Source organism: Coturnix japonica, chromosome 3, assembly GCF_054131305.1.
Source record: "Coturnix japonica strain WE chromosome 3, WE-NBRP24, whole genome shotgun sequence".
Lineage (NCBI taxonomy): Eukaryota > Metazoa > Chordata > Aves > Galliformes > Phasianidae > Coturnix > Coturnix japonica.
Window position 1 is genome coordinate 82,074,684 of NC_140665.1, and position 487,009 is coordinate 82,561,692.

General features: G+C 39.2%; 7 protein-coding genes and 1 long non-coding RNA gene across 82 annotated transcripts; 3 read left to right on the plus strand and 5 right to left on the minus strand.

Annotated features, from left to right (window-relative positions):
* Positions 1-6,103: 6,103 nt before the first annotated feature.
* PRIM2 (DNA primase subunit 2) lies at positions 6,104-84,031 on the minus strand. 3 transcript variants are annotated; one of them, XM_015859225.2, is made up of 13 exons: positions 83,761-84,031; positions 82,797-82,900; positions 82,454-82,533; positions 79,320-79,440; positions 72,767-72,862; positions 71,841-71,978; positions 49,240-49,307; positions 42,506-42,578; positions 41,387-41,572; positions 25,370-25,496; positions 23,621-23,703; positions 11,283-11,351; positions 6,104-6,675 (listed from the first exon to the last, which is right to left on the minus strand). In XM_015859225.2, the coding sequence occupies exons 1-13, from the start codon at positions 83,912-83,914 to the stop codon at positions 6,448-6,450; spliced, it is 1,527 nt and encodes a 508-aa protein (XP_015714711.2). In that variant the 5' UTR covers positions 83,915-84,031; the 3' UTR covers positions 6,104-6,447. The 3 variants fall into 3 exon arrangements, with proteins under 3 accessions (XP_015714711.2, XP_085398189.1, XP_085398190.1); XM_085542063.1 differs by lacking the exon at positions 83,761-84,031 and adding an exon at positions 83,394-83,472; XM_085542064.1 differs by lacking the exon at positions 83,761-84,031 and adding an exon at positions 83,057-83,196.
* A 12,184-nt stretch (positions 84,032-96,215) lies between these two features.
* RAB23 (RAB23, member RAS oncogene family) lies at positions 96,216-110,744 on the plus strand. Of its 6 annotated transcripts, none has more exons than XM_085542073.1 (7): positions 96,216-96,330; positions 97,701-97,902; positions 98,334-98,419; positions 102,687-102,843; positions 104,966-105,048; positions 105,699-105,791; positions 106,669-110,744. In XM_085542073.1, exons 2-7 carry the CDS (start codon positions 97,748-97,750, stop codon positions 106,806-106,808), a joined length of 714 nt encoding a protein of 237 aa, XP_085398199.1. In that variant the 5' UTR covers positions 96,216-96,330; positions 97,701-97,747; the 3' UTR covers positions 106,809-110,744. The 6 variants fall into 6 exon arrangements, with proteins under 6 accessions (XP_085398199.1, XP_015714697.1, XP_015714694.1 ...); XM_015859211.3 differs by lacking the exon at positions 96,216-96,330 and adding an exon at positions 96,476-97,040; XM_015859208.3 differs by lacking the exon at positions 96,216-96,330 and adding an exon at positions 96,476-96,633.
* A 1,895-nt stretch (positions 110,745-112,639) lies between these two features.
* Positions 112,640-119,320, minus strand: BAG2 (BAG cochaperone 2). The gene is made up of 3 exons (XM_015859213.3): positions 119,036-119,320; positions 114,133-114,242; positions 112,640-113,529 (listed from the first exon to the last, which is right to left on the minus strand). The coding sequence occupies exons 1-3, from the start codon at positions 119,209-119,211 to the stop codon at positions 113,129-113,131; spliced, it is 687 nt and encodes a 228-aa protein (XP_015714699.1). The 5' UTR covers positions 119,212-119,320; the 3' UTR covers positions 112,640-113,128.
* A 4,306-nt stretch (positions 119,321-123,626) lies between these two features.
* On the minus strand, positions 123,627-160,768 carry ZNF451 (zinc finger protein 451). 17 transcript variants are annotated; one of them, XM_085542052.1, is made up of 15 exons: positions 160,200-160,242; positions 159,769-159,852; positions 152,747-152,830; positions 151,459-151,584; positions 145,355-145,466; positions 144,440-144,590; positions 142,519-142,645; positions 141,032-141,185; positions 139,982-140,126; positions 137,347-138,995; positions 135,500-135,634; positions 134,669-134,799; positions 133,592-133,778; positions 127,649-127,723; positions 123,627-125,471 (listed from the first exon to the last, which is right to left on the minus strand). In XM_085542052.1, exons 2-15 carry the CDS (start codon positions 159,847-159,849, stop codon positions 125,419-125,421), a joined length of 3,210 nt encoding a protein of 1,069 aa, XP_085398178.1. In that variant the 5' UTR covers positions 159,850-159,852; positions 160,200-160,242; the 3' UTR covers positions 123,627-125,418. The 17 variants fall into 17 exon arrangements, with proteins under 17 accessions (XP_085398178.1, XP_015714702.2, XP_015714701.2 ...); XM_015859216.3 differs by having other exon boundaries at positions 137,341-138,995; XM_015859215.3 differs by having other exon boundaries at positions 160,191-160,242.
* Positions 160,769-162,444: 1,676 nt separating this feature from the next.
* Positions 162,445-186,481, minus strand: BEND6 (BEN domain containing 6). 7 transcript variants are annotated; one of them, XM_085542068.1, is made up of 11 exons: positions 186,427-186,481; positions 184,869-185,031; positions 177,120-177,232; positions 173,509-173,736; positions 173,244-173,389; positions 172,549-172,644; positions 172,001-172,178; positions 170,694-170,911; positions 168,599-168,791; positions 166,767-166,905; positions 162,445-164,339 (listed from the first exon to the last, which is right to left on the minus strand). In XM_085542068.1, the coding sequence occupies exons 4-11, from the start codon at positions 173,723-173,725 to the stop codon at positions 164,075-164,077; spliced, it is 1,452 nt and encodes a 483-aa protein (XP_085398194.1). In that variant the 5' UTR covers positions 173,726-173,736; positions 177,120-177,232; positions 184,869-185,031; positions 186,427-186,481; the 3' UTR covers positions 162,445-164,074. The 7 variants fall into 7 exon arrangements, with proteins under 7 accessions (XP_085398194.1, XP_085398193.1, XP_085398197.1 ...); XM_085542067.1 differs by lacking the exon at positions 177,120-177,232; XM_085542071.1 differs by lacking the exon at positions 177,120-177,232 and having other exon boundaries at positions 162,445-166,240.
* Positions 186,482-186,800: 319 nt separating this feature from the next.
* Positions 186,801-467,715, plus strand: DST (dystonin). 46 transcript variants are annotated; one of them, XM_015859182.2, is made up of 105 exons: positions 186,801-187,022; positions 187,272-187,333; positions 202,795-202,983; positions 218,590-218,797; positions 276,250-276,311; positions 292,413-292,502; positions 293,025-293,123; positions 295,293-295,370; positions 297,623-297,715; positions 314,426-314,592; positions 328,310-328,422; positions 328,539-328,645; positions 329,014-329,133; positions 329,813-329,908; positions 329,988-330,115; positions 332,980-333,073; positions 333,396-333,550; positions 334,358-334,820; positions 334,910-335,038; positions 335,231-335,308; positions 335,416-335,577; positions 335,696-335,800; positions 337,067-337,162; positions 337,633-337,758; positions 338,149-338,301; positions 338,547-338,701; positions 338,833-338,959; positions 340,019-340,202; positions 340,716-340,873; positions 340,984-341,162; positions 341,363-341,501; positions 342,258-342,451; positions 344,289-344,451; positions 345,055-345,138; positions 345,227-345,334; positions 345,904-346,002; positions 347,427-348,395; positions 356,273-356,407; positions 358,911-358,999; positions 359,706-359,841; positions 360,903-366,512; positions 366,717-366,863; positions 367,033-367,248; positions 367,435-367,581; positions 368,505-368,738; positions 370,551-370,703; positions 371,967-372,200; positions 372,465-372,749; positions 374,134-374,679; positions 376,040-376,216; positions 379,173-379,296; positions 380,599-380,807; positions 381,071-381,388; positions 381,570-381,736; positions 382,341-382,497; positions 383,181-383,307; positions 385,519-385,581; positions 386,561-386,796; positions 388,443-388,572; positions 389,676-389,875; positions 391,292-391,787; positions 392,788-394,262; positions 402,612-402,773; positions 403,872-404,042; positions 404,808-404,974; positions 406,836-406,995; positions 407,256-407,582; positions 407,750-407,834; positions 408,960-409,201; positions 410,271-410,477; positions 415,218-415,337; positions 415,509-415,616; positions 417,268-417,486; positions 420,423-420,626; positions 423,446-423,677; positions 424,016-424,242; positions 424,961-425,083; positions 426,534-426,635; positions 428,203-428,304; positions 429,426-429,599; positions 430,054-430,209; positions 432,974-433,171; positions 433,677-433,805; positions 436,890-437,060; positions 438,088-438,243; positions 438,465-438,671; positions 439,962-440,081; positions 444,361-444,530; positions 445,106-445,265; positions 446,640-446,834; positions 447,936-448,064; positions 450,973-451,116; positions 452,003-452,191; positions 452,974-453,103; positions 453,910-454,073; positions 454,374-454,536; positions 455,196-455,350; positions 455,497-455,571; positions 456,226-456,243; positions 459,278-459,395; positions 461,517-461,585; positions 462,354-462,556; positions 463,002-463,112; positions 465,664-465,787; positions 466,631-467,715. In XM_015859182.2, exons 1-105 carry the CDS (start codon positions 186,842-186,844, stop codon positions 466,894-466,896), a joined length of 24,576 nt encoding a protein of 8,191 aa, XP_015714668.2. In that variant the 5' UTR covers positions 186,801-186,841; the 3' UTR covers positions 466,897-467,715. The 46 variants fall into 46 exon arrangements, 45 of the variants coding, with proteins under 45 accessions (XP_015714668.2, XP_015714655.2, XP_085398146.1 ...); XM_015859169.3 differs by lacking the exon at positions 347,427-348,395 and adding an exon at positions 349,854-352,610; XM_085542020.1 differs by having other exon boundaries at positions 293,025-293,060.
* Positions 200,308-202,808, minus strand: LOC107312096 (uncharacterized). Its single transcript, XR_014944223.1, has 2 exons — positions 202,694-202,808; positions 200,308-200,810 (listed from the first exon to the last, which is right to left on the minus strand). It is a non-coding gene; the product is annotated as an uncharacterized LOC107312096 (long non-coding RNA).
* On the plus strand, positions 352,485-356,160 carry LOC146761530 (desmoplakin-like). The gene is made up of 2 exons (XM_085542062.1): positions 352,485-352,626; positions 353,150-356,160. Exon 2 carries the CDS (start codon positions 353,174-353,176, stop codon positions 355,067-355,069), a length of 1,896 nt encoding a protein of 631 aa, XP_085398188.1. The 5' UTR covers positions 352,485-352,626; positions 353,150-353,173; the 3' UTR covers positions 355,070-356,160.
* Positions 467,716-487,009: the final 19,294 nt, after the last annotated feature.

Consider the following 487,009-nt stretch of genomic DNA (forward strand, 5'->3'; position numbering starts at 1 on the left):
CTGGGTGTTCCTTACAGCATCCATTTCCTATAGAGAAGGTGCGTTGCAGTGGCAGCAGATTAAGCAAATCCAGGCTTTTTGTCCTTTAGGGAAAGATCCTTTGTTTTTGTCACACTCTGATCAGCCAGAGCTCCGAAGTCACAACACAGCAATCTCCAGACAAATGGAAATGATGTTCTTCGGGAACAAATGCTTTTTCAGGCAATTTCTGTTGACCAAAACATTGCAGCTCTGGTAAGCAGTCGTCTTCTGAGCAGCTTCTGACTTCTTCCCACAGACTGACGGTGGAAGCAGATGGGTCCATGCATTCTTGGTGCACATTTCCCCTTTTCCAGATTCCAAGAGCACAAAACACACAAAACAGCCTGAAGTTTTGAACATTTCCATTAAGCCAAACCTATTTTGAAGAGCAGAGCTGGCATCAAGACCATCTGGGGAGAGTTTTCCACCAATGCCCTGCCCAGAGAACACAGAAAATAAATATGTTGATGCTTCTATCCCTTCTTTCTCTTCACTATTCCAAAGCACATCCTATGACTCCAAAGAACAAGCTGGACACCTTTCATTGCTAACAAGTACTCTAATAAGCAAGAGCTGGGGGCGATTAGCAACTGAAACCAGACCGTCCTCCCCATATCCAGGAAGTGAAGGCTTTATCAGCCACAGAGGTCCAACAGAGATGACTTTTGTATATACACGTTCATTACGCATCAGTCTCCCACCTGGCAGAGCAAGCAGACACAGGGCAAGCCGTGGCTTTACTCATCTGTCATCTGCAGACACTGCCCTGCCACACAACTAATTTATGCTGTAAGTTCTGCTCAGTGAAGCACTGCAAATTATGCACACAAGCAAAAAGCATTTCCAGAAAGTAGATATCAAGTAAGCGACACTTGCATATTTGCATGCAAGACTAGCACCACAGCAAACAACGAAGATATTAACACCAAGACACATGGAGAAGATACACTGAAGGTATTTATTCAGAGGGCAAAGAAGAACCAGCTATTCATGAAGCAATCACTCAGCAACAGCCGAAAATTAAAACTACAAATCTAAGACTCTTCAAAAGTACCCAGGAATAGAACCATAGAATTATTTGAGTTGGAAGGGACCCTTAAGGGCCATATAGTCCAACTCCCCTGCAATGAACAAGGACACCTACAGCTAAGACAAGGTTGCTCAGAGCCCCCATCCACTACTGTCTCAGTGTCTTCCACCACTTCACTGGACGACCTGTTCCAGTACTCCACCACCCTTATCGTAAAAAGCTTTTCCTGTATGTCCCATCTGAATTTACCATTAGTCTGAAGACATTTCCTTTTGTCTTACCACAACAGACCCTGCTTCACAGTAACAAAAACAGAAGTCCCAATCAAACCTCCTTGTGTAACTACATATTAAGCTTTGAAATTCAAGATCTCTGAGTTTTCCAAGCAGCTGGTCAAGGTGCAGTGCAAGGCCCACAAGCCTCCACCCAGGAACGTGCACTTCAGGCTAATATGCAGGATCAGAGCTTTATGAGGACTTCAGCTAAAATCAGCTGCAGTATAAACCTTGCTCAGTAAAGCAGAAAGAGCCTGTTGACTTCTTTACAGCATCAGTTTGATAATGTTAAAGATGGTCTTTACAAAAAGTCGAAATGCGGTCATTTAGACTTCTATTCCAGGTGTATGGATGACCTCAGTTCTTAGCAATCATTCTCTACAGTTATGATGATCTGGAAGGTGACATCTGAACAAGTAGCACTATATATAGCAGTTCTGTTTTTAAGATACTGTTCTTCCAGGCTACAGAAATATCTTCAGACTAAATTCTATTATAGAAAAGGGTTCTTCAAGCCAGTATCAACAAAATAGCGACTCAATACAGGACTAACACAAGGGGAAAAAACTATATTCTTGAGATAAAGCCGGCAGACCAACCCCAAGCCTTTTGGAAACCTGGCACCAAACTAATAGTTTCTGCAAAGATTTGAGAAGCAATCCTTGAGAAGAGGCTCTAATGTCTTTTAAATTCTGCACAAGAAGCAGTATAATAAATATTGAACCTGGCATCAACTAAGTCAATGACACAGCAAGATCACCACCTGCAAAAATAACAAAGGCTTGTTACTACTACAGCTGTTTTTCAGTCAAAAAATATAAATATCAAGCAGGACCATTTACAGCTGGCATACATCTATATGGTGTATGGAGACAATTTTACCCCCTCAGATCTCTAGTAAAGCATCCTAAGCAAGTCACTGTTGCAGAACAATTTTCAGCTACCTCCAGGAAGCAACAGGCTCTTCTCTGCAGCAACCCAGTGCAACAAGTGCTAGGAGCTGAGAAAGGACACTCCCACATCACAATCCCATCAGATCATCTTGATAACGAAATTGGATATGCCCACTTGATGGCTGTGCTTCAGATTAGATGTGGCCTTCAGCCTGGATGCAGCCAGGCCAGCTGAGTATTGAACTGTGGGCATTTCTGCTGTGGATAGCAAGGTTGGTTTGCTTTTCTCTCCAAAGACTTATTTACATAAGCTGGAAAACAATTTAGAGATCAAAAGCAAAACTCTGCATCTAGAACAGGTACAAACATACTGCCATGAGGCTGCCTGGGTGAAACAGGGAAACGACTGCAGAAAGTTGACTGCATGTGTTTAGAATGAATTTTGCTTAGACATTTTTTCATCTATTTTTCATCTATTCATCTACTCATCATTTCAGCTGGGGGAGGATGGCAAAGAGAGGAGTTAAATTAATACAGCCTATGAACAGTTCTAGAGGTCTTTAAAATGCTTACTGTGTGAGGACTATATTCTAATTGGTGCTTGGAAAGAAAATAAATGAAACAACATTTCTTAATCCCATCACAAAACCTTAAGGTTTCAAGGGAAAGGGCCTCACAGAAGTCACTTCAAGTCAAAGCAAGGAGGTAATAGAATATCCACCCCCCAAAAAAAAAGTGAGTGATTTATTTAAAAAGGACATTTAAATGTATATTTATATCCTTTGCCCATAGGACATCAGAGTAGAATGTACATTATTCAGCAGTTTTTCTCATAGCTTTCCCCCAGAAACACTGACACTACAAAGACTCTCACAGAACAGCCATGCCATGCTTTGCTGATGCAGGTCTTCCTGCTTTGCTAGCTTCTTCCTACTGCCCAAACACATCAGAGCTGAACTGATAATGCTTTATAGCTTTCAATATTAGATTCTTATTAAACATTAAAATAAATCCCAACGTCACAGACTTTAAAGTCCAATAAGGCCAACTGCAGTGTCTACTTTGATGAGTACAACACAGATCATTACACTTCATCCAGCAGCTTGTGCACCAATTTGACCAGCTCAGGTGGAGTGAAGACATTCCTTCTGAACTGACCTGACTCAATTCTTATCGGTTCACTAAGTGCTGGTATTATACATGGCAAAGACCTTCTGCTCCTAGAAACCTCCCACAGCTCTGATCCTCAGTAGAACATAATGTTCTTCTAAAAGATAAATAAATAATACGGTTATGTCATATCTATGTTTCCTGTATTAATGCCTATCTCATTATCCCATTTTCCCTTTCTTAATTAAAGCTCACAACTACATGACAAAGCATCTTCAACTTGCCTGAGTCCTTTAGTTTCAGCTAGAACCAGTGTCCCATGACATTTTAACTGTGGCTGTCATTTTTGCTTCAAGGGATACAGGGAGTTCATACATCTGCCTGCTGCCTGATCGCCAAGTCCTGCTCTCCCTCAACAGATGACAGATCTATGCCGACACAACCTCCCTATCTCCAGCTATCGATCTACATTTTATCTACCCTAAAACCACTTCTGAAGTCTTCCAATACTTCCTCTCTGTTAACAAGTCAGTGCTTACCCATCTATGTGCTTATTTCCCAGCTGCAATTCACTCTTGAAGTTATTCCAAGCATTTTTATTCCCGTTTTCCAATTGATTTACCTTCATACATACAAGTTCATGTTCCTTGGGGGACTGAATTGCACCCACTGATCACAACCTCTGTCCAATTCAAATGCCCTAAATCCTCCAGCATTTAAGGGATTTAAACAAATCTTTGCAAACAAGCATGGTAAGGAACAACTTACATTCCCTTTGAAGCATTCTTCTCCACATTTAATTATGGTACATTTAAGACCATATGCTGTAAAGAGGAGCGCTTTCCACATGATCATGGCGGTACAGAGCAGCCTTTCACTGATGGACAGCTGCATGCATCCTCTCAGAAATGCAACCATGTATTCTCTTAATACCATCTTTGCTGACTCAGAATACACGAGTGTCTTGTTCAGAACAGTTTCACACTGTCAAAGTTTGAGCTTCTTGAAGTTGCAAAATATAACAGTAGTTTAAAGAGCCACTTGGAAGGAGAGCTGAGAGAGCTGATGTTTGCAAACAGATCTATCTGCAGCCTTTTACTTTATAAATACATCTTCTTGTCAAGCTGTAAAAGAGTAGAGTTTGTTTCTTTTGTTCTTCTCTCTTGACTACTGCATGATCATATCAGACTCACTTGGTTTTCAAAAAAATCTTTGTCTCTTAACTAGACGTAATTTTGAAATAGCATTACAACAATGCAGGAAAAGCTTCTTTCAAGTGACTGATTTACATGTTCTTACTCATTTTGCCTTTCCAATCTCAAAAAGCTCTACAATCAGGGAACAAGTGATTCTTATTCAAATTACATGGCAGTAAGTGTTCAAAAGCTCTGCAAGACAAATAACTCTTCGGTGTCCAGCTGCTGAGATGGAAGAATCTCACTGTGGGTTTTTACCAATAATCAAATTCAGCTTTCAGACTCAAGATGGTAAAAATGTAAGAAATTTGAAAATAAATTGCCTTAAATTGTCTTTGAACGGCACAAAAAAAGAAAAACATTACATTTTGCTTACATACTAATTATCTACATAATTTTGGAAGCTACTTGTAACTGTCTGCACTAATTTGTATGTATTGCTATTACATATTTTTATTACAATGCACCTGGCAGGTAATTAAAGGGACAGAAACACAGTTCAAAGTCATCTGAACTGAGATGTAAACCAGCGGTGGTGTAAACCAGTGAAGGACACGGGCTTTGTCAAATACAGGTTCGCTGCATTTCGGATTAAGATTTTTCCACTTAACACAGGAATTTTGAGGTTATATTCTTCCCTGTAACATAGGCCAATTTAAATTCTATGTTTGAATTCCTAAATATATAATTCCTAAATATAACTGTACTCTCCTTACATAACAATCAATGAAGATGTATAAACAGGGAGCCCCCATTCCCAACATAATAGATTTCAGAGTAAAGGTAAAGACCACAAATAAACTGCTAAGAGTTTTAATTGCCATATGATTGAAGTGACAGCGTCATCATTTAGGAGAGTTAAGGCAGAATAAATTCAAAATGTGAGCACTGTTACCACTTACAAAGGCTCTTCAAAAGAAAATCTTTCACCATCTAACACAACCAATGGAGTCCAATACTCCCACACATCAGTGGAGTGCTGCTTCAATCTTCAGTATCTGGAGTGCAGCCGTTTTCAGGATGGATTTCTACAACAACTTTGAATATACTGTATTCAAGGAGTAAGATGCTGGTAGTTTACACAGAGCAGTCGCTAATTAAATTAGGAATAATATAAGGAACAGTGAACCCTAGTAGCCAACCACCTCACAACAAAAGATATATTTCCTTTCTAATGCTCAGTGTTGCACCAGGTATGTGCAAGTTACATGCCCTTAAATGAGCACATAACATACAAGAAGCAGAGACTAAAGGTTTATCCAAAATCTTCATACTAATAAAGAAACATTAGTTTTTCAACTACACCATTTATAGTCTGAATCAGTCAGCTGTTGCAAAGAATAAAACCTCTAGCATAATACAACTATGCAGGTTACATGCACATCCTAACTAGGTTCTATTTCAAGCACCATTAACAGGCTCTCGCAATTCAGTGCTAAGGTACATGAATTATTAGGAAGCTGATTTCCTTCAGCTTGTGTAGAAAATGAGTTCACTCCTTCAGAAGGTGGTTTAGATCACAAGGAAGAAGTCCCACTTAATTACCTTATAAATACAGCTAAAAATAAAATACTGACATTTTTAATCTTGCAATTTATTTATTAATAATATACCAAAAAAGACTACAGAATAGGATAAAATAATTAAACATCTTAAACAAAATCAAAAAAGGCAAGTCAGGCAAAAGTCACCTAAGAAACAGGAAGGAATTTTCATTTTCCATCTTTCAAGATGCCCTATGCAATAGTATCCTACAGCAACAACAGTAACCACTGCACATGATTACAGCTTCAGCATCATTCTTCTTTTTCCATCAGCCTATTCAAATTGCTGAATGCTTGTGTCTTCTAGGTAGTGAGATGCATGTTCCTTAGTAAAAGGCTGAATTCAGAGTAGGAAAAGGAAAAAGCTACCACAAGTGCTTAGTCTTCAGTGAAGTATGCCTCCAGACCCTCCAGCTCTGCATCCGTAGTCATACTGGAAGACGTGGAAGCAGAGTTTGAATTCACACTTTCCTGACTGTTATTTTTTTGTTGAGAGTTCCCCAAATGACTCGGTTCCTTCTTCACTTCTTTACCACCACTTAATATCCTTTGACTTTCTGCAAAATACTGATTCGGGTGATTCAAAGAAAATCCAACGTCATCAACCTACAAACATGAAAGGAAAAGTTACTATCTTTATTTTTTAGAAGTCATTTCAATTCATATTCAAGAATAATTATCAATAATTTCAAATTTTGTTGAATGCAGTGGTTTGTCAATACAAGCCCAATAAATTTAACCCTGACTTTTTTTTTTTTAATCACACAATTTCTTCCCTCAAGTTAGGAATAAAATTATTGCTTTGGCATAATCATCAAGCAGTATTTTTAATTGTCTTTCCTGTATTAAAAAAAGAAACAAAAAAGCAATATAAGTAAAATAGCATACATTCAAAGACTTAGGACAACTGAATCAGTACCTAAAAGCAGCAGCATCTTACACAATAAATGAACCATACTAAGTCTGGAGCACAAATGGAAATAGAGAAAATAAGTAAAAAGTGTTTACAACAGCATGAAAAGAATCCAGAGCTTAAAGTATCAATGTGTAGTACTGAACAGAAACCAGTAACTTCATCTCTTTACCTTTTTTCCCCAATAGAAACAAATACACTGTTTACAAGACAACAGGCTAAGCAAGCCCAGTATGTTAAGCTCCAATGCTAAACATCAGCATCCTGAAACCCCACTATCTGCCTCACCAATGCCACAGAACTGCTAGGTGTCTTTTCAGTGAAAAATAACAGAATACTAACATAGAGAACACTGGCTTTATATTGCTCTTTTCTACTTAGCCAATTTTCTTTCAGATCCATAATTATTTGACTAATGCAAGTTAATACTCATGAAATACTTCAACATGGCTTTCAGTTTTAAAAGTGAGCTCCTCTGACATATTCACCACATTCTCCAAGGTAACCTTTGTATAAACAGTTCAAAACACTTCCACCTCACATTCAGGAGAGGTGCACTTTTCATCTGCCTATCAGTTCATGCAAATACTAAGAACACTGAGAAAATACTGCTCTTGTAGATGGAAGTGGTTCTTGTAGTCCACCATACAGTAGCAGATGAGGCCTGAATGCCTCAGCCCATGGATATCCCCCAGAAGTGGCTCAGGCCAGAGCTACAGCCCAAAGAGAGCAGACCAGGGTGGGAAAGGAGAGCTTCAGAGCTGTGTTGGGGCAGTGGTGGGAGAGCTGCAGCCTGGGGGAAGCCCATGGGGGACCAGCTGAGGAATGACAGCATCCCACAAGAGGGACCCCACATGGAATAGGGGCAAAGAGTGATGATGGAGGAGCAAGACCAACTGTTATGGACTGACAGCAGCCCCCATTCCCCTTCGCTGCTTGGGGAAGGAAGAAGGGGAAGGAGGATGAGTGGAACATGCTTCTCACCACTCTAGTCTGTTATCAATAAGCAGTGAATTACATTAGTCTCCCTACACTGAGTCCATTTTTCCTATGACAGTAATTGGTGAACGCTCTTGCTGCTGTTATCTCTGCCCACAAGCCTCTTTCCATTGCAGTTTCTCCCATCCCTCTAAGGAGGGGGAATGAGAGAGTGGTGTGGCAGTGCTAAGTGACCTATCAGTGACCACCACAAAAAAAGGCTCCAGAATACTGTAAAGATTCCCAAATGTGGGATATGGTAAACCAGCAGACACTAAGAGACAGACTGGTAATTTTCTACTTCCACAACCTTCCTCTTTACCCAGAAAGATGGAGTCAGTTCCAACTTAACAAGCAACTCTGCACACACTCACAACCCCCTCATGAGGACACACACAGTGGCTGATTCAATATGCAAAGCCATGAGCTTAAATTTCAGCCACTTGTGAAAAATCATCAAGCAGAGAATCAATGTGTGTCCAAAATGAGAACCTGATTAAATGCATTGCTGCAACCTACCTTAGCACCATCAGAAAACATCTATACATACAACAAAATCTAATTCAGGCATGAAAAAAAAAGATATTAGCGACTGTAGCAAGTGAACTTGATTGAAAAAATCTTAATAATAAGTGGCAGGCCTACCGTGCTAATTAGGAACTCAAAGTAAAAGGCACATAGCAAAAAATAAATCCAAAACCATCAGTAAATTTAATTTCAGTCTTATCTGGAATTTCATCCAGCCAGCTTTCATCCACGTTCCAATTTCCATTTTGTGGGAACTACTAAATTGCTTCTTCACATCAAAAGGCTTAAAAATAAGTAATACAGAAAAAAGCTCATATTTTTATTTATTTTTAGAAAACACTCTTAATTAGTTCCCTTAAAATCTCTCTTCAGGCCATTAAGATTCATTTTGTAATTCTACTTCTGTTTTAAACCGCTCTCTCCCCAACAAGTTGGAACGTGTGTGTTGTCTAAGTGAAATCTACAGCTACGTTTCTAGAGGTGACAGATGGCATTCGGCTAAAAGCTACTTAAAGACTGTTAGTTAAAACTGTAAGATGAGTCCACATACTCTCCTTTTCAGACTTGAATGCTACTAAAATAAAGCTGTAGTGGATTGAGTTTAGACATCATTTTTATTAGAATTCTACCCATTCAATCACCTCTTTTGAGAGAAGTTCTGTTAATAATTATCATCAGCATTTGTGATAGTGATAAATAAATCCCCATGCACTTTTCAGTAAATATCTATGAACAAAAATATTCTGCTCTGACTGGAAATGCACAACAAATGTTGAACACAAAAACAGAGGTGTAGCATTAAAAAAATAATCATGTGGATTTTTATACATTAGACAGCTCATGTAAGTCTTACAATGTTTCTAGTTAATGTTCACTAAAAAAATACTTAAAAAATATCACCAAGTTGAAAACCTTCCTCAGCTTACAGATAAATTACCAGAAGTTTACTGCCTGAAACAGGGAAACTAGATTTCTCTAACAGTTTTATCCATTCACGCCAGTAAATCCATCTAGAATCCACTATCCCCAAAGAAAAATGTATTTTCTGGGCAGTCAGAAATTTAAGCTCGTAGCACATATTGATTCAAGTGAAGAAATCTGTCACTTCAGACAGAACTCCTTATTCCACCTAGCAGCTGATACTATCAGAAGACTATTCTTGGATTCAACACACCGTGCACACACTGACCTTCAGACCAACTCTAATTTTATAGTTGCTGCTATTACAAATGTTCGAAAAGAAACTGAAACAACAATTTCACAGCAATCGTTCCTTTGGGTTTTAATCAAGAACTTTTAAAATTACAGCTGATATTAAAGAAGAAAAACCATGTGGAGCAATTATGCTGCTGGAGTAAATGACATCAATCAACCAAACCAAGTTAAATGTTCTTGAGTTCTGACCACAGATTAAGAAAAACATTCTGCATGTATATGTATTTTTAAAATAAACAATTCCAAGGTGATTCCTTGGCAGCCGAGAGCTTGCTAAGTGTGTTAGATTTCACTGACTTCTTAAAAAATACACAATGATTGTAAAACATTACTGGTCTGGAATAAAATTTTGAGAGATTAATATCAATATAAATAATCACGTGCTTATTTACAGCATATTACTAGTACAGCAACACTCATGCAAATGTCATTAGCATCATTAGTTCCTTTGGAATATAACTTAACACAGTCACTAGCCGGATAGGTTTTCTTATTCCTAACATCTAGCGGATTAAAACAGTAAATGGTGATTTATTTACAACCAAATTTCAAAGCACTAATTCTTTTTACAGACAAGCTGTCACAGGAATATTAATTTGACCTATTAGCAGCATGCAGCTGGTATCAATCTATTTTACTTGACTGAATATTATGTACCCATATACCTGAATTGTTTTGTCCGAAAAGACTTTTCCCTGTTTTGAATTGAGATTCATCTTTATGAAAACCAATGAGAACAAAAAAGTCAGTGGCAAAAGACATTTAATCCTCGCCCAGATCTTTAACAAGATCATTCCATATTCTGATGTTTGGAAAAGGGTGTTTCAATTTTTTCAGTTGTGGAGTAAAGAAAGTTCCAACAAGAGCTGTGCTCCTACTTCTTTCATGACTGTGAAGAATCTTGAACCAATGAGAAAACTGCTTTTCCTGAATCAAGAAATCACACAGGAGATGTGCCAGTGCCTTTCACTACCTTATGCCTTCTTTGTGGAAAATCTTAATATAATAGTTTATAGAAGCTTATGATTAAGCAAGGAAAAGGTCTGCTTGTCTTGATTTAAAAGTTAATCACACGTGATGAACAACATGAGAAAAATACCAAGAGAAAATTAATATCAACTCTGTAAGTGCTGGAAGATTAGAGTTTCAGTTCCATTTGTTAGATCTGCTCTGCTTAAGGTATATCTTGTAATACCAAACTTGCATTATGAGTTAAAAATGACAACTTGTTTATAAACAGGATATCGAAAAAGTTAAATGGTTTGAAATACATTTAAAATTTGTTTATAGATACCTAAATGCAAACATTTAAACAAATTAACATTATTGACTATTTTAGGAAGAAAGAATAAACTTTAACTGTAATTTATAATGTTCATAATGCACATATCGTCAATATACAAAAGAAGGGAATTATGAAAGAATATTTGAAATTTTGAAGTGAAAACTAATAACGTAAGATAGCTAGCATTGGACATAAATGCTGCAAATAGTCTTAGGATTTCATACAATTTCCATGGTCGTCTTCAAAACAAAGTCAATGATTATAGTTTAACAATAATTACTACTAGTTACTTACATCATGTGTCAGTTCGAAGTACTTCTGACAGGCCAGCTGGTAATGCATGCCTTTCACCAATTCCAGGATCTACACAGAGGAAGAAAAAATAATGTGAAGGAGCCAAAGGTAGCACACATGTGCAACAGAGAACTTTGCAATTTGTAGACATTTACCACAACAAGGCAAATAGCACCTTTCCCAGCAGATGTGTATAATATCTTAAGTAACTTTGTAGCACGTTTCATCTTTGACTTGTGTATTCTACTAATAACTGAAAGAATTTAGACATGCTATAACTCTTTAAAAATAACCATGTCATATTAAAAACAAGATAAATCCACAGAAAGATACACTCGGTGTCTAAAATATAATTTCAGCACCTTATTTTCAAGAAGTTGAATTTATATTTTGTTAGTAAAATTGTGACAGCTATTGCTAAATTATCACATTGCAACACCTCTTCCATAATTGCAGATGTAAATCTAGTAATTCAAGTGTTCGAAGCACAAAACAATCAAGTACACTATTTGTATCTTTATTTTCCATATTACCAGTTCATACAGATGCAGAATAAAATAGTACAGTGCTCCCATCAAGAAAATTTAATGCAAACTCTTCAGACAAGTATCTCTGAGAGGGAAATGCTTCTAACCTTCAATCATATTTGTCCTTTTAAAATGAAGCTATTTCTGGCCAAGCTCAGCAGAATACGTGAGTGAATAGCCTGCTCTGAACACCTATTAGGAAAATCATGCCATCTTTTGTAAATACAATTTGCGTTCCAGTTCTACTGCATGTAATCTCTTCTGTGCTGTACGATTCCCCATTCTTATCAGCACCACACAATGTCGGCTGACTTTTTTTTTTTTTCCTTTTTTTTTGTGTTAAAGTTCCATCATCTCCTCCCTCCTTCGTATAATCAAAATACACGCTCTCTCTGCTTATCAAAAAGAGAAGATTGCTGGAATTAAGAGATAACCTCAGTGGATGGAAAAGTAGTTTTCAAGAAATGTTAATTTCAAGTCCCTTTCCCAGGTTTGACCTTTGTGTCAAACATAGCAACAAACCCCAGCTTAAATCCCTGCTGTACTCATTACTGGATGCCGCCTCGTATTTATTGACAGATGTATAAATAAATTACATTTGCTGAATGGATTAAAAAAAAAATAATGGCAACACACAGCCAAGAAAGTACTTAACCACACACTTTCTGTGCTGTAGTCTAACTGATTACACTTCTATGCTTCTTGCCAATTCCTGTTAAATCTTCTGTAAGAGTTCAAGATCAAGGCCAACTGGGCAATGAAGCCCGAAATTCAGCTCTCTCACACACATGCACACATATACATGTGTATACACACAAACACACACACTTCAATTTAATTTTTTCATCTCTCTCTCTCCTTTGAAAACGACTAAAAAAATTAGCGTTACATTGAGCAAATGGTTGAAGAAAACTTATCTACTCTAAATGCTTCAACTGCACTTTGCCTTACATTTTTCTTGAGTTGTGCAAAAGGGCTATCTCAACTTCCAAATAAATGCTAGCCACATTGTACTAAAAACTAACAACACTGCATTGTTTACTTAAATATATAGTATAGATAGATGTAATGTATATATTTGAATAGGACAGAAACTTTATTCAAGTTATCCTTATTCCAAAAAGCCTTTATGCCCCAACATGTTTTTCCTCATAATTCGGAATACTGATCAGAGAACCTATGTGCCCACTGACCAGATGAAAGAAACATTTGCAATGTTTAATTTTATTGCATTCAGATTTTCATGAACCAATCATTCCAGCTGGAAGAGTCAACTAATTCAGTCTAGTTCATGAACACTTCAGGTTTTCTCAGATTTATTAATTTAATCAAGATTAAACTTCAATATAAACTATTCTAATCCTCAGGTGGAAATGTACTCTAAGACTCAGATTCAAGGGAGCAAACAAAACCTTTCCAAAGCCTCAACAACTTCTGAGTATAACATCTAAAAGTTTAAAAGCATCGAAGTTCTCTTGTAATATAGAGGACTTTTAGGAAGAGTTGATCAGTTAAAAGGTTAGTCATGTTGCAGTTTGTTCAACTTTTCTATTACACAGAATCACAGAATTGTAGGGGTTGGAAGGGACCTCTAGAGATCATCGAGTCCAACCCCCCTGCCAAAGCAGGTTCCCTACACCATGTCACACAGGTAGGCGTCCAGGCGGGTCTTAAATATCTCCAGAGAAGCAGACTCCACCACCTCCCTGGGCAGCCTGTTCCAGTGCTCCGTCACCCGCACTGTAAAGAAGTTCTTCCGCACATTTGTGCGGAACTTCCTATGCTGTACTTTCATCCCATTACCCCTAGTCCTATCCCCACGCACTACTGAAAAGAGACCAGCCTCACCACTATGGCTCCCACACCTCAGGTATTTATAAACCTGGATCAAGTCCCCTCTCAGCCTTCTTTTCTCAAGGCTAAACAGACCCAGTTCCCTAAGTCTCTCCTCATAGGGGAGATGCTCCAGGCCCTTCACCATCTTAGTGGCCCTCCGCTGGACTCTTTCCAAGAGATCCCTGTCTTTCTCGTACTGGGGAGCCCAGAACTGGACACAATATTCCAGATGAGGCCTCACCAGGGCAGAGTAGAAGGGGAGAATTACCTCCCTCAACCTGCTGGACACACTCTTTTTAATACACCCCATTATGCCATTGGCTTTTTTGGCTACAAGGGCACACTGCTGGCTCATGGTCAATCTGTCGTCCACAGTGCTACAGGTATGTTTTGTATTAATGATGCCACTACCCAACTATCCTTAAAAGCAGAAAGGACAAGAACTACCAAAGCCAGCGTTTGATTGACTAACACTGTGACTCACAGGATGCGAAATCACTGCTCTCTTCTCTGCTAACTTCAAGTGAGGGGTATTATTGACAAAGCACAGATAAGTGACAGAATAAAGGGGCACTTATAATTTTCCGTCTTGTAGGAGAGATTATCCAGAACAAACTATTCTGATATCATGCCCACTTAAGTCCCTGACCCATCTAAGAGAAAATCTCGACCCATCTTTACAACGAGTACTCCTTTCAATCAAGACTGCTCACCTATACATTATGTTATCAGAGCTCTCTCTGAAGAACTCAAATTTCTAAAGAAAAGCTTTATTATTTTGTAGCTGCTCAATCTTCCCATCTTCTCTGCAAATCCAACAAGGAATGCTCATTCCACTTCCTCAAGAATACTCAAACCTCCCCAAGGTGACTGCTGTGTCACCACGTAGCCAGTATAGACAAAGTACCTCCATCCAATCTCTCAAAATAACATATGGGATCACATTATTAACCATGCATTGTACTAACATACTTATCCATAACTCCTTTCTCTCCACCAAATAATCTCTCCAACTTTGGCTGCTGAGTAAATTTTAGCCAAATCTGTCAGATAGTGATGACACCACTATACAATTCCTACACAGTGATTAAAAGCTGTGATTGGACAAAAAAAGCCAGACAAACCTTCACAACTTGTTCAGGAAAAGCAGTTCTAATTCTACTACTGTCCATTCTGAGAGGCATCCAGAAGGCAGACAAGCCATAAGACTGATAATTAGCATATAAGTAACTTTAAATTGGACACCTCATATGGGAACAGATTCACTTTTCTGTATATGATTGAGTTGAGGAAAGAGGGTTACAATAAATGTATCCTAGGAAGAATGAGTTTAGCAGATTAACAGGCTTTAACTGGAGCAAGTTGCTGTGAGAAATAAACAAGAGTTAAAATGACAACAGTAGAGCCCAGCTAAAAAAGTCTTTTGCATGAGAGGAATGACCTTTAATTTCAACAAAACAATTATGATTCATAACAGAAATCACCATTCCTACTACATTTGTGCTCATAATGAAAGCAAACTTGCAGCTGCTTTTCACTAGCATTATCCAGAAACGGTTCTTCTCTCAGAACGACCTTAATTACCCACAACAATCTTTTGCCTCCTCGTATACTCAGACATCTATACTAAATTGCTTTACTTCGCAAGTAAGGGTACATACTCAAGGACTCTTTTTGTTACTTCTCATGCGCCTTTCCTTTGCTGCCATCTGCATCTTGGTTTTCTGATGTTGCTTTACTGACTACTAATGAGGTTAAGATGATGTTTGGCAGCTGCATGCAGCCACCTGCTTTATAGATCTTCAGCTTTTTCAACTAAGATGCTGCCTAGCTGAATAGTTTGAGCTCTGCAATTATCCATAGTAATTTTCACTTACTCCAAGTTGGTTTTATTTGACAGCTGCTAAACTACCTCAAAACCAAACTCTTTTGTAGATTCAGTTAAGTACGACTCCTTTCTATCCTTAATTATATTCCAAAGGTGGCTAAAGATATGACTGGGGTCACCTGCAGGAACACACATGAACACATTGCAATGTTCTGCTTCAGATCCATTTCTGACCACCTCAGCTTCAGTCCTGCCCCAGAAATTCATACTGCACTTCACTTCCTGATCAATAACAATGCATTCCCTTCCCCATTCCACCATATTTTTTGTTTGTTTTGCATTTTCTTTATATTTTAAATTGATTACTAGGAATTTCTGAAGGTTTTCCTTGTATAACAAATACCCATGCAGCACAATTTTTCACACATTTGTTTTCCCTCTGGGATTCACTACTAGCTAGAAAACCATTGCTACAGCTTCACCAGGGCTTGTGTTCCTTGTACACTGCCCTTCATTTGTCCTTCTGGAGCTGAAAGCACTTCATCTCATGGCACTCAGCATCACGCTTAGTAATATTCGGGGTAGCATAACGGATCAATTTGTCTCTTGCAACTTGTACCCCAACAACAAATAACAAAAATTAATTGTATTCTGAATTGTATTTACAAAGGTAAAAATATGAGGCAGTCATGCTCTGGGTGGAAGTACTTAATTAATGATTCTTAAAAACTACCCGTTTTTCCCCCTTTTTCCATTTTTAATGTTAAAAAAACGTTATGTTTTCCAGCTTTAATTTCTCATTTTTATCTATGGCAGTTAGGAACTCATTAAACACTTAAGAATAAATGATGGTTGAATGTAAAGCATTTCTCAATACGCAACTATATTTGCTGCAGCAACCTCTGGGCAGCTTATTTAACAAAGTCAGACATGAATTCAGGCTGTGTTAATCATCTTAAAAGGAAACAGCTCTAAAGCTACTTGTGTTATTTTGCTTTCTTCCAAGTTATTTTTCCAAGTTTCACACTCTGCTGCTGGAAGTTACCGGTGTGAACATCAGGTGCATTAATTCTACCTGTGCTTTAGAATTTCACTTCTCTTTAGTGGTATTTTAAAACTTGGTGAAATCAGTAATACAAATTTAACAATCCGAATTCGGGGGGGCTATATTTAAGTGACACATTTTCGTTACACTGACTGATGCTGTATCATCTTATGGCCGCTATGTTACCAAAACAGAACTACCTGGTTTTAGATATGGTAGATAACCCACGTTCCTGCATAGCAAGGAAATGCTCAAAGGCTACACTGCAATCAAGCATCTGAAATACTTAAAATTAAAACAAAATCCTTACAAAATTGAAGCAATAAGTATAACATTCTAAGTTTACAGAACAGTTTCAAAAAGTAAGAAGCTGAAACATTTTAGCTTCGCATTGGTCATTCTCCTGCTTTCTGATCTTTGTGTTTATACCTTTGACTTTCTCTGTGTTCATTCTTCTTTCCTTTGTTTTCTTCTAAATAAAAATTTTATGAGCAGTTTAAAATACCAAAAACCGAAACTACTGAAGCTGCAGAAATGTAAATACACAGATGGTAATTCTACCCACATCCCATTCCTGAAGCTCGGTTCTACTGACAGGCTGAAAGTGAACCATTCCTCCTCACTTTCCCCATGTTCACTTACAGCTGGATTTTTTATTTTTTTTTTCATCTGTTTTACAATGTAGTCTTAAGGTCAGCATAAGAAAAGAAATGAAAACTCAACATGCAATGATGAACAAAGGGTAGAACTGCATTCCACAGTAGCAGCTCACATTTAAGCTAAAACACCTCAGTGCAGTCTAACATTTGACTTTGGAATGCAAATACTTTACATTGAATTTGCTTAAACTAATGTGATTCTTCTCTAACAATCTTGGGCACCCTGCTCTGGGTTGTCCCTGCATGAGCAGGGGTTGGACCAGATGGACTCAGAGGTCTCTGTCCACCTCAGCCATACTATGATTAAAGAACAGGCACTCTCAGTAGCAACCAGTTTCTATTCCATCCTAACCATTCCAGTGGTTAGTATACCAAATTCAAATTTAAAAGATACACATATTAGAGAAAGTACAATCTCACATAAAATAGGGGAGATGTACTCCCAGCACACAACTATTACTTTCAAAATCATGGCTGAACGCTATCTCCAGTCAATAAGTGGTTCCCATCTACGGAAAATGCATGGAAACAGTCAGCAAGCACATTCACATCAGAGTGCCAAAAGAATTCATTTTCACTATGAAGACTCCTTGACATAAGCTTACTCTGAAGACATATCCTATCCACCTTGAAAGCTTTAATCACTTTAAAGCATTTGCAAGTTTTGATGTAGTAAAGACAATAACGATGCAAGCAATTTTAGAAAGAGAATAAGTGGTTTTAACCTACCGCTCGAGATCTGAACCACGTACAATTTCTAGATTGAAGATCTAGTGCTTTTTAAGATTTTCTTGACAGCCAACATGTAGTGCTACCCCACTTCAAGGCTTGGGTTTTAACCACGTAACTCACTGAGGAATAACCCTACCACAAAATACTCAGTGTCTTTGTTCTGGGGAAAATCTTAAAAATACTCATTTAACTGTATTCAAAAACTGGTAAATAGAAGTTCCATACCGTACTGCCAACAATTACATATTGAAGACAGCCATAAGTCACAGCAGACTAGCAATTGCTAGATTTAAGAAACGTTAATAATAATAACACTGAATAGCGTGACAGTAAAACTGTAATAATTAAATCAGTATCCCGTGACATTTGTCTGTATCAAGAATTTCAGCTGTTGTGGTGGTTTTCTCCTGTTTTATATATTTCCACAATAAATAGTAGTATAAAAACTATCAGTAACTCTTGTTTAAATGGTATCCTCAAAACTTAAAGCACTACCAACACTAACTGAGGTTAGGGCAAAATTCTTCAGCCGCAGAGAAAACATTTTTTACAGCCAGGAATGATCTAAAGCTTCTCTAATACTAAATCATCAGAAGAGGGAGTATGGTTTGCCCAGGCATGGCTTGGCTAATTAATTTCTGTATCTATAAAGACTCTCTGATCCACTAAAACACCCAGCTCATCAGCAAACACTACTCTCATTTCAATGACTTATTTAGAATTCTAAATTTAATCCAAAACTGGAAAATAAGGTTTTTTTTGGTTTTTTTTTTAATTTTTTAATTAAGAAAAAAAATCTATAAAGAAGTACAATTCTGAAGTTACCTGTCTTCTATTCATTTATATATGTTTTTTTGATCTTATTTGAAAGAACAGGAAGTAATTGGAACAAACAAAGGCAAAAATGAATGTGGATAATTCTATTTCTCCAGACTGTAGAACTATAAGTGTTTGTTCCTTTTGCTATTGTGAAAGCGGTGAATTGGGAAAAAGACTTGGGTAATTTCTTCAAGAATAGATTTTGTAAGGTAATTCTAATTCAAAGCCAATATCTATTCTTCTATTTGAGATATGTAAACAACACATTATAGCACATTCAGCACAGCACAACAGATACATTTATCTGATATATGCTTTCATCTTCCTATTCTTCAAACTGATTACCCATTCTCAGATGTTATTTTACCTGATGAGCACTATACCAAGGACAGAAATGAAATGTGATCTAAACTATAAATTCAAATACTATGCAATAACACATTAGATGCTCAGCTAACCGTATTACTTTTTCAAGAAGCAATTTTTAAGTAAACAAAAAAAAAATCTAATTCCACAAATAAAGAAAAAGCTTAACCTACAGAAAATATGAACTAAATACAAGTCAAATAATTCAGCTCTTGAAATAAACATCAGGATTAATTCTTTCTCCTTCAGGGTATATAACAACTAGGTATGACCTGGAAATCACTTTCTGTGTTACTTCAGGAAGACCGTTTCAGGAGAGACAATCTCAGACAAGGCACAGCCTCAGAAAATCCAGACTAAGACAGCAGGCTTTATCTTGATACATCACACTGAGGAGATTTACATATTCAAATGTTTTCATCACTTTTTTCAATACTGGTTGGACTGCAAAATGACTGCACCAGAAGCAATGCTCACACTACTGACTCATGGGAAGTCTGGCACTCTTTACTCTCTGTATCACAGTCCCAAAGCCTAGCTTTCCTGTTTAGCACCTCCTCCATGCACAGAAAAATACAGTGATTACAGCATTTGTTCCCACCACAGAACAGCCTAATGCTTTATTTCTATGGAAAAACTTTAGCAACTTCCTGGTCTCATGAATCTTAAAGGAAAAAAAAGGAGTACTTATGTTAAGGGTATGAAGAACAGCCCTAGAAACATAAGGCTGAGGACAGCACTGAGAAAGTAAGCTGCATGAGTAAGAACTCAGACACATAAAATAGACAGTAGCTCCTATTTTGGCCCATACAACAGCAGTGAAAAATAAACTTCGTAAACAAGACAGGGTAATAATTTACTTGCTCGAAGACAAGACGTACAAGTACTCTAACAGATTGAAATCCCAAAACTGAAATCAAGTTGGAGCACAGGTGATTTGGAATGAACCCAAAGAAACAGAAGGTACAAACTGAACAGGATGGAAAATGCATCCAAACCAACAGGTTGCTGCTTGGAATTATTCCTGAAACAGCAAAACCCACCTGCTGCCATCTCCAATCAACCTGGGATCAATTAAGACAGTAGCCCAGCTTTCATGATTCAAGGATCTCTTCAGATAAGTTATAAAAGTTGCAGGAGAACAAGGAAGAAGAATCACTGATGTGGTTGCTGATATACTAGAAATCTAAATCTGATGGCCTAAAGCACTTATTTGAAGATAAGCCACCAGTGTTCAGTAATCTATAGTATCTCGTTGAACACAGTATATTCAGGAGCAAAACATATCACAGATGTTTTTGAAGAGAAACACAAAAGACATCAAAATGTAATAACCCCTGGTACTCTAATCAGAAAAAGCCCTCAATGTTATCAGATTATCCTTTTATGGATACTAAAACCATTTTGATCAAATGGAAATGAAACACTCCAAAAAAGTAACAGTTCTAATCCAGATCACTCTGTATGAACTGGAGACAAGGGTCCAATAGACTGCTGTGAGTAAGGGTCCTCCCAACTACAAAATGCAAATCACGATGCTCTGCAGACAATGACAGTGTTAAGCCTCCATCAGACTCAAACAGCTGTATTCATACTTGTTTGTACAAATTGAGGTTAAGACATCAGTTCTACTTTATTTGGGGCACAAAGTAGTTGTGCCGATGTGAAATCCTCTATGTGTAGCCCTAGGTGCCACAGCTTCTCAGGTGAGGACAGTATCAACACTCTGATGAAGGATGTTGATACATATGGAAGGCCTGGTGAGTTTCCAATCAACCTCATTTTTTGAAATGAGAAATTAATTTCAGTAGCCAAACTCTTGAGCATTCAGCCCCTTGAAGTGAGCTTCTTAGTTGGAGAGAAACATCTACAACTGCTCATCTGAACAATGCACCATGATGCATGTTCTCGGTCATTCCTCTACCAAGGAGGGTGAGTGCCTTGGAGTATCTGGTACCACAAAAAACACAGGGCCACATGGAAGTTTCAATAAGAACAAAATCCTTGGCAAGCATGTGAACAGAACTGTGGGTGGTCAGTGCTGAAGATCTCAGTCCCTTGCACACAGAGATGCTCCTTGAGACCTATCGTGAAGATGCCTTTTAAAAAATCTCATCTGTCTCTGTAACAGCAGCTACATAACAAAAGCACACATTGTCATAAAAGCTTGAATTTTACAGCAGAAACCATCCATTCAAGAGGTCTCCTGGGTATAAATGTAGACACATTCTTGAAAAGAAGCACTTCTTATGCTTACAACATATGAAGGAATCTACAGTCCTCAGAAAAAAGCCTAGAAATTGTGCCTTCTCTTCCGCATAACGTAATGAGTTCTTAGCTGGAGATCATATTAACACTTACGATAATCCAATTAACTCTCTTCATACACAGCACAGTTGAGAATGATTCCTTGACCTCCACAGGAATACGTTCAGTCATTAGCAGCCACTTTTAGAAACAACAGAAAGGTTACTAATAAGTAGTTGAGACTAAAAACCTCTCAGTGTAAGAAGGAAGAACATCTTTTCGCACTGTTTTTTGGGATGGGGGAAAAATTCTAGCCCAGAAAGGGTTAAGATCCTGGAAAGCCGGGGATGACTCTTAAGACTAAAGGATGCATGGAGATGAATGCTGGGGAATGCTCTGGGACCACAGCTTGTAATGCCTGAGGCTGCAAGCAACTCTATAGGTGCTGACACGACTTTCTACATGATTCTCTCTGATCACCAGTGATTTCAACTACTTTGCAAGCTGTTTTTCACCAGGTAGATGTGGAATTTTCACATCTCATGGTCACTCATATAAAATTCAAGTTGGATGTCCTGATCATGAGGCCACTCAAGCATCCTCTCAGTTCAGAAAAATGCATTTTTCACTTTGACAAAGTAGGCAGAACTGAAAAAGCATTGCAATATATATGCTGATCTGGTTTTGACAACACAGAAGGGAATTTTTGGCTTTGTGACAACCAGCTAGAACATGGAGAAACAGAAACAAAACTTCACATTTGAAGACAGCAAAAGAATTTCAGAACAAAACAAGAAGCAACTGTGAGAAGCCATGACCCACAGGTCACACACTGTTTGTTAAAAAGGCTGAAAGGTCAAGCTCTGAATCATTCATTCAAACTAGGCATCTGTCAGGTTTTAAGGAGGCTCTCACTGATCTGGAGTTAGGAGAACATACAACAGATTCAGAAGGTACCTACACTTAAAATGAATGTCAGATCTGAGGCCAAGCAACTATATCAGAGATTCTGAAAGATGGATGAACCATTCACCCCTAAATAACCATTCACAGAGGACTGGAGAAGACTCTAAAAAGTCACAGCCTGGACCGAAGAACTATGAACTGTTACTGGCCATGAGTGACCAAGCAAATGAGTAATGAGTATGAGCAGTAATAAGATCAGTACTATATCATGGGAGATTTGAAATCTTCCTCTTCCTCCTGACAATCTCAGCTTATCTGATGTAGAAGATCAATGTCTGAAAACTTAAGATTTGTACTGAGTCCCAATCCTACTTAACCAGAAAATAGACAAATAAAAAAATTCATAACAAGTGAGCTAAGGAACTGTGTTATATATACAGATCCTGCAAATGCTCTGAAGAAATGCCCTCAGCTGAATCCTACCCACGTATAGTAAGGCAGCTAATACAGTAAATCCTTACCAATCTTTCCAATGATTAGCTGGATAAAAATCTCAGAGCAGTGAGAGAAAGGAAAGGAAAAGTGCCAAAGTATCTCTAGATACTGTCAGATATAATAAAAGACAGTTACATGTCTATTTAGGAAGGATTAAAAAAAATAAATTAAAAAAAGGAAGTAAGACATTCCTAGGAAAAAGTATTAGGATTTCTTGAATTTGTAAGGAGTTAATTGTCCTCACCAATAAAAAATATATATAAAATATTCTCTCCTGTAAGAAGAATCAACGAGATTCACTGTCCTTCACTATGTGCAAAAAAGTTCCCATTTCTGCACTGCTCTTGCTATCAATGGCAGGTTTTCAACTTATGGCCACCATTCAAAAATCTGATAAAATCTGTCAAATTTCAGTAGGAATCTCACATATTCTTGCTGTCTCAGGGAAGTCAGCATTACGCATGATTAAAAATGCTTAGAAGTTTATTACACAAAGCAGTGACATCAGCTCACTACACACCCTCCACAAGTATCACCTTCCACGAGTAGATGCAAAATTAAAATATAAATTCTCTAAAAATACTGCCAGATTCATTTGATATCTTTCTTAACCACAATGCAGTAAAATGAAGTAAAACAACATTCTGTATTGCTCTCACTATAGTAAGAAACCAATTCATAGTATTAAATAATAGAAGGTGACGACAACAGCCAGCACATCAGAGGGAGCACTGGAACAAAACAGGATTCTGGCTTAGATCTTTTCTAAGAGATATTTTACATACACATTGGCAATTTACGTGTAGCATTCCTACAGCAGTATGAAATAAAAATAAAAAACAGCACCTCATTAAAGAGAGTTCCAAATTATGTCTTACCTGTGTTACTCCACTGGGAGGAACCTTGTACGACTGCAGCTTCTGCTTCAATAGCTCAGGATCGCTGTGGCGGAATGGGCAACCTGACAGCAAAACAAGCAAGCTCACAAACAAGGCTGTTTACCCAGGAGGCAGCAAGTAACACACTCAAGAGACGAACTAAACTGCTCCTAATTGTCCAACAGCTTACCAATTTACAAGTTAATTGTTCATATGTGCAATTATTTTTTCTTTTTTTTTAATAATAATTGCTCCACTGCATTGTTAGCAGTGTGCCAGAGGCCCAAGAGTTACATGAAATACCCCAATATAAACAGGCCACAGTTGTCACTCACTGACAGGAAAGGAGATTTAGTTAGTACCTTACTTAGAGTGACAGCACTGGCACACTTAATAGCTGTGAAAAACCAGAAAGACACAAGTAGTAAGAGTCAGCTAGTCTTTAAAGCATAGTCCTTGGTAAAAATACTACTTCTGTAAGTTCCAGCACTTTGAATAAAGGTTGCTTTTCTTATGTCCCAGAATTAATCTTGGGAGAAAACTCAAGGAAACGACCTTCAGAACAGGCTGTGCAGGGACAAATGGAATCAGCATCCCAAGGATTTTCAAGAAAAGGGTAAATATGGCACCAAGGGACATATTTTAGTTTAGCAGGCATGGTGGTGAGGGGTTGATGGTTGGACTAGATGGCAGTAGTGGTCTTTCCAACCTTAACAATTCTATGACTGCATTAACTAGCACTAGAGTTACAGCAGTGAGTCTGGTGTGTGCTTTTCTTGCTTAGTCACACAGGGGTAGGAGGTTTTAAAGAAATACAGTAAATGTAGGAACTCATGTTTGATTTAAATCATATCTTGAAATTAAAAACATAACTTAAGAGACTACAGGGGTGAATAACATGACAGACACTGTAGAAATAAATCCTTCAGATAATTTCTCAATGGAAAGCTAATACTTACGGAAATATGACCTTACTCTGAATTAAGAATTTTAAGACCAAAACATATTTTTTGTTTGAGTAAGGAAACCAGTCTCATAAAACTGACTTTGCATATTAGCCCAGTGTAAAAGATAATGCTCAAATACTACGCATGCTACATAATCACCATTTTGACCTCTGTTCAGCGTTACACATCACTGCAAAACAAACTGCTGAAATATTAATTTCTTTATAATACTGAAAAGACATTGTAAACTCAAATCTTGTTGAGTTTCACTTTGCAGTATCTATGTTGTCTGGGCTACATATATGTAAGCCATGACTTCCACTGTGATAAGTTCAACACTGCAGTTCCCAATAGATACGTACATCAATACTTAGGCATTCGTCAATTTACATTTTACTACAATTAGAAATCAATATAGAATATGCGTATACTATCAATATATATATGCATATACTAAATTTCTGAAGACCAAATGAGTTAATATTAATAGAGTGAGTTTGCCATGCAGAAAGTACAGCTTGAAAGGAATGCAACTTCTTGGGTGGGGAAAGAAGGAAAAGAAGGGTGGGGAAGGAAAAAGAACCAAAGTCAAGTACAAAACTGAACTTTACCTGCTGAATGATATCAGTCAAGAAAGACTGATCACAAGAAGAATAACAGAGAATAGCAGTGACTACCCCAATTAGTAGCCAAACTAAATCACTTCCACTTAAGAAAAATAAATAAAAATGTAAGCTCTTCGGTTCTCTTCCTTAGCCAGGGGATTCCAATCTTTTTGAACCTTTTTGTTATAGGGACTCACCATGATAATCCCCTTGACTTGGTGGATTGGACATGATAATCTTCATGCAGCTGTATGGGGTATAGTCAGTTCTCTTTCCTTCTTTCCCATAGTTGTGGCGAATGCTGTATGCATATCCTTTGTCAAACTAAAACAAAAGAATTTATTTTCATATATTATTTCATATATATTTGTTTCATATACTGGGTCAAGTCATTATTTTCTCTACCCTGCAAAAGAAACATTGGATTATAAAGCAAATCTTCCAAACCTAATCAAATTTAGAGAAATGGAATTGCTTACTGTTAGCTTTGATTTTTACACTATAAGGAGCTGTACGTGACTGCATGCATGTTTTATACACACAAAAGAACTAAGAATTAAGATCTTCTAAGCAGATGAAGTAATCACTCACATTAAGTTGATCAAAACTGTGAACTGCGTGATGTTAGTAAAAGGAGAAGACGTGGCATTATTATACCTTTCATAAACGTCCAGAAGTTTTACCAGTGGAAAGCTAAAAATACAGACTTCTTTACTAAGGTTCACATTTTTGTTCTCCTAAAGCATAACACATCTCCTACACTTGGTTTCAGTCCTGAAATTCACTTTTTTTTGTCTAAAATTGAGTATTTTTGCTTGAAGATTGTAAGACTTTAGCAAGTCTCTTATCTAACAATGGAGTGTCAGCTCCCACCAACTGCTCCAATAAAATTAAGATAGAAATTAATATAGGCATAAACAAACATCTTGGCAACTACATACATTGCTGCAGATATATCATTTTAGCCAAGTCCTGTGAATAAGACTCAGTGACAAGATTTAAAGTTCATTTAGATGTGGTCATTCAAGCAGACAACTGGTTATGTCCACTAGTTCCAAATTGCCCCCATTTCTACACATAAAATTAATTGCTTGCTAAATAATTCAGAACATTCAGACAACTGTGAAATACCCTGACCTGCTAAAATTCATTCAAAATAAAACAGAAGTATGCTTTTTGTAATCTAACATTTGAATGGACTTCAAAAAATTAATTACACGTAACTCAAAACTTACAACATAATAAGCAAATACATAAAATGTTTGAATAAACCTCTGAAAATAATCATTGAAACATACACTGCACCTGTCTGTGGACGGATAAAAAAGGAACTTCCTTATCAAGATGCTGTCATAATCAAGTTAATTGTGTTTTTCAGCACAGCCAAGGCAGCATGCAGCCCACAGGGATAATGTATCTAGTAAATGCTATTAAGCAGGGGAAAAAAAAAAATAACAGACTTGTTTGCTTGCAACAGAGATTTGGGTTTACCAACAGCAGTTACTGAGGACAAAGAGGAAGACCATACAGGGACCTTCCTTCAGGAAAGGCAGGTAAAAGAGGTATCCTCCCTCAGTGACACAAACAGCAGCTGTTGGCTGACAGCTGCTGCTGCACGAGCTGCAAAATCTAAATACAGACTTTGCAGCTGTCAGCTGTAGAAAAGCTTAATACAGCAAAAGTCAATAGTTCTGTGCACTACAGCAACAGATAGCATTATAATGGTGAAAATGTGTTATTAGTAACATCTGTGTGAATCCATTAAGCCACATGCGAAGCCCGTGACCATACAGCCCACATAATGTTCCATCCAGAAACTCTGGAACCTTCCCTCCTCCTTCATAAAACAATGGATGAATGCATATTTCATTCACTTAATGAAGGATATGTGTAAGCAAGTCAAAGTAGATAGCTCTTTATAAGGGAAAACTAAATCTTGACTGCTTCAGGCTATATTGCTTAGTTTGCCAAAAAATTAATACAGCCCTCTAACAGTGCAGCATTCTAAAATCCTGAGCTATCCATTTCACATCACTTGTTTTAATGCCCACAGAAACTATTACTACTTAAAATGATTTTTATGCTGAGATGTAATTTTTGCAGTAAATAGAAACAGCTGCAGAGTAACACAACATGGCCTTGGGACAAGTCGGGTATCTTCACACTGCTTTCTTATAGACCCCTTTGGATCTTTTGAAGCCATTTCGAATAAGTTTCACTTTGTTTCACCTAGATGTTCCTTAGGACAAATTTACTGATTTTTATTTTTCCTTTTAGTAAAACTACAACTGAACAGTATTCTGAAAGCTAAAACAGATAAATACAAACAGCTTCTGTATATGAACCTAAAATTCTAAGACGTCAGAAGAGTTTGCATCATCTACATACTTGGGTGAGAATCTCTTAAGTTGCACTGAACAGAGAAGCCTTAAAAGCTTAAAAAGAAGGAATAAGTCTGATTTTACTCTAGCACTATAACTACTTTGTAACAGAAATACTAGCACTAAGGAATGAAGGAAGAAACTGCAAAGAGGCCTTTTTGCTTGCTTGTTTTCCAATAGTGGCCATTTTTCATATCTATATGATATCAATACTATAAGGGTAAGGGGCAACTGCTGGTCATGGCAATCTGTTGAAATTACCATCACCTGCCTAACACAAGTACCGTTCCAGAAATATTTTTTTTTTAATTCAGAAAACACATAAGCAGTATTTTTGTGGCTACCTGGCAGAATTAACACTGTCCAACACCCGCACTGTATTACCCAACCCACATTTTCTACATTGTATTTTGGGAACTGAGCATAAATGCCACAGTGCTCCTCAGCAGTCTCTTTCAAAATGCAGACTCCACACTGCAGAGTATATCACCTCCTACTGTGTGACAGTTTCTATCGAGACAAAAGAAAAAACAAAAAAACAAAAAAATCAGGCGAAAAGCAATTCTACTAATGTATATACATCCACCACAGCCTGCTTTGGCATCAATTGCAAGTTATTGCTAAAGTTGCAATATAACAGCAGTCCTAAAGGAACATCATTATTGAGCAACTACCTACACCAGACCACCTACTGCAGGTAATAGTTTAGAACAGCGATTTTCTGCAACTTTCAACAATATGGCCTCAATAATCTAAACTGTTTTTCCTCTGTTCAGCTCTCAGAGCTTTCCAATATCTTCCCAGAATTTATAACTTGCATCCAAGTATTGGGATGATGAGTAACGGTTTTAATGAGAGATAAATCGTTCAAGAAATAGGTCAGATTTAAGCAATGAGCCATCCAACCAAAAGCCAAGAAGCTGAGGAGAAAACTACTCTATCGATTTTGTCAGTTTAGCACTGACACGTGCAAATCTTAGAACCTATATGATTTTATTTTATTTTAATTTTAAAAGAGTGCAAAAGTTGCCTGATTTTAACTTGCTCCCCGATGACAAAAAAAAATTTAGGACTTATCCTTCCTCTGGTCATAGCTGTACGATGCACATGACATGTGGTCTGAGATACTCTGCATAAGTAGGCATTTCTTTAGATTACTATTGTTCTGGTCAAGAATGTACAGAAATGTTATTTTCAGTAGAGCTTGATCACATAAGCATGAGATCTTTGGGTAGGTTATGACAACGTGCATCATATGGACTACGTGGTCAGTATATTTCTTTGGAGAAGCTTTCTTTGAGCAAGGCAGAGAAAGTTGGGTCATGTGTGCCTCACGATTATCAGTTATATACAACTGAAGACAACTTCAAAGAACAGACAACAATTACAGACAACATTAACAAGGCATTCAAGCCATTGTAGAATAAGTATCATGTCATAACCTAGTTATTTTGCTTATATCACTTGTCATACTAGTATCTGGAAACAGCAGTAAGTCCTCCATAAATTCTGTCACTTGAGAAGTTAGCCAAGTTATCAATTCTGATATTTAGCACGCATACTAAAATAAATAGCTGGCAGATGTTAGATGTGCTGCACACTCACCTTCACACTTTCACAAAACTTTCATGTTTCATCTGAACTACTTTTATATACTCATGTAAGTTATCACACATTTATTTCTTAAAGTACCGAGAGATTTATTTTAAGACTAACAGCTAAGCAAAGTGACCACAGCAATTCATCCGTCTTGTTGGCTGACCACCAGATTAGTTCCAGCTCTGAAAAATTCGAAGTAGTAAGGTGTTAAACCAGTTTGTTAAACAATCACTGGGTAATTCCTTGTACAAAACCGTTGAGGCTGTATGGGTAACATCTTCACATTCATAAATGTGTTACACTAACTTGTGTATCTTCCAAAATAATTGGTTCACTTTTTACCCATTTCCTAGGCAGGAGCTCAAATCAGTACAGCAGCTGCTGCTTGCCCGGCACATCTTTTTCCAATGATTTGGGTTTTTTTTAAGCTCGCTCTTAAAATAAGCTCAAGTTGAGGTTATATTTTCCTAAGCATAGTTTTCATTTAGGAACATAAATAGGTATTTCCCTACCTGCCAACTACAGAAAGGCTCCATTTATGCTAAATTCTCAACTTGTAGCAGAATTTGTACACTTTAAGGCACAGATCAGAGACATCAGCTAAAACTGAGCTGAAAAAATGTAAGAAGTTGTGTGGTGGCAATTACAGACCAATTTACATTAAGTATAAAAACTGTCTTCCCCATCAATTTCAGGTTTTTCCAAATCTGATGAAGCAAGAACTGCTCTGCCCTGGAGGTGGCTCCACCTACCACAAAGAAATCAGAAAAGGTTTGATCAGTTAAATTCCCTGTATAGTATCCACGAGCTCGAGAGAACAGCTGGGAGGGGAGAGGGGAAAAAGAGAAGTTGAAAGGGTTGTCAAATGTGATCAGTGCTTTTCAGTGGTCTCTGTCAATCAGCCTTGTGCTTGTAGCTTTGTTTCCACTGCACTCCTTTAATCTGCCTCCATGGTCAGCAGGTTCCTGGTAAGATTTCCCAGCCATCAGTGAACTGGTAGCCTTCTTCCTAACATGAAAGGGAACGGAAGGAGGGCACCATCTAACAGCCTTGTCCTTCCCCTACCACCTTGAACAGCAATGTTCCTTTGAAAGGTCTGTGATCTCAGAATATCCAGCTCATTTTGATGTTGTTGGGATGCTACTGATGAAGTTCTCAATTTTTCTTTACCCTTCAGTAAAAAATAAGCATCTAGACCAAGAGATGCCATTCAGTTGTGGGAGGGAACCACACACTTCCAGTTTTACAAGCACATCACTGTAATTTCCTGACTCTTCTGTTGCTGTTTCTTTAAAGCATTTCTTGCATTTCAATATTCAGAGGTGTCAGCTGATGTAGTTTGAGTGTTTCTTTCAGCAGAAGGTAAAAAGTAAATTAACAGCATTATTAACTTTATCAGAAGTGGTAGTCAGAGAATAACATTATCCAACACACTTAATGCAGAGAACACAAAGCGTTATCAAAGAGATGTAAGAGTGTTAACAGATTGCAAAGCAGACAAGAATTTGGCATGCAGTACAATAACAAGGACTAAAGAAGTTAAACTGAAGTAGAATAGTAACTGACTTTGTGTGCATCTATAGAAATAAGATTCAGCTCCAGACATCTAAATTCAGACATCTCCTATTATTGTCAATGGAGGTCGATGCAATCAGAGGAGCCTGGGGAGCAATTCAATTTACCCTAACAGAGGCACCAGGAGGCTCATTAAATAAATCATTATCTAGACACTATTGACTGTATTGGCTAGAGCTCTATTGATCACAATGGCAGCCTGGGATCCTAGAATAAAGAATATGTATACGAAGGAGAAATTAGATTCAGTAAGCTTGTATCAGAATTAAGAGAAATCCATAATTGTATGTATACCACTGCAGCAGGTATTACATATTTTAGAAGAAGATGGAAAAATACTAGCCAGGGCCCTCTGAAAAGTTTGCAAAGTAAATTCCTACTGCTCTGTCTATACTCCAAACAACAGAGCCATCATATTTTTTTTTTGTTTTACTTAAGCACAGTCATCTAGTGCATTTAGTCTGGTATAGCTCAGGATCCTTTATACTATATACAGTAACCTGGATGAGTACGTACAATAAAAACTTAGAAAGAAATAGGGAAGAAAACAGGTTAATTTTTCATAGAAATATCAGCACAGAGTCACACTGTTATTTTGTGAAGAATCCTGAAACATAATAGATTCTCTTTCTGAACAGGTGATAAGATACTCAGTAAAATGCAGGACTGGGAACACGGTCTAGATTGCACTCTGACAGAATATTTGTACTAGCCTGTCATAACATTTTAAAGAAGACACGGGGATTCAGGGCAGGGATAGCAGAGGAGAAACTCATCAAGATAAGCTCTGAGGAAAGCCTGCCTCAGCTACTCCACTCAATGAAAATTAGACAGGTCCTCCTACAACAATGTTCAACCACAAGACCAGAAATACATATGGAGGCACAATGTACAGCCATTTGCTCTTGAAGAAGAGTGTTGTCGGTAGTATGGGCTGCACTCTACCTCTGCTATGTTGTTCCCAGTTTCCAAGATACCTACAGAAGACTGGAAAAGAAAGACTGGCTCACTACTGCTAAAGCAGACCTGCCACAGAGCTGAAATATCTGAGAGCACTTAGCAGAGAAGTTGAAGATCTCTGTCTGTGCATCATTTTCAGAGCGGAACATCTCATTTGAATCTTAGAATCATATTATTATTAACATTGGAAAGACCGCTAAGATCATCTAGCCCAACCATAAGCCCACACCTGTGATTGCTCTGGACCATGTTCCTCAGTGCAATCTCTACCTTCTCCCTGAAAACCTCTCCTAAAGAGATTCAGTGATTTGGGTTGGAGAACATGCCTTCACATCACCATCTGATACTATTTTTGTTTTGTGTGTGTGTGTGGAGTCATAACAAAAAAACAAGATGTTTGCAGTTACTGAGATACAGTTAAATCTCTTCTACAGTGATGATGGTGTCAGAACAGAAGGACATCAGGTGCCCAACTGTGTAATGTTCCCTTCCCTCCTCAAAAACAAAGCTGACTAATGAATTCCTTAGATAGATACATAAACTTTATGCCTACTCTGGAAACATGCAGGCTTATCTTTTTTTATGCTGTCATAAAAGAATGAGAAAAACAAGGGATTTCAAGATTCGCTATTTGCTCAAGAATACTACCATCCTCCCTGTAAAAACCTTGCCACAAAAACGCTTCTTCCTTTATTGGCAGTACAGCAAAAGACAAAAATACATTTTAAGATGATGATCAAAGGAAATCAAAGCGTTGAAAAATACAGACATCAGTCCTTACTGTCATAATAAGCATAACTGCTTACATACAATAAAAAGGGTACTTATATCTACAGTGTAGGCCAGTCAAGACTTATTTGAATGCTCTAGATTTCGTGTGACAGCTCCATCTGCATTCACTGACAGAAGGTTTATGTTTTTAGTGCTGAAGGACACGACTGTTTTTCCACCTTTTGTTTTGTTGCTGTTCATTATTCATTAAAGGATGAAGTGACTAAAGAAAAAATGCAAACTGAAAACTAAAGCAGCTATACTGCCAGATTGCTCTGAAGTAACGTACAACTCAATTCTTAGCGCTGGCTACAAGGGTATAAAAATTAATACAACTTCAGGGAAAAAACTCTGGTAACAAAACATAGGAAGGACAAGTCAACAACTGTAATTCATCTAAAACACAATGTTTTTAAATAAAGCTATTTCCTCGCTGGTACAGACCCAACTCTCATGCCTCAAATCCAACTTCAATAAGAAAATTTATCAGAAAGATAATGAAATTTCAACTTCAAATTCACAGCAAATCCAAAGGAATTTGGACTTGATAAAGATCACTAGATGCTGTTCTCCCACGGACAGCAAGGTACATCTGTGCCAGAAAACTTCAGGAAGAGCGATAGGAACACAACACAGAATATACGTTCTCAGCTAAACAGCACAGTGTATGTCAATATAAAATCAGCAAGCAAATGCCTTACTTTCTTCCAAGAGGCAGCAACCTCTCTGGTGTTGAAATATTTAAATCTGATCACAGTAATTTAACCTTTCCAGATCAATGACTTAAATTTCTGAAACCTGAAGTGTTCATGGTATGAGTTAGATTATAAAAAAGATGTCTTTATTCATGAGATTCAATACATTTTATGAGACATGAGGCACAATGCTAAATCAATTCTGAAAGAAAGAATACTTTCTTATTTACATTTAAACCTACATGGTATATCACCAGATTGCACATTTATTACAACATGCTGCTTTTCTGGATGACTGAATACGAAATATAGACACAATTTGCTGCTTGAATATAGACATACGGAATACAACAGTTAGATGCAACAGGAATTACGTGGACCTTTATCAAAAGAAAAGACAGTACATGATTCTGAATCTTAGTTTGGAAGTCAGTGTATAAGACTACAGCAAATCTGAACATTTAAGAATTTAAAAATATTATTTCAAACAATTTTATCAATATTAATTAGCTTCTCTACCAAAACCAGTGCTTTTCTGCTCAAAAAGCACAGGAGCACAACTGGAAGAGACCAGGCATGTCATTCATTGTAGATGTTAACAAAAAGATACAATTGAGCAGACCTGCATCTAAAAAAACATTGACTTCTATATCAGAAACTGGGGTAAACAACCAGAAATGTTATATAACAGGTATTTTTCAACAGATGGCTATAAAGAGAAAGCTGTATCGTTAGGAAGATATCAAGACAGGCTGCTAAAGCACATACTGCCAAAGAACATATTGATACTCAGATACTTCATCACTGAACATAAAGTTGGCAACCAGATAAACAAACCTATTACTTTTCCTAAAATATCACTGATGTACCTACCACCCTGCTGCTGCTGTAACAGCCAATGAAACAGAAACTTCTTCTAACAAGTACAGTCTTCCCATAGCGATATTAAAGTCAGACAAGTGGCTCAAGACTACAAAAGAATTATCAAAAATTAAATGACTTGTCTTCCATTCATTTTTATACACAAAATTCTATGAAGATACTAGAGTAATGAAAGTTATGTCCAAAAATGTGCGTTTACAAGGAACACATTATCATAAAAACTAATCTTTGATGTAGTTTTTGTACAGGAAAGATATTTATTGCTTTTATATTTGTCAGCATAAGGATCTTATCACTAACTTGTACATACACTGGATAGTAAAACAGATTTCAGTGCCTAATACGTAATTACGAAACCAACCCCACCTCCCTTTACGTTAGTTAGTACAATTTAAAAAACAAAAGCAAAACGAAACCAAGCACCGTAATTAACGTCCTGGGAAATCAATTATGATCTTCTCTGCCCCTAAGACATACCACAGACTGAAATCAATCCAAAGCTTCCCCTCCTAATACAAGCCAAATGTCGAAAATTGAAAATCAAAAGTAAGGTAGGTAAGTTTTTAACAGGTTTTTAAAAAATTAGGTTTTACATCTTAATTATATTAAAGTGAATGATCACAGGAAAAACGTCACTAACTTCAGCCTCAGAAACATCAATGAACTTAAGTTTTGAAAGAATGCAATTAAGAAACCTTGTAGCAATTCTAAGTAAGCTTTCATGCTTTCTAATGTATCATCATCAGTTGTGGTCTCATTGAATAGCATCTATGAATCAAAAACATGCTGAAAAATAATGTCTTTTTATACTAGCTCCCTTTCATTTAAGAAACTCTGCTCTAAGATTTGTTACTTATTAATGTTTTATTATTTTAAGTTCTAAGTTTTTGGTTGTTTTTCTTAAAGTATCCATACAAAGTATACTGCCTCATAAAAACTAGGTTAAAACATGGAATGACAAGTAATGAAATGGATTCCTGTCAATATTCAGTTGGCTTAGACAACCTTAGGGTACACCAATGTGCTGATTTGTAATTTAAGGCTTGAGCAAAGACGGTTTCAGAGGGAAATGCACAGAAGCCTGATTGAGTTTAATATGCATCTACATTTGCTACAAGGCATAATTAAAACTACATCTCTCTCTCAATCTACATAATTATATCCCAAAGACACTTTCTCTGTGGTATCTTCAACTTCCCTGTTGAACCGGGAAAGGCCTCAGGTTTAAGAGGTCATCCAGTATTGTTTAAAAATAAAATACATCCTCCAAGAGAAAGAGTTCGAAAATAAAACAAAAGGTTCCTGTTAGGTTTCATTTATTTTAGTGCACAGAATTCCAAATATGTGGTAGGTAAAATAAAATTTTAATGCACCCTCAAAATTGATACTAAAACAAGTCGTTTATTCACTGGAGGGAACACACCCTTTACCAGAGAAATATTCCATCTGCAAATGTAAATGACACCCAGGCTAACCAGTTCAATAAAAAAGCACAACATTATACACTGCTTACTATGTATTAATATTCTTATTTGAACTTTAAAAACCTCCAAACACAGTCAAATCATGTGCATTTTTAACATAAAGTTGTAGGTTAACTACTATTTCAGTGATGATTACATACAACGTGCATTGGCAGAAATGGTGAAAGATTTATTACTTTCATCTTGCCTTGCTGAAATAAGTGGTAACACTTTCTTACTATCATAAAGAAGCCATAGAGGGCTTAAACATCTTCTCCTTTATTCACATCTAATTTCTCATCAACTGACTTCTTATAATGTGAACTGGAGCTATGAAATACTTTTTTTAATTGCTTAATTAACACAGTCAGTATGGAATCTTATCCTTCCTAGGACTTCGAAGAATTTGCAGGAAGTTGTTCACATTTGAACACACTTCATAGTACAGAGCCAAATGCAAGCAAGGGGAGCATGCTTTCAAAGTCCTCTCCATTCCAAATTCCATTACAGAGCTCCCTCCTGCTGTTCTCAGCAAACTGAAGAAATCCAATCATGTAGACGGGCATGTCAGAAATACACAGACAGTTCTCATCTGACTCTTTCAAAATGCTGAAGTGCTCCACAAGAGAGAAATGAAAAAGAATGCTAGAAAGTATAAATGAATACAAGACAGAGAGAGCAAAAATCCCCAATACTAAAATAGCTTTAAACAAAAACATAACAGCACGATTCCTGAACATATTTAACATAATGACTGTGATATACTCAGAAGATACAAAGACTCTCTGGGACTAAATCCCATGACCAGACAGAAGTTTCGCAAGAATGCCCCAAATTCAGTCATCAGGATTTTCAATTATTTGAGTAAAATTTCTCATTGTTTCTTATTGGGAATTTATCAAAGAAAAAGGAAAACAATCTTTTCATGCTACCACAAACAGCAAAGCTGTGCTACTCCAGTTTGATTCAAATGCAACAAAGGTAATCCATCCACCTGAGGCTTCAAGTTTTAATTCTCATGTCTAGCTGTATAAGGTTTGACTATAAAACAAATTCATTCACAATATCTCTACTGCTTATTGTTTATCGTAAAAACAGCAGACCATCCTGATTTTTTCAGCTTAGACTCCTTCAGCTAATTGACTTCAGCAGCCATATCTCCTTATGTAGCCACCACCTTCAACAAGGAAGTACCATTATAACAACACATCTCTTAACATCAAGCCTTCAATTTAACACACATAAAAGATATTAAAGAAAGCTACCGGAAGGGAGATCTCTCTTGATGATGGATTGAATGCCACAAAGCTGATTTCTGGAAAGAAATACCAACTGGGAATTCAGATTGGGCATTTTTCTCTTGATAAACATCAGTGCTGTAATGGCTGTTCAACTACTAACAACAGGTCTCTTGGTTTATTCACTCTTGTTTTGTAAAAGTATACTGACTGCACAGACCTAGCTATTCAGAGGAATGACAGAAAGTTAATATATATTAACATATATATAATAAAGAAAAACAAACAAACTCAGGAACAGCAGAATCTGGAGATCCTTCTCTTTAGCCTTCAAGGTTGAAATTTAAATTAAATACTCTTAAAAAAACCTCTAGTATGCTTTGTTTTCTTTAAACTTGCTTTTAAAGATAAGATGTAATGCAAACTCAATAGTATGTTTGGGAAACCAAATGAGACATTGAAATCAAAATACATTTCCATGTATTTTTTTTATTATTAAATCATTTAGCCTGCTATTAAAGCAACTTGAAGAGCTATCTTTGTTTGTAGAACATAAAAAGCATTTGAAAACATAGCATAAAAATATTTTTACCTTCTTTATGCTCAACTATACAAAAAAAGGCAGTCATTGAACATATAATGTGTTAAGCAATGTCATTTTTGCCAATAAAGATAAAAATCATTCACCCGAAATCTTTATATTCACATGCTCTCTCACTACACCTAGAGAATGAAATGATTTCAAAACAGTAAGAGAGAAACAGAGACAGTAATGAAGCTAATTTCTGCAGCCAACAGCCAAGGTCTGTGGGAATTTAATGCAAAAATGCAATTTATTCAAGATCTTGACCATCCAGTCCTCCAATAACCAAAGAAAGCAAGGATGCTTAGCTATAATATCAACTATTTGTTACTATGATGCACTACTCTACCATTTTCCACAGATTCCAGGGTGACTATATTTTATAAGTAATATACGCAAACACACATGTTCTGGTTTTGCTTTCCCAGAAGACAGTAATCAATTCCTTAAAGTTTTACAGTAGCCTTCACACATCTCCAGAGAATCCAAGTCCAGTCATCTATCTGCATTGCAGTGCTACTGAGGTACAATGAAAAATAAAAGATCAAATTTAATCTGTATAGAGGAATTTCAATTAGATTTATATTTCTATTTCTAACGTGCCAAATACTGTGATTTGCTGTCCAACATATCACTAGGCTTTGACAGTTTCCTAAGATTTAAATAACTCAAGAACAAAAGCAGCAAATTATATCCAACTAGAGAATTATAATTAATTGCGACTGAGCAAAGATCTTCTTCAATCTTATGAATCAAAACACGTTCCCAAAATAGCAGGCACCATTATTATCCAAGTGGAAGAGGAACAAAAAAAAAAAAAAAAAAAAAGCCTTGCTGCAAATCACCTCCCAAATCTGAAACAAATGAGAAAGTGAAATACCAAAATTAAATGCAATCTACTGACTGACAAAGAATATATTTTCCAGGAGAATTAAGGAGGTAGAGGTTGTTTTATGGAACCACCACGCCATTTTGTGCATTAGAAAAATCCACTGTAGAACGTTCTGCATGCTTAAAAACACTGCTCAGCACATCAGCAGACACCTATTTCTATTTTCATTCTAAAATATGGTTTGTTTTCACGATATAAATGTACAGACCTGCAGAGCATTACAGTATACGCACTTTGAACTTAAATCTACACATTGTATTTGTTCATTCCTCATGATCTTGTCTCCCTCTAGTGGCTAGCTCTCACAATTTAATTCAACCTATAACCAGACGAGTGTGGAGAATCACAGAACTAGGAAGGGGAACTAGGAAGATCTCCAGTCCAGCCTCCTGCTTCAAGCAGCATCAGATTGCTCAGCACTTTGTCCAGTTGGGGCTTTGAAACTTTCAAGTACAGAGATCACTCAATATCTCTAATGAAACCGCTCCAGAGCTCCAATGCCTCCATGCTGAGCTTTTCACTAAGTCCAGTCTGAAACCTTTATTTTAACTTCAGCCTCAATTCCAAACTATTAGCTACAGTAACTGAAAGCAGCAGGTTTCATTCCTTTCTTTGCTCTAAACTCACGTTCCTTCAAGTCCCTGACTTCACATTCACAGAACGCTCATATAAACAGATCATATAAAGAATAACAGCCAAGTAACGATTTCCCCCATGAGAAAAGATTTTGTTTTCAGCCATCCTGCCTTTTTACCTCGTTGCAATTATTTATCTTATTATTTACCTTACCAGTTCCTTTTTTCAATTATTTAAAAAGTATATCGAGTAATTGAGGGTTTTGGTTTTTTTTCTGTTGGGGAAGGGGGAGGGGCAGGTAGGGAGTTACTCCAGAAAAGGATGTGAAAGAACAGATTGGGAATAATATTTGCTTAGAGTAATATCACACATTTCATAGATAAACAACAAAGGATACCTTAAAATAACACTGAGGTTTTGAAGCCAACAGCACAACCATTCAGTCAGAAGTAACACACCTATCTCAGATTGACAGTTGATCCTATCATCTGAACAGCAATTCAACATTTAGGTGTTTTAGCCTAACAATAAGCAAAATAATTTTAATTTCAGCGCCTAAAGCAAAAGCACATTTCGTTTTGCGCTCTGCTTCTGTCTGCTGTGAACGTGCCTCTACTTGATCACTTTCACCACAGGATCACCATCAGTTTCAGGGTGTTCTTCCTAGGTTCCACTTGACTTCTTGCATTAAATGAAGTGTGAAACTTGGTATTCGTGATGTACCCCATAGCTTCCCCTCAAGGGAAAAGCATGAGCTTTCTAAAGTGTTTTTCATCAGGGAAATCTGGGGTAAGCCCACCTCAGTGATTTAGAGCACAGGACGTATTTTCTGGCGGCAAATTTTCCTTCCATCTGTGCTTAGTCTGTGACATGCAGTTCAACGCAGTGCTCGTGTGGTGAAGGTGATTCCCTTCCTGCTGAAAACTGAAATTGTGTACCAATCTTAAGATTGAAAACCAGCCCAAGTGCCATCACCATTCAAGACCAACCTGAACACACAATTTTGAAACCTTAATCGTTTGCAAAAAACCAAGCACTCCTTTTTCACAATACACCACCCAGTAGCAAATAATTAACCCTAATCTTTAGCAAGGTACCATGCAGCGCTCTGGTGGGACAAAACAGTGTAATTACCTCAATTCTAAAGAAAGGAAACACGGCACGAGCATCAGAAATTAAAAAAGACAAAAGAAAGTACCAATTAGAACTGCATTTATCTTCATTTGTTTTGGGACGTTAAGCATTATAGAACATTTTACTGTAAAAGCCACTGACCACTGTGGCAACTACAACCCCTTGTTTCACTCACAACATACTTTCTAACTTACACAGTAAAACCCGGGCTCGTAAAACTTGGTTGAAAACATGATACAAAAAGCAAGTAGAATGGGACACGTTCATGCACTATTTTTTCATCAGAAATTATGAATGTGCATATATGTATTGGGCTTATGTGGCAAGATTTTCATAACAGGGTGACTGCAGGAGTGGCCTCTGGGCAGAGCCCAACACTGCCCCATGTCAGGTCAGAGCCAGCTCCAGCTGCTCCAAAAGGGACCCGTTGCTGCCAGCAATTAATTGGTATTCAACTGCAAAATTATAATTATCACCTAGATTGAAATCTTTTTTTGAATCTTCATAAAGGATTACATTTCAGATTTTTCTGCTTTTATGAAACACATATTTCATCTTAAATTAAGCACCCGGAACTAGATTTACATTGGTCTAAGTCTCTATTGAAATGTTGTTTTCATCCCTCTTTTCCCAAAAGATTTGCAGACCTATCTTCTGGAACTTGGAAGAGAAGATGCATACTGTAATTCATTACACCCAGCACTACATTTTTTTGTCTAAATAGCCTAGGCAGAGGAACTTGAGGTAACAAAAATTATCTGCCAATATTCATAGAACTCTGGAAAGCTAACTCATAACATTCATGTTAAACAAAACAGTCCAAACAAAACTGATGTAAGGTCTGAAACTCTTGCTCTAAGAGAACACTCCTAAACTCTGCTAGAATGCCCTAATGCCATACACTACAGGCCAAGCATATGGATAAGGCAGGGTACCTGCTTGATTCGACTTGTTAAAACACTGGACTGTGCAAAACAAGGGGCAAGTTTCTTTTTATTCTGTTTCTTTTTGAACTGTAAATTGCTACAGCAAGCTCACCTCTCACACAGCTGTCCAACTAATTCTATTTTTATTGATGAACAAAAAGGCTAACATCTCCTCACAGATCGTAAAGTCACTTACCTATGCTGTGAACTAATTTAGTCACACAGCACTTGTTTCATACACAACAGTGGTTTCCCACTGATTTGAGTGGTAAAATAAGATCTCTCAGACCTTACATAAAAAAGCCTTTGGTTTTGTGGCTAGTCTGCATTTTTCCCATGCTTCACAAAAAGTGTCAAAACAAAATGAGTAAAATCATAACAAAAAAAAAAAAAAGGGAAAAAAAAATACAAAGAAACAAAGCTTTAGAATACATAACTGTGTTCTTATACAATTATCTACTTTAACAAGCACCTATCCAAACATACAGTGCATATGCATCCTCACATTCATATTAGGTGTTTTTTGCTAGTTGAATTACCTTGTCTGCATCCACTTTTCCTCTGATAAATTCCTTCTTCCAGAATTCCAGTGCCTGTTCTAGAGTCAAACCAATGCCTTTTAAGAAAAGTCCATATTGCATACGGCCTCCGTGACGGAGGTGATGGTTCTCACGTAGGGCTTTGTGCAACTGGCGCATGCAAAGAGGGAACGACTTCACAGAAAGCTATCAAGAGAAAAAAGACACAGTGATGATTTATTTATAGGATACAAGCTTATTGGGATCGCTCATTAGCTCCACTTGAAAATGTGAATGGCTAGAGGAATGATACAGGGTGTCCTTCAGACATCTCAAGAAGAAAGTCCAAAGGACAATAACTGGTAGTAATATCAGAATGTCTTCTGTTCTGAGTAACAAAGGTTTAATTACTGTCAGGTTTCAATACTTCTTGCTCCTTCCTTTTTTTAAATTCTGTAATGGCAAGCTGACCTGTGTTGGAGGGCTTTTGTGGGGTGGGCCTGCTTTAGTGTTTATTTTTGCTTTGGCTTTATTTCATTATTTGGTTGGGGCTCTGTATGTATAAATATCTTCAAGCAACTACAAGTAAGACTAGCATTCACTGCAGCTGAACTGCAGATTCTTTACCTGAAGAAAATTATGTCTTATGAAGCAAGATCCCCGATAGAAGAAACATTGTAACACTTAAGTTTACCTAGGCTTTGCATCATTATTTTTGGACATGAGAGTCATGTCATGGAATTAAAAACTAAAAGAAATAATGTTGTGTTTAAGGTAGATACTAAAACCTAATCCTGCAAACCAGATAAAAAAGTTGTAAAACATTTAAGCTGAAAAATAATTAAATAAGGAAATTTTATTAAAATCTGTTTACAGCGGTTGTTTTAGAAACTTATGAAAGTACACAGAATTAAGCAACAAATTAAGCAATTCATTATAGCTTCAATCTAAATCCTGATTAGATACATTTTCAGTTAACTCTGTTCCATTTTAAAATGTATCATAATCAAGCAGTTCTCAATGGTAAAAAAAACAAATACTGAATAAAAAAAATGAGGAGATTGTCTGCATAGAAGGTACTGGGCTTTAAATCAGAATGCATCGACATATTATACAACTCAGTAAACAGAGAGGACTTACAGCATCAATGTGCTCTAGAGAAATTTTTCCAGTGTTTTTCTGTACGCTGTAATCCGGGCCAATGTAAGAATGGCTGAAAAATAAAGCAAATAACACAGCAACATTTAAAATTATCATCATTCAACTTTTTTATTTATTTTTTAATATTTACCAATTTGGGAAGAAATTATTTTACCAATTAAGGCCTTGAAATATTTTCCAGCAGACAAAACCAAGAAAACATAGTTAACAAGTTGTGTAATTTAGGTTTAAAGAGCCAGCATGAAGAAACTTTATCTTAAAAGAATGTTGCAGTGTCATCTAGAATTTAGATCACAGAATCACGTTGTTGTTGAGATTGAAAGAGACTTCTGAAAACGAGCTAGTCCAATCCCCCTGCTTAAATCAGTGTTAATTAAGCAGGCTGCTCAGCATCTTATCCTGTTGGGTTTTCTGCACCTCCAAGGAGCAACTCTACAACCTTCTGGGCAACCTGATCCAGTGCTCAAATTGCAATAAAACGTGTTTTCTTAAGTGTAAATAGAATTGTAAATATTTCAGTTTGTGCCCACTGCTTCCTGATTTATCACTGGATGTCACTGAGAAGCATCTGGCTTTATCTTCCTTACATCCCTTCTACAGTACTTATTTATCAGTAGGACATACACCATTTAACTTGCAAAAGGAGACACCAAACCATACAGGATCCAACACTGACCCCTGAGGCACTCCACTAACAGCAGGCCTCTAAACTGGTCTTCAACCCTCTGAGCAGAGCACTGTTCAGACCACCTCACTACCCATATACCTAGTCCACACTTCATCAGTTTACTAGTGAAACTGTTACTTGAGAGAGTCTCAGAAGTCCTGCTAAAATCAAGATAAACATCCACTGCTCTCCTCTACCAACTGAGCCACTCATTCCACCTCAGAAGGCAATCAGGTTGGTGAAGCATAATTTCACCTTCTGAAATCCATAGTCATCATCACCTTCTTCTCTTTCATATGTCTGAAACTGAGATGAGAATGACCAGCCTATACTTTCCTAAATCCTTAAGAAGAGTAAGGTTAAAGGTGGGGGACTCCTGTTTTCTTCTAGCAAGAACTTCTTGTACCTCGCTACTCTGCTACTCGTGCAGCATTTAAGAGAAAAACAGCTATTACTTATGTATCACCATGAACATCTGCTGGGATGGAAAAGGGAAAAATGAACACCTGCTTCTTCAGACTATCAACAAAAAGCTAAGGAGGATTTACTGCAGTACTGACATAAAAATTCCTGACAGTAGCTGTCTAGCCAAAATAGCACAGGATTCAACACATGCAGCCTCATCCCTCACCAACACTGTAGCAAAGCTACTTGTAACAACTGAGCTTAGCTCAGACAATGCTATACTATATCAGAGCAAACATGTAAACACCATCACTGAAGTCATTTCAAATCAAATTCAAGGATGAAGTGCTCAGGTTTTACTTCTAAATATACAGCTTTTTTGGTTGAGGATATGCAGTGCTGTAGAACAGGCCAAGAGAAACGCTTGCAGCACAACCCTATAGAAATCAGGAGCTGACAATGCAGCAGGCAATGCAAGCACAAAGTATCTTTCGATATATCTAGATTAAGGGATCAAAAATCATTTTTAACCTAGTAAGCTGCAAAGCCTGGGTAAGAACAAATTTCTTTGTGCCAAAGGGATTTTACAAGTAATGTACAGAGATCATTTCTCAAACCTTCTGGACAAATAGAGAGATAAACACCAGGGAAAAAAAAAGAACTTAGCTAAATGATGATACAGGGTGCCACTGATTTTGTGACATTTCAACACTATAGTGTCTGGAAAAACATACAGCTAAAAGTCGATTTTACCATGGTGCAAATCACTTGTTTTATTATACATGGTATTCATTGGTCATTTTAAGGCTTATTTCTGGGACCAACTGAAGCACAGCACTAGTTTGTTTGTTTTCATATATACAACAAAGCATAGCTAAGAGAGGGGTGGGTGGAACAAAAGATACATTCCAGACTCTGAAAAGCTTAAATATCCTCAGCACCGCATGCAAACAGGGAATGTTTCAAGCATGCTTCCCAGCTTTTACATTAAAAAGTAGTACCTGACCATGGCAAGGTCGTGTGATGTACTGTACTTGTACATACGATTGTTCCCACCCAGATGCAGTGCTTGGCATTTTCCACTGTTGAACTTCATGGAACTTCTGTCAGTGTATTTGTTCAGCCTGTCCAAGTTGCTTGATTCCTGACACCACACACCACAGAGCTGAACTTTACACACTGCATTCAAAGGTGAACAAAACTGAAAGAACACCTTCATCCATGCTTTGTATGTGGTACATTAGGCATAACAGAGGCAGGACTGGTTACGTGGTTGTAAGATTCCATGGGACAGGAACTTCTGGATTTGCAGCTTTATGCATCAGGTCTTTGATTTTCAACAGTAGAAATTATCTAGACCCCTTGATCACAATGAAACAACACTTCACAGTCTTCCTGATTGACATTATTTTCTCTGCTTTCCCACTGAAAATCTCAACAACCTTGAGGAAAAAAAAGACTATCCTTTGTTCTATAAATAACAGCACTTATTTCTTCACACTGTTACACATTGTCAAATAGCTTCCCACTACTGATTTGGAAATGCATTACAACACAAAAGAGTCAGGTTTCTGATCACCCTCGCTCTTTCCTTTTCAGCTTCTAGTTTTAGCTCTTCTTTTGGACTTGCCCCTTTTTGCCATTCCACGCAGCTTCTGTGGTTACTCCCCGATTCTGATAAGTTTCTTACTCAATTAAAATACATATAGCTCTTCACAGTTTCTTTTTGTCTGCTTGCATTCCAACAAGCCACAGTGTCTTCACTTTTCACTCTAAAACAGTTTTACTTTCCCTCAACACAGAAATTCCTGCACCTTTCCATTCAACATGACTCAATCACTCAAGAACCACCCACAATCCAAAAATCAGAGATACTAACATAATTCTGAGCCTATCTTGCAGCTACAGATTAACACCAAGCTCAAATAACAGTTGTAATATCTTATTAGCCTTACAATTCCTCAGTAAACATCACAGCACCATTTCAATATTGTATTTTTCAATCAGATGGAAAGCCTTTAGATAAGCTATTTTTAGAGTTTCCTTCAAAAGTATGCCCACATCATCCAGATGAAAGACCAGCATTCCTTTCTAAAAAACACATATAAAAACCAGTATTTAAGAATAAAAATGTACCTGTTTCAAAGCATGCTGCTAGGCAGACAAATAAAAATAAGGGAACAAAATGCAAAGTCCAGCACAGGAGCCAAGTACCGTCATTTGAACACAAAGGGGTCAAAAAGTGGCAACAATCAGCAGCTACAAGAACAAAAGCACTTCTGTTGGTGCTTATGCATTTTTTTTCCATGCAAGTTTATATCCTTGCACAGAACACAATTCTAAAGACACTCTACACATTCTCCACAGGAAAGCAATTAGAGATACGGATTTTCTGAAGCATTTCTAGCTGGCAAAAATCATTAAGTTTTGTAAGGACTTTGGAATTGGGTCACATTCAACAGAACTGTCAGACCTGTAGCAACGCTGGTTTGAACAAACAATGCTAGGAAACATTTAAGCATTAATGCAACAGAGTGTGCAAAATAATTTTAAGAATACAAAAGGAAGAAAAGCTTAGAATGTTTTATTTTACACAAGTTGCAGGAAATAGATCATATCTGTGCGATGTAATTTATTCTTTCCGTGCCTGCTTTTAGGAATTCAAGTAATGGGGAAAAACTGAAGTGATTCATAATTCAGGATTAATATCCAAAATGCTTAAATCAATAACAGACACAAAGCCAAAACATCCTAAAAGATAAAGTGGCTTATTTAACATAAGCGAGCTTTGAAGAACATAAACACACAACAAATAAAATTTTCCTGTAATACAAAGTGCTATTTCCCATATTACTGCATGCCTAACAATTTTAATAGGATTCCATTAAGCCAAAGAAAATACGTGGACTTAAAAACAAATAAATAAATAAATAATTGTGAGACTACCAAATGCCAATCTTGTAGCAATTGTATCTACTTGTAGTACCAAGAGCTCCTAAAATGAGTGCAGTTCATGCAAGAGAGACCCACTGAGGAGTACTGGCGACAGAAACCAGGTCGGAAGGTGCCTGAGACACTCAAAGAAGTAGGAAACCTGAGATGGAAACGTCTAAAGTTTAGGAAACAGCTGCAGATGGAGGAAGAGAGGTGCTACATTTGCCTGCATCCGTGGCAGAAACAGAACAGTGCAGTTGCCGTCTTTCATTTAGAGCCGGTTGTTCTAAAATAATCTACATATCTGATTACATGTGGAACAGGTTAAAATTTAAAAGCTAAACTGTGACTGAAAGTGAAGAGGTAGACAAAGATAAAAGTGGGCTACTTATCATAAGCATTCAATTTGTAGGAAGTTCTCAATGACTGCTCAAACATACGTATGCTTTGTTGCTGACCAAGAAGAAATCTCCACCATACCCACATTTCCAGGAGTAGGATATGTCTTTCAAGAAACATCTGTAGGACCATTCTGACAAATAAAGCCTTTAGTGCACCATGAGATTTAATAGGGATATGAAGGACATTTTGTAGTAGCTGAGGATAGTAAATGACAAGTTTATTGTGGTATTCCTTCTTCTTCTCAGGATGAGCACAAGGAGGGTAAACGTATTTGCACAAAAACTGTGCAGACTCATTTTTAAAGAATCTGGACTTGAAAAACAGTTGGTTTCAGCACCAACCTTGTGAACTATCATTTCATAACAGAACAAATAGAATTATATACAAGCTGGTTGTGAGAAATGCTAGAAAACCATTTAGTTCCACATCCAACTTTAAATGGCACTACAACCACTTCTAATGAGGTCAGACATGGATTTTTCCACATCTCTGCGTTACATGCTGCATGATAATCCCAGCAGAGACATTTTTGCTAATGTCTGATCTGAACTTCCAAAGCCGCTACATGTGACCACTGTCATCTGTAATATCCTCTAGCGCCATTAAGAATTCCAACACTGTGATGTTTGCCCTGCAAATACAGGCTGCCATTTGATAACCACTAAGCCTTCCCTTCACTAAGCAAAGCCAACTCAGCCTATCCTGTTAATTCACGTACTGGCACAATCCTATCATAGTTTGATGGGATTACATATGACAACTTTTATCTAGCATTGAAATTATTCCTGCTGAAGATTTTAAATATTAATGACATGACCCTGTAATTTTACCATAAAACTATACAAGTTCCCTTGAACACAGAAGCTGCAGAAGTGTTGTTCTCACAGAAACCACAGAATCACAGAATTATCAAGGTTGGAAAAGACCTAGAAGATCATCTAGTCCAACCATTACCAATACTTCCCAGCTAAATCATATTCATGATTTCTATTTCCATTAAATTGCTGCTTTTAGAAAATTAAACTAAGCTTAATGGGAACTCTCAAAATTAAGCATCAAATATTTGTAACATTTTAGCTAAACTGTTCTCTTCCCCTTCATCCCACCTCCAGTCTAGTACAACCAGTATTGAAACCACCAGTAAAACAAAATATGACAGAAAGAGCACCCAGGTCTCAGACAAAATATACATTTAGTCTAAACTAGTCCAACCACAAAATATGTTATGTCCACTTTAAATGAAAATGAGCAGGAATTTAAGTGTCTATGCTGACATAATCCATAGTAAAATCAACTTTTTTGAGGACTAGCTAATTTAAAAGTCCCACACAGTCATGAATAGCTGCAAACAAATGTGCAAAGCATTAACAACCAAACAGTGCTCCGCAACTATCAATCATGTTCTCTTTCCACACTTCTCTGTCTGAGCCTCAGGTAAAGCTCTATTGACATGTGCCAGAAATAAAGTGTTGCAGTAAGAGTTCATACAACTAATATTCTCCCTTTTTTATGAGTAAGACGAAGCAAAAAGGAATCATAGATTCATGGAAATAAGTATCAGAAAAGACCTATTTGGTCATTTGTCTGTTCAATGCCAGAGCCTGTTTTTCAAGTTGTGAGGTTTTACATATTCCATCTAATTTTAAATGAATTTCGCCAAAAGACGATGATTTTTGCATAATTTTTTCAACTGACAACAAGACTTAGTGGGAACAGTCCTTTCATTATCACAAATGTAAAATAAAAGCAACTCGCTGGTTGCTTAACACTAAAACCCAAATTAACATCAGAATGCAAAAAAAAAAAAGCCATTTTGCATAAACAGGTTATGGATGTGCAATATTTAAGTAAATGTATACTCTTAGAATAAAAATTCAACAATTCCAACTGATATGTACCTGAACCATCCAATCGAACTGTATCTGTTTTGAGCAGGGGCTAAGTAAGATCATTTCTAGAGGTTCATTCCAAGCTAAATACTTCATTAACTCTAAACCAGCGCACCTCCCTCTCATTGCATGGTTTAGTCTTACCATATACTATTAAGAGAATTCTCCATAAAATATAAAGTGGAGGGGAAAAAAAAGAAACAAAAAAAAAACCATATATGGATAAAAAAACCTATGCCTAACTTGAAGTATATGAGAAAAGGAGTCTTACTCTTCACCCTCAAACACATTCCAAGAAACTAAGAATACTTCTATGTTCTTCCAGTTTGTCTTTTTTTCCAGTCAAAGCCAATCACACAGCTAGGGTATCTGAAAAAAAAAGAATCTACCCCCCAAGTGCACTCCATTTATACTACCTGAGATGATTAAGCAGTGGTTGTAGTCTCTCATCAGACTGTACGGAAGGCAGCGATCGTGCTGTCAGCTAGAAGACAAGAGATGTGCAATGAATGAAATATAAGAAACACATACAGCACAAAGCCAGAACAATGCTATAATGTCTTCTTTTGTTGTTAATGCTAAACAGCATTAACTAAAGCCTTACACAATCTGAAGTTAGCAGAAACATTTATAATAAAGTTAAACAGTGAAAAATAGGTTTACAATGACAACATTATCTGGAAAAAAAAACAAAACCAAAAAACAATAAAACATCATTAAAGTTGCATACTTTTTTCTAAACATATTTGGACCGGAAGGCATATTCAATCTACACAAACTTCTGGCTCGATAGTATATAATGTAATACAGCACATGTAATATAAGTAATACATAATGTAATATAGTCAATTAAGCCTTAATATACACAATTTACACCTGTGTAATAAAATTTACATAACATTTAGTTCTATGTCATTTTTATATAGACGTGCCTCTGTGTACACTGCTGTTGCTGTTTATGGAAATAACATGTATTTTGTAATTGGACTATTTCAAATCAAATATTAACTGTTTTTCTTGTAAGAAATGACTAATTAAAGAATTAAAACATGACTCACTACTGAGAAATATTAAATACATATTAAACAATATATATTTGCTTAACACTATGTATGTATCTACCTTTCCTATAAAATTTACAAGCGTAACAGCTCTGACATTGCTGATACTAATCTAATATAAAATATTGAATGCAGTATCCACTTCATTACCCCATTGCTGTCAAGTTAGACTGCATTTTAAAAACTACCTTCATACAAACAGAAACCAAAAAGGCAACAAATTTTACATTATATACATCAAGTCCTTAATTTTTATTTTTTTAAACAGGTAACTTAAATAAGTCTAATGTTACACATACATTCTTTTAGATCTTTAAAACCAAAGCTTTTAGGACCAGCAATTCGGATTCTCTTTGCTGGTTCCAAGACATCAGACATGCAAAGTTCTGAAGCGGGGATCCAAAATGCAGCTCTTTGTGGCATACAATAACCCAAACATGACCCAAATACAGCAATAAGGGGAACTCTGAAGTGCCAGCAATCCATTGATATTTAAAACAGGGCAGAAACTTGGCAGTTCACAGAATCACAGAATCTTCAGTGTTGGAAGGGACCTTTAAAGGTAATCTAGTCAACTCCACTGCAATGCACAGGACTTGATGCCCATGGACAGGGCATCAACCACACCACTGGGTGCTTCATCACCCCCAATGGAAAAGACTTTTCATTAAATACAACCTAAATCTTTGAACTTTAAGCCATTTCCCCTTGGCTTATCACCACAGACCTTGCTAAAGAGTCAACAAAAGCCCATTTTGATTTCCCAGGTTCTGTTTAGAACAAGAAGGTGCCTCCACTGCTCTTCCAATACCACTATACATTTTTTTTTCCTTACAGAGGCATCCAAGTGCTACTTTAAAGTCAGGTATTACGTATTACAAAATCATAAAGAATATGAAAACAGGGAATATGGGCATGACCAAGTAGTGAAGATATGCTGGATAACAGTTATACCCTTAACTAGAATGCTACATTTGCCATCAGTACAAATCCTCAACAGAAAAAGGGAAGAAAAAATACTCAGGATACTCCAGATACCCGGTTTTAATTCTAGTAGATAAAAAAATATACATCAATCATGCATAAAAACAAAGGGAGGGAGGAAAACAGAAGAAATGAGAAACCCCTTGAAGACTTTTGTATGAGACATCCTACCAAGCAAAGCAGATTTGTTCAGCTGAAACTTAGAAGAGATGCTAAATACTGTAATTTCTCTTAACTTCCTTACAGAAGAGAAAGAAGTTTCCCTAAATGTCATTGAAAACTTGCTACAAACTTATAAATAAATAAAGAATGCCTGACACGAAGCCTGAAGTAAAGCAGCTCTCCACACTACCGGGAAGACATTTATGTACATGGCAATTAAGAACAAGATTACTGTGACTCAATTAACTTGTCTACATTTTTTAGGGGTGTGAATTTTTGACTTTGAGGTTACAGCATGAGAACTATTTGCTCTCTAAGTGATTTTCCATGCAAAAAAAAAAAAAAAAAGGAAAAAAAGATAAAAGAATTTTCATTGCCACAAAGAGTTTGCTTTCTGGACAAGATGCCCTAATTAGCTGCACTGCACAAGATGATTTTAATGCTGTCAACATCTGATGAATACTTTTTTTTTTTTTTTTTTTTTAAATCTTATTAAGTTGGACGTTATTTTGCAAAATTACATGGAAGGCTTATAAGGAAGTACAGAAAAAAGGACTTTGATGAAGGTTATTTTTAGCTGAGAGTACCTACTGAATTACTCTGGGCACCTCCTACACATATCCAGAAAAACCAAGGTCTGTTTGGAGGATGCATCAGAGGATCTACAATGTACATTATTAGCTGGAGTATCTCCTTATCAGCTGGTAAGTGCTTCCAGAACACACTGTCCACATGTACATCTACAGCCTGCATAGAATTCATCAAACTCTTTTTCCCTTAAGAACTACCTGTGCTGGAACCAGCTACCCAAGGAGGTGGTAGAGTCACTATCCCTGGAGATGTCCAAGAAATGTTTAGATGTGGTACTGAGGGACATGGATTTAGTGGGAAATATTGGTGGTAGGTGGATGGCTGAACTGGATGATCTGAGAGCTCTTTTCCTACCTTAGTGATTTTATGATTCTGTGCTGGCATACATGCTGTTTCTTTCATGCAAAGGCTTCCTCATCAACATTTCTCTTATTAAAATCATCATTAACGAATAGGAACTTATAAACTATCAAACACTTTCAACACTCCTACATTTGTGGTAGTATTTTCCTTAACAAGTAGCGTTGAAGTAAATGAACACTGCAATGTGACAGCCTATTTTTGTACCCTAAATGTATCAGGCAGCATAACAGTTGCTTTAATATAAATTTAAAAAAGAAAATAAATCCTAAAATAAATCTCAAAAAGTCCCAGACTTCTGGGAAAGTTTCACCTTGTTAAATTAAGAGATCCGTGAGTGACAATATCACGTCACCTAAAACTATACAATATCCTCACCGCTAAGAAGCTATGAGACCTCTCATATTGCCTAAACCCAGGAATTCAATTTAATCACACCTCCCTGACAAGTCTGCACCATCCAACAAAACTTGCAGGCTGCCTCATACCAACGGATTGATTTTGAAACATCAACTGTCTTGCTAACGGGGTAACAAAATGTCACCATGCAAATGCTATGCAGCTTGGGAACCTGAGTGAGGAGAGCAGTGTTTGCATGCCGGCATATTGCTGTACCTAGACAGATGACATTTAAGCACTGATCAATTTTCCTCTAAAAAAAAGAAAGTTGTTTAACCTTTCACAACGTTGCAAATCTCAAATGCTGTAAAAAAATTAATAAGCAATTTTGCCAGGGCTTTTTCAGCTATTAAAAGTTATTTCAACAGCACTGACGCTGCTCAAGGAAAAAAAACAAAGCAAATGATACTATATTCATTCCTTATTCCATGTGAATTAGTGTAGCCTATATGAAAGATGGTAACATTTTTCAAAACCAATTGAACTATCTAAGCAAAAATGTTTTTGACATTAGAAAACATTTCTGCAATGAGCCAAATGGATTTAGGACATAAAACATTATTTTTTTATATAGCACCAAATACATGAAAGAAAAGAAATAATATAGATTGGAGTCATCGAGTTTTTAGTACCAATGTAACAAGTCAGTGACATTTTCAAATGACAGGAGAAAGATTTCTCTCATGAATCTCTACTGATTGACATGGGTATCAATACCAAACCGTAGTTTGATTCTTTTAAATAAATAACACTCTCAAACCCCACTTCACACTTGCACAGAAAGTGTAAAGTGGGCTTTTATCTTTCAAGGAAAGCAAAGCCAACAGCAAACTCATGATTTAAAAATCAGGCTATAGTCTTAGCAATATATATATCACAGAATCATAGAATTACCCAGGTTGGAAAAGACCTTGAAGATCATCAAGTCCAACCGCAGCCTAACCAGTACCTTAACTCTAAAAACCCTACACTAAATCATATCCCTGAGCACCACATCCAAACAGCTCTTAAACACATCCAGGGATGGTGATTCCACCACCTCCCTGGGGAGCCTATTCCAGTACTTAACTACCCTTTCTGTAAAGAAGTTTTTCCTAATATCCAACCTAAACTTGCTCTGGTGCAACTTGAGGTCATATACATTGATATAGCTCAGGCAAAATGGAGCAGAAGGGAGTAACAGTTACGACAGGTGTTGCTGAAATGCTACATCCAAGAATGTAAATGCTATATACATATAAAATTATATTTTCTAATTTGTATTATAAGATTCATATTCTTATATACAAACAAAATTAATGTACATTTATATTTAGCTACTTAATTCAAGTTGCCAAAGGACAAATGTTCCACAGCAGAAGAAACAAATCAATAGGAGTAAAGAACTTCATTGCCTACACGTCCTACATGTTTACCTAATACCTTCAGAACTTCGAAGAAACTGAACTCCACTAATTTCAGCTTAGCATTTGTCAAACGCATCCAGAATAATAATTTATGTTTCCCTGAGGTATTTGCATCTGAAAGTAATTGATTTATTTTTTTCCTGTTTGGAAACCAACTAGCTTTCATATTGTGGGATAAGTAATATTTGATTGAAGATTAGTATTTAGACTTTGAAGCAGAATTTTTTAATAATTAAACCTTTTTTAATTGGTAAGTGAACTGTTGCAGTTTTTTTGCATCTTTATTACTCGTGGAAATACTCATTTCACTTGCATTCAGGGTGAAAGTATGTAAATTAACTCATCTCATGTATTTTTTTTTGCATTCTGGTATAAAGCTAAAGTTGACAGTTACCAAGATTCTCATTAGATATTTCTCCCCTGAAACAGATTACAATATTGCAAGAAAGATGGAATTAATATAGTCTGTTCCAGACTTTAATTATACATAGAATGAAGTAGCCACTTAGAAAGCTACCTTGTCAGCAAAATCCAAATCTTCTGTTAAGTAACACTGTTTTTCATAACAGAAAAGAGTTTTCTGTAATTTTATTTCACTAAACTGGCCCTTACCAACAGCTTTCCTCAACTTTTGATTTAGACCTCCTTCTTTTTGCTATCTAGTTCACAATATCCTTTTTAAAAAGAAGACAACAGTGCACTGGAACACAGGTCTTCACAGCCAGGCTGCCAAGTAAAGTCATTTGTTCTATTTCATTACCAACTTGATGCATGCAAGTATTCCATCCTGTCCTCAATACTGCTTGCTGTATTCTGGCTGAATGAACATTTTGTCTCTTCTTCTGGCAGTATTTGTGAACAGAATCTTCTTATTGTTTGCTGTCTTTCTCCCATTTTCACAGACTAAATATTAATTCAAGTAGTCCCCATACCAGGATCTGTTGTTCAGTCCATCTGAACACTGCTCCTGTAACGAACCTGCTTTAATAGTTTCACAAAGGGGGTGGGGGGGGAAGGTGATTTCACACAGCAAGCCATGATTTCTTTAAGATCTTAACATAATGACTCTGAATTTTTGCCTTCTTTCCATCATTCAAGAGAATATAATTAAGAAAACAAATATCCCTGTATAACCAATACCACATAGGAAACAGTTAGCTAGAAAGCATGAAAGACTCATTGCTTAATTAAGCACCCTCATAAAGACACCATCAGAAATCATGATAGGTTTTCCTACCAAAAACTTCATTAGTCTAACACTAATGCTACGCTCAGCAGAACTAGAAGAGTTTTAAGAACAGCCCTAAACAATGTCAGCAAAACCTCTCCAGCAGTGAAGACTGAGAGGAGAAACCAGCATATATGTACTCATCTAACTCATTTAATTACAATACCATTTTCCAAAGCTATTATCACTACTACGTGGCTTTATCTACTGTTCTACAGAGATTATCATAAAAATATTGAGTTACAAAAACTTTGAAGTATTTATGATTAATCTTTACAAATGTTGTTACTAAAGCCCTATGCCACTGCAAAGGCATGGCAGGAAATAAATAGGTCAGCCACTGTAAAAAAGTCACAGCTTTATTATCTTTGGAGATTTCATTTTCTTAATAGGATTTTATTACTAGGAACCAATTACTCAGTCCCAGTGTTTTATTACTGCACTCAAAGACAGTTTTCCTTAAGTGTCAAAATCTGATGCTGCTTATCCCATGCAAGAGCTGACCTGAATTTCTCAGCAATTTGCTTAACACCACTATATGAATTTATTGTAGCTGCAATCCATAAGGAGAAAACATGATCTGTGTACTACCATTTTGGAAACAGCCTCAGTACAGGAAGCTGTGTCCAGCATATTGCTTAGAAATAAGGAAATAAAAATGAAAACCAACACAGCTGTAGGAGAACAGACAAGTTCTGCCAGTCTGCAGTTACCCAAGCATTAGAGATGGTCAATGAGAATCCCAGTTGCTTAAACCAAGCAGAAAATACATAATACAAAATTAACATCACAAATATTTCCTAATAGCCAATTCCAATCCTCTTTTCCTTAGAAGGAATTTTGCTTTCACATGCATTCTCAAAAGTGCATTTTAATCTGCAACACAGCACAGTTTTCAAAGTTACCTGCATTCAGCAATTTCTAGCAAGATCATTAAATCCTTCCTCAGGAGCTACAAGCACTAAACAAAGCCATTTTTTAGAAACAAGAGAACAACAAAGAACCACAGAATGGCCCAGGTTGGAAGGGACCTCAAGTATCATGAAGTTCCAACCCCCCTGCCACAGACAGGGCCACCAATGTCCACATGTAATACTAGACCAGGCTGCCCAGGACCCCATCCAACCTGGCCTTGAATTCCTCCAGGGATGGGGCATCCACAACCTCTCTGGGCAGCCTGTTCCAGCACTTTTCCACTGCCATAGTAAAGAACTTCCCCTCGACATCCAACCTAAATCTTCCCTCTTTCAACTTAAAGTCATTTGCCCTCAGCCTGCTGTTATCTACCCTTTCAAAGAGTTGATTCCCTTCCTGTTTATAGGCTCACTTCAAAGGATGCAAATTAGGTCACCCCATAGCCTTCTTTTTTCCAGGCTGAACAAGCCCAGCTCCCTCAGCCCATCTTCATAGGGAAGGTACTCCAGCCCCCAGTCTTTGTGGCTGACATTCCCCTGGACCCTCTCCAACAACTCTCTGTCTTTCTTGCACTGGAGGCCCCAGACACAGTATTCCAGTTGGGGCCTCATAACGACATCTTCCTTTAAGGAAGATTTCAGAGGGAAAAAAAAATAATAAAAAAAATCTCAATAATACTTGCTGAGATTCACCAGCCTACGCTGCTTAAGGCTGTGTTCCTGTTCAGGCTTTAAGCTATGGTGAAGTCACCACCATCTAAGGAAAAAGACCCCAGTTCTGGAGCATTTTCTCTATTTGATGAGCTAGTCAAATCTTCATTAACTGACGTTCTTGTTCCTTGAGAAAGTTAATAAAAACTTCAGATGAATTTAAGTAGTCCTTAAGAAAAGATTAAATCACATCCCGCCTAATGCCAACTTCTTGCTCTCACACCTCTTAAGATTTGAATTTCAGTGTTTTACCTTCTCAACACGTGGTTCCTGCTTGGAAGTAACTGTTACAGTTGCTAAGACTTAGAAAACATCCATCTTTTAAAAATAAAACACTATTTGGAATACATTTACTCAATTATTCATATTTTACAACTTTTTTTCTTTTAAATAAGTAAAATCAAATCTTGGCAACACTTCAAAGAGTTTTAAGCCCTAGATTCCCATATGTTCAAGTATCAGTGATTACATTCTTATCTGTAGAGAATAGAGCTAAAAACATGACAGGCACTCACATTTCATCGTCCTTAAAAAACAGCATTAATCTGAGCCTACTTATCAGCATTTTCAAATATTTTGCTTAATCTTAACTCTCATTGCCTGCAATGACATTTCCCAAACATGAGTGGGAGCTGATGCTTAAACATTATCTCTTCGAATCCAAAAAAGGATATTCACACTAAAGAAAAATCACTAGCAATACCAAAAACATGAATGTATTTTCATTTCTTTTGCGTGTGGATTATCTAAGTTTACAAATCCTACAAATATCTTACTTCTGAATAAAAGCTGATGCCAGAAACACTTCCCCTAGGACTCAAGTGCATGAAGCAGAAAACCAAGACATAAAAAAAACCCTAATTAATGGATATTTTAAGAACATAATATCATTGCCTTAGAACTCAATAGTGGCAGCGGAACCTCTATTTAACCTCCCTGTAAGGCCCATAGCTTGGTGCTTCCACGTCAAAGCAGAAGTGCACCCAGCAAGGGAAACTGCAGCCTGAGGAGGGGTTCTGAGGCCCAGGAATGTTCCCTCTCCAGTGACTGCTCAGGAAAGAAAAGCAGTTAGAGATAAGAGTACACAGAATGATCTTCCATGACAGAACCTTACACACAGGCTAGCAGGTCCATTCCTAGCTAGGGTATAAATTCATTTTCTTTTCCTAAAGACAAATAAAAAGAAAATAATACAGCTAATATCACCAAGACACTGGATCTTTCAGTCTCCGTTCCCCCTCTGGACAATAACTAGCACAGTCACTCTGGAAAAGAACACAATTTTCAACCAATGCACATCAAGAAAAAAAAAATCATAAGTTAAGTAAATACCATGACAACTTTTTCGCACATTTTTCCCAGAGAAAATGAAGCTAGGGGCATCTTGCTATTTACACTCATAGATGGGTGCTAGAATTAATAACTTTCGACCATTGTAGCCAATCTCGCCATGTTTAATAGCGAAAAGAATCTGAAAGACACCAACTCCTGACAAGTTTAACGAGGAAAACATTAGGTGAGAGACACAATTATCACTCAGAGAAACACTAACAAAAAAAGAGCACAGACTGTGCAGAACAGCAGACTCTATAAGGAAAATGCATTATAGGTCAATTACAAGAAAAGTTTCATAGTTTACAGTTTGGGTTTTATAACTTAGAGTTTAACGACTTCAAGAAAACTGCCTCCTGCTCAGATAGCAATACCAACGCAAGATTATTAGATGAAAATAGAGCCATTAACTAGTACCTGAGATGTGACTGCCGCTTTTCAAGGACAGGATGCTATCAGAATATCAAGAGAGCATCATAAACAAATTGCAAGATACTAGCTCACATCAGCATGTATTTTTTTGTGACTAAGGTCTATCAGGATGAAAGCCTGAAAGTAGCTCTTCCTACCTAGTGTATCTGACTTACTGAGAGATGACTAACGAAATAACTATATCCTGAAAGAATAAATGTACTTAATTGCAGCAGAAGACTATCAAGCCCAGATACCAAGAGGGCCCAGGAAAGGTAATGGAGACTGTTTAAAGCCAAATGAACAAGCAAGAGAACACCCAGCCTAAGGAAGTGTCAAATCAGATACGAATGCTGCACTATGTAAAGTTATGTCACAGTATGAGGGCATTAAAAAAAGTTTTTATGATGAACTTACTCTCAAAAACATTCATTTTTGAATAACACTAGTATCCATATTTAAAAGTAAGGTCAACAAATTGTAAGCCAAAATCTACAAGTAACTCTTTTGTGTTATTTATATTGGTCTATTCCGTGTAGTAGATTAAGATCCATTGGGAGCTATGAAAAAATACCATGGGTACTGGCCGTTTGATTGAAACTCAGTGGAAGTTTGGTTCCTCCTGAACAGTTCACTACCCATGGAGCATAGGAACACAGAATGTGACTATTACCGGCGAAGGAATGGGAGCTATAATCATAATCATCATAGAATCCTTTGAGTTGGAAGGGACCCTTAAAGGTCCTCTAGTCCAACTCCCCTGCAATGAACAGGGATGCCTACAGCTAAGATATCTTTTATCTTAATGAAAAGATAAAGATGCATTCACCCTCTACACTGTTAATTTTACCTGCTCAAAAGAAACGAGCATCAAAAACCAGGAAACTAAGATGTTTGAGAATTTGTTTTCAATCTTTTTCATGAGGTAAATCTTGCTTCAGCAACGACGCATTCAGAACATCACCATTCAAACACTAAATAATCTGCCTCCTCCACAGTGACAGTCTGACTGCAGCAGCAACGGATATAATCAGCTTCAAATTATTAGTAAATTCAATGACTGTACTGAGAGGTCTGTTTCATTTTCCCAAGTTAGCATTTTAAAAACATGAATCAAAAGAAAAGTAAAACAAAAAGCCCTGAATGTACAAATTTGAAACATAGAATAGATCCTTTTCAGGTAGAGATTACAAGCATTTCAATGAACTATGTAAAAAAACCTATTAACTCTTTTGCAAATAGAAATAGATATTTGAATAGGCCTAGCTTGGAAAGTTTAGAATACCTTTACTTCAACTCATACAGTGCAGTACTACAGTTGGTTTACAATCATTTTGTACACTCACAACATTTCAACTTATCTTGTAGCTGAAGAAATTTAATCTTCTGAATAACAAAAAAGCAAGTGTATCTGGTAATGCCCTTCATGAACAAAAGCTTTTAGTTAATAAGTCAAGATGGACTTTTCATGCTCATTGAAGTGTCTCCAGAAGCCCACGGAGGTCTTCTAATCAAATGTTGCATAACTGAATTGTAACAAGGTTGGATATATCTTCCATTCAGCTCAGAATGCGAGTATAGATAGCACAGAAGTACTCTCTGACTCAAGCATCACAAACATGGCTTATAAACGCAACTTGTTAACAAAAGTCAAGTCTTATTGCTAAGAGCTTATTGTTATGATTTATAAAGCCAGGTCTGCTCTTGAGGAAGTACTCATTATTTACACTACTTTGAGAAAGACTGTCACAAACTGCACGAGGAAACTTCATTACCAGATGAAAGCAGCTGAACTGAGCTATACAAGATGTTTTCTGATACAACGTATCCATAAGCAGCATGTGTCAAATATTTTTCAAGGATTTTTTAATGCTTTGCCTTGCAAAGAGAGCAGACAACTGAAGAAACAGACAAGAACACACAAACACCACCAGATAAACACATTGCAAATGGATGTATTTTGTTGTTTAAGCCTCTACCATTCAATGGGCTTACTAGGTAGAACACCAGCAGTATAAGGGTTTCAGCTCACTCCTGATGTGCAGGACAAACTGTATTTATATTCTCATTTGAATTAGATAAATGGAAAACAAATCAGAACTGCATCTGCACTACATTCAACTCCTTAAGCAATAAAACCATTATACATAGGCTCACATTCAAAACACAGCTGCCTCCATGAATACTAGACAAGCACAACCTTCAGAGATGCTACAACAAATGTGAAGGATAAAATAACTACGCCAGCATGGAACTACAATCTTACTACATTCTTCTACTTCCATTAGCCACAGCATGACATAACAAGGATGTGGATCTATTATCTCCAGCTCCGTATGTAGCTAGTGCTGTTACCCCTGCAGTAAGCTCTTAAAGCTCTGGCACTACAGAGAGTAAGCAGTGTAGTTTTCCATTATTGTTTTTGTTGTTACTGTGGCATCCGTCCTTGCAGTTGTATTTAGGACTTGGGTTGGGTTTTTTTTTGTGTTTAAGCTTACTACAGAAATAGATTTGTTGCTAGGTGAAAAACATGCAATGCAATACATTTCTGACAAGCAGAAACCACCTTCAAACACCTTCAGTTACTTAAAAACTGTCTAGATTACAAGTTCTGTCAAGCCTAGTTGAGATGACCAGAGCAACATTAAGGTCAAGAACAAAGCTCTAAATGCAGGACATTCCTTACAGCCAGACATCCATGGATGAAGATGCACCAGCAGTAATAAGGCTGCAGCAAAGAATATCTCAGAATACTTAAGGGAGCCCTTAAGGAATCTAAAAGAAAATGCCCACATAATAGTATTAAACAACACGGAAGACAGAAGTCTAGATCTTCCAAAATGGACAAACTGTTCATTTGTTAACAAAGTTAACTAAGACACTGAGGAGAATAAACAAGAGTAAGAATGGCCCATAAAAAGCAATGCTTAGCAGGCTAGACAACAAATAAAGGGAAAAAACACAATCACTCATTTATAATTAGACACTGGCTTTAGTTGATGTTACACCTTATGGCAAGAAGTCTCCCAACACAAAGATATAGTCATAACACTGACAGGACAGAAACAAAAAGTGAAATCTTCAAGCATACATTTGATATAGCAAATTAAAAAACAGAATGTGTTACATATTATAAATACATCAAAACTCAATAACAGGGAATGACAAGCAAGCAGATTCATGAGGCTACTATTAAGACATCTCTCGAATTTTTATGTTACACATTTTTTAAAACTTAAGTTCATACTGACAGATGCGGAAAAATTAATCACAGAACTGAAAATTAATGACATTTAGTGAAATGCTTACCAGCACTTGGTGTATATGAATGGAATAAAATCAACCTCATTTACATCCATTTCACAATACATATTCTTCTTTAGAATTAAGAACTTGAAGAACTTGTCTTCACCTTCTCCTGTACAGCACATAGTTGCTGTATAGAGGCACAAAAGCTCTGCATTCCCTCGTTCAGTACTCCTGCAATGCCCTCTGATGGCCAAGGCCACAAGGTGCAGGTGGAACCTCCCAGGCCAACTAATATGCACAGTAACAACCACGAGCCTGGCAAAAACCCTTATAGGAATACACTGACTGATTTTAGGCCAGATTAAATGCAACAGCAAGCCAAAATCTTCTCCCAGACCTCAAACATTAACTCTGTGCTGATCAGAAGTAGGACAGCCAACAGACTGTCAGAGACGCAACAAGTTAATCCAAACCCAGCAGTGAAACACCTGCAAGAGCTAAAGTGTGGGGCTGCAGTGACCTGGAGAGAAAGCTGATACGCAGCATTTAACTTCAGCATTCTCTCTGAGTTGGTATCTGCTTTTCCAAAAGGTTCCCTGAATTCAAGCGCAACACAGAATATGATGCTTTCATTCAGTTCACTTTAAAGAACTGAACAAAGAATTCAAACAAAACATTTTTTACAATATTTTACAAACTAAGTGAAAAACTGACAATCTCCTAAAAGCATTTTGCAGTTTCCAGTTTAAATTCAGTCCCACTGCGGCTGACTGTGTTTCTACACACCATTTAAGTGGTTATAGGAACAGGTATCGGTGGCCTATGAAGCCCTCAGTGCCAGTGACTTATATTTCGATAGACAAACCTAATATTCACAGGAAAATATTAGAGAAAAAAAAAAATGTGTCTTGAGTTTGAAGAAATCACTTGTTACATAAAAGCATGTTACCATCTGCTATATAAAGCAGTGTATTTATATGGTGAATCATGTTTAACACAAATGTAGAAGTCTTTTGTATTCCTGTGAATGTTACTCTGTGGCTTCTAGACAGTGTCATAAAAGCACAGTATATTATGAGAAATTTAAGAGAATGCATTTATTTGCAAATATCCAATACCCTTCTACTACTTGTAATGAAATTCATGCCCGAGGAACAGGAAAAGATTCCCTCTGAAAGAAATGCTCACAGTGACCTTAATAAACTGCTGCACATTGCTGCCAGTACTGACAGAGAATCCTGCACAGACCAGGACAGGAGTTTTCATTCTCCAGATACATTTAATCCCTCCGAGCAGACAGCAGGTTTATGACTCAGGCTTTGCATAACGTATTCTTTGCATCAACTGAACTGAAGAATTTCAACATCAGCTCCTGAAACATTACAGGTTTTTAAACAGGAGGGCAGCAGGCCATGGCCTTTACTTCACAAGAATTAACCTTACCTTTGAGCTAGAAGTTGTTCCTCAAACATCACAGATCCAGTCACAGCGCTGACTTCAAGCACTGCAACTCTGAGGAATTTTCATTATTAACAGTCCCTCTAATTACTACTCTGAGCATCTCTCTGCCTTTATTTCAGGCTCTACCAGGAATTACCTTACAGTGCAGACGAACTGCAGTGTCTAATAGTTTCCCACTAGCACCTGTCCTGATTGTGAAAATTAAGCCTTACTCCCCCCAAATCTAAACAAATGCACATCAGATAACCCAAAACACTTTTTTCTTCCTCCCATTGCAGCTGCAGGTCAAAAGTTCAGAAAGTTCAGATTCAGATTTTTATTTTCGTTTTTAACTATCTATACATTGGAAGGTTAGAGTAAGAAGCAACCCTAACCTTTAGGGAGGGTAACAAAGCTGGTAATAGGACAATCTTCAATTTATTTTGGTAGAATAGGAAAAAAAACAAAAAACAAAACAAAAAAAAAAAAACCAACAAGCAATTTCTTCCTCACAGTCTCATGCAGGTTGGAAGGGACCTTAGAGATCATCGAGTCCAACCCCCAGGATTCGAGCCTCCTGTGTAGCAGAGCGGCACTTCTACCACTTGCGCCACAGGGGGGATTCGAACACGGGCCTCCGGTGTTGCAACGTGGCATTCCTACCACTGCGCCACCGGAGCTATTACTAGGGAAGCTTTAAGCACTAAATCAAAATGTATTCCCTTACATCAATATATACCTACGTAAACAAAGGCTGTAGCATTAATAAATCATATTGCTTTGTTCAACTTATGACAGATAATTAAAATAACTTTGCCTTCTGATATTTGTTCAGGACACATAGATTATTTAAACATCAGCCCTATGAGTATTTAAACAGGTTAGAATTTGTTTACAGATAATTATAATAAAAGATATTTCACAAGCTACATGTAAACCAAAGCTACATATCTGCGTTCATCTATTTCCTGGTATTTCACCGCATTTTCTACTGATCCACTCAGACAGTGTGTAGCTGATCACATTGCTCCTTTCAAAACTTACAAAGCACATTTTTCACTCATATCTGGAGACTCTCCTGATACTAATAATCCTTTGTCACCCTTCAAAACCTTACCTTCCTATTACCAGCAAAAATTATTCTGACAAATAATCTTCTTTAAAGAGATACTCCAAAAAGTTCCACCTCCTCTCTAGAACACACACACACAGATAAGCAATTACTTGCAGAAGAAATACATGAATAGATGAACTCCTCTGTGGAAACAAGACAAGAGCTCTGCACACTTCAATGTTCTTCTTTTGCTTGCTGCTTAAAGGAGAAGTGCTCTGACCTGTGGAAAGGTTCCTGTATTGCATTAACCTTGTGTCACCCGATACGACAGTCAGTTGTTCAACCTACCTCACTTTAAGCTACTGACATTAGTTTCCCGTTCTTCCTGCAGATTGAAAAGAAAGTGTTTAACCTGTGGTCCTTCCCCGAGAGTCAGATGATTTTTATTGTTAGTAGGAAAGGCAAGAACATATCAACATTTCATACATAAAGTACATTCACTAGCTTGGGAAATTCCTATTCCTCTACATCCTGCATTTATTACAGTCTTCCCTTTGCCTGCAAAGTTTGCTTTACACAGATAGAACTGTAACCAAAATTTAAGATGTTAGAGCTTAGTTTAGGTCTGAAATGAACTTACAAATTAAGTCCAGTAACTTGCACAACTCCAGCTCTTCCTTAAATGCTTGACACCCACTGTACATGCTGCTTTCAGCAGCTACAAGACTTTGTAATTTCACCAATGCTATTTGCAACAAGTCCTACAAGCATCCATACTTGATATGCTATTAAACATTGTTTATTAAAAAAAGGTGAAACACGGGATACTTGTAGGTTAAGATTATGCAAGTGTGCGATATGCTGTCTAATCTAACATCTAATCAAGGATCGTGAGAAACATGGGTTACAGACATAGAAGATGATGAAAAATCACAGTGATGAATGCAGGTGCATCCATCCACTCTTGCACTGTCTATGGGCTTGTCATGACTATTCAAAAACACTCCTCTCCCCTTGACTTCAAAGCAATTCTTAGCTAGCAAGCACAGCTAGAAAAGAATTATTTTGGAAAGCAAGCTAAGTGAGCACTCAAACGTAATGAAGCAAAACAGAAGAAAAAACATATTTGTATGATGTACTGAAAGCAGAACAGAAAGGATGATGAAATGGAGCAGGAGAAAGTCCAACTTTAAGAAACAGGCAAGGGCACGTACTCCAAAAAGCTTTCAGAAATTTTAATTTCTCCAACAGAAGCAATGAAATGAATTGCCAGAGTGACAGAGCAAGCAGGCAAGAGCATTATTTCTACAGAAACTGGAAATTTAGTCTAAGAACTGGAGAGTTTAAGTCAAACTTCGGACAAACCTGGCAGAGCCTTGAGAGATGTCTAAAAGGTAAGGATCAGGACTTGATCATATCTGTTCAAATGCTTCAGTGAGGTCACAATAGGACACAATTTCTACAATCGATTTAAGAATCCATTGCGTAAGCTCAGTGAATGGCTGTTCTCTTCTAGGAGCAGTTTATTGCCAACTACATCTTTTGAAAGAGCTCCTTTAGACAAAGAATATCCAAGATTTATGCTCTGTAACAGAAATCTGCAGTTGTATGCAAATATTCAAGAGAAATTAATGACTGAACATACGTTGCAGCAGAAGCTATATTGTACCACTTGAACCACACATAAGGACTGTAAGCATTTTCAGTCATAGAATCCTTAAAGTTGGAAGGGACCTCTGAGGGCCATCTAGTCCAACTCCCCCGGCAATAAACAGGGACACCACACTAGATCAGGTTGTCTAGGGCCTCATCCAGACTCAATTTGAAAGTCTCCAGGGACAGGGCATCAACCACAGCGCTGGGCAACCTACTCCAGTGCCTCACCACCCTCACTGGAAAAGACTTTTTCCTTATATCTAACTTAAATCTACCCTCCTTGAGCATGAAGTCATCTCCTCGTCTTACCAACACAGACCCTGGTAAAGAGTCTGTTCCCTTCTTTCCTGTAGCTCCCCTTTAGATACTGAAAGGCCACCATCAGGTCACCTTGCAGCCTTCTCCAGGCTGAACAGAACCAGCTCTCTCAGCTGTCCACATAGGAGAGGTGTTCCATTTCATGGATCATTTTAGTGGCCTTTATCTTGTTTGAGAAAATTGGATCTCAAAAATGATGTAGACTGGTGGAAAATTCAAATCCCCACTAGAGTAAATGGGATTTAATTAGCATTATTGAAACGTAAAACTTCTAGCGGAAAGTCATAATAAAAGATACACTTGGTTTTACTTATTGACCTCACGTCACTACAGTTTTTCCTTACTGACTTCAGTGTATCATTCTCAAGTTACTGCTGCCAACATGTTAATAAATTATAACGTAACATTATAAAAGGTATTATATTATCTGAGGCATTTCTAGGTTACTAGCTTTTTTATACAAAATATAAATAAATTGCATTTCCTACTTTTGTTTTCCACTCCAAAACAAATTTTCTGAAATCCAAGGAACAGCTAAGAATTAAGGAAGCCTTCCACACATTTCAAATTCAGTGCATTCAGCTATACGAGTTTTACTACCATGACACACCATAGTTGATTTGGAGATGGAATTGCATTGGTACAAATCAAATCAAACAGGGCAATCCAGGGATCACAGCAATAGTTTTGACAGAAAAAGTATTTACAAAAAACTTGTACTTTGCAGTAGATGCGAGGAACAGATAGAACTAATATGAAGATGAAATACTGAATACATTCAAATTTCATTTAGAATTCTAACATCATTTTCTTCCAATACCTGAAAGGTGCTTACAGTGAGAGTGGGGCAGGTCTCTTCTCACAAGTGACAAGTAACAGGACGAGGGGAAATGGCCTCAACTTGCGCCAGGGCAAGTTTAGGTTGGATATTAGGAAGAACTTCTTTGCAGGAAGGGTAGTTAAGTACTGGAATAGGCTCCCCCAGGGAGGTGGTTGTATCACCATCCCTGGTTGTGTTTAAGAGCCATTTGGATGTGGTGCTCAGGGATATGATTTAGTGGAGTGTTTTTAGAGTTAGGGTACTGGTTAGTCTGCGGTTGGACTTGATGATCTTCAAGGTCTTCTCCAACCTGGGTAATTCTATGATTCTATCACTTACTTTTACTTGCATTACAATTACTTGACACTAGCATTCTGTATGATCACTAAAACACACGCACTTCAATTGGTAGAGGAGATAAAACAGCATGTGATGATTTCAGAAAATCATCATCAATGGGAAAACTGAAGGTTTTTAACCCTTTACAGAAAAACAACCATTCCACAAAGAAAAGTCTACCAACTTTCACCACCTTGCATGTGACTGTTCTGAAGGCTTAAATCCTCTCTGACATTCAAGCTGCTTCTTTCAATTTTGCTTCTGCCACTCCACACAACACCATTTTCTTCAGTAGAACTGTGCCTTGGACAGTAACCTTACAATAAAACACGAAGAAATGAAGAGCAGCTGCTTCCCTGAAAAACTCACAAATGCTTTTATCTGGGAAATACAGAGGACAATAATGAACGTAATCACGTTTTACACTGCAGTGCCAAAGTTATTACCTTACTAACCTTGTAGGCGCATATTATAAAAATCATCCATTTATGTTATAGGGAATTACTTAGCACTGGGAACACAATACCTGAAATGAATTTAAAGTGGCAGGACCATCATTAATCATACTTTCTCAACATTAATGCCATGGAATAAAGCCTTCTGCTTCACTGCTTGAAAGCACAGGTGTTTGAGGAAGAAAACGCTTAACAGATGGTGCTATGCATGCCATACCTAAATAGAGGTTCTTAGAATATATAGCATATACAAACCAAAAGACCATATTTGACAAATGCTTAGTTTTAAAAGACCAATCATCACAAATATTAGTAAAAATGAAAGCATCTTCATCAATATTTCTAACAATTTCAAACATTAATCCCAAGAAGGGAAAGGAATAAACATATCAAAAGTCGAAAAAGCCAGTCAAGTCTTCATGCCAAACCCTCAAAATCTAGTAAACTGACTTGCAGACATCTGAACAAATTAGCAAGGTCACACATAATACTGTGCTCTTAGCAGATTAAGAAGTAACACATACTATTAAAATGGTATTTATCAGGACTAGAATCTCAATTTTTAAGAGTACTGGAGTTTATTTTTTTTTTATTTAATTTCATTTGCATAAAATTTAATCCTACATCACATTCTCATAAAATACATTCACAAAAGCAACTTACTGCAGTGGATTTATAATACAAGGACCAACCAAACTATAACTTCAACTGATAATCGTAAGATGGGGGAATCATGGCTGTGTTTAGATCTGACAGCTCTACTGAAAGACAGCTATTAGGCTCTATTTGTAAAATATGGCCATTGCTAACAAAAATTATTGCAGATCTTTACAAAGTACTCTTTATGTTAACAGCAAAAGAACTCGTGTAAAATGGGACTGTCTACGTTCAGAAATATTTGGTTGTAGATTAACAAGTTATGTTTAACAAGCACTAAAACCTAAAACACTTTATGAAGTATAACACTAACTGTAACATATTAAGATAAAAAAAAAGACATATATAATCCATAAGATGGTTTAAATTGGAAGGGACTTTCAAGACTATTTAGTTCCTATGTTCTGCTATGGGCAGGGGCACCTCCCTCTCAAAGCCCCATCTAATCAGGCCTTGAAGGCCTACAGGGAGGGGCCATCCACAACCTCTCAGGGCAGCCTGTGACAGCATCTCACCACCACTGCAATGAAGATTTTCTTCCTTATTTCTTCCCTGTTCTGGTTTAAAGCCTCGCCTCACTGAGAAGCACAAAGCCCACTGTCAGCACCTTACTAAGCACACACAAGAGACAGGTTTAGTCATGACTAATAGTGTTCTTTTAATAACCAAATACAGCATTTTATATTCTCAACCTAAAACCGTAATCTATAAAAAGGATTTTCTGTTCAACCATGCAGGAAGACGGTCTGTATCTGACACTAAGTAGTACTACAAGAAAAGCAGTTAAAAAAAACCTTAAGTACATCTTCAAAGATAATGTCATTTCTGGGGATGAGACATGGCAAGGAAGCTCTCACCAAATGCTGCAGATCTTCCATCACATGGGAGATACCCGCCATCCCTACAACCATTCCAGCTAACTACATGAGGCTGAAACCGCAGAGGCCAAATGTTGCTCAGTGTAAACTCCAGTCCAAACAAGTTATAAAACTGCCAAAGCAGCATGAAGTCAATTTCTAAGTTGTTTAAGGACACTGCTTATTAAGTCTTAACCAATGATTCCAAAGCCTCTTCTACCTTTTGTGCCACTTCTGTACTTTCTTTTTTAACAACCTTTCATTGTGCAGTACTAAATTTAACAGATATTGGTCTGACATTCTGAGCAGCAACACTAATCAACACCTTCAGTGGAGAATCTCCTGATTTCAAGAAATCAAAGGTTAAAGCAACTATCCTCAAAAAAGGACACTGACCACTATAAATAATTTCAAAACCCAAGTCTACCACATCACTATAGCTTAAATTAACATCAAATGCAACATAGCGTTACTGCAGAAAAGTGTGTGTTTGCTTAAACTCAGTTAAAACTTCAAGAATAAAATATAATGCAATTTGAATTGATAAAAAGTTTGCTTTATGTTACAAAAAAAAATGTAGAGCTAATCTAAAATGTACAACAGAAAATGTTTATGCTTTCTACCACTTAGTCACTATTAGACACAAAATTGTTTACCAGTGAATGGATGAGAGAAAACAGAAATAACGAAATTCAGTTGCATGTTCATCTGTAAAGGAGACTCCAAGAGTATTAACTCCCTCTATGACAGAGTCTCAAAGAACATATGCATGACTGAAACATTAAACTTGTTTTTAAGAAGGATGAAACACATATGACTGCTTCACAGGGCTGACTAGGAGCAACTGAAACATAACTGTGACCAAAATTTGTGCCAGCGACCATGTCACAGAATCACAGAATGGCCTGGTTGAAAAGGACCACAATGATCATCCAGTTTCAACCCCCCTGCTATGTCATCAGCCACTAGACTAGGCTGCCCAGAGCCACATCCAGCCAGGCCTTTAATGCCTCCAGGGATGGGGCATCCACAACCTCCTTGGGCAACATGTTCCACTGCATCACCACCCTCTATGTGACAAACTTAAACCTAAAATCAAACCTAAATCTCTTCTGTCTCAGTTTAAAACCATTCCCTCCATTGTATCACTACCCACCCTTGTAAACAGCTGTTCCCCCTCCTGTTTATGCACTCCCTTCGATATAAAGCCTTTTTGAAAGTATGTATTATGAGGTATTCACCATTCTCTCAAATACAAATATCAACAGCATTCATTCTTTCATTTCATTCACATCTTTTTATTCTCCCTTTAGAAACCTGGCTAGAACCATTCCATAACACACACGTAGGCAGTGGCCTGGGCCAGCAAAGCAGCAGGCAACGTGATGAGGCAAGGCCAATACTCCAAACTCTCAATGTTTTGGTGACCTAAGAACAGTACCTTTAGCACTAGTATGCCTCAGAGTACAACAGCTTCAGAGCACCTTAAAAAGAGAGGGCTGGCATTCATTATTATGTAATTGCTGTACATGAATAAGTCCTTCCAAAAAAGTGTGCATGCAATTTCTTGGGATAGCACTAAAGAACCTCCCAGAAGCACAACACGCATCACAGCACATATAAGCAATAACACCACTCAAAGAACTAATTGTTAGGAAGCAGCTCTTCTTTATCACTGAAGATCTGAACCACTAAAGACAACGATAAACACAGGAAGATTCCTCATACCTACATGACCAAAAGACCATCTTTTGACTACATTCATAATACTCTGTCATTAGAAGCTTGTAAAAGCCTGTCCAAAAGCCAAGACCATTTGCCAGAGGTAAACAGCCTCACAAGAGATTAAAGCACGTACTCTAATTTTATGATGCTACCCAGAGAAGACAAACAAATCTTTAGAAATATCATTTGAGCCTAATTTGCATTATCACAATATTATGGTCTTTAATCATCAAAGCCTAATAAAAGAAAGATTGTGCTGTGATGACCGACTTGTAAACCCTATGAAGATTCCAGTATAATAAATCTAGCAATTCTTACAATGATCACTGCATTATTACCAATTTACATACATCATTAACCACAGGCATCCTATGATACTTCAAGCATTCACACAACGAAGACCTATTTTTGCTTGACAACCTCTAACTTAGTATTGCTTCTCCTTACTTTAGCTTCTTTCTAAGAAGAGGGGTGCACAGAAGACTTCTTTAAAAGAATTTGCAGAACCTTGTTGAAAACACAGATACAAGAACAGCCATGTAGGAAAGTATGTAGGAAAGAGCTTTTAAATCCTCTAGTAGAAAATTACTTACAATGAACGTTGTATGTATCATAAATGTCCATTAAAATTAAGAAACACTCAGCTTACTAATGAGGGGTTTTTTTGCTTGCTTTTAGCTATATGAGCACTTTTCATAGGTAAAATCAAATTAATAAAAAGTAAAAATTTGATGTTGTGTTGATGAATATGATTTAGCTGGGAAGTATTGGTAATGGTTGGACTATTTGATCTTCTAGGTCTTTTCCAACCTTGATAATTCTGTGATTCTCCAAGAGTGTCATTAAATAATGCCAGAAAATTAGTAAGAATGAAGCTTAAACACTTACCGCCAGTGCTTTAGATAAAGTTTTTCTATAGTTATTCAAAACAAGAGCATCAAGGTCCTTAAGTGGCACAAACGCAAAGCCATCTTTAATAAACACTCTTCTTGCTCTAAAAAGATCAACAGCATCTGCCAGTCCAACCTGGGAAAGGGGAAAAATAAGTAAGTCAAACCATGGAACAGCAAAACAGCGCAGTAACAACTATTACAACCCTAAGGTTCAAAACAGACCAGTAAGGCTTTAATTTATTCTGTGTCTTTTAATAAGACTCCAGGCGAAACACAAAGATTTCAAAAGCAAATGCCAATTACTTTTATAAAAAGTTATTTACTTAGAATATCTGATTCTAAGGACACGTAGACAATATGAGACACCATAAAATTTCTATCTATAACAACCTAACCTGCTCACAAAGCTTTTCATCACTAACTGATCTGATACATAAAACTAAGCTTCTGTAAACCTTCAATTTCAGACATCTCAAAACTTTTTGTTCTTGCAAGTTACATATAAAAGGTCTTGGAAACAAAGATGGTTGGAATCCATCCATCAGCAGGCTACACTACATATGTCTTTCTTCTCTTCTTGCTTGCTACCAGAAAGTATTCCACACTAACAGTCAAACTAAAGCTAGTTTAAGATATTAGCGAATATCTCCATCCTCACAGTCTGTCAGCCAAATGGTTTGTCTGGGAGACATTAAAACTGAAGATCCTTTTCATGGCAAGACAAGGGATGACAGAAGACACTAATGGCAGATGAACCTCCCTTCATACCCCCCAGTCCCTCCTTCTACTCTCCTCCTTTTCTTTTTTATAATAGTAGGAACTCTCATTAGTATCAGTATAATAATAATAATAATAAAACCTTAGAATTATTTTGAAAGAGAAAGAATACAAGTTTGCAGCCTTTTATTAATTCCAACTTACCTTATAGAACATTTGCTCTTTTACTTTAGTCATACTGAGGCCAGGAGTTGACATATACAGCTCATTTGCCAATTCATTTTTCAGGTCATCACTAATCTAAAATAAAAGAGCTTGTTTTAAAACCTCCAAAACACTTCAGAAATACTTATTTTCTTTTTTTAATAAGCTAGGTGACAACTCGGTCTAAAGATATACCAGTGTAATGCTGTAATCCTATAATGAGATGGAAAGTACAGCAATAGTAGAAGGGTGGCACAACTGTAGACTGGAGCAGATGAGAACAAGCTCAAATGCAGCAGCTGTGGTTGCAGAAATGAAGGAAAAAAAGCTGCTCGCCTTTGGAAGGCCTCAGGTCAGGAGGGATCTCCAAGGAGATACCCTCACCTCTACCGCCAACCCTTAAACAAGATCTGAGAAGGTCCTGACTCCATCCATTCCGGTCACTCAGCTGCACTGCATGCACCTGAGCTCTCCTGGGTTGGCCCTGCCTTCCCACCAGGTGCTCAATCAATGGTTCAAGCTGTGACTCAGCATTTCCACTACAGCCATCATTTTAGTTTACAAGAGAAAAAGAATTATTATATATTCAACAAACGAGCTCTAATAATTAGGCATAAAGGTGAAAAACAATAGTGGTCAATTGTGTGAAACAACAGTCCTCCTGAAACTGCAATGCAGATTCAAAACAGCTCTTCAAAAGTGCAACTTGCTACAACCTGTGCTCTTACTTCAGTTTACTGTGTTCACAATTACAAAGCTTGGTGATTCAAAGGCAAATGGAAAGATAACTTACTCTAAATTACACAGATTTGTCAGATTTTTAATAAAACCACAATTATCAGCTCATATTTAGATCTAAAGTTTTAAAAGAAAACCACAGAACGCTACAGCGTGTTAACACAGAACAAGCACCTCTGACTATTCCACCTCTTCTACCATCAGCTGAAGACCATAATGTTGAAGCCATCTATTCTCCACTCCATTTCTGGTAGGGTTGCCACTTCACATCACTTGAAATCCAGCGTTACAGCAGAACATGAAGCAGCTCACAATACTCTGAAATTGCCTCATTTTTTTTTTTCATCTAGATCAAGTTTAAGAATGTTTTTATTCGTTAGCTCACTTTTATAGCAGCCATTTTGCAATTTTTACCTCCAAGTACATTACCTTTCCTTACCTTTTTACATTACCAAGAACATCAAAGCAGCAAGACTGCGTATAGTATCCGTATAGAAGTCAATCTTAGGTAAGATCTTCACAGCCTGCTTTAATTCAAATGATGAACTGCACAAAGCTATTTAGTGAGAATCATAGTCCTCTACCCCACTAAAGGGGGCACGAGTAAGTGTACAGTTCACATTTTACTTCGACTTTAATTAGCTTTTTTTGGTTAAAATTGACTGGTGAAACTATCCTATAATGGTCCATTTAGATTTCTGCAGATCATCAGCATCTGTTGCTAATCAAACTGAGATGATTACTAAATTAAAACTTTTAATTAGAATTTTGCATAATTCACATAAACCGTTGTTCATTATGTTTATGAAGGTGAAAAGAGACGTCCTCAGTAGTTATGTTATTCAATCACATTCATTCCTTATTTAATTCCACAGCTTTACAGTACAACACCATATGTTCGACTAAATACACAACTAGAACTACTGCTGCAAATAGCTTATTTTTAATCATGTAGAAAACTAAGTCATGCTTATAGTTCAAGGGTCCATTAAGGAAAGGTAAATAGAGATGTCAGCCCATCCATCCTCTCAGCACATAAAATAATTGCACATTCTGTCCTCCTTCCATTCAACTATTTCACCTCTTAAGATTTATGAGACACACCTATATTTTCCTATGAATCAAGTGTTATTAAAAATCACTGTAAGAAAATACTACTATCAGCTTTAAGCCTATTAAAAACTTTCATTTAAAATGTTTAAAGCTTACTCCGTCTCTACATTCCTTATAATGCTAACTCACTAAAAAAAACAAAACCTCATGTTGCTTTACGATCAGCCCAAACATTTCAAGATCAGCTATGAGCAAAGATTAAAGCCAATCAAATAAAACTCCTTTGGAAATACTATTGCTTCAGCATTCCTTTGCAAACAGACCAGCCAGTTAGCCTACATTTAGCCCCAGGCCTGTGGTATAAAAGCCTGAACCCCCTACTGGGTGAGCAGGACCCACGCTACCAATTGTTTTGAGGGAAGAGGACTCCTGGGGACTTTCCCTAATATCTAAGGCCTTTTTTCCTTTGTCAGGGATAAAAAAATATAGAGAGATTTTAAAAAATAAATTAATTAATTAAAAAGGGAACAGCCTATTTTCTCTGGAGCTAAGAGGTTGCTTGGTTTCACTTGAATGAAATCAAATCCATCTTCCAAACATGTGTGATTAAAAAGAAATGTATTATTTCCTTTGAAAATAAGTACTTTATAATGAAAGTAACCTGTTTCACTTTAAGTGCTGATAGCATACAATTTGTTGTGTTACTTAATTCCAGCACTTAAAATCAACTAACATTCACTTAAGCCTTTCCACACTGAAATTATTTCTATTATGACTTTAAACATACAACCAAGCGGTAGAACACATTTTAGCTTACACTGACAATAAGGATCCCACTAACACATCTTTTCTGACCTTTACTAGCATCTACAAGACAAGTATTGTTGGTTTTCAAGCAAATGTAAAATTCAAGGAGGAAGAAACCAAGATAAAATTCAGAACCGCTTTGTTCATAAGTGTGAACTGCAAGCCTCCTTGAACGCAGCTACAGTTTTACCTTGATGCAAGTTTCCATACAGTACATTTAGCTCTAGACAGTTTCTGCTTTTAAAGTTTCCCTCACCCTGTTTAGAAAATGAAAGAAATATTGTAACTTTGTATGGCAGAGGTTTCAATTAAGCCAAAACAGAAAGACATTACGGTTCATACGCTTGGCACAGAAGTGAGTAATTACAGCCATGACCTTCCAGTGAACAGACACAATGTTGGGTATTTACTTTCACCTCTGTCTATTCTTTAGGACACAAACTGGTCCCATTCTCATTAATCCAAATCTGACTTCAGAATTTTCCATGCCCTCTAAACAGGCAGGTGTAAAGTATTTTTTCTAGAAGCTACACCACAAATGTTATTACAACTGCCCCACCACTGAGATAAATGCTTACTGAAACAAAAAAAAAAAAAGCATAATAGTTATGTCAGAAAGTCTCTCAGAGGAGCGCTCTGATCATAAAATTGGAAATTAAACCTTAATTTCTAGCACTTTAAGCTGCTAAAATAAAAAGGTATTTTAACTGCAGCTTTACTGAAAAAAATTAACTCCACTAATGCATTCTGCTTGTTCCTTTAATTTTGCAGTTCAGACTTTTTTTGTCCCAAACGCTAATAGATGCACTACAGAGCATTAGCTCCCCCAGGCTGAATATTCCCATCTGCTGCTCCTTCCCCATTACTATGATACTAAGCAGTATATTAAGACAATGTATTTTATAGCCGCAATTAAAAAATGAAGATAGTTAATTTTCCAGCAACTGGCAGTTACCCAAAAAGATGACATCTAACCTGGAAGCCATAATATTTTCTTTTACATTTCAAGAGGCTTTTCAGTGGTAAAGACATTCTAAGATAATATTAAATAGGCTCTTTTATGCTCTGTGAAGAGGTAACAGTAACAGAGAAAAACATATTCAAGAAAAAATATGCTGCACTTTGAAGTTTATCTCTCTGTAATGTGCAGAATAATAAAGAACAGAAGCATTACAGGGAACCCAAATTCAATTATACATCATCTTATGCAGCAGATTAAGACATGATAACATTTATTTCTTGTGGATGCAATGAGGAACTGTGCCTGCTTTGGGAAGCCAACAATCCAAAGGCAAGATGGAAGAAGTGTCACAGGAGAACAATCAGTACAATCAGCAAAATGTAAAGCTTTATCCCAAATTTGTACTTCAGTGACATTCTATTCCACATTCCAAGATATCAAATTTAATTCCTGGAAAAATATATCAACAAATCAAAGCATCTGATAACAAAAAAAACCCACAAACACAGCCCACATGGATAGGTCAAAAAACAAACTGTTCTTAGCCAGTCTCACTGCCTTTCTGACAGTACCTCAGATCTCTGCAACAGAAAAAGATTTACTCATACTGTATCAGAAGCCTTTAAAGTCACTCTTGTAAGACACTTTCACGAGCAAATAACTAAGCAGTTCAAAGGCAGCAGGACATGTCAAAAAGCAGAGACAAAGCTCACTGCTAAAAGTTACAGCACAATGCAGGACGTGGCCATAAAATCAATTGATGCCAAACAGGTCATACAGCATCACCTTACAGAAATAAAACCAGCTATTCCTAAATTAAAGAAAGAAAACATCAGATGTCCACAGCTTGTAGCAAGAATAAAAAAATTCATCTTGCAGTTTACTCCTTAAGCGTCTTTTACCTCTAAAGCTGTTCATTTACTTTCCCTTTGCTGAAAAGCTTTGAGACCAACATATTTCCTTCCAAGATTATAACACTGAAAATATCGGTGTATTTCCCTTTAAATATCTTTAAAAATACATTAATGGCTTTTGCTGTCAGAAACTGACATAGCTGTCATTACTCATTTCTAATATGATATTAATGCTTAAATCTCCTAAATTAATGTGAATCTCAATTGCACACCTGTGTTTGCATATCATCTTTGATGGGTTTTGAATACTTAAATGTCACCGCTTACTTCCCCTGAGAGCTGCAGAAGGAAATCCTGTACTCCCTGTGTGACTGACTTTGCACAAAGACTATTTAACATGCTTTGAGAGCTGAAAATTACATGCCACAGGTAAAAAGCTTTGGTCTTTATCTAGTGATAACCAGTAACAGCACAATCCCTTAAAACCTTTATTTTTCTTTCACTTTTTTTCTAAAGATACACAAGGCAGAGAATAGACTCAAAACACCCGAAGTGTTATATTTCTTCAATGTCTTCATATTCACTGGAAAGCTTATATTGACAGCATCACCTTTGACAGTACACTTCAAATATAGCTACTTTCTGAGAAAACAGAGGCTAAATTCTAAATGTTTTGCATTCCCAACACGATTTTGAGGGTGAAGCTATTAATGAAAGGTATATAAATTACTTCTAAGGTAGCATCATCTTCAAAATTGAATCAGCTTCGGTTTGAAAGAGCAACATCTCATTTTTTATATCTATCGAAGTTTAAAGTGTCTGAACAGCACAAATCTGAAACCATTTATTTTCTTATGCAATACCAACAGCAATAAAGCTGTTTAGTTTAAAGCTGTTGGTATATTGCATTGGATCATAAACGAAGGTAATAAACAAATTAAGATAGTTACACTGCCAGATACCACAAAGTAGACTTCTCTCTTATTATTAGCAGTCAGTTTTGGAGACCTGTAACTGGTGGTGTTCCCCAGGGGTCGGTGCTGGGTCCGGTCTTGTTCAGTATGTTCATCAATGACTTTGATGAGTGCATAGTGGCCACCCTCAGCAAGTTTGCTGATGATACAAAGCTGGGAGGAGTGGCTGACAAGCCTGAAAGTCTGTGCTGCCGTTCAATGAGACCTGGACAGGCTGAAGAGCTGAGTGCTAAGAAAGCAGATGAGGTTTAACAAAAGCAAGTGTAGAGTCTTGCACCTAGGGAGGAATAATTGCATGCACCGGTACAGGCTGGGGGAAGACCTGCTGGAGAGGAGCTCTGCTGAGAGGGACGTGGGCGTCCTGGTGGACGACAGATTGACCATGAGCCAGCAGTGTGCCCTTGTAGCCAAAAAAGCCAATGGCATTCTGGGGTGTATTAAAAAGAGCGTGTCCAGCAGGTTGAGGGAGGTAATTCTCCCCTTCTACTCTGCCCTGGTAAGGCCTCATCTGGAATATTGTGTCCAGTTCTGGGCTCCCCAGCCAGAAATTGCTTTAAAATTATACACGAATTCTTCAGCTACAGCACCCAATACTAGCTTTTTTAACTAAATGATAGCTTTTGTTACGCATCTATGCCTCCAGCAAGTTCCATAACACATACAAACAAGCAGAATCAGACTGATTTTAGCATTCTTAAACATACAACCATGTATACAAATACACTTGCACAATGGAAGCCTATTATTTTCACCCATATTGAGAATTATGCAGTAAGTTACATTCCTGAAGTACTTCTTAAGTGCATTCTTTCATTTCAATGTCCTTGAGAGTTAAGTAATCTTGGAATCTGGGTTCTGTGGTACCATCTACAACCTTTTGTAAGTACTGTTTGTTGACTTGCTTTTTGTAATTACAGTTTTCATTTAAGCATTGGTTGATAAAGTAGACAGAGTTACTCTTTTTCCATCACCAAATTACACCATTTAACCCTCATTTCTGCAAGACAACAATTCTCCAAGTTCAGAAGCAGTTCCATGTGTGTTGGTTCTTTTTCAAAGTACACGTTTTATGTTTAAAACAGAAGTACTAAAACTACCTCAATGACAGTTTAAAAAAGCATCAGGCACATCTTTCATAACACAGATCCAGAAAGCAATGTACTTACAGCTTCAAACGATAAGTTAACATGATCCAGGAATTTCTGCCTCAGGCTGTCAGTCAGTTCATTGAAGCGGTATCGAAATAGATCCATTTCTTGTTGAAGAAACCAACGTCTGAGTTCCTCACTGCAGAGAAATGATTTTAAAAAATCCTATTTTCTGATCATGCAGTCTCTCACTATAATGTAGATGTCAAACCCTGTGAACACATCTTGAAATGCAAGTCTGACTTTGTCATGGAACCCACAAACTAAGAACCTTGGAAGAGAAGGCAAAGAACCCTTCAGAAAGGAGAGGTTAAATAAGAAAGGATACTGTAAGAACAGTGCTCTATGTTAAGCAAAAAACAGACTGGAATCAGCCTAGAGGAAAAATGTGTACTTCACCGAGATTCAGTGACATACAAGTACAACATCTAACACATGACAAAAGAAAGAAGAGTTTAGCAGCTGCAGGTGAGCAAGGAAAACCACAGAACAAGGACACAAGGACAAAATATTTACTCAAAATATAGGTTACAATTCAAATTACAGTTTAAGACAGAAAGGCTTTGGTAAAGTGTTCTGTATAGTATAGTCCCATATACTGATAGATTGGTTACTACAGATGTATCAATAACCTACACAACCTATGAAAACTGATGAATGAACTTCCGTAGCTCCTCTGTGGTTATCCTGGCCAGAAACAAAACTCTGTGATCAGACAACAATTCTGTGATCTTGTCCTTTACATTGAATTTGTTTTGTTAAGCAATAAAGAAATTAATAAGGATAACAAGAATGTGGGATGCCAGGCAATCTCTGGTTCTTTCTTTCCTCTGGAAGAACAGATCAAAGGCTGTAGTCCTCACTTACCCACTTAAGCTACCAAAACGAAGAAACACTGAACTTATCTCTAACATAATACACTTACCTACCTAGATTGCCCCTATAGCTGACAGACTGGCTTAAGAGACTGCTTACATGAGTAACACTGCTGTACCTACAAAACACACACTTCAAAATTAACATTCATGGAAACCTCATTAAGGCATTAATCCTCTCCTCATATCAGAGAAAGATTGTACTGCATTTCCAAACCCAAATGACTTACACTCCATACTAACATTTGGAGAAACATACGTTCTCACTACAGAAATACATAAGCAATAACATTTATTATTGAAGCCACAAGCTTAAGTGAAAAGCAGCGCTGCTGATCAGATGACTAAGTGAGCTGCTGCAGTTACAGGTAGCTGAAGTACAGAAGTGAGGAACAGCTCCCAGCTCTTTGAATGGAATACTCAGTTTTCTGTTTGGGAATCTGATGGTCTAATTTAGTATGAAAAAGTAACTCTTACATACACATAAAAAGAAAACCCTACTCATCCCACAAGAAGCGTTAGAAAAAGAGAGATGTTTATTTCACTTCATAACAGATACAAGTACTTTAGGAAGACTTCAAAATGCTCCTAAAGATAGCACAGATTGCCTTCCACAATTAAATGTCAGCTCAGTCAACATGTGAAGTCAGAGCATGGGCCAGAATCCTATCTTGCTAGGCAGCCAAAACCAGAAGATTGCAGAAGGTAGAGGAAAGGCCTGCATTTAATAGCTTGTGTTTATGTTGTGTGACAGAACATAAAAAGTAAACTTTCAGTAAGCACAAAAGTGTTTGAAAAGATTTTCACTATTAGAGAAAAGGCAAAGATATTCTCTTCCATGTTAAACAAGTAACATGAAGTTTATGCCCTCACACTTCTGAAGTTCAGAAACGGAAATGCATTGTCATGGCCAGCATACAAAACTAAGTTCTCTTTATAGCTGTGCAAGATAATTCTGTTTCCTGGTCTTGCTGGATTTAAGTGACATTAGAGGTATGAATGAAGGGTAAGGATGAACCTGTTCACTCAAGACTGCACAAATCCTACCTTAGGAATGTTACACAAGAATAAGTTTTAAAGCCTTGGATTTCAGAAGGCAGAAGGACAGTGAAAGGCTATGACTCTATTACCAGCCCAAACAAGGTGCAGCTGATCACTCCATGCCATTTTGCCCATGTACAAACCAGTACAAAGCAAAATCCACATTATCAGAGGTCTGATGCAGAAAAAAGCTGAAGACTTGCACCACTGGGTGGCACTGTTGGACTGCTAGAAACTTAGGAGTAGCAGAACAGGCCTGTCAACACCCCTTCTGCCAAGCAACCAGGAACTGAAATCAAGCAACTTCACAGCTATGTTAAGCAGACTTTTCAAAGATTGCTATCTTAGTTGCTTTCATCACCTAGTGTAGCAATTTGTGCAAATTTTTTCTGACCTAATACAATAAAACCCTGCAGAACTGGGTATTTGACTCACAAATTTATCTTTTGGAGAACATCTGGCTTTAGAGAGTAATAATATTTCATTTCAGAAATAGCCACTTCTTAAGAGAGAGCGCACACTCGCTAGTTTTAACTATAAAACAGGACTGCAATGGCAAGGAGTCGGGATGATGCACAACAAAGCTGTTAATAGACATAAGGCACTGACAACCTGTACAATTTCACCCAGAGCCTATTGCAGAAACAGAACAAAAGCACTTGACAGGGCAAACTACGTACCTTAGATTTCACACGACAAAATAAATAAACAAATAAAAATGTAAAAATCAATTACTTTAGAAGAAAATAATAACCAGTGGAGAAAACCTCAGATTCAGGATTTTTGGTTTCTGAGAAATAAGGCTCTCTTTAGATAGCACCATAAAGCCTATTCACATAACCATCTTACTCAGGTCATTTGGTCAAGTAAGCAACAGCTGAAATATATGGAGCAGTTCATTTAAATTCTCTGTAATCAGGTAAATCAATGACTGACAAAACTGGCTGCCTTTTGATTTCTTTCTTGAAAATAAAGAAAGTGACTTTTATCAATACTCCATATGTACAATCAACAGTTTCTATATTATAAGACTAAAAAAAACTATATAATGTGGATATTAATTCTGATCCTGAATATCTCTTATCATCACAGTTGAAATAAGCTTTCCAGAAAAGTAAACCACTACTTGAACTACCTTTCTGTTTAGTAGCCATACAGATACAGCCCTATGCAATCTATAACAATATGTATACACATATACACTTAAACTTAGTAACAAGACCAAAAAGTACTTACGACTGACAGTAAGCGAGGCGTAGTATGAAATGAGAAATATGGTCCTTTCTTCTTGCATCATAATCATCTTCAGCCAAAGCCTACAGAAAATGTTATTAGAAATTAATTAGAAATCCACAGTTTATCCACCACTGCTGTTTCACATCATATTAATACTTATATCTATAACCTCAAACACAGGACTATCAAAGAGGCAGACTGCCCAAACATGTATTTTTAAAGACAAAGTCTGACAAGCTGCCAGAATTTAAGCTTTAGGAATAGTAATTTGTGCAGAATTTCTGAACAGTGTACAGAAAATAGAGTGCAAAAGAAATAGTTGCTTGTTTCTATTTATACTTACTCTGTAGGGAAACTTAAGTTTCCGGAGCTCAGCCTCCAGCTTACTTTTGTACGCATCACCACTTTTTACATAGCTCACACCAAGGTTTTCAACTACCTTGAGCACTGAGGAGAAAAAAAACCAACATAGTTCATATAGTTAGAACACAGTTAGTTGTAGTCCATATAGTCACAATATGCAGGTAGTGAAGGGATGAAGGGAAATGACTTTAAACTGGAAGAGGGTAGATTTAGACTAGATATTAGGAGGAAATTCTTTACTGTGAAGATGGTGAGACACAGGAACGGGTTGCCCAGACAGGCTGTGGATGCCCCCTCCCTGGAAGCATTCAGTGCTAGGGGCTTTGAGCAACCTGGTCTAGAGGTAAGTGTCCCTTCCTATAGCAGGAGGTTGGAACTAGAGGATCTTAAAGGTCCCTTCAAACCCAAGCCATTCTATAATTCTATGATAACATATTGAAAAGGAAGCTAACTCTATCATGACTTGAAAAAAGGACTAAATAAAGGCCATGCAAACTCCTGTTAGCAGTATCAGAAGTAAAAGGATAAGAATTTAGAAAGACAAAGCATGGCCCAACTCATCCATAGCCCACAGGACCTAACACAGAATCATTCAGGTTGGAAGAGAACACTGAGATCATCTAGTCCAAACACCAACCCATCAACACCACGCCTACTATGTCAGTCCAACCTGACAGCTCGCCCAGCCCTAAAATCCAGGCAGGGAGCAGAGCAGGGAGAAAGATCAGCCCCAGAGCATCCAGCTGCACTGCAGGGACAGAGACCTGCATTCTGTGGCTCTTTGGGGGCACTGCTCCCAGCCATGACCTCAGTGCCTGCACAGAGACATCCAAGAGAGGCATCCAGAGACCCTGAAAAACAAGGCTATAACCCAATACCACATAATAGCGATTTGTATGCACTTCAGTTGAACTGTGAAATCGCTCAGAGCTCACACTACTCACGCCTCAGGCGGTCGACAGCGAAGCTCTCGAACTCGTTCAGAGAGATGGTCTCAGTGGGGGGCTCCTGGTAGAACTGCAGGCTGTGGGGGTACGGCTCCCGCTTGTCCCCCGCCAGCCTCAGGTGCCGCTGCCGCGCTCTGCTGCTGAACTCCATCTGCCGAGCGGACCGAAGAAAACGAAAAGGGCTGAGGGACGGGGCTGAAGGGTCACACAAGATCCCACCAGCCCCAAGCCAACACCAGGACCCGCTCCGGCTTCCCGCGCAGCAGTCGCCCCGCCTGCTTCCTGCTCGCTAATTTCCGCCCCGCTTTTACCCACAAACAACATGTCGGCTGTGGGCTCTCTAGCTCCCAAGGAACTCTATGGTAGTTCTCCCAGCACCTGCAGCGGGGAGCCTCTATTACCTGACTCAAATCTCACCATGTAATACCTTGTGAGGGGGCTGCCAGCTCCTTCACACAGAAATCCTTCTCTTGGGAAGTGGAAACAAAGTAGGGGATAGGTATCTCCGTGGGGGAAAACTCCACAACTCAGTAGGTGTCATAACCCAAACTTTCCTACTGACTTACCAAATCAAAACCTATACACAGCAATAGTTCTCACAATACCATTTTACTTACTTTTTTCCCTTTCTATTTTCATCATTTCCACAGCAACGTTACTAGCAGACTCTGATTTTAGAAGTGTTTGTTAGCAGAAACGCTGGTGTTCCAACTACCCACCTGACAAATGTTTTACAACATCCATATGGCCAGCTGTCAAACTGTCCCCACAGCCCCAACTAAACACAGTCCAATCCAGCATACCTCAAACTCCTACTGTTGTGCTACCAAAATAACAGAACAACAAAGCCCTTGTTTTGCAGTAAACATGATTGAATGTTATCTGTTCCCCTGTTGTTATACCAATTAGCAGTGTCCACAGCACTGCTAATTCTTGGGAGCCCAGTTATTTTCTACTTCGTAAAATATCTGCCATTCAAGTTACACTAAGATATTTTTTCTTCTGACTGTGATAAGCAGATACCTTTGTGTTAACTATAAATAAATGGGAAATGTACTGAGCTGGCCTTTAAACTCCTTCGTGTTCCAAAGTGAGCAAAGCATGAATCATGAACTGAAGAGAGGCTCAAGGGGCTATTTTAGTCAGAATACATTCTTGGTCTCTCAGTGTTAATATATTAAAGTAGGGAGTAATGATGGTTGCATCCCTTGTGACATTTTAAGTCACTCATCAGGGCTTTAGGTTAAAGGATTGTATCCCCACATTGCCCATCCAAAACTCTAGCACACAGGTGGAGGAAATCTGGATACATCTCACTGTCATTCTAAAGTAATTCTGACAGGTTGCCTTCTCCCTGCATGCATCTTCAATATGTTTAGGCTGCTATGGTGAACACGCTTACCAGCTCTATATTCTGTTATATATCTTATTTTCAGTCCCTTAGCATCATCTTTCAGGGTACTTCCCAAGAAATCATACAATGAATCAAAGAATGGCCTGGGTTGAAAGGTACCACAACAACCAACCCCTCTACTATATGCAGGGTCACCAACCACTAGACCTGGCTGCCCAGAGCCACAGTCAGTCGCTGGGCTGCAAGCAAACACTGCTGGCTCATGTCCAGCTTCTTGTCCACCAGGACCACAAAGTTCTTATCCACAGGGCTGCTCTCAAGGAGATCTTCCCTCAGTTCCTATAAATATCTAGGATTTCCCCCAAGCTCCAAGTGCAGCACCTCATTGGTCACAAGAACCCCAGGCAACCCTACAGGCGTGGGGAGGAGTGGCTGGAAAGCTGCCTGATGGAAAGAGACTTTGGTGTACTAATGGACAGTCGGCTGAATATGAGCCAGCAGCGTGCCCAGGTGGCCAAGAAAGCCAATGGCATCCTGGCTTGTATCAGAAATGGTGTGGTGAGCAGGACTAGGGAAGTCATCCTGCCCCTGTACTCAGCATTGGTGGGGCCTTACCCCAAGTACTGTGTTCAGTTTTGGGCACCTCAGTACAAAAAGAACACTGAGATGCTGGAGTAGGTCCAAAGAAGGGCAACAAGGCTTGTGAAGGGCCTGGAGAATATGCCATATGAGGAGAGACTGAAGGAACTGGGGCTGTTTAGTCTGGGGAAAAGGAGGCTGAGGGGAGACCTTATTGCTTTCTTCCAATACCTGAAAGTTGCTTACAGTGATAGTGGGGTTGGTCTCTTCTCACTGATAACAGGACAATGGGAAATGGCTTCAAGTTGTGCCAGGGTAAGTTTATGTTGGAGATCAGGAAACACTTCTTTACAGAAAAGGTTGTTAAGCCTTAGAATAGGCTCCCCTGGGAGGTGGTTGAGTCACCATCCCTGGATGTGTTTAAGAACTGTTTGGACATGGTGCTCAGGGACATGATTTAGCAGAGTGTTGTTAGTTAGGGCAGTATGGCTAGGTCATGGTTGGACTCAATGATCTTTAAGGTGTTTTCCAACCTGAATGATAATAGAACCTCATTAGGCTTTCATGGGCCCACTTCTCCAGCCTGTCCAGGTCCCTCTGGATGGCTTCCCTTCCTAGCCATCCTAGGAAGGATCTGCCCTGCCCCTGTGCTAGGCTTTTCTGAAAGGACACCATTCTTATACCATTTTACAAGATGGTCATGTGCTTTAAATACTTTGGCCTGGGTCTTCGGGGTCTGTTTTGTTGTGGGTTTTCTTCCTCTGACAAATCTTGACTATTTGATTAACGTTAGAGAGGGGCAGAATCATCAAAGATAGGATGTTCCCAAAATTAGAGCCTGGAAAAAAAAGGAGAGAGAGACTGAAATTCCTACCATGAGAAAGAACTGCAGAACTCAGCTACTTTCCTGTGCAGAGCAGCAGTGACTAAGCAGTTAACACAAACATCCTGGCCCATCACCATAAATACAGCTTCAGCTCACCCACTGCACAGTTGTTCCTAAACAAACAGACAAAAAGATTTGAAAAATAGAGCATCAGAGCTTAGAAAGCAGATTAATTTGTAGACTGAGCGTATTCTGCTGCATGTGGATCTCCTCCTCCCTTTTCCAAGCATAACACACCATATTTAAATGTGAGCTTCTGAGATGCGGAAGCCAGTTTTTCAGTCTGCCTGCCTATGTAGATACTGAAGCTTTGTTTCCTTAGAAATTGTTACCTCTGAACTAATCTACAAGAAGAAAATGCATTTGTTACATGTGACACATTCGCTGCATTTCTAGTACTCATTTCAGATTAACCCACTTTGTACCTGTACAGTAGCAAAGAATGGGATCCTGTCTTATCGAGTAAGCTGTAAGTAATAGGAAAATGTTATTAATCCAAAAAAAAAAATTGCTTTCCAAAATAAAAAGATACCATATAAACCCTTCTCATGTGTATGTATGGAAGATTTCAACCATTTTTAAACCATATAAGACAGTAATTATCAGGACTGAGAATTATATGAAGGCTTAAAATATTTTAATAAGGAGAATCACTACTGTCTGAAAATTGCCAAGTATGATTCCGTCTGTACCAAAGAAAACCCACTGCTGCTTAAGGATTTTCACCTGGGTGTTTATTTAAGGATAGTAACGCAGACATGGCCAGGCAGATTTCCCATTTTGAGCCTATGACCTGATCATGAAAAAATGTCCTATTCAGTACTGACACACACTGAGTCTCCCAATGCCCAGTCACTGTACAAAACAGACTGTAAAATTCCAACCTAACCATAGTTGGCAGCTGTGCGAGGCTTACCAAGAGCACTTCCACTGTTACAAGTGGAAGCCCCAAAAATAAACACCAGGTGAGATCAGGAGATCCAGTCTGCCACACCCAGCCGCTATGTCTGCACCTATCTTTCAATATCTTCTTTAAAAAAGAGTCATTTCCTATGGGACTGCTAGAAATAACTAAGTGCTCTATTGACCACTAAAAGGACATCCAGTCTGCATACATTTAGATGCCTGGGTAGCTGATTTGTTTTCCTTTTGTTTGTCTCATTTATTTGTTGGTTTTTCATTTTTCTTGTAGCTGTTTCAAATGCAGATGAGGCACATTAGTGAAAACTTAAACATTATTGCAAGTTATGGGAAAAAAACTCTCCGTTATATGAAATTGTAAGTCCTGTTCCCTGTTATGAGTTAACACCAACCATAAGGAGTTAGAGGTAACTCCCATTTTTCTCATGCAAGCACAATTCCAAATTAATCAGCAGCTGCTGCAGGCAAACATGCAATATCAAGATAATGAGCATACCAGCTAATTCTTTACCCACCTTCCTACTGGAAATAAAATACTTGCATCACTTTGTCTTAGATTTTAGGACTTTGTCTTTATATTACTTCTGTTTTATTATTGTATGGCCTTTAGCTGAGGGTTTGTGGAAACTGTGTTCAAGAAGCCACACCGACTAGTCTACCAAAAACCAAATGTGAAGTGTTCAAATAAAGACCCCTCTCCCTACTAACTAGTCCATAAAACTGCATTGGTTTGACTGGAAACAGAATCAGGCCTCAGAACTTAAACTCCAGCACCGATGACATCAGTTCCTACTGCAGCTCTTCTTGAAACTCAGGGCGTGCTGATAAACTGTTGATTTATTTTCAGACTGCAGAACCAAAATAACACTTGGCAGCAGCATCTTGGCAATCTTTCTTCAGACTACCTACATGAACATGTAGAAATCTAACACGCACATTGTTGTCTGGAAAACTGCATGGTACCATCGCAGAAAACAAATAAATCACTTTTAAATAATCAGTAAAAACTGCCTGCAATACATCCACAACAAGGGACCACCATGCTTACAGTTGAAAGACACAAAGAATATCAGCTTCACAGTTATTCACAGTACTGAGCTTTCAAAATGAAGACAAAATCAGACTGGACATTAGGAAGTATTGCTTCTCAGAAAGGGTAGTCAGGCATTGGAATGCACTGCCCAGGGAGGTGGTGGAGTCACCGACCATGGGAGTGTTCAAGAAACGTTTGGATGTGGTGTTGAGGAATATGATTTAGCTGGGAAGTATTGGTAATGGTTGGACTATTTGATCTTCTAGGTCTTTTCCAACCTTGATAATTCTGTGATTCTGATTCTGTGACTGTTGAACACCTCGTGTTTTGTGACAAATCCAGCAGCAGTCCAAGGGTGAGTCACAATTAATCTCAATTAATTCATTTTATACTTAGATTTCAGGTGGGACTGATGCATTATTACAAAAAGCAGAAGCTTTTTTTCCTAGCATGCAGCATCCCAAATTCTTTCAGAAGTGAATGCATTCTCTTTATAGAAAGTATTTCAACCTACTTATACAGATACGTGAATAGCGTTACACGCTTCAGTGTGTATAGTTTTGCACTCTCATTGATATGCAGACAGTTGATCATGGGCACAAACAATGACAGACGTGCAATTACACACTGAGCGTGGAATACATGTGCAAGTATTGAGCACCTCACAAATTCATGACAAATACAATGATCTCTGTGACAATCTGATAGTCCATGATGCTGCTCTTCACGTTAGCACTGATGCAATTTACAACCACCATTTCAGAGATCTTTTCCAACAATTCTAAAGACTGGAAATCTCAAAGAAACAGAGGTCCTTTATGGTCCCCTCCCCCATCATAAAAAGACCTCTCAGAGTAAATTTGTTCAAACAGGATTGAACTTCTTGCTCCGTTCCAACAGATTTACTGATATTATTCTTTGAAAGTTTCTGCCTTTTGTTTGTTCCCTGTAGTATTAAATGCAAAAATCTTCCTCTTGAGGACAAAGGCCTAAGGCCTACCTGAGAATTATAGCAAGACTTCGCAAACAGTCCTTCAGAGCAACGTTTTTCCACACATGACAGTAAGACTGGGGCAGGTATAGACTACTGCTTATTAGATTTACCATACAGTAAAATGTAATACTTCTCTTTATAGTATAGCTACAGTATCTTACAAAGCCAAACACAGTTGTCTTGTTCCTTTTAACTAAGGGTGGGTTTATTTATTTAAAGTATCAATCACTTTCTCCTCTTTGCAGCAGAAAAACAGGAGATTTACAGAAGGCAGCCTGGTTAACAAAGATGCAGAATATTTCCACTGTGGTCTCTACAAAGAAGTCCTAAAATTGTAAGTTCTCCTTTTTTCTTTTTAAATGTTTGCTCTTTTGCATTTCATTTTTCTTTTACTGGGGCCAGTTAGTTCCAAATTTCCTCCCTTATTTTCCTCCTCATGGGTGTGGACACTTTTACTTTTTTTTTTATGTCTACATTAACATGACCTCAGCCTGACAGTACGTTATGGGAAGCTGGAAGATTTATTGGCAGAATAGAACCTCTTGGAAAAAGAGTTGGGTAGTGGTAGTTGGAGAATGAGTCAGTGTCTGGAGTCCAGCTGTGCATTCCGCACAAGCCTGACCATAACTAGGTTACTCAGATCTGTTCAACTGCCTCAAACTGGCTATTTAAGAACAGAATAGACTTCATTTATTCCTGGTGCGTTTTTGGCTAAGAACATTAGAATAAGGCAGAACTTTATATTTCTTTCTTCTCATTGTTATTAATATTGCAGTGGAGCACTGGAGTCATGCTCTTGGAAAAGCAATTCATGATACATAGCAGCATGTCTCAAGGATGCTATGGCATCAACATATTAAAACGCACTAAGGGCAGTGGGATATATAATGAGCTCTGTGGCTATAATTGTAGAAACACCTACAACCAAACCCTGGGAGGGAAAGTAGCATCATTCCTTATTGCACTCTTTTACAGTGGTAGGATATTAAGAAGAAAAGCATCGGCTCCCAGGGGGTATTATTTAACTAATCTTATTTAGTATAGAAAAAAACTTTTGACAGTCAGCTGGGATTGGAAGAACATTTGGAGGCAATACACACATTCAGGCTGTGATGATATCTAAAGCAGTTTCAGCTCATTGAACACGGTCGCCCACTTTCTCCTCTCAGTTTTCGACTTAGTCACTGCCATTGTAACTGTAGACAAACAGACTTGAAGTTGAGGATGGCAAACCTGACAAGATGATATGTCTCCAATATTACAGACATTAATAACTCTTCCTAGAATTTCAGATCCACTTATAGCATAAGTGTAAAGCTATTGTGTGGTGTACAGCTGGGTTTCGGAATAGCTTTGTTTTAGCTGGGAATGGAGAGTAACCCACACAGGTCATTGAAAAAAAGATATCTTTGATGTATCAAAGACCTGGAGTAATTCCTGAGCTATGCAAAGGATTAGAAATAAATCCCTCAGCATTAGAACACATCATTTGTCTTCCTATGTATCACTGTCTTTTCTGTCCCCCGTGCAGTGCTCCATGCCACACACTGTAACCTCATGTTTTCTCCACTCTTGTTCTCTGGATCCTTCCTTCCTCACTCCAAGAGGAAGAAACATAGTGCAGGTGCAGAGCCTGGACCAAAGTGTGATTGGCTAAGAAGTAGCAATCAAATACAATGGATGATTTCCGTCATCCCATCCTTGGAAAGCACACTCGCTTATCTAGGTCTTTCTCTTGTACTTAGTTACCACTTTTCAGACATGTTGAACGTTACCATCTTTAAAGATGCTTTCTTACATTATGTGGCTTAATTTGGCCTATGGTTTCCAGAGTTACTGGAGAGAGCTCTTCTCTTTCCTCACACATTAAGTGGTTTGAGGATGAATAGGCACCAAAGCATCATAATCACAGATGAAATGGAATAGGAGTTTGCATCTACAAAAATCCAGAAATGACCACCTTCATCATCCAGTGCCTTTATGTATGGTAAAAGAAAGTCATTAAGAGCAGCACAGTGCTTCTCTCAAGAGAGCCCCTTTATGAATTTGAAGAGAATCAAGCCAGAACAACCATTCAATTCTCAGTTAATAGAAGATCACTAGAGGATGACTCATGTGAGGTAAGCTAGAGCCAGTCAGCTCAGGACACAAGCGATGAATCATCATAGCTTATTCTGCCTTCAAGGTAGAACAACTATCACAAGTTCAGACAAGAAACAGACATCTCAGAGTGAAAGACCACCAATGTATTTTTGCTGCTTACTCTAACAAAAGATGAATCACATTGTTTTAGGGACATAGAACTCATGCTTAGTATCTTCTACTTGAAACCAAACAAAGCCCTGGGTGTTTGTCTTCTGCAGTGTTATGATGAAAACTGGATGTAGCTTCACTGAATGTGGAAGCTCAGAATCACTCCCACAAATACAATACCTGTATCTGTGAGTCTTCTATTTAGTCACGTTTAATGTGTTCTTCCAGCTCTCAAATCTCTGCCTTGTGGTGTTGGTGGAGTTTCCTGACCAGGTTCCTTTAGCCCTGCTGCAGTTCAGCACCAACAAAGGGTGTGCCCAGAATTGGGTCTTTGTGGTGTGTAATATTCAGTGTTCTCAAAGCCCCTTCCCAGTGCATACATACACTGTCAATTATTTTTTATCCACACATTTGTATCGTGTTACTCAAGTTCAAAGCCTAAATAACAGAAGGAATTTAAAGGAAATTAATTAAAATTCAAAATCTTAACAAGTTGATATATGACTGCAGTGTTTGAAGTGATACAAGACATCTAATGTAAAAAAATAAGGGAAAAGACCAGTTCACAAAGCCAGTATGTCATTATAAATGGAAATATTCAATGTTTTAAAAGGCACGAGCTTACAGTGTAGCTGTTTGGATCAGACTTTCACCTCCTCACAGAGGGAAGAACAGGATAATTTTGATAAGCAATATCCATAAGGCATTTCTCCATTCAGTTTCCCCATTTAAAACCGGCTATATTGGCATTTACTCTTTGCAAATGAAGGTAGATTGGATTGCCTTGACAAAGAAATTCCAGAGGTTTAACATCAAATGAGAACCATTCCAAGTCATTTCAAGAAACGAACCATTTCATGGAATTGTTCTTGCATCAAATGGGTTGATTATAAAACTTTTTGTTATTCTGATTCTAACCACATACTATCCTCTCTTACTTTTGCCTGCAGTCTATTTGTTTCACTTCTTAACAGTCTCCAGCAATGTGAAGGTGTTTGGTAATATACTTCCTGCACTGTAAGTATGCAAGTATTCCGTGTGGGCTGGAACCATGAGAAGGGAGAGCACAGGGCAGTGCCAACCACCTCTTGTGCCCACCACACACAGGCTGTCAAAAGAACTTTGGAGATTAAATCTGCTAATTTCAAGTGTTGGCAATAGGCCAAGATACTGATGCTGCAGATCCACCTCAGCTTGCCATTTTCATAAGAGGTATTGATAATGAACATAATATCACTGAAGAAATGGCTTCTTTGGTGCCATTAAAAGACGTAACTAAATCCCTTGGTTTTTATGAAGTAATAAAGGCTACATTAAAGTATTTTTCTTTAATCTTTGTTAACATATCTGGCATAGCTACTGATGGCGCCCTGAAAATGGTTGGTTAAAAAAAATAAATAAAAAGAGGATTTATAAAATTAATAGAAGATGATGCAGATGCCACCAGTATCGCATGCTCAATTTCATATGACCGCATTGTATACGTTAAGAAAATTCATGTATGAAATCTTTAAAGAGAGGATAATGTCACGCAAATCATCAAAGCTGTGAATTTCAATAAGCACGATGGACTGAATCATTGCCAGTTCCAAGAGTTCCTTGAAAGTATGGATGCTGATTATGAGGACATCATTTACCTTCCTGAAGGAAGGTGGCTAAGTAGGGAAAAGTTCTGAAAAGACTTTATGGTTTCATTCCATAGGTAGCAAAATAACCACATAGCGTTACTTGGCTGAATGCAAGCTTTTAATGACCCAACTGGTGTAGATGAAAGATGTTTTTTTACAGCCCTAATGACTCTAACATGTCTGAGAATAGTGGATTTTCACAAATTATTTCCTTACAGTTTCATCAGAGGTCTGCTCATTTAGCAGGAGGTTGGTGACTCACGGTGTCACTAGGAAGCTAAGCATGAGCTGTGCTCATTTATACAAAGCCAGCTGCAATGAAAGCTGACCCCTGTGCTGACAGGTACTATAGACAACCTACTGTAAGGCAAGCTGCAGCACCAGCCCAGGTTACTGCATCTCACCATCCATGTTTTTCTTCTTTTTACAGAAACATTTAGTTAACATCCATTTTGTCAGTGTCTTAGCAATATTTTCCTTTGAGAGGCAAGTTATATAACTGATTCCTACAGGCATTTGTGGGGAAATACTTCAGAGCTTTCCTGAAATTTGTTGTAAGCTGGCAATACAGACGAGCATTTGAAACAAATACTAAAGACCTCTAACACAGTCTCAGCTGCAACCAGCCACGTGATATAAATAATGGATGCATGAATGTGAGACAGAAAACAGGAGAACTCTTCTGTCTGATGCTCAGGAATGACTTATGTTGTCATGGGTTTTTTCCCCCTCCACTGTGATTTCTTGGACAGAAATCCACTTTACTTATACACCACAGATGTTCTGTATAATTCTACATTATGAATTATTGTGATTATTTTCCTGAAACCAGACAAATACATCATCAGTCACAAATAACTTCAGTGCCTACCTAACCTTACACAGGAAATTTCACATGTTGGAGAGTAACACTTCTGGATGGGGATTTACAGCAGCTGGCACCATGGGAGGACTGAACAGGTAATAACAAACACCCAAGAAAGAAGGATATATTTTCTTCTGTGTGGACCTATTGTCATGGATTCAAACACCAAAACTAATTTCCTTTGTAAGGCGTCTTCCTCAACTTTTCAGACTCTCCTCAGACTTTCAAGGTAAGGCTAGATCAGGCCCCAGGCAAACTGATCTAGCTGTGATAATCCCAGTCACTGCAGAGAAATTGGACTAGATAGCTATAACACAAGTAAAGAAGATGCTGTTTGTTTCAGAATTGCATTGGCTGAAATGTGTACATTTTGTTGGGGGAAACAAACAGAAAACCAGAGAATACAGCAGATGCACTGAATTGGCTCCCTGAGAGATCACAATACGTAGCTGTGGTGACAGAGCAGTCAGCAACTGGAGGGGCTCCAATTGGCTTCCCAAGGATTCTTAGTGGAAAATTATTTAACATTTTCATTGGCAGTACAGACACCAATATTCAAGGAAAGCTTGCTGTTTAACCAACAGATGACCCTATTGAGGGATGGCATTATTTTTATCTTATAGATTGATCTGATATACTTTGCAGTCAAGGACAGTACTTTAGTTGTAGTTAAGTATAATGTAGTACATCTGGAAAAAGTTATTATGGATTATACACTCGAGTAAAAACTGCCTTGGAAAGCAGTAATCACAGGAGAAATGCAGGAAAAGCTGTCTGAATAGGTGACCTTGGTGAAACAGTCCAGCAAAAAGGGATCAACGTGACCTCTCAGAGGTCTGTAAAGGGGAATACAAAGCAGAAGGCAGGATGCTTCCTTACCTCGGCAAATGTACTACTGAAGCATTGATTTGGATCCCAACGTGCACAGCTGTTTATGACATATCACTTTAGTATTATGCACATTACTCTTAAAGTTAATGGGAGGGTTCTGTAATTCAAGGCCTTTTGGCACACAAATGCTCTGGCATGGAATGGACTCTGAGGCTACTTGGACCAGCACAAACAAAACAGAATAAATACAATGCATACAACTTAGCTGTTCTTTTGAAGTACAGCTGCAAAATGTGCTCATCCAAAAGCTATTTATTTAAGTATACACAACACTGACTCACTCTGGGGAATGAAGACGTAGCCTTGGGAAGGGATAAAGCGACTTTGGATATGCAAGGAAGTTTTTAACTGGTAACACCTGAGTGTTGTTTGGTAACACACAAATAGCAGAAGTGTTGGCTGGGTATTGGGAGCGATTTCCGCAGCCAACCAGATGTGCCCTGCAATACAAAAATGGTGTGTTAATGTAGTACACTAGCTGAAAAAAAATGGAACATCCTCAGATCTTATGACTGTAATTAAGCTAAAACATACTTGATTTCATAGCATCATAGAATGGTTTGAGTTGGAAGGGACCTCTAATATTCCCTACTTCCAACGCCCTGCTATAGGCAGGTGCACCTCCCACAAGACCAGGTTTCTACAGCCCCATTCATGTCTGAATTGTGGGCACCAGGTTTGTTTCTAATATGAAACAAATGATCACCACAAATATATAGACAAAAGTGAGCACTGAAGAGCACATAAATACAGCCTCATGTCCACGTCCAGAGCATGGTTTAGATACAGAACAAAACATTTAACACTTCTGTTTTGAAAAACAATGCACATTAACAGTTTAGAATACTCAATAGCTTCGTAAAACAGACTTCTTAGAAGAGTATGTAGCAATTGGACAAGGGGGCTTTAATTTAAGGAGGGTAGGTTTAGATTAGATGTAAGTTATGTTCTATGAGGGCGGTGAGGCAGCGGCACAGCTGCCCAGAGAGCTGTGTGTGCCCCATCCCTGGAGGCGCTGAGGGTCAGGCTGGGCGGGCCCTGAGCTAATATCTTATAGACACGGTGAGAGTTCCAGGCGATACCCAGAACACCATCCCCCTGCAATAAATATCCTGATAGAGGAAAGCCTGAGGGCAGCCGCTGACAGACCCCTGGGGAGATGGGTAGGGGAAGGCAGTGCAGAGCGGAGCTGGGCGAGCTGTGGCTGCACCACGACACCCAGCCCTGTGGGGGCTGCCCGCCTCGAGCAGAGCCGGGGGCGGGGGCTGCGGGCGGGCACCTCCCCGACAGGACCGCGGTCCTGACGGCGTTTCCGGGCGGGGGAGCCGGGATGTGCGTCCGGGTTGGGTCGGCCCCAGCGAGCGGTTTCCTCTCGCCTCCCTTCCTCCGCCGCCTCCCTCCATCCCTCCTCCCCTCCCTTCCTCCCTCGCCGTCTCCGAGGCGGAGCCGCCGCACGCCAGGGGTCGGTGAGAGGGAGAGTGGGGTCTGGACGGGAGGGGAGAGTGGGGTAGGGCCGAGCCGAGCTTGAGCTCGTGATGCCCGTGAGGTCCTGGGGGAAGCCGGGCTCCCTGGGTGGGCGGTGGCTGCGCTTCCCGAGCGCGGGGAGGTAACGCGGCGGTACGGAAGCGTTACCCGGCGGGAGAGGCGCGGGGTGGGAGCGCCTGGCGGGCTGCAGCCGGGATGGTGCTCCCGTTTCCATCTTCCCATGGAAAAGTGCTGGTTTACATAAGCCTCTCTGCGTCCCATGTGCCTGCCTGCACCGTCACCTTTGCCCGCGTACCTCAGCGTTTTGAGGCTGTCTCTGGTTAATGTACAGGTGGGCACGGGCGAAAGGAACGGGAGGGAGCAGGGCAGTCCCGCAGCGCCGTGTGAGGTGAGGTCCTGCGGCTGTGGGGCGGGCTCCTTGAGTGCAGAGCTGCGCGCATCAAGTGTCAATCAGATGAAGATTTAAACGCCTTTTAAAAGAAGCATTTTAGGGCGGCTTCTTGTTTTTAAGAGGTTTAAGGAGCGGGGTCCGGAGGAAGCCACGGGAGTGATGAGAGGGCTGGAGTAGCTCTGCTGTGCAGTCAGGCTGAGGGAGCTGGGCTGGTTCAGACTGGAGAAGGGAGCTGTGGGGAGGGCTCACTGCAACCTTGGACAGAGCTTACTAGCAGGAGGGAACCAGCGTTTTTGCACGGCCCGATAGCGATGGGACGAGGGGAAATGGCTTCAAACGAACTTAACTTCAGGTTAGATGTTAGGAGGGAATAATTTACTCGGGGGATGATGATGCCTTGATGCAGGCTGCCAGAGAGCTGTGCTGCCCCATCCCTGTAGGTGCTCAAGGCCAGGCTGGGTGGGCCTTGGGCAGCTGAGCTGGTGGGGGGCTGCCCTGCCCACAGTGGGAGTTTGGAACTAAATGGTCTTTAAGGCCCTTTCAGACCCAAGCCGTTCTGTGATTCTATGATCTTTGTGAATCCTAAGGTGAAATCGTCTTCCTCTTGCTTTCTGTTCACAGCATTTTTATGAACACCGCCATTTATTTTATTTACAGGATTGATAGATCTGTGAATAAGCCAGAGAGTCACTTGAGCTGCAGAGATGTTGGAGGAAGACATGGAGGTGGCCATCAAGGTGGTAGTGGTAGGAAACGGAGCTGTTGGGAAGTCCAGTATGATTCAGCGATACTGCAAGGGGATTTTTACCAAAGACTACAAGAAAACTATCGGTGTGGATTTCCTGGAAAGACAAATCCAGTATGTATCAAACAGGTGTCATACTATGCATTTTTACATTCCCCTCTATTTCTTTGTTCCATTTTAATCCTGCGATTGACAGATACTTCTGTGGAGATTTTCTGTCTCTAGTTATTTGAAGTGAAAGTGCTCATGATAAAACATTTGGATGAACTTATCTACAAGTTTTGTTTTTTTATTATTTCTACGTGACTTTTCTTCATAAAGGGAAGTGTAGAGGAGGAAAAGAAAAGGAAGCGGAGGATAAAATGGGAGCTCTCAGGAAAGAGCACCTAATGTAGTTGCAATAGTATAGTATGGAGTTGAACCATTATCAGTGCTAAGTTTTACTGTGTAAAATTAACCTTTAATTCTTTTTTTTATTGTAGAGATGGAAATGCTTCTGTGCCAGTTGCTTTGTATTAATTGCAGAACCATGTCGTTTATTTCAGAGTTAATGATGAAGATGTCAGGCTAATGTTATGGGACACTGCAGGTCAAGAGGAATTCGATGCGATAACTAAGGCCTACTACAGAGGTGAAAATACCGTGTTTGTTTTTGGTAGTTGGTAGGGTTTGGAACACGTCTTTAAGATATTTTCCTATTTCTGGATTAGGAATTTCAGTAATTCTTTGTGTTTGCAAAGTATGTTTTGCTCACCTTTTTCAGTTTGTGAATGTATTTCCACTTCATGTAAGTTCCTCTCCATAATCAAATACCTCTTCATACAGTATTGTCCTTTGAAAAAAGCATAGACCAGAACAAGACAAATGTCTGGACAGAAACTCTTACATGATATTTCAAACAAAACAAACTCAAAATCAAGCTTAATTTGTTTTATGTGATGACCTACTTTTGATCCAATAATCTTCTTTCAAATAAGTGACTAATAGTTATGCCTTGATGTTTTAGGGTGTTACAGTTTTCTTTTTATATTTCATGGTAATTTTGATTAACCACTTTTTAAAAAATACTATTTCTTGCTGTCCGTTCTAATTGTTGGCTGCCATTTCTTCAGCAAAAGAAACTCCTGTTTCTTTTTATCCTCCTGTGAAAATAGACCATTCAGTTATTTTACTGCTAACAAGTTGAGCATGCGAGTTTTAGAAGGTAGGACTTGATTATCTTTTAGCTTCTTTATCACTTGTTTCAAGCCAAAGCCTTTTTCTGCTAATGACAGGCAGTGACACGCTGAAGCATGGAGTATCCATCTCCTCCCTTAGCATCAAAATGGAACACTTAGCATCACTGGAACAGGCTGCCCAGGGAGGTGGTGGAGTCTCCTTCTCTGGAGATATTCAAGACCCGACTGGACGCCTACCTGTGTGACATGGTGTAGGGAGCCTGCTTTGGCAGGGGGGTTGGACTCGATGATCTCTGGAGGTCCCTTCCAACCCCTGCGATTCTGTGATTCTGTGAAAATGGGTGGTTTAAAAAATCATCTATGAGGATCTTGATATCCTGCTGATGACTCACAGTGCAGGTAGAACTTTGCCTTCCAGATTTTTGTACTGAAGAGCCTGTTGTGGAGCAGAAGGTAGTCATCCTGTGGGTACACGTTGTAAATTATGTGATGGATATCTTAACTCTGCAGAGATGTTAGATCTCTGCACTAAACTCTGCACTAAACTTTGAAGGACAAGGGAGATTTTAAGAGGCTGGCATGCAATTTCTGTTTAGGTCTGCAAGCACAGTATTATAAAGCAAAAGGCCAAATTTACTTTGTAAGTTTTGGTGCATTCTGTTGCTGATAAGAGGAGGAGGATGCCTCCAAGGGAGGTAGAGCAATTGTTGGCTGTTACTCCAAGGTCTGCTTCTCCCTCAGATCTCTGTCCCACTGACTGCTGTCATTACAGTGAGGGTTACATACATTGTAATGCATTGTCAGTTCTTCAGGGATCAGGTGCTCATCTGTGACAACACAAGAAGTGCTTCAGAGTCTGTTTCTGAGCCGTTGTGCAGGGGCTGAATTCATTCAGCCTTACAGAGCAATAAATTCAGAGCTGACAGCAGATCTGTCACGTGGTTTTCATGTCCAGGTGATGATGTGCAGCACTGCTGCATGCCTATGATCATACCATGCCAGGACTCAAACTGTCCAAAAACCTAAATTCAAAGAGTGGAAGGAAGCTTTGTATATATATATATATATATATATATATATATATATATATATATTTCTATTTTGTGCTATATTCGTGCATCTTCTCACAAGTTATGTTTTTTTGCGTCCTGTGTGAACCACACATTCTCTCAGCAGCTTGGTGCTTCATTTATATGCTAAGCAAATGCACAAGTGGCTGTCGTTAGCAGCTCCATGCGTTGTGTTCATGTTACAGATCTTTCAAGGTAGTATTGATGACTTCTTAGTGCTTGCATACTCTCCAAACACTACCACTGCTGTCTTGAGCAGACACTTGTTAGGTTTCTAATAGAAGGGATGCATCTTACTCATTAGTCTGCTATTCAGCTGCTTATAAGTAAGGGCAAGAACAGAAGAGTGAAATGAATAGGTGCCAGGTATAAAGTCTTGTGGATGGTGCAGTTTGCTGAGGATCTTCAAGGCCTCCTCAGCTGTCAGGTTTTCGCTCTACCTGCATCAAGTAGGGATGCTGAATTTTTTCTGGATTAGTCAAAGTATGGCTGTCTTATCAGTGACCGCAGCCAGCTGGAACCTGCTTTATTAATGAGATGGGGATTATCAAGGCAGTAATCGCGCACACAAAAAAATCTAGTGTCCTTTTTCTTCTGAAAGAACTTTAATATAAAATATTTGCAGAAGATCCGCTGTTTTCAGCTGTTGTGTTTCTATCTGATGTTATTCTCTGCTTTTGCTACTGGTGTTTGTTGTTGTATGCAATCTGTCAAGTGGTGTAGGATTCCATCTGGAGTGGGTCAGAGAGATACTGATGTTATTGACCCTCTTAAATGCTGCCATTTACTAAATATAGAATGGTGTTTATATGCCTAAGTCCTGTTTTTTATTCGTTTCTGTTGTTGTTTTTTTTAGAGCTCCTACGCTGATATTGTAGTTTCTTAAATTTATTTAAGAAACTTGATAAAATATTGAGTATTTATCAGTATTCCTGGATGATGAAGAGTTACAATTTAAGTTCTTTACTATGAGAGTGGTGAGGAGCTGGAACAGGCTGCCCAGAGAGATTGTGGATGCCCCATCCCTGGAGGTGTTCAAGGCCAGGTTGGATGGAGCCCTGGGCAGCCTGGTGTAGTATTAAATGGGGAGGTTGGTGGCCCTGCCTGTGGTGGGGCATTGGAACTTCATGATCCTTGAGGTCTCTTTCAACCTGGGCCATTCTGTGATTCTGTGAAAAGAATGGACCTAGTAAGGTCTCTGTCCTGCAGCACTTTTTTCTGACATCTGAAGCCATATTAACTTTTTGAGTCTCTTCTTAAATAAGTACTTTTTGGGATTATTGGATTAGTGAATTCTGATGTTCCTTACAAGCTGGTGATCAAAACCTCCAGCAGAAGTTTGGAAGTACCCTGTTACACGAATGTGTATAATTTGTCATTGTTGACACTCGTGTGTACTTCTTGATTATGAAAGACACTTTGTTGACGTAACTTTCTGGTAGAATCCTTCAAATACCAGAGTCTGGAAGGCCTCAAAAGCATCTCACTTTGACTCCTAGTTAGAGACCACTGTATGATCCTTTTTGAAAAGCAGTATGGCTGAGCTGACTGTTATTTTTACTGTCTCTGTCCACTACGCTGTAGAAGCAATACCTATAAATTGAGTAAAGAAATATGTTGTATGCCACCTTCTTTTTACTTACAAACATACTAGGACTTCTCTAACCTTTATTGCCAAGTTATTCCTGTGTTGTACTATTCAGAAGGAATGAGCGGAGAGAGAGCTGGAGTGGAAATTCTGCAGGAGATTTCTTAGTCTTAAATCTGAGCAAGGTGATGCTTGTAGGTGGTGAGAGCCCTTTAAACGTTCCCATCTCCAGCAGCTCTAAGAGCCTGAGAGGCTTGATTAATCTTGATGGTGCGAGGATGGGTAAATTCAGCGCTTACAAATGCAAAGTAACCAGCCTTGGAAGGAAATATAATTTGCAGATACCTCACAGGATTTTCACTGGAAGTGCATCAGGTTAGAATATGGTGTGAACACCAGGGAAAACAAGCTGAATTTTAAAATACAAGTAATGAGAAGGAGAGGATTATGAAAGGCTGCATTGCTGCTGTTTGCTGGTAGAGCCTAATTTGGAATTCTGAGCGTAGTTTTTATTCTGCATAAAACAAAATCAGGAGGGTCTTAAAGACATGCGAGTGTTTAAAGAATATAGGAAAACTTCCCTAAAGATAGACAAGTTGGGGTTATTTCAAGTTCTCTCATTTTCAAAGTCCACATTACTGTAGCATAAAGAATAGCATGAACTGCACTTACAGACATTGAAGAGTGAATAATAGTTCTTTTTTTGGCCCCCATTTAAGCCATCTGAAGAAGTGAGCAGTAAGCAAATTTCTCTTTTCCAATCTATTCCAAAACCCTTCGTCTTCCTTCCCCCACACACGTGCATCTTGTTGGAAATGGTTTGAAGGGCAGCAGACTCAGCCCTTGTGAAGTACGGGCATTGTGATTGAAATAACATGGCAGCTCAGTGTCTTTCATCCGAGGAGCTTCCTAACCATTGGCTCCTTGCAAGCTGGTGGCAAAAGTGGACTTCTAGAGGAGGAACAGAGAAACCTCTCTTACTTCACATACATTTAATGTGATTTTGTTTTCATGTTTATTTGTTGTTTTTTATGGATTTATAATCAATCTGTGTATTTTTAGGAGCCCAGGCTTGTGTTCTTGTGTTTTCTACAACTGACAGAGAGTCCTTCAAAGCAATCCCTACCTGGAAGGAAAAAGTGATGACCGAAGTTGGAGACATTCCCACAGTTCTTGTGCAGAATAAGATTGATCTTCTGGATGACTCTTGTATAAAGAAGTAAGGTTTTTATCTTACTGCTTTTAAGGAACAATGTATTACCCCTCTATACAGATGCTTAAAAAAGGTCTGTGGGAGTTCATTAAATTAATCATAGAGTGGCCTGGGTTGAAAAGGACCATAATGATCATCTAGTTTCAACCCCCTGCCGTGGGCAGGGTTCCTGGTGAAGACTTCAGATCTGTAGATGATCAAACCCAAGCTCTGCATCCAGACATGCCCTGGAAGCACAGGTGCCTGGTATTCCGGCAGGAGTGCAGTTACTTGGGCAGAAGTTTGCCCAGGTAGGGACCTGGGGGTGTTGGTTGATGCTCGGCTGAATGTGAGCCGACAGTGTACCCAGGTGGCCAAGAAGGCCAACAGCATCCTGGCCTGTATAAGAAATAGTGTGGGCAGCAGGAGCAGAGAGGTGATCATCTCCCTGTACTCAGAACTGGTGAGGCCACATCTCAAGTACTGTGTTCAGATTTGGGCTCCTCACTACAAGAAAGATTTTGAAGCCCTGGAACGTGTCCAGAGAAGGGCAACAAAACTTGTGAGGGGTCGGGAGCAGCTCAGGGAGCTGGGATTGTTTAGCCTGGAGAAGAGAAGGCTGAGGGTAGACCTCGTTGTACTCTACAACATCCTGAAGGGAGGTTGTGATGAGGAGGGGTTTGGCCTCTTCTGCCAGGCAACAAACAGGACCCGAGGAAATGGCCACAAGTTGTATCAGATGAGGTTTAGACTGGACATAAGAAGGAACTTTTCCTCTCAGAGAGTGGTCAGGCACTGGAATGGCTGCCCAGGGAGGTGGTGGAGTCACCATCCCTGGTAGCGTTCATCCGGATGAGGAGCTACAAGATCTGGTTTAGGGGTATTTCTGTAGGTATGGTGATGGGAGGACAGTTGGACTAGATGATCTCATAGGTCCTTTCCAACCTTGTGATTCTATGATTCTCTTAGCTTCATTCCTTCTTCTGAAATATCAACCTGAAAAATGGATCAAAAGCCATGATACGGTTATTTTTTTTTCTAATAAAGAATCGTAAGGCTGTAAAATTCCTCTCCTGTTAACGCTTACTTCTACTGCTGAACTGCCATGCATTGTGCAGTTTGATTAGTGAAGGCCTGCTGAAGCAGTGAAGAGGTTTGAAACAGGCTGTTTGATTAAGTATCTTAACATTCTTAGCTCTGCTTTCCTTCAGTTTGGTTTTATTGCTCATCTTTATCAGATGTTTTAACCATAGAAATCCATATCTTTTAATATTCTCAAGCTCTCTGTTGCTTCACAGATTTTACTGTCAGTTCATTCTGCCTTTGTATATATGTTCAGTTTCATTACTGCCATAAAATCAGCTTAAACAAATGCTAACTTCTGTTTGTCACAGTATAATATCCTTTGGAAAACACAGCATGATTCATCATTCTCCACTTTATTTCTACCATCTTGCTGCGAGGTGTACAGTAATTCTTTTTATCATTTCCTACGCTGGCTTTCTTTCATCTGTTCCCTCTCACTGATGATGTAAATCAGCTTCTACTCCTTCTGCAAAGAATACTGAGGACTTCTCAAACGAAAAGCAAAAGTACATTTTAACTTCTCCTGTATTTATGGTACATTGCTCAGGCTTTGTTCTCCCAACGCACCCTCTGCCTCAGTAACTCCATCTTTCTGATGACTTGATTTCCCTTAGTGAAGTTCTCGTGTTTCCTCACCTTTCCCTTTAAATTTAGCACAAATTGCCTTTCCCTTCACAGGAAACAAATAATTATTCTGCTTTATTTAAAAACTTTAAGAAGCACTTTTTGGTTATCTTGACTTTTCGATAGTAATTGGTCTGTTGTAGTGTTTTGTTAATTACAGCCTCTTTCCTTTTGATTTCACTGACTGCTCTCTTAGGACACTTGGGAATTTTAATTACTGACACGCAATTGTTTTTGCTTCTTACAATACTGCATGTAAAGCACCACAAAGAAATATAGAATCAGTTGTTTTTTGACTGTCTGAGCTTCTTAGCTTACTAAGTTACCACGCTCGCTCTGACACAAAGTGTTTCGTCTGTAAGAACAAGTGATAGAAATTAATACTTACGATGCCAAATGACAGACATTAGTATTTATGAAGTCGTTTTCTGTTGTGCAGTGAAGAGGCAGAAGCACTGGCAAAAAAGCTAAAGTTAAGGTTCTACCGAGCGTCTGTGAAGGAGGACCTCAACGTAACTGAAGGTAGGAGACACAACAGAGGCGGTGTCTGTCCTGTCCTTCACTGTATCTCTTTGTTGCTTTTGCGTGCTGTTGGTAACCCTTCTTATGCCTTCAGTTGTTTGATACCACTATATGCCTGTTTCTTTGTGTACATCTTTCCTTTCTCTTCTGTGAATGATGAAGAGCTTCAGTATTTTTAAGCACTTTTAAGTGCTGATGTTTTTTGGGCTTCCTGGCCCTACTGACCATCACCAAGCGGTGGGCTTTTAGAAGTGTATACATTGAAGTTCAGACATTGCAACATACTAATTGCTGAACAGATTAATTTATGATCTCTAATAGTTAAGAAATAATTTGTATTTCATAGTTCAGTTATATTAAAATAAGGTACACTAAAATTAGAATCTGCTGCAGTCTTTTGTCTACTGATGGTACCTTAGTAATTCCCAAGTCTCGCTTTTTAATGCATTTATTTAAGTCTGGGTTGATATTGACTCGTTTGGGTCCCGGTCAGGCACATGCACCTGCCAAGGAAGAATCATCAGATTGTGTTAAACATGGAGTGTGAAAATGGCTTTTGTCACCAAACAAGAGTTGATATGAGGGTGGTATTATTGATCCAGGTATTATTTTTAAGTGGACCCTGAAGTACCTTTTTTCTACCATTCCAGTTTTTAAGTATTTGGCTGATAAATATCTTCAGAGGCTCAAGCAGCAAACAGCTGAAGAACCAGAACTAGTACATACAAGCAGCAACAAGATTGGTATGTATACTGTGGTAAATCACACATGCACACAAACACAAAAAAGAGGACAGTGTTTTATGCCATCAAAATTTGTGGTCTCATCTGTTGCCGTAAGGAATTACACGGTGGGGTCTCATAATTACCTTCTGGTTTTAATATGTCCTTTCTGTTTGTAAGATAACTTTGTGCTGTACAGTTACAAGATTGCCAAATAGCTGGAGCGAAGTTTCTAGCTAATGTTTGGCTACTGTCCTTGTATTAAATTCTTTTAAATGTTGTCTAAGGATTTGAGAAGGGCTGCCTGCTGGGTTTCCTTTATGCAATTAGTGTTGGTGTTACTCATTTTGGTGCAGATGCGAGAGACTCACTATGAAAGAATCTGGCACATAATAAAAAGGTCTTTGTAAGCTTTGTCTTGAGTAGAATAGCACCAAACTTTTGTAGCCCTTCAACAAAGCCTTCCTGAGTTTGTTCATTTATTTTCTTTGAATCACTTCATTTTTATTCAGTCTTTTTTCCATACCTTTAGCAGTTTCTAACTTTAAAATGTCTGTGTTTCTCTGTATTACTCAGCTAAGCATAATTTTGTTGCTGCACAATTAGTAGCATACTTGGATGAGTGCATGTGCTTCCCCTTCAATTACACAGGTGTTATATACTGGCTTTAAATACTGCCTGCCTAGTCATACCACTTGGCTCTACTTCAAACTTAGTTGCAAAATTGACCAGAAAAACAGGTAAATGTTTTGGGTTTTTTTTTTTCCTTGTTTTGGTTTGGAGATGCCTCTGAGGAGAAGTACTATGAGTTCGTAACTGCTGCAGCATAGGTGTTAATGGATTACACTGCAGGGAGGGAAGAAATACAAATGCTCTTTTTGCCTTCAACTTTCTGTAGGTGTTTTCAATACAGCCATTGGAAGTCACCCCAACCAGAATTCCAACACTCTTAACGGTGGAGATGTCATCAACCTCAGACCAAACAAACAGAGAACCAAGAAAAGCAGAAGTCTTTTTAGCAATTGCAGCATACCTTAGGCTGCTTTGGGAGGGAAAAGAGCAACCGTGAATTGGATGAAGTTGTGCAATTGAATACAGAGTAAAGCTTTAGAGGTATTTTACCAGTGCTTTAGCAAATCTTGTGCCTATGGGATCCTTGCTTGGTGGATGTATCTAAAATTGCTGATGCAGTGTTTGTTGGTGTGTAGAGTGAGACACCTGGTGGCAAAACGCAGAACTGTGGCTGCCCTGTGCACTTCTCAACAATTATTAAGCAAACTTCTCCATTTTGAAGGCATTATTTATAGAGCTATGAACTGGGTTTTGCAGAATTGAGAAGCACATTTAACGCAAAGATAATATGCACACGTAGGTACAGACCATAACGTTATGGCCCAAGGTAAAGTAGCAACTTCGTAACTACATTTCAAAGGCAGTGTTAGCATTGGTGAGCCAGGACACTAAGAAGACAGCGGAAGAGCAAAAGGAAGACATCATGTTTTATGCCTTTCTCTGTTAACATAGATTCTGGTGGTTCTGTCAGTGCAATATACTCATGTCATATATATATGTTTGTGGAGGTATGTATGTAAATGTTGGGCATGAACACTTCGGCTAAATTCAGGTGTATTCAACACATGGAGGTCAGCTACTGACTATGAAATAGCATTTCACAAGATTTTTTCCTTTTAAAACGTTACCTTTCAGATGAGGCTTTCCCAGCTGCTGCTGTGTGTGTTGAACTCGCTATACTTGGGCCTGAGCGCTTAGATTTAAATACAAACAGTGCCAAAAATGCTCCTTCTTTTTTACCTAATGCTGCATTGAGATGTTTGTGTAAGTTTGTTTTTCCTCAGTCTTAAGAGGTTGACCAGATAAGTGCTTGACACTAATAGATATCCAGATGGAACATACAGTCATATTCCTGCCCAGGTGCGATTGCTGTATCCTGTATCATCCACGAAAAAGGAACTTGCAAGGTGTCACAAAATGCTTCTCCTCTTGGGAGAAACTTCTCATAGGTCCTGCAAAGTAGGTTACAGAGGATCCCAAACATGCAGCTAATAACCGATTGACGGTAATGAGACATTCCTTAACGTTGCTGCTACTTACAGAGAATCTAATTCTGCAAGATTGGAGACATGGCAAAAAGAAATTTCAAAGTACGTAAGTTCATAGGACTGATTTAGACATTTTGGGAGCCCAAATCTAAATTAAAGATATTTGGGTTTAGGTTCCTAAATCACTACGGTGCTTTTAAAAATGCTAAGCAAGATATCTCTTATTTACCAAAAACAAACACTTTTTAATCCTCTACGGGAGCATGCATGCCTTTTAGAAATACCCATTTTGTTTACATGGTTTTGTATTGTATTATATAATTTTAACTTTCTAGGGTTTCTATATCAAACCTGCCAGTGACAAATGCAAAATATGCTGCTTGGAAAAAAAATCAGAATTTTAATAGTTTTTTAAACAGTGTATGAGAGTGAGAATGACTCGACTGATCCTGTATATTTTTGGAGGAAGGACTTTTCACTGTGTGAATTCGTATAGGAAGCTGGACTTATTTTATTTCTTTGTCAATGAGTGTGACAACTGCAATGTACTCTTGTCCCACTGTCTGCAGGGAAAGAAGTGGGTGGCAAGTTATGCACAAACACTATAGATCTCTGAACGCTGTATTTGATGTTTACTCTATTAGACTTTCTACCGCGTACCTTTGTGTCTCTGGCACGCTGTCACAGCATCTCCAGTTGCTGGCAGGAAGGCGGTCCTGTAGGCGCTCGGTCCCTTTGCTGTTGCAGCAGAATGTGTTCTTCGCCGTAATGTTTCCTGTATTCTCTCTTGGATAGATGCCTTCATTTTTAACAAGTGCATTTAATCACTGTATGTATGTGTAAATGGAGTCAAGTCCTACTTGTCAGAACGTTTTACGTAAGGTACTCACGAAATGGAAACAAAAAGACTTATGATTGTACATAATGGGGCCGTCTTACAACTTCAGAATGTAGGATAGGTACGTATTAAGAATGCTGACAACTGTTTTTAATATGGAAACTTTTACATTTCATTGCGTGTTTGATAGTTTAACCTTTATATTTGTTTTTTTTTCCCGAAAAAGCACATGAACCCACAATGTGTCTGGAGCATTTTTCTCGCCTTGTTCGACTTTGTAGAGTACTGAAAAACCTTTGTGTATAATGACCATCTGTACTATGACATATCATTCATCAGATGTTGTATGAGTACATAAGCCATTTGTATTGAAGGTCCTTTGCTATAAAACTGCTATTTTAAGGAGTGGAAACTCAATGGAAATTTTCATAGATGAGAGACTTGCTCAATTTAGGATACACTGAAATTTAGTACACGCATGCTTTAATCTAGGAATATATATTTGAAGTGTTGGGCAACAGTGAGTTTTAATTTCACTCCCCTCATAAGCTAAAGTGGCTTTTTCTTTGTTGCGATTTGTAGTACTCAATTCCCAATATGGCTGAGGTGGAGACTGTCCAAATTAGCATTTTTTTCTGTACTTTTGATGCTGGTATTTTCAGTGCACAGATGTGAACCAGAGGCCTTGCATATGGCAGACGTCCATAGGTATCCATGTCACTGCTCAGCAGGAGAGCTGTTTGACTTCTGAATGAGGAGACGTGCCTACGCTTCCAGCATTCACATTGTCACGTGTGAATAATTTCAGTCACAAACACTGCCCCCTTCTCCACTCAGTGCTCTCGTGAAAACCCCATGTTTTAGGCACCTCTCTCTGCCTACGAGGTGGAAGAGAACACGACCTAGTGTGATACCTGCTACTGCATTCAGTGCTCTGTGCACACATGCCAATCACGAGTCCAAGTTTTGTTCTGAGAACCTGAGCTAATTGCGCTCCTGTTACTGATGACAAATTACTGATTACAATAACTCCTGTGACTGACACCTCGTGAGTAGCTCACTGGATATTTTATTTAGCTCTTGACAAAATTGTTTGCTTTTAGCTGATAAAGCTAACGTGGGTAGAAAACTTCAGTGAAGTAAGCATTCGTTAAAGGGCCCAACACTAAAGCATCTGCTGCTCCCACGTGGTATCCATTCAGTGAATGGCTGCTCTCCCTGGGTGCACAGTAGCAGTGCCAGGGATGTATTTCCAGCTGGAAACAACAATCTCAGAGTTGTAAGACTGGGTGCATTAAGATTCTTGGGCTTATGTGTGTGGTTGACTTAAAGAGACAGACAATTCTGGAGTTCTTTTGTTTTCACCATTACTTAAGGTGACATTTACCCTTTGTGATAAAAAACGTCCAAATTACTGTCAAATTTCCTGATTAATTTCCTTATACTTCGGTAAAATCAGTCTATTTTTTCAATGTTGGGCACATCTGATGTTTTTATTTGCATCAGTTCTGTAGATGTGCATTATTCTAAAGGGATTTGAGTGGCTGAACACGCAGTATGGCTCTGAGCTTATACCTGGGTACATGCACAATACCAGTGAACAAGCTGGTAGCTACCAGTTAATGAGTAACAGAATTAATTACTTGCACTGCCAGACCCTCTTGCAGGAATTCAGTCCTATATCAGGTGAACAAACCTGCTGCCTGGTACTTAAGTCCCTAAATCTAATCTCAAGCCTCTGGCTAAGGCTGTAGCTCCTGAAATCAAACTGCATGCAACACAGAGAGCAAGAGTGGTCTAAGAAGCTTAACTTCATCAAAACCACCACACCTGCGGTAGGAAGTAACCATTGAGTATATCTTTTTTTATGCTCAAGTAGTATCTGACCAAAGAAAGTACTAATACATGACTGAATCTTACTGGCGAGTTCACGTGCTTTAAGTGGTTAAAGCAGACAGGGACATAACTGCGTTTATCACCTTCACAAACTTCAAGTAAATGTATTCTATTTTTACAAAGAACTCATCGTATCTTACAGTAAACTCACAAGTGGTAAAATAAATGTTTAAAAATGAATATTCTGTGCACGCTGTTCCTGTACAATTCCTACAGCTTAATTCTGCTGCTCCCGTAAGCGACACCGGTTGTTGCATCGTGTGCCTTTACTGTGTTTCTCTGAGTACCGCTCAGTGTTTTTGTGGTCATATTAAAGTGTCAGCGTATTAAATAGCATGAAATTGTCACAACCCTTTAGTTGTGCAACCAGAGTCTGCCCAGCAACCTGTGCCCAACTCTGGCTTGTACGCTGCCAGCAGCTGGGATCCATGCGGCACAGGCACCCTCCCGCCTCCTCAGAACAGTGTGGGTATCCCCAGCTAATTGAGACGCGTTTGCTGAGCTGCCGCCCCTTTTTTCTTCACCACAGAACTCCAACAGAAAATATGGATTCTCTTCTGCTCCCCAAGGTCTTTTTAGTTTTCATAATTGATCTGGCTGACATAGTGACAGAGCTTAAATTAGCAACGTATTAATAGGTCTGATGCATTTTCTGAACGCAGAGGTAACCAGTGTGTTGATTTTCATGCTTAATTTCATCTAAAGTAAAGTAGAACTTGTGGCATCTCTGTCTGCCTCTTACCTTCCTGGTATCCCAGGAGTCTGAAAAGTAATACAGCGCTGCTTCCTCTTGCATGCAATGTAGCACGCAGAGAAATCATCTATTTGCATAATACCCGGATAAGAATTACTTAGCAGTGTTTGAGGGAAGCAGAAACTTTTCATGTGAGAAAACTCACCTATTTGTGCTGAGCATTTTGAGGTCAGAGGTGAGCGAAAGCCTCATGCAGACAGAAGCTGTCACACTGTTGTGGTTGGGCTTTTGTGTGCTGTGCTTTGGAAACCAGGCAGCTTCTACCGCCAGGCCCCAGGGAACCACCAGGAACAGCTGGGTGCTTTCAGTCTTGTTTTCAGGGCTGACATACGCTGGAAGGTGGAGCACAGCCTTGTTTGAGCGCTCAGGAAACAACAGGCGACTTTGGTGCCTTTCCTACACCTTTGTCTTAGGCCTGCTGAGCCTCATCTACTGTTTTGATTTTGGCAGCAGATAGCCCTTACAAAATAACAACTTCAATACATTTTTCTTCTTGGTTTCTATTACCTGCATTGCCAGCTACGTTTGGCTGCTTGAAATTACTTTAACAGGGATGGATGTTGGAGAGCCAGTGTGAAAGGAGCAGAATGCACAGCAGATGCTTTTTGCCATGGCTTACAGCTGTGTGATGGCATGGAAGACACTTCAGACAGTACCGCCAGCTTTAAAGCTGGCGTGTTCCGTACCGTCCTGAATACCTGATAATGGCCATTAAAAAATAAATATTCTAAGCCTCACTGTGCTATTTTCAATGTAAGTATTCCACATTGCAATTTCCAAGAACCTCTCATGTATATTGTTATAATTACTCTTGGGAAGCAGGCACAGCCTCATAGCTGAAGATGTGGTGGCTGTGGAGGTCCCCATCTCAATTTCACCTCTGCCCACGCATGGCAGCAGTGATGCCCTTGCAGTGCTGGAAGCTCCCAAAGCACAGAGCAGCGGTCCCGACACCGTGCGTATGGCACAGGTTGGAGACACAGAGCTCGGTGGCTGTGCAGATGGACCTGAGGTGAGCTCCCAGCTCAGGTGGGCACTGCAAGAAATCTGCTGCAGGTGTGGAGGCTTCCTCGCACACAGGGCGCTGCAGCTGCCCGCGCTGCTCTTTCCTCCCACAGCGCCAACAGCTGAGCTTCAATTGGAGGTCAGGTGAGGGCTGAGCAGCGCAGCCCCCTGCAACACCAGCGGAATGATGCTGCCCTTCAGTGAACTAACAGCAGAACAACAGGCTGCTCAGTGGGGGCTCTGAGCCTCTTTGGACACACACAGGAGCTGTCATTCTCTTCTAAGGATGATGAACAACACAGTAATGAGTAAAACGTTGTGTTGTTTATGAAAATACAATATGCAGTTTATTGATTTGTTGTTGCTGTTGTTGTTTATTGCCATGATTTGTCTTTTTTTTTCCCCCCAAGAGTCTATTTCACACACTATGTATAGAGCAGAGAAAAGTTGGTATCGCAGTATATGACCAAACAACTGCAGTTGTTTTTTCTATAAAAGGAGGAGAATGGAGGACAGGCAAGATTCTGATCGATTCTGACAGTTCAGCAGAAGCACATTACAACTTGCAACAGAGCAGCATCAACTCTACAGAAGAAATCATGATAGCATTCCTTATTGCTGAAACAAAATGCCAATGCTACCGCAACCCATAGAATGCCTACACCTTGCAATCCAAGATACCGTGGTGCATGTGTATGCGTATATATGCGTGTACTTGTAAACAGGGATTTTCCTTATAGCTTCTGTGTGCTTTTATGGAGAACTGGATCACTCTGTGGTTTGCCAGAAGTAGCCACGAGGCAGATTAATCCTGTTTGGTGATGCAAGGCTGCCTCATCGAGGATTTCTGATGCTCCAGCAACGTGATGGACTTCTCAGAATTCTCCAGGTTTCGGAGCAGAGTCTCTAACCTTCGTTTGATCTTCTTCTGATCCTCGATAGCGCATCCAATGACAACAGACTGAAATTTCTGATCGATGGGTCCTGCCGGCACGTCAGACGTGCACGCGCCGTAAAGCGACATTAAGCGGATTTTGGCGTCTTCCAAATCATCCAGGAGCTTGTTGACGATTTCATCGATCATCTTGGTGGCGTGCAAGAGGGACTCCTGCTGCTGGGCGTTACGGATGGTTTCAACAGAAACCTCCACAGTGAGGGTTCGGCCCATCAGACGGTTGGCAGTCAGGTTAAGTTCTTCTCTCTCACCTAAAGCGAAAGCAGAAGGTATCTTGTGTTATTGACTAACACCTCCCAGTGCCTTTACATCACCAAGACAAGCAAAGTGCTACCGTGTGCCAACATGGATGTCTGTTGTTTCTTTTCTTTTTAAGAGGTGACAATCAGATTGATTTTCAGGGGCCAGAGGTTTTACATCTACGTGCCTGAGTCCCACCCATGTCACAGAGGCTGGTGTCTTCTGATCTGAAATTAGGCTGTAAGCTTTAAGAAAGGTATAAGCGATGTTTTTCCACTGCTGACACAGTGCTTGTTTTGTCACACTGCAGTAAAGCACCATATCAGGAAGCATTAATCATTACAAAAGCAGGCACGTGAGGGATGGACCCTCAATGCTGCTGTGAGGAAGAGTATGAATACACAGCACCTCGAAAGGCCACAGACAGAAGAGTTATTTTGCCTACCAGATGCATTTAGAGGCCATTAACAAAAAGGAAAAGGGGACCCCAGAGGGAGGGAAGGCCCATCGGTATCCTCTGCCAGCTCCAGCATGGTGCCTTTAGCACTGGAGCAGCTCCCCTTGCTGTTCTGCTTTTAGGGCAGACAGGAGGGGATGGCAAAGCAGCTTCTCACCTTCACTGATGTGCCTCATGTCCTGGCTGTTCTGTATGTTGTGGATCATTTCTAGCAGGGTTTCTTTTTCTTGTTCCATAGCAGATGCTGCGTCACGGAAAGCCTCTACCCTGGGCGTAGTTAAACCAAACAAAGTCTTTCAATAATAAAACACATTTTCCCCCATAAAACTGCCAAGATCTTTCAATTAAACAAAAAAAACAAAAAAAAAACAAAAAAAAAAAAATCAACAAAAGAGCCCCACTGCAAGTGCAGTCAGCTTGCAAGTATCTGTGCTCCAGACATTCTGACTCCATGACCCCCACCTACATAAAAACTTAATCTTTCAAGACACAAAATCATTCTAAAACTGAATAGATGAGCCAATAGATAGAAAACAACCAGCTCCTTTGTAATGTGAGAAGAATGGGACAGACAGGCAAGGTGAGCATGTTTTGTTGCCTTTATGGGTAGTCCTGCCAAGCGCCTGCTTTCACGTCGCTGTGGTTTGTTTCTCTCCATAAAGATGCAGCAAACTGGCAGGAGGCTGTGACTCACAGAGGATGAAGCTCTGTTCTGGTCAGCTCCTATTTCTGGGCTTGCAGGAAAGCACGCAGTTGAGCTATCCTGAAATCAGACCCTTTCCCTGCACAACTCACTGTGCTGAACCTGACACGTGGCACACTGCTGCCAAGGGGTCAGGCACGGGGCAACACTGTGCCATGAGCTGTTCAGCCAGAGAGCTGCCCAGCTGTGTGCTGCTGCGTTGCCACTCTTCACCCACAACCCATGGCTTCTTCCCTGCCACGGCTTTTAGGAGAGGGCTTTTGCTCAGAGCAGTGTCACCTAGAGCAGCACAAGGGTAACAGCTGCCTAGGAGAGAAGGGGCAGGAGGGGCACCTTCCTGACTGCGCCTGCTGGGTGCTTGGAGAGATCCCAAGTCCAAGCAAAGCATCACATGAACCTGGCCAATAGCTTGGGATGCTTTCAACACAGCTCAGAGACCTTGATGCTGCAAACAGGCAGGGAATGCACCCGGCCTGGTATATTCATTAAGTCTGTCCAGAAAGCGAAAGCAAACCGAAGCACTGCTAACTCTCCAGTTCATTCTTCTTCCTTGCTTTATAGTGCTCTTCCGTGGTGGTGCTGGGAAAAGGGAGAAGGCAGGTGGGGCCAGGAACTCAGGGCCTTCAGTACCCACACGCCTCACACACGCTGAGCTCAAGGAATGGCTCTGTTTGACGAAATCTTTAGGCTGAGTTCCCCAGTGAAACCACATGCTTCAGGCCCTCCCTTTCATGTTAATGTGAGGAGGAATGGGAAAAGTTAATGCAATGCAAATTCTTGCCAGGAGCAAATATTCTTAATTGTTATTTTGGATGGGTTAGTAAGAGTAATAAGGGCAGGTGGAGCCACTTCATACTTCAGATGTCAGCACTTTATAATTTAGGAAGTCTAGCAGAATTTTCATACGTGCCTCGCCGTGCCTTTAAAAAAAACCAGCACTGTCACCATTTGGAAAGTCCATTTTGGTCCCCAGAAAGCTGAAACAAGTGCAAAATTTCACTTTTAACAGCATTTTTACATCAACTCAAGTCTGGCACTGCCCTGATTCAAAAGCAAAGGTCTGCCCTCAGTGAGCTGGCCGACCTGTGGCTCCTACCAGCTGTGCGTCAAAGATCAAGCTACCAGTTCATGGCCTACAAAGCCAGACTGTCAGAGACAACGATTGTGTACCAAAAACAATGACCAATCACACCTTTGATTGACGTAAGTTTATAACTAAATCAGCTGTGACAAACCTGCAGGGCGCCCAGCACTTTGATCCCCAGCTGGCTCCCTGCACCACTGCTGAGGAAATGACAGAATGGCCCAGGTTGGAGGGGACTTCAAGGATCATGAAGCTCCAACCCCCCGCCACAGGCAGGGCCACCAACCTCCCCATTTAACACTACACCAGGCTGTCCAGGGCTCCATCCAACCTGGCCCTGAACACCTCCAGGGATGGGGCATCCACAACCTCTCTGGGCAGCCTGTTCCAGCTCCTCACCACTCTCATAGTAAAGAACTTCCCCCGGACATCCAGCCTAAATCTTCCCTCCTTCATCTTAAAGCCATTTCCCCTTGTCTTGCTGTTATCTACCCTATCAAAGAGTTGACTCCCCTCCTGTTTATAGGCTCCAGCAGCACCAGAGGGGCAGGCCATGAGAACCTGTGAGCTTTCACTCAGAAACACGCAGGGCTGGGTTCTGGAGTTCAGTCATCAGCCTGAGAAATGCACTCAGAGGGCAGGAGAAAAGGGCTGAGAAGGGCATGGCTGTAGCTATGGGGAGCTGGAGGCCAAGCAGGGCAGGACTTGTGATTCTGTGACTTCTTCAGGAACCCGCAGCCTGGGTAGAAGGAAACAAACAGCACGGTACTGGTCTATGCAGGAAGAGAGAGACAGGTAGGGGAACGTGCTGAGGAGACGCAGGCAGGCTTTGTCAAGGTGACAGTGTGGGTTCCTACCACTAGGTATTTCAGTGACTGACTTCCTTTAAAAAAAAAAAGAGAGAAGGGAAGAAAATAAATCGCCATGCGTGAATACAATCTGAACTGGCGATATATAGCCTCTGTCCACAGAGAAGGGGGCCCGGAAAGGTCACAAGTGGGTATCAGATTGACAGACTGGATTACACACCCAGTCACGCCAGCGGCCATTTCTGTGGGCTCCTGACTGCCCCTCCCCAGCTTGCTCTGCTGGCAGCGAGGGCACAGTGCCTAAGGCAGACCCGGCTCTGGCAGCTTCCTCTCCTTGTAGAAGGCTGTCAGGTCTGTGCCTTACTGTGGTGAGTGCAGCAGTATGGGCTTCTTTCTGCTGGGTGAAAATATCCAATTACATCCTTATGGATGGAGTTTATCTGTTGCTTTCAGCATTAGTTTAATATTCCGCAGATCATCTGAGCCTAAAAGAACCATTCTTCACTCCTGACTTGCCTTGGTCTGAGAGCGATGAGAGGTGCCATGCCGTTCTTCTCTGCATGCCATGGACATGAGCAGAGCATTCCCTGGAGGAACAGGTGGGCCGACCCACGCTTTGTTCCACCAGCAGAAACGTGATATCCGCTTTCCTGGGACAGCTGCAATAACGCATTAACCAGGGGCTTGCAGAAATAGCTCACTGCAGCTCGCCCGCTGGAGATGCATTTCCAGAAGGATGCAGAAACACTCAGTGAGGCCTCAGCGTTTTTTCCTGAAACACGGCTTAGCCAAAGTGCCGAGGCCAAGTGGGACCCTTCAGCCCGCTGTCCTCAGCTGCTCCTGCTGGGCTGGAGCTTGGGGTAATGAGCAGTGGGGAAAGGGCTGAGAAGAGGACAAAAGGTACAAGAAGTTATAAAGGGAAAGAAAGGAAACAAAAGCAGGAGTCTGTGTTTGTGCCTGTGCATCGTTAGACCTGGAACTACATGTCCATTTAATGCTGCCATCAGAACGCAGTGACTCATAAACAGCGGCTTCCAATGGCTGTGAGATCCCTTGACGCTGCACAGTAAGTTGGGGCAGTGGCTTGTCCTGAGCCTCTGCCAACACCTGCAGTGCGGGCCCAAACCTGGGCACCACTCAGCAGCAGCTCCTGGAGGTGCCTCAAATAATTGGCAAGAACTGGAAGGCCCAGGGAGCTGTGCACCCCTATGGCTGGTGGGTACCAGCCCAAGGCAGCCCAGCATGGCCCTGGGGGAGGCAGGGAAAGGAGGGCAGCTGGGATCAGCTCTTCCAAAGGGATGCGGGGCCCAGCCAGCCTTCAGCCGCCTCATGGCCAAGTTCTTCATGAAGCCCCTCAACAACCCCATGGTGCACTATGGCACTCCTCACTGGTGGCATTCACAAGTCTTATCCACGGGGCTGCAGCTCGGTCACACCATCTGGAGAAGGAAGCAGCCCAGGCAATCTTCCTCCTAACATTCAAATGGCTTTAAAGTGAGGTGTCTTCACTGCTTACACACAGAAAAATTGAAACTTGGCTGACTTTAATCACAGCACTTTGCCCCTATTCTGCCATCATTCCACACTTAGAAATGTGCCTCTCTGGAAGGCCCACGGCAAGCAGGAGGGTTTCATTTTGGCCTTCGTTTCTGGCTAATCAAACTGTCTGCTTCGTGTTGGAGTTGCTCAGCACATTTAAAACCCACTTTTGCATACCCTCCTGCCTATCCAGCGCAGCATTTTGTAATTACACGCTACCACACTCCACCTGGATGCCAGCAGTGAGACCTGTTTGCAGGCACTGACTTTGTTTAGTCAAATTCGGAGAAGCCTGAGAAGAGCTCCGAGGAGATTTCATCAGTGAAAGGCTAACGCTGCTGCCTCCTGAATAATGCAAAGCAATGCACACAGAAAGGGAAAAACCCAGCTCTCGTGGGGCTCTGTAATTACAGAAAGACCTGGAAGCATCCCGGGTGGCTCTGAGAGCCGCTCAATGCACGGCGGGCTGTGTGGGACAGCAGCGCTGCTGGCTGAAGCGCGGTGCCCACCTCACCCGGGCAGTGGTGAAGCACGGGCTGTATCCGGAGCTATTTACAAATAGGGCTGTGCCGCAGAGCGCAGTGCTGGCCGTACCACAGCTCAGGGTTTCAGAGCGGCAGCCGTCAGTGCGGGCAGCCCGGCGGGCACACAGAGGGTCTGCGAGCGCGGAACGTGGCCGTGCTGGGTGCCTGGGCTCAGAGAGGCACGGGGTGCACGAGCGTTACCGCGCTTCAGCTCCGAGCTTCCAGCAGCTCCCCACAGAGCAGAGCAGCGCCTGGCGTTACACACATCGGGCCGGGAAAATCCGTTTCTCTCATAAAAACGCCTCTTTCCACGCACCCATGCACACGTCCCACGGCAGCGGGGCTCTCCCGCCGGGCCCCGCCGTCCCCTCCCTCCCGACCCCCCGCCGCCCCGGCCCCACCTGAGCTCCAGCTGGTCCAGGTTCTCGAGCAGGCGGCTGGAGCGGTCCGCCATGGAGGTGGAGCGGTAGAAGCGGCCTCGGAGCTGCCCGGCGGACGGCGGCTGCTGCTGCTGCTGCTGCTGCTGCTGGGGCGGCGCGCCCTCGCTCGCCTTGGCGCTGATCTTAGCCTGGGCCATAGCACTCGCCCGCTGCCGGCGGCGGCGGCCGCTCCCTTCCCGCGTCCCGCAGGCGGCGGCGGCGGCCGAATGCCGGCGTCCCGCTCATGGCCAAAGAAGGAGCCCGCCCGCCGCCTGCCCCCGCGGCACCCCGCCTCCGCGCCCCGCCTCGCGGCTCGGCCCGCCGGGCACCGCGGAACGGAGCCGAGTCACACGCAGCGTCCTCAGCTCCCGCAGCCCTCAGGAGCGCAGCGCCGCGTCGGCACCGGCGGCCTTCTTGCTCTGTTTCTGAAACTGGAGCTAAGGAAACGGGAGGGAGACTTTTAGTGTCTACACTTTACACGATGGCCGTTGTAGAATCACCGACTGGCTCGGGTTGGAAGGGACCTCAAAGCCCATCCGATGCCACCCCCCTGCTGTGGGCAGGGCTGCCCCCCACCAGCTCAGCTGCCCAGGGCCCACCCAGCCTGGCCCTGAGCGCCTCCAGGGATGGGGACCACAGCTGAGTGCCTCACCACCCTCCAAGTAGAGAATTTCCTCCTAATATCTATCTTAAACCTCCTCTCTTTTGATTTTAAATCATTTGTCTTTGTCCTGTCACTACTGGGCCATGAAAATCTGTCTCCCTCCTGTCTATCATCTCCCCTTAAATACTGAAAGAATGCAGGGAGGTCTTCCAGACCCTTCTCCAAATCGAACAGACTCAACTCCCTTAGCATTTCTTTATTGGAGATGAGCTCCAGCCCTCTGATGATCCTTACGGCCTGCTCTGGACCTGCTCCAACAGCTTCGTGTCTGTCTCATGCTGTTAGTACAAAGACTGCAGAAAATTTGGAGGTCAAGGAAATTGGTCTGTGAGCAGAGCCAGAACTGGCATTCTTAAAACCACAGTCCTTCAGATGATCCCAAGAACAGCACCTTGGTGCTAACGGACCCTGACTCAGTGCAAGAAGCAGTCTAAGACGATACACAAAAGGCTTATGTTGGAAGTTGTTTCTGTTCTCCCTCAGTGCCCAACAGAACTGTATGTCCATTGAATGGTAGGAAACACAGCAGAACCACAGTCAGTAATGACGTTGGTGGGAGATCACATATCACTTCTCCACATGGAGCAGCACCTTCCCTTAGAGGAGCTCAGGAACCAGCTCCCACAGAAACCCCTTGGTCCTCGAGTTCCAGCAGCTCAAGGCACACACAGGCTTTGCTTGCCATTGCTGTGACTGTTTAAAAAGGAATTTGCTTATCCCTAACTCCAGGTTTGGGCAAATACTGCATAGCTCCAGCAGCCCAATTTTTGGCACCCTGCTGAGAGAGACTGAGTTGCACAGAGATACTGCTTTGTGAGCCTGTCATGCTGCGGATCCAAATAGCTGTTTTCTCAGGCTTGTCCCTTCAGAGTGCTATCATGTCCCAAGCCTTCTCGTTAAATTAATTGCCTGAGTTTCTTTGTTTTACATAGATGGATAAGTGAGGCTTGTTGCCCGTGAGCTTGTGTGAACAACCTCATGTGAACTGCTCCAGCCATCTGACAACAGCCTCTGTACAAGAGATTAATACCATTTCCCACCCCAAGCACAAAACACAGCAAGCCTTTGTAGCCATGACTCAATTTGCAATCATTTTTTCCTAGGATCCTGCTATTATTTCTATGCCAATTTATTACATATCAGTCAGACTGTATTTAAAAAGTAAAACAAAATCAAGTATCTGGCAGCTGACAAAACTCATGATGACTGTCTGTGCAGCCTGGAGTGTATTCCCAATGAGAAACTAGAAACCATTTTCTTCCCACCCCGGAGAGGAGTAGTTGTCCCCAGATTTTGTGCTCCTTGAAGAGGGTGATGGCCAAGTCAGGGCTGTTTCATGCTGATGTCCCTCTGTCCCTGTCTAATCTACAGCCGTGTTTGTGACTGGCCTGCACAGCCCAGCCCTGTAGGCACCAGGGAGAGGTCTGCAAGCAGGTGTAAATCTCATAATGAAGTAGCGGCTCTCTTGTTTAAACTACAGCATCGGGAAAAGTACGTGTCACTGACAAAACAAAGCAGTATGTAGAGGGTTTTCATTCATACAAACAAGATCTGTCAAGAGAGCAGAAAGAGCAGCTTTCCTGGGCCTCAGACACCTGATCTATAGAAGTCCAGAGGCATTGTAATGATCCACACCAAAAGCAGCAGCATCCCATTCCAACGTTGCCATATTCCAGACCTGACACATACCTGGTCACATACCTGAACACTTACATATGACCTGTCATGCAAGAGGATCAAAGAGAAAGTCCACACCCAGGGAAATGCCACGACAGATCCTTTTCCTCCCCTCAGATGCAGGACCTTCACATGAAGAAGCTTCTTTAGACACGGGTGTTATGGAAACACAACAGTTCCCATACACACCATAGGGGTGCAGCCACAGCTTTGGCCAGCCAGCCAAAGTTAGCTTGGAGCACAAGAAACAGGACAAAAGATGGGCCGACATGAGCTTTTAGGTCTTCAATCAAAGTATGTGCAGCCATGTTACAGGAGGCTGGCCCCTCACTTAGCACCTGCTGAACCTGCTGCTGTTCCTCCTGCTATTGCTACCAATGCTAATTAATGATAGCTTGTGTTTGCCTACACGCAGTCGGGCAAGCCCTGCGGTCCCAAGCTTGTCAGCAGTCTGAGCTGCATGTCCTCTATCTCAGCATCCATCTCTGTGCTGGTGTGACCATTTCAGGGCATGCAGCATTTTGTTCTCACGGAGAGGAACACAGCTCAGACAAAGTGCCAGTGAGCTGTGTGCAGCCACGGATGCTAGGCATGTTTTCAGCAGAGCTCTGAGCAAAAAGCAAACTGAGGAACTCCCAGAAAATACGCTACTGCACACAGAGAAAATAAACCTTCCACGGGTTTAGAAAGAGAACTTCAGGTCTAACTTTCTGTGCATGCACAGCTGTGCCACCTTATCTTGTCACTTACCTTAAATTTTGACTTATCCCCGCTTTTATAATATCTTGGACAATGTTATTCAACCCGGAAAACTGGTGAATTAGAATTCCTAGAGGAAAGCTGTGGAAGGTTAGAAATGTTAAAGAGACATGCAGATGAAGGCTTTATTGAAGCTACTTAGCTGGAAAGAATTGCCAGAATGCACCTTAGCGTTAATGCCAGCCAATTCCTCTAAATTAATTTTGAAACAATTCGTCACCCATCCTCACCTCCTCCCAATTTACAGCAGCCGCTGTAAACACCGCTAGGACAGCGTAAGCAGATGATAGAACACTTCCTTTTAAGAAAGACGGCGGCGTAACTTCATACCTCCTTAAAACGTCACCATATTTGGTAAAGATTTGGTAAAGGTTTGCATTCTGTGAGTGCTATAGGAATAGTAGAGGTCATTTCTGTACATCTTGAAGAGCAAAGAAAATCAAGCCATCACCCAAAGATACACCACTACTACCTATACAGAACAAGTACCTTATAATAAGCTAATCTCGGCCCTTCATATTCTTGCATTTATTATTCAGCTCTACAGAAGCAATCAGGCAGGCATGAAGTTCAAGGTTACAGCGTGTTAGAGCTGCATCAATTTATCTGGTATCTGAAATTGTCTCTGAATATGAACAAAATAGAGGTATCCTTTCAGCTGAAAGAATAGGGCAGTAAAGCACCAACAATATGAGAACCTTGTAACAACCCTGACTGGTTATGGGGTGAGTTTTGTTGTACTCAGACATGCACTAAGCAGAAATTAAGAGCATTAAAACGGGTTGCGGGTGGTTGCCGGGTAGAGATGAGTTTTTTCCCCCTCATTATAGATAAAAGTAAAAAAGCACCACATGATTACTTTTCAGTATCAAAGGGTGAACTTATAATGTCAGAACCAAATTGTCTTAAAAAGAGCAAGAACAAAGGGATGCTGGGCAAGCTTCTTGTAGCATACAAGTTGTGCTCATAAATGCAGACAGATCTCGCAGAATACCCTGGGCAAACCTCAAAGAGTGCAGCCAGTTAAACGAGATTTCCCAGTCAGAAACATTAAATTCTGAAACACAAATGTTTACAAGACACGTATTTCAGCTGAAGAACAAGGTGCAGTACCATGAGAAGCTGGTGACTAACAAGTCACACGTCTGTGCATGCAGGGTTTTAAGAATCCTCATTTTCTCCGTTCTTCTGGAAACAGAAGTTATCGGAGGCCTGTAGCGGCAGAGAACTTGGCGAAGGAAAAATTCAGAGTGAGTCCCAAAGGATAACAAGGACGGATTTCAAGACACAGATAGTCCTGTAGACTGCTTCTACTGTAAGAAGAACACAGACCAGAAGCCTGGCTGGTTTATTAGAGTTACAGAAGTAGAGACTGGGATTTGCTACTCGTTTCAGTAAGCAGATGAGGCTGGTACATCAGGTCTAACTTTAATAACTACAGCTCCAAGGATAGAGACTCTATATGCACACAACTTTGTTTAATGCAATTTATTAAGTCAAGGATCATTAGGTAAAATCAAACTTAAATCTTATGACAAAATGAAATATGAGGAATAAAGTTTATGTTCAAGATCTGTCATAGCAGACTCTAGAGAAGACCATCTAGCCAGGTTTTAGACATCTGTTGTCAAGCAAAGAACTTTCTCAAGATGAAACATTTTTTTAATGAGAAAAGAACTGCAGCTTCAGTGTCGGTGCTGAAGAAACCTTCCCAAAACCTCTTTCTTGCACTAATGATAGCTTTGTCTCATTCCACTTTATATTAGGACTCAGCGTGAAAAATTCTGAAATTGATTTAGCTTGAGTCATTTAGCTGAAGGCAACTCAGCGTCTCCTGGAATAGTGCTTGCTCAGCAGCAGGATGGCACTGCACACCTCAAACCCAACTGCTTATCCCACATTTACAGTGGGAAAGCAAGCAGCTGACGCAATGGAAGAACATCATGAGATTCTGTTTACTCTGTAGGATTTTCAGAGCCAATTCACTGAAAGCATTCAATCTGTTTTCTGGAGATTCAGCTGTTTCTTCAGGTTGTATGACTGCAAATGAGTTCAGAGAAAAAACTAGTGAAAAATCTGATGAATTGGTCGAGAGACAGAAAATACATCAGGAAAATCAGTGTCAGTATTCCAGCTTTCCTAATGGTGACATACAGTAGTTATTCTAATGCTTTGGAACTGATGGCAAGTAAAATCTAGCTTTCTTCTTCTCTTACTCTCCAAAAATAAGTATTCCTTTGCATAATAAGTATTTAGATTTACAACAGTTGCAAGCAAACTCACAAGGTAATGGATAAAAAGAAAAGCTGGCATTTTGTTACATCAACATCTCTAAATGATTAACAACAACCATTATAAAGCAGAATAAGCTGGTACAGCTGGACAGCTTGCGTTAATATTTCAAAAGAGGGAAATGAGAAAGGTGGCACAGACGGCTTCATTTTGAACACAAAAAGAATTATTCACTTACAAATAAAGACATATTCTGTCTTCATAAAAGAAGGGACCCGTAAAGATTTACTCAGCTTTTGCTCACTTTCAAATTTGTTCCTTCCTTAGATCAGAGAGAGGTACCAAACCTGGCAGACTTCAAGCCAACACTTCCATGTAAAAAAAGAGACACGTTTACAAAAATAAAGCTAACAGAAACTATCTGCGCAGTTCACGGCCCTGATTCTGCCATTTATAACAGACAGCATGTAGAAAAAACTGTGGTCTATAAGACAAGACCATCCGCATACAAGAGTTGAGAGCGTATGTTCAGTTTATACACCCAGGAACTAAGCTTCTCTTTATAACAAGATGAGCTAAGTGAGTCAGTCTGAGACAACTGAAGTTCACTATTTTTATCTGTTGCCAAGACCACTTTAAAAAGTAAATAAAGACAATCACATTTCGTGACAGAAAAATTAAATATAAGAACCAATCAACAAAATAATTAAAACAAAACAAAAACCAACCAAACACAAAGTAACATCAGCCCACCAACTGGGCAACAATTTATACAGCTAGACCAGTGGGACTTTGCCATCATCCATTAGAAACTGAATGTGTAAAGGCTTAAAAATATTTTTTTTGTCATACAGAATAAATTGCAGCAGATATCCATAAACTCCCATCAGCATTACAGAGAACATGAGATTATAGATCTAACAATTCAAGATACAGGCAGGTTTTTGAAGCAGGATTTCTAAATAGATGAACAAGCTTCCATTTTTGTGAGCAGCTTTGATGACACAGTATTAGCATACAGAGGGATTCTCATTTACATTTCCTCAAGGCTTCTCTTGATAGCTTCTTCTAATTCCGCATCATCCTCTGTATGAATACAAAAGTAAAAGATTATCATTTCAAACGATGGTTGGTAAATAGTCAAACACAACTGCGTTATTATTACTACATCAGGTTACTTCTGTGGGCAATGTCAGCAGACTGGAAAAAAAAAGGCACCAAATCAAAATGAGGGTTATTTCCCTTCTTACATCTTACTTCTTACACTGCTGTTGTTAACTCCTACTAGCAGTGAGTAAGTAGAGATAAAGCCATTAACAGTGAGAATAGTCCAGTTCAGGGCTGTAATATTTCTGATGGTGGGAACAAGCCTGCATAGGGACTCATTTATTAACAACCTCTCATAAACACCCTTCGTAATTCTCCAAATAGAAGCCCTGTTTCAGCCTTACCTTTAGGTTGCATTAGGTTTGGCATTAGTGAATTATATATCCTAAAGATAAACATGGTAAATAATAATACTGATGCGGCCAGAAAAATTAAAAGAAGCGTTCAGATATGTTATAATTCTTAAACAACTCATCTCCTTTATGAGGACACAGGCACATTCTAGAACAAAAAGATGACTGGTTTATATCTATTTTTATGACAAAGGAAAATGAATAATTACATATATCACAGAATTGCCGGGGTTGGACGGGATCTCAACAGATCACTAGTCCAACCCCCCTGCAAAAGCAGGTACACTACAATAGGTCACACAGGCAATTATCCAGGCAGGTCTTGAATATCTCCGTAGAAGGAGACTCCACCAACTCTCTGGGCAACCTATTCCAGTGCTCCATCACCCTTACCACAATGAAGTTCTTCCACATGTTAGCACAGAATTTCTTATGTTCGAGTTTGAGGCCATTACAGCTTGTCCTATTGCTACACACCACTGAGAAGAGCCTGGTCTCATCCATTTGCTTCCCACCTCCCTTCAGATATTTATAAACTTTTATCAGATCTCCTGTCAGTCTTCTCTTCCACCAGCTGAACAGACCCAGGTTACTCAGCCTGCCCTCATACAGGAGACGCTCCAGGCCCTCTATCATCTTTATGACCCTCCACTGGACACCTTCCAAGAGATCCCTGTCTTTTTTGAGCTCAGGAGCCCAGAACTGGACACAGTATTCTAACAGTGGCCTCACCAGGACAGAGCAGAGAGGGAGGGTCACCTCCCTTGACCTGCTGAATGCACTCTTTCCAATGCACCCCAGGATACCACTGGCCTACACACACAGATGTAATATTTAAGAACTTTCACTGCAGTCTGCACTTGCTGTACTTGAGGTTCTTATTTAGCATTTCTTTCAAAGCCTAGTTTTGAACAAGAAACGGTATCAATTAGTGCTCTCTCATGTCTGTTAATCCATATTCATCCAGACGGACTTTCTTGCAACATCTGAAAACATTTCTGAAACAAGAACAGTAGTCAGTCGTGGAAACAAAGCCCCACCTACAGGCAACTGCTCTCATTAAAATGAGTTGTCATTAAATCACTGAGATCGTTTGGTTAAAAAGAATATGATTGAAACGATGACTCTTACTAATGTCATACAGTTCATTCCACAGTGATACCTGGATTGTCCTGTCCCCAACACTTCAGCTCCCTCCTCTCAGCAGTTCCTAAGCTCTTTGTCCTTTTTAATCTATTTCTGGGGTTGATTTTGCCTCTTCATTCCATCTTAATCAATTGTACAGCCATGCACACTACTGAAGCCAGGCTGGCTTATAAGCTTAGATCTCTTCTGTACAGAGACAGAAGAACTGGGACAACCTGTACGTACCAAACGCCACCCCCTACTGGGAATATCCAATGCTGGGGGCTCCTGAGACTTTCAGGACTATAGACAGTTCTCCTTTAGGAGACAACAGCGCTTTCTTTAGATACAACATCCAATTTTGAACTACAGTAGTTCTACTCCCCGTCAGAGTTAATACTGAACTGGTATCAAGTGAGCTCAGTCACGTCTTCAACAGCACAATACCCAGTGGTGAACCAATAAAAATGAACGCTGAGTCTGCTGGCATACTTTCCAATTAGGAAATTATGTTTTCCTTTTAGCTCCTGGTATTCTTAGCTACTCATGATTCCTCAGAATATTCCTGAGAGTATTCTTAAGAGGTCACTTGACATAAAAATGGTTTTAAGTTCAGCTTCTGAATCTTCTGTAAATAACGGCACTCTTGAAAATAAAGAAGTAAAAATTAAAACAGACCTTCTTGTTTCTTTGTTTCTTCTAAACTCTTTTGGATTGTTCGTTTGGTATCTTCATCTTCTTCGCTATCGGAACCTTAAATGCACAAATTAAATATCAATTAAACATTGCTCCTATGAAAAAAAAAAGAAGTCACACACCTCTTATGTTTCTTTTACCATAACAGCATTGTAGCTTGTATTTGAACTGCCCTTGTTCCTATCAGAAAATCACAGCAAACCATGTCACACTGTGCATATGCAGTGGTATACAGATGTATTTTGAGGTGTCTTGTAGGGTTTGGTGCACCTAAACTTTTTTCCCCGCGCTTGTTTTAAGTGGAGTCTCCGAACTAAGGGTTAAAAACCAAACAAGTCAATTAGTCCCATCACATATTCATTTTCTCCCCAGAGGCTCTTGCTGTTTTGTGAGATGGTCTCTGTAATGAGGTTGCATAACAACCACAACGAACTAGGTCTCCTCTGCGGTCACAGCAACAGAAGCCCTTCACATACTAGACACGCTTCTGATTATGTTTAGAGGCAAAGAACATTCTGATACAGGTATCTAAATTACTGACTGTGTGACCTGTGACTTCCTAAAATTTCAAGCCTCTGGCACTTACACCCTGTCTAAACAGCAGCATTACTGACTGTCCTGTTTCCAGGAATAAAATCCAGCAGATAGCATCACACAGAATTCATGAATCCACAGACACCAGAAACCTCTGGATGTCTACTGAAGCTAAAGGCTCCTTTCTCCAGTCACTTAGCAGGCTGCCGGTGAAGCCTTCTAGGAGCTGCCAGCTATCTGGGTAGAACGGACACCTCCCTACATATCACCAACCAAAGCAAACAAATGATACTGGGCAGCATTTCATAGAATCATAAAATCATTTGAGTTGGAAGGGACCTTTAAAAGTCATCTAGTCTAAGTCCCCTGCAATGAACAGGGACATCTGAGCTTCATGATCCTTGAGGTCCCTTCCAACCTGGGTCATTCTGTGACTTACAGCTAGAGCAGGCTGCTGATCCAGCCTGAGCTTGAATGTCCCCAGGGATGGGGTACACACCACATCTCTAAGCAACCCGTTCACCACCCTTATCATAAACAACTTTTTTTCCTATATCCAATCTAAGTCTCACCTCTTTTCATTTGAAACCATTTCCCATTGTCCTGTGACAACAGGCCCTGCTAAAGAGTCCATCCCCTTCAGATACTGAAAAGTCACCATCAGGTCTCCCTAAAGCCACCTCTTCTCCAAGCTGAACAGCCCCAGCTCTCTCAGCTTGTCCTCATAGGAGAGCTGCTCCATCCCTTGGGTTGCTTTTGTGGCCCTCCTCTGGATGTTCTCCAACAGGTCCATGTCTCTCCTGTGCTGAGGGCTCCACATCTGGATGCAGTACTCCAGGTGAGGCCTCACCAGTGCCGAGTAGAGCGGCAGCATCACCTCCCTTGACCTGCTGGCCACACTTCTTCTGATGCAACCTAGGATACAGTTGGCTTCCACTGACGCAGTGTTGGAGCACAGCTCAGTTCTGCTTGCTCCTGACTTACCCAGCACAGGCCGTAGGGAAGCCTGAGGCCCATTTTCCCAGAATACAGCAGATTACAAACTAAAGTGGATTTTACTGTCTATTAGAATAGTTATGAGCATTCAAACAATTTGTAGATGAGTTACTATTTTAGTTCACTTAGAAAGTCGATGACCTCAGCTATTAATTCAGGCCTCATCTTCCTGATTTTTCCTTTCTTTTTATTTCCCAGTCACATCACTTTAATTACACTGCTGTAATAACATGGGGGTACACATCCATATTGGAATGGAGGTATGTACAAACTGGCGTGCAAAACATTTAAATGTCTCTTAAGTTGCCTGTTCCATGATTTATCATTACTACAAATAAGCAATAACCGAATACTGCTGAGTAGTTACATCGTGGACAAGTTTGTTTAAATCACAGTTGAAGAAACACAACTCCACTGGCTACACTTGTAAGCAAACCTATTTCATTAGTACATATGGTTTGAAGCCTCTGGACATGAAAGCGTAGTTGAAACACAGTAAGTGGTAGGTATCCAATCATAGACTGAGCTTTCCACATATTAATCTCAGTCCATAGAATACAGTGATCCCAAGTCAATGACTACAATAAATTGAACCAGAAGAGCTCAAAGAATCTATGAAATTCAAAAACAGATGACCTGCCTAGTTGGAGGGGGAGGAAAAAAAATCAGCTCAGATTCAAAGGTGGTTCAAAAGCATGTTAGAAGTCTCATGAGCTACACTCTGCCTCCAGAGATCTCACAGCTGGCCATTATTTGATAGACTTCCAGCCCCCACCGAACTATATTAATGCAGATTCAGCTTCCCACAAAGGCAGCTGCTGGGCTCTTTTAAATCTTTGAGTTGGTAAAAGCTAACTCATGAAGAGGTCAGTAAATGACCAAAAGTTATCAAAGAGAGAACTAAGTATGAAACTCATCACTTGTCAATGAAAGAGATGGAACAATAAATTGATTAAACAGATCCATTTTTAAACCTGAAAAATCTGGGCTGACTTTCCAGTGTAGAGACCACAGTGATTAATCAAATGTTATTTGTAGAATGCCTGTATCCTGTGGCTGAACTCTGCTTCCAGGAGATGCTGGATTCTAGTCAATATGCTCTATGCAAGGATCACAGAATTACAGAATGTCTGAGGCTGGGAGGGGCCTCTGGAAGACATCCTGTCCTGTCCTCTGCTCAGGTATAGTCATTTATAACAACAGATGCCCAGCCCAGTGTCCATGTATCTTTGGGGCACCTGCAAAAAGACGCTGAACTGGACAGGGATGGCTTCACCAGTGCTGAGTAAACAGGAAGTATCACCTCCCCCAACCTGCTGGTACAGTCCTCTGAATGCAGCTCAGGAAGCTGTTGGCTTTATTTGCTTCAAGAAACCATTTCTGGGTCATGGACAACTCCTGTCTGCCAGGACACCCAGGTCCTTTTCTGAGGAGCTGCTTTCCATTTGTTTGACCCTCAGAGATGGGAGTAAACACAGTAACATTCCTTGAGAGATACTACAGCACTTCCCAAACCTCAGAAACCCGTTCTGGAAAGGGATAGTTAAACCGCCCCAGAACACAAGAGTCACCTCGTGTCCTGACACCAAAGTGTCAGCCTGAATCTGGATTAGCTGCCCACACGTCTCAGAATAATTCCTCTCCTCTGGCACTCTTCTCTTCACAGCCTCCCCAGCTACTGCCACTCCCTCAGTAGTTTCCATCAGGTTTGCTGGTTCTCCAGTCACGCTGAAAACCAGATTTCCTTTCCCTGACTTTCATCCTCCTCTCTTACCTTCCCATACAAACACACCTCACGACTGTTTCACACATCAATCACACATGAATTAATTGCACCCTACCTCCCTTTCCCTCTCCTACATGCTGTCTCTGTCTTCTCAGTAAGTCCTTGTTTTATCAGTCTCTTTATCATCCCAATACACAGTGACATAAATATCACAAAGCTCTCTCACCAACTGTAGTCCCTTTTCCTTTTCACATCCAACATGTGAAGTTTTAGTGCTAACTTATAAGAATATCATTAAATTTACTTCATTCCGGAACGCAAAGACTACTTAGCCACAAAGGTGGCTATTCATCATGTATCTTTACAGCAATGTTCCTTGGCTTCCTTTTGTTCATTCCTTCTTCACTCAGTCCTTGTGGGTCCTTCCCCACATACTGCTCCCCAGTATCTATTATCTGATCTCTGTTTCCTTGTTAGGTGACATCATCCATAAATGCAAATGCAGTTGTGCCCTGCTAAGAGCTCAAAAACCCAGAAGGCCACCTCTTCCTCTATGCAAACTAAACCTTCATTCTGCCTATCTCTCCCTGCGGACCTTCATTCTGTGCAGCACGACTAAAAATAAAGCTCTATCCCCAGATCTTCTTTAACTGCATTGCTTTGAAACCGTGGCCAATATCATGGTGGTCACACAGACCTTCATCTCATCTTCATCTGAGACACCTCTCTAAAAGTTCACAATCAGGTTAAATTAAACAACAAAGCTTTGTTTGCATTGTCTGGATAGTAAGGTCTTCCCATTTCACCCACTTGGTTACAGTTCTTGTTGAGGCTCATTACCTTAAGTCTTAACATACTTCTTTCTCCCTAGGGCACGTATATATTTATATATTCAAATATACATCAAAGGGATGGCACTGACATAGCAAAGCTAGCAACAACTTCCTGTGATAGCAAAACACAAGGCCACAATAAAAGGGACTTTCTTATCAGCTCCTCCTGCTGTAGGTTGTGTCCATTGTGATAACTGCATAAATAAAGCAGTATAAGCAAAAACTGCAGTTCCTCTAGCAGGCGTGGTGCAGCTACTGTGCATCACACTACAGATGCTCATGTCTTTTGTGTTAAGCTGCTTTGGACAGCAGGGGTTGGAGGCTGTAACCTAATCACCTGCAGTCTGACACTTGTGTTAACTGAAAATTCAGGAAAGCATCATATATCACAACATCGCTGGTTTTGACAACCTCATGAGGCAGCCACGCTCATAAAGAAGTCTCTTGACTTAAGAGCTCAAACAATTAAGTAACATGAACATGAGTTTCTGAGAGACACAGCTGAGCTGAAGTCCTCAACAGTCCTGCCCATATGCTTGATACCACTGGAAAGCAAACAAACCTTGTTTATGTTTCCTCATATTCAGCTGCGTTTCTGCAACAGGACAACAGGTTAGACCAGCCCACTATACAAAGGCACAACTTTCCACCTCAGCCCTCTGATACTAGTCTTGCTACATACAAGAAGACTTGCAAATGCCTGCTGATGCTTCTGACCCATGCAGTGAAGCACGTATTCTGAGGTGGCTGCATCTTCTAAACTTTTCATAGATTCTTGGCCATGACACCAACTCACTGCACTGACTACACAGTCCTGTTATCAAAACTGAGTTCTCCAACGTCCTGTTTTAATACAGGAACAGAGGAAACAGGCAATTTTTACTGCCTGGGTTCCACCCCATTGACACTGACAGCACAAGGGACCTGGGAATGGCTCAAGACAATTCTGTTCACTGTGGGTTTGCACAGGAACATGACACACAAGATTCCAGCAACTTCTTGCTTAAAGTAAATTGCTGTGATTTTTTGGTAACAAGCACACATACAGCATTAGTGACATGCACAATGACCATGCAGTCAGTAAGTTCAAGCCTGGGGCCTCTCAACAGTCCCCAACACCATAATATTTATGTTAGATATTAACACAGTGGAGCACATGAAAAGAACACCTGAAGGAAAATTATAAATAGGAAAATTCAGTTCTTTTATGAAACCTTCAAGATGTTTTAACATATTAGGAAGTATTTAAACACATCTCAGCCTCAGCATCCTTTGGATGAAAATAAGGTTGTTCAAAACTCTGATTATTCTATATAAAAACAGCGTAATCACTTAAGCATGGCATTAATTAGAGTATTAAAGGCCTTCATGGGTATTTTTCCTCCAAACAGGGGTGTGAGCCACGAGCCAGTGAAGACAAATAACAAGTGACTGGAGGTCAGCGCTTGGATGCAGGACAATCAGAGTTAAAACAGGCAGAGATTTTGGGAAATAGCAATGGCTTGAGCAGGGTCACAGCTGTCTCAGAGCACAAACCAAGCAAAGCAGATTTCAGTAGAAATCAATAAGTAAGCACATCACAGAGCTCTAAACAGCTCCTCTTCAGACAAAAAGGAGGTTTCAGACAGAAATAACTCTTTGTTTCAGATTTTGTTAGACAGAACAAAAATGGGAAGTTAAGTTTGGTTTCAAAATTCGTACCAAGCAAATCAATCTTCTGAGCTGCATTTCACTGCAACACAATACAAGAAGCACCAAGCAACAACTTGTTTTCATCAGCACAAGAGCTCAGTTATTTTATTGACACCTAGATTTCATTTGATGTTGACTTTCTACCTTTTGTGGTATCTGAAATGCTGTTTAGCAAGGCACACATCATGTCTCCTTCGATGTGATGGGGATTTAGAATGCGAACTGACCGCTGAGTCATCTTAAATTGAGCTTCCAGCTCCAGGAAGCTTTTGTCTCCAGAAAGTACAGTGAAAGGAATTTGCTTGGGCAGACGCTCATCCAGCCGACCAGCCTGCAAGGAAACAAACAGATGTTAAGACTGCACTTTTATCTAGTGGGCATTAGTTAGCTTTGTGTAATAACTTTTTGTAGGAAAATCTACAGCAACTTACTTCCACTTTTATTATATATGGAATTTATACTACCATGAAAGTTATTTTTTACTCAAAGGATGGTGAGGCACTAGAACAAGCTGTCTGATAAAACTTTAAACACTGCACTGGGGAGTCCTCACGATACCCCAGCTTCCTGCCCCTCATCTACACATCTCCCAACCCAAAGCCCTAGGTCTACTCAACATGGGCACTGCTCTTTGTCAGCTCAGCAGGGTCTCTGAAGCTGGCACCCACCCATGGCCATCTAGCTCCAGATTCAGGGTTTTTACTTCATTCTGAAACAGAAACTGTAACATCTGTTTTTTAAGCTCTTTTTTCTTCTTTCTTTTTTTTTTTTTAATTCTTCACTTCCTAACCAGCTCCCACCTTTTCACAACAGACTGAGGTCTTATATGTCTTACTTGGAATTACATCTGTATTCCTAAAGAAAGAAAATGTAGAGCATAGGGCAGGGTGATGATGACAGCTATATTTACTATATTTACCGATGTAATTTATGTTGTGTGGTCTTCATGCAATCCATAATTCAATTCATAATTCCGATTCATATGGCAAGAGTAAAATGTATGACATTCAGGGTTACCCAAAGGTGTGAGGGGGTTCCTTCAGAATCGCTTCTCAACACACTGTTTCCATTCATTTCAGCAATGGTTTTATAATCCTTTTTAGTGGACAAAGAAGTTGTGCGAATCTCACAGCTAATAAGTACTTAATGTCAATGGCGTAGAACACCTGCCACCCTTCTCTCACACTAAAACAACAATAAAGACGGCACACACTAACTTACATGTACACAGAGTGCAAAGTCTGCTGCTTCTCTTCTGGTCCCACAACGCGGATGAAGGAAGAAACATCCGATCTTGTTAAGATAATTATAAATTTTGCACTGCACTGGAGGTTTCCAGTTACTGTATCCTCCTAAGCAATCAATCAAACAAAGAAACAAACTAAAAAGGATAGCAGTGTCACCATATATTAAGAATGCAAGGCAAAAGTAAAAGGTAAAACTGGCTTTAAAGACAAAATTTATTTTGTCAAATGTGACAGCTGGAAAAACTGCATTACCAAAAGCCCCAAAGCCCCTGTTGGGTTAGAAAGCCAAAAATGAAAAAGGAATTAGCCTGATTCACTAGTGGAGGTGGACTACAAAATGAGTGACAGAAAACTGAATGTCTGAGAACAGAAACAACATAGAACCTGGTCAATACAATGGGGGGAACTGAAAGGAAAGCTAGGATTGCATTAAAAAAAAAAAAAAAGAAACCACAAAAACACGAATAACAGACATAACTCAAGACGTATCATTAAAAAACAACAGTCAGTTATGCTGTTTGGAAAGCGCAGAAAAACATGAGACTGGGATATCATTGTATTTTCACAAGGTAAACGAACAGGAATTGTGTGCATTCGATAACTCCACAAACTACTGTTCTGGTCCCCATGAACCTTAGCACTCCTAAGCTTTGCAAAAATCCTTGTGACACTAATAAACGACTAACATGTTCCTCAATACAAATTGAGACCAATTTAATGGCTAATCACTTTTAATTCTCTCAAGGAATCTCTGCTCAAACATGTATGTAAACTCACTCCTATGTTCTTCCTTTGATCACTTTACCTTGAAATCCCCAGATGAATGTTCCTTGGTTCAGGTTAGCTGGCAGCTGTGTGAAAAAGCTTCCCCAGTTGTCCAGATCCACCAACACAATGTGAGTCATGGTACTCAAGTAGTCGAGATCTGGAAGTTCACTATCTTCAATGAGATAAATAGGAACACTTTAAGTTTATTCAACTTTCCGGTCAACAAATATAAATCAATTCAGACACGTTTCTGAAACAATTAATGTATTAACCCACTATGTAAGCTAAAAGTCATAGAACATTATCCTATTTAGTGGCTGCATTGTTTCAGCACTGTTTTTAAATCAACTGAAGTATCATTTAGTAATAAGTAGATTAGATAAAAGTAATAATTAAATTAGATAACAGACAGTAGAATCTAGCAGTATGATGACGTAAAACTGGATAGTTGACACAGAGAGCTACTTAACTGAGACACTGACATGTTCATTAGTATACTTAACATTTAGCTATGCTCTTCCTACTGTGGCAAATTTACAATAATATATTGCTTAAAACCATAATAGCTCATAAAATGTTTAGAAACATACTTTTTGCTGTATATTAATCAAAAGCATTATGACGCCGTGAGAAATTAAAAATACTCCCAATTTTTGTACACCAAAGATACACCTTTGGCATTCCTGACGTCACTCTCAGAAGTGACACAAATTAAAAAAAAATTAAGCATGGACACTTCAGGCAAAGCCATTCATAGAATCACAGGAGTTGGAAGGGACCTCTAGACATCATCGAGTCCAACCCCCCTGCCAAAGCAGGTTCCCTACACCACGTCGCACAGGTAGGCGTCCAGGCGGGTCTTGAATATCTCCAGAGAAGGAGACTCCACCACCTCCCTGGGCAGCCTGTTCCAGTGCTCCGTCACCCTCACCGTAAAGAAGTTCTTGTGCACATTCATGCGGAACTTCCTATGCTCCAGTTTCTGCCTGTTTCCCCTTGTCCTGTCTCCACACACTGCTGAAAAGAGTCTGGCCTCCCAAGTCTGCCCCCCACACCTCAGATATTTATAGACCTGGATCAGGTCCTCTCTCAGTCTTTTCTCATGGCTAAGCAGACCCAGTTCACTCAGCCTTTCTTCATAGGGGAGATGCTCCAGGCACTTCACCATCTTAGTGGCCCTCCGCTGGACTCTTTCCAAGAGATCCCTGTCTTTTTTGTACTGGGAAGCCCAGAACTGGACACAATATTCCAGACGAGGCCTTAACAGGGCAGAGTAGAGGGGGAGGATCACCTCCCTTGACCTGCTGGCCACACTCTTTTTAATGCACCCCAGAATGCCATTGGCTTTTTTGGCTACAAGGGCACACTGCTGGCTCATGGTGAACACATACTGTGAACAGAAATTCTCAGCTGAGATTATTTTTTTGCAAACTAAGCACAAGTGAAAAGACGGTGTAATAACAGGACTGCCTACTCAGAAAGCACCTCCAGCCTCACCAATTTATACACACAAAGGAGCAAAGTTTCCTTGTGTGTGTATTTTACTGTGCTTTCACATTTCTAGGAGTTTGATATCCACCCAGGGTCCTGAATTGTTGTTCTCCTTTTATCATCAAATTATGCTCCCAAGTAAGTTGAAAAATTACACTTGAGAGCCTTTGGACTGAAACATTTGTCCGTTTTCTTTTTTCAAAACTTATAATTCATAAGGTATAAAGCAACAGAATTAGATCTCAAGTATTCAAAATGTAACTTTGACAATAAAAATAAGTTCTGAGCTGACTTACAGATTGGACACAGGCAAATGATACATCTCGTACTGGCATCAAAACAGTGTAATATTTTTCTAATATAAAAATACCTCTAATTTCTACAGACCCTCACCAGGCTCTTTGCAGCATGCTGAATTTTCAGTTCTTCCTTTCTTTCCATGGGTCGTTCCCTTCAGGGGAGGAGACTGTGATCTTCCCTGAGTCTTGGATGAATTTGCATGAAATTTCAGTTCATGGGTCCTTTTGTCCACACAAGCCCCATTTGCTGCGAATTTGAATACTGCATTTTCTGGTTCTGACGCGAAACTTGATACATCGGGTTTCTGTAGGAAGCAGTGTTTCATGTGATAGTGCTGATGTGCACTCTGAATATCGTCAAAATTTTTGTTGCACGCGGCACATCTCACAACATACACGTCTCGCTTACTTCTCACTGATGAGTGGCTGCTGAGATGACTGTTCAGATCTGCAAAACTCTGTGCAGTTGCAGAACACAAACAGCAGCGAAACCATAATTTTCCCTCCTGCAGCATGGCTTTCTGACAGTTCATGTAATCGTTCCTCCTGTTTACTTTGGAGACATAAGATGTCCGGCAACCACAGGTTAAAAAGTCTCCATTTTCTTCTGGGAGGAAGTCATCTTCTATTTTTATTGATATTTCCACCTGCTCAGGCACAAATACATAGTCCGTGCTGTGAGAGTCCTTATAGTGGATTAGAAACTCTTCTTCTGTGTCAAAAAAGAGATTGCCACAAAGGCCACAGAAGTATTTAATTTTTATTTCTCCATTATGATGCTCCTGGAAGTGTCGCTGCAGTGTTCCTACTTTCCGGAAGTGGTTTTTACATAATCCACAGCAATATCTGTGAAACGCGTGGCTTTCTAGGGACATACAATGCTGCTTAACGCTGTCTTCAGATTCAAACATCTCCTCACAAACACGGCACTGCCATTTTCCCAGATGAGGACTTTTTTCAGGAGAGATTTCCACAGGGCTAGGAATGGACTCTTTCCTTTCATCTTTGGAAATGTACACTGTGTCAGAGGCTGAGGGCACAGGTTCATCTTCCAGAGCTTCCTGCTCGTAATAGTAACTATGTCCGCCATGGAACTCAGTCACGTGTCTCATAATATCCTCTTCTTTGAGAAGATCTACAGAGCACGCTCTGCACCAGTAAAGAAAGTTAGTCAAGTGTGCCCCTCCATGGAACCGGCTCATATGCAGGCGGATGATACTTGAGTTTTCAGCAAGCTTTCCACATACAGCACATTTGTGACAGATCCTATTTGCTGACAAAATGTGTTTTTCTACTGACTCTTCTGTAAGAAACTTCTGAAGGCATTCACAAAACCAGGCTTTCACTTTGCAAGCACTGCCTTGGCTTTGGTTTCCGACATGATCTTCACTGTTTTTTTTTAAATCACTTTTCCGTTTTGCAGGAGTAAATTCACTTTCAGTGGCTGACTCATTCGAGCTCAAATGTCTCTTCAGCAGCGGCCTTGACCAATCCACAGTATGGCACAAATGAGATGCATTTTTATTTTTTTCATTGATATGACAGAACAGCAAGATGGACTCTTCCATCGTAGTAAGAACTTTAACGTTATGTTTAGTGCTTTGCTTATGCTGCAAGATCTGATTCTCATCAGAAAGCAACTTATCACAGTTCTCACAGTGACCTTTTGTTCTGAATATCTCTGCAACCTGGGAGATCCTCTTCTTGGACACTGCCATAGGGCCAGAATTACGACAACGTGTTCTAGTGTGGATTAAAAATATATGCATTATATATATCATAAAGGTGTATATCATAATCAGAAACATTTTTAAACTTTGAGATATACCTGGAAATTTTACCTAGTATCTACAGCAACAGCGTGGGTAAGTAGTGCCCTCAGTTTATTTTTGCTGACTCAGTAGCTTGTCAACACTGCCTAGCTAGTCTGCATTTTAAAGAGAATTAAGTATTAATTCCCAACACTAGCACTTGGATAGATGCTCTACTTTGCTCACGCAGTACATCTTAGAAATCAAATTCTTAATACTTAGAAGAGATCAACGAAGTTCTGTTGTTCTCTGTCACAAGAAGCAACAAAAGGAATATAAACTTTAACCAGTGATTTTATGAATCAAGAGAAAGTAGGAACATGGAAAAGGAGTGTGATAAAATGTTTGCTCATTAAGACCGGGATGTGGTAGCATTGTGGTGGAGTGCTTGTTCATTAGGACCGGGATGTGATGGTGGAATATGGAGGCCACAAGGGTTGCAGAACACTCTAATTTTATGGGTAGATTGTGTACTCTGCATAGTTACAGGCAAAGCGCGCCCCGATGGATACAAAGTTTCACGGAAGGACCAACCAAGGAACGACACACCAAGTGGCACGATCACGACCGACCAATTAAAGGACAATACACTCGGGATGGACCTTACAAAAGAAGTTGCAAGGGACGGGAAGGTGCGGCAGTTGGAGGAACGAGGATTCCCCTGTCGCCCAGCGCTGAATTGCCTTTTTGTTTTACCCGCTACAATTAATAAAAGTTTCTAATTGGAACATTATCGGCTCATTGCTTGTAAATTGATGACAGGAGGGTTTTTGTTTTGGATAGTCTACCCAGTAAGACGGCCCTAGGTGCTCTGAATTTCTGTAGCACCACTACATAACACATCTGTGTCAGTTATATAAACACACTGGTTATCAGTTATGCATGTTCACATTATAATGACAGCTGCCTCTCACAAACCTGAAATGAGCTGTTAATTCCATATGGGACCGTAGTATCTGTAAGCAGGACATACATTTCACTTGGAAGGGAACCTCTTTGCAGAGTGATATCAGCAGCTTCTTTGCATAGGATGGGAAAGGTAGAGGAGAATCAGCCTTCATTTCTACAGTGCAGAATGGCAGAAAGCACAGTCACATCTTAAGAGTTTTCACAATATTCCAGCTTTCAGATATTTCTAGAATTATATTTGTCAAGAGGTTCAGAACTCAAGTTACTATGAGTCAGCTGAGCTCCGTTATTTCTGCAATGGGATCATTACTTACAAATGCTATTTTAATTTTTTGCTTAATAAGATGTAATGATCAGTAGGAAATGACTTCAGTTTAAGTCTTTCAATCACAGCCCATGCTGACATTAATACTGAAGACCTACTCTTTCAAACAAAAAGAATAAAAAAGGGAGTACTTTAAGTGCCATCCATCTCTATTTTGTGCTATTCATCTATTCAAAGCAATAGGTCACCAGTAATTTTTTTTTTAAAAAAACCTACAACCCAATCTCAAAACATCTCCAAGTCAGCAAATTCATAATTAGCATCCGAATTGAGAATTAGATGGGGAACATACAAGAGAACTCCAAACCACAAAGCAGGTGGATGTTTCCAAGAACATGACAGTACTGTCTCAGCCTGCAGGAAGATCCTCAAAGCTCATCCTTACTGTGTACTTCCTGCAGCCTCTCTGGGGGAGGGCAGAAGTGACAAAAGCTAAATTATCTAAAACAAGGCATCTTCTTGAAAAATAAGTCCGTCTACTTCTAATCTGTTTCAGCCACTTACCCAAGATTAAATGTTCTGTAAGAGGGGATGCTTTTAAGTTTATAAGGCACATATTCAATATTTTTTTTAAGATCATATATAATATGCAAGTCCTTAAAAGAGAAACAAGAATTTCTTACACTTAAAACATTAAGCTTTTTACATAGCAGAAAAATATAAGTCATATTACATGAAGTATAAATTATCAGAAAGAATGAGAAGCACACTAAGTACATTTAGCAGCAACACACCATTCAATTTAAAAAGCTGGAGGAAGTGGTTCTTTCCTGACATATGCTTCAAGCATTCATCTCTTTTGGTGAAGAGGAGGAAGCAGCATGGACATGCAAAACACTGAATATGTTGTGGAGGGAGATCTTTTTCATGTCCATCATTTTGATTTAGCTGGAAAATAAAATGATCTGATGAGAAGAAACACAGAATCAATGAAGGAATCCCATTTCTTTTCACATCTTTCCATTCCTTTCCACCTCTGTAGCAACATTTGCACTTTTAGATTCTCAGCTACCGCATGTACGTTTATTCCCAAGCTATTTGCTCCAGCTTGTTAAACACGAGAGGAATGGCCAAACTTTTACATCAACTTCAATATCTGCATCAACGGGCAAAGCTCTTTAATGCTACTTATTTTTTTGCTTATTCTTCCCTTCTTCTGTCTCCCTGAAGAATCTTCATGATCGGTTTTTGCTTTCTTGTTATTCCCCTTTCCTTCCACATCAAAATAATTCCAACCTTTTGCCTGCGGCAAGAGGCAGTGCTTTTGACCTGTAACTGCTGCTACTGCCCACAGGCATACCACAGGCACACAACTTGGAATAAAAGGAAAAAGAGCAGGGACAAACTATGATGCAACCTGTCAGGCTTGCCAGATATGATCATGTATCAAGAGTTGCTGCTACTGCCTTAAATAAGTCTGATTTTCACTATATTTAGTATTTCCCTTGAATTCAATAGGCTAGGTGGGTAAACAACAATATATGTTATTAAAACACTAAATTTTGAAACTGTTACCCATTATGTAATTCAGAATCAGATTGCTTAAATAAAACCATGCACTCTGAAGTTAGCATCTGAGCATCTGTCATGAAGCTGAAGGGAAAGACAGATGGCATTATAAAAGCAAGAAAGGAAAAGAATGGAGGTAGGGAACAACAAAAGCAAACCCCAATTCTATCAGCTTATACTCTAATCAAAACTCAAATACTGTATTATCTTGTTCCCTTCTGCAAGTTAACTAGCATGTAGCATCAGACATGTATCAACAGAGATACTGTAGACTACAAAGAATCAACTGCAGCTGAGTCACACAAGTTTCTTCTCTAACTCTGTCACCTCTTTTTTTAATCTCCTTTTTTGTTGCTCTTCATACCTCTTCTTATTTCACTTTAATTTCTTATCTTCATCTTTCTTAGTTCCGGAGACACAAATAAAGGGGAATAGCTATTGATAACACCAACAAGGATCAAAGGATCAAGACAAAACTGCAGTTGTCTTTGATGTACACCACAGAGTACAATATAATGGTCAGAGTTAAGGGGAGTACTGTCAGGATACACAAGGCATTTGAAACGCTGAAGAGTTAAGAAAAAACTATTTGCAAGAACAACCAATGGAGAGTGGAAGGAAGAGGGTTAAAAGAGAAAATGTTCATAATTACATGTCTTGATAACCCTCTATTATGTTCAGTCAGATGAGTTACTTATCCTTATGGTCTTGCCTTAGATAAAAGATGATCACTGTACTGCTGAAAGGTTGAAAATATTTGGCAGCATATCACACAGGCAACAGCATTATTTGGGGGTCCAAGTAATGTGACTGTTGGGTCACAAGGAGAATGATCAAACCTAGAGAGGAAGAAATAATTAACAAACTAGTACCCTTGTGACAGTTTAAAAATATATGTACATATGTTCTTATAGGAAAGAATTAGGTCTTTTGAAACTACTGGACAAAAACCTGACAAACCAACCTGAACTGCAGCATTCCTCAGTCTGCCTATCATTAGCTTTATCAGTTGAAATATCTCACATGAAAGCGATCCTCTCTGCAGCTAACAAGTTATAGTGATATGTTAGTAGAGGAATCACCCTGTTTTTAAGAGAATTAAGTCTCAATTTCCTACAAATCTGTACTTTGTTTGTTTGTTTCTGTGTTTGGTTTTTAAACTTCCCTGCATTGGTTTTGGCTGAGAGAGAGTTAATTTCCTATACCATAGCTACGTTTTGGACCCATGAGCAAAGCTATATGTTGGTTGATAGCACAGGCATGTTCTAGCTGTTACTAAGAAGTACTGCCAAAGAACCAAGGTCTTTTCAGTTTCCCATGCTGCCCTGCCAGCAAGGAGCTGGCATAAGGGAAGGAACAGAACCAGGACAGCTAACTTCAACTGGCCAACAGGATGTCCGCTCCACATGGCCTGCTTCAGAATGAAAGCTGGCGAAAAGAAGGAGGATGGGGAAGACATCTGGAGTTGCAGCATTTATCTTGCCAAGTAACCACTGTGATGGAGCTCCGCTTTCCTCAAAACGACTGAACGTTTTTCTGCTGAGGGGAAGTAGTGAATTAATTCCTTGTTTTCCCTGGCTTACAAACACAGCTTTTGCTTTCTCTGGTAAGCTGAATTCACTGGAACCTGAGTTTTCTCCCACAGAATGAAGTTTGGAAGGGCCTTCTGGAGATCATTGCATCCATATCCCTACTAAACTAGTTCAGGCACGTTTTGGAGTATCTTCAGAGAAGACTCCAGACCCTCTCTTGGAAGCTTGTTCCAGCACTCTGAAACCCTCCAACTAAAGAAGTTCTTTCTTATGTTCAGATGGAACTTCCTATGTTCCAGTTTGTGCCCTTTGCCCCTTGTCCTGCCGCCAGACACCACAAAAAAAGGCCTTGGCCTCATCCACTTGACTCCTGCACATTAGATACTTATCAACATTGATAAAGACGCTCTCTCAGGCTGAACAGTGCTCTAGTCAGCCCTGGGGCCCTTCTACGGACTCCTCTCTAAAAGTTCCTTGTCTTTCTTAACTGATGAGGAGCCCAGAACTGGACACAGTACTCCAGGTGTGATCTCAACAGGACAGAACAGAGGGGAAGGTTCACCTCCCTCAACTTGCTAGACACACTTCTTAACACATCACAGGATACCATAGGCTTCCTTGCCCACAAGGGCACACCACTGGCTCATGGTCAACCTGCTGTCCACCAGAACACCTGGGTCCTTCTCTGCACAGCTCCTTTCCAGGACAGCCCATAACCTGTACTGAGCATGTGGTTACTCCTCCCTGGATGTAGAACTCCACACTTGCTCTTGAGGAACCTCATAAGGTTCCTTTCATTTGGAGCATCTTTTCAACCCTACTATCAAGTTTTATACAGCTCGTTACGTACTTAGTGTGCTGCCCCTTTTTCAAGTCTGGATAAAGAAGAAATACAAATGGCATACTTAAATCCGGAACGGAAAAACAGCCAACAAGAGAACCTCAAATCAGTAAGTTACATCACCTGTACAAAATCTGCAACACAATACTGTGCTCTCCAAATGGAATTTTGTCACAATAGGAAGTTTAAAATAGATTCAATGCAGGTGTTTGAAGTTCACATACACTCTTTCACTATTATTTCTCATAATACGTCCTCACCTTTTCAGATGACCTAGGAGCAGATGGCCATTGTCAAACTTTCTGTTGCAGTGCATCACAGGACATGAAATGGGATTTCTGTTGACTTGCATCTGACCTGCTCTCTGACAAACACCCCTTCTTCCACTGTTAACAGTGCCCGGTTTAAGACCTGCGTTATGAAACAAAACATTTGACCATGGTCTCAGTTATAGACTTAAAAACTTACAGAAAACACAAACCCCAAAGCATTTAGAAAACACTTTGATTCTTAAAAGCATGCTGGCAGTGACTGTAATGCAATTCTACAACAAGATGTCTCTTCTTTCAGTTAAAGAATCTGCCTCTTCAATACCCAAGAAGACTTCTAATACTGACATACTTCCACAAGGTCTTACAGGAAATAACTTATATTCCTTTTATATTAAAAAAAGAAACACAAAAAAACCTAAATCTAAAAAAAAAATATTTTTACCAGAAGTTATACCTACATAGGCATATTTTTTCTGAGCAACAGTACAATAGTAATATTTTTCTGACAACTTTGCTGGTAAAAATAGCTAACATTGCATGAATACCTTTTACATTTCATATATTTAATTTCCTTGGCAACAAAACACTAGTTTAGTTTTTGAGGAATACTCTAGCAAAGTTAATACACTAAGATTTGGTTATGTCTCCAGGGCACCTGCAAGCTCAACACCAGTACAGCTTAAGGCAGTTATCGGGTGTTCTATTCTGCAGTGCAGCACTTAGAAATAATCTTAAGAGAAATCTCAAAAATAATATTAAGCGAATTAGCGGTGTCTTCAAAATGATGCCACTGATACCTCTTTTCAACATAGCCAAATAAATGTTAATTTCTCCTGCCATGTATTTACTTACAATCTTTGGTTCCTTACTGCATATTTGAAATCTCATCTCTCCTATTCTTACCTGGCATTTTTAACCATTGGTTCACACATAATCTTGCAGCTTCAGTGTCACTGTGTTCCCGAATAAATTCTAGTTCCTGCAGCCCGTGAGCATACTGAGAATCAACTTTCTCCTGACGGGGAAAACATAAGGCAAGGTGCAGATCAGTTTTTATTCATAAGACCAAGATTAAGTACGTAAACCAAGCAAAACTTTCAAAATTTACATGTGTCTCTCCACAGCTGCACAGCAGGTTCTTGCCTCCAATATCCCAGAATGTGTTCTGTTAAAAGGTCTCCATGCCAAGCATGGAAACTCTGCTTTCTGTCCATAAGACGGGAAAGGTTACGATAAGGTTACGATAAAGTGTTATTATCCCTTCCCTCCCCCCAGATAATGACAAAAAGTCAGGTAAATACAGGGTTATGTGTGCTGGTGGTAAGCAGTGAATACTCAGATGTACTGCAATCAAATGGCAGTCTCTTCAGCACCTTCCTGCTTCTTTTCAGTCATGCTATATATATATATATATATATATATATATGTGTGTGTGTGTGTGTGTTGTGCTGCATACACACACACACAGATTCTGTAACCTTTGGGCTCTGCACCCATTAAGCTTCTTTCTCTGTGTCAAATATCACATGTCAAAGACTCAAAAGCATGAAAATGAAATGAAAAAAAAAACACAAAAAACACGTGCCTCACTGGAAAAATATACATATAATTACTGCTGCTATAACAAAAACACAGTATGCTATCTGTTAATGGCCAGGGCTGTTAAGCTACAGTCCAATGGCTGCCTGAGCAAGCACAGAATTATAGGGCTTGTTATAAACGTAGTTCCTGAGAAGACATCAGATCAGAGAGAAGGTCTGAAAGTACACAACAGCTACATTTGTAAATGCCTAAATATAATAATAACGCAGTCACAAATAATATGTGCATGTTGCACAGATATCCACTGCCAGCAGCTTCCTCCGTGTGAGATGAAAACTCATGGCATATTTTGCTACAGCAGCTTCCAGCATTTGGTGAGGCATGTGGGTGGTAGAGGACTGCCTCTGCCCAGAGCAGTGCATAAATCACAATATTCACCCTCCGCTCTAGTAATCTGGGTGGTACCATACAGAATAACAGCAGTGCAAATCATATGACTGAGAAGAGTATCTTCTGCTCGTGTGACAATTATATTAGTATACCTTCCAGAGTTTGGTTACCGTTACCAGTAATCAAAGAGTAATCACTGGCTCCCTTGCAAAGATGGTGCTATACCTGAAGGTCTCATCTTCAAACCTTCTTCAGCGTCACTATGAATGAAGACAGCATTATCTCACGGTACAGTGAGAAATAACAATTTCTTATTTCAACAATTTCTTATTTCTCATTTGGACTGGGGTTCTTCTGGGGAAAGCACAGAATACCCCTCTTATGGACAGAAAGCACAGCTACCAAGCTTGGCACGGAGACCTTTTAATAGAGGACATTCTGGGATACTGGAGGGAAGAACCCGCTACACAGCTGCAGGAACCCAAAGCAACTCCCTTCTTTATTCTGTACCATGCAGGAATTTGCAGACTGACTGAATACCATATGTGGTTTCAGTCAGATGGGAACATCAGAAAGGACACTTTATCTCCTTCTAATCTAGGCACATACAGCCTGCAGCCAGGCTGTATGCTGCCTGGTACGACTCAAAACGCAGCTTGGTTCCATCCACTGCCATCACAGCAGCAGCTCTGCCCCTCCAGAATTTACTCTATCAAACAGCATTACTGTGCTCATGGTAACTATTGCTGTTTTTATGGAAATAAATAGGAGGCATTTCTTCCGGAGCAACCTACATACATGCAGCCCAAAACACTTTTTACTCAATGTGACCCAGGCAAGCCAGAAGGTTGGACTCTCATGTTATAACCAGTGATGCATCTGTGAGGGACAGTTATTCCTTTGAAGAGGGCGGGTCTAGAGCTGGATACTGGTTATTCCTCTTGTCAACTAATGGTAAATAGCCATAGCTCCCCAGTTAAGCCTGGCTCACAAGCTTGAAAAAGTTTTTGGAAAGCAATTTCATAAATTGAATTTGTTGGCTTTTTGTTTTTTAAACGGTTCCATAATGTTTGATAAAATTGACTCATTCTGGTTGAAGAGATATCAAGAGGTGATGAAGGGTGGAAAGGACCCCACAATAAAGGACATACGCATTGTATGTTGTACCGCCATCCATTGTAGGTTACCAGTACTGTGATTTGAGTCAACAGATAACACTGTTATTTGTGAAATTCTGGTTAAGCTTAACAAATGATATATACCACGGTTCTGTTTGAAATGTCGAAGTGTGTGGTGTGAGTGAGATGCAGTATAGCTGCGGGGCGAGCACGGAGTCCTGACCTGCGGTTCTGTCCTCCCACGAGGGAAACAGCTGGAGACGGACAAAGCAAAAGTCATATACGTTGTCTTTTCAATACGTGTTTGTTCTTGCCTTGTTGATTGTTGGCCATTGTAAAGTACATAATTGTAAGGTGCACATGTAGTTGGGTAGGAAAAGGAAAACCCACAAAGGGAAAACCACAATTAAGGTTGGGGTATTGCTACATCTACTCTAAGATAGTACCGTGGCTTAAGTGCGATAGGGTATGATTAGATTAGATTTGATAGACTGAGTTAAAATGGTGGGGAGCAGAGGGAAAAGAAATCCCTAAGCGCACACCCTTGGGATGTATACTAACACACTGGCGAGACATTGCTGAGGTCCAAAGAGAGCATATAGCAGCTAGTATCATTGTTCACAGGGCAGTCCACGAGGGATATAAGAAGAAAACTGAAGAACTACAAGTACCAGCTTGGTACTTGGAAAGTTTGCTTGAGGAGGCTTGGAGAGTGTTTAGCAATCGGGAGGAGGTAGATAAGAGAAAGGACAGAAAGATATTGATTGCAGCTTTGCAAGAAACAAGAAAGGATGGGATGAACAGTGAGGAAGCCCCTGGAGAAGGACCAGTGTGCCCTCTGCAGGAAAAAGGGGCTCTGGAAAAATGAATGCTCGCTGAGAAAACAGAAAGAAAAAGGAGGGGCATGGAATAAGATCCAAACCCCCGAGGAAAAGGACTGATGGGAATCGGGATAATCTACCCCAGCAGATTCACTGGTAAAGATAAAGCTAGGGAATAAACAGCTGAGCGTGGAATTTCTAATAGATACTGGTGCAGCCTGCTCAGTTCTACATGGAGAATTAACCCTATTAAGCAGAGAATTTAATTCAAGTCAGGAATGATGCAGTTTAAAGTGAAGAATGATTCTTCTATTGAAGTACTTAGTTTGACATTGATAACAACCCCGGGGAATACGGGGAAGCCTGAGGAAATTAGTAATCAGGTCTACCCAGGGGTATGGGCACTTTCCTGGGGTTGACAGGCTGGTGTCGGCTCTGGATTCATAACTATGGACTATTGGTAAAACCGCATTCTGTACTTTTAAAAACTAACCTCAATACTCTCACATGGGATGGGGAGAGCAGGAGAGCCTTTAAACAGTTACAGAGTGAGCTCATGTAGGCTCCTGCCTTATAGTTGCCGGATACAACAAAACTGTTCTGGCTGTTCTCATACGAAAAACAGGGAATAGCCTTAGGAGTTATAGCTCAGAACTTGGGGCCCTATGGAAGGGCAGTAGCTTACTTCTCCAAACAACTGGATGAAGTAAGCAAAGGGTGGCTGAGCTGCCTGAGGGATGCTGTGCCAACTGCAGACAAGGTAACAGAGTGAAAAGCCCTAACACCAAATACTTCTGCACAAAAGGCAGAGATTACAGCTTAGAGCTCTAACTCAAGCATTAGAGCTGGTGGAAGGAAAAAGGATCAACATATGGACTGATTCAAAATATGCCATTAGTGTGGTACATGCCCACGGAGTAATACGGAAGTAGAGGGGACTATTATCAACACAAGGAAAAGGCATTGAACATGCCAAGGAGATTCTCAGGCTCCTATAAGAAGTACACCAGCCAGAAAAGGTGGCCATTATGCATTGCAGAGTGCATCAGAAAGGGGAGACACTGGATGAAACAGGAAATGCTTTTGCAGACTGAGAGGCAAATAGGGCAGCAAAGGAGGATGATCTGATAGAACTGCATTGTGATTCCAAATGGTAAAATCCAAATTGATAGTGAACCCAGGTACTCGAGGAAAGATGAAGATCTCATAGAAGATCTAAGAGGGCAAGTGGGAGATGGAGGATGGGTCACTACTCCACAGGGTAAAATAATTATTGCCACGGCCATACTATGGGCAATGATAATGGCTGAACATAGAAAAACACAATGGGGAACTGAGGCACTGTAAAAATATTTGGTTCAAAGAATAATTGTCTGGAATTTATACTCCACAATTAAGCAGGTGACACAGCAATGTGAGATTTGTTTACAAAATAACACTAAGTCAGGCCATAAGATTTCACTAGGGCAGATAGGGAAAGGGAAGTACTCAGGACAGCAGTGGCAAATTGAATTCTTTGGAACTCCCAAGAAAAGTGGGGTTCAGATACATGTTGGTATTAACAAATACCTTTTCGAGATGGCCAGAGGTATACCTCTATAGGACTAATAAGGCTCGGGGGGCAACAAAGGCTTTGTCACATGAAATCACTCTGAGGTTTGCGGTCCCTGCAGCAATTTCATCAGACTGAGGCACACATTTTGTTGCCAAAGTGGTCCAACAAGTAAGTACATTATTGGGGACTGATTGGCAGTTACCCCTTGAGCTAGGGTTGGATGCACATGTCTTTATGAAATCATACCTGCTTTATACCCTAACAAGCTATAGAGTTTGATTCCGCATATCAGTGTCCAGCCCACCCTTGTGCTCAAACTGAAAGTCAGCTATGGGGTCAGGCGAGGCTGCTTAGGGCTTTTTCCACCCAAGTCTCGCTTGAATACCAACAAGCACAGAGACTGCATAAACTGTCTGTTCTACTGGACTGTGTTGCTCATTATCCTTACACTCCACTTTTTTTTCCTCCACCACATCCCAGACAGAACTTTTCCTTTTTCAATATATGACCACTGTCTTATGTCCCTCTGTCAAGCACTTCAGCAAAGAGCTTGGCTTTGTTTCTTTGAGAATCTTGCTGTAGGTTCCAGGTGCTGCTGCTAAAGTTTCTACTAAAAGCTGCCTGTTTCAAGCTAAACAAACCTGGCTCCCTCAGTTTTCCCTCATAAGGAAGTGTTTTAACTTCTGATCATTCTGATGGTCATTTAAACTTGCTCTATTTTATCAGTGTTTTTGTGTTGGTAGAAGAAGTGCCAAAGAGAGTATCAAACCTTTTCCTCTATTTACAGGCTGTGCTTCTGATAGTACTGTGCATAATTCCGTCTTAACTCTTTGCTACCAAAGCATATCGCTGGTTGACTTTGAGCCTCCTGTCCACAAAGACACTTCAGGTATTTCTCAGCAAGCTGCTTCCCCAGGCCTGTGTCAACAAGGGTGTTAGTCTGCCCCAAGTGCAGGACTTTAGCACTATTCCCTGTGGAATTTCACAAGGTTCTTGTCAGTCCATTACCTTCCAGTTGTCAGAGAGCAGCCCTGCTCTTAAGCTCACTGGTAACGCAAACAAAAAAATCCATTCCTTTCAAATGACCGCACTATATAATTAACAGAATCTGGCTTTGCAGTTATGCCTTTAACGTACAAATTATTATCCCATTACAACATAATACTCAATACAGACATTACATGGAGCAAATAGTATTCTAAAAAACTCAGACAAGAGCAGGTACTTCACTGGATTAGCTGCATGGGTGTGATAACCAGTATTCTTTCCTTATCTAACCAGATTAACTGATGCTAAGGTCCCTCTGCTAAGTACACAAATGAGTAAACTAGTTTTTGCCCTTTGCATGAAGCTACTATATTTTCCCCATAGAAACTGCAGTGACACCAGCAAAGAGATCAGTTAAAGGTCACTGAAGAGAAGTCCATATTGTATTTCATACAATACCCCAGAAGCAAAGAACTCTAATTGCTCATTTCAGGTCTGGCTCACTAATGTTTTCACTTTGTAGTGAAAACAAACACTCGCATGACTAGGAGGCCTGTATTACACACTTCTACTAATACAAAATACAAACAATACCTTAAAGGCTTTGTTTTTCTCTTCCTTTTGCTGTTTCTCTTCTTCAACGTGGCGTGCCAGGCGATCCAGGGTTGATGCAACTCTTTCTTTCTGATAGTCAACGTAATCTTTATGCTTAGAATTTCTCTACAATTGTGAAGTTAAGAAAAATGATTTGGTTATTGTTAAGCTAGTAAGAGCACAGTAAAAAGCAATGCCCATGATGTTCATTAGGACATAATTCAGTACAGAAACTTTAATAGAAGGTTCCACAATGTTTCTTACAGTGAGAGTGGGGCAGGTCTCTTCTCACTAGTTACAAGTGACAGGACGAGGGGAAATGACCTCAAGTTGCACCAGGGCAAGTTTAGGTTGTATATTAGGAAGAACTTCTTTACAGAAAGGGTATTTAGGTACTGGAATAGGCTCCCCAGGGAGGTGGTTGAATCGCCATCCCTGGATGTGTTTAAGAGCCGTTTGGATGTGGTACTCAGGGATATGATTTACAGTGGGGTTTTTAGAGTTAGGGTAATGGTTAGGCTGCGGTTGGACTTGATGATCTTCAAGGTCTTTTCCAACCTGGGTAATTCTATGATTCTATGATTCATAAGGGATTAGGTCGGGACACATACAGAAGATCTGCCTTTCCTTAAAACCCAGGTTTACTGTGCTAATCTTCTACTGTAACACTGCATATCATATGCCAAGAGATGGCTGCTCTCAGTTCACTCTCAGGCACTGTCCTTCTCAAGGCTCCACAGAGTAGGGCAGTTGGGGGACACATAAGCAGACAAGCCTGCTTCTGAGTGAAGCTCTTGGAGAGTTTATGTAAAACAAAACTAAGTTAAATGCAGATCATTTAACATGACAGTTTAAATTTAACTCGGAGCAAAATCCTATGGCCTATACACTGCTCCTTCAAGAAGGAAAAGGTCTCAGAGTAGACAGATACATCTACAGGCTAGAGACTGGAATTTGACTTATTTAATTCCTGAGGTGACTGCAGAAGTGATGTTTTCCTCCCCTTTTCTTTGTGGCACTTGTTAAAAGCACTGAGACACAAATCAAAGCTCTTAGCTCACTTCAAGAAGGCAAGAACTATGTCTAGAAAAAAATGAAGTGTTGGCATATTCGCCCTTCACTTAACGTTAGGTTAACAGACCAGCTAGTATTAAGAAGTCTTCCATTTCTCATCACTAACAAGAAAACGCCTCTGAGAAGTTTTCCATGGGAAATGAAATATGAGACTGCAATTACTATTATTTTTTTTCCAACTGAAAAGTCCCAAGATAAATCACAACATACTCACACGAGCATATGAACTGCTGTTAGGTTCCTCATCATCACTACTGACAAGATCAATGCACTCAAGTACAGGTCTTACGGGCTCTTCCTGAAAAAAGTGTTAGAAACACACACATAGAAAAATATGAAATGGCATTCCTTGAAGGTAAAATATTGCACACATCACAGCACGTTGTTAGCTTTAACAATATCTCAAGGGGAATTCTAGCAGAAAGGTTTCAAGAGGGTATATTAACAAAATTCCTGAAGGGAACCTCATCCGACTTCTGCAGAGAATTGGTAAAACATGCATGTAAGTATCATTTGTACAAATAAATATCAACTTAATATATTAATCATAGAATCATAGAATTACCCAGGTTGGAAAAGACCTTGAAGATCATCAAGTCCAACCGCAGCCTAACCAGTACCCTAACTCTAACAACCCTCTGCTAAATCATATCCCTGAGCACCACATCCAAACGGCTCTTAAACACCATCCAGGGATGGTGATTCAACCACCTCCCTGGGGGGGGGGGAGAAGGAACATGATGAAAAATAAAATAAACACCTTTAACTTCCTTAATAATGCTATACTCTTCATCTTCTAAACAATTTAAAATATACATTTCTAGTCAGAAATGCTCAACTTGTGCCAATATTTCCAACAGCACCAGGATATCAGATCATTGTCAAGAAGTGAATAGTTTTAGGTTTTACAAAGTACAGAATTTTAATTTCATGTTCAAAGGAAATCAGACTCCTTGGGAACTTCAGACATTATGAAAGTGGGAGATAGTTTCATATATATTTATACTATGAAGTCCACTACTTTCTATGCAGATATTCCACAAGCAGGTTATTTGTTGCACGTATAGCAGGGGAGGTAACTTCATTTTAGGCATTAGGAATAGGCTCCCCAGGGAGGTGGTTGAATTGCCATCCCTAGATGTGTTTATGAGCCATTTGGATATGGTGCTCAGGGATATAATTTAGCAGAGGGTTGTTAGAGTTAGGGTACTATGATTAGGCTACGGTTGGATTTGATGATCTTTGAGATCTTTTCCAACCTGAGTGATTCTACGATTCTATGATTTTAAAAGAAAACATATTTCACTCAGTCATACTAACACAACATACTCAGAAGCACTGAGACACGTTCAAATCATTTGCCTGGCATTCATTTACAAAAGTGTGCACCTAGGCAGGCTGGTTGGGCTCCCATGTTGTGACATGGGACAAAAGGCCCTGGCTATCCAGTGCTTATCATGCTATCATGCCATCTCTATTCCTCCTAGCTAGGCAGTCCTGTTCTCTTGCACATCTCAGTTCTTCCATCCCTCCATGCTGCTTCTCTATAAGTCACTAAAAATTATGGGGTTTCACAGAATCACAGAATTGTAGGGGTTGGAAGGGACCTCTAGAGATCATCGAGTCCAACCCCCCTGCCAAAGCAGGTTCCCTACACCACGGGTTTGTCTTAGGATGTTCCAAGGTCTGTTCTTAGTCTTCTGCTATCATTTAATAAGAGGTTTAACCTGTATGAATATTGTCTGGATGAACATCTTGAGAAACTTCACACAGACTGCCTGTAACCTTAATGACCTGCTGGTCTGGACAACATCAATGCCTGATGATTTACAAGCCTTCAAATCCCTTCATTTTTACACTCTGCCTGGTGCTTCCACAAGTCTATGCTCCCGGTCACTCTCAGATCAGACCAATTTTAACATTTCAACTAGCAGCTACAGGATAGATAGAGGCATGTTGGCCCCTATGTGAAAAAGTAAATGGAAATCATACTTTCATGCTTAAGCTACATGAGATTCTGAGGTCAGAAAAAAATAAAAGCAGTGACCCAAACGAAACAAATAGGTAAGTTTTAAAAAGAAGACAGAAGATATTGTCTAGAGCTCCACACGCATCCATTGTGACAAGTGATCAACTTTTAAAGGCCAAAAAAAAAGCAAAAAGCCCTATGTCCAGAGTCTGATGTCACGCAGTAAGCTGTACCCTGCTACAGCATTATCATGTGTCAACTAAATAATCAATATAACAAATATACAATCACAGAATCACAGGGGTTGGAAGGGACCTCTAGAGATCAAGTCCAACCCCCCTGCCAAAGCAGGTTCTCTACACCACGTCACACAGGTAGGCATCCAGTCGGGTCTTGAATATCTCCAGAGAAGCAGACTCCACCACCTCCCTGGGCAGCCTGTTCCAGTGCTCCGTCACCCGCACTGTAAAGAAGTTCTTCCGCACATTTGTGCGGAACTTCCTATGCTGTACTTTCATCCCATTACCCCTAGTCCTATCCCCACGCACTACTGAAAAGAGACCAGCCTCACCACTATGGCTCCCACACCTCAGGTATTTATAAACCTGGAACTAGTCCCCTATCAGCCTTCTTTTCTTGAGGCTAAACAGACCCAGTTCCCTAAGTCTCTCCTCACAGGGGAGATGCTCCAGGCCCTTCCCCATCTTAGTGGCCCTCCGCTGGACTCTTTCCAAGAGATCCCTGTCTTTTTTGTACTGGTGAGCCCAGAACTGGACACAGTATTCCAGATCAGTAAGTAAGATTACATACACCAAACAGAAATACTCCTAGTTACTCTAACTTGCATTCATGGTCACTGCCTGGGAACTTATTCATCCTCCCTGGTAACTACATTGGACTTGTTTTTGTGACAAATACACACAAAAGAGAAGCGAAGTTGAGTAAAAATCTCCCTGTGCTGAAAAAAGCATCCCATTCAAATCTGACAACACAGCCTTCTAGAATCTCAAAGATACCATTTAACCTCAAAGCCAATAAGCAAAACCAAGCACAAGTCTAAGCTTCTGTTGTGCAGTTGTGCTTTTCTCTTAAGCCTGTACGTGCAGTGTCATCTATGTCACGTGACAGTGTTTGACTGAACTGCAGTATTACTCATTTGACTGGGAATACTGCTGGCAGGTGCCACAGAACTGCTATACGCTCCAGAGATGTTCCTTATTTAAGTTTTCCAGGAGGACTTGAGACAGCCAGCAACTTACTGACTTCCTGAAGAGGTGCAGTACTGTATCCACCACCTCTGTCATATACTTGGCAGGGTCATGAACATCTTAAAAATGGACCAAGTAGGGCAGGCTATGAAGATTTACTGGCTCATGAGAAGCAGCAGAGAGAACTGCGGAAGCATGCAATTCTCTCTGCAGTGTTTACTGCACTTCATTCTTTCCATTCTTCCACCTTTCAAGGCCATAAAGCTGTTCAGCTTGCCAGCATAAACAGTCCTCACTCTATCACAAGGAAGAATGAGGGATGAGACCTTGAACAGATGACAAAATTTACATGAATTAAGCTACGTTACCCCAAAAGAGTACTTTACTTTTTACAACTAATAAAAACAGTAACCAAAGTCTTTCTAACCAAGGTCGAAGAAAACAGGATGACAACCTTCATCAGAAAGACCACCAAGAGATACACATGTGTAAAAGAGCTGAGACTTGGGGCAGAGGAAGAATGTCAATCATTCTCATGGACTCACTGTAATAACCCAGCCTTTTCTTGGGCATCTAATGCATACATAAGCAGCTTGCTCTTTAAGTATGCACCTTTCCTGCCCTCTAGTATGAAGGTTAGGTGGGAATATCCCCCCTGCATCCAGCTTGTGCACACTGCTGATTAAACATACCTGCTTTATAACTACTCTGTGGTTACAGAGCTTGATTTCCTCATGTCACATCCTAGTTGAGCACCATGATGCAGAAGAAACTCTGCTCTCCATGATGCAGAAGAACTCTGTTCCTCTACAGAGCCAGTGCCTTGGGCATAAGCTGATCCCTATGGCTGCCAAGAAGCAGACAATGCCAGAAGGAAAACCAGAGGTCAAAACCTCTCATTTCAGTGGCCCAGAAATGAAGCTACTCTCAAGGAGGGAAATCAAGTCTAGAACTCTTCTTCCCTCAAACATTCACAGACGCCTTCCAAGAACTTCATGCAAGCAATAGCTTCAGATGGACTTTGGATATTTTTTTTAGCTTGCTTGGGGAAGTAGTGCCAGATGAAACAAATCTCTTCTTTTTTTAGACACAGAGCATTTACTACTAGAAAACATTCTCAATTAATACTCTGGTACCACATGAAGGGAAAGGTCTGAACTGCAGGAATTTAGCTCTTGCTCTGTTGGCTTACCCCAGTAGATGGCAATCTCGAAATGGAAAGTTAAGAGAATTGCTTCGTATTTTTTCCAACTGGTTTAAGCAGTAAAACAGAGCAAAGTCAGTGCCAACCTGAGGACTCGATCACCACAAGAGAGCTAAGAAGCTGAGATGCGGTCAGCTCCGTCCAACTTTCTTTTACCTTCCCATGAAATGTTCTGGCATTCAAAAGCCTGAGATTATAGAAGAAAAAAAAATGGACAAGCACTCGAGAACTAGAAATTGCAGCACCTCTAGCTCACCATACTGGCTGTTTCTAGCTATTTGTCACCCAAAAAGCTATCCACGTTTGGCACCCAGTCTTCACATCTTATAAACAGGTCTTTCACACTCTGTATTCATCAGTGACTACAGCAGCCCACTTGTCCCAAGATATAACTTCCTGAAGGGGGGTTGTAGTGAGCTGGGGGTTGGCCTCTTCTCTCATGTAATCAGTGATAGAACTAGAGGGAATGGTTCTAAGCTGCGCCAGGGGAGATTCAGGCTGAACATTAGAAAGTATTACTTCTCAGAAAGGGTAGTCAGGCATTGGAATGCACTGCCCAGGGAGGTGGTAGAGTCACCGACCATGGGAGTGTTCAAGAAACGCTTGGATGTGGTGTTGAAGAATATGATTTAGCCAGAAAGTATTGGTAATGGTTGGACTAGATGATCTTCTAGGTCTTTTCCAACCTTGATAATTCTGTGATACCAGCCCTGTGCCAAGAAGCCTAAGGAGTCTTCTTGCCATACAGGTCAGCCTCTCCAGAATCCGTCAACATTGTGTCCACAAAGGGTACAAGCTATCCACATGCAAAAACTAGAAGTGAGAAAAAGGAAGAACTGTTAATTTCTGTTAGTCTTTCTTTCAGTTGGTGCTCTTGGTTCTCCACCAGCCCTTCTACATGCATGAAGGCATATTAGCTTAGTCATTCTCTGCCCACTGTTTTCTGCAAGCAAAGCTCATGCAGCTGTGCTATGCGTGAACACTTGACTATTTATAAAAAGGACTTTCAGCTCACTGATCAATTTTCATCCAAATCAGCCAGATGATACAGAAGACTCAAAGAGAATCAATTACTTAAAAGATTCAGGAAAAATATGCATGTGTCCCTCATGCCTGAGCACCTTAACACCCATGCAGAAAGGAAGCCTGTACACTGAATTTAGACTTTATCTAACACCAGGTAACACAGGTAAAAGAAATCTACTGCCACTTCTTTTTAAGTATTAAAGCCAAACCCACAGATAGATAATCCCATAGGATTATTGATCTTGGCAGCAATTAACAATTTCTTTCCCATTGGCATGACCACTATTCTGGGGAAACCAACCTTCTGCTCTTGCATATATGCCTGTCACCAAACACCATCTCATTGATGGAGGCCAGAACATTGGCAACATGAAAAACACCCAACATCCTTGGCTATTTAATAGGTGCAAGTATCTTAAGGTTATGCTGATGCGAGCCAAGTGCTGTACTGTAGCTACACAGTGCTCCACAATCTGAGAAGACTGCTGAGTTATTTCCTAACTCTTCTTGTAGTTCTGCTTTTGTGAAACCTCACCTGGAGTCCTGCATTCAGTTCTGGAGTCCCCAACACAAGGACATGGAGTTGTTGGAGCAGGGTCCAGAGATGGGCCACAGAGATGATCAGAGGGCTGGAGCACCTCCCCTACAAGGAAAGGCTGAGGGAGCTGGGACTCCTCAACCTCAAGAAGGCTCTAAGGAGATATTATAGAAGCCTTTCAGTACCGGAGGAGGGCCTACAGGAAAGCCGCGGAGGGACTTTTTATAAGGGTAGGTAGCAACAGGAAAAGAGAAAATGGCTTTAAACTGGGTATATTTCAACTAGATATTAGGAAGAAATTCTTTACTATGAGGGTGATGAGACACTGGAACAGGTTGTCCAGAGAGGTTGTGGATGCCTCCTCCCTGGAAGCATTCAAGGCCAGGCTGCATGAGGCTTGGAGCAACCTGATCTAGATGCAGATATCCCTATCTATAGCAGGGGGGTTGGAACTAGAGGATCTTAGAGGTCCCTTCCAACTCAAACCATTCCATGATTGTATGTCCCTAAACAAAGTGTTTTGGATGTCATTTTGTAGAGTTTGCAGCACTTTCATTTCATTAATTTCAGTGAGAATACTCATTAAACAAAACATTGTGCGACTGCCCAAAAAGTCATCTGTGATAATGATAAATGGATGACCTTCTCACACATCCCATTGACCACTCTGCATCCCCACTCACACTAGGTGCTGCTCCATGGAGCCAAGTGACATCACCTGCTGTTTTTACAACGTAATGGCCAAAAGCTCCTTTAACATAAACTTGTTACCTGCCACAAAAATTTCCAAATGAAACCATCTTTGACTCCAACACTAAAGCCTCAAATATTTCACAGAATCACAGAATTATCGAGGTTGGAAAAGACCTAGAAGATCATCTAGTCCAACCATTACCAATACTTCCCAGCTAAATCACATTCATCAACACAACATCCAAACGTTTCTTGAACACTCCCATGGTCGGTGACTCCACCACCTCCCTGGGCAGTGCATTCCAATGCCTGACTACCCTTTCCGAGAAGTAATACTTCCTAATGTTCAGCCTGAATCTGCCCTGGCGCAGCTTAAAACCATTCCCTCTAGTTCTATCACTGATTACACGAGAGAAGAGGCCAACCCCCAGCTCACTACAACCTCCCAAATGAAACAAACAATTTCCAAATGAAACAAGCTTTAATCTGAAAACTGAAGTGTTCTTCTGAAGCCACCAACATGATACTCAGAGACCACGCTGCTGAGCACACACTTACTACATGAGGCCACACATTTCCACATTCCACATGTACTTACTCCAACAAACTCTATATCCTCTTCGCTTTCATAAGACGGCGATTTACCCTCAGAAATGTTGGTAGAGCTGCCAGACTCCATTACCTACACAGAAACAAACCAAAACACACCTCATCATTTTACAAAATTTGCTTTAACTTCACGTTTTCTATCCCTTATCTACTTTGAGTTCGCAGCCTGCTTTCACCCACCAGGCCTCACCATACCACACAGCGCCTCACTCCAGCCCTACCACAACTACAAGAGGATAATTCTAACCTGGATGGCCTCACTCCACCCGTAGAGCCGCCCGCAAACCGCGGCCTAACCCACCAGGCCCCGCCGCCTTCCCGCAGCAGCCAGGCGCTCCCAGCGGCACGCTCCGCTCCGCACAGCCGTACTGCGCTGCCCCGCACCCCTCACATCACCCCGCACCCACTCACCTCACTCACCCCCGTCCACCCTCCACCCCTTCCCGCCGCTTCCTCTTCCCCCACGGGCTGCTGCGACGGGAGAGAAGGGGCGGGAGCACGGCGCTGCTTGCCGGGACTTGTAGTTTTGTAGTTGCCAGTTGACAGAGCGAAACGCTTACGGCGCTTCCGGAGGGGGCCGAACACAACGAAGGTCCGCTCGGGCGAGAGGCGGCGGCGGCGGGGGGCCATGAGCGCCGCGCTGTGGCGGAGGCTCGGCCGCCGCCGGCCCCGTGTTGGGCGGCTCGGCCGCCGTTGGGCCGGGATGCCTTGTTCCCGTCGGCCCGCGCTCGTGTCGTTGTTCTGTCACCGCTGTCCCCGTTAGGAACGGTCATGGCAAGGGGGTGGAAGCGGTGTTAACCCGCAGACCTCACCTCTGGTAGTTTCCTGAAGTGCCAGTGTGCTTGGAGCTCCGTGTGCTTGTCCAGATGGTATCTGTGGTGAAAGCCTAAAAACTTGGCCTGCTGGGGCGTGTGGAAAGGCTCACAGATGGAGCATCGCTCTACTGCTCTGTAACACTTATAATTTAACAATGATATCCCCAAATAAATGCAGCTAAAACTAATCTGTGGTTTTTGTTTTTTTTTGTTTTTTGGGTTTTTTTGAACCTGCTTTCTGCCTTTTAGGTATGCAACTGTATCTGTTCTTGCACTCCTCCTTCATCCCATAGTTATTTTGAGCTACCCAGAATAAAAGTTGGCATGAATCGCCTTTGTTCAATGCACTGCCTTGGAGTAAACTGATATGAGCAATGTCACCTTGTGTGTCTACACAGAAGGGTGTCTCTCCAAATTGGAAAGATATGGATTTGAAGGGTGGGCTGCATAATGGATGAGGAACTGGTCGTAAGATCATACCCAGAGAGTGGTGGTCAACAGCTCAATGTCTTGATGGACATTGGTGACAAGTGGTGTCCTTCAGGGGTCAGTACTGGGGCCAGTGTCTTCACAGATGACATCAACAGTGGGACTGAGTGCATCATCAGCAAGTCTGCAGATGACATCGGGCTGTGTGGTGTGGTTGACACATCCGAGGGACGGGATGCCATTCATAGAGACTTCAGACAGGCTCAAAGCAGTGAGCCCAGGAGAACCTCATGAGGTTCAATAAATTAAAGTGCAGGGTCTTGCACCTGGGCAGCCCCTACTGTCAGTGCAAGCTGGGGGATGTAAGGATGGTGTGCAGCTCTACTGAAAAGGACGTGGGGGTACTGGCAGATGGGAAGCTAGAAATGAGCCAGCAATGTGTTCTTGCAGCCCAGAAAGCCAACTGTATCCTGAGCTGCATCAAACGGAGAGTGGCCAGCAGGTCAGGGAGATGATGCTGCCTCTCTGCTCTGCACTGGTGAGGCCTCACCTGGAGTACCATGTCCAGATGTGGAGTCTTCAGTACAAGAGAGATATGGACCTGTTGGAGCACATCCAGAGGAGGGACACAGAAATGATGCAAGGGATGGAACAGCTCTCCTACAAGGACAGGCTGAGAGAGCTGGGGCTGTTTGGCCTGGAGAAGGCTCCAGGAAGACCTGATATCAGCCTTTCAGTATCTAAAGGTGGCCTGTAAAAGGGAAGGAGACAGACTCTTTAGCAGAGTATGTTGCAACAGGACAAGGGAAATGGTTTCAAACTAAACAAAGTGGAGAATAAGGTTGGATTAAAGAAGCATTTACAATAGAGGCTGGTGAGGCACTGGAACAGGTTGTCCGGACTTTTTAGCATTGCTTACATTATTTTCAGTACTGAATCTCCAGTAGTCTCTCTAAGTGCTATGCACTCGTATTGCTATTATGCTTTTCTGTAGTAGCTGTCAGCCTTCTCTGGTGCTGAGTAATGAAGATAATGTGTCCTCTATCATGCAGATCAGAATTTTGCACTATGTGACATGATGTATTTACTCATTGTCAATTAATCTTGATTTTAGTGCAACATTTGGGAGCAGTATTCAACTGATCTGCCTTCTCTTCTCCTTCTGTTACTTCTGCAGTTTCTGATCTGTAATTATTGAGTCTTCAGTTTTGTGTTCTCCAAGTTTGCCTGTGCCATTTTGGAAGACCAGCCATTCTTTCCTCCTTTGTGGTCATCTTGCACCAAGTGCAGCTTATCTGTTACTTGGGTAGAAGCTATTTGTCTTGTTTTAGGCCACAGGATAATGCCAGTCATACACCTCAGGGAAGAGAGAGGAATGGACGCTAAACATCTTTTCCCCTATTCAAAGAAGAACTAAGACATAGTAATGTTTCATTTTATTTGATAGAAATCTGCTTCAAAAATATGATTAATAATATACATTCTTGTATGCCTTATATACAGATACATATACAAAATATATGTAGTAGCAAACATCCTCCAGTTCCATTTGATGCATGGCAGTGAGGTGGAACTTAATCACATTGTCCTATCTGCTTTCATCTTAATCCTGTTTACAAGGAATTGATAGATGTGAGAGATGAATGAGGCTAGTAGATCATTTCAGTGATCTACCCATTCCATCCTATCCAAGAAGTCTTCTCTACAGTGTATTTTATTAGTGCATTGTTCTAACAAAGGAAAGTTTGCAGCACTTCAGAGGTATTCAGTTACTAACCTTACCTTCTGTTGTTTTTTTCCTTGCATTCACCCTTGTACTGTTTCTAGTTCTGTAAGTCCTCATACAAAGTTAGTCAAGGGTTTTTTGTTTATCTCTTTGTTAATTTTTTTCCCATCTTGATTCATTAGTTGCTTGTTTGCCAAGTATGAAATAGATTTGACTGTTAGTACTCGCTGTTCTGGAAGAGATACCCTCAAGTGTGAAAGCTGTAGTTCAAGTGTTCTCTCTTTCCATCACTACAAAACAAACTGGAATCAATCCACAAAGGAAAAAAAATGCACCATTCCTCATCCTTCTCAGGCAGTTACAGGGTGCGTGCTAGTTGTGCCCCTGGGACAATGGTGTCAGAGCTCAAGAGGAACTACCAGCTGATGGGGGACTTCTGGTGCCAATCCCATGAGGAACAAGCTCTACCTCTCTACCTACTCTCTAATCCAACAGCAGTGTACCAAAATCTAAACATACAGAGAAAGAGCTGGCAGCTCTGTCCTTTACTAACTGCTTTCCAGAGATTATCTTCCATTTTTTTGGCTGGGGGAACGATTACCTTTATCTTCTGGACCCAGAGGTCAGGAAAGAGACAATGAGAGCTGCCAAATCAAAGCATCAGCATCAAAAAGCCTCTGAGGAAAGCCATGGCCTCCACAACCCACTAAGCCATCCTAGTGCACTCTTCCCTGAGCTAAGAAAGAATGAGCCTCCTTTCAGTGCCTTTCCAACTTCCAGAGGTTAAAAATGAGCTGCTTCTTTCTTTCAGACATCTCAGGAATTATAGTATCACTGCCCTGGGATTTTTTCTTCTAAGTTAACAGCATCCTCAAATATTTATTGTATTTCTCTCCATACTTCTGTATCTCTTTTGTATCAATATGATCTTTCTCTGATCAGTAAAGCGGTTTTCCATCAGCTGTCAAGGTGAAAGCAAGGGAATTAAGGATCCTCTTACAAATTCTCTTGGTATTACTTTAAATAATATGGTGTTTTTCTAACTAAGCAGAGCAGTTCCTGTATACTTTGGGTCAAGTTAATATATTTTGAATTATAGTATAACATGCATTTATTTAATAATATCTTAAAGCCAAATATATTAATATAACTTCATTTTTTGCTAAGCTGAGGGATTTTCACTTTAAGAATTGGTTCCCAAGCTTCTACTCTGCTTGCATTATTTCTGTCCAATGGTGCTAGGCCCAATATGTATTATTTCATTTTAATTTTATGCTGTTCCTTCATCTCCAACAGGAACTTGAGCTGGCATGAAGTACGTTCTGTTATTCCTTGTCTGGATTCCTGAGGTCCTGTCCACAACCCTGGTTGGCAGAGGGCGCTTGTGAGCTTCTGGAGAGATGAGATTCCACTTTAGAAGTAGGTTTGAAACACTCTTTCTCACCTTGGGTGCTGAGAGGTGCAGGGCTTGGATGGCTGTGGCTTTGCTGAATTTGTGCATTAGCAGCTGTTGTATCATCATCCTGCTCGTCTTGTGTGCTGGGAGGAACAGCCGAAGGGATGATGCCCTGAGGAGCAGCTGCTGAACCACTGTCAAGACAGTTTATAACTGAGTGTGCCATGTTAACATTAAATGTGCAACTACTGCTGTTCTTAGTTTCCAAGCAGCAGAGTTTATTAGCTAGTTAACTAGTTTTCTGCATTGACACATCCCCTTTTTCACTGTCTCACCTCAGCCTAATGGATCTGAGACTATAAGAGTTTGTTTGTCTTAGATTTTAATCCATATTCATAACTGTACGCTGGAGAAAGGTGAACTGGGAATGAGGAGATCACAACTGCATCAGTTTGATAGTTTACAACCAATTTGTTATTAACCTGTAAGTTGTTACTAAGGCCCTGCACAGCAGGATTTTTTTCTTGGAATGAACTAAAATGGAACTTTGAGACTGTGAGCACTTCAGTTTTCATGATCTGAACAGGTGTAAAATTAAACCATTGCAAACAAATTCTAACTGTATTTGCATTGGTTTCAGTGGATGTTGGAATGGATTTTACATAAGCGCGTATGAACAATAGACAAATACATTTTTATTTTAAGATATCAAGTTTAAATTGAAAGGTTTTCAGGCAGCATTAAAAAGCGAGACACAACTGTATCTCTGCTACCTCAAGACCCTCCTGCCAGGTCTCCAGGAATACTGGGCCTGTACAGCATGGGAAGACATGAGAATTCATAATACTCTGGATTCATCTGATGAAGACAAAGACCATAAATATAATGTATTTAGCATTTCATATGTTCAGAGAAGACTAAGCCTGTCCTTCTATGCTGTTATTTTTATCTTCTGGGTCAAGGATGAGGAAAAGTACTACAGTGAATCAAGGCACTCTGTATGTTACAAATACAGAAGACCTTTGTTTTATGAGGCATAGGAGAAAAACATGAACATTGTAAACTGTGTTCTAGGTAGGCTGGTACATTTGTTGACTGTTTCCAGATAAGAAAACCTGTGTGTGTGCATTCTTCCAACAGACATTATCTGAGTATTTCTCAAGTAGTAAATCATAGACATCTGGTGGTCCGTGGAGAAAGCCGTTTAGAGAGGAATTGTAATAGTGAACACTGCTACTTTTCAAACAATGGTGTTTGTATCATAGGCAAATATCTTCAGTTTTGTTTTATAGTAAAGAATAGTTGTGAATATATTATTTGAAACTTGTGTACTGTAACTAAACCATAAAGAAACAATATTTTACATGGAAAGTCTAAGAACAGATCTGTTCTCCCTGTCCGACTGATTTTAATCTCTCACACTGTTCCTCCCATCATTCCCAGAAAAGCTATCTATACTCTTCTGAAGGCGGGGGGGGAATGGTGTATATATGAATATATCTCACAGTCTCACAGTCTCGTGTGGGTTGGAAGGGACCTTAGAGATCATCGAGTCCAACCCCCGGGATTCGAGCCTCCTGTGTAGCAGAGCGGCACTTCTACCACTTGCGCCACAGGGGGGATTCGAACCCAGGGCCTCCGGTGTTGCAAGCGGCATTCCTACCACTGCGCCACCATATACATACTATCTAATACATATAGGATATCTTTCTCTACACAGGCTTCAGATGTGTCTGCACACTGTCACCAAATAAGGTTTGTGTTACAAAGGCTTATAGACAACTTAAACTTATGAACATTTTCCCACTGTGAGGGGTGACTGAGCACTGGCACAGGTTGCCTGGAGAGATGGTGGAGTACTATCCTTTGGTATATTTAAAGCCCAGCTGAAGACAGCTCTGAGCAATGTGGTCTAGGTAATCCCGCTTTGAGCAGCAGGGGTTTGACTAGATGAACTCCAGATGTCCTTCTCAACCCCAACTACTGTGATATGTGTGTTTCATACATATGGAAGCAGTACTACACAAATAGCTGACTGACAATAGGAATGAGTTCAGCAGTTTTTGATTAGTCTTGTTCACAGGGTTAAGTGTGCCTATAAGAAGAGAGATGTTAATTAGTAATTTCTTACCGTGATAATTTAAACTTTTCTGTTGGTAAAAGAATGTTAGTTCAGCTCTCCTACAGTAATTTTATCAGCAGGTACTAAACAGGTAACTATTTTCTCTATCTTTACTTGTAGGTTATTTAAGGCACAACAGTTGTCATGAGAATGGTATTGCCTGGTCTATGAAGAACCTATAGAAAATGATAAGAAAGGCTGATAATGGTAAATCTGAAACCTACACTGATCGAAGTAACTCTATGCATTTACTTCTGCCTTCTCCTGTAATTTGTGATGCTTTATGTGGAATGAACAACCTTTTTGCACTGTAATACCAAGCTGCTCTGCCTTAGAATTCTGTACTCTTTGTACAAGGTTATGAAAATATTAACCTTTTTGGCAATGCAAATGTGAACACGTACCTTCATGATAAATTTAGGATTGCTTTTAGTTTTGTTACTACAGGGCGGTATATGGAATTCCACATTGCAGGTTACAGTATACTTAAAAGACTTACCAAAAACCTTGCTTCTGAAAAGCACCTGAGTTAAGATCTTTGCTTAAAATTGGCTTCTTGGTGCAATTGTTCAGTTTTTGTCCCATCATTCGCCTAATCAAAGCATCATCTGTGTTTGGAAACAACTGTTTTGTGATTCCTGCAAAATATGTAAAGAGATGGTGTATGAGTCCTCCAAATCAGGGAAACCACAGATCCATGATCTAAAATGCCCTCATTGCATCTCTGAAATATTTGGCTGCCTCTGCTTCAGCTCTAGTTACTTTTCTGTCTTTATTCACTACTTCATCTACTTTGCTTTTCTCTCTGTCTTTCATACTTCCATGCCTGTTCTTGGCTTACTCAAAAGGAAGAAGAGCTTCCAGCCTAAGTGTGTTGATCCTCTCCTTTCCTCTGTTTCCATCAGAGACCTATTCCTATCCATGTAAGTTCTCACACCTCTGAATCTTACAGGTTTTGTTCATTAATTGTGCATTTGTAGATAATGCCTCCTACACTCAGTTTTCCCTTGTATTTTTCATCTATTTTTTGACTGCAACACTTGCAGGACTTAACACCAGCAATTAATGAAGTTCCTTCATCATCCTCACTTCCCTTGATTTTTTTTCCTCCTCTTTCATTTCCTAGAATTCCCAGAAATTCTTCCTTATTTTTCCTCTCCTCTTTCATAGTGTTGACACTTTTCTGTTTGAATTCAGGAACATTCTAGTTTCTCTTAACAAACTTCTTTGATCTCTCAGTTAGGCTCCCCCCATCACTGAACTCTGTACACAGTACACAGTATTCAGTGTTCTGATTGTCTTCCCATGCTTCCTTGCTCAGTTTTCCTAGCTCTTTCCCTTTAGAAAAGTTACTAGTAGATCTTCCCAGTAAACCTTATTCATTTTCTTTATACTTTATACAACTGCATTCTGAAATTGCCTCATCTTACCTCCTCTAAATTTTCACTATTTTACACACTCCTTCCTTCTCTGTTCTACTTTTAGACCTTTTTCTATGGGTGTATTTTCAAAGAAAAGAGGCTTACACAACAGTATCATCAGTATCCTATTGATAACTTCTGAAACTGATGGCCAATTTCAACAAAACCAGACAAAGGTACAGGAAATGAAGACAAACTGGGAAGGGAACTCAGTGAACTGGCATAGTCTGAGGACTTGCCATGGGGGAGGGATTCTGGTACAGGAATTTGGGCTCCGTTGTTAAAATATTAAACTACAGGTGTGAATCCAATAAAAATCAAGTTTCATATGCTCCCCAAACACTGTTTTTTTTAAATCATCTACTTGCATCTGAACTGGTTGCCTATTCTATTCACCAAACATTTTCTGCCTTAAATCATGTCAGCATAAAACAAATTTTGCTTGCTTCTTTGACCACTGTTCCTGTCTCCCATACTTAGTATCTCATTTTGCCTCAAGCAATATTTAAAATGTCAAAATTGTTAATGTTCACTAACTTCAGAATACAGCAGACATTGTTTTAGATTTGATCTGAGTGTGTCTTCTCTTTGCCTTCCATTTTCTTAATCTGACATTGCCATGGTCCAATTCAACCACTGCATGTTAGCCCTTTAAAATCTAAAGTGATAATATCACTGTTCCTGAGTAGTCACTTACAACACAAAATCCACACAACAGAAGTACGACTACTTAGCATTTTACTGACAGAGCTCCTAACAGATGGGCTGAAAAAAACCCCACCGAGACAAAGAAGGAAATGTAAAACAACACATAACCTGAGTAGAACAGCTGTTAAGTATTAGTGACCATAGTCAGAGACAGCCCTCTGTCAAATCAGTGCCATATTGAGTAACGTTAACAAGTTATCACCTATGATTTCCTGAACTTCATTCTGATTCATAGCTGGTTTCGCTGCTTTATCCTTTGAAGAGGATGACTTGGCACCTGTCAGGCTGTGTGTAGCCATGTATTCATGCGTATAAAGTGCTTGCATCAAGTCGTTTATAAACTTTTGAGGTTTGCTCTTGTTACAAAGTGCGATCTGCCACTTCTCAATCTTGAACTGGAAAACAAAATGGATCATTGACACAACTATTGCGATTCATTGTCTTTTTTATTTTTTAAAAGTGTATTTTCTTTCTATTACCACAATTTCAAAACTAACCCCTCCAAATTGCAACTGAGACAGATTTCTAAACTCACACACCATTCAGTGTTTGGAACTGGACACAAGTATAGATTTTTTCAGAAGCAAGCATGCAGCAGACTAAAGATCCCCATACATGATAGCAAACGCTTCATCAAGCAGTCCTTATTACTCACTAGTGGAGACAGGACATTTTCAGACATATCTAAATCCTTCTGTTTGCACTCCATGTAGGCTGGATGCGATCCAGTTCTGGCCTGCAGTCTGTACAGCTTTGGGAGCATGGCACTATGCCCAACTAATATTTCTGCCTCTGAGTAGACAAGCCCTAAGAACCGTGACATCTGGTCCTAGGCTTTGAGAGTAATTTTGGCACGCCACAGTTGTACAGAAAGTATTTGAAATCTCTAATGTGTGATTTTTAATCACTTCTATCAAGGCAAGTCTAAGTTGCTTAGAAAATTGATATCTCTTTGGATATCAGATTTCGTATATTGCAATATACGAAAAAACCAGCTCGGCTGAAAAAGACCTAGGGGTCCTGATAGATGAGAAACTTAACATGAGCCAGCAGTGCGCTCTGGCAGCCCGGAAAGCAAATGGGATCCTGGGCTCCATCAGGAGAGGGGTGGTCAGCAGGGATAGGGAGGTGATCGTCCCTCTCTACTCTGCTCTTGTGAGGCCCCATCTGGAGTACTGTGTCCAGGTGTGGAGCCCTCAGTACAAAAAAGATATGGAGATTTTGGAAAGGGTCCAGAGGAGGGCCACAAAAATGATCAGGGGGCTGGAGCACCTCCCCTATGAGGACAGGCTGAGGGAGTTGGGTTTGTTCAGCCTGGAGAAGAGAAGGTTGCGAGGTGACCTCATTGCAGCCTTTCAATACCTGAAGGGAACTTACTCCCAGGAGGGGAGTAAACTCTTCGAAAGGGCTGATAATAGCAGGACTAGGGGAAATGGTTTTAAGTTGAAGGAGGGAAGATTTAGGTTGGATGTTAGGGGAAAGTTCTTTACTAGAAGGGTGGTTAGGTCCTGGAACAGGCTGCCCAGTGAGGTTGTGGATGCCCCGTCCTTGGAGGTGTTCAAGACCAGGTTGGACAGGGCCCTGGGCAATCTGATCTAGTAAATGTGTATGTTTGGTGGCCCTGCTAGGCAGGGGTGTTGGAACTACATGATCCTTGAGGTCCCTTCCAACCCGGGTAATTCTGTGATTCTGTGATTCTGTTCTGTAATATATAGTCAAAGTGTAATACCTTGATAATTCTTAACAGATTTCATTGTTTTTTGGCACCCCACTAACTATTCTTTCTCTTGAGTCTTTACAGCCTCTGTAGCTCAGAGCTCTCAGCTATGCCTTATTTCAATCACAGAGAACTGATGAACAGCTTTACTCAGTAACTACGTATATATCCGTATTTCTACTTCAGTGTCTGGAACAAAAGTAGTAACATACAAGTCTCTATTTACTCATTAACAGTTCTGATGAATTGCTGTCATTTTTCATAGACTATCTCTGAAACACTTCTATTCCCCTTTGTAATCCAAAACATTAGGCAGGAAGTTATCTCTGGATCTCAGTATTTAATTCATGCATCAACATTCTGCCCTTAGTTACAGACACGCAAAGCCACTGACATCAGTTTGAGAGTGTACCACCATGCTGAACTAAGCCCAGTGTTTCTCATGGAAAGAGCCATCAGTACAAAAGGAGCTTGATGATAAAACGACATTTACCAATGCTTAATTTCATTATACCACAAAGGTAAAGTTTGTAGTACTTTGAGATTTGTTTTTTATGCTTGAAATTGCCTTCTAACTGACCTGTTTTTCTGCTGGTTGCTCCTCATCTTCCATATTCAAAGTCACTGGTGAACTGGAGTTACTATGCATAGCTGCATACACATCTGCTAAAGAGTTGTTAGATGATTTCCAAACAGCATGTGAATGAAGACTGGACGTAGCCGTTGTCACTCCCCCTTTGAGCAGTGCTTCAGCCATCCCTACCAGTTCCTCAAAATGAGTGACTGCCTGTGGCAACACTGAAATAAAATCAAAAGCGATGGATAAAATGATAATTAAGTTTTCATACTCATTACATAAGCATATATATTTTTGCAGTTTGATTCCTGTCACACTGCAAAAGGAGTCCAAGCAGTCAGCAAAGATGCTTTAACACTCTCTGTTTCTATTCTCTCTCTTTCTTGTTGTTCTGCTGTCCCCACCCAGGAAGATCTGGCCTCTGCTTTTAGAATATGACAGGACAAGGGGAAATGGCCTCAAGTTGTGCCACGGCAAGTTTAGGTTGGATATTAGGAAACACTTCTTTACAGAAAGGGTAGTTAAGCACTGGAATAGGCTCCCCAGGGAGGTGGTTGAATCGCCATCCCTGGATGTGTTTAAGAGACGTCTGGATGTGGTGCTCAGGGATATGATTAAGCAGAGGGTTGTTACAGTTAGGGTACTATGGTTAGGCTGCGGTTGGACCTGATGATCATCAAGGTATTTTCCACCTGGGTAATTCTATGACTCTATGATAAGAATTTCAGATCCAGTTTTGGCTGCCCCAGAGTGGTGGACAAGAAGTAAGAGGGACTTCAGAAATGACCGTGATTAAGGGTTCATTAATTAAATTTAATAGATTAAAAAGTATTCTGGAAAAGGAATAAGTTTCTTGTACCAAAATGAGTTCAGATGATCAGTAATGAGGAAATTCTCAAGTAATTAGAAATTAAATCGTTCCAGAATAAGGAAAATCTCAGTAGATCAAGATAAACTGCTTAAAAAACAGTGTACGTTGGACTGGCCAGTGAAGTATTTGAGCTAAAGCTGATGGTTATACATGGCATACAGACAGATTTGTTCAGAACAACTGACAAGAGTTACATTTTTCCATTTCTAACCATGATTTCACAGCCTCCACAGAGGACAGGTATTTTTGTTTGTTTTTTAATACCAGTGCTGCTGGAATTAAATGTTCCTGTGTATTAAAGACTTTGGTGCTAATGGTAGACCTTGATCACGTCAAGTGCCCGAGCAAACACAATTTCCCTTCAGACAGCTCCCTATAAATCAAGCTTATCACGACATCCATGTTTCCCTCTTCATCAAAAAACGTCTCCTGATTGTACCTTGAAGCATCACCAGGGACTGCCTCAGGCGGCAGTTTTCTCTCATGGTGTCTGTCAGCTTCCTCTTGAGACTTTTTATTTTGGCACACAGTTCCACCTTGGATAGCTGAAATAAAGGCTCTTCATCATCACTGCTGCTTTCGCTGCATAGGAAGTTGCTCTCTGAATATGGTTCTCTCTAAAAAAAAAAACACCACAAAACAACGACAACAAAAAAAGAACCCAAAACTTAGTGCTATCTACAGCAACAATATACAACTAAAGCATTAAACCTAATGTTAAAATATCCAGCTAAATGAAAATATTCTCTTTGTACACAGAATGTGTAAGCTAACTTGGTGCATTATAATTATATCTGTCACTGAACATAAATATTACCATTGCTATTAACATTCAAATTGAAATGTTAAAATACTACATAACTGTTAGGTATTATTCTCTTTGCTCTCCATTCACCAATTTTATATCTTTTAGAACTGTTTTCTTTACTAAGTATGTCAGTTTGCTTTTGCTTAATAGATTAAAATTGCTGAAAATGAGATGTTTACCTGTTTGTTAATTAAAGATGCTTCAAGTTGACTCAGGATGCTGGCAGGAGCGGATGCCTGAAATGCTTTTTTTCTTTTTATATGCTTCACCATCTTCTGTATGTACAAGAACATAATAGCATCTTTGCATTCATAAGCTTTCATTGCAGTCTCATTGCATATCATGAACTTTTTATTCACAGTGCACATAACCTTAGCAGTCAGTATTTGTGAAATCATAATGAAAAGTACACATTCCACCAGACCAGGTTATCCACGCCCCATGCAACCCAGCCTTGAAAACTTCCAGGGATGGAACATTCACAGCTACTCCAGGCAGCCTGTGCCAATGCCTCACTGCTCTCTGAGAAAAGAATTTCTTCCATAGGTGTAGTCTAAATCTCCTCTCTTTCAATTTAAAGCCATTAGCCTTTGTCATATCACTACCTGCACTTGTAAGTCCATCTCCTGCTTTCCTGTAGGCCCTGAAGTCTTGAATAATACTTTCCTCTTTGAACAGCAAAAAAAGAAGATAAAATCTATGGGCCTGTCTGCTACAACAGGTTATTTTGCTGAAGTATCACATGAAGACCACCTTTATCCCTGCCTTTACTATCCATATTCACTGTATCATACTTCAAAGAATCAGTATTTTTGATCTATTTCCTTACACTATGGGCATACCAATTTCAGGCACATAAAAGGCAGAAACTCACCTGTTCTTTATCCAGATCACTGTCTTCACTTTCTGAGAATATCATTTCTATCCTCTTCCTCTTGCCTTTTCCAAGGACTTGTATTTTCGTTATTTCATCCTCTTGTAGAATCTTTTGCATCATTTCCACCAGCTCTTGGGGGTCATCTGAAGTAAATGAAAAACAATGAAGTGAAAAAGAGACCAAAGCACAGAAAATTACGTAGCGAAACTTTACAATCAGATGAAGATCTATTATCAGACAAATGCTCCGCATCTGCACTTACCACTCATGTATACAACTTTCACTAGATGCTTTTCTGTCTTTCTTTCTCCCACAGGCCAGTTAACCAGCACATGTTCATTTGGTTTCAGAAATCCTTCTAGTTCACTGTCATCACTGGGAAGATCCTGAATCCACGAAGTCTCTCCAATTTGCAGCGAGTTGTCATGTATAAAATCAAACAGTGTGAATTTTTTCATTTTAAATGGTTTTCTTGTCATACAGATGCAGCCTGTAGGGTGTCATAGGAAAAATAACCATTATTGCATCATGCCTCAGGAATGTTACAAGAATAATTTAAACCCCTTTGCCTCAAAAAGTTCTTATTCCTGGATTGTGATAACTCTGTTCTATCAAAATATTTTGGATCAAGAAGTGAAAACTAGCCAAGCAGCATGTTTTATCTTCCCTGAAAAATGGAGATGGTCTGTTCAACACGTCAACATCAGAAGGAAAATTAGCTCCAAAAACTTTCACAGAAAACAGCTTTTACTTATAGAACCACTGCTTCCACGTTACTATCATACCGAATTGATCTCCTCCCCATCATCTCTACTACCACATTTACCTTAACAAATGTTGTCAGTGTCAGTGACCATCCAGCCTCCTCAAACCAAAAGATACAGCTATAACCAAACCTTCTTTAGAATGAAGGAAAGCACTGGCTCTGTGTACTGTTAAAAAGGGTGTGTGAGTTCCAGGATGGTATTCGTCATTTGTGGAAATACAATTGAAAACTGCAGCCCCACAAAAAATAGCCCAGAACAACTGAGGACAACTGAGTGGATGAGGTATGACACATTCTGACAGTGAAAAACTTGATGTACTGAAGAAACTATAGACTGAGGGCTGGAAGTCAGCTTTGCTGCATCATGAAGGATAACAGCAACAATGAGAACGCAGACCCAAATACAGAGGTAAATCCTCTGCCTATGTGAAACAATACTGCTAGAGCAAAGAGATATTTTTAAGACATTTCAAAGCACTAATATTGCACGCTGGGAGAAGGACATAAGTAATACTTGGTGTTCTGTTTTTCTAATTAAGCTGATACACCTTACACAAAAGTGAATAATTATTATTAAAGAATCACAGAAACACAGAATGGTCTGGGTTGGAAGGTATCACGAAGCTCCAACCCCCCGCCACAGGCAGGGCTACCAACCTCCACATTTAAAACTAGACCAGGCTGCCCAGGGCCCCATCCAACCTGGCCTTGAACAGCTTCAGCGATGGGGCATCCACAACCTCTCTTGGCAGCCTGTGCCAGTGCCTCACCACTCTCATAGTAAAGAACTTCCCCCTGACATCCAACCTAAATCCTCTCTCCTTCAACTTAAAACCATTTCCCCTTGTCCTGCTATTATCTACCCTTTCAAAGACTTATTCAACTCTATTGAAAATGTAAACAGCTCAAGTTATACTCAGAGAAGATCTTTACTATTTTAAAATTCTTGAAACAGATAAACTGATTTTGTCAAACCTTGTTCTTCCCAACAAACATATGATCCGGCCTGTCAGTTCATAGAGCTGCAAACTCAAGAATTCCCAGATGTGACAGTGGGATTTGTGATTTACTTGGCCTCGATCAGTCAGAAGAAAATATAGTGTCTCACACAGAAGCTGTCAAAAAGGGAACTCAGAGCTAGGAGAGGAGAATTATGTGGGGCTGTTATGTCAAAGTGAGAAAGTCTGTCTGCAGCGCTGGAAGAAGCAATGTCAATTTATCTGTATAAGCCCAGCTCACCACTTTTCATGATGTCTATGCTATCGTGCAGAGGTGAACTCGTTAATTTGCATAAGACAACTGTGCACTTGTCAGCATGTTAACTGATGAAAAGAGGTAAGCTATGTAAGAAATGGTCATTAAAAAGAATATTAAACCATGCTTTTCTGCAGGATGAGTTTAGTGTGACAGCAGAAGGGTTGCTAACTACTGAACTGCTAAAAGAAAGGAGACTGTGTTTCCAAGAATTCACATTAATTTGGTTTAAAGAAAAATCTGTCCTATGTAAAAGCCTGTGGCCAACATGAATCACCAGAGGCCCAATTCTGTCACATATCCACGCTGGGTGGATCCTCACCACATAGAAACGAATCATTCAGATGAATAAACACACAGACAGGGCAGAAGCCAAAGGAAGAAAAGTTTCAGTACCGACTTAATAGTTAAGATCCAAATTTAAATAGGATGTTTGTTCAAACAACAGTGTATTAGATTTAAAACAAACCATGTTTGCAACAACAATATTTTTTCATCTTCTGCGTGAAGGAGTTAACTTCCAGAATCACATGGCAGATTCAGCTGGCAGACTTTTACTCCTTTCTATTGTTTGGCCCTTAACAGTTGCGAGCTCCTTCATTACTCCCCTAAAAGCCCACATCACCCCAAGAGACTTGCAGCAAAGTCAGAGCTGTCAATGTGCTAAGACTAACAGCTGATTAACCAACCTGTGAGCTCTTTTGTGTTTCCCTGCCATCCTCTAACAGCATGTAGCTGTGCTGTGTCCCTTACTTTGTAATGATGCAAATACTTTCTGATGTCTGTGGTCTGTGCTAGTGAGGCGTTACCTGCCAGCTCCAGGTAAGCACTGAATGCACAAGTGATTCAAATCCTGGAAGGTCAGTGATGATTGCCCAGAGCTCTGGAGCTTAGCAAGATCAATGGATATGTGGATTTATGGATTTTCAGAGCTCACAGCTGTTGCTTGGGGCAGCTGTACACACTGTATGGTACGTGGCATGTATAATCCCCCTCAGTCTTTACACCAAACAACCTATCCAAGGTGGAGGAGAAGAAAGAGGTATGCATGGGCCTCATCCACCTGGATCCATGAGAAGAGCTCCAGGGCAAGATGGCAGGACAAACAGGAAGTGCTGACAAATCCAATCTGCTTGTCAAAGCTAGGGAGAATTTTTACCATGAGCATTGCAGGGCTCAGAGCTCAGTAATTTGTCTAAATCATCTATAAAGCTCTTCTGAGCTGTCAAGATTCTTGCCTATGGTGGGAGGGTGTACTAGTAAACAGCGAAACTGATTTCACTACTCATGTTAACAGCTGCCAAGTTAAAATATAAACTACATTGGATTCTGAGAGAAATTAGGAATGGATTTCACAGAGTCACGGGAGCAGGAATGAGACATACCCATTCCTTTAGCTCTTGCATGGAGTCAGAAAGCTCCCTCACAGCTTAATAAGCCTGCACTCAGCCTTGGTATTCCTGCTGCTTTGAAGATGCTAAGGCAGGAGGGCAGTTTAAGGGAACAACAGAGGCTGGCCAGGTGCCTCTCCTATGCTGCAGCTCTTCCAGGCATCAGCTTAGCTGCTTACATTACATATAAAATGACAGAACCATTATATTGCCAAATAAAAGGAACAGAGTGCAATAGTTAGTGTTAGCATTTTTCTGTTATTGAAGGTATGGCCTCAGCTCCCTCAGTACACATTAATCAAACTATATATTTTCACTAAATTTATTACGACAACTCAGGGGTCCCTGGGGATAATATCTAACTGTCTGCTGGCATCATCTCCAGCCTGTGATTAAGGAGGATGGAAAGGTAGAACAAAATGTCCCTAATGAAGGAAAAGAACACAGAAATATTTCACTTACTGGAAGAGAAGTCCAGCAGCGTTTTCTCACCCTGTCCTCTCACTTGTCTAAGGACTGCAGATGCCTCTCTTTATAACGTTTTCTTTGCCAAAACAGATCAAAGGTGAAATATACTGTATCACCACAAAGAAAATAGAAATAAAATAACGTGGAGCAAGATTCATTTTACTTTCACTAGCCTTAGAAATGAGAAACGTCTAATCATACTTGGCTCTCCCCACCTCTGCAAAAAGAGAGATGATTCATCTCACCCTAAAATACGCATCTCAGAGAGCAGATGACCTACTGTCTGGGAGAGCCTATTTCTCTCCACTGACTATCATTCAGTGACCATATGGGGCTAAGCAGTGTCTTTATAGAAGCTGGCTTGCTCCAATCCACTCTATATTAGCTTTTTCTACTTTTGAAGCTGAGGGATAGATTCCAGTTGACCTCATGCTATATGAAGCTAAAAGGATGAAGCCTGCTGAAGTGTATCTGATTGGTTCTCTGTTTTAAATCTTTCCTACACAGTTCTGCAAGTCATCAAGTAAGATTTCAGACTGTAAGTGCTTTATTCAGCGGTTTAATTGGAAGACATATAACTGCTCACAGACATTTCCCGGAGTGCAGCGAATGACCACAGGGACAGAATTACACAGCGTTTCAAAGCCACTTGTGTTCAAGTTGCTTAATTCTGCTGTCTTCTCTATTTGAAAACACTGGCTACTTATTTGAGAAGTACTGAAATGTTAACTTACGATTTGACACTGTTTAAAGACATGTATCTTTCCCTAAATTAAAGTGATTTGTAGAAGGAAAACAATCCAGAAGAAGCCATTTAATTGTAAAGCGCTGCAGAGGAAACATTAACTCGACTTAGTCTTAACAAACGTGTTAACATCTTGCATTCTGCACAGATGCTACAAATTTGCACACAAAATACTGTTACTAAGCAACCCCAAGAGACAGAACAACAACAAAAATCCCCACAAAAGTCACTTAAAGACATATCTCACCCTTCGACTGACATAGTCTGTTCCATTCAGATTGAGCTGGCAGATGGTATGCTGAGATCATGATTTCTTTTTCCTTTCAGTAATGCAGTGTAAAGTGATGCAAATTTACAACATTAAATTGTAAGCCTACTCAATGGTCTGATTTTACTGTGCCTTAAAATAGAGCTTTGCCACTAATTTCAGCAAAACAAGAAACTGTACTGCAATAGTGTAAGCATAGTCTCCTAATAAAGTGCCAGCATTTTATATGGCCTACCCTCTATGTTCAGCCATTGTTAATCCCAGTTTTTCAGGTGGAGGAGAGAAAGGTGGAACAAAACAAACAAAAAACCAACCCCAAATTCAAAACCAACCAACCACAAAAACAAACTAACAAACCCCCAGACATTCACTGGACTAGAAATGCATTTATCTCACTATTTAGTTCACTTTAGCATGACGAATACCAGAGTCAGACTTGGTCTGAGGTACTATGATGATGCTATTTTACATTGAGATTTTCAGGACATTAAACATACTGCTGACATGGAACTCTTGGCCTGCACTAAAGTAGCAGAATTCCTGGTTCTCTGTAACAAACCTATGATGGAAAATATGACCCTATTTAAATATATGACCTTTTATAGCTCCTAATCTTACTACCCTGAAACCAATTGAAGATTTACTAATGATTTCAATGGAATTAGACAGTGTTAGAAGAATACTAAGGTGTTGTAATTGCTCAAAATATTTTCTGTGCAATATCTTAGTCATGTTATGGGAAAGCATGACTTAGAAGTACAAATGTATAGTACAGATTTTCTTGCATTTCAGTGTTTGAAAATCAACTGGAAACCTTGGGGAGTGGGTATCAGGACATTCCTGTAACTTCCAAGGCTGTCAATATACAGAAATGATCCCACTTGTCTTCCACTGACAGGAATGATAAAACTATGTGGTTCTTACTACTAGCAGCTTACTTCCTGGCTGTAGATCATTACCCAAGAATAACTAGCCTCAGAATAACCACAGATACTTTTTAAGAAGTGGTGCTATTCATAATTAAGCAACATCACCTGGCCTTATTTACACAGAATGTCTTGCTGACTTCAAAGTCACAGCAGAATTTGGAACCCACACTTACACATAGATTTTAGCCCATATCTTATCACACTTGCTAAAGTCCATGTGTTTGGCCCATGGATGTCACAAAACAATTATTCTTTATTAAGACAGTGTCCTTTGTGCTGATAGTTTTAGCAACCCAGAAGTTCTATAAAATAACATCAGCGCTCAAATATGCCAAAGAACATGGCAGGACTGTGGCTTAAATTACAAGTTTGAATAAAGTTACTGGAGCTAGTCTAATTTCTGCATCAAATTGCATACTTCTGTGGTGTAATACTGAATGACAGTAAAGGAAGAATAATGAATTTATCAAGCAGATGTATTTATTACCTCCTGGAGTACCTAATGTTTGTTCTAACAACTTACTCAGCTAATAGTGAAAAACAGTGTTCACTTAAATAAATTTAAAGATAGCAATTTGGTATTATTATTGGGCTTTAAGGATGGGATTCAGCTCTATATTATGACTCAGGTGTCACTGGTATACTAGGTATCTAAGTTATCATTGTAATCACTGGAGGGAGAACTAGGGATCAATTTGCCTGCCCAAATGTAGGTGACTCGTGCCAGTGCTCGGTGGTGTTCTTGGCCTTCAGCTACTACTTCAGATGTGCAAGCCTTCCAGGGATCTCTCACCACCTGGATCTGTCTGTGCAGATCCCTCAGCCTAGAGCACCTCCATCACTCAAAAGAGCCAAGCCCTTACTGAATTCAACCAAAGCCAAGGGGAAAAATTCAGCTTATTTCAAATGCTCAAAGGTTAAGTTGCCTAAGAATAAACATACAGAGCTATCTTAGATTCCACTGTTGTTATACCTGTCTTCCAACTACCCTTTCATACAAGCACATACGGTTCATAGGGCTGAGACCCCCATCCATGGTTGCTAACTCCAGGCACCTCAAATGGCACTAAACGTAAAGCATAAGAGAATTGCTCTCTGGGCTTCAGTTATTGAAGTTATTCAGTTAGGGAAAGTTTGATTAGATGCAATTCTGGGATGAGGTGCCAAGGCTGTGCAATTGCTCTGTGTAACAGCCAAATGCTATTTCCTTAACACATTCTGAAGAAACATATAAAAGGCTGAAAAAGTATCAGGAGTACTTTCCATATGCAACTAATGCAGTGTCCAAACTTGCTAGTAATCTGGTGTGAGAGTGTGTAAGAGGAGGCATCTTAGTTTTTTTGGTGGCATAATCAATCATATATTCTGTTAAACTGTGATGCCCCAAAGCATTACTATGGGAAACAATATCCATCCAAGATAGGATAAAGACAAGAGCATAGAAGTGAAACAGCAGCTAGAAATTCCATGCTTGATCTCTGGTCAGTATGTAATAATTCAGTGGCATCTTAACTATCTCTATCATATACTTTGTAGGGAACCAGCTTTGGCAGGGGGGTTGGACTCGAAGATCTCTAGAGGTCCCTTCCAGCCCCTACAGTTCTGTGATCCTTATTGGCTGCCATAGGTGAGTGACAGTAGACAAGAAACCATGCCTGGATGGCACTCTCTTACTTCAAAGATCTTTCTCAATTGCTCTGGTTTCTCTGTACATCTGTGGGAAGTAATGAACTTGATGCTATTCAGTTTATAAAAATATATTAAATCCTTATTGTTATTAAAGGTAATGAGCTAGAACAAGAGACATATATGTTGTCCAGTTACTTCAGGGAATATTAATGCAACCAAGAGTAGCTCTGTATGGTCATAGGAGAATTTACAGAAGGGTATTCCCCTGAGAGAATAAAAAAGAGCTTAGACCTTGTTTTGCCTATTTTTTCTTCCTCCTGTAAAATTAAGTGTCATCTTAGCATTCACAGTTCAACTTACCTTTATAAATTAATATAATAGCTGAAAGACTAATACTGGTCTGAAGCAACCCTTAAGCAATAACTAATTATATACATAATAAAGTGCAGTTCCCTCTGGGATGCTGTACCGTACTCAGATTGACAACTGCTACATCAGACACTGCCAAAAATGAACAGGGAACAAATTTTAACCAAGGACATACGGGCATAGCAGTGCCATCATAGGAAAAAAAAAAAGAGAGAAGAGAAGAGAAGAGAAGAGAAGAGAAGAGAAGAGAAGAGAAGAGAAGAGAAGAGAAGAGAAGAAAAGAAAAGAAAAGAAAAGAAAAGAAAAGAAAAGAAAAGAAAAGAAAAGAAAAGAAAAGAAAAGAAAAGAAAAGAAAAGAAAAGAAAAGAAAAGAAAAGAAAAGAGAAGAAAAGAGAAGAAAAGAAAAGAAAAGAAAAGAAAAGAAAAGAAAAGAAAAGAAAAGAAAAGAAAAGAAAAGAAAAGAAAAGAAAAGAAAAGAAAAGAAAAGAAAAGAGAAGAGAAGAAAAGAGAAGAAAAGAAGAGAAGAGAAAAGAAGAGAAGAGAAGAGAAGAGAAGAGAAGAGAAGAGAAGAGAAGAGAAGAGAAGAGAAGAGAAGAGAAGAGAAGAGAAGAGAAAAGAAAAGAAAAGAAAAGAAAAGAAAAGAAAAGAAAAGAAAAGAAAAGAAAAGAAAAGAAAAGAAAAGAAAAGAAAAGAAAAGAAAAGAAAAGAAAAGAAAAGAAGAGAGAAGAAGAGAGAAGAAGAGAGAAGAAGAGAAAAGAAGAGAAAAGAAAAGAAAAGAAAAGAAAAGAAAAGAAAAGAAAAGAAAAGAAAAGAAAAGAAAAGAAAAGAAAAGAAAAGAAAAGAAAAGAAAAGAAAAGAAAAGAGAAAAAGAGAGAAGAAGAGAGAAGAAGAGAGAAGAAGAGAGAAGAAGAGAGAAGGAAAGGAAAGGAAAGGAAAGGAAAGGAAAGGAAAGGAAAGGAAAGGAAAGGAAAGGAAAGGAAAGGAAAGGAAAGGAAAGGAAAGGAAAGGAAAGGAAAGGAAAGGAAAGGAAAGGAAAGGAAAGGAAAGGAAAGAAAAGAAAAGAAAAGAAAAGAAAAGAAAAGAAAAGAAAAGAAAAGAAAAGAAAAGAAAAGAAAAGAAAAGAGAAGAAAAGAGAAGAAAAGAGAAGAAAAGAGAAGAAAAGAAAAGAAAAGAAAAGAAAAGAAAAGAAAAGAAAAGAAAAGAAAAGAAAAGAAAAGAAAAGAAAAGAAAAGAAAAGAAAAGAAAAGAAAAGAAAAGAAAAGAAAAGAAAAGAAAAGAAAAGAAAAGAAAAGAAAAGAAAAGAAAAGAAAAGAAAAGAAAAGAAAAGAGCTGTAGGAGCTTTATATACATTTCTGTCTAGGCTCAGGATCATTCATCTATCTGCAAAGTCAATTTTTGCCCACAGAATTCCTGCCAGCATTTTCCCAGCAATGCTCTATGCTGAGAGTTGACAGCTGCATGGCTCCTATGCCATGTGATTACATCCAGCCCAATAAACATGGAGATAAAATAGCAAGTATAATTGTAAAATGAGGACAATTACCTCTGCATATATTAAGGAGGTAAGAACTTGGTTTTCCACCATCACCTGAAACATGTGCAGGCTGCAAAATTTCCCAGTCCTGTCTAGGGGCCGCTCTGCAGCACTTTGATTAAACCGCTTTGTCCTGTGTGGATCATGTAACCTTTACAGCTTAGCTTCTCTTTTCAAATGATTTGAAATAATAACATGTACTTAAATTCCAAGGGTAGTGCTAGAATTAAATAGCACTAACGTGCTGACCAAGCATACAAGGCACTGCATGGAGCAAAACATTTAATCAATTTGACAGAATGGAGATTTTCAATAGCTTTGCTGAGTTTGGAGCACATCGTTTCACGTAACAAATTGTTGAAACCCGATGCTTTTGTTAAGGTAAAGATTGATATTCTTTCATCTGAAGAATGTATTTTAGAAGACATCATCTACCAGAAATCCTTGCAACATACACTCATACATCATACTTAAACTGCTAGAGAGCACACTGAAGGCAGTGTGTGACCCCTAAAGAACAATTTTGAGGGGAAAAGGTCAATTATGCCTTTGAGTTAAGTTGTTAATACACACACTATGATATTACCCATATTCACTTATTTTGCTTCTGGGTTCCTACTTGATTAGAAAGTTACTACATATTTTGTTAAGAAGTATTACATGATAAGAGAATCGTTCTTACCAGTTGTCATTTAAGCAGAATACTCTACTTAATTGTAACTAAGTAGCAGAAACACAGTCCTTGCAGCACATCTACATAAGAGAAAAAGGAAATTATCTCCTTTCACTTACTTCCTCAGCTAAAAATTTACTTTCACTACTCTTCTGAAATCATATCACATGTCATCTCCTATTGTTATGTCTGCATCACCAGATCTACCATATGACTTTCTTCTTTTGGCTTGCTGATATGGAGAGCCTTGCAATTGTCAAATGAAGTCCTCGAGGCCCAAAGCAGCAGGAGCAGAGATGACTTATTGCTCTCTTCCAGTAACTGAAAGGTGTTTACAGTGAGAGCAGGGCAAGTCTCTTCTCACTGGTGACAGGATGAGGGGAAATGGCCTCAAGTTGTGCCAAGGTAAGTTTAGGTTGGATGTTAGGAAACACTTCTTTACAGAAAGGGTAGTTAAGCACTGGAAAAGGCTGCCCAGGGAGGTGGCTGAGTCACTGTCCTTGGATGTGTTTAAGAGCCATTTGGATGTGGTGCTCAGAGATATGATTTAGCAGAGGGTTGTTAGAGTTGGGTATTATGGTTAGGCTGCAGTTGGACTTGATGATCTTTGAGGTCATTTCCAATCTGAGTAATTCTATGATTCTTTGATTCTCAGACTGCCGAGTGCCCTTCAGTGACACAACTTGCACTGCAGGAGGTCAGCATATCTTTGTCCATGTGGTTTCTCCACTTGGAATGCTATGATATTTTCAACTGCTTTTTCAGTTTGTTTTCTCCTTACAGTCTAACACCCTGTACTCGGGCATGATTCCTAGTTTCTTTTTAAGAGCTGCTGAACCTATGCTCTACTCAACAGATCGCACTGCAATTCTGCATACAGGGCAAGGGAGAGGGAAGAAAGGATCCCTGTCTTCAGCCCTGCTAGGCAAGACTGCTAAGTCAGAACAGGATTCTGTGAGACACAGAGTGGAAAAATATTTTAGGTCAACACTGACTTGTTTCCTGGCAGGAAGACGGCTGTTGTTGCATCACATTCCCTGCTCAATTCTTCCCTTAAACTAGAGAACTCAGATGTACAGTTCTCTGCTCCTGTGCTTCCCACAGCTTTTTAAAATAGGTAAGCAGCTGCCTCGAGTGACTGCAACCTAAGAAACATTATCCTGTACTATCCTGTCCCTTTTCACTGCAAATATTTGCAAGTCGCTTCTTTTCAGCGGAGCCTGTGAAGCAGAACCTTCCCTTCTCCTCCCTCTTGCCCACTCACATCTTGCTGCTTCCTCCCTCAGTGCTGCTAAAGCAAAAGGCTGCTACCAAGTCTCCTTCCGCAAACTTCAGCTATGGCTGTGACTTTGCAGCTGCTCAGTTGCTCTGTGGGCCCTGTCAGAACAAGCATCACAGGATGCTGCCTCCCACCATCTCATATCACTGCAAAAGTACAGCCATATCATGTATATCCTGAAATAGCAGAACCCCATACTTACTGCAGAGTCTAAGTTCTTAATTTGTAAGACCTCGTCAGACTTGCCTCAGACTCTCAACAACTCAGATCTCTGTTCTGATCTGCTCTTTCCACAGTCAGCCTTAAAATTTGGTTACCTTCTTTCACTTCTTGTCTGAATCACCTCCTGTTCACCTCTGGGATTCTCCTTCTGAGGTCAAATCTCAGGTGGGAGCCAATGGCTTTCTTTAACCTTCTCATTCCTTTTCTCTTCTCTGTTTATCATTCTTATGATTTATGAAACGTTCCCTGAAAAACATTCTGAAAAGAAGCTCATATTAAAAAAACACCATATCTCAAAGAATTACTCCCATTTTTCTTCATTACTCCTTGGAATAATCTAGCCACGTATTGCTTTATTCACTATAAAAGCAACATTTTAACCCCACACTGCAATCCCACAGTATTTAACAAAAAGACATTAGTAATAAGTGTAAAGACAGCCGTAGCAGCAGCGTGACATGCATGAGACTGTAGGTTCAAAAGCCTGGAGCAGTGGCTCTTTGAAAAAACAAGCGTCAGCATTTCTTGCACCAGAACAAATTCTCTCCTGAATATGAGAAAAATTAAGCTGCTGCCATGTAATTTATCATAGCTTCACTGCAAAACCTTATCCTTAGGACATGGATGTGCTCTAAGGCTCAGACAGGAAAAGCTGCAAAGTTATCATCAGTCAAGCACGAGTTCTCTGCAACTTACTGTGCAGCCGCCTCTGTGCTGCGTTTCCCAGAATATCCCATTATAAAACAACATAAATCAGCACATAAAAGGTGCTGAGGAGTTCCTTGTTCCTGCAAGATACTGCAGCAAGGCTGGGGACCTCTCGGCACTTCAGCTCGCCGCTGCAGCCGGGTGACACGCGGCGGTACGATGATCTTCAGGTAACCCGCATTAAAGCCACGCTGCTGCAGCGTACTGCGGTACTGGGGGATTTCATCATGTGACACAACACAGCCCCACGGCATTTGTCAGCTCGCAGCGAGCGAAGGGAAGCTTTAAATCAAAGGCAGCCGCCCGTGTTGAGAAGTCAGACGGCAGATTGTTTTGTTGAGATAAACCGGTGTACATTACGAAATAACATAAAATTCCTGAGATGGAAGAGCACCTGAGGCACCTACTGATTCCAGTCAGGAATCTCCCACTGGAAACGGTTTTCCTTGACATTAAGGAGTAACGCTGCCTTTTGCTCAGCGATAAAGGAAATTCTGCATCATAAAGATCACCTTTTCCCTTGTGATTTAAGCCATCACAGCCCGCTTCCCTCTGCCTGTCCCTCCCGCTCGACCTTCTGCGGTGTGGATATGGATGCGCTCTTTCGCGTGTACACCTCGCTGTTACTCCAGCATCCACACAAAGATTCAATCTTTATTCTATAAGGTTCCTCTTGCGCTCACACCCAAGCCTGGTATCCGTTCAGCACGGGAATCGCCTTTGAGAGCAGCAACGCAGTTTAAAACGGCGTTCCCTCAGCGCCCCGTGAAGGTGCGTAGGACCATCACAGCCGGCCGCCCTCGGCGCTGAGCGGAGCGAACCGCGGCTCGGAACCAGGGAAGGTCCGCTCCCCTCTCCTCTCCTCTCTTCTCGCCCATCCCGCAGCTTCGCCTCCCGCACCCTCCGGCACCTGATCCGTTCCCCCCCGCTCCCGCCCGTGGGTACCTGGCAGCAGCCATTTTCCGCCTCCCTCTGCAGCAGCTCCACGCGTGATGTCACCGGCCGCCGCGGCCGCGCACCCCCCGCGGGGCTCTTCCTCTTCCTCCTCCTCCTCCTCCTCCCCCCGGCTGCCATGCGGGGCACGCCCCACCCGCCGGTGCCCGCGGGCGCCCAGCGCGCCGCGCCCGCTCCTTAGAGCCGCGCGGAGGGAAACCCCACCGCAACCGCTGCCACCGCTGCTGAGTCACAGCCCCGAGCCCGCCCGCTCCTCCTCCTCCTCCTCCTCCCTCCTCCGCCCCCGCCTCCCGCCGGCTCCAGCAGCGCAGGGCTGGCAGCGATGCCCGCCCCGCTGCCGGGGGGGAGAGGCTGCACGGCTCCCCGCACCGCCGCGCTCGTACGGCGGCAGCCGCACGGCTGAGCCATGATCGCGGCGGCGTTCCTGGTCCTGCTGAGACCCTACAGCATCCAGTGCGCCCTCTTCTTGCTCCTGCTGCTGCTGGGCACCATCGCCACCATTCTATTCTTCTGCTGCTGGCATCGCAGGCTGCAGAAGGGCAGACACCCCATCAAATCCGTCTTCTCGGGCCGCTCGCGGAGCCGAGGTGAGGATGCTGGCAGCGGCCCGGCGGCGCCGCGCGGAGGGCCCGGGACTGCGGCAGCCGCGTCGCCGCCCATCCCCGTGTAACGATGCGGGAGGGCGGCAGGGGTTGAGGGGCCGGCGGACCCCGGAGAGCCGCACAACTTCGAGCCCAACTTCTCGGGGTGCATTAAAGATAAATGCCGGAGGGCGGGGGGTGGGGACGGAGGGGAGCGGCGGCCCGAGCTCAGCCCTGACCTCTGCTTCCTTACAGATGCTGTCATGAGAACGCACCACTTTCGCTCTGAGGTAATTTATTTAGCACGCAATTTCAAGGTCAGAAGTTGTTCTCTTTACCTGAGTACTTGTCCTTATTGTTGTCCTCGTCCTTTTTCTGTCATGCAATCGCACAGCAAGCTTTTCATTTTGCACGAGAGCCGCGCCGTCCTGTTCTGTATTTGAATTGCTTTTTGTGTTTTGTGTGCTTAAAACAACAAGTTCCACGCAAAGCAGGAGCTCTGCATCCTCTGTTAGCTGCTAGTGCTATCTACTTCCAGAGGAGCAGCGCTCTGTACGCCCAGAGCTGCTCCGTGCCCGGCCCTATCCGCACCGCTACGGCTGCGGTGCAGAGCTCCTGTGCTGCCGCCTGCCCTCACTCACCTGCTGCGGGCAGGGAAGTGCTGCCTCACCCCAGCACTGCTGAGCGGTGCCAGGGCTCAGGCAGATGGGAAATGCCAACGCCAGCACTTCCCCAACGCTCCAGAAGCAGGAGCGGAACTGCTGGGAGAATGTGGGGAATGATGCTCATTGGGGTATCACTTGGTCTCTACGCTGCTCTGGTGTTTCTCCTGCCTGGTTCCCTGCTGCTCATTTAAGCCACATCTTCATGCCATTGCCTGCTATTAGAGAGTTTTTTTTGAAGATCTTTTGTTTTAAATTATTTACATTTTCCATACCTGGTTATGATTAAGAAAACGACTAGATTATGACCAGTATTTTTAAAAATGTGCATGCCATCCAGTTGTTGCAATTAGTGGAAATTAGTTTTAAACTCCCGTGCCAAAAATGGTATTTCATATTATTGCAAAGAGAGGACACATGGAGTGTAGTTAGCAAAGAGACCTCCTCTCTTTAACCCTGAGAAGTCCGTTCTGCTCTCGTGACTGGATGCTGAGTGCTGCACTAAGTGAGCCAACGGAGGTGTCCCTCCAGGAGCCAGGGCATTTGTCAAGGTTTCATTCCTCCAATAGGAAACGGTTGCTATGCGATGTTACTTTGCCATTAAGCCCAGAGAGAAATTGAGGTTGTGTTGCTCTGTGTTGAAGTAAGTGTGGCTCTTAGTGTTGACTCTTAGAAGGGAAGTTTGCAAAGTGACTCATTCATTCTCAGTAAACCACCATGCAACTATTTGTGTATCACCTGGTTAAAAGCAGGCACATTTTGTAGGAATTTCCATTTATGGAACCATGCAAGGATAAGGCATAAAGAACTATTGGATTCTTTCATAATTTCCTATATTATGTTTAGACAGAGTAAGGCTAATGGTCCAAGCTATCCATCTAAGTAATGGTGGAGCTGTTTTCCCCCTCATTTCTGGTCATGGACTTTTGATTCTTAACAGAAAATGATGAGTCATGTGATATAATTAACTTCTTATTTTCTTGGGTTTGTTTTTAATTTTAATTTTTAGTATTATTTTTTAAGTAAAACCATCTATTAATGAATCCGACTGAACCGATTAGTAATAAATTACAGATATGCTCCCATGGAAATGTTGGCAACATTATTTGAAACAGAATTTGATATTCTCAATATCTACATCACAAAGCATTATGCACTTCCAGCTCCAACAGGATACTGAGGAAAGCATGAGGCATGGAAATGAAAGCTTTGTATAGCTGCATTTTATTCTCCTCCAAAAATGAACATAGCATCAACTCTGCTGGCTTTCTCTATGCTGAGCTGTCTGTCAGGTGGAATTATAAATGCTGTTCCCTAATGATGATAAAAGATAACGAAGAAGAGTTTGATACCAAATAGCATTCATCTCCTGAGAGCTGGGTTCAATATGACTTGCATCCCACATGAGCGTGCAGGTGGTCTAGTGGCACTGCACAGAGAATTATAATTGCTCTATCAACAGAGCGGTTGGCAATTCCTGCATGATTGGCTGCCAGCCAGCAAAGCCTTATATTTGGAAAAAAATAGATGTGTAGCAAATGTATATTGAAGTTCCTTGCCAGAGCCGTAGCTCTTGTGGTGCATGCCTACGTTGTTGTCTTTGTCCCCAGCAGAGCTGTTCAGTCACTTCAGTGCTGAACCCCACACTAAAAAAAAAAAAAAAAAGAAAAAGAAAGAAAATAAATAAGACACACGATGGGAGGGTAAATATTGAATTTGAAAACGTATTTATGACCCTTACCAGATACCTCGTTATGAGTTTTATACGCTAGTGGTGGGTTTCACCCACAAATGCTTTTGTCTATTTTTGTGGGTCTTGATTTTTAGCATATCTGCAAAACCTCTCATTATTATACTGCACAAGTCTATGTAGATATTCCTCAGTACAGAATGAACTTGAAACACTTGACCCCCTGCCTCAAAAGGAGGTAAATTTGCATGAATCGTTATGAATATAAAGTAGGTTAAAGCCTGTCTTTGTTAGAGGTGCTTCATGGCAGAAAAATTAACCAGCAAGAAGATGAGAGAGCTTACAAGACAGCACAGTGGTCTCCCACTAACATTCATTTACTACTATCTTAAGTTTGTCGGATCTGTTTTTAATATATTCTTTGTTACACTTCTTTAAGTTCATTATAACTATTCTTAGGGTGCCCTTAATTACTCAGGCATTAGAGATATTCCCTGAACTAACAAAGGAATTGCACCCAGAATAGTTAATGTTTCTAATCTGAGTTAGACCTAGATATGCCATGGCTGTAAAAGAAGAAAACAAGTGAATTGCCAGCAGAAATATTCATTGCCTACATGGTAAATCAGCCTTTGATGAGTAGCTCTTTTAACTGTTCCCTCCCTTCTTTGAGAGTCAATTGTAGAATTGCATGTCTGTGCTGCACCGAAAACTACATCAAAACAACAATGTAACTCAGTTATAATGTTACCGAGATAGAGATTATGATCCAGTGTTTTGTTTTTGATTTTGTTTTAATTATTCCTTGTATATTGAAAGACTTACATGATACCAGTAATTCAGTTGCTTCACGCTTCCTTCACTCTCTGTAGGAGTTTGTTTTTTCATCGAGTATATTAATTTTCTCTCAGTACTTGAGGGCTTGACAGGTTTAAGTGTTCAGCACTTTACAAAGAGGTTTGAATGTTTTCCATACTTTACAATTTGAAAGCGCTCTTTAATGTGTGTGTTGCCACTTGTGATTTCAATTTCTTCCACAATTATTTCTCCAAGTTGTTTAAGCTTCTGGAATCATGGGATTACACGAGATTTTTACCTTTCAGTTAAAAAACAAGTAATCTGTTAGCTCTTTTTCTTGCAGAGCAATCTTGAATGCATGCAGGCTGGAGGCTTCTCACAGGCTTTGGATGACTAGCCTGCTGTAGATGGCTGGATATAGAATGAATCCCAGTGGTACTATTCTTAACATCTCATGATTTGAGGGCAGGAGTTCATGAGTAGGCAGGTTCTCATGAATTTTTAAGTAGTCTTGGTTTTTGTTTTGATTTGTTTTTATTTACGAGGTTGTGAAGGAACGCTTGCGCTAATTGCTAATATGATGGTTCTTATTGGGGAAAAAAATCTGTCGGATTTACAAATGTTTTGCCTGGAATTCTCTCTTAGCTTTACGGTTCTTCCTTAACTCATCTTTTGAGTTAGAAATACAGTTATCTGAGGACTGGGAGGTCTCATTATCTGTTGGTAGTCAGGAACAATATTATATCTTTTTGCATTTATTTTGGGCAAGCCTTATGTGAACGGTTCCACTGTGACCTGTGTGTAAGATCCTGCTGGGAAGCAAATCCATCAAAGTTTTACAGTCCACTATAAATTCTGACGTCACTTAAAACAGGTGCATGCTGGTGGGACTGGCTGCATGAGGAAGGCAAACCGGAATTGACCCTGTATGGAAAGACTCTGTGGAGGGATGGCAATGTATACAAACCACAGCTTCAGCAAATGATGAATTACATTTTGTCATTTGAGTTCTTCAGAATTCTCATTTTGTTTGTAGAACAGACTATATGTATATATATATATATAGGTCAGACAACTCTAATGACAATCTTTAAGAGCAAATACATTTGCTAAATCCTCCATTACCATACAATGGACACACCACAATAGAAAAGTCGCAGTAAATGCATGTGTTGGCTTTGCCAATAATGGATGCCCAGAAGAAGTTGTCGTGAATTTATTCAGAAGCATAGTTTAGATATAACTATCTCCCTTCCGAGGCTAATTGTGAGACAATTGCTTAAAAATACAGTTCTTGATATCTTGTAATACAATAATGTATAGTCTTTGAAGACTGGCACTATCACTCATCCCAAGCGTTGTGGAGTTATTTATACACTGCTCTAGATATACATTGCTCAAATGAAAAGAGAAATCTGCAGACCCTCCAAGCAGAATTTATTCTTCCATTTGATTGGAGGGAGTGCATTCAAGGAGCAAGGGAAACGTAAAGGGCCAGCCAGAAAAATACAATCATGCACCTATTCATAGTCTGTCTCTTCATCTTTATAGAGCTTCATCAGCCTGGAAATGTTTTACGTTTGTATTTGACATGGTTTTCCCCCAGGATATCTAAGCTGTTTTTCCATTAGTTGTTGTAAGAGTTAAAGAACAGGTTCAAGGGAAAATAAATCATAGACAAAAGCAAAAATAAATTGTTTTCTTATGTGTATGAAAGCACTTCTGTATAGGAATGAATAGAAATCTGTAAATATAGGTTATAGTGTGTAAGGACAAGTCCTATCCATTTCTCATAACGTCCAGTGACGTGGCCCAAACAGAATATGTTACACTGTGCTGTAACACAGCACAGAATCACAGAATTGCAGGAGTTGGAAGGGACCTCTGGGGATCATGTAGTTCAACCCCCCTGCTAAAGCAAGTTCCCTACAGTAGGTTGCAGGTGAGGTACTACTGAGATTCTGCAAATAGTACTTTGTCTTTAAATGACTATTAGCTTTATTCACTGCAGTGGTGTATTTAGATAGCCCAGTAAGCATTGGCCTGTGCTGAGAAACAGCCTGTTTGGCAGTTGAATCACAAAATAGATGGCATTTCCCCAGCTGCTGCAGCAAGATCGTTTGCGTTCCTGAGCTAACTCCAGATGAGGTAACCTAGGTGCCTTTGCTTTGTGCTATAGTGCAGTGTAGAAATGCCCTATATATTTCTATAGCTGTCTGGTTTCCTGTAGCTCTATTTCAGCTTCTGACAGAAGGCAGAGCATTGAAATGCTGAGGGGATTCCTTCTCAGCTCCATCAATCATTTGATAAAGAGCTGACATTGTGTCACAGTCCGTATCAATAGGTAAGACATGGTCTCGACATGCTGCATTTTGGGACCTGCATTATAAATGAACATGTCCTCACAGCTCTCTGACAGGATAGGGATAATCACTGCATAATGATCTGGCACATAATAAAAATGCTTATTTTTTTAATTTCCCATTATTACAATCATGCCAACAGCCTTCTAGCTGTCATGAAAGTATTTGTATACTTACAGTAAGAATTCTCAGCGTCTCTTTTTATCTCTGGAAATGCATATCTTACTTGTGATTGCAGCTTCAGCTGTGTTGCATGCCAGTTTACAGTTTACAATCCTAGTGCATATGAGCCAACAAGTGAAGCCATGGTGGTTTCAGGGGGATAAAGGCAGAGCACAGCTTATCTGTGTATGTCTGTACCCATGTACTGAATGAGAGCACCTAGCTGTCTTTTGTTGGCTGAAATTAACCTCAGATTGAAGCTGTCAATTAAAGTAGCTCAGGTCATACCTGTGGTAATCACATGTTACCACATCAGCTGCAGGAATGACTCTTATACAGATGGAGAGGATTGTGGAGGGGTTCACAGACCATGTACAGCTCAGAAAAGCTTAATCTTCTACACTGATTTCTCAGTTACTGTGGTTAGATTCCAAAAATGACAGATCAGGCTGTGTATCCATTTTCAGAAATAACTCAGTACTTTAGGCTAAATAATGAAAGAAAGCAGTGCATGAGCATGGTAGTACTATCCCAGGGCTCTTTCAGCTCCTGGGCTATTGTACATGTTTTCCTAGGTCATGGAACTACAACTCCCAGGCTTTTTCCACTGCATACCCTGGGTATGCAGTGGAAGAACTGTGCTGTGCACAGGGTAAGGTCACCTCACTGTTGTCATACAGAAGTTGGTTCATTTGGGCTTGGCTTGTTCAGCTAGCCACATCAAAAGTGAACAGACCCATGGCTTCTCAACCTGCCTCCATAATCTGCAGTCTGGAGGGCACAGCAGGCCCCAGGCTTGGCAAGAGAGTGCTCGACTCCTCCACATCTCCTGGACAAGGAGTTAGCACTGTGTTGCTGATATGCTTGATTAGGTGTTTACACTCACTGCTGTTATGACTGATCTTGAGGTAGCGCTACCATGACAGGTTATATTTGATCTGATTCCTTGTGCTTCTAGTTCACTTGTGAGCTGTGTGCCTGGCCGCTTGTTATCTGGGTGCTTCTTCTATCCAAAGCGTTTCAGCCCCAGCTGTGTTCATTGTGCCTTATGGCCTTGCCTCAAGGAGAGTTAGTGATTGGTTCTTCCTGACTCATCAGCAGCAGTGAAACATGAGTTATGGCTGAAGTGCAAAAGTACTACATCAGCTGTGGAAACTAGCTACATTTGACACTTGGGCAGACGTGTTTCTCACAGCTTATGCCAATGTCCTCATCACTGCTGTCCACTCAGCTGTTAGAACAACAGCTCTCAGCTTCAGGGTGGCAAGGTAAACAGAGCAAACTGAAATTGGAACACAGTTCTTACAAAGCTTTATTTCTGGATATCCAGACTACAGTGAAATGCATAATCATGTTAGATTGCAGTATTACGTTTATTCTTCTCTTTTGTTCTAGGGAGTAAAATGATACAACTAGGTCAAGGCATCATTCCTGTCTGATCTATTGCTGCCAACTTCATGTGTGTAAAGTGTAGGCAGAGTTGGAAAGTGACTTTGCAAAAACAGCATCCTTGTATACAGCAAGATAAGCTCTTTGCAAGCTTTCACAGTTTTATAGTCTATAGAGCTATTAAGCTGACCTAGAGTAGTTGTCTCCTTTAGGATGAGCTGAATAGTTCTTCAAGCCTCACTAACTGTACTGCCTGCAATTTTCATTCACTATAATAGGAGTTTTAGACTAGCTCCAGAAAGAGGTACTAATTCAGATATGTAAACATTAGTATCTGAATCCAGGTATCTTAATTCCTTAATACCTGAATTCCACCCCAGGTATCTTGCACATATATGTATGTATGTATATATATGCCTGTTAAATCTCTTTAGTTATGTTTCTACTTTGGTTAAGAGGACATCTTCACTTTCTGAGGTAGCATAAATTCTCTTTCCACTTTGCACTTCAAACAAATGCACTGGACAGATGAAAATTTCTTTCTACACATTGGGCAGCAGTTGTGTGGTATAGCAGTGTGTGTATCTTATTCTTTTCCCTGCTGTATTTTTAATATTTAAAAGGCTGTTTTGGTAATTATTTCTTTATGGCAGACTCAGGTTATATGCCATATACTGATGATGCTGAGGAGAAATGCTTGGGAAAAAAGCTATTGTGTTCTAAATGTGATTGTACTTTGCAGATCAGTCAGTACTCCATAGGATTGTGGTGACCTGAGGTAATAGTGAAGGAACTAAGATAAGTATCACAAGGGCTAAGAAAAGCAAGATAACAGTGGAGAACTGCAAAACTTCTTGATAGAGAATCTTAGGACTACTTAAAGAACAGGCTAGTTTCTGTGGCTTATAGATTTAGACAGAAAAGAGTACTTAAAAGGTACCTTGAGGCATAACTGGGGCACCAGTTATTTGCTTACACGTCATCAAATTTTCCTATCAAATCTTACTTGCTTTGTTAGGAATTCTGTCTTTGAGATTAAAAAAAGAAAAAAGCACAGCACCAATCACATGCAAATCAGCAGTGCAATACAGCATGGATTATTAAAAGTTATACTCCAAATTCATTCACCTGCCTAAAATCTAGGATCACACAGGGGCTTGTACTTGGACATCTGTGTGTTCCTTTAGAAGCTGGAAGGCAGGTTGCTGATACTGTGTTTCATGAACTGAGTTGGAAAAATAATCTTAGGCTACATAAAAGACAATTGCTTGTAATTGTATTGAAAGTCTGGACTTGGGAAAATTAGTATTACTTAGCACATGTCAAATCACAGTCTTCAGTATCTAAGAAATAATTCCTGCAGTGTTCGGAATTTGGGCCTTAGAAGATGAGAATAAAATCTCACGAGATAAATAGAACACGTGCAAAGAAGCACCAGCGGAAACTTGTTAATGAGAGAGTGAAAATGGAACGTGGAATGTTACATTTGATGTTCAATTGTTGATTCAGATCTTTACAGGTGTAACCCTGAGATAAGATTAAAAAAATAAAAGGATCAACAAAGCCACAAAAAAAGAGGAGAAGAAAAAAAAAAAAAGTTTGCAGTGTATATTTTGGGAGCTGCTAGAGACAAGAAAGAGCAAATACAGTTGTTTCCATTTTCTGTGTTTGTGTAGTGATATACCAGGTGAACGTAGGTTGTCTTCCTGCTTTAGAAAACTATGACCTAGCTTTAATTAACAATCCAAAAGAAATTTGGAGGACATAATGTGAATCCTGGATTTGGAGTTGAACTTACAGGGCTGACAGTTAGAGAAATGCTGCATTTTCTGTTCCTCTGTTAGTTTGTAAACTAAGCACATTTAGCACGGAAACTGCTGTGAGAGAAGGGAAGTAACTCAATCTTAGTCACTTTCAAAATTAAAGCTGGTCTTACAGTACAGGTGCATGTATATATATTTAAATACTTGTAGCAGAAATACTCATTAAGTTCTCTCTTTCAGTTTGAAGGGGAATTTGATACAATAAATGGATTTAATATTTAATTAAACCTGCCCTTTTTGTTCCAGTAAGCACTTCAGCTTGAGGGTTTGGTTCTATTTCAGCCCGTCTGCAAAACAGCTCAGAACTCCAGACTTGGGAGTGGTTCTGGTCCTGTGCATACTAATGTCTCCAGGCTGTAAGATGTTGTAGGTTGCATATACATGAAAGTTTCCAACCTTTTAGCAGACAGCAACTGACAGTTCAAAGACCATTCTTGACACCATTAATCGACAGGGATAAATAGATGGCAATTCTCACGCACAGACAACCATTGTAAAAAACCTTAAAAGCAAGCACACAGAGTTGGATATCTTTCCTTTGGCTTTGATGTTTGTTAGTGTACTTGGAAAACTGCATTTCTTGGGATATCCTGAGTTGGAATGGACCCAACAAGGATCATTGAGTCCAGCTCCAGGACCACTGAAAATTCAAACCCAGTGTCTGAGAGTGTTGTCCAAATGCCCATTCAACTCCAGCAGCTCAAAGCTGTGCCCACTGCCCTGGGCAGCCTGTTCCATGCCCACCACCCCCTAGTGCAGACCCTGTCCCTGACCTCCAGCTGTTCCTCCCCTGGCACAGCTCCATGTCGTTCCCTCGGGCCCTACCGCTGTCACAGAGCAGAGCTCAGCGCTGCCCTCCACTCCCTGTGATGAGGGCAGCTCAGCTGTCATGAGTCCTCCCGTCAACTGCTCTGCTCTGCACTGAACACACTGAGGGACCTCAGCACTCCTCATATGTCTTGTCCTTTAGACCCTTCATCATTTTTATAGCTTTCCTTTTGGACATTCTCTAATTGTTTTATTGTCCTTATATTGTGGTACCCCAAACCTGCATCCAGTGCTGGAGGTGAGGCTGCACAGAGCAGAGCAGGACCACCCCTCCCCTCTCATAGTGGCAGTGCTGGGACTGGGGCATCCCAGCATGTGTTGTCCCTTTGGGCTGTCAGGGCACACTGCTGGCTCATGTCCAACTTGCTGTCAACCAGAACCCCAGATCCTGTTATGTGGGGTTGCTCTCCAGCCTCTTATATCCCAGTCTGTAAGCAAAGACAGGTTTCCCTGTTGCAGGTGCAGAATTTGGCATTTGCTTCTGTTAAACTTCATGCAGATGGTGACTGCCCTGCCTTCTGATTTGTCATAGTTCTCTGCAAGGTCTCTCTATCCTTGCAGTAATCAACAGCTCCTCCTAATTTAGTGTTGTTCACAGACTTAGTGTACCTTCAAGTCCTGTATCCAAGTCACTGACAAAAATGAGTATTGGACCTAAAATGAAGCCCAGGAGAACTCCATTAGTGAATGATTGCCAGACTGATGTAACCCCATTTACCGTAAGCCTTTGAGCCTGACCTCTCAACTCACTGTTCACCCATCGTACTTTGTACTTGTCTAGCTGTATGGTGGACATTGTGTCCAAAAGGATACTGTGAGAAACACTATTGAAAGGTTTGCTGAAATCCAAGAAGATTACATCAACTGGCTTCCTTTGGTCCGCTATGTGAGTAGCCTTGTCATTTAAGCTAAGAAGCTCACTCAAATATCTGTGAAGGCATTTGCAAATACAGATGAGTTCAATTGCCATTCCTGCTGGTGTGCTGCAATGTTGCTTACTGCTGACCAGCAGTTTTTCTGCAGTTTACTGAAGCTCTGCTAGAAGGTAAAGTGAGTTGCAGTTCAGTATCCACTGAAGTTAATGCATCTGGACATCAGATAAGGCAGTCTCTTAATGTTTGATGACTATGAAAACACACACTTGCTGGAAAGATTAAACTACAAAATTAGAATTCTAACTCCCAATATATTCTACATAAAATTTATATTCGGAAAAATGAAGAATTAATATAATAGTAGGTAATGCATGATAAAGGCAATAGGGATTGTGAAAGGCTAGAATAAAAGGAAAAAAAGAAGCAGGTGAATTAATAAACAGCATAACTAGAGAATGGAGCAAAGATTTGTGACACAAAAGCAATAATGGGATAGCACTGCTGTGTTCATATGGCTCTATTAAAACATACATGAACAATTAAAAATAAAAGAAAAATGAAGAAAGTAAAAGGGGGAAAAAGATTCATATATTACCCAAAATGTCCTCATTAAAAGCAAAAATTAGAGAGGTTATTTAAGAAGGTCCAAAATTCCTGTTTTTAATGTTAATAAAAGGAGTAGGAAGGGGAACAGACAATGACATAAAGCCTGCAGAGTGTCACTTGGTTATCAAATACGAGACCACACCGAATTCTGAAAAAATGGGATAAAGGAGTAAACATGATATTCAAGACCTGGTCATATTACAGAGAAAAATCATATGTGCACTTTGTTAATCTTTTAAGGTCACAGTCTCCAGAAAAGATCTTTTGAATGACAAGTCATTGATGAGTTCTGTCGGATGTATAACTCGATCAGAAAAGAAGATGGGATGGGAAATATTTAAATGGAATGGAATAATCACACAATACTATTATACATATATCAGTAATAGAAATTAATAAGCATAGTGGTGTAGGGAACCTGCTTTGACAGGGGGGTTGGACTCGATGATCTCTAGAGGTTCCTTCCAACCCCTACGATTCTGTGTTTCTGTGTTTCTGTGATACTGTGCTAAATTATGTGGATCCAGGAGGAGTTATGTTAGTGAATAAGGACATGTAAAACTCTCACATAAAACTGATGGAAAAAGACTGCAATTATTTCTATAGGAAGAGGAAAATAAGAGGAAGCCTGTTGATACAGTGTAGATGGAAGGATCCAAGGCAGACCAAATTCCTCATGTTTGTCATGGGTCAGATTCATACTTCTTAATCTTGGACACTTAGAGCACAGCCGTCTGTGAGTGAAGCAGTCAGCCTGGGCTTCACTTATGGCCAGTGGAGAGAAGCAGTCCCTCCAGGTTCATCAGACCCATTGTTCCAAAGGGAGCCTGGGGAGATCATAGAATCAATCATAGAATCATAGAATCACCAGAGTTGGAAAAGACTACAAGATCATCCAGTCCAACCATCCACCCATCACCAATAGTTATCAATAAACTACATCCCTCAACACAATGTATAAGTGTTCTTTGAACACTTCCAGGGTCGGTGACTCCACCACTGCCCTGGGCAGCCCATTCCAGCACCTGACCACTCTATTAGGAAAGTGTTTCTGAACATCCAAGTTGAATCTCCCCTGGCACACCCTGAGGTCATTCCTTCTACTCCTGTCACTAGTTACACAAGAGAAGAGGCCAACACCCTGCTCGCTATGAACTTCTTTCAGGTAGCTGTAGAGATATAGATCTTCTGAGCTTTACTCAAAGGAATCCCACATAGTGTTTCTGTACACATAAATCAGGCACTGAATCAGAGGTGTGATCCTAAAATTTGTCTGGAAAGGAAGATACTTTTTAAATGGAGCAGCTTACCACAGAATTCATTTTATACAACCAGTCAGCTGTGCTCATTAGCACATGGTGTGAAAATGGAGCATTCATCATTAGTTTAGATGAAATGATAGACACAACAGGTCTATTCAATGTTACCACACTTCATTCCAGAAGAAAAAAAATCCCACAACCTTTAGAGAAGGCATAAAAGGATTAATTCACAAAGCTCAGCTAAGATCTAGATCTTCCCAGCCTTCTTCCAAAGGCAGAAATCTTTCCTTTAGGGAGCTAACTAGAAGGACAAGCATGAATGATTTGGAGAGAAGATAATCTCAGGTTTTTTTAGTTCTTGAGTTTCTCTGCGATACATAAAAACTGGTTCTGGTTCTTCTTTAATGAAGTGTACATTATGGTGTAAACCTGTGCTATTTGTACAATAATTTTATAAGAAAAGAGATTTTCTAAAATCATATATTTGAAGTATTATCTGTTAGGTTTGCCTTGTGTCATAATTTATTACGGAGACAAAAAATGAATAAAGTAGGTCCAGGAAGGAACAGCTATCTCTCAACACAAAGAAGAAAAGGTCTGTCATTGTCTAGTGACACAGCATTCACGTGACACTGGAAAGTACAAATTGCTTAACAGTGTTAGAGCAACCTCACTTGCCTGCATCAACTTAAAATCTCTAATGCTTCCTCAGTGGCTTGGTATCAGATTTTGTACTGTGTCCTTGAGTACCTTGTAATACTTGTCTGCTCTCCGCCTCTGGCTTGCCACCTAAAATAGTGCTCTCTTTACTAAACAAACAAATACTTTTGGCATTTTCAGTTTTCTTTCTTCTTCTTCTTTTTTTTTTTTTTTTTTTTTTTTTTTTTTTTTTTTTTTTTTTTTTTCCCTTTTTAGTTTGATTGCCATGTTAGTACAGCACATTTTCAACTTTGGGCTCAAATGAAGGATAATAACACAGATGGCACACGGTGCCTCTATTAATTTCACTGCTGAAGGAATCTCTGGCAGGTCTAATTTTTGCACTGAGTGAGGAACAGCAGCTCCCATACCCCTGCATCGCTTTTAAGTCCTCTCTGCATTTCTTTGCACACCTGCAAAGTCTTGTTGCAGGTATGAGTAAGCATTTCAGGCTTTGGTCTAAGGACTCTGCCCTTGTAACATTATCCTTGTTGATAAGGAATCAATTTTCCACCTGAAATCATGATCCTCTGCCTTCATCGCATTATAATCCTCTGCAGGGTAACCACTCACGCCAGTGCAGACAGATTATGACTTCAAGTGAAGAATAAGCTTCAGCAGCAGGAGCAGATGAGCTCTTAAAGAGATAAAGATTTCATTTTCTTGCTAGCAAAAGAGAAAATATATATATATCAAATACAAAGAAAAAGCACTGTGCATAAACAGACCTTCCTGGAAATCACAAGTGACTTTTTATTAATGAAGCATAATACTCAGTTAGTGTATCTTGAATTATTTTGAGGGGAAGCCATTCAGTGGGAGACCCACATACTTAAAACCCTATTTGCCATGTATCTGTAAGCACTTCTAGAGCTGCTTAGTTTTTACCAAATTCCACTGTTATATAAACATACTTTCCCAAAGAGTTTTATCTTCCTAGCAGGATGGGTGTGTGGTAAGGGAGCAACTGAAGTGTGATGTATATAGCCTGACCCTCCCCTGACACAGCCCCAGTTGCTGTTATCTGTAAATGAATCATAATCTGTTTAACATTTAGAAAATCAAAACAGCTTTGCTGGGTATTTTGGTCTCTTAAGGGATACTTTCTTTTATTGTGGAATAATCCCCAATACACACTTCTATATTTTTGCAAAGAAAAAAAAAATTCTACAAGTAAGCTCTGTAATAGTAGGTTTCTTGTGTTGTATTTTTGTCCTGTCATCCTGACTGGCCTTAGTATCATGATGGATGATACACTGCAGATATGTTAGTTATTTTACAGTGTGCAAAAAGCTTCTCCAATTGCAATAGGAACATCTCACAGTTTTATGTACTGGAATGTTTAGAGCCTTTATGAATCTGTGCAGGTCTATTGGCTGCAGTAGCTTTCATGATGCATGTCTTGGTTGATGTGCAGACATTTGCTTCTATTAAAGATACAGGTAATCAAAGTCAGCTCCTACAAATAGACTGAACAACTCTTTTGTTTCACTAGAGTAGGATGGATTGTAAATAAGGACCCAGGAAATCTGGGCTGCATCTTTGTCATATATGCTTTATGGTCCTGATGCAGCACATGTACAGACTCAACCTCCTGCACGGACTAAGTAGGGCTGGGGTGCATTCCTGTCCATCAATAGAAGGTTGCTATGAGAAGTTAGGTTTATCCAAGTGCTAATACTTTATTTTGGCAATTCAACCTTTTCACATCATGTTGCATGCAAGATTGAACTGTAGTGATTACCAGCATGTTTATGTAAATCTGTTTATGTGTCTTTGGCATTAGGAGCATTCCTTTAAAGAGCTAAAATAACTGTCCATCTGTAGTGCCCAGAACAGACTCCTGCATGCTCATGGTGATTGATGTGGAGGGAACCCAGGAAAATATGAGAATGCTCTGTGTAAATTTCTGCAAGTAGTAAAACAGGGCTACCATTATACCTGTTACCATTAAATAAATGAAATTGCCATAAGGCTGTAAATCATTCTGGTTGACGTTCAGAAATTTTCACAGCAAACCTCTGTAAAGCTTTTGTAAAGGACAGCTTTTCCTAAGTTTACTCTTTTGGCCAAATATATATGTACTTCCCAGATAATAAGCAAAAGACAGCTGTCCTTCATAACTCTTTCATTCTAAATGGTAAGATCTCCTCCTAGATCTAGCAGCATCAGAACTTGTAACGAGAACAGTTAGTGGTCATTGTTTTGCTAGCTACCTATTTTTCTTCATTTTCATTCAGGAAATAAAAGCATATTTTCTGCTCACACTCCCTAGAACAACTTCTCATGAGGCCATGAGAGGACTCGGAACATTTAATTATAAATATTAAATTATAGTTATTTAGTTACAACTAACCAAGTGTGGGCTCATAAAGAAAAGCAACAGGAGTTACTGTCAGTAACATACATAGTTGAAACATATGAAACAAATGTGACATTCACGGTACATGGCAACATCCTTTTATTGTTACATGCAGTATATAGGGACATTATATTAATTTAAAATGAGCATGCTTGTACCTCAAGTTGTTGTCATTTTTGAGATCCTGTGTTATTTCTCTGTTGCTACATGGCTCTACTGTGGGAGATGTTAAACACGATGATTGCTTTTTCTGTTGCAGGGCTTTAGATCAAGTCCTCGTCATGCCAGAAGACGTGTAGCACCTCGCCTTGAGGAAACACAGCCTTTAGTAGAAGCTCACCATCTAAGTGAGCAGGAAACCTCTGTAAGAAAAAGGAAAATCAAGAAAAGCAGCCGAGTGCAACCAGAATTTTATCATTCCGTTCAAGTTACTCCAACTCGAAAACCAGTGAGTATTCTACCCATAGGGATAAGTGGCATTGAAAGTATACTGTAGAGGCATGTAATACGATTCTGAGTTTTGGGCCATCCATATTCTGTTCCTTAATCTTGAAGATCTTTTCAGTTCTCACGTTCAGTGACTCCACATACAACACAGTTAGACTTCACCTAGCACTGATTCATAATTTCAAGAAATACCGTTCTGAAGAGGTTTTTTTTTTAATTTTGATTTAATATTCAACAAATAGTTAATATTCATATATTTTATTTGATAGTTTTACATTGATACTATTTAACAGATTTTCATAGCATATAATGGAAACTGAAATTGGATATTACTGAAATTCCTCACTAAATTTATCAGAGAATCTATGTACTGAACCAAATTTATATTAAACCTCATTACTGCATACAATTTTGAGGTCTATTCTGCTTTATACATTATTTACAATACTTCTGCTCAACAAAATTTGCATAGAATCTTATTGCTCTTTGCTCTTCAGCTTGATTTGTACATAGTTCTTATAATTTTGGTATCCTACTTTTAGAGAGGAAATTTGGCAATTTATTGAAACATTAATACAATCTCCAATGTGAATGCGTCTAAAAATACTTCTTGAGGACATAATGAATTTCTCTTTTTATAAGAATTCACCTTTTCAGTGCATTTGATGACTAACCTATATGCACCTACGTTAAGAGGTTTATACTACTTCCATTAAGACAGAATTATTAAAAACACAACCATTAAGCATATCCAATTAAAGTTTGTCTCAAGGTTGCTCCAGCCAAACTGAACCTTCCAAAATTTCTTTTAATGCACTACCAAGAATTACCAGGAAGATCTGAAGTTGATTTGAAGAAGAGCATTCTTTTTTGGAAGTGCTTTGCCTGAGAGCAAGAAACTTCTGCACTGAAAGGAATACTGAAGTTGCCAACACCAGCCACTTTTTCCACTCCACCCTGTTCCTTTCACTCCCATCCTACCTTGCTCTTCAGACTACTTCATCTGACTGTTATTCTTGCTAGGTCTCCACCTTTAAACCTGTTGTTGTCTGTTTTTTACTTGCTTATTATCCTTTACCCACTTTATTCTCCCTCTTTCCCCTTTCCCACCTCCTCTATTATTTTCCAGTCCAGACTTACTTTTTAAAATTCCCTTTCTTATTTGTTTGTTCTTAATTTTCATAGAATCATAATGGTTGGAAAAGACCATTAAGATCATCTTGTCCAACCATCAACCTACCACTACACTCACTAACTCATGTTCCTCAGTGCCACATTTAGACTTTCCTTGAACACCTTCAGGGATGGCATATGGTAACTGTTGAGTCACAGCCTGAAACAGTGATTAAACACCTGGGGAAAAGACCTGTTCAGCCCTGGAAGGGAAGGTGAGATAATTCACCTGTGCAATCAAAGGGGTGGAGCCAGGCTCTTAGACCTCATTTAAGGGCTGACGGCCACTGAAGACAGGCCTCTTACTGGTGGTCTCTTCTTTGTTGAGTCTTTCTTTGAGCCTAGATTTTTGGAGAGGTTGAGCATCCTTCTTTTCTTTGTAACGCCCTTTCATTGTGCTGGTTCTGTGGCTGTTACAGATGGTGACTCTACCATTTTATTGGGCAGGATGTTCAATTACTTTGCTACTCTTTCCAAGAATGTTTTTCATTCAACCTGAACCTCTCTGGTGCGATTTCAGACTATTACCTCTTGTCCTATCATTATTCACCTAGGGAAAAGGCTAATCCCTCATCTCTCCATAGCCTTCTGTAGAGGCACAATAAAGTCTCCCCCCAGCCTCCTTTTCTCTAGACTAAACCTCAGTTCTCTTAGCTGTTCCTTATAAGACTTGTACTCCAGATCCTTCACAGCTCTGTTGCTGTTCTTTGGCAGGGCCTTGGTATTTTTCTTGTAGTAATGGGTCCAAAACTGAACACAGTACTCAATGTGTAGTTTCATTTTCTTCTCTGGCAGGCCTATGCTGAAAGTAGGCTCACCTGTAATTGTAATTGCTGAGGCTATTACCAACTGCTGCTGTTTATCATTGTGGGGATTAAAAAAAAAAAAAAATGCAATAGGTGGTGCTGAATTAAAGGGCTAAAACTGTGGAAGTGCTGTAAGCAGCAAAGTAGGCTTTGAAGAATGCTTTAGTGAAGGTAACAAAGCTCTGTTTTTTCTCTAAGTCAGAAGCATGTCAGAGACTTCAGGATCAGCAAAAATAAATAGTGAAAGAACAAGAAATCTGTAGAGTTACTGAGTAACTTCAGTTTCACTACATTTCATAGAACTGCTGGTGTTTGACAAGTCTTCCCACTGAAACAATAATAAATCTTAGGCCTAGTGTAAACACCTCTCAAAGCTGTCAACATTGTGTCAGTACCTTAAAACTGCTTTTGCTGTGTATCTCCTATGCAATGTTATATAGTTCTTTTGATAATCTTTTGTTCTAAAGGCTTGATGAACTAACATTATATAAAAAAGTATTGTGATTGTTACTGCACTACAATCCAGAAAAACATAAGTCACCAAATTCATTCCTTTTGGGCGTTTTAAGCTATTCTTAATGTATTATTGATGTCATGGTGACGGTGTGAGTAAGGTTAATGCCATGACAAATCATTGCAGTGTTGCAAAGTTCCTCAGAATCACAAAGTCATCCATCCTTCAGTTCAGTGGAGCTTTGCTCCATTTAGTCTTGATGCCTTGAAGACGATACTTTTGGCCCTTGCTTTCATGCAATTGTACACGACTTAGTGCCAGAAATGCTTGTTAGTCTGCATAATTCTCCATCGTTTTCCATTATTTTTTCCTGTTATTCCCAGCTCTGCTCACTTGAGACACTATAAATAAATCATCTATTGCCTTGATGACCATGGAACTATTCATATGCAGTTCCCGCCACATCCTGCTTAGTCATTGCTTGGAGAAATGACATATGATGTTTGCTAATTAGAAGATACAATTTCTACTCATAAAACATTTCTCTTTATGATTATTTTGTTGCTTTTTGACTAATTTTGTATTTTTTGTTGTTCCTGTATTCTGATAAGAGATATTTCCAAAGCAATTATAGAACAGCCTCATGGAAAACTTCTTCTTTGCTCCAGGAAAATTTTGCTTAATCAACCCTAAAGTATGCTAGCCTGTGTTCCTGCTCTACTGAGATATAATCACACTTTAAAATAACAATAAACCCTTTTCAGATATTTCTTTAAAATTTTTATTTTATTCAATGTTTAAATGCCAGGTTTTCTGCTACTTTAGATCATCTTGTATTGACATTATTGCACATAGATCTAGTTTTTGCTTTTTCCTGGACTTGACCAAAATGATCTCAATTTGCTTGGCTTTTTTCTCACTTCCTTTGTAGTAAACTGAGGTCTTTTGTGTATCATGTCATAATTTATGTAGGTGTAATTTTATGTATGGGAATAATCTTCCTGAATGCAATTTTCTCTCTGAGAATCTCCACAAGCATATGTTTTCAGAAATAGAATGGTAGTTTCTTCTGATTATTTTTTTAATACCTTCCTACACTTTGGCCTAATACTGATTTTTACAAGAAAGAGTTAATACCCTTTAACACTTGATTTTATTCATCTTCTTGCATTGAATCATCAGCATAATATTGTGCAGTTTACCTCTTTTATGACAGTGTTGAATCCTGTAGGTCTTCTCTGTGGTAGTTGTGTTATTTGAGCTGTTCTGTACAGGTCACAGTTATAGGCCCACTTCACACTAACAAGAGCATGGATACCTATTACCAAAGTGTGCTTTGAGGTTTTTTTTAACACAACGGAGAACATCTGAGAAGAAGCAGGACTGTGTTCTTTAAATTACCATGACTTCAGGCAAGTCAAATGTATCTCCTTTCAAGAATCAGGTGACTACTATTCTGAATGAGATGAATTTTCTGCAAAAAGGATTTTATTTTTTTTCTTCCAAAAAGGAACCTTTTGTGAGTTTGCTGCTGTCAAGAGAAATTTCTCTAAGGTGAATTTTAAACTGTTCAAATGGTAGAGTTTTATTACAAGTGTTTTACAAATATTATCTGCGTTTTTCATTGTGGTCTAATCTGAAACAAGATTATATCACTCTGTAAATTATTAAGTTTGTTTGTCTGTGGTGACTTGGAACCAACAGATAACCTTGAGTTAGTGTAGAGGTGTGTAGCTTCCGTGCTGTGGAGTCAGGCATACAGTTCTGACAATTCTAATCTGCCCTGTATGTTTAAATGCATAGCTGAAAAGAGATGCTCTCAAAGCAGCATCTGTTGATATCTTCATTGTTAAACCATTTGAGGGACTTTTAAATTACCTGACTCATTAAAGCACCCAGGTTATTTAAGGTGATGTCTATCAAAATTTACACTTGCATTTGTGATAGCAGGATCACTACAAGTGGCAAATGAGACTACAGAGGCTGGGGCATAAGTAAGCCTTGTTTCTTCACTTCCAGGTGCATGTGTTAAAATCTACTGATGTAAGCAGCCTCATCTGGCTCTACTGAGACTCCCGTGACTGAGGTGAAGCTTACACTGTAAAGAGTCTGATGACGCAGACTTGATAGCAAAGTTAATCAGTTTATAATGCATTTAAGACTGTGAGCCACACCATCCAGTCTTACTCAGCTATCCTGATTTTTGCTTTTATGTATTTAAACCTTCAGATCTCTGTCTGGGGAGGAAGAAAGAAAAAAGAAACAACAGTATTACAGTTCTGTTATAAAAAAGTGATGCTTTAAAAATGTTTGATACTAGGTCAGTCATAGAAGTCTAGGTACTAGTTGACACTTGTGTTACTTAAGATGAAATATTTCCTGTGGGTAAAATTGTTCTGAAGGGCTTTTAAGGTGCTTTATTTTAAGTCCCATTACATAATTTCCATTTGATTTTAGTTTTCATTTATTCTTAATCTGATGCCATTTACTGGTTTTCCAGTATCAAGATGTGCTTTACTTGATATTTTGAGTGACCCAATTCAGACATCATGCCAAAATTACTCATCACCCTGCACAAGACTTGGTTAATTCCAACTATTAGCTATTTAATCTACAGATTACATCCATAGCTTACTTCTGGAGACATCTGCTTGGGTTGGATTGTGTCTCTTGTGAATCACATTTAGAAGCAAATATGGCAGCGCACAACCATATCTTCTTTCATCTTCAGCTTTTTTTTTAACATTCTATTAATTTTCTCAGAGCGTGAGACAAATCTTTGAGCACACAAAGCACACGTTATCTCTCAGGATGAGTGCAGCCACGGTGAAGAAATGCAAGGAACACACGAATGCAAAGAACATGTGAATGAACATAAAGGAAACAATGAGTGTAATTTTTGCTTCAGTATCTAAAGAATATTGATGTTGATTTTAAGAAGAACTGGAGAAGGTTTATTAAGTGATTAATTTGTAAAGATTTTAACAAGATTTAAGCATCTAGTTATCTTAATGTCTTGAAAAATATCTCTAGGTGCCCATTCTAAGTGTGTAAGTTGCATATGTCATCTTCAAAATGAACAGAGAGCCTTCAGTGGACATTAGGTTGACCTTAAAGGTCTCTCTCCCTTCGCAAATGCACATGCCTACTAAGAGACTGTTTGCACCTGTTTCTTGGACTTTGGTGTTTCACTGCTTTTTTTACAGTAGATAAATCCACTCATAAACCCTCTTGAAGCAGTTTTGCACAAAGACTCTACCCACTGCTCTGGTAGTTCCTGTGACATCCTCCCTTGTTGCTTATTCCTGACTTTTCTTTCCTTTTGGCTTCTTTTCCTTCTCCACCCTGCAGCTCATCTATTGCATGTTCTTCAGGAATCACATTATACTCACTGTCAGTAAGAAGATGGATGTGTGGAGAGGAAATTTTCGTAATAGGGAGCAGATGCCTATTTCTTCCATTCCTTTTGCCCAGCTCCCAGGTTGTTTAGGATTTTGAAGAGATTTCTTGAAGGTTTCTTACTTGTAGGTCATAGAGGTGATGCTTTTAATGGTTTAAAAATATTTTTTTGGTTAAAATACAACAATAAAGTGCTAAGAACATGAGACTTAAAATTATTATTGTTTTTCTAGTGATTTTCTGTGCAGTAGCAGAAGGCAGGTTAAAACATCATTAATCAGCTATGATTTTGGTACGATGGTGTTGTTTGCACAACTTAAAATGAGCAGTAATTGTCTCTCAGATGCCCAGTAACTATACTCTAAATGCAGATGTTTCCTCTTCCTCAGGAGTCAGTCTTCAGAATTGTATTGTATAACATCCTACTGTAGCACATAAACAGTACATCTTTATATAGCAGGGGACTCCATTATCCATTAGTATTTATATATAACATTGCACCTGGGTATTATGTTAAAAGAACAGACTGACAAAGACAGGTATTCAAATGTTAGGAAATGCTGGAATTGATGTTACACGTGCAGCTTTACTTCAGTTGACTTTGCATCTACATTGCCATATAGAATGTAAATGTATTCTGGCATTCTCTTTACTCCAGGCTGTACTCTGTACATCCATTGTAGGATGGAGGAGCTCTTGAGATGACTCTTATGTGTGGGAGTCTTACTGCAGAAGTTGTAGAGTGTGTAAATGAATAAAACAGGAGATTGCAAGAGGAGAAAGGACCTTTTATTTCTGTACAAAGCAGTAAGTGCTGTCTTGAAAAGCGATGGGCACAGGGTCACCGTGAACTTGTCAATCAACTGGCTTAAAACACTTTATATCCTCCATTTTCTAAATGCCTGACTTACAGCATGTAGTTAGCCACCCACCACAGAACTCCACGTGTCCAGGCTCTGAGTATTACCAATGCATAATTCTAATAACCCTAGTTTGACCCCAGGTATCAAACTTGACTTGGTTTCAGTTTGTCCCCTGTGTAATGCAAAAGATAACCACAGTCAGACATTACTGTAGTGAAAAGCATCACAAAACTGTCTAAAAAGTAATCTTTTCTTCAGATCAGTATTTCAGTAGAATGAAAAAAGTTCTGGGTCTGCCCACTGAACAGAGTATGGTAAAACCAAATATTAAGCAAGTGTTCATGGAGTGAATATCACTCATCACTTGCAGTAAACAGGAGCTAGAGACTGTGTACGTAATAGCACATGACCGGATTGTTATGACTGCATATGACATGGAAACAAAAAGGCTGAAGTAATGTTGCATGCTGAGGGATTTAGTAACATTTTACTGCTGGACTTTGCAACCTTAAGAACAGTGCTTCAGCAGGAACTTGGTGTTAAAGATCCCACTGTTGAAAAAAGTTAACTTAAAAAGAAGCGCTGCTGTGTGGCTCATCAGCAGGTTTAGTCACTTGAATTACGCCACAGAAATTTCTGCTACTGAAACTTAGAGACTGGCAGTACCTGTATTCCTCCATGTGAATCAATAATACAGGGGAAGAGTTAATTTTCTAGAGGAACTCTCAGATACGTGCTCTTGGTGGAGCTCCCTACAGTTTCCTACAGGCTTCCCAGGGGAATGTGCTTTTTTTTGTGCATTCTTCCCAACCTTTTCTTTTTCTGCCCCATCCCTTCCAGCCTGTTCCTGGCCTGCATCCATCCCACCACTGGCTCTTTTCTTCTGCCTGCTCAGCCATACTTCCTACTGCTTGCTCCTCTGCTGACCGCAGCCCTTCTTCTCTCATTCTGTCAGTTCTTGCATCATTCCCGTGTCTTTGGAGCCAGCCCCAGACTCAGCCACTGTAGTGCTCAGAGGTACTTGTTTAACCAGCTCTTTGATTTCTGTGTCTCCCTGAGGCCCCCTTGTTACCTTCCTTGGCTCCTTTGTCTTTCTTCTTGGAGACTGACTCCTCAGTTTCTGCCCGCCTTGTTCATCAGGTAACCTCATTCAGAGCCTTTTGCTGAGGGACTATCAGTTTTACATCAGCTCATTAGGTCCTTGGTTCTCCCCTGGTCCACTCTTTCCAGCACGGTCACTTGTCTCAGCTGTTGTCCTGCGGCTCTGTTTCTCCTTTAGTCTTTATGCAGGCTGTTGAGCCCTTAAACACTCTTCAGCTCCAGCCCCTAGACTCTATTTCTGGACTCGGCCAGTCTCAGTGTTTGTCCCTCAGGCTGTCAGTCCCGCTGTATTTCTCCTGCCCTTTCCTCCTGCATGCTGGTTCCGGTGTTTGTCCTCACTGCATTCAGATCATATGGCTTTTTCCTCTTCCTGGCTAAGCAAAGCTGAGCAATCACCAGGAGCATATAAGTAACAGCCTCCTGCCCATCAGGTCTGGTGCCTGCATGCCCTTGCTCTTCATGCTTCTTGCCCACCTTGCCATCAGCCTGCAACTATGCCAAGTGACTATTAGGCAGAGAGGTCAGCTTTGTCTACATCTCTCCCTGTTGGAAGTATCCCGTTCAGCTCCTCATCAAGGATGATGGGTGTCCTCAGATGGGAGGTAAGAGCTGCGAGGATTGGATTTGTGTGGTCAGTCTGTGGTGGTGGGGCGGTGGCCTGGCAGCTGTAGGTGTCCTGGGAGTCTTTGGTTTGTGAGAGCCAACCTACAGAGGTTTCTGCTGTAAGTTCAAACGTGGCCTTGTTTGAAAAAAATCCAGTGAAATCACACTGGTAATCACCTAAGCTCTAGGAATAAATCAAACTATTTAACTTTGCAGAGAAGGGCTAACAGATGATAGGAATGAGCAGATAAGAGGTTAAAAGAAGTTGACTAACTCAGCAAAACCAATAAGTGCTGAGAGGCAATATGATGCAGGCTGTTGCTACAGGGAAGCAAGAGGAGCATTTAAGCAAATGAACGTTGCTATCTCAAAAACTAAGGACCAAGTATGAATTTCAGGTGTCAGTAGAGGAAAAATACTTCTGATCAAGAGAACAGTAGGTTCTGCAGCAGCTCTTTAGTCAGTGCAGTGAGATCAAAACCACGCTTTCAAAAGATCTACTTTATACTCAGTGGTGCCAGGGATAGCACACGATATTTATATTTCAAAGACTTATCGCTGGCAAATGTTGACAAACTTTTAAGCAAGAAGATAAAAGCTCTGTGTAGAGCTTGATTTAAAATAGCTGTTCCAAAGCCCAGAGTCCTCTCAGTTTTATTTTGTTTTTAATTCTTAGTGTTGACAGAGAAGTACGGGGTATTTTCATCCATCTTGCTCTCAGGCTTCTGAGTCAGCCTTTGTCTCAGCGCTTTCAGGAAAACTCAAGCTTGTGCAGGGAATATTTTCAACCAAACATAAGGGAACCAAAAATGGATTTTAGTACTGAAAGCAATTTGGTAACTTAATTACTATCAGTACTATAGTGTTACGAAATTACTAACTTACCTTAGTTCTTACAATTACCTAGCCCTATAGTACTGAATTGCTTTCAGTTCTTAGTCCAGAGTGCTTTCATACTCTGATATAGATTTTCTGGTTGAGTGATTTTTTTATTAAAACATACAGAAACTACAGTGAGAAGTTTAAAAGGCTGAGAGAAGTGTCTAAAGCCATATGGTTTCTTATTCTGCATTCTTCCTCTGCTGCACTATTGCCTCATGGTCTCAACAAGCAGATAAAAGTATCTGTGTCCTCCTCAAACCTTATGTCTGTCTGTCACATTATTCTCTATTGTGTCTGGCAGATGAGGGGGTTCTTAACTGTAACTTAAAATTAATTAAAAATGTTTAGTTAATGGAAAGTTTTTGCAGCAGCTGTATAAAGCAGTCATTTCTTCCACAATAAGTAATTCATGCAAGACTGCGAATTTTGAGGCTGTGAAATTGTGATATTTTTGGTACTTCTCACGGTAGTATCTATGAAACACTGATTTTTAAAGATCGTGGAAATAACACTTGTTGATGGGCTTAATATAAAGCTGAATCAAAACACTCTGTGTACTGTAGCTTCCCAGATGCTCAGAGCTGAAATTATTATTTTCCCTTCTAAGAAATCTTCAGTGACTTTGTCTGCTTCTATCAGTGTAGGTACATTATTTCAGGTTTATGTCCTGCAATTCATATTGGAGAACTGAAAAGAGAAATGGATGAGAAATAGAGGAATGGATTAAATATGAAACACAGCGGGGCTGTTGCACTGATATAATATTATTCATTTTCAGGTTATGTTCAGAAACAATCACACCTCCATTGGAACAGTTTTACTAAGCAGTGTACTGGGAGAACCTGGTGGCTTTGGCACAATGTGGCTACTTCAGCCTGAATGTATTTGGCTCTGCTAATGTCTAGGTCTTGCACAGAATAAAGTGTGCCTTGCTTTCCAACCTATTCCTTTGAAAAAGAAAGAAAAGTTACAAGCAGGTGTTCCTTGCACAGCAATGTACTATAAACTCCAGGGAATTATTCAGCCTTGTTTTTCTCTTGTCCCATTGCCATTCGTAGAAATGGCTGAGACCTGTGGAAATTTTCTGGGCAGTATATGATCCCCCAGCTCATCTCGGTTAACAGGGAATTGCAAAGGTAGACCATCTCTCAACTTCTTGCTCCTGAAAGAGATCACCAGTACCCGAAGCAAATGAAACAAAAACTTTCTGTGGTGTAATATTCGCTAATTGATTTTAAGTTACAGAAGATAGTATTGCTTCAGACCAGTAGGTGTCTGACATGAGAAGTGGTATGGATGCTGCATTGTTTTATGTTTCATCCAGGAATAAACAATGAATGCTTATTTCTCTTTTCTCCTGCCATTAGAAAGACAGACAACATAAGGACAATGTAAACTGTCCTTACAAAGTAATAATCAGTCTTCATGAGAACTGTTTACTAAGGTGCTTAACTTAGAAGCAGACCCTTGATGCTTAGAAGCTTCATATTTAAAGTATTTACCTTCTAGTTTTCTGCTCTATAACATCATATGAAAAGCCAGAAACTCTGCCCTTACATTTGCACATCCTGTTAAAAAAGGCACTTTCAAGTATAGACATGCTCTTAAATGACTGGCACAGAACCAGAGGAAGAAATACTCATTTAATAGAGCCAAGTCTCCACTGGTGGATTTTTTTCCCTTCCTTCCTCCTCCTTCTTCCTTCCTTTCTTTCACTCTTTTTTTATTATTATTTTTTAACTTAGCAGAGTTGCTTTTACATTGCCCTTATTTGCACTTTTATTCCTGCATCTGTTTTGAATTTTGATGGTTTCTGACAATTTGTGGACCCAAGGGACTCACACAGCCTGATTACATACATTGGGTGTTTTGTGTTCTGCATTGCATTACCATTTAATCAGGTTAAAGGGGTAAGGATTTTACTAATGGGAACATCCAGTTGTCCTAGATTTTGTCTTAAATGTATCAAGTTATTTTACTATAAAATTTGATCCACTTTGATATCATTCAGTCCAGGAAACAGCGTGTTAAATTCAACTGATGCTCTAAATTATTCTTAATTATTAGAAGGAATTTTGTTGAAACACATTCAGTAAACCACCATTCAACGTTTTATATCTACTCATGTTTATTAATTGTCTGCAATGAATGCCACAAAAGAAAATGTACTCCATAAGCTCTGAAAGAGTTTAGTATGAATGAAACATTAGGCACCCATATCTAAACTGAGGGTTTAATCTCAGTCAGAAGCATGAGGTGATCTTCTTTTTCTACTTCCCAAAAGCTTCCAAAAAGCAAAGTGAAAAGGCCCACTGCAATGGAATTTCTTTTCAAAGAGAAGATTCTTCTGTATTAGGATTCAGTTGCACAGCACAAACCCCAGTGCCATAAAGAAGGGTAACTTTACAATGTAATAATCATTTGGTCTCAGCCTCCCAGCTGTTCCTGCTGCCTGAATTGCATGGCAGGCAGTTCAAAGCCTGCTGATGTTCAACTGAATATAAGCCAGCAGTGTGCCCAGGTGGCCAAGAAGGCCAATGGCATCCCAGCTTGTATCAGGGATGGTGTGGTGAGCAGGACTAGGAAAGTCATCCTGCCTCTGTACATGGCATTGGTGAGGTCTCAACTTGAGTACTGTGTTCAGTTTTGGGCACCTCAGTACAGAAAGAACATGGAGGTGCTGGAGCAGGTCCAGAGGAGGGCAACAAGGCTTGTGAAGGGCTTGGAAAATCAGCCATGTGAGGAGAGAGTGAAGGAATGGGGCTGTTTAGTCTGGGAAAAGAAGGCTGAGGGGAGACATTATTGCTCTCTTCCAGTATCTGAAAGGTGCTTACAGAGAGAGCAGGGTTGGTCTCTTCTCACTGGTGACAGGTGACAAGATGAGGGCAAATGGCCTCAAGTTGCGCCAGGGTAAGTTTATGTTAGATATCAGGAAAAACTTCTTTACAGAAAAGGTTGCTAAGCACTGGAATAGGCTCCCCAGGGAGGTGGTTGAGTCACCATCTCTGGATATGTTTAAAAAACATTTGGATGTGGTGCTCATGGACATCGTTTAGCAGAGGGTTGTTAGTTAGGGCAGTATGGTTAGGTTGTGGTTGGACTCAATGATCTTTAAGGTCTTTTCCAACCTGAGTGATTCTATGATTCCATGATGTTCAAAGCGAATCTCTGCTCATCTTTCCTCTTGAGGAATGACGGTGCAAAACCCAGCAGTGTCCAGGAGATATCAGATCTTGTTTGGGTGTGCCTGATGTGATGGAGGCGTGATGCCGTGTGTCAGCTTACACCATTTGCTGGCTACAGTCTTTTCATTTTTTCCACCTATCATCTATAGGGCCTTCCTTACCACAAACAATCCTCATTTCTCCCCTCAAAAAGAGAATCGTGGCTTGATCCTTTGCCATGCCCCACTTACAAGAAGTGTACTTTTACTGCTTTGAAGCTCCCCCCCTTTACTGGAAACCTGCTATAGCAGTTACAGTGCAGCAGCAAGCCTGACTCAGACGGCTGCTGTGTCACTGTCGGCAGGGCACGGCGCGGGTACCGGCAATGATGCGTGCTGCTCTCCGGGATGCTGTAGCTGCCGGGAGCGATGCGGGCTGCGAGTGCTTTGCACCCCCCTGCGGCACTGCCAGGGAAGCCGTGCGTCAGCACTTATGCCCTAACGCAGGCAGAACAGAGCCTAGGTTTGCTTATGTACGACCAACAGGCTTCTGTAGGCATATATACCATGCAAATCCAACAGCTCCCCGCAGCCGTGCCCAACATCAGAGGCGACGGATGAGTCCTCAGCCTAACGAGCAGGAGGAATGCACAATGTGGGGGAGGCACAAAGTAAGCCATGGCAGCGTCAGGGCTGGGGCCTTCCTGCTCTGAGGGGTCAGTCCTGCCCTTTGCTGTGTCTCAGAGCAGGCAGGGAAGGAGGGCCGTGATCCAGGTTTGAGTGAATTATGTACAACAGGTATCATTTTCACTTGCTTACAGCAATGTAACAACAGAGGTGCCTTCCATATTTTTAATTTTCAACCCAGTATAACCAGTTTGTTTCTTCACATTCTGTCCTGATCAGCCAGGAACCTTTTTGGGATATTACAAATGTTCTATTATCCACCTCTCCCCCCCCCATCCCCACCCCAAAATTGGTTACTAAGCTGCTCTAATCATGAAATGCTTATTTGAGACTTTCTATCAAAGCTGTTCATTTGCTCAAGTGCAACCAAGCAGTTGTTCAATTTAATTACAAACATTTTTTGGATCAGCAAAGCCCCAATTCTTGAAAACACTTTGGTGTTGGATGGTTCTCAGAAATAATGCTGAGGAACAAAGCGGACTGTAACTAAGATGGGAGCTGGCATTGGCATGGCTTCTTCACTGTGAGTCTTCCTCTCCAAGTATCCATCTTTTTACTGACAATGAGCATAACGTGATTCCTGAAGAGTTAATAAACCAAAGTAGGTTTGGTTCATGAGCTTTGTTAGTGTGTGCATGAAGGAAAACAACTTAAAAGCATGTGGCTAATGGGAATACACACAGATGCCAAAGGCTATTCTATTTCTGCCTGTTTCATGTAATTCCTCAAAAACGTGGGAGCTGGGTCTCATCACAGAGCTCACCTCCCAGTGCTGTGGTCAGAGGGGCAGCATCCTTGTTCTTAGAATGGTTCTCTCCATAGAGGGCACGGCCCATTCAGTGTTACATAGGGAATGGTCACTAGACAGTGCTTTTTGTTTCTGAGTGTAAGAGCAGCTATGAAAGGAGTTCTTTAATCAGTGACAATGGCTACCAAGGGTTCCTTTGAGGAAAGAGAAACTTTCTGGATAGAAATTATACTGCACTTTGAGAGGTAAACGTAGGGTTGAAATCTCTTTCATCAAAGGTTCAATAACAACTGCCATTCTACTTTGTATATTCCCATTCCTATGTAAATAACAACAAAGTATCACTTCCAGTCTTCCTGTTACAATCGAGGAAGGAAGAAGGTGAAGATGCTGAAAGGCAAAATCTGCCTCCACCCTCATGGGCTCATGAGATCCAAAACCACAGAGCATTACTGAGCACTGATGGAAGGCACAGGCCCAAAGTAGGATGCTGGATTGCAGGGAACAGCACAATGGGGAGCTATGGACAGGCCACAGGAAACCTATTCTCCTGTGCTGCCTCACGCTTACTGAACCTTACTGAGCAGATCATTTATGTTATTGGCAGTTCTGTGTGTAGCACATCATGCATCACATTGTTTCTCTGAATCATTTGCCTATTTTATGAGAGCCAATAAGAGAACTTCAGACAGCAGAAAGGAATTTTATCAGAACTCATTCACGGCACAGATTTCTTCTGTAAGCAGAGCCACATGGATTTCAAGGCACATCCTAAATAAGAGGGCTCCCAGGCAGGCCTAAAACATAGGCTCTTTTGGTATCCAGCAGCCAGGAGCTGGATGAGGACTGCCAAGTGCCCAAATGTGTGTGCCTGTCCCAGCTGAGGCTGGTGTAGCCCCTACAATCCGAATACCGTGCCCAGGCCCACATCTGGCTGCGTAATCAAAAGGCAAACACAGTAGCGCCCATCTTGAATCCCAAATCGAAGATGTCGCTGTCACCCGTCCCCTGCAGGCATCGCATCCCTGCAGAGAGAGGGCACAGAGCAGAGGCCCCAGCAGCCCCCCCTCCTGCCCTGTTGACCCGTGTGGGTGCGCTGTATCCTCATCCTCACCTCATCATTCCGACATCTCCGCTCCCTTCCTCACCCTTCAGAAAGGCCATCAAGGATGGCAGCAGCCTCTCTCCCCACACTGCATTCGCTCTTATTTACATCTCCAAACGGACTCCCGGGGAAATCTGCCGCCTTCAGCGCGGTGCGGGCGATGCTCACCTCGGCCGCCCCGTGGGACCCCCCGCCCGGGGTCGGGGCCGTGCGATGCGGGCGGCCCTGCGGGGGCGGGCGGGCGTTTTCCTGCCGCGTTCTCGGACCGGCGCCGGCAGCTCTGCCCCTCGCCCGGGCGGGGGAGCCAAACGCCGGCGGTTGGCAGCGGGAGGGTTTGTTGTCACCGCCGGCTTCATTGTGGGAGCAGCGGGCGGAGGGCTCGGAGCCGCGGGCATCCATCCCGCTCAGCGAGGCCCCCGAAGGCCGCCTCCGGGTTCGGAGGATCCCCCGACGGTGTCTCCGCGGCGATGGTGAGCGGCGTTCCTCTCCCCCGGCCCCGGTTTTTGCGTCCCCCCCACCCCACGCCTCAGGGATGTTTTCCCACGCCACGCGTCCGGGCCGGGGACCCCCCGCGCGTCCTCCCGCGCACCGACGGCCCCGTGTGTCTGTGTCTCCCCGTGCAGAGCTCCGGCACCGCGTCCTACCGCTGCTCCATGTCGTCCTCCGCCGATCTCTCCGAGGAGGAAGACCTCAGCCAGAAGTCGGGCACGGGGTCGCCGGCGCCGGGGGACACGCTGCCCTGGAACCTGCCCAAGCACGAACGCTCCAAGCGGAAAATCCACGGCGGTTCCGTGCTGGACCCGGCCGAGCGGGCCGTGCTGCGCATCGCCGGTAAGGGGCGGCGGGGAGCTCCGCGCGATGCCCTCCCGAGCGCGGTGACTAAGCGCTGCGGCCGGGCTGCGGGCAGGTGCGCGCATTAAACTTTGATGCGAAGCAGCAGGGGCCGCGCGAGGGCTGCGGCGTTACCACGGCGCACGGCGGGCGGGGCGGCCTCAGCCCCCGGGCCGTGGGGAGGCAGGCGGGGGGGTTCGGGAGCAGCCGTGTACGTGAACGGGCGCCGGGAGGGATGCGGCGGGGTTCGGCGCTCCCGGGGGACTTCGGCTCTTCCTTCCTTCCCTGCTCACTGGGCCCCCCCGTGGGCCGGGGCGCCGCCCGGATCTCCGGTGGCGGCAGAGGAAGGCAGGGGAGCGCAGGGAAGCGCCGGCGGCGGCGCTCGAGGCTCGCCCCGAAGCGGAGGGCCGGAGCCGGGCGGGAGGTAGCCGGGCTGGGGCCGCCCCCTGCGCGCCGCGAGGGGCGGCTGCTGAAACCGGAGCATGGGCGTTTCCTCGGCCGGGCCGGCAGCGTCCTCTTCTGCCGCCTCCTCCCTCCCGCTGGCAGTCTTTTTTTTTCGCCCCTTTAATATTGTTTTTTTTCGCTTCCCGGCCGTTCCCGAGGCTGCTCGCCTTCGGGAGCCGAGCGGGGCGGTGGGCAGCGCTAGCAGCCCCCAGCCATGGCTGGCTACCTCTCCCCCGGCGCGTACTTCTATAGCGAGGAGCAGGAATACCTGCAAGCCTACGAGGATGTGTTGGAGAGATACAAAGGTAGGGCAGCCCAGCAGGTGCAGGGCTGATGGTGCGGGGTGCCCCCCCGGGAGGGAGCTGGCAGAGGGGCCGCGGGGAGTCCGCAACGCGCTCTGCTGATGCGGGGGGAAAGGCGACGACTAGTGCTGGTGGCTTTTCTTTTTTATTCGTCCCCCCCACCGCCTTTCCCTATGAACCGCTGGCAGCATCTCCTGTCCATTTAGCTACCTGCTTCTGCTGATTTTTCATCGTCTTTTTAATCTTGTTTTTGTAGCCAGGCAAAGGGGGACGTAGCACCTGAGTTTTGTCATTGAATGCAGGGAAAATACGGGAAAATAAGAGGCACTTAACGTGACGAAGGTTCGTGCAACTAAATTTAGCTCATTAGGTGTGTAAATTACGTGGCTTTTTGAAACTAATTGGAATAGAAGATACAGTTTGGGAGATGTGTTTTGAAAGCTCTGTTCAGAGCATTGGCCCCTACAAAATATGCAAGTGTTACAGGTCTGAGCTTAATTTAAGTGCAAACGTTTGGAGCAAACAGCTCCGATCAGATCCCGGTCCCTGAAATAGTTGTTACGGTGTCACAGCACATGCTGGCATTTGCTGTGCTGAGTAATTCAGTGATATTTGGGAAAAAGATTGGTTCCGTTTTATATCTGAAATGCTTATTGTGAAAAGTTGTGGCTTTTCAGCCCTATGTTTGCGTTCAGTTGTGAAGGTTTTGGTTAAATGGATCCCACTGATGGGAAAGGGAGTGGCATGATGTAAGGCAGCTTGATTTGATGATCCTGATAGCAGATTTTCTTTAATCCTGGTTGGTTTTGGCAAAGTCTGAAAAATAAGAAACGTTCCGGATGGCTGCTATGAAATGGAACCTGGCAGCCTGAGCACACTGGGTACCTGTGCCACTTGCATTTCATGTGTCATTAACAGCATTGGCTAATGACTCCTTTGTGTCTGTTGCCCATTGTGTCAGTGCAGCTAAGGAGCATGTGCACCACTTTGATACTGAAATGCATTAGTGCATTTTAGATGAGGAACAGTTCTGGCTTGGAATAGATCATCTTCAAAGGGACACCTTTACTTTATGCTCAGCTTCATTTTTTTTTTGGTCATCAATTAATTTGTATGTAGCTGAATTAATGTTTGCAAATGTTTAAAGCGGGTGGGCTCTTCATTCTGTAAACAAACAAACAAAAAGCAGATGAACAACACTGGGGGAAGCTATTCTCCTGTCCTGATTCTAATTTAAAACACCTCTATTCTGCTTCACATTACTGTAAATTTGTGGTTCAGCTCAGGTTTAGTGAGGTTTGTTCTCCCACCAGTTTGTTTTACAGGTCTGGGAGAGACCACAGGCTTAATTTCCTTATTTCAGAGAGTTTAACTGCATGAGGACTGAGATATTTGGTTTGTCAGTGTTGGTGGGCAAATGGATTTTCATTAAAATAAACTCCTAAAACTAATTCACATTTTTAATAAGAAATAAACTCTGGCAGCATTTGAATTGATTGTGTTGCGGGGGCTGCGTGGTGCCCATTGACATGCAGCTCACAGTGATAGCTGAGTCCTGCAATTGCTTAGGAGGATCCAATTTCTGCTGCCTTAATTTTTAGTGTCACATTGAGTATACCGGCATGCTGTGCTTTGCTGTTTGAGGAGTACTTTATTCAGCCATTGGGAGCAAAGGTGAAGATTCAGACTTGTTTTAATTATGATATATTGGAAACCTGGAGAAAGCATTATTTTCCAAAACGTGTTTCCAAGCTGCTCGTGATTTCCCATCGGAGTCCCAGTGGTATGACTTCACTGCAGTGATTGTTGTGCTGATGACTTGCTATGGGAGCTGATCTAATCAGAAAGGAATTGCTACAATATATGCTTTGAAGAGGGAGTGCCATTTCTCCACATTTCTCAGTTCTGTAAACACTGCCTTTATTGTTTTTCTGAACCAAATGCAAAACATGTTGCCTTGGTTTTAAGGTGAGCTTCAATCATCAGCGCTAATGCTAACGTTTCTTTTTTTAGGAATTTATTTCCTCTCCACAAGAGCAGAAGGCTCTTGTGTTCATTTCGGGCGTTATCAGGGTGCCAAACTATGTGTGCCCCAGCTGTTGAGTGCTGTAACTAGCAGAGTCAGCTGTGCAGGATTCACCGCCTGCCTTGGAAGGCCTGGGGTCATGTGATGCTGCATCATCAAGACATCCGGGCCTTTGGATTTGGGGGAAAAAAATAATCACACTCCTGTTAGAAGGTAGAAAATTCAGATTTTGCTCCTCGTCTTTTTCATTGACCAGAATGGGCTGCAGGGGTGGAAGGCTGTGCAGAGTCAATGACTTTGTTGCTTCAGCTGTGGAAAGCAGAGTATGTGTGCGTCTCCACACTCTGCCTGCTGACCATGTCTGTGGCTGTGACAGTAAATAATTAGGCAACTGTTGGCTAAATCTGAGATAGCACAGAGGAGCTGTTTGCCATGGGAGAAAATACTGTTTTCTGACTCCTGGTCAGTTCTATTGCTGGCCATCATGTTTTTCTTCTTGCTTCGCTTGTTTCAATGGCAGTATTTCTGAAGTATTTTAATGGATAGAGGAAAAAACGTCATGTTATCTTACAGGATTCAGAAATCATATCCAGTCAAGCTACTTAAGGGCACAAGTTGCTGCTATAAATTTCTATAGGTGCTACTGACATAGGCAAAGCCTTTATTGCAATAGGGGCATTGAAGCTTCCAGCGTATTTTGCCATAAATATTTAATGCATTTCATATCTTGTTTGTGATTGAACAGGAAGATGAGAAATAATGCAAATATAGCTGGAAGTTCAGCTTTATCTAAAACTGCACTGGATTCCTCTGGGAGGTTGTAAATGAACTTTAAAAATCACCATTGCCTGGGAACTAAAAATAATAGAATTATTGTTAGCTGCAGCCTTACTGATACGTTGTTTCTTCTGACTTCATAATAAGAAAATGTCCAGTAGCATTTGGATACATTTGAGTTTAGAAATATTGGATGACCATCTCTACCAGATGGGGTAGTTGTGTGTTGTTGCATTCTGACACGACTTGGGTGTTAAAGATCTGAAGATGTCGGTACGTGCAGTGCATTCATTGGATTTAGTCTGGCATAGATCTTAAGTGATAAATCAAGACTTACATTATATGAGTCCTCTATTTTTCCCCCCTTTTTTTTCTGTAGCAAATATTTAAATTCCAGTTGCAGCAGCCCTCTTTTTTTTTTCTTGCAAAACTTTGAACAGTTGTGTAACAAAGTTTCCTCCCTTTAACATCATTATTGAAACAGAAACGCCTAATGATGACAACAAGGTTGTTTTTTCTGGCAAAGGGCAATTTCATAGAGAGAACTATGAAGGAGATTACAGTTATTTAACAATGTTCTTAAAACTGCATAGATTCTAGAAGTTGAAAATATATGAGGCTTTCTGGTCCACACAGACCTTTAAGTGCTGTGAATTTGTGAATCATAGAATCACAAGGTTGGAAAGGACCTACAAGAGCATCTATAGTCCATCTGTCCTCCCTTTGCCATACCTACAGAAAATCACTAAACCATATCTTCTAGCTCCTTATCCATCTACATACAATTGGCCTGCATTGTTGTTGATGAGAGGAAAGGTGCCACATAAATGTTTTCTTTGGATTGGGTGCATGGCCTCTGCTTCTTTAGAATGGTGCCAGCTTGCTGCAGAAGGGGCAGGTCTGGGGCTGTGCAGAGCAAAAGCCAGGCTGGGTTTCAACTTTGTTCTGTTCTGCTTCAGTTATAGCATTTCTCTTTTGACTAAAGAAATGTCATTCTGTGTTTCCAGCAGAAGCATCTTGAACAGCTTTGTTTTCTGAGAAACAAGTCGGTGTTGACAAGAGCTAGTGGTCCATCTGTTGTGTTTGGTTGCCTGAGTAGAGTTCAAGGCAATGTCGTTTGTGTGTTGCAGTGCTCTACTGAGGGTAGATTCAAGTAAAGCAATCCTCAAATTGTTTGGGTATTGTTTTTTGAATTACTATCTGAATGCTTATCAACCATGGCCATTAGAGTGACTTCAGAAAGGGATAACTTTGCTCAGAGCAGGTGCTGAAAACAAAGCTGCTTCAGTGTTTTAGGAATCTGGAATTTCCTGCATGTGTTCAGTGTCAGACTTAGACCTGACTCTGAAATCAGTGATTTTCTGTAACTTCTCATTTATATTCTGAACTCAGGAGCCTTAATGACAACATCCAAAAATCTTGTTCTGGGCTCTGAGTCAGCGCTTCTGCTTCATGGCTTTGGGTTTTGCATTCAGAAAGAAATACTTATGGGTAACTGACTTTGATTTAATTCTTCTTATTTCTTTGGTGTAACAAAACCCAGTGGCATATAAGTGTCAGTTTTGCAGGCTGTGTAAGGAATTTCCATCTCTGGTGTTAATCTCTCACCTCTCCTCAGGTGCTGTTACCTTCAAGCCCTGGAACTGATCACTTTGGTATTCAGAGAAATAGGATCGTTCATTTGCTACTCAGTGCAGGTGCATGTAGATTACCTGGCTGTGCATCACTCAGTCATCTGTCAGCACCCAGGGTTTCGGCGTGGTGACGCTGTGGCTTTCTTTCCATGCATATTGTCTACAGCAAGTCAGCCTCCCTTGGAATATGAAGTATTTGAGCTGACTGAAAGTGTGTTCAATTAAGGATGGAAAAGTAATGACGTTTGTGTTGTGAAGTCAGGCAAAATTAATGGACTCCTTGGGCTACATGAAAAATGTACAACCTGTGCCTTTCCTTTAAGCAAAAAGCCTTGTTGCCATTTTGGTTCATATTGCTTGGGGATGGGATTATTTTAAGTGTGCTTCATTCTAAATATGAACCAGATCTTGCTGATTTGAGTTTTGCGAGTGGTTTGCTTGAAATCGGTTGAGGAAGTCTAAATTTTGTTGGAATCAAATACTGAGAACCTGAATGCCAGCCAATTCAGTGAGGCTTTGTCTGTGTGAAAGTCTCAGGATGGTTTCTGAAGCTGGGTTGGATGGTGTGCATGATCTGTGATTCTGTCACCTTGGCTTTAAAAGATACTTGCTTGGGTGACTGAGGGAGGTGGGATTTTGTATCAAGTCAAATATCTTCGAGAGGAGAATTGGGGCAGAGGTCAAATGAAGGTCTGTTAAATTGCTTTTTTGGTACTTCCCAATTCCCACAGAGTCAGCAACGTTGTAAGCAGCAATCACAGGAATATTCATTATGGCCTTTTTATGGCCTAATCCAGGAGTTGGCGAAGCATGGAAAAATCAAGAGAAAAATCAATTTCAGACATCATTGTTCAAAAAGGCTACAGAGCTTTTTGGGTGAGGGGGATTTCATTATTTATCATGATCTAGTTTGCTTATCTTTAGCAACCTTTTGCATGGAAAATCAGATCATATATTCCTTCTTTTTTTTTTTTTTTTTTCCATGCTGTTTAAAGCATGCATAATTCAGAGAATTTACTCCGCCATTTTGCTAGATCTACAACACGGGCTTAGAATTAAGTACTGTGTAGAATAAAAAATGGGCTTATTCACATGCCTAAAGTTAAGCGCAAGTATTTTAAAAGTTCAGGCTTAAAAGAATAAAGACTTGTAAATGTCAAATATGAATGCAGCTTATTGCTGCATGCCTAGAATGTTTCCTGTAAAACATAATTAAAGCTGTCCAACTTAACAAAGCCTTGATTTTTCTATGGTGGGTGAAAATATTCATGTACTGAATGCTTGCAGTCAGCCCCGCTTTCAAACAGGTGAAACAATACTCATAAAGACACTTCAGTCCCTGAGTCTGATCCTGAAGGCATGTTCAGGGCAGGACTTAGAAGTTATCTGTGTAGGCAGGCTCCAGTGCTTTTCTGGGAGCACTGGCCTCAGCCATCCACCTGCAGAGGCCTCTCCCATGTCTGGGGCCGAGGATTATTGGGGTGTACCCTTGCTCAGTAATCCTTCAGGACACTAGATTTTAGCCTTAGATGCATTAAGTTAGCCTGATTCCTGATTTAATTTTATAATGCTTACATATGTTTTTATTTTTTTATTTTTTTTTTTTTTTGTGGAATATAATTGATCAGTGTTTTTTCTTTTTCTGTGCATTTTCAGTGCAGTTAAACTGTTGATAGTTGCAAAGAAATCTGACAAAGGTTCTAAGCAAATATGTTGAGGGTTAAATTCTGCACATTGCAATTACACAATTAGTGTAACTATTTCTGTAAGACAAGGAGGATTAGGCCTCTGATGGGCTTTTCAGTAGCATAGGCCAAAATCTGCTGTTGATTATAGCCACATGGCCCTCCTGAACTCAATTGGTTCTTCAGTATGTTTTTATAGTTCAGCTTCATAGCTAATGCATGAAATTACAGTATTTAATTAATGTATTCTACAATGCATATAAATACAGATCAGCAATTAAGCAGGGTTAATAGTTTAATAGTGTTGGAAAACGAAGTTACTTTGGACTGAGATTCGGGTATCCAGCTATCTGACAGCTATGATACTTAACACCGCTTGGATCTAAAATTAGTTGGGCTCTTTTACAGTGTTATTAAGAGAGAAGCAAATATGTTTTAGGTCATGAAATGGGTAAAAGTCTGATTGTTTGTACGTCTTTTGAAATGGCATTGCAGACAAGATGCTGCTGAGAATGTAAATGAACAGCAAAGTCCCTGAAAGTCTTTTATAGGGTACTTAAAAGAGTACCCCTACCTCCTGTTTGCAGACTTCTGTTCTGCCTGGTCAAGTTACAGCCACAGCACTCCTCATGTGACAAGGTCTCTTAGGCACAGTAGAAGAAGAAAATGTGTGTGGTAATTTGGATAGGCATTTTACAGCAATAATAATAATGGTAATTCATCCTGAGCAGTTCTTGCAGAAGAGGTTTTTTGTTTTTTTTTTTTTAAGAGCAGAATGGCACTTGTGATACTGTGGTTTTTGCTTGAACAAAACTTCTGTTAAATTTGGCAGGAGCTGAGAACTTAGCTGTCAATGTTTATCAATATTTAATGTTTTAAATTACCTCTCCTTTAGATAAATTTTTAATCTAGAGAAAAAGGATTTACATTATGTCCTAGAAATTAGGAAATGTCTCAAGCAATTCTCTTGAGAGAAGCTGCTGTTGTGCAGGTGTCCATAACTTCTGGGAACAAGGTATTTTTGCTAACATGCTCCTGGTTTCAGTGTAAAATGCTTTCAAAAGCACACATAGCAGTTACATTGCTATCCCAAATGACTATTAAAGGCTGTTTGTGCCTTTGAATTTCTCTCTTAGTGACTATATGTTGTTCAGGTCACTACTTAATGCTTGAAACTGAATAATCATGTTGTGTTTTACAGATTAGTTATGAAATTAAAACTCTGTTTTCACGAGGATTGTTGATACAGTATTTTATCTGGAGGAAAGTTCATCATAATTTTCAGAAGGGAAATTGGTTTTAGAAATAAAAAGTATGTTTTTGAAAATACAGATTCTTCCTTTGTATTGTAGAGCAAACATTTTTTTCTCAGGCTCTGTGACTTCTATCCAGTTTTTAGAGAACAATTGCTAAATTTTTTTTGGCAGATAAGTTTTGTTGACTTCCAATTTACAGTAGAGTTGAAGTGGAATTTGGCTCAGAAACTCTTTAAAGGAGAGAAGAACAGACACAGATGAACTACAGGAAGAAAGCCAAAGTTGATTAGGTCCCTTGATGAAATTACCTTATAATTTTATCATGCTCAACAGGATCCTTTTGTGTTGTCCCATTTCCATTTGTTAAAATAGAGCCTTTGTTAATAGAATCCATACGCTCTTAGTGAGGCCAGATCTGGTCTACCCCAGGGAGTAACAACCCAAATTCAAACTTGCTGCTTCTTTCTGTTGCAAAATGTATTAAATGAAATCAAGTTGATTCATGTAAATATATATAGAATCATAGAATCCTTAGAGTCAGAGTCTGACTTCCCTGCAATTGAAGAGGGACATCCATGGCTAGATCAGGTTGCCCAGGGCCTTATCCAGCTTGGCCTTGGAAGTCTCCAGGGATGGGGCATCAACCACATCATCAAGCAACCTATTTCAGTGCTTCAACACCCTCACTGTAAAAGACTTTTTCCTTGTATGTAACCTATACCCTTTTTGAGTTTGAAACCATTTCCTCTTGTCCTATCACCACAGACCCTGCTGAAGAGTCTGTCCTCTTCTTTCCTGTAGCTCCCCGTTAGATACTGAAAGGCTGTGATCAGGTCATCTTGCAGGCTTCCCCATGCTGAATGCATCATAGACTTGTGGAAGTTCAGGTTCCTCACGTGGTTGTGAACCTCATCTTCACTTACAGTGGGGGGCTCTAACTGATCTGGTGGCCTGCAGTAGACCCTGGTCACAAGGTTCCCTTTTCTGCCTTGGTCTCTGTCACCCATAGGCTTTTGACTTGCTCATAACCATTCTTTAAGGACAGCTTTTTCTAAATGTGCTTCTACTTAAATTGTTTATCCATGAAAAAGCAAAAATTAGAGTACATTTCCTTCAGATTTTGTACTACACTGAACCAATTCAGCAGTCCAGACAACACTGAGCAGCATCAAATCTTCATAATCTGTAATTCATTTGTAAACATCACTTTAGTGTCTGAGAAACAAAACGTTTGTGTCTTGATATATTGACTATGATACTGAAGCTTTTTTCCCCCTAGCTTTAGTAATAACATAATACTCAAGAGAATTTAAAGAATTAAGTTTACACTTTTGACAGCATGTGCATCATCACAGTAATTTGCAATTTAATACCAAATGTATGAATTTAATTAAATAACTTTAGAAAGCAGGCAATCATCTTTATTCTGTGTGTGAAATATATTCTGAAGTTGGCACTACAAGTGGATGCCTGAATGTAGCATTTTCAGTGAGCAACACTGAGTAGTCTGTTGTAGTCTTTAGATGTGCCAAAGCATATATACTTGCTTCATGCTCCCTTCCCATCTCACACAGCTCACCTGCTGTGTGCAACCAGGATGAGTAATTATGCAATACCTTAGAAGCTCTTCTTCATCTTAACTGCATTTTAAATGCCCAAGAATTGTTTCCATGTATTAGCTTAATTAATCAGCCAATAAATAACTATAAGGTGATTTATTTGCCCATTCTTTTTCCTCAGTAAATAAACATTTGCAGTATTAATCACAATCACTTTGACATTTAGTGTTGACTGATGGTTAGATGCTATGCGAGATAGAGGATTCTTTCTGCAATTTGGTTTTGTCAGGCTAGCAAATAAGAAAAGAAGGATCTCATTAACATTTTGGGTTTCCTCTTCATTTTTTTTTCTGTATTGTAGTTAAATGCTTTTAGTTGTGATTAAAAATGTCAGCTTCTACAACTTCTCTATGCTTTTAAGTTCTTCCATAACATAGTAAGCACTGAATGACTGTACATGCACTTTAATGCTCCTCCTACTGATGTGCTTTGGGAGGTGAGGCATCATGATTGCATATGGTACTCTTTGTTGCATTGTTGTGTTATATGTCTTTGACAAGTGTTTAAGAACTCACTCCACTTTTTTTTATTCTTATTTTTCCCTTTTAGATAGTTCTACTATTCCAGGCATATGACTTTATTTTTCTCTTTGCCTACAGTAAGCAATTTTCCACTGATGGCCTTAGTAGTTCAGGGATGCTCAGCTTGTTTTTTCATTTCAAGTACTTTTTTACTCTCTGTTCAAATGATATTCATTTCTAGTCATAGCCTAATAATCTTTCCAGATTTGATAGGTTGTTTATGAGACTTCAAATTCTGGACTTCCTCCTGTCTGAATACATTTGCATCACTAGAGAATATCCAACTTTATTTTATTTGCTTCCTTCTCCAAACCAAATGCAGAATGCACTGATGATTTCTGGAAAACCACACCATTCTTTTCACGCTGGAAGGCAGCCAAGATTCAAGAGTTAGCTATTCCATAAGTCGTTTTTCAGGCTATGAAAGGATTACATGCTGTTTCTGAGTTGCTTTTAGCTTGTTCCTTCATGAAAAGAAAAATCTTTCCAAAGCCTTTGGGAATATACGTCCATTCTCTGTATGAAACTATATGAGTGCATATATACATACACACCTTTTTGTCTTTAACTCAGAGAAGACGAAGGAATTAGAGGAATTTGATTTATCATTCCAGAGATGACGGCAGTTTGGCTTTATATTCTGAATATCTTTGCCAGTTGTGGATTTATTTATTTATTTTTAGTTATGTTTTCCTATTACTTCCTAGTGGAACTAATGAGCTAAATCAGTAATTTCTCAAGCTTCTTCATTTATAATGAAAATAATCTGGAGAACAGCAGTAAATTATAGGGCCTGTTTTTATAAGCAGTCTTTCTCTCTGATGTCTTAGTTCTTTTGGAATTTTCAATAAAGTGATGGTAGCTGGCTGTGCAAGCTGTTTAGAGATAGCTGTGTTTGGACACTTCACCATTTCTTCTTTGAGGTTCCTTCTTCTTAAAGATGCATGTTTTTCTGTAAGGGCTGTTGTGAAGAAAGGAATCTCAGATTCACAGATCACAAAATCATAGAACTGTCTTCTTCAAGACTAAGTCTTCACTTCTTACCCTAACTCTGTGCTAAATCACATCTCTGAGCACCACATCCAAACAGCTCTTAAACACATCCAGAGATGGTGACTCTGTGTTGTGGCACTCAGGGAAGTGGTTTAGTGATGGGAATTGGTAGATCAGGTTGATGGTGGACAGGGCGATCTTGAAGACCCTTTCCATTCTCAATGATTCTGTGATTCTGCTTCACTGGATTTGATTATCCACTACCGTGTGCATTATAACCTTTCTTGTGTAATATATATATATATATTCACTTCATGATTTTTTTTTTTTTTTTTGTTATTCTGATTTTTCCAACCACTGCTTGAGTAGTGTTTCTGTTTTGCTAAAGAAATATTTTGACATATTAGGTAGCATGTGCCTATTTACTTGTTGGGACTGAACATTTATATTACTAGCATACTGACACTAAAGTAGATTATCATCCATGATGCTCATGTGAAGAAGGACCAACATTGCACTTGACTTACCTTGTATGCTTTATATTACTTTCTACTAAAAAATCTTATTTACTCTTAATGCAAGTGATTTAAAGACACTAATATTTGCCTTTTTGAATTTCAATATCAGTGTTGCACCCAATGAAATCTTAAATGCTTTAAGGCTACTCAGCTATCTGATCATATTTGATCTTCCACAATGTTTATAGAACTTGAACAAGGTGAATTGAGGAGTGCCTTCCTCGTTATTAGAAACAATTGATCTCCAAACTAATCCATAGTGAGGCCTGTCTCCAGCTTCCCACAGTTGTGCCATGCTGGGCCCACCTGTGGACCCACGTTCTGTCCTGGCCTCAGCCTGTTTCTATCTCAAGGGAGATGCTCAGAGCTGGCTCGGGCTGTCCCATTGCCCCCATCTGCCCTGCTCCTGGTGGGACAGTGTGATAGCCCCAGCCCTGAGAGCTTTTGTGCACCATGACAATTCTGTGCAGGCCCATTACACAGTCACAGAATCAGAGAGGTTGGAAGGGGCCTCTGGAGATCATCCATTGTCCACCTCCTGCTAAAGCAGGTTCCCTACAGCAGGTTACACAGGAAAGTATCCAGGTGGTTCTTAAATATCCCCATAGAAGCAGACTCCACAACTTCTCTGGGCAGCACCTTTCACTTGTTTCCTCATTTCTCATTCACTTGTTTGAATTGATTTTTCACTACCAGTGAATTCTTGTCTTTGTAAGCATGTCTCCAGATCTCATGATAAGGCTCATGGCAACTTGTCGTTTTAAGAGTGTGGCTCATGCAAGCTTGGCTTTCTGTATGCTCCTGGCTGGCTGTATCTAGTTGTGTTCTATCACTTAATGCCTTCCATTCTGGAGATAATTTTTGCTGTAAAGGCAGCACTGTTGATGCAATTTCTGTGAGTGTAAAATTAGTTTATACAGCCTTGGTAAAGATTGATTCACATCTTCTGAAAGGCTGATCCATGATCTCATTGCTTGCTGTGCAGTGCATAGGGCAGCATGGCTGCAGTGAGAGGCTTTTGGTTTTTTTGGTACTATGGGAATGGTTATGATGTAATATACATTATGAAATGTATGTAGTGAATTCTTTAATTTTTCTTAATGTAGATTATGTTAAAGGCTTTTTGGCGTTGGATTTTTATTTTATTTTATTTTTCTTTCAACTTACAAGTAAACTAAACAGTAATACCAGTTAGATAAATAAATACATTGTGCTGGATCTCAGAATATTGATTAGGAACTTAGGAAGCTATGAAAGTCTTAGAGGCAATGTGAAGAATTGAGATGAAGGCACTGTCTTTTATGTGAAGGCTTGACAGGAAGATCAGTCTAACATGTGTTCCAGATAATGTGTTCTATTGTTATTACTGAAAATGAGTCACTTCAGCCCCCAGCCTGAGTAACTCAGTGTTGGAGATGGAAGATCTGTAGAGTAAGTTCCATGCAGCAGTTAGAAGAAGAAACTAAGGAGCTGCTAGGAAGAGAGACCTCTCTTAGGGGAGCTAGGAGAGCATTGCGTTTCATGAACACATATAAAACTAGCTGGCAAAATAATTAGTGTTTGGAAAATACTTTGAAGAAATTCTGTGTGTGTTATGCGAATTTGATACCCAGCCCTCAGACCACCCACTCTATAGAAAACTCCTTTGCAACCAAGAAACGGTGGCTGAGGGATATTAAGCCTTAGTGCAGACTGGATGGAGTTTATCAGTAAGGGCTGATGTAACATGATGATACACAAAACAAAGAGCACAATCTTCTGCTAAATCCTTCCAAAATTGAGATGCTCCATACAGCAGTCCAAGTTAACTTTCCAATGACGCCAAATTCTTTAAGGATCTGAATTAGCATCAGTGTCTGGCTTAAAAGGCCCGTAGGTATCTGTTTCTTCTCAGAAGGATTGAATTGTTCGGGGTTATGCTCTCACCTCTGCCCAAGGTCCACTGTATGCCAAGGGTCAGATAAAAAGCTTCCTGAATGTTTTGTCTGGTTTGCTAAGCAGGCAAGTCCAAGCTAAACCTGAATACTGCATCAACATTTCTCTGTACATTTGCATAATGTTGATTTGAGCATTTGCCTGAGAATCAGAACAAATTTTCAGGCCTCTTTGAACCCAAGTAATTTTAACTGTCTCCAGCCTGGAATGCCATAACTTTTGGGGTGTTTGACTAGGAAAATACTGTTGAGGGTATTTTGTTTTATTTTCTGTTTTAAGGAAAGCAAGTTCTGGATTGGCATGTGTAGCGGAAATGCTGAGTCATGGCTTGAAGCAGTTTCTGAGCACCTGGTGGGCCAACCCAGGGAGCTCAGATGCTAGCAATGCTTCCCAGGCCTCATTTAAGGGTTGGCAATGGAGGTGAGGATATCTCTCTGGAGATTCCTGCCTACCTGAGGCCTTCCAAAGGTAGACAGTTTTTTTCTTTCTTTGTTTCTGCGTCCACGGCTGCTGCATTTGGTCTTGTTCTCATTTGCTGTAGCCTAAGATTGTGCCACCCTGCTACTGTCACTGTACTTTCCATCATATAACAGCACTACAGCATGGAAGAAAGTGTCAGTTCTGCTCTTTGCTTCTTGGGCTGTTACAACTTTCAATATATATGAAATATTGAAAATTCAATTAGGATGAAATACCATGCCAAACTCTTATTATATGGTAAAACTTCCACGAAGAACTGCTGCCAAGGGAATTCTGCTGTTAGATTCAACCTTGGCCACCCATATGAAACATAGAGCTGTGAATGTCAGGAATACCAATGTAGGTTTACGCTGATCAAGTAGATAGAAATCTCTGTGAGAAGCACTGATAATGTCCTTTGCTCCCTTGAGAGTAGGGGTACCACTGTGACCTGTGGCAGGAAACTAATTCCAACAGAACTGGGCTGCAGCAGGCTGTTGGAGAACTTTTTAGAAAAACAATAGTAAGGATTTGGAAGATAACCATGTTTTCCCTTCTTTGTAATACCTTCTAATCTGTCATCCAGATAAGAGGATGGAAACTCTGAGGAGCTTGTTAGGGAGCAGCAAGTGCTGGCTGCTCTGCAGGGACCTGGGAGCCCAGCATGATAACAAAGTCGGCAGGGACTGGAGTCTGGCCCCACAGCCTCCAAGCACAGTGGACTGGGTAGGCATGGGGCCAGCAGGCTAGGTTCAGTCAACAGCTCAGATCTCCTGGCTTGCTGGGTATCTGTGCTGGGCCCTTTCGGAGCTATCAAAGATGACCTGTCTCCAGTAATACCATTGTTGGCTTTCCTTCAGTGCAGGCTGATAAGCAGCTCACTGCTGAATCTGGTTGTGTGCACTGTGTTGTTCCTTCCTTGCCTAATATGAATTCATCTTTTCCTCCATAGCAAGTGCTCATTTCCAGTTTTCTATAGGTTGCTCAAAGTATGGAACTGAGATTGCGTTGCAGCTTCTTATCTGTTTGAAGGGAAAGGTTTATGGAATTGATCAAGATTGACAGAAGTGAATAGAAGATGCCTTCTGTCTCCCTCTGTCCCTTGCAGCCACCAATACGCTTCCTAGACTGCCATGACCTGGCGTCCCATGCTGATGTGGGAGGTACTCCCATCAGATCTGGAGCATTGGCATTGGCTGGTTAAATCCTTCAGGCAGATATTGCTGCATGTGGGCTTGCTTTAGTTCAAAGGAGGGATCATCTGCTAGAGGAGTTTCTTTGCTGCAAATTGGAGGCATAGAACTGAGCTAAGATATTCTTGCATGGTCTCACATAGGCTAGTTTGAATGCAGACTTTGTTACTGACTGACCTTAAATATCTGCTGTGATTGAAGCAAATTGTAATTCTTTTCTTCATCTTTTCCTTCTTATTTTTAAAATCAAATTTCAGCTTGCCACCCAAAGGAACAGACTTCCTGCTTCCTGTCCTTGCTATGAGACCAAAGCTTCCCTTAACCATGAGAAAGCCCTTTGCTGTGATGTCAGATTGGAATTCAGCGACTCTGAAATCTATGAATCTCCCCTCACCTGTCTCTAAATGTTGCCTTCATGACCTTATGTTGAGTCAAATATCACTGGGGCTATTCTTGGTATCTGTTATTTCAGCTACACATTTCTGTCTATCTGAACTCCCCAAGTAACAGCATTTCACCAGAACTGTTAATTTCCCTCACAGTTCATTTCTGAGAGATGCATTTTTGTCCAAAACTCCCCTTTTGTTAATGTTCTCAAGATGCTGATTTCTTTTGCAGCCTATTGCCTCATCTATTTACTGTAGCGTCTGGAAGTTAAGAGGGCACAGCTGTGTCTTCACAGATTAATATTAAAGTGGATAACCTAGTTAATCTTGCCAAGACAGCAACTGTCTGGTAACCTATCCTCCAGCTGAACATCAGGGCTCACTCCAGGAGAGCGGCTTGCTGCATCCTCTGCTTGCTTTAGGGGCAGGTCAGCACTGGAGGTGGTACAGCAGCCTCGTAGTGCAGGCAGTCAAGCAGAACAAGCAGAGAGCTTGGGACTTAGACACCAAATCAGATGTTGGGTTCAGGACAGCCTTGCTTCAACTGCTGCTCCACCAGTGCAGCTGAAATGGTTCTTTCATGTTGTCTCGGAGAAAATAGTATTTGCCAGTCACATGTTGTGGGTCCTTGTGCAGTCTTGCTCTTCTCTCACTGAGAACCGTGTTTGTAGGCATGGTCTGGCATTTGCCTCCAAATACCAGCTGTATAGCTGATATACTTGGTGGCTCTTTGTTGCCTGACATCACAGTATTTCACCTGCCTTCAAAAGGCACCATTTACTTTTTCAGAATGCAGCAGACAGTGTGACTGATATTTGCAAGGATTATAGATAAAGCAGTAAACACAGTCAGTGTGATACCTTGAAACCTGGATTAAAACCTTGAAGCAAAAGTTACTTGTCCTGTGGTTACCGCAGTGTTAATCAATGAATGGGATCAGGATTGTTCTGTGATACTTAAGGTGTGGAAGAGCCTGCATCCATACTCTGAAATCTTCTTTCTTGTGGCTGGTCTGCAGGCCTGTTCCCATTTTCTTGGGAATGATTGGAGGTAAGATTGGAAAAAAATTACAGCGAAAAAATGTCTTCTGAAAAGTAAGAGGTGGGGAACATCTGAAGTTGATAAAATCCTTATTTAACTTATGACTTCTATTTGTTTGGTAAGGTGTTCCATCTACCGCTGTTACTTCTATTTGAATAAGAAGCTTCTAATGCTTCTCCCGACCTCTTTAAAAGCAGTTTTTTTGTAATTATGAGTTCAGCTAGCATTTAAGATGAATACTGTATAAGTGAGTAATGCATTGGATAAACATGATTCAAGAATGATTGGATGTTGTGTTGAGGGACATGGTTTAGTGGGAGCTATTGGTAATAGGTGAATGGTTGGACTGGATGATCTTTTAGGTCTTTTCCAACCTTGGTGATTCTATGATTCTATATGCTTCATGCCTTAATAGTAAAGAATGTTATGTATGAGCATGGAGAATTTGGGTATTATATGGATGAGAAACTGTCATCAGATTGTGAAATGTAGATTTACACTAGAGAGAAGTATGAACTTTTTTTCTTAGGTTTGATGGGAAGGGAGCATGAAGCAAGTATATATGCCTACATGTATATAAATTGATATTGCCAGTAATCAAAATGTTATTTGAGCATTCACGTATCTTGAGTAGACATTGGAGAAAGCTTAGTGAAGTGGGAAAGAGCCTAATGGGAATGGAAAAAAGGGGAATAGGAAATAATTAATGATCCATAAAAGTGTTGAACGTTAAGGCCTCACAGATGATGAATATTTGCAGAATTGTAATGTAGCAAAAACTTAGTAGAATATGCAGTGCTTACCTGTAGGTCTGGTGTGAGAGGTTTTGAGGATGGACCACAGGGGTGGTTATTAAAGGAAAAAAAGGCAGAAAAAATGTTCTGGATGTGTTGATGGAATGTTTTATTCCTCGTTTATTTTTCCAAATAGGAGTTTGTGGAAAACATTGTTCCCTTAGGTAAGGCTTTACTGCTTCTGGGAAGATCGATGGTTTCTATTAGGAAGATCTTGTATCCTTTTTCATGTAGAGGGAATGAGTTTTGTTTTCTCAGAACTGAGGAAAATGGAAAGCCTTTTTTTTCCTAAAAGTGATTTATCTCTTTAAAACAGAGTAACTGTGATTTAAGGCTTCTTCAGAGAGCACTTATCTCAAGCACTGCAGCACCAATAAATAGCATTTGTAGGTTGAAAAAAAAAAAAAAAAAAAAAAGACTAATTTAAAAAAAAAAAATTAAAAAAAAATATCTGTGAGGAAGATGCCAGCGCTTGGGAATTAATAGTCACATAGACAGAATGAGGCAGGAAAATGACTGCTGTCAGTGAAGTTTGTGCAACCTCTTGGAAATCCTGTAGTAGCCTATTAGATGTATTTGCAGCCACCAAGCCTGATGTTGTGACCTTTCCAAAGGGACATGGGAATGAGCCTCAGATGACAGGGAATGGTAGAGAGCATGGGCACACCTGGCAGGCAGCCACTGTTGCTCTCTGCACCTTCATACTTTCTTTTAGTAGCATGCTTTGACTTCTGACTGTGGCTTTCTGATGTGGCCGAGTGCCATATAAACGGTATTTTCAACTGTACAGAGAAGATTACATACCGAGAGTTTGGGGCGGGTTTATTTTTAGTGAGAGCTGGAATACATATATCGATCTGCCGAAACAGTGTGACTCAGTGCTTTGTGGCCCATCTGTAATGGGGAACTGCTGTGCCAGTTTTGCTGTGTGCATACAGTGAATCAGGATTAGCAGATGAGAACAATTAAGCAAATGTCAAACTTGTTTCTTTCTATGCAACGAAGTAGCAAACTAGGCTGGATAAATGCTCAGTTTTGTGACTGACCCACTCTTACAGGATTGCTACAAATGTGTAGTAACTGGACAGAGCTGTAAAAGGACCTGGAAGGGGCCGCCTTTATATTTGGGTAGATTTATTTTTTTTTGGTACTTTGTATGTAAATTAGCACAAGATTATGCTCCCTGAGCCATGCTTGTTGGTTTTGTGTATGCTTAGTGTAATTTGATTCGTGAAGTGTATATGTTTGGCTGACATTTCTTATTTTAGCTGTGCGTAATAGCTATTTCACACATGATTTTCAGCTATTGCCTTTCACTTATTTGGTGCCACTGCTTTGCAGCTGGTATGTCGTGTAACACTTCATCATTTATTTGCCATTCACCTATAGGAAATACAGACTTTATTTACATTAACTTTGTTCCAGATACCTGATTTTAGGTTCTGACCCATTTATTTGACTACAAATAATTTCTTCTAGGTCAGGTTATACGCTGGTCCCCAATCATATCTGTAGAGAGAACATGACATAAGATAATGTGAGCAATTTAGCCTAGCTCAAGTGAGAACAACCAAAGTAAATAATAGTATGTGTGACGGAGAGTGAAACAGGATTACTGCTTGGAGATATTGTTTTCACTGCGCTGCAGAGATGATGAGTCAGGAGCTAATGAGTTGCACTAGTTTGCACTGTACCTTCTGGAGGCTGAACAGGGAGTATCAGGCCCTTAGAAGCAATGGTTATAATGCTTAGGGTTTCAATTAGGTGATTTTAAGATGAGTTAATTCCGAGGCATAGGTGAGCAGAAAGATTGACTGAAAAGCTTATTGTCTATCAGTACATCAAATATGTATGTTCAAATATTGGGCAACTTTGTATTATCTGTTCATATCATCCATTTATTCAGTTTTAGATGCTGCTGGTTGTTTTCTGGCCTGGGTAAAATTCTTATGCCCCTCTTATTCAAGGCAACTAAAAGCCCTAAATTAGATGGAATTGCCAGCACTGTGAGCAATATAAAGATGCAGCAAAATAAGCAGGAAATGAAAATGTAGATAAGTGGCAGTGAATACACAAATAGCTTTTTCAGTAAAATAGGATCCATTTGAAATACCAGAGAAGTAGACAAAGATCTGAAAGCTATGATGAATAAACAAATATGAGCTCAGAATATCATGCTATACTGGAAAGCTTAAAATTTGATCTAGAGTACTTATGTTAATAGAGCTGTATTTAGTAGCAGGTGTTGTAGAAGAGTAGAACCATTTAAAAACTACTGAAAACGTGGCAGATTTGGAAGGACTAACCTTAGTATGAGGTAACATGTATCTTCCATCTGTAGAATTGTGATTTTGTTTATTTCTTTTAATAGGCATTTATTTACTTGCTTGGTAGTTCTCTGTAAGCTGAAGTAGCATTAAATGCTTGTGTGCACCAAGCAGCAGAGATCACCTCCAAGTTGAAATGCTGAGATCACATGAGTAGCTCATTACCCTGCTCCCAGCAGCACAGAACAGGCTCTCCAGAAGGTTCTGCAGGGTTACTACATTTGCAGCAGATAAGATCAAAAGCTGTACTTACTCTGCAAAAGTCACAATGGCTTCTTTTATACTCCCACTGTATTTTGTGGGTTAAGTTAACCTTTTGAAGCATGAGAAATGTGTTCATTGATCAATTAATCACTTCCTAAAGTGAAATACTCTGAAAGCATGTGAGCTTTGTAACCACTGAGCCCTAGAAGACCTCATGCAACCAAGTTTGATTGCTGACATGATAACCCATGATAAAGTGATTTACAGGTACTCCTAGGGGTCTTTAGGTACTTTACAGGTAGTACTTTACAGGTACTCCTGCTGTCTTCAGTGGTTGTGAGAAATCCATGAAAATAATGAATAATCTTTGTGACTTCTCCCATGCTGGGTGTACAATTGCATTGTAGAACTGAGAAATCCATAGGGCGTGTTCACTGCATGGTTTGTAGAAAGAACAGGACAAGCAGCTGAGTGTTGTTTTGGAATTCATCAAGGTTGTTTGAAAAGAAGGTAACCAACCACCCAACTGGGAAGCTTTTCATGTGAGAAAGAAATCTGTAAAAAACAACTACAACAACAAAAACACACAATTTCTCAATTAAGAAGCTTTAAAAATATTTAGTAGAGAAAGTTCACACCAAGTTCGTTTTAGAAACTGGAACAGACATCTAGTCCACCTGTACTGATAGATCAGGATTTCTTTAAGGGCTTATATGTTCTCAATGTGATTGACTGAGAGAGTTCTTCCAGAAGGAGTTGCTGAATAAGTTTCTGCTTATATTTTTCTGCTCATCTGGTTCTTAGCTTCAGCGGGAGGTGTGAAAGATGCTCTGTCAGTGTGCATGTAATCGTCAGGTGGTATAGATACCTCCCACGCTGTGGGCTGAACAGATAGATCTCTGTTATAATGAGGTATTTAAATTCAGTCATCACTTACAGACCTTGATAAATGTCATATTCATCTGATGCTGCATGTCTTGTAAAGGAAAAATTATAATCTTTACATGGAGAGTTTGCAACTGACCAAGAACTAAAAGATAGGGAGAATGAAATTATGAGTATATGTATATATCCCTCCCCAGGGAGGTGGTTGAGTCACCATCCCTGGATGTATTTAAAAACCATTTGGATGTGGTGTACAGGGACGTGATCTAGCAGAGGGTTGTTAGTTAGGGTAGTATGGTTGGGCTGTGGTTGGGCTTGATGATCTTTTCTAATCTGAGCAATTCTATGATTCTATACAGGCTTTTATTGTCTTGATAAAATGATAGTCAAGTATTTAGCTATAGAGATAATGGAGGATTTAATACAGCAGGTTATCTTTCATTAAGATAAGATTAAGACTTTAATTAACACAGCTTCACTTCCATTGTCTAGTCACTGAATGTTGGCTGATTGTTGGCTGAATGTAGGTGTTGCATTGGAAGTTGTTCTGGACAAATGTTCTGAAGATAGTGTACATAGTTCGAATTTGAACTGAAGTTAAAACTGTTGTTTGCCTTTGAAATTTCTTTTCGATGATGTACAGAATTTACTTATACATAGTTTAAGTCTGAAGTACCTCAAACAGCTTTTGCTCTCTCTGATAACAAATCATATTAGTTGGTATCTGATAATGGTAAGATTACAATATAAACTGTTTCTGTGGTGAAAAAATGTAACCAACCTTTATATATGAATAATTCTGAGTGGAAGTTATGTTGTTATGCTGTTGAGAGGTGCATTTTTTAAGGTCCTTACTAATAAAAAAGATTATGTAAGTGCTATTTCAGACATGGACTTTTAAAAATACCTTTGTGATATTTTGTTGAAGAACTGACATTAAATCACTTATTATTATTTTTTTTCTTTTTATGTTCTAATGTATTTAAAAGTTGCTTGGATATTTATACTATCACACGTTGTTGGCAGATCGCTGGGAATGCCACTTTAAGCAATTTGAGTAGCTGGAATTTAATTCTGCTATCTCTGATGTTGGTGTTTGTGATTAAGACTGTGACTTATCTAAAACTTCAGTGTCCAAAATATTGCATTCTGTTCATAGCTTTGTCTTACACTTGAGTAAGTGGATGGATTTCTTATTCTTGAGTTTGCTGTTGTAAACAGCTCTCCCATTCTGCCTCCCCATTGCTGATGATACCAAGAGCCCCGTAGAGTTATGATGTGAATGTTATAAACAAAAGTAATCTCACCTTGATGAGCTGCCAGCATTCAGAATGTAGGATCTGAACTCCATCATGCTCCTTGGATGTGCCTCTTTCTGTCTCTCTGTCTCTTGTCTGTAAAACGTAAGGGGAGGGTTGACCACGTGTTTTTTAGACTGTATCTTAATTTGGCTGTGTTTGAACTTTGGTACTCAGGAGCGCTTTTTAGGTCTGGCCTCTCAGCTGGGTCATGTCCTCATTTAGTGCTGGGGTGAGCTCTGGGCTTCACTGCTTTTTTCCTCTTTTGCTCTCCCCTCCATCTGAATCCAGCTTTCTAAGGAAAAGAAATGTGGGCATATAGGTAGAAGAAATCCATAATGAGCTCAGGGCAGATCCTCAGTGTGATCCCAGTATGGGTACAGCGCTACATAGGTATAGCCTAAAAAGGAGTGGTGTCTCTAGTGCGCCAAAACCTCTACCACTGAAAATGGAGAATAATGGTAACTAAGGTGGTACAACAGCCAAATACAAGGAGTTTGGCAGAGAAAACAGTTTTCTGTGTCACCATTCTGGTAAGCCATGCATTTTTAGAATGTGTTGTGCCTAACTTTTAGGGTTCACTTCACTTTTAGAACTAGTAGATTTTCACCTTGAAATTGCTGTTGAAAAGCACTTGCTGTTAGTATGCTAGTAACAGTATGGAAGATCAACATCTTAATTTTGAGGAAGAGGTAATGTTAGAGCATGGCTGTGCTTCAATTAGAATGGTCAAGACCAGATGTCCATTAGGCTTATTTCATTATGCTGATGAACATAAAGAGGAGGCCTGCAGAAGTAGGTGGTGAATTTTAAGCACAGGAAGCAGCTGATGTTCAAAGACCATTGTGGTATCTCTTATAGAAATGTAGTAAAAAGAACCAGCTCTCCATCATGGAAACCTTGAGCCCTGAAAACCTGATACTTCTTTGCTAATTTAAACAGTTTTGATATTGCTGTCTTCCTGAGAACAAATCTGTGAATACAAGCTTCTTTGCCTACTCTGATTTTTTAATTTTTAAATTTTTTAATTTCTTTATTTTTTTAATTTTTTAATTTTTTAATTTTCCAATTTTTTAATTTTTTAATTTTTTAATTTTTCAATTTTTTAATTTTTTAATTTTTTAATTTTTTTTTAATTTTTTTTTTTTTCCTGTGATAACTTTCATAATCATGACTGATAAACGTGGGAGAAAATAATTTGAATGCATAGAATTGTTAATTTTGTTGCTGGTCCTTATGAATAACATCCCTCTGCAGGCTAACAAATGTTCTTACTTGCGTGTCGTTTTTTTTTCATACTTGCTTTCTCTTTATGAAGTGGAGGAGGTATCACCTTTCTGAAGATCTCTGTAAAATTTGCACTTTGTGTTGTCTCTGTATCTTTTTAAAGCACCAGCAGCAATTTTGAATGCTGCAAATTAAATCGTAATTGCCAGATATTCTTGCAAAATACCGGTACTCTATCATTGTCCTTCTCAATTTTTTTGACCAGCTCATTTGGAGTAAAAGCATGGATGACAATTTGAGAGCTGGGAGATTTCCATTTTGCCTTTAAAACAACTGCTTAGAAGCCATGATGCTTGCACGGAAGTTACTGCTGCTGGGATTTGGCCTATCTTTTGCTTTGTATAGTATCATCACTGTGATGTGAAGTACAGAAAATGCGGAGTTGCAGAGGTCATATAACTATGCAATACAGCACTTAAATTAGCCAAAAATGAATTAAATAATATATACATGTATATATCAATTTAGAAACCCTAAGAGTGTAATGACAGCCTTGTTTCTCTGAAAGCTTTAAGATGGAGACAAGAAGAGCTGAAGGCTGTATGGGGCTGCACATAGCATTTTCATTTTTGCAACTGTTTGTATCTTAGTAGAAGAGAGGCAAAGAAAACTCTTGCTTTAGTTAACGTCCAAATATACAGGATTTCTCCATTTTGAAGTGAGATGCAGTTATTCAATAATCAAACTCTGAGAAAATTTGAACAGCTAGTAATTTTTTTTGTGATTTGGGAAAATCTTTTTCCGAAGTAGCACAACATTTGGGGTTGTCCACTCACACTTTTAGAATGCCAATATCATCTTCCATTTTTTTTCCCCTCATCTTATGATCCCCATCATAGAGGGTCCTGTATTCCCAGAAGGTATACAGTTAAGCCCCAGGAGAATTTAGGGAATGTGTGAAGGTAGTCTGCATTGAAACTACTTCTTTTATACTGTTTTTGACTCTTATCAATAGAGTTCTAAGATAAGATAAGAGTTCTTAAATACTTTGGAATTGAAAGGTTATGTATTTTAGCATCCACATTTAAAAAATGTGCCTTAAGTGGAGGCTTAGCATTAGATAGGGGCAAGTGGATGAGAACTGCTTGCCTGAATTTCTCAGGCCAGTGGACCAGTGCTGAGGGAAGTTCCCAACTTCTCCAGAGCACTAACAGGTGCTTCTTATTAGTGATAGGAACAGAGGGAATGGTTTCAAGTTATGGCAGGGGAGATTCAAGCTGGACATTAGGAAGTATTACTTCTCAGAAAGGTTGGTCAGCCACTGGTATGGACTGCCCAGGGAGGTGGTGGAGTCACCGACCCTGGGGGTGTTCAAGGAACGACTGGATGTTGTGTTGAGGGACATGGTTTAGTGGGAGCTATTGGTGAATGGTTGGACTGGATGATCTTTTAGGTCTTTTCTAACCTTGGTGATTCTATGATTCTTGCTTATTATAATCTAGAATTGTGCTTTTAAAACATTTTTACATCTCTATCACCATAGTTACAATTATTATTTCTTTTTTTTCTGTACTCAAATGTTTACTAGATGACTATCATTTATTTATTAATCCACTTTCATGTGCGTTATTTCCATTTCAAGTTAGCTCAGATCTAAAATCAACTAAGGTAAATCTGGGAGGTGCCAGTAAAATGCAAGGAGTTTGTAGAAACTAAGTGCTGCAACGCATGATGCTGAAATATCTGCAGCCCGGGGCATCTGGGAATCCTTTTGGAGACTGCTGGGCTCATGAACCACTTTTTACATTCCATCAGTTTGAGCAGATTGAGCAGGTTAAGATTTCTGCTAAATAATTAATGAAAGTAACCTTAAATTAGCTGTCAGAGCAAAAAATTGCCAGGGCCTTTCATATTCTCAGCTAACAGAGTTTTCTACTACCAGGGTTCCACGGCAGTCTGTTTCAGCAACATACAGCAATAGCTAAGCTCCTTTACATCTATAATACCTGTGACCTTTTCAGCTAACTGTTCAGCAGACTCTGGACAAAGAATGCTCACAGTTGTCTAATTGTTTAACTGTTTCCACTTGTGTTTCATGGGAAGGCTAATAGCTTGGTCATCTTATTCCAAAGTTATGCCTGTTTGTTTTTTTTTTCTGAGACTTTCTTAGAGCTTCTTCAGCAGAGAAGAAAATGGATTTAAAGAAATAGGAGAAAAAAACTTGGTGAAACAAGAACACGTTTCAAGTGCAAACTCTGTTAACGAGTGGCATTTTCTATGAGCCAGCTTTGAGACCCACTAAGTAATACACCTTAGTTGCGTTATAATGCAGTTGCTTTGTACTTATAAAAAAACATTACTTGGCCATTAACACTACTTAAAGTATTTGTTATGATTTTTCCTGCTTTGAAATGGAACTGTAACATTCTAAATACGTGAGTTTTATTCTGACAGCTGTGTTTTCTTCAACATGTATTTTGAGGTTTTTTCTTAGTGAGTTGACAGAGAGCCCCAATATGTGACACCAGAGAGTAAAATTTGATTTTATTTTTTTCTATTCCTAGAGAAAAAGAAATGGGAAAACTCTGAAGGAGTGTTTTTATTGACTGTTTGAAGGGTAGCTTCATAGTGAAAAATAGAGTACAGTAAAGCAAAGAGAGCAAATACACGGTGTTGACCTATTTAGTCTGTATTTCATCTGACTGTGATAATCCTGGATGATACCCTTTAATTCTGCTAAGACTATTTACAAGAAGCTGTGGGTTTTTTTTTTCTTTCTTTTTTTTTTTTTTAAATCTCTTTTAAAATGGTATTACTTTCAAACCATTGAAATGGTATTTGATAGTCAGAAGTTTGAGAAATGTCATATTTTGAGAACAGTAATGATTGATAAAACAATTGGCTTTTCAAAACTGGGAAAAATGTGTTGAATGCTCTTGTAATGAAATAATAGATGTACTGTCCAGACTGAGGTATCAGGGCTCGCAGTCCTTCCACAGTGCTTTCTTCTCTCCTGGAATAAACATCCTTGCCTGTTGTAATCATTATAGTCTTACACAGTGCAAATTACATCAAAATTATAGGTTTGTTTCCACTAAATTTGAAGGTGAGGTGACCAGTTTCCCTTCTTACAATTGGATTGACAGCACTGGAATAAAACAGCTTTTGTCTTGTGTAATGTTTGATTCAAAACTGTGTTCTCTCTTCCTCTGCAGTAAGGAAAAGACTCTTTGTTTGGTTCTAAGAAACATGTTTTATTGTCTAATTAATACTGAGTAAAAATGTTTCCAAATTAATTTATACCTTGTGCTTCTGATTCCCAAGTAGGCTTATAGACATCAACCAACTGAAGAAAAAAACCCCAACATCCAACTTCCCCCAAGACTCCCACCAAACAAAACAAAACAAAACACCAACAACCTCAAAGTATATTTAGGAAACAACCTGTATAGATATGTAGTTTTAATAGAATAATTTTGCGAGTCAACCAGTTAAATATTAGGCACTGTTATTGTGCCAGTGGAGGATGGCAAAGATCACAGCTTCCTGCTGTTACATATTAAGACTAAGCATTTTGGGGTAAAGAGAACAATGTTGGCATTCTGTTTTCCCAGTATGCTGTGTGCAGTAATGAATTTCCAATCTGCTAATGAAAAGTCTAGGAAAATTGGAAAGCAGGAGCTGGCAGGTAAATATGACAGATTTGTTTTGGCCTTACGGTTGGCTAGAGGGGAGCTGGAATCTGCAGACTGCCAGACAGAGCTTCCTGGCAAGGAGAACTGACCTATCTCATACCTTCGGAAAAAGCACTCTGTATGACTGTATGTGATACAAAATTAATTCCTGTTGCATCTGGGAAATCATTTACAGCCTGTTACCATCAGTCTGGAGACTGGAATGTTCCTGTCTCTGCAACTGATTTACATCTTGGGCTAAGGCGCAGTGTATGAGATTGACATAAAAAGCCGTAAGTGATAGTCATCCATTTTTATTCTGACTGCATAGGCTTAAAACAGTGTCTTTCCATAGTTCTGTCTTTTTTCTTTTTTTTTTTAATTATCACTTTCCATTTCCTATGTGTCCTGAATGAACCTTGGCTCCTCACATTCCATTTGGCTCTGGATGAACACCTTGTAAGAGGTCTTCTTAGGCCTTGTGGCAGTAGTACAAACGGACCTGCAGAATAATAGTTTCAAAAAGTTCAAAACCAGCAACATGAATCTATTCTGTTTTCTTCATTTTGGGGTTATAAATAAAGTACTCTTAAAATGCAGCAATATTAATAGATTAATAAAATATTTTTGCAGAGTCCACTATCTGTTACTGTAGTGCAGGTACGCTGTGATCATATGACTCATGAGGAAATTGTTATTCAACAAATATTTGCAGGGGCACAAAAGCAGAGACCAAATGGGCTGGAGGAGGCATGGTACTCCTCTTGTTATTCAGGAAACTTCAGATTTAGGGGAGAACAAACCCACATGAAAATTCTTGGAGGAGTTACAAGATCTCATTTAATGGCTTGTGGTAGCAATGGTTATGGGAGGATGGTTGGACTGGATGATTTTGAAGGTCCTTTCCAACCTTGTGATTCAATGATTCTTTTCTCCATTAAGCAGAAGTAATGCCCTGTGAGATAATGCTGAAGTGCAGTAAATTGGAAAAAAGCGTTGTGGCGTTTCTACATACTTCATTTCACTTGGTTATTTACTATGTTTATTTGACTAAAAATGCTTGTTCATATTTGATTAAGTAGTACCAGTAATCTGCTAGTAGCACAAGTATCACTTCTCATCAAAGGTTTATTATAGTATTGGCTATAATTTTTAGGAGGTGATACAATTTTTTCTGACTCTCCAAATCTGATTGGTTATTACAGGGAAAAACAAACAAACAAACAGGCAGATCTAGTTCCCCAAAGAGGGGGTTAAAAGTTTTTGTTGATATGATTGTTGTAACTTGTTTTGTTTTCTTCAGGTTCAGATATGGTGAAAAAAGCAGGTCTTTTCCCCACCTTGATATCTCATCTCAGTTTAAGAAATATGCAGTTATTTACTTAGCTATCCTAAGTTATCAGATGACATTTGGATAACGTTGTCTTAATCCTAGAAAGGTTGGATAGACTTAGTGGTCCCTTTCAGGTATGTTTTAGGGTGCAGAAATTAAGCCTTGAAGTGATGTTGGTTACATCTACTTGTGCAACTACTATAAACTTAGAACTAGACTCACATAATTATACCATATATTAAACCTTTAATTTTCTACTATTTTCCCAAAGTCATTCATTTAGTAATGTAATTCTTCATCAGTGGTGATAGTGAAGGCCCTCATTTTTTCCCCTGTTGTTTTTGTTTTATCCTTAGAAACACAGTTTTTTTGGAAGACTACTTGAAGCCTTCTTACAGGTGCTTTTGTGACACCATCCTTAGTGAGAAATACTAAATCAGTATTTATATATTTATATATAAATCACATTCCTTCTCTGCGGTGATCGTTAGGCAGTTTGGATTAGAATACTAGTTAAAATTTGAAAGGAATTTGAACACTAATAAAAATGAGAGAAAAAGCATGAACTTTCAAATGTTGTCCCTACTTACACCCGCTTTCCTCCTTGGGATTTTCAAGGTTAGAGAAGAAGTTTGAGGGAATTTGAATGAGGAAGATGGCTGCCTTTTGGGGAAACATATCCCTGTTGTTCATACTGCACAGCTGGAAGATTTCTACTGCTAGTGATGTGACTCCTCTAAAAGCTGTGCTTTCCATTTCCAGTTCTGGTTCTGGAAGCTCTGTAATGTGCCTCTCAAAAGTGATTAGGTAATGATTCAAAACCCTCAGCACCTTCTTGTTTCTCATCCCTGGAAAAGAGAAGTTGAAATTGGCCATTATAACTTATTTTCTGATTTCTTTATATGTGAAATCCATTTTCTTGGTGGGAGTGAATGTTATCCTCTGGCACTGCTACTTCGCATATGGCTCAAGAGGCACAGATCAGGTTTCTGAACATGGAATTAATCTTGTTCTCTGGCTATTTCTGCATCACTTCCATCATCCTGAACTGTATCAGATCAATGCCAGGTTTCCACTGGATTAAAACATAGACAGGTCTAATAATATTAACTCTACTTCTCAGCTTTCGATATTAAAAATGTTGAGCACTATTTTTGAATCTCATTGCTAGAAAATGAATGACTGAGCTGTTATGTTATTAGGTGACCATTAAATAGTCTGTGTTGCTGTTGTGTTTTTTTTTAAACAAATTTTCAAATTTTATAGATTTAATTCATAAAGTCATTCCTGAAATAGCAGTATGTGAGCCAACAACTGTCCTTATGGTGAAACTTTGGGATTTTTTAAAATCAGTGCTTCCAATTTGTGGTAGATGAACTGTGTCAAGAGTGACAACTGAGAAAATGATTTTAATCAGTTGAAACGTTTTGTCATTATATCACAAAATCATTTTATGAATTCTCTTCTAAAATCTAAGTATTGAGGTGATACGTGTGTATAAAGTGCAGCTGCTTCTGTTTTTATTTTTTGAACAAACTGCTGAATCAATCATGCTTGCTTTGGCATCCATGTTTTTTGTGCTCCAAAGAGAGGCTTAAAAATATTGAAGATTAAATCTTCCAAGATTGCTTTCAAATCCTGCTTCCTCCTTGGCTGCTGTAGCGGATTCCAAACATTTACTGACTGTGTGTCAGTTAACTGTTTACATGGAGAATCATGCGTACGAATTCTGTGATGATGTGACCTTACTTGATGTTAGTCAGATAGTGTGTTGTTTGCTCCTTATCTACTATTTTTGAAAAGGTAGATTTGTATGGACTAGCAGTTGATCTGAAGTAGGTGAGTATATAGTTGTTGCTTATCTGTTTGATGTGGTTTTAGAAAGATTGTATCTGTTATTTCAGAGGATGGACAACTTTGAAGCTTATATCTTCTTAATGTCTACTGTGCTTCTTCTTTCCTGACTGGATATATGTAGCTATATCTTTTTGGTAGCAATTCAATAACATCTAAACAGTATGTAAAAATAATAATAGTAAAAACAGATTAAAAGTAGGAAATGATATTCTGTAGAGCACTTAGAAAATCTGTCTCTGCTAGGTCTTTGGTTTTTGTAGTACTGCTATGGGTGCCTCTGAAGAAGATATACTTGTGCAAGGAGAACTCGTAGTTGGAAAACATTTTGGCATCTTTGCCTTTTATCTCCTGAGACACTAAATATATATGGAACAGAGAACTGGGAGCTGAAGGACTTGAAGCCTTCAGCTTTCTAACTTGGGTCCTAAATTTTATTGGCAGGGAAGTAAGCATCTTTCCTTCCTCTGCAGCTGTCAATATGAAAGATTATCATTTTCATCTGTATTACTCTACTGTCATAAAAACATAATTTAAATATAGCATTGAAATCCGTGGTGGATTTATAGTTATCACTGCTTTTACTTATATTAGTCATCATTCCACTTTTTAGCTACTTGAAAAGCGTACCTCTAAAACTCAATGTTATTACTTTCTATTTTATATATGACTCTTGCATTGAAGCCCTACTGCTTGTCACAGTCTGTTTCTGGCAGTAACTGAAAGCATGCCTTTTTGTTTTCCCAAGAAAACTGAAGTCAGTTACTGGGTACTTGGACTCTCCCCCTAAGTCACTCCCTCTCCATCATCAAACCCTTTTGAAAATGCCAAAGCATTTTAGCATGTTGCTCGTACTATGGCCATGGGAGTGGGATTTTGCCTCTGGGCATTTCAGTTGTGGCTACACAGCTGTTGTTACAAAGATGTTTTAATCTTTCAAATCGCACTCAGCTCCCAGGCAGTAATATTTTTGTAAACAGTATATTGAAGTCCCAGCTTTATTCCCACAGAGGTTAATAGAAATACTACCATTTGACTCTAGTCTTGTTCAGACTGTAGACTGCTAAGGAAGTAGAAGCATACAAAGATTTAATTGTTCATATTAATGTTGGTATTGAGGCAATTTGAATCCCATTGTTTAGTATTTGGTCAAGTGAAGAAATGCTTACTCTCTGCATTTAACGTAAATGACACTGACATTTAAGGAGTAATTCCAATGTAGAACTAATGTGCACAAGTACAGAATTGTGTAAGGATAATTCTGCTGATCTCTGGTTCAGTCCTGTGACCTGCTTTCTGAATTTCTAAGCTGTGGTCCAATATTTCAAATATGTTGCTGGAAAATGAGAGGGAATTAACAATCATAGCTTATTTTTCACTTATGTAGGAATAAAAGCCTTTCGGTATACTTTCTGGGGTAGCAGAGAATGCCGTCAGATCTTAAGTTCTTTTTGACCAGCTCCATAGGCTGCAGCTGAAATCACAGAATCATAGAGGTTGGAAGGGACCTCCAGAGATCATCGAGTCCAACCCCCCTGCCAAAGCAGGCTCCCTACACCACGTCGCACAGGTAGGCGTCCAGGCGGGTCTTAAATATCTCCAGAGAAGGAGACTCCACAACCCCCCTGGGCAGCCTGCTCCAGTGCTCCGTCACCCTCACTGTAAAGAAGTTCTTGTGCATGTTCGTGCAGAACTTCCTATGCTCCGGTTTCTGTCCATTTCCCCTTGTCCTGTCTCCACACACTGCTGAAGAGTCTGGCCTCATCACTTTGCCCCCCACACGTCAGATATTTGTAGACATGGATCAGGTCCCTGATCAGCACTAAACGTGCCTTTAGTTAATGTTCATTTACACCTCAGCTGATGGAGTTGGCAGTAGCCACCTGGAAGAGATGTCCATTTTCTATTTAAGTCTGTAATGTCTTATAAGTATGTGTGCATTCTGGCTCCTGCGCATCTCAGCCCCTGATCAGAATAATGTGCTGAGTGTGATGACTCATAAGGATCCATCATTTGTGCTGGGCAAATCATATTCGGCTAAACAAATTAGGGAAGATTGGGTCAAAAGTAGCAGGAACAACATGTTACAGGTTCATCTTCCTCTACAGGATAAACGTTTTATACGCATCATGTAAAATTATTGCTGAGCCTTGATATAGAAGGAGGACACAATTCACTCTATATAGTATGTTCTTTTTGCAATGCTCAGTGTGTTATGTGGAGAAGAGGCACCTGATCTTCTGAAGGATGTGGCTTTAACAAAGAATCGAAGAAATGCAACTGAGAGCAGAAAATAGTTGTAAAATATATTAGCCTTCCTCATGTTTTTAGGTGAGAGTGCAGAGAAAAACATGGCAGTTGTTCTTGGAACATGACAGTCATTTATTTTCATCATTTTTTGACTTCATTGTTTGTTGTGATGCAAACCCATAAATTTCAGTTGTGAGTTAAGTTTGGCAAATGAGAATTGTGCGGGTGTAGGACTCTCCCATCCTTACCTTGGAAGTGCTGACATTGCATTTGGATAGGTAGGAGGTGAGGGTGCATTTGTGTCCTGTATGAAGGACACAATACATAGGAGTGGATGGAGTAAGGGATAAAAGACAATTTGAAAAGAGATCTAGGAAGTTTTGGCAGGCTATTCATGTAAATCACACAGCTTGTGTATGCAGATATTGTTCATACAGTTTTTGAAGCAAGACACCTTTCTTGAATGATAACAAACTAAGTAAATTGTAAAATTTCTTTTTGTTTATGCATATACCATCTACACTGTTTCAGATACCTGAGGAATCTCGTGTGGAAATCATTGTGCAATTCAAATAAGGAATGGATTTATTTATCTATCTATCTATCTATTTATTTATTTATTTATTTATTTATTGCTTTGAAAGATGTTAGCATTAATATACAATAAATTACAAACAAATTGGCAGTTTTTGTTTTCCAATTATTTGAAAAACAACCCTAAATATATTTTGGGGTAATTTTTCCATCCTTATTAAGGATATTAAGTGGAGAATTAAATTTCAGTAGCATTGCAAGATAAGGTTTTATATATTTTTTTCCTTTAAACCCCACAACACTTTCCACACCATTCTGTTGTGCTCCATTACTTGTAATGCTGCATATCTGTTGTGTAAGGTGCCTATTCTGGCTTCAGCTAGGAACCAAAGTAAGGTATTTGTTGATTAGAAGATTATGCACATTAAACTATGTAGATATAACAGTGCAAAACTGTCCTCTTGTTGTCTGTATTTCTTTGAAAATCATTCTTAGCCTTTTTTCTTTTTTTCATTTGCAATAGGAGTCTTTTTTAATTTCAAATATGTGAACAGAAGCCTTTCAGAGGGAGCTGCAGGAAAAGTGATAGCATTTTTATTTTTTTTTTATTGCTCATTTATTTAGAGATAGGATTTAGCAGAGGGTTGTTAGAGTTAGGGTACTAGGGTAAGGCTGCGGTTGGACTTGATGATCTTTGAGGTCTTTTCCAACCTGAGTAATTCTGTGTTTCAATACCATTTGTATCTAATTAGTAGAAAGCCTTAGAAAATGTAATAAAATTATCTGAATGGAAGAGAACGTTCGTTTTCCTTAGTGAAGCTCTTCTGGAAACTCCCTTTCTTTAGTACAGTCTTTATGATTGTGAAAAAGCAATCTTTGTACAATGCGGGCACTTTTTCTCTCCCTGGCCATGCTCCAGAGTGGAGCCATACATTCAGATTGTTCCATGCCTGAGTGAAAGCTGGCTGAGGAAGTTTCAGTCTTCTGCTAGGCAACATGGAAAGGTCAGCACACCACTTTGGGGAAAGGAATTGAACCCAAGGGTTTGCTGTGCTGTGTACAACACTGAGCTGGTTCATAAAGACAGCTCTTTGTGTGTTTTCTGTAAAACATAAAGTAATTTGTCTACACTTTATCTCTGCTTTGTGAGAATCTCTGTGTTAATGTGTATTCGGAGCTTGAAAGTAAATTTTGTATTTTTTAGTAACTGTCAGTTTGGGCCAGGGCAGTACTGTTGTGATAACCAGGTAAATAGCAGGAGTGACTTTTAATTAGGCCATAAGCATCAGTTGGGGGAAGGGTAACACAAAGAAAAAAATGATATTTTGAACATGCCTGACCAAAGCAAACCTCTAAGTAGTATGTGCTAGAATGCAAGTTTGTTACAGATCCAATTGCCAAACTGAGAATTATTTTGTTTGTATGTTTTAGGTGAAGAAGTGGGTTTCATTCTGGTTTGTTTTCAGTGTTTGCTGTTCTTAATTAATACAGTTGTCAAAACGTGTTTTTTTTCCTTTCTGTTTGAACACCGTGTGGTTTGATTATGAGGAGTAGAGAGGAGTGTCAACTCTACGTGCATCTAAGGGAAAGTATATCTGCTTTAACTCTTAATGATTTCCATTTCCAAGAGTATGTGCTTCCTGAGCAGCATGGTTCCGTAGCTGCTAGCAAAAGAATTTCTTGAGTAGTTTTGTGACAATATAGGTCAATCATTGATCCTTATTCACAGACTTACTGTGACTAGAAAACAAGATGATGCTCAACTCTTTGAGTACAATTTTGAAAGTAATTCTCTCTGCACATTTCCACCCAGCTTCTCCTCAACTGGTGGATTATTCTACCCCTGACTATGCTCAGTCTCTCAATATATTTTATGAAGCTATAAAGTTAAATCTTAGACTAAGGCACAAAGATAAGGGAGCACATACAGGTGGTAGCATAGATTCCCTGCTGATAGAAAATCTAACTGCTTTGTCCTGCTGTTAACTTAATGCAAGAAGGGTCCCCATATCATAGTTGTATTGACAACTGCTCTGCTGCGGGGCTTGTTCTGGCTTTCCCTTTTGAAATATCTCATCAGCTGAGTTCTGCTGCTTTGTCCCTACTTACAGCTTTTAATTAGCATAACTAAAGCTAATTTCACATCAGCTGCCTGTGTAGTTACTCATTGAATAACAGCTGCTTATATTGTTATTCTGGATCTAGTAATTATGCTACTTCCTGTATTGTTTCAGTCTGAATTCCTTTCACTAAAACTGCTGAGATCAAGTGATAGGTGCTGAGTATTCATCACCCTGTGACACCTTTGGTCTTCTGCCGAAAGATTACTGCAGTATATTCAGGCAGGACCTGGTCAAATACCCAGGCCTTGAGGCTTCCACCAGCCCTTACTGTCCTTGTCCGGCTCTGGGGGTCCCCTCACCTGCCATCAACCCTGGGGTGCCAGCTCCCATTCAGCCTGTTAGGGCTCACCCACAGGCCCATATCTTGACCCAGTCTCTGCTTGTCCCTGTCCCCATTGCCAGGGAGGTTCCATGGGGTTGTCCTGCTCTTGGTTGGGCATTGGGATGGGCCCTGATGCCAGGCACTGCACTGACAGCCTAGGGAGAGCCTCCTCTACTCCTGGCTCCATGGAGCCATTGGCCTTTGCTGCACAATGACAAGAACAGAGTTAAAGACTATAAAGCCCCATCTGCCTCATTTCTTTCCTTAAACCAATCATCTGCAGTGTTGTCAGACCGATGAAGAAAAATGCAGAGCTTCTGCGGTACTCATCTAGATTCCTTTTTTTTTTTTTTTTTTTTTTTCTTGCTTAAAATGGATGTGATTATTCAAGCGGTCCGTGTCCTTTCTCATGCCCCTTTCTGGTATGAACATAAAGACATTTCTTCTTCATGGGTTGTCTCAAGCCAAGCAGGTTTCCATTTGTTTTAATTTCTTTTGTCAGGCATGATCTGCCTTCCAACTGCAGTGAGATGAAATCACTTGAACCCTTCACTACTTTTCCTTGAGTGGTTTGCTCATTCTATCAACCCTGGATGCCAAAGCATCCTTAACTTTTGTTTCCTTTCCACTCCTTCCTCTGATGACTGCCTTGTGCTTGTGTATCACACGGGTGCAGTTTCTCCTCCTCCAGAGAAACAACAGTCCTCCCAGGTGGCGCTCCTGTCTTAAGCCTTTAGGGTGGGGTTCTAAAGTAAGTAGGTTGCTTGGAAAGCAATGCATCTTATTTATTTCCATGAAAACAACAACAGTTATGCCATTTTTTCCACATGGAAGAATACAATGACACAACTTTGCTTCATACACACTTCCGTGTCTCATGCCATTTTGTGACTATCCCCCTCTGCTGCCATCTGTCACGTGGCAACAAAATGTAATGGAATATTACTGGGAAGGCTCAACCCCCACTTCTTTATCACTAACATCGTAAAATAGGAGCAGCCCTCATAATTCTAAGTGTTTGTCTCTTTTTTTATAGTTCAAGTCATGTTGGCAAGAAAAATTGCTTTAATTTGTCTTTTTATTTGGATATATATATTTTTTGAACTTAAAAGTCTTCTCTGGCATGCAACAGACAGTAGCTGGTGGTGAGACCACTGGATGGGTTATGTTATGGATTCCCTGTATCAGTACAGTACCAGTTCTTGAACTATTGAAAACAATAGCAAAAGCCACCTCTTTTGTTGATGTAGGCAATTGCATGGATGGAAAAGTGCAAGAAATCTATGACTTATATTCACAAATACATTTACTAGACCAAAGCTCATGAAAAATGCAAAGAAAATTCTGTTAGTTGGTTTTGCAAATAGGAGAACTTGAATAAGTAGAGAATTTTGTGACAAGGGATATAATTCACTTTTTTTTCCTAGTAGCAAACACTACGGCTGCCATCTTTAACAACAATGTGCAAGGAACCGCCAGATAACATTCAGTTAAAATGAGTTGAAATTAGCAGCTGAATTTGGCATACAGTAAACAGTGGAGCATTTACATTAAAATAGAAGAATACTGGCTCTCAAAGACAGAAAAAGACCACTTAGTGCTACAGCTAATTAAGAAAAAAAAAATATTACTGTAAAACAGTGAACTATTTTTTGTTTTATGTCTACTAAACATAGGACAAAGATGTGATATCTGTCACTGAGAGCTTCCCCTTTGATTTTGACAGAGCAAGACTGTTCTCACACATACCTCTAGAAGATGTATTTAAACATGCTTGATAGGTAGAGCTGTGTTGCTTAGATGCTGAGCTTCTCAATTATGTTGCATTACATTAGCAAGATTCTAGTGGATCCATTCCTTCCACCAACTCTGATGTAGTGTGGAAGAAGGACATAGACTGAGCAGTGCAGTGGATGAAGATTTTGAAACAGGAGTAAGAGAAAGATGAAGGTTAAAGTGTAGGAGCAGGATGGAAACTCAAAGACAGAGTGGAGGTTGGCTAGCAAATGAATAGAAGGAAGGATAGTCAGTTGGCTGGGGAGAACAGGAGACTAATAGATTTAGGAGGGAAGGATGAGGAAGTGACAAAGAAGGAAATTCACGAAGAGCTAGATAAGAGGAATAAGAACTGGAATATTAAGTGTGGAAAGGGCTCTGGAAAACGCATGCTGGAAGCTGTCACTGAGAATACTTGATATGTTTGTGGTCCAAAAATATGTAGAAGCTATAGACAGAGTGTGTAATTCTCCTTTAGTGTCTGTCCTGTTTGGAAGATAAATATCTTTCTGTTGTCATCATTTGCTTCATTGAACAAGTGGTATAAAAAGGTTAGGCCCAAGTCTCTTAATCAGAGTAGTTTTTTCCTTCTTTCTTTTCAGTTCTTAAAAGACCTCTGTAAAAGGCTGTATGATTGCAATATCAGATGCTCTGAATTGGAATGGGAATTGGTACTATTAAAGTTGCAAATCCCAGATAAGAATTTCAAGGATGTTTTATAGTTAGGTCTGGCCAAAATTGTTCATGAGCAAGGTTTTAAAACAGAACAACTAGGTGTTAATAGCACTCATTAAAATTTAACTGCTGGATTTAAGGGGCTTGTCCATGCATGCAGTTCTAGGATTCCTTGAGTAGAGGGGCTTCCAGAAGAATGTTTTTATTTCAGTTGATGTTAATCCATTGTAATCTAGTTAGTTGTGTCAGTTTAAACTGGAATAATTTGAGGTGATGGTGTTAATCACTGTAAGCGAGATTAATTTAAAAATATTTTTATTATTTGGCTTATTTTTAGCTTGTTTCAGGAGCAGATGGTCTTTATATTCAGCTAACTTTGTAGCTGTGAGAATTAGAGATATCCTTTAAAACCAACCAAACAAAAAAACAATGAAGTGAATCTCCTGGTTATATGGAAAACAATGCTTGAGAGTTAGTTGAGAGGAGCTGTGCCAGTCACTTGTGGAGCATGTGTATTGTAGGTGTCTTATGAGTGAGGAGGTGTATATGTATGGCTGAGCCAGAGCTTTCTGTAGCTCTGGTTTCCCAAACCAGTTTTTTGTCTTTTTTTTTTTTTTTTTTTTTTTGTACGTCGGAGCATCTTGTCTTAAAAAAAATCCTATGCTAAAATAAGTATTGGAGAGAAGGGAGTCTTTGTGGAAATTTTCTCTAGAGTGGACTTAGCTATTTTGTGATGAATTTACATTTCTTTCCTATGATTCCATTGCATAACAACATGGGATTATTTATTTATAGGTATCTAACTGCTCCTATGTGGACACTGTATTGCTTTCTCGTGGTTTACTTTCTGTATTCATTGCTGATGGATTGAATGGTACAAGAAGTACAAATGGAGCTGGAAGATTATTTCCATTTACCTTCTTTACCGTTTCTTTGATGGATATTTTAAAACAGTTTATTTGGAAGGGCTGCCTGGAAGCAAAAAGCAAACCCAACAACCCACCAGCCTCATTCACAGTACCCATCTATCCCTGGGCACAGCACAGTGTATGCACAACCAGTGACTACCACAATATAAACAAAGAAATATAGTTAAATACATGAATATCCTCTTCCTGTCATTCTCCTGGCTTGGTTATGTGAGTACAGAAGAGTGAAATACAAGTTCATGCTGTAGGCTCCAGTGAGGTATGGAGATAAGGCAGGTAAGTTTGCCATCAGAGTGCAGGAACACAGAGCTTGTCCAGTGCCTGCAGGTGGGAATGGAGCACACACTCTCTGCAGGGACTTATATGAAAAGCATTACTTCTGTTATTCTTCTGTTTCATGTAAAAATACTTCACATATTTATTTAACTATGTTGGATGCAAACTAGATATTTTTAAGTTTGTTCACTAGCTAGTACTGCTGTACTGGTAGCTTTCTAAATCTTTATTGCTAAAGGCTTGCAGACATGTTACTGCTTTTCATTTATCATCACGTTATCCTGGATTTAAGTTTCAGATCTATTTTTATTTACTTTGATTGTGGGTGTGTTTATATATGTATATGTGTGTGTGTATATTTTTCCCTACAGATTGTTGTCTAAGCTAGCTACTTTGAACAGAGCATGAGCTCCTTTTTGCTGTTGATAAACATGACTCATCTGTGTTATTTTTAACATTGCAATTATCAGTTTATTTTTTTTTTTTCCTGTATGATTCTGATTCTTTTTTTCAACACTGTTGATTTTTTGCTTCTTTTGCCATTGTGGAACTAGGCCATATATCTGCAACACAGAAAGCTGCCTAGAATTGAATATTGTAACTATCACTATTGTCATGTTGTAACTGGAGCTGGTGATGCTGGCTGACATTCTTGCCCTTTATTAGTCAGTTGGCTTTGTGCAGCTGTTCCGGGTGGGATTTTGTGGAGATAGGATCCATCACACCTACGGTGCCTGCATCCCTGAAAATGAGGAATGTCCCTGTTATGGACCATGTGAATAAATAAAAAGTCATATCCTTGTAACTTGACAAAATTCTGCTTTCAAACACAGCTATCGTCCAGTTGGTTTGACCCAGAACTTTACTGCCCTCAGGGATTTCAGACGCCATCCTCAGTGGTATGCAATTAGTCCAAGAAAATACTGACATGCCTGGGAGGCTGGATTCTGATCCTACCCTTATACTTTGTTATATTTATAAATACCATATTTAACCTTCTTTGTTTTGTTTTGTGATGGTATACCACCTCAGTAAATCTTTAGACTATAAAATGTTGGCCTCTACAGAGGGAATGATGCCAGGTCTACCTTTTGTTCAGGTGTTCAGGTTTTGGTTTTTGATTATTATTTACCTTCCAACTCTTAAAATTCAGTCATCTCTACTTCTCTCATAATAAAAGTGCAGCGTTTCAAGTGTCTTTTATAGTGTTCTGGACTTCTGCTTCAAAGATCTTGTCCTGCACTCTGCCTTTTGGACATGGGCCACTGCTGCATCACTTACCCCAATTACTCCTTGTTTCAGAAGGTTTATGGTCCGTGTAACTGAGGATCTAGTATTCTTTCACGAGACTCAGAGAAATTGATATTCTTTGTGGCAACTGATGCGAAAGAAATTTATAGTCTCATTTTGGCACCAGGACAGTTACAGATCTGTTATAGGGCTCTACTGGATCTTGTCTGTATATGGTCAGTGGGTAAATTTTGCTGAGATTGAGATTATTTCCTTGTTTTCATTAGCAGAAAGTCTTGCTGATTTTCTAGTGGATTATTGAATCAGGGCTGTATCTTTAATATAGTTTTTACCTTACAAAAAGAATATAGATTTCCTGAATTTGCTGTGGTGCATGTAGAACAAGTCTAATGTGTAGAGCAAGTCCGTTGTTAACAAAATTCATAATCATCTGAAAATAAGCTTGCTTTTTTATTTTCGTTTTTCTCCCTTGCTCTCCCGTAGTTGTAGTTGCATTGCTTCTTTGATGCTGTAAAACTGAGTAGTTCAGGTCTTGTCAGTGTCTTGTGACTGGGCAGACTGTATCTTGTTTCGTTACAGTAATTTCAGACAGTAATTCATTTGATCCTTTTATCTTAGACAGTAACTATTTGAGGCCTACAAGCTAAGCTGTGGGCTCATAGTTTTTTGGGGTGGTTTGTTTGTTTGCTTCTCTGTTTTTTCCTAAGGAGCTCTCTGAGGTGACACCAGAGCCACTGCCTGCCATCCCTTACTCCACCCTTTGTCCCTTCTAGCCTTGTTGGCCCTGGCCTGGTCAGTGGGCTGCACTATGTTGTTGAAGTCTTCCTTACAAATGTGGCTGCATGTGCCGGGCAAGATTGTGACTTCTCCCTAAATACCATGGTGAAATAGAGAGAGCTAAACAGATGTAGTTCAACCCAGTCCTAGTTCAACCCATTCCTCAGATAATGTTTGTCAGTCTGTGGGCTCCTTAAGTGAAGCACTGGCAGCTTCCTGTGCCTGGATGGTTGTCATTTCCCAGGTCCATCGAACTCTGTGATAATTTTTAATGAGCATAAAACCTCAGTTTTTAGGATTTTAATCCTCTTTGAATGATTGCATTTTTTGTTCTATATGACAAAAGTAAAAGCTATTAAATTAAATCCATATATATATTTCAGCAATATCTGTAAAAACTAAAATATCTCCTAACTTAGACCGAGGTTCAAGGTTTGGACTGGCAACCCCAGGGGTAGTAATCAATCCCTCTGCCTGCAGCAGACAGGTGGCACATCCGTCAGTCTGTCTGCCCCTGCTGCTGTCAGCCTGTCTGCTGCTCAGGCTTTCTGTGTGTGCACTTCTTGAGGTTGTATTTCATGTTCCTTTACAGCACAAGTGTCCAACTGGCTACTGATATTTAAGAATTTAGAGAGAGAGAGGCAAATATGAAGTCATTATGGTAACTAAATTGATGGGGTTTTTCTGTTACTTATCAGTCTCTGTTCTGTTCCAGTGTTCAGCATGTTCTGAAATACTTAAATTTTAGTGAAGTTTTTTCTTGATTTTTCTCTGACTGTGAAGATGTTTTTATCTTCAAGCTTCAAATACAGTTTTAGATAAATCAGAGTTCCAAGAGAAAATCTTGATTCCCAGTGTTATCCCACTGATGTTCTCCATCCTCCCCTCATGAGGTGAATATAACAGGAGTTTGGATTAGAGGGTTAAAAAAAATCAGCTACCACTGAAGTCAGTGTTTGTGTGTTTTTAGTTCTTGGCTGTCACGGTTTTAGTGAATAATTTATGTTCTGCAGAGCTGAGAATATTAAGTATGACTTTTAAAGCATGGGAGTGAGGCGGTAGTGGAGAAGTTGACTACGTAACTCTTTTGAAGCCTTTAGGGATGAAAGGCTCAGAAGGCTTAATTATTTCAGAGCAAGAGGGGGTGGAACTCATAAATGAATATGGTCACTTCCAGAAAAGAGGAATCATACAAGTGCACTAGTTTGGTGATATAACTGGTGTGTCTGAGTATCCTTAAGCATCTGGCTAGGTAGCTGAATCCAAAAGAAGAACCTTTTGAGTTTGTTTTTTTTTTGATACAGTGCTATTTGAAAAGCAAACTTGTGTTAGCCAGTGTGCCAGTAATATTTGTAGCAGAATGTATCAGAGTAAAGAGATGACAAGATCCACACACTTCCTGTATACTTTCAGATCTCTAGATGGGAAGGATACTGTAAACCCCTTCAGACAATGGCTTTGAGGATGCCCAGTTATGAGTGCAATTATTTCAGACAACTGAAGCTTCTTTGCAGCTGAAAAATGTGGTATCAGCACATATTGTGTTTGGAAATCAAATTTGATTCTTGGTTTTTTTGTGGGTTTTTTTGTTTTTTGTTTTTTGTTTTTTGTTTTTTTTTTTTTTTTAACTGAAAATGTTCAAATTACTTAATAACTTAAGCCTGACAGGGACAAAGGATATGATTTGGGTGACAGTGTTAATTTCACTAATTGCAGAACCAAAAATTTGTAACTACTCAGATACTTTTATTTCCCTGCTAACTCATTTTATTTCAATGGAGATTGTATTTCTTTACCATCACACTGTTAAATGTAAATGGTCATTTATCGGCATTTTGTAGTTGCTTCCCAGAGAATCAGCTGGAACATACAGGTACAGAGACAGTACCTAAGTTGGTTCTGTCTTTCAGCTCCATGAGCAACTCTACTTATTGGGCACCAGAGGACCCAGGACAGGGAGGAAGGAAAAGTCTCCCTTCTCTATGTTCTGCTGCTGGGAGAAGTGTTGGGTGCATCTTGCACTTCCTCAGACCTAAGTCAGTCATCTCATTGAAAAATCAGATGTTTTTGGATTCACTGATGATGGAAATTTTTTATGGAAGAAAATAGCAATTTGACAACTTGCTCCTAGCCATTAGCTTTTTGATTAAGTAATTAAACATTCAAGTTATTAGATTTTAATGATACTTGTAGAAAGTCCAACATTTAGTGTTGACTGTACGTGTGACAGTTTTGTTGAGTGGCAGGGAATGTCTGGCACATACGCTTTCCTTTTTTAAATCCTTCCTCACCTTGTTTGACCTCCATGACTACTTTCAAGCTATAAACTGCACTCTCTTTCCTCCCTTACTTTTTCTCTCATTGTGCCTTTTCCTCATATGGAATCCTCCTTCTCTACCTTTTCTTTACTCCTTTGAGATAGTTGGCCTTGTTTCCTCTGGGCAGTCTGATCCCTTCTCCTGGTCTCATCTGTCTCCCTGGTAAAGCTGATTCATCTGTTTATTCTCTTCTTTTTTCTAGCTGCTGTTTGCCTTGCCATCCTCTTGGGTGAAATAAGGCCAAATTAAAATACCTGTATATTCATCCTATTTTTTGTTTGTTTGTTTGTTACTGGTGAGAGCACTTAAGTTGCTAAGACTGAAACATGCTACCCATCTCTTCGGCTCTTATTGTATAAGCACACAGAGCTTTTGAAACACTTTTTAGCCCATACAGTGTAAGCTATCCTCTGATGGTCTGAGTATTGTGCTGACTGCTGTAGGGATCTACCTTTACGCTGTTGTAGATGCCATGTTCAACCATCTGCATAATCACTAAAATAGCAGTCTTCCTACGTTGATATGCTGGAACCACCTTCTTCCAGTGCAATGTATGCAGTCTTCTTTATCTTCAGTGCTGCTCACAGCCCTCTCTGCTCTATCATTTCTCATTCCTTTCTTTTTCCTAAGATTGCCATTTTCAGAGCTGCCTTTTCCCGTTGTTTTGCTGTCTTAGCAGCTCTTCACACATGACAGTATTTGTGCAGAAGTGACCTTTACTTTTTAAAACCTTCAGATCTCATTTGTGATGTTCCTTCTGTTATCTCTATAACGGCACGGAGCTGCTGTGCAAGGACACTTAAGGGAGGAGAAGACAAGAGTTGGGTTGGGCTCAAAGGTCCCACTCTCTGGGGGATCAGGAGAGCAGAGCACCAGCTCTTCCAGCACTGTCTTGGTGCAGAGTAAAATCTCTTGCAGGCTGTTTCTGACTCTGTAGTTAGGTCAGAGAGAAAGGGACATTTTTTTATGGTTAATGAGTTTAATGAAGGATCAGATATCTGCCCTTATTCACATCATCCTCAAACACCTCTGGCCTTTTGTTCAATAAGCTTTAATACTATTATAGGACCCGATAAATCATTTTGGTGTCTTTATCGTGGATGATTCAAGTGATGCTGTATTTCCTTTTTATGTGCTGCTGTGAATATGGGGGAAAAAACAGATTGGGGAGTAAAATATACCATTTTACTTCATTGTTTAGGTATGAAAATTTACTTTAAGAAAGAGTGATAACTATTTCAGGATAGTTTTTAATGTGACTGAATTAGCATGGTTATTCCTATCTCTGCATCATTAGCTCACTGCTCCTACATGTCATTTATATAGCATAAACACAACCACATAAAGATATTATATGGTTTACTTCTTTTATTAGCATAGGTATGGTATTTGTTTATAAAGACCAGAAACTTTGTGGTCAAACAAAACCTCATGCAGAAATTTCATAACTTTTTTGTGAACGTTAGAGACAGAGACATATTCTTCTTTAGACTATCCATGTGATAAGCCCGTGCTGTTACCTGAAGGGGAGGATAGAGAAAGTAGATAAGTGCTCAGCAAGTTTTCATGCTTTCTGAAATTTGAAAGAACAATTTATGATAGGAAGGGTAATTAAGTAATTGGGACTGTATTCCCATAGCATGCTTTTGAACACACATGCAATTTAATGTTGTTTTCCACTGCTTTTCTAGAAGTTTGCCCAACTATATGTTCTGTATAGCAACACCCTGTTTGACAAGCAGTCATATCTCATTATTTGAGTTAATAATTTACATAGTTTTGTACTGAATATCTTCTTGTACAGTTCAGAAAAACTGTTCAGTCAGGCAGGTTCTGGTTGTGTGAATGTAAAAATTGTTTAACTAATAATTGCTAATCCATTCTAAAGTGGATTAAGATTTTAGATTCTCCCAGTGAAACACAAAATGTAATTGAAACAGTTCACTTCAAAGAAAGGGCTTACTTTGGTTTTGTGTAGCAATCAAGAAAAGTGGTCAAAGACATTTCCAAATCATCTTAGGTGTATTTCAAAATTAAAGCGTGTTCTTCACACCAGGTCTTCTTCAACTGTAATTGGCTGGAATGCTTTTTTTTTCATGTGAGCTCGTATTAATTGCCCAGTAGTCTGGTAGCAGGCACAGAAAACATTAAGCATTTATTTTCACGTTTCTTTGTTGTGGAGTAGAATCCGCTATTGTTTGTGAAACTGGAGGGAGAACAACAGGCGAGTGTGCTGATGGAGATGAAGGCAGGGGTAGCATTGCACACGGCTGTGCTGTAAACATCAGCAGATGAGATTTTGTGTTGTTTTTTCTCTTTCTTTCTGTTTTTTAAAGTCCACTGATTCTGATTTGTGTTCTGGTTACCTTTGCTATGTACAAACTGAATTAATCTCCTTTGATTGTAAGTAGATTAGTATGTGTGAAAATCATACTGTGCTTGGGAGAGTGTTGATATGTACTTTGTACACCACATTAAATTTTCATGGCCCTAGCTTGCATTGAAGAAATAGCAATGTAAGCTATGATGTTTAGTGCCTATGCTACATCACATGCAAGCATTGCTGTTCTCCCTCCATAGATGTCTTCTCTCAGGACCTTTCTGTGGATTTCATGGTGTTTATTCCTCTGTTGTTTTTTTACTGAAACAGAGAGCATGGTGAGCAGAGCAGGATTTGATATCTATCAGAGCAAAAGGGCAGGAAAGCATGGAGTTGCTGTAAATTCACTGGCTTTGGGCTCTTGGAGAAACTGCTTGCAATTTTCTTAGTGCAGCGCTGCTTATTATCACCGAATTTGCACCACCTTGATGAAATGTTCTATAGTCTACTAAGCCTTTTGCTCTTTTGTTAGTCAGTCACATCTTGCCAATGATGGATTTCAGTTAAATCTCAGTTTGGCATTTTAAAACAGAAACTGACATCTGGCATTCTAGAAACCAATTTTTAATTTGTCTCAACACTTCTTGATATCTCACTAAATTGAATGCATGAAACTTCTCTTTTTTAAATGAGATTATATTCTGTTTGATTGGGTGATGCAAAAAGGTAGTACAGCCAGAAGCTGGGAAGCACTGTGATATACCTCCTAGGGCAAAGTAACGTCTACTGAGATGTTCTTTTAGGCTGTGTACAGCTGTTATGTGTCTTGACAGCTGGATGTAATGTTTTCACATGGGGTGTTCTTCTGTAAAAGTCAGAACTCAAATCATACTGAAAACTGAAGTGAACTGGAAAACAGTATTTTTATGTCAGTTTGACTCTCAGCTGTTGTCTGCAGGATTTTGCTTTTTTGTGCTCTTTGAATTAGAGTTCAGCATCTCTCTCATTCTATGGCTTGAGAGAGAGGGCTGCATGAAAGGAAGCCTTTGCAACAAGTAGATTTTACTAATGATTAAATTCAAGAGGATTTTCCTTACATGGGTCAAATGTGGTTTTAATTTTCTTCTTCACACTTTTTTTCTTAGAATTCTTTTTAACCCGGAAATTGAATAAAAAATGAATATTATTTGGATCAGCACAGAAAAGAGAAATTCTGCATTTATTAGACATGCAAATCTTGAGATAGTATGTGGAATATATTTGGGGGAGAATTTGTGTGTAAGAAGGAATGTAAGTAGGAGTAGAAGGGAACTGTAAGCAAAGAGAATATAAGAATCAAACTAACTAGTGCAATAAGAAAATAGGGCGCTATATTGGCTGTACCCCTAGCACCTTAAAATGGAAAAGGCTTACAGGCAACTGCTATTATTTCCTTATCTCATGCTGGGTATTAGGAGAAAATTTCTTCTCTGGATGAGTGGTCAAGCGTAGGAAAACACTGCTGAGGGAAGCAGTGGAGTCATCGAGCCTGGGGTGTTCAAGAAGCAAGTACATGTGGTACACAGGGACATGGTTTAGTCATTGTGGTCGTGTTGGGTTGACGGTTGGACTTGATCATCTTAGAGGTCTTTTCCAATCTTTATGATATTCTATGATTACTTCCTTTTATTTTTCCTGCAGGCTGTTAATACCCATTATTAATTCCCTGCCTTATACTTAACCTATAAACTTTCAGGAGCTGGGACCTGAATTTAATGTGTGCTTTTAATCTCACTGTAACTCTTGTTGCTGGGACAGGAAGACACAAGAATAAAATTTTTTGAGCTTATTTCATGTTTTACTGTCTATGAGATTTGAGTTAGCTACTAACTTCAATAACATTACAAAGTGACTGATTTATGAATACAAATTGGTTTCTTGGAGTTTCTCTTGATTTTGATGCATGTACATACACTCAATAGACAATATTCCATCCATGCAAGTGTGATATTCTTAGTTTACAGTATCTGTTGCTCGTATCAGACATACAGTTCTCAGACAGCATTTTCTTTGTAGGGTAGTAAACCAAGGCGCACCTGCATAGTATGTGCAGATGTGTCATCCCCACAAGGTTCAGGAACATAGCAATTGAATTCTTTATCCTTCAAACGAGAATAGGAAGTAGGAAAAAGGTCCAGCTGAGAATTTCATGAGTGCAGTTTCTTGTTGAGCCAGATGGGTGTGCAATTAGCAAATTTTTGAATATTTTCAGGATACAAAGCATTAATTTGTGGTCTGTTGAATTTTCCCTATTCTTCTGAATTTATAGTGTTGAGGTGCAGTGCATTACAGAATATCACAAGCCCAGGTGGACAGCCAGTCTTTTTTATTATTTATTATTTATTTTTATTTTTATTTTTTTGTGTGGGTGTGATTTTGTCTGCATGTGGTCTTTGTTTGGAACCTTGAGGTGGTCCTCACTCTATTGTATCATTTGCAGTTCTACAGTTGCAGCTCTATCTACCACAAGGTTTAAACTTGGACCTCTAAAAATGTAAAAACGTCTTTGTTTGTTTGTAACACAAAAATATCTGAGTGTTATACATCGTTTCATAGCAGGGTAGCAACCCACCCTCCAGATGGAGTTGCATCTTGTGACACCTTTTACGAGAGCTGATGACAAAGCAAATACCACAGATTACACGTAACTAAAGACTTTGTTTTTTTAACAAGTCTTTTAATTTCATTGCAAGTGTATTGTTAATGTTTTCAAGTTTCAGATTTTGTGGTGTGCTCTATCCATTTTGACAAATCAACGTATTGTTGTAGTATTTAGTTATGAAGCATTTCAATATTCCAAAGGCAAATATTGGCATTGCAAATCACAACAGTTGAAATTCTACAACATGTTAGTCTTCTCTCCACAGTTTAGTCTGTATTAACGTTTCATTACTTCACTTGTAAGGCTGGGAATCTGTTGAAGTGGGTCATTGAAGTTAGGTGAGGAAACATGCATTAAGCATGATGCGGATGAAAGGCTGGTATCCTTGGATTCTGCTTGCAGCTGTTGCAATTGAGACAGCTTCACTGGGAGTTCCTCCTAAGGGATGTCTGAATGTAATGCAAAATAAAAAACTGGAGCTCTTCAGCCTTCCCAGTCTTTTGGTGGGCTTTTATCTCTCAGCAAACTGAATTCACATTCTGCCTACAAATTGTGTATCTCTTAAAAAAATAAGAACAAAAAGAATTCAGATAGCACTTGCATTTTTATAGCTAAATGCATATCAGTAAAATGATTTAAGTAAAACTTGCAGTAATATTTTTTGAAAGGCAGAGAAATAAAAATGTTCTGGTTGAAGAATATATCATAGATACTAAATGTCAATTATTTTTATGTTTCAAAGAATGAACCCTAATTGCATGCAAGTCAGTGTGGGCTTTATTTCAGTAAAGGTTATCTGTTAACTTCAGTGGGGTCAGAGTTTGGTCTGATTTGGCTGTAATTCCTGGAACAACACATATTTTCTAGTTTATCTTCAGCTCGTCATGCATGTAGTCTGTTGTTTAATAGAAACAGAGGATGAAAGGGAATCCACTGTTAGAATCTATGAGCAAAACTTTTATCCTGATCCATCCTTTTAATCAGTCCAACTTGTTTATATGGCAATTCTCCCTGTGGTTTAAGGAAATTGTCTTTCCAAGGAGAGGAAACTGAACAACCAGGAAAGCATGGAGAATACTGAGGTTCTTACTTTATTGCTGTTTATATTAAAAATGCAAAGCTTAGGAGTACGTTGGATTCATTTTCTTAAGTTTGTGCATGTATGATCTGATATGATGTCCTAAAAGAAGCCCTGTAAGAACTAATGGTTTGCCTGGCAGGAGTAGAAGCCACTTGTTTCAAAGAACCTTTCTGTATTGATGCATGCCTTGGCAGGGCAGGTAGCAGCTGAATGGGATACACTTTCTGAAAAGAAAAACAAAATCAGGGTTTTATGTTTTCCTCAGTTTAAAGAAGTGAAACTCAATGTGGTGTGCAGTGCATTTCAACAGCATTCATTTCTGATTGTATTTCTTAAGGCGTAGCGTATATATTCTTTGTGTAAGAATCCTCACCTATCCTACTATCTAATGATTTTTTTAACTGTTCTTTCAGTGAGGTGAAACCTCACCATTACGTCTATTCCAAACTCTTATCAGCATTTAATCACCTATGCTCATAAACTGTGATTTTAAAAAATTTCTCTTTCTCACATGTCTCTCTCCCTTGCCCCGTGCCTTTACTGTCCATCTTCCTCAGCATTACCTATAAACTCTGTACCATTTTAGTCTGTCTTCAGATATCCTTTAATTTTGTATTTGGCTGACAAGGCCTCCATTCAGTCATTCTAAAAAAAGCAGTAATGTGATGCTGCCTCCAAGGCAAGCTCCTGCAAACAGCTCATGCTACTCCCCAAGCTGTCCTGGTACTTGAACACCAATGGAGACATAAACAAGACATGTTGTGAGTTCTGATTTTATAAATCCAAGGGGAAGCTGGTAATTAAAAAGATAAAGGTGGTAAAATATAAAATGTTACTTTCAAGCTTGGCAAATATCTTTTGTGCTTCAGGAAGAGCTGATTTAAGAATAGCACAATCCTATATTACAATGCATGAAATAGTTGTTTTGAATTATAAAAAGTAAAACACAATGTGAAGCAAAATACACTGTGGTAGAGAAAGCAAGGAAGTTGTCAACTGAGCTAACTACTATGAGGAATCTGTCACATCTGCCCAGGTTTTTTTTTTTTTGTTTTTTTTTGGGGGGGGGGGGGGGGGGCGAGGAGTTGGAATAGGGGGGAGTTCTCAATAACCGAATAGATCCTTTAGCTACAAAGTCATGACAAATACTGAATTTATACTGCCACTCCAGTTCTGAGCAATTAAATTGTTAAGTATTTCAGAGAGGTCTGGGAGGTTTTTTTGTTTGTTTGTTTTTGTTTTTGTTTTTTTAAGTTTTGTTTTGTTTTTTCTTCTTTAAGACAGGAACTCTTGCAAATAACTTGAAATGTCCTTTGTTTCCCATAGTTCTTTGCATGTATTAGCTGTCACACCCATTAAAATAGGTCCTGATACTGTAACACTTCCAAACTTGGTGGTCTGGTCTCATAATGAGTTTGCAGAGATTCCCAAATAAAACCCCCTAATATTGCTTCTTCAGAATCAGAGAATCTCAGGATTTGGAAGGGACCTTTGGAGATCTAGTCTAACTGCCCTGCTAACATGGGTTCTCTACAGTAGGTTACGTATCAGGGTACTCCTGATAACATTATTTTCTTCCGCTTGCTTGGAGATGACATCTAGAATAAGCGGTTCTATCACCTTCCCAGGAATGAGGTGGGACTGACTGGCCTGTAGTTTCCTGGCTCCTCCTTTCTGTCCTTTCTGAAGACTGGAGTGACTCCAGTCCTTAGATATCTCTCAGTGACCTTTTGAAGATGATGTGAGCATTTTGACAATCACTTCTGCCACCTCCCTTAGTACTTGTGGGTGCATCCCTTAGGGACTCATGGATTTGTGTTTGTCACGTTCACCTTAGACGGTCTCTGACCAGATCCTCCTTGGCCAGGGGGAGAGTGGAGGTCTTCCTTTCCTCAGATTCTCTCTCTTATCTCCAGGGTGTGGGATTCCCATGGGGCAGTCATAACAGTAAAGACTGAAGCAAAGAAGGTGTTCAGTAACTTTGCTGTCTCAGCGCCCTCCATTACCAGCACCAACCTCATTCAGCAGAAACTTGTTAGCAATTTGGCAGGAACTCAACATAGGTGTTTGTTTATTAGCTACAAGAATGCTAATTCAGCCTTGAAATTGTTATAGGAGAAAGGGTTTCTTTCTTTATTTATTTTTACTATTGGAAGTCATTGCTAAAGCATGTTTGGTTTTTCTATGTTGTATCTTGATGAAAATTTGAAGCAATAACACACTTCTAGTGCAGGTCTGTATTCATATACTTTACTGCATTATAAATTATAGTTCTGTTTATTAATTCCTAAATTTATCTAGTTTAGGATGTTACGCAGAATAAAAGATAATCCTGGTTCTTCATACCAAGTGTAGGTTTTGCTGAATTGTTATTTCAAGCAGTTCTAATTGATATACAAGGATATATAGATTTATATATATATATATAATATATATATATAAATATATATATATATATATATATATATAAATATATATATATATATATATATCAGTTTAAAAACTGCTATAATTAAGAATACTCACTAATGATGTGAAAGCTAGTAGATTATGTATTAGTGAAGTTATTCAACACTTCCCTGTAGAGTTCTGTATTTTTACCTTGTTAAGCTAGGCTTTTGCTTGAACTGAGTTCTTCCTTTCTGTTTCAGATGCTGATAGATTTGCTGGGTGCCCTCCAGTTCTTAATTAATTAGGGAGAATGACTAATTGGTTAGACCTTGGAAGTCATGTGTGAACAAAAGGTTGACTTTGCAGGAGTGGAGAGGAAGGCCTCCTAGGTAAAGCATTTCAGCACTTACGTCTTCTGTAGCTATATAATTCTGGGTGTCATAAAACAGGTGGTTTCCCAAGAGAGCATTAATTAATGATGCTCTATTTTTTGAGTGTGACATTTGAGATACTAGAGCCTACTTTGTGTAAGTGCTGAGCAACAGAACTTACAAGAACTGACCTCTGAATATACAACTTCTCTGACAAATTGGATTTTCATTGCCTCAGTACCCAGTTTTTAATGTTTTTCAGTTTTTTTTCTTTCTCTTTGAAATGGAAATAATACCTTTCTCCTTTCCTAGGAATTCTGAATAACTGTTTTGTACTATGTGCTGAATTGTTACACTTAAGAACACCAGAGGCAAACCTACCATTAAGTGAATTTTTTTCTTCTGAGCTTGAAGAGTGAACAATGAATAGGCTCAGTGCTCAGAATGCAACAGCAACATGAAATACATTATTAAATAATTACTCTGTAAATGAGTAGCATGCCCTAGACAGCAGCCTAGTGAAAATGGTTGTTTAATTAAATATTATAATGCATATTCCTAAAAGGATTTTATTAATGTTTCACAGCCAATCTTAATTCCAGTTTTAATTCCAATTTGGAGTATTTTATTTTATTTTATTTTGCAACCATAATGTTCTTCCAAATATTTTTGAGTTTAAACATAAACAAGCATGGTAATCAGAAGAAATCTGTCTAGAAAAATCGGTGTGTTAATGCACAAGTAAACAATAACTTGCACTAGGGCTTTTGTAAATACCTGGATGAATGCAGAAAAACTTGTTGCCTATCTGGCCACTCATGTTAGCAAACAAAATATCAGCAGAGAAGTGAACTCGACTTATCAGTGCAGTGCAAAAGATTTTTTTTTTTTCTAAATCTTGTCACTAAAAACTCCTGACGTTGATATATTCACCATTAGATTGAAGAGAGAAGTACAGAATTTTGCAGTGCATCTGGAAAACAGAACTTTGAATAATTTTGAGTTACCCTTAGGGGAACGCTTGGCTGCTTATCTCCGGGAAGGCACTGCAATAGGCATCAGTGCTGAGTGTTGACTTTGGTGTAATTCTGGTAAGAAAGCTGTCTGCCCTGCAATCAAGGAGGATCTGTGGAAGGAAACATCGGGGCCTAGATTTACCATTTAGATTGGTCATAGTGGTAGAACATGCTGAGTTGAGAGCGACCTATGAGAATCATCAACTGCTGGCTCCACAGGTGGCAACCTAACAGTTAACCTGTTATTTCCAAGGGCGTTGTCCAAGAACATGCAGTGAGATACCACAGATGCTGCAACCACCTTTTACCTACAAATGCTCTAATCTGGAGCTCTCTGCTGCAGTGTAGATTCATAAAGCAGGCATCAGTCTATTACGACTGTCGGCATTTTATTGGGGTACTTTCCAAGGTGTGTAAAACACAAGATTCTTTTAGTCTGGTATGCCTGGTAAATATTGTGGACGTTATTCTGACACATCTGCAATAACAGGAAAAGCAGAGACGCTCAAGTTGATTACTTACCTAGTGACAACTCAGAAGTGTGGTGTATGGAGCAGGGGATTTGAGATATCCTTTCTTTCTACAGCCATCTCACCTGCATTCAGCTTTGGCTGAGGTGGCACTTCCACTGCATGCTTCACAATCACGTCCTTACCTTGCCGCTTAGTTGACACAGGCAAGAAAACAGACTTCCTGGTTGGAAAAGCTCATCGTTTGTACTCAGATATGCATTAAAGCACTTAAAGTTCAGAACAAAGAAACATACAGGCTGAATTTAGTGCTTTACAGTGAGTTAAGTCCATAGTGTTCACAGCTTTTCCTTGCTGTAACAGCAGATGGGTTGTTTGCTTTTAGTTTGTTGGGTGTTTTTTTTTTTTTAAAAGGGGAGTTACTACTTTCTGTCAGCTAGAAACCTGAGTCGTTGCTTGGCTTACCTCTCCCTGCAAGGGAACTCTGAAGTTTTGAAGTGAAGAATGCAGTCGTTCACTAAGGATGAAAAGCGATGGAGTGGGGAGCTGGTGGAGCTGATGTGCTGCATGGGTCAGTAGTGAGCTTTGCAGTGAACTTTGTAGCTTCCAGCAGCAGGTTTGCTTTGTAATGAAAGGGCATTAGATCTCTTCGGGGAAAAGCTTTTCACCAGAGCCTTTGGAGGGGTTTCATTTCTTAGTTTTGAATTACTTCGGCAGTAGGCTGCCTATCTGCTAGATGCTTCATTTGGTGTTTTGGCTTCGGTGTGCTCTGCTCAGAGGTCAGCTGCATGAAATACTGTGATACCGCGCTTCCATCCTTATGTACATTTTCTTTTCTGAAAGAGTTTGTTTTTTGATTAAAAATCACAAGTGCTCTTTTATTCTAATGCCTTTTTCAACATGTGACTTCTGTTTTTCTTCCTTTTTACACATTTGTTTGTGTTAGAGCTGTATGTTTGGTTTTTGTTTGTTTTTTTTTTGTTTTTTGTTTTTTTGTTTTTTCCTGTAAGTGCAGAAAAGCGTAATGAATGCATGTATAAAGAATATGGGGAATAAGCAACATTTTTTACTAACCTTTAATTAAAAGTAGGGTTGAAATTAATTGTCAATACGTGCTCTAACAAGCTACATGGAAAGGGATTTTTTTTTCCCACTGTTGTCCCAGTAACAAAATGTAAACCGTGGTAGTAGTTAGTCAAAACTAGTTGAGGTTACCTTAGTGAAGAAGACACAGTGTACACTTGTGGGCAGGCATATTGAATTCTGCAATTTGGAAAACTTGTATTCCTTTTAAAATAGCTACCTACAATGGAACAGTTGTAAGTAAATTTAGTTCTTGATTTCTTTAGTTTCTGACATTTTTGTGTTCTTTACATTAGCTAAGCCAGGTCTTCTACCTTACTTGGGTGAATTACTCCTGGTGGAAATGCTGCCTTGCTACATGAAGGCTATAGAAAAATGTATAGATAGAACAGCTTAGGTTGAAAGGAACCTTATAGACCATCCTGTTCCAACTGCCACCCACCAGATCAGGCTGCCCAGGGCCCTTCCAGCCTGACTTTGAACACCTCCAAGAATGGGGCATCCACAGTCTATCTGGGCAACCTGTGCCAGGGCCTCACCACCCTCTGAGCAAAGAATTTCTTTCAAAATATCTAACCTAAATTTCCCCTTTTTTAGTTTAAAGCCTCTCTCCCTTGTCCTGTCACTATCTGCTCACCTGCTTAAATTCAGCCCCCCTCCCACTTATAACCTATTTCTAAATACTGGAAGACCACAATGTGGTTTCCCTGGGGTGTTCTCTTCTTCTCTTCTCCTACCTAAACAAGCACAGATTCCTCAACCTTTCTTCCTAAGAGCACAAAAAACAGAATGTGTTTTTTTCTTTTTTTTTTCTTTTTTTTTCTTTTTTTTTTTTTTTTTCCTTTTTTCTCTCAAATACTGCTTGCTTTGCTTGAAAGTTTCATAATTCTCTTTTTGAGCCTTCAACAAGAGTAAGTGTGGCGCTCTTTAGAGGGAAAAGAATATGTCAGAAACTTACAGATCTGGAGTGACATGGAAAAGGTGTTCTGGGAACTGTCCCTATTCTGTGCTAAGGTTTTGTATGCTGCATGTACTAACTGCAGAACTCATTACCAGAGTGAACACGAAAATTATACATGTTTTAAAATGATCAATCTCTTCCTTCTCCCCTGTACACCCTCCTCAAAATAATCTGTAATTCTCACATGGAAAAAATGTGTGTAAGTGTATAGCAAGTCTCTGAGTCATGTACTGGAGAACGACGCAAAGGCTTTGCAAGATTTTGCTTGTCTGGTTTTCTCTTTTGTTGCTGAATTCTCATTTCTCACAGGTGTGAGGAAAGGCATACAGATCTCCATGTGGTCTGGGGTGCAATCCTCTGTGATTTCAGGCCATTTTGAAACACTGAACACCTCAGTATCACACTGTGACTCAGATGTCCATGGGTGTGGATCTCACGTGGCTTTTTTTTTCCATTTATTTTTTTTACTTCTTCTGTTACCTTTGACCAGTCTGCCAAAAGTGTTTTTAGAGTAAAATGTAGGACATGACTCAATCCTCTAGTGATTGCAGTAGATGAAGAAAGGGTCTTGTTTTGCTACCTGAGCTTCTTCTCAGCCACGCTACAAATAGCACAAGTCAATGAAGCAGCTGCAGTTCTGTTCTACAAGGTCTTAAGGGATCTGGCTATTATAGGCTTGTACAGATGGTCTGGGTCCTGCCCTGCAGCTCCAGCTCTGAGGGGCTGTGGGGCACTTGTACCACCCAGTGACCATGCATAGCTCTGTGGACATAGAACTGGGTGCTTCAGCTGGAATGGCATTGCTGTTTCTTTAGCATGGCTCTAAAGAACACATGCACATACATCCCACCCATAATAGGATGCTTTCTTACCCTGTTGCTTTCGATATTTCTACTCAGTGTCTGGCAAGCAGCTGTTGATGCTGCCACACCAAGGAGCGGTAGCTACTAGCAGTAGCTGGGTCTTATTGGTGGGTTAACCACCACCCTTGTATACACTGTGGAAGTTGAAAAGAAAGAGGATGCTTACTGTGACTAAAGTGTATTGAAGAGGTGTGATATTCAAGTGAACAAAAAAAACCAGTTACAAAAATCTGGCTTTCATAAAGGAGGGGAATTCCTATTAGTAAATATTCATTTATCAGATTTCAGAGGCTGGCAGTAGTATTTATAGTTCTTAAAAGTTTGCTTTGATCTTTTAATACATTTTATGCATAGTCACCTTTTCCTAGGAAGTTGCTTTTCCATTAGCCCTGCTTCTATTTCAACAGTGGTGCTGTAGCCTTGGAAGAACTCACTTAGAACCCCTGCTGAAGAAACCTGTGCCTGACATACTGCAATGTCCTGCAAAACATTTCTATGCTATTATTTTAATTAGATATTTCAGAGCTTCTACAGGCTATATAGTTATAAAAGGTTATTAAATCATTAATTTCGTAACATTTTAATATGCATAATTTGTTGACCTGTTGAAAAACTTTTGTTTTTCCTTTTTACCTCCAGATGAACGTGATAAAGTACAAAAGAAGACCTTCACAAAATGGATAAATCAACATCTCATGAAGGTAAGTTGATATTTCTGTGATGTCTTGATTACTGAACATTACAGCAGTGATAGTGCATTTTACTAAATGTTTGATTTCAGAATGCAATTTCATTGTATGGTAGTAAGTAGTCAAGCTAAGATCTTAAGTCACAGAGTTTATTGATACGGTTTATCTTTGAGCAGTCATGAAGGTGCTAAAATACTGCTGTCTGATCATCTATGGGGATTGAATACTTGCACTTGAAATTAAAATAAGCCAAAGTTTAAGGGTTACCATTTCTTTCTGCAAAACTTTATTTATTTATTTTTTTTCCTAGCATTAGACAGCCATGTCTGTGTCAACACAGACAGAACCATTAAAAAGAATGAAATTAAGTGCAGTGTTGAGAACAGGAAAGTGACCTTGCAAGGGATAACAATGACATCTGCATGCGTTAGAAACAGAGGCTTTCTAGGGATGAAAGTCACTGTTCTTTTGAATTGCGCTGAACTTGTCCTCAGGGACAGAGTGCCTCATTTAAACAATAAGTGCAGATCATAGTCAACAGAGAACCAAAGGCTGTGAGTTCACCTCTGCTGCACGGCCCTTCAGTTCTAAATTTAATCTGCTGTTTCAGCACCAACTGTCTAGCCCAGACGTTTCTCTGGAGAAACAGATTGTATAATTACTGAACATAACTGACTTTGATTTCTTTTCAGAGGTTGAATTCATGTAAAAGTCACATTAAATAAAAATGTATCTGTTAGCTGTCAGAGCTGAGGTTTAATTAATGAGTATAATGTTCAGCTACTGTTGGAAGAATTTGCTTCTGTTCATATTTAGAATGAAAATAACATTCTTTAGGGGGTGATTTAATTATCTCTTCTTGTAGCTGTGCTGTAGGTATTTGAGAAATATTGGGTGTAGAAGCATTACAGGATTTATTCAGGGATATTTAAAATAAACTTGTTTTTAATCTCCTTGGATCTTTATAGGATGCAGCATTCTAGTTTTGCATCCGTTAAACATTTGAAACCAGGGTACTTCTTGGAAGCAGCATGACCTAGGGAGCTAGTATAGCCCAGACAAGAAGTTAATCACTGTTTTTCTTAGTGAGAGAGAGACCTGTCTTCCAGAGTGCTGTTTCAGTTCTCCCCACCATGACTGAGCCATCAGGAGCAGTCCTGCCATTAGCAGCTCTGCATAGCCTTTCTGTGAGCAGGGTGTCTGTACCTTAGAGAACCGTTCAGATATGTTTCCCTGTATGAGTCTCCTAGACCTGAAGGAATCATGCTGTGTAGAAACAGCAGCTCACAGCACCCTATTTTAGACATCTCACCCTGGTCCTAGTATACCCAAGAGGTCATGTGCTCTTGCAGCAATCCTTTGCTTGCTGAGAAAAGAGAAGGAGGCTGCAGACTCGCTCTGTTTCCTTCTGAGAGTGCTGTGGATTTTACTTCAGATTTGCAATGTAAGAAATTTATCTATTGTCCATGACTTCAGAGAAATTAGATTTAAAGGAAACAAAAAAAATTGCACAGGAAGTTTGCCAGTACTCTGGCAGCAAAATGCAATCTCCAGATCAACCATCGTGCATTTCTCTTTATAATTGAAGACAATTGTTACTGTGTTTCTAGTGTCTACTGATCTTCTATATTAAAGACGCATTTTAAAGAAGCAGGTCTCATTTCTGTGAAAAATGGAAAGTCCTGTCTGAAACATTTAGAATAAACCTTTGATACAAGTTTAAAACAATGCCTGTTTCTACAGAAGAGCAGCGTACTGACAGTGTTGGGCATCATTATTTTATACAGTTTTAAAACATGCAGAGTCATCGTTGCCACCTCTTGGGAGTAGCTTAGAAAGGATTTACGGTCTAAACCTGTAAGGAAATCGCAGTGAAGAGTTCACACTAAATCCCCGTGACTCGCATGCCAAGGTCAGTGGCCTCAGGCCTTCATTGTCAGATAGTCCTTGGTATTGAATGATTGTAGAGAGAAATATTTATCCATTACTGGCAGTGAGTTTTCATCTTAAATAGCTCACTGAATATCTCTTTAGTTGAATTCTAAACTTAGACTAATACAATTTGTATCAACTCAAGTTTATCTTTTGGAGACACTCGGTGTGAAAGCAGCTGGTTATACATTGTCAATTTTCTGTTCTTACAGTGTTATTTCTAGAAGTGTGACTTGTGTGGAAATTAATCCCTCAGATGCTTTCTGTTAAGATGCAAGGGTGTATTTATAAAATTCCACATAGTGGAAGTGCAGCAAAAGTAGTGCCATAGAAGAGTGTATTTCTAACAGAGTCATTACAGCTGTCTTGTTCTATGCATTAAGTTGAATTCGAGTCATAGCTTTCAGCTTTGTTACCTTGGATTTAATACAAAATACACACATGCTCACTGATTGCCATTAGCTTATTGAAGAGGAAAAAAATGAAAAGGTGAGAATCAGCTTATTTCATGCATCTCACTAGATTTATACAAGCTAGATGGCTAGAATTTATTATAGTTAGCAAACAGGGTAGATCGTTCTAGATGTCTTAGATATCTGCCTTAGAGGAAGATGAGTTGTGTTCTGGAAGTACTTCCCATTCATAACCTGAAAAAAGATGTAAACTGTCTTATCTGTCACTGTGCTATGGTTCAGCAAGAAGTGAATACAGGATTTATGACAGACTGTGCAGAGCAGCAGAATGTACATGTGTACAGAACCACTCTTACTGGGATGGGGAGAGATTATGTGTTTCTTTTAATACTTTTCCTTCTTGTATATGTGCTTACCTTTCTCTTCCTCCACTTCTTTTCCTCTCTTCTGATTTCTTTTTCCCATTTTTTTCTTTCCCTCTCTTGCCTCTTCTTACTTTATTCATGCTTGAGTTCTTTTCTTGCCCATTTTAATTCATCTCCGGTTCTCCCTCAGCCTAACGTCCTGGGGAAAGTACTGGACTTTTATTCCTTAACAGTAGTATAATCAAAAGATTTTTTTTAGGTTAACATCGTGATGCTTTTATGGGTTACCATCACTGGGTAGGGGATAGCGTGGAAGCCTACTGTCATTCTCCCAGTTATCTTCTACATTTAAGGGACTTGCTAAGTAACCATAAAAAACATGGCTGAGAGACATTTACCCACCTGCCCTCTGCTGCCCATTTTGAGCTGGTTTCTTATCATGCAAGGGCATTAGTAAACTTCAGTGAATGAGATTAATCCCTTGTCAGTTCAGCTTACTAGTTAAGCATGTGTTTGTGTACTTTGCTAAACCAGAGCTGTAGTCATTGCAGAATATTTCCTATAAGCAGTTGTGAGATACATATTAATGGATAACAGAAATACATAATATATAGTAAGCACCTAGATATTTTTCCCCTCATCAGAAGGATTTTTTCCTTCTGATGGAAGAGGTTGTAGATAACCTCATACTCAACCTTATAGCAGCAGTGTTGGTGGGCAGCTGCACTGCAAGGGAGGCAGTCATTCCATCTTGGACCTTCAGCTGCTCTGAGAGGAGCATGATGGTGATGGAAGCAGCAGGCAGCATCTCTGCACAGGGATTGGCTGTTCCAAAATCACTGCTAAAGGTCTTACAAGCAAGAAAGCTTTTATAACTAGCTGGACCAAATACTTTTAATATTACTGTTTTCAAGCTCCATGTTCCAAATTTTGACCTGCATTGCTGTGGTACACTGATAGTGTGTTATAGAAATAAGTGTTTTTCATAGTGCAAAGACTAAATGAATAATTCAGAATAGAAACTCGACATTATTGATTCCTGTGAGTCCTTCAGACAACCTGTGGTTTGCTAATGGCATCCTGCAAGGAGAGCTTCATGAAATGTCCAGGTATGCATCTAATGGCAGAGGAACTGGTCTGATATAGTGCAGTCATTCCCCTGCTGACAGCTGGCACTTCACAAACACTAGTGGTTATCGTTCAAACTACTCTACAATATCTTCCTTTTTGCCATGCAGTTGCTAAGTTATTGACCGTTCCCCATCTCCTCTTCTAGAAAAGAAAACATTTTAGCTCTACGTATATATTTATTTTAAGGGATGAAACACCTGGTGTTAGTCTAACTAGGGTAACGTATGTAAAAGAAAGCCTCCTCAACACCTTTTGGTTTTGAAACACACTTTGAAAAAGCAAGCATGTGGTTTTCTTTTTCTGTGTTAATAAAAATAGTAAGCAGATTGCTGCTGTGCAAGCACATGTAAATGAATATTCTGTGTGTTCCTCCCAGTTAATTCTGACAGCTGCTATAAACTGTGTTAGAACAAACCCTGGAGAGCCCTACTCCAAGCACAGTGTGCAGCTTGCTGTGCTCACTGCTTTAGTCTTTGGGTATGGCTGGGCTTCCTCCTCTGTTTCATTTTTAACTGTTTAGCAGAACCTGTTGGTGTCTGAGTAGACAAATATATTTCACTTTTCCTCCTGAAAATTATGGCTGTTATATGTTCAGGACACATAGAACATCTTGCCTAAGTAAGAAGTATTTTTTCTTTGCAATTCATTCCTTCACAAAAATATAAACATTTTTCTTTTGGTAAAACAAACAAACAAACAAAAAAACCGTAATCTGTTAATGTTGTAAAGGGGTATTGGATTTCATTATTAACCCTGGAAAATAAGTACAACCGTAATTACTCATATCACATTTTGTATACAGATTTTTCAGGAATCTTCCACTCAGAAGTAAATGGCACAGCATTTCTGATCTGCTTAGAATGTAAAAGCAGTTCTCAAAGCAGATCACTGAGCAGCTTCAGAGCTTTTTTGGTGCTCGTTAGAAGTTTAGACGAGGGAGGAAGGTAATCAGGAGATGGTGAGCAAAAGTAGTGACAGTGTCAGAAAGGAAAGCTGATGGAGAGGAGAAAATTAAAGTTTTAGAGGCTAATGATAAACCACGTCACAAAAATGAATCTGCATGCAAATAAATAAATAAATCCAAGTCAATAAAAACTGTGCCACAGACTTCAAGTTTATTTGATCCTCTTTAATGCATGCAGACTTCATGTCTAATTGGGAGCAGGAAAGAGAATAATTGAAAACAGTACATTAAATATGCATGAAATATAGCTTAAATACATTGAGATTTTTATGGCATGCAGAACTTTTGAACCAAATGAGGGGTATGTTTCTATAATCTCTTCTGTGCTTTTTTTGTTTTATGTAGGTTATGAACGTAAGGAGAAGTAAGTCTTTGTGAGATTACTCTATTGTGAAACAGCACCACAAAAAAAAATACACAATATATTTCTAATAATGGACTAATATATTAATAGATTAATTAATTCATTCATTTTGTGGCTTCGTTGTTTCCAATTAGGTCTCAGCTGACACAGATTTTATTCCTTAGAGATCGTAAGAGATAAAATTCTGCCATTTGCAATTAAGTGTTGGATTTAAATTAATTGTTAAATTATGCATGGAATATATTTTATCTATATACTTTGATGTTTCTACATTTAATAATCATTTATATATCAGTTTAGAAGTACTTTGGCTTGATCTTGCACTTACGGGACCAAGTGTAACTGTGCCACTGGGTCCATTGGGAGTAGTGTCTGTCCCAGTACATGGACTCCAGACAATAAGAAACTGCAAATATTCAGTCATAAACATTCGAAAATATTTTGTTCTACTACAATATTTTGTATGCTTGTGAGTGAAGTGCTTGACTGCATAGGGACATGAAAAGCACAGCTACTAATATGTGTTCTCTTGTAGCATGTATTGTCTGTTACAGGTATTTATGGTGTTTTGAACAGGGAAATGTAAAGGTAGTAATGTAATTTTTGAAGTCCTAATTTATTTACTGAAATACAGTATAGTGTTGATTCTGCCAACCTTGTATCCTTACTTGCTGTAGATATGTATGGAGCACATGACCTTTGCTCTGAGCTGGTACATTCCTGTAGTTTTAAGCTGTGAAAGCTGGAGTTGTTGGTTGGGTTTAATACCTGCTGTTGCCATTATGCTTCATTACTTTAAACAGTTCATCCCTGATCAGGCTTATTTGTTGGCATAGGGTACAAGCTGGACGAGAACTGAAAAAGGATGAAGGATGGGAAGAACTGGTTGCACTGTGCAAAAGAACAGAGTGCAGTGTCTCTGAGCAAAGATAAAATGATGGTGGTTGTGGTTGCTGTCCATACAAGGTGTTGATTTCGTACTAGGAGGACAGGAAGAGTTTTTGGTCTTTAAGTAGCACTGGAAGCACAGTGCATTGTGATAATCATTTATCCTCATTGCTGATAGAAAAAACAGATGTCAGAATCTGTATTCCATTTGTGGCCTATGCAAGAAATAATTATTTATCTGACACAGTTCAGCTCTTACTTTCAGCAGGTGCAGAACAGGTCAGGGTATACTGTATGCTCTTTGCAGGCCTGTTGCAGGAGTTTGTGCGGCTACCCCTGGTGTGGACATATTTGTTGGGAGATAACTGCCATACAGAAAGACCTTCTACCTGTCACAGCATGCTGGAAGTAATGCTTGTTTTACCAGGTTAAGAAAGTTGCTAGTAAAACTGCTGGTTGGTTGGGTCTTGATGTTGGGGAGGGTCTGCTTCAGAATCTAAAGGGAGAGGATAACTTAGCAGCAAGCAACTGAAAAATCTCAGTCTCACCTTTCTTTGAAAAAGAGAGAAGTGAGAGGGGGAAAAAGTCAACAATGAGCTTCTAAGCAGCAACACAGCAAACTCGGGAAACCAGTAGGTAGGGTCTCCTGGGGAGGTAAACTAGGAGAGAGAGGAATGCAGGAGGTCTGGCAGTCATTGAACACTCCTGTGTTGAATACACAAAGGCAGGCTGCAGACTGGCAGCACAGATAGATGTGTTAAATAAAAAGGAGCCATAGAAAAAGTGGAAATAAGGGTAACAGGACTAAAGATTTGTATGAAAGAGCTAGTAGAGCATGATAAAATAAAGTCAGAAAAGCAGAGGTCTAAAATGGCTTACAGTGAAAGAGTGACATAAAAGTCTACAGGAGAAAGGTTCTATAATTATGTCAGAATATGAAGAAGAAAGGAGAAATACAGTCGCATTACCTAGGAAGAAAATGAGATATGTTATTGAATGGTGTGGAGAAAGCTGAAGTACTCCGACTTCTTTAGATTACAGAATATTGACTTGATAAAAGATGTTTTAACAATATAAAAGTAAAGTTCAGGTAAGTTAAAAGAGTATTTAGATGAGTTATCTGCTTTCTTGTTGCACAGCTTTATTCACTCAACAGTTAGGTTGTCAATTACAACAGTTTGTCGTTTTATTTAAGAATTCACAAAGCACTGAGGACTCCTGGAGTCCAGAGTACAGCAAGCACAATGCTTCTCTCCCAGGCAGAAGAGAAGAATGAGGAATTACAGACCTCACAGAGTAAATTCACTCCCTAGGAAGACAGTGGAGCAAATTACTGAGCTATCAGTTATCTGACCTGTGGCTGGATGGCTGATCCCTGAAAGCAAGCAGATAAAGGTGACACTGTGTACCTGGTGTATCTCAAGTTTTTATGTGCTTGCACATGTAATCTCATTAGCAGATTACTATCCAAAGTTTGAATGAGAGGTTCACAGATATAGTTTACTTGGATATCATCATCTGTGACAACTGCAACTACAGCTGAAACTGGCATGAGGAAGAGCCAGGGCTGTCAGTGTGGCTACTGCCTCTAATGACATTAGGTGCTGCCACAGCATCTCCTGGCTCTAGGAGGCCACACCACTGAGCAAGGGCTGAGTACCCTCTGTTCTACATCCTCAGTTGAGGACTCCAGCTCTGTCACTTTGTACCTGTAGTTATATCCCAGGTTTTGTAGTGCTGCGGCTGTACCTTTCTCTGGCTCATGCCCTGTGTCAGTAGGATGTGTGGTCCTCACATTGCTGTGGTTCTCACAGGGTACAGCTTCTCAGTGGGGCTGATAATAATTGTACCTAGGAAGCTCCAGGAGCTGCAGATTTACTCCTCATCCTTTCTATGGACTAACACAGTGCTCAGGAGACAAGGAGATAGTTCACAGGTCTGCAGTCTCATAGGCACAGGTGACTCTTTTGTGGTTGTACGCATGTAGTTGTGAAACCTTGTCTGTCTGCTCCAGATGTAGATCTTTATGATGACAAAAGATTTGAAGACATCTGTAATAAAGCAATAACAAGATAAGCTTTCTTGGAAAATCACTAACAGGTTATGATTAAACTAGTTTGTTTAGTCTGAAACAGAGGAGACTGAACAGAGATGTGATAACACGTCCTCAGTATGTAAAAGGGTGGTTAAACAGAGGAGGGTGTGAACAAGGATAGACTTTAAGGAGGGAGCAACAAAAGGATCAGCCTATTTAGTTTTAAGATTAGCAAGGCAAAATACCCTCCTAAAAGACAGTAAACATAGTAAAACACTAAGAAGTGCATATCATGTTGTAGAATTTCCTTCATTTGAATTTTTGAGATTAGATAAGCTTCTCTGGAACACGTACAGGCTGCCCAGGGAAACCATGTGGATGCTCCATCCCTGGAGATGGCCAGGATGGATGAACCCTGGGCAGCCTGAGCTGGGAGGGTGCAGCCCTATGTACAACAAGGGGGTTGGAACTTGATGGTCTTTATGGCCCCTTTCAACCTTTAGCCATTCATGATTCATTCTATGAAAAATCATAAAAGGCTGCTGAGGTGCAAAAGGGAGGTGGGATGGACATCTAGTGGATTAGTCATAACTGGCACAAGAGTTGTCAGTGAGCTGGGAGCATTTGTGGTACCTCACCTGACATCTGATGTGTGACATCTGTCCTTCATGCTCTCTGCGAGCTGTTTGTAGAACAAAGGTTACTTAGGTGAAATGGGTACTAAAACTGGTAATATGTGCTATGTAGGTTCTAAAGCTCTGTAACTGATATTTTTAGACTTTAAATTGTGACAATAGGATGGCAGATGCCCATTTTGTGTTAGCAAAAATAGATATCTACTGCTGAGTTTTTGTTTCTATACTACGTGAGCTCCACTGAGATATATTTGCTGATCCCAATACCCAGTAGCTGACCAAGGCTGTGGAAGTGTTAAGAACAGACAGTGCTATGATAAAGATGATAAGGGGAACGGGATCTATGCAGATTTCCTTACTATCTAGACCTTGGCTCCTATACTGGCAAACCCATGTTAGTTGATGTAGTCAGTTCAGAAAGATTTGAGATGTGTGGGCTGGAAGGGAGACAAGATTTATGTCTCCTTCATTGGCAGAAAGAAGGATTCTTGACACTTATGGCTTTCAGTTAAACTTTTTCTGTACAGTAATTATGCTTGAGATACCACACAATTACTGAAACCAGAAAAGGAATTGTGAATATGCATGCCTGTGTCCTAGTATTTGCTACATCCATAAGATTATGCACCTGCTTGCATACTTGTTGATTTGGGGATTAGAGGAATACTGGAATGCATGTCATGAAACCAAATATAGGAACATGAGAAGTGTCAAGACAAGGTTTAGCCATGCTCTGAATTCTTGCTTGGTTTTTGTTTTGTTTAGTTTCTTCTTATATATATGTATGAGCAATGGTGTATTTACCTTAAAACCATGCAAAAGATTTTTTGTGTGTGTGATATTTCTTTATTAAGAATTATCCAGGGACGTACAAAACAATGAGCAAGACACAAGGCAGGGTATGCAAAAGCAATGCATTAGTCAGGATATCTAGTTCTCTGGAAGGAATGGGATGGTTAATGTAAACATAAAAGAATGGCTGATCGATGTTCAGAGACAAGGACAGAGCCTCAGAGGGGTGCTACACTCAGTTCAGATCACGAAGTATTAATGCTAGTGTGTGGAGCATTGGCCAGATGAAGGATTGGTCCAAGGATGAAGCCAAGGATGAATCTTCTGTTAGAAAACACTTGCTGTAAAGAAAGATCTGAAGTGCTGAACTTGCTCTGTATGAGAGGCTGGTTGAAAGGTAATTTGGCTGAGCCTACTATTCAGCGAAATTAATATCCAAAGAGAAAATCAAACAGCTTGAAAATGACTGCTGAGTATGAAATAAAGAGAGATTTATTTTCAGTGTAACTACAAGAGATGTTTTCAGTGCAATAGATCATCCAACTGGCGAGCGAAAGAAACAAGTGAGAGTAAATTTCTGACCATTGAACCTAGAAGTGGATTGATCAGACTTCGCAGGCACACAGGGGAGATGGAGCACAAGTTTTTCCTTCATACAATCTCACTGACCCTGGTTGTCTGCTGCTTGCAAACCAGCTAGGGTACAAGCTGGCATCTGCAGTGCATTCAGGCAGAGATGGAGGAACAGCACCATCTGCAGCCAAGTGCCAGAAGGTCACAGTTGCAGTGCTACTCAGTAAATTATGCCATAATTTGTGTTTGCTTAGTTTCAATGGAGTGAATGCAGCTCATTACAGGGCTCAGTACAAAACAATGACCACAACAAAGCTATGTAGTAGGTATTATATAGGAGTTTGTTGTTTCTCCAAGATTTCATTCAGATAAAGTTTTGCTTAAAAATAAGGAGATTAAAGAACATAAGAGAGAGGCTGAGAATATCAATCTGCACATAACAGCTTCTGCTCCTGATCTTTAGGCATGCCCTTGGGTTGGCCCTGGATTGTAAATCCTGGCAGTGCTGAGCTGGTCTAAATTACCCAGGGTGCTGGGGGCCTTGTGGTGTATTGAGCAACACTCACATATGTTATCTGCGACAATCAAAGTCTGTAGAGCAAAATAAATAGTGCTGAAAACATTTGAGGAAGCTGTCTTGAGTAGTAACTCATTCATGTGGGGAATTTTAGACAAATCTGATATTCTGATGTTACTCTCAGCATTTAAACAAGGATGTTGTTGCAGCCTGTTCAGAGAATTTTAGGAAGATTAATGTAAATCATGCTGTGTGTACTGGCACGAAAAATCTTCATATATATATTTCTGCAGGTAGAACTGCCTGTGCGCCTCCTTTATATATTCAAAGATGGAAGAACTGGAAAATACACGTTTTTAAAACTTACAGGGAGCTCTTTCCTCATTCCTCACATCCAGTTCTTCTAGAAACAAGTATAAATACATTTTTAAGAAGCTGAAAACTTAGGGAAGCTCATCAGGATTTCAGGATCTCAGGCAGCGGCTGTGGCAGTTTTTGATAGTCTGAATGCTGGTGGCATTTTCTGTGGTATGGTGAAATTACAGCAGTTTTTGGCTGTCTGTGTCTGTTACCTCAGACAAAGTGTTTTACTGTTGCTGGAAAGTTGAAGCTCATCACGTGATCCAAAACGTACTGAAGTGAATGGAGTCTGAAATGATCTTTCTGCGGGCATCGAGTCAGATTCTTAAAACTTGAGTTTATTGTTGAACCAGATGTGGCCTGGTGCCAGCTGTCATTTGGACTTATCAGTGACCTCAGCAGTAATTAAGGACTGACCTTTTTTTTCCTAACACACCCGCTACAGTTCTAACTTCTGAGTCCTCTCCTGTTTTCCCTTGGAGGAGCTGGTAATGCTTTGGATCTGAACTGTGCATTTAATTAACTTCACTTCTCAAAGCGAACAATGTGCTACTTGAAAAGGCTTTGCCGGGCTACGTACTCTGAAAAGCCTCTGTTGGAGCTGTAGTGCTCTAATTCTTGGTGATGCCTGGGAATAATGCTGCTCATAGGCTTGTCAGCTGAACTTCATTTTTTTTTCAAAATAAACATGAAGCAGATTTTATTCTTGTTTTACCTGTTCCACAAATGATAAGAGAAGGTCTAGTTTGGCCTCTTCTCTTTATGATCACTACAGCCTAACTATGGCAAAGTTATAGTTAAAGTTTTCCCATTATTTTAAGGAATGTACGTGTTAACAGTAGTCTGCTTTCTTCAACCTGTAAAAATGGGTCAGTTTTCAAGTGTGTGAGCGCACCAGCCTGTCCTGGATCCAAAGCCTGCAGTTTGCCAGGGTCACTGCTGTTGCACCATTTCCTTGAGGGAGTTCCTGGCTGCCCTGGTGCCTGGGTGTAGCTGCTGGTTGTTCCTGCCTTATGAGGTTGAATGTTCACCCTGGCCTCTATTGCCTCTCCGAACATTCAATTTCCTTTCCTTTCTGCACTATTTAAATTGAGAAAGTGATTGCTTGCATCTTAGGTGCTAGACAGGAGCCTGCTGTGACATAACACCAATGACTGTGAGGTCTCTTTGCACATATGCCAGGTATGCATCTATTGTATATGCAGAAATGGACACAACACTATTTTCCTGCCAGGTTTTCTTCTGAAGCAGAAAAGGAGAGAGGTTCTTCTGTTTTCACATACTTTTACCAGCATATGTTCCCTCCTTGCTTTTCCAAGACCAAGCAATTTTTGCTTGTGGAAGCAGCAGGGACAGGCTTTCTCATTTTAGCTGTAAGCATAAGCAATATAGTTTCATTTTGTGGACGTACAGATTTTGTCTAGTATCAGCACAATAAAAATATCAAGAAAAAGAAGTAAATTTCACCATAATTCTTTTTTTTTTTTTTTTTTTTTTTTTTTTAAAGTGTTGTGGTCAGGCTCCCTACCTGACTGTGACTTCACTGACGTACATCAGTGAGAAAGGTTTTAGTTGACTTCACTTGCTGTGAAACCTATAGTCACAGCCTGTAGTGTTTGTGATTCATATAGAAGACAACCGTGACCCATGACAAAACCAGAGGTCACTGTGCACGTTCAGTTCCCAAATTGTAGATATCCAGGGCTGTTGAAATGTATTAGGGTACTCAGGACACTTCCATGCAAGATTGACAGGAAGGGCTTCAGCAAGCCATCATCTGGAGGAGAATTTGGAGGCCAGGTGAGATAATCCTCAGTGCATTAAAGGGTCTTAGGTCTGTGCCTATGGAGTTGAACGAGGGTTTTGTTTCCTGTTGCTGTAAAAAACCAGTCAGACTGAAGGCAGTGGTATCAGGTTTGTTGTGACACCAGCATACGGAAGAGGCCCTGTAGTCCAGGGCTTTTAACTCCAGAAGGGAAATAGTACATGATAGCAACTTGATTACAAGGTCAACCAGATGTGTCAGGGGAATAGTATGACAAAGCTATGTGAGTTATGTGAAGTATTAATTTTCTGGCTTTTGGAGGCGGCAACCACCTTCATGGTCTTCATTTATAGAGTGCCTGACATCTTGGGATCTAAGGGCAGGATTGCAGTTCTGTGACTGCTACAGTTTTAAAAGCTGCTTTTATTACTGTCAGTGTGAGTTTCCCAATTCAGAGTTTAAGCTCACCAAGAATGTATGATACAAAAATATCTCATGTTTTATCAAGGGTGGAGCTTTGCTTGCCACAAACATTGTAGTACACATGCCAAAAGATGGACATCAGAAGATGAATCATCTCTGAAACAGTCCCTTAAATCCTCCCTGTTTTCTTTGACTGACAAAGCCATTTTGCTCATTTATCAGATGCCCCATAGCCACTAAATACTTTCCACATCCTCCTTAAGGAATCTCTTTTTAGCTTTTTAGCGAGCATGTCTTCAAGTGGTGGTGTAGGATCTCTTGAGAAGCACAAAGTGCTCCTTTTAGATGAGGCCTGCTGCTCTGGGTGATTGTGCTTGCTCTGTATCAGTTGCCCAGATGCATCTTTTTAGGTATACATCTGCTGCTAACAAATTGGAGCAAATTTCTTACTGTATTGTTCTGTGCTAGCTTGCCACAGTAGTAAATCCTTAAATAATCAATCCTCTCAATAATTGTCAGTCAATGGCAGAACTAGGACAGAAGTCTAAAGGTGTATTGCTTGTTGTGAGAGCTCTCTGCTGTTTTCCTCAAAAATATTACAAATTCATCTCTGAACAGCTTTCTAGAAGAGATAAATTGAGGAAGATGGTATTTTATGAATTAATTTGGAAACTTTAGAGTATAAGGAACAAACAGAAGGTAAACAAGTATACTTAGTGAGAGACAGACCAGAGGACAAATAATCTTTTGGCACAAATTTAGCTTGCATCTAAAGAGAAAATAAAAGTGTGCAGACCAGAACCTGTAGAACTTAATTTTCTCACAGATCTGTTCCTTGTCAGTGTCATGAATGCTGAAAAGAGTGCGGTCTTGTGTACTGTATAGGTAGTGCTTTAGCAGTGCTGGTGAGTTGTCTTTTGTATATACCTTGCTTTCCTCTGTCCTTTACTTGATGTCTTAACTTGAGCTGCCAGCCTTCACTCTGGCTCTGCCCTGACTTGGGACTCTGCTCTCCAAAGGAAGCTGGAGAGTGACATATCCTGGCTGGAGGGGCAAAGGGGAGGGGGAGACCATCTCAAAGGGTTTTATTGTTGAAAACTTGCCTGCTTTTGTGGGAAGGAGTTTAGCACTAAGTTTGGATTGGTTCTTTGGACAACAGCAAAAAGAAAAAAGGCACTGTGGGTTAAAAAGTAAAGACCCTTGAGCATTCCACTCTTTCAGCATTTAGCGTAATCATATCTGGTATCAGGGGTTTTAATGGTATGTTTGAGGCTTCCATTTCTTTCCACCACACATATACTAGGAGAACATCTGTTTCTTTGTTTAGCTTAATAACACCTCAATCTTCCCAGAGAATTTTTTCCCTTGGCGTTTTTTTAAATTAATTGCATGCTGGATTTTTAATCACAACTGGGATTAAAATTAAATTATTTTATATGTGTGCATGAATGTGTAAAACCATCTATGTCTACTAGAGTGACGTTATGTATGTAACTTGGTTGCTTACGCAAAGTCTGTATTAATGTTTTGGAAAATATTATCAGTTTTAATTCTTTATGGAACAGTCTTCTACATGACTTGTTCTGGCCAGTCTTCAACACAAACGTAAATATGCTCTCATGTTATTCCCAGATAAGATGACAGTCTTCGCAAAAACAGGTTGCAGGGTAATTTCAAGTTTAGAAGTTGGAGTAAGAAAACCTGAATTAAAAAGCATTTATTGATCTAATCACCAGTATGAAGAGGCAGTGGTTTATCCAACAGGATGGATCTAGAATTCTGCCCACAACTCAGATAAACAGAGCTATTACGTAAGGCCAAAGATCTGGGCTGATTCCTGCTTCCCTCATCATACACAGAGAAATGTTGGCAGTCAGGGGGATTCTCTTGTATTGGAAGTACAGCTTGTTTCTTATACAGATGATAACTTTAGAAAAGAATTCTGATGTCATGTTTTATCATCTGGGAATTTACGAAGTTTCTAATCTGACACCTTAATGGGAGTGTTGAAGAATCAATATTAAATTGCAGCTGAAAATACCTTAACCCTTGCCCTGGCTGACAGTGTCAAAAATCTCTGCTTCTGGGAAATCAGATCCTTTGTTTTGCTTTCAAAGTGTAGTGGACTAAAATTGTTAAAACTTCCAGAGAAGGTTATATTTGAGGTAGCTAAGCTAACTCCAAGAAACAAGAACTTGGCCTATGAGCAGATATCTTCTGACTTTGCTATGCCCATCTGAAAAGTTAAGGCTTTCGGCTGTTTCTCTTTTCATTACTTCTGTTTTCTTGCCCATGGTTGGCTTCCCAGGATCTGCTGGGAGATCCTAAGAGGCAAACCAACCCTTCTCAACCAGTTTTTGTCCAGTGAGGTCAGATGGCAAGGAATATCTGTCTGTGAGGAGCACTGGAGCTGAGGATCTGGCTGCAGTGCCATCAGTACTATCAGTTGACCTCTGAAACTGATGGAAGAGGCTCTTGACTTCCTCAAATCAACCAAATATCCTATTTCTTTGAAGCGACCTATGAAGTGGATAAGTGAGCTGCTGGTACCTAGGTACCTGGAAAAGTTGATTAGTGAATATGGCTAATGTATATGGCTGGAGGCCAGAAATGCTTGTTGACTTCTGGTCTAACAGCAGTGAACTTGAGTGCTGAAGGTGATGCACGCATTTAAGCAATAATTTGCTGTGTATTTTTCTCACAGCTCATTCCATCTAGCTTGTGCCATCTGTAAGTAACCATGATTTATACCAAAATAGGTGACTGTCTGGTGTTTAAATTGTCAGATATGTTTTTTTGGTTGTTTTATGCATTCATTGCATGTAACTTGATACCGTTTTCCTTTCATATTAAGGTGTAAGTAGGCATGACCCTTACTAGATAACTGTGTTAGTATGACTGAATTGTATGGTATAAAATGAGATCTCAAGTTTTACTTTTGCATTTATTTGCACAGGTTCGGAAACATGTGAATGACCTCTATGAAGACCTAAGAGATGGACATAACTTGATCTCACTTTTAGAAGTCCTTTCTGGAGACACCCTGGTAAGCTTTTAAATCAGAATGCAGTGGTTTCAGTTTGTTATATATAAATTTACGTGGTGAACTCTTTGGATGTTGACTGCTGGAGATGTCTGGTATTTTCAACAATGCGTGACTTGATACCAAAGACACAAGTTATTTTTCTATTGGTAAGATATTCCACCATGAATTCTGTGGGGGAGTGCTCTCTGTTTTCTTCATTTCTTGCAGTCAGTGAGACTTTCTTTTCTAGGGTATTGCACTAATGTTTCTGTTCTTATCTTTTGTTTGTAATTTTTCTTTTAACATGTATCGGATGCTTAATATCTCTTCCCATTAAAGGGAGCAACTTACAAATAGCAAGGGTAAAATGTCCCTGAAATTGTCTAACACGCTCCTCAGATGTCATTTCCTTTCTCTGTGAGCATTACTTTCTTTGCTTGGTATTTGTTCTCTTCATTATGTTCTTCTTTTCATGCCCTTCTTTTCATTTGTGCTCTGTCTTGTGTCTTTGCTGTCCTGTCTCCTGTCTGTTATATTCATTAGCCAAGAGAGCGAGATTTTTTGAAGACCTTACGGTTGGTGAGTTCAACAGAAGCATGCGCGTATGAACAGCATGAGGATGTGGAGGATGAGGATAAGGGGGTAGGTGCCGACCCCCATAACTCTACTAATGTAGTGTTTGAAGTGTGGTGTCTCCTACAGTCAGTCAATTCTTAGTTTGGTGTCCTGCAGTAATTCCACAGAAAGTACAAAGAACTTGTGTGGCAAATCAGGTTATGCTCATAAAGTAGGTATGGCAAAGAGAAATTATTTGGCTCTTTTTTATGAGCAGCTAAAATACAAAGGTTTATCAATATGTTACAAGGAAATCTTTTATTTTTGTTTGTTTTGATTAGGTAATTAATGATTCTGTTAAACTATTTTATTTTTTTTATTTTTTTTACTTACAATCAGTATTGCCAATTTGGAAGTAGTAGTGAAATAATCTGCTAAAAAATAATTAGAAATGCTGGTCTACCGCACCCACAGTGAGGTATTAACATTGGATAATGTTTTGAAATAAGGTAATTTAGAAGTGCAAATCTCTTTCTCAGAACGTATCAAATTAATAGTTATTTTTTCAAAGCAGATGGTCAAAGTGGAGGTTACATGGCAACTCCGAGCGATGCTTTGGCTACCAAACGTGTGGATTGTTTATCTTTCTGGCAACTGATGCTGAATTATCCTTTTGCTGTACTTTTAACCATCCGGAAGGGAAATATCTACCAATAAAATATAAAATGCTGAGTGCTTGTTAGCCCAAGAAGCTGCTCCATGCTTTTGTAGAGCCTGCATTATTAGTGACTGCTAAAGCAGCTTGTTGTCATAGGGCCCAATTACATTCTTGGCTCCATGTGTGTTGTGCTGCGGTTGTGATTTCAGTGGAATATGTCTGCTTTTTTCCTGAAGGCATAAGATAACTCAAAATGCTGCATTTTAGCTGTACATTGAAAATAAAATATTTCCCCTCTGAGATCCTCTTCCTTTATTTTGTGATAGTTTGGATAGATTATTTTACTCTCTCTGTTTTGGAAAATGAAGTTCCAGGTCTGCAATCCTTTGTTCCATCCATTGAAGTTTTTCAGTAGCGAGGGCTGCAGGGATTGATCCTGAGCTCTTGGAGTGAAAAAGAAGGAACTAAATCGAAGGTTCTATAATGGAAATTGAAGTTCTTTGTGTTTCAATTTATGCTTCTTATTCAACTCCATTTTCCCATGTTTTGCTTTGGAAAGCATCTGATACTCCACAGGGGGAAAAAAAAAGCGTGGACCGACAAAGGCTTGGGCATATGTTTGTATTTCATGGTGTCTGAGGAAATAACTCATATTCATGGCTGAGCCCTAGCAATTATAGTATGCTTCAGTTTATTGCGTGAAAGTTTGTGAAAAATCTGAAATAAGGAAGAAGAACATAAAGGATTTGGACATTGTGATAATGATAAAAATTTAACTGCTTTCCCATTGTTGATCTCTGACAGCTAAGTAAAGTGTTCTTTTTCTGTGTGATTCTTCTTCTTGGTGATTTTACACTAACTGCATGCAGTTCTGCCGTGCTTCCATTAACACACCACTCATTTCACAGATTCTTGCTTGAATGATTTTGATTTGAGAAAAGTTTCTAGCTTTTTTCCCCCCATGCTTTATAATATTTACCTCAAGCCGAGAGTTAATTTTTCACTCTAGGGCTATGTATTTTGTATTGTATATTTTTGGAGGAAAATATTATCGCTAGTAGAGGTTTTAAAATAAAGACGTATTGCTGGTATAATGATAATGCAGTCAAATGATATATAAACAACGTTGAAATTGTAACATAGCGTACAGAGGTAAGCTTTCTGTCAGAGAGTTTACCAGAGCAACATAAAGGCCCATGACATTACTTCTATTTTTCTTTGCTTCATAGCCTGTAAATCTTTTGTAATAATATATTGCAGTTTGGTTTCTGTAGCTAGGATTATGCGGGGCCTATTTTAGCCCTCTCAGCCTAAGTAGTACTTTGCAGTGAAACAGCCGTCTGCCACCATGGATCAAAGTTGCAGTTTGCACTGATTTCTCTTTCCACTGTACAAAAAACAACAACAACAACAACAACAAAAAAAACCAGTTAAAAAAATAAACATAAAAATTGTTAAAGCACACTTTTCCACCAAAGGCACTGACTGTTGGCTTTGTTAAAAGTGTGGAGCTTAGAATATTTTACATGGTGTATTAAAAATCAGGCTGTTCTTTTGTTTGACAGGGAAATCTCATAATTATTGTTTTCCAATTTTAGCCCCGAGAAAAAGGTCGGATGCGCTTTCACAGACTCCAGAACGTCCAAATTGCACTTGACTATTTGAAGAAGCGCCAGGTATGGTGAAGTTCTTAGTAAAAAAATGTTAACAAAAGTTGCATAACCAGGAGCTAATAAATAATTAATAAAACCAAACAACAATCCTGCATTGTCTTTTGTGCCTGTTGTATAATGTCTGCTGGTGTACGGCTTCAGCTCCTGCTTGACATGATGAAGAGGGTTTTGGCAGATGTAATATTACACCAACCTTTTCTGAGCAATAACAAGATTCATGTGGCATAAGATGTTAAAGAGAAAATTATGGGGAAGATCCTTGGGAACTGCTTATAGCAGAACTAAAAATCTTCCAATGTGTCCAAACGCCAGCTGTTATGCTGTTCTTTTTCCCCAGAAAATTATTTTTAGTGAAAAATGGAGATTCAAGGAAATTATAATTGTATAGGAATGACTCGTTTGCATTATATTTGTTTTAGGAAAACTTGCTCAAGCCTTGCTCCTGGCAAAACCCAAACTTGTGCCTTAGAGTGTCAGCAGTCATCTGGGCTGCGGAAGGTTCAGGTTTAATTTCATACTTAAAACAAGCACATGAAAACTACACTTGTTGGGTGGTTTTCCACTGTTGTGGAATGAGTTTATTTCCACTTTTAACTTTCTTCTAGAAATTTAGAGTTCTTGCTACTAAGAAAGAATGAGTGGCTACATGAACTGATGATGACGATGGCATTTTCAGGCAGTAAGGCCTCTGGATTTGTGCTGCACCATTCCTTTTTTCTGCATGACAGACCTTACTTAGAAGTCACAGGGCATGTAAAATCAGATCATCTTCATGTTCAAAAGCATTCAGATATTCCTGGGAGCAGCGGGTCTCCATCATGCAGATGTTGATTGCAATCTGAGAATTGGTGTGCTTTCTTCAGCCTTCCGTCTTCATTAATGTGGCTATACAATACCTTATAAAATATTTGTGTGGTGATGGTGTTCTTGTATGGAAATTGCAGCCCCTCCCCCCTCTTACAGGGAATCCTAGCCTGGAGTGAGGATTAGGAAAGGTTTTGAGAGCAAAGGGGCTTTTTCAATCTGGGGCTCAACTCGGGAAGGGAAGGTGGAGTTAAGGAGGCATGGTACTCTTATTTCTTTCTGTTTAGGAGGTAACTTGCTCAAGATGGCTCTATAACTTTCAGTTGCAGTTCTTTAATGTTAGTTAAGGTAGAGAGATCCTATATACAAGAGCCTGACCTGGGTGCATGTATCAACAAAGGGGAAAAAAAAACAAACAAAAAAAGAAAGCAAATTAGACTATCATATCAAGCTTTGCCAGACACAAACAGCTTAAACAGCTTTCATAATGCAGTGAAAGAAAAACATTTGATTGTCTTCCATTTCTTTTCTGAACAGAGAAATACACTATTATTTTTTTTTTCTTCCAGAGAGAGCAGTGGAGTTTTTTGTGTTGTTTTGCTTTGTTTTCTTCCTAATAGTTAAGATGGTGTCTGCGGAGCAAGAAGAGAATGCCTTTGCATGTTTCGTGTTGATAACAGGGTATATGTAGAAAAGCGTATGCATGTAAATTTACTAGCATGAGCATAAAATATATTTTATCTGAGTAATTATTAATTGCTAGGCTGATTGGACAGATAAGACAGAAAAAAAATAATGGAAACATAAATTATAACCAAGTGTAATTTATATATGTGCTCTAAATGTGAATGTATTGGAGTGGGAAAAATACCAGATTTTGTTTTAACCCTGCTTTTCCATGTTCACAGCTTTCTGAATGAGTAAAACAGCAGAAGCAATAATGATCTTTGTCATTATTATGTCATTTCTTTGAATTTGATAGCAAATTCATGGTCTTATCAAGCCAGCTTATTGTGTTTTATCAGGCTAATTCTCCTGTAGCTTTATCTTTGATACAGGAGAGTGTGGAGAAAGCCAGTGATAGCTTCCTGAATTTCAGCATTTCCCTGAGTTTGATATACTCTAGTTACAGATCAGTGTGTTCTTGTAATCCTCTGCCCCATCCATCACACTTTCCTCCTTTTCCACAGGCTGAGATGAAGGGTATTTGGCACAGGGAGCAGATTTGTTGTTGTAGTGACAGCTGAGGAATCTCCTGATGTTGGTGTGGGTGGGAGAGGGCGATTCCTGGCAGACCACAGGCAGCTAGAATTTTATTCCTTCCAGCTTTGGAAAAAGTAATGTATTAGGATCAGGAAGTGAGTAATGCTTCATTTATAGCCACGCTTCTGTAGTGCACTATGTATTTTTTGGCATATTTATTTCAAGTGTGCTTTCTTCCCACGTGGCAGGTGAAACTGGTTAACATTAGGAATGATGACATAACAGATGGGAATCCCAAGTTGACTTTGGGGTTGATATGGACCATAATTTTGCACTTTCAGGTAAGCCTAATTTTACTTGGCAATTTGTTTTCATTCAGATTCCTATACACCTCTGTGATGAATGGGTCAGGTTTCAATGTCAAGACACCCTGTGCAAAAGTCTGCACTGGGTCTCTAATGTGTATTTGAAGGTTTTAATAACTCCTTTCTGATTATGCAAACTAAATCTGAAGGTGTAGTTTGCTGTCTGATTTCTTGTCTGTAAAGTGCTAGAAAATTGCTTGGTTTTGAATGTTACTAAAAGCAATAGTTGTGTTCCTTTAGCACATGGATAAGGAGGCCTTGATTTATTCTAAAGACTTATTTTGTTGAACATTAAAATAAATTTTAAAGAGTTAAGTCTTGCTTCGTTCTAAAACTGAATTTCTCTGCTGATAAGAGCATTGTAGCAAGCATTACTTTAAGCAGTTTTGAGCAGTTGGTAATGCTTCAGCATTTGTTTTGTAGTACAATAAACGTGATGGTAATGTGGGGTCACACTAGGTGGCACTCTGATTGTTGTACACTGTACAATGATTGTGTACAGTATAATGCAGCCTTACAGTGTGTGGTGTTAAATTGCTCCTCAAAATGAGGCCTTCACAATGACTGTGGCTGCAGATGATGTAATTCAGATGACAGATAATTCCCATTTACTGACTGCAGCATTGTTAGCCACAGTGTTGGTGTTGTGCAGGCATTTGAAATGACTAGAAAATTAGAAGATTATACAAAAAAGCACAGTTCACTTAAGCGTATCCTCTGATGGATTTATAATTGGAAAAAACACCAATTTTTTCTTTTTTTTTTTTTATATATATAGTTCTTAGGGTATTATTTGCATTCTTATAAATTGTAAGGAGGAACAAAAGACCCAAATACAGCCCACACTGCTACAGGCAACGCAGCCACAGCCAGTGCTCCTGGTAAAGGAGAATCCACAAACTGCTTGCCATTGGTCAGGCTCTGAAACTCCCTGAGCCTCCTTCCCAGTCATCCCAATCTTTTCCACACACTTTTCCACACTTTTTGACTTTTTCCACACAGTCAAAGAAAGAAAGAAGGCTGGGCTTAAGTGTATTTGAGAATGACCCACAGAACAGAAAATGAATATTGCTGTGTTTTAAGCAACAAAGGTTGTTACTTCGATTGAAGCAGATAGTGGCAATTAAACTTGTAATCAATATATGTTTTATATTTATGAGCCATATGGATAGACTTGCAAGATGAATTTTTTTGTTTTTCTTCCTATCCAGAGCACAGGACATCTGGTACAATTTTGAGTGGTTGTAAAATGTAAGGAAAGCTGACATTAATGTAATTTCTACCTGTTTAAAAAAAAAAAAAAAAAAGAAAAACATAAAATGACTCATTTAGGTGAGTTGGCGTTACAAGGATTTTCCACTGTAAGGTAGCCAGCTCCATGTCAACGAAGTACATAGGAACATTTAAATTGTAGCTGAAACACTTACTTCACTTCATCCTGAACTCCAGTAACTGCCATGTAAATCTTTACCGGTGTAATTCAGATCTTGTAAATCTGTCAGCTTTCATTTTTCTTCAAAACAATTTGTAAAAAAAAAAATCTGTTAAGATGTTTTTAAGAATGAATAGAAGGACTTAGACTGAATATTAAACCTCTATAATACATATGAAGTAACTGAATAGAAGGAATTTTTGGTGAACTATTTTCTATCTTTTCAATATGAATGGCTGCAAAATCTGCACTGTATGCAGAAGGGATTCATACCATTATAAATGCTTTGTGCTAATCTGTACCACCTTGGCATTTGCCTGCACAGCACTTCTTTTGAAGAATTTGGTACTTTGTTGTCATTGATACCTGCTATGATAAATGCAAGTTCAGAATACATAAGGAAATTCCTTAGAATGTCTTTAGTTAGACCTCGTATTTTCTAATCTTCACATTAGATTTTGAATGAGGAAAATATCTGACTTGAAAAGGCTAATAGGGATAAAGTGTCATGGCAGTAAGTGATTGTGTATGGGGTAATTCTATATAGAAGTTGGGAAAGTTTTGGTGAGATTCAGTTTGAAGTTAAGACACCTAAATCCAGGTGCATGTCCATATGAATTGTGTCTGAATTCTTGCTATAATCTGATAATCTGGTTTAGTCTGTACAGTTGATGTAAGCCTGGAGTCACTGAACTTGCCAGCTTCTAAGGGCTCCCTCCATCTGACTAAACGTAAACATCTGTTCATTTTCTAGATTTATGAGACGCCCACACAAGTATTAAAAACATGACAGGTTTTATAAAAAACCCACTGTCATTTGGGAGCAGACTGAGACTGGACAGCATAAACTGCATTTAAAATAGCAGCAAACATGTTTAGAAGCATATTTGAGACCTGGAGGTTGGTTAGTAAAATGGGTGGAGCATGGTGGAGATGATGGCTTATCCTAGGTTCTGCACTTACAGAACAATTCAGTTGCCTGTCGTAGACTCTTGCTGTGATATGCAATGATGCATCGTATCATCTGGGCTACCCTTGCAGCCTGGAAAGCCAACCTTATCATGGACTGCATCAAAAGAAACACAGTTAGCAAGTCAAGGGAGGTGATCCTGTCCCTCTGTTCTACACTGGTGGGACCTTATCTGGAGTACTGCATCCCAATGTAGAGTCCTCAATACAGGAGAGATGTGGAGCACACCCAGAGGAGGGCCACAGAAATGATCCAAGGGTTAGAATGCCTCTCCTCTATGAGGACAGGCTGAGAGAGCTGGAACTGGTAAGCCTGGAAGAGAGAGGACTCCAGGGGAACCTTACAGTGGCCTTTCCAGTACCTGAAGGGGGCCAAAAGGAGAGCTGGGGAGGGACTTTTTACAAGGGCATGCGGTGACATGACAAGGGAATTTGCTTTAAACTGGAAGAGGGTAGATTTGGATATTAGGAAGAAATTCTTTACTGTGAGGGTGGTGATGTACTGGAACAGATTGCCCAGAGGGGTTGTGGATGCCCCCTCTCTGGAGGCTTTCAAGACCAGGCTGGATGGGGCTGTGAGCAACCTGGTGTAGAGGGACGTGTCCCTTCCAACCCAAAGCTTTTTTTTTTTTTAGAGTAACCTGTCATTTAAAAAAAACAACAAACTAAGCAAGTACTGAAACCTTAACTTTTGAGCATCCAAAATTCAAGGCCTTTAAAAAATTTGGAACTTACAAGTCACAACTCATTAAATTTATTTATTGATTTTTAATTACTCTTTCATCATTTTGCAGTTCAGTAGTTCTTGTGAAATGCTTTTTCTTCCACTCTACCCAGCTCTCTGCTATGAGGCCAAAAGGCTACTTTTTAAGGCTTCACTTTGTAGTGCTTTTGTCCAGACATTATCGTGCCATCCAGCCCCCACTTAGGGGAGTTGTGCTCTTTCTCTCAGACCTCTCCAGGGCACGTGTTACCTCTTAACATTTATCATGTCAGGCAGCAAATATTTATTTCACTGTTGGTTCCATGTGACCCTTCAAGCAAAATTCATTCTTTATCAATTTGCCACAAGGCAGTCCTCAGACTGTTCGCTTGAGGTAGCAGTAAAATGTTTAAGTATGTTAGGGGAAAAAAGCAAGAAGTCTGGATTTATTTCTAAGTAACTTGGCTGGGATAGGTGACAGCTATCCAGCCTCTTCTGAAGTTCCTGATACCCTGTTACCATGCTTAGGTGTTTGGAGGCTGCTGTTCAGTTAATATTATTTCAGAACACTCTTGTGTTGATTGTGAAGGCTTTGGCGTTCAGGTGGGGTCTGGAAAGTGTCCAGAGGAGGAGACAGGTGAGAGGTTGTAGCCCATTTCAGTAAATGGCTTCTAAAGTGGAGGAATGATGGGATGTTCTGGGACTTCTGCATCTTCCTCTGTTTCAGTTACTCTGGTGTTAACTCTGTGATAGGTCACTGTGAAAGAGATGCTGCCTATTTTTCACATTGCTGCCACAGGAATAGAAATTGAGATCTGGGCCTGGCCTACCCTTGCTGTTCTCTTGCCATGTATTTCTTGTATGCCAGGAGCAGCTGGAGCTGGCATCTGGGTCTTGTCCTACATGTGGGTCTTGGATCCCAAGGATTGAAGTTTAATCTGCTTTCACTTGAAATTAGCCAGACCAATTTCAGGTCTGATCTTCTCAAAGGTTTAAAGATGAAGCCGTATAGCCAAGTGTCTCTTCTCTGACTGTCACTTGTCAGAGAGTAAACTGGATTCCACTCTGGAATTGGGATTCCCAGTGGCAGATCGATCATTCAGTATTTGATGTAATACATTTTCTTGCTGTTCTCTTGCCATGTATTTCTTGTATGCCAGGAGCAGCTGGAGCTGGCATCTGGGTCTTGTCCTACATGTGGGTCTTGGATCCCAAGGATTGAAGTTTAATCTGCTTTCACTTGAAATTAGCCAGACCAATTTCAGGTCTGATCTTCTCAAAGGTTTAAAGATGAAGCCGTATAGCCAAGTGTCTCTTCTCTGACTGTCACTTGTCAGAGAGTAAACTGGATTCCACTCTGGAATTGGGATTCCCAGTGGCAGATCGATCATTCAGTATTTGATGTAATACATTTTTCCCGAGTTTTATTTGTGAGCTGATCTCCCAACTTTCTCTTCCAGACCCCTTTGGCATTTTAGCAAAATTGGTAAATTTCAGCTAAGAAAATGAGCATAGAGTTCTGGGAATTTCTGGGATTCATCTGAGTCAATGAAGATGAGAGGCATTAAAATTCATTGCGGAATCATATTTAGACTTTACACCTAAGGATTGCGGGCTATCTGTAGCAGAATAAGCGTTAGTAGTTAGCTCATCCAGTTGGTTCTGTTTAATCCCATAACACCACCACCAATGAATAAATTCCTCTCTCCTCCCTTTGCTAAGAGTTGTCTCACTGGATATAAAACCTCTCTCCTGACAGATCAGCTGTTCAGGGTATGACTTTTGGTGTCGCAGTGATACCTGAAAGCTGGGAACAGCTCTTTCACATTTTTAACAGTGTTGGGTTATGCAGCTCAAACAGATCTGAACGTTACCTTTTGCTTATGTTGGGAGGCCTTTACTCCTTGTTTTGCTCTCTGTCTTTTGCTGTTTAAATTTTCACTTTCTTTTTGGTTTATGGTTTATGTTTGCACTTCTGTCATTCTACATATGACCTTTGGACTGTGCGATGCAATGCTTTCGGTTACCTGGTATGCTGTTTTGACACGCACCATTTATGTTAAATGCTCCATTGCTTTTATTGTGTTGCATTAAAGGAAGAAAAAAAAAAAAAAAAGAGACAGGAGAATCGTAGAATCACAAGGTTGGAAAGGACCTATAAGTCCAACCATCCTCCCTTTATCATACCTACAGAAAACCCCTAAACCATATCTCCTAGCTCCCTATCCAGACACTTCTTGAACACTGCCAGGGATGGTGACTCCACCACCTCCCTGGGCAGGCTATTCCAGTGCCTGACCACTCACTGAGAAAAAAAGTTCCTTCAGAACTGAGAGAACTTAGATCTGAAAAATAGCAGAAGTGCATTCCTAGTAGACTTTCCATGATGTTTCTCCAGGATGAAAGACACAAGGCTCTGACTGGCAAAGTAAGAATAAATTTTCCTGTGCAGCGTTTGCTAGCTATATTAAATGAATGGTAGAGTGTAAAGTAGCAGTGTACCAACCAAAGCTGGCTGGCCTCAGCTTTTTGCATACTATGAAATGGAAATTTTCAACAGCTTTGCTGCTTTAATGTGATAGATTTGTTCAGTGTTAAAAACTTTTCGCAGTCCCACATCTGATTAGTTACGGAAATCTGCTGTTTAAATGCAAGCAAAACATATAAATCTTCATGAGCTGTTTCATGTCTTGATGTTAATCTTTTGTTTGCCACGTCTTAATGTTTACCTCTTGTTTGTGATTAAGCATCCTCTAAGACAGATCAAATTGCAGACAAGTGTTGGTCTAATCCTTTATTCATGTTATACTTCTTGAAGGTTTATGTGCCAGAAAAAGTCTTAGTAATCTCCCTTTAAGACTTCTGGCACTGGAGAGTATGTGTGGGGGTCTTTGGGTGTTTCTTTAATAAAAGCAAGACATTAAAACAACAATAAACAAAAACCCCAGTGTCTCAGCAAACCATGACAATATTTTTAACACCTTTGCTCATGTGAATCTTTGACTTCAGCCAAGGCTGAGTGTCCATTTGGACAGTCAGATGTGTGGGACAAATCCCCTGGCACAGTCAGCATCCTACTTCACTTGGATGTTGTGTTTCTGCTGTAGCAGACAGGTTTAAGAAGAAATTTCAGGTTCTCTTTTCCAAGTCTCCAGCTTAACAGCCCTGTCTCTTTGTTGCTGAGACCTAAGTTATGACTTCATAGAATGTCTGTAACTACAAGCAGTCATTTTGTCTTTAGTTATTCGCACTTCTTCTTGTCATATTCTCTGAACTCTGAATATGACTTTTCATAAATTAAAACCATAATAAAAAATGAAGCCCGACTTAAACACGGTTTGTCACTTCTTTTTGTACTTGATCTTTTCTTTGGTTCAGGGATGTAAATGAGGCATCAAAAAGTTACTTTTTAGTTCACAAAATGCAAGGAATAATAGAATTGTTAAGAGAGGTGATAGTTTTCTCACTCAGGAACAACTGGTAAGCATTGTTAAATTGTATAAGAAATACATGTTTCTTTCCTTTTCCTGGGAGATGTGGAAATAGAACTACAATCTTACAGATGTATTTGGAATAGAATGCATTTATTCCTAGCTAGTTCTACTGCACACAGACCAGCTGCTTTCATCTATAATGGTGTGGAATACGCAGCAGTAAGCCAAGACTGTTAGAAGCAGTGAGCCTTTAACCAGTGTTTGCAAACTGATTTTTGTGTTTTTGCTGCCAGTGTTTTTAGTTGCACTTCAGATACATCTGATTTGCTGTTAAATTTTTACAGTGCATTTATTATTATTATTATACAAGAAATATTATCTCTGTGAAGTCACTCTTGGTCTTTTGCAGAGCAAAGTCTCGAATCTTGTCATGATAGAGGGGAAAGAGAGGTAGATATATATTCAAGCATAAAAGCCATTTGTTTGTGCAAACATAATGTCTCCTTTCACAAGAATTATATTTGATTTTTCTGATGTTCTGATGAAGAAGGACTAAGTCAGGGCTAAACTCAGTCCCATGTGGTCTGAAATCTGGGCCGTGGCAAGAAGGCAGTTTTCCAAGGTGACCAGAGTACAGCTTTTACTGTGAGTAAAGGGAGCAAATGTCACAGCCACACCTTTATGTTAAGTAAATCACAAGTGCAAATACAGATCAAGGCCGTGAAAGAGAATGCAGCCATAACATCTACTTTGTCAATATGTAGCTTCCACTCTAGCAGATTATCCTGTAAGCCTTATTCTGTAACAGCTTTCTAGTCCATTAGTATTACAGTATACTCTTCTTAGAAATTATTTGCATGCAGGCAGCACTTTTTAAACCTTCATTCTGGATCCCATTGGTAAAAAAGTTGTAACATGTTTTGGTGAAACTTGTCCCTGGGTTATAACATCCCCGGATTTCTTTACTGCAGATCCTTCTAAAATAAAGAAGGAAATCACAGTGACAGTGCCTGATGATACTTAGCAAGTTACTTGGCAGCTCTTTGTAAGAAAACATACACATCTAACCCAGCAGTTGCTATTAATAGATTTTGCATATTGGTAACAAAAAAAAAAAAAAAAAAAAGAAAAAAAAAAAAAGTAGAAGCTATTTACAGAAAAGCGGAATGGGAGAAGAAAAAAGCTTGATTTTAAAAACATCAGAAGAGTATAGTTTGAACATATCAGAGGCATAAAAACTTTTCTCTTTGCAGACAGTTTTCTAGACAGACTGTCTCTTTTAGCCTCACCTTTCTCTGCCAGAAGTTTTAAATCTGCTGCAATGTTCCAGCCCTGAGTACACAGCACCGCCGTTCTGAACTCGTATGATAGTCATGGAGCAGCAGGTTATTTATAGCTGACAAACCAGTTAAAATCACATAAGCTGCTATGAAAATTCTGCATACAAACAAGAGTTTTACCCCAACACGCAGCCAAAGCAATCTCTGATCACTCATTTTAATCTTCCTTTCTGTGGATCACTGGATACATGCGAAAAGCGTAGGCAGTGAAAAAGTAATTTGCTAACTAAATCACTTCAGCTATTTGCTGTAGTGCTTGCTTTCGGATTTGGAGTGGAGCTAATAGTTTCAAAGGTTACTGCATATTTTTCTACTTTATCTTGCTTGAGTTACCGAAGGAAACAGGAAGTTAAAATGTATGCAAGATTTTTCTATTGCTCATAAGTGCTATGTCATCTCTGTGAAAGGCCATCAGCCTTCCAGCCTAGTGCTGCTGCGGTGATGTTTATTTAAGAGGATTGGTGGCCAGAAATAAGCCACAGTGTCTAATCAGACACAGGCCCTGCCTGGGCACACTGCCACAACATTTATTGCGTGTGCATTTCTCATAAGCAAAATGGCTACGTACTGAGGAGGATGGAAGGGAAGTCTGGAAGGAATTACAGTGCAAACTGCAGTTCTTAACTTTCTGAGGAGGATTTAAGTGTATGTAAATATACCGGAATGAATGAGGCAGTGTGACTGTGGGTTTCTGAAAGCCAAATGGGTAATGTCTGTGGATGCGTAAGGGCTGAAAAGGAAGAACAGTGTTTAGATCCTGCCAAAGCTCCCTTAAGTCCAGCTAAACATTCCCCTGGAAGAAAATATTTCAGAAGAAAATCAAGAAAGAAATCAGCTGACGAGAGACCAGATTCTTTACCAGCTAAAGAAAATGAAGAAAAAAGCCAATATGAAGTGGGAATTTCTGAAAACATCGAAGATCTCCCGAAGGGTATGGAATTGGCTTGCTCCTTACCACAGAGTGTAACGGTGGATGGTAATACTTTGACCACGAGTACAGAGCTTGCAGCTGATCTTGTTAAAGTAGAAGTTTTACTGAGTGAAACCAACAGTGATTCTCGCTGTCAGGACAGTTTTCCTGGTGATAAGCAAAGGCTCACTGAGTCTGCTGAAACAGAGGCATGGTTAAACGAACGGGACAAGAGGAGTTCAGAGAAAAGCTGTTCTTGGAAGAGGAAATATTCAGATGAATTCAAGACAAGAGAATTAGCATTTCTGAAGAGAGCAAGTGGTCTTTGTTATGAAAAAGCTGTTAGCTTGGATTCTGTTGTCCACCTTTTAGGCAAACAGCACAAAGAAACTGGGTTAAACAAAACTTATGGCAGAGTTGTTGAAGACGCTCTGGAAAGCAATAAATCTGAAAAGTTGCATCAGTTGCTTTCTAAGAGAAAAAGTTATCCACTTCTTGAACAAAAGAGATTTTATTCCTCTGATGATGTGTTTTCCTATTTGCCAAAAGAAAAAGCGATCTATAGCATTCCACCAAACAGGAGCAAGGTAAGTATTTGGCACAGTTAGTTTGCAAGTTATCTCAAAATAAATATTGGAATAGTATTTTTTTCTGTGTTATAAAAATGCCCTCATTATGCTGTATGCAAATTGTTAACACACGCTGTGATGCTTCTGTAGTCAGTCATAGGACAGGATGTATTGCTTGATCTTTCTCATAAATATACCTTTGTGCTTTGGGAGTATTGATCTATCTGTGTGCTGTTTTGCTACCTCTAGTTTGATTTCTTTCCTAATTTTGTAATAAGATTCCTTTACAGTAAAACCAAGGTGCAAGGTTAGTTGCAGGCTATCTGAAGGAAGACAGGTTGTTGTTAGTATTCATGCTTACCAGTTCAATTCATATTACTGATCCCACCCAACTCATCTTTAGTATAACTGAGATCTGTCAGTGTGGGTCAGATGCCAGTAGAAGAGTACAGTACAAAACTAGTTTCCCTTGCTGTACAGAGATATCTGAGCTCTGAGTGCTCAGAGAGAATGGGCATATGACAAAGGTACTCTTTCCAGCAGGAAGCTAACTACAGCTGTATTGCTTATTTATTTTTGAAACATGATACAAATTATACTTTTTCTAAGCTTAGATTTTAAGTGCAGATAATACACTCAATTACAATACAGAGTACATTGTTGTACAAATAGCCTCCTAATACGCGTGGAGATCTTTGCCCTCTTAATCTTAACTGGAATTCAGGAACAGCTTAGGGATGTTATTCGATTTGAACAAAAAGTCATTACTGAGTAGAAGAGCGAGACCTTGTCTGTTCAGTCAGGCACGACCACTTCTTCCAGTATGATCAGAATAGCAAAACTGTAAGTATTGCCACAAATGTTACTCCAACCAGGTAGATACCCTCCTTAGCACAGGGGAAAGGGGAAAAAAATAGACTCCTGTTGAGCACCTACATTAATGTTGAGGTAATGGTGATAAAACACTGCCCAATTATTTGAACATGAAAACTACTAACAGATCAGGCTAGACACACGAGTTGCTGAAATGTCTGGTTTTCAGTTTAGTTCCCTTTTTCCACTCAAGAATTTGAGGATAAATGATCTTAACATCACCTAGCTTTGACCTGAAAACAAACCAAGAAGGAAAGCAAGATTTCAGGCTTCAGCTTAGTTTACGAAGTCATAACCATTTTTCTTTTGAATATTTTTTATATCAGTATAAAACAATAATGCTGTTATTAATACAAATCTACAAGGTTCTCGATGCCAGGCTGAACTGGTATACATGATTTGCAGTTACGAATATCATTTTTTACCATTTTCTTTTCTGTAATTACAGAGATCAGTGGCATCCACATCAGCTTATTCAGTCTGTAATATATTTTCAGCTCGCACAGTGCTGAAGATGAGGCTGAAGATTGTTGGCTTTTTAGGTACCAAGAGAGATACACCAGAGGAAAGTGATGGATATAGTCAGCTAATATGCACTGTAACAGCAGTAAAACATTTTATCCTCTGAAATAGCATGGCAGCCACTACTGGATAATGAATGTGTCCTTTGAGTCTCTTCCTGTGACACATTAATATTTCTTTCCTTCTTATGCATGTGACACAATTATTTTGTGTTCACATATGTTCTATTACACCAACTCTGTTTTCCCATTTGCAAAACTCAAATAACTGGAATATTATTTTCTTTCTTAACTACTCACTGAGAACAAGTTTGCCTTGGCCTCATTTCTACAGCCCTTTTTCTTAGTTCTGGAAGTTGACTTCCATGAACAAGGTATATTCTAATACCGTTCTGGCTTAAGGCTGTCTTCGAGCAGACAGCAGCACGAAGGTCAAGAAGTTAAGACTGAAAAAGGCTTCCTATAGCAGCATTCTTCTCAGTGATGTTTTAGCAAATTGCAGGTAAAGCAGAAAGTCAAGGCTCTAGATTTAGCTTCTTTGCAGAGGATACTGCCCTTGTGTTGAAATAAGCAGTTTTCAATCAGTATCATCAAAGGGTAGCTTGTAGCTGGTTTTCCCACTAGTTTTTGATGGTTGCCAACATATGTAGAAACCAATGACTTCTCTATACCACAATATCAACCATTATTATCATTATTGAAGTTTAGTCTCCGGTAGTTTCACTTGCGGTTTATGGATGTGATTTTATTCCAGAAAAAATATGGCTAAACTAATACAGAAACAAAACTATTCATCTACTTACTTCAACTGTTGCCCTGCCCATAAGCTCCTCAGATGACTTTTTACTGTCTACATAGTGTCTAATACAATAAAATTATCTGAAGTATTAATAATAACCTGCAAAAAGAAAGTAACAAAACTCAAACACCCAAACCGAATGTGTATTTGAATCATGTTAGAAGCAACATGCTTCACTTTTAAATAAAAAAAGTTATCTGTATAACTAGCTCATTCAGTAAAATACTTCTTGCTAAGAAGTCATTGGTTTATTATTCCAGATATAATTTCAAATAGTTGTAAGATAACAAGATACAGGTTGCAGAACTCATGACTTGGTCTGCAGATCACATTCTTGAAAGACAACTTGCAACTCTTCCTTCCCTAGCTGTGCTACATGAATAAATAACACAAGATTGTAAGATAGCAGTCACAGATGAAAGTATCTGGTAGTTCTTGTATCTTGTAGGAAATTTTTCACACAGAGGTTGGTGATGTTCTGAAACAGGTTGCTTTTTAAATGTTGGTAATTTAAGAAAACTTATATTATATTTATAACCCTAACTTGACTCAGCAGTCCAGATGAGGCCTCACCAGGCTTAGTAGAGGGGGGCAATCACTGACATCTACGGGCCACACTCCTTCTAATGCACCCCAGGATATGCCTGGCCTTCTTTACCTCAAAGGCACACTGCTGGCTCATGTCCATCCTGTTGTCCACGAGGACGCTCTGGTCCTGCTCTGCAGAGCTCTTCTTCAGCAGGTCAGCCTCCAGCCTGTCCTGGTGCATGGGGTTATTCCTCCTCAGATGCAGGACACTGCACTTGCCTTTATCAAATTTCATTTTACTCCCAGTCAAAAACAAACTTGCTGAGAGGGTACTTTGTCCCTTCATCCCAATAATGATGAATAAGTTAAACAATACTGGATCCAGTACTGACCCTGGGAGACCATGCTAACAACAGTCCTCCCACTTATCACACGGGCAAGGAAGGCATTCAGTATCTGTTTTCTCTGTATCCTCTGTCACCAGGGTTCCTGCCCTCTTCACTAGCAGGCTGAATTTTTTAACTAGTTTTTCATCCATTATTTATGTGTTTGAAGAAGCCCTTCTTGTCCTTGGCATCTAGAGCCGGATTTAATTCCAAATGGGCCTTGGCCTTCCTCATTGCATTTTTTCATGCTCTGACAACATCCCTGTATTGATCCCATGTGGTCTGCCCCTGTTTCTACTACCTATACATCTCCAGCTTATGTTCAAGTTTTGTCAGGAGTTCCTTTTTCAACCATATGCTTATTTAAAACTCATTAGTTCTTTTCCCATTCCCAATGCAGTTGATTTATTACTGTTTTAAAACAGTATTTTACATATTTGAAGGCTGCTGTCACATTTCCATTAAGTTTTCCTTGCTTTGGACTAAATAAAAACAATTTTTCAGTCTTTCCCCCTTTATGTCTTTTTTGTTTTTCTCTTTTGGAATTCTCCAGCTGTTCCAGAAATTTTGCAGGGTGTTGTCCAAAGCTGGTCACACAGCCCCTTTGAGCTTTAAAAGAGCTGAATAGGAGCTTTTTACATTTATGGCCAAATGGAAATTCACAAAGTCCAACTGTAACGTCAAGGGAGATGAGTTCTTGTGATCACATGCAAGTTCAAATTCCATTCGTATAACTCTACTTCCCTCAGCGTGCTGTCAAACAATCTTATTTAAACACAACACATAACTAACTACTTAGCTACTAGGATGGAAAATAAATACTGTCTTATTTTTTGTTCAATAGTTAGGAATGTTTCTGTCAAAATAAGCATTTCAAAATGTTGATAATTAATGTGTTTATTATTTCTTTATGTTTTTTGGACATTTCTCTTTTTGAGTTAGCAAACATCAGAATACATTTCATTCATGATAGACTGTAAATCTGCATTTTGTACATCTGTATACTATTCTCTACTTTTGTATATTCAAGTCGATTATGTCCAGTTTAGACTTACTTCAAAACATTTGGCATAGGGTGGAATCAGAGGAAGTCTCCTTATGTTGTATGCTAGTCAGTTCTTTGGTTTCAGAATGACATTACTGAGATCAGCAACTTCTGAGCTTGAGGGTCCTTGATGTACAGATTTTCTAGACTGAATTATGTGGAGTGAATGTACAGACGGAACTATAAACACTAGTTCTCCCAGTAAGAAAGATGAAATAGAGTGCTATTTGAGAGTGATCCTGAGATACTAGAGCTGGCTACAGAATTGCCTCTGTCAGTTTTTCTTGTATAACTTGTAATTTCAAGGCTCTATGAGATAATTCAAATAGCAAACAACTGCTCAAGTTGGTGTGAACTCAACAGTTTGATCCATGCTCAAGGAATGACTGTGCTGTACTAAAGGATAACAGTGGGGTTGGTTTGATAGGCCTGTGGGTTATCCAAATGAAACATTCACACAGACTATTTGTTTTGAAGAATAACTTTAAACAGTGAAAGGTTTGATTGTCCCTACTTATTTTCAGTTCTAGCATCCCTAAGAAAATGATGTTATAAATACTGAAATTAACTCATGGTTAGTAGTACACATAATTATATTTTTTTGTAAGATGTACTGTTTCTCTGGCATGTTATTTTCTGGGGGTAGTATTTTAATTAGTTAGTTCCAAGTTAGTAGGATGTCCTAAAAATTACAGCTCATATTTGTAAGTATAAGAAAATACATCTCTTTGACTCACCATTTCTCTCACTTGTATTTTTATATTTTTTAAATGTGAATCCAGTGTTTATGATGAAGTCTGAAATCTTAGCCTTAGAATCTGAAATACCTTAAGGGACAGGAGTGCTCAGGTTGCTTCAGATCTCAGGCTAACATTGGTATTCCATAACCTGTATTTAAAGGGGCTATCTTTTTGAATAGAAAACAACTTCAGTTTCTGAAGCCAGTCTAGTCTGTTTCTTTTTCTTCAGCTAACCAGCCAGGGTGTGGAGTGGTGCTCAGAATCAAAACCCGGTTCATCTTAGGACAAACTAAGTACCTGTTTTAGCCATCCAGAACTTACGCTGAAATGCTGCCTAAGTTATTGGTCAGTTTCAGAAGAACTGTTTTCCTTGTGTTTGTGTCTGTAGTTACAAATGTTGTTTGCGTGTAACATCAGATACAAACATGACCTTCAGAAATTGCCTTTATTTCCAAAATCACATTTTGCTGGATGAATGCAGTATGCACTCAAATATGCTGTGTTTGCACTCTCTGCAGTTTGAAATGCACACAGCCAGCACAGTCCAATTAACCGTGAAGGAGGCTGAAGGTTTGAACCTAGCTCTAAGGAATGGCCATTAGCAAATTACATTGTTTGATTGCTTATGTTAAAATATATTACAAATGTGATGCTTAAGAATTACATACAGAGGACTTTCTGTAAAATTACAGAAAAAAAAAAAGTGGGTTTTTGGGTGTTTTTTTTTTTTTTAACTGGACATCTGGCACTTCCAGATGATGTCATCTTATTCAGAAGCGCTGGCCGGATAAGTAGTAAATGGTTGACTTAATTTATACTGTAGTCTGGTTGTTCTGTCATGAATAGAAACTAAAGCTACTGAAAAAATATTTAGTTTGCTTTCTTGCTTTGAAATACCAAAGAATAAAGGTAACCAACAGAAAGAAGGTTTTATGTTTCAGACTGATTTCATAGATTTTTACTAGAAAATTTGGAGAGATTTTAAGTTGATCTTTTGCCACCTTGGATTCCCTTTCTTGTCATGTGTAAAACTCATACAACCTATATTTCCCGTTGTAGATATTTTGTGTGGGACTTGTGCACCTAGACATTTCTAAACAATTGCAGCTGCAAGTGTTTCTTTTCAGTATTTTAAACCGAAAAAGGCTTTTTTCCCCCCTCTATGATTATTTCTTTAAAATGTTTGATGTAAACATTAGGAAGTGAGAATGCTATTGGTTGTTTGGAGGTTATTGATGGTCTAATATTTCAATGGTTTTGTTTTCCAGCACATATAGCATTTGATAAGTATCTGAAAAACTGGCTTCACAACTTGTTGTTTTAAGTCTACTTGGATAGAAAATAATTAAATTGATTTGTTCCCTGCTTTAAACTTAGTTACTTAATAGATAAACATGATAGATGGCTATAAATGACCATCATCCCCTGAAAAGTATGAAAAGTGGTTAAAGTTCGGTAGTTCCATTGCCTTGATAGACTCTTTCTTTTGTCCCCTGCTTCTCAGCGCTTCCCTCCTCCTCTTGTTAGGAGTTAACAGGGTAGCACTAGGAAGAAAGCTGCATCTCTTTGTTCCTGGCAGTGTGTTTTGTGTGGCTTTAATGAGAGAAAGAAACCATAATTTCCAGCCTGGTCTGCCTGAATTCCCCCAGGAAGGCGTCAGACAGAAGATAATGTCTGAATTCAGAAATTTCAATGCCAGGAGACATTGTTGTGACCATCCGCTAGAAAGCAGCATTTGTATGCAAAATTCCCAGTGTTTACCAGCTTTCCTGCTTTGTCTAATGCAAAGAGGATAACGGAATAGAATACAAAATCAAATGCTCCAAATCTGGCATAGAATTTTCGATTATGATCTTTCAGCTTTCAATTATTCCTAAAATACTTCATAGAAAATGTTTTCCCAAAATCATTCTCATCATTTTTCACTATAAATGATGCTTTCGTCAATGAATTCCAGAAACGCCTAGGTTATAATTTAACCTGTTTTAAGAGAGGAACTAACTAACTAACTAATGAAGGAAGTACAATATAAGTATGGATATTATATAGATGGAATATCTGCCCATAGCACATTTTATTTTATATTTAGTTATATAATGCATATTTAAGGTAGGTATTTATAAATAAAATTTAATTAACATTCAAATGATCAGCATAAAGTAAACATATTTAAATATTCCTCATTATGTAAGGCTATTATATTGTCCCTAGAAATTGAGGTTGAGAATTGGCTGATGCTATAAATGTTATTTTTTATACTGAAGACAACAATGTTTTGTAGATAAAGCATGAAATAATTTGGTGCGTGAATAATCATTCATATATGCAGATGCTAAAGAAGGAAAAACCTTTATTACTGAAGGCCATTTTTCTGTAACATCTGAATTGCTTTTTTAGTGTTAGAACTGTTGTAATACTTATATTTGTTGAATTTTAGATATCTGATATCCATGTTACTGGAGAGTCAGAGGACATGTCTGCTAAAGAGAGATTGCTCCTGTGGTCACAGCAGACAACTGAGGGTTATGCTGGAATCCGTTGTGAAAATTTCACTACCTGCTGGCGTGATGGAAGATTATTTAATGCCATCATTCATAAATACAGGTAAGTTTTACTGTTCTCTTGAGATATATCAATTACGACATTGTAATCTACATGGAGAGACTCTGTGGTTACCTTGCCTATAAACAGCACTGCAGCTGTGGAGATGACACTAGCTCTTCCTGGGCAGTCCTTTGCTTCTTGGAGACATAAGATGCCTTATTAGCCCTTTTGTGTCCCTCATTCCTCAGAGGAGAGACCCCATGAAACCTGTGCATCCTTCAAGGGTCACCTCCAAGCTGTTGAGAAGATTGTACCTGAGGTTCTAGTTCCCTGTCTTCTTCACATTCCCTTTGGTCATATGTCAGTGTACAGGCAGGGTCAAGACAGAGCTAAACAGTACAGTCCAAATCTGCACTGCTGATTAAGTCCCTCAACTACTGCATAACCTGAGATATGTCTTAATTCCTCATATTCTTCTCCATTTGACTTCATTTATCCTCTGAAACTGAGAACTTCTAGAGTTTCTCTGCTTGGAGCTGAGATGTACTCTATACCTTCTGGAAAACAACAGGGCATTCTCATGGAAAATGAGACCAGTTAGCTTGAGCACTACCAGAATTAAGAGGGCCCTGTTCTTACTCTATGTTTCTGTGACCACTCTTTTTAGCACTAATAAAACCATTGGTGGCTTCAGGATACATTAGGTTTACTTACTTTAAATCCACTTGAAGAGGTCTGCTGATGTGGTATAGTCTAATTCTAGATTCTAATGAAGAACCAGAGGTCTCTTGGTAAAATTGACTTTGGCATCAGAGCACAACAGAAGAACAAGATTTAAGATCAGTGCTTTGCTCAGCCTTACCTATTGTTAGGCATCCCTCTGTATTTGTACATTTCTTTGCTCCTAACTTGAACAAGGAGGTTTGCAGGTTTGTTTTTTATAGAACTACACAGAGAGGAGAGTCTTCTTGCCACTGGGCAAATTAGTGTGTACTGACTTGTCCCTCACTTACGAGGCTTGCAAATTCTAGGTTTTATTATAGCATGAGTGAAGCATTTGTGTGGTATGCTCTGGGCTATATCATGAGGAAGTTTGAAGGTATGCGATTTCCTTGGTATAATACTGAAGGAGAGTCCCAAATAAGACATGTTGAATTTGTGTCTTTCTATGCAGATCATCTGTTTTTTGGGATTTCCTCTTGTGAGACCACTTGTCTCATGGCAGAAATGAACCTAGGAAGAATCAGCATGTATGCAGTATGGGGACTGGGACGCTGAAGCAAAATGGGAGATAAATGAGTCATGCAGATATATTCAACTCCCCAAGCTGCGTAGAAAGGCTGTAAGCATGGAAAGTGCTCTAAGTCCTTGAGAAGATAGCTGTGACATTTCATAACTTTAAGGCAACAAGAAGTTGCATCTGAATCAGTGAATTGTTTTTCTGAGTAATGCTTCTGTACTGGGTAGACAGTGAGGGAGGAGATGCATCACAACAAGGAAGTCTTCTTTTAGTAAGGTTGGCAAGGCAAAGGAAAATAAGTGTGAAAGGACTGGACTGTTTTGTTGGTTGTATTTTGTGGGGTTTTTTTTTTACTTCTGAACAGAACAGATGAAATAATGAACATAGCACTGATGGGAGTTTGGACAAAATAAGCCGTTTGAAAGATACAGAGGGAGGGGAGGGGGGAAAAAGAGGGGAAAGAACATAAGAGATGGAATAATATATTTCTTAGATCTTTTTCAGAGGCTTGTGCCAGGGCTTCTAATGGTGAAAAGCATAGTCCTTACATCTTAGCAACTTGTAGTTGTGGTACAGATCAGTTCTGTTCTCTGGCTGTGTGACTGTAAATGTTTTGGGGTATTAGTAACTACCTGCAGTTGCTCTGCTAAAGTGCTGTTTTTGGCATTGTTCTGACAGTTTCATTCATGGCTTTTTGGCTAGGAAAAAAAGGCACCTATGACATGAGTGCTTTGCATAAAGCAGATAATTCAGTGGCCGAGGGTCAGTGTCTCCTGAGTAAGTGCAGAGTTCCCCTTCTGTGCGTTTCTATGTCCATTTCCATTTATCTCATCCTGTTCCTGTAAACATGTATGTTTAAAGTATTTATCTGATGGCTTTTTTTTTTTTTTTTTTTTTTTTGCTTTGAGAGGTCATAGTTCTTGGGCTCAGTCACCTCACTGATGAAATCAATGAGATTCTTCCACTGATTTCATTGAGGTTCTGTGTTTTTTTTTCCTTTGCAGTTTTGTGTCTCTTAAATAGAAATAATAATTTCCAGCTATTGCTCACAAGATTGGAACGGTCTTTCCAAACAGTTGCCTGATATTTTTAACTACAGTGTTTTATTCCAGAGAACAAAAATAAATCTAGCTTATGCTCATATTGGTAAGTAGGTTAAATACTAACAGAATGCACATATTTCTGGCTGTGGCTCTCCATATGCTCAGTTTGTCTGTTTTAGTAGCTTGCAGACTCCATTTTGCAGAGCAGAGCTGTTCTCAGAAGTCAGGCTGTGTGTCTGCAAATGCTGCTGGTTGGCATGTTCCAGGGCAGAGAAGCTCCAGACACCAGCATGTGCTGCTGGAAAGCAGCCTGGCAGAAAATGACCCAGGAGTCCTGGTGGACAGCAAGTTGAATGTGAGCCAGCAATAGGCCTTGCTGCGATGAAGGCTAGTGGTATCCTGGTCTGCGTTAGGCAGCACTGCCAGCAAGTCAAGGGAGGTGATCCTTCCCCTCTACTCGGTACTGGTGAGGCCACGGTGCTGGGTGAGAAAGAGACATGGGCTTACTTGAGACATATGAGGGGTCACAAAAGTGATTAAGAGGCTGAAGCAACTCCTATGAGGAAAGGCTGACAGATCTGGGACTGTTTGGCTTAGAGGAGGCTCAGGGGACATCTTATCAATAAATATACGTCTATAAATAGCTGAAGGGAGGGTGCAGATTACAGAGCTGTGGTGCCCAGTGACAAGTGGCAATAGGCACAAACTGAAACAAGAGGTGCTGTCTGACCATTAGGAAACACTTCTGTGCTGTGGGGTGGCTGAGCACTGGCACAGATTGCCTAGAGGCTGTGGAGTCTCCTCCTTGGAGATGTCCAAAAACTGCACCTTGCTCTGGGTTACCTACCTGGGGACAGGAGGTTTGGACAGGACGACCTTTTGAGCTTCCTTCTATCCTTATCTGTGCTGTGATTTTCTGGCCCAGGCAGCGGTGCAGATCTGGTGTGGCCACCTCAGAGCCTGCCTGTGGGTGTGGAGTACTCCTGCAGAGCACGTGTGCCAGTCACAGTGCAACGTGGCAACTCCTCCTGTGCCAGGTATGCTGTGCTCATCAGAGATGTCTTGTGAAAATACCGCACAGCTGCCCCACCCTGGGCCAGGAGGCATGCCAGCTCACAGCAAGAGCTGAATGAATAAACAGGGATGGGGCTCCTCAGCAGGAATACAACTGCCAGCCAGTTAGAGGAGTCACAGAATCACTGAATCACCAAAGTTGGAAAAGACCTACAAGATCACCCAGTACAACTGTCCACCTACCATCAATATTTCCCCACTAAACCACACCCCTCAGTACCACATCTGAATGTATTTTTGAACACAAAGTTGTGCTCACAGCCCTGACACCATGGCTGATGAGTCTTTCCTGGATATGCTGTTCAGAGAATGAACTATGGGCCCAGTATGATCCTGCAGTTGGTCTTCAGTGAGGCTAGGAGATGTCACTGTCTAGTTCTAGACAACAGGGTACTAGAGTAGTAGTTTATAATAATAAATGAATGTATGCATGAGTTTCCAGTGAGTTTGCAATCTTCATTAAATAATAAGAAAATAATGTTATGAATGACAGAAATGAGGGGGGAAATGTTTTTATGTGATGTGTGATCAAGTCCTTTATGAAAGGTTACACATAAGCCCAGCATTTTCAAGAAAATTCTGCTTGTCTCATCTATTAAACAGCAGCTTAATTTTTCCTTGAAGACATGTTATTTGCTTCAGTGTCTTGCATTGGAAGAAATGTGATGTTTAAAAAGTACGCGATATTTCTTTCATGCCATTATGTCATATATAGAAAAAACCTGTAAGCCAGACTTCAAAATTGGCCAGATTTTCCCAAAGATATTGCCATATACATGCTTGGGTCTTAGTCTTGCATCTCTAGACAGTAGGCCATGCTTTAGGTAAATATGTTCGATTTGTGTTTCCATTTTCTTACATATGTGCTTTTCTCCCAGGAAGAAGAAATGCTTATTTTGTAGAACTGTGTCCTGCTGTTAAAATGCATGTAAACAGTTGATATCTATAGATAATGAACACTATTCCTATATATATAATCTTAATTATAGATCTGCACTCCTCTCTATATTTTGTTTTCCATTTTTTACGTTTTAGTCCCAGGTGTTGAGTTGTCTGAGTGGATTCAGGCCATGCTGTCTGATTTTGTGTTGTGTGGAGCAGCATAGCTTGTGTTAAAATATTGAATGTGAGAATCTACGTTGGCACAACCAGCGTCATGTTACAGGAAGGACCAGCAATTAAAGAGTCACGGGCCCTTGATCCAGTCTTCTTTATGCAGTGAGTGCAGATGTGTCCAGTTGTGTCTGCACTTCCACTCTTAGATGAGTTTCAACAACTGTACAAAACAAAGAGGCAATGATTAGGAAAAAAGGTATGAATAAACCAAATTCTTAAAACCCAGTAATTAGGGCAGGCAGCAATTTGATGAACAAACTGGAACACAGTACACACATGAGGGGTTTGAGACAATAAAATAAGTGAGGTCATTTCATGTAATTCTATATAAAAGCTTGCTGAGACCATGTGAATACTGTAGCATACAAATTTGAGTGCTACATAACAGAAAAGCTAAATACTAGAAATGTTCCAAGAGAAAAAAAGTGGTAATAAGTAGTTCAAAGAGATGCATTTTGAGCAGAAGTTAGAATAACAATGTCTCTGTTAGAAGAAAAAAGTGTGTGGGGCCTGATGACATGCAGCAGGTCCTGAAGGAACTGATCGATGAAGTTGGTAAGCCATGCTCTAAAAAGTTGTGAAGTTCCTAGAGACCAAAAAAGGTAAAAGTCCCTCCCATTTGTAACAAAAGGAGAAGGGAGGACTCAGGAAGCTACAGGCTGGTGAGCTTCATGTCTGTACCGGGGGAGATCATGGAGCAGCTCCTACTGGAAGCTGTCGTTAAGGCATATGCAAGATGAGGAGGAGATCTGAGACAGCCAGCGTTGTGTCACCAAGGGCAGATTTCGTTTGCCAGGATGGTGGCCTTCTATGTTTGGCATCATTAGACCAAGTAAGAGTGACTGATGTTGTCTATCTGGACTTCTGTAAGGCCTTTGATGTGATCGCACACAACATCCTCATCTCTAAATTGAAGAGAGAGGGATTTGAAGGGACACTATACAGCGGATAAGGAATTAGCAGGAAGACTGCAAGCCAAAGGGTTGTGGTCAATGGATCTGTGTCTAGGTGGAGGCCAGTGATGAATGGTGTCCCTCGGGGCCATCTTAGGATCAGTGCTGGAGCACCTTTGTCATTAAGATAGACTCAGTGAGTTGGTCTTGTTCAACCTGGAGAAGAAAAGGCTCTGGGGAGACCTGATTATGGCCTTCCAGCACTTAAAGGGAGCTTATAAACAGTAGGGAGTCTGACTTTTTACAGGATCTGATAGTAATAGCATAAGGAGGCATGTCTTTAAATTAGAAAGAAGAGGGGAGATTTAAATTAGATGTTACGGAGACATTCATTACTCGGAGCTGTTTCAGCCTTATGCAAGACAGTATGACATGTATGTATAGATAGGTGTATGCTGAGCATAGGATGGCAGCGTGTATGGCATCCCTTTGATGTTAAAACATGTTGCAGGCAATCAGGTACTGACATGAATACATTCCTTAAGGGGAGGGACAGGGCTACCTCAATTTACAGTAACATGTTGAGCCCCGTGGGGAATGAATGCAAAAGAAAACCTTAAAATGCTAGGGGATATGTTTTAAATAAAGAGATTAGTTGCATCTGCTAGTTTTGGCTTGCTGTTTTGTAACTTGTAATTTGTTATTAACCAGCCTTAACAAAAAGAAAATGTCAGTTTGGTTGTGTTCTCCCCTCTGTCATTGCTCAGAAAAATGTATGTTACTATTTTCAAGGGTTTTTGGTGTGTAAAAGAAACTAATTAATTTGCCATTAAGATGTAGCAATTTGGGAAAATATAAAGTGTTTAGGATAATTTAAAATATTGACAAACAGGCATTTATGTAATGATTTGCCTGAGTATGCAAATAGCTGATGACTTTAGAAACATAGAGTAACATCAGCTACAATGTAGTTGGATGCTCTCTGAAAAACTCTGATGTCTCTTGGTACAGACTATATTAAAATAGTACTGGAGGCTGGCTTACAATTTTAATGTCTTGTGATGTTTTGCTTAGTCTTTGTGGGTACCAGATGGGAGGCTTCCAGACATTAGGAATGGTTATTTTCAGATCTGGGCTTAGAATGATCCTTGTTTGATATGTTGTTTGCTGGATCCTACTGCAAAGTAGCAGCTGAATGAAAGATAACAGTTTTCTTTTTTTGCAGTAACTGATAAGAAAAAAAGTCATACTGGGATGACTTTATGATACTCTTATTTTGGCAAAATGGAAGTAAACTGAAGAAAAAAGAAAAGCTTTGGATTGAAAGGCCAGCTTTTCACACAGGTTCCACGTGTCTCTTGCTCTTAGATCATCAGTAAAGACTAGAACACATTAGGGTGTCCAGAAGTGCCTGTTGTCTGTGAGCACTGATGGGGTGGTATGTGGTTAGGTAGATAAATAAGATAAACAGGGAGTGGTCTTGGTCTTCTGGCAATGCACTTGGCACATCTGTGACACATGAAGGAACATCTGCTTCCAAGGCAAGATGGCACAAGGAGCCTTTGGGAGATCTGCTTTTGATCTCCTTGTGTTACCTTCTCTCTCTCTTTCCTGTTGGTAACATTAATCCCACTGGCAGTCTAGGGCATCAGGCAGTCACTGCTGGGGAGTTGGAAGGAGTTTTCTCACCAAGCAGAGCAGAAAAATCATTTAGTTGGATTTCTTCATTGTCTTCTTGATATTCAGACACTCCAAGGAGAAGTGGTTATTTCTGCAGATCACAAAGTAGGGGTTGAGGTTAACGAATATGAGCCTTTTCTATTTAAATGTAATCACAGGGAAAAAAATTGGCAAACTTGTATGTAGCATCACCGTATCTAAAATGATGTTATCTCATATTACAAAGAGAATGTAAAATCTGGTTTTAAAGCTGGTGAAAGGGTGGAATGAGATCCCTTCTGGTTTCATTCAGGCATATAGCAAGGTTGAAAGCTTTGTCACAAACCTCCTGCCAAGTTGTGATTAAGTTTTGTTAGCTTTTTGCTAAAGCTGAACTCCGCAACTAACTAGTAGAACTTGGATCTTACAATGCTTCATTTGTGTCTTTATCTAAATCAGTTTATATGACAAGTTACAGGTAAGGTTTTGCTGTGCTAACAAAGGTGGGGCATGAGGATTCAGTTTGGTTTTTAAAACTCACACACAATAGAAGGAATAATCTGATTAGCCATATATGTAGTTAGGGGCTAAATTAATAAGTACGGGAAAATACCTCTCAAATGCACTTACTTTTAGTGAAGCTAAAACGTTAATTTTCTATTGAAAGTTTTTATAGTGCATACTGAGATGTCCGAGGAATACTCCAGAAATGTATCTGTAACATGCCCTTGTTACAGTGTTTGCAGGTCATGTCAATAGATTTTTTCAGAATGATTCATCATGTCTGAAAACTTGCAGCAAAAATCAAAAAAAATATACACAAAGTAAGGAGGAACAGTCCGGATCACTTGAGAGTTTTTCCAGCTCTCGAGGGAATAAAAAGACACGATTGTTCATCTTTGGAGGGGCATTGAATGACATCTGTAGAGGCGCATAAAACAGTGAATACTACAAGCATTCCTGTCTCACTAACACAAGAGAAGACAAGAAAACACGTGTACAAGTCATTCTGATGATGTGCAATACATCATCACAGTGCATTATTGAAGCTAGGGCCCTGCTGACCTTGAAAAAAGAAAATCGTTGAATAGTTGAGTAAACACTATGCAGATCTCTGCACAAAGAGCATGCTTTTTGGTTTATCATAGTTATGACGAAACTTCTATAATGGGTGTTGGTGGTTAGAAAATCACATTTTTTCCTGAATTCTCAAATGGTGCCTAACTGCAGTGGTGACACTGCTCTGCTTGACTCACTGATTTCATCCTGTGGGGTAAATGTTTGTTGCCTTGCGCTGTGTCAGTTGGAGATGTAGTTGATGTCTATTGTTGAACAGTCATTTTTTAGTCTCACACTTGAGATGACATGAAATATTTGCCATATTTCCCCTCCTCAGTGTGATATTTATGAAGAATAATGGAATGTTTGTGTAAATCACTTCAAAATGGCTGTGTGTATTGACTGATATTGAAGGGCTTTGTGAAGTTCTTTTCATCTGCCTTCCCCTTTAAACTTCCAGTGAAACACTAAAAGATGAACTATCAAACAAGACATATCCTGTATCTATTCAATTTTATTGGTAAGCTGGTGGTAGCTTTTTGACTTCATTTTGTATTAAATGAATGAGAAAGTCTTCAAGAAGTACTAGGCAAATCTTCACTAATCAGTGCTCAGCCACCCCACAGCACAGAAGTAACAGTTAGATTCTGGAGAGCTTGCTGGATAGGTTGTGTTGACCACTTGACTACAGCAAAATGCATGTGGACACCTGAGTGCGGACAATTAAATTTGTCTGGTGCCTGTTTCTGGAGCTGAATCCCACTCCTTGTCACGTATATATCTGTATATATGTGTAAGAGTGACCTTGTGGTCTCTTAGGGAAGTATAAAAGCTGGATGCTCTCCAATCTTGCTCTTTCTGAGTGAATCTGTTAAACTTTAAAATGACTAAAACCTGTCCCCATAAGAGTTACAGTCTGCAATTATTTATACTGTGAATGTTCAGGGCTGACTAATGATGATAAAATGTTATTCTGCACATTATTCTGTACGAGCCTTCTTTTTTGGACAATTTCATTTAACAGTGCTGTAACCACACATTAAGTGTCCTTGGTCTGTTTCCTCTGAAGGACAGATGAGGCTGGTTCTTAGTTTAGACACTCCATCATCCATAGATGTTTGTTTTATCTTTTATGTTCTGTATTATAGCTAACCTAAGGAATAGGTTAAATGGTAGGACTTAGCATATAGGCTAAACTGTAAATAGATTTCCTTTATCACCTCATCTGCAGAGTTCCTGGGAGAGTAACAGGAGGTATGCCAAGAGAGAGTGAGTGAAAATTTATAGTTGTTTTACATAGACGCTGCTTATCTTCTGATTCCATTGTCTGCAATCTTTCTGCTGTGAATCAAAATCTCCAGGACAGGTGGTGTATTTCTTGTTGCTCTGTTTTGAAATGCATGGTGAATCTTATCTGATTCAGGAGTCTCTCTATTCTTAAGGTGTTTTTTTAATGGTTATGGCATAGGATTTGATTAGTTTCCATAGTTCCCATCCTGAAAATAGCACAGATTTTTCTCATGTGTCTTTTTCAGTTGTCTGTGAACAGCAAAGCAAAGAATTCATTTATATTTTATAGACATTTCCTAGTTACAGCAATGGAGAAACTAACTAAATATAGGGACACACTCACTTCACTCTGCATCTTCAGTCATGTTTTCTCCATCAGTTCTGCTTGAAATTTGCTGTATTAATTTCTGTGCTCAATAAGCCAAGAAAAAAATACCTTTTAATTTTGGGTGTTACTCAGACACCATCCAAAGTTTTGACTGAAAGAGAGAAGTGCAGGTTAAACCGTTTAGATTGTTCATATAAATAACTTCAGGATTGCTGATAACCTTGAACCAATTAACAGCATTTTGATGTAGTCTGTTGCTCTGGTGTATATACATATACTTGAGCAGTTGTCATTGGGGAACAGTGAAGAGAAGGATGTAGACTTTTCATCACTGATTGGTAATAGAAAAGTTCAGTTAGTTTAGTGCTGTTTTCATTAAATATCAGATCTCATTTATATCTGATCTTTTGTTTTAATGGACAAATACTGTGTTTTCTAATTTGGACCTTGAACTATTTTACTAGACATTAAGCTCTGACTATGGAGAAATCTGTGTGTGCCCAACTTTCTTATGCATTACAGATTTCAAGGAATGTTTGCAGAATAGAAAGCCTATATGAGAGCTCGTTCATTTAGAAAAAAATCCCAAAACCCCAACAACAAACAAGCCCAATCACAATTGTTGGTTTCTTTGTGTTGCTATGCACACACTGTTCACTTCTCTTTGTGATGCTATATATTTAAACGTTTTTTTGAATTGTTCATAATTTTGTCCGTTTCTTACTTGGAATTGTATTAATGCAGGCACCAATCATTTTATAAGTTAGGTGATTAATGACTCACTATGTAGAAGCCAGGCACCTTGGCTGAGGTGTGGCCATAGCAGGAGCATCTCTTTTGCATGGAATGTTCCGACTTTCCTTGTGTTTGGGATGTTTACGTGTGATTTTTGATGGCGAGGACCCAGCCCACTGCAGTAAGATGACTCACAGTATTATGACAGAAGGTAGAGTCATCGACTTCTACCTGAAATGGATTTTGTTGGTTCTTGACTGTGTAGAAAACCACTTAGCAGTACTGTGGAACTAATATATAAAATGCAGTTATAATAAATGATAAACGACTTATCATCTACAAACCTTGCATCTCTTTAGCCTTAAAAATGAAAATGCTTGCCTTGATGGATGATGCTTTAAAGTCTGATATTTTGCCACTCTTAAGGCAACTGATTAAACTGTATCAGAAGGATATTCATCCTAGCTGCAATTTAAGCAGTTAGTAACATTTCAGAATTTTCCCAATAAGTGCTATAGTGAAGATACTGGAAAATATTTGTGAGACCTCAGAATACAGCCCCATGGAGCTGCATTCACAATGCAAAGCCCATGCTCAGCTCCCTTGATCCATAGAGCAGGATGGTCGACAGTGAGCTCAGTACAGGAATCCCTTTAAGCATGCTGAAGTACAGATTCCTTTGGGCTGAGTTAGCAGGCAGGTCCATGCAGGCTTCTAGCAGAAAAGGCAATTTTTGGTATTTTTATAAATGAGAAAACCTTCTTAAGCAAAATGAACAGTGCAACAGTGTGGCGGGTTTTTGTGTGTTTGATTGTTTGTTTCTGAGACTTGCTTCTTGTTCCTGTGGTTTTGCAATGTATCCCTCTGTTATTCTAAAAGGAGAAAGGGTTATCTGCAGAGGTCCAGCCCCTGTGCAGTGTGCACTTTCTTTGGCAAGTACTATATGCTTTTGCATGGAAGTCGTAATATCTGTCTTCTCTGTTTTGTAAGCCAGCAGTGGGGTTGTTCTCAACCAGCTGTTGAGCTTTGTTTCAAAAAAGTCCAAGACAAACACCACTAAGGCAGACAAACACTGTCTTCAGTGGTATTTTCTGGTAGAGCAAGGCTTTACATAAATACAGACTAGTTAATCTAGGTTGAAACGCTATGTATTAAGTGTGTAATTAACTCAGGATAGAGCAGTGTTCATTGCAAGTAACCATTGTTCTTTAAGGGGGACTGGAATAACCCTGACTGGCCAGAGGTGCCAGGATGGGAATTTGTTTTAAATGACTGTTGTGAAGTTTTGCTGAAACCGTAGCAGCTATGCAGGAAAACTTATTGTGCATCCTATGACAGCTGTTGCTTTTACTGGATTTTATCTATTTTGCAGTGAGAAAAGCCGTAGTTATTTATCTAGACTTTATTCCAAAGGAGTTTATAATGTCAGTGAATCTGCAGTATGCAGCTTGTTTCTGGGAACAGACAGTGCTGTTTCAAAAACTTGTCCCTTCTTGTTCTGAGAGTTGGCAATTGAACAGGCAGCACGATTCCTGGGTCATTTCGTGAAACAACAAAACAAGCATGAAACAAACGTAAAGAAAGCAGGTAAAAAACCAAACCAAAACAAAAAGAAAACAAACAAACCACAAAGCAAACTGTGTGCACTTACAGAAACCTGCTTCTCTCATCAAAGCTGCGCTGTGAAAGCAACCTTCATTGTTCACATCATCTCTGTTAATGTGTCTGAAACAGAAGACTTCATTTTTCTTTTCAACTGTTGTCTTTTATTTATCTTGGCTTCTCTGTACTGCTAAGTTTGACAGAGAATGTTGTTTTCTTTGCACTGTTTTCATTGCATGGAAATTCAAAGCACAATGGCATGAGCCTTGATCATGCTCCCACCAAGCATATTGAAAGTGGAAACTCCCACTGGCTTTGAAGAATTATGTTTCTTTTTACATTGCTTAAGTTTTATTATTAATTACATGCTCTTTCAAGAAAGGGTAGGTTCAGATTGGCCCTATGAGCTGATCTGAAGAGCACTACAGAACAGGGACAACTGGAAAGAAATACATTTCTATTAACAGTATCCATATACTTAATTATAAAGACAAAATTGTACTGAGTATTCCAAAGCCAATGCCATTTTGGGATCAAGAGAATCTGAGATATTTACAAAAGATATATTGTTATTAGGTTTTCTTACAATGTGATACTTTCAATAAGTTTATTTCTCTCTTCCTTTTCAATTACTTAAAGCTTCTGCTAGGTAAAATTAAGAAAGCACTGAATTATTCACTATGTCTTAGACATTTCTTTGTTTTGTTTTGAGGGTTTGTTTTATTCCAGTGTGGGTCTGGTTTTCTGTATCTTATGATTTCAAAACCAAAGTTCTTGGGCTCTTGTAACTCTATCTGACTTCAGTGGGATGAGTTTTTCACTCAGTGTCTTTCAAAAGATCCTTCTTCATTTCGGTTGCTATGTCCAACAGGATTCCTGGGAGTGCAGAAAGCAGACAGTAACTCAGAGTGTGTTGAGAGCCAAAAGATCTGAAAACCTGACACTGCATAGCAAATCTAAAAGTTAATATTCATTTGTAATTAGTTTTAATGTGATGTTTTGCATTAATTTAAAATTTGTAGCGTTGGTACAAGATAACATTTTTGGCCACTAGAACTGTTCAGAGGTGAGTTTTGCTTAGTATGTGTATACCTTTAAAACAAGAGTATTATGGCTGGCTGTGGAGTTTAGGAGGAAGGTGGAAAAGTGAAAGTGTTATGGGGCTGAGGGTAGACTGCAGGAAAACTGCCAGCAGCATTTATCTAAAAGCAGGTCTTTGACGCAGTTTGAACAGGACTTCTTTAATGCCCAGTAAGAGTACTCATCAGGTTAAAGTGATGTTTCTGTGGCTGACCTTATTTCCATATGGATTCTGATGTGCCCTGAAGAGTTTTGATGCAGAACAACTATAAACTTGTGAAGATGGTAGAAACAACCTTCCCCAAATAAATGAGTCCCAGGAGAAAAGTGAGCTTAGCCTCTGCAAGGGCAGCAGAAAGGACAAGGCAAAAAAATACAATGGCAATGCATATGAATAAATAAGAACATAGAGGTGCATAAAAAGGGAGGTTAGAAACTTCACTGGTAGGTGGAAGGAAGAACTGACAGGGTTGAAGTTGCCTGTTGTGTTTATCACTTAGCCTTGACTTCTGCCTGTTCATGTCTTTTTAATGAAATCTTTTTTCTGATGAAAATTGTGTTGCTGTATCCTTCCATGTCCTTGGATTGAGTTACTAATGGTGCTGTTATTTAAGAGCTGTAATTAAATGTTACTTTTGTTTTTTTTTTTCTTTGGCAGGCCGGACCTGATAGACATGAATACCGTTGCTGTTCAAAGCAACCTTGCAAATTTAGAACACGCTTTTTTTGTAGCAGAAAAACTTGGTGTTGCCAGACTTCTGGATCCTGAAGGTAAGATAGCTACAAAAGGCTTTGTTGCAAAAACCCTATCCAGATAGCTGCTTGTTGCAGATTTGTGGGCATCCTTACAACTGTGTGATAAAGCACTGTTCTGTCTTGCTCTCTAGATGTTGATGTTTCCTCACCTGATGAGAAATCAGTAATAACTTATGTGTCATCACTTTATGATGCATTTCCCAAAGTACCAGAAGGTGGTGAAGGCATCAGTGCAAATGTAAGTCAGAGAAAAAAGCTTGGGCAGCTGTGCAGGCATTCTTGGTTTCAGCTCCTGAGTTACAGCTGGTTGCATGCTCTTACTTTTCAGTCATGCAGTTAGACCAGTAAATTGTGCCTCTCAAGTTTATTTGCAGACTAGAAAATTTTTTGTTTTCACTTGAAACATTTGGTACTAACATTGAGTAGGGCAAATGATATACTTGGAAACCTTAGATGAATTACAATGAACATGTAAATATTTCAGAGCTGCATGGTCTAGAAATCGCTTTTCTGTGTCTGTGGCATCCTCAGGCTTCAAAGATAAAACAAAAATGAAGCTGTCAGGTGATTTTCTTCTGATTTATAGTCTGTTTTGTGCTTTGGTAGGATGTAGAAGTCAAATGGGTTGAATATCAGAATATGGTGAACTACCTCATGCAGTGGATCAGGCACCATGTCACAATAATGTCTGACAGAACATTTCCCAACAATCCTGTGGAGCTGAAGGTGAGACGTGGCATCTTAAACTCTTTACTGGAATGAAACTTGGTCATACTTACTCAAAGCATGCTCAAACAAATGAAATGTTTTTTGATTTATGCCATCAAATCAACTGTAGAACATTGACATCATAGCAATATGAGCTTTTATTAAATAGTTTTAAGGTGACCTTTGCTGGCTTTCTGACATGCAACTTAAAAACATTAGGGATGGGATAGGGAGGGTCTACAGATATATTTTATAAATCATCCTTATGAATTCTTTATATAGTTTAGTGAGCTAGATTTAATTCTTCTGAAAGAGAAAGGAAAATGTTATCAACCAGTCCTCACAGAATATTTTGGATAATCCAGAATTAAAAGAAGTGTTGTATGTGTTATGCAGATTCCACCACTTGAACCACATTTCAACAGTAGAGCAGCTGTTTTGGTTTTCTTGAAGATGCCATGTTGAGGCTCATTTGAAAATCTAATTGGAAAGTACAAGAATTACATTGCTGACATATGAATGATCAAAAGCAAATCTTCAGCTTGTCACTGACGATTTTTAACACAACTTAAGCAGAAAAAAATTAGACCATAAGCTTACAAAGAATGTTAGAAGGAGGTTTAGGGAGTAAGGTCATATTCACTGTGTTCACTATAAATAAAAGCTAACGGGTTTTTTTGTTTGTTTGTTTCTGCAGGCACTTTATAATCAATATTTGCAGTTTAAAGAAACAGAAATTCCACCTAAGGAGACAGATAAATTAAAAATTAAACGTCTATATAAACTGCTGGAGGTAAGTTTTAACATGCATTGAAATTTATAAAAGTTCTCTTCTGGTGGCTTAAAATAAGAAATATGTCTGAATTTTTAAGGTCTGGATAGAATTTGGACGCATCAGACTTCCTCAAGGCTATCATCCAAATGACATAGAGAAAGAATGGGGAAAACTTATTATTGCCATGCTGGAAAGAGAGAAGATTCTTCGGCCTGAAGTGGAGAGGTATGCTTGTGAATGATTGGCAGGATTGGTTAATATGTTTTATGTTCTTTTCCCCACAATTTTTGTCTTCCATGATAACATCCCTGTTATTTTTCAGTTTCTGTTGAATAATTCTGCTTTTTTTAAAACCTGAATTTGTCTATCTGCTTTATGCAGGTGAAAATACCTTGGATAGTTTCAGAAATTCTTAGAGAATAGTCTCTGTGCCTCTGAGATTAGAGCACTTAAATACTTTGTTTCTTCTGGTATAGATGGTCAAAGCCTTACTTGGACTCTTTTTCATATAAACATCCTCATCCTTTGCATAAAATGTTAATTTTACTTGATGCACCACGTTGTGGCTGATGTCAAGTTCTTCTGTTTTTTTAAAGGTGATTGATTGTACTCAAGAGCACACGAAGTGTTTTGATTTGCAAAATGTATAGTGGTCTTCCGTGGTAGTAAAATTGATGACGCTGTTTTGTACATCACTGACAACATACCAAGCACACTTAAAATCTTGATGCAGCCCTATTAGAGCATTTAAGGTTTTTGATGGTGAATCTTTTGAATCCAGTGCTAGAAACAGAGACTACCGTTCATTAATTGAAACCCCTACTTTTTTAGCCCCTCCTAATTTAATTTTTATGAAATTACATGATTCCTTTGGCTCCTACCTTCAGAGAGGTATAGGCACCTGGGTATGTATTAATTCTGCTCACATAGAAGCAGTCAAAGGAGAGACCTAAGATCTAAGGGATTTTCTAGAAGATACGGGCACTGACTTTCTGATGAAAATAAAGTTTGGGTACCTGAGATTAAGTGTGAAGAATCCAAACAGTTATGTAGTGAGTCTTCAGAAAGGCAGGTTTTAGGCAGGGAAAATCTCAAAGGCAAGAGTTGATTAAATATGGATCATGCTGCCGAAATATGTATCTTAGAAAAGCAGGAGCCTGACTGAAGTAGCACATTCAATGAGAACTGCTGATTTACAGTATTCTTGTGGTAACTGTGAAATAAGTTTCTGTAGAGAAATGCAAAGTTTTCCCCTGCCATGCCAAGCAGAGCACTGGAAAGCAGTGATGGAAATACAGTCTGCTATATATTGTAGGTTAATCTGTTCTGACATGCCAGTGGCAAAGTTAGTGCCTGCTTTCACCAAAAGGAATTCTGTTCGTACCTGCAGAAAGCTTGGCTATCTTTACTGGGAGTACATTGGTATGCCCTGTCCTTGGAGATCTTTAAGACATGGTTGAAGGGGGTCCTGGACAGCCTGATGTGGTACTTGATCTCGTTGTTGGCAACCCTGTCTGTGGCAGAGAGGTTGGAACCTGATTATCCTTGAGGTCCCAACCAACCCAAGACATTCTATGATTATCTGTGTAAATGGCATTAGTTTATTTTCTGTTCAGGTGGATTGAGCACAGATAAATAGAAATACATGTTAATTCCTTCCTGTGTTTCAGGATTGGTGAACAGACTTGAGGTGACAAATTGTATATTGATAGTCATAGCAAACATGTGACCTCGATGTGTTCTAATACCGAGGTATTGAAATTTGGTGAGCAACTAAAACTTTGCCTCCAAGTCTGCTGAATACATTCGAAAATGTCAACACAGATAAACAGCACATGGCCAGATTGGTGTGTGGAATCAGAATGAATGTGATGTCAGTGAGGAGGGTGCCAAGCAGCTCCAGTTTGCAAAACCAGCAGAGTGAAAACATCACGGGGATGTGTCTGTGCCTCTTCTGCTTGAACAGTCATCATATGGTGTGGGTGAGAGGATTTCAGCAGGTGCTAAAAGCAGGAGGCGAGTTACTGAAAAAAGTTACCAAAGCTTGTATTCTGAGTTAAAATATCAACTCAAGGGCGTAGTGATCAGATTGTTCTTATTTGTTTTGTGGTCAAAATAGTAAGAAGTAATTAGCTTTGAGTATGGAAGAAGTTAAAGGGAAATTTGCAGGACAGATTGGTAGAGCAGGGCAGTTAGTAAACATGCATACTTGGACAGTAATGATGGTGGGTTGGATGGTGTACAGGTGTCTAAAATTAACTTAGTAGGAGCTGATTAACTGTGATATTCCTGCAGTTTTATCGTGCGGTTCCATTTAAAGGAAAAGGAATAAGAGCAGACTGAATTTCTATAGCGTACAGAGGAGAGTAGGGTTGTAACTCCAGTCCTTTTTGAAACTGCTCGGGAGTCTGAGGAACACCTTAAAGATTTTTTTTTTAAGCTCTTATTTGGCTTACAGACATTTAGTGACACTTAGATAAAATATTTGGCACATCTGCTTCCTAGAGACGCCCTAATGCTGCTGCCTTGTCTGTACTTGCAAACCTTTAATGCAGGCTTAGGGAAGCCAAAAGCGAGGTGTCATGTGTAGCCCCAGGTGAAATCTTTTGAAGAGCTGGCAGAATAGTAATTGCTGGGTTTTGAATATGCATACTAAAGCCTATTTAAAGAAGGAGTGCTAGGCGTTTCAAAAGCCACTGGTGAAATTTCATCCCTAGAAGCTGCACATTTTGTAGGAGCTCCATTTTTTCCCATTTTTCAGCAAATATAGGCAGCCAAAGAACCGCGCTCTGGATGTAAAGATGAACAGCAGTAGTTACAGCTATCATAGCAGCGATTCACTGTTTAGCAACAGTACCAGCGTTCAAACCAGCGTTGACTCTAATGAGAATTTCCTTTCTGTTAATCGTGGTCCCACGATGATTAAATCTTGTATAAGCTTTGGTAATGCCACCTTAGAAGGAAGCAGGTAACATGACATATGTGTTTATGCTTTGTGTATGATACTGCTTGGATATTTTAATTGATGTTTGTATAGTAAATATAAATAACACACTGTTATTCTTTGAAAATGTTCTGGTGTCACTTAGGTTGGAAATGCTGCAGCAGATTGCAAACAGAATTCAGCGGGACAGCCGAAGCTGTGAGGACAAACTGATACTTGCTCGGAATGCTCTGCAGGCTGTAAGTCAGCTGCTGATTTTTCTTGACCGTGTTCACAAACTTGCTGCCGTGCTGTGGCTACTTTAAAAAAGCCAAAACTCAATAGTTAGGATTTTTGAATACATGGTTAGTAACTGATACTTTTTTTGTTGTTCTGTTATCATTAATTTAGCATTTCTTCAAGAGATTACAAAAAAATTGCCTATAACGAGTTCTGTTAGTTGAAGTTCTTTGCAATATACGTTATGATTAGAAAAAAGTTTGACAAAAGCAGTTAGATGTTTTATAGCTCATTTCTCTATGACTAGCTGCAGGGATTAATTGCTTTCTTTCATTTATTCAGGACACCAAACGACTAGAGTCGGGGCTTCAGTTTCAACACGAAGCAGAAATAGCTGGGTATCTTCTTGAATCTGAGAACCTTCTCCGCCAGCAAGTGATTGATGCCCAAATTCTTATTGATGGAAAGTACTATCAGGCAGACCAGCTTGTACAGAGGTACTTTACAACGTGTTTATATAAATAAATTAATTATCAAATTTAGACCATGGACATCATTTTAAAATCAGGTCTGTGGATAAACTTTGGTCGGTGCCTTAGTACCCAAATAATGGTTGCTGGGTATGATTGTGGGTACGCTGCCCACAAACAAAAGACAAGAAACTGTTTGCTCATGTCTGAAAATAAAGTCACTCACCGGAACATGACTTAAATGCTTGTGCTATCTGATATCTGAGTGAAAAGATGTTAGCATATTTTATTGCAGCTGAAATGGTTTCAGAATTCACAGTCTTTGATTTTAAAAATAGAGGTGAGATTTCTGGTGATAGCTGTAGCTGTCTTAGCAGGTGGGGTAACGTTATTAGCTTATATGTGGCAGTTTGTTCAGTCCTAGTAGGAAGACATAGCTAAGCAGTGCAATTTAATTCTATGAAGAAATGGCTCCACAGTTTGTTGGGATTTGTTCTGGATTGGGTGAGGTGAAGCAACTGTTTAGCAGCGAACTGTGTGTTTGACCCACCACAGCATGTAGTGACTTGTACACTTTCTGCTTTGCTGAATTCTTCCCTGGTACTGTGTGTGGTTCACGCCAGTGCTGCTGATTTTCTGGGTTATTGTCTGATTTCTGCATTTACTATCTGTATTAATAGAAGTCAATGCTGGCATAGCCAGCTTATTTATGAATGTTTACATAACAACTAAAGTGTAAAAGGTCATTACAATTCATATTACTATTCATTTCAACATGATAGAACTATATAAACATTTGTTGGAATTATTTTATTTATATATCTATTTTAATAGGGTTGCAAAACTTCGTGATGAACTGATGGCCATACGAACCGAATGTTCTTCTTTGTACAGCAAGGGACATGTGCTGACAACAGAACAGACAAAGCTGATGATATCAGGAATAACTGAAAGCTTAAACTCAGGATTTACAACAAACCTAACTCCTGAATTAAGTGCTGCAATGACTCAAGGTTTAACACCTAGTTTGACTTCTTCCAGTTTGACATCTGGCCTCTCATCAGGTCTTACTTCCAGGTTGACACCAGCCATGACTCCTGCTTACACACCAGGCATCCCACCACGGTTAATTCAGAGCTATGTAACAGGAGTAGATGGTGGAACTCTGCAAACACTCAAACTTATGCAAATCAGAAAACCTCTTATGAAATCAGCTTTTGTGGACCAGAATTTAACAGAAGAAGAAGTGAACATGAAATTTGTCCAGGACCTATTGAACTGGGTGGAAGAAATGCAGGTAGCAATCTTTACAGAAACAGTCGTCTTTTAATATTGCTACATTTGCTACTTGTAGATCATGGCTGGTTTTTCCTTCCTCTTTGTAAGGTGCAACTTGATCGAGTGGAATGGGGTTCAGATTTACCAAGTGTTGAAAGCCATTTAGAAAATCACAAAAATGTTCACAAAGCTATTGAAGAATTTGAATCCAGCCTTAAAGAAGCAAAAATCAGTGAGGTATGGCAGCATATTCCTTATTACCTCAGTTAGTTTCTTGCTGAGTGATTCCTAACGTAATGTTGAATTACAGAGTTGTGTTTGGGTTTTATGTATTTTTGACATATCATGAAATCAGGAGATCTAGTGGTTGAGAATTACTTACCATGTCTAACTGTTTTCTTGTCTTCTGACCTCCTATACCAAATACAGATCCAAATGACTGCCCCTCTGAAACTCAGTTATGCGGAAAAACTGCACAAACTGGAAAGTCAGTATTCAAAACTCTTGGTAAGTTTGTCATACGTCTTTGATGTTCAACTTTTCACTGTACATATCATCTGTGAAAAGGGCTGAGTTTTAAATTCTGGTGTTGTTTTTTCTTCTTTTTAATAAAGAATACATCAAGAAATCAGGAAAGGCATCTAGATACTCTTTACGATTTTGTGTCTCGTGCTACTAGAGAGCTGATATGGCTGAATGAAAAAGAAGAAGAGGAGGTTGCATATGATTGGAGTGAAAGGAACCCCAATATAACAAGAAAAAAGGAATACCATGCAGTATGTATTGCTAGTGTAATACAGAGGGAAAAGTGAAGTCATCTTTAACAATTCAACAAGTTTCTAAATTATTTATTTATTTATTTATTTATTTTGCTTCTTATTTGTCTGAAAAAAGGAATTAATGAGAGAACTTGATCAAAAAGAAGAAGTTATTAAATCTGTACAAGAAATAGCAGAACAGTTGCTTCTTGAAAATCACCCAGCCAGGCTAACCATTGAGGTAAGTTGGTTTAAAGAAGCACACAAAAAAATGAAAACAATTTTGTGATTTAGTATAGATTTTGTGATTTCATACATTGAAGTGGGAAAGAAGGGAAGCACATACAGGACATTAAGCAACCAGATCCCAATAATGAGACTTTTATTTCTTGTTCAGTGTCTCTAGGGTATTCCCATCTTCCAGTTTCCAAAAATTGTAAGCATTTCTGTAAAATGATGCTTATGTTTTTGATGACTCTGATCAAGTCCCACTGAATTCTAAAAATCAGATTTCAGAAACTGATCTGTACAGATATTTCTCCCGTTGGGCACATGTGCAGCTTCCACAGTCGTTGATGCAAATTGCCGCGACAGGCTGCAGGCACAGAACAGTCCTTACATGGTTTCCATTCTGTTGGACTGAAGGGAGTTTCAACAAGGCATTTGTAGTTACTTATCATATTTTTTTGTTTCCTATTATGGTTTAAAGTCGGTTTCATAAATGTTGTCAGTTAAGTTATAAAATTTATTTGGATATTAAAAAAATCTGATTTGAATTACTGCACGTTTGAATCAAACTGTAGAAACAAACTGTTGAAATAAACTGGAAGATGCATATTGTGAAATAAGTCTATCGCAGCATTGATACATAGTCTTTTACAGTGGGGCACTGGAACAGGTTGTCCAGAGGTGTGGTAGAAGCACCGTTCCTGAAGACTTTCAAGGCAAGGCTGGATCAGGCCCTGGGCAGCCTGATCTAGCTGTGAATGTCCTTGGTCATTGCAGGGGAGTTGGACTAGGTGACTCTTAAAGGTCCCTTCCAACTCTAAGGACTCTATGATTCCATTACAGCTTACGATGTCTGCAATAATGCTATACTGGGACATTAAAAGAGTTCTTAAATTGATGTCTTACGTGCAGAATAATATACACATTAATGGATTGATTTGAGATTCATTGAAGCCAATGGAAAATCTTCCCTGAGAATCACTCAATCCGCAGACTTTTGGCTGCTTTTGTTAAGTCAAGAGTTCCCTCTGCTGGTGAATGTTAGAACAGTGCCTTGCAGCCCCCTTGGAGCAAGTTTTCTGATGTTTCTCTATGGAGTAAAGACAGTTGTTAGGGTTTTTTTTTCTCACATCTAATAGGAATTTCCCTTTTTTGTAGCTTATTATTCTTGAGTAATGTTAGTTAGATGCCTATATTTGCAATATTTATGTTTTCTGAATTCTGTTGATATGTTTTAATTCTCATTTTCTTTTGTAAAATCTCTCTGTCTCCCTTAAAGGCCTACAGAGCTGCTATGCAGACACAGTGGAGCTGGATTCTTCAGCTCTGTCACTGTGTTGAACAACATTTGAAAGAAAATGCTGCATATTTTGAGGTAAAGAGGTCAATAAAAGTGTGAAATCTCTTTAATCTGTGACCACAGTCAAGAAGTTCCATTTTAAATGAAGATGTTACGTGTTTTCTCACAGTAGCTGTAGAATGGAATGTACAGTTATGAGATGATGAACCATATTCCCACAGTGTTACCACACCTACATTATCTTCACTGTAATTGTATCACTTCACAGCAGATGTAAATCTGGTCTAATCTTTTTTCATAGTTCCATAACGGCTAGTAGAGAATTTGAGAATGAAGCCATGTTCTGCTCGTGTCTTACAGAGCTACATTCACTAAAGCTTTTGTGGATGGATGTAGAGTAGAGGGTTGTTAATGCTGGCCAAGGTAGACCATATTCCAAGTTGTTCTTCCACGACTACACGAACAGAAGTGGAATGTGCAGTATTAAAAATAGATAAGAATAATTAGGTTGTTGGAAAATAACCCAGCTGTTTTTCACATCCTAGTTTTTCAGTGATGCCAAAGAGGCCATGGAGTATTTAAAGAATCTGAAAGATGCCATATACCGAAAATACAGTTGTGACAGATCAAGTAGCCTTCATAGGCTGGAAGACCTTGTCCAGGAGTCTATGGTGAGAACTCATTGATCCTGTTAATGTGAGCTACAGTTAAACAAGATATGTGTAGATGATAGTTGGATTAAAAATTCCTTGTTGTAAAATTATTACTTTAAAGGCAAGGAATAAGAAAATGAGATTTATGGTTTAGAACTTAAGTAATTTTATCTGTCCATGTCTAATAGCTGTTTTTCTTACCCTCAAATACAGTGTTGTCTTTATCTTTACAATTTCAGATATTGTGGTAAGCCAATTGCTTCAGAAAGATACTTTGTTCTTGTAAAATGGGTTATGTATAAGAAGTATAGTAAAATAAGTCAGAAAAAGAAAGGCTTAATGGGATCAAAGAAGGAACACTGTATTCTGGCCGCTTCTCATAATGTGTTCTTTTCTTAACTGTTTTAGGAAGAAAAGGAGCAACTCCTGCAGTATAAGAGCACAGTAGCAGGCCTTGTGGGTAGAGCAAAGGCAATAATTCAGCTGAAGCCAAGGAACCCTGACTGTATACTGAAAACATCCATCCCAATTAAAGCCATCTGTGACTACAGACAAATTGAGGTTAGAAACTTGAATTTCCTCAAATCAATTACAGACGTGAGAGCTCAGCTAAAGTTTAATTAATTACTGTATTCCTGGAGAACACTGGGCTCTAAATATCTTCCACCCTAGTAAACAAGGGTAAAGCTTTGTTGAGCTTTGTTTTGGTTATTCTGTTGCTTATTTAGTGACACCATTTACAAAAGAGCCTTGTAGAAGTATTTTGTAATGCTTAGATCATTAAAATACTCTGCTTTTAATTCTAGATAACAATTTACAAGGATGATGAGTGTGTTTTAGCAAACAACTCCCATCGTGCTAAATGGAAAGTCATTAGCCCAAGTGGTAATGAGGCCATGGTTCCATCTGTATGCTTTACAGTTCCTCCACCGAACAAGGAAGCAATAGATACAGCCAACAGGTGGGGACAAAGTATTAACTCCTTTAAAATAGGTCTAATATATATATATTTGCTTCCCTCCCCCCCCTTCATATGTTAGTCCAATATAAAACATGTTTGCTTATCTTAAAGTGCACTTTTGTATGTTTCAGGATTGAACAGCAGTTTCAGAACGTTTTGGCCCTTTGGCATGAGTCGCATGTAAACATGAAGAGTGTGGTTTCCTGGCATTACCTAACAAATGAAATTGAAGCTGTTCGAGCTGGCAATGTTGCCTCGGTATGTATTATGTCTACCAAGGGACTTTTAGATATTTACTAGGACATAGGCTACACTTTCTGGAAATATTGTATGATAAATTTGCAGTTATCCTCATCTTTTGGAAATAGGTGACAGTGCACCACTATGCAAAGTTCTGCCTTGATCTGAGCAGCCTTAATACAGATAACATGAGGAAGGAGTGAAAAGATTGTGTTGTGAAAACTGCCTGTAGCCTTACTATACTAATCTCCCTAGTTTCTTATTGTCAGCAGAGGGACAGGGTCTGAATTTTGGTTTGGAGGGGTCTACCTTTCTGTATTTATGTTGAAGGTATTTGGGGAAGTGATATTCTTTAGTGAAACCTCCCATTAATTCATTATGCTGCAATTTCTTACTGTTAAAATTACATTTAGTCTGTCAAGCTGAAGACAGTTGGATACTCATTCCTCTCTAATGATTTGTTTCATCCTTATACATGTCTGTAATTTGAAAATCTGAATTGATAAATAGGATTAGTTTGTCAGATATATCAATCAAGGTACTGTCTTATCTAGCTAAAACAGTGTGTGAGATCACCAAATTTTATGCTGTTGAATATATAGCATGAATTATACAGCAGTTTGTTATACAGCAGTGATGCATATCTGTCTTCAAACTGTTGCAGTAATATCTGTAATACCCAAAACAACTTTTTAAATCCAGTCTTCTCACTGTTGCTTGTTGGGAAAAAGGAACCTGAAATAACACTCAAATGTGATTCCTCTGGTTCTTGCTGGCTTCCTGTTTGTTGCTATGTGACATAGATGGAGAGACTGTGTCTGACATATGATTGGCTTAGCAGCCAATCACTGGCTTTAAATACAGAAAAATATTCTGTTTTGAATGTAATCTACTGCCTGTTCATGTGATGCTTGTCAAGTAGACCCCAGGCCAGGAACAGCAAGCTTTCAGGACCACCATTTTTTAACTTCTATCTTAATATTTGGTTATTAATTCTTTTTGACATGAAGTATTACAGACAGTAGCACGAGTGACACATCATTGCTGACCATGCCTTGGGTTTATGATCTATTACAGATAAAAACAATGCTACCAGGTGAACATCAGCAGGTTCTAAGCAACTTGCAGTCCCGCTTTGATGATTTTGTGGAAGATAGCCAGGAGTCCAAAATCTTTACAAGCTCTGATACTGCACAGCTGGAAAGGGAAGTTAGTATTTGCAAGCAATACTATCAAGAGCTTCTGAAGTCTGCAGAGAGAGGTAAGATGCCCTTGTGTAAAAGTTTGCGGTTCTTCAGAAATTTAAGCTCTAGTGAATTACTGATGTTGATATTGATCATGTTGTGGTTTTTTTCATGGATAAAGAACCATTGTTTTAACATTGTGCATAACTGTATTCTATAAAAGATCTAAGTTTTTGTTAACTTTGTATATATCTGCTTACATAAAAATATTGAAGTGTTAACGTGTGATACAAAAAATGTAGCTCCAGGACTTTTTTCTGGGCAATGAATTTGTTAGCAATGTCTGCGTAAAGAATGATCAATGATGTATGCTGATTTCTGGAGTGTAAGGAAGCGATCCAGTGCTAGCTAAAATTTTAAAGCACCTAAAATCTGTTTTATAGCCAGAATTCTTATGAAAATTGTTGACATTTCAGTTGTTCATAAGATGGCCTGCAGAATGATGGCTTTTCAAAGTCTTTTGTGAGAAGACATGGAGAAAATGTCGAGATGACTTTGTTTGCTAAAATGCGCCTTGTTTCTTTCAACAGAGGAGCACGAAGAATCTATTTACAACCTGTACATCTCCGAAGTCAGAAATATCAGACTTCGGCTGGAGAGTTGTGAGGAACGGTTAATCCGACAGATCCGGACCCCAATGGAAAGAGATGATCTACATGAAAGTGTCTTTAGGATTTCAGAGCAAGAGGTGAGACTTTAAGAAAATCTGTATTAAACAGGAAGGGCTACCTAGGAAGTAGAGTATACATCAGATTGATATAGAGTAAAAAACACTGTCCCTCACCTTTCATTTTACAGAAACTGAAGAAGGAGCTGGATCGACTGAAGGATGACTTGGGAGTCACCACAGAGAAATGCGAAGAGTTTTTCAGTCAGGCTGCTGGTTCACCTTCAGTTCCTACTCTGCGCTCTGAACTCGGCGTTGTTATTCAGAATATGAACCAAGTTTATTCCATGTCTTCCATTTACATAGATAAGTGAGTAGTAGGTCATTTCCCATCACACACACTTTAGTCTGCAGTTTTCTCTTCAAAACAAAGATATTAGCATGAATGACACTGAGCAAAGAAAAGGGAGTTAACATGATGTTAACATTGTGTAAGAGTACTCCGTTACACAAAATGACTGGCAAACAGAGGCATGTTGACTGTTGTTATGCTTTGTTATTGTTTTTCAGATTAAAAACTGTAAATTTGGTGCTGAAGAATACTCAAGGTGCAGAATCACTAGTAAAACTTTATGAAACTAAGTTATGTGAAGAAGAGGCAGTGACAGCTGACAAAACCAATATTGAAAATCTTATGGGTACATTAAAGGTAAGATTTGGTGCCTTTTCCTGGACAAAGCAAACAATAATAAGGAAATATCCATCTCATCACACTTATTCTGATTAAGCTGCACTATATAGTTTGTCAGAAGTTGGTTTGTGCATGTGGAGGAAAGTATATTACTACTGATAACTCAGAAAAAAATTGACTTCTCGGGAGCATTAGGAATTGGGTAGTTTGTATGTGCATGCTTGTAATTAAGTAATGAATTGCAGTGACTGAAATTCCAAGAGGGTCAGTTATTAATACTGCCAGTAAGACCTTTTCTGTCTCTGTGAAAGTGATGTGTGCTTAAGGTAACACAAATAAATTATATGAATGTGGCCTCAGCAACTTCCTTGCTACTGTTAAGATTTTGCAGTTCGGGTTTCCTGTAAGGTTTAGCATTTACCTTTGAGGAAGGCTAAGACTGAAGGTCAGAATTGTTAATTTGTTCCATATGGCTCATTTCAATATTGCAAATGATAAGTAGTGATGAGTAATGGTTTTTTTTTTATTATTAGTGACTGGCATCTATCTTTTTTATTTTTTTGTAAGTGGTAATTTATCAGATAAGTATGTTAATTTGCTAGCTGTGTTTGATGCTTATATTATTATTCAGAATTATTTTGCAGTTCATAGCTAATTAGTTGCTTCAGACACATTCCGGTGCCATTCCAGTGTCTGAGCAACCAGGTCTATTTGCTCATTCAGTAGTGTTGTAACTTAGGACTCATTTACAATTTCTCATTGACTGTGTTCTAGCAATGGAGATCTGAAGTAGATGAGAAAAGAGAAGTATTCCATGCTTTAGAGGATGAGCTGCAGAAGGCAAAGATGATCAGCGATCAGATGTTTAAAATGCACAAGGAACGTGATCTCGACTTTGACTGGCATAAAGAAAAAGTTGATCAGTTAGCAGAGAGGTGGCAAAATATTCATTCTCAGATTGAAAACAGGTTAGTATGACTTTCTGTTAAATTCTGTTAATGTTTTCTGCTGTTCTTACTGCTTTTTGAGGAAAAATAGTAAAAAAGGAATGTTAAAATAGGTCAGTTTTCAACAATATTTATAAAACATACTAAGGATTCTTATCTTTTCTATGCTGTTGTCCATCCTTTCCATGGGGAAATACCTCTGCCAATTTAGCACCAAAAGAATAACAGAATATCAAAGCTTTATTTAGTTATTTACAACTTACTGAGATGCAATAGAGAAAAAAAGCCTACAGAAATGGCTCGCTCTCCAGTCAGAATGTCATCTGTTTGTCCATGTAATTAATTCTGACAGGCAAAACTCATGAGCTGATTCATCAGTTACGACAGGGTTGATGTTTATTTACTTTCAGTGTTTATTTACTTTCAATGACTCATGTGCTAAGTCTGGAAGTCCTTAGCTTCCATTGACTTCTGTGATGATTTTTGTCATAATAATCTACTTCAATTTCTCGTTATAAATAACTTGAGTGGGAACGTCAAATGCAATGCTGTTTACTCCAAATTTCACATAATAACCTTCCACACTTCTGTCCTCCTTTTCTAAAGGGTGAATATCTACTGAGGTATGATACTGAGATTATTCATTTGCAGTTTGCTCACTTAGTTGGCTCAGTTTAGCATTGCTAGAAATTGAAAGACAGATGGGCAAAAACTGACTGATCTGAAGACGACTGGAGAGAATGGCTGGCTTTAAATCAGCTCAGATTTTTCACGATCTGACAGTGTGACAGAATTGAAATAAAACCGTAGCTTCACAAGATACTGAAGTTTCCTTATTTCCTCATAAGGCAATCATAAAACAAATGTTCTCCTTACAGGGCTGTGTTCTGAATAGTACGTGCTGAAAAATTGCTGTTAATACATAGAAGCTTCTGATGTAAAAAGGACAGATTGTGGTGGTTGCAGCATCTAGTTGTAAACAAACTGCTTTCTGCAAATGTTCACTCTGCTGCTTCCTAACAGTTTGACACTGATGATCATTACATGGAAAGTATGTTCAGATCTTGGCTGATCCTTCCTTACTTTCCTGATTATTAGCATAAAACTGAATGTGAAGCCTGAGCAATGTGGCTTTGCTTGCTCTTTCTTATATTCTCCTTTTGACATCTTGAGAACAGCACTACTGCAATTGGAGGTACTCAAAATCAGCCTGGAAAAAGTTTTTAAGCACGTTTATCTATAAATATACAGTATTTTGGATTAGTGTTATGTATACAATATTTGAAGGAACATGAATGTAAAGTGTCAATAATTATCATCAGAATGGAAACCCTTTTCGAGAAATGCAGAGTAGGTTTTGTCAGGTGAAAAATGTAATTTATAAATGGACTTAGCCAAGAGCCTGAGGATGTCTAAAGACCTTAGTTTTAGTGTAACTGCAGTTGTTTTATGGGAGACAGAGTATAGTGAACTGCTACTGAACTCCAGCACAGCTTTTTGTCATTTTGATTCAGATACAGATTCAGATTCAGAGTTAATTACTGTTGCAGAGCCCTCCATCTGGCAGCATGCTTGGGGATTCCTGTGCTCACAGCATTTCAAGCAATTTAGCTCTCTAATGAAAGATATATGCAGGTTTTTTTAGTGGGATTTCTCTTGGGTGTCATTTAAGACAAATGAAAAGCTTCATCAAGCTTTTCTTAACATTTGAGTTAATTCACTCTTGAGTTAGTATTATTGTAGTATGTTTATAGCAGAGCTTTGATGTGAAGCCTTTAAAGCTATTTTTGGTTTACTGTTGTACTTATCTTTCAAATTAATTTTCACTCCTATGGCATCTCTTGTAAAATAAACTCAGGTTACGTGACTTAGAAGGTATTAATAAATCTCTGAAGTACTACAAAGATACTTACAATTCATTGGACACTTGGATTCAACAAGTAGAAGATACTCAGCGGAAGATGCAAGAAATCTGCCCTGAAAATAGCAAAGCATTGGCTAAACAGCTGAACCAACAAAAGGTATGGAAGCAATCTCATTGTAGGAGTGCACTGCTGCAGTGACTGAAGTCAAATATCAGTTGAACCCAGTGATTCTTGATATAGTATGCTTATGTCCCTCAGTGTTTATTGTTAACATTCCAAATTACCAGCTTTCATGTTCTTCTGTTCACAGTGCAGCTAACATTATTAATATATCACTCACTAATCATAGCCATTCTATAGTCAGACTAATTTTGGTCCTCTGATGTTCACAAAAAAAAGTAAATAATTACTCTTTAAGTAAAACCTCTTTTTTTTCAGACATTACTGCTCCTTGTAATAATAGTTACATATAATAATTTGTCTATATAACAAAATATTTTCATATAACAAATGATATGTGTGAAGTGGTGTAATCCTCCTTTATTTTAAAGTTTACTCACCAGGAATTAAAACTGGCAGAATTTTTTCAATATTGTGAGTCACACAAGGCCAAGACACAGGCTTTGGCATGTAATTACCTTTACCCATGTGAAATATGTAAATTATGTAATTTATTGGTGTCAGATAAAGTAGCAATAATAATAACAACAGTCATAAGAATCGCTTTTTAAGGTGAAGCTGTGGATTCATATTTTACAGGTGCTGGTTTCGGAGATTGAAATGAAACAAAGCAAAATAGACGAATGCCAGAAATATGCAGAACAGTACTCAGCTGCTGTGAAGGTAGTAAATACTGATATACTTAGAATCCTCATTTACTGTCGTTATCTTGCGGAATGCTGACCGTTCTGTGTATTTTATGTTTTTACAGGACTATGAGTTGCAGACTATGACTTATAGAGCTATGGTTGATTCCCAACAAAAATCTCCAGTGAAACGACGAAGAATGCAAAGCTCATCAGACTTCATTATTCAAGAGGTAAATTGATTTCTTATGACAGGAAAATTTTCTTTTTGAGTCTTTAGATATTATTTAGAATGTATTAATGAGTGAATAGAGTAACCCAATCAAGATCTTTTTCTCTATAGATAAATGCTGTGATAAATATTCTATTGAGCCTTATGCAGAATATAGATAATTTTACTGCTGCTAATGAATAAAAGTCTGTCTCCCAGCTAGCTGTTAGAGAGAAATAGTGAATAGCACCACTCGTCCCCTCTTTTAACATTTTCTTACAGAGAGAAAGAATCAAATTACTATGATGTGAAACATCATCATCTATTTTTTTCTGCTTATGGATCTCCTTATAGATCCCTGAAGTTTATTTGTATGGGTGAACGCTATTCAACTGTGCAATGGAAACCACGACTTTGGATTCCAAAATCAGGATTTGGGTATAAGAATCAGTGACTTTCAAACCAAAATCAAGCTAGGTTCAAGGGGAGTTATTATTATCTCTCTGAAGGTCAGTTCTAGGCAGATGTCTTTATGTGGCATTCAGTGTATTTTCCTCTCTTTTCTTGCCTTCCCCATTTGTTTCTCTGCAGTTCATGGATTTACGAACTCGCTATACTGCCTTAGTGACTTTGATGACACAGTACATCAAGTTTGCAGGTGACTCTCTGAAGAGACTGGAAGAGGAAGAGGTAAGTCATCCCTTAAAAGCCAAGCAAGCAAAAAGAGCAGCTGGGCAAATGAAGAGCAGTATGTCTGCTGGAATTATTCACAGTGTTATTAGTAGATACAGATTACTGGAATTCCTTAAATACTGTGCTTTGTACAGTAATTAAATGACAACATTCTAATTTCAGGTAAGCAAAACCACACTATCCATATGTTTTACTTGTTATTCCAGCTAAAAAGACTTTATGATGCCAAACTGTTCTGGAGATGCAGTTGCATGCAGAACATTTTAATACTGCAGTATTGGAGGGCTTGATCTTTGGGATAAATGCAGACATTAAGATGAGGAAAAAGCGTGCATATTCTGTTTTATATTCTGAGTAGGCCTTACTTTCCATAATATGTGTTCTGGTCCACTTACTGTTATATGGGAATTCTTAACAGGAAAATGAAGTGTCCTCTGTTTTATTTCTGTTTAGTGTTGAAGTAGGCTGCTGCTCAAAATGCATGCTTGCTGCAAAAGCGCCATTGCAATTAATTGAGCAAAAACAATAATCAATCAAAAACATTTAAATTCTTTTTTTTTTTTTTTTTGGAAATACGTTTCTCTCTGAAAGGATTTAAGTTTCTTAAGGACTATGGGGTTTTAGTATAATTTCTGTACCACGTATCTCGATAATAATGCCCATGTTCCTCATAGTCCTATAATTAATTGTGCCTATATTAAATATAGTCCTAGAGTACAAAGTTCAATGTTTTTCTTACAAAAAAGTTATTTCTTAAAGGAATACGCATTTTTTCTCCCAGCTTTGTTTTTCTGCCTTTTCTAACCTTTGAATAACTCTGAGCAAACTGTTAACACTAAGAGCATGCATCTTTGTCCAACAAAGTCATAGAGAATGGAAATGAAAATAGATAACCTCTTTTGATAGATAGCCTTTGTAACTTAGAATTTATCCTAACCAATGATACTAACCGTATCACGGATAAAAAGTTGAAGAACAAGAACTGAAACAAAGACCAAGAACTGTGTGGATGTTTGTCGAGAGCAAACAGAGTCTTATAAACTCCTTTGAGTTTCAGCCTACCCTGAAACCCCAGAACCATTTTCCAAAATGAAACATTCTCCACCCAAACCCTGTCCTACCCCAAGTTCTTCTAAATTTCTGATCATTTCTTTGAAGATAGCATAAACAGATTCCCAGACTCTCAGTGATTTGTTGAGTTTTTCTTTATAATCAGGGTAGCAAATTAGAACATGAAAAATCCTTTTCAAAGGAGAAATTATGATATTCTTTTCCTGGGATCAAACCTCTGAAATCCATGATTGTTCCAAGATCTTCTTCCATGACAGTCTTTCTTCCTGACTCTCAGTAACAGCACAGAATAGGGAAAAATAAGATCCTTACATGCAATCTCTGTTTAATTCACGTGCTGTCATGCTCAGAACTTACCAGATCAGAGTGAACTCCTGCAACCTGTGAAGTCAGCTGAAGCCTTTGAATGTTTGGGATGTAACGAAGCAGTTGAATTCCCAGAGGAAAGTGCACCTAATGAAAGCTCAATGGATGTGGAACTTATGCAGAAAGATAACTCTCCCAGGAAACTTAAACACACAGAAAATACACTGGATATTCACAGAAGAAAATTAGACAGAATGGATGAAAACCAAACTGATAGAACTTTAAAACAATTTTTAAGTGTCAGCGGTCAAGAAGGTAGCATTAGTGGCAACAGAGAATATAAGCCATGTTCAGAGCAAGAGAATGTAACAGTATTTGGTGATCAAAGTAAAGAATATGATAGAAAAGATTGTTCTCTTTCAGCTGAGACCTCTGTGAGTGCACGAAATAGACCTGGTAAAAGGTTACGTCAGCAGATTGTTAGTGAAGAGGGACTGAAAGCAGAGGGAGAAACAAACAAACCTGAAGTGGATGAAGTACATGAAAACAAAGGAAAAATATTTTCAGGAAAAGCACAGAGTGATCCAAATTTAGATACAGAATTGTTGGGAAATGAACAGGAATTAAATACACCATCAGAAATGGTTTCTGGAGGAGAGAATTACTTTCCTGAACATAGATTAGGTAAAAAGCTTTCGAGTCAGGAGGAGACAATAAGTGAGAAGAAAATATCACAGGGTAAAATTTATGGTTTGGACAACATAAATATAAAAAGGAAGAAATCAAGAGGAGAGAATGAGTTAGCACAGGATCCGAAATACAAAGATTTATGGCTAGTTGCAGAAATGGAAAGTAAAGATAAAGATCAAAGCACAAACATACCTAGAAAAAACACTGAACTCCAAAAAACATCCTATGAAAACACCCTAAGCAAAATCTCCCTTGAAAAAAGAGAGAAGCCAAAGAAAAAAGACAGTGATAATGAAGATAAATGGAACCCAACTATAATTAAGGTACCAGAGTTTTCATGCAATGCAAATGGCATAAATAGGCAAAATTAAATTAAGAATGATTCTAAACCAACCTAAATCAACAGCTGAATCCAAAATATGTCCAGATCAAGTGAGTTAAAGTTGATTGAACATAATTTAAATAACCAATATTCTAATGATATACTAATTATTGTGCATTTAAGATTATTTTTGTTTCAGTTTTCATAAATTTATAAGTATTACTATTTAATTGCCATCTTTTTCTTCACTCAGCTCATGCTTAGCCTTAATCTTAATTAGAAATAATGGAACCTAATGGGATTTAGTTTGTGTCTGTATTTTTTTGTCTGTTTCAAGCATAATACATCAGATTTTATGCCTATGAGAGCATCTAGGGGGATTGGATAAGAAATCAGCATTTTGTGTTGGCTGGGATCTGTTCAAAATTGTCCATGTGACACGTCAGGGGAAATACAAAGTGAAACTGAAGAAGCTGCCTTTGCATTAGCCTTTTAGGAAATACATTTCATATATCATGAAAAAAAAAATGAAAATCAGGTAATCTGGTAAATTTGAGCTAAGACAGTGTTTTGTTTATTTGAAGATATTGCTGTAATTCCTTTTCATGCCATATTTGTGTGACCATAGGAATTAGGTTGTGTTCTTACCTCGTGTTAGCTTATGCTTGTTACCTAATACCTTGATAGTGCTAATGAAGGTGAGGCGTGTATGGTTTCAACTGTATTCTTACTGGTGAATGTACATCTGTTTATTAGAGCTTGCCTTCACCTGCCAGCATGTGAAGTCTCTGATCTCTCTGATTTTCATGAGGATTTTCTTAACAACTTCGTTTATGTTCTAGCTGTGTCTGTACTGCAGAGCAGCTGTGCTCTCAGTCCCCTGGCAGAGACAGTGAAGGTGTTGAGACTATGGAGCACATTACAGGACATCGATTTATTGGAGATTAGTTCCCTTTCTGGTCATGATGCATCTCAATTCTGTCTCTAAATACTTTTTCTTTCCTTGGTGATGATTTCTAGATTTCTCTTGAGTTATTTTTGTTTGCGAGCTTATGAAACTTCTTCCATCTCACACTGAACTGATCCAAAAGTGGTACTCTCTCCTTGGGAATTCTTGCACATGGTGTTTGTCTCACTCTTTACCTATTTGTTTGGAGAAAAAGCATATGCAAGCTGTTTGATTCTGGTAACTGCTAAGAGGCATCAGATTGAAGTGAGTGGCTTCAGGACTTCTTCGTTATGTGGATGTCTTTAAGAAGGGTTTCATACTTGGCTAATGGTAACTTCCTGAAGCTTACTGTATCAAGAGAAGGTGATGGTGGTGGGAACTGCTTGTCCTACTTTCTGGATGTACCGTGTATAGAAGAGTAAGTATTTTCCATTCTGCTTTTCAAAGAGCCTAATATTTCATATGCCATATTACAAAAGCTACATTATAACTTAATGTATTTTTCTACAGATCTTAAGGAGTAAGGAGGCATCTGTGCGTGAGGCATATTCAGATCTAATGGCACAGAAAAATAGTACAACTGATGAGAACAAAAAACTCATGGGAAAGGTAAAAGCACTTGAGGAGATGCTGGAGAATGTGAAGAAACAAAAAATCCAACTGGAACATGAGCTCCCTAAACTGAGGGAAGCTGCAGAAAATGAACGGAAGAAGCAGCAAAAGGATATGCAAGAGATCTCTCTTCAAAAGACCAGGGCTGAGCAAGAAGCAAAACAGTATCGTATGGATCTAGAGAACATTGAGAAAGAAAAAGCAGACGCAAAGCAGGAGTTGGAGCATGTAAGGCAGCTCATTTTTCAGGCAGAAACACAAAGAAGTATAATGGAAGAAAACCTCCGAGCTTTTCGAAATCAAATAGAGGAAAGCACCTTAACCAGAAGAAACCTTGAAGAACATCTAAGAAGAAAAGATACAAATCTGCATGATTTAGAGCAGCAAAAAAGAAACCTCATGCAGGAGCTGAAGAAAAAGACAGAAGGAGAAGAGAAACTTATGAAACTAATAAAGCAAATGGAGCAAGATCTTGAATTTAAAGGGAATCTATCAGAAATAAAGCTGCAAGAAAAAGAGAAGACTGAAACCAGCAGGAAAGTTTTTGAAGGTAGGTACACTGTGACCAGAGAAACTTCCCTGCCAAATTACACAGCTGGGCAAGGCAGCCAATGTAGGATTGATTCTGAAATTGCAAGTTTCCAGAAGAAACAAGAAGCGAAAAAAGTAGAAGAGCTTAAGCAGAAGGTGGATGAGCTAATCCTTGCTAACAAAAAAGCTGATAAAACCATTAAAGACCTCAAATATGAACTAAATGAAATTGAGCTTCAGAAATCATCTACAGAAGAAATGTCTCGTTTGTTAAAAGAGAAATTAGATGAAGCCAATAGTGAACTTAAATGCCTAAAAATCAAATTGGAAGAAAAAGACCAAATAGAGCAGAGCTATCTGCAACAGTTAAAAGAACTTGACAAGCAACTACGTAGAACCACAAGTAAAGCTGAAGAGGTGATGCAAGAAGCTATAGATCTTAAGCAAATTAAGATGAACTATCAGGAGGAACTGAAATCTGTTCAGCAGGAAAAGATGCAGCTAAAAAGAGAAGTAGAGGAATTAACTAGATCACAGGCAAAAACTGAAATCACTGTCACACAATTAAATTCACAGATCAGCTCTCTTCAAAAAGAGACACTGGCAGCTGAACACAGAATGCAGTCATGCAGAGGAGAAGCAAATTACCTTCAAGACCAGTATAAGAAAATTCAGGAACAATTACTTCATAAAACAAAAAGAGAAGAAGAATACCTGCAGGAAATTCAGATACTGAAGAATGAATTAACCAAAAGCAATCAGATATCAGAAACACTAAAACGAAAGATAGAGGATCTTAATAAATGGAATACTGAAACAAAACTGCAGATGAAGCAAATTCAATCTGAGTCAGAGAAGGTGACTTTGGAAAAACAAAGTATTCAAAGGAAAAATGATGCATTAAAAACCCTAGCAGATGGCTTCAAAGAGCAACTGCGTACAACAAATGAGCAATTGCACAAGCAAACAATAATGGAGCAAGAATTCATATCTAAAATCAAAAGCCTGGAGGATGATCTTGCTAAAACAAAAGACTTAGTTAGTGAATATAAACAAAAATATGATAAACAAAATGCTTCTGCCCTAACCACTGACCTGGAGATTAAAAATCTAAATGCCCAGATGTGTGCTCTAACTACAGAAAAGAGAGTGAACGAGCAGAAAATACAGCTGCAAGAAGTTCATATACAAGAGCTAAGTAGTAAATTAAAAAAATTACAGGATGAACTGCATCAAAAGACTCTGGATGAACAAATGGCACGCAAGAAAATGATTCTGTTTCAGGAAGAATCAATCAAATTTAAACACTCTGCAGAGGAATTTAGGAAAAAAGTGGAAAAATTGCTGGAATCTCATAGCATCACAGAAAAGGACATTTCTGGCATAAAGTTAGAGTGTGTTGCTCTTCAACAGGAAAAACATTTGGCTGAGGAAAGCATCATGCTGTACAAGAGACAGATTGAAGATCTTCAAGAAAGGCTTAAAAAGTGTCAAGAACAACTACAGCAAGGAAAGCATGCTGAAATGGACTATCATGAGAAGTGCAGGAAACTTGAGGAAGAGTTGGAAGTGCAGAAACGCATGGTTGAGGATGTGAAACAGAAGATGGACCTGCAGGTCAAGGAAAGTGAGCATAGGTTTCTTTTATTTCAAAATGAAGTTCAACAGGATAATAAAATCAAAGACAGTGGATTTAGATTGAGCTGTGAGAGAAGAGGAAATGAATTGAATTACCTGAATGACACCTCATCTAGAGAATTTGAACAGCATCCTTCACGTGCAAAACCTTGTTCACCTTTGTTAAGGCAGAAACAGGAGAGGACTGGTTTTAAATCTGATCAAATAGAAGAAAATACACTGTATCTGAGTGCTGATGACACAATACCAAGGGAGGTGCAGTTCCAGATGTCAAGAATAAATCAATCACTAGAAGATGCAAGAGCACAGTCTTTTACAGAGTTTGTTTCTCAAACAAGTACAGAGTTTCAGATAACCTTTGATAAATCAAGTGAAACCACTGGAATATCTGAAAGAGACAAACTGAGAAACAGGAACCTACACACTTCCAGACGTGGAGAAGACATGAAACTTGAATTAGGATTAGTAAAATTGCATCCCTTGGAGGTATACAATACATTTGGTGAGGGTTTGCCTTCCTAGTGGTGGCTTTTACTATTCTATCTTTAGTTATGCTCTGTCAGTATTCTCTGTTCTGTCTCATGTTTCTTATATACCTTGGTGAAGGGAACCTCGTCATTTTCACTTTACACAACTGTTAATTAAGCCTGGCTTATCAGGCTTGTTAACATCTAGGAAACACATTGTTCTATGTGGTTTGTTGAAAATAAGATTTCACATACACCATTGTGTTATCATTTGTCAAAACGAGCTTTGCTTAACAGCGCTAAGTTCATCTAATAACAGCAAATACTGTTGTTTAGTCTAATCCTATTCTGATTGCTGAATAAATATTTGAAGTGGTGGATGCATTCTAATCTCAAGCTATCTATATTTCTGTGTTTTTCAATGCTAATAACAGTACTCTTTCCTAATATATTCAGGTTCTCCCTTTTGTTTCTCTGGTGGTGGATTTAGAAGTGAATTATGTGCAGGCAAGTTTTGTGGATCTATTTCTCACTGTGTCAAAAAATTCCTATTTACAGATAGCGAAGAACAAGCAGTATGACATGCATGTTGAAGTTACAACATTAAAACAAGAAAATGGCAAGACCTTTGGTAATGAAGAGAGAATATTTGAGGGATACAAAGCATCTGAAGGGTTTAGGAGAGAAGACTTTGCAAAGATGAATTCTTTCTTAGGAGAAGAGATTATGAGAACTGTTGCTGATGCTACTCAGTTGGAATGTTTTCCGGAAGAATATGATGATATTAAATTTCAAGGTCTTCGACATGATGTAACTGCCAGGCAGTTGATTGAAGTTAAACTTCTAGACAGGCTTACTGTTGAGCATCTCCATTCAGGGCAGAAAACTATTGAGGAGGTTCAGAAAAGTCTTGAAAAATTTTTAACTAAACCTACAGCTATAGCTGGAGTGTACCTTGAATCCAGCAAAGAAATACTGTCTTTTTCTTCAGCAACAAAAAGAAGAATCATAGGGAAGGCATTGGCATTAGCATTTTTAGAGGCCCAAGCAGCTACTGGTTTCATCATTGATCCTACAACGGGTCAGAAATTCTCTGTTGATGATTCAGTTGTTAGAGGGCTTGTAGATAATGAATTCAAGAGCAGACTGCATGAGGCAGAGAAAGCTGTTTTGGGATATTGCTGTTCTGGTAACGTGGTATCTGTGTACCAAGCTATGGAATCTCGACTTCTAGAAAGACAAAAGGGTAAAAATATCCTTGAAGCTCAAATTGCAACTGGGGGGGTTATTGACCCTGTAAGAAGTGTTCGTGTACCTCCAGAAGCTGCAGTGCAGCTTGGTTTGCTTAATAATACAATATTGAAATTTTTGCACGAGCCTTCTAGTAACGCAAAATGTTTTCAGAATCCAAACAACAGGAAAGCTATGTACTACTGTGATTTGCTAAAAATGAGTTTGTTCAGTGTTAGCAGTAATTGTTTACTGCTTCCAATTGGTGAAAGGAGAATAAGCAGCCCATCAGCAGAGAAAAGTCACAGAATTTCTGTAGTAGACATCAAAACAGGAGCTGAAATGACTTCTTATGAAGCTTATATAAAAAGAAGCATTGATAAAGCTACGTATCTTGAACTTTCAAAGCAGGAATTTGATTGGAAGGAGTCTACATGTTTTGATTCAGATGGCAGTTCTTTTATTTTGCTTACAGACCTTAAAACTGGTGTGCAGTTTAATATTGAGGAGACCATAAATCAGGGTAGAATTGACAGAGCATTAGTCAATAAATACAAAGAGGGCTTAATCACAGCTAATGAGCTGGGTGATATTTTACTTAGCAGTTCACAACCAAAGAAAGATCTAAACAGTCCTATTGCAGGATTTTGGCTTTCTGAAACCAATGAAAGAATTCCAGTTTTAAAAGCCTCACGCAGAAATCTGGTAGATAGAGTTACAGCCCTCAGATGTCTTGAAGCTCAGGTTAGCACAGGAGGCGTAATTGATCCGTTTACTGGGAAAAAGTACAGTGTTTCAGAAGCTTTGCAAAGGGAATTAATAGATGATGGTTGTGCCAAGCAGATTCAGCAGTGTGAACTAATCTTTACTGGGATCATTCACCCTGTAAGGAATACAGTTATGTCAGCTGTTGAAGCTATGAGTACGAATACGCTAGACAAAGAAATGGGTATGCGCTGCCTGGAGTATCAGTACCTGACTGGTGGGTTGATAGATCCGAAATCTCATTCCAGATTGACAATGGAAGATGGGATTAAGTGTGGTGTTATCGATGCTGTCACAGCTACAAAGGTGAAAGATGAAGAATTGTATGCTAAAGTTATAACATGCCCCAAAACAAAGAAGAAGTTAACCTACAAAGAAGCTTTAGAGAGTGCTATTTTTGATTGCCACACTGGACTACGACTGTTAGAGGCATCTCAGCCCGTGAAAACAGGAATTTCTAGTCTGTATTATGCTTCACAGTAGGCAGGATAGTACTCATTTGGGGCCTGATTTAAAATCAGTTCAGGTTGAGGAAAAGATCTACAATGACTTCTATAAAAGTTGTAGATGATGTTGTCTAATGTAGTTGCTTTAAAACTAATTAGTTTAAATAGCTAATTAGTATACACTGGTAAACTGCAATTAGATATTACTCGTTATAAAGTGTGAATCATTAAGTAAAGTAAGGCATGTTTGTAATGTCAAACAGTAGTGTGTTCAGGGTATACCTGAAGGCTTTATCTGACATGACCTTCATGTAGGCATTATTAACTGGAAGTTATAAATTGGTGAGGCTATTATATATGTGAAATGCATACATTTAGGTGGGAAAGAATCAGATTCTTCCACTAAAAATTGAAGACATTGCCCATTTTGTGAATTAAGACAATGCAGTGTTTCATACAAGGGCTACTACAAAGGGCTACTCACATAATAAAATTTCATATTTTAATTTTATTTTTTTTTCCTACACTTCAGGTAACAACAATATTTTTTTATATAATCTAATAGGCAAATGAGTTACAATTGCATATCCAGTTTAAAAAGAATCCATTGAAATAAAATATTTTCATTTTTGCTTGTTGCACATGGAAGGGCTTAGGTGTGTTTTGCTAAACTTCAAGCCACTCACATGTTGTGTTACTATGAAAAATATATGTATTTTCCTATGCAGAAAAAGACTATTTTACTTTTCTTGACCTTGTTTCTGTAGACATAGAAGCAATGTATTCTTCTGAGCTGTAATGTAGTAATCCATGTCCATAGATTGTTGATGCTGATATCCTATGCTGGCTGTAGATATCTGCTCCTGAGGGTAATGCAAAGGCAGCAATTCAGAGATACTTTATATGCAAATACTGTTTAGATTTCATCTGCTGAGTAATTGCTGGGAAGCTGTGCTTTTCTTTATATCAATCATTTTGTAATGAATGTACATGTGTATGAATAAGCATCTTAATTAGAAATCTTTTGAGGAATTATTCTGTTAATGTTGATAACAGTGTGGCATTTTTGTTCCTGCATCAAAGTGTTGCAGTAATGCATGTGGTAATAATAAAAAAAAATCACTTTAAGGGCATGTGGTAATACTGCCATTTTGGTAGAACTGTGTTTCTGTTGACGTGAATGTTAAGTATTCCAACAACTTACATTTGCATGTATTTTACAATTTGTGGTGCTCATCAGAGGTCAATGGAAGAAGAGAAAAAAGAACATGTTGAGAAGGCTGGGGATTTACTGAAATGGGTGTCAGACCTCAGCAAGACACTCAGCAAAGAAGGAGGAGAAAAGGCTGAAAAGACAGATTTGCCTAAGCAGCAGGTACACAGATGTCTTTCAGTAAAATAACACTTCCCCGTTTCAGCTTTTTTTTTGCACTGATTAAAATGACAAAATATTCCAAAAATATTCTTTTTTTCTCTGTACCACCCACCCACATTTTGCTAAAATGTGATTTTGTGTTTGTCTGTGAGTGGAGGATTAGATATATGCTCAGAGATACAAACATTACTCAGGAGCAAGTACAAGCTGCCTTTCACATCACAGGTATATTCTTACAGTGCAAAATGTCAATTTAGAGAAGCTGTACTTGCACAACATGATTTGAGCATTGTAAAGGGACAGTGCATCCCAACAGGACAGCATTTTGTAGGTCTGCTGCTTCCTCCTGCAGTAGTTCAGTAAATAAGCCTGGTGACTTCTACCCTGGCACCAAGATGGAGAAAGTTCACAGGAGAGTCCTTTGGGCCAAGTTTCTTCTTATTTTCTATTAAAAGTTATTTCAAGTGTTCTTACAGTGTGGCTTATGAGACAGAAGTTGAAAGTTTTTGAATAGACGTACACTCCTCTTCAAATCTGCTTCAATAGGGCATGCAGAGGGTGTTAGTGGGGCCCTTTTTACTACCTCACTATTCCACAGGCTGATGAAGGGGTCTGTGTCACATCCATTATGTTTGGCAGATCTATTATGATTGTATATATAGTTGTTACTCCGTCAATTTCCATCTTTGAAGGTTCATATCATTTCTGGTAGTTCCCTTGCTAGCTTTGTCATGTAAAATTCCTTAGCGATACCTGAAGGGATTTCCAGAAATAAAGGCCTATCTGTACACTGAGCAGCACAGAAGCACAGTGGTATCTTTTCCACATCCTTCAGAAATAGCTTGGCTCTTCTCGAATTTGGCACATCTTTCAAGAAACTTGTTCCTGTGTTTTTATTTTGGACACTGGCATTGGTGTCAAGGCTGTAGAATTCGAACTTGCTGTCAGACAGCCGTGCAGTCCCCAGCTGCTGCTGGTGCTATCACGCTGCTTGTTTGTAGAGGATGTGCTCTGTAGTATAAAAGAGCAGATGTGTTTGAGGGACCAGTGCTTGTTCTGTAACTGACAGAAAACATTCAGTACTGGATTTTTGCTTCTCTTGTTGATGACAATGGTGAAAACTTTTGTCATTGTTGGGCCAGCACCTTACTCCTTGGAGCATCTAAGCCTACCATGACAGCTGCACTGGCATCTTCCCAGTACAGTTTGAGCCCTCAAGAAGTAACATGTGGGTTAATTGTCTTGGCTTCCTCTTGCCATCTGGAGGCAGCTGTTTCCTGAAGGTGTTTTCATTACAACCTGTAAGATAGTGGGCACCATCCAAAGGTGCCTAATTTTGAATTCACTTGCTGGCATGGATGCCTAGACACGCTTGGTACAAACCTGCTTAGCTAGTTTTCATAGGGTTTCTTGTTGTTTTGTTTATATAGCTGATGTTAGCTGAATCACATTTCACACGTACAATTGGGGGTGTTCTGAGGTGTAGCCATTGGGAGACGGAGTGAGAAGCTGCTGCCAGTAGCGATATAACATGTACAGTGGTCACAGTGATACCAGTGCCCTGAGAAGATCAAAGCTCATGTCTTCTTGTGTTAGGCATACTGTGCTTGCTGTCTGTTTTCATCCAAGCATCATGAACAGTGGGATTGTGGCTTTCTGGTAGTGAATGCACGGATGTAGTATGTTCAAAACATACTGATCAAGACAGAATTATCTGTGTCCCAACCAACATGAACAGATGCTCTTCCTAGGCACTTTCCCAGAGTTGTATTAGCATCTGCACTGAACTTACCCCTCCTTCATTAACAAAGCCCTAGTCACTTCTCCTTTCCCTCTCTGCCCCCTCCCCCCCCCCAGGATACTTCCCCTTTCTTTCACCAAAATTAAAACTAGTGCTTTTATCTGAAGAATGGCAGGCAGTTTCTCAGAAAACTTAAAGGATTAAATTCTTGCATATTCCTCTGCCAGAACTAGAGCTTGAGCGGGAATGACAGAAATGATAAAGGGGAGAATATTAATATTAATAAATAGTTCGGTTTTTTTTTCTGAGTATCTAATATTGTATTTGTCTGTCATTGAATTCCATGAAGTTTGTGGCCTTCTGTATTATAAAAAGTTACTTTAGTGGTGTATGGCCATCTTGAGCATGGCCATTACATACATATCTTTATAAATTTACTTTGAACTTTGCCAGATAATCAGTGGCTTTAAATGATTAAGTTTTAAACTAGTAACATTTGAAATAAATTCAGTTCATCTCACCAGATAGTTTTCTAACTCAGTTTATTTTACCAAAAGACCAAGTACAATGACTTATTCATACATAAATGATAGAATTTCATGATGGTTATATGAATAGCTTTTTTTCTCTCTCTCTTATTTTTAATTTCAGGTTCCTACTCTATTGAGTTCTGTCACACTTAGAAATATTGTGCTGTTGGTTTGCTTTTCTTTTTATGTTCTCGCATAGTTAAGTCCTGAGCACAGATTGTTTATTTTTCAGATTTCCCTTGAAGAAATGTCAGCTAAGAAAGAACAAATAGCTGAAGCTCTGCAGACTACTCAGGCATTTTTAGCTAAACACAGTGACAAGTAAGCCATACTTTTATTTTTCTAATAAATTAACAGAATCAGTACATACTGCTCGCTTAAAAAGAAAACATATTCATGTACTATAGTTCCAATTATGCTTTGTGTATGTATGTCAAATTTTGTTGTTGTTATTTTTCTGGTTTTTAATAAAACCTTGTCATCCATTCTAGTTAAAGGTTGATCAAGTTTTATTTATTCCAGGAATTTGATTAGGTTTTTGAACTTCTGGTCAGCCTAAGGGATGCTGGGTCGTAATTGCTATTTGAAGTCAAAATAATTAAAAGTAAATCAGCATTTCAACTTTATATCTCAAATTTGTTTATTTTCACCTAAAATTATCAGGGACAGACTGTTAAGCAGGGTCTGTGGCAGAACAAGGGGAAATGCTTTCAAACTAAATGAGGGGAGATTTTGAAAAATGAAAAAAGTTTTTTACAATAAGAGTGGTGCGGTGTTGGATCAGGTTGCTCAGAGATGTGGTTGGTTCCCTGTCCATGGAGGCTTTCAAGATCAGGCTGGAACAGGCTCTGGGCAACTTGATCTAGCTGCAGCTGTCCCAGGTGTCCCTGTTCATTGCAGGGAAGTTGTACCAGATGACCTCTAAAGGTCCCTTCTAACTTAAATGATTCCTTGAGTCTGTGATTTTAATACACTAGCAAATTGCTGAGGTGCTTCATGACTACATGTTTGTTTATTTTTTTAATAGAATGACAGATGAAGAGAGAGGTGAAATGGAAAAGCAAGTCAAATCCCTCCAGGAGAGCTACAGTTTGTTATCTAATGAAGCTTTGAAGCAGCTGCAAGAAGCACAGTATTTGGATGATGAAAAGATGGAAGAAAAGGTAGCAAGATGGAAACTGAGATTTCTGGGTCTTTTCAGTTTTACTGCATGGTTTTGAAACCATATGTGATGGGTAAAAAATGAAGCTGCAATTAACAGTGTGCAAAGGATTTTAAGGTTTAACTGACAAAGTTTTGTGTATTTGTTATGAAATATTGCGTGTTACCTTACCTGTGCATATGAATACTCTACTCATCAGGTTTTTTGTGAAGAGTCTTGATAATGTGTGCCTTGCATGAAGAAAGATAAGCATTCATCTCTTAACTCTTCTCGTAAAAGCCATTCTTTGACTGCTACATAAGTCTGTATTCATGCTGCAGAAAGGACACCATAAAATAACATGTTAATGTTTCCCGTATATCCTTCAGAAGTGTCCCCAGATGAAATCTACTTTCAGTTTTTCTTAAAATTTATCTGGATATAAAAATGGGAGTGCATAGTGTTAGTGACCCTGAGACACTAAATCCATTTGCTAATGGATCTCAATCTTAAATATGGATTTCTGAAAAAAATGTTGCATATGAATTTTCTTGTTTAGAAAAGGTGTCTGTTTAATTATTTTAAATAGTGTTGCCAGACTGACTTCATGCTTTCCATGCAAACTAAAAGCATTATTTGGTGCTAGAATATCTGATGTCGGGTGTATACACAGGAGTGCTGTATGCTGTAAACATGAATAGCATGGTTGTTTTGAATCACATACTGTTTCTGAAGTTCTAACATTTCACAGACATTTAGAGCATGAAAATTTGCCTTTCAGGTAATATGTTCTATTTGCTCACTCTGCAATCATCTCTTCTATTGTCTTTCACTAACCCTATTTATGTATGCAAAGCATAGGTTTTCAATTCACAGATGCATGTTGATTTTAAATCTTTTATCACATCGTGTGCTGTTCAATGACTGACATAGATCACTTGTGCGTTTGAGCTGCTAACATTCACAGCATTCTTCCAGTCTTGGTAAGTACAAGTTCTTATGCTTATCATGCATTCAAAATCAAAAGAAACTTTAAAATTAGTCTAAAAATAGTGATATCTGTTCTTTTATATTTCTTTTTAGGTGCATAAAGTCATTGCTGGTGTCATTGACCAAACAACTGGAGAAGTCCATTCCATTTTTCAGTCTATTCTAAAAGGTTTTATAGACTATGACACTGGAGTTAGGTTGCTCGAGAATCAGCTGATTGTTTCTGGAATAATTTCTCCAGAATTAGGAATATGTTATGATTTGGAAGAAGCTAAAACTTGTGCCCTAATTGATGAGCAGACTCTATTGCAGTTGCAGGAATTAAATAGCGCAAAGAAGCTCATTTCAGAGTCAACATTATCAAATCTTCCAGTTGTATCAGCATTAGAACAAGGTCTAATTTCAGAACCTTTGGCTATTAAAATTCTTGAGAATCAGCTTTCAAGTGGGCACTTGATTTTGCCATCTACTGGAGAGCACCTGACTTTACAGAATGCTTTCCAGAGAAACCTGGTTTCTCCAGTCTTATATGCAAAGCTTCTGGAGAGGCAAGACACTTGTAAAGATCTCATAGACCCTAACTGTGCTGAAAAGATTTCCCTTGAACAGATGCTTCATAGAAGCATAATACATGATGAAACAGGGTTAAGACTCCTACCAGTGAAACCACAAGAAAAAGGTAGAATCATACTCAAATGTGGAAGGAAAATAAATATTTTGAGGGCAGCCCATGAGGGACTCATTGACAGGGAAACAATGTTTAGGCTGCTGGGGGCTCAGATAATATCTGGAGGTATAATTGACCCTGAGTCAGGGAAGCGAATGACTGTGGAAGAGGCCGTTAGTCAAGGGATAATAGGTCAGGACACTGCTTGTGGGATATTCACACATCAAGTTCAAACTGGTGGAATTCTTTGCCCAAATTCTGGGCAACGCTTGACTGTTGACGAAGCCATACAATGCAATTTAATATCATCTACCAGTGCACTGCTGGTATTAGAAGCACAGAGAGGCTTTGTTGGACTAATATGGCCTAACACAGGTGAAATATTCCCCATATCAACATCTTTGCACCAAGAAATGATAACAAATGAGCTGGCATTCAAAATACTGAGTGACAGGCAGAAAATAGCTGCACTTTACATTCCAGAAACTTGTGAAGTACTCAGTCTAGACGAGGCTGCACAGTCAGGGTTAATAGACACCAATACTGTATCTGTTTTGAACAGTGTGACTTTACCAGATAAAATGCCCAGTGTAGAAGAATTAGAATCCCCTTGTAGAAATGCTGCAAAATGGTTATCATCATATGAAGTCCTGCCATCTTTATTTCATGACTGTGAAGAGGAACATGAAGATTCTGGCACAGAAGATCCTGCATGCCGTAATTCAGACCAAGCTAAGAAATTGTTCATATCATACCTGATGGTTAATAGTTATATGGATGCAAACACTGGAGGAAGACTTCTGTTATATGATGGACAATTGCAGGAAGCTATCAATATGTTTCTGGAAGGTGATAGTTCTGCATACAGTACTGATGTGTCAGAAATGGCTTTCAGCAACAAATACATAAGTCCGAAAGGAGTTAATCTAAAGTCAGCTGGCGATGTCCACTTCAGTAATATGACAAGCAGTGTTCAAGGTGGTGTTTCAGGTGTTGAAAATACCTCTGATGACAAGAAATTAGTTCAGTTTGAAGATTTGGGGAATTATACATGTTCACAGAGAAAAGATATGTGTAGATCAGATGTTTGCGATGGTAGTGATACTGAACAATCACAGTTTACACCGGAGATGCTGCTAAGTAAACCTGCAGAACTTAAAAATGTAGAAAGCAACACTCAAAATTTCAGGAACAGAAATGCACTGGAGAGTCTTCCTGAGGATTCTGAGTGGACACCATTAGAGCCGTGTAAGTGTAATGACCAGGAAGCAAATTCAGGAAGCACTGAAGGAGTTCTTCCAAATGACTCAAATCCAAATCTTATGTCAGATACAGAGAAAAAAGAGACTGTTATAACAGATAATCTGGGTAAGGAAAACAGGAATGATAAAACCTCATACAATTCCTTGAGTGTGGATGACTTGTCAGATAATGAAATCTGGAGAGACCTGGAAAAGACCTGCATGAAATACGAACCTCAGATATTGCAAGCTGACAGTTGTAGAACAGCACTGGGTAATGTTGAGAAAGATGACTTTCAGGGAGGTTTTGGTTCATCCTTCAACACAGATACTGAATACAAAATTCCAGAAGAATCAGATAGTCAGTGTGGTGACACACTACAGTTTGAAGGTAATGGATATAGTGAACAACCTCTGCTGGGCTACACTGATGTACATAACAGGCCATCTCTAGAGAGCTGTCCGTACAGACCTGGCAGGCAGTCTTTGGATGGTACTACTGGTTTCCAGAGTAAGCTATGTCTGGAAGACAGTAGAGAAATACAGTGGAGGCCTTTGTTGGAGGCCAGTACTTTTACACATGATGGACCACCTGAGGGGGTCAGTGACAGCACAGCACAAGGCTTATCAATAGAAGAAAACAATCTTGTGTTTCAGAAGTTATTACTAGGGGACAGTAGTTCTGACTCATCAATAGAAGGGAGTGATATTATCCCACAGTTTGAAAGTAGCTGCTCACAGCATGAATGTGGAGAGGCAGACTCAGAAGAGGATAGCTCGCAGTTTGATGATGATGATGATGATGCCTATGAAACTCCTCAGGCTGATGACGATGACAGTGATGTCTATGGTACTCCACAATTTGATTACAGTGATTTCTATGGCATCCCTCAAGATGATGATGATTTTGGTACGTTACAGGTGGAGGATGATGATACACCGGAGCCAGAGAATGTTCGGTTAGGTTTTCTAGAGGAGAGAGGTGGTCTGATAGCTCTGAGAGAAGAGAACAGCTTTTATCAAGAACTTCCAACTAATGCCGAAGAGAACATCAGTTATGTTAGAGACGTAAATCAGGCAGCCCTAGCTGGGGGTGTTAATATAGCTTCTCCAAGTGCTGAAACTTTGGAAACAGTGCCTGAAGAGGAAAGGGAAAGAACAAGGGACTTTGAAGAGGAACAAAAATTACCAGTTACTCTGGGCAATGAAGGAAGAAGGGAGGGATGCTCTACTTCTTTACTGAAGAAGTCTGAAAGAAAAACACAGCAAGACAGAAATGAAGAAAATGAAATGAAAGCAGAAAGTGACCACTATGAGTATGAATCGGAAGGAACACAGGAAGAGGAAGACTATGATTATGACTATCTGGATTATGATAGTTATGATGACTCTGATACTGAGTCTGACAGTGAAGAAGAAATGGATACTTCTTACTCACACCATCTGTGTAAAAACGAGGATGACCAGATGTTAAATTCAGTAGGGAATGTAGAAAATAGTGAGGAAAATAATCAGAATGTTGATGACTCTTGCAATTCTTTAGGCCAAAAGACAGAGTGTAATTTGCATTTCCTGTCTAATCATGGAAATGGACAACAATCTTTAGGAAAATGTGAAACTGCATCAGATATCTCTGAGGAAAGATGTGTTGATCTTCCATGTACAGGCAAAAAAGAAATAGAACAAAACCCAGAAAATGACTACAGAACTTTTACCACAAGTGAAAATGTGTCAGAAGATACTACTGGGCAGTCTGAAAATACCTTTGGCACCGAATGTATATCCTGTAAGAGTGAAAAAAATAATAAAACACACCTTCTTGATGATACTGTGATATCTGACGTTAGTGTAACTCCCTTCCTAATTACAAAGCAAGCTACTGGTGATGATGATGGAAATGCTGAGACCGATTTGCTTCTATCAGAACACTTTACTCACAGCATGAACAGAAGCTGTAGTACCATGCCAACATTACATTTAGATCATTGGCAAAAACAAAAAGAAGCATTATTTGTCAAAGAAAAAACATTAAATGATGTGACTGATTTGGACCAACTAAAGGCAAGTTCATCCCAAAAAGACAGTAAACTCCTCACGGATATGCGTTATGCCAGTGATGGTGCTAATTCACTTTGTGACCAAGTACATCCAGTTACTGACAAGAAGCATGGTCAAATAAAAATAGATACTGAAATTTTAGCAGAAAATGGAGTAAATGATATAAAGGAATGTAGTTTGGTGGAGCTAAATGAAAGTCCCATTCATATGGAAAGTCTGGGGGAAATATTTGATGCATCAACAATTAAAGCTGATACAGAAACTGTTTCAAATAATGAAAAAGTAAATATTGGTCAGTCTTGGCCTGACATTGGAAATGGTATGATATCAGCTGAATTAAGGAGAGATTTTAATATTTCATCTTCTCCAGAACAATGTACAACAAGCTTAAAAGGAGAAAACAATTCAGAATTGGATAAAACGGAATCCTGTTGCCTTAAAGACATAGAACAAGTGAAAAATATTATACAGAATGAAAAAGATTTTCTGCTCAATATGGAAGAAGTACATTCGAGTGAACTTAACGCATACTCCTTCCCCCCAGCTGTTTCAGTGAAGCCAAAGGAAATTAGCACGGCCAAGGAGACATTTGTCTGTCAGAGTGCTAACAATATTCTTAAAGACGTTTCAGAAGATAAGAACAGCAATGATAATGAATTTGCCCTCATAAGAGCAGGTGCCTTGGGAAGCACTGAGGATGCAAAAGAATCAGGAGATAAGACTGAAACGCTGCCTTCTAGCAATCATATGCATTCCACTGATCTCTCTTCTGCAATTTTGAGCAGCACAGAGACTGACTGGAATAATGTTGCCCAGAAAGAATTGGAAGAATTGAAAAACACAAAGGGAGAAAAGTTCATGGCCAGTGAGACTTCTTCCTTTGAAAATGGTTTCAAAAAACAATTATGCATGGAATCATTACAAAATGAAATGGGACCTTCCAAAGATTTTCAAGTAAATAAAGGTTTTTCACAGTCACCAGAAATGCCTGACACACTAATAGAAGACCTAAAGAATATATTAGAAAGGAAATTAAAACTGGGGCATACTTACTGCAAGCAGGAAGGTGAACCTCTAAGTTACTCTGATACCAAAATTCTAATGCAGAATTTACTTAGAATGGTTGGAAGCAGCCAGATTGGAAGCAACATGTCCAGTGAGTCACAACTGAATCAAACAAGCAGTACTGTTAGACAGGCACTAATGGATACCACACCACGCAAAGACACAAAGGACAGTGATGCACTTTCATTGCCTTGGCCTGATTGCAGAAGTCCCGATCTTCTTCGTGATATTCTGAAGCAGGAATTCTGTAACCAAAAGATGAATGATCCAGATGAAATGAGGAGTGAAATAGGACAAGAGGTGAAAACTCCCACTGCAAACCTTATGGCTTCTGAACTTTCTGAAATTATTAAAATGTTGTCATATTCATCTGGAGATGAAAGTAAGAGGAAATTAGAGGAGCTGATAAGTAGTTTGCATACGAGCTTGCAGGGTGCTGGCATCACCACCACACACGAAGGTAAAGGCAAAGTAGGTGGGCTTTGTGCTCTTTTCTCAACAGAACAGTCAGAATTTGGAACAGAAATTCCTAGAGAGAAAGTATCAGTAGATGACACAGCTGATGCTTGGAAAAGTGACCAGGAGCATGACAAGACAGACAACCTTTTCAGAGGCTTTACTGGGCCTGCTTACACAACAGAAACACTCCTGGATGACAGCTCCACTAGCAAGGTAAGAAACAGCAGCTGGTATGTGTTGTGTGCCCTGTGTGAAATGAATGTGACTCTTTCCAACTGCTGGAGACAAAAATTAAACTGGAAAAAATAATTTCAAAAATAAATAATTTAAAATAAATTAAAATTAAAAGAAGAAATTTTATTGCCTATTTTCAAGTCTGTCAGTTCCAAAAGCCTTATTGTTGAAAACCATTTTCAGGTTGATGGAGAACAGGAATGTTTAAAGTTAAGAGAGAAAATACAAGAGCATTTGGCAGTGCTTCAAGAGGTGAAAAAACACCAAGAAAACCAGAAACCTATTAGTAGCAACCTGGAAATACTAAAAGAACAATTAGAAGAACTAGAGGTCAGTAAAGTATTCTTTATGCTTGTACTTCAGTGATGGGAGCTAGGAGAAGACCTGAGATGGGGGGAGGGGAAAAAAGAAAGCATTCAAATTTACTTAAAGTAAACCAGATGTAATGTCCTTCTTGCTTATTAGTTTAATGAATTTTGAATATATATTCTTTTTGTAGTCATTTGAATCAGGATTGGCTACCTTTGCAATTATCCTAAAAAAAGACATGAAATTGATAGAAGAGTTCTTAAAGCTTCATCACAAAGATACTCCTGAAGAGAAACTTAAGGAGCTGAAGATAAGCTATGACTACTTGCAGGAAACATTTTTGATGGTCTGTGATACATCTTCAAAACGAGCAAAACAAATAGTCTGTTCTATTGACTCAGAAATGGTATGTTTTTATCAGTGTACATTTGTACATTTTGTCTTGCTTTTCTTAAGGTAATTCAGCTAAGAAGTTAGAAATTTTCTTTTAAATCTGTGTATAAAGTACATGCATGATTTCATTTAGTGAGATAGAAAATGTGACAGGACTCTTGGGGCTTAAATTAATGAATGCACAACTACCCTTTCCTAGTCTAAGCTTGCAGAAATGCACCAGCAACTTCTAAGCAAACTCCAGACGTTTTTGGACTGGATCACAGAACACGATAAAATCACAAATGACTTCAAAGTGAATACTGATGACATAGAAGATATGAAGCAAAGTTTACAGCTACTCAAGGTAAGTATTCTTTATGGTAGATGTTGGTGCTTCTGGCAGCTGTTACTGTGTAGTATGAACTACTACCTAGTAGCTCATTAACCTGGAAGGCAATTACTTGATGAGCCATTGTACTGATCCACGTAATGTTGGTTTGCTTTTTTTCCTTAGAATTTTTGGAGTTATTAGTTATTAATATTACATCTTTATTCATAAGATCCATGTTCTGTACTGAAGTTTCATTAATTTTAATTAACTGTAATTAACTTCTGAGAAGACGGGGAAAGATAATAAAAAAAAAACCACAACCTCTTAATTACCTACTTGAGTGAAGTGAGCTTTGAAAAACAAACCAGATGAATTTTTAGTGATGTTCATACACCTCTGTGTGTAAATGTAAAAAAATAAAACAATCCATAATTTTACTGCACTTTAACAGTGTTCCAGTTCGTGTTGTATTGTCATAGGGGTTGCAAGAAGTGCAGCTTTGGGCAGAATTTGATACACTGCTGGAAACAGAGCTTCTCATTGTGGAGTTAAGAATGAGAATACATTCAAGTTAATGTTTTAACATTTCTAGGTTAGACCTAGAACCAAGGAAACTTAAACCAAACCTGCCTTTTCAGTCAGTGTATACTCACCATATTGTTGAATGTCAGACAGTTCTCAGACATCCATGAGAAGGCAAAAGAAAGAATAGATGTTTTCAAGGTCTTCTTATTTATTATCTGCTCTTGGACTGCACTGGAGGCAAGCCATACACAAATTCAAATCCCTTAATGGAATGTGCCAGAATGATTCTGACACGGGTTTGATTTACTGTGGCTAAAGTGTCTCTCAAAAGCCTTTTGGAACAGGAGCTAAGTGTGGAAAGTAGTGATTGTGTGGTTTATTTGTGCTGAATTTGTCCTCCTTGCTATTAATTTCCTTGTCTTTACTTACAGAACACTGCTGCAGAGGTTGCTCGTACAAAAATGCAACTGGAGTCCACAGCATTTGACGTTCAATTCTTCATTTCTGAACATGCCCAGGATCTTTCTCCTAATCAGAGCAAACAGCTTCTGAGGCTCTTAAATACCATTCAGAAATCTTTTCAGGAAGTGCAGGAAACTGTAACATCTCAAGTGGACAGTTTAGAGACTCAGTTACAGGCAGCGCAAGAGCTGGGTGATCAGAAGGTTTGCTTTTCTGTGTAAATGTATGCTGAGTGTTTTTGTCTATGGGTGAGGAATTTTAATATCAGCATGCAGTATTTGAGTGTGTTCCTACCTTCTCAGTTTCACTTCATAGTTCTACAAAGATTGCATTGATCTGGTGTGGCCCCACCTCGAACACTGGATGCAGGTTTAGGTGCCACAGTATCAGAAGCACATAAAGCTGTAAGAGAGCATCCTAAGGAGGGTTACGAAGATTGTGGAGGGTCTTGAGAGCAAGGCACATGAGGAGTGCTGATGTCCCTTGGTGTGCTCAGCCCAGAGCAGAGGAGCTGAGGGGAGGCCTTCATGGCAGCTGCACCTCCTCACAGGGATCAGAGGGCAGCACTGAGCTCTGTTCTGTGTGACAGCGACAGGGCCCAAGGGAACAGCATGGAGCTGTGCCAGGGGAGGGAGAACTGGGGGTAGGGGACAGGTTCTGCACCAGAGGGTGTGGTAGGCATGGAACGGGCTGCCCAGGGCAGTGGACACAGCTTTGAGCTGCCAGAGTTCAAGGAGTGTTTAGAAAGTGCTCACAGACATTGGGTTTGAATTTTTGGGTAGTCCTATGTAGAGCCAGGAGCTGGACTTCATGATCCTTGTGAGTCCCTTCCAACTCAGGAAACTCTATGATTCTACTAAGTCTGAAGAGTTGTCGTTTTTCATTGGTACAACCACAGTTCATAGAAAATGTGTGTTAGGTTAGCACAGGTACAGTTTCAGGCATTAGGATCTATTTTTTTACATATTGTTTAAATAGAGCAGTGAACTCTTGTCCTCTTCTGGCTGCAGCTATAATACTCAACAAGCCTACCATCCCACCACTGCTTATCACTTCTATCCTTCTGACAGTTTTCCTCTGATTTGCTATGTCATCTGCTTGTGTGATCATTTTCTAGGTATTTAGGGTCAAGTACCAAATTGGCTTAATTCTTTTTTACCATAGCTTGTTTTGACTGAGACAGGTTAGAGGGATAGAAATAAGAGTAAATCAGATTTCTGATGGTAGAGGTGAACTTTGGAAAAACCACAAGTCAAGTTGGTACAGTTGAGTCTTGAGCTGGCATAGCCGCAGCCACCTGTGTTTTGATAGTAAAAAAGTGTAGGATGCTGCTGTATGACTGCATCTCCTCCCCTGTTATAGGAGCAATGTGAAGACTCAGAGATGCCACCTCATCCCCCAGCTTGTGCATAATGAAAGGTGTTTCAGCATTTGAGGGCTTTGAGTTATTTTACCATTTGAAGAACATTTGCTTCCACTGTACTTTGTCAAAGAAATGTAAAATTGAGTAGAGGAGAGATGTAGATATTTTTCTAGGATGTTGTAACAGTAATGTTCTTGCATGTTTTATTCTTTTCTATTGCTTAAGAAGTCAGCATTTTCTATTCAGGTAACATATGCATATCAAAAAGAGCTAACTCACAATCACAACTAACCTCTGTTTTGATATCCTTTTTGCAGAATTAATAGTGTTTACCACAGGTTTCAAGTGGTTAAAGAGACTGGATTTTCACTCCTGTCGTTTGGAGATTTCATCTTTCACATATGTTCATGGCCAGACTTCTCTTGGGCAATTCCATCAAACATGGTCTCTTTTACTTACAACATATTTGAGGTTTATGCATAACTTCTATATGTTCACCTTGCTATTTGTACCACTGCTATCATGTTTACAGCATACTTTCCAAAAGATTGCTTTGCAATGTTGTTGTTCAAAGGTTAATTGTTATTTGAATGTCTATTAGTTCATGTAGTGGAAAAAATTTTGTTTCATTGTTCAATTGCCTTTTATATAGGATGTGGCTGAACGGCAGCAAGAATGCAAAGAGAAACTGCAGGAAATATGTGATATGCTTACACAGACTGAAAATCGACTCATTGGGCAGCAAGAGTCTCTTGTTATTGGAGACAGCAAGGCTAAGCTAGAACAATACCAGACCAAACAGGAGGTGTGTGCAGTTCTAGTTATGTAAATTAAGGAACACTGAGTGCAGAAGACAGTGATTAGGCTTCTTTGTTGAATAACTGGAACTTGGAAATATGAATAGTGAGAGGAGAGTAACATAACTTTGTTTAACCTACCAAAGGTAAAGTCTTAATGATGTGCCTTTAAACTGCTGCCCATGAATGTGCTCCAGTATGAACCAGTGGGAGGTAAGAAACTTGGAAACTGGAAGATACTAGAATAGGATGTGTGTACTAGATATTTCAAGAAGCACTCATGTGGCAGTATGTAATCTGTTATATGATTCTTTATCTTAAGATTTTTTTTTTATTTTCTGTCAAGCATGATAAGATTACACTTTTATCGTGCCAAAGTAATGTATCTAGTTTTATAACCACTATCATGGAGTGTTTACACTCGCTTCCAGTATTTTGAGGAGTTATCTTGTAAGGCTTTGCTTACAGTTCTATTTTTTCTAGCAATGCTTTTGATCTCTTAGGTGTTTTATGTAGCAGAGTCCTTTCAGTTTCTTTGTTTTCCTATAAAAACCTTGGCTTTTAGCAATAACTTGTTATCTATAAGCTTTTCATCTGACCCGACAGACACTAGCTCTGATTTTGATAGTTTTAAGACAGAAGGACTTGATACTTTCTTCATCCTCCTTCCCCTAGTAGTAGTTCTCAGTAATTACAGGACAGAGCTCCAAATCAAGATTAGTAGAGACTGAAATTTTCTGATTCATCATGCCTTGCTTTACGTATCTTCAAAGTAGCACACCTAGTTTGTATAAGTTCTCTTTCTACTCTTTTTTCTGTGGAAAAACATAGACACCTCAGGTCACCTGTTAACACTGTTTAACTGTCTGAGGAAGTTAGAGCCTAAATGGTGTATTCTTGGGAGAGTAGAAATAATACAGCATACACATATTTTTTCTTAAACAATTATCAATATCATGATTGTCTAAATGGCTAATATTCAGACTTCTGAATAGAAGTGTAAGCAACCAGAGTTCCAAATTGCAGTTTTTTTTCTTTCTTTCTCTTTTAAAATTTCTTAGCTGTGCTTTAAAGCTATAGGGACAGAATGAGCTGCAGCAACACTGTCAGATATTGGACTGAATATTTTCTAATATTCCTACCAGCTGATCAGTAACACAGCATTTATTCTCTGAAGTTAGAAAGGAGCAGTTTACCCTCAGAACAGAGAAATTGTAACAAGGTTAATCAGAAAAACATGGATTTATCTTTGGATTCTTTTTTCTCAAAAGGAGATACAAAAAGACATGAGAACAAGTGCTCAGACGTTGGCAGAGATTGTGAAAAATACTGAAAACTTCTTAAAGGAAAATGGAGGCAAGTTGTCACAAGAGGACAAGGCTGTTCTTGAACAGAAACTGAATGAAGCGAAGACCAAGTGTTTGCTCCTTAGCCAAAAGGCAGAAGAATCTAAAAAAGAACTGGATAAAGCTATGACAACAGCAATTAAGCAGGAAACAGAAAAGGTTATTTGTGCTTTTATTCAAACTTTTCATGTATTTTAGGGGATTCATCTTTCAATTTGCTATATAATTTACTGAGGAAAAGTAAAGTATTTCATTTGGGTGACTAAGAAACTGCTGCTTTTTTTTTTTTTAAATGGAATAAACAGTAAAATGCATGCCATTCAACACATTTGTATTGTTGATGTGTTTTAAATAGTCTGTTTGCATATGGTATTATGTACTTCCTGAAGATTTCTGAACGGAAACAGTGTAATTTCATTGTAGGTCGCAGCCATAGAGCAGCTGGAAGAAAGTAAAAATACAATAGAAAACCTCTTGGACTGGTTATCGAATGTGGATAAGGAAGCAGAGCATGGCAGGAAATTTAAACAGAAAATAGAACAGAATGGAACACACTTTGAAGAGGGAGATGTGAAGGCTTTGGAAGGAGAGGAGGAGGATGATGTCAATGGTAATCTGCTGGAAATTCAGCAAGACATTGAAACTCAGGTGGATGGACTAGTAAAAAGCACAGAAGATAATCTGAACCGGCAGTATCAGAAAGTCAAGGTACTGCTACTGGATTTATTCCAAAGTTATTTGCTAAGTGTGTCTGTCTTTATTCAGCAAGAGAAAATTCAATCACATCCGTTCTTTAATAGACTTTGTTACAGAAGATGGGAAGCTAGTGAAACAGTGATAGGATTTTCAGTAGTCAAAATGTATTGCAAATTTGTCAGTACTTCAGTGTTGCCATGATTGTTTACTGCAAAATAAGAAATAACATATTTTTGATTGCTAACTTTGCAAATCCTGATGGTGAGTCTATTATTCTTAAGTTTTACAGTGAGATATTTGTACGGTGCAGTCAAATTTTTATTATTACTACAACTAAATAAAACACAAATCAAAAATCATTGTAATGGCCAAATATAATGCCCTGCTTGTGAAGACTGGCTTCCAACAGCTGCACATAACAGTTTGATGAAGTAGTAGTTTTTTGCTTCTTACCCCTTTAACACGTTGGTAAACACTATTTAAAGGCTTCAGAAGGATGAATTACATAAAACCACAGTGTAGCATTTTAAAACCAGATTTTCCAGATAAGTTAGTTGGAAGTACTTAGAGTAATAAAGCTCACTTTATGGCCTTTACCAATTTACAGTTGAGCAACCAAGAACAACTTTTGTGTGTGGTTTTGTGGATATGTAGATGAAACTGATACTGCTAATTACTGATGTTAGTTTGAACTTCCTTTCTTATTTCTTTTTATTTCAATAACATTATTTCTTTTTCAGAACAATTTTATGATCATTTATGTATTTATTTGTTTATTTACAATTATTTCCTGTGCCCAACTGGGCTTTTATCCAGTATAGATAATATAGATAATAAATATAGATAATATAGATAATATAGATATAGAGAGTCACACCAGACCATTTTATGGAACTATTTTACATAGGAGTTGAGAGCCTTCAAGACAATATTTTTTTGGTAGGATCAGTATGAAATGTGGATGTTATCTAGCATAGGGGTATCTCCTATGTCATTTTATTTTAGATGATATTGAAACAGCTTACATGCACAGAATGTTTCTTGATCTTCAATGTTAAACTCTCTGTTTTATGACCAAGTATATTTGATATCAATCAGTGCTCTTGGAATTCAAAAATAAAGCTTTGAAAGAGGATGTTTGTTCATGCAGAATAGAACAAGGAAATATTTATACTCATTTTAATGTCTGATGCTTTCATTCCTTTTGGTCTGTTTATTCTAAATTGAATCATAGAATTGCTCAGGTTAGAAAAGACCTCAAAGTTCATCAAGTCCAACCACAGCATAACTGTAGTACCTGAACTCTAACAACGCTCTGCTAAATCAAGACAGCTTTTGTGCAATGACATCAGTTGAGAATGGACTGGTCATGTATTATTTCAATTTTTTCTTGCAGGCTCAACACGAGAAAATTATTTCCCAGCAGCAGGCTGTCATAATAGCAACTCAGTCTGCTCAGGCACTACTCGAGAAGCAAGGACACTACCTTTCTCCTGAAGAAAAAGAGAAGATGCAGCGGAACATGAAAGAGCTGAAGGCTCAGTATGAGACTGCATTAGCTGAATCAGAACGGAAGATGAAGATGACTCATTCTCTGAGAGAAGAACTTGAGAAATTTGATGCAGACTATAGTGAATTTGAAACCTGGCTGCAGCAGGCAGAACAGGAGCTTGACAACTTGGAAGCTGGTGCTTCTGACTTCAGTGGTATTATGATCAAATTGAAAAGGCAGAAGAGTTTTTCAGAAGATGTTATATCTCACAAGGGTGATTTACGGTATATTACAATTTCTGGACAAAGAGTTTTGGATGCTGCAAGGTCATGTAGCAAGAGAGATGGTGTTAAGGTTGACAAAGATGGCATTGATACTTCGGCTACTTATACTGAAGTGCAAAATAAACTGGATAGTGCTTCAGATCGTTTTAAATCTCTCTATACTAAGGTAAGTTTTATTTACACAGAATAGGAAAAACTACTATGATTTTGCCAACTTGTATAAAGAGGGGTTAGTTAATGAAACAGTGTGGGAAGTTTTAAATTCTTTGTTTCTTAACTAAGAATTACCCTGGAATTAACAAAATTCCTCTAGAAAAACATATCCACAAGAAGCTTTCCCAGAAGATCTGCCTTAGTTTAGTGCTGGGCTATCTAAGCTCTGAATGGTTGAAGTTTTCTACCTTGTTTTTAGTTTGAGTGTGAATGTAAAGGTAAAATTGTGATATTAATTTTTTAAAGAACTTACTATTGTCCATGTAAAAGTTCTATCTCAGTAACTTTGTGATCTCACTTTGGTTAACTTGCCAAATTCTGCTCTTTACATATATGCATTTAGCATAGACATTAAAGAGGTGCCTTAAGTATTTGACACTAAATATGCAGAGCAAGATCAGCATGAAGTTGATTTGTCTTGGTAAATCAAGGACTTCAAGCTCACAATTTAAAAGTGAGCTCTTCCAAGTTTTGTGAAATCTTTCCAGCTGTAGATTGTTTGTACAAATATACTTTATATATATAATACATTTACGCACATGTGAGTTTATATGCTTGCATGTTGAATCTAAAGGCTCTTCCTTAGTTGCTTCTGTAACTGAGTGCATTACATATTTGCCCACCAGATGGTGATCAAGTACCAAAAGTAAATTTTGAAACATAATGTATCTTAGGTTCAAAATAGAAATATGTTAATTAACTTTTAAAATATTATTTAAAATAGTTGTTTATAAATATTATGACTTGATATGGTCAGATTTTGTGTGTGAAGGGACTGAAATGGTTCCGCTGGCCTTTTTGTGTGATGATTCACTGTGTATTTTGGGAGCACGCTAACATATAGGACTAATAGGAGGAGCTATATGATTTTGGATTTACAACGCAGAGATATCATGAAAACAAAAATCTGTTTTCTGGATTTTAATGAGCATACACATACCTTCTGATTTTACTGAAATTTCAGGCCTTTTCTGCCTGTATTTTTGGTGTCATAATGCTGATAAATAATCTTTAATTTGGAGAATCAAGAAGTTTTCCTGAAGCTTATGCTATTCTAGTACAGTGGGTTAGAGTACAGTTTGCTGTTTTGGTGAATTGATCCTAAATCATTCTTGAGAAACATAAACTAGAGGGAACCGTCCAGCCTGCCCACTGTCTTAACTTAGTTCAGAAATCAGTTAGGTCAGTGGAATAACAGCAGGAAAAAATCATGCAGTATTTCAGGACATGAGAACATGAATTTGAGATTGTTATGAAATACAATACAGATGTATTGTACTGGATGTTACCATGCTTGTTTTCTACTCTTTTAGTGTAGCATCCTTGGAAATAACCTTAAAGACTTGGCAGATAAATACCAGCATTATGAAGATGCTTCATCTGGACTTCTGTCAGGTCTTCAGGCCTCTGAAGTAGCTGTGAACAAACACCTATCTGAGCCAATTGCTGTGGATCCCAAAAATCTCCAAAGACAACTAGAAGAAACCAAGGTGAAAAGCTTTAGAAAACAGAAGCGCTTCTGTCCTAAAAGGAACTGCTTTCTGTCTGAAAAACTGGATTTTCTAATATAATCCAAGTGGCTGCAGGCCAATTTCTTGTCTTGCAAGTCTGCATGCAACGTTTATAGTTCTCAAGTTAAGCTGTCTAAAATGTTCTCTGAGAAGAACTAGAGTGAAATTAAGATGGGAGATGAAGATACCATTAACAGTGATGGAAGCTAGATGTGTTTTCTAATGCTTAGCAAACAATAGGTGAAATCTGGCAAGTTTTTGAACTACTAAATGATTTAGCAATTCCAGTTTGCTGTGAGGATAAGGCTTGTGACTGAGTTCCTGATGAAGAAGGCCATTTGTTGTCTCTGATGCTTTTCTTCTATTCACTTTTTTGTTTTACATCATTATCCACAGTAAGGGATCACACCAGATCAGCAGTGTGCGATCTGTCTGTTTGCCTCCTCCAGTTATATCCAGTACTACATCTCCCATTAAGAATGGGTATAACATAACTTGCAATGCACACAAAAACTGGTTCTTTTCTTTTCTTTTCTTTTCTTTTCTTTTCTTTTCTTTTCTTTTCTTTTCTTTTCTTTTCTTTTCTTTTCTTTTCTTTTCTTTTCTTTTCTTTTCTTTTCTTTTCTTTTCTTTTCTTTTCTTTTCTTTTCTTTTCTTTTCTTTTCTTTTCTTTTCTTTTCGTTTTTTCTTCTCTTCTCTTCTCTTCTCTTCTCTTCTCTTCTCTTCTCTTCTCTTCTCTTCTCTTCTCTTCTCTTCTCTTCTCTTCTCTTCTCTTCTCTTCTCTTCTCTTCTCTTCTCTTCTCTTCTCTTCTCTTCTCTTCTCTTCTCTTCTCTTCTCTTCTCTTCTCTTCTCTTCTCTTCTCTTCTCTTCTCTTCTCTTCTCTTCTCTTCTCCTTTCCTTTCCTTCCCCTTCCCCTTCCCCGGAGCTCATGAAGTTAAAACACTAGTTAGGCACTGTAGGTTTAGAGGAGGCTTTAGGATCCAAAGAATGTGATGGCTTATGTAAAGTTACAGTCTGTCATTTTTTGACTGACTTTCATATTTTCCTAAACACATTCAATTATCTACACCATAATTCAAATGCTAATTCCTTTTTCATTTCTGAGTAAGCAAAGCTATTGTTCAGATTCTTCATCACTGTTTTACTTGTGCTACGTGGAGGGTCTGTGCTGGTCTGGTATGTTTGCTACTGACAAACAATAGTCAGTGCCTCCGGGAAGGCAGATGCTTTCACCATTTTGCTTAGGATAGTCTGAAAAGCAGTACATTGACCACATAGAAACTTTCAAATCTGCCACTGGAATTATCCAACACTTTGATATATGACACATCAGAGGAGACAAATAAATCATAGTGATTATGTAAGACATAAGAAAACCACTTGTTCTTTCATAGATGAAAGTGTAAAATTTTGGACTTTTAACACTGAAATAATTGAGGTTCATTTGTGCTACCAAGCGCTAGAAAAGTAGAAATAATACAAACTACAATTTGAAGCTCCATTTAAACTTTTGTTCCTTATGCCAAAACAAATTATATCCCTTATAATGCCAATTTTCATGCAAGTAATACAAAAGGCGTGAGTACTGGGTTTCTTTTGTGAAATGCCTACGTGGATTACTTGCTACACAAAAGAGCACTCGAGGAATATAAGCAGGGAAGAATGGAAAGGATACAAAGTGTCAAAAGATTGAAAGGAACAGAAAAAAAGAAAAGCAGACTGAAGAAAGAAAGCCAATTAATGAAAGCAAAACAGTATTTCTGCAGAAGTCAGGTGTTGCAAGTTAAAGCTGTCCCGTCTAGCCAACACATGCAGCAGATAATCCAGCTATACGCAGGCCTTGGTTGTTTGGTAGAGTCTAATCTTTTTATGGGGATTAACTGTTCTTCAAAATAATCTTCAGTGCCTGTGGCGTAAGTATGCTTGCTTTCCATCAGCATACAAAGTTTTGTGGTTTTCTGGTATGTCTTGTATTTTGTTGGTATTTTACTACTTTTTTTTTTTTTTTTTTTTTTAAAGAGGTCCTCTTCTTTATCTGAATTTTATTCCGTGAGTGGTGTAGGAAGACATTTTTTGGCCTGGTGTTTTGCTATGTATATGGATGCTGAATTCACTGATATGACTTCATTGTCTTAGCATGGCAGATGGGATTAAATTGTATGTTCAGAGATAACTTGTATCAGGAAAAGAAATGAGAGATTGCTTCATTTTGGACTTCTACAAGTCAAGTTAATCAAGACAAAGATTTATCATATACACTAGCACAGAGTCCTGAAATAGTTTAGAGGCTATTCACACTGAAGTACTTTTATACGCTGAAGAGAGAAAGCCACTTCCAAAAGTTGTTTCAGTTTCTCTGCTGTCTTTAAACCAAGCCTTTAGGTCAGATATCCTCTAAGCCTAAGTTTTTTGGCTAGGGAGAGAACTCTAGTTAAAATCCAGTATTTCTGGCTTCAGGAGGCTTTAAAACTGTGAAGATGATGACTTTGTTTTGATGTGTTGATGTTGATGCTACACTGTCAGCTTGATCCTTTGTCAGTATAACTGATGTTGCGTGGGTTATTGCTGCTGCTGACTGAATGTTTTAATCCCTGTTCTCTGATGCTGAGTTGAAAAATATGTTTATTTTTCTTTTGGATATCATTTGAGTTAGTGCAGTGTTTTTGAACAACAGCTAATCAAAAGGTGCATTTTGAAGTTGCATACAAAAAAATCATTTGAATATTGTGAAACAGAAGATAAAAGCAATAGCAAATAAGCTAAATCAAGGTCCAGAAGATCAAGGTTAATATTTTCATTATAAAGAAGTCACTCTATGAGTTAGTTTATTCCCAGCAGAATAATTCCCATAGGCTGTATGGCATATCTCAAGCCTTGTGTGTGTAGCCTTTAGCTTTACTTGACAGCATAATTAACAACTGTGGAATTTTACAGGTTCTTCAAGGACAAGTGTCTAACCACCAAATTGCTGTAGAAAAACTTAAAAAAGCTGCTGAAGTGCTTTTGGATTCAAGGGGGGAGTTGGCATCAGACAAAGAGGAGATTCAGAAAACACTGGGTAAAATACTTATTTTTCTTAATGCTTATGTTTAGCATTTATATCTGCAATGCAGGTACTAGAAGAGAGAAAATGCAGTTTCCACATCTGTGCCACTGCTCAAGTCTGTGTTTTGTTGAAATACAAGGTGTTGCAATACTGTAACTTCATTGTTGCTCTTTCTCTTATGCTTGATCATATGCTTTTCATTTAAAATGCATCATTTTCTTTCTTTATTTATTTTCAGAGAGAGGGATTATTCTTAATTCCCATGTTAAAAATTACCAAGTCAAACACTTAGTATTTTGCTGAGGATCGGGGTAGGGGGTATATTCATGTTCAAGGAAAATGACTCCAACTGTAGGTTTCCAAGCAATTATTTGAAGTTTGCTTAGCCAAACTTGGTTCTGATTTTGAGTGTCTTATTTGGTGGGCTGACCTTAGCTGTTGTCCTGCAGTCACTTTGTCACAGTTCCTCATCAACAAGATGGGAGGGACTGTGATGGAAAAGCTCATGGGCTGAGATGAAGACAAGATCACTTACCAATTATTGTCATAAGCAAAATAGACTTAAGTTGGAGAAAATTACATTTCTTGCTAACTAGATAATAGGTTCAGGTATTGAAAAACAAATTCAGAAATTAAAGAGCCTTCCTGCCACCTGCCTTATTCCTTGGCTCAGTTTCACTCCTTCATTCCCGATTCCACCACCCCCTCACCAGCCAGTGCAGGGGAATACGAAAATGGAGGCTGTGGTTAGTCAGAAACTGTTCCACTCTGATGGTCTGTTCTTTTCCCAGTTTTCCCCTGTTCCAACCTGGAGCCTCTCCACAGGCCACAGTCCTTCAGGGAAGACCTGCTCCAGTGGGGGCTGTCCATAGATTTCAGTTCCTTCAGGAAATATCTACCTGATCCTATTTGGGGCCCCCCACAGGCTGCAGTTTGGATGGGCTCCATGATGGTGGAGCATTTAGGAAAATCTGTTAAGCTCTAACAATAATGTAAGAGACATAGCAGTAGAGTAACTATTTTACCTGCTGTTTTATTTCCTGGGAACTGTCGGGTGTCATGGGTGAACTGTGAAGTGGGAACCAGCTTTCAAAAACTTGGGAGCATAGCTGTAAGATGCTCTTTCATTTTACTTGTGCAAAAATATTCTTGGCTATATTTCCTTGTACATTTTTACTGAATACAGCTGGTGGTTTCACTTGCTTCTGATACGGGTAACTTTTGACTCACATTTACCTGGTGAGAACTAATAAAATGAGTTAGAAGTTTGGTTTGGCTAATGGAAATATTTGAAATATATTTTCTCTTTATCAGATGATATTGTGGAGAGATATGACAATTTATCCAAGTCTGTGAATGAAAGGAATGAGAAACTCCAAATAACACTGACTCGATCCCTAAGTGTGCAGGATGGTTTGGATGAAATGATGGATTGGATGGAAGGTGTTGAAAAGAGCCTTGAGGAACAAGATCAAGTGCCTTTGAATTCTGCTGCTATTCAAGATATCATTAGTAAAAGCATTGTAAGTAGCATATTTTGAAAGAAATTTTTGTATTAAGATTTCAAGAAATAATCAAAATATTACATTGTCATCCTTAATGGGTTCAAAATACTTAGTGAAGGGGACTGTTGCATTAGCTGAAAATGTACATAAAAATATTTGTAGCTGAAACAGATCTGTGCAGTTGGTCACAGCCAAACTCATTTGTTGCTTCATATGATGGACCAGTTCCACTCTTAAAATTGATCTATAAGCAATACAGAGTAGCTTTTTACTTCTTTCAGATGCTAGAACAAGACATTGCAGGTCGTCAAAGCAGTATAAACACTATGAATGAGAAGGTGAAGAAGTTCATGGAAACAGCAGATCCATCCACTGCATCCTCACTGCAAGCCAAAATGAGTGAACTTGCAGGACGTTTTTCTGCAGCAAGTAAGAAACATAAAGAAAAACTTATGAAAATGGAGGAGCTGAAGACTAAAGTGGAGTTGTTTGAAGGTCTGTCAGAAAAACTCCAGTCATTCCTAGATGAGAAAAATCAAGCTCTCAGTGAGACTGAGGCACCAAGAAAGGATGTTAGCGAAGTGTCTCAGTACATGCAGGTACTGTACCATTCCATTTGTATACTGTGTGCGTATCTATTCAGTCTTGCTCATTCAAGTGCTAGAACAATAAATAAGAAATGCTTGTTTCATAGCTTCAGTTGCTTGGCTAAAATAACAGATTTAATTTTTGATAACTGATTGTGTGATCTAACATGAAGAATATATTTGTGTTTTGCAGGAGGCTAGTGTAGAATTAGCGAAACATAAGAAAGACCTGGAAGTTTTGCAGAACCTTCTTGAAGAACTATCAGTACATGCTCTTCCTGGAGATAAAGCATTGGTACTAGAAAAAGTAAATGCTTTGTCAAAAAAATTCAGAGAGGTAGAGGAGACGGTAAAGGAAAAGTAAGTTGAACTATTATTGAAATGTTTCCACCTTTTAGGCTAATAATACAGTTATTATTGTGACTGTTATCCTTTTGTGTGCAATTCAAGAGATTTCAGTTAACTGCAGTGCAGAGAGGATTTTTCATCAAAAAAAAAAAAAAAAAAAAAAAAAAAAAGATGCAGAGTAGAAATACTTCACTAGTTAGTCTGTTTGCAGGAAGTTCCATGCAAACATGAGGAAACTCTTTACTTTGAGGTGGACAAAGCTCTGGAACAGGTTGCCTGTACAGGTTGTGGAGTCTCTGGAAATACTTAAAACCCATCTGGATGCTTCCCTGTGTAACCTACTGTAAGGAACCTGCTTTAGCAGGCAATTGGACAAAATGACCTCCACAGGTCCCTTCCAGCCCCTGCAGTTCTGAAACTCTGTCAAATGTCGCAAAGATGGTTGTGTTCTCTTCATGCAGAAAACTCACAGACCTGTACTCCTTGGAGCTAGTTTTGAGGCTATCACTAAATACAGGAATAGCAATATCAGATTTAGCAGTGTCTGTTGATTTGATTGTCAAAAGGAATGCTGACATTCAGTGCACAATTTCTTTTGTTGTCTTTAATTGTCTAGAGAAGAGGATGTATCATCTTGTCAGAAAGAAATTGATGCTTTTGAGCTACTTGTAGAATCTTTAAGGAAATGGATAAAAGAGACGACAGAACGAATACCTGCTGCACAACCCTCTCTGAATACAGAAGAGTTAAAGAAGCCTTTGGAAGATACATTGGTATGATGCTGTAATATGATGAGAAAAATACAGTTAAAGGAAGGAGGGCATCTGTTAGAAACATAAAAGAACAGACATAAGTTATAAGCATTCACAGTAATTGGACTTGCAGTCTGCATTTACATTACCATTTCCTTTGCATGTTTGGGTATACTTGTGGTGGGCTAACCTTAGCTGGCTGCCAAGTCCCCACCCAGCTGCTCTTATTTCCTTTTCTCAGCAGGACAGGGGGAGAAAATACGATGGATGGGTCACAGGTCAGGGGAAGGGATGGAGATCTTCTCTGCCACAACAGGTCCTCCAAGCACTGCAGTATGAATAACGTTACATCATGGTTTTTGTGCCAGCAGGACTGTTTCTAACATTTTTTTCTCACTTTGGCCTCTCATAGCTGCAGCATATTTTTGTTCCCCTCTTCTTAAACATAACAGAAAGTGATGGGCACAATCTGGGACATTTTGGAGCTGGCTGTAACTGGCTGTGTCCAACATGGTGCAGTGCCTGACCTGTTCTCCCAATGAGAACCTCATATTTCCAAATATGAAGCCCTTATATTACCAAAGGCTTGCCAGATAAACCCAATACTGTACTACAGGAGATTCCCAAGCAACATTTCCTTTCTCAGCACTAAGCACTTTGTCTGAATTCAGTTTTGTAATTAGCCGTCTGTTTTTCTTAAACAGAATTTAAAAGATGAATGGACATTAAAAGCAACTGAGCTGCAGAAAATGAACAGCAGAGGAACATTGTTATGTAATCTGATTAGTGCTGTGACTTCTCCTGCAAAAGTGAGATCAGTTGCAAAATCAGGTATGCATTCATACGATCAGGTAAGCCCAATATTTATGGCGTTTATCAGGTCTTTAAGAAAAAAAAAAAAAATTAATGAAGTACTGCACCCTTAGGCTAAGTTTCTGAAAATTATGGCTTAGAAGAAATCATTTAGCCATGTCTGTTCTGACCTTTGCTGTGATTCTCATTTCAGCTGCGTCTAACTGCTGTAATAATTCAGTACACATTCTGATTGCTTTACATTGCCAAAATAGCGTAATAGCACTTTGTTGTAAATGATTGACAAGTCTTGATCCTAGGAAAGTTTTGATTATGAGAAATGGACTTAGTCTGATTAGTGTTCACGCATCAGCCAAATCTGCAAGTAGGGCAGATATAAACCTTACCTTTGCAAACACTAACGTACCTGTACATCTTTGTTCCCAGGGATATGTTTTTCATAGCTAGTCCATGTGACATCAAGCAAGCACACAATTGTTTGCAGAATCATGGAGTTTTTGTTAGAAAGGTGATGCTATCCCAATATGACAGCATAAGTTATTAGTTTATAATTTAGTTGAAAACAACAGCATGAAAAGGAATCAACTCCTTATTGCAGAGTGAGACCCTGGACCAAAATATGCTTCCAGTCTGGATTTTTGACCAACTCCTATTTACCTGTAAATATATCTTAAAGATAGCAAATCTATTTCCAAGAAATTTCTGTACTGTACATCAATCTGTTTTACAGAATCTAGCAAGTCTGCTAGAGTCAAGCCATAAGCTAAAGCAGTGGTATCTAAGGCATTTTAATGACTGTAACCGTGTTTTCAATCACTTCTTTAATTTATTTCCAGACCTTGTCAGTTCAAATGCATTAGCCTCCATTGGTCATTTGCAAAGGACATTGGTAGGACAGGGACTGCCAGTGGATACCTATTTGGCAAGAGTAGAGCACTTTCTTTTTCATATTTCTTCATAGTAGCTACTTCTGGTTTCACCCTTGTTTGGGATAAAAATCTTCACAGAACATTTTGAAAACTTTAATAGGATATTTATGCTTTTTCCTCACTCCTCTCTCTACTTCTATACATCCAGATAGAAAAATAGCATATAGGGGCAGGTGTAATCCTCCAGATAAGACTGTTTGCCCTCCAAGACAAGAGATGTACTGTGTATCAGTTAATCAGAGTTGTAAATAACAGAGTCCAGCTAATAGAACATGAAGATTTACAAGGCTTTAGCTGGGGGCTGTTACTTTTCTTATCTGTTTATTTTCTCTTGCCATCCTCTGGCTGCCACTAATGTGATCTTCACTGTACAGGTGGTATTGTAGGGTGGATCCACAGCCTTCTACAAGGCAACCATTAATCTTTCCCTGTTATCTGTGAATACGTATGTGTTGGACAGCAGGAAGTTGTTCTCTTGGCTGCTCTCTATGCAGTGACTTTGTCTTCCATTTCTGTTGTATGACAGCGTTTCTCAAAGGTTATGCAGCCCTGGATCTAGAAACTCTGAAATGCTGTTTAATTAGTGACAGTGACAGGACTTAACAGTAAGGGTTCCACATCACCTTCCCTGGAACAGCACGGAACAAACTCAACCTTGCTCATGGTGAGACAGAAAGGCATTTGTCCTGTTGACATCAAGAGTGTTTTGTGCAGAGATGCAGTACTGCTAAAAGCGGGTAAAGGAGTTAAATAATCTGTGTCTTTGGTTATGGTTTCTGCAGTGACCACTTTTCAAGTACTTTCCTCACGGTTTCAGTGTGAGACAGTGCCATGCTCCAGGGCATGAACATGGTTGGGTAAAAATATATAAGTAGTGGGGAACAGATTCCATTTTGGGAGAAGAAACTGGCATTAGCCATATGGATATAAGCAGGCCTCACTGCTAGGGTAAAGACCTTTGTCCATGATATTCATAGCATTGTAAGCTGTAAGACTTCTCATACATTGTATGTATGCATACTTATATGTGCTTGCTTGTACACACCTGTACAGTATGCACGTGCTGTGCATATGTGATACTACTATTTATGGTGAGCTGGAGCAGATTAAAACAGAAAACAGCCTTAAGAAATATAAAGCTATCTAAATAAAATATTTATTACAAGATTAGCATGCAGGAGTTTCTTCAGTTGTTACCAGAAGGGCTATATGTCGTTATCCTGAAGAGGAAATGTAATGCTGGAGTTGTCTTGGGAAAAGGGCCAGATAAGAATATAACTTATTCCCTCTTGATCGGTAGGTGGCACAGTGTTGAATGGTGAAGGAGGAGCTCCAGGAACTCAGGATTTTCTGAAAAACAAAGGTGGGTAATCACTAAATGAAAATTTCGGGATGTGTTTGTGAACTACTGTTAAACATGTAAATATGTTGAAAATCTTGTATACAGCCTGTTGCAACAGGCTTTACTGGACAGATTTAATCACATCCATCCATACAGGAATTATACTGACTAATAAGATGGTACTAAAATTAATTTAAAAAAGACCTGCCTTCAATATTTCCTTCCAAAAAAGATCATGTCTTTGTTTTCTGAATCAATATGAACTTATGTAAGAATCTGCAGTGATAACTATTTTAATGTAACATACAACTTTTGAGAAAATTATTACTCCGTAGTGAGATGAAATTTATAATACCAATTAACATACATGACATGAACACATACCTACATATGTAAACATAATAAACATAAACACAATCATTTTACTTACATTTGTATCACTATGTGTGCCCAGATCCCATTCAGAAACAAAGGAACTCATGTACCATGTCCCACATCTGCAGTGTTGGTTTTTCTAAACTACAGTCTGCTTAGTACACCATCTGTCTCCTAAAGCTGTCTCAGTGATAACGTGCCTTTATAACATTGCTTGGCTACGAATAGGATACAACTGTAATGATGTCAGGCTGTCATACTGGTAACTGAAATGTAGTCCAGTATGTTTAACTTCCTGTTGCAGAATTGAAAATAGTTGTTTGAAATACCAAAGTAACAACAGGTAGGAAGGGAGTAAGATACTTGTCTACCTCCGTGTATTAGAGTAATGATTCCTGTGAAAAGAAAAGCTCTTGCAAGCAGAAATGTATATTAGATCACTCAGATGCACTGTTAGAATGTTTAGAGTGAACAAGAACTAACTCCTAACATGTTAGAAGCTTTTGCCTTGAGGGACTATTAGCTGGTGCAAAGCAGAGTAGTGTTTAGAAATTCTTGAAGTGTAAGTACTGTTTGAAGTGTGAGTGATCTCTAATATAATCTTTGTTCATCTCTCCTCTTACAGAACTGACAAGTGTTCAACAAGCCATATCTGATGTAAATCATAGTTACGAAGATTTGGGAGTTTCACTGAAGAAAAAGATTTCAGAGCTAGAAAGTATGCTTTCAAAAATGCAGAACATTCAAGAAGAATCAACTTCAATGATGCAGTGGTTACAAAAAATGGACAAAACTGCATCAGACTGGGAAGCTGCTCCAACTGACAGTGAAGCTGTTAAAGCCCAAGTTGAGCAACATAAGGTACTTGTGTGTCTTTAAAAAAAAAATTATTTGCTGCAATTATTGGGGCAATTCTATTTGAACAGTTCATATCTCAGCATAATTTATTGTTGCAGAGAATATTTTAATGATCCCACTAAACATGCCAGTCCAGCTTTGAGAAAATCTGGCAGACTTCGTCAGTGGAGTAAAAGAAATGCTGGGTCAAAGAGAAGGAATTTTGTATGTTAAAAAAATAAATAAATAAATACTAATGTCAAATTTAAATAGGTGAGAGTATATTGATTATGCAGTATACTTTTTTGATATCTGTAGTGATTTAGATATATTTACTGGATTGTATATATGATTATATGTCTGTCTATCCAAAAGCTGTTTCTGCAGCTGCTGGTTCCCTGACACTCCACAGATCTCCTGGACTTTGCAGCTGCAGAGGCTTAGGTCTGTTCCAAGGCAGCATTTCTCTTCAGCAGCCATGCCGTGCATGCTAAATCACATAGCTGCACAAAATCTCCTCCTCCCTTTTTAACTGATATGAGAAAACCACTAAATCAGCAGTAAGCTTCTGACCAGTTTAAGCATTAGAAATGTGTGCTTGTAACAGTGAAGGACAGTATTTCTACATGTAAATGTTCATCTATAAAGTGAAACGTAATAGGTAGCTGTTGAAGGGAAAATTCTTTCCTTGTCTGTAATTGTGGGTAAGTAATTCGATGAAGCTAAGGTGTATTTTTTTACACTTCATTGTCCACCCTCAAAAATGAACCTGAATAGCTACTGATTTTCCTTGAGTTTGACATTCCTGAGACTTGGCAATGTTTCAGCCCTGGAACTCATACTATATGTAGAAAAACCCTTGTTCCTCTATTTGTAATAAAGATTATTCAAAGCTAACAACCATCTTATTCCACTGTGGTAATTGAAGAGTATTCATAGTTGGAAAACTGAGTGATTGTTCCAGCAAGAGACATTCTTTTGATGCAATTGGACCTTTTGCTTAGAGTTCTAAATTAAGCACAGATTTGTTCAGTGTTTATGTGAATGGGGTTTTTTAGGGATAGCTAAAATGCAACTCCACAGTGCAAAATCTGGCAGTTAGGAACGTTCATATAAGTGACCTTTGCCAGGCACTCACTTCCATCTGTAAGAACTGCATGATGTGTTCCCAAGGAACTGCTGGGACACCTCAGTCCCACTGCTAGGTTTGCTCTTAAATTATGGTGGTATCTTAATGACTGTTCTAGCAGTAGGTCTGTGACAGCAGAACTTTCAGTGAGCTTTTCTGTATTGATGCCTAGTTGGGGTATTTCTGCTTTGAACCTTACCATGCATTAGTCAGTTGGCATTCTGTACAAGAACAGATTGTAACTATGTGTATGATGAGACCTAGTAGATCTTATCTGTTTGAATTCTTCTAATTCTGTCACTCTTTCAAATTAAACAGTAATAGTATTAACATAATTTATATATATCAGGTCATTTATTCCAAAAAATGTGACCAGCCCATATATGCCATTAGAAAGGATTTTGACACTCATAGCAGGAAAGCAGAATGCAAGTGCTAGATATTTACAATTTATTCTCATGCCTGGTATCTCAGTATTGTGAACTTCAAAAGTAACTTACAGTTCATCTTTAATCTCTTTTTTTACTGCTTGATTTTGCAGCTCTTCGAAAATGAATTAAAGCAAAGTGAGAATAAAGTGCAGGAGCTAAAGGACAAAGTGACAGAGCTATTGGAGAAGAACCCCAGCTCTCCTGAGGCACCCAAGTGGAGACAAGTGTTGGATAAATTAGGTACTTGAGTAAATTTGTAATACAACACATTGTTATTTGGAAGTCATCTTTCGGCTAGTCTTTTTATGTTGTAGCAATAATTAGTATTTTTACTGTCTTACTCCCTCCTGTGCCTTCTGTAAAAATAACTCCCATTTCAAGAGGGTAGATTTGGAGTAACTCCGCTAAAATTGGTCCTCTTTGAATTTATATAGGTGGAAAAAAAAAGGAAACGACTGGGTCTGTATAATAGATTTTGAGATAATGCAGTGTGTACTTGTCATGAGCTTTTGAAAGGGAATAAATGCAGAATTAACAGGGATCACAGACAGTGAAATGGCACGAGAAAATGAAAACAACACACACACAGTTCAAAGACAATGTTAGCAAAGCATTAAAGCTGAGTCAGCAAGCAGTGGCAGTATCATGAAGTGAGGTAGGAAGTTCCAAGACATGAGACTCAGTGGCTGCTCTGGAAGCCACTTGCTACCAGTCGAAGAGCTCACAGTTGGGCTTAGGTAAACATAAATTCACACTCTGCTCTTGAAATATCTATAAATGAATTATTCTCATTGCCTGTCATAGGTACTTGGTTTGGAAGTCTAAATTAAGTAGTTATTCTACACAGGCTCCCAGTATAGTTATTTGAAAGAGATGTACTCTTTCAGAAGGCAGTTCAGAGCAGAAGCCTAAATTAAGTCTTATGCTCAGCCTTGGAACAATATCGTTCTCTTTATATGGCTAAAACGGAAGGATAATCAACCTAGATCAGGTATCTAAGTTGTAAGGGAGAATAAAGCCCTTCGGTTTTTATGTCATTTGGAACCAAAAGCTAAGTTTGGTGGTATTTCTTCTAGCAATACTGTCATTTAATTTTACTGCATGCTCTATATTCATTGTTCTAAAAATGCCACATGTGGCAGTGCTGAACTGCAGACCTTTATCCAAGTGTATATAGTTCTGACTGCTAGAAGATGAATTTGCTGTGTCACTGCAATAGGGCATCTGGAGTTAATCAGCAAGAAGCCTTATTAGAGAGCTCTGTTTATGTTTTGTATATAGTCTGCTGTCTGACAGCCCATCTGCTAAAACATGCATGCAATATGTCAACATTATATTGTTAGATTCCAAGTGGAAAGAGCTCAATCAAGTTACATCTGAGAGACAACAAAAACTGGAAGAGTCTTCAAATTACCTGACCCAGTTCCAGACAGCAGAAGCTCAGTTAAAGCACTGGCTTGTAGAAAAGGAGCTAATGGTCAGTGTGCTGGGACCACTGTCAATTGACCCCAATATGCTGAATACACAAAAGCAACAGGTTCAGGTGAGTAAGGATAGCCAACATGCATTAATGATTTCAGTTTCTTCTGTGTGTTTGTTTGTTTGTTTGTGGGGTGTGGGCTTTTGTGTTTTGTTCTGCTTCACATTTGCTTATCAGTAAATATTGGCTTGGTTCATACTTGACTACATGATTACAAGAAAAAATTGCTGGGAGATTGAAGAAAGATCAGAAAAGCTACAGGAAAAAATGGTCAGGGCTTATGTGTGAGGAGTTATCCTCAGATATATTTTCTTTCTTAACCATCCCGTGCTTTCTCTGTAGTCTAATGACAGCATTCCTGAGAAGTTTTATTTACTGGAGTGTGTATGTAATATTTTGTGGTTGGTTCTCAAATGCAGCCTATGCTGTAGAGCTGGCTTTTGGAGATTTTGTTCACGTGACTGCACCAGTGGCTAATAAAAATAAGAAAGAAGTGAAATGTTGTGTTGTGAGTAGATATGGAACCACGAGTGTGAAAAACAGAAGAGAAATGTAGTGGAGTAGTTCATTTACAGAAACATAGCAAACCACAGAAAAAAAGAAACAAACACTGAACTAGTTGCAGCAAGTATAAATTTTAGTTTCAAACATTTACATTGCTGCCAGTTAATGTTCAGTGTGGTGAGAAATAACATTCTTACTTTTAAAAAATAAAATTCAACTTGGTATATCCATATTGATTAAAACAGACTGTTTAAAACATGAAATGTTTTCTGATATTGTGTGAAAATCACTTGAAAGTGTTCTGTAAATGCTTCAGAAGTCTAGAAAGCTGGCATAAGATTATCAACTATTACTTAACAGTCCTCAGAAATTAAACCTCATTGACTTAAAAGAAAGGGTTTGGAACACTCTGTAAACTAAGACCATGATATTTGTCTCTTCTTCTGCACGCACTTTTAACTTGTCAAAAAAAAAAAAAAATAGGAACCAGTGATATAAACTTTAAAGGTCTTATAGTACACAGTCAGTCATTTTGTGAATTATCCAAATATTCTCTGTAGTGTAAGGATCCACTGCAATATTATGTCACAGTGCACCTTCTTTGAAGTTCTCTCTTCAGACGAATGTCAGAACTGTCTAGGAAAGAAGGCTCTGTTTGAATCTAAACAGTGATTATTTTACTTGGTATGGTTACTTAATTATGGTAATATTAACAAAAATCTTTGTTTACTTGTATCTGCTGATTCAGTTTCCATTAGATGATGTGCAAATTAAGCTAGAGCTTTTAGTTCTTTGATGTAAATGCTTGGAAACAACATCCAATATATGTGTAGAAGATGCAGTTGTTTCACTGGCTTTTTAAAACTTGGATTAATTCAGTAATGGAGCTTAGCTGCAACAGATTCTACAAAGCTTTTGTTAGAAGCATTTTGCTTCTATTTCATGAATTCTTCTTAAAATTTTCTTTACATTCAGATTCTGCTTAAAGAGTTTGACACCAGAAAGCCACAATATGAACAGCTAACTATGGCTGGTGAGGCCATTCTGAAGAGACCTGGTGAACATCCCCCCTCTCATGAAATTGTAAAAGAGCAGCTGGCAGCTGTGGCACAAAAATGGGATAACCTAACTGGCCAACTCAGCAACAGATGTGACCGAATTGACCAAGCTATTGTGAAAAGCACGGAGTATCAAAGCCTACTGAGAAGTCTGTCTGATAAGCTAAGTGCCTTGGATAGCAAGCTGAGCAGCAGCTTGGCTGTGAGTACACAACCTGATGCTGTGAAACAACAACTGGAGATTGCTAAAGAAATGAAGAAGGAAATAGAACAAGAAATGAAGAATATAAACGCAGCACAGGTTCTTTGTGAAGAGCTCTCAGCACTGGTTGGAGAAGAGTATTTGAAAGCAGAACTTACAAGGCAGTTAGATGGCATCCTCAAATCATTTAAGGATATTGAGCAAAAATCAGGTTAGTACTTGTTTTAAGAGAAAAATAATTAAGGCATAAAACAAAGCGTCATTTTAACTTTTGTCTTTAATGTCAGCAGTAAGATGTTGTGTGAGCTGAGCCTAATACTAGCTGTCTATCAGTCCAACAGTACATTAGAACTTAGGAGAATGTCTCTATGCTTTGAAAGGGCAGAAACAATATGTCACAATACACAACTGATTTTTGTTGATTTGTTCATTTGTGGACACAATATCTCTAGAGAGCAGGTTTGGAGAGAGTTTAAAATAATGGGTGGTGCTCTCCTCATCCTTGCCTTCAGTTACATCCTTACTCAGGATACTAAAATAGTTGCTGTTCACTGAACTACTTAACTGCATAGGTGCACAGAATAAGCTGAAGTTGTAATTTTCAGGCAAGCACCAATGAATGGCTTGGCAAAAAGGAGTGGTAATTATATAAAACTGCCTGTGGCAAAACTGCATTGGTTGTGTGCAGCCTTTTCTATTCTGTGAACAAGAGAACTGAACAAGAAATAGAGTGCAAGCAATATCATACCTTTTTCCCCCAAACAGCCTCAGTTTTAGCTTGTTAATTTCCTCAGGTCACAAGGAACTTCAAAGGATCTCCCTAAAAACAAATAGTACCTGCAGGTCATGAGTTAGGCACTACCAGGCCATATTGCTCGATATTCTGTGTGCTTGCACTTTATAGTATCATAAAACACAAGTGCATGGTTTTTACCCCCCAAATTTTACTGAACAGGACTTGTGTAGACATAAACTAGCTAAGCTCACCTGACTTGATTCATGTCCAAATGCCTTTGTTGCTACACTGTAGCACAGATACAGGAATATCCCTTGCAAGAATCTTGGTTGTCTTGATGTTAAACAGTAACATGGCTGAGAACCTGCCTTACTCCCACTAATAATCATTCATAATAAAATCATTATTAATTATTATTTCTTCATTGAATACTAGCAGTTTCTGATAACAAGCCTTCACCCTGTCTTATTTGTAGATAATCATGTTCAGCAGCTTCAGTCAGCGTATACCACTTCACATCAGTTCCAGCAAACATCTAAGGACTTTCAGGCCTGGCTAGATGGAAAGAAAGAAGAACTGAAACAGGCTCGTCCTATATCAGCCAAACTTGAGACCTTGCAGTCCCTAATTGAAGAACAGAAAGATTTTATGAAGACCCTGAACGATGAGATTAGTTCATATGAAAAAATTATTGCAGAAGGAGAAAGCATATTGCAGAAGACTCAAGGAGCTGATAAAGCAGCTTTACAGACTCAAATTGCCACATTGAGAAGTAATTGGGATGAAATGGATAAGCAGGTAAAAGAAAGGCAAGGTAAATTAACAGATTGTCTGGAGAAAGCACTCAAATACAAGCAGCATGTAGAAAATTTGCAGCCATGGATAGAGAAATGTCAAAGCAACCTGTCTGAATTAAAAGTCGGCATAAACCCTGTTGAAATAGAAAATTCTGTTGCTCAAGTGAGGGCCTGGCAGAAGGACCTGGATAAGCACCATGGGATAGTGGAACTACTAAATAATACTGCTGAAAGTTTGCTCAGTGCAAGTCAAACAGATAAAGAAAACGTTGAAGAGGAAACTAAGGTACTGAATGAGAAAGTGAGTATGGTCACAGAACAATTGCATAAGAAGAGAGAGTGCTTGGAAAATATGGCTCAAAGGCTAAAAGAGTTTCAGGAATCATCCAAGGAAACAGAAAAGCAGCTTCAAAGTGCTAAAGAGCACCTGGAAGCTCATGATTCTCTTGGACCTCAGTCTTTCAGTAACAAACACCTGACAATGATGCAGGCCCAGCAGAAGGCTTTACAGGCTTTAAGACCTCATGTTGATTTAGTAAAAAAGCTTGCTCAAGACCTGGTAGTAGAAGCTTCTGATTCAGCAGGTGTTTCTGACCTTTTGCTTCAAGCTGAATCTTTGGAGCAAGAATACACTGCAGTGAACCAGCAGGTTGATGATAGATGCTCGTTCTTGGAAACAAAACTTCAGGGAATTGGTCATTTCCAAAACAGCATCAGGGAGATGTTCTCTCAGTTTGCAGAGTTTGATGATGAACTTGATAGCATGGCTCCAGTGGGGAGAGATCTTGATGTACTGCAATCACAAAGAGAGGATATAAAACATTTCCTGAAAAAGTTGGAAGATCTTATAATGAATAATGAAAATGCTAATAAAAACTGTAAAATGATGCTAGCCACAGAAGCTGAAGCTTCTCCTGATCTTGTTGGTATAAAAAGGGACTTGGAAGCATTAAATAAACAGTGCAACAAGCTACTAGACAGAGCAAAAGCCAGGGAAGATCAAGTGGAAGGTACTATTAAACGTGTTGAGGAGTTTTACAGTAAGCTAAAGGAATTTTCCACTCTGCTTGGGAGAGCTGAAGAACATGAAGAATCACAAGGTCCTGTTGGAATGGAAACAGAAACCATTAATCAGCAGCTGAATACATTCAAGGTAGGAAGGTTTCTTTCTTACTGCTATCACTCATTTTACCACAGCACAACTTTATTCAGTATCAGTGTGGAAATGGTTAAATGCAGACCCTGGAGAAGTATTGTTTCACATCAGTCTGTTCTACCCATATGCCTTTTGTCTATTTTAAACAAGGTACCTTACAGTGATACTGGGTGTAAATTGTTATTATGCTTTGGTGCTGAATGAAGCGCAGATCTTGGCATATTCTAGGCTACAAAAATGAATTTCCAGTGCTCACTGGAAAGATTTATAAATTACACAGGTGTAAGCAGTGTTTGAAAAAGATAATAAATCCCCTAATGGCTGTACAGTAGCACTCCATGTTAAGTGCTGCTTTGGATTCATTCCAATCTCATATCAGTTCAGATTTTTGTGGCTTGGAAATTAGTTTGCAGTTAATCATGAAACAAGCTTCCATAACATGGTTTATCAAATCAGAAAGATCAGAAAGACAACCGTGTAAGGAAAAGTAATGACACGCTTGGCCCAACAGAGGGTGCTTTTTGCTTGTTTAGACTAACCCGTGTCAGAGGAAAACTGAACGTTGAAACTTCAGTGCCGTTTCAGCTGAAAGTTACTGTCAGTGACAGTCATCTTTTAGAATGTATAAATAGAGACAAAAATCTGGAAAAAGTGGTCACGTTACAAAGAAATTCCATTGGATTGTTAGGATTAAAATTGTATGTCAATCTGTCACAAATCTGCCTCTATATAAAAGGGAAACAAATGTCTTTGTAAATAGTAGAGCACCTTAGAAATAGGAAAATAACATAGATAGTGCTGTTTCCTATGCATGGTCCCAGTGCTGTCCTCTGTAGGGATGGTGGACAAGATGTCCAGCAATTGCAAACATCAGGAAGGAGATCCTTGGCTGGTCTGTGTAGGAAGATAGTGCCACCATAACCGAATAGCTTGTAAGTAAAAAAGACAAAACAAAACAAAACAAAACCTTCTGCGTGTTTATATGCAGAAGTGTGCTCTGTGATTGCATTCATTTTAGGTATTTATAAACTTAGGAATGTGCTTTGCATTAAACAACTATTTGAGGCCATGGAATTGCTTATGATTGAAAACACAGTGCCATTAACCAGGAGGTGAAACATGATAAAAAGGTGAAGGGGGTGTTCAAAGAAGTGAACAGCAACTGCAATAATAAAAAGCAGAGTGGGGAGCACTGGAAGAATGGAAAGCAGGAGAGAACAGAATATAATATATTTGTTATGTAAGGGCAGTGAGGAGGAGGGTAGGGTCCACAGTTAATCTGCTAAGACCCCATGTGAGTGCAGCTGGTGGCAAAATTACAGTAGTTGTACCTCTTCATACTCTTGCTCCTTCCAGAGAACAGTTTTACCTGGGGCATTACAATGTGGGGAGACTGGCTACCAGCAGTCCTGCTCCACTCATGGTGCTTTGCTCACAGGTTTGTGCATGCACACAAACACACACAACCTGAAAACGTGGATTTGGCCACAAGACCACAGTCTGGCCCCTTATATCTTTAGCTTCTGCGGTCAAGTACAATCAACTTCTATTCCTCAGGAGTAAAGCAAAATGTTCTTTGTAGATAGATTTATTTACATGATATCTTCACTCGCTTTGGGGAAGAATCTTGTGTTATGGGCCAGAGGTGGTTTTTGTGGTTGGACCAGTTTTTATGTGGAAGAGTAGAGCTTTGTGAATCTTCTTGGCATGACATGAAAATGCACAGTTATTAGAAAAAAATAATAATAAGCAGACTTCAAGTTGCATTTTATGTATGTATATAGTTATGTGCATGCATACATACTTGTTTTATTTATATAACTTCTTTGTAATGCCCTTTTTCCAGTCAGGATAAAGTATTAAATTGAAATCACTTACTGCCAGTGTTAGAATGTATTTATTTACAATGCAGATACAAAACTTGCTCTCTGTCAAGGAAAATCACCAGTGGAGTTCATTTGCAAGTAGGCTTCATTTGACTGTTACTTCACAAAGTACACCAGGAAGAATATAATCACATGAAGAATTTGTCTCAATTAATGTAAAACGCACAAAATTAATTTCAAATTAATTCAGCTTTGTTAGACATTCTCCTCCCCAAAGACTTTATATGGAATGCATATATTGGTATGAACTGAAATTTCAGTAGACGAGATCTGTTTGCTTGCACTGATTCAGTCTCCTTACTTGAAAAGCAGAATACAAAAGAATTCTGCAGTTGAGCCCTGTGTTTGTGTAGCCACACAGTGCCAGGATGTTTGCACATGGAGCACTGTTTGCAGCTACATTCTCTGAAATAGAGAACAACCCCAGAAACTGAATTGCTTTTCCTTCTTGTAACCTTTGCTCAATTATTCTTAATGCTGTATAAATTTTTCTTATCAAAAGCTACGTAGAACTGTCTGAGATTTCATCAGTACATAGTTCATTTGATTTTGGCTTTTATTTTCAAAACAAAAGAGGTTGTAAAAGGTTGTTGTCTTCTAACTAGACTCTATAGGGTTTTCTAGCTAGCCTGAGCATTCCTACCAATGAGCCTGAACTAAGAGTTTAATTGGTTTATGTTGGTTGTGTAGAGTGTCCATCTTCCCGTTTTCACTCTGAATGGAGACAATGCTGACAAAATACTCACAGAGTTCTCTATATGCTCAAATAAGAAATGGAAAGTATTGCACTTCCCACGCACTGATTTACAAACACCTCAATAGGTACCAAATTTCCACAGGTTTTACTATGGTTAGAGACTGTGTTAGAAAGCATATTTAAAGAGCTTGTGTGAACCATTGCTTCTGAAAGTGACTGCTGTGTGTCAAAGCCTTCAGAGAACATGTTTAGAAATGGTAAAATGCCTTTTTAAATATGAATAAAATCATTTTGTAGTGTAATAAATATGGGCCTACTGCAAGTCACATACTGGCCTGATAACATGACAGCGCACTGTATGCTTTCTGCGAGGATCTGTGACTGTTATGGGTGAAAATAAGCACAGATGACAGGATCTTTACCCACCTTTTACCTTTACTGAATGTGTTTTTAGCTTTAGAACCCAGAGCTGAGTTTCTGTTTGTCATAACAATGTTTTGGCTGCTGGATGGAGCATATGTGAGAAGAGAGAATTTGTCTCACGTGTCTTAAATGTTTTAACACATAGCTGACAGTATCAAAGCAGTGAACAAACAAACAGTGTGGTGCTTTTGTATTTCCCGCATGAAGTGTCTCCTGCTCACTGCCTGACTGGGAGGACTTGAGCTGATCGTAGTTAATGCCCTGGGTAAGTTGTAGCGCTGAGTGCCATATGCTGTCCTTACACTGGGGGCTGCATTGTCGCTATGCTGACAGCTCCGCTCACACAAGCGGTGGAGGTCTCTGTCCATTCCAGGTTGATTTATGCTGCTGCACAGATTGCTTCGAGTGTACCTTCAGCAAAGTATCCGTGGGTCTTAAGCAGAACACGTTCCCTCCCCAAAGCGGAAAAACGAGCCGGTTCGAGCGGTGTCAGTTTCCCGGCTCGGTCGGGTCGGGCAGTACTTCGCCGGACCGCTCCTCTGCCCCCACCCTGTGCGTCCCGACCGCCCGCTTGTGGCCGCAGCGCCAGGGCCGCCCTGCGGGGGGCAGCGAGCAGCAGGGGCCGGGCACCTCCTCCCGGCACGGCCGAGCGGTGCGCGGAGGCCGGGCGGGGTGGGTGGCGGTAGCAGATGTTGCCTGAAGAATGAGAAAGGGCGTTCCTTCCAGCTCGGCGCTGGGAGGACGCCCTTCAGCTCGCGGGAAGCCGAGCGAGCTTATCGACTTGGCTGGATGCTGCCCGCCGGCGTGCGCGGCCGGATCGCCTTTTCCTCTCCTTCTCGTTCGGCCGGGGAGGAGCAGGGAGCGCCGTGCCAGCAGCCGCCCGCAGCCGGGATCGGCTCAGCCAGCGCCGAGCTGAAGCCGCCGTGCCTTCGAGGGAGACGCCGCGGTTGCGCTCCGCGACTGCCTTAAACGGGAGAGCAGCTCTCCGGGACGGAGCGAGGAAAGCGCCGGGCCGACCGCCTGGATCCCGACCAGGGGGAACTAATGGCTGCGTCTGCTGGGCTCCTTGGAAACTGTATTTACCTATGAAACTTGTGAAGAGCTCGGGACGAGGAGGGAGTAAGCTGCCTCTCGGGTCGGAGTTATTTATAGCTACTGCCAAAGAAGCGAAGGGCTGTTTTATTCTTCGTGCTGGTTTGGATTTAACTTATTTTCCTCCCCCAAGATTCTCCCAGTGCCTTGGCCTGAGCCGTGAGAGGCCACCTCGCGGTCTGCTTTCCCGAGCTCCAGAACGATGCTTTATTTATAAAGGAGATGGAATTCTTCGACCCGGCTAAATGGATTACAGCTAATCAGTCACCTCCAAGAGATAATGTGCTGCCTTCGGTAATGCTCGCTCAATTGGAAGGCTTAATCTGCAGATTTAAGATACGCATTCTGACCTGAAGAAGTAAGAGCGGAGTTCCATGGAGGGTTTTAAACATTTAAGCCACTGCTGGTTTTTGCTATACTCGTTTTTTCTGTGATATTGGAAGGTTTCTGTTCCTTTCTCACTCAAGCACTTTATATTTTCAACGGAAAAATAAAACCCCCAAACATCCAGTAACTCACATCCAGGTAAAACTGCATTTAAGCCAGTGCACTGATGATGACCTTAACCACCTCATAAGTTATCATGTATGTTTTATATCTATGCATCCCTTGCTGAGGGCAAGTTTACTGTAGTTTTTTAGACTGATAGTGTTTTCTAAATGTTTCCCTTCTCTCTGAAAGCAGAGGGATTGTAGCATCCTGTGTGAACCCTTGCAAAATGGGGAAGCCACTTAGCAGGCCGGACTGTTTACGTCAGAATCCTCCGTGTGTGGGCAAAGGAGAAGAGGATGAAGACCTGAACATCGAGGACTGTTACGTTCCCCAGAGGTCCATCTACGACACTGTGCGGCTGAATGAGCAGATCGATTCAGGATCCAAGGGCAGCCTCTCCTCCAGACACTTCACAGACCGGACCTTACCGTACAGTCACCGAACACTGGATATTGGCACTCTGTGCTCCAATGGTGCCCTGACGACCTCCAGTGCTTTTGAGCTCCGAAGCCGTGAGGCCAAGAAGTTAGATGAGAAAATGATCTTTGACGCTCTCAAGCTGAATGGCGATGTCATTCGAACGGGGGGATTGCCCAAAACGAAGTCTCATGCAGAGAAGAAGGAGCACAGGCGGTCCTGGAGAATGTTTGTCCCGCCCAACTTTTCAGATTACACAAATAAAAGTGAATGCTCCTTCAGTGAAACTGGTGACCTGTCAGATACAGCTAAATCAGGCAAACGCAAGTGGGGTACGAATTCTCTGACCTCAGAAGAAGATGATTCTGGTTTGTGTAGCCCTCCAACAGAAAGGGAAGAAAAACAAGATACGCTCTTAGCAGGGGAGCGAATGCAGACACAGACTTTATCTTCTGCAGAAGACATCCAGGCAGTAGGTCAGCTCAGCCCGTTCTTTCCAGCTCTTTGCAGAGAGCAGCAAGCCCCAGTGCTTGCTAGCAGCAGTACTCTTGTCAGAGAGAGCTGCAGGCTGACTTCATGTGACATTTTGCCCTCTGGAATAGGCGAACAAAGCAATTCACAGAAATGTGAGAGTGACCAGGAAGAGATGGGTGGAAAATACTCTTACTTAGAAAGCTTTGGAGGGGAAACTCTGACACATGGCAATCCTCTTCAAGGTGATGGAGGAAGTATTACCCTGAGTAAAAATGGAATGGAAAATGGCTATGACATACATGGAAAAATTAAAACACAAATCACAACAGTGGAAGGGGGTGATGTGGATGATGCTCCTCCTCAAATAGATGGTTACTGTATGAACATTGCTGTAAATAATAGTGACACAGATTTAGCAAAGTATGAGATCTTATCTGATCCAGAGGATTTGAGTATAGCAGATACAGGCTCAAATGAAATGACATTTTCTGTTCAGCAACTTGAATTAGATTGCACTGTAAACTGTCCAAAAGCTATCCCAGGGAGAAGTGAAAGAACTATCTGGACTACAGGCATACAAGAAACCTTAGATACAGTCTGCAATGGCCTATTGTCTAATAAGGTAATTAAAAAAAAATCCTTTTATGAAATAGTTGTGATGTAACCTTAAACTTGCTTGTAGTCTTCTGTACGTTTGACTCTTGTTGGAAACATTCTGTGTTTTATTAATTCAGCAGATGTAGTGGTCAGAGACACTGGTGCAGCACAGGCGAGATGTCCCAAATAGGTGTGGTGGTCAGTTCAGAAAATGAACGAGGGGCAATTTCTGACAGGGGTGATTACTTCCAGCTGTTCAGTGCTTGGTTATTTATTGTCCAGATGGTGGCTGTTACTCTTGATTTGGAGAGCCTCACTGTGCACTGATGTTCGTGTTCAGTTCTTACACAGATTGTGGTTAAAGGCAATGCCATTCAAGGGCAGATACAGCCCATTTATTCCGGCTGAGCTGCCTTACTCATAAAGGTGTAAGCAACAGTATCAGATTGTTGTGGTTTCCAAGGCACGTAGATTAAAGGCTCGCTGCATGTTCTGAAAGCCTTCCTTTGCGTTTGCGTGCCTGAAAGTAGATCTGACGGCATAGTAGTGTTTTACAGGCACTGGGTCTTATAGTGCTCTCAGAGTGGTGGGTGAGGTAGGAGCTTTGTAATAAGGAAAGGGTGTTTATCACGTCTGTAATTTCTTTCTTCCCTCTCTGGTTGAAATCTGATATACTTCAGGCTTTGTTGCTAAATTGTTTGGGTAAACTTTGGCCTCAACAGTAATTGTAATTTATTTTAAGCTTCTCTTTGCAAAGAATGCTTGTGTTTTTAAAGGGTAAGTTATGGAGATCAGTCCTCTGTGGCAGGACGTAGCTTTCAAAATATGAAGCTTTATGGGACATAAAAGAATTTGTTATTGGTTCTGTGTAAAAAGATTATTCTGCCTTCTCTCTACTCTAAAGTCAAGAAAAATAGGAATATTTTCCCTTTTCTGGAAGCATCCAGCTGATTGCATGCTGTAAGTTTTCGTGTAACCACAGTCCTAGAGTTTTCAGGGCTTTTTGTTCTTTTCACTTTTGTCCATAATAACCAAATTCTTATGGATGCTTAATTGATTTTACCCCTCCTGCTTGGTGTAGCTCTTCCCTAACTTCTAGATTGACTTGTCAGCTCCTGGGAGTGTGCTCAGCCACCTGAGGGCTGCTGCTTTCAAAGAAATCACTTGCCATACTGTGTTCCTTGCAAAAGAGGAGTCATTGGTATGTTTGAAGTGATTCCTTCTTTTCAGGATGCTGAGAAAGGTTGCTTTGAATGCGCTAAATGTACACCAAAACTGTTACTGAATGCCGCTATAGAAATAGGAGGATTTAGGGTCAAAAGTTGAGCATTCTTTAGCATTGTTTATTCACTGGTTATTTTTCACTGGCCTGTGTAATTAATTCAGGGGCTTTGGGCCATTTTCTGATCTCATTGACACTGGTGTCATTTCAGCCTCATTCAGTTGAATACAAGTGGTGATTTACATTGCTGTTGCTAATGGTAATAATCTGGCTCTGAAAAGCCTTAAGTACCTGAAAAAGTAAAATAAAGCAAACAGAAAACTGTTCAAATTGTTGTTTGGGTACTGTCAAAGCCCTGGTGATTTGCAAGAATGTTTCTGAATTAAAAACCATTCTCATGGGTGTCCTCTGTGATAGCATTTTAGCAGTATCTCTACTGCTTCCTCATTTTATTATGTTTATATCCTCATAAAACCTCCCTTAGAATCATTCTTTGTTCACCATTTCTTTAACTTGAAAGTTTTATTTTTGTCCTGACTTGGCAAAAAATGTGCAGGTGTCTGTCTTGGTGTTTGCTTGTTTATGTAAGCACAACTTACAGTCCTTCTGTGCCTTTTTTTTCTTTTCTTTTTTTTTTTTTTTTCTTTCTTTTTTTTTTTTTTTTTTGGTAGAGTTTATAGACAGATAATTGAACAGACAGATGCATTCCTCTGGTTTTCAGATCATTTCCTTGATGTGAAGATCTTCTCCCTCTCTCCCTGTTTCTCCTCTTTCCTCCTGTCTAGTCTACACTCATGGAAATGTACATCATCCTACTTCATTGATGCACTATATTTATTCTGTTTAGATTAAGTCTATTATGTTTAGTTGTTTTGATTTTTTTTTTCCCTCTTTTTTAAGGAAGGTTCTGGTAAGGAACGTTTTCCTTTCTTTTGGATACCAGTCAGCAAATTCAGCATACACATATACATATGTATTATTTTTGCACAGTGTGATGCACAAGATGAATTTTATGTTTCATGCATGTCCTGGTTTTCCAACTGCAGGTATTCCAGAAAGAAGAAATTGAGCCTCTGCAAGTTAAACAACAGGAGGTGAACTGGTTGGGTCAAGGCCTTATTCAGAGTGCTGCTAAAAGTACCAACACAGAAAGCCTTGAACATGACCTTGAAGATGTTAACACCCGGTGGAAAACTCTTAATAAGAAGGTTATTATTTTGTACACTCTTCTGCTTTTGTCTTGTCCTATGTTTTCCTTACTTACTTACTTACATCTTTCAAAACACAGGAAATTAAATATTCAGTTACGTTATTTTACACAATAACTTCAGTAGTAATTTTAAGGATAAGATTTATATCGCTGGTTGCCAGAGATATTGGCTGTCATTATAAAGTTCTGTCTAACTTTCTGTAGGTCTCTCATAGCTTTTCATAGAGGAAAGTCTCCTCCAGGTCTGTGTTTCTCTCTGCTTCAGCAGGACAGAGAAGTTTGATAATTCAGTGAAAGAGGCAAGAGTTGTGACACTCACCTGGGAAAGGTAGTAATGCCATTTGTAGTCAGCTGCTTTGGAGCAGCCCCTCTTTGATATTTTTACACGTTTCTGCACTCTGTTGTATTTACGTACACTGGCTATACGTGGTCAATGCAGGATAGAGTGATTCAACCCAGCTTAGTGTGACTAGTGGCTCATTTCATTTATAGTAGGTACTTTAAGTGTTGCCTGAAAGTTTGGAAGGTGCTATTGCTTTGTAAAAATCTGCTGTAGATTTTTTTTTTTCTATGCTTTGAAGACTTATCTTCCTAAAGCAGTTGCTTTTGAAAATGGCAGGGATGGGAAGTCAAAATAGCATTCAGTTTCTGCTGCTCTCTGTGTTCCCAAAGGAGTGATGGAGCAGAGCCATAGACACTTGTGATTCACCTATTTGTTCTCTCCTTTCCTATGTCTTCTTTCCTTTGAAGGTGTTATTGCCCCTCAATTGCTTCTCAGGGTTCTTGGCTGAGTCTTTTTGTAAGGAAAATGAAGAGCGCAAGAAATACAAACATCCTGTCAGTGTAATTCATAATACTGTAGCTAAATGAAACAGGAATAACTCTTGTAATGGACTACTAGAGCAGACTCTTTTGGGTGAATGACTGTAGAGATTAATGGTAAATTGTGCAATAGTGCTGTTACAAAAACCTATGAAAGTGAGAGTATGTGGTAATGATATTTCCAAGTGTTGAGCAAATTTTAGCTACTTATTTCACAGAAATAAGAAAAAAAACCAACCAAAAAACTACAGTCAGATGCTCTGCTTTCTTTCAGGTTGCCCAACGTGCTGCACAATTGCAGGAAGCCCTCCTTCACTGCGGGAGATTTCAGGATGCCCTTGAATCTCTGCTTAGTTGGCTTATTGATACAGAAGAACTTGTGGCTAATCAAAAGCCACCATCTGCTGAATTCAAAGTTGTGAAGGCCCAAATACAAGAGCAGAAAGTAAGTATAACATGTTCAGTCTCTCTCTTTCCACTGGAGAAATGAGAAGAAATCTTTTATGTCTGTCAAAAGTCACGCTCTTCAAGTGTACTGAGGTATACTTGACGACCACCCATTTGGGACTCCTAAGTCTGTCCAGGATTGGGAGAAGTGCCCGCCTTCTAGGAGCTCAGGACATAGTGTGAAGCTGCAGTATGAGCTCTAGTTAGAATTATTAACACTCTCTTAGAAATAAATGTTAAATTCCATTGGAAAAGAAGATAATTTTATTAGACTAGATGAATGAATTTCGTGGTGTCTCAAAGAAACAATGACTAGATTATTTCATTTATTTTTGTGTCTATTTACATGATTGCCATTTGTATTGCCAAATCTAGAAGCACATGTGTCTTTCTCATGAATGCTCCTACAAAATACAGCAAATATGTTAAATGGCATGTTTTCTTAAGTCGTATTGGATGTAACTTGTTACCCTGTATATTTGCTCTTTGGGGTTGCCACGTGTTTTCACCCCAAAGAAACCTAGGAGGTCTTATGGACTTGGCAAAGCTTTGCTGCTGTTGAGAAACTAAAATGAGCATGTATTTAGGGCCAGGGAGAAGAGTGTCTATATTTGATTAGCATCACAATATAATCATTGTTTTTTGTGGTTTTTTGGGTTTTTTTTTCCTTTAAAAGTTTTTCAAGAAGTCAACCTTCTTCTGTTTTTATACTTGTAACATCAGTGTTCCTCAATAACTCTATACCTCATTGCTTTCTCTCTAGCTTCTCCAGAGGCTGTTGGATGACCGCAAGCCTACTGTTGAGGTAATCAAGCGTGAAGGGGAGAAAATTGCAGAGTCAGCAGAACCTGCTGATAAAGTGAAAATCTTGAAGCAGTTGAGTTTGCTGGATAGTCGATGGGATGCATTGCTCAGTAAAGCTGAAGCAAGGTATTTCAGATTCTTTCTTAGCTTTGAAAAATACAGATATAGCATGTAATGGATGGTCAGAAGCAGCATGTGGAACTTCCTAATGCAAAATATTTTAAGTAATATTATCCTTGTTGATACATTACTGTACCTTGATGTTGATGTAATATGTCCTCTGAAGAAAAAAGTGAGAAGTAGTGTCTTGAAAAGTGCAAAAGGTTCTAACAGAATTGTAGCCTAGGATGTAACAATCTGCCAGAGTTAACTGTGTGTGTGTATTTTAAACATTTATGTCTGTTAGTTCATTAGTTTCTTGATTTAAAAACCAAATCTCCTGTTTTGCATAGACTCAAGTGCGGATTTGGGACTTCAGAATCCTGACATGCTGTTACGAAGAGATGGCACTCCTTGTGCTGTTCAGTGTTATCCATATAATTAGTTTCTAGACCTTAGAAGCCCTCGTGCTGCCAGTTTTTGATGGTCTTATTCAAGTTGCTAAGCTGCATTAGTTCTCAAGAAAAAAGGACCACGGAAGTATGTGCATGTATTCTAGCAGTGCAGAAAACACTGCTACAGACTGAAGTCTAGTTCAAGTTCCAATTTAAAAAGACACAATGTCTAGTACACACACTTAGATATTTTATGAATTGTCTGTGTATAAAATATATGGCAGGTAATGAACTGTAAAGTGTCTGAAGACATAAGTGTTTAAAGGACTTTGCTGAATGTATTTTTTGGATAGGGATTTTAAAAAGGACAACCTTGGAGCAGGAAGAGAAGAGTTACACATAAGTGAAAGATACGTAATTGAGAATGAGGAAGGATTTGGAAAGTTTAGGAAAATTATCTTAAGTGAGCAGTAAAACTTTGCAGTGAAGAGCAAATGGATGGATTGGGATTTGAGTAATTAGAATAAAGTGAAATTCAGCGGTGTTGTCTTCTGCACCTTCTGCTAGCCTCTATAGTTCCTTTACTCTGAATGTCTTTTGTTATTTCATACCAGTGATACAATTATTCAATTGGTGGAGTAAACCACTAATAGATTATTTTATTTTTTTAAATTTATTGGAGGAATCTGAGTCATTGTTGGAGTAAAAGTTAATGTCATATTTAATTTAATATTATTTTCCCAATCTGGTGATACTTAATTAAAAATCAAATAGCAGCTTTTCCCAACCTATCTATTAGTTGCAGACTTGTCTGCAACTGGATGGATAGATGGATGGAGACAGACTTGTCTCCATTTTCCTTTGCCAGTCTCTGGCTTCTCATTTGAGAAGATCTGGAGATCAGACCACGATTCTGAAAACATAGTAGAGTATTTCTGTGAGCATTAGATATCTGACTGTGACAGGTCTATAGGGTCTCCCTTGTTTGTAAGCCTAGGAAAGCATAGTTTTTACCTGTAACAAGATCCCCTGCTGAAAGACAATACTGTAATGTTTTTCATGTTGGAAAAAAATATCTCTTAAAAGCCTTCTTGGGGGAAATTTTCTCAGCAGTGGCTGTAGAGAAAATTTCCTATAATCAAGAACTTTCTCTGAAATGTAATAACCTGAAACAGAAAGGTTTTAGATACTTCTTTTTTTATTTTGAAGGTCAAGTCTTAGTGCTTTATTACCACTGTCTCATTAGTTTCAAAATAGAGTGAATTAAAGCCACATAGTTCTGTTCACATCATTGAACAAATGTTAGAAGATAATGTACAGTGCTGAGGAAGTGCGATCATACGTTTTGGTTCAGTGAAGTCTTAACCTAGCTTTAAAAGGTGTGTAATCACAGAATTGCAGGGATTGAAAGGGACCTCAAGAGATCATCCAGTCCAACACCCCTGCTAAAGCAGAAACCCTACAGTAAGATCCTTCTCTTGGGATGTTTATAGGAACCGTCAGTTGGAAGGTATCTCAGTGGTAGCACAGCAGTTTCATGAAGCTCTGGAGCCACTGGTGGAGTGGCTGTCGGCCACAGAGAAGAGACTTGCAAATGCTGAACCCATTGGAACACAGGCTTCCAAACTGCAACAGCAGATTTCTCAGCATAAAGTAAGACATGAACAACACAATTGCTTGTGCCATTCTGTTTAAATTCATCTGTGAAGTAAGCACAATTGGGGAGGCTGTTGTAGTGTACTTGTATTTTACCATACTGCTTTTTACTTTTTTTTCCTGTAATTTGAGTTTTATTCATTTGTGTTGGCAATATGTTCTTTTTAATTCAGTTTTTATTTATTTCCACTTACATTTCTTTTATGTTTTTCTGATTTTCTTTTCCATTGTTCTTCATTATTTAAAAAAATATATAGGCCCTAGAAGATGATGTCCTAGCTCACAATAAGAGTTTGCTTCAGGCCATTAGCATTGGTCAGTCTCTAAAGACTATGAGCTCCAGGGAAGATAAAGATATGGTGCAGGAAAAGCTAGATTCTTCTCAGGCCCGATACATTGAGATTCAAGAGAAGAGCAACAGCAGGTCTGAACTTCTACAGCAAGCGTACTGCAATGCTCAGATTTTTGGGGAGGATGAAGTTGAGTTGATGAACTGGCTGAATGAAGTCCATGATAAACTGAGCAAGCTGTCAGTCCAAGACTGCAACACAGAATTGCTTGAGAAACAGCACTCTGAACTACTGGTATTTTGATTTCTGTTCATTTATTATTTATTTTTTATATGATTTATAATCCATAGTTCATTTATTTTTCATTAATCTATTTTAACTTAAAAGGAAATATGCTAACTCCAAATGAAAATAGTGTTGTTTATTATGTCTGTGCTTACACAAATGGCATTTTCTCTTAGGAGCTTCAGGAGGAGATTCTTCTCAGGAAACAAAATGTTGACCTGGCTATACAAAATGGCTTAGAGCTTCTCAAACAAACAACAGGTGAGAGGTTTTAGAAAATTACAGCTCACCAGGTGGGTTTTTTTTGGTAATAAGTGCTTATGAGAAGTTTTAAGTGGAATATGTAAATATTAGTCACAGCCAAGTATTAGTAACAACCAATATGCTTGTTGGTTAAAGCACTTGTAGTTATCTGTTTTAATAAAGGTATGAGATCAAGGTGGGTTGTGTTTTGGAGTTAATTGTACTGTTGATATTAGTGAGCAGAAGTTAATTTATGCTTGTAGAGAATTTGGTCCTTGTTTTCTTATTATTTTTAGTGGAAAATTGTTTTAGTGAACCTGCATTCCATTCTTACATAGCAAGTTAAGGACATTACTCAGATTGCCTGGCCATGGACACAGTCAGTTCCCTGGAGACATTCTCAGGGAACGAGATATTAGACTACCTTTTACTGCAAGAGGAAAGCTTTGTCCATTGGAGCTAGTACTGTGGGAAAAGTTGCATTCCGTTTGTATGCAGTGTGCCTGCGCTGTAGATCAACATCTGTCCAAATTTTCCAGCACTTGTAAAGTTCTTGAACTCCTTAAGACACACATATGGTTGAAGGGAGGGAATCCTTCTCCGTTCCAAATTTAAACATTATGCATAATCTATAATGAAATCTGAATATAAATTTCAGGAGGTTACTTTTATTTTAGCCTTTTGTTTTTAATGGATTGTAAGGAAGGGCGTTCAGTTCAAGGAATTGTGTAGAATATTAGTGTAACGGAAAATCTAGTTATAGTATTCTTGACTTTTTTCTTAGTATTTTCAGTAACTTCTGTAATTTTTTATAACAGTTTAAGAACTACTGTGTACTTAAGGATGGATTTTTTTAAAAGAGCATTTGCATTAAAAGTTGAGTCAAAGTCATCACTTTCTGATAGTTTAGTAAAACAGTAAAAAAGACAGAAGATCAGATCCTAAATTGAGGTAAACTTCATAGCTTTGTAGGCTTAGCGAGCGTAGAATAATTTAAAGGGGGTGAGGATTTGCCCCGTCTTCTTGTTTGGATCGCTTTCTAAATTAAATACTGAGATTGCTGTGTAGGGGCTGATGTTTAGGAAATGGTTTTGTTTTTAAGGAATTGTGTTCACAGGAAATAACATTCTTCTGGTATTTTAGGTGACGAAGTTATAATAATTCAAGATAAACTGGAAGGCATTAAAGTGAGATACAAAGACATTACAAAATTGAGTTCTGATGTGTCCAAGACCTTAGAGCAGGCCCTACAGCTTGCAGGTCAGCTGCACTCAACCCATGAAGAGCTCTGCAAGTGGCTTGACAAAGTGGAAGTGGAGTTGCTGTCATATGAAACTCAAATACCAAAGGGTGAAGAATTAAGCCAAGCACAGGAAAGACAAAAAGTAGGTTTTAGAGTCTGTGAATTATTTATTGCTTTACGGTTTTGTGTTAACCTTTGGTTTGGTTTTGTGAATAACTAATTCAGCATTAGATCAGCTGACTAATTGTAGCAGTAGTCAAGAATCATGCTTACTTTCCAGAATCATTTGTTTTAATCTCATGCAAAACTGGGTTGCAGTTTATTTTTAGTTCAGCATTTCTTTCTTGTTCAAGCAGCTACCTTACCCTGGGAAAACTCTGAAGCTGTCAAACAAAGTTATTTTGGTTCTTTAGTTATGACATGGATATTATCCTGTAAAGTATGAAAAATACTGCATTTAAAATGCATTGCTAAGCTTGTTTAACAAAAAATACATATTTAGAAAAAAAAATGCAAGCTATATGGTGAGGGTGGTGTTTTGAGTGGAAAAAAAGGAAAAAATGTCATTCCTTCAAATGATATATATGCTATAATAATACATATTAACAATTAGTATATTAGTAATGTATATGTTAAAATATAAAATCACATAGACATTACTAAATATGTAAATATTGAATTATAGTTGTACATATAGATATAGAAATGACTATCAGTGGGGCTTCCTGTACAGAAAAAGCTTGAAGGATTGTGTGATAATTTGACAGGAGTACAATACAATCATTGCTCATTTCAGGAATCATTTGAATTAATGATATTTTCCTTCATTTCATGCTCTGGAGGTGATTTAGTTCCTTATGGAGTGACAGGCTGCAACTGGCATGTGTTAGTCTTATTTTATTTGTTCACTTCCTGAAGTACTCACAACTCATAACATTTCAGAGAATTTCAAGCTATCATCTTGACTGGAGAAATGTTTTTAGTGTATAGTCTGTAGAAAACTTAGACTTACCCAGTTTTTCGTCAAACAACTTATAAGTATCAAAAAGCTAGTACAACTGAGCTGAAAATAATTGTGTTCATTTATCCCTTTGGTGTGCCTGGAAAACATTTCAGTTCTCGATTCAGTAGTTTAGAGAATAAAAAACATATGTAAGCTGTGTGCGTGTTCAACTCATGCTGGCACATTTACTTTTAATGACCTTTTTCAGGAGTTGAAGAAAGAAGCAAAAAACAACAAAGCCTTACTGGACACTCTCAATGAAGTTGGCAGTGCCTTCCTGGAACTGGTGCCATGGAGGGCTAGAGAGGGACTCGACAAGATGATAACAGAGGACAATGAACGATACAGATTAGTGACTGACACAATCTCTCAGAAGGTGGATGAGATTGATGCTGCCATCCTGAGATCCCAGCAGGTACTGAAAACCTGTTTTAGGGCTATAATAAATGGCCTCTGGCAATGTGTACTTGAATAGAAGATGTCCTTTAATAGTGTTGCCAAGCATTTCTTGTGCTCAGGCAGCAAAAGACCTGTTTGAATGGAATGTGACTCCACTGTAAAGATATGCATGCCAGAAGGTATGCGGTTGTAATCACACGCCTTTCTGTTGACAAAAGCTTCAGTCTTGTAGCTAACATTACTATAACTATCCCGTGGTTGCTTAAGTGGGAGTTTTCTTGAGTAAGAACTGAATCGCCCTTATCTTTCACAGATCATGTTAAGTAAAATATGACCCAGTTTCCCAGCCAATTTTCCTGGATGCAGCATTGAAATCACTAATGTTGCTACACCTTCCAGCATCAGTTGATTGTCTAGCTTCCCTATATTTTTGACAATTAAAAGCTGGACCATATTATCCAAACTGTACTGGAGATCTAAAATAACAATTGCTTTTACTCATATCCACAATACTTTTCTTGTTGGGATACAAAACCTGAATTACTAAATATGTGAAGGTTTCAAAACACACACAGGTGCGTGTATATGGGTATGCTTTGAGAGCCGACACTCCAGTTTCTTTACTAAATGGTCCCATATTAAGGTCCATATTTGTAAAAACATCATGGAACACAATTTTCCACAGTCTGCCTACAGTTCTAGCATAAAAATACTGGTGGAGATTTTTCTTTCTGCTGATAGTTCCCGTAAAAAGTTATAATGGGACAAGGAGCAACCGTATGTGACGATTTCAAAGTTTCTTGGAAGCCAACTGAAAAGAGGCTGGCAGTAACTCAGATCTCCTTATTAGCAAGGTTAAAAATAACTTCATGTTTAACTTTTTAAGGAGTTTGTTATGAGTATTATTTTGTCTCCTTGAAACAAATCCTCAGCAACAGAGGGTGATTTCTGTGAGTGAAAAGAGGAAAAAGGAAGGCAGGCAAGAATGCCAGGAGGCCTCCATGGAGCTTCTGGATTTAATTAAGTATGAAAAGAAAGTCTATGGGGAGTGGAAGCAGGAGCTGGTTACCTGGGAGGACTGCAAAGCTGTCCAAGCAGCCAAGGATCAGGTTAGGAAACCTAAAACCTAGATTTAATTAAAGTTTGCTAGGGACATAAAGGGGAACAAGAAGAAATTTTAAAAGTGTATCAGTGATAAAAGGAAGGCCGAGGAATATGTGGGCCCTCTTCAGAAGGAAACTGAAGACCCAGTCACAAGGGATACAGAGGAATATGAGGTGCTTAATGACTTCTTTGCCTCAGTCTTGTGGCTCTAGCCGGAACTCCCAAGCTGCAGAAAGCAGAGCTAAGAATTCAGAGAAGAACATCTACCTACTGTTAGTGAAGGTCAGTTTCGAGAGCATATAAAGAACCTTAAAGTGAACAAGTCCATTGGACCCGATGAGTTCCATCCATGGATTCTGAGGGAACTGGGAAGTTGCCATGCTGCTTTCTATCATATTTGCAAGATCATGGCAGTGTGGTGGAATTCCCTCTGTCTGGAAAAGGGAAAATGTGACACCCATTTTCAAGGTGGGGAAAGATAGAAGATCCAGGGATCTACAGGCCAGTCAGTCTCAATTCTGTGTCTGGCACGATCATGGAGCAGATCCTCTTGAAGGCCCTACACTTGGAAAATACATGGAAAATAAAGATGAGGTGATTGGTGGTAACCAACACGACTTCACCAAGGGCAAGCCATGCTTGGCAAAATTGGCCTTTTTTAATGGAGGTACAGTGTCACTGGATAAAGGAAGAGCAACTGACATCATCTACCTGGATTTGTGCAAAGAGTTTGATGCTGTCCCATGTGACATCCTGGTCATTAAGTTGGGTAAAAAGAGGATTTGATTGATGTACAACTTGCTGGATAAGTCACTGGCTGGATGGTCACATTCAGAGAGTTGCAGTCAATGGCTCGATGTCTAAGTAGAAACCAATGATGTGGTGTTCTGGGATCAGTGTTGGGACTGGTGTTATTTAACATCTGTCTAGGCCTAGATTCATAGAATTCTAATAGATTCTATGAAACAGAAGAATGTTCACTCTCCTTCAAGTCTCTAAATTATGTTTTATTACCTAACACCAACTCAGCATATTCAAGTCCAGGCCTGAAGGATCCAGAGATGCTGCTCCACTACCTAACCTTGAAAGGACATATGGCATTCTAGTCCTTCCTGAATACCCCTAACCTTCACTTGAGCCCACCACAGTATACTCCTATACACTACCTCACGATTAAGGGGCTTAACATGCTTCCAGTATAAGTGTAAGCTGCTTTCCATTCAGCTCAAAGATAGACCATGCATAATGAAAAAATATTTTTGGAGGAGCTAATGCTTTGTAAGCTTACCCTGAAGCAACTTGTTCAAGTGTCTGTTCTATTAATAAGTTTTGATTGGAGGACATAGCCACCAAGAATGTGAGAGTACAGTGTAAGTAGCATGGTTTCTGTGATAGGCATTACTGGGCCAAGGGGGCAAATGCATTAAGCTGTATGGACTGTTGAGTACATGGTTTCATGCTGTTAATGAGATGAACACTTAATATAATGTGAGTGTCCCTAAATGGATAGAAATATACGAGAGAGAAATTCTACTCCATGTTTTCATTTGTTGGTACTGAAGGTAATGGTCAATATCTTTCTCTAGTGCAGAAAGTGCTATGTAAAAAGAGAAGGTCATATTCTGTAGTTGCCTTCCTTGTTCTTTTCTCCAAAGCAGTCACAGAGGGTGCTTTATAAAGCATTCACAAAGAAAATCACAGTGTCATCACATTCACAAGTCAGTCCTTCCTGGTTAGAAGTACTGCAATGAACCATGGTTGGTTAAACCAAGTAGGAATAAGACAGACTTTTTTAATAGTGACTCAAGCGATGTTCAGGCTGAAAAATAATTCTGCTATGCATTACTGAGAAAAATACATTTGAATTTTGGATGCAGAGGGTGCTGGGTTTTTTACTTCATATTCCTCAGTGTTGAACATGCACATCATAAATTACGAATCCTACATCTTTAGTAAATGAGGCTTAGAGTTCTAATGTTGCTCAGCACTGTGGAACCTAGACTTTTCCAGTGCCATGCCTTTATTTTATTATTTCCACTAAATGTTTGCTCAATATTAGTGACATAACCATGGATATTTAGTATTAGGAAGTCACAGACTGGTTGTACCTCTAATACATTAGACATTGTGTTCGTTTCCTTTAGTTGGGTCATAAATAGATGGGCTTCCAAAGAACTTTGATTTAAATACTGTTGGTGCATTTACTTCATGCTAATGTTTACAGTACTGATTGTTTCAGAACATACCTTTCTGTTAGGAAGTTGTAGTATTTAGGACACATCCTACTTTCTGTTACTTTATATGAGAAATGACATATGGTGAAAAAGAATGTTTCAGCTCTCTTTCATGTAACAAATGGATTAAACAAGGCTGAAAAATATCGACTCAAGAAGAATGAAATCTCAGAAGTGCTTCCTTTGTTTTTGTGGGACTCATAATTAACCACTAAGACAAGGGTGATTCAGTGGCCTAAGCAAACTCCAGCTATGCTCCAGGAACAACGCTGTAGTAGTTCTACAGCGACAAATGCACTGGCCAACAGATATAAAAGATGAGAGGGACTGAGTGTGACTTCTGAAGGAAGTGTGTGAGTTAACAACACAAGTAACAGGTTCTGACCTAAAATGCCCTGATAGATCTTCAGAAAGAGCCATATTAAGCTTCAAATAATTACAGTGGGGGTCAAAGCTTTAGAAAAAAATGGTAGTTTCAGTGGTTAGTGCTCTGTGTATCTGATGTTACTGCAGATTCTTTCTCTATGGCTTAAGCTCAATATTACAGTATGGATGCACTAAGATGCATGTTTGCAAACTTGAGTAGAAGTGATAGATAAGACATCATTTTTTAAAAATGTAATCCTTTCAGCAGAGTTGGATCCCCAGGTAATTCTTTTCTTTTCAGGATCTCTTGCTTTTCTTTACAAATTAGTAAGAAACAGATCCTCTAAATACTCTAAATACATAGAGCTTTAAGGTAATTTTTGAAACATTGAAGTGTCAGCTAACAGTAGTCAGAAGATAATCTTTTAATGAAAGGACCGGCTGCCCAAATGCCTCAGAGTGTTCTGATATTTAATCTGTGTTCTGATTTTGGATAAAATCCTGTATTCTCTGAATTTAGTGATTTTACTTTATTTTTTTCCACTGACTTATTTGAATTGTAGTTGCTTCACCTTTATCATTTATTACCAAAGCATCTCTTAAGATTAAAAAGATAGCATCAAACAGCTATTTCTTAAGATAAGAAAAGCAGTAACAATAAGTACAATGTACTATAACAATGTAACTGTATCTGTAACAGTAAGTTTGGAAGTGGAAAAGACATGAAAGTTGAGTCAAATGACAATAAATATTCTAGTTAAAATTCTGAAATGATAACCCTTTTAATTATGGCTGTTAGAAGAGCTGTAGGCTTTGGAAAAATATACTTCTGTTGCTTAGTCATGTTTATGAATTAAGCTGATTTTATTCCAATTCCTCAGAACCGTTTGGGGCATTGTATTTCATTTATGTAAAAACCTCATATGGAAAGGGAGTTACTATCTTTCTGCTAATTCAGAAGTGTGCTTTTTATCTTCTATAAAATTTTTGAAGTCATTCTAATTTTTCATGTCTATAGAATCCTTCAACTTAATCATGTCTCCCTCATTTAGTTTGATCAAGCAGCTGATGCTGAACTCGCCTGGCTTGCAGAAACAGAAAAGAAACTGATGTCTCTTGGTGATATTAGGCTTGAGCAAGACCAGACCACAGCTCAGCTACAAGTTCAAAAGGTAAAAGAAATGCATTTCCAACTGTCATGTTAATTATTGGCCAGCGCTCTCTCCATCTAGAAAATGTACTAGCGTGATTTAATTTTCAGTCCATCATAATGCACTTCACGAATAGTTTTTGCTCCATGTATTTTATTTTATATTGCTGACCAGTTTTTATTGTGTTTCAAGGCTTTTACCATGGAGATTTTAAGGCACAAAGATACTATAGATGAACTTGTTAAGTCCGGGGATAAGATTATGAACACGTGCACCGAAGAAGAGAAGCAGACCATAAAGGTAAATTTCCCATAAATTTGCAGCTACAGTAGTAGGTAGAAAGACCATAGACGGTAGGAAGATTCTTGTGGTGTGTACTTTAAAACGTTAATGAAAAAACATTAATTACAGCCACTTCTAGTCCAGGGTTTGTAATACTAGACGAAATGCTTCAGGATGCTCAAAGAGCAAGCACTGTCTACTACATTATCTGAGACTAATTTGGAGCCCCATTTGTCATCTTCCATGGTAAACAGTGTTTTAGCCAGTGAAATGATTGAGTGCATAGGTATTAGTCATCTGGGGTGTTGCATGTGGAATCTGGCTGTTTATCTTCCACTGTTCTCTAGAGTCTGTGAAGCTCTGGCTGGGTGTGTGTATTTCTGTGCCTCATTCAGTGGCTGGCACCTCAGTGTGCGTCTTTATCATCATTTATGCCAATTTCAGTGGGGGAATTGTTTGCCGGGAATGTTCCATCCTGTTGACTAACACAGCCAATGAAAGGCAGTCTTACACATTTGTTTATGTGCACACACAGCCTGAGGTTGAGGGCTGAAAGAATATGCGTATATCATATAGGTGTGTGTTTTATATGCATGCACACAGAGAAGTTTTTCCTGCTGGTTTTTAGAATGGATTTTTACTGTTATGGATATGTTCTGTGATTTTGGTCCTTGCAAAGACTAACAGTAATTATCTTAATTGTGCTCTGCTGCAGAATCACTGAATAAATTTGATTTGTTCTTAAGTGAATTTAGTTCAGTCTATTAAAATATAGCCAAAAGGAAGAGTAAATGTAGGCGATCCTCTATTAGATATATGCTTTAGTAAAAAAAACCCAACAGTATTTCTGTATGTTAGGCAATGTTTTGTCCTTTGGATAGCATCCCTGTAGTTAATTTACATGCAAGACATAACAAATGAAACAATACCTTGTTCTGACAGAAAAGATTCTGTACTTCATATTCAGTGCCTTATTTATATGTTTAGTTTTTCTAAGTCTAGCATTTATGTGCATTATCACATATAATATTTCATAAAAATGATAAGATGGACAGTCTTCCACAGAAAATTATATATCCAGTTGATAGTTCTTTTATTATCACATGCCCAAACAGAATAGACGGGTAATGCTTAAACCTTTAAGTTCTGTCATATCATTAATGGTAACATATTCTCATTAATTAATACATGCTAAAATGGAAAACAGTGTTACATACTTCCTGTAGGAAGTTAATCCAGAAGTATCTGCCCTATTCTTTGGCAGATTTAAAAACGAAACAAAACAATTTTTTGTGCATTTCATGATGCTTGGATTCAGAAATGCTTTGAAAAACTTAGTTTTTGCCAAGTGTTGCTAAAGGTGAGTGCCTCCGGAAGGGAAGTGGGGCTGAGATTAGCACTAAAGTCATTTGCAGCTTAAATGGAAATTCTAGGAATAAAATGTTGTTTGTATTTTAGTTACTTTTAATGTGTCCAGCTAAACTCACGTCTCCCACAATATTGATTCTTTCCTCTTTAAATACACCAGTACTGTAGAACTACTATCAAAAGTAAGATTTGGGTTCAGTGTGGTTTGGTGCTATCAATTTTCAAAGACTGTTTAGGGATTAGGATAATAAATATGTGGAAAAGACATACATTGCTATTTTTTATTAACATTATTTCACAGAAAAAACTGAAAAGCCTGTTACAGAAATATGATACAGTCTGTCAAATGAACTCAGAGAGAAACCTCCAGCTGGAGCGGGCTCAGTCTCTAGTTAACCAGTTCTGGGAGACTTATGAAGAGCTCTGGCCGTGGTTAACTGAAACAGAAATGATCATCTCTCAGCTTCCTGCACCAGCCCTTGAGTACGAAACTTTAAAGCAACAACAAGAAGAACATCGGGTAAGAATTTTGCTGTTTAAAAACAAAGCAAAACACAAAAAAGCAACGACAACAACAAAAAACCAAAGTGTCAAAAGCTAACAAGTATTCTGCTTGGAACCATGAATTACTTCACTGACCATTTATACTGACAATTAGACTTCTGTTGAAAAAAGTGATATAAAATAATAATAGGAAATATAAATAAAATCATGCCTCTGCTGTTTTCCAAACTGCATGCAAACAAGATTTATCTGGGGAAGGCAGCAAGCAATGTAAAGCATAAAAGATGGCTAAAGAGGAAACAACTGCCATTAAGTAATGGAGGTAAGCGTAAGAAATGAGTAGCTTAGAAGTGTATTTAAAAGTACACATAAATATGACACCATTAGAACAAACCAAGTCCATAAACGAGAAGAACAGAAATTAGATTATGTAGTAAGAACCAAGAAAGAGTAACATGAGAGAACAGAAACAGCTAGGATACCTGCTGGCAGCATGTAGAAACTGAAATGCAGTCAGTGTATGCAATATGTATTAATATGCGTATGTATTAACCTTATGTACAAGTAAAAACTGTGGTGTTTGTTTTGTTGATATCATGGAAACTAAACTTTTTTGAACCAGGAACTAAACTCAGCTAAACCAGGAAGATTGACAATTCAGGGTCCAGGAGTTCTGTGGTTTGGTTTAAGCCGATCCCTTGGCCAATTCTCTTAAAAAATACGTTATATAATTATAAAAGTAAATAACTGTTTCTTATCGCAAAGTAGAGAGGGGACTTTATTTTATAGTCTGGCCTCCATTTGGTCTTTCTTGCATAAAATAATCAAGTGGGACAAAAATTAGCGTGCTTCAGGCAACAACTATAATCCACTTGACATGGAATCAGATTTAACCTACCAAGGTTAAAAACCTGCATGTTTTAGCAAGTGCAAAGCCAATATCGTTACTGGAGATACCTGTTTTTTCCTACTGGGCACAGAGAAGCTGGGCTTCTTAATTTTAGTTGCCTCAGTTAAATGACTCGAGATAGATAGGATGAATACTGGCTTCAAAATCCTGTTTACTGTGAGACCAGTTATTGAAGATGTGCCACTTGATACAGTGGTAAACACTGTGTTTGCTCATTTGTCTTCTTGCTGTGTCCACAAAGAGCAAACATGCTCCATTAAGACTAAGTATATCACATGAGCTTTACAAACTATCTTGATTAGTCACTATGAACCAAATCATGCTTGCTTTACTTACAGGTTTGTTTCCCCATCTACTTTAATCATTCTTGCATGAGAGGCCCTTCATCTGAACTTGTAGTTTTGCATTTTCCTTGGGCTATGCCATTAGCTGAGATTTGTTTAAGCAGAAGATTAATGTCTGGCAATTTTAACACGTAATCTGATCTGGAACACTGATTTACTGGAATTGTTTACCCAATTGTAGCAAAGACCAGATCATTTGTGCTTCTGTTATAAAAAGGAAAAAGGTCCTCATGATGAATTCGGCTTTCTTTATTCCCTTATATTTCTTATGTATTCACTTACATTTATACTAACACGCAGTTAATTTAGTTTGAATTTTGCTGAACAGAATACCGGCATAGTAAAGTTTATACCTATAGATGCAAACTCTGTAACACTGTCAAGTTATCTATTTGTGCACAAAAATAAAATACATAAAATGATTTACTAAAAACTTTCTAACTATTCTTAGCTTAGCATTTGCTTTTTTCTGTGCTAGTCAGCGTTGTTGTTTTTTTTCTGATGCGTGGTATACAGGTAGAATTATACTTTCAGGCAGTAGCTGGTCATTGCTTTTTGCTTTTTGTTGTTTTTTCTTTTTTATTTTCATAGTTGTTTCTTCATCAGGGAATAGTGGATAGTCATGGTCACTGTATTTTCAATCTTTCCAACTCCTCCTCTTCTGAGGAGGAGCACGTAAGCAAGTCAGTATCAGCATTTCTTTTTAAGGGAAGGACCTCAGTTGAAGAGGATTTATTTACACTGCGACTGATATAAGCCCTTTTCTATGTCTTCGTTTGTTTAAACAATCCCTGAACTAGGAGGAACAGAGCATGTGCTTGCTCTAGCCTGTCATTCCTGCACAGTGACTGTAGGCTAGAAATGCATGGGGCTCACAGCACTCAGAGGGGCAGTGTCTCATCAGACAGTGGGGTTTTTCTGAAAAGGAAAGGATGAACTGAGACAATAAATGAAACTGAAGGGAATGGTTAGGTTACTCCTCCTGAAATCTCTTCCTTTTGTCAGACCTATGGGTGCAAGTAAACAAAAGCAAAATACTTAGTTAAGCTGGAAGACAACATACCATTACCTTCTGGCCTTTTGCAGTTTTATGTGGTTTAGACTTACTTTGGGGGTGGGTGTTGAGAGTTTTCACTGTTTTTTCTTTTAAGTTTTTGTTTTTTAACCTCTCTGTTCTCATTTCCTCTTCTAAATTAAGGATAACTTGCATTAATATTATTGCAACTTCAGGACCTTGTTCTGTGACGTTCTTCACTGGAAGGCTTCATGGCACATATCAGCATGAAAATATCTATATGTAGTGGTATTATGCAAATATTTGGAATATAGTTACCATTTATGTCATTACGGGTCCTAAAAATGATGAGGAGTATCTGTGGCCAACATCATCCGCAGCCGACATCATCTGTTGGCACCATGCATTCTACATGTAATGATATGCCTTGAGGGAGTATTTCATGGCCCTTTCCAACGTATCTTTAATTGTGATGTTTCCTGGCTGGGTAGCTCTCACTTTTGGAAAGGGAATCATCACTGGCAGAGCAGTCATTAACTTTATTTAATATTATTTGTGCATTACATTAGGATGACAGGTATTTGTTTGGAATTTCTTGCCAGCTGGATGTGTTTGAAGTGTGGACAGCTGTAATGTGGTGGTCTAAGCATAAGAAACTGATAAGTTTTTTTCATTCGTTATAGCAACTGCGTGAGCTGATTGCTGAGCACAAGCCTCATATAGATAAGATGAATAAAACTGGGCCTCAGTTGCTGGAGCTGAGCCCAGGAGAAGGTTTCTCTATCCAAGAGAAATATGTGGCAGCTGACACCCTTTACAGTAAAATTAAGGAAGATGTCAAAAAGCGAGCGCTGGCACTGGATGAAGCCATTTCTCAGTGTACCCAGGTATCATTTTAAGTTTAAAGTATGATTAGATTCATTTGCATGGAAAGATTTACAGACATTATCATTTTATATGTATATATATCAAGACTAAACTGCTGTTCTGTGTGGATTTTTCAGCTGAATGGTGTGTGAATTTTCATATTATTTCTAATTGCTTTGATTTTCCTGAGGGGTTATAATTTTATGACCCTGCTGTTGAGATATGTTGAAAAATATTATCCATTCCCGACTTTAAAATGTCAAAAAAGGAATATTTGATCTAACAATGTCAGATTTTTAGTTTATTCAGTTTTCTTTTACTGGTCTGTTAATTGCTGATGCTGTGCTTGATCTGAGTGTCTGAGTGTCTTTGTTAATCAGTTAGCTTTGCATATTGTCATATCTAGAACTTGGCATCTTCAGTCGGTCCTTTAATAGGCTGGAACTAAAGTGTACTTAACCATGCATAGCATTTGGTCTTCATTATAGACTCACAGGATCTTAATGTGGTTTATTCTTGAACTTTTTCATGTGGAAGAATTGTGAGCAAAGTTAGACTTCACAAAATATTACAGTAAGCATAAAATTCAGGTCAAGTCCATCAAAGCTGTGTATCTTAGGTTAATTACTCCACAGAATGAACCTTATTGGACTATTGACAGGTATCAGTTCCTAGGAACTTGATAATACTGGATTAATTTGTCATTAAATCCAAAAAGAATCCTTTTTATGTGACACGAAATTCAGGAAGAAATCCTCATTAGCTGTGTACATGAATCTACACAAAAACCTGATTAAAGTTTTGTGTCCTTTAGCACTGTTTTTATGGTAAATTCCCTTTTTTGCCTGTTGGTTGTCAGTTAAGTGCTGTATTTCTTCCCAAGACTAAATCAAAAAAGAGACCTTAAGGTTCTCATCAATTCTGCATTCTAAATAATTGTCTGCATAGGTCATGGTACTTAATGTTGTATTCCTAGACATTATAGACCGAATTGAAAAATGTAATGAAAAAAGGTGACATCAGATGTCATTCATTTTTTGACCTGGTAGTAGACATTATTTCATGCTACTTCCAGTCATTCTAAGTAGCCTCTTTATTCACACTTCAGAAAGATGCCTGTTTATTTAGTTTCAGTGTTTTTTCTTTTGCGTGTGTGCTGCCTGCTTGAAAATCAAGACATTTATTTAGTGTTTGAGCCTTTGCTTTGTATGTGGTAGACATTAACAAGATGTGCTTAAGTACAGAAGGTTACAGAAGGCTAAGATCAGAAAGCAAGATGGAAAATACATTCTTTGGTAACAACTAGAATATAATCAGATGTTGAGAAAATACTCAATTACTTATAAAATGAACCTTAAAGTACTTAATGTACGTAAATGTATATGCAGATGGGAAAGCCAAACATCCTAACTTCCAGAATGTAATTTTATATAAATTCTTTCTTTATTAAAATATGTAAATATATATTCAGACTCTGTAGCTTAGTGGATACGTCAGTGTTTGTCTAGACAGTCCAAGAAGAATAATTATTTAACTCTTCAGGTTTCAAATTATGTTAAATTACATTATATATCAAAGCCAGTATGTGACCTATGGAGCCAGAAAGAGAGATTTTAATGACTTGCCTTTCCTTCTTTTAAGTACTAAATCACCTTGTCTCAGTCATTGAAGTCAGAGTAAAGTGAGGCCCACTGAATGGACTAAGAATTTAAAAGTGCAGGATATGTGTCCTAAAATTAGATTTGTGTATTGCCAAATTTATTTCAGTTTTTATCACTTTTGTAAGGTTTTCTTGCTATAATCAGTTTTTTAGAAGTCTGGAATGCAGAAAGGTTGCTTATCTTTATATACTGCATTTTTCTAGCTTGTATGATAGTTACACTTCTAATGAAAACAGAGTTTGTAACATTAGTCTGCACAGTGGGAAAAACGAATTACATTTGTTTTGTATGTACTTCTTTGAATACTAAGGACGTAGCTGTTTGTTCATGTGCAGTAAGCTTGTTTTGCTGTGCTTTTTCTAGCAACCTTCCCAAGTGTAGTCAAGAGTGCTCTTTGTAGATCCTGCTGGTTCTGTACCCACAATTGAATAATTTCTGTAACGTGGAAGGGGCATGGTTGTGAGATGCTTCTAGTAATCTGTATGAATCCAGCATAGTATATTAGTGCTTAACTTTATATTTGTACCAAAGGACAAGCAATCCTAATTAACGTAGATGTAACAGAGTTTCTGGGCACATGGGCTTTGAGTCAAATGTAGATGAATGTAATACGTGCTGTTATGAGCTTTTAGTCGCAGGAAGTAGTATACATTTACTGCACTAATGAGCACCACTTGGACATTAGGCAAATGTCTTTTGGAATGACCTTAAATATCAAATCCTAATCAGGGCTGATATGCAATATGGTGGTCTTGATATAAAAATGCATGTAATTTATATTAAGATAAGTATATTTCTAAAATGATGCAATCAGAAAGCCATAGCTTTCCAGAATACAAATTAAAGTACTAATTATGCAGGACTGACTGCATGCAGGTAGGTACTGCCCTGTGTAGTATTTTCAGATGGATTGTTTGAGGAGTTAACCTGGACTTGATATTAAAATTATGTATCTTGAATCTGAGAAGTGCCACCATTTTGCAGAGTCATGTGTTTCTTTTAGGTACTAAGTGGGAGAGAACCACCCAGGGGTATTGCAAGTTGTGCGTATATAACTAGATATGTTAAAATGATAATCTTAAAGTACATTATTCCAAGAGAACTTTGAGAGGTAATTTTTCAAACATTTTTGTTGTAATTTCTCTACGCTTTCTTTCTGTCATTTTCCACCCCCTTAGTTTCATGACAAGATAGATCCAACTCTTGAGAGTTTGCAACGCATAGTTGAACGTCTGAGGCAGCCGCCTTCAATCTCAGCAGAAGTTGAGAAGATTAAAGAGCAAATTAGTGAAAATAAGAATGTGTCGATGGACCTGGAAAAACTTCAGCCAGTCTATGAGACTCTTAAGCAGCGAGGGGAGGAAATGATTGCTCGCTCTGAAGGAGCAGATAAGGATGTATCTGCTAAAGGTAGTACACCGAGGAAAGACTTATGTAGTGGAAATGCAGCAAGTTTCATCACATAAAATCTTTATTTTTGGTGACCGTTAATCTTGAGAAGTTGCTAAAGATTTAAAAAAAAACCCGCAAGGCATTCATTTTGTAATTCATCATGGATCTGACCTTTGTTTTATTTTTAAATGTCTTGCTCTTTGTTTCCACTTAACATTGTAAAAAGTATTGTAAAGAACCAGTTTTGAAGTTTCAGTTTTAAAATATACACATATGTTTCTGTTGTAGAGCTGTAGAGATATATATGGCCAAGAATTGTTTTTCCAAGGTATTAATCTCCTTCCTTTGTTGTTTAGCTGTGCAAGATAAACTAGACCAAATGGTCCTTATTTGGCAAGACATCCAGACCTTGACTGAAGAAAGGGAGGCCAAATTGTTGGATGTTATGGAACTAGCTGAAAAGTTCTGGTGTGATCATATGGCTCTCGTAGCTACTATTAAAGATACTCAGGACTTCATTCGAGAACTAGAGGGACCTGGAGTTGACCCATCTGTAGTCAAGCAACAGCAAGAAGCTGCTGAGGTCAGTTGTTTAAGTTGATTCAAAGTATTCTATTTACAGTGTGCAGAGAAAAGACAGAATTATTAGGAAATGACACAGGATGGGTTTTTTTTGTTTTTTTTTGTTTGTTTTTTTTTTTTTATAGAGACAAAGAGTGATAATTATATAGAAGTTTACTGTAATGATATCTCAAGAGTCTATGGCAAATGATACATATCAGTGCTTAATTGCAGTGAGCATGCAGCTTATGCCTGTCATTATACGTACATATCTGTTCATAAGCATGAATATAATATATATGTCACTGAGACTTGTAAAAGTTACGCATACTTTAGATTCTAAATAATACACAACATCTAAATGAAAGGCACATGGATGTGTATATTACTCTCCAAGTTTGTAATTATTTGTGTAGATAGCTACGGATTTGAAAGTGAATGATAACCTCTGAAAAAGAAAACATTTTGATTAAAGAAATCTAATTTAAAACTTCCTGTTTATTTTTTTCAGTCTCGTATAAAATGACATCATTATCTGTTTATAATTTAGACTGATGTCACTTGATTTACTCTGACACTGCAAAGAGATGCTGGTATTTTAAGCATCCAGTTGTAAGTCCGCGTGACTTGAAAGAGAGTAGAAGTCAAACACGGACATGTTCTGTCTTAAAAGCAAGCTGTACATAAATTATTGAATGTAGTATTATTAGTGTTGGATTTATTTTTTTTTTCCCTTGTAGGCTGCTAAAGAAGAAATTGATGGACTGCAAGAAGAGCTAGAGAGTGTTGTGAGCCTAGGCTCTGAACTTAGAGCTGCTTGTGGAGAGCCTGATAAACCGATTGTCAACAAGAGTATAGATGAGGTATAGGAAATGCTGATGCTCGTATTTATTAACGTTACATATGTGGCTCAGAAAGTAATGCCTCCTATTTATTCCCTTGGAAACTACAACAAATACAGAGGGCACAGTAACACTATTAACGCTGCAAAACACTGTTTTTCAACACAGTCATCATCACTAGCTGTGCATTTTTGCCAGCAATTAAATTAGATCAATAGATCTAATAATTATAGATCATCAATAGATCCTGGTTTTATATATAGTGTTCTTTCTGTTCCTGTGTGAGCATTTCTGGGACCCAGCTTGCACAAACTTTGCAATATTTCCACTGCCACTATCATTTCTAATGCACTGAATCTAATATTCAACTCCATGAACAGTTCCCAGGTCGTAATCCATCCATTTGCATGGATGATCTGATCGAAACACTCTTTATTTTATAGTGTGACAGCTGCGCGTGGCTGTCCGGAATGTGGCTTGCTTTTCGCTTTACCGCTGCTAGTGCTGAAATATACCACCTATTGCCTCTCTGTTTAGTTTCCATGACCATTCAGCAAGCATAAATGAATGTCAGTGGATGCCATTTTTTCTTCATGGAGGAATTTGATTCCATGCTTTTGCTTCATACATATTGCCATGTGAGATGCTATTTTGTTAGACTGCCCCTCTGTTGCCATCTGTCTCACAGAAACAAAATGTAGTGGAATATTGGTGGGAAGGTTCAGCTTCTACTGCTATACCACCAATATCCACCTTTGACGTTGTAAGCTAACGTAATAAGGTGGGTGGCAGTACTTTCAGTAGACTTCATAATTCTTGTTCAGCTGATAGTAGTATTCCTTGCCCTCAAAGAAATTCTGAAAATAAAATGTTGGAACCAGAAGTAAGATTTCCCTGAAGCCTTTGTATTAAAGTAAAGTTGGCCTTTTGGGTAAATAAACATTGACTCAGATTTGAATGTACAGAAAAATTAATTTTATTGCTTTATGGATTAATTTTTTGTAGAAGCATTTAAGAAATTACTGATTCGTGCAATATATGACTGCTTCTGGTGAAAATGATGCAAGAATAAATTTCATATGCTTTATGCAAAGTATCGTAACTGAGACCAGTCCTGTTCATGTGATTACAAAAGACTTTTGATTTTTCTCACATTTGATAATGTAATTTTCTTTTATGCTGCTTTTATTCTAAAGATTCAACTCCAAATGGTTTGACATTTCCCATACTGACTATAAGCCCTATGTTAATAAATAGATAGTGCTGAATTACGCAAGTTCTGTATCATAAACTATCAAATGCATTCTAAGGGAAACTAAGCAGTGATAGAAAAAGAGGTTTAATATGAAGAGAATATGAAATATTCATGTTTGATTTATTGGAGCTACTGAGCAATATCTATTTAATGAATGTAACTTATATGGCAGAAAAATTGTTTTTGTCTAATGATATAAATTGTGTTTATTTGCAGCTGAACTCTGCCTGGGATGCCTTAAACAAAACATGGAAAGAGCGAGTGGATAAGCTTGCCGAAGCTATGCAGGCAGCTGTTCAATACCAAGATGGACTGCAGGTGAGATGGTGTGATACACCTGATATACTTAATCCAGTCTTGAGTTAATAGGATATTATCTGGTTTATTTAAAATGTGATGTGATTGAGTGGGTGACAAATTCAGCAAGCAGGTATTTTCTACTGATGTGTTCTTTTCGTATTGTTCATATGCTGCATTATATATAGATTCCATGGTAAAATCTCCTTGCATATTGTCAAATGCAGAGGTTTGGGTTTTTTTTATATCACACAATTTCTTAGTAATTCTGCTCACATTTTGATAGTAACTCACATGATAGGCAAGTTCATGTGACAAAGTCATATGATCTGAAAGGAACAGATTATTGGTCAATATACTGACACCTGCTGTTTTTCTTGAATGGAGGACAGTTAACGAACTTAAGTTTTACTCCACCCTTAATGTTAGCCAATTAAAAACATCTTTCTCGTTTCATTAAATCCTTGAAACTCAAAGTTACTGGTTCACATGATGCTGAGGTAAGTTCTTCATGTACACAGTGCAGATAACAGCAGAACACACAATAATAATAAACATCATGCACGTCTTCCAGTGCACCTCATTATTTATTTTATTCCAGATACTCTGTTCATATTATGCCAAGGTTGATGTGCAGGATTACATTAGTAACATTGCCATTGGTTTAAATATTTCGTGTTTTTGTGTTTGTATTAGCTTGGTACCTTGTGTATTTTAATCCTTCTGGTGCACGTTTCAGTAGACAATATGGAAAGTGTTGTCGACAGATTATTACCTGTACTTTAGCTGCCTCATCCTATTGATATTGTTGAAGACAGTTTTCCTTTCCTCAGAGAACAGTAGGCCATTGTGACAAGAACTCCTACCCATTTCTCTCTCATGAATCATGGTTAACAGGCAGAGTCAAAAAGGACCTATCAGAGGTGTTTTTTCCCGTGTGCATTTACTCAGATTGATGTTGCTGTTGGTAATCTGTAAGCAGGATGTTCTTGAGGTTCTATTAGGAACAAAAGTAGTAACCACAATGCCTTGCTACTGGGTCCACTTCATTGACTGCTTCAAGTTATAACTGGGTTATCCTGTGGAGATTCAGACAAGCTTTGTTATGGCCATCCAGTACCTCATATCTACTGAATGTGTCTTCCACATTCTTCACACAGATAACTTTGCTCTTCAATAGAAGTTTGTTAATTAGTGCTTTTTAATAATCGTGATTGAAATTGTTACATCCTTCAGCCACAGCCTACCATCTTAGCCCCGTGTGACATGGAATTGAGAGTTTGTCTTGTACTTACTTTTCAGAGAGTTCATAAAAGTTGCTGATGTTACACAAGAAGTGGGGAACATTGCTGCTAATAACAGTAGTACATATATTCTTGTATTGATTAATGGAGTACTTAGTTAATTGATATTTGAACCATTGTATTGTCAAGAATGTAGGTTCTGTTAAAGAAATCTCCTTTATTTTAAAGAACATAGCAGTATTGTTCTCTGAAGTAAAATAAATTCAGATGTTTTACTCATTACAACTTCTAAACACAATACTATTTCTCCTCGCTCATGTTTAGTTTTATATTGTGATTTTCAGGCAATATTTGACTGGGTAGACATTGCTGGCATCAAGTTAGCATCTATGTCCCCAGTTGGAACAGATCTGGAGACAGTGAAGCAGCAAACTGAGGAACTTAAGGTATGAAATAGCCATTTATTTCATTTATATTTTCATTTGTCAACTGTGGGGTTTTTTTTGCTTTGTTTATAGTATTCTAAATTTTTCATGACTTGTAAGCAATTTTTGGTTTTAGTTTTAAAGAAAGGATCTGTATGAAAATTTGAAATAACGTTTCATTGCATAGTTTACTTGATAAAATATATGATGCATGGCTTTGGAATAGATTTTGGTGGGATTACATTACTAGTGGTAGCATTCCTTCTCTTTTGAAAGCTGTAAGGTTATAAAGAGGGTTCTTTTGCTATGATTAAATTTTCTGCCTTCCACAATAAACACTTTCCTTTATGCTCTGAGAAAATGCCTTTAGAGCTTCATTTCCATTATCAGCTGTCTCTAAGTGTTCAAACATATTACTGCATCATTCCCAATACATCCAATAAACTGTAAGTCAAAGTTTCGTGCTTAGAAACCTGTCCGCATGCTTATTTGACTAAGTATCCTCCTGACTCTGATAGATTGCACCACATATTTTAAATAAAAGGGGGGGGGGGTTGGCAATAATTGTCAGGAATAAAACTAAGGATATTCCTCTTGTAAAACTCTTGTAAAATGTTTTGACTGTGGACAGGTTGTTAATATAATCTAATGACTTCAAATGAACTGTATCTATCATCTGCACTTCAGAATAACATAAATCAGCAAACTGTATTCATACTGTGCCTTAGTTGTCTGTACAAGAGGGTGTTGTACTAAAGAAAGGTTGCTTTTGGGTCTTTCAAAGAATAATTCTGTTTAATGTATTATATTGCTGCTACCACAAGAGCTAGAAATTACTCAAGTTCTGTCTTGTTTACAAACCAGCAAGATCATTAGGGAGTACTTCTCTACTGGGTATCTTTACCCTCCTCTGCTTACTGTTAGCAGTATGTGGTGGGACAGTAAGACTTTATTTTATATTTTGAGTTAACTGGAACCGTCTGAATTGTATTTTACATGCATTTTGATCCATGAAAACTAATCCCCAAGTTTGTGAAAGTTGACTGTGATGTATTATTATTGTAATGATTGCTGTAATGTGCTGTGCTCAAGAAAGTCATTACGATATGTGTTTGTTTTTATTCTTTTTCTATTTACCATAGCAATTTAAAACAGAAGCTTACCAGCAGCAGATAGAAATGGAAAGACTGAACCATCAAGCAGAACTATTGTTGAAGAAGGTAACACAGGAAAGTGACAAGCACACTGTTCAAGACCCTCTCTCAGAGCTCAGACTAATGTGGGACAGCCTAGAAGAAAAAATCATAAATAGACAGGTAAATAAATCTGAAGGTGGAGGCTTCATTCACGACTTAGTTTTTATGAGGCGTGTTTTGTTTTTATTTTCTAAGTTGAACCATTTTACTGCAAAGAAACATTTTAAGAAGCTGATGCATCAAGATGCATTTGTATTATAATTATACATTTCACTATACATGAAAACTACTGCCACATCTCTGATGAGAGGGCTTTCAGTCTTAGCTCTGCTCTGGTTACATGGGATCTTCAGAGATCAGGAGCTTAAGCCTAGAACATAAGGCTTTACAATGGATTTGCTAACTCAGCTCTGACTACAACACTGTTGCTGTGTTGAATAGCTGTTTGTCTCTCTTTTTTATGCTATCATAAGAATGGACTCCGCTTTGGATTATGGTGACTAACGGTAATTTAAGCCTATTCAATAGCATCGTTAAACTATTTTATTGTTAATTTATTTTATTTTTATTACAGCACAAGCTGGAAGGTGCCTTGTTAGCCTTGGGGCAGTTCCAGCATGCCCTGGATGAGTTACTTACATGGCTGACGCATACAGAAGACTTGCTGAACGAACAGAAACCCGTGGGTGGAGACCCCAAGGCTATTGAAATTGAACTTGCCAAACATCATGTATGTAATTACAATGAATATTATATGAAATGTTTTTTGATGTTTATCTTAGTGATGAGTTTTGTAGTAAAACTTTGCGTTTGATAAATAGTTCTTTAGAGAAATTTTCAAGATGCAGGTTATGGCTGAAATGCAGGCATAGAAAATCTAGTATCTTTTCTCTTCTTATTTTTTTTTTTTTCTTCCTTGCATATGCTATGCAAATAACAAAGCCAAAAAAGAGCAGCTGACCCTGGTCCCTGCCTTTTTTCACCTTCATTTGATCCAGGGAACTGAAAAGTCATTGAGAATATTAAATCTCCTTGAAGCAATAAACTCCTTGACTAGTTCTGTTTAGGCCAGGTCTTAGAAAATACACTTGACCTTTACACCTTTGTTCTTTCTTGTCAGAAATAAAGTGAGTTGCAGTTTTGAATTCTGCAAAATTGTGTCTTGTCTCTGCCAACAGAGAGGGTGCTTCTCTGAAACTCATAGCAAATTTCAGGGGTATTCCTGTCTCCATCTTTTTATCTCTGCTACATACAATGTAGGGTTTTGTTGGTGGTGATGGTGGTTTGTGGGGTTTTTTTAATAGCATTTTGCGGGCTAATGTGGCTTTGGAGCTGGTGGAAGAATGCTTTCAGTGTTTATTTAGAAAAGCACCTCTAAAAAGCAAAATAACTTTTCTGTCTCTTTAGATTTCATACTAACCTCACAAATCCTTTCCTTCAGGTCTGTCCATTATTTTTGTCCTGATGTGAAAATTATTCAGAGTTCATTTTGAATTTCGAGAGAATAGACTGAAATTGACAGTACACAGATAATTAAGGCGTTTTCACTGTCATTGCAGCTATGCTGCTTCTGAATCTCTGTGGAAACTTTTATATTCTTACTGAGTCAAAGTGTTTTACTGCTGAAGAGGCATCCAGATATCATATATGACTTCATCTGCCTTCAGTACTGAAGGATTTCACCGAACTCATCAACCAGCCTACTTCCGTTTTGTAAAATAGAATTTATAGGTTAGAAAGTTCACACAGTAATGCATCCTGTGGTAGCCTGGAAAAACATCCATCTCTTGAATAACTGTGGAAAGAATAGACCTTGTTCCTAATGAGCCTCAGCAGGAAGGAAGGATTAAGATGCATCTGCTTGTGTGAATATCCTTTCTTTTCTTCTTTTTTTCTTTTTTTTTAATCTATCAGGAAAATAAAATAACAAATACCTTCCAGAGCTTGGCTTAGAAGAATTAAAGCAAAGGAGTGCATATTCTGTATACAAAGACTGCTTGTGACTTGCTTTTTCACTGTGACTTGGTCTGTGTATTATATTCAACAGTTAGAATCATAGGATCACCAAGGTTGGAAAAAAAACGCTCAAGATCATCTAGTGCAATTGCTGACCTGCCACCAATATTTCCCCACTGAACCATGTCCCTCATCTAAACATTTTTTGAGCACCCCCAGGGATGGTGATTCAGCTACATCCCTGGGCAGCCCGTTCCAGTCCTGATCACAATTTTGGTGCAGGAAGTTTATTTCTGTTTAGCTTTTTCTTTTCTTTTTATATCCTTATGCTAGCATTTTGGCAGGCTTCATCTCCTGGAAGAGAGAAGTCAAAAAGCTGAATTTCTTAGGTGTGGTTTGTCATTCCCTTCCTAATTATTTTGCACATCACATTTTCCTGTCCTTTACTCCTGGTACTTTAAAGCTTTCTCATTATTATTATTTTTTAATCTTTCTGAAAACAGTTTACTTTTTCCCCAAAATAGTTTTTTTTGTCTTTTATGGTTCTACTGTGCTTCATGGCAGGAGATCTTAAATGAGGGCTTAATAGTGCAGGTTTTAATAGTGTCAAGCATTATAAATATCCCTAGGACAGTTGAAGTGTCCTGCTAGCCTGACGTACCATGTTTGTAGATCTGAAATGTGTAAAAAGACATAGTGGCAGTCAAAATGTTGTCTTCTCATTCCTTTCTCTCCTTAGCCTGCTGCTCCAGGAGGAGTCAGCAATACTATTTATAGTACTGTTTTCACATCTTGCCCTCAAAATCAAAGAAGAGTGCTGTTAAGAAAAGTATGTAGTAAATGAATAAAAGTGAAATGATACTGGATGTCCTAGATGTGCATCCTCACTAGCAGTGCCAGAAAGCTTAATTTCAGAAAGATATGTATTACAGAATCACACAGAATCACAGAATGACCCGGGTTGGGAGGGACCTCAAGGATCATGTAGTTCCAACCCCCCTGCCTAGCAGGGACACCAAACATACACATTTACTAGATCAGGTTGCCCAGGGCCCCGTCTAATCTGGCCTTGAACACCTCCAAGAATGGGGCATCCACAACCTCCCTGGGCATCCTGTTCCAGGACCTCACCACTTTCCTAGTAAAGAACATCCCCCCAACATCCAACATCCTCCTTCATCTTGGATCCATTTCCCTGTGTCCTGCTACTGTCAGCCCTTTTGAAGAGTTTACTCCCCTCCTGGGTGTAGGTTCCCTTCAGGTATTGAAAGGCTGCAATGAGGTCACCCCACAGCCTTCTTTTCTCCAGGCTGAACAAATATTCAGATAATTTAAATAAATAAAACACAGCATTCTGGCAGTGGTCTGTTATCACTTTTGATTGAAGTTAGACTAGTTATTAGCTTTTGTAGCTAATACCTGTGCTAATTGCAAACTACTGTCTTGTCACTGGGTTAGAACTAGCTTGGTTACTGTGTTTGCCTTTAATCAATAACTTATCAACATAGCCAGTCATATGGTCTGTGTTACAATTGTAGGTGCTGCAGAATGATGTTTTAGCTCATCAGTCTACAGTAGAAGCAGTTAAGAAAGCAGGAAGTGACCTGATTGAATCAAGTGCTGTTGAAGAAGCAAGTAATTTACGGAGCAAGCTGGAACTTCTGAATCAGCGCTGGCAAAATGTGTTGGAAAAAACAGAACAAAGGAAACAGCAGCTGGACAGTGCCTTGATCCAGGTGAGCAGGAAATGATGGAAGAAAGAGGTAACTCAGAAAAGTGTCTTTTTACATACATTACTAGAAATGCACTGGAAATTGACCTAAGTAAAAGCCATAATGCAGACACTCCTAAATTTGGCTAAAGTTTAGATCGAGCTGAATTTTCCACAGCTGTCCTTTGTCTTCTACAAAGCTGAATCAAGACCTCAGCTTCTGGCCTATTTATTTTTAAAGGTTGAAGATTCTATATAGGCATATTACTCAGGGAAAACATTGATCTCACAGTGGCTCATTTAGCCTTCTTTCAGGATTTCCATGGTTTATGTACTTTTCCATTATGATAAACGGGGATAGTTTAAATTTTGTTTTGTTGTGTTTTTCCTTTGCTGTTTTTCTTACTTTCATTTCCTCTGATTACTGAAAATACCTGATTGAATCTGTTGCCAATATACTTCTGCATCTGAACTAGAATTTGGAATGGAAAACATTTAAGTAAGCTCTAAAATGCTGTGGTATAATTTAGGCCCAAGGTTTCCATGGTGAAGTTGAAGATATGCAGCAATGGCTGACAGACACTGAACGTCAACTGTTGGCATCAAAACCTGTTGGAGGCTTACCAGAAACAGCAAGAGAACAGCTTAATACCCATATGGTAAGTATCAGTATTAGAATGCTTTGCAAATTGCATTTCAGGACTAACTATCTTTCATGAGTATTTATGCTAAATACCGTACATGGTCTATATATCACAATGTCTGTACTGTATCTTAAATTTAATAGCCTTCAAAACAGCACTGTTATTTTCACTGTAGCGAAAGTAGTAATTTGGGAGGTGCCCAAAGCTTAGCCATTAATAGTATTGAGAGAGAAATACAAGTTTTTTCGTCCTTGTTTTCAGAAGAAAACAGAAAGTGTTTACAGATTTTTCAGTGATTCATATGCTCCTTCCCTATTCTGACCCCATAACTACAATTCATGTTGTTTCTCAGATATGAAGACGAATCTAAAAGGGATCCACATTCATTCGGATCTTGAATCAAGGGACTTGATCCTTTATTCTTCATTTAACCGAAGCTGACATTGAAATCATCATTAGCACAGATGTAATTAGCACAAATGGGTCATAAAGATTCTGTTTTAATTAGAAATGAAAATCAGATCAGGATGTCTGAATTATTCCCTTCCTTCCCTTCCTTCCTTTATAATAGAAAAACTATGGATTTTTTCCCCAGTAGGGCCACAAAGCTTTATAAAGGACACTTTAACTTTTGAAGCCGTACCTCAGAGGATGTTGGTCCATAGTGCTCCTTTGGTATAAAACCGTGCTGTGCTGTTAGGCCTGGATATAAGCCCAAACCCAATGATCTGAACTTCTGACCACTTTGCTCAGATGTGAGAGTGATATTTACTGAACTAATCTTGAGCTCTAAGATCCCTGACACAGTTTCTGCATTGTCACAGCTTAATAAATCATGTTTTACTTTGGAATGATGCAAAAGGGTTATCCCACAGATGTGGGGCCTTTTTTTTCAGTATTTACCAGTGACTGTTTTTCAGTAGGAATAATATTTACAGTTGCAGAATCAGTTATGACAGGTAACCAGCGTAAAACATAGAAAGGTTGTTAACTCTTTGACAGCCCCTTCTCCTCAAAACTGTCTCACTTTGTGCTTTTTTTAAAAAAAAAAAAAAAGAATAAAAAAAAGAGCAAAACAAACAAAACAACAACAAAAAACCCAAACGTAAGCAAAAACATTGTTCCTGCAAGGGTGGGGGCTGTGTAATCAAGGATCTGGGGGAGCCAGTGGTGTTCTATCCATTTTTCATCCTGGACTTGGAATAAGATCAAGACAAAAAAATTTTCCCTGGAAAATATCAGAATTTTCTTTGGTATGTTCTGTGCAAGTCAGCAAGTCAGTTCTTATATTTATTGCATTTACAGATTAGAGGAATCTTAAATCTGAATTCTTGGAGCAGGTGTGAATGTGTCCCCAGTAGTATGTACAAATATACAATTGTTTCCTAACTAAGCATCTTAAAAGCCAATGCTATGTTGTGTGTTGTCATACAACTGCAGACATTGTCTTGCTATTATCCTTGATGGGTATAAGCTTTATGAAAAAAAAAAAAGGATTTCAGCTTAGTTAAAATCTGTGCATCTATGCAACTCTGTGTAAATTCTCTGTTTTCTTGGCAACGGAAATGCTGAGATGGGTTGTCAGGTTGGGAACAATTTATTGTTAAGTTCCAAATTTCAACATGCTCTTAAGGGATACAAACTATATTAATTTGTGACCTGAAACTGAAATAGAAAATTTGACTCTGTATTTTATTGTGTTTTCTCACTGGAAATAACATAATGAATCATCATCTTGAGTATGAGGTCTGTTTCTATGTTCATGAATCCCTGAACTGTAATCAGTTCTTAAATGGAGCTGTGCTTGCGTAGCATTTCCAGCTAAGGCAGCTCCAGGAATAAAAGAGATACGAAGAGGTGTTACTGGACACCAGCATACAGAGAAGCCCCCCTGGCTTTCCCTGAGCCCAGCCCCAGTGTTTCAGGCCATACTTGCCATGCTGTGTCTCTCCTGTGCTGTGCTCCCTACATTTACTTTGAGGGGTTCTTGCCCTGCAGCAGAAAAAGGCGCTCTGGAAAGTTAAGGAAACTAGAAATATTTTGAGGAGTTTGGGAACATAAGAAAAAAGCAGATGAGGTAACAACGGTGTTCGTGGTCCTCAGGAAGAAGAAGCAAAGATTACTGGAATCTTAGCTCATGGCTGACCCTACTTCCTGCTTTGCCCTCCTCTTTAATAAGATACAACCCTGTGACCAGGACCTCCTACCCCACAAAAAATACTGAGTTATATTCTTTCCTTTGTAGTCAGAGGGAAAAGTTCTTTTCCTCTCATTTGTAAGCCACTTAGTGTTCATCTGGAAGAAGATCCTCATGTGGGTGTCTGCACCAACTTCATTTGTGTATTTTCAAGGGTCTGTTGCAAATTTTGGAAGTGACCTTTTGAATCATAGAATCATAGAATTACCTAGGTTGGAAAAGACCTTGAAGATCATCAAGTCCAACCGCAGCCTAACCATAGTACCCTAACTCTAACAACCCTCTGCTAAATCATATCCCTGGGGAATGAGGAGAATGTATGTGAGTTCCAGTTCTCTTGCCACCTTACCTTCAACATGGTGAAATAGTGAGTTGAATAGTTAGAAGGTAAAACAACAGTTGCCATTATTTTTCCAGCTTTCTATATATGTATAAAATATCTTGCTCTTGTCTAGCGAGTGAAGGAAAATACAGATAAAACACAAGAGATGATGTACAATAAAACAGCCCACCCAGGTTGTCCCACCTTCTTTTGAAGGTGTGTTGTCTGTGTCTGGGCTTTCAGCACACTGCATATTGCTGACACTTTCTGTGTTTTAGCTACAGATGGACAGTAAACCAACAGAGTTGTAGGAAATCTTGCACAGTGAGATAAGTGCCTAGTACTTTTTTTGCCAGCCTTTGCATCTCAGAAAGAACATCTGACAGACAATACAAGTTCTCATTTCCTGAAGAACTGAGCCCTTTCTTTGTTCATTTGGCTTTTTATGAATTACATATGTTTCTTTTATTAGTCTTAATCGTACCCGCGAAATGTTGGGGGAGGAATAGATGCTATGCTAACATTTGTAAAGAGTATTGAATTTCTACCTGACTTACTTTCTATTGGTTTCTTTATTTAGGAACTTTGTGCTGCCTTTGAAGCCAAAGAAGAGACATATAAGTGTCTAATGCAGAAAGGCCAGCAGATGCTTGCAAGATGCCCAGAGTCTGCTGAGACAAATGTTGAGCAGGACATAAATAACTTAAAAGAAAAGTGGGAATCAGTACAAACGAAGCTCGGTGAAAGAAAAGTATGTGTTTATACATAACAATAGAAGTGTAAATCATGTATTTAAGACTGCTAATGTACTGTCCTTTTATACATGCAAACTTGCTTTGTCTTTTAGATTTAAAATCTACTGCAGAAGTAGTTGTGCAGAATTCATTACTGTGCTTAAGCAAGTACTGGGGAAAACATTGAAGTTGGTTAACCATAACTGGGGGGCAAAATAGCTGAGAAGGGCATATTATTCTACAGAAATATCTTAATTGATACTAATAATACTCACCTTATTGAGTGGGGACTTTTCTGTTTTTTATTACAATGATCACAGACATGAGAGAAAGACTTAAATTATTTGATGGTTCAAGTTTATTTTCTTCTCAGTACAGAATTTTCCTAGCTTTTATCCATTTTTTTCCCATAAAATTCCCAAAGACTTGGCCTTTTGCCACTTACTTCAAGTGAATACCTTCTGCTCTAATGTAGATCAATAGCATGATTTCACTGATGTGCAACATACTTTTTTTTTTTTTTAAATTAATAATTCCGTTTTGCTTTCATCCCTTGATGAAATATAGTGCATTTGCTCTACCTCAGTGAAGCAGTGAAGAAAGTCAATAATTACACAGGAATTCTCTGCTCAGCCCTAATGTGTGTAAGGCAGAAATATTTAACTACAACTTAGTTATGTTTTGAAGGAAGAATATTCTACTGGTTTAGTATATAAAAACAAAGCTTAAATCCATATGTCCCATTACAATTAACTACCAGGAAATGTAACATTCTAATGTATAAAATTTACTCTAGTACTAGCTACTCTATTTATACTTATCTGTAATAGAAAGTTTTACTGTTAAGTTTCTATCCATCCCCTTTAATATTCTCAAACACAGGCTATTATTTTAATATATAAAACTCAGAAATTTTGAGCTGAAATGTTAAAACTAAATGTTAAATGAAAAAGGCTTACTCGAAAATGCAAAATTAAGATAGTTTACTCAGCTGAATACCCTGTACAATATCAGATGCTATTAGGATATGACCTTTCTTTGCAGACCAAACTGGAAGAAGCCCTCAATTTAGCAATGGAGTTCCACAACTCACTTCAAGATTTCATCAATTGGCTCACGCAGGCGGAGCAAACTCTAACTGCAGCTTCTCGGCCAAGTCTTATCTTGGACACTGTCTTGTTTCAAATTGATGAACACAAGGTATGTACAAAAACAGATGTATCATGTTTTTCTCCCACTCTGTTGAGATACTTCAACAATGTTCAAGTCAACCCTGTAACACTGGCACTCAGAAATATTTGAATTGTTTTAAATCGCATTTTGTGGTCTTGCTGTATCATTCTTTATCAAACTGCTTTTTCAGGGATTACTCAGTGCATGAGTAGCATGTTACTTACAAATTTATTTTTATTTTTTTTAAGGTTTTTGCAACAGAGGTGAATTCTCATCGAGATCAGATCATAGAGCTGGACAAAACTGGTACCCATTTGAAATACTTCAGCCAGAAACAAGATGTAGTCCTTATTAAGAATCTGCTGATTAGTGTACAGAGTAGATGGGAAAAAGTAGTTCAGCGCTTAGTCGAAAGGGGAAGAGCTTTGGATGATGCAAGGAAACGAGCCAAACAGGTAATTGGACAACAGCTGTGGTACAACTCTTTGAACTTAGCTGAAATTATATCCAGGCTCTTGAAGTATATGGTGCTTTAAAGCACTTTCAGCTATGTCTGGGTTAGTGTAACAGACTCTGTTAAGTTACTGGAACAATTTCTGTGATGCAGTCGTAGAGCACTTCATTTGGAAGGTGAAGTCTTCATTTTCAACTCAAGCCATAACTTGGGTCTGCAATACAGGATGGTCTGAAAGAAGAAGGTTGCAGCGTGGGTTCCAGATGTGTATTAGTGCCATTTGTCCTCAAAAAGAATTTATACGATCAGCCCCTTATATTTTAAAAATGTGATGAATGTGTTTTGCTAGTCTGTAAGAGTATTGCTTAGAATTGCTTAGTGTTTTCTTCCATTATTTACTTTATCTCTTTATCTCTTTGTTAATAATCATCACTTCCTCAGGTTCTTAGGGTAGTTAACATACCATCATCTTCTAAGATCTCTCAATTTATTTCCTTAAAAACCTGGAGAGTTTATTACAGACTTTTTCTTATCATGGAGCATTAATTTCTTTTCTTTAGATTCATGTTTCCCTCACCGAAGAACATAAAGTCCAAGAGTTTTAACACTTTTCTGAATTAGTTCCTTATACTTTCATATTGTTAAAAAACAAATCAAACAAATAAAACCAACCAAACAAAAAACACAAACAGAAACAACAAGTTATAAAAATCCAGTCCCAAAGGCCTACCGCTCTGTGGAAGCTAGTTGAATCTTTAGCCTTTCCTGCTTCCTTCCCTGAAGCACTGTTGTTGAGAAAGGAAGGAAGATCAAGAATCTGTTTGGTTCCCACCAAGATAGCATTTGATACAATAAGAGCATTTTTGAACATCTCAGGGAAGATCTTGGATAGTCATCCATTCAGTTTTCCCCCGTGATTTATAGTTGTCCTGTGTAGGCAATAGCTAAGCCTCATTCTTGCTGTAGTTATATTTAGTATTAAAAATGTACTAATCTAAATGACCAGCATATCAATGGAAGTTACCAGTATGTCTGTGAAAGATGCATAGTGGGCTTACATACAGATCATATGTATAAGAGGTTACTAATTCATGAGGAAGAAAGGCGGCTAAGTCCAGGGATGAAGTCCACAGGCTGGTTGTAGAGGCCAGGGAGAAAAATCACACCAAGCCTTTCCTAAGTATGCAGAGTACTGGTTCAGCCTGCAGAGAACTGGTCAGGGCTTAATGTTTGTGGAATGTTTTAAGCATCAGTGTGTTTCTAACTCTATGCAAATCTTACTTTCCCACAGTTCCATGAAGCCTGGCACAAACTTATGGAGTGGCTGGAAGAATCAGAGAAATCTTTGGACTCAGATCTTGAAATTGCGAATGACCCTGACAAAATAAAGATGCAGCTTGCACAGCATAAGGTGAGCCATGACTGCTGAAATGCAAAATGCACAGTTAAATGTAAGTCTGTCAGCCTTGTACTGCATACAGTTAGCAAAGGAGGTGGACTTCTGGACTCACTGCAATGAAATTGTTATTGGCATCAAACTAAATGGTGTGCTACAGGCGAGGAGTCCAAAAAATGCTTTTCGAAGAACCTGATCTGTGGTGGAATGATTAATTTTGATTAGAAAAGACATAATGATACAGCACCATGGAAACTTTTTATTAAAAAATAAAAAAGAAAGAAAACAAGGAAAAATAAAGGTAAAATTTTATCAGAGAAGGAATCAGGAATCTCTCTCTTTTTTTTTTTTCTTTTTTTTTTTTTTTTCCCAGTCTTTACAGCACAAATTTGCCATGCAGTTACTTTGTTTGGAATTTTCCTTGTAATAGTAGAGGATTACCTCAAGGATGAAAAATAATTGGTATTCTCACTGGGGGTTGCTTTTTAAGTCAAGTGGAATTATTAATGGAAGTCCCAAGAAAGTACGGTTGACACATTATAGACACATCTAGTATTAGTTGAAAAGGTGATTTCTCTGCATAGGCTTCAAAATTTCAGGTGTGCATTTCCATGAACCCAGCTACTACAGGAGAAAATGTAGAAATCTCCTTTGTTAACATGGCTTTTCAAACAAATATAGTTGATGTGAAGTTGAAGGGAGCTCTACAGTTACATCAGCCAGAACAAAATGAAGGATGGAGGAAGTCTACTTCATTTTTACTTTTGTAAACAGCTTTGAATGATGTATTAGTGAGGATAGTGTGGGTGACTGATTGAATCTTCAGGGACAAGCTGTATCTAAAGATTTATCTTGGAGCAGTTTCATCAGAGACAAAGTGTTGAAAGATTATTTATTTCTTTTTCGATTTTGGCATACATTTGCTTCTACTTCTCATATTGACTTTAGTGTTCAACTTCTTACGGTACTATTTCATTCTGCAGAATATACCCAAAGTTTTGCATCTCATCTCTCCCCCTCTGTGTAGTTTCTGGTGATTGTTTTTACCTCTGGCAAGTTTTAGCCCTGCATGAGTGGTTAATGCATCAGTCTACTTCGTATTTTTATCATTTCCATTTTTATTATGATTTAAGTATTGTTTATCAAACAGGATAATGTTCTACTTCAGTGTAAAAGAGCTGGCAGTTGGCCAAGCAAAAATAGCTTTACCTCTGTTTGGTGTTAAAACTTTTAGATAAAACGTGCATTAACATTCTGTTGTGCTAAATCCACAGTTCTAGTTTGTTCTGGGGTCATTGTTGCCAGAAATTGAAGTCGATTCTGAGGACTTAGAAAGGTTTTTTGTTTAGGATCATCTTTCTTCTATTCTCTGACTTTATCAATATTTTAATCCCTCTGTTACTTTCTTTTTTCTTTATAAAAAGTTCAAACTCCTCATGTCAACACATCCTGACTTTGCTTTGAGGTCCTTTGAGGTCCTGGGGTTTGACATTCTGCCTTTCTATTCTCCATTCTTCAGAAGTTTTAACCTTCATATCCTACTTGTCTTTTATATGCACAGCAGCACATTTTATTAGTCCAAACTTCCTCATGCAGACTGCGAGATTGATCAGTTCCCTCAATGACAGATTTTCGACTGCTCCTTTATGCGCTAAATGCGTGCAGAACAGCTACTTAAGTTCTTGAATCCTTTAATAAAGAGTGGGCAAGAATGTGGCATGGGGACATTAAGATTGAAGCTGGTATTTTGGAGGAAAAAGATGAATGTGTATAAGAGAGGGAGACTGGTGAACTTTGTGACTTCAAACTTCAAACAACCCACTCCCCCCCTTGCCAAGAAATCAACTCGATTGTTTTTTAATGAGCTGCCAAACCTCCCAACACTGCAACGTCCTTCCTTGTATTTTGAGTCTTTTCCTTCCACTCCCACATATACCCGTTTTGTCAGTCTTTGTCTTTTCTGTCCAACCTTGAAGGTTTCCTTGCTCCATTTAGTTAGCGATTTTACTATCTGAACTAAATGTGTGCTCTGTGTGCTGTAAGCAATGATTTGGACTCACTCCTTGCCAGTTGTTACTGCCAAAAAAAGGCCCTGAAAGAGAAAAGCCAAGAAAATGTTTTCTGTCTCACTTACATCCAGTGCATTGCCAGGGACTTTTGGAGGGTTATTCATAGTCTGTTTATCAGCAGTTTTTTTTCTCATTTTTAGAAGTCAGGAGTGGAAAAACCCTTAGTAGTTCACCCATTCCATTTCTGTGCTAATGCTGGATGTTTCTTAGAATACATTTATGTGAACCTAAGTAATTTTAAGTGCGTGCTCCTGTCTTCTTTAGAAGGAAGGTAAATAATTAGTTACTGAGATTTCATTTGTGTTACCTGTCTGATCTTGGTGGCTGTGAAATACCTTAAACCAAAATGTACTCTCAGTTATGCCTCTGTGATATCAAATGAAATTAGACTTAGTGCAGTGTACAGTCTCTCAAAGAATGAATTGACTGCGACCTTTTTTTTCACTTTTAAATCTTTATTTTAATGTATGATCCTCCTCTGACAGCAATTTCTTTGTGTGCATTAAGAAACGTGCGTATAGCTTTCTGTACTTAATAAATGTCATCAAATCAACAGGAGCACGGACATATGATGTGCTATTTGTGTAGATGGAACTTCCTGGTAATTCTCATTTTGAAAAGGATTTTTATTTTTATTGTAGTTTGAGGTTGACAGTGGCATTTGTATTCTTACTTAAACATGATTCCTTGCTTTATTTGAGGAAAATGGAAGAACAATAAGGGGACACTCAATTACAAAGCTATTTTTTTTTGTTCTGAGCAATTTTTGATCTTTAGTTTTCTCTGATTCCTAAAATAACCAGAAAACTGGGACAATGCAATGTGAAATATCAGGAACTTTGATTCACCTTAAGTGGAGTTAGCGGACTAGGACTGTGGCACAACCCAGTGCCTACTTCTTTTTACTTTATGCATGCTTCCACTCCACCTGACATTGATTCCCATCTAAAAAATGTTAATGACTGTGAACACATGGGAAAGCTGGTGAAAGAGTCGTAAGCTACCAGGGCCCAAACTGGTGCACAGCAGCTGGGAGCAGCTTGCAAAGCAAAGCTGAGCAGTCATGCATGTGCTGGCGGTGGCCGTGTAGAATCTTCGCAGTTTTTACGTGCCCTGAAGAATTATGAGTTTTAACTGGTAATTATTTCCATGATGGATTTTATTATATTAAATATTGCTCTGAGAGACAACTGAAACTCCCATTTCAGCAAACAATGAGCAAAGACTGTTTTTTGACAGGTATTTTCTGGTATTTGTTGCTGGCAAAATATTCAATTCTGGATATACAAGACTTTTTATTATTATTATTTCTTATTTAACTCTTTTTCTACTAGCAGTTCATGGAGATACAAAATGAAACACTTTAAGCACTGCTATCATTCAAAAGCTGCTGTGCAGCACTGATTTTATCCTTTGGCAGTGCTCATTTAATTATTTACCCTGTAATTCTGTTTACATCTCTGCTATATCAAGATGAGTTCTATTACAGTGTGTTCCTCTGTTCTATGCAAAGCTTCCAGAAGCTACTTGCCAAGGGAGTTGTCAGTGTGGGCAGGCAGCTGCAGTGTTGCCTTTATCTTCCAGAGTGCCTGGATTACAGTAACCTTTTTGCTATTGTTACTTTTGTCTGTGTTTATTGGAATGTCATCTGGCTGCTTCTCATACTGAAATCTGTATATTTTTGGCACACAATTCTTGCTTATTGTAGCAGGTTTCAGTCTTAAGAGGGTTAAATGCTCATGGATGGAAGTCCCTCATTTTGACCATAGTGACTTTAAAATAAAAGTGATCTTCGTAGCCTCTGGAGTTGCTCTACACTAGATTGAAATCTTAAAATATAGTGTAAAGAGCATTTGGTTTAATGGCTCCCAAACTAGTAGTCCTTTCACATTTTTCTGTTTCCTGGACAGCCTCTGCCTGAAATGTAGGATTTAGAAACTAAGGTAGGATGGGAATCATCACTCACTGAAGAATAATTTCCCAAGTTCTTCCTGTAGATGTAGAACTGCTTCTGTTCCCAGAGAGGGATAAAAGGCACTGCCTCTGTTAGTGCCAAGTTCCATGACTTCATCTATACTAACAAACTAAAAAATAATTACAGTATACTTAAAATCTTGCCACAACATTAACTAATTACATTGCAAATAATTGGACGAAGATTAGTTAACTGTGGTCTGTAAGCATTTGATGCAATGTAGGTTTTTCTTTTTCTTCCATGTTCGTAGGAATTCCAGAAATCTCTTGGTGCCAAACATTCTGTGTATGATACCACAAACAGGACTGGACGCTCCTTGAAAGAGAAAACCACTTTAGCTGATGACAATTTGAAGCTTGATGACATGCTGAGTGAACTAAGGGATAAGTGGGACACAATTTGTGGAAAATCAGTAGAAAGGTAAAAGAAGACCAATCCAATTATTCAACAGCTGAGAAGAAGGCTTATGAGAGTTCTTCTGACTTCTGTTTTGGCTTCTGTTGTGCAGAAGTAAAACCAGAGTGGCTTGTTTTGTAATTTAAGACTGGGTGGGAGGGACAGAGCAGCAGCCCTCATCTATTTGGAGAATGTGCTTTGTGCTGGTCTATGCAAATAGACTGGATTGCCCAGTTAACTTCATGGGTAAATTGCTACTTGAGTGGAGTCTCCCATGTCTCCCCCAGGAGTCACTGTGTCTGAGAATAGCATAGGGAAGCAAGAAGAAGGTTACCTACTCCAAAGATGGCAAAACATGTACTCTGTTTGTGACTGTTCAGAGCTCAGAAAAGAATCATGTTCATCCCAATGTGAATTCCAGCTTTATTTATTATTATTATTATTATTATTCCCCCAACTTTTTCAAATGGAAAACACTGGTTTAAAGTTCTTGGTTGTTACCACTTAATGCTGAAGATATTTTCTTAAGTGCATTTTCTTAGAATGAATCATTTTTAACTAAATTTATTCTTCTTCTTGTGCTCATTTCACTTCCCCAGACAAAATAAACTGGAGGAAGCCCTGTTATTTTCAGGACAATTTACTGATGCTCTACAAGCTCTCATTGATTGGTTATACAAAATTGAACCTCAGCTAGCAGAAGATCAGCCAGTGCATGGAGACATTGATTTAGTGATGAACCTGATTGACAATCACAAGGTAATTCCAAAAACTTTAATCTTTTTTAATTGCTAGACTGCTTGTAAATGTGGTATTTTAGTGCTATCTCATTATTTGGCTATTCTGTAATTTTAGAAGCATGGAATGTTTTGATAACATCAACATGTTGTTGACAATGGAAAATGCTATAAAACAGATTTGGCAGAAAAAAAACCCCAACACAACTGCTAATAAGTAATTGGCACCAATTATCTGCCAGATATTTGATTTAATGCTGCTCTCTTGTGTATCTGAGTTTCATGTCAAAAATCACAAATTTGCATTTATAAATGTGTGTATATGGGGAGAGGTGTCAAAAGTGATTTTACTGGGAAACTTTTGTGGAGGAAAATACAGGATTTTATTCAGTACATCTGCTAACCAAATGTCCAGTGCTGTTGCTGTGACTACAGCAGCCATTATAAAGAAGGAAAGCACTGAATATTTCAGCCCTACGGAGCTGCTGTAAATTCATGGAGAAGAGCAGTTGCAATGCTTAAATCATGTAGAGTTACACAGCTAGTCTAAGGCTCAGGAAACCTACACTAGCTGCAGTATTTTTTTCAATCAAGAGTTCTTGGGGATGGGAGCAAGAATGGGATCTAGGACTGTGCCTCTGGACTGCAGTTGCAGTTCAGTATGTCAGAGGGAACAGTTGATGAAGTTTCTAGTATTGTGAAGTCTGCACACATCAGAGATGGCTCTTCTACAAGTATCCAGAGCCTGCTTGGTGAGAAGAAGGCTTTGTTGCTCTCAGAGAAAAGTATTCAGAAACAGAAGTTATTGCTAAAAATTAGCCCAAATTGTGCTCAGATTGCTTCTGAAGTCCCATTGCGTATCAAAACTGTGTCGTAATCAGCTGCATGATATGCAGAGGTTGCCATATTTTCTTTTAGGAGGTTTTTCTTCATGTAAATGGAGCCCGTTCTTCCCACAAATGTGAAAGTAGCCTCTTATAAATATATGAATATGTAATAAGATCTACAGCCAGATCCCCAGATTTCAGTTTTAGGTTTATGGATTTAAACCTTCTCCTTGATTGTTATTGTTTATCTGATCTTCTCGTGCTGTGGCACTTTAAAGCCAGTGTGGTAAGTTTGCTGTGGTCCCCATACGTTGCATCAGGATGGGGGGTGTTCTCAGGATCTGCCTGACATTTCCCTACTATATTCCAGTCTTGCTAGGATAGAGTGTAAGTATCTTCATATGAAATCTAATGAGTGGAACTTGTGTGTTTTGCATCATTTTCAGTTAACTTGGACTGAACTAAGTTCATATTTTGATTTCTTATTATAACCAGTTTTTTTTTTGTTATTCTTTGTGTTATTATGCCTTAGTGAATTAAACATGTCAAACATATTTGGTTGTACATAGGTTTTCCAGAAGGAGCTGGGAAAAAGAACGAGCAGTGTTCAGGCTCTGAAGCGCTCTGCCAGAGAGCTTATAGAGGGCAGTCGTGATGACTCATCCTGGGTCAAAGTCCAGATGCAGGAGCTGAGCACTCGCTGGGAGACAGTTTGTGCCCTGTCAGTATCCAAGCAAACACGACTTGAACAGGCTCTCCGACAGGTAAAAGAGTGATACTGATGCCACATGTCCTATGTGAGAAGTAGAGGAGATGGTATATAGACTAGTTGACAAAAATTTTATTTTATTTTCACTTTATGTCATTAAATTTCATTTAATTTTCTTTGGAAATATTCCTTTTCTTGTTCACACACTTTACCTTTTCTTTGTCACTTTGCCACAATATTTAAATGGCGTCTCTTAGCATTGTTGCTATACGACAAATACTAATCAGATGTTTCAAATACGTTATCATCTAAGGAAATTACTGAAGTTACAGGTGAGCATGAAGAGTGTTTAGGAACTGTACTCCCATTTTGGGAAGCTGGAGATCATAATCATATTTACATTGACTCAAAATACATTACTGTGTACACTCAGGAACTAATACAGACTATGCATGTCAGCACTGGCTGGTACCAGTCATGAATTAATAGGTCCATTTGTATTGATTGTAAAACTTAGGTACAGTGACCAACTATGAAGGTGTACCATTTTGGGCTGATGCTTGTTTGGAGCTCTAGCAATAGCAGTATATCTACTGTCTATAAAATTTCTGTCCTGCTATTCCCAGGGTGCTGTGTTCATCCAGATCTTTGGTCTCTCAGTAGGAAACAATTCTGAGTTACTTCAAACGCTAAATATGTCTGAATGTGGCTGTGCCTAAAGGTGGAATTTTCTTTTTTTTCCAGTCGTGAAAAGGTCAGTCACCAATGGCCTTTCAGTTAATTTTGCTTAACCAGTAATTTAGGCTGTGCAGAAAAGACAGTTCTCATTTCTCCAGCTGGTCCACGAGAGCACCTCCTGTGTAATTTGTCAGCATAAAGGCATGACATTCTCAACTAAACTGCAAATACACTATAAATCAGACAGCTAAAAGCATGACTGGGCTTTTAGGCTTCCTATAATTTTTTGGAAGCATGAGATATTTTTACGGTTATGAAAATGTAGTACTGTATATCATTGACTTTTTAATGGAAAGTTAATGTGCCAGTACTGCTGCATGATTAATGGCCCCAGATCTGGGCTCAGTCTGCTTGTGTAAGCTGCAGTGTGTCTGTCAGGTCCCCTCATCAGTGACCGTGACTTTTTGTATTGTAACAGGCAGAGGAATTCCACTCTGTTGTTCATGTCCTTTTGGAGTGGCTGGCAGAGGCAGAGCAGGCTCTTCGTTTCCATGGCGTCCTTCCAGATGATGAAGAGGCTTTGCGTACGCTGATAGATCAGCACAGGGTAAGCAAGAAAGTGAAGAGGGTCCTCTTTGTTCTAAGAGATCTGTTAGAAGGAAAATTAGAGGCAAGGAGGCAAAGTCAATCTCATGGAATAATTACATTCTGTGTGGAGCCAGGAGCTAGGCTTGAGAATCCTTATCATCCCTTCCAATTTGGGTTATTCTATGATTCTATTCAGCATCCAGGATTTGTTTTTGTGACTGTTTCTATGTAGAAGTTACACATTCAATGAATTTGACAGTTTTGTAACCGTACTTATGGTAAGTTGCTGTTTGAGTCATTTTGGCTTGCTAAGAAAACAGTGGGCAAATAGAAAGTTGCTGTAAACATTTAGAGACAGATTAATATATGCTGGAATATTATCTGACAGTTATTACACAGGCAGTTAAAATAACAAAAGTGTGTCATCTTAGCATCACTGAGCTAACCACCATATACTTTCAAGGTCATTTGTAAATGTCAGCGGAACAATGTTGTCATGCCTTAACTTTCTGTTATGGTGGAACAGCATTCTTTGTGTTTCATGTGCATTAGGTACTGAAGTACTGCAGTGCCATTGGTATAGCAAATACTAGATTACAAGTCACCAAACTGATTTTTCAGTAGTGAAATGGGGCAATAGGTAGGTCAAGAGCCTAACTAAAAAAATTAAAGCTCCTATTTTCCCTCTTTAACCAGGAGTTTGCATACAAGCATGTTTAGGCTCATGCAGACCTACTTTTAAGTACAGCGGCAGTAGTATGAAGAATGTAATGTAAAAATAAAATTGCTGATGCTGTTGTAGTATAAATTATAGTACATTTGTTTGTTACTACCCTGAAGAAAGTTACAACAAAATGTACAGAGTTAAAGTAGAGGAAAATCATCTTGATTAAATTGAATTTGGGAATAGTAGCACAGAGAGCACTCACAAGCAACCTTGGTGTTAGATGTTTAAATTTGCTAAATTATGTTTAAAATTGTTGAGTAGACTTTAGAAGATATTCTTCCACCACAGTTTTCTTTTTAAAGGCCAAATACTGGAAATACAGACATTTGATGCCCCTGTATCCAGATACACGATGAAAGTCACCTTCTTATTTTGTCCAAATGATCCATCTTTAAGTCCTGTTATTTAGGTGTTTTGGTTTTCTTTTTGTTGTTGGTTTTTTTTTTTTTCTTGAACACTGCAAATGATTTAATGAATTCTAATTATCTCAGAAAGTGAAGTTTCCATTACTTGTCTCCCAGAACTGAAAGATGTAGTGGGTTGATATGCTACATTAGTTAATAAGAAACATCCCATCTCCTCTCTTGTAAGTGCATCCATATCACTGGACTGCCACAGAGTTCAATACAGTTAGGATCCTTTAGCAGGGAAAGCTCAGTGTACTGCAGTGTATTGCAGATCTAGATTGTGAGATCAAAAGCTGGGCAAAGGAAACAAACATTGTCATTGCTTGTTTTCCTCCTGGCTCTTGTATCTGTCATGGCAGCCCACCCTGGACACTGTAGCCCACCTCAACTTTACCAAAACCATTTTGAGCTGTAATATTATAGGAACTGGTAGGGTCTTATGAGGGGTCTGCTGTCATGACTGAGTCTTAAAATCTGTCATTAAACTATAGTTAAAAATAATTAGTAATGAATCCCAGTATATGCACAGCCTACCTACTCCAGAGATTTAGAACAAGGTACAATAGACATTTTTTTTCTTACTTTCATTTCATAGTATCTTCATATTTAATTTGTAGAGGCACAGAATAATGTAGTTATGAGCTGTAGAACATGTCTTCACAATATTTTGTCTAAGATCTGACTTGGCTGATATTTAATTTTCGGAATCTAAGATAAACCTTAGAGGAGGGTGAGAAGAAGAGTTGAATTTTCAGAGGCATGATTCTGTTTTGTAGCTCTATTAGGGATCATAAAGTATTAAAAAAGCCACCACCAACAAAACCCCGATTCCACTACACACTGGGAGATGTTGACAGCTTTCATCTCACAAAGACATACCAATTCACACAAGGTGTAGACATATGTAGACAGAAAAAAATGGGCAGAATTGTAAAACCCATGAAGTAATTAAAAAACAAACAAACAAACAAAAAACAAACAAACAAACAAAAAAAAAAAACACGAAAGTCCAATAAGTGAAATATAGAACAAATGGGAAAAGTTTAGGTTTCTGGCTTTCCCCTCTCAGTTCAGTTCCAGTCATGCCACCCTTTCTTCTGCCAGACTCCCTAGGAACATCAGTGGCTATGAACTTAGATGCTCAAAGCTGTAAACATCCTTTTGGTTTTAGACAACTTTTCCCACATGGCGGAACCTCTGAAAACAGCTGCTTAATTAGCAGTCTCTGTTTCTGTTCTCTCTGTGTCTCCCCCTCAGCTGCTGAAGTTTCATGTTTGTGTTAGTTTAGTATAGCTGCTCCTGAAGCCCTCTGTCATCTTGTCTGAGCATGTAATTATAGTTGGACATCTCCAGCCTCTGTTAGGAGCCTGATAGTTTATTATGAAGAATTACTGTAACTGACAGACAAGCGAAGTCTTCTGAAATGTTGCCAGTAATGATTCTAACCGTTGCATGCCTGATCTACAACACTGCTAAAATGGCATGATTTTCTTTCCTTTTGAATAAGGGCATGTGCATTTCCAGTACTTATAGCGTGGTGGGCTGTATGGATGCCACATGCTAGGGTAAATATTTTAAAGCTTCATTTAGTACTTTATGTGGAGTAGTTTTTTGGAAGATTATTAACTATTTTAAGACAAACAAAACCTTTTTTTTTTTCCCTATAGCCAGTTGAATCTGTTTAGACTTTGATTGATCCAGAGGCTCGTGACATTTCAGGTCATGCAGAAATTATTCAGATTTCTCTTTCAACTTTTGCCAACGTCTAATTGAAATTGCTATTTCTGATTTAGGAGTTCATGAAGAAACTGGAAGAGAAAAAAGCAGAACTGAACAAAGCAACAGGTATGGGAGAAGCTATCCTGGCTATCTGCCATCCAGACTCCATCACCACCATTAAGCACTGGATAACAATTATCAGAGCAAGGTTTGAAGAGGTCAGTATATCTCAAGTCATCTTCCTTGCAACAGTTCATCTTTGATTGGAACACAGATGACAACTAACATAGTAGTTCTACCGAGAGGAAATGTTCCAGCTGTTAAGAACTAAACATTTAAAATATCCACAGTGATGAATGTGAATACCATGCTTCCCTAGGTTTTATTTTAAAACTTAGAGGACTTTGAGAACTAAAGCAGATGGTCAGGCTTCTTTGTTTGTATGTATTAAAGGAAATAGTGCCTGACTTTTCTCCTGTGAGGAAAGTTAATAGTTTCTAGGGATACAAATGTAAAACTTAGAGAAAAATACAAGGCAAACTTGAAGCATTTTTCTAATTGTGTTACAAAGGATTTAAGTGCAACATGTAATTAATCAAGGCGGTTTCTAAATGATTCAAGTAACTACAAATGAGTCTCAGAGCGTGTATCTGAGTAGTGTAAAATGTATTTTACACTATGTAAAAAATTTAGTGTAAAAATGCTAAAGTATTTTTGGGGTGTATATGAAGTTTAAAGAAAAACAAATAGTAGTGTTCACCAATTATGGCTTCAGGAGTGTCCAAGAAAAAGACAGGCCCCATATCCTGTATGATTTACCAATTTAGATGTATGGTCTGATCGGGTTTTTAGTCTCTTGCTCAACAGTGTTGTTTCCTGCATTTAAAAGTTTATAATCCTGAGTGTCTGTGAAAAAAATGTGGTTGAACTGGAAGTTCCAGTTAGTGCCCAGTGCAGTAAGTCCTTGGCCACTACATCTTGCACCTTTGATATTCAATATAAATAGGGCTGGGCAAAAGCTGTTTACAGTTAGCAGGACAATTCTAAATATGTCTTGAAGAATTTCAGATTTGCATATATTGATGTGTTGGTTCTTTTATCAAGGTGTTAGCTTGGGCCAAACAACATCAACAGAGACTGGCAGGAGCTCTGGCTGGACTTATTGCTAATCAGGAATTGCTGGAAGCCTTGCTGTCCTGGTTGCAGTGGGCAGAGACCACACTTACTGAAAAAGATAAAGAGGTTATCCCCCAGGAGATTGAGGAAGTTAAAGCACTTATAGCTGAACATCAGGTAAGGCGTGCTAAGTGTCACATATGTCCTACACGTTCAAACAGATGCTCACATTTCAGCTAGGCTTTGTGTCAGTCTTTTAGCTATTTTCTCTTAAGCTCTGGAACATTTTTCAGATGGTTATTTGAGCCTTTACTGTGTATATGGCATGCCTTCAGTTTATTCAATGTAGTTAGGAAAAAAAATCAATAAAAAATTTAGTGCTATACCTTTCCAGGAGCACACCTATAACTCCTCCTAGAAACAAGGGTGATAATAACCATGTGAAATAGGTGATAGTATTAGTGTTGCTGTCTGGCTTTACTGATGGTTATCAAAAAAATGTTTGTGAAGAGCCAGAGGGAGCTACAGGTGCAGTGAATGCTTCTAAGCTTACCTCAGCATACACACCGGTGCTGTGTCGTTTCTGAGATGTTCTTGGGATGGTAAAGAACACTTAAGTCGAAAGTGCACCTCCTCACCGAAGGCATAAAGGAGTTTCATAAACTGTTTTCAGATTTAGACTTCCTTTAAGAGCCTGGCCATAGTGGTCCTAAGAGCTTATGCTTCTGTTTTGTGGGGGTTTATTTGTTTTTTCATTTTTGGTTTTTTGTTTTGTTTTGTTTTTTACATATGGAAGCCTCTATTTTATCTCATTTTGTTCTGTGAGACTGGTATTTTTATAGTCTTTCTGTGCTGTTCTTGTAACTTCAGTGTGTTTTGCCACTGTATGAGTATGAGTCTTATATTCTCAATGTCGCTTTTCTGTATTTTTAATTAATACCACCTCTATCCAATTGCAGACATTCATGGAGGAAATGACCAGAAAACAACCTGATGTGGATAAAGTTACAAAGACCTATAAGAGGAAGGCACTTGAACCCACTCCTGTACAATCTCATATTCCTGTCCTTGATAAGGGGAGAGCAGGAAGTAAGTAATGAAGTGTTTTTGGGTAGGTCATACACACCACTGCTCTGTCTATGAAAATAACTGATTACTAATAACCTATTAAGTTTGATGAGCAGCACAGCAGTCCAGTGAAATAGGGTTAAGTTCTCTCTTGTTGATTTGTTTAAATCTCCTGTGTTTTTTCATCATGATGTATCTTCCTATAGCAGGCTTCTGTTTTTAAGTTTTGACCCACACTTCTTGAATATTTACTCTGATAGTTTACAGACTTTCCAGTGCTACTGAACTTCCAAGAGAGTGTGAGCTGTGTTTCTGCCAACCTACAATTATTTGAAAGTGCAAACAATTTGTTTTAAGTAAAGGTGTTGAGACTAAATTTTGCTCTTAATGTCCAAAAGACTGTATGGATCCAGGTAGAAATCGCATGTTCTGTAAAGTTGAATGGAAAGTGAATTTTAAGTATTCTGTGTATTGTATTCTAGATGTATTTACCCAGTGTAAGGCTTCATAAATTAGGTTGATTACTTCTTAACTCTCTATCAGAAACTTGCAGAGATTTGATATAATCTGTGAAGTTGCACTAGTGTGGACACTACTGGCTTCTTTGGGCTAGAGAAGTATTGAATTCTTAAATCACCATGTGGTCCTTCACTAACAGTGATAAAAAAGTGGAAATAAAATAAAAACCTTACTAGTTGAAATAATATCAGGATTTAAGCTCATTACTCACGGCAAGGAGTGGTTTTAGGAAGGTTAAGTACCCTTTGTGTGTACGTTTGTTTTATTTGAACTGGGTAAGATTTATGCATTTTATTGTGTTTGAACAGGAAAGCGTTCTCCCACACCAGGCTTATATCCATCAGCAGCCCAGGCGCAAATCGAAACCAAGAATCCACGAGTAAACCTTTTAGTCAGCAAATGGCAGCAAGTCTGGCTTCTGGCCTTGGAAAGAAGAAGAAAACTCAATGATGCTTTGGACAGACTTGAAGAGGTCAGCAATGGACTGCATGGAGTACATTTACTCTTTGCATGATTTTGCTCAAGCGGGGTTAAATTGGCTATGCTGTAAACTCTCTGTGTTTGTTGTATGATACAGCTAACTGGAAACACCACAGTGCGCTTTGAAAGTATTCATTTACATTTTAAATGTGAGGAGATGGATTCTTGAGGATCTGAGTTAACATTTTAAAGAACAAACTATTTAAAAGAATGCAGATGATATCTCTTCTTGATTTTCTGCATCTGTTGATTTCAACTGAAAAATGTTCTTTCTCTGTTCTTCTTGATTAAGCTGAGAGAATTTGCCAACTTTGATTTTGATATTTGGAGGAAGAAATACATGCGATGGATGAACCATAAGAAGTCTCGTGTAATGGACTTCTTCAGGAGGATCGATAAAGATCAGGATGGAAAAATAACAAGGCAGGAGTTTATTGATGGAATCCTTTCTTCAAGTAAGTTTTGAAGTTACCTTAATGATGAACATGGAAGAGGTGTCTCATTAAGTCTTACGGTCTGTAAGAGTTACTACCAAGCTGTTAAATTGCCTACTCATTTAACTGAGTTCATACCAACTTGCTACTGCTAAATGCTCATTATTTGAGTTCACCATCCTGGAATTTTCTTTGACCATTTCATAGTAAATCTCTGTATGAGTTGACTATTTGTTGTGGTGAACTTGTTCTAAGGAAGGATTTTACAAAACACCATGCATGTTTCTGATGTGGGAAGGCCTTGCATTCCTAATTTAATTAGCATTGAAATTCTTGCTTGACCTTTCCTTGCTAACAATCTGTCTTGTTAATCTGTGGTATTTTATGTACTTTGACGGTTAAAATGTTAGAGTGCATCTAGTCTAATCTGTGCGCAGTTTTCTGTTTCTCTATTCCATACATGCCTTGATATCGTTGTCATATTCATTTTTATCTGGGTAACATTGGTGATCTGGTCTTTTTTTCAGAATGATTCCTATAATTTTTTGAACATCTCTGGGCTTTTCTTTTTTTATGTGCATTGTCGCCTAGTGCCTGAAAATGCTTTAAGCCACTCAGGGCTTTGTCAATATTCATGGCATTGAAAAACCAACTTATCTTCTGTTATTCTTATCTTTCAGAATTCCCAACAAGCCGACTTGAAATGAGTGCTGTTGCAGACATTTTTGATAGAGATGGTGATGGATATATTGATTATTATGAGTTTGTAGCAGCTCTTCATCCAAACAAGGATGCTTACAAACCTCTCACAGATGCCGACAAAATTGAAGATGAGGTACATTCTCTGTTCTAATTGGATAACAGCCTATTCTACTGGCATCATATTTTTCAGTTTTATTTTCTCTTCTATATAAAGTTTACCAGTTATATTAATCTATTGAACTGTAATAGCAGTAATCATACAGTGCTGTTCTTTTGCAGGTTACAAGACAAGTAGCTAAATGTAAATGTGCAAAACGGTTTCAAGTGGAACAGATTGGGGATAACAAGTACAGGGTAAGTCTCCTAAGGACCATCTTAGTTCTCTGAGCTTAAAGATCTTCATGTGATGTGGTTCTGCAAGGATAAAGACTATAGTAATTTACAGGAAATTTATGACAACTATATATTTTCTTACTATAAACTCAGTTCTATATGTTGTTTTTACAGACTAAAAGTGTAGAAAGTTCTGCTGTGCATTTTTCACTGAAACTACAAAAACTATTTTCAGTGTATTGGGAATTGTTAAAAGCTTCAAAAATCTTTGACAAAAGTGGGTCTGATCACTTATCATTTTATGGTGCACACTTTTTCTTTGGAAGAAGTACAATAAATATGTTAGATAACTGCTGGAAAAAAAAGGAAAATCATGTAGAGAAAGATCTGCCACCCATAGATTCAATAACAAAAACAATTTCAGCTGCAGTGTTTGGCTATGAGTTACGAAGTGCTTGTTGATTTTAAAACACCACAGAAACAGCAGTGGGAAGGAAAGAAAGGCCTTGAATTTTCTTCAGTGTTCAGTCTTTGGGTAGCTAGCTACCTGTTCATCTCCGAACTAGATACTGAATTTAGAATGTCTGATGTGCTAGTTTGCATGTGTTCTACAGCCATGTAGAGAATTTTCTGTAAACTAATCGTGTCTTTCTTCCATTTTTCATTTCTTATCAGTTCTTCCTGGGAAATCAGGTATAAACCAGTGCAATGTGTTATGAAGTTTTCATTTTTTTTTAAATTTTTTTTTCCCTTCTTTCTTTAACGCATAGTGGTTTAAGCTTTGCAATAGTCCATCTTACCATCCTTTCATCTTCAGCTGCTTTCGTTGCTGGTCAGCTGTGGTGCTTCTTTAAATGCTATGGAGCATTCCTTGTCTCAGGATCTCTTCCCTTTAACCTCCCCACCTGCTTTTCCTGGCCATCTTCCTCAATAGGGAGATTACTTTTTAAGGAACCAGATAATGATCAGCTTGAATTCATGTATTCAAAATCATGGGCTTTTAAATTTCAGGTTTAGAATAGCATTATTTTATCACTTACCAGTTTTATAGTGGAGTGATTCAAAATCTATATTTTGTTTTTTAGGCTATCAGTCTAAAGATCAATGACAGTAACCATGTATCCAATGATATCATTTATTTATTGCAACTCAAGGTGAAAAATGCTCATTGTTAGTAAACCCCCTGCGCAATCAAGCAAACTGATAAAGAACCTAATTGATGGTTGGACCTAATTGATGCTGTAGACTAACAGAGTGAATTATTCAATACACATGTTGGATATTGGCTAAAAAAGCTTACTGTTTCAGCTTATGCTGTTCCCTTTTCCACCTGAGCTCTGAGAAGTCTGTAATGTATTGGACCTTTGTCAGCTAGGCAATCAGTCAGGTTGCAGTGATGCTGTACAGTGCCACTAATTGGTGCTACTCCTGTGGCATGTACTGATATGCAGCTTCTTAATTTGTTAGATCATGATTGCCTGGTGAGAATGGATATAGCTTAAGCAAACAGTAGCTGTTAACTTAAGGATCTTATTTGTGTTCCTATAGAGACAATAATATATAAAATTCATTCTGGATATTCTAGTGTTAAAGGCATTAGCTACTTTACTACTTACTACTAAATCTAGAGATGTTGAAAATGTAGTTGCATTTTAATTTATTGACAAAGCTTGCTGAAGTGTGGAAGAAAGCAACAGAGAGCAGTGGATAATCTTACCACATGCCTCCAGCAATATATCTAAGTAGTTCTTTAAAATGTTTACCACATATAGAATGTGCCTTGATTTGAAAAGATTATTTGAAATTATGTTAATCCTCTTATCTGCCATCTGTATTCACAGAAATAAAAAAATACAGCCTCCAACTCCTACTGGTGCTAAACAGCATCACAGTGAAATCACCTACAGCAAGCTGGCCAAGTGGCAGTAGTGTTATATGGCTTCTATCAGAAGAAGAATTCTTTGTAGATTAAACTTCACTTCCTTGCATTTTTTATCTCAGTGTTTTTTACCTCTGATTTTCAGTTATTGGGAACAGCTCTAAATATGAAAGGAAAGTTGGTGTCCAGGCTGTTTTAATAAGGAAGTTGATGGAGTTGCTGTTAGGAAAAATGCCTTGAGAGGCACCTCTGTTACTCTCCAGAAGTCCCAGTGCCTGAATTAACTGCAGCCTAGGCAGTTTCTGAAGGATATGGTATCTGACCCATGGTAGAGTTGCTTGATAGGGTCTTAGTGAAGAACTAAGCTGAAAAGAGCAGAGAAGGTAAAGAAATGAAGAAAGACAGGATCTTTAGAACCCCCTCAAAATACTCTCTTTAGAAATAAGCCAGTACAAACAGACAGCATCAATTTGGATGCCGTTTTAAACTTTAATCTACATTTGTAAACAATTTTTTTTTTAATATCTCATTTATTGAATTAAGATTTAAAAAGCCCCTACCAATAATGATCATTTGGATGTTCTTATTTATAACAAATTATTTTCTGTTATCAAGCAGCAAACTTTGCTTTGTTTGGTTCCTAAAAGTAATATTCCTTTAAACATATTCTCTCTCCTTGGGTGAAGTAGTATGAGATAGATAAACTAGTAGGGAGAATATTTATGTGATTTACACTTGAAGTGTTTCAGTCCCTTACTGAAACAAGTAGGTACAGCTGAACTATAGATAGCTTTCTCCCAGGATCAGAGATCGTACCAAAAATGTGTAGTTGACTCCTATTGGTTTCAGTAGTTGCTCTGCATGTTTGCATGTGAGAGCCCTTGGCCTGATGATCTGATGTCAAAATAAATATTTTAGTGGCATTAACAAAACAAAAAACAAAACAAACAAACAAAAAAACCCAACAAAACAACCCAACAACTGCTGAATTCCTCTAGTTAGATTTCATGAGATTGTGAGGTTGACATTTTGGTTGCTTTTTCTTTGATCTAGATTTGAACTGAAATACTGCATGCAGATTTTGTTATACGGGCTTAAAGAGCAAGCACGTTTTAGGCCTGGGCATCAGCCCTAGGGAAGAACTGGCCAGTAGAAGAGTTAGTGTAAAACAGGCTTTTTGTGCCTCTCCAAATTGTGAAGAACCTCATTGAGTAGACAAAGGATTGTCAGTTTCTAAGTGTTTATAAAAGGTAGTTATGATAGGTGAAGATGACACCTTGATCCTTTAACGTTCCCTTCCTCACACATACCTAGCTGTAGGGGAGCAGTGTTGATGCTGTACCTGAAAATATCCGTCTAATGAATCAGTTGATGGAACAGTGCAGCACACATAGTAAAGTGAATTTCCAGCCCTTTTGCTGATCATTAAAAGCAATACTGCCTTCCTTTCAGCTGATATCATTAACAACTTGTAGAAGAGAGTTTGCGTAAGATTTCAACAATAAAGTAATGCAAATAGGCCTTCACTGATTTGTACATATGCAGATTGTAACCAATTAAATGGCGTGTTACTAATTTTGCATCCTATTTGACATCTGACATTCAAGAATCAGCCATAAAATTAAATCTGAAATTCTTTCTTACCATCTTGCCATCTCCTCTGGATTAATTCAGCAGCATCTGATTTGAAATCTTAACAGCTTTGATAATCTGCATAAATAATGAGTTTTAGCATTTACTAATAATCAAATATCAAAATAAACTTTTAAAAATGTCTAATTTTTAAGCTATCAGCATTGAACTGTACTGGAATGACTGACAGACTCAGACTGTTTGATTTTTTTGCAGTTTGGTGACTCTCAACAACTACGCCTAGTTCGTATCCTAAGAAGTACAGTCATGGTTCGCGTTGGAGGTGGCTGGATGGCACTTGATGAGTTCTTAGTGAAAAATGATCCTTGCAGGGGTACGTAACAGAATTGCTAAAGTGGACGTGTAGATAGTTGTTTGGTTACAGGTGTCATTCATTGTCTCAAGACAGAAATGTATAAAATGCCAGTTCTGTAAACAGCATCTCACTTATTGTCTCATAATGATCTGTTTTTGTAAACTTAAATTTCATAGTTAAGATCCTTTACACTTGCACTCATGTATGTACAGATTAACTGTGGTGTCTTCTGCGCAATTTGTCCAGTGTTAGAATGGTGTAATTAAGAATTGAACCTAGCCCAACTAGAGTTTTATAGCATGTAAGCTGCTTGTATGACTTGGCAGAAATAGCGCAAGATATGTCCAATTAAACCTTCTCAGCAGGAGAGAAATGTTAAGGCCGTAAATCAAAATATGGCAATTTAATCAAAAAGAATAACAACTATAGAAAAACTTCCCTCTCCAGTGGCTGCACCCACGCTTTCAGTCTCTGCCTTTGTAGCCCTGTCTTCTCATTGGCATTCTCCTCAGCACCACTTTGCAGCACTCTGAGCCTTGTACAAAGCAAGCAGAAGTTGCTGTGATCAGGAGAACTTAGTGTTCTGAGGGAGCAGGGAGTGCTCTATCACCATATACTCCAGGGCATTGTATCAAATGGATTGTTTTATCAGTACTCAGGGACTTGTGGCATCTTAGTTTGCCTACTTCTGTAGTGGGAAGGTAGGTAGGCTCTGTCTGGCAAACCATTCCTGAAGGAATATTAGGAGACAGGAAGGAAGTCGTTTGAGAATGTAGTTAGTGGAAGAGATGCAAGTCAAAGAATAGTTAGAATAGTAATATTCCAAAGAGTATTGTGTTGACTGTGTTCAGACTTAACTAATGTTGCCTAACTAGGTCATTCTATCTTCTTAAGTAGCAGAATTAAATTTACTCTGATTTACCTCTCTGGAGTTCTGTGGAATTACAGTCAGTGCTCTAATAGCATGAATTCAAAGGAGAAACATAGCAGTAAAGAGAAAGATATTGACTGTCCTGTAGACTTTGCTCTAGTGCCAGCTGTCTATCGCAACTTCTGCTTTGGCACCAGGGTTTCTAAACAGATCAGCATAGACCCTGAGAGGGTGAACAACTTGTTTTCGTACCACTCACCATGCTAAGACAGGGATGCTAAAACAGAAAAGAAGCTACCACAGAATCCTGTAAGGGCTGACAGCGAATACCACTCTGGCCTGGGGACTTCGGTCCACAGGCTGGAAAGGTATCCATAAGACTTTAAAAGACCTATTGTAACCCTTTATTATTTTCTGTGAGGTTTTCAGCAGTATTAAAAATAGATCCATTGCTTAGCATCGTACTACATACCAAACATTTGTCTCATGCCTTTTGATGGGTGGGCTGTTGTAGTTCCTAGTTGAGTTGATGCTGAAAGCTACAATAAGGAATATCTAGTTAATACATATGACTGCCTTATTATTCTATCTTCAGATAGAAGGACATTTAGAACTGCAGTCACTGTCCCTTCCTTCCCTTCTTTTTTAACAAACCTTGTAATTTACGTATTTCTATAGTATTTGCTATTATGCTTTGCCCCTTTTTCATGGGATGTACGTGCACAGATGTATAACTCAACACAGTGAGAAGGGAATAGTGATCTCTGTAAAATAATCCAGACGCTGGAAGGTGTCCATTGGTATGTAATCTTGATTGGACTTAAGTCAGTGATGAAAGCAGACAATGATCTTTGTGGTGCAAGTTCAGGCTTTTCCTTGAGCATTTGGCCTAGCAAATCTGTGTTTTGACCAAGAGCTTCTCGAGCATATAAATAAACTACATTTCAGATAACTGTTGTCATAAGCAGATTAAATTATACGTGGCCTAGTAACATAAAAGTTTTACCTTATATTACTTCTTTATGTCAGCAGATAAGTACCTTTACTACACTTGTACTACTTAGGACTGTAGTTGAGTCTACCCAAACGCTTTTTCCTTTTGCTTAGGAGAATGCTGAGAACTCACCTCAGAGCACTTTAAGACAGCTTTCGCTCTGAGTCCTGTCTTTTGGCTCCAAGTCCCTTGCATATGCAGCTGCTATACTTGATTTCTTCTCCTGCTAACAATTTTCTTTAATGTGACCCATGTCCTGTGTCATTTTTTCTAGTTCATCATCACGGGAGTAAAATGTTACGTTCGGAATCAAACTCTTCAATTACCACTCAGCCTACTATAGGTTGGCAAATCCCTCTCTTTGTCTTCTCCTCCTCTTCTCCTTTCTCTTCATTTCCTTCCCATTTAAATATATATATATGTTTAACTTTTAATATGCCTCACCCATCACATTTAGCTTAATGTGTTACTACATGGGCTGGTGCTTTACAAGCTTTTTTTTTTTGACATGCCTGAAGAGTGTTTCAAAAACATTTCATTCATTCACACTGACACACTTAAATGCTAACATTTCTTGCATCTATTCTTGCGGAACATTCTCTCATATCTGTTTGTGTGTGTGTGTGTGAGTGCTTAGCCACCAATTACTTCGTTACAGTTTGGATTTTGTGTTTATCATTGCATGTTGCCAAACTACATAATCTACTAGTTTTAAATAAATATATTTGCTGCTTTCCTGTAAGTTTCACTTAACAATTTCTCCTGGAACATCCAAGCAAGTATTATTTATAATGAGTAGCTGTGGAGTTAGCAAAACTACTCATCAGGTTCTGTCTGTGTATTAGTAGATGATTGATTAACAGTGATTTAGCACGTTGAGCATTCCATTATCACGCTGACTTCCTTTGACAGTGGTTCATTCCTGCTGGCATAAAGTATTAGAATAAGCAAGTTCTGCACATAATTCTCCTGTGTCCAAAATAAATGCATTACACAGCAATGCATTTTATTTCTTGTAAAAGTGTGTTGGAATCAGCATGGCGAAAATGACAATAAACAGCTTGGTGGCTGCTTGCGTTTCTCACTAAATGAACACCCTTCTTTGCTGCAGCTAAAGGGAGGACAAATGTGGAGCTGCGTGAGAAGTTCATCTTGGCAGATGGTGCCAGTCAGAGCATGGCAGCTTTCAGACCAAGAGGCCGTAGATCACGACCCTCTTCAAGGGGTGCTTCTCCTAACAGATCTACTTCTCTGTCAAGTCAGGCTGGCCAGGCAGCTGCCTCATCACAAGCAGTTGCTACAAGTACACCAAAGGTAAGGAAAAACATACAGATCAACATACTGTAAGGAATGGAATGTAGGGGTTTTTTTGTTGCTTTGAAAGTGAAAGTTTCCCTAGATGACAGGGAAGAAGCATCTCAATTTTATTTCGTGCTCTGGGAGGATATCCGAAGTATTTTCAGTGTATTTCCTCTACTGTTTGCTTGTAATACAGGGACTTCCGTGTATTTTAGTTGCTACCTGATGATTTGGGAATGAACTCTGAAAGAACAACAAAAAAAAAACCAACTCTCCAATTCACATTAGAAATTAGCTCTGCCATCTCTTAGTTCCAGAATATTTGCTGTCAACTCTTTCTACTTAGTTTGCATTTTTACTATGAGATTAGATCTCCCTGTGGTAGCCTGGGTATCCTTCTCCATGACATTGTTTTCCATCTACTGTCCTTCACATTTTGATTTACCGTTGTTTCATACAGACACCACATCATTTAACACGTAACTATGGTAAACCATGGTTGACAAACAGCAAAACGTCAACTCCTTCTAAGCCAACAGAATCCTCAGACTATCAAGGGTCATCTGGAGAGGTACAGTAAGGATAGAGATTCTAGTCTAATCATCTTCCTTCACTAAAACTGTCACTTCACTAACAACCACTAGAGTTTCAGTGCTTCAGTGCTGCAACATCCCTTACATATTAATGTATTGACTTTGTTTTAGACCTTTGCAACTTATTTGTTTGTTGCCATTTTTTCCCTGAGACTTTTTTTTTTTAATATTGTTTGTTACTATTCAAAAACTGAAAACTTTAATTAACTTTCATCTCCCACGAAAAGCCATTAAATAGATACTTAATCTCTCTAAACAAGATCATACAAAATACTCATGGTGATATAGAAATCTTCCCAACAGCTGAAAGTGTAATCTGAGGGGGTAATGACCAGTCATTGCTCTAATAAGATAGCTATTTGATGACCTACAGGAAATGAGCATTGGTCGTTTTTCCAGACCGTGACTTAAATAAAAGCTGCCAGTATAGCAACTAGGGCTGTGCTGGTAGTTGAGCTGAATGACCAAAAATTTGAATGGGCTTGGAGCCAAAATGTCTTCTCTAATGTCATTGCAGGCAGGGAAAAGATTGCAGCTGGACCAGCTGCAAACTGATTTTTTACTCTTGCCCTAGTTTGGATAGAGGGCTCAGTGTGGAGAAGCTTGGATAGAAAACTACTATCGTATTTTTTGTATCTGCTTTTCACAAGTCTGCACTTTGATGTCTGTTGCTGCTCATTCGATACCTTCCAGTGCTAAATTTACACAACCTCTGTGTGGCTTCACTCAAAGATGCATAAAGAACTTTTCACTCCCTCCTTCTTGTGTGAGTGGGCGCATTATTTGTGCACACTGCAAGCGTATGTATGTATACATCACTTCAAGCACGCAAGGCAAGACTGTTGCTTTGAATGGTTAACAACGGCACAAAATAGAATCCGTTGTCTGTTTCTAATCTATTGTATCTTCATCTCTTAGCTGGTAAATAATTGTAAGATTAATTGATGGTACTTCACAGATTCAAGAAATATGCATGACGTGGAAGCAAATGGTGTTGATTTCAAATGGAGGCACTGTATTTCTCACCTGCTATTAGAACTATCAGTTTCCTTTATGTGTTTTATGAGTTTCTTTTATGTAAAACATCACAGATTAAGATTATAAATGGAATGATTGGAGATGGGGGCTGTTTGTAGAGAATTTCTGAGATTCTGCTGTATTTTCTGCCCAAGAAAGCATTTAGGTATTGTATATGTAGACTGGCAATGGATGTAGGGCTAAAATGAAGAACAAGTTTGATCTCTTTTTCTCCTTGTTCTGGTTATTCTATCCCAAGGCCTTCACCAAAGTGCAGCAAGCTTCAGCAGGGTAATAAAGAGATTCCCCTTCCTGTTAATCATCCCAAGCAATCTCAGTAGAGCAGTGGTTTCTAAGGTGTGGCTGACTGGATACTCTTGGCCTGCTAACCGTTTATTCTTGGCTTTAAAGAGATTTAATATCGTGACCATCCCCATCAGAGCAAGCTGCTCTGTAGCATCAGTATGCTCTTTCAGCTGTGCCAGAAGTGGTCCTGGCTGGCGGAGGGCCAGAAGCAGCAGCCAGACAGCCCCTGCTGTGGGCCCCTGCTCAGTGCTGAGCTCCAGGCAGCTCCCAGCTCACTCTGTGGACTGTGGTTTTCAGTACCCAATTCTACCCCACTATTGTATGGATCAAAGGCATGGGATGCGGATCCTGGGGTCTGGGCCACTTAAGGGGCTATATTTGTCAATGCAGTATTTCTTCTTTTGGGATATTTACTTAATACTTTTCTGTTGACTAAATTAATGGGAGTACTGTGCTTTTCTTCTTATTTGCATAGAACTCCTATCTAGTACATTGGTGTGTTTTGGGATTTGAGAAATGAGGATTTCATTCTTGTGGCACCAAAAGAAATCTTCCTATTTGGGGCTGATTATAAATGGAGGCTTGTTTTATTTCAGAAATGAGAAAGGCAGGGTAAAGCTATGGAGCAGAGATGTTTCAGGCAATGTATTGACAGTAAGGACTTCTTGAATTAGTCCTGTATTTTTCTTCTGCATTGTGGCAGAAGATTTTTAAATTAGGTAGTTATGTTTTATAAACAGCATCAGGTATTCACAAAATTGAAACAATTCACTATAGTGACAATTAGAATGGTGGAAAGTCAAGCTATGCAGACGTAAATCTTCAGCTGCTTCATTAATCGAAGTCATGTACCATCAACTAATCCTATGTTTTTGACTAATGGTAAGAAAGAAGCATTTTTCTTTCTGTATATGCACTCAAGTACACACAACGGCTTAGATTTTAATGTGAAACAGCTCGTTAAACTGTTTCTTGATTTACTTTTAGACTATTTCAAAAACTAACTGCTAAAGGAATGTTCAAAGCTTCACATCATCAAAAATGGCCATACTGACTCAAACCAGTATTTCAGATTCACAGTGAATGTTGCTAAGATGATCGTATTCCAAAATCATATTCCAAGCTGTGTATCACCTAATACTTGGCCACATCTTCAGTGGTAAAAATAGAAACAGCCTTTTTATTTATTTATTCTTTTTTCAATAGGGAACACCTATTCAAGGAAGTAAACTCAGACTGCCAGGATATCTATCAGGGAAGGGTTTCCACTCTGGAGAAGACAGTGGCATCCTGTCCACAGCAGCTACCAGAGTTAGAGCTCAGTTTGCAGGTGAGTATCTTAACTTTAGAGCTTGATCTACACCTTGCTTTATTTGGCTACCTGAATACCTGTGAATCTACTTTGAGATGTGAGGAAGATGAGTTGAAAGAGTGGGAAGCCCATAGTCCTGTTGTCTCCATATTATTTATTGCTAAGGTTGCACATAATAAGGGTAATGGTCCTTCAATCACATGGTTGGACAGTAGTTATGTTCGGTGTGAGATGTGCAAGTTCATGACAGAAATTCTTGACAATGCTGGCTCCAGTATGGCCACATCCAGCCTGGCCTTGAATGCCTCCAGGGATGGGGCATCCACGACCTCCCTGGGCAACCTGTTCCAGTGCGTCACCACCCTCTGTGTGAAAAACTTCCTCCTAATCTCTAACCTAAACCTCCCCTGTCTCAGTTTAAAACCATTCCCCCTTGTCTTACCACTGTCAATCCATGTTGATTACTAAGTCTTCAGTATTTGGAGATGCCAGATATTTAAATCTTCCAGTTCATAGTTGAGAAAATGGCAGAAGACAGAAAGGATGTAGCTGTTTGTAATCAATAGATAACACGTGTCTTGTAAGTCAAGAATTGCCAGGATGATTTTAACTAGATGTGGTAGTGATGAATTACCAGCCTCTCAGCATTCCATTGCATTTTCCCTTCTTTTTAGTGGGAGATATGGCATTGTTTTATGCTGTTGTGTTAATGTAAGAGAATCTTTGATTATTGTCTAGCTCATGTGGCAGAAGTCTGAAATTTATTTTGTGCAATGAGAAATTGTTGCCAAAGACTTCGAAAAGACTTGCACACCTTTTGCATCTGTACCTCTAATGCTGCTGGGTACCTTTTCTTTCTAGAAACCAGGAGGACTCCCAGCAGACCTGGAAGCCGAGCAGGGAGCAAGGCTGGCAGCAGGTCGAGTAGCCGCAGAGGCAGCGATGCATCTGACTTTGATATTTCAGAAATCCAGTCTGTATGTTCAGATATGTCAGAGACTGTTCCAGCTACAAGTAGACCGACACCCCGAGCAGGTTCTCGGCCAGGTTCAGCCAAGCCTTCTAAGATTCCAACTCCCCAGAGAAGGCCGATAGCCAGCAAATTGGACAGGTCCTTGAAGAGATAATACGATTAGCTTCATAAAGGTGTTTTTGTTTCTTTTCCTTTTGCGTTAAGTATTTAAGTTCGTAAGATGTAAAATATTCTGTAGAAATCGTTGTGAAATATCGCAAGAGGTGGGTTTTTAATTCTGCAGATGGCCTTATTTGTGTATTTGTCTTCTTATTTTATGTGTATAATTTTTGTCAGATTTGGTTTTGTTTATTGCCATATCCTGTGAGGAGGGGGGAGAGTTTTAATGTAAACTAACAGTTGTACACAGTAATGTGTAGAAAGTACACTAAAAAATAATTACCAAATGTACAGTGTACTGAATGTACAGTAAATCTCTGGAGCCTGAAGAAAATAGACCTATCACTATGTCATTAGTTAACAGTAAAGGATACCTCAAGATTTTTCTTTAAAAAAGGAAAAAAAATAAAATAAAAGAATACTAAAAAGCCAAAAGACACAATTGTGCATTTTGAGCTAATGAAACAAACACTAAAGGATGTGTGTCAAAGCTACCGAGAAATACAGACCCACAGTCACAGTACCCTTATTTATACAGCATCTCTCAGAGAACTCACAGAGTTAAGCACTTGCCAGTGATATGATACTCCAATTCCTTGCAGCGTTTCTGTGCCATTGCTTTCAGTGAGGCCAGACACATTCTGGATATCGGAACTATTATTCAATAAGAATATCGATATAAAGTGCATTCATGTAAATGTGAGGTTTTCTTTTGCTTGAGTGGATGGTAGCACTGTATTATTATTGAACTCATTTTGTATCAAAGCAATTTTGCTTGCAGAAGGCTCTGAAATAAACATGTCCCTTAACTTTATTTCTATAGTGTTTCTTATTTCACAGGAAGATTGATTTCTGCATTACATTTTAGTAGTGTGTTATTTCAAATGACCAATAATTACCATAGGGACACAGAATTTAATGTAATTTTCAATTAACAGCAATCTCATTTGGGTTAGCTGCTGTGTTTGTTTAATAAAACACTAAATTGCACGTATCAGATGATATGAAATTATATATAATTACTGTGTGTTGATAATTTTTTTTCTCCATGTTAAGCTGTGACATATATATACACCATGTATGGAAGGCATAAGGAGTAATTCTGTTACTCTTTTTGTTAGCGGAATATTTTTGCCATTTGTTCCTTTGAAAGCATTAATAATAGCTAATTTTTAATGGAAAGGGGATGCAGCTTCAAATATGAGTGCTGTGCAGCAGCTGGGTAGATGCTGTAGTAATGGCAGAATCCTTACAGATTTGAAATGCTCTTTGATAAGATCAAAAAGACACACTAAAGATTCAGCCAGTTTGACAGATCGGTCTCGATCTGACTGATAATGTGCAAGAAAATGCCATAGCCTTAGTAGAAGAATGTTAGCGGAAGACTGGTTTATGATGGGTCTCCTAGTATACAAACAAAGTTCAGCTGATTACCTATAGGTAATGGTGACATCTGCATTCTCTGCTAATAATCTCATTAGAAATACTGCTAAGATGATTTTTTCCAAGCTTTCACAAGAGCTTTCTGAAAACACAGAGTTGAATCCCCCAATCAGTTTATAAGAAACTGAAAAACAGAACAGTTCTCAAAAGAAGATTCAATCAATCAAAATCCTCTTGTGTCAGGATTTCCTCCAGCATGCACAGAGAGGCTACGAGTGTTCATGGAAAACAGGCAGGAAATTCCACCAGGGAGCAAAAAGGAAAAGTGCAGTGGATGAGATCCTGAGTGAGAAAGCAGATGGTGGAATTAGGGGAAAAAAAAATACATATACTGGGACAGGCCCTAGTGAAAGGCTATGCAGCCTCTATTACACAGCAAGCAGCGCTGATGGGTCCTACTGCAGCAGGTCTGGGAGGAGCACACGCATTTATTGAATATTAAGGGATTTGCAGTGATATGAGGCTCTGCATCCCAAGTAGATGGAGAAGTTCACTGTGCCAGAAGTGTGGCTTCTATTGCAGGTGATGATGGGTAGCAAGTCTTCATCTTGGATTAGGTACGTATGTCTTCATAGAATCATAGAATGGCTTGGGTTGGTGGGGATCTCAAGGATCATCAAGTCCGTCCCCCCTGCAATGGGCAGGGCTGATAACTTTTAGATTTAGTATTAGATCAGTTGCCCAGGGCCCCATCCAGCCTGGCCTTGAGCACTTCCAGGGACAAGGCATCCACAGCCTCTCTGGGCAACCTGTTCCAGCACCTCACCACTCTCTCAGTAAAGAACTTTCTCCTGACATTCTTCTAGGAAATATGCTTAATTGTTAGTTTTAAACTAGGAGTAAAGAGTGTAGAAGTGAGGATTAGCTGGCCACTGTCCTTGTGGCCAAAGACTTACCAAGAAGAAAATGAACTTGTTGAAGTCTCAGTGAGTCAGAGATGCCACCTAGCAGCAGAATCCAAGGGACGTGAAACCACAGTAAGAGATGAATAACTTGGGGTTTTATTGAACTCATAAAGAAAGCTGTGCTACTCTGTTTCCATTTTCCTGTAATTCAAAAATATTTTCCTATGTTCCCAGCATAAATGAGAGGAAGGGTCAGCCCTATAACTAAATCCCTGCTCTGTTGTCACGTGAGTTTTTAACCTAACCGCAGCAGATGCATTTCCCCACCTCCCCTCCTTTTACTATCTCCCAACAGAAACTGAACACAAATTCATCCAGTCTGCTGCATGAACAACAGTTTAGCACAGTGTAGATTCTTGTATCTATAAGTTCTGAGATTTTTCAGCACAGCAAAGAAGCAGTGGTAGTGCAGAGGAAGGAAGTGTTGAAAAGCCAGTGACTGTGAGAACCATGCTGTTCACTGTATGAGGCGTGTTTAGCACTGGGAAAAATTAGTTCAGTTCTTAGATCCTTTTTCTCTCCTTTAATTTATTCTGCATTGCTATTTTGCTGCCTTCACATGTCTCTAGGATGTTCAAAAATCTACAGATGAAACCTGCAAGTGAAAATAACATGGTAGAAGAGCTAGTCATGCCTTATGGCCTACAGCTTTCTCAGTGTAGTTTACACTGTAAGCCTCTTAATTACATGCTAATGTAATGGATGACAGTAATTGAGGCTTTGCCTGGAGCATATCCTTTTAAAAAAGCAGAGATGAGGTTATCTGTGATCTTAAATTTAAAAAATGAATGCATTTCTTAAACTGGTGCAAGCAGCTATGCTGTACCACACTCAGCAGCAGCATTTGAACCAGGAGCTGCTTCTGCCAACATCTACCCTGCAGAACAACAAGACTGTCTGCAACCAACTGCTCTCACTTATGAGAGGGGCCATACTGCTCAGTTGTGTTGGACGTGGGACACGATGAGAGGACACTTCGCTGAACACTCTCTATACTGCTCTGTAAGTAACCACAAGGATGGAAAACAAGCATTTTGAGAGCACCTGTTGGGTCTGCCTCATTGCAGTACAGCTGCGTCCAGTCCTGTGGACTTATACACATTCAATTTCATGAGGAGGGCTCAGACTTGTTCTACTGTTTCAGTGGGACAGAAACTACTACCCATAAGATCCCTGAGGCTAGAGACTCAGGGTCCTGGCAGACAAGAGAAGCCACCAGTGAAGACTGAGGCAAAGCACTCATTGAGTACTTCAGCTTTTTCTATGTCTGAGGAAGCCAGCTCCCCGTTACCTTTCATCAGAGGGGGAACGCTCTCCTTGGCCTGTCTCCTCCTGCCTATGTACCTGCAGAACTCCATGTTATCTTTCACATCCCTCTCCAAGTTCAGCTCCATCTGCACCTTGGCTTTCCTAATCCTATCTCTGCACACACGGACAACGGCCCTGTATTCCTCCCAGTACTTCCACTTCCTGTACATTTCCCTCAGTTTAAGTTGCAGGTCCTTGCACAGCCATGACAGTCGCCTGCCTCCCCTGCTCAACTTCTTTTGCTGGGGGATGGAGAGCTGTTGCGCTCTCAAAATGGTGTCCTTAAAGACCTGCCAGCACTGTTCTGCACCCATGCCCTTTAAGTACAGTTTCCCAGGGGATCCCACTCAGCAGTTCCTTGAGCAGCTGGAAGTTTGCTCTCATGAAGCACAGGGTCCTAGCTGCTTTTTGCCAGGCCCACAGTCCTCCAGATCGTCAACTCCACCAAGGCACAATCACTACAGCCACTATCCCAGCTGATATCCAGGTGGTTGAAATCCTCCATCAGGACAAGAGCCTGCATGCAGGACACCTCCTGCAGCTGGCCTCATCAACAGGCTCCCCCTGATCAGGTGGCCTGCAGCAGACCCCAACCACTAGATGCCCTTTACTGGACCGATCCTTGACCCACAAGCTCTCAACCTGCTGGTAGCTGCTCCTCAGACAGCGCTCTTCACAATCTATCCATTAGCATGATGTTTGCTCTCATTGTGGGCTAAAAGGAGGAGTGGTGGCAATAGCAGGTTTGTATCTCAATGCAAATTGAATGGAATTTTGAAGAACAAAGGAAAGGTGCTTTCCTAGTGAAAATTATCTTCTCTACTGAATTTGAATAACCTGTTTGCAGATACAAGTGGGAGGGGTGGTTGGCTTGTTTGCTTGGTTTTTCTCTTAGTAATAATGTTCTTTGAAGGCGCAGGGAGGTTAAATGCAGGTGGATTACTAATCTGTAGAGAAAAAAAAAGTTATCTTTGTTGAAAAGAGGAATATTGCAGAGGAAAAAGGAGCTTTTCAGAAAACTGGATGAGGCACTAGTTTAAATTACATGTAACCTCCGTGAAAATGCCTCATAGCTGATCCTATGGAGATATTTTTTAATGCAGATACAAGTCCTGTTAGAACTTGTTCAGAGCTTGGTTGCTGCAAATGAAGCTTTATCTGACCTGGAGCTAGAAGAGTCCTGGGGCATGTACTTCTACAATTAAGTAGTTCTTCTGAACCAAAATTGTTTAAATAGTCTGAATTGCAGCTTGTGGTGCTAAACTGTACTTTTGTATTTGAAGGCTGAAGGAAAGAGTGATGGAGCTGAATTGTGTAATTTAACTGGCATCCTGGATGAGTAAGTACAAGCAAGTTAATAGATGCGTTCTTAACGTTGGGATGACTGAATATGAGTAAGAACCTCAGACCATAAATCAGGCCCTGTCAACATCCACAATGTATTTTCTTCCTCTGGGAAGAGGCAACCAGAGTGGTGATAGCTGTCTCCTGACAGGAAACGCTGACTTTAGAGGTCATTATATGCTTCCAGCATTTAGAAAAGTATCTAACATCTTTCTCCACCCCCACCCCTCCATCACCCCTTTCTGGGGCTTGTTCATGGCATTTTGAAACCATCTTTTTATTGGCAGAATGATGGTTGTCTGGAGAAGTTTGTGCTGTCTGGGTTATTTTTAAAGGCAGTGAATTCATATGATAAAGCAGTATCCTAGTATTGAAAAGCCAGTTCCAAGTGTAAGATAGGAAACAAGTGTGTTCAAAATGAGGAGGGAAAAAATATAAGCTTGTAGGTATATAGAGAACTCATAGGCTGTCTGGAAGAGCTTCAAACCTGAATTGGTGGAAGTGTTAGTTAAATCAACAAAACAAGGTAGCACTACCAGGAGGAGGTACTATTCGCCCAAGCCTGCTGCAGGAGGGTGAAGCAGCTGTGTTGCTGTTTGGAGCCTTCCTTTCATGTAGACTTGTTCCAAGAGGATGGGAAAGTGCCTAACATAACACCAGCTCTTTTCTGAAAAGGCAGTGGTAAGATCTAGGAAACTACTGATCAGCGTGGGCTTGGAAAAACTGGTCAAAGTAATAATAAATGATGCATTAATTGAAACCCAAAGAAATATGCTGTGGATGAATTGATTTAGTTTCTAGAGAGAAATCACGCCTTACAAACTGCCTGGAAAGCTCCTGCAAGGACGTTGAGATAGACCACATGGCTTTCCAAGGACTTCTAGAAGGTTGCTCAGCACAAGCTGTTGAAGTGAGCACTTACAGGATCGGAAGTAAGGTCTTAATGATGGTAAATAACACATTACAATCTGAGGAAGACAGTGTTTGAGAAAGTGGTTTTAAGGGTGTTAGCAGAAGAAAGAGGTCTGCAGTGAAGCCCCTGACAGATTTTAACATAAAGCTGCGGGTGTTTGCTCTGAGGCTCCCACAGCGCCTTTCTGGAAGGGTGCTCTGGAAAAAGCATCGCCACATTGCTGTGATTCATCTTGCCTCCTGGGAGGTGCGCATTGCTTTCTGCTGACTGCATGGGGCTCATGGTGCCTCGCTCAGCCCCAGCCAACTTGCTTTTAGTAGAGCGAATCCCGCCCCAGATAAATGGGTTTATTTCTAGCCAAGTGTAAAAGGGGGGGTGGGATTTTCAGCACCAAAACTTCAAAATACTTGTGGCTTTTATCACTTACATACCCTTTTGGCACACTAAGTATGTTTTAGGTATATGCAAATCATGGAACATCGCATAATTCAGTTCCATTGCTGGTCACATTTAGGGAATATGAACATGTAAGAGGGGCAGAGAATCCAGTTGTTTTATTTCTGCCAACTACTTCAGGAACTTTGGTCAATTCTTCAATCTTTCAGCAGCAAATAGGTATGAAGCTCTGCTGCCAGTCACACACGTTCTGTGAGACACATGCAATCTCATTTCCTTTGGATTCTCTGATAACTTCTTTCTGAGAGCTGTTGGAAGTCTCTGTGTATCAGTGTAAGTGAACACATCTTTCATGGGACACTGGGCAGGCCACGTACATCCCTGAGACCCAAACTGTAAGTCATTGGGCAGAATACCACAGTGGTGTGCTTCTCTTCCATTTGAGTGTGCCAGAGGAAGATAATGCAACAGGATTTTCCCCAAAAACATGACGTTACTTCAGTGCATTTTATTTTCTTTGTTTGCATCTTCAATGAGTGCAGTTGAACGTGGTTATCTGCCAACTGCTCCCTTTTCTAGAAGGAAGAAAATGACAAGTAACTGTTAGTTAGTTAACTAACTGTTAGTGCTAAGGTCTGGGTGCAGTGTTTACTGAACACAGTGCCTTTGAATTGTTTTCAGTTGGACATAAGTCTAGGATACAGTTTGAACTTAAGGGCAAAACACAGACATTCATTTTAAGGCAGATTGAATTTATTCTGTAGAAATATGAAGAGATGCAGTAAATCACAAATTAATTAGTCAAATCTAATGCCTTTTCTTGGGAGGAAGGTGAAATTCTAGCAGTGGGTGCTGTTTCCACTCACTGTGTTACTGCTTTTTCCTCACAGAGTGCATTTGCAAATGCTTGCTCTAGTTGTTATGAACTGCACAGCAACCCTGTAGCATTTCCTATTAAAATGAGCAAAGTGAACTTTCCAGCCTGTGTGCGTCGCACTGTAACAAAAGCCTGAGTGATGCTTTCCTTGGCCAGATGGCAACAAGGGTGTGTGAGCCACGGCTCCTGAACTCAGGCTGAACCTCACAGGCAGGATGATGCTGCTATGGGCCCTGCGTGGGCTGGCGGCACAGCTGCCTCTGGCCTCAGGGCCTGGCCGTGTGGGGAGCAATGGCCTGTGGGGAGGAGATATTGCTCATTACTGCTGCCAAGCACTGGGAAAGGTCATTGGCTTGACCGCAGCGTCGTGAAGCTGAGAAGTCATCCGATGTGGTCACTTATCCTTCACAGGCTTTTCAGCGTGATTTCTTTTTTACAGTATTCTTTACTTCTTACATACTGCATTTACCTGCTGTTTGGTAGTGGGAGCTGGGGCTGTGAAATCGTGGGGAAATAATCTTTAGCTTGTTTTCCACCTCTTTATTTAGTTATTTATTTTCTCCCAGCTAACGAGGTCTTAAGTCTTTCCAGATTTTAGGGGAGGGGATGGATCTTAATGATGCAAAGGAATTTTAACATAACTCTCACTAATGGAAAAGCTCTTAACAACTGGTGAAAACTTCGGCCCTTGTGTGAGCATGTAGTCCTTGGTACCCTTAAAACTTTCCACACGAGAGCCCCTCTTTTTCCAGTCATCTGCGTGTAAGTCTCCAAAAATATTGCTGTGATCTCATGCAGTAAAATAACCCTGGTCAGTGCTGGCCCAAATCCTCAGCTAGGCTGTATCAGCTGCAGGGCCGTGGGATTATGGCCAGCATATACTCTCCTGAAAGAAGGAGCAATACTTTTAGGTCAGTGCAGGCAGAAACTTTGTCCACTAAGTGGCAGAGGGTGATGAAACGTGTCGAGTTAGTGGCTCGGCAGGGCAGTGTGTGTGGCAGGCAGGAGCCTGTGGGCCCAGTGTCATTGGGGCAAGGCTTTTGTGATAGCTAGGCGTGTTCACCCCCAGCAGTCAGAAGTCCTATTTTCCCCATCCAAATAATACTAGCTCTGGAAAGGTTCTGCATGTGTTGGATCTCTAACCCCATGTCAGAGATTGTTGTGCAAATGCTCTTTGAACTCCAGCAGCTCTGGGATGTGCCCGCTGCTCTTGGCAGCCTGTTCCATGCCCTCAGCCCTCTGGTGCAGAACTAAGTTTTTCAATCAAAATGGTAAAAATTAAGGAATCTTTCTCTTCTCTTAACTATATGATGTGCTCTATATAGGAATGTCCTTTTATTTTATGCTGCTTTATATATAACTAGTCAGCCTTTGGTCCTCATTACTATTTGCTATTAAACGCTGGGGTGTAAAATGTAGTCTCCAAATCTACGTAAATAAAGGCAAATATTTTCAGCTGAATGAAGTGATCAAATGTTGTTGAGGGAGTTTGAATCTAGGCACAGTGATGTCATTCAACTGTTTTTGTTTGTTTGTTAGTTTTTAAGGAAAAAATGAAGAAGAACATGTAATTGTGTCATATTTATATGGGATATCTGTGTTAAAACCCTGAACATATTTAGAAACACCTGCTGGATGGACAATATTTTAGGTAGTTACACACCACTGATTTGGTGAGTTCTTTTCTGGGGGCTGTTGGTGGCTTTTTCAGGTTAAGTGCATCTGCATGTATTTACCAGACTGAGGTCATTTGCAGTCCAGCACATGGCTGTGCTTATTGTTTGGAAGGTAGAGTTGGAGATAAAATCAGTTGGATTAAAATCCGAGAAGAGAACACATAATTTTGTTGTGATATTAGCTTGTAAGGAAACATTTTTGCCATAAATTGTACAGTATAAACTTGTATTTGTAGTTCCAGATTGGAGCACCAGCTGTGACTATCGCTGGAAAGATCTAGTTAACAATGTGTGTTGGAGAAAATTATTGCATAATTTACTCATATCTCTTACAATAGCAGAAATAAGGCTGAAATCCATGTGAGTGTAGACAAAGACTTTGTCCTATTCTATAACCTGTCCAAGGATGCAAAGAGAAAATGTTGTTGTGATGGATGATAAAGGAAAAGCATATTAAAGTTCTAATCCAAGTCAGAAAGAAGCATGCAGTTCAGGTGGAAATAACTAACAGAACTGGCCAGTCAGTTTATGAGCAGCTAGAAATGTAACACAATGCTCTGAGCTTTTGAGTGTGTGGGGAATGAGTTTGGGATTGACTACATCAAGCCTGGAGGAAGGTGGCTAAAAATCAAAATCCATTTATATTTCTTAAGTCAGTGTTTAGCTGTGCTTTCTGTCAAGGCTTTTCTTTAATCTTTCAGTAGGCGACGCTTGCCAGAAGGAAACAAGGAGTCTAAGATTTAATGTCGTATCTTGCAATAGCTATTCCTTGCCTTGCAGCACGGCAGAACATGAACACTGCTTTTTCAAGCTGATACAACATTGAGAGTCTTTACTCACACAGGCATTGCAGAATAGTGTAAAGAAGTTAGTGTTTCAGGCTGTGTCAGGGTAATGTCAGGGTTTTTTTGTAAGCTGGTGTTTCTTGATGCAGATCTTGAAGACACCAGTACAAAACACTTGTGTTGGTGATCATTCGGTAGTTAAAATAAATGTCAAACTACTGGAAATCTTAAAAATATGGTACATGGTAGTTTCCTGGCTGGTCTTGGTTTGCCTCAGAAATGCTTTGGTAATGCCGTGTTTTCAACAAATGTTAATATAACAAAGCACATTCTGTGTGCAGTGCTTCTGGTGGTGACTCTTCTCCCAATCTCTAATGGTTAGAGAGTCCAAAACTCTTCATTGTCTCCTTTGGTGAGGTGGTTACGGCCTTCTGCCAGCACTGTTCCCCTCTTGCCAAACAGAAGGCTGTGTCTACAGTGGTGACTAGCAGAGCTGGCACAAATAGAAATGGTGTTTCTTGCTCATAAGGGGCAGTTTGACTTGATCTTCTACTTGGTGGTTCTGGGTGGAAAAAAAAAACTACAGTGTTTACTCCCATTCCTTGTGCTGAGTGAAACCAAGAAGTTAAATTCAATGTGATAATATAGGAGTCAGTACCTGTGAGAGCTGAAAAATCCCAGATAAATGAAGATCTAACTTTAATCTTCAGTGTTCTGCCTCAGGGTAATTTTTCCTGTTCATACATATCTCTTCCTAACATATCACAAAGTTCAACTTGAGAATGGAATTTAAAATATACTGAAACACTTCTTTTTTTGGCCTACTGAAGCCAAGTAGTAGTTCGTTTAGAAAAGGATAAGTATTTGTGATTTCCAAATTTTCGTTTACATTAGAGAAACCATGCTATCTTGGCTTTGCTTGGAGTTCTGTACAAAATTGAAATGAAAAAGAAACAGAAATGTAGCTATCTGAGTGATGTGACTGAAAGAGAAAGTAGATAACCTTTGAGCGTTTGCTAAAGTTAGCATGTACCAAAACAGTCTACAAGGTAGAATTGTTTGGTCCTTGTGGGAAGCATCCTAAATACGTGCTTACAGTCACTAGCACTGCTGATCCCTGATTTTTGGAGCTGTAAGCACTGCAGAGTGCTGGTCTGCTTTTACCATTTTATAACCATGATAGATATCTTAAGAGCAGAAAGAAGGGAAGTACGAATCTGCTGGATTTACAGATAGGAAATGGAGAAGCAGATTAAGCAATTTGCCTGGGAATATTCAGGAAAATTGCTGGCAGGTCAGGAAACTGGTTTGGTACACAAATCCTATGAAAAGAACATCCCTCCCTTTCCAATGCATTGTCAATTGATATGCCTGTTTAGGAGCCTAACTGTAACACTCCTTGTCTGAAAAGGCATCCTTAGTTACCTGGAAAGTTAAATTAACTTTTAAAAATAGTGAAAAGAAGTCAGTGTTTGATTGTAGAAGATTATCTGATAAAGAAACCATGAGATGTGCTACGTGCAAGTATAGGAGTCAAATGGTAATGCTGCACTGTGCCCATCAAGTGTTTCTGCTGGGGAACATGGGCTTGAAGGGAACATAAACATGAATAGGAATTTATCTTTCAGTTTGGGACTCTGGAATGTTTCTGTTTTAATACTGTTCTAATAGAATCAAAACACTGAATCTTTCCCAGCAAAGTTATAAATAGAATGTAGGCACTCTCCTTGTTACAAAAAGATAGACTGCAAAATGAGACTATTCACAAAATGGAAAAAAATCCACTAAAAAAATGCTGACATTTTACTTGTATCTCAGTGTTACCCCACTTCTGGTGATAAGCAGCTGTTATTTCTCCTTCATTTTCCCGTGTAATTGATTTATTCTCATGACTGAGAATGGAATGATGCAGCATAAAGACAAAAGGCCTTTTTGCACAGTGGCCCCAGAATGCTGCTGATAGCTGAGCTGATGGTGAACCCAGTGACATTGGGGTCCAGGTGGCTTCAGTGTCTCTGTGGCCATGCAAACCGTACAAGCAGAATCTACTAAGAAGGCATGTCAAAAGGTACTTTCTTGGTTCTGGGGCTTGCTCTGTACATGATACAAATCTGGAAGGAGTGACTAGCACACCAAGGGTTATGCTGCTATTCAGAGGGACCATGACAGGTTAGAGTAACAGGATATCAGAAACAACAGGATATTCTATAAAGGGAACTGCAAAGTCTTACTCTTGGAGTGGAATAACCCCAATGATCCTTATGTTCTGCTCAGCATCTTTACACCTTTACATCAGCATAGTTACACCTGGAGTCCTGCATCCAGACTTTAGCTCTCCAGTATGAGGTGCAACATCTTCCACCTGGGTCAAGGCAGCCCTCACTACCAATACAAGCTGGGGGATGAGAGGATTGAGTGCAGCCCTGCCAAAAATGATCTGGGGTTAATGGTGGATGGGAAGCTGGATGTGAGCCAGCAATGTGCCCTTGCAGCCCAGAAAGCCAACTGTATCCTGGGCTGCATCAAAAGAAGCATGGCCAGCAGGTTGAGGGAGGTGATTCCTGCCCCTCTACTCTGCGCTGGTGAGACATCACCCAGAGTACTTCATCCAAATGTGAAGTGTTCAGGATAGGAGAGACATGGACTTGTTGGAGTGTGTCCAGAGGAGGGCCACAGAAATAATCCAAGAGATGGAACAGGTCTCCTATGAGGGCAGGTTGAGAGAGCTGGGGCTGTTCAGCCTGGAGAAGAGAAAGCTCCAGGGAGAGCTTATAATCAATGCTTATAAATACCTAATATGCAAGAGTCAAGTGGATAGGGCCAAGCTCTTTTCAGTGATGCTCAGTGACAGGACAAGGGGCAATGAGCACAAACTGGGACATAGAAAGTTCCCTACAAACCTGAAACGAACATCTCTACTTTGAAGGTGACAGAGCACTGGAACAAGCTGCTGAGAAAGCCTGTGGAGTCTTCTTCTCTGAAGATGTTTAAGACCCACATGGACGGTTTGCTGTGTTACCTTTGGCTGGCAACCTGCTTTAGCAGGGGATTACATAAGATGTTCCACAGAGGGCCCCTCCAGCCCCTGTGATTTTGTGGAATCTAGGAGCGTCAGCTACAATTATGGCTCCCAAGGAACTCTTAATAAAAGGTAGAAAAGGCTTAGAACTGAAAATGAGAATTGCAAAGAAACAAAATATTTTGCTGAAGGCCATCTACAAGTGATATCTTCCTCTCTGCTTACACAGTGCTCTATTCACAGCACCATTTTTTAAAGTTTTTGTTCTCAAAGCACTCTCTGGAATTTGTTTCAAGGTCTTTATGGGTAACAAATGAGATATGAACGCACAAATCTCACTTGTTATAAATATACTAATACAAACTGTATTTCTAAACCAAGTTTGCCCTCGATTCAGCACTTTGTGGAAACAGAGGTACATTCATTCTCTGAGAATATCTTCAACAACCTATTCACAGCCACTCGTGGGAAGCGCTGCATCTCCAAGCATGTGTGAGAGAAAACCACTCTAATTGAGCGCATGAGTAACTGACTGTCAGACTGTGACTGGCCTCTGTGAAAGCCCAAAGTTGGGCATATCTTCTGGGAGCAAGGAGCCACTGCTGGGCCATCTGGTCCTCTTTTTCTCTGTGAGGCAGGGTACTGCTACTGTGAAAGGCAAGTGATACATTTGGGGTTTTACACAGAACTCTTTTGAATCTTTCTCTCCCTAAGTATCCTAAGTACCAACATACTCTGAATTTTCTTGGAAATGGGCTTTGACACTTGAGCAAAATTTGACTTCAGCTCCAGCTTACTGGATTTACTTTCCAGTTGGAAGTTATGCTATTTTATAATACATATGCATGACTTTTGCTCCTTAGATGGGGAAGAATTCACAAGTCATCATATACTTTTAGATATAGACCTCAGTTTCACTTGGTATCTTTGCTTGCTTGCTGTAAAGCATCCATCATTTTCTGTTCTACTATAAAAAGATGATCTAGTCATGCTCTTCTAGGAAACAAAACAAAAAAGCAAGTGACGGATTATGACTAATACAAAGCAGCCATACAGAGTATGAAAGAGGATGATCAAAGGCATCATGGTACCGCAGGATGCACTTACATAGTTCATTAAAAATGTCCCAATCATCTTCACAAGATTTGATAAACATCGATTTTGCTGGTAGAGAGCAGAAGATAAAAAAGCAGCCCCCCTCCTCTTTTTCTGCAAAATGAAAGGAACTGATGTAATTGTTCTAAATTCAGTACAATGAAGTGCTATCGGACCACTGCCAGCAGTGTATTTCCTGCCAGTGTCTGCTCCTCCAATCAGTTTAATTATGAGCAATTGTTTGGGTTGTGCTGTGAAAAAATATTAGAGAATGGAAAAAAGAACATACTTCAGGTCATTATTTTGTAACTGATTCATGGTTTGGCAGAAACCATTAACTAGATTTTATGCTTTACAACGCTGTAATAGTATCAGCATGGATCAACCTTGCCATATAAGCACATAAGCACAAATCCACCATTTATTTTGACAAGGTTCTAGTTGAAGCATTTGAAAAACTCTGAAATAACATCAGCTATTGGCTAGAATTTTAGGTCAATCTTGTGCCTGCTCTTATCCAAGGGATCTCTAAGCAAGCCATGAAAAAAGTGGAGATTGTTAATGCCTCCTATGTTTATCTGTCCCGTCAGATTTTGCTGATGATTTTTCATGCACTCGACAAATATCTCATGTCTTGCTGCTACATGCAGAGGCATTTTGTAAATCCTAGATTGGTTGTTTTGGAGGCACAGAGCAGGGGAAGATGGTTCTCTCCCCAGCGTGCAGGATTGCCCTTCTGCCACAGTATTTGTAACTTTTTCCTGAGCTAACTGCATGTTTCAAGAGGTGCACGCCACTGCTCTGTGTGCCCCTCAGTTTGGCTGGAGCAATTCCAATACAGAATAGACAGTGTGTTTACTCAGGCAGTGCATCTGTGCTTAGTAGCTTTAATACAGAACTCCAAATGTCAATTGGTGCTACTGGCAGCCTGGTCAGCTTCCAGGACAGGAGCCTGCTGGGTACAGCATGTGGTGCGGGAGGTGAAGAGGTCTTTGTCTTGCTGGGGCTCATGCAACCACCCTTGGTGTCATTCTTCTGCAAGCAGATTTTTCCATTTCAGGCATTGTCAGATAATATTTATCAGCAAACTGGAAAAAAATCCCTTGGAACACAGAAAACACAGAATTTATAACACCTGTGGCAAGTGTTAGTTTCCATGGGTTCATGCCTAGATCTGATATATGACATGCTGCAACAGCATGCTCCCTCTGGGAATGTAACACAAACTAGTCTGATCTGGATCGCATTCCAGCAGAAAACAAAAGATGCACTTGTTTTCAGATTTGCTAATGCAAAATGTTCTTTTTCCACTCTAATGTGCGCACTCGAGTGGTTTCTGATACCAAAATGAATCTTGGATAACTGATGCATCTCTCCTTGCATCAAGTAATATGGGATTGAAGCAAATAAAAAGGGTAAATGCTACAGGTGGCCTTTTAAATTTCTGCCATCTACACTTTAAGCATGTTACTCAGCTGTAGCTCAAGCCTGCAAAACTCAATGGATACAAGTATCCAGCTGTTTGTACCAACCAAGGGATCCAGCTGCAAATTATCAAAGACTGGGGCAGCTCCAATTCCACAGTTACAATGTGAGCAATGGTGATTTCTGGCAGCAAAGCTCTGAATCACATCAGAGTTCAGAAACAATAGCTACAGAAACTGATGATTTGGATGCCGTGTTTAGTAATTTCATGTGTCTACAGAACCCACTTAGCCTGAAGATATTTTATGGTAAGTGTTTTAAATGCTGAAGTATATACTTTGCTTGACTGGATGGTGCACCTCTGCTACTTAAGCGTGGCTGGGAAAACCATTTTCCATTAGGAAGTTGTGTTTCCTGTGAATATGAGCTCCTTTCCTTCTTGTGGAGATGTAACAGAAGGAGCAGTAGTAATGGTCACTGCAGGAAACTGACGGGGAAATCAATCCCATTCTCGAAAAGTAGAATCAAAAACATGATGGGAGATGAGGAGACGAGATTGTGTATTATGTTGTGTATGTTACTAGAGAGGAGCGGAGAGGAAGAGAGTCCTCAGTCAATTTGATCTAATAAAACCATGACAAATTATTTAATGTAGCCAATTACATAGGTAATGAATAAGGACAGAGGTGGGTTTCGTAGAAGACTTTCCATTACCACCAGTGGTTTTGAACTTTGAATTTTGACAACAGTCTAAAAATAAAGGTATTTATGGTGCCAGATTTATAAGTGATTTATTTTTTCCAGCTGTACCCTCATGGAGTTGCCCAGAAAAGGGTCACTGATCTGAGAGTGTGGTTATCATCTGCTCTGCTGCCTTGTGCAGGTGCTGCCTTCTATTGTACCTCAGGAATGGTAGAAGTAAGAACAGAATTTATCTGAGTCTTTAATAGTCTCTTGCCAGCCTCACAATGCTGCTTAGTGCTGCTTGCTGATTGCAGGATTGTTGCCTCAAAGGAAACCATATACCCAGCATCCTCTGCTGTTCAGCATTGAACCTTGTCTTTAATAGTATTGCAGTGCCCTCACAACTCTCAGTTTTTGTCTGCGTGAGCGGCTTCTTTTTCTATACTACTAGTGAAGGACTCGCATCCCTGCAGGAACACAACCTCCACTGCAAAAACTGTTCTTGTTTCTTACTGTTCTTTTTTATTGAATTTATACCTTTTATCCTGTTCCTTTGAAAGAGAAATATAATTCATAGACATTGTGCCTTCTTCTCTAATGCCAGGCTGGGTTTACTAGTGGTCTTGATCAAAGAATATGTTAAAAGCTCTTTGGGAATCCAAAGAGAACTACTTCAAGTACATCAGGCCAGCAATAAGGCTGGAAGTTGGTAGAGATGTGACTTCCTTCTCAGGTACACCTCAGGCAATCCCATGACAGAGTGGCTGCTGGCTCTGTTACTTGGGGAAGTTTCTACCAATTTCTGAAGTCCAGAGGTCAAATTTACTGGTTTGCTTGCAGCCCCATTTTGGAGGGTTGTTCAGTGGATTTTACGATGGTAATTTCTGCGTGGCAGCTGGCTGCATGCTGGGGCCAGTCCCAGCCCTGGCCAGTATACAGCCTTGTGCTCAGTGTGCCATGCAGTGCGCTGCTAGGTACCAGCCCATGCCTGCTGATGGTGATGTCTATTTGTTTTCCTCCCAAAGAAAATCCCAGCACATCTCCTATGTGATTTTGTCTAAAAGCCTGCCAATAGGTGTGCTCTCCTGCACATGTAGTTGCTCCTCTTGCTCAAGGATTTGGTTTCCCTTGCTCCATGTAAGGTATCCTGACCTTCTCCACCAGTGCCAGCTACGTGTGTACAGTTCTCATCTGGAGGCTGCATGTGTTTTAGGTTTGCTAGGTGGTCTCCTCAGTCTGGTCTTTCCCTGTTGGTTGGTCATTAGTTCCACCCTGCTGCACTAGAATAAACACTCCTGTCCTTACTCTGTGCTCAAACACAGTGATCAAATACACAGTCCTTCACTATTATGCCCATCTTTAGGATGTTATCTCATTTTCCTGAATGTAATTGTTGCTCACGTTCATGATGTTTTACAGATCCACAATAGTGTATCCATCAATTTAAATTTCCCATAAAGTTTTAGAAAGCTTTCATTTCCTCATAATAATCCACAGTTTCCCCTGATGTTCGAGGGTTTAAAATAGACAGAAGTCTTTTGAGATGCGTTTCTCTCACTCTTTCCATGTCTTTTTTCCTGCAGTATCTATCATGCAGTTACTCAGTCAGTAGCCTTTCCTATCCAAGCTGGTTACGAGGGGCCCATGACTGCATCATACAACTGTATACAGCAGCTACTCATGCTGGCATCTATAGGTGGGTCCTTTCCACCCAGACCACTTGTCTAAACTTAGCAAGATTTAAACTGCAGAGGGACATGCCAAAGCATTTGCTCTCCTCAAGCACATAGTGGACCTGAACTGGCCTCGGTCAGTTGCCTCATGCTTGCCCACATGCTGATACCGCAGCAAGCTGATGTAAGGGGTGGCTGCAGTGGGTGTCAGGGACGTCTTCTGCTGGCTACAAGGGGAAGCAGAGCAGCTCTGTGTCTGTGCCTGGATGGTGTGCATGGCTCAAAAGGAAGATTAATTGACTAGAGCTGATAGCATTAAGCTACATCTGAAACCCATACTAGTATCTCTGTGCAGCCTGCTGGACTTACAATATGAAATTAAAAGCTTGTCTGTTTTCATATCCTCCTGCTGTCACTGGCCAACAGCAGATGCTTTGGCTAATAATATTTATATCCAGACTATTTTGCTGAGTTAGTTGGTGTTGCTCAAATGACAGTCTACTGTGTGGTACATATGTGTCGTTAAACTTAAGCACTATGGGAAAAAATATACCACTATGCAGTACATTACACAACAGAGTGTAAGAGACCCTCTGGTTACTGCTGTAATATAAACAATTTCAACCTAATAGTCTGCTCATTGCAAATCGTCTATTTCCATTCTTTTTCTGAAAGAACATAGAGCCTACATGGATCTCCCAATCATCTCTCACCTTCTCTTTGCACACACTTCTTAGTGCTTTATATTCTTCTGGTTTCATAGCATATTTTGTTGGTCAGGCTACTTTACTCTGCAAATCTATGCATAAAGATCAAAACTTCTTAGGTCTCTCAAAAGTTCTTATCAGAAAAAATTATGTATTACTACGTAAATGGTAAAAATCCAATTCATTCTTTTTCTAATTATAGGACAATTTTCCACAAGCAAAGCAGTGGAAATACTTTACTGTAGGAATCTTATTTTGCTTTTGGAAGTTATTGGCATATGACTCAAATTCAGCTTCTGCCATTTAGTTCATTTTTCTGATTTTCCTTGTGAGATGGGTTCTCCCGTTGTTTGCCACCTTCTGTCTATCTGAATATGGGAAAAAATGCGAAGACAAAGAGTTTTATGGGATCATTAACAAACTGTATTTCTTATCACCACTTTTCTTCACAAAAGTAGGTTTGATTCATTTGTTGTTGTTATTTTATCTATTTTTCAATCTCATGCCTTTTTTTCTCTGTATCTTCTTGCAATGTTCTGGTGTGATTTCTCTCTGAACTGGAGAAGATCCAGCCCTACAAAATGTCATGCTACTGCTTTCAGGTGCTAAGCAGAGGTAAGGCCTCTGTGCATGGTCAGGGGCTAGGCCAGGTTTCATGCTCTCTCCCTTGGGCCTCCCATAGTTTCTAAGATGAGCAAGGCCAGAAGCTGAAACCCCTCAGGGAGAAGGAATGGGCTCTGATCCTGGACCTAGAAAAGAAATGGTGCAAGGTGTCTGGAGCTGAACAGCAGCATCAGTGCTTGGGGTATGTGCTAGATAAACCAGATGAAAGAGACAAACTACAGCATGGACCAGAATTTGCTGGTAGTCACTATGAGCCTGCCAGCCATTTAACATGAGATACTGGGGCTCACATTCCATCTGGAAGAGAAAGAGCTCAGGTCTGACACGTCCTAATTTATGCACAGAAAGACAAGTTCTACCTGGACCTGTACCCATGATGAAACCTTGGGAAAGCCAAAATGAGAGAGAAGGGCTGTGGCAATGGGAGCTTAGGGAAAGAAAAATTCAACCGTGCAGATTTCAATGGCTGATTATTAATCATTGGCCACTGAGAACACTAGAACAACAGAAACTGTTGAATTCAGCTCTGTGCTCAGTAGATGACCTAATTCTGCACTATTTCTACAGTAATGCTTCTGCCATTTCTAATGATGTTGCGTAAGGAATGATTTCCTACCACAGGTGCCACAGATCCACTGCAAAGCATCGTTTAGAAACTCACTGCTGATAAAAACAAGATGGAGTAGTGAGAATGAGAAAGGATATGGTTCTTATGACCTTGAAGCTTTTTCTGCTGTATCTACCACACCAAATATGAAACATTACTAGTAGAAATTATGAAAACAAAACAAAACAAAAAGCCTGGCAAGCTAAATAAAAATAATGGCCACAAGCCTGTTTGAAGCAGTAAATACCCTGTCCAGAGAAAAAAGGTAACTGATGTGAATGACCAGCCAGGGCAGAGAGTAGTAAAAAATAGACTGTTGGGAAGTGGACAGTGTAGCTGGTGTCTCAAACCCCCTCACAAGGCTGAAGGTCAAGGGCTGTAAAGAACCCAGTCAATAAAGAAGGTTAGCTTGACAGAAGCATCCATAGATGGTAATGAAAGGAAGCAATTAGAACAGCTGCTCCCATGGTATGCTGGTTTGTTTTCCAAGAACAACGAAGAATTTGGATCACAGTGCAATACAGCTTTATGCTAAACCATTGAATGCTCTTGGGAAGCAGGGCTGGCTGCCCTGCACTCTAGGTGCTGGGTAGAAACTCTGAACTACAAAATGGAAAATGGCATCTT

Excerpts from the sequence above, each read along its gene's own strand:
- PRIM2 (XM_015859225.2), bottom strand. The coding sequence starts at position 83,914 with ATGGAGTTCAGCAGCAGAGCGCGGCAGCGGCACCTGAGGCTGGCGGGG. Across the intron at positions 41,573-42,505 it reads CTCTAGAGCACATTGATGCT|CTTTCTGTGAAGTCGTTCCC; the intron begins GTAAGTCCTCTC and ends TTCTCTTGATAG. Across the intron at positions 11,352-23,620 it reads CTCCCAGTGGAGTAACACAG|ATCCTGGAATTGGTGAAAGG; the intron begins GTAAGACATAAT and ends TCCTCTGTGTAG.
- BEND6 (XM_085542065.1), bottom strand. Across the intron at positions 173,390-173,508 it reads GAAAGTTGTATACATGAGTG|ATGACCCCCAAGAGCTGGTG; the intron begins GTAAGTGCAGAT and ends CATTTACTTCAG. Across the intron at positions 166,906-168,598 it reads TGAAGTTCAGGAAATCATAG|GAATCACAAAACAGTTGTTT; the intron begins GTGATAACTTGT and ends CATATTTTGCAG.
- ZNF451 (XM_032443530.2), bottom strand. The coding sequence starts at position 160,409 with ATGGCCCCCCGCCGCCGCCGCCTCTCGCCCGAGCGGACCTTCGTTGTG. Across the intron at positions 152,831-160,190 it reads GGTGGACGGGGGTGAGTGAG|GAAGAGCCCGTAAGACCTGT; the intron begins GTGAGTGGGTGC and ends CACTTTTTTCAG. Across the intron at positions 145,467-151,458 it reads AGAAAAACAAAGCCTTTAAG|GAGAAAGTTGATTCTCAGTA; the intron begins GTATTGTTTGTA and ends TTTCCCCGTCAG.
- DST (XM_015859169.3), top strand. The coding sequence starts at position 186,842 with ATGATCGCGGCGGCGTTCCTGGTCCTGCTGAGACCCTACAGCATCCAG. Across the intron at positions 359,000-359,705 it reads TTAGCTAAACACAGTGACAA|AATGACAGATGAAGAGAGAG; the intron begins GTAAGCCATACT and ends TTTTTTTAATAG. Across the intron at positions 380,808-381,070 it reads ATATCATTAGTAAAAGCATT|ATGCTAGAACAAGACATTGC; the intron begins GTAAGTAGCATA and ends TACTTCTTTCAG.
- BAG2 (XM_015859213.3), bottom strand. The coding sequence starts at position 119,211 with ATGGCCCAGGCTAAGATCAGCGCCAAGGCGAGCGAGGGCGCGCCGCCC. Across the intron at positions 114,243-119,035 it reads CTGGACCAGCTGGAGCTCAG|GGTAGAGGCTTTCCGTGACG; the intron begins GTGGGGCCGGGG and ends AACTACGCCCAG. Across the intron at positions 113,530-114,132 it reads CATGAGGCACATCAGTGAAG|GTGAGAGAGAAGAACTTAAC; the intron begins GTGAGAAGCTGC and ends CTTTCGCTTTAG.
- RAB23 (XM_085542073.1), top strand. The coding sequence starts at position 97,748 with ATGTTGGAGGAAGACATGGAGGTGGCCATCAAGGTGGTAGTGGTAGGA. Across the intron at positions 98,420-102,686 it reads AACTAAGGCCTACTACAGAG|GAGCCCAGGCTTGTGTTCTT; the intron begins GTGAAAATACCG and ends GTGTATTTTTAG. Across the intron at positions 105,049-105,698 it reads GGACCTCAACGTAACTGAAG|TTTTTAAGTATTTGGCTGAT; the intron begins GTAGGAGACACA and ends CTACCATTCCAG.
- LOC146761530 (XM_085542062.1), top strand. The coding sequence starts at position 353,174 with ATGCATGTTGAAGTTACAACATTAAAACAAGAAAATGGCAAGACCTTT.